Here is a 516,240-nt window from a genome sequence, read left to right as displayed (position 1 = left end):
AGGGTGGTGGTGTGGTGGTTTTTTGTTGTCTTTTTGTGGCACATGCTGCACATAATATTTGCTCCATGTAATGTTTCCTTTCTAAGAATGCTTGAGAATGCTCTTCTACCCTGGAATATAATGGCCATAGTGTTGCCTTTTTTCACGTGTATTAAAACTTACTTCCTTGACAATGTGTTAGTGTTTTATACACTTCTGGACCATTTGTGTGTATGGACTTAGAGTTTGCTGAGACATCATCACCAAGGTGTTTTCTGTAGTTAAGCCAGATATCTTAATCGTGTAAGGAACTGACCTTTTTTTTGTCTACTTCAGCCATTTTATTAATTGAACAGCAAACCAAAACATCTGTGAAACTTAGGTTCCTTCTTGGGAGGAGAGAGGTTCTGTTGTAAAAACAATGTGTTATGCTGTATCCTTGAGAAATGAGTTAATGACAACAGTATGGATCCAGTTCCTGTGTCCGGACTGTTCTTTGATTAAGTATCAGCAGATGCAGAATGTGCTGAGCTGGTAGATGTAAGCATGTACATGTTCTGTCCAGGTTTTTCCTCAGCTACTTCGGTAATTCCAAAATGTATGGCACTACAAGCTCAAGAGAGGCAAGAGTGCTGCATTTCCAGTAATGAGGCTGAAGATGTGTTACCGACCGGTACGTGCACACAGAGCACATGTACATCATGCATATGTACAGAGATGGGCATGGGAACATGAACAGCCCTGACAGCCTCTGGGTGAGAGTGCTGCCTCTCCCCTCCCTGCTTGAGAAGAACTGAGCTCCCCTGGTGAGAATATATGTACACACAGGCATATATGGGGAGCAGTGCACGTGCGTGTATTCTCTCTCTATGTATGCACACGTGTACAGACACACCCGCTGTACCGGAACACACCTGCATGTCACGAGTGGCATGCATGTCAAATCTGACACACATGGAACATGCCTGCAACATGCCACACATTGACATACGTGTCAAATCTGACCTGTCACATAGGCCATGTGTCACATGTCCCAAATCACATACATGTCATGTCCCACACATGTCTGTGTCCTGTGCATGTTGCATGCCATGTGTTCCATAGATATCACGTGCATGTCACATGTCACAGATGTTATCTGTCACATAATTGTCACATGTAGAGCATGTATATCACATGTCATATATCAGAGGTCAGATGTCATGGATGTCACGTGTCATGTCACAGACATTGAGTACATGTCATGCATGTAATTGCTATTAAAGCTCTGGTATCGAGCAATAGAAGAGAGCTCAGGAAATTGATTTTTATAAGTATTTTAAGGGGTTCTGATGAGGTTTTCTACATCTGACAGGGAAAGGTACATGCACTAAAGTTCACTTTGCTATGCATTTTCAGATGCTTTCAAAATAGTACCATTTTTCTCTAAAGGTTTTTTTTTCAAGTGTGGGCAAATACAGGAGCTGATCCTGCAGCTACTATAATTAGTCACAAAGTTGACAGACAAAAATATATGGGGAGTTTATTTGCTGTATGTAGGAGTTTTACCAATATTTTTTAAAATTCAGCTGTTTTCTCTTGTTTTTTAACAAAAGGTTTAAGGGCTGCCAAATGGACTATAGTGGTAGTATTGCAAGACGGAGGAAAGTACACTTCTAGTTCTGTCAAACTGACTAGAACTTGATAAATGCTACATTCCATGTTAATATTTATCAACCCTGTATTTTGTAAACATACAAATTTTAGTGAGAGGTCTACTGCTTCTTTTTTCTGTAGATTTCATGAGCAAATGTAAATGGATTTTTCTCACTCTCTGGAGCTATGCTGTTTTCTCCATTTTGCCAACAGTATATCTTTATTTAGCCTAAGCTTTTACAGTTCCTGTTAAATGCAACGTCATCTACCCTTATCATCTACTACCTCATGGCAGTCTGCAACCTCTTTGCACACAGAAGTGTAGTGACCACTACTGTATGTCTTGGATCCACAGTAACAGTTTTTTGCAAGATTCTGCTGCGGTATTGTTTGTCATGATTACTTTCTATTGCTGCTTTTTGTCATTCAGTGGCCCTTGAGGAATGCAAAATTGCAGCAACTTGTGGATAGGTCTTCATCTTTTTTGTTGTTTTGATCAGAACTTTTTCTCTGAAACCTAATTTAGTCAAGAAATACGTAATTTAAAAAGAGTACGTATTTGCAGGTATTTCTGACTTCAGTGGAATTAATACATCATTAACCACTCAGTAACATTAAACTAACTCTTTCAAATGTGCTTGGTGATAGTCTGATAGTATTGCTTAGGCCTGTTGATCCTTACATAAAAGAGAGTGTGCATCAGTGATGTGAAACCTGTGTATTGCAAAATAACACTATGTCGAAGTAGCAGTACTTAATTCTAAGGGGTTTTTTACACTACCCTTTGCCTTAGATTTTTCTACAGAATGGCATGAGTGTGTTTACACCTTTTTCCAGTGTGCATTTTGTTAATATGAATGACATAAGTAACTTTCATGAACTGCTGACATGCAGAATGCTTTGCAAACATCTTACATACTTTTTAGGAAACATACAGTTACGTGTGGCTGAAACAAACACCAACGTAAATCATTCATCAGAATCTAAAAGGCCTCATGACCACAAGCCTGTGCAACACAAGCAACCTCCTCCTACCTCAGCTAGCTATGTGTATCTGCAGTCTTTTTAGTCAAACAGGTGCTTCTCTGAAAAGGTGTTTTGAAGTGCTTGTTGGAGGTGCTACACGGGGAGCAAGTCAGCTGGACAATGTTTCCAAAATCCACTGCAGAGCATGGCTACTGTACAAAAGTCATGTGGCAGTCCCCAATACTAGTGCCAGAATAGCCAAAGTCTCTGCTTTCTACAACTGTAGACCTGCAGCTATCTCCGAATGTTGTAGCCCAACTCCAAAGCAGTTTTTGCAGACCAGAAAACAAAAAAAATATATTTTCAAGCTGCATGTATTTCGTTTATGAAATCGTTAGTGAGCTATGGCATCTACTTTTCCTTACGAACGCATGAGTAAGCATCTCATAATTTCTTTATTTCTACAGTACTTGACAGTTCCTACCTGATCTAACGCTTACTGTTTAGGGACTTAGAAAAGATCTTAGTTATTCCATGTGGGATGTTCAACTGCATGGATTGACCCAAGGCAGGTTTTACCAAATCTTAAGAGTTGAAGTTTCTCATGCTTAAGCAAATGATGAAGGAAGCCTCATTCATTAACAGAGCTGTGTTCAATGCAAACCACTCCTGTGCCCTCTTTCTGCTTGCTGAGAGCTGGGGCGGCGATGCAGCTGGGCCGGACATGTGGCCTGATACTGGAATATGTTTGCAAAGCCACATGTTATGTGTGATGCTGTTACTTTGGGGCACAGCTTTTGCTGTAGCTTACTTAGAGTCTTTAGGTGCGACTCAATTCAAAAGGTTATATATAAAGTCACCCACTGAAAAAATGCAATGAAATCATAAATAATCTAAATCCACACCACTATTACTGAGTTACAATTACGTTATGTAGTGAGTTTTTACAGCTGTAAGTCTATTCATTATTAGTCTTAAATCATATAAACTGTGTACTTCTTATCAATTTATTATCAATTTCCACTCCCTCCCTAATACTGAGCCCTAGAGTGCAAGTCAGCCCGCCCTTGGACCAGCTTCCCACACTGAGTCTGTCAGAGACGGACCTGATGGGGAATCCCGCATGTGTTCAAGGGGGTCTCTGGATTGGGCACAGCAGGTTAGTGGCACTGCTAGGTAATCTCAACCCTACTGGGTTTTACTGTTGTGGTCACTTGGGTATGTGTGGTCTTGCAAGATTCCGCACGCTAAAATTCCACTACTGTTGGCAGTACTAGTCAGAAGTCAGTAGTATTTGTATCATTCTTACATTCTTATGGGTGATTTCAAGACTAGTGTCTCTGATTTTATCTCATTAGGCTCAGTGCTTCCTATGTCTTCAAATACTCTCATTTGGTTTAAAGGAGATTTTTCATTTCTTTTTGCATGCTGCTTTTAAGACTTCATCAAGTAAGAAGGAATCTATGTAATGAGAAGCATTATTCAACAAAGATTGACAAAGGTAGAATTTTTACAAATAAATTTCTTGCCTGTTTTCTCATATGTCATATTGTATTTAGGTATTACTGTTATTACACTCTGTCATTGGGAAAGCATCTGATTTGAGAAGGGGGTGGAGCTGATCTTTTTGTGGCTGGGCTGACTGACAGTATTTTGCTTTTCTGAGTCCTTGTGGGTGGGGACAGAGCACTCCTTCACTGTGGGAAGAGAAGTAAAGCACCAGATACCAGCGCTGTAAGTATTTTCCCAGTTTTGGCAGAAAGCTATCATTAACGCCTGTTTTCGCAGCATTCAAGAAATCTGTTTTTTCCATTGTTAGTCTGTTTTTAAGTGCTAGCTGAAATACTCCATACCACACCCACCAGGCAAAACACATCAAAGACTGAACGATAGGCTGATAACTGTTGTAGTAGGCTTTCATCAATTACAGCTTGTTGTTAACACTGAGTGGTAGGGTTTGGATTGTAAAAGATGCTTTTCTTAGTTGTTTCTCTCTGCATAACATTCAGTTTCACATGACTGACTCAGTCTTCATTTAAGAAAGCACATTTCTGAGGTTCCACAAAAAGGTTTTTGTGATTACTTAAGGCAGTATGTGTTCACATGGATTTATACATGAATCATCAATTTTATGTCAGTTGTAGCTGGAAAAAATTGGCGATATAAGTGTTCTGGGACGTCGGTACTTCAGTTACCTGTACAGTTATTATTTCAGGTGTATTAATGTTTTCATAATGTTTCTCTGTCTCTGAAGATTTTTGAGAACATGTTTTGCTTACACCAATGAGAAAAATGTATCCTACAAAAAATACAGCAGAAAGCCTGTGTAGCTAAGTAGGACAGCTCACAAAAAATGTTTGGGGTTTTGGGTTTCTTTTTTGGGGGAAGCAACTTGGTACTGTTACTTCTATATGTTGTACTTCATTCTAGCAAAAAACGGCATTTAATACTGCTTTAAAAAGGTTATCTGCAGGTGTCTTGTTCTGAGTGGTACCTGTAGATTTGTATACTGGTAAATGCTTTTAGGGGTTTTAATTGTGTTTTAAAAAAAAGCAGAGTAGTAAGTCACCAGTGAAAGCTACAGTATCATTGAACAAAGAACACTCTAGACATTTTTATGTGTTACTGAAATTTATTAAATATAATCTACAAGTAACTTTTATTAGTTTCTTCAATAAATAGTTGTCTCTCTAAGTTTATTGCCAAAGTGAGAACCAATTAGTTTTCCAAAGTACATTTTGAGCCCGTAGGGCTTACAGAAAGGATCAAATGTGATCTTGGAACAGCCTGTTTTATCACCCAGACTAAGAATATCCAGTAGTCCCAAAATGGACATCAAGCTAGTAAGCCACAGGGCAAAATATATAAATTAGTCATAATTAAATATTTAAATAAATAATGTAGCCGTAAAAATAAAAATGGTTGTCTGATTATTTTAACATAGATATCAGAAAGTTTCTCAGTTCTTGGTGAAATGCAGGAAAATTCTTCTTGTCATTAGCTTCACAGATCTTGCATCCAGTTCCTAGGGGAGTTAGGTCCTGCAATACAGATATTTTTATTGATTGGTGATAGCTCTCTTGCCAGCTAGTTTTAGCAATAATGCATCAACTTCTGTATGTTAAGCTTTTCTTTTAAGAAAAAAGAACCCTTAATATTTCTGGGGAATGGCTTTTTTCAGTTGGTAGGTGTTAAGGGATGATATGATGAAGCTGTTGCTCCTTATAAAGGATTGTCATGCAAATAGATGTTTTTATACAGTTTAATGTTATGATATTTTTGTATGAAATCCTGTATTATCAAGAGATGGTAACAGACCTTGAGGCATAAAAACGCTGATTCTGGCATTGCTTTTCACTAACACTGAAACACTTTTTTTTTCTTTTTGTTTTTTTAAACCGGGTAAAAAGGTTGCTTACCCTAAGGCTCTGGAGATTCTTTTTGATATTTCGAAGATTATCAAGATCCTTATCTTCAATTTCATTCTCCAAGGTGTCCATTTCTGTCAGGTAACATTGTAGAGTTTGCCAGCTGCACTCCTAAAATGGTCAGCAATATCATTATATATGATGACAGTTGATTCACTTAAAAAAAATCTCAATTACCCATTGTTTTTGTCCTCATATCAAGAATTAAGCTGTTGGTTTTCTACAACATAGAGTTCATTTGTCCCCCTTAAAATCGTATTGTAAAATGTTACATGTGGCCTTAATTCTATGGTTGATTATTGTAGCTTTTGAAAAGTGAATAATCTTTACAGGACACTTGAAGTGGTGGGGTATCTCTTGAGAGCACAAAACTGCAGTATTTGCTCCTAAACTGAGCATTACTCCTGGTTGTCATGTGGAAATCATGTTATAGCAGAAGGATTAGTAGTCAAAGCCTCTGTCAGTTTTACAGTGTCCTTTTCAGAGCCATCTTCAGTTAATGTATTTTGGTTGCTCTAATGTCTGCATCTGATCTGGCTTTTGATTGTGATAAATAACTATGCATTACTCTTAAAAGCTGTCAGACACTCAGTGACAATATGTTATTAATTAGCCTCATACATTTGCATTTAAGCACTGGAGCTCTGAGATACGTCTTGATGTTGCCAGCATATGAGAAAAATGACTCAGATAAGGAAGTGGTTGCAGAATCTGGCTTTAAATCTTTACTGAAACAAAATTACTGTTAAGAGAGAATTCTTCTGGATTAAAGACTTAATTGGAGGCTCAAAGTAGTTAACAGATAACTTGTGAAAAGGTTTTAACGGCTCTTCAGTCCTAAATAACTTGATGCTCTTATTCATACCTCTACTTGCACACTGAATTAAAAAGAAAAGTAGTATAGATCAGCAGCCTGTCAATGATAAATAGTCTGTGGTAAAGCTGTGCTTAGAACACTATCAGCACTCTGATGTGCAGTTTTTTAGAAAGAAGCAGCTACGATGATAGTATTCGTGTGGAAGTAAGTCTTAGGTATTAAGTAAATACTAGAAAACATTAATATATGGCTAATAGATCTAGAATGGCTTGGTAAAGTTTTGTTCCTGAAAAAAATTAGGTAGAGCATAACTAAGTTTCGTCATTGCTAGGATTATGGAAGAATTATAACATCTTAAACAGAACCTGCTTGTGGCTCTGCATCTAGTTGAGCTAAAATATGGCCACTTTGGTATAGATATTGCTTTATTTATTTCTAAGTCTAGTTTTGTTCTCAGAATTGTTATTGTGTTAGTGTTAATATGACAGTATTGCCTCCTGCAAATCTTAGACAATTTTAAAAAATTCATAAAACATTTTTTCCTGTCAGCTGTGTATTCAGTAGGATGAATAGGGAGGAATCATTTTGTGTTACGTATTGTGCAGAACAATAAGCTAATACTGTTCATTAGCCTGTTAATGTTTGGGAATACAAATCAAAAGCAGAAGTGTCTTTAAGAAACTGCACTCCCTACACTGAATTCAAACCGTCTTTTATATCTGCCCTTCTGATGAGCGAATTGATTTGGTATAACTCAGTAATATATCACTGTAAAGTAGCCATATCTTAGATATCCTTCTGAAAACAAAAAATTTAAACTCACCTGTTTCTCATTTGGTGTGTAAAGGTCAAGATGAATCTTCTGTAGAGAATGAGGAGAAAAAGTTATTTTTTCTGAAAAAATACATAGAAGAAAATAAATAGAAGATAATCTTATAATAAAATAAAATCAACCACTTACGTCTTTGCTTTTTTCCAAGGATTTTAAATCTCCTATTAAAGCTTTAAGAAGGCTCACTTTTTCTGTTGGTTGAGGTAGTCTATAAGCTGCAGTCATAAGCATTACTGCTGAAATGCAGCTGAAGATCAGTAGTTTGCACATTATGTCAGTGTCCTGATTATCTGTATGCTAGTATTTGAGTTGTGATAAAAGATGAGAGCTAGTAAGTTGTCCTTAAGATGTTTAGTGTATTTATACTCTTCTTTCTGGGGGGGAAAAAGATGGGGGCGTCATGTTTTATTACACATTTTTTCATATGTTCTACCTGCATGGTAAGAATCATTACTTTTGTTTTTCCTCCCCTGATGACACTTTGGAATTTTTATAAAGCAAGAGGGATTTTACCTACATTCACTGGTGTAAAAGAAGCCCACACTCACTTTTGGCAGTCTCTCTTTGTGCTTTCTGCATGAAACACTTTTTCCCTCATGCGCTGTCCCACTCCCCCATAGAATATGCTGTAGAATATAATCCTGCCACACAAAACGTTGTTCTAAAGATGTTTAATTTAACCATTTTGTTTGTTTATCTGTATATATTTATCATTTCACAAATCCTGTGGCATTATTTAAGTGAAGAAAGAAGTATTCTCATTTTAGTAATTGTTGATTAAACAACAGGAAGAAAGTTGGCTTCCTGTCTGAAGGTGGTTTTACCTGTCATCTTTTGCAAAGACAGTTAGTGTAAGCTTAGGTGCATAAATCAGTCTTTATACGATCAAATTGAAAATGTTTGTGAAAAAAACTGCAGCAGGATTCTTTGTTTTGGGATATTAAATCATTTTTTCTATTACTGTATACCTTAATGCTGTTCTTTTTTAATTTGCATGTGTCTTTCACTTTTCTCCAGCTTACAGTGAAAATGCACTGCTTTTTGAAATATTTACAGATTTTTCTTACTGATACCTAACCCACTGCATTTTGTGGTGTGTATCACAGTACTGAAGTTGAGAGTAAACAGTAATTTGACACTGAACTCTTGCATAATATCGTTGAATTGTTTTTCTTTTCTGATGCAGGGGTCTTTTGGCTGGTATCTTTGGAATGCTATGTGCAGTGTTTAAAATTCATAGTTTTCTTAATTTTGAGTGTAGTTCTGAGCCAGATAACTCCCCCTGCTGCCCAGAAATCTCTAACATTATGTGAAATGTGGTTCTGCTCAGTGAATTTAGTTGCTGAAGCTGTATGGAATGAATTCTGGATTTGCATGCTACTGTGGTTTAAAGTTTTGTAGCATTTGGGATGAGCAAGACTGGGTGCATGGCTACTTCACCTGCCATTGCAAACATGTGGAAACGTATTTTACATGTTCTGATCATGTAATCTGAGGAGGAGTCAATCTGTTCAAAGTTGGTTAGAATATGCTTTTCCTTGGATTAAATACAGTCCATTACTGTAATTCTTTTTGTTAGTGTCTGTTTGTCCACTAGCCATTAAACTGGTGTTAATTAGCAGTGCAATCCCAGCTCCTGGAGAACTTGATCTTCATTTCCTGGTTTTGAAATAAGTACAAACATTTAACGTGTATGGTCATACAGAAGTCCTAGTAGCTATTTTAGCTTGCAGTATGTAGTATTTGTGCAGTTTGAAACCTTTCCTGGCATTTTATCTTTTATCCCTTGCATTCTTGAGAGCAACCAATTTCAACCAGAAGTTATGACTGCAGAGGTGAGCTGCTGAGCACTGGGTTGTCAGGTTTTCTCCAGGGTGCTTATAAAGTTAGGTCATTTTATTCGAGGTTTTCCAAGTTTGGTTTAAGTTAATGTGTTTTCACTGTGTCAAGTATTAAGAAATACCTCAATAGTGAGAACAAGACATGTTTTTGTAATTATTGCTTGATGTTTTCAAAGCTATACAGTCTTTTCTATGTTCTATAAAATTACATAATTTTCTCTTTTCTTTATAGAATATTCCATGGAAGTACATTTGGAAGCACTGGTATTTGAGATGCTGAATCTGATTGATGCCTTCTGGAGTAGTTTTCAGCAGTTTAGATAAGAGGTTGCTCCAAGCACTTGCTTTGTGCTGGAGTGTTGGGTTTTTTTTGAATCCGTGCTTAAAATACAACACAGCCAGCACTGGATTAGTACTTTTGTTTTCCAAGTATTCTGCTGTTTCCTTTTGCAAGTCTTCAAGAACTTAAAAAAAAGAAAGTCTGAGCATTCTGTGATATTTTTCATCAAGTTTACAGATAGGTCTGCTAAAGAACAAACACTGCTCAGGTAACTACCTCCCATGCATCTTTGACCACAGGGCTTTTAAGAACATTTTCCTTTTAAGTCCTTTATAGTGTATAAAACTATGATTTTAGTTCTAGTCTATGTATAATTAGAATTGGATCTTTATATTTTAATTGAAGTAACATCTCTTTATCTGTTGTTTTCAAAGACTAAGAGGGGCTTGCATTTCAAGGGGGGGTGTGTGTGGAACCTGAATATGCAGTATTTAATTAAGCGTGCCCAGGCATTCGAGTGATTAATTTTCCCATGTTTTGCTGCAGGCTTTGTGGTCCAACGGAAGAAAGCAACAGATCTAGTTTTGGCCATCTTTATTGGATGTGCCAGGAATGGGGAGGGGGATGGCTTGGAGTGTTTTGATAAACCCAGAAACAACACAAACACAGTTAATGTTAACGCACAAATTCATGTTTGAATTATACCTTCAGTTCTGGGAGTCTGTCCTGCTTAAAAGTTTTAATATTCACTATGCTAGCTAAGCAGTTTCCAAGGTCATTAGATTGCTCTTGCAGTCTTTTGTGTCTTCACTGTGTACATGCAAGACAAACCAAATCTGACCACAAGTAGTAGAAAGAAGTTGAATCTACAGGGACAAACGCAGAATGTTCACAGTCATGGTACTAGTAAGACCACAGGCTGGCTGTGTAGCGGCCTTTGCGTCATTGGTATGCTGACATGATGGTATAAGTCTCCCAACAGTTCCCAGCAGTACTATTGCATTTGAATAGGTTTGTGTCTAAAACGTCTTAATCTTTTTTCTAAATTAGATTTTCCTTACTTGCATGTCTTTCACTTAAGTGCTATCTGTCAGATTATAACAAACCAGTAGTTCAGTGTATGCTACGGGGCTCATATACTGTTGGAGATGGATAGCTTTTTCAGATGAGAATATGCTGATATGCTGTAACTTTTAAATAAAGTAATATTTCTGTATGGTGTTGGACTTCTGCGCTGGTCAGGTTTCAGTAATGACGCTTAATCTGAGCTCATATTTTTTTATTGGAAAAGGATTTACTTAGGGTTTTATTCAGAAGTAAAGTGGTTTAGATAGCCCTCCCAGATTTGTGTTGATTACATTTTAACAGGAAATTAAATTACTCCTTTAAGTTGACTTGGAATTATACAGGATAAAGTAGTGCTGCCAATGCTGAACCCCCAAAGTCCTGCCTTCAAAAAGTATTGGGGCAGGTACTGGTCACCATGTCATACCGTGGGTTTTTCGTTTGGTTTTGTTTTTAATGCACAATTATGAAAGTTTAATTGATTTCTATCTCATTTTTTTTTTTTCTAAATCAAATAGCGTTACGCTATGGGAAAACCACTGTAAAATTCACCATACCTGAAAAGATACAAGGAACACTTTAAAAGCCTCACCTAAAATTTAAAGGAAGATAGCAGTAAAGCAAATATATTGGAGGGAGACAATATTTGTGAATCAAGGGGCTGGGAAGGGAGAAGAATATGAAGAACAAGGGTTCATTTTCTCTTAGAAAATGAGTAGAAGTAAATGACCCATGCTGACTAAACCCCTGATCTGTACAACTTCAAAGTCTGGAAAAGTTTTTACATAGGATCTGACTCCTCTCAGATTAGGCTCTTATTTTTTGTGTCTTTCTAAACTGAAAGCTTGCATTTTTTTTAATGTTATTTTTCCTTGCAAACCTGATGACTGGTGAATTTTGGAGGGAAGTTTTGGTTTCAGTGAGGTATTAGGCATCTTGATGAAGGTGCTTGCTTTCTTTCTCCATCACCAGAACAAAGTTATATTCATCAGGAGTCACTGTGAATGTCTTGTTTGGTACGGTTTAGTACATGTGCAGGTGTTTTTCAGACTCCTACTACAGTAGCACGCTTTTACAAGATTACTGTTAGTAGAGTCATAGGAACCACAGCAGAGTTCATATGGCTGATGAAGGTGATAACCTTCGATTTGTGATCATGATCTGTTGGTTTAACTCTTTCTAACTGTGTTCTAGGCCTGTTTTAAAGAATTTTGAATAGTGGAAGTTGTCTTCCATTTGCAGATCTCCTTACCTGTGGAAAGTAAGCCTTTAGTATTCTTACTCCACTCCGTAAGGAAACTCACATAAACATGTTGAAGATTTTAATAAAGGGTTTAATTATAGCTGGTTTTAATTTGTTTGTAAGCCATCAAAAGGAGATAGCCACCTCTTTCCTTCTTCAGCTTTTTCTTGGTCTTTCTCTTCAGTCAAGCAGTAGCAGAGTTTCATGATCCTGCTTGCATTTAAGAAATGGAAAATTAGTTTTATTGAAGGTATTAGGTTAATAACAAAAGAATAAAGTTTTTTTTTTTTTTTAAATTATCACTAAACGGTGTGAGTTCAATACACCCTGTAAAATGGAGCACTTTCTTCCCAAGTACCTGTGATCCTAAAACTGAAAATCTCTAACCTGTTGAGTAGGTAACTGCTGTATTTTCTGTTGAGCAAGAGGAACCATGGCAGTATCCCAGTTACAGCCAGTAATCTGTGTCTCCATGTTGCAGTACATTTTTAATAGATATTACAAGTAGAACAGTTTTCAGATAAATGTAATGGATTCTGCAATGTATTAGTATTTAAATATAGGAGTGAACTAATGACTGTTTATAAGGAAAGATAAGAAAAAGGAGAAAGCATTAAACACTTTTTCTTTATTGCTTGCTTGTGATGGGATTAGAGCATGAATTGTGCTGATTCACCAGTGCATGTGGTATCATCACTGCGATGATAAAGATTGATGTGGGAAAATGTCCTGTGGATGGCTTGTGTGACAAGGACAAATGAAAGGATAAAAGAGGATGCAAGGAGTTGCCATATTGGGTTAGAACAGTGGTTTTAACTAGTTGAATTGTCTCTGATTAGGGCAAGTACCCACTGTTTCAAAAGAAAGTGCTAAAAAAAAACCCAAAGTGACTAATTCTTAGAGTGATTTTTTTTCCTGCAAGAATATCAGTGACTTTTTTTTTAGGTAAGGCTTTTGGTTTTACAGGGTTAACTAAAATCTGAAAATAGTTGACAACTGGAAATACCTTCACAAAACCTGTGTTTGAAGTAATTTCTTATTATAAGGACCAACATTAAGAGAGAACACTATTTTAAGAAAAAAAAAAGTTCTAATAATTTATAAACTAGCCTGTCTTTGGAGTAAGTAATTTTAATCGTTCCTTAGGAACTGACGCACAAGTTTTTATCCTCCTAAAAGTCTCATTTGTAATTGTTTAATAGGTGTGGATTTAGTTAAAGTATGGGGTGTTGGACTTAGGGGTGCTTTGGTGTTTCCCATCACCATAGTTAGCATTGGCTAAGCACATTCTCCCTAAGAGCATGGTGAGATCTCATAGTTTAGGTCTCTCTTCTCTGCATATATAGACAGTCATGAATCTGCCTTGTGCCCAGCATTGTGGTCTGATTTTCATTTTAGAGAAGTGGTGTCTTACTATGCAAGTCTGCTCAGTTTTTTCAGTGCAAGAAATGGCTTGTAAATGCTGATGAGTCTGGTTCTTCCTTGAGAGATTAAGAACCATCTCTAACTGAACTTTTCAAAGCAGGCTTCAGCTAATGTAGAGCATTTGATATACTTGCCATTACCAGATTTATTGTTGGCAGCAGTGTGTTTTAATTATTCATTTCTGTTGGTCCATGAAATACATGCAACCAAAGATCAGGGTGATTGTTTATCTCCACTGACTAGTAAAAAGCAAGAGCAATAACACAAAGAGTGAGGGAAAGGATCTAAGAACTAGAGGCTGGTCAGTGTCACCACAGTCCCTGGTGAAGTTACAGAGCAAGTCTTTGGGAACTTGAAGGAGAAGTTGGTGATGGGCTGTGGGCCAGTACAGGTTAACCAAAGGGTACCTTCTGCTTTATCAGCCTGATTGATTTCTGTAATTAAATGGTTGGTTCTGTAGATGAGGGGAGAGCTGTGGATGTTGCTTATGTCAGCTGTAGTAAGTACAGCTGCTGGTGATAGCCTTTCAATATTGTGGAGGTATGGGCTGGATAGGAGGACTGCAGAGTGGGTAGAAGAACTAGCTGGACCATCACGTTCATAATGATCAGTCATTTGCAGCCTGTAGAGCTCTAGGGGTGTTTGTAATGGGCACCTCTTGTGGTGCAGGTATTGTGGAGGTAGATAGGCTCTTCTCTTGGCCTTTTTATATTAGTGGTTGATGGTACCTGCTAATGATCCCACTAACTGGTTTTACATGTGTATAGAATGGCCAACAGATTTTTATGGACTTCTTATACATCAGTATTTTTTTTACTCATACAAGCGTGGGGTCCAAACATGCAAAACTTAGATATATGGCAGAGATGGATCATTTGATATCTGTCTGAATTATATTTGAGCATTAGAGTAGTCTTCAAGAAGTCTTGACAGTCTTGAGAGGTGGGCCCGTGTGAACCTCATGAAGTTCAACAAGGCCAAGTGCAAGGTCCTGCATATGGGTTGGGGCAATCCCATGCACAAATACAGGCTGGGTGATGAGTAGATGTGAGAGCAACCCTGCGGAGAAGGACCTGGGGGTATTGTTGGATGTAAAACTGACTATGATCCAGCAATGCGCGCTCGCAACCCAGAAAGCCAACCATGTTCTGGGCTGCATCAAGAGAAGTGTGGCCAGCAGGTGGAGGGAGGGGATTCTCCCCCTCTGCTCCGCTCTCGTGAGATCCCACCTGGAGTGCTGTGTCCAGCTCTGGGGCCCCCAACATCAGAAAGACATGGACTTGCTTGAGTAGGTCCAAAAGAGGCCATGAATATGATCAGGAGGTGGAGCACATCCCATATGAGGACACGCTGAGAGAGCTGAGGCTGTTCAGCCTGGAGAAGAGAAGGCCTCAGGGAGACCGTACAGCGGCCTTCCAGTGCTTAAAGGGGGCTACAGGAAAGCTGGGGAGGGACTCTTCATCAGGGCGTGTAGGGATAGGATGAGGGGTAACAGTTTTAAACTGAAAGAGGGTAGATTCAGTTTAGATCTAAGGAAGAAATTATTTTCTGGGAGAGCAATGAGGCACTGGCACAGGTTGCCCAGAGAAACTGTGGCTGCCCCCTCCCTGGAAGGGTTCAAGGCCAGGTTGGACGGGGCTGGGAGCAGCCTGGGCTGGGGGAAGGTGTCCCTGCCCATGGCAAGGGGGTGGGAACTAGATGGTCTTTGAGGTCCTTTACAACCCAAACCAGTCTATGGTTCCGTGATACTCTGTCATAATTATTGGTATGGGAGTTGCTTCAGAATTTTATTAGAACAAGAATCTGAAATGACTAAGAAGTCAGATAACAGTATTTGGTAAATGTTGACCATCCCTATTTTCCTTTTACAGTTGGCCATTGTAAATATAATGCAGTTAGGACATTACAAGAAGAACTTCATTAGAAGCTCACATGAAGAACAACAGAAATTTTTTTTTAAATTATTCTTTTCAGAAAGTAAACTTACTAACATTACGAACTTTTAAGTCAGTGTTTTCTTTTTATGATAAAATCTGGGGTGATTGCAAGTCTGAATGAGAAAATGAATTACTGTGAGAGTTACAGCTTAATGTAAAGTAAGGTTGATTAATAAGGTAAGGGTTAGGACTGGATTTAATACAGGTTAAGAGGATGTGCTGTATTTACAGAGGAAATAGTTGAATTTCTTCAAGATTTCTGGGTGAACTTGAATGGCTTCTTTTTCTGTAGGTATAATCTTCAGTAGGTCCACATACATTTACAACAATGATTAGTCCTGTTTGTTTTTTTCCTTTTGTATCCAAATGGATTTTTTAAGAGCTGTCTCCACAGTTAAGTGTTGCCAGTATCAAAACTTCAGTTTCCAATTTCCTCTTAGTTGAATGTACACCAAACCTGCTAAAAGTGTTCCTGATACACCCACAAAATAATACAAGTGTTAACCTCTACTAGTTTTGTTTCACACTTTTTAGGTAAAGAACTACAGAGACAGATAAAAACGCACTGATGATGAGACACAGCGCTGGGAGTTTGGCCCGCTGATTTTGTTGGCATATGGGGAAAAAACTGAATAGGTCCTTCAAGTTCTTGTCCTTTATGATTTCCAGGAAGAAGTATGTGTCCTGGACCTAGATGCTGTTTATTGCTCTGTCAGCTTAAGAAAAGGGAAAGCAAAATGGAGGTATTTTGAAGAGAGGAAATCAAATCAGAGTGTTGTTCTTGAATGGTGACACCATGGGTTAACCATAACAGGTGCAATGTGATAGGGAGAAGCTACATAGTGAAAGTGTCATGAAGCCTTGGGGTTTTTTTGCAGAGATTATTTTTAAAGTTGTTGTATATTTACTTGTTGTAATGTATACCAAAACTCTTAGGTGGTGTTTTAGGTATGTTACGTTTAGGAGTAAGCACAGTATAATCATCCTGGTGGGCCTAAGACAGAGAGGTGCGTTGTTGTGGCTGGAGAGAAATGGAGGTCTGGCAAACAGTCTAGGTAGCTCAAATTGGAACAATATTTATTTTCATTTGGGAATGGGGAGGTCACTTAAAGGGTAGTGATGCTCTGCAGTGAGAGATAAGGGTGCATTGTTCCATATTTGCATTTAAGAGCCAGTAAATACTTTCATGTTTTCAAGGTAGAATCAGTCTGTGGTGTCTGACTGGAGCCTCACTGGACTGGGTAGTGACAGGTGTCAAAAGTTTAAGAAATTCTCATGTAACAGCCAGTAAGCAAAGCCACATGAAAACCTGTTGAGCCATTTGCTGCCACCATGCAAACTCTGACCTTGATTTCTCCTTCAGATATTTCAGGAACATACTGCAGACTACTTCTGAGTTGCTCTAGAGAAATTTTAAGTTACAGGGCTGAAGTACACAGTTATTGCATTATATCTCAGGTGAGACAGCTGTATACTTAAATGCTGCTTGTTAGTTGTGTAACAAAAATAAACAACTAGGAAAGACTGTAATAGTATTTCTTAAAGTGGAACTTCATTTGCCTTTATCCAGTGCCAATGACTGCTGTCATCATGCATGTGCAAAACCAGACAGGTTGGGAAGATGACCTTAGCAGAATACCTTCTGATCTATAAATCGATGAGAAGATGTGTCATCATCCGCCTCTCCCCCCCATCCAAGTGTTCTGGATATACAATTAAATGGCAGATGATTTCATATCTTACCCAAATAAGACCAGTCTTTGACACATTACTTTGTGAGAAAGTTAAGTCATCCATTCCTTCAAAAAACTTGTTAGCAATTTAAGGTTTTAGTATTGCAGTAAATAAATTTTGGTCCCAAGTGCTTTTTCAGAGGAACTTACCTGAGCTGCAGACTGAGCGTCTTTGTCCAGATCGCTTCTTTGTGGGGTTGGTAGTGAGCTTGGAGTATGGTAGAGGGATGGACTTGAGCCTGGTTTTGTAGAGATTGGGAAAGGCAGATTAGATATTGGCAAGATGAACAAGGACTAGAATGGGAAGCTTCCTGTTTCAGACTCCTAAAGTGCAAACACAAACTGGCTTTTACAGATGGATTCACAACCAAAATAGCTTTTCAGCCATGCAAGCAGAGTTCTAAATGGAGAACATAAAATTGCCTGATGCTGCTCTCTCTGGCTTCTTAGCCTTTCGGGTTGCACAGTTTAAGACCTGAGAAACTCTCAGTAGATCATCTTCTTCATTTTAAAGCTTGTATTTTTTCACTATATCTTTTCACTGCTGTTATGGTCCCTCTAGGATGTCTAGATAGTCTGTGTAGGCCCTCCTGTACATGTCTCTTGGCAGACTGGGTGCCTGTCATGTTGTGATGCAGTGTCATTTAAAGAGAGTAGCAGTAGGATGGGGATTCAGTTCTGGTGCTCTGTTCTTTGTCTTGAGATACAGTTACTTGAGTGTATTTACTTATAGTATAAACTAATGAAAAAAAGCCACCTTCATTCCGCATACAGCGTGTTGAATAAATGTTGGCTTTTAAGGCAGTGCTATCTTGTCTCAGGATGATAACCACAATGCTGTTAACTTCATAGTGTGCATTCCCACACCAAAAAACTCAAAAATCCTCCCTGTTGTTTTTTTCCTCCCATCATACATTATGCTATAAGGGACTGAATATGACATTTTCTTCATCAGGTGTTTGTCAATTTGAGAATCAGCCACAGGGGGAATCCTCTCTGCATTTGTGTTGCTCAGGTTTTACAAACAGGCTTTAACAGAGGCAGGCTACCTGTTTCATCTCTGCAGTTACCTATTCAGGAAGACTAGTGCAATCAGGTGTTCTATTTTTGTTCGTTTGTTTTTTCTTTCTCATTTTAGCTATTGGAGAGAAAGCCTGAAGGCAGAAGATTTCTGGTTTTCAGTATTACTGTTTTGCAGTGGGGAAGAGGCTGCTATATACACTGGCAAACCAAGTTGCTGCCAAGCTATTCTCAGTCTCTGGATTTAAGAAATGTGTGGTAAAATGAAAGTTGAAATTCACCTAGTAGGTCAAAAGGCCAGTGTCAGGTTGTAACAATACAGGATGTTAACAAACCACAAGCGAAGAATATTGTTTTACTTTACTGAGTGCTGTGATAATGCATGTGCTAGGCAGATGGCCTAGATTCATCACTAGATAGGGACAAAAGCCATTGAGGTATGACCTCAGTGCTGTCTGGCAGTAATGAAGGCTCAAAATTGTTCATAGGCTTTTTTATGACACTGTACCCGTTTTCTTGAAGTTCAGTTTCTTGATTCCATTTTCTTTTTGCTCACTTTTCCCGCTTGCTTCAGATTGATTGTGTGGCATTTAATGGGCAGGGGCTTCCCCACATGTATTTACTTTACCTGCTGTCATACCCGTGGCCAGTATTGTATTCCTGCACTTGTTGTAGATCCTGCATTCCTAATTGACTGTTACCAGCATTAGCGCTGTAGGAGTGTTTGATCAGAGACCTTGTTCCTCTTACTCTGTCTGTGTTAGCCAACCCTTGTGTCTGTAGAGACCTTGTTGAATTTAGTGGAGTTCTATTGAAGATACAAAGAATTTGAAAAAGTCTAAACAACAACATTGGGAGGAGAATAACAGTTCATATTCTTTAAATTCTGGAGCTATGTTCATCAACTGAAGAGTCCATTTAATTTGATTCTTTCTGCAAAAGTGGCCATGATCAGAATTTTAGGGCATATGATACTCCTGAGTACCTTCCCAAATTCCAGCTGTTCTCAGCTCAGAGGAATTACTCAGAAGTGGTTCCTTTGTATTGACTAACCCACAACGTATGTCCGGGCCCTGCCTTGAGCCATGCAAACTCTCAGCATCCACAGCGTAAATGGTTAGCAAGTTCCACAAATCTACCTACTGTGGCTTCACTTATTTTGATTCTGATTCTTGATAGGTTTATTTGATGGTATTACCTTTCAGGCCTTGTACTGGAAGAGTCTTCCTGTCTTCCTGTCCTGTGACACTCAAAATTATATGGAACTTTGTCCACAAGAATAGCTTCTTTTCTAGGCTGTTTCTCCTATCCTACTTATTTGTTGTACAGAACAACAGAAATTTGATTGCTCTTGTTCCTTACTTAATCCCTTTTAAGTTCTGCTGTTCTCCTTTGGAAAAGAGAGGACTGCAACTGATCTTTTTATATATTTTTTTTAATATAATTGCATGATACTGTTCTCTGGTTTGTTCTGTGTGACTTTGTTTTTAGTTCATGACACCAGGTTTGCTTCTCTAACATAGACTGCACACTGAACTGACATTGGCATGGCACTGTAACTCCAACATCTTGTTTCCTATTGCTAATTATCAGATTTGAGAACCATCTCTTTTTTTTTTTTTTTCTTTTATATAATACCTTGCTTTCTTTGCTGAAGCTTCTCCAACTTTCAGCAATGCACTGGTATTTTGAAACAAATAGTTTTTAAAAATTGAAAATTACTTGTATCATATTGTTCAAAATTTGACTATAATCTGTTATTGTCAAATAGGTGGCTTATGCCAAATGTTTATTTCTCATATCCTTTATTTCCTAAGGAATCGCAAAAACACATTTTATCTCTGTAGTGTTTGGATTTGCTTTCATTGTCATGCTAACAATCAACTTGGTTGTTGCTCTTATTTTAGTTCTAATCCACCTACTCCTGAAAGAATTGTTGTAGTGTGCTTTCTTCTTTCAGTCATCTTCGAATATAAGTCAAAACCTGAAACAGCATCGTTTTAGAATGAAAACTTTATTTAGATGTGTGTGAAAAATACATTATTTTCTTTATTTGCCAATAGTATTTCACAAATTTCTTCTTTCTTTTATTTGGTGCTACAAGACTCCAGTAGTAAATGATGCTTGTTACAGCCACTATGCAAGCAATTTACGATGTAGGTTCAGGCAGATAGCATTTCTTAACTTTTATGCTGTATTTGTCACAGTTACTGAAATATTTTGCTTGGAGTTATCCTAACTCCAGAAAGAGTCAGGTGGACTCTTTGGAATTAGCTAGGTGTTTCCTTTGGCAAAAAATGTGACAACTGCTGTTTACAGATAATAGTGTAGCTTTCATCATTTATCATCTAAGTAATCTGTCATTCTGTGTAAAGCAGTATGACAGTGAATCTGGTTTCTTAATATCTAATTTTAGGAATTTTGTAATGAAATAACAACTGAAAAGGTGATGTCATCTCAACTTTTTTTCCAGATGCAGAGGTAAAAGGAATTCCATTTTCACTGCTCTTGTATGTAACAGTCATAAAGAGATTTTTTTTCACATGTGAACCTGTTGTTTGTGGTCTCCAAGGACTTAATATTTTCTTGGTGTCTGAAAGGTATGTTCTTGCTCATTTTTCTGGTCTGTTCAAGACAACTAAATGGTGTTCGTGACACTGTAAATGCTGTTAGCCACAGCTTGAACTGTGGACAAAGGAGACTGTTGCCAAGACAGCTGATTTGTCATTAATGGTTTTCCATTGTGGCTTCTGATAACTATGACGTATTATTAACAATGGCAAGTTGCCTGTCTGAATGTAGAGGGGCAATACTGCCTTTGCCTGTGGTGATGAATAAGTTGGTTGTGCTCCCTGCTTAGTTTCAAAGTAAAGAAGCACAACCTCATTAAATTTACTTTTAGAGGATGGGTGATGGCAGGAAAGAGGTTTTCATCCTTAACATAAAGTTCTAGTAAGAGGCAAGTGGTGTATGAGTCCCTTCTTCTGAATTCTAAGAATTGTGTATGTGTACCTGCATGCAGGGAGGTGTTCAGAAACTCAAAGGTCAGGTGGATCATAGCTAAGCTGATCTTGTGAATATAGAGGGTAGTTTAGATGCTGGTTGGGGATGTCAAGTAAGACTCCAGCTCGTACTTAACAGAAAGTCCTCTATTAAAATAACTTTGAATTAGGTCTTAGAGGCCCAAAACTAAGGAGGATTTGAAAAATTTTCTGATCATATATGGATAGAATGTAGCTGGTGCCACCCAGGAAGGCTGTCTCTTGGCCTTAGAGTAGATCAATTCAAGTTCCACCTCAATACCCATTATTAATCAAAAAGCAGGATGCTAGGTACTACTAGGAAAGGAGGACAAAACTCTGCTGTGTAAATCTGAGGTGCACCAACGTGGTCAATAATGTGCGTGGTTCTGTCCTCATGTCTGGACAAAGATAATAGCAAAACAGATGACCAATGGAACAAAAATGTGAGAGATGTCTAAGTAGACTCAAATTCTTCAAGCTGGAAGAGATGTGAATGAGGAAGGACATTAGAGGCCTATAAACTCTGCAGGCTGACAGATGATAAAGAGGGAATATTTATTTAGCTGAAGAATAAAGAGTGAAACAAGCTGAGATGTTGGGTTCCAAATGAAATGACAATTTCCTTCTTTTATCTCAGTGCAGTTAAGCAGAGGAACTCCTTGCTACAGTATGTTGTGGCTACCAAAAGCTTACACGGTTTCATAAAGCCATTAGATAAGTTTATAGTTCCAGTAGTATTTCTTTAAAAAAGATGCTGCCTTTTATTCAAGAAGCTCTTAAACCACAAATCATAAGTGACACAGAGACTATACTGGAGAAGTATCTTCCATAGCCATTCTCTGCTGGTCCTGTCAAAGGAAATGTTAGACTCGAATGACTTTTTTGAAAGAGGGTTGGAAAATGATTATTTGCAGCTGTTGTTAGTAGCAGGGCCCTTTCTTCAGGTGATTGTGTCTTCACTAACCCTTAATGTTGCAGCTCAGGGGAACAAGGATGCTGGATTAAATGAGGAGGCTGTGGTTTCTTTTTCACTTAGCATAGATGGTGTGTAAAATTCTGCCTTGCAAGTATATCCATTTTGTCCCAAAGGCAACATGTGAGATTTGTGGTAGTGCCTTAGTCTTCTCATAGTATGTTAATTAATTTACCAACTTTAAAACAAAACAAACAACTAAAATTTTCAATTTGCTTCAGTCTTAAGAGTTGGAGTTTTAAGGGGTACACCACAGAAATAATGAATACAAATGCAAATTTCACAGTGATTACAAGGGCAAATTTCCATACTAGTGACCTGTCACGACATGAATTTGAACATAAAACCAAAGAAAAAATATCTTTTGCTAGGAAAATCCTCCGTGGGTGTCAGTGGCTGATTCAGAGCTAAGGAGTGTTCCTGGTTCTTTCCCTTTCACTCATGTTGAAAATCATGTCATTACTAACAGATGGAGCAAAGCCATCTTTGGTTCTAACACAAATGCTGTAATAGATAGACAAGTTAAATTTCATGTGTGTCTGCAGTTCTTTGTTACTATTAAAAATATTTTTCCCTATGTAGATCACAGTTTTGATGAATTTGCTCTCCATTTGTTCCTACTAGGCACAGCAGTTCAGTATCTAGTACATTTAAAAACCATAAGCTCAACACAAGTGTTTTGTTTCTTTATGTACAGAAAAATCACAAAAAAAATCAGTTGATTTGGCATAAGGTCATCTGTGCAGTGATCAGAGCTAAATTTTTGTACTTCTCAGTTTCTCAATAGTATAAATGTTAGCACTGTGCCTTTTTTGGATGGTGCTAAACACTTGACACACTCGGAATATGAAGCAGTGTATGCCGTAGGTCAGAGAATTGTTTCTGAGACTTTCTACTTTTGCCATAATGGGGGTTTTTGTGTTTTTTGTTTTTTCTAAATGGGCTGGTAAGCTTTTCAAGATAAACATCTCTTTACAAGGTCATGATATGGACCTGAAATTTCATCAAGCTGTTTCTGAAATGCTGGCAGAAGCTAGCTAGCAGAAATGGCTTTTCTGCTGTTTGTATGACTTACGTTCTGGAGTACATCTCATATAGGCTGACTGATTGGGACCACCACGCTGTGTATTTCTGGTAGTGTACAAGTTATATCTTGCCCATTCGGATTCCATTGAACTGATGAATCTTGAATCATCTTTGTTCACTTGTTCCCAATGACATGGCACTGTTTGACTCACATTAGTGCTGGGAGTTGAAGAATGCAAATCTTGCTAAATCAAACACCAGATAAAATGTTGTACTTATTTTCTAGCTGTGATAATCTTGGGATGGAAGGAGTGCTGAGTGCTGTGTTCTGTTAGACAAACCGATAGAAGGGGATAAACTGTTCAGCAGAGTCCTCTCATCAGATTTTTGTTCGCCTGTACCTGCCTGTGTGAAGTTCTGTGCAGATACTAAAGACGTATTAATGTGGTGTAAATTTTGCATATCCTTACATACAGAACAGTCAGTGTGAATCGGATGATGTGTATAGTATCTTGATCAAAGCTTCTTTGTATGTTTGCAATGACACAGAAGTGTTTTCCTTTCCAGATACGTGTTCTGTGATCCCACACTGCATAGTATGAAAAACATTTTTGGATAGCCATGAATTTCTGGAGTCTGAGACCAAAGCAAGTGATGTCTGTAGTTCCTCTTTTCACTCCATCTTCTATCTTAGTTTTGTCTGTTAGTGTCATTTTCAAAACAAATATTGCTAGACAGCAGAGGCTTAAAAAGAGAAAAAAATGTTTATAATTCTTGGGGTGAAGAATGAATACAGCAGCTTCTCTACAGATGCCTCCATTTGTGTAATGAGTTGACAGTCAAGACAACAGAGGCATGAGAAAGAAAAGGCTGAAATTGAGAAGACACCTTCTTCAGGTCCTGCTGTGCAGCCCCTCTTTGTAGCATGTTGCTTGAGGCTTAGCGATCTAGATGGACAAGATAATGTTGTGCCAGTTTTCTCTAGCATGGAGAAACACTTGGTTGCTGCCACCCAGATATGATTGTTGACTGTTCACGTCTAGACAGGAGGTAGGAACCAAGAGGACACAAGGAACCAGTTTTGAGAAGAACAAATTACTCCAGTGAATGGGTATTTTCAGTAAAATAAATTTAAAATCAGTCATGGAATACAGTAAATGAAATAGTGATGTAGTTTTTTATCAATTTGATAGAAAGAATAGAATCTTATTTGGGAAATCTTTGTGGGGTTTTAGGATGCTAAAGACATTATCAGATGGGTAGACTATCATAAATAAAGTTTCAGATGATGTTGTAAGGAAGCAAAAGTATTTTCTACCTGAAGAGGGAAATTGCTATACCCATTACAATGTTAAGGCTGCATGAGCCCCTCTTCAGTGAAGAACCCTCTCTTATGTAGTTCTACACATACGGCTGTATTTTTGTAATTGTGGCAAGAGGACTTGCCTGACCTGTTCTTTCTGGGCAGAGAGACCTCAGTTTTATAATCATAATTAAGTAGTCTGATCTCTCTCTGTGGTCAATTCTAGCTGTAGATGTGGTTCTACACTTATGACCATGTTTCTTGATGTCTTTTTGACTAGGGTAAAAGCCTTACTTTGTCTTAAGACTTTTGAAAGACCTGCAGAAGTCCTTTACCGTTACTACTTCTCTAGCTTTCTTAATATCATTTCCAGCTTGCTTTTTACATTAGGAATACTCATTTTGTTCTTCTTGTAAAGCCCTTGGGATAACAGGAACTTGGGCTCACATGTATGAATTGGCACAGCTTAAATGATGGGTTTGGTTTGTTACATGTTCGAACAGTTGTTACTGTGCAGTTGTTGGGAGGTAAGGGCATTTGCTACTGGGTCATTAGAGAAGTTGATTGATCCATGCAGATGATTTCCACAGTTGTATTGGGGTCATACTGTACTTTTTTCTGCAATGAATTAACAAGTGTGTTTTCATTTGATTTTTGTTTGTGTTGCCAGTTTTGCTATTTGCAACTACTCTCTGACCCAGCTTACCTTGTTCCCTTGATCAAGGAAGCCTTTTACTAGTCACAGGGATAGTAAAATGAGTCTGTCACTGTTAACTGAGCACTAACAGAATACAGAAGAACAATGGTACTTGCATTTGTGAGATTGAAAACAAGCTTGTTGTGTCTAATGTCTAGAGCAGAGACCAGTGAGAAATTGCTAAGTTAGCTGTTAGCTGTGTGAAGTGTTTTCTACATATTTTGTGCAAACAATGGGGAGAGCTTTGGGGTTGAGCTGAAGGAGAAGGTGGGGAGGTGCCCTCATAGGTATGAATGCCTAAAACAAGGCTTCTACCAAATGATTCATCTTCTCAGGGTAGCAGTATCCAGGATATGCTGAGCACCTCATTCAGTGGAAAGCAGAAAGTATATGAAAAAATTACAGTTAAGTAGCTACCTTAACAGAAAATAAAAATTATGCATCGTAGTATGGTAACAGCATATTTAATAATTAAAGTTCTGTGGTAATTTTAAAGGAGCGCACGCCCCTCGATCCACAAGTCTGCCCTAGCCACGTCATGACCCTGTACCCAGGCAAGACCCATATGTGCGTCACCTTCCCTTCTGTACCTTGGTTTTCTCAGAAAGGAAATGCAGTTGCGTGGGCTGGAAAGGAGTTGCTGTGCATTCTAGCTAGGTTGTGATCTGGACGATTACTACAGCACCCATGTCAGCTCACGTCCATCTCTCACTCTAAATGGAGAACTCAGAAACTATAGTGTAACTCTTCCCTTTAGTGCCTAAGGAGCATCATAAAATGCCCTGAAAATTTGGTAGATCTTGATAGAAGTGGCTTTTTCCAGGATTTGTGTTGGAATGGGGGGAGTAAGTTTCTGTGGTACTAAGCCAGTTAGGAGACTGGGAGTATTAAATTCCAAACCAGTGGGGACTACTTATCTAGCAGAATTGTGAGAGAGATGTGAAGCACTTCAGGCCTAGAACATGTTTTCTGTTTAAATGCATGCACTATTATTTTGCTATTCATGTTATAATAATGCCCAGGCATGACAAGTGAAATCTGAATCCATTGTGTTAGCTGTATAAATGCAGGAGAGAAGCTGCTGTAGTATTACCTTGAACATTCTCCTAAATAATGATGGGTAATAACAATTCCTAGAAAACTTGTGTTCAGTAGGATTCAGGTGTTAAATCTTGCACATCTAAGCTTTCTGGAGTTTGGGAAAGATGGTTTTACGTTTCTGCAGCTCTGGAAGCAGTTTTCAGAGAAACGAAACTAAACAGCATAGTAGCAGAAAAAATATGACTGATATTAACAGGGGAAACTGCAGTCTTCTGAAGCAATGGACTATAATCTGAGGAAAGTGTGTAACTGTATCCAAATACCATAAAATCATTTGGTCTGTGACCTCATTATATCTGTATATTACTATTTACTTTTGCTCATCAGTAATAAAAAGTGCAGGAAATTGAAACTTTGATCATGTAGTTCGAGGTTTCTGAAAGGACCACAGTGATCTGATTAGAGTTTATTCTCTTCTCTTCTCGCTCTATTCTTACAATCTTGGTAGAATATGAGAAGCCTATTAAACCACAAAGTACAATTTTAAATTGCATACAAGCTCTGCACAAAAGGTAGACTTACTTTGGGTGATTTGCCACTTCAATAGCTAGATATGAAGGTCAGTAGACTATATGGTGGAAAGCAAGGTTGAACTTCTAGTGCAAGTTCTCACTTGGTCTTCGGACTTTCTTATTGACAAATTTGGCAGTGGAAGCAAAAGTGATGGAGAAATTTGCTTGGGTATTGGTCTTCCCACCGCTATTCAAATTACTGTACTTTTTACTTTCCATATCTTGCTGAAGGAAAGATTGACAGTGATTTATTGGTGGCAGATGCATCATAGCAACTTCAGTCATATATTCCATAACCAAATGCGTGAGAGAGTAAGCATTTTGTCCCTCCACCCTGTTCAGATCCCAGTTTAAAAGTTTTAGTAATATAAAGGTTTTGATATAAATGAATAGGAGCAGAGAGGTCCTTGAATGTGTCATTTGGTGCCTATTCAATTTTAAATTTTTAAGAACAACAGCTTTTGGATCTGCTCTTTAGTGTTAGCATATCAGTAGTACAGCACTTGTGAAAGGCTGGCTTCCATGAGATAAAGTGGGGAACAGTGAATGTGTGATCAGTGAAAAGTTCCCTTTTTAACCACAGGCAATATCAGTCACTGAAACAAGTATAAAAATGACTATGGCTTACTAGACTGTAATCACCTAATCATGCTTTTGTCTATGCGACGAACTGTCAATGGAATGGACCTGACATCTACATCCAGATGTTAAGGTGTTGCTTTCTGAAAGGCAACCCTGTGCAGAAGAGAAACCAGGATGGGAGAGGGGAATGGGATGCACAAAAAAAAGTACCATGAAAACAGATAACGTAAATGCACCTTCCACCTGTGGAAAATGGACAAGCGAAGGACTTCAATCTGATGCAGCATATAGCCCAATAATACTGCACATACAAAGAGAATGTAAACAATTTGGACACTTCAGCTTTTGGTATAGCTATACCTTAGATGCTCAGTGCATGAAACTGCTACCATTCATTATCACAGTAGTGATAAAAGGACTTTTCAGTGCATTTGTTTCAGACTGAGGATAGAGGAAGAGAAGTGAACGTGCCATGTGGTCATTATTTTGACTCTAGGAAACTGCTTGCTATTATTTTTATGCTGAATTTATATAATGTATTATTTTTATTGTAAATAACTCTTCTTTTTTTTCACTTATAATGAACAGACTGATATAATGCAAGCCATTTATTCCTAAATTGAGGTGTAAAGATTTGAGCCAGATACTAAAATAAAGTATCAGACTTCTGCTACTGGCTCGTAATCCCTACTTTGTAGAAGCCTTTTCTGGTAATAAACTTTCTGTGCAAAATGGGAGGCTTTGATCAGCCTTTGAGTGCCCCAGGGACGGCTCTTGACATTTCCAGAAGGAAATGAAACATTACCTCTGTGAAACATCTATTCAAAAGATTTTGTGATTATGTTTTGGTATAGTGTGACCTTTTTTTTTCTTTTCCCCATAATTTGACATGAAATTACCACCAGAATTTGATTTCTGCTGTTTTAAAAAGAGATATAATGCTGATGGTTCTTCCTGATCCTGTCAGGGTACTGTGATTGGTTATGGGGTGTAAGGCTTACCCACTGTTAGCACGAGCATCTGAAAACTGAAGGTGATAGAATTGTATGTATTTTGTGGGTGATTTTCTTCCTTTTCTGGTGAGATGTTTTTAATTCTGGAGTTTTGAGTTAGTAAAACACTTCATGGCTGAAAATTGCTTCCCCTGATGGCAGAGGCAAGTCGTTATACCCTTTGAAAAAGGGAGTTGATATCACCAGATAATATTAGACATTAAAATCTCTTAAAAATACTAAGCATTCAAGAAATGAAAAAATTTACTGATGAATTGAACTGATCAGCTGTTTTCTAAAACAAAGAAGTAGAGACATGAAGCTTATGTTGTGGAAGAAAGAAGGGAATTCTTGGGAAGGTGTCACTTCTTAGGATGCCCAGATCTAGAGGAAGACAAGAAGATTCTCTGAATTTTTTAATCCAAGAATTCATTTCTTGTTTTTTTAGGAGGTATGAAAATGAGCCACTGAGTTTTATGATTTGTCCTAATACTGGGCCTCTTTTCTTCCATTTTTGTAGGTGCAATAGCAAAATTCGTACTGCAATTGCTGCCAAAAACATCAAAAGTGATTGCCATGTTGGAACAATTGTGATTCTGCTTTATGTGAAACAGGACTCAAATGGTGTAGAAAGCAGAGTAGTAAGAGACACGTATAATCTTCAGTGTGCTTTTCTGAAATACTATGTGACATCTGTATAAAAGTTACAAAAGGTCATGGTACTTTTTAGTTTTGGGGGTTTTTTTGCATTTATCCCCAAATGAAAAATGTCACTCCTTTGAAAATACTGGTTGAGGCTTCAGAATTTAAGAGTTCACTGCCTTTCTGCTTTTTAAACCTAGACTTTGACTATGTTGCCAGATTCATGGAGGAACCCTCTTATGAGAAATTTTAGTTGATGATTCACAGGGCAGCGGTAATGCAGAAGCGGTGTGTAGTGGAAATTTGGATCATATTTCAGGTGGAGATTCTCAGCTTGAATCTTTCAGCACTTAAACTTTAGTGTGTTTGTCTGTGAAATAAAACATTGTAGTGTATCTCACACTATTTGACGACCGTAATTTCAGGAGGCTCATTTAGAAAGTGGATGTGCATATGGGTAGTGTGAGTATGGAGTGCAACGTGCAGGTGAGATGTTTTAACAAGGGGATGGACACAGGTTCTTTCATCTGATAGGCTACATTTTCCAAAGATAAAATTACCACTTTGAATCCTAGCCAGTACCATGACAGGCAGAGGCTAGCCTGAGTGTTCATGATGTTCTGGATTGCAGGTTTTCTCTGCAGCTATGTCCATGAGCATTATTAAATAAAGGCATTTCAGAGTCTTGAGATACTCTCCTTCATGTTGCAGTTATACCACAGCTTAATTTAAGTTGGTAGGTAGGGACCGTAGAGAGTGGTGTGGTTCCTATGGCTTCCCAACCAAATGGAGACAAGAAACAAGAGAATGAGAGAAAATAACCAAGGGCTTCTGATTCAGGTCATGTAGGTAGCTCTAGAACAGTGAAAGTTTTTTGTGGTAAGTTTTTTGTTTGGTTTTTTTTTTGTTGTTGTTGTTGGTTGGTTGGTTGGGTTTTTTTTGGTCATTTATTTTATAACAAACAGCTATCCTTAAACTAATCACTAAGAAAACCATCTGTCTAGAATTTTGTTGCATTTTGAATACATATTATTCCAAATGCTAGGTTATTGTCCCATGCTAAAACTGATCTCCCGCTATCTCACATACATAATGTACAAAGTTGGTGTGGTTGAGACAAATTTCTTTTACAGTCCGAGAAGCAATAGCAATTTTGACCCCATTTCCTATCTTTTTAATAAAAAAAGTTAGGATGAATGCAAACCATCTTTTGTGGTTTGGGCTATAATTTCATTATTAACAAATGTGATTCACATGTAGAATGTAGGGGTTTCCCCCTATGGTGTATGGTATATCCTTGCTTGTGGTAATTCAGGGTTTTTCCTCTCCTGCCTGTTTAGCTGGGTATATAGTCTAATTCTTGCTGTTCTCCTAGATGACTGTATATTAATTTCTTCCTTTCTGTCCAATCCTGATAGGTTTTTGTAGGATTACCTGGTGTGGTAAATTATGACCTTAAGCAGGGATGTGGTTTAGAGACTCCCATGTTGTCATTCTAGCTATGACACTGCCTCCCCCGTTACCTGGGGAAGTTGCTGACTCCTGCTTTAATCTTGCTCATGAGTAAATGAGAGTGAAATTTCACCACTACATTTTGAAGGAACTTTGTGCCTGTTTCTGAATAATCCAGTCCTAATCCTGATCTCACAGAAACCAAGAAGTGCTTTGCATTGATGAGTTGCTCCATTTTGATGTACAGATTTGGAGCGCTTATCTTATAAATACCTCCTGATTTTGGCTCTACATTTTTTCCCAATGGAATTGGTGATAAAACAATGCTCTTTGACTTAATGGTAGTAGTAAGGGTGACACGTAGTTCTGAAAAAATACACTCCTTATCTGAGGATGATATCTCCCTTGATTCCCAAAGTAATTTTATTGCTTTATTACATTTAACTCCTGGATTGCCATAGTAAAAATGCATTTTAGACACCAGCATCTAAGATGTGGTTGATTATCCTGGTTGTACTACCTTACTGCTTTAGCAACTAGACAGTGATCTTCCAGAGTAATGTGTAGAAGTTTGCATAATCCTATAAACGATTCTTTAAAGTATGAATCTGTCAGGGTCAAAGATTAAATTCTAGTTCACAGTGCAAAAGGAATGGAGGCTATGTGATATTTTAATGAAGACTGTTGTGATGTGCAAGGGGTGAAAAAAATGAGCATTGTGTCTCAGAATGGTTTTTACAGTGACACCTCATATTTGAAATTACTTCACTGCTTTTACCATAAAGGTTGGTGATATGAAGGTGTGTTGGTCTCTGTCCCTCTCTCCATGGCTTTCTCTTGCACTCATTATGGCTCTGCTTGAAAGCTAGTAGCATGAAGTCTGCACTTTTTCAAGGAAATGCCCTGAGACTTGCAGTGAAGATGGAGAGAAGAAGGTGGGTTTCTAGCTCAGCTACCAAACTTCTTTGAGCAGCATTATCTTGAGAGCGAGACAATTTTTGACTAACAGGGGTACTTGCATGATTTTACATATATGCAGAATAACACTCTGCTGAGTCTGCTGCAGGTCTGTGTGTGCTGAAGCCACTCATACTGTACCTGTTCAGCCAATTGTATATATCCATCTTCAGACCATCAGAGGGCTTTTTTCGAACTGGGAACTTTGACCTCATCCAGGGACTGTTGGCTAGAGGTGACTGCTGCTACCTTCCCAACCTAGGTCTTGTGTTGATGACATTGTTTTCAGAATATTATCTATTATGTGGCTAAATGATTTTTCCCTAACACTGGTTTCTTCCTCCATGTAAAATTTCACAGGTGGTTATTGCGTTCATTCATGGCTATTAAACCTCCATGAACTGTTACATGGCAGAGTCCTTATAGTTTAAAAAGAGTAAAATCCCACAGCAGTCCCGAGTTCAGATCATAGTCCTAAGAAGCAAAATTAAGCGCTTTCCTTGCAAGGTACTGTTTGTCAAATCCTGTGGATTCAGTGACAGTTGATATTATGCACAGGGATTGTGTAATTCATTGCTTCTATCTGTTGTACATAGGGTTAGCGCCTTAGGAAAGGAGAGGGGAAATCCCTTTGCTAAACGTCTCTGCAAGACTTTATTCTCCAGTTACTGCCTGAAGTATAATGAAGTCTGGTATCTATGAAAATCTATACGTTTAGATTCTACCTTCAGAGAAACTGGAGGAATGTTTTATGAGACCTTGTGTATATTATGATGTATCTCATAGAGCACTATTATTACTGTGCCTCCAAAAATTATAGCTATACATGGCTAAACAAAAATATCAAAAGGTTCCATTTAAATGCCTGACAAAAAGACCAAGATTGAAACCAAGATCTGGGGGAGACAGATTTCCGATGTTAAACAGGAAGCATAAATATTCAACAGAAATGTAAGCAAATGCATCATTAATAAATCTGTAGATGTACACATGTTAATTTTCTTACTCATTTTTCACAGAGGGTTATTATTTTATTTATGGAGAACTTAAAATAATCTAAGCCATCTAATTTAATATTAAAACTGGAAATTAGAAAAGTGAAAAGAAATAATCTTTCTGTGTGTTTACGAAACACATAATGGTGGGAGGAAATTTAGCCAGTGCTGTAGCCATGTAGTTTAGCCACTGCTAAAAAAGGAGTTGTGTTTACTCTTTGCTGAGTTCAACACTAATATTGTATGAGGTTTCTGTTATACAGGTAGCTTCTTGTAGCTTCTTATTCTTTATGTTCTGTAATAATACCCAACTCCTGAATAGCAGTGTTAACTGGTACATCTTAACACATTTTACAAAGAAAATTAGCAGTAGTTTTCCATATGTAGAATTTGAGAGACAGAGGTGAAATAAGTTCCTGAAATGCCAGCAGCAAAATCAGTAAGATGGCAGTAGTCCCTGAGGTTGAGTATATTGCTGTATCTGTGTTGTGCTGTTTTGTCATTTATGTGGAAGCAAATGAGTTTCTACAAATAGCAAGCTGTTGGGGAATTCCTGTACTTAAGTATGTTTACTTTTAAACTGACAACTTTTATGTAGAGGAATGTCAGTTAGTTTTAACACTGAGTGAATGAAATTGAAACAATATGGCCATAGGCACATAGGAATTTGGAATGGGAAGATTTGGTAATACAGTTAAAACAGAAAGGTCAGGACACGTGGATTTTTTTGCCAGTTTTTCTATTTGAGTTGCTGTGTAAACTAATACATCTAATGTCAACTGTCTTTAATTGTACATGGAATGGGGAGGATAATTCTTTTCGATGTATAGGTTCTGGGAGGAAAATTTAAAGTTGTTCAAGTGAATAACGCTTCTACTCACTATAGCTCAGTTTACCGGATTCTTCTATTCTATGACCCTGGTCTTGATAGTTCAGCTATTTGTAGGTAGTTATAGCTGTCTGCAAATTGTTTGGCTTGAAAAGCTGAATAGAGTTAATCTGTTAGAAAAACATAGTTGCTGCATGAAGTGTACATGCAATTTTTTGGTCCTGATGGATAACTAATACCTTTGGAATGTTTGTGCTTATCTGCATTTGAAAAGGCAAGGAAGAATGGCTTCTGCTGCTTCCAAAAATAAGGCCAGGATGAAATATTGTATTATTTCATTATTATGTTAATAGATTAATTTTCACTTTATCTAGGTGACTTATTTTGGAAGAGGAAAGAAGACACAAATGGCTGTGAGATTTTTAACAATGTTTAAAAAAATTCTGAATTCTTCATGTTTAAATTTGCATTATTCTTAAGTAGTATTTTTATGTAGCTTAACTAAACCTTTTTGGCTCCTAAAAAAATTTTTTTTTTTTTCTAAGATTTCGTTCCAGTTCCCCTCTTCCCAGAAATGGTTTAGCACCAGCAAAAAGTTGTATTCAACTTTTTTGGAGCCCAGTGAGTTGAAAAATAAGCTATTCATATGCTACTTGTGTTCCTTGAGCTTGACGAAGATGCAGAAGAGAACATGAGCCAGCCCTGGCTGCGGAGGAGAGCAGACTCAGACAGGTAATAGGATGTAGTAGTGAAGGGTTGAGAGATAACAACTGAGACTGAAAGAGGAAATGGTGCAAGAGCAGTGCGGAAAAAAGACTTGGAGGGATGCCTCTAGAGTGCTGGGGGACAGAGTGAGGCAGCTGGCTCCAGGAAAGGTGTGAGGTTATGGCCGGGGCAATCTAAGTGTTGTGGGGAAGGCAGTAGAAGTAGCTGGGCAGAGGGGTGTTACTGGTCAGGGCTTGGGCTCTGGCTCTGGTATGAGGGATCTGGGTGTGAAGACTGAAATACTTATTGGCTGTCACAACTCTTAGGAGATGATGGGGAGATGAAGTGGATTGTTATTTTTTAATGCACGTGGCCGTTCTCAGAAAATACGGAATTAAAGCCCATATAACACGTCTGCACAAGAAAGAAGTTGACAATAATATTTCAGTTCTTTTATTTTTCATGTTAATAATCTTTTAATGCTCCTTTTTCTATGCAATTCACTGTTAGCACAATGACATGGAATGCCTAAAATGTTTAGGAAGTGGAGAGTACTAATATTAAGCATTTTAAAACATGCTAAAATATATTTTGGGTAACTGTCATTGCACCAGTCATTAGGAGCTCACAGACCAATTCCTTTGTATACACACAAGCAGTGACTGACAAAAATAGTTTGCCCCTTTCTTGTCAGTATATGCACACAAAGTTCCAAATACTCATTTTAAATCTGGTCATTCTCTGCAAATCAATAGAAGCAGAGAGAAAAAAAACCCCGAACAGCACAATCCAACTCATTGGATTTGGGAGAACTCTGGAGTAACCATGCAGTGCACTGAAAATGAAAAGCATTTCTCTTGCTACTGTAGACAGAGGGGTGCATGGGGCCTCTTGCACTGCAGTGCTTGTGAGAATCCTGAATTCTAAGTAGAAGTGAAAGGACTTTTACTTGTATTCAGAAACTAAGCTGGTATTTTTTTCCATCCAGAAAACGACTGAAAGATTATAAGAGAAAACAACAAAAGAAAAAATCAGAGTAAGAAAATGAGTAGGCCTTGACTCAATGTTTTATTATATTTAAAAAGTACAGGTACATTAGTCATATTCTCTGAAGGATTTCTTGTAAAAGAGCGTTGCTGTTTGTAAGCTTTTCCTGTGATTAAGTTTTTTAATAAACGTATTTTTTAAAATTAAGTGAATTGGTACTTTGGAAATTGATAGTTATGGAAACTGAAATTACCTGCTCCTGACTATCAGGGAGACTAAACGGTAAGAGCACCGTGCAGAGGAAGCCATTTCTGCTGAGGTTGAGTGTTGCGTGGTTCTCGGCAAACCCCTGGAGATGATACAGTACCTGTTGTGGGGCACCATCTGCTGGTGCCTCCTCATCTGGGTATGGTGTATGTCACATGCAAGGTGTAGTCTGTATGTTCTCTTATGGCATGGAGCACCTGCAGTTCTCATAGGGGTCGGATCCTTCGGCTGTCAGTGAAAGGGGTTGATGTTGCCTTGGTCTTGTATGATCATGCCCCGTGACTGCTCCACAGCAAAGAAATAATGGCCACTGTGTATTTATTTCAGTCTACTCATATATTGTGTCAATAACGTTTTAATATTTCCTAAGTGTCTTTACAGCAGAGAGGAACAGAAGAACTGACTCCAGTGCTCCCAGATGAGGAAAAATGTTTTATCAGTCAGTAGACTTCTCCATGCTGTGTGTAACAGGTTTTGACATACTGGGATCTCCAAAAGGCAAGGGGAGGTATGCATAAGACTGCGGGCTGCTACAAGACAGTTATAGCACTTACGCTGTGATTTGCCTGCCAACTCATGCATGAATCTGCTGTTCTTTTCTCATTAGTGCTAAAGGCCCAGATATTATAGGAGGTTGAAAAAATGGCTGCTTGAGGCCAGAATGACAATGAGATTGTAGTATCAGTCAGGGGAGTTTGAAACTCTGGAAGTTGAAATCCCAAGTCATAAAACGTTTGCTTTCTTGCTTCATAGTGGCTTAGAGGAGTCAAGAAACATGCACCGCATTTATGCCAGGATATCAGTCTGTCAAGCCTGTCTGTATTTACTAAAATCGAAGAAACCCCTGAACCTAAAAACTTGTATGTTCTGAACACTGCAACCATGGCTGTTGACAGAAAGAAGCTACCCTCTTGCAGTGAGACATTCTACCTTTCTTTCATTGGGAGGTAAGCTGCTGCAGTCTTGAGGCTAGAGACATGCACAGGAACACTTGCCGTCAGGTAAGCCTCCCTTCACTGAGCTGTGGATTCCAATAATTTGCTCTGTTGCTTCTACTGAGTGCATGGTCTTTGAATATAACCTTTTCCTGGTAAAAGCATCCAAGAACCATGTCTTTGTTATTCACAGAGATAATGATGACGGTCATTTTGGCATAGTCTTTCCAGAGGTTTTAGTTATTCGTATTAGATGAAGCGGTCTTACCAGCAGATTAGCTATTTATAGAAAGACTACTTCATATTGCTCATTTTTGAGAGTCTCTGATCTGAGCTTGCTATGACAACAGCAAATAACTTATGTGAGAAATGGAGACTTAGGACAAGGCAGCAGTCCTTCTCCCCTTGTTACCTCCAGAGGGACAGAATGGCACATCATGCTGATGAGGTACTGTTTCCTTAACTGCCAGGGCGGGAGATGCGCCACCAGCACAGCATCCTCATGCTACTCAGCCTCCCCTTGTAGTCTGCTGAGACCAGAAGTGGTGTCTGGTGGCATATATTTGTTGATGCTGCCTGTATGGAGAATGTAATTAATGGAAGCAGCAAAGGCAATCCCACTGGATTATTCTCTGAGCCTGCCTCACCGAGTCCTTGACACTGATAGTGAGAAGGTGGCAGGGACATCATCTTCAACCAGTGTCTCTTGACTTGCTCGGGGCCACCTCCTGTGTTTGTTATTTTCAAGGGCAGAAACGAATGTTGCTTCAATAGGTAAGCCCAAGCAGCATTCTCTTGTGAGGTAAAATCAGCCAGTTTGCTGTACTTCTAACACCAGTGACCAAGACTTCCTTTTTTGTGAGATGTTGACAGTGGTGCTTCTGTTTTTCCAGTGAGGAAATCTTGCATAATAAGATAGGAATTAAAAGCCATACAGTGCAAAGTAAGTATAGAGTAGCAGGGAAGCTGGTTCCGTGTTTGTTACGTAGAATAATTATTTTAGCAAAGCAGCTAAAATATTATTTATTTATTAAATCTGTGTAAATAATAAAGGGAACATCTGGTATGACTTTGGATATCAAAAGTCTGAGATCTAATTACTGCCAAACTCCTTTTAAGGTCATGTGCTAGGACCCATCAACATGACCAATTTTTATCTGGTTATTTGTGCCCATTAACTTGGGTGTGGTGAAAAGGTTAATATGGAACTGCAAAAACTCAATAATATCAAAAAGATGTAAAAACTGAAGTTGGTAATTAGCACTGAATTGCTGTTTCTGCAACTGTTGTTGCAGTAAGATTCAGAGTGTAGAAATGAAGCTAGGTCAACTGTGCTGTTTTAAAAATTCCCCCGTAACAATGCTTCAGTTTACCCCTATAGAAACTTATGTCCCCAGATAGTTTAGAGGGAGATATCTCAAAAATATCTGTTAGAAATAATTATAAAAATATGAATGCAACCTTTTTGCACTATTAAACTAAAAGAACAGGTTACTATATAACACCATTTGTAGACTATATGTGGGCCTGGTGACAGTAAAGGAAAAATGCTGGGTTCAAAATGACCTTGGGGACACAATGAATAAAACTCTGCCAGCTTCAGAAGTCTAATGTTAAACATCAAGTTTATTTTTCACTGTATAGTGTTGACTTTTTTTTCTGTTTATTTAGCAGTGTAGTCCTGTCACTTTGGGATACTCTAACTAGTCCAGTACTACCTGTTGGACAAGCAGTAAGAGTATGCCTATGATAAGTGAAATGTGGCACATTCACATCATTTTTTTGATTGTCCGTCTCTAGGGATAATAGGATGGGGCCTGTGTATGCTGCATGTATGTGAACTGTACAATGGTAGCTGTTTACATATGCCTGCATAATTTTTATATGAGACATTCAAATAGAGCAACAGAAAGAACTGCAATTTTAATCATAGTTTATGGAGAGTTATAAAATATTATGTTAGAAATGTATGGAGCTACATATTTGTCTTAAACTTACAAAGTTTAAAATATGTTTATCGTATATTTTAAAGCATAAGTCATCATTTCATTAACTTAAAAACTGAACATGAATGATCCAAAATCATGTGACTGCTGATATCTGACTGTTGGTGCAGAGCAATTTCACTGAAGTGAACTAGTTGTGTTGAGGCTTTGTCTTGGTGGAAAATAAGGAGATCTGTGAGGGCTGGGAAAACACCTTGTGTGCTTTTGATTGTGAAATGGGTTATTGATGGATCAGTACTCATACAGAAACTTCCAGAGAGGGGAGAAATTTTAAATGACATTATTATCCAATTTTGTTCTCCCATTGACTTTTCAACCTACGGTTTCTTTTATTCCATAAAGGGATTTACTGTGTGCTGTATACCTCTACTGTTCTTCATCTGACTTTCGTCACTGTGCTGCCCACTGAATTTTACTTAAAGGCTAAATAAGGCATATGTGTCAGACTGGGAAATTTACCAGAGGATTGTCTCAAACACTGAGATAAATATTATGAGAACCAGATAGAACTAGCTAGAAAGTATTTTCCCATCTCACAGAAGTGTCATTTTTTTTCAATTTTGACCACTGAAATGGTGTTGAAAACTTTCAACTATTTTAATAAAAACCACTCAGGAGAGAGAGAGAGACTGATTCATAGAAGTCAGTAGCCTGTTGAGTAGGCATCTCCTCTGACATCTTGGTGGAGAGTGTCCAGATGGAGAAGACAAATCAGGCAGAACAGGGATGGGACCCCAACTCCAGCAGTAACTTCCCTGGTGAATGCTCATCCCAGAAACCTATCTGCTCTGCACTTGTGCGTCTGCTCTTGCTTTTAATAGAAATTCCATCCTGGACCCAATAAATGTTTTTTGTTTAAAGTTTTGTTAGACTGTTTCAGTGAAAGTTGCAAAGAAAAGTTTCAGTTTCAACAAATTGTTATCCTCCAGTGGAAAAACATTTCACTGAAAAATTCCCAGCCTAGTCTACTTCTGAGTTCACCTTGCACAACATCTTTTTAAGAAAAGTCTTATGATGCAGAAGATTCATGCTTAAGGAGGACATGTTTTAAAGGCAGTTATTGGTTAATCATTAAAAAATACAGGTGAGACTCTTGCCTGTGTCTGTGCCGAGTGCTGCAGTGAGCAGCCCAACCTGGTGTAGGTGCCATGGGTGCTGGCTGGGGCAGCAATCTCACCACAGTTGGAGCTCCTTGAGCTGCCTGGACTCATCTTTCTTGTGATGCTTGATTCTTGTTCCCATCCTCTGGCTGCTTCTGCTGTTGTGCTAGTTCATGTGGTGGTGCAGGGCATGTGTCTGGGTCAGAGAACTGACCCTGATCAAATGAAACTTGCCTCCTCACCTTCCCCCACCCAAAAAAGTGCAACTGTTTGGGGCTGGTAGGAGGCAGAAGTGGAAATGGTTTAAGCCCGCCTTGCCCCAGTGAAACACAGGTGGAAAAGGAGCTTGAGGCAGTAGGTACCCAGTATTTCATTCTCTGCTGCCATGAAGAAATTGTTACTGCTGGGTCAGATTGTTACGTGGTATTTGTTCAGCTCTTTGTAGGGCCATGGTATAAACGAGATAATTGAAATAATTGATCAAATAAAAAAGAACCCCCCAAAGGTGTTTTTTTTTTTTTTTAACCTGAATCATTTCAGATTTAAAGAGCAATTGCAGTTACACTTGCCCAGTTAAGACAGCAGTGAAGGGTTGGGATTGAGCGAGTCGAAAGACTGGATGAGAATGAGGAAAGGAACATGAATTTCTGAAGCTAGTCTCACCAAACAAAACTTCATCATGTATGTTTGTCTGAAAATATTCCTGTAAAGATAGGGACTGAAAAAACTAGGGGGAGAGTAGCGTGTAGCAGCTATCTAGCAGAACATGGGACACCTGAAGAGACTGAGAGTTCAAGGAAAAATGATGTGTCCACCAAGAAGGGAGGCAGTAAGCTGATAAGGAATGCTCTCAGCTGTTGTTCAGCTGCAGATACTAGGTTAGTATTTCAGAAATGGGCCAAGTGCTCCTCGGCCAGGAGAGTGGCAGCACCCTGTGCCGTGGGAGGGTGGCTGCTGTGGCACTGAGCCCCTCAAAGGGCAGGTTTAGTGATGACTCTGAGGGAGGCCTGCTAACCACTGAGCCCTCCCTGCTCGTCCTGCCCCATTCGCTCCCTGCCTTATCTTCCAGCTCTGGGCCCTCTCTGGGCCATCTATTTCCTTGCAAAAATTAGCCTTTTCTTTGTGCTGCAAATTGCTATTATAGAGAAACTGTGTTAGAGACTGTTAGAAGGGAAGTGTAAATTCTTCCAGTGATAGCAAAGAGCCTATAGATTTTTCTGCTTGTTATTTGTGATTTATATCTATATTTTTTCAAGTGAAACTTCTAGTGGTACAGTGCGGCATTTATGTTTTTGAGCTTTTGTCAGTAGATTCCAAAATATGAATGGCTTTTGCCATTTTGTGATTAACAGGCTGTATTTAGCCAAGAAGCTAGCAATTATGTGGATTCTTCCTAGCTGTTCAGTATCCTAACAGCAGAGGTTTTATGTACTGGTAATGGGCCATTTTCCACTATTTATAAAAGCAGAGTGCAGTGGCAACTGGGAATAATTTTAGTGCTTTTCTCAGTATCAAGGGACCTGTGACATAAGGTAGGGCAAGATTTGCCAACGCTTTGTCCTGTGTGACGTTAATGCAAAAGAGTTGAAAATGTCATGCACCGTTAAACAGGCTTTATCTAAATGAGAGGTGGAGGGTAGAAGGAAGAGAGTGATGAAAGAATGAATGAGGAGGGAGTAAATTAAGATCAGGAAATAAATTAACATAGAAAGAGGAAATAGAAATTACTAAGCATTTGAACTCTACCTAGAAAAAGAGAACACAATATGGAACCAACAACAAACACTTTTTAAACTCTGTAGGTAGGATTATGCCTGTTTTTAGTTTCAGTAAGTGTCTTGGTTTTGACTGGGGCAGAGTTAATTTTCTTTCCAGTAGCTGCTACAGTGCTGTATTTTGGATTTAGTGTGAGAATAATGTTGATAACACACTGATGTTTCAGTTGTTGCTAAGTAGCACTTATCCGAAATCAAGGATATTTCAGTTTCCCATGCTCTGCCAGCACACAGGTGCACAAGGAGCTGGGAGAGAGCCTGGCCAGGAGAGCTGACCCCACCTAGCCAAAGGGATATTCCACACCATAGGATGTCATGCTCAGTATATAAACTGGGGGGTGTTGGATGGGAGGGCTGATCACTGCTTGAGGACTGGTTGGGCATCAGTCAATGGGTGGTAGGAATTGCACTGTGTATCACCTGTCTTTTCTGGGTTTTATTTCTCATTCTTTTTGTTTATTTTACTTGTAACTACAATTATTATTATTATATTTTATTTCAAGCATTAAACTGTTCTTTTCTCAGCCCACGAGTTTTACTTATTTTTTTTTTCTTTCTTGATTTTCCTCCCTATCCCACCATGGAGGGGACGACAGAGTGAGTGGCTGCATGGTGCTTAGTTGCCAGTGGGGGTTAAAACATGGCAGTAAATTTGATGTCAAAATATTTTTGTTTAAAAATAACAGTTTTCCACAAAATGAACTCTTACTCAAAAAAAAACCCCAAACCCAACCCCACCATATTGCAAAAGTGTTCTGTCTTATCACAGAGTAAGTTTGAGTGGTGAAGTAAATTGTATTCAGTGTTTTGGGTTTTCTATGTGTTCTTTGCTCACAGAACCCAGGCAAAAATCTTTTAGTTTTCTTGATACGGCTTTTCATACACCACCAGGTAAGCCAGATGTTTCTTGCTGTGTTGATTTGATTCACTGTTGTCTTTATATGCTCAGTTTCTTAAGCAGCCTTGAAAAGAGAGATCATATGTGTGTGCGCAAAATACTGTAGAAACTTTTATCTTACTTTCTTACAGATACAGAATTTTAAATTGGCCTCACCATTAGCAAGTGCACGTTGTCTGAACGGGGTGTCTCATGCCTTTGTGAGAAGCCTTCTTAAGTTACTAGGTGAGCTGTTAGAAGAATCACTGTAGAACCATAGAATGGTTTGGGTTGGAAGTCCCAACCCCCTGCCATGGCAGGGACACCTTCCCCCAGACCAGGTTGCTCAGAGCCCTGTCCAACCTGGCCTTGAACCCTTCCAGGGAGGGGGCAGCCACAGCTTCTCTGGGCAACCTGTGCCAGTGCCTCACCGCCCTCAGAGGAAAGAATTCCTTCTTTACATCTAATCTAAATCTACCCTCTTTCAGTTTAAAACTGTTAGCACTCACCCTATCCCTACATGCCCTGATAAAGAGTCCCTCCCCAGCTTTCCTGTAGCCCCCTTTAAGCACTGGAAGGCAGCTGTACGGTCTCCCTGGAGCCTTCTCCAGGCTGAACAACCCCAACTCCCTCAGCCTGTCTTCATACGGGAGGTGCTTCAGCCCCTGATCATCTTCATGGCCTCTTCTGGATCCACTCCAATAGGTCTATGTCCTTCTTATATTGGGGGCCCCAGATCCCAGAGCTGGACACGTGGATGAATGAGTGCGAGCTGGGTGTCATGCCTGTGTGTCTTCATATGTGTCTGGTAAAGGTACCAGACTGGATTAATCAGTATTATTTTGCTTCGCTCTCTGCATCTGATACAGAGTTCATCTAAAGCTTTGAGAAAGCCATCTGATTACTTTGTGCCTGACTTATTTCCCCATTAGTAAAATAAGGAATAATGATAATACTGATGAGATGAATTATTTGTGAGGTCTTGAAACACAATGATAGTGGGCTTTATAAACACCTAATGCATAAAATAATGTGGTTTTTTTTCTAATATTATTTGTTGTCCCTGTTTTTAACCTATCAGAATTAATAGTGTCTGTGCATACCTTATCCTCTTAATCAAAGAAAATTATCTGCAGGACTGATCATATCTGTTTCACTGATTTTGGGCTGTTGTCAGGTTAATGTTGGGTTTTCCTCCTAAGAAGGAGTTCAGCAAACCCTAAAGTATCTTAGTTTGTATTGAAAAAGTCAACTTTATAAGTTTTGATCATTAATTCTTTCTGAGAAATGGGAGCAATGTAGCTTTTTTTAGTAAAATTACCTTTCTGAATATTATTTCCCTACATTTGAGGGTTGGCAAGATTATTTTTTTAAAAAAATAGAGTGGGAGAAGGTCCGTTTTCCTTTCTCAGTTGCCTGCTGCCCTCTTGTGCTATGATCTGGTCTTTACATTGGTGTGTTTACTTGCCATCCATAAAAGCAGTCATAAGCTTGGAATTGCTTCTCGATTTGATGAAATGCTGGATTTCGTGTGCCAACCTCACACGCTTTTCTGTATTTCTGTATCCTTGCAGATACGGTCTTCATATAAACTGCTTCCAGCTTTGACCCCTTTTTCATTCCTTGTCACTACATTTGTTTTAAGGGAGGATGGAGAAAGCTTCTCTGTCAGAGTGTTAAAGCATTTGTCTGATCTGTTGCGATAAGCTTGATATGAAACATACTGTATCTTCTGTTACCTCTGGTCCATGAGTGGTCCCCTCACTTCTGTGGATTAAAAAAGAAAATCTTTCTGACTTCCTTGTTGTAAGGGTGTTCTTCCGTGCATGATTCTTTGATATTCAGCATAAAGAGGCTGCCATAAATTCATGAGCCATAGCTTTTCTGGTGTGAATTTACAGCAGTTGTGATGGATAAGGAATTTAATGCTGATGTCTAGTGGCCCTCATAAAGTTTTGTTTGACTGTTTTTCCATTTTAATAGAATTGTACAGCTGAAGTTTATTCACCGTATAAGTGTCTGAAAATACTTGAAAACAGAAAGGAAATTGGAGAAAACATAATGGAAGAAATGAAATGGGAGTTGGAGAACAAATGTGTGAACCTAGAAGAATAGGAAGAAGAAAGATGGAGAATTGTGGATGGGCATGGAGAGGGAACAGGAAACGGTAGAGAGAGAGGTTTAAAAATAAGGTCACCTTCAAAAGGTGAAAAGAGATAAAAATGAGAAAGCTCTTTACAAAGAATCTAAAAGGAGCAGCAGAAGATCCTGATAGGTTGTTCGACAGTTAATGAAGGGGAACACAAACACAATATATATTTGTCCAGCCTCTTACAAAGGGAAAGGGGAAGCTAAAGAGGCTAAGTGACGTGGAAAGGGAGGCTATTGACATCCTTCAGGAAACTGGTAATGTATTCAAATGAAGAAAATAGGGTGATAAACTAGCAGATACAATTATAAAAAACAAAACAAAACAAAACAAAAACCAAATAAAAGATGGGCTAAAAAAGAGTTTGAGGTAACATCTAGCAAAATTCAGTACTAAATCCTCTTTTAAATGTAGGAGTAAAATGCTTGAAGAGTGTTTATAAGACAATGATCAACTATGAAAAGACTGAGGGAAGAGGGTAAGACTATGAAAGGCAAGCTAATTAATTATTTGTGTAGAAGAAACTAAAAAGTGCAGTTTGGAATAAAGTGAGAATGTTGGCAACTTTCTTCATGAGGAAACCATCAAAAGATCTCTCAGGAATGTAAGTAGCTAAAAAAAAGTCTGTGGAACAATGTTTTAAAACAAACTGTAGCAGGCTGCTGATGGGATTTGTCCAGGAGTTCTGAAATAGCTGAAATGGTAAGTGGAGTATGTAACCTCTCACTCTAAACTGCCATGAGAGCTGAGAACTGGGCTGCGATGAATGGGAAGCCAACGTTTTAAAGAGGTTCCACAGGGCATTCGGGAAACTGAAAGCTGGTAGACATTACAAGAGGAAAAATGAATTAGTGGGTATCTGAGTAAACGTAATCTGCTGAAGAAGAGTCACTGTGGCTTTTGGAAAGAAAAATCGTGCCTTACAAAGTACACTGGAAATCTTTTAAAGGATTAACAGTCATAATGGAAAAAGGTGATTTGGCTTCTGTAGTCATGTGGATTTCCAAAACTGACAGAGTCCCTCCCTGAAGGATAATAACTCTAGGCATCAGTAGACTTAAAAGGAGGGTTATTGCATGGGCAACTAATTGGTTGAAAGATAACAAACAGAAGACAGAACTAATTGTAATGCAATTCTTGTAATAGAGATTACCTTGGGAAGTGTTGCTGGTGGTAGGGCAGTAAGGACAAGGGCAGAGCATAAGAAGTTCTGGAAAAATCTTGCAAGACTGACTGAGCAAAAGAATGGTGAAATTCAGTGTTGATAGAGGCATTGATGTCTGTGTGTCTGTGCAGGGGAAATCCTAACTTTACATGTAAAACAGTGGGCCCCAAGTTGTATGTAACCACACATGAATGACATTTTCAGGTAACCTAATACTTACATAAAATTGTCAATTCATGGCTCAGGAGCAGTCAGAAAAGCAAGTTAAATGTTGGGAATTTTAAGAACAGAAAACATCACTGTGCTACTGTATTTGAGCAGGCAATCACAGGGAAGATTGCTGGACATAAAGATGATGAGGTGCCTAAAGGCAGGGTATGGTGAAAATTTGGTGTTTATGTACCTTTAGAAGTAGGTATCTTATTCCATTCTAATGACAGCAGTAAGAACAGGGAGTGTATTCACTGCATTACCTTACCAAGTCGCTGATTCAGGAGGATTGTCTTAAGGTCCATATACAGATGGTATAGAGAGATGTTCTGGGTAATCTCAGTTGAGTATGTACAGATAAATTGTTATCTGTTGGCTGGTTGGTCCCAGCAATGAGGTTTGAGGACTCCATCTGTATTCTTTCACCACAGCGTAATCAGTGTTGCTCCAAAAAAAAGTTTTGGAGGTATTCATTAAAGATTAATGTCTCGGGTATTTTGTTATACCTGGGAGCATAATCTGCCCAAGGACGATGCTACAAGTAGCTGCTGTCCTTGTCAGCTTCATTGAGACTGCCTTACTTCTTAGGTCTACAAGCCAATGTCAGGATAAACACTAAGTGGCATGACCTGTGAGCCAGGTTTGATCCAATTCTATTTTGAAGGTGATTCTTTGGAAAAATAAGCCAGCTAATGATGTGAAATCAATGTACTCAAGTTAAACTGTATTAAACCCAGCAAAAATGCTCTTGTCCACAGGAAAATAGAGGGACCTTAACTTAGCCTCAGAACATCTGTATATAGGTAGTATGCTTTGACCCATGCATATCATTCATTATTTGAGGTGATTTGTCTTCTCTTAACTTTAAACTAACTTTTAATTTTCTGAAGTGACTCCATATTGCCATACTTTCAGTCTTCATCCTCTCTTATTCCTTCTGAAATTTTAGCTACCATATAAACGCTTCATCTTCTGTAAGTTCTTGCTGATACTTCATTCTGTTCAAGAGTGGCAGAAAAAGTATGCGAGAAAGTTGCTGAAGTGATGGAGTCCTGTGATACATAAATAGGAAAGTGACATGAGAACAGAGAAACAAAGCTTCCATCAGAAATAAACGAATTATTCTGTACAAATAAGGCCGTGTCTTTTGGGCTCTTAACATCTCCGAAGCCTAGAAACTAGAAACTTTTTGAGTAATTTTTCAAGTGCCTTCATTCTGGGTTCTCTAAACATACACTTCATGATGTTACAACAGTAACACAATTGAACAGGAAAAGAATATTTGGAAGTCTTCAGCTGTGTAAACAGGAAAAGGGAAAACTAAATGGGAGGTAAATAACTTAGTTGTTATCTCTGTAGTGTATTTGAAAGCATACTGTCATGAGAATGATTCAGCTTACTGATTTTGTATCTGGAATGGTTTTTAATTTCTATGCAATTATCAACAGGTGGCAGTACAGCAATTCAGATCGTTAGCTTCAACAAAGGTGTTTGACCAGGAAATGTTCTCTTTCACCTTTATTTCTTTTACAGTATGGATCATCAGCACAAGTGCAAAGCAAAGAACACTGTAGGTCAGTTTTGTTTTGTTCCCTGCCCCCACAGCTGTTGGGACAATATGCAGAGGGTGTAAAAAAAAAAAAACTTATTGAGAGGAAGAGCATAGCATTTTATGCAGTACAAACCAACATGTCTGAGATGTTCCAATTGAGTTCTTTTACATCTACAGAGATATCTTAAGTCAATTTGGGTGAAATTCTGCCTAGACATCTCAGCAGAATTAAATAGTTGAGTTATTCTAGCACAGTTAGCACAGTTGTCTTTGGTTTGAGAGGCTCTGTTGTTCTCTGTTGCACCAGCACATCTGTACAGTGCACGTTGTGTGTTGTATGCTGTGCTCCAGCAAGTACTTCTCAATGTACCAGAAGCCTAAAGTCTTCTGTTAAAGCTTTCATGCAATCTATTTCAGGTTCTATGAGGTCTATAGCATTATAATTGGAGTTACGAGAATATGTCTACAAAATGAACTATGTACTTAGGAGGACAAAGTAGCCTGGCCACAGGGCTTTTGGGTCTGTTGGCTTCCCACAGTGCAATGTCAGCATACTTGCACACTATCAGTTGTTCAAAGCAGAGACACGGTTCGATCAGCCACTAATAATATTTCTGAAATCATACTTACATATTTAATCTGTGTTTATTTTTCAATTTTCTTTGATTTTAAAAGCAAAGAAATTTCTGCTTCAAATATTTTCTTTCCTGAACTTTCTAATGTGATTGTAGTTGTAGGTGGAAATACTGAAAGATGCAAGTAAGAAATAAAAGCAGTGTATATGTGCAAAATTAAATGCATACATAGTTTGGAGTGGGATGACTTGTTCCTGGGTATGTCTGCATCTCTTCATTGAGTGGACAAATGGCTCAGATTTGACTTACAGTTAACTCTGGATAAGTCCCACCATACCTGACTCGCACTGCTTTCTTGTGAGCAAACATAGGAGGGATTGCTTGGATTAGACCCTATCCCCCTTTTCCTTCAATTAAAGACACTTCTACAGGGTGACCTGGGCTGCAGATTCAGGTGTCCACCACCAGTGAACTATTTGGGAGCCAACAGGAGGCAACTAGCACGTCCAGCTCCTTGGGAGTCTGTTGGATCTTTTTTCAAGAGGAAAATCCCTACTGGGCAGAGCAGCACTACCTGTCTTCTAGGAGAAAGATCATAGCAGCCTTGTCCTGCACATTGTCCTCTGTCCTACGCATAGGAGCAGTTTATGCCTCAAATCTTCAGTGTTTTATGACACTTTCTATTTGTTTTCATTTATTTTTGAATGTGTTTTTTTTGTTTGTTTTTTAAAGAAAATCAGGCCCAACCAATGCAGATGTGTGATGACAAGAAACAGAGTGGAAGGAGATAATATTTGAGTCTGTTTTCTGAACAGATGAGGATAGAAGGAATAGCTGTTCAACTGTTTAGTCTTTGTTTTTGTTAGAGCTTTGTGACTGTTTGTTGGAACAGAGTCCATTTTTGTTACATTTTAGGGAAAAGGCATTTTTATAAAAGATAAACCATAGCTACCTTTATATAGTATAGCTAAAAATACTAATTTTTGAGAACTTTAACACATGCTATCAAATTGAGAGGCGAAAAAGGATTGACATTTCAAACCAAGAGAAAAGTAAGATAAGGAGACAGAACAGTGAAAACCAGACTGGATAATTGTAACTTCTGGAGTTACATTTTCAGGTGTTTTACTTTATTCCGTGTAGACTAATACATGAAGTTACCTGATTTTTGTTCATGTCAGTCGAAAGAAATCTAGGTGACATGACTGAACCTGTTGTGAGCTTGTCAAAAAGAATTTATTAAGCCTGAAAGCCAATTTTTAAAAGAGATTTTCAAATGAGATGGGAACAATAAAAAAATAATGACCCCTTAACAGTTATAAGAACAGGGGGAAGATAAACTTTAAGTACCATGTCCCTGATCTGATCTGGAAAACCTGTGACAGTGTAGGCTAGTAAAGTTCGCTAAGGGGTATTATGGGCCACTGTCAGGGTAGGAATAGTCAGAAGTTTTTAAAGAAAAGAACAAGAGAAAGTTGTATTAGCTAAAATTATTTAATATCACAGGCATATAAATAAATCAGACCACATAGTCCTTAGTATGAACATTCCATTCACAGAAATGCAATAAATAATTAAATTAGATGAGTCAATTGGTATAAAAATAAAGAATCTTCTCAGGAGAAGTAAATATTATACAGAATTGTATATACCATGCTAAAACACATCTTGAAGTGTCTGCAAAGAGCACTTGGAACCAAAATAATAAATACATTGTAAAACCTCCCTGGGAGGTAATGAGCTTTTATGGCTTACTGTATGTATTCAGTTAATGAAACATACATTGTTTCTGCAGAGGGTGCAATTAGTACAAAGAGAGTTCATCTTACAAATAAAAATAAGTCCAGATCATGTAGACATCTGGAATTGTGATAACTAGTCCTTCCTAGGATCACAAGTTCCTCCTGGGGCATCTTCATTTTTTCTCCTGAGAACGGTGTTGAAGAACAAGATGATGTCTTCTTGAAGATTGATCTGTCCTTCACTGATTTCCTGTTCTTCATTTGGGATTCAAATAACACACCTTGAATAATACACTCAACCTTTTATAACTCTGACAAATTGAAGAGTTAGCACAAGGCCTCAGCATTGGGTGAGTCAAAGTGTATGTGAAGTATACAAAATTGCCCACAGTGATTGTGCTGGCACTGCCCAGAAGTGTGGTATTAACTAAGATCATCTGTAATAATTTTATGATTAATATTCCGCATACATATCTGGACCAGGTTGTCCAATAAACACAGTTTTCTTCAATAGCTGAGAACAATTAACACTGTTACAGTTGTTACAGTTTCTCACTATTTTTTTTTAATCCTATGACTGAACGTTTTGAATTATGTTGTTCTGCAGGTGCAAGAAATATCCTCAATTAACAAACGAGTATATTACGTTTAAAACAACAAAAAACCCTTTAGCGCTATGCTTGGTATGATCAGATCCGTAGTCACTGAACAGAAATAGCTACATTACTTATTGCATTACATGCTGCCTTGTGTACAAAACCCAGAACTTGTTCCAGTGTAGGCAGGAGTAAACAGTTAGCTTATGACATTCTGGTAGGAAATTGCTTTTTTGTTGTAAAATACCCATCCCAGGTACAAAAGCTGCTTCTCAATGCTTGATAATGATTACTAATAAATATGTAATATGCAATGTTCTCTTTGTTAGGGTAGGCTAATCACATTTCATCTGTACAAGAGTTTTTCATCAAAACAAGAATTTTAACAGTCTCTTTTAGAATAATTATTTGAATGCATTTAGCGTATTACTGGAAAAGACATTTACAAATAAAAAAACCCCATACTGTATTCTTTATACAAAAATAAAGCTTTTTCCCCAAAACCCTGCACATACAAATATTCAATGGAGGTGAATGAAGAGTGCTGGTTTACTAGTTGGCCTTCTAGGACTCACCAAAAAAAGCACTTAGTTTATGATAAAGACATCCAGTTAAACTCTTCCATAAAAATGTAAATGTGACATTGTAGAAACATCAGCAAGTACTCTGCAATAACAGGACTTGCTTTAATATTTTCCCAGTTGTTTTTATCAAAATCTGAGATTAAGTTTTACTTTCTCTACTTCTTTAACTTTAAAATCAATTGCAGTTGGAGCAGCAGCTTTGCATATTGCTTACCAATTGGTGATTAAGACTTTATGGGTAGCAAGGTCAGAGGAATGGGTATAAAAGATGCAGAACACCATTTAAACTTAGTAGCTTGATTGCTTACATATGAGTGGTAGTTCATGTTTAGAATGTTAATTCTCATGTAGTAATGTGGAAAAATTGAGGTGTGAGACAGAACGTTACTCAGAGGAAAAGCAGATTTTGAAATAGAAAAAAATAAGACAATCTAAATCAAAATGGTCATCACCAGAAACAAGGAGAGCTCACTGTGGAAACTTGATTTGTTGTTGGCCTGAGGATCTTCCTTCCATCTCTGAGATGTTTTTGAGGAGATTCACATTTCAGGACAGCAAAAATACGGAGGCAAAAAAGTTTTTTTGTATAAGTTTTTCTTTAGGCTGATGCTAGTAGGAATGGAAATATTTTTAATACTACCTCATTATTTTTGGAGGTAACTAAGCTTGTCATTTTCCATTGTAACACTAGATGTAGTTTTCCAGTTTCCTCTCTATACCGCATTTCTACTAAGTAGAGAGAAAATTAGATTAAAGGTTAATTTTTACTAGAAGGCTTTACACTGTCTTCCAAGATCAGTTTCCTCCTCCTGTGGGGCTAATATCTGTTTGGGGATAAATTAACACTTACTTTCTAACATGGAAGAGTCTAGAGGTACAGAATCATTGCAAGCAGAATATGGTGGTATGTAATTAAGCTGCTAAAAACTAGTTTTAAGTGCTATGATACTCACTTTTATTTTAGAAAGTTTCAATAGTATCTCTGGCCATAATTCCACAGAAATGTTCAGCATTCGGAAGCTGTACAGGCAAGTTTCCACATAACAAAGAACTTGACAGTTTTTAAAGAAAAAATTGTAATTAAAACTTAAACCTTTAAAATCGAGTAGAGAGAAGGAATAGTGTTAGTGGTACATGAATATATGTGTAGAATATTGTCACCCGAGAAAGAGCAATATGCCTTTGAGCTGCTTCACTCTGAATAAGCATCAATTACTGTAGTTGTTGGACCTTTTGCAGTGGCTGGTCATAGCAGCCTGTTGTGCCTCTGCTGTATTTATCACATTAAGTTGAGGGTGTCTAAGTGGAATTCCATCTTCTGAAATGTGTTTTTGCCCATAGAATCCTGTATCTCTACTTAGAGCATAAAGGTTACTCTTCTCCCTATTGAAACCCATGGCAAATGTGCCATTAACTTCAATATGCTATACAGTATGATTTGTAAATATTTTTCCAGTATTTATAATAGAGTTAAATGCAGGATATTTTTGCATAATTAGCTAAGATATAGTCTAAGAACTTAGAAATAAAAATGTGTGTGTGGTATTATTGGAGATAAGGAAATTGGTCCATGTAGATACTTTCTGAGGCTTCAAAGCATCTGATAATTATTTGGTTCATTTTCTTTAAAAAGTTTTGGACATCTCTGATATTCATTTAAGATCAAAGCAAAAAGACAGGAGTACCCATCTCAGGTATTTCTATTTCAGTAGAAGGTGATAGTTAAATCCCTTAAGAGAACCTATTTTTGTGAAATTACAATTGAATTTTCACTGTAAGGTGAGGCTAAGATCGCTTTCAAAAGAGTATCTCTCTTATGAATAGCCATCCAAATAAGACCCCTTAAAATTTTGGGAGAGTCTTTCACTTACCACACACACAAAGTACAGCACAGTAGCAATGGAAAATATTTACATTTTCACGTTGTCTTAAATAACATAGTGTCTGCTTTAAATAGTAGATTTTCAGTAGCCTTCAGCTCCGGTGTGTCCTCTATTAGTCCTTGAGTAACTGTAAAAACAAAACAATGCATTATTAGAAATAGTATCAAATAAAGATATCTAATTGTTTGCAAAATGTCGAAAGCATCCAGGAGGGATCAACTCTTGATTACCTTTTGGATTAGTTTTGCAAAGCTCTTCAAAAACTCTTTGGGAGTTTTTTTCTCATAAGATTCACATGAAGACTCACATTGCTGGAAGATAAAGAAAATCATGCCACTTCTAAACAGCACATCTAAATCATAAATAATACTTCAAGCTTTCATACTGAAAAATCAAGAGGGTTGCAATCAAAGCCTTTTACAAATAGAAAAGCTGAGACATAGTCTACTTCAGAAAGGGAAAGAATATAGTAATTACACCTTTTGTTCACACTTTTTGTAGTAATCCTTGTGCTTTTGTCTGGCACATCGCATGGTTGCCAAGCATCTACATGCAACAGAGTGAACACCTCTTCCATAAGTACAGAAAACTGGGCATTTTTAATTTCCGAAGTAATGAAAGGCAGGTCAGTTTTTCTAAGAAGTTTGCTTTATACAATTACACCATTGCAGGTGGTGTCTGTTATAGAAAATAAGGAGCAATGATCACGATTGTGAGCATTGTAAGGAAATCCTACCTTTCCAGGGTTGCTGAGGGTGAATCTTTTCAAGATTTCAATGCTTTGGGTGAATGTGGAATGCACTTGACTGTTTTCTGGTTGTAATTTCAATGTGCCCTTTTGGAAGCAGGTCACAGCAGTGAACAGGCATTCATCCTAGGGCAGGAAAAGAAGGAACAGTTTTAAAACAGACATTACAGCAATTTTTCCTGTATGTGTTAGGTTGTAGCCTATGTGCAAAAGTAAGTATCCAGGATACTAATTGAGAAGTTTCAACCACACTCCTTTTTTTTTTTTTTAAGTTAGTTTTGCATATGCAAGAGATTTTAACATTTACTCTGCCTGTTCTTTGATAATTACTTAGGTATTTCCTCATAAAATATTGCCTAAAATGTCCCCTTGGATATTAATCGTGACACCAATTGAAAGAAAATGCTACTCAACAGTAGATCATGTTACATGTAGTAAATTTTCACAAGCACAGGATGAGTATTTTCTTTTTTAAAAATTATTAATATCACTCCGGACTTTACTCAGTGTTACATGTGGGAATATACATTTTTCTTCATAATTTTTGTGCCATTTTTAGTTTTACCTATTTAATAATTATGCTTAGAATTGATATAGAACTGCATGTTTTCAAATACTATTGAAATGATCCCACTTGATAGCATGGGAAATGAAGGTGGTAAAATAAGTTAGTTACGTTACTAAAGGGAAAAGAGGGTTTGAGGATGAGAGGCGGGATAAGGAAACAGGCTCCTGGCTTGAATTGTTCTAGTGTGCTGCTTTAAATTGAGGTGCATGTTAAACCTGTCGATTAAAGTAAGCACCATCTGTATCTAACATGAAAAAGAAGCCATCTATTCTGAAGATATCAATTTTCTGTTGCTGCTGCTTATCTGGAGTTAAAGCAACCTGTTTTCCTGTCATGATGCAGTTGCATGTTAATTTTACTGAAGCTAAGAGAAGGACAGGCTTCCCAGAATCTCTTTTCCTGCACAGTGGCTGTTTTCCTTTGCTAGACACACGGCTATGGAAAGTATCACCAAAACTAACCTACAGTCAACAGAGAAAGAAAAGCAATGTTTACTGAAGCCAATTTCTAACTTGCTATTTTCCAAAGAAGGAAACATTTAGAACTGCTGATTACACATACTAGAAAGGTGCTGAAGCCATCATCGCTGTTTTGCATACCAACTGCTACTGAAGCTGAATCTCATCTGGTTTATTGGATGCCACTGCAGTTTGCCACTTTGGCAAGGACAAGGCAACCTTCATGTATGTTGCTTATAGCAAATTTTAATAGCAACATTTTATATTGGTTAGCTATAACATTTTATTTTCCTTAAAAACCACACATTTATGTTCGTTTCAAGCTTCTTACCATAACTAGTCTTGCTTACTGGAAAAAAACTACTCGTCTTTAAAGAGATCAATTTTCCAGCTGAAACTGAAAACATTTTCTGCCTCATCCGTGATGAGCTGAGAAACCAGCATTTCTCATATATGCTGCTTTTTTTTTTTTTTTTTTTTTTTTTTTTTTTGCTGAGTTAACAGTTAGCTGTATGCAGGCCAACAGTTAGAGGACCACAAGGATTGTGGGGTTTAGTATGTAGTGATGGTTAAGCACTTTGATGAAGGGGCATTAAAAAGCAAAGGCCAGTGGTAATGTCTGCGGGAGGCTAGGCAAACATGTAAAATGTTTGTATCAGAACAGTTTGCAGCAATACTCTGACTCAAACTAACTTTACAGATTAGCCTGAAAAGCCTTCACTTCCTGAATTAGCGATCAGCGGGGTTAGATGCTGAGCTGATGTAGATCAGCATTGTGTCACTGGCTTCAGCTGCAGTGTCAATCCCCAGCAATAAATCTTATTTCCCCTCCGGTCCTGAATCACTTCAGCCATAAGACTACTTTTTCAGCTTCAGCACCTTCTCCCTTGAATTGATGTCCTCTGAGCTTTTAAACTTCTTACCTCCTTTTTTTTTTTTTAAAAAAAAAAAGATATTTCATTATTGCCTGTACAAAGAAAATGTGTGGGATTGAATTGGGGCTAACACTCAGTCCACTCACAGGAACCTCAAGGAAGCCAAAACATAACAGTGATAAACCACTGAATTTTTGATGTTATAAAAGGTAGTCTTCTTCATGAATATTCAAGGCCCAATGTAAATCTGGCAGAAGCAGGTTATCATAGAAACAGTATTTTGATATTTGAAATACAGTTCTATGAAAGACTTTCATTAAATACAGTTTCATTAGGGTGTAATTGCACCTAATCATCCTGAGTGCAGCGTTGGCACACTGTAATTCATATCTTAGTATCTGGCAAATCAGTGAATGTAAATTTCACCCTGTAGGATGAAAGGTTTGTTAGTGTGGTTCCTGGTGGCAATCACTATTAGCACACTAATTTATTTGTTTGAGGTTTTCATCAGAGCTTGAACCTGTATCAGCTTAGTACCTTCTAAATATGTGAATTTTCTGTCCCCTCTAGTTTTCCGCAGAGGTACTTGGGACCTCCCAGAATCAGGCTGTAAAGCCCTAAGCTGCAAATAAACTGTTGTCTTCCTTCCTGAGGTGACCATGTTTTTAGAGAAAAAAAAACAAAACTGATTAAGCGATTAGTCACTAGTTGTATTTGCTTTGTTTCGGAGGCAGTGGCAAACACTGCAGTAAAATGACAGCTAATCATCTCCTTCTTTTCACTTTGACACCACAAGTTAGAAAGGGTGTTAAGGAAAAAACCCAAGCCATTAGTTAAGGTGTATTAGGTTTTTGCACTGCTGTAGTTTCTAGCAATGAGAAGGAATGTATCTGTTTTGGTAATGCTTCTGTATGTTTTTGGCAAGTAAAAAATGCATCCAACTGTAAAGCCTAGGAGGAAGCTAACAAAACCTGTGTGAAATAAGGTGAGTTTTTTTCCTTTCTTCTTGTCGTTGTTTAGCAAGAGAGTTTACAGTCCTGAGTAAATTACTGTACTCTATGAGCGCTTTTCAAAAAACTATGATTAATGATGATTTTTGTATGCGGATCAAAACTGTTTGCTTTCTGAAATAGTTGTCAGGGCTCAAAAATCAAAATTATGGGTTAACTTAGGACAGCTAATAACAAGAGAAGTATAACATTAGATTAGCCACGGCTAGCTCTAGACCTTTGTTGCGTGTTGGGGATTATCAAAAGAAAGCAGGACGCATTTACCTTCTAAACTTTTAAAATATGCTGTAACTATTATTAGCATTTAATTTCACAGTAAATCCTACATGCTGCCACTTTCAAGTCTGCACACACTTTCTGTGACTCTGGTGTAATTTACTATATTTAAGATGTTCCTGACCTTGGAACACGCATTAAATAATGTATAAGTAAATATCTGTTTTTAAAAGGGATTCACAGGGACCTGTTGTGCTAATTGTAGCTAGTTCTAATCCAAAGAGAATACTTGCAGAATGCAGTTTTATCCTCCCATTGACAGCACAACCCTTGCATACAAATAGTCTCAGATAAACCAGTGTGACTACCTAGGGAGGAAGCGCTATGTAATATGGCCTTACAGTGCCACCCTTGGTGTTCAGCTTCAGTGGAAGGGAAAGGGGGGGTCCCTTTTGGTTCGGCTCAGCAATGCTCCCAGTGCAGCCAGAGCTCGTGGCAGCTGGAGGCACTTCCACTCCCAAAACCTGCATTCCCAAGAGCATGGCTGCTTATCTGGATCTCATACGAATCCTTACTCTTAGCACCAGTTCTTGAGTAAATGGAATGCATACAGATTTGAATCTGTGGGTGTGTTAGAATACACACATGATAGCAAAATACTGATTAAGAATGCATAATATAAACAATTCTGCTGTTAAAAATACAGAAACCAAAGTATTTTCTTATTCAGTCTAGCTTGCATTAAGAGTACAAGGTCAGAGGTGTGAAGAAGAAAGCATCTGCCATTTATCAATGGAATAAACCAGTACAAAATCAAAGTGATATAATTAGAAAGAAATGTTAAAACAGTCTCACCACAAGGTTTTCTGGTGTATACAGCAATTCAACATCCTACAATAAAACAGATCTAAGTTAGAAAAGTTTAACATTTGAAAGTGATGTCCCTCACAAGATATATTCTGAGCAATACATAATGCTTGAAAATAATTTCAATATTATAACAAACGTTTTGCTTACCTTATCTTTCACTGTGTTTTCTAACCGTTTAATTGTCTTGAGAAGCTGTTTGTATTTTGCTATTTTGTGTGGAGCTGCAGTCAGTGCCATACTGGAACAGAAGAAAAGCATACAGAAAAGAATCATCCTCTCCATACTGATGAGCTTTGTTTTAAAATGTGCCAGGAGCAAAGTTGTGCTATTCAAGATGAACACTTCAGTTTGAGCGGTGCTCAGGTATGCTACATACCTACCTATATATTGCTCCTTCCTGGAGGTGTAGAACCCACCCATTTCAGTTTGGAAAGCTTTGTAGAATGGATTAATGAGTAACCCTTTTTTCTTTTCCACTGGCTAGGTGCATGTATGTGAGTTTGTGCGTAGGGGGCAGGGATTGATGGAGTGAACGAAAATATGCCCCATCTGCACATTGGACAGGAAAAAAAGAGAAAAGGGTGAATTCCCATTTTCAGTTTGAGTCAAGAAATGAACGTAGTAAAAAGTAGATACTTAGAAACCACAGATCTAGGTAAACAAAGATTCTGCATTTTTTTCCTGTTCCTTACATCAACAAATCTCTCCAATCCATCTGAAGCTCTTCTGTACCATGCTGGAGAAATATGACAGGACGTCTTTCCAGAACTTAAGTGTATTTATCCTACTTACTTTATGGCTCCAAGGGATATTTGTTAGCTAGTTCCCCCTGTGTCTGTGAACTGCCACTTTTACATTCTTAGCTTAGTTTCTGCAACAGCTGTGAGTGAAAGCTCATTTTAGCATTTAAGCCAGCTGAAGTTTGCTTTATATTTACTTGGAACCAGTACCAGATATTTTAACAGCATCGTAGAGAGTATGTCTGCTGGGGGTGAAAGTTGCAGGGAGATGTGTTGCCCTGGGAGAGGTGGATGCCTGTCCCATTCCGTTCCCCATGATGAGAGAGATATTGGAAGATCAGGGATTAAATCCTGGTGAGTCCCAAGGGATGCTACCACTTTGCAGCAATGGTCCAATGCTTGTGGCAGCTAAACACATTCAGCCACATTCTGCAGCAGCTAGGCCCGAGGTTAGTTTTGCAATATAGTGCAACCCCCTCAAAGGAGATGTGATACTGAGACCTGAGAATTCTCTTGAGAATGTAGAAGTGCATTTGTTTTGTGTGAAATCCAAACAGAAGTGCATACTTTAAAAAACGTAAAGTCAGAATAAATCCAGCAGAATTATCTGAATTAAGAAATAAGGCAGACTCGTAATTTTCTTCAAAAGTGGTGCCAGTATATATGCTGCTTTTGAGGAAATGTATTTAATATTTAAAAGATGTGCATTAGTGAAGGGATTTTTTTTTTCCAGCAAGTGCTGGTAAGGAATGTTCTCTTATGGGGACTTCCACAATTGCTTTCTTTCTAAATGACTGCCACTGAAGTTGAAAGGTATTTAAAAGTATTCTTGAGAATACTCCTTTTTTCATATTAGTTGCCTTCAGCCCAAGCCCAGTTTCTGTTACTCTCACTGAGCTGCCTGTTCTCAGTAAGGCTCTCTGCAGGTACTGGGGACTTACTGGACTGCCAGCTCTAGGAATCAGTTGATTTTAAGATCACTGTTCTTAACGCTTCATCACAAGGAGGAAAAAAACTAATTTAAATGGCTCTTATGTATTATCATGAAATGGTTTGGCTCTTATATATTATTATTAATAAATGGTTTTTAACACTGTGGTATTACCATTAAAAGGTTCCTGTGTGGAATTAGTAGAGGACAGTTAAAAGTCACTTGGACACCTTCACTGTGGTGAATAAAAAAGATGCTTGGGTATCTTTTCCTCTGGAAGTCTGAAGATTTTAGATGGCTTTGGAGATGCTTTATACAAAATCTTCAGTTTGGTGTCTAGAATGCTAGTCAGTGTAATATGCTGACATCGTATAAAATGCTCCTGTATGTTTCTGTCTGGTGGACGAATCTGGGCAGTCATGTTGGATCACTTATTTCTTGTTGTTTATTTCAAATTGAGCATTTACGCTGATGAGAGCTCTATCTGGCATACTCAAGTGTGTTTGTTTTCTGTGTACAAATGATTATTTATGCTGTTTATGTGCTTAAACCATTTTTAATCTTTCAGAAAATGGATAGCTTCAAGGAATAGTGTAGATACACAGAATGCACTCATGCTGTCATGTATGCACACACAAAATCTCTCCTGGTGAAAGGGATAGCTAATCACACATGGTAAAAAAGAAATCCTGAAAAATGAGAAATGAAATAAGTAAGAAGAAGAATACTTTCTTCTACCACATAGTCTGAAATTTAATTTCTCGAAGAAAGTGTAGTGTCATTTATTTATTTATTTATTTAGATGGACATGTCTTGAAATAATTTTAGATAAGCAGCATAGCTGGACTGTGAAGTAGGAGGTATCTCAGTATGTTTTATTCAGAAGTTGTGTTAATTTATAGATAAGGTTCATTAATGGAAGACAGCAGCATCTTTTGTTTAAGGAACCATATGGTGACCAATACTTATTTTTATCCCCCCATCCCATTCATGTGAAGCTTTGCAAGATTTTTTTTATCTGTTGGTCAACACCTCTGTGAGGCTGCTGAGAAGATGGAGAGCTTATTTCTGATAGTGGTATTCTTCACATGAGGAGCGTACTTATCTCTGCTTCTCTTTACCATAACTGAACTTTCATCTTCTCTGTAGGTTATTGAATAATAACTTGGATTAACGTGCATTGTATTTTCAGTCCAATTTTTGACTATGCTGTTGGAAGTGTTGATAGTCAAGGAGCAGGCTGGTGATAATGTCTGCTTCTGCTTTTGATTGTTGGTTTTTCAACTGTGAATTCTTTTGAGAAGCAACTTTGAGAGCACCTACTATAGGTGATCGTACTAGCCCCGTCAGCCTTTATTTTATACATCTTTATTTTGTTGATAGGTTGGAAGCTTTCCACTTGGATGTGGAGTATGACTCTATTAGCTTTGTCCTGATTGGGTGGTTGGTGGTTATTCATGCAAAGATATTAGTGCAGATTGTTTGCATTGACCAGTCAACTTCAGGACCACTCAAGAATTTCAGATAATGCACAGTATGACTCCATGTATTTTCAGAAACACAGGGCTTGAAGGGACAACCTAGAAGGCATCAGCTTATGTCATCGTACAGCCACACTGTACAGCATCTTTAATATTTTATCATATCAACTAGAAATGCTTCACCTATTTTAGACAAATGTTGTGTTTTTCTTTGTCCTTGGTGGTTTGCTAGACAAGTATATGCATAACAGCATTCTGGATATAGCTCTGTGTCTGGGAGTTGTTTCCAGGTATGGGTTCTGATCTATACAACCACACATAATGAGACAACTCCATAGTAGAATCACACCTGTGTAGCTAACAACCATTTTAATTTTCATCTTTTGTTTTTTCATAAACTTGTAATAATTAAAGTTCTCATGCAGCAACCAGTTCTTAAGAGAGTGCTGCTTCTGGAGTTGAAATCTGAGTAGCAGAAGAGTGAGATAATCATAAGGCTTATCATGTTATTAGCCTGGACAGTCCTGAGAGATCCTGTTGCTTTATGAAAGAAAGAAATATAATGGCAGACAAAGGCAGCTTTAAATCCACCGAATGAAGCTCAAGCCTGATGAGCGCTGTTTTGAGGAGTTTGAGTCATCACAAGCTTCATATTTAAGCAAAACTGTTATGTTAGGCTGTGGTTATCTCTTGACTTTTAGATTTACTTAATGATCTTGCAAACTGAGTCCAAGTGGACTGATGGCTGGCAGGTTACATTTGTTGCTTGTGGTCCTAACAAAGCAAACATTCTCATACAGCACTGCGCTGCGAAAGACAGTTTATGATATTAAAGGAGATAAAAGGTTGATTGCAGTGAAGACCACTGCGTGTTCTACAGTAAAACCTACTGTGTGAAAGAATGGCTGTACGGTAATACCAGAGACCATTTGAGTAGTAAGTAGTAAGTGAAACATTGCCGTTTTCTAGCAGAGGCATCACAGAAATGTGGCAGACTTTATTCATTTGCTAATCTGGCAGGATAATTCATGGATTTGGTGGAGGCAAACCACCTAATTAATGGGAGGTGAAATAGCTCTATCTGAGATATTCCTAAATTAAATCTATTAGATCAGAATTCAGTTTTAAAGTTGGTGGAGTAATTAGAATGGGAAGCTAAACAACAGGTGTTTGGCAATGTGGTAGCAGGTGGTTGCATATCGTGTGTCTCAAACTGTATAGTCTCCTGTTTTGTGTTAGGAGGCTATAAGGTTGTAATAATTGCTTGAAGAAAAGCATGCTGACAGAGAAAGTGAAATACAAGGACAAAGAAGAACTTCCTTTATGTCTAGGCAGTGGAGAAAACTCCTTGATATCCCTCTTATCAGATAAGAGTGAGCAACATGCATTTTATATACGTCACTTCTCTTTTGTGGCTTAGGAACATGCTGAGTCAAATAATGACACTCTCTCTCGCACTGTCGCCTGCCCGGCCCCAGAGGGATGGCTGCAGAGTGGAAATCTGAAAAACCTCCCAACCCAGGCCTGCGGGGCTGAGTCCTCCTCTTTCCTCTTTGCGACACTGCCACCCAAGTGCTGAATGACTTCGACCCTGAAAGCCCAGTTCCCCCACCCACATTTTCCTTTACAGTGTAGCTGAATGGAGGCTTTTCCCATAGCTTAGTCATTGATATGGCTCAGCCAAAAAAGCCTGTAATGTACAGGGCTGCTTTCAAAGAATTTTTATAACTTACGTACATGAAATTTCATGTGTACATGTCTGCGACTTGGAGGGTATTGCAAGAAAGCAAGGGGAGAGAGTTATGCTGGAAAATGGGAGACTAGGAAGAAGACTGCTATATAGCAGATTTAGGAAAACTAGTCTTTAAAATATTTCTGAAAACTTTGCAAGTTAGTTCTAACCTCTTTCAATCTTATTTTCTTATTATAAACTTTAGTATAATTCTTCTGTCCTTCAACCTTGCTTTGAAAAGAGAAAATTAAACCTGGGGAAAAAAAAAATCTATTCCTAATTTGTAATTGTATTCACTATAAAAATCAGAGTAAATGCAACTCTGAATATGTTGACATAGGCACTAAAAAATTAATAGACTGCATACAACAATATAAACCCATTGACATTTGCCATAATGTTCCTCCAGAGTTAACTTATGCTAGTTTCTAATCCATACTGCTAACATTGGCTAATAAAAAGATCCCATACAGTAAATGAAAGAATTGGAGGAATAAATGGAGCTCGTACAGGGGATGGTGCATTTTTGTCCTGAAAGAATGTACTGAAGATCAAAGGGATAACAAGCAAAAGCTTTTATAACAGAGATGATTCATATATCATGTAAGGGTAATTACTTTAAGCAAAATATTTAAGATGATTTGCAGTTGCTGGAAAACAAGGAGAAGAGTATGACAAGTGCTTAGTGGGCTGGGTTATGAAGTGAACTGTTTTGTCTTCAGAGAACTTGTGTGAGCACCAAAGAAACCCTCTGCCTGCAGTTGTAATAGGGGCTGGAGTGGTACCTGGGTACTGTGGACATGCTGGTGTGCAGCCTCTAGCTGTTACCAGATTTAAAACCATTATCTTGCATTTCTAGCAGTGAACATGGCTGACATTAGCATTATAATCTGTGGTTCTCAATTGCAATTAAGGCCGAGATGCAATGCCTCGTAACAGAAAAAGAAGCAATGTAAGAATGAAAGAAACTTGGTGGATAGAAAGCAGAACCTGCTTTCAAAACCAGACAAAGTCTTTCTGAATCTAGTACAACCCTGCTCATGGTATTATCTAAGCTTTACAAACAGCTTCAGCTAATGAAGATGTGTGAGAAACGCAGAGCCATTTGCAACTGTTCTTGTATTGTCTCATTTGTTCTGTACTAGCCCTTACTGTCTTTGTTCTCCTTGGTTCAGCAGAAATGGGCGACTATGACTATAAAACAGAACAATTTAATATTAACAGCAATTGTATATGTTAAATACCAGGTGCATCCTGTTCCTAGGTCAACCCAATGATGGTTGTTATGCACATAGTTTGACTTATTTCTAGCCTTACCAACTACTAAATAGCATTGAGAAAATGTCTTGTCAACATTCCGAGCCTGAGAGAAGCCTAGACCCACTGTGCACAGAACCAGATCTTTAGAAGAGCTGTCCTCTTGTGACCACGTCCTTTCGAGTCTTTCCTTTAATGTTGCATCAGTCTCCCACCTCCTGGGTCACACCTTTCTCTGCATGTAGGATGGAAGAAGCCTTGCTGGGTCACCAAGTCTGGTCTTCTGCCATTGCAGGCATCCACGTCATATAGTTCCTTTCACATCTCAGCTAAAAACTCCTGCGTAAGGCTTTATCAGTTCGATCTCTGTAAAGATAAGAGCTCATAGCTTTTTCTGTGCCTGAGCTGTGTTCCAGCTTTTATAGGGCAGCTTCATTCTTATTTACAGTGCTACTAATAATCTTTACCCAGTACCAGAGGACAGCCACATTCAGAAGAGAATGCAGCAGTTGACAGGAAGTCAAGCTACCACAGTTGCCTAAATTTGGGGACAGAAAGTAGTTGTTCATCTCAAAGTCACAGGCGGGGAGAGGTGGGGGTAATAAGCAAGAAAAGTCAGTGTTCCTCTTCTGTGTTGCAGCAATGACTTCTCTTGTGGCTCAAATGCTTGATGGCATGGCACTGCGGATCTTCAGGTCTCCTCATGAAACATTGCCCAGCAGTGCACAATGTTTCTACTGCAGGACTGTTCTCTACATGTAACATACATTTCCTGATGTTTCTTGACGACTCCACTAAGAGACAGTATGGCCTCTGGTGTGAAAAGCAGTGATGTGGCAGCACTGAAATCCAGCAGTATATGCCATGTTCATTCAAAATGTTAAGAAACAAAAATCAAGAGATATATGTAGATGGTGGACAGTGAATGAAGGAAGCAGAATGGCACAATGCAAAATGCTGTCTTTGTTCATTTGCTAATGTTAATGAGCAGAAGGAACAGAAGTCAGAAAAGAGTTACTTCTATGTTATACTATCAAAAGCATAAAACAAACAACCCCCCAAACCATTCGTAGGCTCAAGATAGACAAGTCCAGTGCGGAGTCTACTGCAGCCTGCATAAATATCTATTCCACTGTATGAGGCAGTTGGGACTTCCTATATCCTGACATGCCTTGCCTGGTGATCAGTGTGACACTACAGCTCATATTTCAGTATCAAAATTAAAGGTTTGATGTTACAGATTCTTTTGGAAGTCACTCTCGGGGTTTGGTGGGGCTGCTGGTGGGATCTCTGCAGCAGTACAATTGTTGCCCTCTTACGTAGTCTAGAGTAAATATGAGGCACAGTCAGTGAGGGGCTATGGCCCCTTTTTCTTCCTCTCCAGCAAATCTGCCCTGATTTTACCTTCCTTACAAATACAATCTATATAAAGTAAAATGCAGTTTTTCACTTTTTATTATCTGTTCCCTTTTGGCATGTATTGGTAGAAGCAGATGACTGAATACCACTTTTATTTCTAACCAGTTTCACTTTCTGGTTCTCAGGTACTACCAAAATATTACAGACTACCCTCCTTCATATATGTATATAAGTTTACTGTGTATACACAGTTTCTGTTAGAATTATTTTTTTAATTATAGTGTTGGTTTCAAGTTCTATAAACTCATTCACATTGTTCTTCTGCTCTTTTTTTTTTTTTTTGTCTATGCAGTCCCAGGAACAGTGTCGTACCATGGTGGGGCACCTCTGTGGCACAGCAAGAAACAGTGCGGACAGAGGAGCAGTGTGAGCCCGCACTGGAGGACGTGGTCTGCCTCCCCTTGGAGTGACACCAAGTACCTGCTTGCAGACCAACTCCTCAGCTTCTCCTGTGCAATGCCATTGTGTGTGCTGCAAACCACTGGTCAGCTGTCAGATGCTGCTTGTACTTCAAGCTCTGGTGTCGTGCTGGCTCTGGCAGGCTCTGGTATTGTGCTGTATAACCAAAGGGAAGGCTGAGGCAGGAGCCACTTCTGCCCATCTCATGATGTAGTAGTGCAAGTGCTTCAGCAGCAAAGCCATTTAAAGAACTTTCTACTGCAGGTCACTGTCACTCTGCTGTATCTCTGCATCACAGTTTACTCCAGTCTGAGGAGCCTCTCTTATAGTACTTTGGATCTTTAAAATGATCCAGGTTAAAAATTCCTTTTGCAAAGGCCCTCAGAGTTTGTTTTGCTTTGTTTTGGTTGGAACCATTTTACTATCAACTCTACTTTCTCCTTAGCACAACTGACAGATTGGCAAATAGCAGTGAGTTGCTAGAAGCCAGAAACTCCTTTTCTACTGGCTTTACTACTGATCAAAACGGCGGATCGCCTACGCAACAAGTACCTCCTTAGCACACAAGGCTGAGGGGGCCAGTGGATATTGCTCAGCAACATCCTTCCAGGAACAGCATTTCGGTGCCAGTGCAATCCACCCTTCAGCTGTGGCTGAAATGCAATTTCTGGAGGAATCATTTTAAGGAAGAGGATTTAGGGAAGTCTTAACTCTTCAGCCTGGTCTACATTTAAGACTCCTGCAGGTAAAATAGTATCACTTGGACAGGATTTGTTGTTATTTTTCAGGCAGTTATATCAATAAAATGTCTGATATGGATTTAACTATACCAGTATAGAATTATCTTAAATAGAAATACCTTCTCTTCTGTTTCTTATATATGAGTTATTGGGTGAATATAACGCACTTTGTTATGACTTTACACTTAAATGAATCTGCTATTTAATTGTTTACAGCAGGTTAGGGAATGCTCTGAGGTAACTAGCTCATACTATCCTTAACAGACAAAACTTTAATGTAGTATCTTTGAAAAAACAGCTCTTCTTGGTAAAAGTTTTTTCTCAGACGTCTGTTTCTGTCTTCATCTATAACTAGACGTATATAACAGATATGAATGTATGTGCCTGTGCCCACAAATAGATCTTTTATATATGCACACATACAGATTTGAAGAGCTATATAGCACAGTTGCTTTGCATAATGAGTTTCATTTTTTTTCACAGGTCAGCACCTTAAGCGAACCTTGGAAAAACTACTGTGTGATCAGTCATCGCACTGAAGCAGCAGCACCCGTTTGGTAAGGGTAGTCTTGGATAAAAAGCTGAATGCTGTGGTTTCAGTGACTTATTGTTGAAACCTTGTGGTTTCTGTGTAGGAGGCTGTATAAGCTGGACACGTTTGACATCCTTGTTTCTGAGCTGTGAAATCTGTACATCTAATTTATGAAAATTATCTCTGGTTTAATTTTATTCTTTTTTTAATGAAGTCAACATATTTTCCTTGCATTCAGTGGAAACAATAATGGAAATGTTTTATGATATACTGTGAGCCTGTTTTGACCTCAAAAAGGGAGAAGAATCAAGATATTCTTGATTATGATTAAAGTCTAAGGAGGAAATTAAAATTAAATACAGTGAGTTAGAGGTGAGAGGAAAGCACATCTCGAGTGTGGAGACAAAGAGGAAGATTAACTGTGGGAAATGAACATAGGCATTATAAAATAAAAATCTTCCAGGTGAGAATTTGGTTTAAAAACACCCAAACAGCAAAGTAAAAAGGTAATTTATAATAAACCATGGTTCTTTTACCATTTAGGGTAAGCAGCAGTATGTGTAGTCTTTCAGATGGTCTAAATAAACAAGTAAGTTTACATGTAAGGTGAATCCAAGACTAATGAATCTAAAGGTAGGACAAAGGGAGGTGCAGCAGAAGCAGTTGCAATCACAGAAAAACATAATTGAACGTTAGATCAGTTATGTGCTTTTTTGTTTCATAGTTGACTTCTAAGCTATGTTCAGTGAATTGATTCAGTTCATTGAAGAGTGAAATGTGCTAATGTTGGTGCAATGGACATGGCAAGTATGCGTAGCTGGAACTGGAAGGAGGGCAGAGTAAGTCCCTCGGCTTCGCTGTGCTGTGTAGGTGTAGCGGGAACACATCCATGTCTGCGTCGCCGAACTGGAACCGGGAAAGTCATGCGCTCACCTGCATTGTGCTTCTCCCTTCTGCCATGGTGAGTGCCTACCATCCTCTGTGGCAATACGGGATACCTAAGCCTCTAATATTGGCAAATCCTGACTGCCCAAACCTTGAGTTTTCACCAGTAACAACTTTGCCTCTGGTGGGCAAGTTCCCAGAAGCATGTACACCATTCCTTGTAAGTGAACCTATGGAAATGTATTGAAAATGAGCAAAGACCTGTGAGTAGGTAACAAAGGAGAAGAAGAAGAACATTCAAGGTACAAACCACAGTTTTTTGATGAAAAATAAAGGAAACAAAAGCTTGTGTGAAAATAACTACACAGTACATTTGTGGGAGTAGAAAAATCTGTCTGAAAACATTAGTCAAAGACTTCTGTGTGAGCAAAGATTGAAAGTGTGATCACCCACTATCAATTAATTTCAGAGGGATGACTGCAAGATTCATTTTAATAATTTTCAGTAATTGCTACATCAAAACATCAGTAGAAGACCATAGATTTTTAATTCCTTGCTAGTGTCTCATTGGTCCTGATAGGAGAGTTGTTCCTTTTCAAGAGAACAAAAGAGAAGTGTTACGCTTATGTTGTACCTTTAACTGGAAAACTAAGGTATCTTGTCATGCTTGTGTTCTCTTTCCAGAAACCTGAGTCAGTAAACATGATGACTCCATCAGTAGGTGAATATACAATAAAATAGTAAAATTGCTGTCTTAAGGTACTCTTCTGGACAATGACATTTTTCTTGTCAGTTACTTATGTGCTTCTTGAAGGCTTAACAGTTGATATCGCATTCCTTGAACAGGCAGTGCTGTTTCTCTGAACTGACTTGTGGGAAACCAAGAGAAAAACAAGGAGGCACTGAAGATGCAAGTCCAGATCAATGGAGACTTTTGAAAATCATATTTTTCCCATAATCACTGCAAACCGGGGATATATGGATAACCAAGGAAAAACTCTCCTTTTGGGCATCCAGAATTTACCCAGAAGCAATATCATAAGATTCAGCATTCCTCTCTGTACAGCTGAATTTTGAGTCCTGATCCTCTTCCTCTGATTATCATAAGGATTACACAACTGTGTTTTTCATTGAACCCAAGGAAAAACTCTATGCCTCTATTTTCTCTTTCTCTGTGTAACTAAGCCTGCAGCTCTTCAGATCCCTGGTTGGTGTCATTTTTAGGTGGTTCCTTAGCCACTACATTTCCACTTGTATCTCCAAGCCTGTCTTCCTCCTAACCTACCTGCCTGTTGCTGGCCAGGGATAGGCAGTGAAGCACTGGTGCTGCACCTCTGCCCCAGGCACCCCCTCTCCCTCCCAGGATGGTCACATCCTGGCTGCTGATGAGCAAAATCAGCTGCTTAAATCTCACCTTCTGAAAGCTTGAGCCCCCTGTGTTGAGAGCCCAACTGAAAAGTCACAGGAGATCCGCTTTTCCTCCCTCCTTCTAGCACCAGCCATTCACCACCTTTGGTGTTTGCCTCTCAAGGAACAGTCAGGTCACTGACCCAGCTGAAAATGTACCTTACTGTGGCAGGGAGCTGTTTGGCTGGACCAGGGAGGTGCTTGGCCATCTGGGCACAGAGACACTGCAGATACCTTTCCATGCCTTCCCAGGGAGGTGTGCTCTTGCCAGCTGAGAAATGTTGCTCTACACCATGGGCAAATGACCAAGGTAACAGTGAAAGCTTGTCTTTTCTTATTTCTAGTTTTTGAAGGGCATCTTCCATTGTCCCACAGCCTAGAAGGTTATATCTTCTGTGTCATTCTGTTCCCCTTTTGTGGAGTACCTATTTTAACCTGATCTTTTCAGGCATCTGATTTATAAGTGGACCGTAGACAATTGTTGCTGCACCACTGAGCAGGGAGGGCCATGACACCCAGCAGGCATGAAAAGGAGAGGGTAGCTGTGACCGTGTCCTGCCCAGCCTTCACCTTCAAACCAGACCTTCACCTGCTACTGCCATTGGCTGAGCCACTGCTGTCAACAGCATATGTGCTTGTAGCCCAACCACGGGCAAAATAAAATGTGAAGAGCTTAAATCACTAGGAAGATTGCATTTTACTTGCCCTTCAAACAGGTCAAACTGCACATGTGCCAGTACTTCTAGCCACAAACCTTGATCTCCTGGAGTTGTGTGTCCATATCATGCACCACACATAAGGAGATGCAGATTGGACTCCAGAGGCAGGAAAATAATTATACTTGATATTGCTGCACAAAGGGTGACAATATGAAGGGAAATGGAAACATTAAAGCTGAGAACAGGAAAACTCACAAGAATGTCAGAAACGGCCTGAAGAAAAAAGGAGACAAAGATGTAATTTCCAAAACAGTAACCAGAGATCAAAGAGGGCTGATGTTCTTTCGAATTGCTGTGGCAGATCTGCAGGAGAAGGTTAAAGAATAACGTTATTTTCAAAGGTGCCATGAAAAATGGAGTATTGCAGAGAAGCAATAGACCCTGTACCTTTTTTCTTGGCTCTCTTCTTGCCATTGCCCTCTGCGTTTTTGTGTTGGTCATGCTGACTTTTTCTGAGAGATGCCACTGTTTGCTTCTCTTTAAATTGAGCAGAGATTTAACAGATTTATCCTCTGATATAATCATATGCAATGGAAACTCTCCTTACTGATTCTTTGAGCTGCCTTGTTTTCTCCTCTATTGCTAGATCTAGTTCAATGCTTTTAAGTCTTGAACTGCACAGATTTTCCCTTTTAGCTCTATTCTTCATCATATCCTGATTGATTTTATTGTTTTTGTCCAATTTTTGTCAAAACTAATAAACAGTTAGAAATATTAAAATGTTTCATGCTGACCCCCCTTTCATATGAGCATTTCATTTTTCCATTTATGTTATTTCATTATGAAGTTTTGTTTTATTTGAAATAGTTTTAAAAGCTGGGAAAGAAACATTTCATCATAATTGGACGCAGAATCTCCAACCTGAAGTGAACTTTTTTTTTTGCTTGACCCTCTCAATAATTGCAATGTCTTTTGTACCATTTCATATGTCTTCTGGCAAATGAAAAAATCAGATGCTCTTCCTGTTTTAGGCAATCAGCTGAACATGTAATAATCATTCTCTTTGCTTTCTTAGATCTTTGATTCAGTATACATGCTCTGAAACATTTCTATGCTGTTTTTTTATTTTTTCACAGGTGGGAAACAACATATACAGTGGGTAATGAGTATTCCGGAAAATGAAGGGCAAAGAAGTAACTGTTAAAGTACACAAAAGAAAAGCTTGACCTTAGGCATATACAAACTCTGAAATTAGTCCTTGTCCTTCCTTCTTTATGCATGTGGGTTAAGTGACTCGATATAAAAAAGGAGGGAGGTCAGCAAACCAGCGTGCCAAAGTAGAACTACCCAGGCACTTTAAGGCAGTTTATGAGGGTCCAGGGTAATGCAGGTTGAAGAACATGCTGGGACTTGAAGGACTCCAGGGAAGAGGGGGCTGGGCAACTGTGTGCTGGGGGGAGGTGTGGGCCCTTTACCCCAAATTATTCGCTGTGGCAGTAAGCTGGCACCACTCCCATGGCCACTGCCTCTGCTTCCTTGGCACTGTCCTTAATGTGCACGTGCCCCTGCTCCCTCTAATGCATGGGGTGACATGCTTGGGTGACCAAGTATGAGTGACCATGAGGAGCTGTGGAAAATCTCTGAAAGGTTTGTGCAGCTCAGGGAACAGCTAGTCAATGCGTATCTGCTCAGGTCTGGGGACTGGAGACAAGGTGATGTCCTTCTACCTTAATAGTGTTTGTCTGCTTCTGACAGGGACAGAGCAATTTTCGTTAACTTACCGGACAAGGATAGGCAGTCTGGACTTAGCAGCTGTTTTGACAGGTAATAGTTTCCTTTATCTTTTTATCTCACAGAAAGATAAACAGTGAGGCTTTTGGAATTTACACTGTGTCTGTATTTAACCTATTCCTTCGTGTTTAGAGACAGACAAGTTTAACCTTTTTATAAGGTTAAGAGAATGATCAGAAGCCAGTATTTTATACAATAAATTGTTTTCGCTATATAAAATTGTATTTTATACAATGCATTGTCTTCCTATTAGTGTAAATTATTCTTCAGTGTTATTTAACATCTTCCAGAAGTTAGTGGAAGATGGCCTAATATGGGTTGGTGTGGACTGCTATGCCTTACTGGTTCTTTAGACCTACACAGCATGCCTTTGCTCCTAGTGGAGATGGGGTAAAAGAGCCTTATTTAGCTATTTTTTTCAGTTCCCATTTTATCCACTGACTGGAAGGACCAGGCCCCTTGGCTACCTCTTGCTTTGAACTTCTTCCAGAAAATCTGTACTCCTTCCCTTCCTGAAGGAATTCAAGGGATCTCACGCCATGGGGCACTCAGCTTGCTTAAGGAAAAGCCTGTAACTCAGCCCTGCATTTCTTCAGTTTAAGTAAAATATCCTAAACTAGAATATAAGACAAGTTTCTGTAAGAACAACGTTGTACATGAACAAGACCGGATCAGTGCTAAGAGAGAGCTATTACACTGGTATGAATCAGAGGAGCCTGAATCCACACCTCCATCGCTTCTCAGTCTAGTACCAGGAAAGCTTTTCAGGTCTGATTAGTCATTTGAGTTAAGTGTAATAAATGTAAAAGAAACTAATTGAAAAAACCCTCAGTATATGTGAGGCATAGCTGCTCTCTAGTGGACTTGTGAATAGTGTCAGCAATGTATGTACAGTTAACATCCCCAGAAAATAGTCATGTAGATATTCTGCTGCGAGACAGAAGATGAAAACGTCCTACATGTGTGAGTTCAGCTGCTGCTTTGTTTTCTTGCTGTCTCTTCCCTCCCTATGTATCTGACTTACACCAGGGTTACAGTGAAATAGCTGAGTGCTTTAAAAAATATCTCCCGTCTAATGCTGCGGTGAGCAATATTTCATTACCTGTTTGTTGTAGTTTTGTTTGCAGATGACAGTGTTTCCATTTAGTATCATGCGAGAGTGTCAAGTATCTTAGAGCTAAAGAAAACCGTTTTATCAGAAAAGGGGAGGTGTGCAAAGTACAAGTACTTACTTCCTTATGCTGCACGGAAAGATAGCAGAGAAAAAAATACCTACAGCATATAGGACCTTTGCATTTGGGAAGGTGAGAACCTCTCAGGCTTTCTTGGGAGAAAGAACTATTGATTTCAGTGGGATCAATGTCAAAAGAAGTCAGCACACCCAGCCATAAGTGCGTGCCCACGGCGGGGCCCGGGCAGCCGGGCTGTGGTACGGAGCAGTGCTCGGCCCCCCGACACCCCAGGGGCAGCACAGGGCTGGGACGTGGCACTTCGGTTCCTGACCTCTCCAGCAACTTCACTACCTCTGTGCTTACCTAGCTGTCCACTGTATGTCAAGAAATTCTCCTGCACCCACCAAAATCCCCCCCGAAATAATCTTCTGCCTGTATCGATTTCTTGATGGGTAATTGTTAAAAGAATTTCAGAACAAGCCTATTGGTTACACTCTTTTATTGCAGTAACTTCAACAAAAATCGGTGAGAGATCTCATAAGCAGCCCTGAAATAACATAGAGACCAAATAACATGGTTCAATTCCACTAAAGGTTTATGGGAGTGACTGAAAAAGTCTTTAAAACTGTGAACAAAATTACGTGTGCAACAAAATAGCCTGTACTTAACCCAACATTTTTATATATGTTCAAGAAGGTTTGCTTAAGATGTATCATGTCTTTCAAAAGCAGAAATAACTTGGACATCCCTTTTCTTAGATTTTTAGTTAAATTACTGAGAAAAGTGTTCCCACCATAAAGAAGTCTGGCAAAATACTGAAGAAATTAAAAGAGTATCCTATATTATGAAGTCTTACACAACTGTAATCATTGTGTGCAAAATTTAGTGAAAGTTATTGTGGTGCAATGGTAAAGAGTTATTCAGAGTTATATTACCTAATTAAATTTAAAATTAACAATACATACCTTAGCCCACAGAAAATTACAAAAAAAGAAGAAAAAAGAAAAAAAATATTATTTTCCCAATTAGCTGGGGAAAAAAGAATGATAAAGAATAAAGTTGGTAAATGGCTTCTTTTGATGATCCTCTGGTCCCCCCAAGGAAGAGTAGTGTATGCTGCCTGGATCAAGTCCCTCAGCAAGGTACTACTTGCTTTGTACTGTTGTGTTATATGAATATGTTATAGTAGTAGTAGTGGTATGTACCTGCTATGATGGAAAATAGATGTTACAGCAAATATGTTGTATTGCGATCACTTGCAAAACTACCGGAACACAAGTGTGGAAGATAGAAGGAAAGGTTTAGTAGACACAGTAGTTGATGCAATTACATAAACAAAAGAAGTCCTTCATCAGTGTAGTTCATTCTACCTAGAAAAGGGATTTAATATGTACAGGTGGAAGAATTCAGCTATAGTTCATCTGTAGTTATACCAGCAAGTCCTGTTAAGTATAAAAGTGTGCCACATCCTTGGTCTGTTGCCCAAGAACAAGCTGCCTGAATGATGACTGGGGAGTCTAGGTGGAATTTCACCTGCACTGGTGCTGTTAAAATCTCTATCTATTATTTAGCGTGCTTTTTTTTGTTGGCCTTGAAAGGAAACACATCGGGAAAATGCCACTACATTCCCTTCTCACACCAGCACTTCAGAAGTACATGAGCCATGGTTACATGGGGTCAGCGAACACCCAGAACACACGCATGACTACCTTGGCTTTTTCAAAGCACCAAGCTCTTTCCCACTTTGGTTGCTTGACCCCAGCTGGCAGCTGAGCACCCTCACAGCTGCTCTCTCAGTCCCTCCCCCTGTGGAATTGGGGAGAGAATAGGAAGAGCAAAAGCAAAAAGATTCATGGGTCAAGACAATGTTTAATGCTAAAATGAAGTAAAGGCAATCACTCACCCTTTCCCACAAGGAGACTGATGTCCAGCCAGCCTCTGAGCAATAGGTACCTTGGAAGTCAGCCCCCACCCCCAGTTTTTGTTGCTGAGCATGACTTTATTAGGTATGTAGTGTCTCTTCGGCCAATTCACGTCAGCCATCCTGGCTGCGTCCCCTCCCAGCTTCTGACCCACATTCAGCCTAGTTGTTGGGGTGGAAGCTGAGTGGGATGATGAGAAGGCCTTGATGCTGTGCAAACACTGTTCAGCCATAGCCAAAACGCTGGTGTGTTCTCTGCACCTTTTGGCCACAAATCCAAACCACGGCACCGTATGCACTGCTGTGAAGAAAGTTAACTTCATCCCAGCTGCAGCCAGTACACCCACAGTGATTAAACCGGTTTGATTATGGATCCTCTGATTACACTAAACCACATTCATTCTTTTCTGGCAGGGACAAAGTCTAGGATTTTTGGTTGCTAATCTGTTGCTCATTAATAATCATTTTGCAGCTCCCATTGAGAAAGAGTTCACTGAGTCCTTGTCCCATCACATACCTAGAGAGAGGTTGGTATTTGGTTCTGTGCCTGAACTGAGGATCTGATCTTAGAATCTGGAAGGGTTTCTACCTCTGCATCTGAGCAGAGGTATTAAACACCTTTATTTTATTCAGACTGAAGAAAGATTTTCTTACTTTATTAGAAGTAAAAAATCTGGATTTTATAGGCTGTGTCCCCAAGTAAATGTTGCTTATTTTACTTAATTGCAACACTCCTCTCTCTTATGACTTCTGCCAGAATTTTTAATGCATCCCCTCTCTGCCAGATTACAAGTCTGTCACAACTATCCTTGGAGGTTATGGATTTGAAATTTGTTTTTAAACTCCTATATTGGCCCTTGCCCCTTCTGTTATGTGCCTGTTAGAAGATGTATGCTGGAGGTGCAGATCTTTGGCATTATGCAAACACCTAACCCTTATTACTGCAGTATGTATGCCGTTTCCAGCAGATGCATGGTCTCCCCTCTCCAGCAGACGGGTTGTCGTATCTTCAACACAAGGAGTGTTGCAGCCCCCTGTACTGGCAGTGTTTGTGATGACTGAGCCCCTAACCCTCCACGAGAGCTGATGCTCAGGGGGGCACCAAGGATTCTCCTGCCAATCTTCAGGCTGTGGCTGTCCCTCTTCCCCAGGCCCAGAAACCATCTCAGCTGTGTCACAGCAATAGCCTGCTAATCAGGAAATGCCAAACATCATCTCAGAGATAAGGGGTGACAACATCCCGCATCTTAAAGGCACAAAAGAAAGAAGTTGTGGGTGAAGACATCTGCCTGCCTATTCATCTCACTGCCATCAGAAGCATTTTTGAGTACCTTACAATTATGACACCACGCTTTCCCAATACAAAGGCAATTAATATTGCATTTGTTTCAGCCTTGTAAGCTGATTGTGTTCACAATCATCTCAGCAATATTATAGCAAGTAACTTCCCAACTACATGCAGCCTGTGAAAAGAGAGCATGCTGAATGGGGAAGCATATGAGTCTTGCTAAACCAGAAGAAAGGTGTTTGGAAAAAATGCGTGCTCATGTTGGTTATAGCCTGGGTGATTCTGGATAGCTTGTTAAGAGAGAATGGGAAGTAAGTCTGACTTTTGCTACCCTTCTTAGCCATCGGATCCATCCTTTAGTTTAGTGGGATTGAGGTAACAGTGGTTTAAATGAAAAAGGCTCAGACTTGAAAAATAAAAATAGGAAATGCTTTTTGCCTCTGTAGCGAACTCAACAGGCTTATCTGAAGGATAACCTTGATCTGTGAAAATATGTCAGTGTGAACTGTGCAGAGGTCAAAATATATATATGAAAACTAATATTTTCTATTTCCTTTTTGTTCAGCTTCCTGTATGCTGAGCCCAGGTTGTTTATTCTTCTGAATGATGCAATGGGTTAACGGATAGTATGTGGGTTATCAGTAAGGAAATCTGAAGGTACAAGGACCATAACAGTACCTTATGTTTCACTTTGATTAAACTGGTGGAATTCCGTGTAAATGGAAAATTGTGAAGGCGTATAGCCTTCATTTTATCAAGAGGATACAGTAGGAAATAACTTAAAACACAAACTATCATATTATTTCTAAAGAATAAAGTGCCTTAAAGTCTTTCAATTCAAAATCCATGCAGTCTTTTTACAAAAGATAAAATACATGCATAGTCCTTCCTGCAAATGCTGAGATTTAGGGAGATAAAAGGCTCAGGGGAAAGGTTTGATGGATTTACTTAGGAACCAAGATATGTCACCAGGAGGTTGCTTTTCTCTTCCCTTTGCTTGCACAAACTAATGAGTGAATTTCCTTCTGGAGACTGTTTTCCATGACAAGCAGCCTTTTGTATGGGAAAGCACTTTATTTGCTTTAGAAATCTAAGTTGAGGATATTTTAAATCAAACTTAAAAAAAAAAAATCTCCTTTTTGTTTCTTTTCTTCTTTAGAATGTGTACAGCAATGCAGGGTAAACTCAGTTGCCTTTTAGAAATAAAAAGAGGTGGTGCACAGGGAAGCTGCCCTCGACCTGCTATGCCTGAGAGCTTCAACATATGTGTTGGCGACATGAGAGCGCGGCAGAGCTTCCCTCATGGGGACCCGCACCCGGCAGGGCGTCATCCAAACCCTTGTGCAATCCAATCTGCTCTCCTTCAGGTAAGCCACGAGAGACACTTGAGTATCTGTCCACAGCAAAAGCAGACAGATGTAGCAGTGGTAGGACCATTTCAGTAGTTATGTTCACCACCGTGCAACTTGATGGTTCTGAAATATTTACAGATAGTAGGAACATGCCCTTTGTGTCTTATGCAAACATAGTTGATGCTGTGTGTGGACAGCAATAAAGGTTTTCTTTGAGGTGCATCTTTGCTTAACTGCGGTTGCTTTAATAAAAATCAATAATAATGTTTCTTAAAAAACAGCAGGAAGGGAATGCCCTTGGTTTACCCCACCTTAGCACCACATGTTGGTGTTTTGAAACTAGGGTGGGGTGGTTTGTATTTTGATAGACCATTATCTAGGAGGGAAGCAAATAACCTGAAACCTTGACTTTTCAAGTGCCTGTGATCTGAATGGTGTTTTGTTCCTCACCAGTGTTGTTGTTGCTTATATGCTGCACAACTGCCTGTGAGGGCAGCCGGGAGCTAAGGAGGGTCGTTTACACTAAAGGCTTCAGATGTCCTTTTATGTGATGTGACTCAGTATGGAGGACAGCAGCATCAAATATGATCCTTCACCTGAGTTGTTTTCTCCATATACTCTATATACAGTGCAATGCTGAGCTGGTCAATAAGTAATTCTAGTAGGTCACACACAGGGGAATAAATTAACAGCAACAGGTTTAAAAATAATGGAGAAGTGGCAGCAGGTAAATCTTGTGCAGGCTGCTTACAGTCAGTCATTGGTGGTTCATGCCTGGGCACCTCATGGGGCCACTCAGTCCTGCAGGGCAAACCTTTTGTGCCACTCCTCTCTTCCCCAAGCTGTTGGAGGGGAAGTAACTTCTCTTCCTCTGTGAAGAGCTTTGAGTGAAAAATGTTACAGAAGAGCCCCAGTGTTCCTGTTAATACAGGCAGGCTTTTACATGGCTGTGGACCAGACCTAAATGAAGTGCACTTAGCTATGGATGAAGAAAAGGAGCCTCCTTTCCAGAAGTCCTTGACTCTGATACTGACAAACTGGTTACCCTAACTTTCAATGTGCTGTACAGTAGAATAAGCAGGACTCAAAGTACATGAGCTACAGCAGTCCTCTGGGCAGTACTGTGCTGCAGAGAATGAGTGGAACTGAGTCTGCTCTGACTTCCCTTCTCAAGCAGCCCATACACTTCACTGTGCTGATTTTACGTAGTCCAGAAATTTGTCTCTGAGCAATTTGTGTGGCCAGAATGAAATCAGTCTTGAACCAGGTTTCCCACAGCTGGCTTGCAGTGGTGTAGACATCACATCAGTACAAGAGAAGCAGCTCAGGCCCACCACTGGTTAGATAATCCTCTAGTACCTGGTTGGAAAGCTGAACCACCACTGTGCGAATTTTGCCTGAATGCAGTACACATTAATGGTTTGCTGGGCAGTCTTGGCAGGAGTTTGTTGATTGAGGGGTTTGATGAGATGTACAAATAGCTCTGAGTGATATCAAAGCCACTCTTCAGACTCCTGTTGTTAAGTTTGTTGTTCACATGTGAGGCAAAAAAGGAAATACTAAGTCCCATGCAAGTAATTTCGATGCTGCTGTGCCTGTTTAGAAAAAGGATATGTCATTGGAAATATTTGGGACATAGCTTGGGACAGGACTGGAAGGAACCTTGAGAGGCCACTTCCCCATGTCCTTACTTGGTATATTTTTCTTGTATTCATTTGTAATAAATGGCAAAAGCAGGCAATCTAAAGTGAGAATCAGGGCAGTCAGCTATCCAGGAGATGCAGCAACAGACTACAGCATCCTAGTGCTAACAGTAAATGAAGGCTGCCATACACCTCTCTTCTGCTCCTGCTCCCCAAAGCCTGCAAGGTATACCAGTATGAAGGTGATCACCTTGTAACTGGCTAGAGGGAAGGACAGGATCTATAGTTTAGATTTAAAGGGACTTTTCTGATAAGAGGAAGAGATATCTTGATCTCTTTTTGGAATGCATCTCTGATCATCTCTTCCCATAATTTTCTTGTTGCCCCCAACCCCCCTGAATTTACTCTGTCTCCTTTTGCTCTCAGTTGTGTGAAGAGGACTTTTTTCCTTCTTGCTTTTTGCTCTCTTACTGTTACACTGGCAGCACTGGCGCACTCTGGCATCTTTCATCCTTGCACCAAGTGGTGAATGTCCTTCTCTGGGTTATGTGAGGTGTCAGTTGATTGCTGGGAAGCTGTGTACCTGAGATCATGTCTCTTATGGTCACGAACATGGGGCTTACCAGTTGAGAGAACAACAATTCCCATTTGTCTGAGACTGATAAAGGACCTTTAATACTTAGGTCACCTCAAACTGCAGATCAAAGGGCTGAAGATGTGATTACACTGCATGTCTTGGAGAAGAGAGGGTGACATTAGACAGGTGAAGCAGAGTCCAACATCCTTTGTGCCTGGAGGAACACCATCATGAATCAGGAGTGCACTTGTAGGAGACACCTGACCATAGCAGCTGAGCCCTGTGTTAGATGACCAAAGAGGTTCTTCAAAATTTGAGCTCCTTGGTAAGATTTGCAGGCCAGCAGGCAAAGGCAGGCCCAGGTCCCAGGAGGTTGCAGAGCACAGGATGTCACCTGCTTGCTCCTGGCTGGGCACGTGGGGCATCTGCACCTACTTGAATCCTTGCCTGCCTGTCTTGCCTTCTCCAGGAGGCAACATCTCCAGTGCCTTTGGGAACAGCTGCTGCAATGGAGGTGCCAAGCCATCCTCTTCTTCACCTTCACATCTTCTCCGCCTTCAAATCCTTCCTGGCAAACAGTTTTCCCAGGATGACTTCACCAAGTAAATTAGTTTACCCAGGGTTCTTAGAATTAAATGTACAGGTAATAATTTTCTCCTAAACTTACAGGCAAGGGGTGCACGAGTAAGTTGCTTCAGTGCCTAGCATGTACCTCCTGCTGTAAGACACAGGACCTGCCTTTTCTCAGCACCAGTAAGAATCTTTGTGGCATTAGTCACAGCTAGTGGCTACCCGCAGTCACGCCGGCTGTCTGAGCAAGAAAACTTGTGGTTTTATTTCAGCTTCCTTGCTAGGAGTCTCAAAGCCACGCATCCCCATTTCGGGCATGAGATACACTCCCAAACCCGACTTACCCCTCTTATTACTTGTTATTTTAGCATCCTGTTTCCTCCTTGGCTTTGACTTTATGTTCCCCTTCACTTTGGCCCTGTGAGTGCGTCAGCGCTTGGTGCTCCCTCAGTGTTAGATGCTGCCTCGGGGGCATCGCTGCATCCTCACCCACTGCTCCCCCCCTTCGCTCCAGCTCCAGGTGGCTGAGACAAAACTGGCATCTCTACATCACGAGCCCTGTGTTCCCCTGATGGCTAAGAAATGGCTGTCAAATGCCTCACTGTTTTTAAAGCCCATGTCCTCCCCATTTCTTCTTTTACTGACCATTTCTCTCTCTGCCTTCAGAATCTTTGATTCTGTTTTAAACAGATGCATTTTCTTTGTCTTGAGAGAGGCTTTTTCATACAACTCTGCCTCATTGATTCTCCACTCGTTCCTAAATCTCAGATAGAAAATGCTTCTTCCTGTCCCCACACTTGTTTTTCTCTTCTGCTGGGACTGATTTAACTGGTTATTAATCTGCGCTTCCAGCATTGCTCAAAAGATGTTGCAGAAAACAAAGTTGTATTGTATTGAAACAGAAAACAATTTCAGAATGGGATGAATCACCCTTTCTTCAAGCCCCAGCTAAAAATAAAAAAAAAAGATGATTCACTGTAGAAAGTCTGTGTGAGATTTCTCAAATTCAGTTCTGGTTTATTATCTGTGAGGCAATTCTGCGCTTGTCATTCTGGCAACGTGGTATCATTTTACTTGAAAATGGCCTGGCAGTCTTATTGATTCATTTTGGGAGATGACTATTTTGTTGGTAAATCTGAAGGCTATTTTTGCTTATTTCATGAAGCACTTGAAGCCTATCTTATATTTCAGACTATAGTGTATTTTGGAAAAATTAAGTAAATATATAATAAAACATAACAAAAAGTATAATGAGAATACAGCACACTTAAACCCAGTGAAAGGCAGTGCGTTTTTATGCAACACACCATCACACTGTGGAAGTTTTTGCCTCAGTATCATCAAGGGCAAGACCTTTTTGAGATTCAGAACAATGGGGCACACTGATAACATCATCTGCAGTTAAATTACAGAAAACAGATAAAAAGAAAACATCGAACCCTGCCTCTTGGGATGCAGAAGTAGTGCCCAGTTCCGCGGGCTGCCAGTGCTCCCTTGGCCAGGCGCTGGGGCTGGTTTTCTGGCCCCTCAAGCTGGGTCCAGCCTTGTGGTTGCCTTGGCCTGGGCAAAGGCTGTGACAAAGGCCCCTGCTGCCCCTGGGATGCAGCTCCTCGGCGAGCAGGAGTGCTGCCTGGCTGTGGTGAGCCCTTGGGTGACTTGCAGTAGGTTGGGGCTTTGAGGGACAGCGATCCCGCTACCTACACCAAAATTCCTGGCCCCGTTGGTCAGATCAGACCAAAAGTCTGGCCCAGCATGAATTCTGTGTCTCCGTGTCTATATGGTGAGTGGAGTGAGTATTTCATAATCTATGTGGAAATGTACCTTGTTCACATGAGCTTTCTGTCTACTTTTATGCTATTGTAGTATCCTCAGAGAGGGAGACCACAAAACAGCTTTGGTGGAAGTCAAGCTGTGTGCATTAGCTACAGGAGCACTCTGGAGACCCATCAGCTGTTTTGTGGACCAGGAAGGATTGGGTGCATTTTGGGGATTGGTCAGGGAGGATAAGGGAAGTTCCTCAAGCTCACAACAAATCACACTGGATTTAAATAAAAAGTTTAGGTGCAGTATTGAAATACTCTTCTCTTTTGCATTTCCCTAACAGGCTTTTTTCAGAAGGACTACAAAAAAGATTGTGAAGTAACCAAGAATTGCTACCCAGGCGAGAGCAAAGGAGCTGAGAAGTAGTGCATGCCTCCCCCAACCTCCCCCAGCATGGTTCCTGCACGAGTGGCAGCTCTGCTGTCAGCCCCTGGCTCCATCAGGTCAGTGCAGCGCCGGGTGACTTCAGGAGGAAGTGTTATTAAGAGGGTGTCAAAAGTTAGTGAAGAAGGTTGCCATGAAGCCCTGTCACATAAGAGGTGTGATATTTCTGGCAGTGCTGACATGCATGTTGTGAATTGAAGAAAAAAGGGCACATGAGGTCAAATGGCCCAGCTCTTTGATTCTTTGCCGAGGGCTGGCCGGAGTGGAAATCAAACTGCTGCATGGTGAAAGCTTTTTATGAATGACTTTTGATTAATACTTGTGAAGCTGGTGGGAGGGAGAAATATGAAGAGGAATCAGTGCTGAGCGTGGCCAGAAGCACTGCTGCTGACAGGGCAAACTTTCCCTGTTGAGGAACACTGTACAAAGATCTGTGTGTGCACATGAAATGTATGCGTTGGCAGTTTCCCCAGATAGACTTTGTTAGGATTGCTAACCAATAAAACTGCCTCTTAACCTAATTTTCACAATCTACATATTTATTAGTGGTACTTTTAATGTACCTATCAACCAGGTTTACTGTACAGTGACAAAGGTGGTAGACATGATTTGTTAATGATTTATTTAGAAATTATTTCTTATGAGTTCCTAGTATGCAGAAGTTCAGTTCTGGGGAATTTGCTTTTCAAAGACATTCTTCCTAGTATACTAAGATTAGTCATAGTCATGTGAGGAAAAGTGAATATCCCTCATCCATAACTGAATTTCAAGCTGACTGTATCACAGAGAGAAAATAAGATATGTGTTTTTCATGTCTTTGGTGTGGTCTGTAAGATGTCACACCAATAAATGACCATCTCTTAGGGGCAGAAATAGGAATCAATCCCATTTCAGAATGTAATGCTCTTGCCAGGCTTCAGTCAGTGAATTTTAGTAGTGAGCATTGCTTAGAGCATGGTCAGCTTGCAAAGGACATAAGTTACTTGCAGAGAAAGTGGGGACTCTAGGGAAGACAAAATACTGTATCTTGTTTGGTGCTTCATGGATATCCTGGTTTTGCCACAAAGAGGTACAGCAGAGTCAGGTACAGCCTCAGCAGCGTGCCACAGCACTGTTTATGAGTTGGACAGTGCTTGCTACTATCATCTTCCTCCCCTCTGCTCTTTGCTTGCTGTTAAAGATAGGGGACTGGATCTTTGGTTAGATCTGCTGTGATGATTTTCATACTTAGCGTATGCTGAATTGGTAAAGCCTAGTGAGGCATAATAATGCGTTAAACATCTCAAATTGTACTGCATGTGCTCCTTTGGTGTCGCCTCAGTCAGTTCTCTCGCGGCGATGGCTGAGGTTGGTGTATCAGATGGGAAATACGGCTTGTTGAGAAAGGCTGTTTCAAAATCAAGATTTCTGTCCTGAAACCCACACCTCTGGCTTCCCAGGAAAGGCACTGTTTCTGTTTGGGTTGCTGATATTGAATCTTAGTATCAGCTATGACTGCTTTCCAACTGCTGCAGCCACATTTTCAAACTTAAGTTTCCCAAGCAATTTTGTATGTCTGACTGCTGTGCCAGTACCTAGTGGTGGTCTAAGCCAAATGTGTTTGTGCTACTGGTGGAGTGGTTTTTTTCAGAGCACGGAGAGATGGTGGCATGCCTACTCAGTGGAGGGCAACAGAGCCCAGAAAAAAGCCAGTAAGATGAGCTCAGACAGCAAACTTTAGATTAATTTACTACACTGTAGGGCAGCAAAAGTGGTGTATAAATTTTGTCACACACAAGAGAGAACTAGTATGCTTTGTTCATTGCTGTCAGATTGGAGATGCAGGGAGTTCAAAACCAGCAAGAGCAGCAATAATTATTCAGCCTGAAAAGAACTAGGGGGAGATTTGATAGAGGCTTCCATCCAGCTTCAGTCAGGCTGACAAGGTACAGCTTCCCTTTACAAACCTGGATTCACTTACACCCATAGGTCACCACAGCTACAGCAACATGAGTACTGCTGTTCCTGCCAGGGTGCTAGCAGTTCCTTTCATGTGCACATCAGTGCCCCTTTCCTCAGTGACAGGAAACCTTGGAATATCCAGAAACTGTTAGTAAGCAACTCTCTGTCTGCAACTGTCAAAACCTGCACCTTCAGAAACCCTGCTGGGGTTTGTGGTCACAGACGCTCGCACCTGGGCACACGCTGGTGTCAATTTGTTCATAGTCAGGCTTTTAAAAAGGCAAACAGTGTGCAAACTTGTGCTGCTTTGTGGCCAACGGGAACAAGGGGACATTCACACATCCTTTTTATGGGTGCCCACGCAGTGTCCTTTGCTTAGAAATGTACCCCTTTAACATCAAATGATGAATAAGATAGAACCAAACCTGAATGCTGTAACCACCCTCAAGAGTATTAAGCACGTGAACGGTGATAAGGCAGTGTTTTAAAAAGAACTGTTATGAACAAGGCAGCATAATAAGGGATTTAAAGATACATGGTTTTAATGAAGTGAAATATAAAAATGTAGACTGATCTTCTGTCACTTATACTGTTTTACCTTACATTTTGCAATCCCATGCATGAATAGCAGTATATTTTTACTTTAGCACCAATTTACTCACAGATTTGAATTTCTGAGGGTAAAGGTTGCTCCTCGCTATGTAGACAGGTGTTTTGTAGACTTGGCCTTAATTATGGGCAAGGAAAAACTGGCCTATCAAAGCAGTGTTCAGACACCTGAGAGTTTTCCAGTGGCAGGTAATTCTCAGATACTGAAAAAGTTGACAGATGTCAAAGGTTCTCATTCAAGAATGCCTTTAAAATGATATTGTCTGTCTACTGCAAACACTTTCTCCCTGAAGACTTTGTCAATAGTGTTTGCTTAGGTATTATTTCTGCAATTGGAAAAGGCGTAAGTAGGGTTTTTACTTGGTTGCCATTGTTGAAGGGCAATTTTCACTAAGCAGACTAGGACTCAGATACTCCATGCAGTTCTCAGTTTAATTAAATAAAGCTACTTATTATCAGTGAATGTGAAGTTAATTTAAATTTACATTTATGTGAATTTAAGGCCTAGATAAACTAAAATAAGGAATTTTACACTTACCAGTTAAAAGGAATAGCAGGACTCACACCATACAGTTTGGAAAGGTTCCTTGTTCTGTAGAATAAGCAAATTAATCCCTTTCCTTTGCAAACATAATCAGGCTTGGGGTGGAAACTTTGGTTTCAGACTAATTACTTCCACTAATAACTTTGGAGTACTTAATTCTGTGACTTGATCTTTGTAGTTTGCCATGCTGCTGCTGTTTGTATTATGTGGAGTTTTACTTCAGCATTTGTTCTTCTAGGTCTGTCCATTGCTCCAAATCATGCATAAGTCATTTGCTGTAGCAGTGATGAAAATTTCTGCAATTAGTTTTGGTTCTCAGTGTTTAAGCGGTTGGACAAAGTATCAACAAACATTTGCATATGTTGTATATACACAGAAATAAAAATGGAAGAGATAGCAGAAGGTTATCACCCAGACCAATGCTAACCATGTTGTATGCCCTAAGGAATGACCCAAACAATGGGATAGGTTCATAAATACAGAAAAAACTGATGAAGAAAAATGTCTTTATCCACATACTCATGGAGTAACATTATAACATGGCCAATCTTACCAAGTTTCACAATGAATAGTAAGTGGGAACTGAAAAAAAACAAACTGTTGCCCAAACATTGTTACCGTAAATGTAAAGGAAAAGAAACACTGTAGGTGGGGATAGTAGTTCTGAGCCATTCCTTTGGTGTCTTACATGTAACTGTCCCAAAAAACCCCAATAGGACTTCACCGTCAGAAATCTCCCATTCTGCAGACTGCCTGTCTGTTCTTGCCTCGTTGGCCACAACCCCTGAGCACCTCTGACGACAAAAAAAAAATATCATTTGACGTATTTCACATTTCCATTTCTGTTCAGTGATCTTTTTTCCTTCTGTCTGCGGTTGTTTAACCTTGATCCAGTCATTCAGGTGAGAACAGAGAAAAGCAGAAACAAGTCTATGTTCTTTTCCCCCTGCATGTTGAGACACAGCATGGCTACCATCTCAGCATGGTCAGAGATGGACTCAATGGCCTTGAAGCTAAAGTGTTCTTTAAAAACAAAAAAATGTTTTGATTATGGCTCAGTAGCATTTAATTTTTTCAGCCAAAGGCAATTATTTTACCAACTGGCTGCTGAAAATAGTGACTATTGAATTTTCCCCCAGGTATGACTTTTGAACCACAGAGGAGATTATGGGAGAGCACCATTCAGGTGCCAAGTTCCAGAAGCTACAGTGCAGACAGTGATCAGCCCTACCTTTTGCAAAATCCTCCTTTGAGTGTGGTACATTGTGGATGTTTAGGCCTTCTTATTTGGAAGCTGTTCAGCTGCAACAAAAATTTCAGTGGAGCCGAGAGCAGAAAAGTATGCTTTGAGATGAAAGCCAAGCTGATGTTTCCAGCCTATGAGCTGGCTACATTGCACTGGCAGCTACAAATTAGGTGACTCAGTCCCATATGGTCACAGGCAGTCAGAAAATAGCAATATTTGTGGCACATGGCGTGGTGTGGCCTGTCCCATCCTATTCAGCAAATCAGTGTTTAAACTGACCACTGCACTTTTCCTTTCCCTGATGCATCACCCAGACCAGCCTGCTTAACTTTTCAATATCCAAGTATAATGGTGATATTTGGGCCCTTGCTTTCAAAAGTCAGTCTTGGAAATTGTGTGTGAAAATTGCCCCCTCCATTTAGATACCTTAATAAAGTGTCTACCTTCAGAAACACAGTTCTGAAAACCCCGGACTTTATCATTAGTGACATTTTGTTGAGATCTGTTATCTCTGTGGTTCCACAAGTGACCTAGAATAAGAAGAACAGAATTCTTGTTCTCAGAAGTGGAAAAATTTGCCCTTTAGGGAGTACTCCACCACACAGAAATATTCAGGCACGTACAGGGTGGCCATTTGCCTTTGCTTCGACTATCATTTCATAGGATGCTCTTTCTAAGCAGTAGTGGAATTGCCCAGTGGCAACCGATGAGCTGCAAAAGCAACTGGAGATGATTCAGGATGGTTTTGTTCACAGCATTACTTTCCCCTGGGCGAGCAGGGTTGGGGAGGGTAAGTACCCAGCTGTGCCAGTCTGCAGCAGGGCGAGCAGGGGGAATCCGTGGCACACCACAACATTTGTACTGACTGCTGCAGGCCACAGCCACAGTGTGGATTGAGGTTGCCCTCGGATTTTTCAGTGATTTCTTTTAGTGTATCTGCAGCCAAAGCATCATCTCCCTGGCTTTGTTTTGGCTTTACTGTGGAAGAACCAAAGCAGATTTCCTCGTGTCAGCTGCAGCAGGGTGCAAAGGCTTGGGACAGGGTTCGTGCTCAATGTCTGGGAGTGGCATACAGGTCCCTGGTGCTTAGCACAGTCAGGGGACTTGTGTGGGCAGCTAAGGATGTCAGACATGTTTTTCTACTGTTTCATGTTGCACAGAGTTTAGCTGTGTATTTATATCAGTTGGGAGTCATGAAGCATGAAAACACCATACAACCATTTGCTTTTATCATTGTTATTATAAATATGCCACTCTGAAGACCCTAATTCTGGGTGCTAGCTTATAGGAAAACTAGACCCTGCCTTATCTCCAATAGAATTTCACTTTGAGTTAGTCAGCTCCAATTAAGAATACTTATTTTTTCAGAGGTAAGTCAAGGCAAGCCAAGAGCAGAAGATAGATCACTTACCAGAAGGAGGAGTGTCTTTGAAATTACTGGTTGTGGAGGGGTGTTATAGGACTCAGTCTGTATGTTGACGGGTTGGTCAAAGTTGACTAAGGTAGGGGTCCTTCATCTGGATTGGTATATTCAGGTACAACCTTGCAGTTTCCCAAACATAATCCTTTTCTGATTGAATAATGAAGGGGGAAATGGTTTGCTGAAAGGGCATGTGAGAGGCAGAGCACTGTCTAATATTTAAGCTGGACAGAGATACATTAGGAAAAGAAAGATTTACAGGAGACTATGGACTATTTTTTCTATCAGAAATATGCAGAAAGAACTGCCATGGAAGGCAAAGTCTTCCTATACATCCTAGAAGTTTGGTATTTAGAAGGAGTAATCACCAGCACAAGACCTGCTTTCTCTCTTTTGGCAACCTACACAAGAAAGAATAAAAATGGATAAACTATATGGGGACCAATCACTCTAATCCAGAATACACCTGTCTGCACATGGAGTTATTCAGAAAGATCTGCTCTTCATCAGATCCAGATTCAACCCTTAGACATGCATAACAGGAACATCAGCTTAAACACAAGCTAGAGACTTCCCAAAGCTAAACAGACACTATTCTGTAGTCTTACCGTTTTGGTGTGCATTCTCCCTCCAAATTACTCATCCATAAAAATGCAGATGTCAGTACTGAAATGAAAGCTATGCAAGGGAAAAAAATAATGATTAAACCATTCTCCTCTGTCAATGGCTTGAAGACAAAAGCCCGTATCTGCAGTTCTGCATTTCTTTGATAGAGGAAGCAAACAGATCTGCAAAGAGGCTTCTTAAAATAAAAAAAAAAAAAAAAAATCAGCCTAACTACTGGTTCTGCCTGTTTATTAGTACATCTGTTGGCTTGTGGGGGCTTTTCTTACTCAGAATTGAACTGAGACTGACAGTAACATTTGTTTACTACATATCTGATCAACCATATATAATCTTTGCCAAAGCGATTAAATTAGAAAGAAAAGAGCAATGCAGTCATTAGGATAGGAACATAATTTTTAAGGATTATTTAAGATTAAAAACATACACAGGTCATAAGCACACACATTATTGGAATGGAGTTTGCAGAAACCAGAAGACACTTGCTTTTTCATGGCAAGGATTGCTGAAAAGAATGCATGATATGACACTGAAAAAGATGATATAAAAAGAAAATAAAGAGTATCAGTACAACAAGATATAAACTCAGAAATCCCCAGCTACAGATCAGATACTTTACCTCTTAAATAGACTGTGCTTGATTCCTCTAAACTTAAATTTGCAATGTTGGGCTTCAGAATTCCCCAAATTTGCCTGAAATGGAAGGTGTGCAGCCAAGGGCTCATATCGTATTGAATGAAAAGGAGTTAATAGTCAAAGACCTGCTGAGAAAACCTGGCATCATCCTCAGCAAATCTTTTTCCTATAAGCCTTATGCCTGCTTTGGAGTAAATAATTCTAAACAAAAAGCTAAGGGGTTTGCTTTTGGGGGGGAAGAAGAGGGTGTATTTTTTTTGGTGTGTTGCGCTGGAGTATGGATTGTAGGTTGAAATACAGAGTGTGGATTGCAGGCTGAAATGCCCACTGTTACTTCTGCCCAGCACTTTGCAGCTTACACTGACAGAATTTTTTATGTTAGGCAACAGAATGATTATCACTCTTATTAAACTTCACTTCCAATAATTGATCCATTTCTGGGAGAAAAAAAAAAGAAAAAAAATTAATCGTTACAGCTCTTTCACTGAAGGTCTCTAACAGTTCCAGCCTCTGGAACACAGTTGTCCTGTTTGTCTGCAGGAGAGAGAAGGTGTTACCCATACCAGTGTCATAAAAACACCTTCTTCAAATGCAGCCAGTTAGCAAACCCCGAGTATCTTGCTGCTGGGATCTTTCTAGAGGTTGACGATGAAATTCCCCAAAGCACATTCCCCTGAGGATGCTGTGGCTGAAGGCAGCACAGCCAACCAGCTCTTCCTGATCAGGGGGAGCCAGCTGTGGGTTCAGAATGAACTGAAATTTATATTTTCTCCTCATATCCCCGTAGTAACCTTTTCCTTAATTTCCCTAACAGAGAAAGTGGTGGTGTTAGAGGAATACAGAGCCTGAGAGGGAGAAGGCTGGAGGACAGACGCGTTGGGTTAGGCATGGAGGAGCTGGACAGGCAAGGGAGCTGGCAGGGCTCTGGGGTGGTGGGACCAGAAGAGGACAGGAGGCATCAGTGCTGCGGGGCAGGGATGGCATGGTGAGGCAGAGCCGGTGCGTCCGTCCCTCCCGAGGCAGGTTCACATGGAGGATGAAAACCTTTGTGCTTTCAAGTCAGACACTAGCTCTAGGGACAGAGGCCAGTGCTGGGGCTGTCCATAACCCAGCTACCCTGGTCACAGAGAGCAGGCGTCTGCCTCATTTCTGAGCAGGGGATGCAGGCTTCCCTTTTGTTTTAAATGTTAGAAATCAAATAAATCAGCTTTTACCTCGCCCCAAAAGAAATGCTAGTAAAAGTTTGTTCAGAGTTCAAAATTCAGTGTTCAAAGTTAAGAAATTCCCTGTCAGCTTTACAACTCCTTTCTGTGTGATGCTGGTGGGTTTATGTCCTTTCTACCTGTCTTTGCTTTTTAAGGCTGTGGCTATGGCTTGCACTGTGAGAAAAGCCTCTACAAGTCCCCAGAAGTTTGAAAATCATGGGTCCGATTCCCTCAAAAGAGTGGGGAGGGGGCTACATATAATTTTTTTTTTAAATCTACATAACTCTCACTTGACACCTTTTATCTATGTGTGCGCATAACACAGTACAGTGCTATTTTTTTTTGGCTTCTGGGTAGGGGATATCTGTCAATCTGATAGTATGCGGTTCTCAGTTACTCCTTCGCTTGCCAGGCTATGTCTTCTCACTCCCCTCCCACCTGTCCGCCATTATCCCAGCAATTAATCCTGTTCCTGATTTGATGATCCTCCACCGACCTCCTCTAAGAAGGCATTTATAGAAGCCGTTTTACCTGCTTAGGCTTTTAGCTTTTATCTCGCAGACTGCATGTAATGCCTAATAAGCTGAAAGACTCAGATTTTTGTGATGCAGAACCAGAGTTTGTGCATTTTCTAGGTGCCCAGTTTGGAACACCTGTGGCCTTGATGAGAAGGTGAGCACTAGCAGCTGTCAGAAAGCTGTGCCTTGTGCTAGGTATTGGCACAAAATACTAAATAGTCAGAAAGATTACTCTCTCAGTGTGCAAAATTCACTGATTTCCTTGATTGTATTGTCTGTACTTTCTCTCTGGGCTTCTTGTTTTGAGTAAAATAGGGAAACAGTGTAATGTTGCTTTTCAGCTGTTTGAAAGTAAATATGTTTGTAAGGAATGAGAAGATTTGAATGAGTACACCACATAAAAGAATGTGGATTTTTTTTTACAAGAATTTATGATGGATTTACATGGTGTACAAAACAATGCAAAGAATGAGAAAGATTAATAAAATGAGTAATTTTTTCTGCCAGCAGCAATAATCCTATGAGAAAATCTGCATGGTCTTGTAATTAAAATCTAATAACGGAACTCAGTAACAGAATGAATTAAGGTTGAGCAAGCAAATACAGCTATTGCTCTTTTAAACTATGAAATTTCTGCTTTGCAAGTGTACTGCCCTTTCCCGGCAATTTTTTGTGCCTCTAGAGAGCAGTTGACTCTGTTGAAGACAGGAGATTAATTAGACATGTCCTGCTGGGATTCAGAGAGAGATTTGCTTCAGATTCCAGTTTTATTTGAAAAGTGAAATGGTATGTTCTTACATAAAACCTATACTATTAAACCATGGCATAAAAAGATCTGTTAAAGTGGGAAGTATATTATTGAAATCCTATGCATTTTCACCCCTGCTCTTCACAGAGCCAGTTCCAAAATCTCAGGAACTTCTACCAGCTTTCCCTCATTTTTAATTATTTTGTTCAACTTCTGCCATTCTTGTAAAAGAGTCCTAGCAATTTAATTTTTGGGTCCTTTGAACTGCCTAAAATCAGACTTGAGATACTGTGCTGACCTCAGAGTCCTCCTAGGTCTAGGAGCTCTGAAACAAGAGTTGTCCTCTTTGAAGGTAAGAGAAAATGGTGTGTTCATGGCTTTCATCCATTGCAAAAAGAAAACCTCCAGATACCTCACCCAGTGTTGCTCTAGAAATGCCTTTGTAATGAACTAGACAGATTCTGCTCACATTGAAGCTTCTCTGCTCTATATCTTGATTTTTCTTCATAAGCTGTCTGATGTGGAAGGACTAACCTCATTCACAGCAGAGCCACAGGCAGATTTGTGGTGTACACCTGCATAGTCTTCTCTTAAACTTTTTTCTGCATTAGCCTCTTACTACTAACCTCTTTTTCCCTCCATCTTTCTGTGTTTTTGTATGAGAGAAAATCTTGGTTTTAAGAGATAGCGATGAAGAGGAGGTGCTTGAAACAGTTTCATAGGGCTTCTATGTAGAAAAGCATTTCTGAACCACTTGCAACCTTTTGGTTAAAGTAGATCAATATCTGCCAAAAATAATGCCTCGAATGCATTTCCACAGCCACATAAAACAAGCAACCACCTGTGACCAAACTGTGTGAGTGGTGAAAGCTGCATAGTACCAACAGGCTCCTGGTTTTCCTCATTTATTGCGTTCTCAATTATGCCATGGAAATTGCATTTGACAGCAAGTGCTATGATGCAATCTAAATAAATCAGCCATTCATAAACAGTTCTCCAAGTCATGGTTTTATCAGCCATTAAATATCAGCAAATGTTCATTAAAAAAGCATTGAGAACAATTTTTAAGAACTAATAGAGGAAGGGCATACAGTCATAAGATGTTGTAATATGCCTTGTTTTATCACCGTGATTTTCATATTGTAATTCACATACCTTGCCTGGTCTGCTGAAGAAGAAATTATCAAGGGCTTCCATCTTTTGATCATTGATAGTGACTGACTTAAATTAGAAAGGAAGTAAAGAGCACTGATGGAAAATTATCACTGAAAACCACATTGTCCTGTATGTCTGCAGGATTTACTGGGTATCTGATGAGCTGCTGAGTCACTAATGTCAGAACTCGGGCTGCAAAAGGACCGAGGCTGCATGCCCATGTTTAAAAGGTCAAATGGAAAGCTTGACAAGTGATAGATTTGCTGGCCAAGTGTCCATTGCTGGTCTGAGCCAACAAATCAGAGGATTGTGTGTAGTTTTGTGCTCAGTCTTTAACATACTCTAACCAAAAGCCCCCTCCCTGTCCCTTTCCTTTGATATGTGAAGTTAAACCATCTCTTGCACATGAGTGAAGCTGTCAGCTTGTTATAAATGAATAAAGAAGAAAGTGTACATGTCATGGGAGATGCCTAACAAATGAGTTGAACAGTACCATACCTCTGCTTGCTGCCAGATCAAAAGCCAAACCCTTAAGTCATATTAGTTGCAGAAAAACACATACTACTTCCCTGTGCTTTGACTTGTTCATAGCTGAATCTTAAAATAAATTATCATATCACTGAATCCATGGGGGATGTCATACTCCTTGGCTCCATCTGGTGTTTTGGCCTTCTGACCAGAAAGCTTGTCACTCATCTGAAGAGTAAGACATGATAGCATGTGGCATAGCCAACCAACACTAGGCATTGTCAACACACGGACTGAGTGACTGACATGAACTGTTTGTAACCCATTCCCAGGAAAATGGCCTCTGGAGGGGAAAAAAAGCAGTGATGAATGTTATTTGCAGAAACCCGTATTGGCTTCTGAATGATTCAGAGATACCTGGGCTGAGGTGGGCAGATAATGTATTAGCAATTACTAATTTTGCAGTTCAAGTAGATCAACCCTTTGATCTTACCCTGGAGATATCCTAAAGTAATTACACCCAACAACTCCACTGAGCCCTGTTTTCACCTGGCTTGTAGAATGGGAGGACAATATCTTGCCTTCCTAGCAGGAAAGCAGTTTTCCTTTCTCAGGCTGGCAGAAGGAGGTCTCTGTTGGGGAGCCCTTGGCTTCCAGGCAGGGGATGAGACCTTTTTGGGGTTGTAAGTTGTCCAAGAGAAGCACAGCAGAGCTAGAGCCAGCTGGAGAAATGGGGACATTATGTAAAATCATCTTAGGATAAGCTACAGCAAGGATTTCAGTCCTGGTCCTTGCCCTGAGGGAGGGCTGGGAGCTCCCTCAGGGACTGGCTGGAGAGGCCTTGCTGGAGGAGATTGTCTTACCAGAAGGTGGGGAGGAGGGGGGAAGATGCCAGTCATCTGGTTAAAGATGATCAATATCTGCCAGAAATAATCCTTCGGATGCATTTCCACAGCCACATAAAACAAGCAGCCACCTGTGACCAAATTGTGCAATACGTCATGCATTTAAAGATGGTTTATACCTTCATGCCAATCAGTTTTGAGAGTTGGAAGGGATTTGGATACGGAACTTGCTCAAGTGATCATTGCAGTTTCCCTCCTTTCACTCTAAGCCATGGAGGAACCTCCTCCATCATGCTCTGGAGTATACCTCTCATTTGTAACTTGAAATGATCATCTGTTGTGTTATTCTTCAGCTGAGAGCAAAAATTCATCCACATCTCCTTTAGAATTCTGGTTTTAACATTTAAAAAGGAAATCTGCAAGAATGTCAGAGATACTTACCATTAGGAGTCAGACTGAGGGTAAGCAGAACTTGTGCTTCTAAATCCTGTAGATGTTCTGTAACTGCTCCTTACCAGTGGATATGACAGTGACCTTTGGGCAGTTTTGAGTGAGGGCAACATGTGGAAGTACGTCTTGTGGTAAATACTGAGTTGCAAGAGTATGGACTCTGAAGAACAAGCCATATCCATTCTTACTAAAACCAACTGGTGGAGAAGCGGAAGGACAGATAGGAATGGGAAGCAGGAGCCTGGTGTGCTTGTAGTGGTAAAAGGGATGTCCTCCTGCCACACAGAGAACCTGGTACTTTGAAAGTCCTGCTCCTAGCAACAGATGCCTGTTTTTATCATAGTTCAAGCAAACGTAAAGATGAAGGTTAGACATACATGTAACTCCCTTCTTCCCGCAGAGTAAACGCATAAGGAAACAAAGATTCAGATAAACTACATTACCTGCCTGAGATCATTGTCCCACAGGGACATGCAGTCATGTCCTGCTACAGATCCTGCCTTGCTCAGATCAGGATTGCCCCGGGGTGGCCTCTCTTTGCTTGGCTGCCCATCTGGCCATGGGAAGGGGCTTCAGTGCACCCATCTCTTGCCTAAGTCTGGGTGTTAGGCGAGCTTGCTTTTCACTCTTCTATGCAGAGTTTCTTATGGAGTTCCCCATTGCATGCATGACTGCAAAGCCTTTTCTCTAGAAAACTAGGGGGGGACATGCTCAGAATCAGCCACAGCTCTTCTTTTTGCACAGCTTGTTCTGCAAGCAGCTGCAAACAGTGGGGGTTGCGCAGGCATGCACAGATTGCTCTGATCAAACTGAAACCACTTTCAAACAAGTAGTTGGTTGAAGTATTGCAACACCCTCAGGGGTCTTCATAATATCCGTTCAGCAGGAGTTATATCTGGTCATCTTGGCACCATAACGGACACAGGTGAAAAAGCCCCCTGTGCTATTCTGAGAGTTTGTATTACATCATAAGAATAATGTGGTTCTTGAAATTGGTGCAAATATCTGTGTAGCAGAGGTGATGTAAAGCAGCTGACAGCGTAGAAGAAGGTGCAGAATGAGGTGGAAAAAGAACCAGGCTCATTGAGGGTGAGCTGAGGGCAGTGATATGCAGTCAGGGGAGCTGCTGGCCTCAGGGGTAGGCTTTGGCTGAGATAGCAAGCACCGAGTGAGCAGCATCCCCAGTGAGGGCTGTGAGTTGCATGGCTTGGGGAGCAGCAGCGATTATTGAAGAGCGTTATGCCAGAGGCAACAAGGAGAGCTTTAGGTGTGTATATGACAGCAGGCTAGCAGAGACAGTAAGAGTAATCTGGTGCTGGAGAGGACCTTTCCAGAAGGAACGGCAAAGCTGGCTGTATGTTAGCGTGGATCTGTTCAGGGATATATGTGCACAGACACAATTTAATAGTTGGGTGAGCAAAGTGACGGTAACTGAGAAAGCAGGAGGAATCGGCAACTCCTATTCTGCTTTGCAAAGGGCACGATAACTCCCTGATGTGATACTTCTCTGCAGTTTGATGCTTTTTTTCCCCAAGGCGCTGTAGTATATTGCATATGTGTTACCATTGCTGCTGTCCACATTTCTTTCCAGCTCTCTGTTGGAGGCTGCATGGACTTCCCAAGGCAGAGAAGGAGACTCGTGCCCTTCCTGTCCCACCTGCTAGGCTGTCACACTTAGAAAAGGATCTTACAGTTCTCATGAGCGTGGTGTGTTATGTTAGTCATACCACTGTGGTTACTGACAGCTCCCCACTGCTAAACCCAGGAAGCGCAGTGGAGTACGTGACCCAGCACAAGGCAGTAAGAGGACACCTTCCATCCCTGATGTTGTAGCCACCCCAAATTCTTGCTAAATCAGTGTCATGCTGGGCGCTTCTAGTCCGAGAATGATTAAGGCAGTATCTCATAAGCTCAAACTTAGCACAGCTAGCACATCTTGGCATTTACCACTGGTCTGGTGTTTGCATGGCAGTCCACAGGTAAAGAAGGGACTGGCGGGGGGGGGGTCTGTGTTGTGACAAAACCAAATAGAGGGTACATCAGAGAGTGCAGTGTACAGCCATCTCGCCAGTCTACAGACAGATGGGGCAAGATGGGTCATTCCTGGCTCAGCCTCCCCCTGCCTGGTATGTTGTCTCTGTGGCAGCCACCTGGGTGTCTCCATACAGATCACTCTGGTGCCCATCAAAGCTTGTTGTACCAGATGTTCTGCCAGACCCACGCTGGCTCCACATGCTTGCAAAGCCTTTGCTCACTTCCATGAGTGCTCCAGCAACCCAAAACTCTATGCAGCCCCAGGCAAAAGCACCCAATTTTTTTTTTTATTTTTTTTTTACATCACAGCAGCTAATCTGCAAGTGGGTAGCAGGAACAGCCCTGCCCAAAAGCACAAACTGAGTTTAGACCTCTGCAGACCTAGAGAGCTATAGGGCTTTGTTTGCTTGGCCTGTGCCTGAATCTGCTGGCTCTGCTCTGTGACTCCTCCAGTGTCTCCACATTTGCAGCATGGCTAATCTGCAACGTGGATTAGGCACCCGCAGACAACCAAGAGCCAGCTGTACTTGCTCTTTGATTATGAAAGCCCCGGCATCTTGCTTGTCACTCAGACTTGCAGCTTGGGCATCATCTTTGACTGGGACTGCTCTGTATCCAGATAATACTTAAATCTGGATGTCTGTATTCAGTAACACAAAGATTTTATTCACAGAGCTAAATTTTCTTATTGTATCTCTGTTATTGCAGGATTCTTCTTGGCTTTCACATAGTCCTTGCCTGCTACTGCAAAGCTAATTCTCTAAGCCTACCTTTCTGCTTAAATAATTTCTAATTTCTGTGATATCTCTCTACTCTACTGGGTTAGATGCAAGTAAAATGCCTGTTCCTCTAAGGCCAAGTGTTACGTACTCTCAGCCTCATGATCATCTCCCACTCACTGTCAGTACGCTCCCTTTGGCCTCTTATTGGCCTGTGCTCCAACGCTCTAGCACCCTCCTGTTACATATTTAAGAGTGCATGTTTTTTGTTATTTCCAAAGCATCTCAATTTCAGTCTTCTTCAGATGTCTTTGGGAAATGTGCCATTGCTAAGAAATTACTATGATGTTAACATTCCTTGGATTTATGGCCAGTACTGCCATATGTATTATCTATCTGTTAACAGCTGTCTTCTGCTGAGGTTGAAAGCTTTCTAGGGCATGAGGCTATTACTGTTCTGCTTGGATAGTCCCTAAAAATCTCATATGCAAATAATAAATAGTGGTAATTGCTAGGAACTCAGTGAGCATTATCAAGTAAAATCTACTGAAGTTGTTGCAGTGTTTTTAAAGAGATGGTGCCTTGAACAAGACAATTTCTCAATGGAAACTGCTGAAATAAGTGTCAAACAATTTCATTTTTGTCAAAGACTTATGCCACCTTTTGAAGTACAAAAGTTTCAGGATGGCAACAATGCCACAAAAATTACTGTCCTAGTCTCCATTTTCCATTAAATACCTAGATTCAGTTTGAATCAGTGCTTCACTCCTAAAAACAAATTATTTTGTAGATTAAAAGGAACTCATCTGCTACCTTTACATTTTCAGGTGGTATTCAAAAACCATCTTAAACTTTTGAACTCCAGGACAATGAGCCAGCAGCTCACACACTATTCATTGATACAAATTCATTCTAACTCCAACCCGTAAAAGGAAATTCACCCCAAGAATGCAGCTGTAGGTACTTAGAAACATTTCAGATGGTGGCCATAAAATATGTATAAACAACTTCTTGGCCATCACTGTAGAACTGTTTGCCTGATAGGGGATATGATGAACCCAGTGAAGGGGGAACCTGTGGTGTAACCAGCTCCTCCCTGAGCCAGGCCAATGGCAGAGCCAACCCCTGTGACACCTCCTCAGAAGAAAATGTTGGTGTTGAACACCAGTGTTAAAACATCGAAGTGGTGACCCAGTCATGGTAGAGTATTCATTGGGCCTCATTCCCCTTTGTTGGCATGGATTACAAAGGCAGACTGTCTTGTCTGCCCATCAGGCTGGGTCAAAGGCACTTGGTCTAGTAAATGAATACATACCGAGACAAACTTAGGAAAGGCTGGTTTGTTTTTCCTTTGACATGTACCTATTTTCCCCTGTTTGTGCTTTCCTGTTTTGGTCAATATGAGCCTGGAACAAATGTGACTGGGAATGGATGCCAGGAGAATTTTTCTCTCCTTTATTTCCTTCATGGTCTCGTTTCTTAACCCACCTAGGAGAAGTTGAGGTGGCTAAAGAGAATGGGGGGTCAGTGCTGGAGGCACAGGAACAGCAGCTTTGCTAAGGAGGCATAAGGAGGAGGAGGAGAAGCCTCCGAGGAAGCATGGCGCTAGCGAAGGAGGATTGCGTTAGGGTTGTGGGGTTGGCTGATGCCAGTTTTGAGGTAAGCGGCTTAGAAGCCATTGGAGATTTTGGGTGGGAAGGCCTGTACTGCGTAGGACTGACAGAGGCTGTTTGATTGCTTTCCTAAGGCAATCCCTCCCAGTCCCAGCTCTGCTGCCACCTGTGCGTGTGAGCACACATTCGGGGATGACAACTTTACAGGAGCGGCTTCTCAAAAGAGCTTTTGTCTGGAGCAATTGCCCAGACAGCTGGGCAAACCCATGTCAGTCTGCCACTGTGTTTTCTTTCCCAAGAGCAATACCCAACCTTACACTGGAGAGCCAGGCTCTGGCTGCCTGACCCAGGATGCTTGTGGTCTTCTCAGAATAACACCTTCAACATGAGTTTGGCAAGTGCCACAGGGAACTTGTAGAAGGAAACAATATGGATCTGTGAGCAAAGTCTTCAGTTGCTTTCCCAGCAGTTGCTTGCAGAGCCATCATCTGAAGCAGTGTTTGCAGTATTCAACTGGTATAGGCAAATTCAGAGGTTGAAGCTGCCCTGGCCGATTGCACCCACCTTTGCAATTGTCTGCTCATGGAGAATGGCCGAGAGCGAGCTGAGGGGGGTGGGAAGGGAGAGGAGCATCTCTGGTGACCTTCACTGGAGCCCATCAAGGCTATGCTGGCCACAACAGCATGGCAAGACTAGTGATTTCAGTAAGCCCCGGCGCGCGAAGGCAAACAGCCTGGGCTGGATGGCCCGCGGGGAAGACCAGGGTGGGTGCAACCTCTCCCTCGCCAAAGAGCGGAGAGACAGGCCGGAGTGGGACGAGAGAGGCGGTTTCCTGGTGGCCCTGGCAGATCGCCATGCGGGCAGGTAGTGCTGGTCACGCACCTTACAGCGTCGTGGTTTGCAAACCAGTGCCCTGGGAGCTGGGCCGCCATCAGCAAGGTCCCGGGACGCTGGCCCTGAGCCCGCGGACACCGCCTGTGCCACAGTCTCCCCTTTGTTTTTGGTGGCGACACATCCAGAGGCTGTGGCTGCGTTTCCTACACCCACTTGGGAGGATGTGGGATTTTCCTGGCTGCGAGGCAGAGGACGGCTGCGAAAGGCAGCAGCAGCTCAGCAGGCTGGGTCGGTGACTCAGCTGCTGGCAGTGGGCAGGGGACAGTACAGATGGGCTCTCCCCTCTCGGTGTACACAGCAGCCCAAGCCGTGGTGCCTTTGCAAGCCTTAATCCTTTTGTTTTCCACCCTGCTCTTAATTTTGCCGCACAAAAGGTGAAGAAATTAATCTCGCCAGCAGGAGATACCCTAACTCGTTTGGAGAAACAAACACATGATTTTTATTTTAAAAATATTTCATTCCTTTCATCATAGTCATTTCTGCAGAAACACAGTCAGAAGTTGCTGTGTAGGAGTCTGGATTTCTGGTAACAAGGCCACCTACACAAATCCACTGCAGGAAATAGGAAGCCCGTACCTAAAGCCTTCATTGTCTAGTGCCCAATTTTGCAAAAGTGCTAAGCACCACTTAGCCCTGCTGAAGGCAATGGGAATAGATGATGCTGAGCCCTTAGCGGGAGGTGGTCAGGATTGAACCATCCTAGAGCTTGACTCGGTGAGTCACAGTATTGCATGGCATTTGATAGTCAGGAGAATTCTGAATCTTCGTGCAAAAATCCCCATGTAATTAATAATATCCTGTTTAATATATCTATTGCATCTTGTTTTGGTACTAGGAAGAATAAGAATACTTGTTTCTTCCAACCCCCCTTCTAAAAGCTGTTTAATTTCTGGGAAAAGCTTTAATTTTGATACATAAGCTTTTTTAGCTCATGTTTTCTCTTGGATTTGTAATATTACTATTTTTAATACCATAAGCAATAATAAAACTGTTTACTGCAGAAGGATCCTAAGCATTACTTCACCCAGGTAGTGACCTACTTTATCAGTATTCAACAAAGAATATTTATTTATTTCGCAGCACGAACAGAAATAATAATTAAGCCTGTCGGCCATTTTGTTTAATATTTGTTCCTAATATGAAGGAGGAAGCTCAAAAATGGCCACGTAAGGGATACGTTTACCAAACACTACTCTCAACTATGGTGATTTTCTGCTTAGAGAAAATAATTGTAGTCTTTGTACCTGCTTCACCTGTTATTTACAAAAGCATAGGTCTGTTCTAGATGGACTGCACCTCCACTGACATGGATTTTTTCATCTAGCAAAAAATGTTGTTCTGTTTCTGCAGAATGTACCTGTTGTTCCACAAGTAACAGATGAGACTACTAGAACTGAAAAAGTAATTGAAAAAAATATTTGTTCATTTACTGTGCTCATTTGGTGGAGTTTTAAGCAAAGCTGGTTTCTGTTTCCTGATGTAACTGATTAGCCATCAAGAACTGAGTAATTGAAAAAGAGCTTTGGAAATGGTAAGTGACAGGGAGAAATGCCTCAAAAATTACAGGCTTTAACATAGGCCAGTCCTGTCTACTCCAAGTTTCAGAGAAACCTCATCAGAAATCTGAAATGGAATGAATAAAAGAAATCCAGATGTTGAGTTGGTGGGTACCTTTTTAAGATGAAAAGGATAGTTTTGTTTGACCCATTTTTTTGGCTTCATCAGTACATGGGTCCAGTACTAATTTAGTTAACTTGATAGGGAAAAAAGAAAAAAAGACTGTTATATTTATATACCTCCCTTTCCAAAAGAGCTATTCCGCAGCAATCATCTTTGACCTCACATAATCGACTACATTGTATGGACTGATTTAAACAGAACATTGAAAAGATGTGTGGAAACCATGCTTCTGTGGGTTTCTTCTTTGGCCGATCATGGCATAAGCTATCTAAAGAGGAAACATCTGGACCTGTCACCCTAGCTTTTTTTTTTAACATGGGGAACCCAGACTTTTAAAAACTGAAATTGAGATGATCTGATACCACGTTTTTAGAAGTCAGTACAAATGTCACTTTTTTTTGTACTGAAATACCTTCTAGTGTTTATAAATCAGATCTGCAATGTTTGACAATCAGCTTTTGTTGATGTTTAGATCTTTCATGTTACTTCTCAATTGGAGGTCTGAAAGAATTTACAGGAAAGCATGTATCTGTTTTCTCTGTTGTGAAACTCTAATAATAACAAGACTACAGGATTTGCATGTGCGTATACAATATGCGTGTGCGTGCACATGCATCCAACATGAGGGGGAATAATAAATGCATGTGAAACTGTTACGACTGTGCCCAGAATTCTGCATGTTTGCAGCTCAGGTTTGACAACTTTGTTCTTATTTGCTGCATCCAGACAAATTCAGACAAGCAAAAAAATGACCCAAGCAATTTCAAGTTTAGTAACTAGTGGCAGTCAGAACTCCAGAGAGGTCAAGAGCTATAGTTTTAGGTCTCCAACTCCACTCCAGTGGAGCCCTGAAATCATCAAGGGCTGCAGCTTCTAAAGGTAGGTGCCAAGTTAGTACCATTTAGGATAAAGCATGAACTATTCACGTGTGTTCTGCTCTGCTGGGTTCCTGGCTCATCAGAGAGATTCAGATCATCACTTTAAAACCTTCTTTCTATCTGTACTGCTTAAGGAATTAGACATAAATGAGGTTTTGAAGCACCAAACTTTTCAGGTCCTCTGTCTTGCTCCACCCTAACTCCACATCTCTTCCTCGCAGGCCCCCTGTATTTTTCCAGCAGTAGATACGAGCAGTCAAGCTCTTGATATTCTGAGCTGCCTTTAAGTGAAGGCAGGTGTCCACCTGTCATGCTTTGGACCTCTGGCCAGGCATCTGCCTGCAAACGTTTTCCATGGTCACACTCCACCCCACAAAGCCATCAGAATAAGACACATCCCGGTGCAGACAGTCTTCTAAAGGTCAACACACTCACCTTGGGGACAAGAGTCTAATTCTCAAATCCTTGTTCCTCTCGACTCGAAGCAAGGCCAGCATTCCAGCTTTCCCACATCCCAGGGAGGGCCACAAGCATCCTGCAGCGGGTCTGGCTCTGTCTCTCTGCTGGAAGTGGCTCCATTTGATAGAAGTATTCCCAAAGAGAGAAAATAACTCTACAGAGTAGTGGTCAGAGCACTCTGGGGGACTGTGCAAGAGGCAAGTTCAGTTCTCTGCTCCCTTGAGAGCGTGTTTGTAATTATTGATACAGAGTGGGAGTTTTAGAAAGCGTGGTTTGGGGGTTTAGTTTTGAACAACCAACTAATAATTACAGCATTTTGCACTTCAGTTGTGTGAAAAGCCTTGTGTTCTTTTTTCATAAAAAAATATTTCTGTATCCAACCACATATTTCAAGCCCCAGCTGGGTGATGTTTGTTAGCCTACTTTCGGTCGTCATTAAAAGCCACAGAGGAGGGAAATAAGCATCACTCATCTTACACGTTAGTAACTGGATGCCCTCTAGCGAGACTCATGCTCGCAGATCTATCAGTTTTTTATTCCCTTAGAGAGAGAAAAGACTTGCACACCTTTCCTTAGTGTAAAAAATTAGGAGTGCATCCTGTAGTTCGGAAGAGTGTACAATGCCCACAGCAAGCAGAATTTTGTGCCTGCTCAGCAGAGACTTTCACAGGAACTTTGGGCTGTAGCAAAGGGGCAGTCCTGGCTGCCTGGTCACTGGGGCGACGTGGAGAGGCATGTGCCTAAAAGCCCTGGGCATTGGCATACAGTGTTGTTTGGTGTGACTGTCTGCTCACAGCTACACTATTTATATTGATATATATGACAAGAAGGAAGCTATCTTCGCAGAGTTACCCTCATAGGGTTTCTTTCCTCAAGTGTCAAGGATCACCCCAGCCTGCAGACAGAGCAATTTGTTTGTTCCCCTGCACCAGGAGGCACGTGGGTTGTTCCTGCCTGGTCACTTGTGTTGAAGGATGCCTGAAGAACATCCCTAATTATCTGATTGTTTGCTCTCCCTGCCTGGTTTTTATAAAATGTGTCAGACAGCTGCAGCTAGTTTCTGTTAGCATGTGTAACTAGGTTTTGAAACAAAGCTTGTGTTTTGAAGCATCTCAGGAGCAGTATTTTTCTCATCTTCATTAGCTTTTATCTGTGTAACGAAACAAAAATAATTTTCAAACAAACTAGCAGAATAAATTCTGAGTGAGCAGGTGCACTACTGGCAGCAATATCTGGATGCAGTCTCAATGGTCCTGATTCGGCTTTAATATTGATATTTTGGGATAATGGTGTCTACAAAAAATGCACCACCTAAAGGCAGCACATTGTGCTGATATGCTTGCAGAGATTGCCAGAAGTACCAGCCAGTGCATGGAATAGGCTGAAGTAGTATGGTACTGTAGAGCTTTTGTTGGGGTCACAGAAAGATTTAACCCATGTCAGGAAAATGTGTTCTGCCATCATTTTCATGTGTCAGATGTAGCAATGGTGGATTCTGGCCCAGAGCACTTTCTACTGCCCAAGTCTTACTGAAAAATCCGCTTATGCTATCCAGGGGTATTTAAAAGCAGATGTAGTGTAGCAATATTTGATTTATATGAACTCAGTGAGGAGGTTTCCAGGGAATTAATACTTAACATTTCAAATATGCGGTGTGACTTCACCAGGCACTTTGCAGGACGTGAGTTATTCTTCAAAACTGTAAAGGACCGATTTAAATATTTTAATATTAATTGCTTCATCAGTTTCTTGAAATATTTGGACTCTGTCAGTAAGCCTCTTGGCATGTGAAATTACACGACGAGTTTCTTCTGCTGCTTTCTCCCATCCTTTTTTAAATACCAAGATTAAGCTTACGTGAAAAGGAGCCATATTTTTCTGCAAAGTTCGAACTTGACCCTGTGCTTATTGCTCTGAAAACAAACTTACACCTACAGAAGTGAGAGCATAGCACTTGTTACCAGTTAACTGCTTGAGCACCTCTGCAGTGCAAGACTCCTCCAATCCTTTGCAATCACTCATGCCTGGCCAGCCTGCTGTTTTACACACATCTGGCACAGGTATAACTGCAAAGCAGTGAATGGCCTTTCAGATCGCTGCCTTTCTCCACTTTTCACTGTGATGTCCGGTGTCTCAAGTTGCCAGCTCAGATTACTGAAAACATCTTTGCGCACTAGTCACATTTTGCTTTGTTTTTTTCTAAAGCCAACTGAAGATTTGCTTTACTGTGGGACTGTACTACGGGGCTGAGAGAGATAAAGAACTTACTGAGGGGTGGTAACAGCAAAGGTTAGTTTAAAATTGCCATGCAATTGGCATATTTTGGAATATAACCTGTAAGTAAATTTTTTTCTCTTGAACTGTTTTGTATTTTATTCAAAGCTCAGTACATTTTCATTTCAAAATATTTTCAACTGGAAGTCACCTGCAATATTATGTCCCAAGCAGCTGTCACCCTTATCAATGCTTTGATATTTAGGTTGCCAAATACACATTGCAGTTCCGCTTTCCTTTTTGCAGTCTCTGACTAGCATGAACACTCAAACTGAAAACCGGGCTTCGCTGATGTCGCAAAAGGGTGGGTCTCGGCTGGATGCACATACTGCAGCGCCTGAATTGCAGCCATCCGAGGGGAATTTGCAAATGCCAGGTAAAAACCCAGCCTCCCTGTGGGCGTGAAGGGGAAGAGGGATGCAGAGGATGAGGGTGAAGCCGCCCGCCTCCCGGCGCTGCCCAGGTCAGCCTGTAGGGAACATGGAGGGAACGTGTGGGGACTGATGCCGGCCCCTCTGCACCAGGTGCCAGTCAGTGCGCACCAACGCTGATGACCGCTTGGATTCAGGGGCCTTCAGGGCTGGGTCCTTTCATGCAAGGTGACCCAAATCACTGCTTGGCCTCCTTTTTGGTGCTTCAGTGCAAAGGAGTTGAATCCAAGTCTCCTGGAAGTGCCCCAGCTCTTATATTTGAGAATAGAGCGAATGAGAGGAGGAGGAGAGGGGGGCACTGTCTCCTCTAGTGAAACCCCTCCATTTAGGGTAGGCTACTCAAGGAGGCACTAGAACAGAGCCCAGGAAAAATGTCTGCTGGTTACCTTCCCAGTTCATTGACCTGAGTCACTTTCTCTAGCACAGTAAAAGGATGAAATGGGTGAACAGGCAGTTCAAGCCCTGTTCCTCACACAAACCTAACTCTGAGTTCTGCCACTGGCTTTGCTCAGGCTCCTTTCCCCCCCATCGTGTATAGAATGTAGAAGATCAAATTCTAGAACGGATGGGAAAGATTCAAAAAGTCACCACGAATAATTCACGCGGAGCCACAGCACTGCTGTGGGCTGCTTGTCGATGTTGCCGTGTTAGTTGTCATACTTGGCGCACGTGGCTGAGAGGGAACAAGATGTCCCTCACTATCCCGTGAGGTAAAGCGGCACGAGTCACTTGTTCTGTTACGCTAACACTTGCAAGTTTTGTGCTAATTCAGCCACTGTTTGACATTCCAGATTTAAGAGATTAATGGGCAAGCCAGAAATAACATTTTGTCATTGTAGTGTCTATGGTAGGTATGATTGTGTGTCTTTTTCCTCTCTTCAAAAGTCAGGTAATGGGATTAGAACAGGAAGAGGGAAGTGACATGCATCATAGGTAAGCAACAGTTATCAATCTCTTCCTGTGGCAGCATTAAAAAAAGTACAGTCGCTCTAATAGGCTCCGGGATTCCCCATCAGCAACTAGAACTTCAAATTTCCTTTTCTGAATACAAGTGGTTAGTACTAGAAACTTTTAATCAGCATAGCGGAAGAGGGAGAGTAATTATGTGATAGATGACTGCACCTAAGATTTTCTCTCATAGAAAGAAAAGATAAAGTGAAAATGTACTTGGGGAACCATTTAACACTTTAAAATTATTTTTTATAATTTAGTTTTCATAGTAAGCACACAAAGTCCGTAACTTTCAAAACAGTTTTATTTCACACTTATACAAAGTTAATAGACATTTTAAAATGCTTCCAGTGCTATAGGTTACATCTACTCCCACTGAATGTGTTAATAGCGGACTTCACAGGTGTGTCTGAGTTTTCCAGGGTCCTACATGGTCCCTGTTCTCCCACAGGTTTAAGCCTACTTCTGTACAGGTTAGAGAGGGTCTGTTTGGAGTTGTTCAGAGACTGGGGCAGAATGTTCTTTTGCATGCTGAGAAAAAGATAGGCAAGTGAAGATGTCTCCTTTCTGCTCCCAAAATTAATTTTCCCCCTGCTGGGCCCTCACCACTGGGGAGAGCTGCAGCAGTTCTGGCAAGGAGCTAAGCCCAGAGCTGGCTCTGCCCTTCTGCAAACCTCCCGAGCGCTGTCAAGCAGCAGAAGGTGTCTAACAAAAACGGAATCTTCACCAATACTGCTGAAATACCGCTCTTTCCCTCCTCTTCCCACTGAACCCTTCTGAAATGTTTCTACCTACTTGCCACTTCACTGTGAGCAGTAACAAACTCTCCTTCAGGCGCCTTGTTAGAGAGACACGTGATGTAGGATCATACCATTTTCTAGCAGTTTTGAAGCTGATTGTCTGATCAGGACCCAAGGATAAACCCTCTTGCAGAATCACATAATCGGATGTCATGTTGTGTGTCACTGCCCTGTCACCATAGTACAGAAGGAAATGTAGCTCCCCAGTAAGTCTTAGACTGACAGTATATGCAAGAAATAGTCAAGAAAATGAAGGTACTCCTAAAAGAACCCAACCTGTCATATCTGAAATGAATGTGGATTGCATGGATCTAAATACTTTCAGTGTTCCACAGATGTCCAAGGTGAGCTCTTTCTTCACTTCAGATGAGAGTCCTCCCTGTGACTTGGCTGTAAACAGCCAAAGACAAAATCTACCCTAGTGCACCATAAAAATGAACCTTTTTGGTACCTAAAATCCTGGTATCACAGCAGCTCCGTAATGTCTTGGGAGTAAGAACAATGGCACAAGATGTTGACTGGTTATACCAGAAACTTTTGATAATCCAAGCAGGTTACATTCAAGTAAACTAGGTTTCAGATGAACAGATAAACTGAAGAACATCTACTGATGGCACACAGCTCGAAAGGAAGAGCCAAATCTGGTTATCTACATTTGCTTCCCATTAGGTCTAAAAATTATTTGCCAGGAGAAAACAGTGTTTCATACAGAAATAAAGAGAGCTTTGCAATTGGTTTTAGAGTCTTTCATGGAAATAAACAGAAGTAGACCAATACCAAAAGATAACCCAAAAGCCTTAAAAGGAATAAAAACACTGTGCTTGTACTTTCAGTCTGTAGCCTTAGGAAAGTCAAAAGTGGCCTTTCCCATTAGCAGTGGGGATCTTCACATCTCAAGTGAGATGTCCTTCAGGGAAATAGTTGAAACACAGTGTTCTTTATCCAAACTGGCAATCAGTGAAATTGCTGAGGGGGGAGGAGAAGGGACCCTGCCTTGCAGGTTCAGTTCATCCTTCCTTTTCACTTCTGCAGTATCTCATTTTAACAGTTCTGGGTACTGAAGCCCCACTTCCCCAATTAACTTTGCTGAAAAAGAGAATGAACCAAAAATCTGTCCTTTCAGACTTTCTTTATATGGCAGAAAATAAGCAGGAGAAACAAGCCCAGTTTTTAAGTCTTTTCCAGGTTATCTTTTGGAGCAGCTGTGTATAGCAAGGCAACAAATATTAATATAAGCTAGTTTTCTTCATTATTCTCAAAAATTCTTGCTCACTCACTTCTCCATCTCCATCTCGGTCAGCTTCATCGATCATTTCCTACAAAACACATTGTACATTTGATCAGGCACTGGACTCTGCACACAAGATCTTCCATTCATTAAAACAACAAATCAGAAGCACTTCATGTGCAAACATAACTATGTATTTCATTGCTCTTCGTATTTCTGACCCTTCAGCCCTTTGTGTATAGGCATAAATTTCCACCCAGCCCATAGGCGCTACAGGGTTGGTCCGTGCCTGTTAGAAAAGCTCTGACAAATCAGAATTTACCTGAAGTTCTTCATCTGTTAAATTTTCTCCCAGCTCCTTGGCAACCCTTTTCAAGTTTTTGAATGAGATTTTTCCTGTCCCATCATCATCAAATAATCTGAAAGCTTTCAAGATTTCTTCTTTTGAATCCTTTTCACTCTGAAGCAAGAGTAAAACATATATTAATTAGAAAACACCTGCCACTGAGATACTCCTTTCTGGTATATTTTTATGCTGTCTCAAGAATTTCTGTTAAGAATTCCTACCATTTTTTGTGTCATCATAGCCAAAAAGTCTTCAAAGTCAATGGTGCCACTTCCTTCTTTGTCAATATCTGCTATCATTTTCTTAATTTCTTCTTTCTTTGGCTCGAAGCCTAAAGCTCGCATCGCAACCTGTGCCAGAAAGCAATTCTGTTAGGAGGCCACCCGAACTATAGTGTCAGCAGCTGCACTGAAGCTGGTTTAATTTTCTCATCCAAAACTGTAGTAATTACTCACTGCAATGAAAACACCTTGATAACTCTTACCAGCTTGTTTAATCTTTCCAAACAGTAGTAGTGTAGGCTTGATATTCTTAAGACTCAGACATATTTCCTCTTTAAATCCATGGGGAACATGGATATATTTCTGAAACCTGAGAAACTTTTTGTGTCTGAATTAGGTAAAGGTTCCAATTTACATAGTTCTTAGAGGGACTGGATTATCAAAATGGGACTTCAAGGCATGTTGGAGACCAGGGATGTGATCTGGTCCATTTGAAATTAAGGGCAGAATGCCCATTAATTTTGATGGGTGCAGAATTACATGCAGTTAACTTGCAGAATTCAGAGAGAGGAGAAATCCATATGAATAGCTCTTGGCCCTTCTGTCTAGGTGGTGGGGAGTGGGAGGGGGTGGGAACTGGCAATACTCCCCAAGTGTCACAGCCTCAGCAAAGACTGTCTTCTCTGCTAGTTAAGTGAACCTTCTGAGCCTTACAGAGCACAAGCAAAGTGTTACTGTAAAAACAACTGTGTAGATGGTGGTACAAATGCTTACTATTAACACTGTTTAAAACCAGGCTCTGGCATTTCATCGGTCTAGAACAATGATTTTTCTGCTTGGGTGCTTATTAATAGTTTCACAGTCCAGGGTGCCAGATGATTACGGTGTATTGAAGTCAGAGACTGAAGTTCCAAGAACATGTAACTAGAGGAAGATTTGAACTGTGAACATTCGTTCTTTCTACATGCTCTAGTGGAAATTGATAGTTGATATTAGGCAGAAATTTCCTCACTAAACACTCTTCTGCTGGAAAGTGCCAACTCACCAGAAACTTAGCATTTAACTGAAGTGTATTTTTGGACCAGTTTCTTGCTATGGGACAACTGAAAACGTTCCATTTTGTCTTTCAGAGAGGAACACTTGCTATTGTAAAATATCCATTCTTTTTAATTCATTTTGAAAAAGAAAAACATACCATTAAACAGTTGATGCCAAACCATTTCAGTCCAATTTAAGAAATGTATTTTAACATGTATAATCTGCATTCACAGAACACGCTCTTCTTAACCAAGCGTAAGTACTTCTAAATAAATCCTGAGATAAGCCCTAGGCTGAGGCAACTCATGCTTCTAGGTACATACACACTCTGTCTCATTTTCTGTATATGTGAGAAATCAAGGTCAGTGAGATAATAAATACTTAAAAAAAAGATTAGATAAATAAAAAACATAGGGATAGAACTAAGAATAATCTTCCCTCTTGTACGCACACACACACTACCTTAATTGCTGCTGAAATGCAATTCTGATGTTTTTTTCTTTATAAAATTGAAAACCAGGTAGTTTTTGCATTACATATATGAAAACACAGTTGTATCTTTCCTGAATGTGTGTGTTTAGTTCCAAGTTGAAGAAAAAATTTGATATTCTGACATTCATGCCAGAACAGAAGTCCACTTCCCAGAAACAATGATCTTAGCCAGTCACAAAAACTGAAAGGTGTACTGTGTGCACCTAAATAGAGGAACCATTTAGTTCATCTAATGCTTAGATATTCAAAGCTATCTGACCTACTCTCCATGTATTAGTGAAGCCTGTCTGCTCTGAAGTATTACATACAGAGCTTTCTCAGGTTAACCATGTAGTACACCCCAAATTCAGTCATGGCAGCTAGCCATTACTCTTGTCTGTACTCCAAAACTATTTTAAAAGAGTTAGGGCTGGACAAACAGAAAAAGCAGCTACAGTTCTGAGGCCAAAGATATCTCCATCCAAGAAGAAAACAAAGTCTGAAAACCTTCAGTTCTTTTACGTCGATGCTTCCAGATCCATCAGTATCAAACAAATCAAAAGCTTCTCTGATCTCCTGCTTTTGCTCTTCTGTAAGTTCAGGTTTCAAGCCACTTTTCTTCCGCTGGGCTGTACTTAAGCCAGGTTTTCTATAGTTGGATGCCTTCAGAAAGTGAAGGAGAGAAAATATACAAAATATCCCACTCTGGGGAAAATTAAAAACACAACTAAATTACAAATAACAACAGTAATGCTGTAGCAGAAGTGAAAGACACTCTTTGCTGCAAGTGGTAGACCCTGGGTCTCTATGCTCATTTTCTCAGGTTATTCTAGAAAGAAAACAAGCTGAAGACTTTCTTACAGGGGAATATGCATTTGGGCTTCATGTTTTCTGTTTTAAACAGAAAGATCATCAATTAAAGGAGTAATGCCAGAAAAATAGGCGGGCAGTCTGAACATGAACAGTCCACTAAGGTGACTAAGACCCTCTGCACCTCCTGCCAGTTGCCTTGATGTGTCAGGAGTGGTTTCACCTGGAAAACATGAGTAAATCATCCTTAGAACTAAAAAGGCTGGTTGTACAGGGTCTTAAATGTAAATGGGACTCCAGTCACTCCTCAAAGTCAGCACTGACATGGGATGTCTGAGACCATCTGCTCTGCTGGAGCAGATTTTACAGGGAGTGCTGTAGCTCTAGCCTGCCTGCCCACCACCTCGCTGTGGTGCTAGGTAACAACATGCTGTGGTAGCAGTGAGATCAACACAGAATCTGTCCTGTAAGGAGAACTAATCTGCTTGCGTGAGCTGCTGCGTTATTATACCAGGACATTTCCTTGCTTCTGGCGTAAGCTAGCGCAGTGCAGTGTTTCCCCACCACCACCTACTGAGCAGGAAAGGTGTTTTCCTCGAGTGCAGGTTTTCCTCTAAAGGAGCAGCAGACAGATTTTGGTCCTTCAGCCTCGAATCTGTACAGATTCATGGAAGGAGGGGCAGTCCCTCCCACCCCCAAGTTTAAATGGTTGGCCTTTATAAAAATAAATAAATACCAAGAAAGGAATTTGTTTTCTAGCTACTGCCAAGCAATCTACCTCTGCTGAATTGCTACCACTTTTTGGCTAGAATCTCTCTTTTAAATACCCAATGTGTAACAGAAGATTCCATTTTGCTGTATTTGAAAACGAAATTTACTTTTTAAACATTATCTGTCGCTCCCAGGTTGGCCTGCAAACCGATTTGTCTCCACACCTCTGACTTTTCCCTGCTGCTAACACAACCATCGGGTTTTTACTACTTATATTCCATTCTGGGAGGAAACCCATGAGAGCTTTTCCTGGGAGAAAATACTGATGTTACCTGAACCTCTTTTCTTGCATCTGGCATATACACCTACAAATCTAGTGAAAACGTTGAAGATCCTGAACAGTAGCGTGCGCATTACTTCCTGTTCCATTTATCTGAAAACTGGGTTGCAGAAATCCATTTTATGTTTCACCCTCCCACCCGGCCAACGCCACTTAAACGTGCCCCAGGCTGCAGGGGACCGAACGAAGCGGAGGTAAGCTCGGTACGCTCGGCGAAGGTTGCCCGGGCACATTTCCTCCGGCTTACCTCACGCCCTGAAAGGGGGTGACGTATTGTGCGATTCTTGGGTGTTTTAGGGAAGGGAGGCGAGGGGGGGGACATGGACGGATGGGACTCTCCTTTCCCTTTTTAGCCGGGGTGTTGACTTCCGCGCTGTGTGAGGAAACCGAGCCTCAGAGGCGGCCTCGGCGGCCCGCACCGCCCGCTCCTTCGAGCCCAAGGGGAAAGCCGAGCCCGGGCCGCCGGGACCAGTCGCGGAGGAGCTCAGCCGGGAGCTTGCGGGGGGCGGCGAGGGGAAAGGGGGGACCCGCGGCGAGGGGACGGGCGCTCACCATCTGGCCGGGGACGCCGCTCCGCCGCTCCTGCCGCCCGCCCCGCCCCGCGGCGGCGAGCGCGGCCAACGCGTGCCGCCCAATGAGCGATCCAGGCGCAGCGGAGAGCCCGCCCCCCCTCCCTCAGCTGGGCCAATGGCACCCGGCGGGCTCGCGACGTCAGCGAGAGCGGCTCCACCCGGTGGGTGCGCGGCAGCGGTGTCCCGGCAACGGCGCGCGGCGGCCGTTGGGGTTTGCGCGCGGCGCCCTCGCTCCGTGGCCGTACCGCCGCCCCCTCAGCCCGGCCGCGGAGCGGAGGGGAGCCCAGCCCGATCGGTGAGAAACAAAAGCGGCTCCTGCCCGCTGCGATGGCTCCCTCCGGCCGGGAGGGTGCCCTCCGCCTCCCCGCCTGCCTCCTGGCTGCTCTTCGCTTGCAGGCCCTGGGGGGCGCGGGGCTGGTGGGCCGCGGGCGTTTGGGCTCGGCGGCACCAACCTAAGAAGCCTTCTTTCTTCCTACGTTAGTAATAATAGTACTGGCTCTTAGGTAGACCGGGTAAGTCGTGGCGGTTACCTGAGCACTGGTGGTTTAGTTGCAGGCGGAGTGTTTTCTACCCGTTTCTCACTCATTGTGCGCCAGTGTTAGTGCCAGAGAATGTGTGAGCATATGAGACTTTTTTTTGGACAACATTTCCCAGAAGTACGTGAATTTGGAAAAGTGATCAAAAATGTTGTTGTATTAGTTTAGCCTTCATGGTTGAGGTGCTGCAAGACAAAGCACGTCATGAGTGTTTAGCGCACCTCGTGTTTCCCATAGTTCTTCACTTGAGAACCCTAAAACCTGTGCGTGTAAACATAAAAACCTAAGGTCAGGTTTTATTTTGCTTACAGAGATGGGTGATGAGGCATGCAACAGTAGGTTAGCATGCAGGTTAGCTCAGCAGAAGCCATTGATAGTTGGTGTCTCACTTGTGGCTGTCCTTCACTACCTGTTTTCATTCATTCTCCAGGGTGCCTCCTTCTCTTTGCTGGCCTCACTTGTGTTTCACTCTGAAATGTAATTCCACTCAACCCTTTTCCACCTCTGACTGGATGGAAAAAGGTAAGAGGTCAGGGGATGGGGGGATGACTAGTTGAATTTTGGGTCTGTGATGTATTGGTTTCCACAGTGTAGGATAGGATGATGTTCTTACCAAAATAACATGCATAAAACAAAAAAGGGGAGGAAAGTATCACAGAATCCTAAATCACACATGCCAGAGATGGTGCAAGCAAATAGGAGGTGCTCTGCTAATTAACTCATCTGTCTCATAGCCAGTCTTGGTTTCACATTTGTTGAAATAAAAACACTGTTCTAATAAGACAGTGGCTCGTATTACTGAGCTGAACCCTTGTTTCAGACTGACTGAGGAGTAAGAAGTTTGCTGTACTGGAAAATGGAAACCCTTTCCCCACCATTCCTTCCCTAGTTGTCTCCCATCCAAACAGCAGAATGCCTTCTGCCCAGAGCTACGTGCCAAGGACCAAGGCAGTGAGAGAGCGTTACTGAGCCTTTCAGCAGAGTTAAGTTAGGTCTTTCCTAAATTTTATGAAGAGAGCCACAAATTGCTTATTTGTTCTTTCTATCAAAACAAGAGCAGGTTGAGAAGTAACCATTACTAGTTGAGAACTGCTTGAATTCAGAAACAGTGATCTCAGAGGGAAGAAGAAAAAACAAAACAAAACAAAACAACAACGCCTTCCTCCCCCCAAAACAGCCAACGAGAAAAATGCAAAAACAATGATCTAGTAAATCCTTAAGAGAAATCAGATAGAATGATGAGTTTTTGAGGGAGTGGGGTAAACGTGTTTCATATTGGATTCTATGATCCAATGATGATTATTTAATCACTTCTGGTTTTTTTGTCTCTTTCAAAACAAGCTACCTGTGATATTAAACTAAGGATTCCAGTTAAGAAAAAAGAGCCTATTATTGTTACTGCAAGTACTGATGTGGATACATAGCATGACTAGACTGTCATTGCAAGACATAGCCAAGAAAAATTTCCAGAAAACCCCTTAAGCATGTTGGATGGAGGTGGATTTTCAGATACACATTCCCAGTGCAGTTTTAAAGTCAAAAGTACCTGCTTAACTAAAAGTCCTTTTCTTACATTGTTGATTATGGATAACTAAAGACTAAAATAATTTATTGGTTAATGATTCTTCTGGTACTTCAAGATGTATCTAGTAATGATAGGGAAATTTATTGTCAGTTTGGGCTAGGATAGAACTTCAGGTCTGTCAACATATAAAGGTTATTTCTGACTGCCTACTCTGCTTTTCATATTCATCATCTTTTGAGATAATATTCAGATGGGATGGAAAAAGAGCTTTTTGGATTTGGAATACTACGCAAAGGGACCTTCAGGGAGATGAAATAAAGGATTAGAATCTAAGCTCTAAAGGTATATGGCTAAGGCTTCTTAATTCTGGGTGTGTATACTTTTTCATTCAAAAAGTTAAAAAAAAGGAAGTGTTAGTTTAAGCCATGTGGTCTGCCACAGGACTGTGGTGTGGAAGGGATTTCAAGGGAGAGAAGATTTAGTTTTGGCATCTTAAAACTGAGTAGTAGATCAAAACTCTAAAGTCTTGGCAGTTTGCTTTGTGAGGTATGAAGAAGTGGCATTCCTTTTCATCCACATTTAATGAAGTATTGATGCATGCTAAATGGAATAAACAGAATTGGAATGAAATCAGTTTGATTACATTTTTCCAGATTTGAAGGTTAAAATCAGTGGCATAACTATTGGTACCAAGATGGATCTGTACAGAGCACTTTTGTTTTGCACATAATTGTCCATTCTGCTCTAATGAACTTTTGCCCTAAGTAAGGCAAATAACTGAAATTCCTGATAGCAGGTCAGGAGAGAAATGGTAATTCAATACAGTCTGTACAGCTTCGTGTTTAAGAAACCACTGGAATTAACAGCACTTTACTGTCTGCCAATAAGAAAAAATTCCATGGTATTATAGCAATGCACTATTTCAACAACTGTGTGCGTCGATGTCTTGTAATAAATGCCCTGGATGAAGAACTGTTTTATAGAGAGAGCCTCACAGGACAGCTGTGTTCAGTGTTAGACTGTTAATTTAAATTTTTGGTGACATATGCTCTGGAGTGCTGTGAGGATGGGGCAATAAGTTTGTGTTCCGTTCACAGGTGCTGCCTGCTGGCCATGGCTTTCAGGGACGTGAACCCAAGAAGACATATTGGACTTCAGCAACTCTCATCCTTAGCGTTAGCTGGAAGAACATTATTGGGGCCAGTGAAATCATGTAAATTCATTGTGGACGAAAGCACCAACCAGAGCACATTGATTTGTTCTGCTGTTAGACTGATTGAAAGTTTGGATTTAACTAGTGCTGCTGGACAGCTTCTTAATGAAACCATTCAGGCACAAAACAAGGAGTTTAAGACTGGGATGAGTACCCTGTTGTTTCTGGTTGGTGCGTGGAGCAATGCCGTAGTGGAGTGCCTCCAGCAGAATGTTCCTGTTTCAGCAATAGTATCTGTGATGTCTGAGGGGTTGAACTCTTGCTGTGAGAGAGTCCAGTGTCTTCAAATATCAATACGTGATGTAAACAAAGAGCTGTGTTCTAGCAGTGTTGGGCCAAAAACTTTTAAAAGCCAAACTTGCCAAATTGGACGTGACAGTCTTCAAAATCCTCAGATTTTCCCATATTTTCAGAAAAATATTTCTGCACCAGGAGATGTAATTCCAATAATTTTTTGTTCCCATCAAGAAGATGATTGTAATTTTAGCAAGCACCTGGTTTCACCTTTGTCTGGCTTTGGTTCAGCAGCTTCTCTTGTCAAGCCAGCAGGTGACAGAAGTACATGTGTGATTTCTGGAAGAGGTGTTACTGCATCCAGCTGTAACAAACAGAAGTTAACCCATAGCAGGTACTTCAGCACTCGAGGAAGAAGTCATTTTTCAAGTCAGCAAGGTAATTTTCAGGGATGCCTTTCAGGACCATCAGCAGATCCATGTGAATGTTATGGTTTGGGACACCTGGCTATGGCTCTGAGCCCTGGCAATCAGACTGGCACCAAACTGCTACAAAGCATCATTGCATATCAGCAGGCGAGAGCGGAATGCAGGGGCTCTTCCCAGTTTAATATTGCAGAAATTGTGACGTGTTGTTTACTGGGCCTGCCTGAAAGCTATTCTTGTGTCTCCCCGGGCTTTGTCACGTTAGTATCACCAGAACAAGCCACAGTTATCAAATACTTTGAAGACAAACCCCTTCGGATTCTGCTAGTGGATGGTGACTTAACTGAACAATATCGTCACTTAGGTTTTAACAGACCATGTAATGTGAGGACCATATTGGAGCATCCTGGCCTACAGGACAGAAAGGAAGGAGACTTGTGGCTAAGCGAAATGTTAGATATTCTGATAAGCTTTGAAGTAAACTTGGTTTTGGTCAAAGGAAATTTGTGTGAAAACATGATGGAAAGATGTATAGCAAACAGTATCTTGGTAATTGGTTCTGTGACTCGGGATGTGTTGTGTGCCTTTGGGGAGGTCACCAGTGCTCAGCCAGTGACATACCTCACCCAGCTGAATGCTGCTTGTGTGGGGAACGGGGCCCAGGTGGAGCTGTGGAAGGCCTGCGACGGGCGTGCAGTGGATCTTGGTGAGGTTGTGCCAGTCAGGATAAAAGCGCGGGGAACTCCCCTGCTCACAGCTGTGCTTACCACAGCTGTAGCCGCGAAGATGCAGCTCATTGAAGACCAGTTCTGGACTTCAGTGTATCGACTCCATCATGCTTTAAATGATGAGAAGGTTTTTCTTGGTGGTGGTGCAGTGGAGCTCTTGTGCCTTAGTCACATTCAGATGCTTGCAGAACAGCCTTTACAGCCAGCAAATAAAAATGCTGTGAAAGAGTTTCACAATCGTTGGCTGGCAGCATCTGCGACCGAATATAAATCAGTTGTGCTCCAAGCACTAGCAAGTGGCTGGAAGCAGTATCTTTCAGTGGTTATGTGTAACGCTGCGAAAGCTGTATCGGAGTTGGAAGCATATAGCTCAGTTGATCACCACCTCAAAAAAGCAGCTGACTGTGGCTCTGCCTCAGCGTATATATGGGAAGAGTTTAGAAGAGGTGGTCTTCTCAGGGGTGGTTCTGGTCCCCTTGCTGACCATGGAGTGGGTTTAAATGTTTATGATAATGTTACAGCCAAGACAGAGGCATGGCGGAGAGCTCTAGACTTGGTGCTGCTAGTGCTTCAAACAGATGCTGAAATTATCACAGGTCTCAAAAGGAATCAGCTATTGAAGTCACACATGTCAAGTGAATTTATGTTTTTATAGGACTTGCAGGATTTATTTATAAGTCCCGAGTCAGTGGAAGAAGTCCAGGTGCAACCTACATTTCTTTGTAGTTTATAAAGCAAATGTTTAGATGTGACTATGACTTTAGAGTGTAACGGCAGAAATCAGAATGTGAGACAGTCACAAGGTACATATAATTTCCCATTTCTAGAAACGGGAGTTAAATAACAAACAAAAATCACTCGTGGGCTTACCTATAGCTCCAGCTGTGCATTTCTAACTAATGATATTGTCCATATGAATAGATTAATCCAGCCAAACTGACTTCTCTGATCTTATTTGGCAGAGCAGATGTGCAGTTCTTTTTTTCAGGATAATGAGGAGCACTGGGCAGGTGGGTACATGTTGAGTGTAGTTGCAGAAAAGTTTGATACCTTGGATATGCTGATGTTCTGAACATGCACTGACTGTGTAAGGTATTTGGACTTGTGATCTATAAATTATTGTTTAATGTCTTTTCATGTCTTCTAAAGAAGGATAGGGATTTCTTATATAACATTGTCATACTTGTGTTAAATGAAAGAATATACATAACATAATTTTTAATTAATATCTTGCTCTTAATTTCTGTATGTTGCAAATGTCAGTTAAAATTGCAGTAATTTATGAGCATTACATTTTATGCTAAGAGATTGTATTAGTAGATTCTAGTTTTGCATATTTATATGAGCCATATATCTTCTATTTTCAAATACATACTCTTTGGAATGTCTCTCGTTTTGACATAAATTAAGGCTGAATCCTCCCTTTTGGTATTAGAAACCGGATGTTAGCTCTACACAAAGTTTTCTTTTACATCAGGAGTTGGATTCTTAGATTATTTCCTTTGGGCTCTTTCGGTTATTCTTGCATAGAGGAAAATGTTGTATGTTTTAGCTGTTGGCTAAAAACTGAAAATGAATCTCTCATGATGATTGAGGCAAGGCGTTTTTACTGTGTTTCAGCACTTAAAATTTAAAGCAGAGCCATGGAGAACTGGCACTTTGTTGCAAGAAAGAGGTGTGTAACTATGGAGATATTTTTTCTGAACTTGGCATTCTGAATCACACTAAAGTGAAATGTCTCACCAGTCCAGTGAAAACAGAATGGAAAAAGAATAGAAATGGTGACACTAAAGCAGATTCTTGCATTTAGGTACTTTCTCATTAAAATGCTAATGATGGCAATACTCAGGTTAAGCATTTACTCCTTGTGATTGCTGGTGCTGGTGGCAGAGAGTCCTCCTGTGGTGAAAGCTGACGCGGGGTGGGCTAAAGAGTGTTTTCTGAGTTGTGATTCAGTGGAAAGTCAGGCAGAAAGCGAGTGCTTATTTTACTGTTAGAGCCTTCACTGCTACTTATTTACTATTTTAAGTGGATGTTTTCTCTTCTGGCCTTATTTTCCTTGTGGTATCTCCCTACTGCGGAAGACATGTCAGAGAAGAGCCATCAGCTGCCTCAACCCCCTGTGACCACTGGCAGTACCCCAGTTGACTTGTACTGAGCCTTAACACGGTTCTCTGCCTCTGTGCCCTGTTGAAGTTGCTCTTTCCTCCTGGGGAGGCCCTTCCCCTCTACCTGTGCATTTCACAGTGCCTAATTCCAGAGGGCTTGAGTTAATGAAAAGGAAAAACAGCTCCTAAAATGTCTTCCTTGGAGTGCCAACATTTTGGCATTATATCCCATTATAATTGTCAGTAGATACTTGACAGTATCTGATGTTTTCTACCTCTTTCATGTTCTCCAATTTTTTTTTGCTTCTTTGATGTCTTCATCTCCATAACACACAACTCCATAACCTATACCGCATTCAGCTAAAAATAGCCCTTTTTGCTGGGAGTTCCCCAGAGAGGTGGAATACGCTACTGAGGTTCTAAATTAACCTTAAACATGAGATGAAATTGGGATCTGTAGAAACAGGTTTTGAGTGTTGAACTGACCAGGAGCCCTAACTTAATTTTTATGAGGAAAAGAATCCATCTAAATGTGCTTTATCCTGAAGCTTTCTTCTATGCTAGTATCAAATTGTATACTCGGATCTTTCATAGAGTTGTTTACCCAAGTGGTTCACAGTATATAAGGAAAAGAAAGACACAAATAATGAAATTAATCCTTAGATATGGTTTAGATACATACAGGTGTATGTGTGTGTGTGTGTATTAAAAGTAGTGTTATGCAGTATATTTGCAAAGGTTTCATTCAAAGTTCTCATTGCTGAATTGCATATTTTTATTTTTATGTTTGTATTCTACTCACATGTAACTGGAAGGCTCTTAAGGAAGTTAAGGGAGCCTATTAATAACAATTGCCTTTTAGACATATGAGAAAAAAATTTTCTGTGTGTAGAAAGCTATGCTCATAGTATTTAGTAATCTCAGACCTGAAACTGTAAATATTTTGGTTTTCTAACAAACTCCAGGATTCAGTGGATTTTGGCAAAATCTCATCAGTACTGTAGGGGTTTATAATTTTAATTTGAAACAGTAGTTCCTAACACCATAGGGATCTAGTTATATTAAAATTTCGATCATCCTGCAATTATATTTTCATTACTAATCAGTTGGCAATTGGTATTTAACTGCTTGGCCACACTCTTGGTTTACTAAGACATGAGAGAGAGTTTGGTAGATGAAAACGAGCAGAAGGAGCTAGTGGCTCTTAGGTGAGAAAGAAATGGAAACACAGTGTATAAATAAATATAAACAAACTCTGCTGCTCTGCAGGTTTTGCAGCTCATGTTTGGCTTTATACTGTTTTTCTTGAACCTCCTGTACTGAGCGTTGCATAATCCCTGTTCCCAAGAAAAGATCCAGTTGTACTTTATTTGAATAATAGAGTTAAGTGGATTATGGAAAAAACTGCATACATGAATTGTATTGAGGTGGTCCAAACATCTATTTATAGGGCTCTTAAACACTGCAAGCTGACGCACTGAATGTTGAGAAAATCCAAAATTATGTAATTTTTCCAATCAGGTTTTTAAAAAGCACATAACGATATATTTAAATACTGTGATGCAGAGGTTTTCTAAAAAGCTGTCAGACATTATATTTTGATTATTTAACACTTGCTTTTCTACAAGCCAACAAAATGGAAAATTTTATAAACTATCTAGATATTGAATCCTGGATTACTTAAATTTATTTATTTTATATGCATAAAATATTAACATGCATGCTGTCCTCAAGGCATCCTCCTTCTGCAACGTGAAATACAATATACACGTGTGGCTTCCTCAGCTTCAAATCTCTTAAACCTCTTTGCAACATAGAACAGAGGTGCTGTGTGTATCTGCCATGGCTCTCGGTGCAGGGAATGATTTCAGCAATCCTCCTAGGGTACACAAAGGCTGTTTTCCTCCTATGGTACACAAAGGCTGTTTGTGTAGAGTATGATGTGATGGAGGAGCTAAGCTTTTACATTTGATGTGCCTGGGAAATTGGGAAATGGCAGATTTTAGGGAAGGGATTGTCCCAAGGAGCAGGCAGTGTCTCACTCCCTGCTGAAACCCTGTGCCAGTCAGGTGCCTCATTTCTCCCTTGCATCCCAGTATTGTCATTCCCAGCTCACTACTCCTTCTGTGTGGGGCTGATGCCATTTTATTTAATTTTGAGAAGGCCAACTTTTTTGGCCTCTCTGCTCCTTCATGATTTCCTGAAATGCAGTGAGTCTTAATCATAGCAACAAGACCCTTGTCCCAGCTGGGTTAGCCTAGAGGGCACAGCCTGCTTGCAAATTCTGGTCCTGTATGGACTGATAGCCTGATGATCAATGGTTGTCAAGAGGCATCTAATGGTTTGCCTGCTACCAGGTAGGCTGAAAAAAAAGGAGCTAGGAAACGTAGGAGACAATGGTCCCCACACAGGCCAGGAAATGACTGCAGGAAGGTGGAGGCTGGGGAGGTTAAGGTAGTTATGTTAAGGAGCAGGAAAGGCCAAAGGAGAAAACCTGACCTCACAAGAGAGCTAGGAGAGTCAAGACCTCTCTGCACTGAACTCCCTGTGATAGCCCAGGCCAGGGCTGCTGAAGAGGCTGGGAGGCCATTTCCCTTTTTTAGGGGAGAGAGGTGGGGAGGGGGGTCTAATCCAGGAGAAAAGGAGTGACAGATTTTCAGCTCTGCTCACAAGGATGAAGTGACTAGTAGACCTGAGTTATCCCATCAGTTGCGGGAGGACTGATGCAGATGGTGCATCTCTGCCCTGAGGGGTGGGGTGTCCTGTCAGGGGAGGCAGGGGTGGGATACAAGAAGGCTAACAACATAGATTGTGTTTGCTAGGTGAATGAAGTAAGCCCCTGACCTTTACGGAAGTGTGCCTGTGCAGAATCTGAGTTAACTCAAGGTTCGAGCATTTGTCACCCTCACTGTGTCACTTTCTATATATACCTTTATTTTCTAATAAAAATAGAGCTTTACTGAAACTAAATTTTACTTGTGTATATTGGTTGGCATAACCACAGGTATTATAGAGGTAGGAATGTGCTACAGAGCACCATCTAGCAAGAAACTGGTGAGGTGTGTTTTAGTTACACTGTTGCAGCTGCTTTCCTAGTTGTATTCCTCTAGAGTTTAGGGTGCAAGAGTTACTGGAAAGAGATTTGTTGTGTTTGTTGCAAAGCCCAGTTTTCTGGAGTTAAGATAAATGCTGGCTGGCTCCCCTCTGCGCAGTGGGAAGTCTGTCAGCTTTCCTTGCATCTCTTTTCAGTATTTGAGGAAAAACTTCATTGTCCTAGCTTAAATCCTAAAGGCAGAAGAAAGTCTTGACTACAGAGTTTTCCTCAAGGCTTATGTCTACTGTAAAGTGACCCATTACCATTGTCAGAAGATCTGTTAGTTTCTTTGCCTTGCTATAGCACAGTGGATAAAGAAAAGAGCAAAGGAGGGAGAACTGGGACACGCTGTGTCTCATCTGAGTTCAGCTATGGTTCCCTCTCTTCCCTTTGGACCTTCTCTCTGAATTCTCATGTGGAAAAACTGAAGTAAATCGTGTGCGTGCATCTATTTAGAGAGGGATGTGTGTGACTGGTGCTCGCAGCAGGCCAAATGTGCCACTGGGGCATGCAGCAGCCTGGCTGGTGTCAGCTTGCTGCCCCAGCCATCCCACCCGGGAGCTCTGCCACCCTGGCTGCCTGCTGCCTTGCCCAGCTCTGAGCTGGCTGCTCTGCCCGTTCCCCGCCAAGTTGGGGAGGCAGGGACTGGGGAGCTGGGTGTCTTCCAGCAGAGGCAAAACTAAACCTCTCTGAGGCAGGCAGTATGGGATCACGAATAGCTGGGGTTGGTTTTTATCAAGCCAGTGTGGTTTGGAATGGCTTGGTGGGAGGATACGAAAGCAAACTATTTGGGATGCTCTTCTGAGCTGCCCTATCTCCAGTTTACCCTGGGAAGGACTCGAGTATGGGGAGGGGAGTGGAATTTTTTTTAGAGGTTCCAACATTTCAAAAATCTGCCTGCTGTCCTGTGCTCCTCATTCAGGGGGAATAACATTGTTTGCTCTTTAACTCAGAAACATCACCTGTCCAGCATGTTCCCTTTTCACATATTGGTATCTGTAGTTAGTGAGACTAGAAATTACCTTTTGTTATGTTACTTTGGAAAACTGATACAAACTCGCACAAAAATATTTTTGAACAATGTAAAAATGACACTAGCAGTTATAAATCATATCCTTTATATATCATCAGTACTCTCAGTGCACACCTAGGCCCCCATAAAATGTCTCTGGGTGGAGTTAGTAGTAGTATTATCTAATTGAATAAGAAGCAAGCTTGTTCTGTTGTCTGAGTATGGAAGCTGCCTAACCTCTTTTATTTCCTTTTGAACTTCTTGATTTATTCCTGCCAGCGTTTGTTTCAGAACAAATGTTCTCAGCATGGGTCTTGCCCAGTGATGTTAGAAGGTTTCCTTGTCTAAGGCTTTCTGCAGTAGATCAAAGTCACTGGGGATCTTGCAGCAAGCCAGCATCAAGAACTGACATTCTTCTATGAAAATCAGGTTGGCTAGCCATAACCAACTCAGGCAGGACATCTAGAGGAGTTGCACCAACTCTACCAGGTAACAAAAGAATGAAATGTCTCATTATTATTTTAAAAACCCTTTTTGTGTTTAAACTACATAACAGCCTACTGTATGACAGTGACAGACTGAAATGTGACTGAGCTGCTGCTCAAGGATGTGCTTGCTCTTACTGGAACCCACAGTGTTGCCAGGACTGCTGTGCACAACAGGCGCTGTCGGGAGAACCTTTAATAACAGGGACTTATTAAAAGCCTTATAATTTGTATAAGGCAAATTGACAGGGAGTGTTAAATTGTTCAGTTGTTTTTCTACAGCTAATGTAAAATGGGGATCTGGTACTGACCGTGGGTTTTTTTTGTATCAAACCACAGGTTTCATGGCATCTTTTTTACTTTTTGAAGGGAACAGAGTACAACAGGGTGTTCAAAAGTGTGGTATAGTGATACATTTGCTCTGTCCTTTGCAAAATTTCTTTGTCTTAATTCTTTACCTTGGGAGTTAAGCTAAAGTGTTTAGCTTTTGGTAAGTTTCAGAATGTGACCATCCATACTGCTGTTTCTACAGCTCTTTCCTCAAAGTCTCTTGTAGAACTGTAACTTGCTGGTAGCACTTTGAAGCAGAGGGAGTATATTCCAGCCTTATTCCTCTCTCTTTGTAGATCAGTAATCCTTTTGAGATCAGTTCTTCACCAATACAATTAGAGCATAGTTAGTATGACACGAATTTGGAAAAATCAGAAAAATCACAGACTAAATTCTGCCACTTGCCACCAGTGTTGTTGCATTAATTACCCATTTATTGCAAAGCTGCAGAACCAAGACCCTTTTCTTTCAAGACTGTGTTAACCAAGTATGAACAGATCTGCAGTCTTAAAAGGCTTTTTCTTTGTAGGTAACATTGCTCCAAGAACTCATGTCCACAGGGGTGATTTCAGCACAGCTGAAGGGAGAGCGAGAACAGCTCAGGTACGTGCACAAACTAGAGAGTGGTTTTGATCTTGAATGATGGAAGGAAGAACACACTGCTCCATCTGTTTTGGTTTCCTATCTGTTTATTCTGTTAGTAATATCAATTTCTTTAGACTTTTGAAAAACACCCATAGTGGTGTATTTAGCTGCATTTCAGTGATGGTTTGCTGTGAGTAGTGGGATTCAGATTTTTGCATCATGTTCCTGAAAACTCTGTTATTTTTGCTGTTGTTTCCATTTTGAAAGATGCAGTTAGCATTTGTGGCTATCCATTGTGTGCTCGTTTTGCAAATTCTGGACTGTGTATTCCTCAGTGCTCAGCAAAGCTGGAACTGTGTTATGTGCATTACAGGAAGCCTTGAGAACATAACCAGAGCTGGAACCTTCTGCAAGTCCTTACAAATACTTGCAATAGTTGCAGCTACAGCAAGGACTAGACAGAAGTGTGTAATCAGAGGAAACAATGTCTGAGGTACAACTGCACTTCTGTTCCACTGCAAGCACTCCCTTTTCCAGGCACATGCAGCGTGCATTTCACGATTTAGCAGAGGAACAAAAATGAAGTTAATAGTCATGTGTCTGCAGTGTCGAGTACTTTGGTGGCTTCTGAAAAGCCAGTTTTTCTTAGAAAGGAGTTTCGGGCTTTTCCTGCTTGAAGACATTCTCAGTGTAAACTAGTCATAGCGAAGCTTCCTGCAGACTAACGTGTGATCCCTGTGGGCCAAATGTTGATCTCAGCATTCACCATCTCCCTTGCATTAACGCCTTTGAGCTCAAAGCAGTGAATCCCCACAGACATGACAGGGAACATCCTCAGCAGCCGTGGAGAGGGACAGTACATAACCACTGGTTGGTTCAGCAGGGCCATGCAGAACACCGATCAGCGAATTTGTTAGTGCATGGATTTAAGGACAGAAACCCTGCAGAGGGGCTCGAGTAGTCTACAGAGCAGTTGCTGAAATGGGGAGCGCACAGAAAACCTGTATGGGCTTCAGTGCCAGCTGCAGTGGTTAAGAGCAGGAAGGGAGGGAGTGACAGGGCCTTCCCAGGCACATGTGGTTCAGGGAGGGACAAGGGTGGTTTGGGGAAGACGTGCTTCCCTGAGTGGAGGGAATAGTTCCCCAACTACTCCCTCCAAATCAGGCCCCCTGATGGCCCCTGGGGCGAGGCTTCATGTCACATTTAATCCAACCCCAAATTCACCAGCGCCATCCCCAGCAGCCACATGTTCCCATGGAGAGACATGATCAGGAAGAATCCTTGTGTGCTTTTCAGAGGGGTGGAGAGAAAGGTTGAGCCATGATCATGCACAGATGGTGAAAGAGCTCATGGGAAGGGGGAGAAACCAAGGTCTGTATTTGGTTTCCCTGCCTGGCAGAGATTCAAAACAAAAGTAAAAATCTGTTTAGATGGAAAAGAATTATTTCCTTGGGGATCACGCTACTCCAAACAATAGGAGGGGTTTTTTTAATTATTGCAAGAGTATAAAAAATAGCATGCAGTTTTCATTTAGAAGCAATGGGAAGACTGGTCCCTGACTGTCTTTTATTTCAGCTCAGATAAGTAGATTGGGGTTTAGTGTTATTCACAACTTTTGTCTGCTGTATTGTGAGACCAAATATTTAACCAGTGTGGCAGATTTTGAGAGATAACTAAAAATAGCACAGTTGGTGAACTGATTTACTTCCAAGGTGTAATGTGAGTCACTGCTTTCACTAACTTACTTAATAACAAAAACAAACAACAGAACCCTCCTATTTGTTAGTACAGGAGAGCCAAAATAACTCCAGAGGAATTGTATAAAATAAATTTATTTATTTATTATATATCTACATATCTATATACACATTCTAGAGCAGAATAGGCACAGTTTCTCACTTAGCAACATTAACCCGTCGTCTAGTCGTACAATCCTGAACTAGGGCAGTTAATCTATTCACCTCCTGTTTACATCAAAAAAAAACCATCAAAATACCTCCTTTTTCAAAATAACTACCTATTATCACTAAATCCTAATTTTGTCCTTGAACAGCCTTGCACAAAAAGCACCCCTTCAGTGAATTGAAAGGAATTATATCTTGGTTTGGATATTAATTCCTGTATTTCATTTGCTGCTCGCTGCATTTTCAGTTCTGTCTGTGGGTTGCAGCTCAAAGGTACACATATACCATGCACATGCTGTTTTAGGGGAAGCGGTCATGAATGCAGTTACATGTGTATAATTCCGTATGAGTGTAATGTCTTTGATTTCCTACAGTGATGAAAATTAGACTAGTACACCTGCGGCGGTACAGATATGTTGATCAGATCATGTTAATTACCTGGCAAAGTCCTTGTAATATAGTATTATTCCAGCTCCTTGACTATGCCTTGCTCAAGTTAAGGGGCAATCAGTGTTCAGTACCTCACTTCTCACTGCCCTTCATCTCTTAGTTTATGTAAACGCTGTTTAAATAACCATGCCAAGCATATCACTCATGTTCTTCTGGTTCAAGGATACTTGTTTTCTGGAGCCATTTAGCTGTGACAGTACTATGACAGCTGCCAGAAGTCAGGAAACTCAGATGTACTTGGCAGTAAGAGAGCTCTACTGGAAAAGAAGCCCAAATCTTCCTCTGTTTATCTGAAGTACCAGGCAATTAACTTAAAAAATGGTTTTATGTGTGACCCTGGCCATGCAATTATGCTAGCTTGTGTTTTGAAAGTATTTGGCATCTCAAAGCAGTGCTGTAAATAAGCTCAACTGAATTGCCAAATGTCAGATCAGTAATAACTATACATGGAGTTGCTGAGGCTAATATGGGAACAGCTCTCAAATCTCAGCTACAGTGGTGGACACTCAAAACTGTTTCCCCACAGAGCTTGAGGAGGACCTCCAGCCTTCCAGATTCCTCTCATAACCATTCATAAGGCCAGTGAAACTGTGGGAGAGGAGTCTTAAGGCCAGGAGAAGCTGGAGGAAATGACTTAAAATTGGTTATTCCAGAGTCTTTTATTTGTTCAAGTCTGATCAGTAAACAGACTTATTACTAAACTGCTGAAGAAAGGTCTTCCAAAATACAGGGGCTAATTTAAAAGTATGTGACTTCTGTCTGTGCCAAGAGGTGCTGCTTTAATTAACTGTGTTCACTTTCATGTAAAACAGAACTTTAGACTGCCCTACAACATGATACTTGGAATTTAACATGTGTCCATGATGTGAAAGAGGCATTATACAAATAAGATGTTCCGTTCCCTGCCTTCTCTCAAATGCTCACATCCGTCTCTCGGCTAACAAGTTGAAATAGGATTTGTTATGAATTGGATTTTCTTTTAAAAGGCCAATCAAGCTGTTTTCTTTCTGTTTTATGTGTTGCTATGAGCCACTACCACAAATTCAGTTCTTGAATGAGACTTTACAGACGCTTTTGCTAATGTGCATGTGTGACAAGATGTTATTTTGCTGATATGTTATTCTCAGGAGACTAGAGGGGAAGGGGGAATCATGCTTTGGTTGTGAATTAATACAGGAACCAATCCCTTTTTCATTAAAAACGTCAGTGAAGTTTCCATTGCTTTGAGGAGTTAAAAGGCTTGGTCCCTAAGAAACAGATTATTGCAAAAACATGATCGTCCTTCCTCACTCTTCTGAACACTGGAAAAGGGTGTCTTTCTGACAATTTCTTACTGGAAAAAAATGTAAAATTGAGGACTGCTAATGCTCATGAGGAGTGCAATCTTAATTAAAATCTGTTCTTTCTCAGATGAACCTCTAATAAGCTCTAATAGCAATAGCAGTTGAGTATCTAATGATGACCTGGAGGAAATTTACTTCAGCGATGCAGCAGGTTGAGCCATACTTTCAGCTGAAGAATTCAATGAGGATTAAGAGTCCAGCATCCCTAGTAGTTAAAGGATGTCTTGTGCAGGGAACATCACTTAGGGAGAATGATCAGCTTTGGAGATGGTCATATTCATCTGTATCAATCTGTTTCTATCTCTAAAACTGCAAACTCTTGTAGAGAAGAAACTCTATTCCCTTCATATAGTGTGTAACAACATGAGGCCTTGGTTAACAAGTAGGAGCCAGAATTATTGTAGTTACAAATGACTGTTTGATGTCATTTAAGATTTGGCTTCTTCACCTTGACAGACATTTCCTTGATTTGCAAACCTGATAAAGATGATGGAATTTATCTAAAAGCCTCCTGCATTGCTTAGCTGTACAGGATTCCAGAATTGCCACAAGTCCGGACTCTGAGAATAGTATCTAGGACAGAGAAGCTCTTGGAGGGTAGTAGTAAACCTTGACAATGAACACAGTAGCTCTTTTTTGGAATATAGGATGAAGATTAAACCATAGCAGTTACAACGTGCCAAGTAGAGCTACTAGTAGTTATACAACATACAGTGCAAATTCAGTAGAGCAGAACGATTCCTCTACATACAAATTGACATACTGGCAGGGTAGAATGAATATCTTCTTTTTAAATACTCTGGAAATGAAATGAGACTACAGTATACGTGTGGGGTCTTGCATTGCACTAATCTTTTACAACACAACTTTTAAATAATTCCTTTTAATCTACAATCATTTACTTTACTTGTGATCTCTTTATGGTTTTAATATTAATTGCTGCGTAAGAAGTTGCCCCTTGTCACGTTTCCTGTATTGGTGATGTGATGCAGTGCTGGGTCAGACATTTTTGACAGCAATCGTTTTAATTTTGCAAGCAGAAAATTAACAGACTTTATTGCTGCAGGTTTGAGGAAAATCCTTACCTCTTCCGCTTGGTTTTGTTGGGTTTTTTTTTGGTTGTTTTCTTTAAAATTGCTTTTTTAGAATTATGCTTTCATCTGTGTCTGGCTCTTCTCCTGTTCTGTTTGCTCTTGAGTCCCCAAAATTAGCAAACGTAATGTTCTAGTTTGCAGTGCAGTAGGAAAGAATAACTTGACTTTCTGAAATGTAATAAACAGTGCAAGACCTGGAACAAGTACAAAACTCTCAGACAAGGTGAAAGCCCCCAGAAGAATACCTCTATTCAAAATGTCTGTGGATGTCTGCAAATACTGCCAGGAGCTTAAGTCTTGTCCTTTTCCTTTCCAAACATGTGTATTAAGTTTTTCTTTAAAAATACATACTGTATCCTTGAACTCTGCCATGCTTCTAGTCAAAGAAGGTAGTATTTCCTTTAGACTAGTTGATTCATACATAAAATAAAATCTGTGAGACATTATTTTGGTCTTGGTTATTTCCCTCTTGTGATATTGGATGGAAAACAGTCTCTTTGAAATACTGAAGCTTTGAAAAACAGCAAATGTTTCTAGCTATTGAGGGTTTTTACTGTGGGCTGTAAAAATAAAGTGCTCTTAATTATGCTTCCTTTATAATAGTTTCATACCTTATTTTGCCTGCCCTTGTTTACAAATTCATTGCTTTCAGCAGGAATTCTAAACAGATGAAAACCTACCTGCTTTACTTTAAATATTGATGTGAAAAAAAAAAAAAAACAAAAAAAAACAAAAACCCAAAACAAAACAACACAAATTTCCTGAGGAGAAAATACAGTAGAAGTTACCTGGCTTGACATCTCTGGAATTTCACTGGATTTAAATCTGTTTCTAACTGAACTGATCCAGCTTTGGTTAAAATGTCACTTATCCTCTAAGACCTGTGTGCTACACAGGAAATCTTCTCCTTGGACTGTCAGCGTTGTGCCGAATTTCTCTTGTGGGTGGGTGGTTGTCACCAGGAGGCTGGTTGTCAGCTCACTGGGATGGCTCGATTCCCCAGGATCTGGACCAGTATGGGACCTCATTCAGCAAAACATTCTGTGCTGTGCCATTAGTAATAATCAGATAAATAGTCTCATCAACTGTCAGACTCTGTGTCTGTCTCTGAAATATGGGAGCCACAGTAACGTGGGGCTACCCTCCCCCATGCGTATATCAGTTGTAAATTCATTTTTTTAAGGCCATGTGCATTGCTCTGCTGATGCCTCTTCATAAAGAGAGAAGCACGGTAAATCTGCTGAGGTAACTTTACCTTTAGCCTGTTTCTCTTCTTTCACTGCACTTTATTTCTTGTTGTGTTTTGTTTATAATGGATTAATTGTAATATTCCCTTCTCTTGTTGTTTGCAACAAAATATCTGTTTTGCAGACAGATCAAAAAGGGTTTATTTTGTGTGGGAAGCTCAGCTACAGACTTACCTTTCCATAATGCCTGTAGGTTAAATTAATGTAGATAAAACCCTTACATCACACAATCTGTTCTGTACCTACATCTCTAAATGCACATGGGATGACTTGCATAATATGCATAGCAGATCACAGTAGCTTTTTCCTTAAATATGAGCTTTGCCATTCATTTGGGGTCAAATATGATGGAGTGAGAGACTGTCTGTTGTTTAATGTGTCATCTGTTCCACCTGGGTGACACCCATCTGTTTTTGAATGTCATAAGCAGAGGCAAATTTTGTATCTGCTATTGCCAGCAGTCTAAGAATGATTATTTGTAGCATTTATTTACTCCTTTTTATTTGCCTTGAAATCACTGCTGATTACAGCTTGAGTTTTTCTCTGTGGTCTGTTGAGAACAATAGCAAAAGTCCCACTGAAATTTAACTTACTGTGAATGAGTCATAAGTGGTCTAGGATTTATTCTTGGATTGCTTTACCGTGTCACCATCTTTTATTAGCTGATAATTTAATGCTCATTAATGACAAGGCAGTCAAACAGTGTATCTTCTACAGTAGAGGTTGTCTCTACATGAGTAGCTTTTTGTGTTAAAAATCTAGGCAAGAGAGAATTCTTCCTAGGCCTCCAAAATGTGCGTGGAAAGAAGGGATTAATATAAAGATGATGGCCTTATCATCTGATCTAGCCTCTTAAATCCTTTTGGATGTGCCAGAAATTCTTCCAACTTATTTTCTTACAATCCCTTCTGTATCTAACAAAGAATCTGTTTCTAACAAAGTCCTTTGAGAATGACTGCAACAGACCAGAAAATGAACTTGCTTTTGAATCACATTTGAAATTGGCAGAAAAGTGAGGGTCTTATAGCCAAACCCTACAACGTCCTCTAATACGAAATATTTGGGATCAAGATCCCAGTGTTTGCTTCTGAGAAGAACTAGGGCTACTTGTGATTTGCTGCAGTCAATCAGGACACAAGAAATGTCACTGAAGATGAAGTGAATGTAAGACAGAGTCCTGGTGTAGCCTTGTCTGGAGAACAGTACCAGCAGTGGACAGGACTAGCTCCCTAACGTTATCTGGAGTAATATATAAGCCAGGCTGCAGAATATCACCAGTCATCTTTTTTTGTTGCTGCTGTGTCTGTTTGTTTTCTTCGTAAACTGATTACCAGAGGTTGGCTACAGTTGATAGTAGGGCTACCCCAACCAGTGGGAACCATGTGGCCTTCTCAAACTACTGGATTGTCTATGAGGACTCCAGTGTAGCCCTACAGAGAACTGCCTAGAGGCTGTGCAGCCTCAGAAAGAGCTACTCTGGGGAAGGATGTGTTATCATTCTTCCCTTTCAGAGAGAAAATCCCCATTCCCATTTTTCTAGTTTTCCAGCATTACCTATCTTTTGTTAACCAAGTAAGCCCACATCCCATGCCTTGCCTCGAGGTAGGTCTTTAAAGGTTTATTACTTCATTGTAATAATGAATGTCTGCTCATTGCCTTACAGGTATGTTTGAGACAGCAAAGGTCTGCTGCATTACGGCAGACTAACAATAAATAGCAATTCCTTATAAGAGGTTTTGTATTTGTTGCCGTTACAACAGACAATCTCTCGCTATTATTTAAGACATAATTCTGAAGGCATTATATATTGTTAATAGTTCAAACTATACTTAGATTGATATGATATGTGGTGTTAATCTGAAGCAACTGAGTACCACAAGAAGTTCTGGAGACAAGTAACCACTTGAAGCCTAAAATTGGTCTACTGTTACTGCTTTTTCTTTTCATTTTAAAATCTTGCAATTAATTAAAAAAAAAAAAAAAAAAAAGGCAAAAGGCAAATACAAACCATCTGTGAAACACAACGAAATTGTTAAAAGCTGCGTCCGTGAGGATCTCTTGGCAGAGTTCCATAATACAACTAAGCATTCAGCCAGAATGATATAATTATAAATTAAACATATCTAAATAAAACAAATTCCAAGTTGAAAATAAAATAAAAATCCATCAGACTTATGCTTATTTCTTTGTGGTAGAGGATCATATTAATCTCAGTTTTAGAAATTATTTCAGTTTTAGAAATTATTGTATATCTTCCTGCATACTGCAAGGTCTCTGATGTCTGCATGCTCTCTACAAGTGGGGTTTCTTGGAGAGGGGCACCTTATCAGGCATTGCTCAAGTCCATATCTCTGTCAAAAGAGACTTAATTCAGAAGGATTTAGAGCAAGTCTGGAGCTTACCCCTTCCTTTTTTTGACATACTACATAATGGCATGTAATGATATTCTATGTTTATGACATATATAAATGTATCTCCTGTTCTGGAACATGGTATATTCAGTTCATATCAACTGGATTCATTTAAATAAAGGGTCATCGATCATGATATGTTGAGACATAATCTTTTTACATTTAAACTAGAACACAATCTCTAATACTTTCTAATTTTTTGTAGGTTTTTAGTAACATATCATCTATCTTACTTTTATCTAAAGGAACGTTTTGCATTTAATTTTAGACAGAACCCTTAAGCCAAACTTGATCTGATCACTCTTGGGACATGCTTGAGGTGAATACTCTTTCAGCAAAGTCATCTAAGTATCTGTAATAACAAATTATGTTACTGTTTACTGCTGTATTTCCAGGAGGAGCAAGAGTAACAAATGGAAACTTTAGTTACTGAAAAAGAAAAATCAGAAAAATAACTTAAATCTTGTAAATAAATGACATAGATGCTGACATAATGTTTAAGATTATTGCTGAACGTTTTTTTTCATATAAAGCAGATTTATTTTTTAATTTCCTACACATGCCTGTATGTTTCACAGAATAACGTTACCCTCGGTTTTAGAGATTGGAGCCATATGTTAAATAGATCTGTATTCTCTGTCAAAACCAGAAGTATTCGTTAGAATTGAAGATGACTATAATACAACAAAACTCTCCAGATTAAAATTTCTTCACGTAGATCAGATTAATCAAGAGACTGAATAAGCAGATTACTTTATCATAGAGGTTTGAAATAGCTGCAAGAAAATGGTTTGACCAGTCAGGTACAAAATAGTACAGCAAACATGACACAATTTTTGTACCTTTCATAACTAAAAAAGAAAAATCCTCTCCCTCATATAGATAATCCTAAACATATGATCAGTTAATAAGATGTTTTGAGTAGAAGAAACTGAATTTTGTGCTTTGAAAAGGAGCATAAACCAATGGCTTTTAAGGGAAGGCTCATCGTGTGAGTTTTGTATGGACGTTCAGAGTCAATAAAGGTGTCCATGGACACACAGACTGCAACAAATGTAAAAATTAAAGCTTTTGTGCTTGTGGATTAGATGCTTTGGTTTTCCCTTATGACATTGTTATAGAAATAGAGACCACATATTTCATTGTGAATTTTTGTACTTGGTTTTGGAACTTTAACCCTAAATTTTTCTTAGATTTTTCAATACCTGTGAAGGGATACAATTTAATTTCAGAATTTTGTCTGGTGTGCATTGTAAGCTTTACTTTGATCATGACAGCTTTTGTTTGTGATTGTAAACCAATTAACTGAAATTTCTTCTGTTTTGTGATGAGTAGGATATCTGCTTTCTTCCTCCTCCTATTTTTTAAAAAAGCTGCATTATTTATAACAGCTTATTACTGTTCCCTCTCCTACAAAGAACAGGAAATTAGAGATCTGAAGTGCAAGTGATTTTTAAATAATAATAGAAAAGTAGTGTAGTGTAGTGACAAAGGTCATATTTTGTGATCTGCTAAATATGTAATTCTGAACCACTTGAACAGGTGAGATTCTTGGTCCTGTTTCAAGGTGGTGTAAGTATGTCACCAATGTATTTCTTTACTAGAAAGGTTGGCTGGAGAAATAATTGGTATTATTTATATCCAATCTGTTCATCTCCATACTCTTCTCCCGCTTCTCAGCTCTTCCTTTATTTCCTAGGTATGTTAAATCAGCAAGTCTTAGCACTGCTGTCATCCAGACTGTACTTTCTGGCTCTCTACCATCTGAAAAATTACTCTCTGGACAAACTGGATTTTGGAGTAAGTCTTCTGTACGCCTCATGGGACAACACAAACAGCAGCAGCCCAGTGCTGTTGTGCTTAGTCAACTTAAAATGACAGCTGCTCTTAATAACAATTAGAACTTGTTAACACCAATTGCATTAGTGATTCTTATGAAAGAAATGCCTGCTTGTTCACTGGTTATTTAATTGAAGTAATGTATAGACTGTTAAGCAGCCAACAACAGCAGTGACTGGAGAAAGACTATGAACCCAACTGACTTCCGCCACTTTCAATTCTTCAGAGACTGTTTATTGAGATTTTTCACTCTCTAGTGAATAAGAAATGCTGAGTAAAAGGATATTACATAAATTGGCTGACATTTGCAGTGGACTAGCTAATTCCTGTTGCCTTGTGTGTGTAGTGGCTGTGTGTGTATGTGCACATGTGCTTGATATTGTCAATGAGCTCCATACCCACTCCCCTCTGCTCCCAGCAGGCTGTCATGAGACAGAATTTTGGGGGTTACATAAGAGACAATCCAGGAAAACTTGCCAGGCTATTTGGAATTTACCCTCAGTTCTAACTTCTTTCCTCCATTGTGTCATACACTTTAAATTTTTTGTTTTTGTTTTGTGGAGTGCCGGGTTGTGTCTCATCTGAAAAAATGATGCCTGTCTGTCTTGGGGAGGGAATTGGGTGTACCAAAAGACTTTTGCTTGCTTCTGCTTTCCATGGGCTGTGGCTGTATTCCCTGGAGTCACAAATAAGATTAACAAGGGCAACAGTGCACCAAAGGGAGGTAAAAAAGAGAGTTGTTAGTGATGTATCTTTACCCTAACCTATAGAGTGGTACAACTGCCATGCAAGTGGCAGCTGCATCCTGGGAAAGAGCTAGCAACAGGTCCTATGTCTAAGAACAGTTATTCTTTTCTTCTTCCTGACAAATTATTTGCCTTAAAACAGTAATGTTGTGAGATTATACTTTATGGCCAGTGAAGATGGAGTAATTTCTTGGGAGAATAGATTGGTGTGAAAATCATAAAACGTGTTCCAGTGAAAGAAAGCATGTCTCACGCATTACAACATGAACATCACTTGTTTGCTATGTGTAACCCTCCTCTGAGTTGTGCTCATTCCTCAATGCTGTTTTATATTCCTACGCATTTGTAAGGATTTTTTTTCAACAAGTTTTGATTGGTCTGTCTTAAAACACCAGAAGCACACTACGGTAGAATTTCCTTATGCTGGTCTGGAACAGTACAGTGTTACTTCATTACACACGATTTTTCTCTTGTGGTCTTGAATCTTAATCCCAATTCCACTGCAGTTTCTTATCAAAGGACTTCTGATATTTGTTTTTTCTTTTAAAGGTGATTAGGATCAGACCTCTGTGCCTTGCCTCTGCTTTGTAATATATTGAAGATAAAGCTTTTAAAAGTGGGGAAACCCTTAACCATTCTGAGTTTCATCATTCTGCAGGCTGAATTCAGTGACAGTTGAGTTAACTGCAACAGAGTAGAAATTACAGCTAAATTACTCCCAGTACCACTGTTTTTCATATGCCAAGATCAATAGATCAAATTCAGACATGAGGTAAGCAAATGCAACTCCTTTGTTTATACTCATTTGTACCACATCTGAATTCTGGCCAATTCCATGTAGTTTACTAAGCTAACTGCATACAGTTTGTTCCAGTCTTTTCATCTCACTGCTTACAGCATGATTTGCCTTTCTTGCATGTAACCACCCTGGAAAAAAGACTTATGTCTGAGAGGTAATGTAATTGTGTTCTCAATTATGCCACATGGTAGTAATCCAAACATCATAATACATGCTAATCTTTTTTTTTAAAGACAGTACACATAGTTGACGTAAAGAGACTGAAATAAAAATAGAGATAATTCAGTGCTGATCTATTTCGTATGTGAATGGAAGAACAAAGGTAGCCTGCTTTACCAATTTTAACAACCAAAACTATTCACCTCTGTCACCTCCTAACGTGTGATATAGTAACACACATGCTGCAGCTTTTTTCCTAGACCACTGGGAGTTTGGTGTTGTGTCTCAGACATGTGGCAGCCCAAAAGCCTTTGCTTGCCCCTTCATTAAAGTTCAGGGACCTTTTTTTCTTACTCTTCAGAAAAATTACTTCCATCTGCTAAATACAATTGCTTAAAAAACAACTGGATAAAGCTACAAATTACACAGGTTTGTTTTTTTTTTTTTAAACACAAATCACTTCATCACTATTTCTGTTACATCTTTACTCAGTTGTCCTTACTGCATCTCTAGACCCAAGCAGTTTCATGTATGTGATGCACAGGGCCAGGACTTCTAGCGAGAACTTGCTGGGAACTCACATGTCTTAAAACCAATGGCTACCATGATCAGTTGAAAGAGTCCAATAGATTTTTAAGGAATTTGGATTGAGGTCTGAATTGACTCCAGTTTTAGAGTGCTGAGATGCTTTATTGGTACGGCACTTGGAGAGCATGGAAGACATTGTCTGGGAATCAGCTGTTTAAAAATAGTAAGCAAAATGGAGATACCCTAAAATATTAATTTTCTAGAAAGTTATGCTTAGGGAATGGAAGGTGAGATTATAAGGAAGAATGTCATAAAAGGTTTGATTTAAACAGCCTCATCACCGAGCTAAGAACTTCAATGAAGTGAATTTAATTGCAATTATCCCCTAAACTTGAAAAGAGCTACCAAATAGGTACAATTGACTCATGAAAACACTGACTAATTGTGTATGTCTGCCAATCATGTGACACTGGTTGGGCTGCATTAAACATGGACTCAAGTTAGTTCAAAATAATAGTTGAACTATTTGTTTAATAAAGTCACAGATTTTGTTAGATGATTAACCGGTGTCTGTTACAGGCTCTGGATAAACCATGCATTGGCAGTAACTCACTCCTTATATTGCATTTTCCACTTCTTCCCATATATACTTCCAGCTCTCCTACCCCTAGCTCCTGAGAGCTTTTTATGATACTTGTATATGATACTCATCTGTTTGCCCTTATGGAGCATGGAGATGACTTCTAGAAATCACACACCATTCGATGCAGTAAAACATGAAAAGGGTTAGCTCTAGTGCCTACAGAAAAAGCTTTTCTGGCTTTCCTGGCTTTCCTAACCGCAGGTTCACCTTTTTTTTTTTTTTTTTTTTTTTTTTTTTTTTAACTGTCTAATACTTGTTCTTTCCCTTCTGGTGACTGTTGGGTTGAGAAGACAGGCTGCATTCCTCCTCCCTCAGAATTTCAGAGTCTTTTGTTTGCTAAAGATCACAGTTCTCTGCTGTTCTCCATTCCAGAGCCACAGCTGGGGAAAGTATGTATGCTCATCTGCGTCTCTGTGGTGAAACTACCCACTAGGAAAACACCCAATGTTCCCTAAAACAACTATGCTCAATAATACATTTGTGCATAAGATTGTATACTTATTCTGAAAATAAGTATAAGAGTTCTTTATGTTTAAAAAAAAAAAAATAAAATCCCCAAAAGTAGTGAGCAGTATATAAGGAAGAAAGGAGAACCATTGCTCAGCCTTTTAGGCTACTTGGTACCACTGCAAAAAGGAGGTTGGAATAAGTAAATGTCCTTGAAAGTCATCTCCACAGGTATCCTTTATAAAAATGAAGTATTTGCCATGGCATTAGTGTCATCTTACAATATCTGTAATGGTAGGGATTGTGACAAGACACCTACTTAGTGAAAACATGTATTACAGGGATTCTGTTCAGTGCAAGCTGAAGTAATGTGATGTATGGCCGTTCTGTATGCTTTCCTTGGGAGCATGCAAGTGCCACAGGAAAAAATATCGCTGTACCTTCATGTAATTGTCATCTGTATGCACTAAAAATAAAATCTATAGATGACTGCCAAAGAAGTCAGTGAACAGGTGCTATTTGAAGGGTGTGAGTAAAAAGTAGAGTGTTTATAAATTCCAGCCAAATAGGTGAGGTAGCCTGAGGCTATATCCTGTGCAGGTCCTGTTCTTCCTTCTCCACGCTGCTATGGCAGGGAGACTGGTAGACCTGCTGACTGTGCATTCAGCCTTTTCCTTTGCAAGACCCCTGCCTTCCCTGCTTTGAGCAACAACATTGTGGTAGCTTTAGAGAGGCCAGGGAAGACAATGGGTTTACTCCTGTGGGAAGTAAAATCCTAAAAGGAATGATTTCATCACTTTCTCCTTTCTTGTATTCAAATCATCCCAAAGCAAATTTTCTTACGTCAGTAAAAACGAGGAAGGATGTTGGCTGTGAAATTTTAAAGTGCTACTTTATACCACTGCAGTTTGGCTAGCAAACTCTTGTCTCTGAAACTGCTACCACCCTCCCAATTCTTGTCTGGACAAACAAAGTTTTCCCTGGTTGAGTTATGAAGAGCTGACCCCCAGCAGCTGATACCCACAAGCGTACGCTCTGACAGACTGAAGCTCCTCAAGGGATCCATTTCATCTGCGCAGCTGAATTCGGATTGTTGCTGTTTTGTACAAAGCTCACCAGATGACAGATTACATCTTGCTTTCTCCAGGCCCACACAGATGGTGCGAGTGACTAACTGATGCCTTGATTTTGCACAGCCTACACACTGATGTCATAAGAAAAGGCTAATACCTCTGAGGTGAGTCTCCTTATTTGTTTGTATTCCAAGAACAACAGTAGGAAATGCAACAATGGGGAAGAAATTAATAAAAGCCCAACTTCGTATTAGGAGCAACTGACATAAAATGTGATATGTAACCCAATGAAAGGAATCATCGATATTAATTTGGTCTTTTTAAAATGAATGAATCATTAGATGACAAAGCCCATAAATTGATTCATAAACTGCTGTCATGTCAATATGAAAACTCTCATATTATTCTGTCTGAAAAATGGCAATTCAATTATGAATGGAAACAACAGCTAAAATCCAGCATTCATCTTGGCAAGGAAGCCCAGTGAATTTTACAAAACAGATTTCTGAGCGCTTAATTATATGCATCGTTGTGTGTATGATATATGCCCACAAACATGCACTAAAAGTGCTAGCTGGCCACCTTGATTTCATTTAATTCATTAATATAATTGCAATTAATTTGACTTGCTGGTCTTGGAGGGAAAGGATTTTACCATTATTTGCTTACTGAGTTTTTTGTTGTTTTTACAAGTTACTTGTTCACTTCAGTGAAATGACTCAAGGTGTGCAATTAGTCAGAATGAAAGGCCTTAATAAGTATGGCGATACAGTTAGCCACATATTTTTGTTATTTTTCCCCACAGTGAAGCACTCCTAGATGATGTAAGGGTTTGTGATTGGTTGCAGTTGCTGAGGCAATCTATGCAATAATGATCTTCTTTAGAGAAGAATTAAGAGTTTTGTAGTAAGAGTTTTGTGACAAGAGTTGTATGAGTTTTAAAAATAGTTTCAGTTTTTCAACCTTTTTGTCAGAAAGGAATTTATGTGCGCTTGAAACCGATCAGTTAAAATTTTGTCTAGTTCCACAAAATTTTAGAGGAAGCCTTGTGACGAATTTTGTAATAACCATCAAACTTGTCCAGATGATTCAGAACAGCCTCAATTAGAACCTCTATACCGAAGGGCTGGAGAATGGTTGAAAGGGAGGTACCAAGTAGGGCAAAACCGCCTCCCTTTTCCTCTGCCCCCTCCTTTATATTCTGGGGAGAGCAGGGTCCGAAGTGATGTGACAGTGTGGGGTGGTGTTGGGTCCCCTGGGCTGGTTTGTGCCAGGAAGCAAGGGCTGAGAGGTGGCCTGAGGAGCAGGGCTCCCAGCAGAGCTGGCTGGAGATTGTCCAGCATTACCTGTTGTACACAGGCAAGCATGCCAACATGATGGTGATGGGCAATCTGATGGGACTGGAGGCTACCACCCTGCTGGGAGGGAGAAACGGGGAGTTGGGAACTACTGGTAGGAGGGAAAGTGCTAGGAGAAAGGAAAATGAAAAAGTGTATGGAAAAGCCAAGCTACAGGGTTATGAGGATTGGCTGGGGAATGAGAACACGGACTTTGAACTTCAAAGAAAAAAGGCAGGGATTAAGAAGTGGGGAAAGGAAACCCAGCTACGGAGCACATGGCTAGGAGCCATAGTGAGATACAAAGGAAAAGTAGTCCAGAGAACAGAGCTTGGCATGAGGAGCTGGGGAAAGATTTAGAAACAGGCCAGAAACCTGTGCCTGACATCAGGGGAAGGGAAAGGAACAGGGTGGGGACAAAGGGTGAGGAGACGAGACAAGCTGGGGGTGGAGGGTGGGGCAGACAAGAGAAAGGAAGATGAGTCTGTGCCTATTTCAGTGTCTTCCTGGTTTTCATTCCTGGGTCTGGGGAGCATTACACTGCTTTTCCCTTTGTCTGCTGTCAGAAAACTGAAATCCACTGATAACATGCAGACATTGACCCCAGCTACTGCCACTTGATGTCAAGGGGGACAACCTTTTACTGTTAATGTCACGGAATAATTGTGGCCTGTGGCAAAGCTGGTGGGTCCAGCTTTCTCTCAGTTATTAGTCGGTAGCCCCCTTAGGGTATCAGTAGAGAACTTGTGAGTTTTAGATTAGGGCAGATGAAAAACATTAGCAGACCACTGGCACCTGTAACTCTTGCTTTTCACCCTTAAGTCTCCGTTGCTTGGAGTTTGCACCTTCAATGTTCTCTTTAAGGTACATCTATCTTTTCTTGAATGTCGTTGTAGCATTACAGGGGTCTGTAGAGAAGTTTCCCCAAACGCCATCTGAAGTATGAAATGGCTGGAAGTCATGGCTGCAGTTGAACAGGGCAGAAGTCAGTAGCTGGTCACATTCATGTCAGAGCAAACTTCCTCTTGAGTATTTTCTGGTGGTTCTTTGGTTAGGTAGTAGAGCTTCACAGAGAAGATTAACATGCAGCCAGTAAGGTATGAGCAGATCCTTCTCCTACCACTTTCTGGATTACCTGCTGTCATGTCTGTAAGTAGTAGTATCATTACATAGATATTTGATTAGTGGTGAAAAAGCAAAATCCATTTGCACATCAATTTGCTATCACTGTGATAAGGACTGTATAGCAACATACAAATCCTTTTCACTCTTTGGGTTACTTTCAAAGATGGAGATATTGTCACAAAATTTCCATCAAGTGCTTGGTGGAAGACTTCATCTGATAAAACTAATGAGAGTGTAACAAAGTGGTTATGCAGGCATTTATTCTCTAATTTTTCCTGAGGGGAAAAATGAATGTAAACTAAAGAGCGATTCTCCCATAATGAGTATTGCTTTTTCATAGAAAAAGACAGATCACTGAGCAATTTAACCTCCCAGATGCTTGGAAGTTAATTATTGCAGGTCAGGTTTGAGATAATAGCCTGCATGGTGTTGGGAAAGTAATTTTTTGGCAGATAACAAATTCTGGTTTGGCATGCAGACAGCAGATTACAGTTTTTTAAACTACCACGAAGAAATGCACTAAGCATCTCTCCAAGAAGCAAACAAGATTTCACAAGAGCCAGTTGGCTTAAGTTGCTCTTACAGTACTTGTAACTTCAGATATTGTAGGAGGCGTAGGTTCATATGCAGTAATAGTAAACTTAAAAGACGTATAGGAATGATTTCATATCTGAGAAAGGGGAAAATTGCAGAAAGCATTTCACCTAAGCAATGGATGGATGCATTGGGGTGTGGTGGAGCAATAATAACTATATCCACCCCAGCACTAAATGCTGCCTCAAACTCATTTGGGATAGTTCTCCCTCCCTAGAACTAAAAGTTAATACAGCACAGGGGACTGCATAATAGTGTTCCAGGGCCTGTCTCCTTTCTCAAATACTAGTGTGCTGATACCCTGAAGAGTAAACTGTATTTGTCAGAGGTTTGATGTGTTGACTGTGCTACTGGAATTCTGTTTGTGTTCTGCATGTGATGCTTGGTCTGTGACCTGCCGCTACAAGGCGTTATGCTCTGGGGAGCCCTTCAGTGGGGCCTAGGTTTGGGGATCCATGGAAACAGTCCTGAAACAAAGAGAAAACAAACGGGAGAGTTGTTGTGACACTCCTTCTGGAATACTATCAGTACAGATTGTTACCAAGAGAGGGTTTTAGTTTTGTTTTTTTATTCTTGATATTTTCTACCTACCACCTAATATATTCTACAGAAATAATGCAGAGCAAGATTTTGATTGAGCAACTGGTAGAAATTAAATTCATGATGTAGTAAAATAACCTTTTTATTATTATTATTTGTAACGTCTAGCTGATCTCATCTCTCCTTGCCCTTAAATGTGAAATGATGAAAGCTGCATGATGTGGTAACTCCTGTTCCTTGGGAATAGTCTGTCTTTGCTATATTCCTCCATGAAGTTAGTTTGCCCTTGTACTGTAACATACCAGTGAACAGAAAGAGTATTCTCCTCACCTCTACCTATATTTTAATTTCTAATTGCAGTCCTGTGAATAATTTAGCATTCTCCAGAATTAGCCCCTATGGAAGTTATGAATCTTATGACTCTTACTAGACAAGAACCTAATTTAAAAGAGGATAAAGAAGAATCTGCAACAGATCTTCCGCAATTGTCTGATCACTTGCTAGGCAGTGAACACAGTGAGAGGCAAATTTTGACCTGGAATGGTGCGTAGTTGATGTGGAAATGTTTAGAGTTAAAATTGTTAGAACTGTTGCAAGTAGACTTGTTTCAACTGGCTCTGGGTGGCCCTGCTGGAGGCTGGGGGGGTGGAGCAGATGATCTCCAAAGATGCCTTCCAACCTCAACCATTCTGTGTTTATGTGAAGATCCACTTCTTAAATGTTTGTATGTGCTCAGTTCAAATGGGTTATTGGGTTTCTTAAATGACAACAATATGAACAAAGACAGACATTGGTTATGTTTTTGTATCTGCCTCACTAGCACTGCTTTTCCCCCTGCTACAGGGAAAAAGATCTCCCTATAATCTCCTAATGTGTGTCCAAACACACTCAGTGGAACAGCAACTGCTTTACCCTGTAGTGATATAAGGAAACTGAAATGTGTCTTGAGTCCTAAGCAGGGGATAAGTTACTTTGGAACAACTGGTAGCACCACTGACCTAACATAAAGGTCTTTAAATTGCCTTGACACCGAGCCCACACTGGGGCAGCTCAGCCATCGCTCTGCTGGAGCTAGGAAGCACAGCTGGGCCACTGACCTTTTTGGCCACTGCCCTTACAGTGCCATGGGATCAGGAGAGAGAAATACCGAAATCGTGATCTTACCGTTAGAATGCAGTGCTGCGAGAAAGAGGTGTGGTTTTATGATTGCTCCCACTAAGGAATCTCTTACCTCAATAAATTTGGATTTATTTAAAATCCAATATTAACTAAAATTCTTTGAGTTCATGATGTTTGATTTCAGAGTGTTTTTTAAAATTGATGATATTAATGAAAAAAAGACAATCTTCTTATTGACATTTTTTATTTTCTTCACCTGAAATAAATTTGCTAATTTATATGTATGACCCTATATAATGTGGATACAGAGAAAGAGTGTGTGTGTATGTGTTTGTATATACATTAGAGGGAGGGAAAGCGGTGATTTTACTAATTCTGAACTCTAACCTCCATAAATATTTGTACTTAGAACACTATTTCTTGTTTCTCATAAGTTGAGGTCACTACTGTATCTCTTGTATATGCAACAGCTGTCACTGCTTCTAGACAGTTCAGTTCTTTTTCCAAGTGCAATCATTTTGGACCATAGCAAATTTGATTTACTTCCAATTTAAGCCTCACAGGACTGTTAGTTCTCTTATCTTCAGCCGTCCTGGGCTGTTATGTTTCTAACATCAACCATTTGTAAAGACAACCCAAAACAAAGTTTTGGCCATCTGTAGTCATATTTGGATTAAGCATATATTTAGAAAATTTTACTTTAAAAAGACATAAACAAATGTCCACTGGTGCTTTACAGGCATAAAGTACTCTTCAGAACTGGAATGGAGACGGTAAGAGGTTTATAATAGGGAGGAGATTTTTTTCTATTGTTTATGTGATTTCTTTCTACTATTTGTACCAGAAAAAAAGATGAAGAGGGAAGAAATAAGCTTTTGTTTTTAAAAAAATAAATCTTGAGGAAGTGTCATAAAGTCATCAGAAAGGTAAATGAAAGCTGTTACAGATTTTTTTAAAAAAGTGGCCATCCAAGAAGACTTTCTCAGGCACTTAATCATATGCATATATACTTAACATAGAGAAATTTTATCTCATAAACTGCACTTACAAAAGTTGGTGAGCAAAAAATGAGACTGCTTTCTATGGCAACTAATATTTAAAGAAAAATTCAGTCTCTTATAGATAGATTTGTGACTGATGCTTCCATCATACAAAGCAGCTGAAACATTCATTTAAGCTCCTGCATGCGCATATGAATATTGATCCGGAATATAAATATCAGCTGTTGAGGGTGAAAGAGCCAAGAATTCTGGGGAATAAATTGCTACTGAATTCTTAAACTCGTGCTCAGTCTTTGAAGGAAAGAAATAGATTTAAAGTTAAGCAGTATTTTTTTCTCAGAAGTGTTATTTCAAACATAAATAATTCACTAAAAGATTAAGACACCTACCGTATTTCATCTACCCAGATGGCTGCCTGCTCTGCCTGCACGAAAGCCGCTCTCTCACATTAAGGTTACCTTCCAACTGGAGGGAGCACTGAGGTTTATTTAAGGGCTTTATTCAAGGGCCATCTACATCATGTCTATTTTATGATTTATTTCTCTAAGATGGGGGACGCATCTGGAGCAGAGAATTGTAACATCCAGAAAGTTAGAAGAAAAAGAGAGAGAGAGAGAGAGAGAGAACGCTCTTTCTCCTTTCTAATCATAGTACAAATCTGGTCTTCACAAAATACCAGAACTACAAATTACTTTCAGGTCACTTTGCAAGCCCATCTTCCCGCGGGGTTATTTGGAGGAAGAAAGAGCCTTCCTTAATGCTAAGGATTAACCTAGTAAAACTGAATTAGAAGAACTGCAACCCACTGTCAGAGAAGTCTAGCTAAATCTTGGCTGTATATAAGGTTTCTTATCACTGCATTCTTAAGATTCAGGAGAGGGTGTGTGGTATGACATTGATTCATATTGATGATTTGGAGAGCATGAGGCTTACCCTAACTGCGTGAGGCCAGGCAATGTGGAGGCTGCTCCCTGCTCCCACCAAGCCGTGGCACTCCCCAGTGGGGTGTTACCCGCTGCCTGGCAGCTCCTGTGTTCCCGTAAACCGAGGGCCAGACGGTGTGCTAGCGTAACACTGAAGTCAAAGACGCTTACAGAAGATTTGGCCACGAGTTTTGAACTCTGCAGAGGACGTTGCCTTTGACAAGTGAACATCTGAGTGGGAGGCATTCAGCTTGGGTACGTGCTGGTAAAGCAAGAGGGATGTTTTTTTCCACTGCTAGCTGAGTGCTAGACAACACAGGAAAAACTTCAGAAGAGACACAGCTTATCCATCTCTTTTTGGCTAATCGTTACTTGGATATGCACCAAAGAGAGGGATTAGGAAGCCAAGAAACCCAGAGAATCCAGAAGTGCTGTGACGGACTGGAGGCCTGGGGGTAATGTTAGATTTCTGAGAGTCAGAAGCATTTCCTGCTGCTGTAGAGATGCAAACCACCTGCTGATAAGTCTTAATGGTGGGAAGATCAGTGAGCTGAGGTGTTCCTGTGTCTTTGCTTTCCTGTAGTTTTAATTGCTTTTCAAAAGCAAGGGCTTTTTTTGTTTTTATTTTTTAGTAAATCGGGTCTTCTGCAGATGAATTTAGCATGCTTTTCAAATACCATCTTCATGGTACCTTTGTCACTAAACACACTGTGGAGACATAGTTCTAACAAACTGTCAAGGACATATGGCTGAAACCCCTCTAAAAGCAACTTCTATGAAAGAGGATTGAAATTTTCTGGGGTGGTTGTATGGCAGGATTTGTAGTAGTAACTGCTGGAAAGCCTGGGAAGGTTGTTGGCTGGATTCTTGCACTTTGGATTAAAAACTGATGGAGTTGATAGAGTTTGTTACTCCTAATTTGAAATATCTACAAAATTACCCTGGCATTTTTCCAGTTTTTTTTTGGAACCAGATTAACAATATAATTTAGGTTTGGGTTTGGTGTTCTTGTTTTTTTGGTTTTGTATTTTTTTTTTTTCCCCAGATGTACCGAGTATGCTCCTGAGGGTATCTAGAAATTCAAGCATTATATATTGAATAAAGGCAATGTTTGAACATACAGATGGTCCACAGTTATCTACTGTTGGAATTAAGTGTCTGTCTTGTTTAGAAAGTGCCTCGTGTTCAGTATGATCCCTAAGTATGAGAGCAGCACTGGATAAAACAGATTTTTCTCTCCTAAGAGGTAAGCTGTTCCTGTGAGGAAAAGGGAGTTGGACTCAGTGATCCTTATGGGTCCCTTCCAACTTGAGATATTCTGTGATTCTATTAAACAATCTAGCTGGTTACAAAACAATGCAAGACAAATGCAAAAAGATAGGTAATTTAGATAAATGGAATGGCTTAGGGAATAGGTCTCCAAGATTTATTATTGAAGTAGAAAGAAGGTATGTTTAAGGCATTTTAACATGGAATACGTTTTATGCAGGCCAAGAGAAGGCTTATGAAAAGGGTTGGAAGCAGAGATAATTAATGGTTTGGGTGAAGGGGAAGTGGCTGCATGGGTGTAATCATGCACAAGACCTGAATTGAGGGATGGTGGTGATAGGGATAATGTGGTCGAGGCCCCAGGAAAGGAAAATGCTACTGCCAAAATTGCTTTAGTCAATGTTAAGAGAAATATTAATGACCATATTAAGAGGTTAGCGTGCAGAAGAAAGCAGAATGGAGAAAATAAAAACTGGTATATTTTCCATTTGAAGAAGAGAAGGGAAAATATAATTAAAAAAAAAGGCAGATCTTGAGGTGAGTGCAGATAGTTTAGGGATCTTCCATTTTAGCTCTGTTGGTTTTTATTTTTAGGCCCCACAGATACAAGCCCCAATGACAAGGTTTTAAAAGAGCTCTCAAGTCCCATAATTTTACTGGTAGCCACCTAGCACTGCACAAGTTTTTTAAAGGATCATTTGATACGGACTTTGAGCTGATTACCTTACCTACCCTGCCACCACTGGGTTGGGCCCCATCGTGGGGGCCAGGGCTCAGAAGACTGAAAAATATCAGGGCCCCATCCAGTGAAACATGGTGCTTAAGCTGCAGACAGCTCTGTGACAGGGCTTCCAGCCGGCCAAGGCTGCACTTGTGCGGGGTGCTCCCGGGGTGCAGGGGCTTGCTCCTGCCCTGCCGGCTGTATCCCTCTTCCCAGAAGATGGAGCGCTGGCCTGTGAGGTGCTGAAACGCAATTTCCCAGGGCAGCGCTCAGGGTTTGAGATGTGAGAGCTGTGAACGGCTGGCTGTGTGTGTAGGGGAAGACAGACTTACAGAAATGGTTGAGTGAAACTACAGACGTTTAGTATTCAGAAAAGCTTTTTGGGTTTTTGGTGCGTATGTGGGTGTTTTTGTTTTTGGTTTTTTTTTTTCCCTTTTCTTTTTGGCTAGTTTGTTTTTAAAATAAACTTCTTATGGGTTCAAGAATGACATTTTCACCTGTTCCCTTTATCTTCCTGAATCTGCCTTCATCTTCCCTTCATCTACCTTCTAAGAAAGCAGCAAGGACTTTGGAAGACTCCATGGTGCAAGGACACAAAACACCCTGAATGCAGCTTCTGTTGCAGAAGAATAGCAAAAGGAAATGAAGAGGGTCTTACCCGTTGGCTGCGACTGTCCAAAACTCTCAGGTACAGCGGTAACAGTGGGATTTCCAGGAGAAATAGGAGAAAGTGTCATAAGTGGCCGGGTGGTGAGAGGCTGGAGAATGTGTGAGGGTTGGGGAAGCTCATGAGCGGTGGGGCTGGAATCCCCGTGCGTAGAGAAGTATGTCAGGCGTGTGTGACACTTGGCCGTGGCGCTGGGAAGGGGTGCAGGGGTGAACCTGCGCCTGCCCTGGGCCAGGCCAGGCCCTGTTCTGCCTGTTGTGTTCGTCGTGATTCAGCCCCTGGAGCGAGGGAGCAGCGGCATTGTCACTGAGTCTGGTAAAGAATTACGATTTATGGCTTGTGAGGAGTCAAGAGTTGGGAAGGGAACTTGACTGGCAGCAAAACTCCTTTTATATACATGCTAGCAAAAAGAATATTACAAATTGCATACGCTGGACAGCGTGTCCTCTGGCATTTATTTGCGTGACTTGCCATATGTTGGCTCTGTGAAATGGAAAGATGAGCGTTAGCTGTCCCTGGTGGGATTGTCCCAGGCAGCTTGTGCTGCCTTTGGAGAGCTTCCCCGGGTACAGGCATCAGCAGCCTGCTGCTAGACAGGAGATTGGGGGCACAAACCATGGATTTGGAAACAAACCTCTTCATCCTGTTTTGTTGTCAGCCTTAAGTACAAAATGCATTTGATGCTTTGTAAACTACCTACTTATTTTAGAAATACTAGTAGTGTTGTTACAAGGCCGGTGGCAGAATTTTCACGTCGCCTTTTGCAGATACCAGTTGATCAGTTTGCTGCTGCTGAATGGGAACAGAACTAGTTTCTCACCCGTAAACGCACAGAAGCAAAATGGTTGCCACGTAGACTTTAACAGGTCACCACACGCGATTTAAACAATTGAATCTAAGACTGAAGCCACATAACTTCCTCTGGTTTAAAGTAACTCTCCAGTTACTTGATTCATGAGGAGATGTCCGACCTTGAAGCTCGCACGTTGTTTGCATCCCGTTCCCAGCGCAGCCGGAACGACCGGCGGCGGGCGGCGATGCCCGGCCCAGCTCTGCCCCGCTCTCGGGGAACGAAGCCCCGCGGTTCCGGCCGGGCTCCCCCCGGCCCGGCCCGGCCCGTTCCCCCGGGGCCGCCAAGTGCCGCTCCGCCACCGCTTCCCCCGCCGGCCGCGGCGCAGGGAGCGGCCCCCGGGGCGGGCGGGGGCGGGGCGGCGGCGGCGGGGGCAGCCCGGTGCCTCCGGGGAGCCCTTCCCCGGCGTGCGCGCTGAGGCTCTGCCCCGCTCCGCTCCGCTCCGCTCGGCTCTGCCCGCCCGCCCTCCGGCAGCGCCGTTGCGCAGCTCCCGCGGAGGGGCAAGGACCGGACCGGACCGGACCGGGCCGTCGGCCGCAGCGGGGCCGGCCGCGCAGGGCTTCGGGGCAGGGCGGCGGCGAAGCGAGGCTGGACGGCCGCGGCAGGGGGGGGCGAGGCCGCCCGGGGCTGGCGGCGGGGGGCGGCGGGGGCCCGGGCCGGCGGGGCGCCGCCAGGGCCCGGCGCATGGCGGCGGCGGCGGGGAGCATCACCACGCTGCCGGCGCTGCCCGACGACGGGGGTAGCGGCGCCTTCCCCCCCGGGCACTTCAAGGACCCCAAACGGCTCTACTGCAAGAACGGCGGCTTCTTCCTGCGCATCAACCCCGACGGCAGGGTGGACGGCGTCCGGGAGAAGAGCGATCCCCACAGTGAGTGTCCCGGCGGGCCGGGGGCAGCGGGGCTGCCGAGAGGGGCCGGCGCCTCCGCCTCCCTCCCGCCCTCCCGAAGCATCGGCAGCGAGCGTTGCTCGGAAAGCGTGTGTAAAGGCGCGGACACGCGGTCAGAAACACACGTGTGGCTGTGCGGACGGATGGCTCGTTCCTCTGCACGGCCAGGCGTGTGTCGGAGCCGGTGGGTCCCACGGCCGGGCCCCACGGCCGGGTCCCACCGCGGCACCGGTGGGATGCCCCGGCGCAGACTCTCGCTGGCGTCTCCCCGTTCAACCTGCTGCGGGCCAGAGCTTATCAAGGCGCACCGAGGTTTGCTTACGTGCTTGAAAGTGTCTTGAGTTTGTTTGCACGGCTCTTAAACGGGTGTAATGGCACTCGACCGCTCTGTGCAGCGGTGCTAAATATGTTAGTTCCATACAGGTAGAAAGAAGGTGTGTTTTTTTTTTTTTTTTTTTTTTTTTTTTTTCCCCCGGTGTGGGTAAGTCCTCATAAATAGGAGTACTCTTAGGAACAGAGGTGTAAATCAAGAAAGCAGAGTTTAGAACAACGTACTGTCAAAACACCTTTTTGGCTTACAGTGTTCCATATTGTGGTATTTTTATTTGTTTTAAACTTAATTAAGAACGGATAAAATACATACAAACAAAACCCTATGGATTCCAGCAGAAGCAAGTTTGCCCCCTGATAACTCCTTGTACCCCTGATCTTTTGAGGGAGAAAGAGGCTCCTGTGCTGGGAACAGAGCCCATGGGTCGGGTGGTCAGCGCAGTCTGAGGGTCTGTCTGCGATGCCAGGTGCCCATGCTGCAATTGGTGTTAGAAATGCCAGCTGTTCTTTGACCCTAAAATAAAATGCCTTTTTGCAGACCTCAGAATATTTTGAAAGTATTCGGTATGGAGGTTTTGTCGGTGTAGCAGCAAGTTTTTTAAATGCCTGTGAGGTGTTTCCGTCAAAATGGGTACAAGGAGTTGCTGTGTAGCTGTCAGATAGATAGTCTCAATGAGATTCCAGGTTTGAGAAAATTTGTAACTGTATGGTGTGTGAACCTTGGCCTGACGGCCTGCCTGCAGGCACTTGGCATAAAGAGCAGGTGAAACGTCTTATGGTGATTCTTGGTCTGTTTTGCACCTGTGCTCTGAGTGATAGATGCACAGATGGGACTGAAGTCGGAGGATGAAAAGGAGAAGGAAGTGAGGAGACAGACCAGAGGTTCTTAATATTACTTCCCGCTTTGGATATTCACCATTTGCAAAAAAGCTTTTCCAACTACTCCAAAGAAATACTGTAACAGACTGTTCCCAAATAACAGTACTGCCGAGTTGGGCTTCAGTCTGCAGATATTTTGTGACTCTTTGATAGAAATATTGTACGTGTGATGGGCTGCAGATATATGTGGAATAGTATATTTTGGGAAAGTTATCATCTAACTAGTATTCTTAGGAAAAGCTATGGGAAGCTTTCAGACTTGGTCCTATGCGTTTACATTTCTCTCTTTCTCAGATACTGATTTGAAGGGAAGTGTAGTTGATATTGTGGTTGTAGTAACAAAGTATGTTTATTGCCAGTACAGTGCAGTAGATTATTTCATGTGGACTTTTCAAATGTTGATGCCTAAAGCAAAGCATTAATTTACCATATAGATAAATGGCTTGGTTTTTACACTTAGCAGTCAGTTACTGCACTGGATCAAGTCTGTGCCAGAAAGCGTGCAGTAATACATTGTTTGCTTTAGCCTTTTGTATTTGGGAAATGTGGGAATTCTTACGGTAAATAAGCCTCATTAGTTTATCAAACACCTCATCTCACCCCTAGAAGTAGCTGTGAAAATATGCTGGAAATTTGGTGCAGAGGGAGGTGATGTTGAGTCGAGGACGAACGTACAGGGCTGAAGCCGGGTCCTCAGTCATTGCCACGGCTCTCAGGTTCGTGCCTCATTCAGTACTTGGCTTTTTCTGGTGAAAAATGCCAGTAATGGTGCGTGTTGTTCTGTGCTCACCTGGCTGGGCCGAGCTACCCAGGGTGGTGGTGGTATTTGTCACTGTCATCTTTTTCCTCATCAAGCTCCCCCTCATCTACCCTCCTCCCACCTTTTTTTATTATTCTACCAGGAAGACTAGTACTAGTTTGATGTTCCTGAGTCTGTCTGATGTGTGTTTTCCCTTCCTGTTAAGCCTTACCAATGCTAGAAATTTTTTAACCGACTTTTCATGCTGCTTTTCTAGTAGTGAATTATATTCGAAAATCTTTCTGCTGTTGGTGGTGCTGCCTTACTCTTTCCCTTTCAGGTTTCTCTGTTTTGCTCTGTAGCTTCATTTTTGCTGTTATTTCTTTCTGGCTCTTCATTTTGTCTCTGTGCTTTTTCTTCTCTGCCTCTTCAGTACTATCAGTTCACTAGTATTCTTTCCCCTTTCCTTTGGCACTTGTCTCTCTGAAGCCCCTCTCTTTTCCTACCCTTTTTCCTCTTGAGTGAAAGGTGGCAACAGGTAAAGGAAAATGTGAATTATAAATGATTGGTGTGGCCTCTGCCCTGTGCTGTAGGAAGTCAGCTGCCCAGGAGCTCCTCAGGTACCCATCAGCTTGGCGCACTCTGGCCATCGGCAGAAAATCACTTAGTTTAGAAAGAGCCATTTGTAAACGTGATACAGCTGAAGGGCTGCTGGGATTCACTTCCAGCAAGTGCACCTGGGCACAGGAGTGCCACTGTGCCAGAGCTGCTCCCTTGTCCCTTGCTGTCACACTCTCCTTTTCTCATTATCAGATAGCTCTTTGTTCGGTTGGCTTATTTTCTGTGTTTTTGTTTTTTTTTTTTTTTTTTTTTTCCTGGAAGAACTGTAGTTCTGAGAAGTAGAGAAATCAGTGCTTGAAGTGTCAGCGAGGCAAATTGCTACGGCATTACATGGGTCACATCCTTAGCATCTTTGTTGTAAGTACGTCATTCGGTACGAATCTGCGCGATGCTGAACTCTGACCTGGTGAATGCTGCTCTGTGGAAGTCCCTGTGAAATCTTGTGGTATGCCTGGCAGGTCACGTTGGCACAGCAGATGGCAATAAATCTTTGACAATGTGAGAAGACTTTAAAAAAGAAATTAACAAAGAAAATATACACCAAGTAACTCATGGTGTTTTTCTTAGTTAAGTAAAAGGTTTTGTAAAGTGGTTTTGAGGAAAGAAAGAAAATGGCTGCAGAGAATTTGGTTCAGAAATCTAATTAAAGGACAGTTAGGAGAGAGTCTTGTGGCAGCTGCTGTTCTTTTGAATTAATTATAGAAAATAGCATTTGATTAGCACATCCTCATTTTCACTTTTAATAAAGTTCTTCCTTTAGAAAGCAAATGACTCTCCTTATGTTTCAGACCAAAGTGTAATACTGTAAACAGATTTCCATGATCCATGTCTTTTATTGTTCCCCCCTTCCTGACTCTTGTACTAAGGGACGTCTTGTTCGAAGTATACGGCCTGGTTTATGTCATGGCCTTGAGAGTTTTGACTGTTTTACACTCACCCCATTCACCTTGGTTTATTCATAATTGTGTCATTAGTGAAGTTGGGAATGGAAGTTGACGTCCTGTGTGCTGGAGGATTGGAAATGTATGATTCACACAGCTGAAAAACAGGACAATACGTCTTAAGTGGTCGATATTGCCACATCTGATGTGTGTTGTACAGTGACTTCAGTGAAGTGCCCCTTTGGTCACACCCTAGGGACTTCTGTTGAGTTTTTTTTCCCTTGAAGAGGTACATTTCAGACAAACAGGGAACAGAAGGCACTTAGAGTTTTGTTGTTTAAAGCAAACTAAAACCCATGTCTGCCTTTTTTTGCCGTTATTGTTGATCAACAACTTTTGATTTATGCCCTGGAAAACATACAAAGAACGCAGTCTTTTTGGAAAAGCTTTTAGAAACTCTCCAGAGGTGTTTGCCTCAAAGAGGCTACAGTGCCAGTAAAGGGGAAAAGCAAGGGGAATGGAAAGGAAGTGCTTATCCATACATTTTAGAAAATGTCTAATAGCACAGCTGGTTCCCTTCACAGTTTCCCTCACAGACGAAAGGTTGGCATTTATATATTTCCATAATTTCTCAAACAGCTTTGAGCATAAACCAAGGTGTCCAAGGAATCAGAGCGGTTCTTGTCCACTCGTTAATGGGGTGACAATGCTTCAGCCTGTCACTGGGAAAGGAGTCAGCAACATGAGCTTTTATCAGTACTGCAGATGTCTGAAATACCTCCTTCCTGCTCAGTAGCTGGCTACTCTTCCAGAAATATCTCAAGAAAATATAAAATAGGGTAATACTTGTCCAGGAAAATTTATTCTTAAGAAAGTTCCTTTCATAAATAGTTGCTAATGTTTTGATTTTTACTTGTATCATGCAAAACATATTTAAATGGTTATGCTGCACATGTTTTGATAAGACTATACTGGAGTATATTCAGACATTTGGAGCATACTAGCTTAGTCAACAAGATAGAAATCTGACTAGTCTTTACGTGAATGGAGGAACACTGTGATCCTCAGAAAGAAAAATTTGAGCAAATGTCAAGAAGTGTTTTTAGTATGAAGGTTCAGTACCTGGTGCTTAGTTTTTTATAGGTGCATAAGTTATCTGGGACTCAGAAGTTCTCTCCCATTTCTGTGTCCCACGGATGTGGCCAGAGCTGCTGACAGGGCTCCCTGTTCCAAATCTCAGTACTAGGTGAGATTGACATTTTTTAAAATAACCTGGCCCTAAACATCTGAATATATTGCTTCTACCCAAGTCCTTCTGAAAACAGACTCTTTTTGCATTACTTTTGATCTGTTGCACAGACCTTAACTGGTTTGCCAAATAACTAATGCTTTGTGACGCAGTCAACACAGAAATTTCTCCCGGCTCTCAGATGTAGCTGTTTTAGGGAATGAGGTAGCAGAGAGCCCCCATGCAAAGAAGCTGAGAATATGCTTCCTTTGCCACCTTTCGTTTATGTTGTCATAGAAATAGTGTCATACTGTTTTCTGCATGGTCCTGCGGGGTAAATTAATGACATGAGGGACAGACCACCTGTATTGGCTGAGCACGCTGAGGGACGGTGCTGTTCAGGGGAGGATGCTCTCTCATCTGTTGTTGTGTCTGCAAATCCTTTTACTGGGATTTTAGTGAGTCATACCCATGCTGAAGGTGTGTGACCGAGTAGCGGGTACACTCTAAAGATGGAGCAAGGCAAATGTCTCTGGTGGGCAGTGAACTGTCCTGTCTCTCCCAGCTGTTTTCTACCTGATTTGGAAAGGGCAGTTGGAGGAGCGTGGCAGGTTCCCAGGGCCCCGCCATCCACAGGTACACTAGAGGACAGGATTTAGCCCCTAAATCTTCTCACAGGCTTTAGAAATCAGGAGCGCTTGTATGTACTGACATATTCTTGTTTACAGAAAAAATAGTGTAACTTCAGCTTAGCCGTTGCACAGCCATAGCAGAGTGAGTAAGATAAAAACAGATAACATACAGTAGTTTGACAGAGAAATTATGGAGATAGTCACATAAGTGCAGATTCTTGGAAAAACTGTCTTTGTGACCCTCTTATGCGGGTAGGTTAGAACTTTTGGTAAAAACGGCAGTGACGCATGTATGACATTTAGTGAAGTCAGAACGAAGACTGTGCGACGTTTGTCGTCTTGATAAAATGGAGCCATGTATTCCTGAATTGCTTGTCAAGAAAAGGAGATCAGGTGGCTGCTAATGGTATTTATTTGGCTAATAAATGCTTGAAATTTGTGCAGGTGGTTCTAAGAAAAAGTTTATCCTGTGATGGAGATATATTTTAAAACATTTTACAGAAGGTGAACTATGTTAGTAACTTTTTAAGATATGATTTCTTTTGACATAGTAGATGAAGAGACGAAATTGCAGTTAGTTAAAACCTGTGGGCTTCGGTTTCTCTCTCTCTCTCTTTTTTTTTTTTAATGTGTTTGGTGTATATTACTAAAGATTTTTAAACAGTTCAGATTCAGTTTCTGTAATAAAAGCAGGTTCAAGTTCTGTTTTTTGCAATGAAAGCAAGAGAAGAGCCAAGTGCACAGACAGTTGAATGGGCAAGAAGAGGTGTAGCACGGGTTTTGGCAGCAGAATTAACAGTCACAGGGTTCAGAAAATGCTTGTAGATCCCAGAAAAATGCTCTCTCCTCGTATTCCATTTCCACAGAATATGTACACCTATCATATTTTCTAGAAGACAGACCTCTTTCATTGCATTTTTTTGGGCAGAATTCTGTTTAATTGCCATTTAATGAATCTATGTCTCAACCTGAATTTTAATTCATAATCTTTTCATTCACGTTTTGTTTCTGTAAGCTTCTCCCAAGCCCCTTGGATTACATATATGGCAAGCGGTTTTAAAAAATAATTATTCAGTGGTTTCTGTATACTTAGAGCTCTTAACACACCAAAGTGAAACATGCTACAAGAGTTTCTTTGAAAGTTTTTCTACAAGCTTAATATTTTTTTTTACCTTTTTCTTCCTTTTATTCCCCAGAAAAACATTTTTCTGATATTTCCCCATTTTTTCAAAATTGTTTGAACTAAATCAGTGAGTCCATCCATATCTTCCGATGTGACCCAAAGAAGACTGAAATTTGTATTTTAATTATTATGTTTTTTAGCACTCTTGGGAGTATTGTTGTGGGATCAGTGGCTGTATGTTCTTTCGAAATATTTGAGAAGTGATCAATTGTACTAAACCGGTTAATTACCCTAAAAACAATGGAGCTTTCTGATGGTCAGTGGCAGCATGTTTAGTGCAATTATCTAGTAAAAACTAAACGGTCTATGTAGCCTTAATCCAATCGAGTTTTGAAATAAATATTATCTTGAGAATGCTAAAGTTACTGTTACTGAAAAAAGCACATACTTATATGAAATCTGTGGATTGAATATGTATGCCAGGTGGTATTTGAAATGTTTATGGCATGATTTTTTAAGCCTAAAAGTTGGTAATGAGATTGTATTTCAATTCTGATGGAGAATTAATAGCCTTTACTTTTATTAGTATGTGTTTAAGACCATGCATTTCAAAACAAAGCAACTCTCTCATCAGTCATTTTTGGTAGTGTGTTTTGTGACAATATATTGGTAAACTTGAGTTCTCATCTGCCTCTTCTGCTGCTTCCTGACTTCTCAAAATATTTAAAGGGTGACTGTGGAGCACTGGTGGCATTTCAGGATTATTATCTTACGTAGTTTTTTGTTTGTTCAGGGTAGGGCCAGATTTTGACTGGAGCTTGATATGATCGTTGGAGAATATAAATGAGATGATGTCTACAAAGTTGGGTGGAGGTCGTCTTGCACAAACTGTCATGGTACACTTCTGGTCAAGTGATCCTAAATGAACCTATCACTCATGTTTGACTTTTAGAGCTTGAAACCACATTGCTTCAGTGATTCAAAGGAGAAAGATATTTAAGGGTACTAGGAAAGGGTGAAGTAGGAACTAGGCCGCATAGCCATTTGTTCTGGCAATGTGGTGAAATTATGTCCTTCTATTGTGGAGCCTGTTAGCTTGTCCCTTACCTTGTGATGAGACTTTAGCAGATCTCATAAACCAGCAATTGTTAGGTTTCAGCTGGAATGTGCAAGTCACAAAATCCTGATACTCCTGGCTATGAAATACTGCATGGTGTTGTGTTTTGTAAAATCAAGGATAGATTACAGCTGTGATACAGCTTGAAAATATTTGCAATCTGTTTCTGGGCTCTTTCCTTTCTACTCTCAGGCTGGTGCCTGAGATGTAGATGCCAGATGTCTATCTGCAAACTTTTACTGTTCCGATGAGTTTTATTAGATGTTCTGTTGCCGTTCTGTGGTGATGTAGCTCTGGGGTTATTTTTGCTGATAAAGGATGTCTTTAACATGCTCCAGTGTATAGGCATCACAGAATCTCAGTCTGCACTTGATACACCTCTTTTGGGGACATGTCTGTAGCACCTCTTGGGACCAGCACCATTTTTTTTTTTTTTTTCAGACTCCTTGGTGTTTCTGGCTACTGAGAAACAAATACTCAAGTGTTTAATTTCTATCCACCTGTCCCCTTTTTGCCTCCCCCTCCAACCCTGCAATGCCGTGCTTTAGCATCACCTGTTATGTTGTGAGTGGTGACTGGCCAAGGGATCCTTCGGTCAGATACTTCAGCTGATCTAACAAGTCTCTGCTGCTTGGAGGGATGGTCCCTCCTTTTTCCTTCCCCCTGCCTCAGCTGTGCTGTCATTGGCACCACCTCCAGCACCCAGTTCAGCAAAGGGACAGATTGGTTTGCTGAATTGGCAGGAAAATGCTTGCGCTCACTCCCCCTGCCACTACATTAGTTCCAGATCAATTTAATGTGTTGAAGCAGTTCACTGAGAGGACAAGAAAAGTGTCTGAGCTGGTGTGAGGGAGGTGGTAGGAGCCTGGGATGGAGAGACAGGAATTGCCCCTTTCCAGTGGCAGCTAGCAGTTGGGTTGTCACTGCTCGTCTTGTGGTACCATGGCCTGAACCATCGCCTCTGTTAAAATGCAAGACAAGATACAACGTCTTCCTTGATGTATGACTTGAACAAGATGAACAATTAAGAGTCTATGCCGTTGTCATCTATGTTACATTTCAGGTTAGAAGAGTAATTTTAGGACCATATTACAATGAGTATTAATACAGTTCCACAACTCTGGGAAGACCAATAGTGAGACTTGGGATTTCTGGATGTAGAGAACCACACCTGTAGAGTGGTTTTGTTCAACATTCCACTAGTCTTGTCAATACCTGTGGCAACAGTGATGGATACAACTACGAGAACATTTTTTAGTGTGGAGAAGCAGCCAGTGAGGGCCATACAGAGAGGATGTGTGGAGAGAGGCTGTCATCTCTGTTTAGAAGTCACCTGGGGTATCCTGCTGCACCATCTTGTTAGGCTGAGCAGTTTCTGGGAAATAGTATGGACTCAGTCCACTGGGGTTGTCCAGCTGTAATGGAGCAGTTGGGATGAATAGCAGAATGTGTGTCTGGCTGTGCCTCTGAATAGGTAAATATGAGGGATTAATTTTGCGGTTTTACAGATGTTTACAGAGTCACTATGGATGTTTTACTAACAGCAATGTAGTTCATTCAGGAAAACTGAAGAAAAAAACCCGCCATGCTTGAGTCCTTAAAAATGCAGGAATTCCTCAAAGCTGAAGAGCTCTATCAGAACTGTCCCATGTTGCCAGTTTTAATTTATTTCAGTCGCAATCTTCTGCTTGCTCTACTGCTTCAAGAAGTAATGTCTTCCAGAGCATTTCATCGTCAGTGCTTGAGCCAATACCAGTGATAGTAAGGTGTTACAATTTAATATTAAAGAGCAGACCAAAGTGTCTCAAAATAAGGCTGAATTTCAGTCATCAAGCCCTAGTAATGTGGATCAGTATTGTCCATGTGATACTATATTAGGAGAAAATGCTGTTAGGAGTGAAGGACACTTGGCCTGCCTGATAATTTGATGTGGTGTACGGCAAGACGGTGCAATTGCTGGTGCTTGTAGCCATGGCATGCTTTGGGAGCATGTTCTTGCAGTGAAATCTGGAGCAGCGTGGAGAATTAAACCAGCCAATAGATTTCAACCAGCATAGCAAGTACTAGTAAGGGTCTGGCTGAAGTAGCAGAGACTCAACTAGGTTCTTCCAAGCTGCAGATTCTAAGGTCTCTCCTTTGTTGTTAGGAAAGCGCTCGTGTCCCTTCATAATATGGTTCAGAGGTATTCAGAATAACCAGTGGGGTTTTATTCAAAGAGCTGCAAGCTGAGGAAGTGACTGCAGCCTGATTCCTCCCTCTGGGGTCCTGCAGACCCAAGCACTTGGCTCCCTAGTACAGGCTGGGTCCCACGGTGTGTTCTCTCTGCCTCCTCAGAGGGGTTATAGGGGGCTGGAAAAGTGAAGAGTGTTACCCAGATGTTTGAAGGAAGGTCTAAAAATGCACTGTGCATTTTGTTTCTTGGTGTTAGGGAATTTGGTTTTGTACAAAGAAGAACTCTTTATATTCAAGCAAGGCTGCATTCAAAGGCAAATTAGAGCCTTTTTGTGAAGGGTCTGGTTCACTACTATTCTGGGCCAGCAGTGATTGACAGCTGTTGTCCTTCATTGCAGCTTGTGCTGTTCCCCTGCAGATGCATTATTTAAATGTCAGCATAGGGTGGTTACACAGCTTGGTGGAAGGGGACAAAATAGATAGAGGATGAAGTAAGTCTCTGGACTTAATGCTGTTTTTGCATTGCAGTAAACAAGATGGACAAGCACCAGTGCAATACGGTGTGTACATGTATATGGATTTTTATTTTTAGGTTTTTTATACTTTCTTTTTGCAAAAATACTTATTGAAGACTCAGTGATTAATTCAACCCTCTCTTAACCTTTTGGCCAGATTAAGAGCAATCAGCTCTAAAGGGCAATTTAATTCATAGGAACTCCTCCTTATCAGCTTGTTTTCTTCCTACTCCTGTCTGTGATGCCATCTCCTTGGAACCCTCGGTGCCTGACACAGATCCTCTTTCACCACTGTGCTTCAGACTCTCTTGAAATCCAATTTGCTGATTCTGCTTGGCATTTCTAAAATCCAGTTTCTCCTTTCCAACTGTGACACTAAGGCTTATTAGGCCTGTGGGTCAGCAATTTCTCACTGCTGCTCAGGCAGCCTTTTCCTTTCATCTCATCAAATCTGTTACTGCTCTGACATTGAAGCCCTAAAGTACTATGTACTACTGAACAGTTGTTGTGCAAGTTGTACTTGAAGAAGTAGCACTAAAAATACCTTTTAAAAATAATACATTCTATCTTCTGTATCTTCTGAAGTGATGTTCTTGGACTTGTTTCAGGTTGTCCCTGTTTTTATGTATTGTCTGTTTTGTTGCAAGTGAAAACCAGGTCATAGTTACAAAGAGATTAGTGAATGCACGTTGAACATAAAGAGCTGAAATTCTGCAAGTTCTGTATGCATGTAGTGATACTGGTCAGTGACATCATTACATTGGCTAAACAATTTCACCAGCTTTGTTCTAACGGTGAACAAATTAAAGATGTTATTCTGCAGTTTACTTTAGTGAATACTAAATGAAGTCAAAGCAGTTGAAAGAAACATGATGGATTACCTTACCATTGTTAAGAAAAGGCCTCTGGGAAAAGTCCTAAAAAAACATGTGTGAACATGCACTCATTGTTTTGATAAGGAAACCCTCAAACATTGTTCTAAATCAAGAATTTGGGGTAAAGGTATCAGTAGCTTGGAGACTAGGCTTTATCACCTGTAGCGTTCTTCTCTAGTAAAGTTAGTAATTTTTTTCTGCTTGGTTTTGCTCTCTTGACTTTAAGTGATGCAGTCAGCTCATCTGCAGTGACAAGGAGACTTCAAACAGTGTGGCAGATAGGTATTTAGAATAATTTTATATGATGGTGTACTTGCAGTTTCTGGCCTTTGAAATCCTTATGTAGTGCCAAGCAATCGCTGTTTGCTCGGCAGTACAGGATACCCCAGTTGTGTTTCGTAAAAAGAATACAGAAACTCTAGCGCTTTAAATTTTTAAAGAACTTGATGAAGTTTGATCAGTTTATAGAAGCTGTGTGTAATGGAGTTAAAGTAGTTGCATGTGTTTTACCCATAGGCTCTCAGGCAAGGAGCACTAAGCCAAACTCTTGACAGAAGTGTTGTATATCACATCATTCTGAAATTGTTCTTCTGCAGGATGACATTGCTGTCCTTTATATTAAATTTATAGGGAGCATTTGAGGATGCTGTATATTTGGGAATCAGTGTTTCCTGGGGAGGATTCCCAGTGTGATAGGTGTATGTTAGGTGGAGTTGGATATTTGTAGGAATTGAGGTCAAGATATAAATGATAATAGACGGAGAACCAGAATGGGGAAATAATTTTCATTGTATTCAGTATTTGTGCTACTGAAAAAGGTGAAAACTCTTAAAATCTGTGAATGTCCATGTTATGTGGTAGAGTAGGTTAGCAGGTTGACGTTTAAACAGTCACACAAGTTATTATTCTGCTTAAAGCCTTGGTTTTACTCTTAAGTGTAACCGGAACTTTTTGAAGTGTTCATATTTCGGAAGTGTATATTTTTGTTGTAGATGTTTACATTTGAAAGACCTTAGGTCTGTCTGTGAGTGGTTTTATGCCTCTGGCTGGCAAAAAGGAAAAAGATACACTTACAATGTTGTCATGCAAAAGCAAAGAAATGTGCCTTTGTATGGGAGTGTGACTCACTATTTCTCCCTGTGATACTTCATTTGCTTGATTGTTTTTGTTGCTGTTCTGTGGTTTTTGTTTATTAAAAGACCACCTCTTCTGCTAAGGGGTTTGCTTGCTGTTTTTCATATCTGTTTCTCCTTTCTCCCCTGCATGTGTTGCAGGTTTTAGGCAGTGTGTACTTCAGCAACTCTGGCGATGGCACAGTTATTTTACAACGAGCGTATGAAAGTGAGCAAAGAGTTGCTTTTGTGTTTGCGGTCTAAAGACTGGGGATGCCTCGTATGTCAATGCAAATCTTATTAGTTAGCAGAAGGTGTTAAGATGCCAAATATGTCTTTGAGAAAGAGACATCAAAAAGTGTCAGAGACTAGATGTGGGAGAGAGCCACAGATATTTCTAATTCCTAGGGATATATTACAGTAGGCATCACCAGCTCACGGACTGGGGTTTGGATTTGACCCAGCAGGCAGCTTTGGATCTGGAAATGCCAGAATAGGGTTATTAATCTTTCTGTGCAGGGGTGTGTGTGTATACATGCATGTGCATCTTCAATGAACCAGCCCTTGGGTTTGGGAGGGTTTACTGTGTTAGGTGTGGAGCAAGCACTCCCGACTCTGTGTCTTGCATGGACACCTGGCTGGGAATAGATGTTGCCCCCAGGCGTGAAGGAATCGGCCAACTTTAGCCACAGAGTATGCAGGAGTGGGAATTCGGTCAGTTGCAGAGTGTTGCATTTAGCAAAGCATTGTTGATTCTTATTTTTCACCCCCTTTTTTTGTGAACTTCCTTGCATTTCTGATACATATTCCCTCCAGAGGTGATCCACCTCTGTAGCAGTAAGACTTCAAAATAGTTGCTGTTTTGCTGTTTTCTGTGGGCACAGAGGTGCAGGAGGACGAGTGATGGGGAGCTGGTGCAATAGCTTCACCACAGTGTCATTCGGGGGCCTCATGGAAGGATTTTCCTTACAGGGCCTCTGCAAATATGTTGGAGATGCGCCCTGAGCCTTTGGCTGGGGTTTAGCTTTTCCACAGCAGAGACTGTAGTAAAACTAGTCATTGATCCAGAGACGTGCAGCCTGGGATTTTTTGGGGGTACATAAACTCTCCCTTCTTGTAAACCAAGTGAGAGGTGTTTTGCCAATGACCATTTTAGTTCAAATAAAGCGGCTATATGTTAGTGAAAACGAGGGTTGAAATACTATTAGATTCCTCCTCTCTTTTCAGAGTCCATGAGCTGCTCCGTTAGTTGCAGTGTCTGGGTAAGGTCTGTTTGCTGTTGAAGTTCACAAACCTCAAAAAATGTCTTGGAGCATTGGCTGATCAATGTTTTTGGGCCCAGAGTCCTCTTGGTAAAATGTTATATTTCACAACACATTCTTGCAGGGAGTTAATAGTGATGTTACAGTTATGAAAAGGGCTTCTCTTTCCTGCTGCCTTAAGAGGGCTGTTTTAGGTGAGAGGCAGAGCAGCGAAGATCTGTGTGTGCTGATGGTAGGCAGCGTAACGATGCTGGTGTCTCGTCTCGGGGTATTCAGGGTGGTGTTTGGGGTCCTGCAGGGAAGGGGGGAGGTACTGAAAGTGGATATCCAGGTTGCGTGGTCCTGCCATGGGAGGGCAGCATTTCCGTGTGGTGGGAAAACTCTGCAGAGCATGGAAGCAGCCTGTGTGCGTGTGCGTGGGGCACTGAGGTTGTGCCTTTCGGTAGTAAGAGGTGTGACTCCAGGAAACACCGGTGAACCCTTGTGAGCCTTGGTTTACCTTGCCTGTATGTTTGACAGGAGTGAAAATGTGGCAGCAGGGTCTTTGCTGTGGAGTGATGGAGACCTTTGAGCAGGAGGCTGGACTAGATAGGGTCCTTCTGACCTGAATTTTATGTGATTTTGAGACCGTGGCTGGGTACTCATGGTTTTAGTCCTCACTGAAGTGCCTTTGTAGGGATCATGGTGAAGGTATAGTTTAGGCTTTAATCATACCTTTATTTGCTGTGTAAGTGTATCCAAAGCCAGGAGCTCATGGTTTTTATTTTGGGGTTTCTCTGGTGTCATGGTTAGATTTCCCATTTCCTTGTGGAGGAGTTGGAAAACGGGGATTTTCTGATGAATCATTTGGCTGGTGCATCTCAAATTCCACCCACCTGGGGTGCGGGAGTTCGTCTCACGCTTCAGTACAGCACCCTGATGTACTGCACGCTTACTCTGCCCTGTCTTCACTGCTGCTTGTTCTCTGTACCTCTCACTCTTAGGTTTTCCTAATGTGTTTCTGTCCCTTTCTTTCCCCACTATGACCTTTGCTTTCCCTCTTCCTTAGTGGCACTGTGGCATACTCCTGCCCCAGAATATCTTGGCCAATGCAGCTGCTATGAGTAAAATAACAGCGCACAGCTTCGCGCACGCCGCCTGCCCCGGGCCAAGGGCTCGGGATGCGGGAGGCTGGTGGCACTGCTGCTCCGCGGCTGCCAGCAATCGTCCGGGGGGGAGTATGTGAGAAAGGTAGTACGAGCTCAGCAGTAACTTCCAAAATGTGCAGCTCTTTTTCTAAAGTATTAAGTTGTTAGATTTTGCCAAGCTCTTACAAACAACCTGATTTTGAAGGAGATTTCTGGCCGAACCCTTTATGATGCGAAGCAATGAAACCACTTGGGACTATTTAAGATAGTGCGGTATTATTTGGTCTGGGTCATTAAAAGCTTTGCTGGGTTGGGAGAACTGTAAAAGGACTTTAGAGTTTTCATTGTACATGTAATTTTTCAGTTTTAGCACTCAGGGCAATAAAAGAACTTTTGGAAAATTTACATGTTTTCTGTATGCTCCGCACTTGCTAGCATCTTTTCTGTCTGTTGTGCTGCTTGTCTGTAGAATTGTTTTCTCCACTGGCATATGCAAAACTGCAATGGAAGTACTTTTTTGAGCTCATTAAGAAAAGATGGGGAAGATCCAGTTCATAATAGAAATCTGAAACCTTGCCAACCACAATGCTATTAAATATCACTTTTCAACTTCCATATTCTAAGAAAAGTCTCTCCAGATTGTAAAAATACATGCCCATTTGTAACTCTCAAATATGCTGGCTAGCTTAACTTGCAATGTGTAGATCTGTCCTGACCACATACCCTGTGAAAAAGGGATAGTCCTGTAGTGTAACTATGATTTTACGTCCACAGTTCACTGAAGACACAAATGCATGCAGAAATCTGTGCCTGCAGAGCTGTGCTGGCGGCAGGGGAAGGACACATCAGTGCGGTCGGTGTTTTGCCTGCGTTTAACAGGTCACAAGATCACGACCTGATCTAAAAAACAAAACAAAACAACCCGAAACCCAAAACTGTTGAATGTGTTTAATGTATACATCAGGTCTTGAAGAAGTTTAATCTTCTGTAAATTGTCTTACAACAAAAATGAAAATGACTGTTTAGTCATTCTGGCTTTCAGATGCTGGTAAGAATCTCTCTGCCTGAGGGTCACTGTTGGAAAGAGTGCCCCTGCAGATTTCCTGTGTTAAGGGAGAGGAAGCTGGCAAAACCCCCTCAGATAAATTTTCATGATCATTGGTGTGTATGTACAGGACAGCTGTATTTGTCCAGGAGGGGCTGTGTGTGATGGGAGGTGAGAACAAGTCCCTGCCAGTCGTTTTGGTGCCTGTTGCAGTGTGGTTCAACATCCTTCAATGCCACAAATTGTACTGGTTTCAGTGGAAATTCATTCAAGAGCAAGGTTACTGTTCTTCAGCCAAAGCATCAGCGAATACATGGCCTTAACACAGGCTCTATGTACCGCAAATTAAAAATGTGTGTGTGTTCCCCCATCCTTTTTTATACTGCTGGAAGGCATAGGAAGCTCACTCAAATTACATCTGAAGTGATGTGTTTTCCTAATTAATGATCATCTCCTTAGGTAAATGTAGCCGTTTGGATAATCTGCTGTATAGAGACATAGATGGTATAATAAGGAGGAAGACGTATGACTGTAAAATAAAATCTGGAAATCATGAGCATTAGATTACCCTTGCAGCTTTACAAGGCTGTATATATGTATCTATATATAACAGTCTTCGATGATAGCTCTAACAATGTTAGGCAACTGGGTGCTGAGTTAGGACTCCTTTTGCCTGTCTGGTCAAAAATGAACATGGTCAGATTTTCACAGGATTTTGCCTTCCTTTATTCTGGCTCAGCTGCAGTTCACCAACCTTGCTGTGAAAAACTGTTGACAACCAGTTCTCGTGTTTCGACAGTTGCGCTGAGATGCAGAGGTTGCCACAGGTCCTGGTGGAAGAGCTGGGGCTCAGTGAGCGCTCAGCTCTGCTGCTGTAAGATGCAGAATTCCCATGTGCTGGAAATGGTATGCACCACCCTCAGCGGCTGGAGACAGGATTTGGATACAGTCTGTCTGTGGAAAGCATTTTGCAGTTCAAGGGGATGAGAAACAGCTTGTGATTTTTTTGGTATGGGATCCCTTTTGCAAAACTTGAGGAAAAACTCATTATCATAACACAATGACTAAAAAACAATATATCTGGACCCGTAATTAAAAATTTCTGATTTATATATTTGCATGTTTTCCTGTGCTGAACACTTAAGGTTTATGATCTTACCTGAGGGGTGGTGGTGCTGCTGCTGTGTGTGGGTGGGTTAACTGAGGCAGGGCCATGGCACAGCTAGGGGGACTTTAGTCCCGTGTTTATTGTGGCACAGAGATATTGGAAAACACGGTTCCAAGGAGAAGAGTGTGACAGGATCTCCTGATGTCACGGACATGGTGAGCAAAGAGAGATTTTCTCATCTTGCACTGTCAGATATTGTATATCTTTTCCCTATAATTGGAACATTTGTGGGCATTTCTTGGTTTTGAGCAAGGTAGCTTTTAAACAATCACCTTCTGATCAAAAATTAGTTTAATGCCTTATGTCCTGCAGGCTATGAATACCTATTGATTAATTTAATTTTGTTTTGAGGATTTTGGTTTTATATGGCTTATTCTCTTTCCATCTTACAATGCCACATCTGGTTTTGCGCTTTTAAGTGTACCATTTCAGAGGCTGTAATGGTGGCTGCTTCTGGGCTTGGTACCTTTTCTTCTGGGAAAAGCTTCACTGCAGTACTATGGACTGTGTTGTTATATCCATAAACTGCATTTTGTTAACTGATTTGTTTGTTCAGATAACAAGTTTGTGATTGTGCTGAATACAGGAACAAGGAAATAGCTCAGAGGAGAGTTTTATTTAGGTTTCTTCTATAATTTTATCTTACAGTATTAGAAGTTTGTGTCAGAGGAAGGTTTCAGATCCATCTCCTGAATTATAGTTCAGTGCCTTAACTTTATTCTGTTCATGTTTTCTAAGCCTTTTTGTATCTTCCCAAAGATACAACTTTATCCTTTTTCCTCAAAGTTTCTACGCTGGCATGAAATGAAATTTACGTGTCTTGTACTTCATTTCTTACTGGGTAGAAAAAGGTAAGATGATCGTACTTTGGCTTATTATGAAGAGATACAAAAGAAAGTCTTAACAGTAGTCGTAAATTTACAGAGTCCTTTTTAGGTGTTAGTGCATAAAGGTCACGTAGGTTATAATTGGGATAGGACTTTTTTTTATTTCATAACTTTATGACAACTTAGCCTCAGTCTTCAAGATGCTCACTCAGCGGGCTGAGTTCTCTGTTGTCACAAAGCCAGCAGGTGTTGTCACAAAACCATAGCCTTGCACTTGGCCTTCATCACAAATTAAAGGGCATGCTATGGATGTGCACAGTGAAATGACCTACTGCTGTGCTGGAGGGGGGCCCTCCCAGAGGGCTGCCAGAATAACTTGGAAAATGTGCCTTTTTGGCCCTCAATTTGTTAATCGGCTTTTTCCCAACAATCTGTGCTACTTTTTTGGATTGCAGACTTCTTAATTAGTTTACCTTCATGGATCTGGGTTTGAGGTTCACATATGCTGAAAAGAAGTATTATGAATAGTTCTGAAATGTGTCCGGTGTCTGAGCTATTGCTGTTGGTGACCTAAAGGCTGCAAAAGATGCGGATCATTGGTGTTACACGTTGCATTTCTCTTATGACCATTTGCACCAAGTTGCATTGAGCTAAACCTAAAATTGTTGCTTCGGGTGACAACTGCATGGTCAAAATGTGTTTAATTAGCGAGGCTGTGTTCTATCTTGCATCTTCAGATCAGCATATAACACTGTGGTAAATACTTAGCTTGCATTAATAAAGGCATAAAATAAGGCTGAAACCTGAAAAACTTACAGTACTATTCTGGCTCTGTTTATTCATGTGTTGTTCGAGTTGGAGAGGAAAATCTAGTGAAGCTGATTTTGCGTTTGGGGCTTTCGGTATCACAGCTCGTTTAAAGCGCTGCAAGAATTTTTTTTTTTTTTTTTTGCAAGCTTCTCCAAACTATACAAATATTTTTACAGGCCTTAAAAACCTTTACTAAAAGCTTGTTTTTACAGAATCTGAACTTCTGGCCTGGTATGATGCTGTAGGAGTTGGTGTGCTTTTTTTGTCAAGAGAAAGTCATGAAGCATAGGAAGTCTGTGCTGCAGCAATTAATACTACTTTTTAGATATTTCACACAGCTGTTTCTTGTTAAGTGTGTGGTGAAAGCTGTATGCTTGGGCACATCTCAAAAGTTTATTTCTCCCAGTTCCTAACCAGAGCACTTCTCCATATTCTTGATTCCCCAGAGGGCAAGGAGTTGCACTGAAGGTTTTTGAAGCTGTTCACAAGTCTGATTTTGGCCTAATAACTCAGGAGGGCTGTGTTTTGAATACTTGATTCTGGGATGAAATCAAACATTTCACTTTTTATGCCTACAGAGGTTTCTGTATTCCTTGGAAGTCTGGAGTTATTAGTGAATTATGAAGGTTGGTTTGTTTGTTTTTTCTTTGTGCAAAATGGCAACAGACACATAATTCATAAGAAACCATTTTACTTTCTTTAGAGTGCAGCATTTGTATTAATATGGCTCCAGTTGTGTATACAAATTAGTGGATTTATGAGCAACTCTTACTGATGTTTGTCTGTATCTAGGGAAAAATCAGATGATATAATTTTAATGCTTTAAAAGTGGTTTGCAGCAATTATTCTAAAGATTTCATGTTCCTGGTATTTTTATTGTTGGAGTTTCCTCAGTCCTGCCTTTAGGAGCAACAGAAGTAAACCAAGGAAGTTTTTTCATTTGTATTGCAAAAATCTTTCTTCTCACAACAAAAAGCCAAATAAGCAGTAACCTCCCTCTGAATCTCAAGAGAATCTCCCGCTCCAAAACTTACAGTCGCTTCAAGCGTTTATTCTGGTGGCTTAAAAGGTCAAGCTTTTTAAAACTGCATCAGTAAATAGAAAAAGCTATGTACTTCACAAAAGCAGGTAGGTGAATGAAGCTCGTGTCTGAGATGATGTGTACCAGTATTGCCCATCAGACTTTGCCCACTAAGCTGTAATACCAGTCTTGCTGTGCAGAACCACGTACATGTTTGTCATGAACCCCTCAAAGAAAGAAATGGGCGAACACAAACTGACACAAGTCCCTGGCCGAGCACTTCCAAGGGAATGGAGCACAGCTGTTGGTTCCCCTGGCTGGGCTTTTATCATGGTCAGATCTGTGTATGGTGTGTTCAAATAGAAAATGTTTTTAACTAATTCCCAAAATAATTTCTGGGATGCAAGCAGAAGGAAGGAGAAGTTTTAGTCTAGTTCAGTTTTGGAAACACAGATAGTCTCGCACCAGATGAGTCATCCCCTTTGTTCCGACACCTGATGGATACATAACCAGTACCAGCTTGTGACCATGCTTGTTTCTTCTTTAGCTGCTGCAGTTCTTTGGAAAATGGCTTGTCTTTCTACATCCCAAGAAGGTGAGAAGCTGTTTCTCAGCTCCTCCTCGTTGTTGATGCCTGTGTTGGGATGATCTTGCTTCCTGTTATGGCAGTATAGTTGCTCTTAAAATTCCCGGTTTAGTGGAACTGTGGATGAAAGCACAGTATTGCACAGAAAAAACAGTACTCATCTGGGCTCGCTTCTGATTGCTCTTCTTTAAGTGAGAGGGTTTGCAGTTATGGGTTTCACTGGAAGTAACAGCCTTCCAGAATAGAGTAAAACCGAGGGATTTCAGGAGATTCATGTGTTCTGTTGTTACTGAAATGGTCGTGGTTGTTTCTAGCTGTGATTGTTTCTAGCAGAAATCAGATTGAATCGTACTGCCTGTGCAAGGTGGTTCGGTGGGATGGAGCTGCAGGGAAGGGGCATGTATTTTCTGTGAAGGAGGTGGAAGGATCACATGTCAAGCTGCAAGCAGGCCAATGAGCTCATACGAGTTGCTGTATTGGCCTTTTACCCTTTTTTAAAGTGATGTTTTAAATAATCAAAGTTAGGTTTTCAGAGGGAAATGTTCTAAAAATGGCTGGAATAGTATGGGATCTTCTGTGAGGTTTAGGACAACGTGAACTTTTCTTTCTTTTCCTCCTCGTCTTCTCCAGAAAAATGGCAGTTCCAACAATGTTTTGATTTCTTTTGAGCCACAAATGCCTAAGTCATGTAGAAGGTGTCTGGTGGACTTTTTAATGGTATTTGATGTAGTTTCTTGTCATGTTGTATTTCCCATCCTGTGTAACTAATGGTTGAAAAACCTGAACTTTGAGGTGCAGTGTCACAGGTATTCCTGTTAAGGTTAGGCTGAAATATAGCACAGATGCAACTTCCTGGCTCCACTGTTTTAACCACATAAAGGCTTGATTCATTTATCATTCTGAATGCAATGACATGAACAACTGGGGAAGAAGTAAATAAAAAAAGCAAATAGCTCTTCTGCATTTAGGTGGAGGCCGCTTTTGGCTTATATTGATAGCTTGAAACAAGCCGTAGGCAGAGGAGGAAACATTTGTGTGTTAATCTAAGCTGCTGGATGTGATCTATGGCTAAGAAAAATCAGTTTAGGCTTTGTGTTAATTCACAGGCAGTAGCTGAAAGCTATGTGATATGGCCTTACAGATCTTCAAAAAAACATGACTTTTTTTTTTTAAATAATTGATTCAAATAATCCTACTTCTCATGTTCCTAATTTGTATAGCACCATTTCTTGTGTCTTTGCTATCCTCATCTGCTTTTGCAGTTCTTTGTTTGTTTATTCTAACCACCTGTTAGATGTATGATGTAAACTAATTGATTATTTTCTGATGGAAACTGCTAGAACATTTAGTGAGTGATACAGTCCTGAAGAGTTTTCAGTCAGACTCATGCCTCCCTGACAGTCCAGCTGTATAGAGTTGCATGCATTCAGTGTCCAGTGCTGTTCTGTAAACATTAAGAATTTTCTCTGTAAGAACACTGCCATGAAAAATTTCAATTTTTTATAAGCAGTTGCCTTAAGTGGTCCTTCAAGGAATTTAATGGGGTTCCAAGTTGCTTGTGTGTGTGTGTATCGAAGAATAACTCACGCTTATTGTTGCCAATTTGACAATATCTACTTACTTTGTGATAAACATTTTCTTTGGTGGAAAACAGGATCAAAAAGCTAGAGGTTGGAAGTTTACTGTCTTCACTGCAAGCTGAAGCTCGGCCTTTCTTTGGTTTTAGGTTTGAAGCAGTAGGTGTCACTGTCAGGTGCTGAAATATCACGATGGCTGTCAAAATTTACTTTTGTCTTTTTTGTTCACAGTCAAACTGCAACTTCAAGCAGAAGAAAGAGGAGTGGTATCAATCAAAGGTGTAAGTGCAAATCGCTTTCTGGCTATGAAGGAGGATGGCAGATTGCTGGCCTTGGTAAGCAATGGTTTTTTTTAAAATGTTTGTCTCCATATATGTGTCTTGGTATTGGTGGGTCCCCTCCTCACTCTGTACTGAGTAAGTTCTCCTCCAGCAGGACTTACTCTGCTTCTCTGTATGTGATTTACCAGGGAGAAATTACCTCTGCACACCTTCTGACAGTTGAACTGTGAAGTAGGAAGAGATGGGTTTGTCTGCCCTCACCTAGAAGCTGCAAAATTTAACTCGAATGGCCTGAGAGAGAAAAATCATAGTGATCATGTATAGAAGGAAATTGTAAGAACAAATGAAGAATGACTCCCTTTTTTACTTCTCATGAGTAACTTTTTCCTTTTGCACTTACTTTCACATAAAGTGATTGTAAAGACCCTTTTAAAGGAGGCAGTAAAGCCAGTTTTTTTAAATGGACTTTTATGTTTTTGATAGTAATCTGTATATATTGTTTTCTCATTTTCCCATTTGTATAGAATCAAGGTTTTTTTGGTCATGTATACTTCCAAACTAGAAAACTGGCAAGAAAATAATTTTTGAAAATGTAATGCTAAAAAAAAAGTTATGAAATGTAGGTAAATTAAACTAGTCTTTAATGAGACTAGTTTTAAACTCCATGCATTTTATTGGTATGAGCTTAATTTGTAACTGTGTTTTAAAGCTAGTATGCTTAGCAGACTCTGAGAGTTAATAAGGTCTCCTAGATTATACGTTTTGCTTTAAGAGCTGCAGTTACATTCATTTTGCTTACGAGATGTAGATCTCTCATCTGTATTTATCACTTTCAATGAAGACAAACTTTCAGCACTGTGAAGTACCACTGTAGGGCACCCTACTGGAATTTCAGTTTGAAATAATCCCTGATGCTTTAGTGTCTTGATCACAGCCCCCTTCAGCTTCTGTGCAAGTCCCCACCAGTAACAGGTGTTAATGGTCAGGGGCATTTCTAACCCCAGCTGAACTGCAGCTAACAGAAGGCCCATGCCAAGGGCTGCAGAAATTACTTCTGATTCCCTTCTGTTCTGCCTCTGCCGAAGTGAAATTAGTCTGAAGGCAAACCAACCCCTTCAGCAGTTTTACATGAGCAGGGATCCGTGGTGTGCTCCTCGGCACCATGCATCCCTGGCTCCAGGAAGCCTGTTTTGTTTACGCCTGTGAGTACGCTTAAAGAACCTGTTTCAAGTTACGGCGTTATTTACTCAGATATTGTGTGACAGCTCAGAAGAAAATGTGAGTAGTCCACTGTGCTATTCTTGAATTAAGGATAATTGGGAATTTCCTGTGGTGCTGGTGTGGTGGCATTGGCTTCCTGTTCCAATCGTTCTCCTCACCCCGAGCAACAGTGAGTGGTCAAAATAGGGTGTTTAGCACCATTTGCAAAATTATAAACACCTGGGTGTGTTTATTTTTGGGATTTCCAACCTACTGTTGCATGGTGGGTTTTGGTTGTAGAACATGCTTCCCGTGCAGCTATATGCAGCAATTTTATCTGCTTAGTTCCTGTAAGGCAATGTGCTTGGAGAGTATCTGCTGTTCACTCGGAATTACTTTCTCAAAATCTGGTAAAGTTGGGTCACTTTGAGCTTCTCACATAAAGATTTGTTTTGTTTTGCTTTGTTTCTGAAATGGGTATTACTTGAATCGCAGTGTTTACTCAGCCACTACTTCCTACAGCTTCTCATTTTTACTATTCATAGGTGAAAACTCTCTACTCTTAAGATTTTGTTCTTCAACCAGCCTGATGAATACTTCTGCGATTTCACGATGGTTTTCTGCAGCACAGGCAGTATTTTTTCCATGAGGATTTCTGTACTATGACTTCCAACAGTTTGTGGCCAACTGTGCCTCTACTGTTTTCTGCCTATAAACACATTCATGAAGCTGTTCCTGATTGCCAGCATTTCTTTTTCAGTTTGAGCAATGTTGTGTTTCAGTGGGAGCTTTGAAGGAGCATGTGCTGGAAATCTTTGTGGTGATCTCGTCAGTGCACATAAATTTGTATCTGCTGAAACCTTTGGTTCTTTCTTTTAAAACATTATGGAACTTTAATTACTGAACACCGATTCAGTTCTCTAATCCACTAGTCACTCGAGAACTATTCTGTCCTTTTTAACACCTGGGTTTTTTTCTTCTTCTATATTACTTTTCAGGGTTGAGGATCAGTTTCTGTAGTGTCATTGATTTATAAATACATCAACATCTTTAAAAATAGTTTTACTAATTATTATTCAGTCCTGTTTTTCATCTAGTTGGATGTTTTTGTAATTACTTTGTTGAGACATGTCTTTATGTTTGGTTCTGTGCTGGGTTTTGCAAAATGGTTTACTGCATAGCCAGCATATCACTGCTTACACTGGCGATTTGCTGGGTGGTGCAGTGGCTGGCAGTGTGATGGAAGGTGGATGATACCACTTTTAATTTAGCAGTTTCGTGCTCTCTGTTTACTGATGGAATCAGTTGTTGTGGGGGAGAGGTAATTTTTATCAGTTCAGTTGCTGGAAGAAATGGCTGGTTGTTAATGCAGCTAATGTCGTGGCTGGAGCCTGGTCAGCAGCCAACCACCCCCCAGCTGCTCACCCACCCTCCCCCTCAACCTGGGAATGGGGGAGGGAATTGGAGGGGTAAAGGGAGACTCGCAGGTTGAGATAGAAACAGTTTAATAATGGTAATAAAATGAAAACAATGACAGCAATAGAAAATATAAATGGGCAATGCACAATGCAATTGCTCACCACTCACTGACCAATACCCAGCCCGTTCCCAGCTAGTGATCCTGAAATACCAAGATCCTGCAATCGCAATCCTGGAATTGAGAGAGAGAGAGCCCCTTCCTGACCACCCCTCCTCTATATAGTGAGCATGACGTTCTGTGATACGGGGTATTTCACTGGCCAATTTGGGTCTGGTGCTCTGGTCATGCTCCCTCCCTGCTTCTTGTGCATGGGCACGACATGGGGAGTCGGAGAGTCCTTGAAATCTCAACAGCGGCCAAAAACATCAGAGTGCTATCAGCATTCTTCTCATACTAAACCCACTGCTGAGTCCAAAACACAGCACTGTTCTAGTTACCAAAAAGGAACAGTAACTATTCCAGCCCAAACCAGGACAGCTAGTCAAAACCTCCCCTTGGAAAATACTGTTTTCACTAAAAATATTTGTGCAGAAATGTATCTATTCCATTAGATTTTTAATGGGAAAATTGAAACATTTCACTTCTGATATGGGTATTATAGTTAATGTTGACTTTCCATTTTCATTTAATTATAATAAATATTTTCACTTTGTGGAATTAATTTTTTTAACTTTATTTTGTTTAATGAAGAAATTTCTCAGAATTTCCCATGAAAGGAAGAATTGCACTTTTATATTTCACAAGAAATAATTTGTCATTTGAGGATACAACTTGTTCGTTCTGTCTGTCATGTTTATGTGTTTTCACTGTGACCCCACAGGTCTTGCCAGACTGAGGGCTTGACTTGAAGGGAAGTTCTTCTCTTTTGATATTATGGATTAAAACTGTGGTACAAGAATATTTGTGAGAATAACCTTAATTTCCTGGCCCATTTGTAGGTAGAGAAAGCTAAATATTACCATCACCTTTCTCGGGTCATACTCCATCCACTGTGGTAGTTACAGGTTAACCCTCTGGTTTCAGTTTTGAGAATGAACAAATTTGAGGAATTTTAATTCCTGAGTCCAAAATGTCAAAACTAGGTAACTGGCTTAATGTGATACTAAGGCAGATTCCGTTTGCACTGAAAAATCAATCAGTGGGTGGCACTTGGCTGTGCAAGTAAAGGACGAGGAACTTTGTGGCAGGAAGTCGCTGCCTCTTTCAATCAATTCATCTGCCCTGGGTCGATCCCCTTCTCAGGGTTTTGGTGGTTGTTGCAGTTTGGCTACCGCGAGCGGTGGCATGCAGCAGACCATAGGACAAGTGTGGCTACAACCAGTGTTGCCAACGTTAAAAACTCCTGCACTCAGCGCTTTATGTAGTTGCTCAGACTTCTTCTGGAGGGAGATCTTGCTTGGCAGCAGACAAAACACTGACGGGTGGCGGGGCAGGCGCTGAGTGGCACTTGCTCCCCACCACTGCCCCAAGTGTTTTCCCTTCCTTCATCCTTTTCATGAAGGGCTGCGGAGTTCAGGTATTTCATGATGTGCTGTGAAAGCTTCTGCTGCCAGGTCACTGCTTTGAATGCAGCCTAGACCAAAGTGCATTTTAAACCCCACCGATAGCCTGGGTTTTTCCAGGGGCTGAGGTTCACAACACGGTGGCTGGCTGGACAGCAGTCCGGCTTCTGAAATGTCGCCTTTGGCAGCTGTTAAGCAATACGTAGTTCATGAAGCCCAAACTATCATTTGCTACCTAAGTGTTCACTTTTATGTCAGAATATTTACATTGGCAACATACTGTAGGAAAGCGCTGGAATCACGTATGCTTTGTGTCGGGAGTGAATTGCATGGCACCTTTCAAAATATCATTATGGATGTGAAAAAAAAAAAAAAGTTTTTTCATCTTTTTCACCATTTTTTGATTATTTTTTCTAGCACCCATAAATTGCCTGAAAATCTGTTGTGGGAGTTTATTTTGCTTTTTAAACCTGCAAAATATGAGGAAGGCTAAGTAAAAACGATGTGTTTCTTGGAATTGTGCTTGTGTTTACTTTGTGGATTTAGCACATAGGAGAGGGGGTCGTGCAAATTTGCCTTTTGTCTGTATGTGGGGTCTGGTAGTGGCCACTTGAATTCACCAGGGCCGTGCTGGAGGCCATTTTCTTCCTGGTGGAGGTTGCAAAGACTCTGTTCCCGCCGGTGCCAGGCAGCTGAGCTACCTGCCCGGCTCCGCATCCCTGAGGGGGATTGCCCGGGCAGGGCGCGTGGCGAAACGGGGCGCTGCGGCATGCGGAGGCCGTGCCCCGCCCGGTGTGTCCCCAGCGCCCGTGCTGCCCGCCTGCCTCGGCGCTGCCGGGAGTGCCACAGCCTCAGCGGGAGGCGAGAGCGAGGTGTGAGCCCTCTGCGGTGGTCTCCCTGCCAGAATTTCCAGCTTCGGTAATTGTACCCAATGAACTTGCTTAAACTCTGCTTAAAGCTTTTGTTCTGAAGCGCTGCTTTTCTTTATACGGTTTCTGTGCCCTCTTAAGGCCGCTGTAATCCCTTCCAGGCTTGGATCTGTGGGTTGAGATGATTAATGCATCTGTTTTCACACTGCTGGAACGAAAGGCATTAAAATACGATTTATCTTGAGGAAGATTATTTAAAATACAAATCTCGTGAAAATCATTCGTTTCATTTCTGCTATTTGAAATGTGATACTATTAGTGAGTTATAGAAATGAGAAATTGCATATGGATTTTCTCTTCTAAGAAGTTATTTTCCTCAGAAACCAAAATTCATATCTGAAAAGGGTTGGAGGAAAAAAATCTTATATTTGGAGACATATGTTTGGAGACAGATCACTTGATTCCAGACTGCATTTAAATGACTTAATTGCTTGTAGATACAGAAACTTGGCATATATGAGGAGTTACTTTTCACTTGTATGTTTTCATGCATACTGCATGAAGTGTAGCTGTTCCAAGTTCACTTTATATATTCATGGATATTAGCAGGAGATTGTAACAGAGTAGCCCACTCATTTAGGGTATTGCTTCGCATTCCCTGTCTCCTCTTGAAGATTTTACGTGCTTTCTTTTTAGTGACTGGCTTTTCGCCTCCTCCATCACTCTCAGAAACTTCCTGGGCAAATGAGTATGACTGAATTGCTGGACTGACAGGTGGTGTGTATGAAGAGAAAGTGCCCCCTGCCCCTGTAAGTTCCTTTGGTGTTGAACTTCTGCCATCTCTGTATCTGAGAAAATATTTTGTCTTGCTTAAAGCGTGAGTTCTGCAGGCAGGTTGCCATTGTGGCCGCTGAGAGCAGTGCTGCCCACAGACAGGCCTTCTGCTGTTGTGACTAGGGCTTGGGTATACCTTGGGATAAATGCAGTTAACCACTGGTAGTAATCCTCTTCCTGTGGAATGAGACCTTACTTGAAGCTGTTTGTACGTCCTCTTGCGTTTTTGATATGGAGGAACCATGTGGTTTCTTGGTGGTGGATTTCAGAAAGTGAATAAACCTTTCTGTTTTCAGTTGACTATGAATAGCTATAAATACTAGTCAGAGTTAAATTTGCTGGGTTCTGAGGCCCCTGGGCAGTAACAACAATCCAGGAAAATTTGTGGGTTAAAGTTTTGCAATAGATAACACCCACCCTACATGATCTCACCGATAGGATCGGGATCATTTGGAAATGAGGACTCTCTTCGGTATGGCCACCTCAAGGGAGCAGTGGTTTCTGCCGTGTGTGGAAGAAAGCACATCACACGGTGTTCGTTAACAGCAGGCTTTACCTTCTGAGGGCTTTATATGCAGTTGAGTATTTTCCATCTGATGGTGGACAAGCGCAGTGTAGAAGAAAAGACGTACAGAGCAATTCCCTCTATTGGTCTCCCAGCCTGCAGCCAATCTCAACTCCAGGGCTTTCTCAGCCAAGAATGGTTTTTACCTATTTAGTAAATGTCAGTTAATTTCTTTCCCATCAACTTGTCCAAACGTGACTTGAGTCCATGTAAGCTGGGGGAAACCATACTTTCCTGTGGTAAGGAGTTCCACAGCTCCACTTTCACCTGTTATATGAAGAACCACTTCTTTTATTTGTAGGTGTGAAGGCATGTTAATTCCATGTAGGTGGAGCTGGTTTTGAAGACTTACTTCCAGAAGCACAATAATCCACAGATGTACTTCTAAACACTAGTAGAGTATGTGGAACAGGCCTCTTTGCCAGGTCTGATCTTTTCTTAAAACCATCTTAAAAGTTTTGAATTGTAAAAAATCTTGAACAGATCCAGGCTTGTCACTTTTTTGGAGCGCTATATAGACTTGAATTAGCTTTAGGAAAGTTAAACCTCAAAGTTAGAAAAGAATAGGCAAAGGCTGAAAGTCTACGCCATACTATTTATCTGACTGGTAAAAAGGTTGGTTTGAGGAAGGCAAGGAAGTACTGCCTTTTCTCTAACATCCTGCTTTTGGTTTTGGTTACATTATGAACTGGGATGAGGTGGCAAAACTACTGCACTTGGAAGTGAGTAAGTGCCAAGGGACAGGGTTCTTCATTTAACTGCTTGAATTTCAGATCAGAACAAAGAACTAATATAGTGAAAACAAACTAGAATCTGCTTCGTCTACGTTAAAGACAATAAATGAACCATAGTTAAAATCTCTTCTTCTTTTAAGTGTGTTTTTACAGTATTTTCACAGTAACTGTATCTTTCTTCAAACATGGAACATATAATGTGAATTTCTGACAACCAAACGTACTAACTGACACTCTTGATACAATAGTCCCATGAATCTGAAGAATCGATTTGTGATTGAATATCAGTAATCCTTTTCTTCTTCCCTTTTAGAAATGTGCAACAGAAGAATGTTTCTTTTTTGAGCGTTTGGAATCTAATAACTATAACACTTACCGATCACGGAAATACTCTGATTGGTACGTGGCACTGAAAAGAACTGGACAGTACAAACCTGGACCAAAAACGGGACCTGGACAGAAAGCTATCCTTTTTCTTCCCATGTCTGCTAAAAGCTGATTTCCACGGCGGATTCTGAGCACATATGCCACACAACGCTAAAGACGTCGACGTTCCTACTCCTCTCTGAAGTAGCAAAAATAGAAGCAATTATTTGCTGATATTAACTACTTTTGCAGATACCAGATTAAAACACGAATGTTTCATACTGTCTTTATATTGCTCTTTAAACCTATTGTGCCAGTGTGTGTGCAGGTAAAATTACTTGGAAAACATATTTTCAGGATCAATAACACTTCTGTTTTCTGCTAAATATCTATGTAGAGCTATTTTATTTACCTTATGTTTGCTTTACAGAGTAAAGGAAAACATATCTGATGCACACTTATAGCAGTATTTACCTTTAAAATTAATTTATAGCTTATTAAGAGAATAAATAATTACTTTCTAATAATAACCTAAAAAGAAGTCCATGGATAATTTTAATATGGTCTATATAACACTACAGTAATAATTCTAAATTATTAATGTACTGAAATGTGAAATGTGTTACTATCATGTAATGTTCCTATAGGACTCGGGCAGCTCCCTGTGGTATAGTTTGTAGAACAGGCCTGCGTAGACAGCTGGAAACTCTCTCATGGTTATATCAATCTTATCAAACCCTTCCCGGTATCCGTAAAGTAAGAGTTTGGCTACGCTGCTGGTGATAGGAGTAGCGTGTTTCGTCCTGGCGAGCTCGGCGAGAGCCATCCACTCACACCTCAGGCACTCCTGCTGGCAGAAGCTGATGTTGAAGGAGGAGGGCTCCAGGCGACAGACGATGTACATGTCCGACTTCCCAAAGGCTCCGGGGTGTTTGTGTTGCTGTCTCACGCTTAGGATGGACTTGAACTCTGACTTGATGCCAGTCTCTTCAAAAACCTCCCGAACTGCTGTGTCTCCTAGATAAAAAAAAGCAACCCTTACAGTACACACAAGAATAGCTTAACATTTTTTAAGCCTTTTAATCGTGGAAAATCTCTAGCTCAAAGCGTTCTCTGTTCTGCTTCATAAGTTTTTCAGAGTGTAAGCCTGTTTCTTTCAACATCAGGATAAGCTAATTTTTTGGTCCCTGGACAAAACCAATTGCTACATGCCTTTCTTCTGTATATACTACAAAATGATGAAAGTAAGAAACTTTCGCTAATACTGTACAGGGTGTGGTTTTGAAACAGACATTCTGATGGTTGCTGGCTCCACTGATCTCTTAATCCAAGATAGCACTGCACCCTCTTTGCACTCCTTTGACTCTTAGCCCCTGCCTCTCTGCTTGTCCCTGTCCTGTGTCAGATTCAGCCCCCGTGCAGCTGAACACCGGGACGTACGTTGGGTCACTCGATCAAATCAGTTTCACTGCACTTTGCCACAGGGTGTAACAAAACCAGTAAAACTGTTGTTTGCAGAAAGTGAAAGTTGGCACTAAGTCCTTTTCAAGATGTATCTTAAGTGTCTAGTGACATTGCAAACACGCCATAACACCAGTATAGCACGTAGCCTGTTCTTGCAGAAAACATGCTGCATCTGTGCTGCACATGTCCATTTTGTGTCCACCAACCAAAGCGATGTAAGCGTTAACAGTCCTTGTTACAAAGCAGCCCTAACCTCAAGGGCCTAGAGCGTCTGTGTACTGCAATTACAGCCAGAGAATCGCCCCTCTATCTAGCATGCTTCAAAAGAGATTTTTCTCTTGACTCAAGACCCTAAATGAGATTTTTTGATATTCCACTTATTTCCCCAGAGTCTGCAATTCCATTGTAATCAAATCCTACTAGCCTGGGGTAACTACTGGTAGGTAAAATAGTTGCTTTTTCCAAATCTATGTAAACTCATAGTTGTCTTGTTTGAGTGGTAAGTGCATATAGCTGTTTTGCAGGGCTACTTGCTGCCGTTAGTTCATTTTTAGTAAGAAATGAGTGTGTTGGCTTACTTCCAAAAGCAAAATAGATTTTAAATGACCTTGTGGAGATTCGCCTTCCTATGAAAACCTGCATCTTGGTATGTCAGAGGTGAACAAAACAGACGTTTTAGGGGTAGTTTCAAGTACCGGCAATAATTTGGGCATACAGTGGCTAGCAATATATAAACAAAATGATTTATCCAGCAGAGGCCAAACAACTGTATGTTAATGGCCCTGATTCTGCACATATTTCCGCCTCAGCTCAACTCCCATCTTGCAACGGAAGGAGCTGTGTAAAGTTTACACCAAGTATATAGGGGTCTTCGTGTGACTGGAGACCCATTAATGCATGGTGCCTGCAGAACATTTATGTTTATGACTCTGTTACAGTATTAATTAGTTAAAAGGCTACTGCATATGGGCAAAGGTACTCATTTACTATTACTAACCGTTGGAGAGATTGCATTTTATGTTGCCCAGAGAGGCCTTTGTGGTCCTCTGGTTTAAAATGGTGGTTGTGAAGCAAACTCCCTGTGGCAAGTGGTTTTATTATTCGGCAAGGAGCTGTATTATACAGAAGTGGTCAAAGAAGGTAAACGGCTGAGACGATGAGGAATGCTGAGGCAGGCTATGGTTAACACAAATGAAGTAATTAGAGATTTAATTTAAGCTTTGAGTTTTGCTTTTAGATAAAGTGCCTTTTTCTGTTTCCCTTTTATTTAAATGTGTGTGTATATATAAAAAAAAAGATATGACAGTTAAGCTAGAAGAAACACTAGAGCTTCAGTTTCAGAAATATTCAAATACAAGAACGTGTGCACTTTGCTTAATCTGCATTATGAAACTATTCATATTACTTGCGCGAGTCAGTTTGTACTCATTAAAGTAGGCAGCCATATATTTTGTCACTTCATATAATCACAGGATCTTCAAGCATTGCAATTGCAATTTGTAATCATAATTTGAAATTTAGTCCCTTGAATGACTGTGAGTTTGTAAGGTTTGATGTAAGGATAAAAAAAGCAAAATTAAGCTCTATATTTTATGCTTCACTAATTTATATCTTCTTGTAATATTAAGATGTGATGCAGAGAATTGTAACTTCTGTTGTTACATAGTTTTGTAGTGGCAGGAAGGGAGCTGCAAGAGACTTGTTTGCTCCCAGGTGTTTCTCAGTACCTCCATCCAGGCTCCAGCCATAATCTCATGTGTTACTTGAGGGATGGGCACTGGCTTCCTCCGTATCAGCGTTCCTCTGGGGAAGCTGGTGCCAGTGCTGGTCATTCTCCTCCCTTGATACAGAAAGCCCTCTGGGATCTCCTGGCCTAGAGCTGCACTCCGTCACTAGGAGTGAAAAGGAGCCTGGCTACACAGCAAACACAGTGGTTGGGATTCTTCTGGAAACGTGAATCCATTTTGCCACGTTACATGTATTTGCAGTGTCAAGCAAATACTTTTGATTTCCATCACCGTGTTTGACAAGAAGACTTAAAATGTGACTCGTAAGTTCTGAAAACTACAACTTGGCCATATTATGCTAACTAGAAACTTTTTCCGTGTATTAAAATAATGAACTGGAGTACAAGCCCTCCACACACTATTGTAGGAAGGCTGCTAATATAGTAGGTAATTGTAAGGTATGAAAGAGTCAGGCAACCCAGGCTCGATACCCAGTTTGCCAGAGCTGCTGCACTGCTCTGGGCAACAATTCTGAGTCCTGAATTTTTGAGTTATTGGAAGAATATATTTATATCTGAATACTGACGTGGGGCTAAATTAACGTGAGTGAATGTAACTTCTGAAAACAAGGCCTACCTAATAACTGCACTATAAGTTGAGAATTAACAGGTCTACAGACTATAATTTTTAAGGGGTGAGATACAAGGAGAAAAAGCACAATTTTCCGTCTCTTCATAAACACCCTTGTTCATTCACCTCTGAATGTAACTGCAGCAGTGCTCATCATCACCTGTGCTATGTCGGGTAGAACTGAGCGGCTTCCTCACATCAGCGTGTTTTTTTAATACAGAAATGCCTTATGTCTCTGGCCAAAAGTAGCTGCCCACAAGACTGAGGCACTGCACTTAACACTGGTCCTGTGCCAAAGAGCTCTTAGTCTGAACAAATCAAGTGAACACTAGTGGAAGGAAGCAAGTGTATTTATTTCTGTTTTGCACATAAAAATGGAGAGTTGGAAATTTTTGCTCAGTACGTTATTGAGCTCACTGCCCTGGATTCCAGTGTGAGTGGAGAGCTCGTCGTTTCAGTTTTATTTGGGTTACATGCTGATTATCTTAATCCTCTACACTTTTGGCTCCTATTACAGCATATCCGTTAAGCCTACAAAAAAGTAAGCTGGCTTCAAGCGCTTACTTAAGAGAAATTGTGGAAAAGGGTAAACATTGTAAATACAAAACTTCTTTTCCCTGAACTTTATGTTACCCCACTACCATTAGGGTCATAGGATCGTGTCACTTCATCTATTCGCTATTAATTCAGAGAAGTGATAGGAGTGAGGTGGGTCACGATGGACTTCAGTACGCTAAATGTCTTTATAATTCTGTTGACATCTGACCTGTCGTCCTAGGACTTACCAATGTCTTCACCTGGATTAGACAGACCTCCTGGAAACTTCCACGCATTTATAGTCTGTATTGGTGGAAAAAAATATTAATGAAGTATGCAGCCTCTAGTATGAAGGAGACAATTAACGTGATTTTTTTGTTGTTGAAGTTGCAGTATTGTAATTACTCTTACAAACATTAGTCAGGCTTTAAGTAGGAACTACTTTGTTCTTGCTAATGTGATGATCAGTCTGTATGAAATATTGGAACAAAACATCTACTGATTGAAAATACAAACTGTCTAACAGTCATTAGACAATGTTGCTGCTAGATAACTAGAGTAGCTGAATATTAAAAAAAGCTGCTATAGACTATATAATCTTATATTTAATCACTAATGTATTCCACTTCCATGGTTTTGGCTTTTAAAAAATGTATATATATTTAATCTTACAAACAGGTATTATGATTGTAGTACTGTTCTGTGCTGCACTGGCTTTAAGGTGACTTTGTGTGTCTGTAATAACCATATAGTGTAACTTGTCAATTGTTTTGATGGAATACAAAAACTGAGGCCTTGTGTGTGATTTATATATAGAAGCATTTATTGAATTGCAATAAAGTTCAGTACTTAAAACAGAATGTGAAGTGCAGACTTGGTGCTGTTATTGATACTGGTAAAAGAGTCCCAGTTCCTACACCTCTTGCAAATGCACAAAGATTTGTATGCTTTACCTATGTACTAGTCTTCATTTCTTTCTGTATTAAAAGTTTATGTAGGAAGAAGTTAACCTTCAACTAGAAATTAATTCAGTGAAAAGGTACACTGGCAAAATAAAAGGTTGCTTTTCTTGTACACACAGCACAGAGAGGGAAGTTGTGTGTTCTCCAGTGATTTGAAACCCCACCGACTACATTGGAAAATGTTTTTTTCTGGGCACTCTTAAAGGGCTTGGATAGGAATTTAAAGTAATAGATTAAAAATAGTGCAGATGGAAAATACATCTATTTGTCTATTGGCTTTTAGATTTGCTTTCAGTTCCTGGAAATCTTTCTTTGTGTGCTGTGGAATAGTCCTTTCATGATTAAACCCAAACAGCTCTTAAAATTCCACTAGCTGTTAATTTTTTTTTTTTTTAAGCTTTCAGAACACCATTTGTATTAACAGTCACCATTTCAAGAAATTGTTCATTTCGAGGGAAGGAGAAGGGAGAGAAGTGGTGGAACTGACAGTTGGAAACAACTGTCTGAGCCAATTTGCTTTCACTGAGATATTTTATTTGCTCGCTGCACAAGAAGTGTACGGGTATTCACACACTTCAGTTTTTATACTTAATTCTTCCAGTCAGAAAGAGAGAGCTGTAAAGCGGGGCATCAGAAACAAGTACTTTTTTCCTTTCACCTCCCTCCCTCACTGCGCTGTCAGCTTTGTTCTGGAAAGGTAAGCTGACATCATTGACCTGGAATATACCCAGAATGAGCTGCAGGGCAGAGTGGTGCCAGACCAGTCGGTCCTCTTGTGTTTCGGGGCCAGAGGGTAAGGGGGTAATGCGTGGCCAGTATGGAACTGGACCTGGAACCTGAAAGAGCATCTGATGTCTCCCTGTAAAACTGGATAGAGACATCTGCACTTAAAATGGCTGTGGGCGAGCTTTAACAAAACCACAGCGTGAAGAAGTTAAACCTTAAGCCTCCTGGGCTTAGGAAACTACTATTTCCTTCTAAATATGCAGAGTGTGCAATTTCTGGTTTTACTCTTTGAGACCTGTTTATGATGTTCCTAAAAGGTAAGCATGCAGTTTTATAATTTCTGTGTGCGTAAAAGGAAAAACCAAGATAGCATTTCTAAAGTTTACAATGTGCTGTTCTGTTCCTGGAGACTCTGGAACTAGAACCACTTTCGGAGCCTAGAGCTTGCATGCTGGATTTATGCTTTAATTGTTAATTATTGAATGTAAGCCCAAAGGTCCTGCTGTAGAGACGCCCTTGAAATTTTACTTTATGAGAAGTAAAAATACAAAATTAATAGTTAACAGGAAAGAAGGGCGTTTCTCTTCCCCTGAACTCTTGTGTTACAAATTCAACATGTTTTATGATTGAACCTGCCTATGAAAGCACCCTTTCATTGATGTTCATTAACTGTGTTGTGGTTACCAATGAACTGAAGTGATGTTTTGGGTCCTGAGAAGCAATCTCTTAGTAGCTATTTCAGGAAAGACAGAAAAATGTAGCCATAGTTTTAACTACGTAAAATGAAAATGATGCATCCAAGTATACTTCAGTCTATGTATGTAAAATTTGATTGTTTCCATGTTAAAACTGCAGTTAATCTTACTGTACTAGAGACAATTTAATTTGCAAATGAAAGCATAATGGAAACTTAAGTGTACTTGAAATGGAATAGCCCAGGCAACTGCTAATGAGCTCTCTGCACGTGCTGTATAAAAAACTAGGTTAGCCTGAGAGAGGCTGGAAGACATTACCAGTGATGGATGCTTGGCTACCTCAAGCCACATCACACCACCCACCATCACCACAGCAAGACTCTCTGGTTTGGCATTCTCAGTAGCGAGGCCAAGCAGTTTGTGAGAAATCAATGGTCTTTACACCTGCTATACTAAGGTGGTCTCCAGGTCGTGGCCAACCATGTCACTGCTTATTTACAGCCACAGATATGCCTGGAATTTTCAAAACCAAACAAAATCAGAATCCTTTTCCCAAAATCTGCTTCGAGCCACTGGGGTTTTCCAGAGGTCTGCATGGATCCCAACAAAAGATCAGGGACGCTTGGGAAATCAGAGAACTCAAAGCAGAAAGGATATTTAGTTCTGCTGATTCAATTACCAGTTATAATTAACAACAAAGCTGTTGATTTTCCAAGTTGGTTTTTTTTTTTTTTTTTTTTTTTTCCCCTTCAAGTGCAATACAGCACTCTGTCAATATATGTGTTCCAAGACACTTGAAAAAGAAAGCAACTTTTAACTATCACAATTCTGGACTGGAATAAAAGTATCTTTGTTTTATACCACAGAGTAGGCCTATCTAAATGAACTTCTCTATTTAATAATCCTATAACTTACCCTGTTTCTGTCTTGTATGACCAACACCTTTCCAGTGCTTTCATCTAGAACAGCACCTAGTAGAGAGATAATATTGACAAAGATTGTTAGACAACTATGTTCAGTCACAACCATAATTTAATATGTTCTGATAAAGCATGACAAACCCCTAATGAGACTCAGTTTACACTTAGCAAGACTTGTATGGATGAATCACAAAGTGGTTTGTTGGTAGAAAACTGATACACAATAAAAGATGAAAACGCTTAAGTATCCTGTATAAAAAAATCAAAGTTAGCAGTACCAAGATAAATACTTCCCACGTTTAAGTTCCAGATTAGACAGAAAATAAAAGTAATAATTTGCCTGTGTTAATATTATCAGAACTAAAGAATGCAAGCTTAAGATGTCATCCAAATAATGTAGCAAAGCTGCTTGCATCAGCAGAGGGGTGCCTGTAATCTCGCTCCAATAACAGAAATTTTTCCAGTGACTCTGGCCAAGCATCTGTGATGGGTAAAAACTTTTCTCCAGTGAAATTCAGAGCCAAACTCCCACCTGCTGCAGTAAAGATCTGAGTGTTTTCTGGTTAATAATGCACAAGGTTTAGTACTCAATGGGGTGACTTTACTGATGACATTCAACTGGTTGAGAACCTATGAACTCGTACTGTACTACCCAGCTAACAACTCATGATGGGAACTGCACAGTATCTGAGTCAACTCGTTAATCAAAAAGCATTGCTTCCAAGTGGAAAAGTAACACTGTCACGATTAAGAAAAAATCAATCAGGATGTACGGCTGAAAAGTTCAGCTTCTCCTTGAGTCCTCATGCTCAGCCCGTGACTTTCTCCCACAGATTACAAGTTTTCCTACTTTTTAAAACCCAAGTGTTTAAAACCCATTCGTGTTTAATCATCACGTCACACTCATTGGTCATACTTTAAAAATGTCTTCCCTTTAAAACAAGTATTTTTCTCAGGTTTTAAAGCACACTGTGGTGAGCAGAATCAGTACTGTGGTGCAGCTTACCAGGCTCTTTTCCACATCAGTCATGCATGGGTTTCAAGTTAGTAGTCAACAATAAAAAAATGCTCATGTAGTTCTACGGCAGGAGGAAGAGTATATGGACAGATCTGTGATGATATATGCATTTAAAATGCTATGGGGAAGTATTTCCACAGAAGGGAATTATGAAGGAATGAGTGTCCAGCTCAAAATAGCTTCCACTTTTTAATACATGGCAGACTTATGTGTAGGAGGAATATTTAAAAGATGAACTACCAGTCTTCCTTCAAGATATGTCAAAGGACATGCTTTAAGAGGGTAGTCACATATCTGCCTCCCCCTGGCTTGTGACTTTATGATTTCATTCCTCCTGTAAATATTTAGCAGTGTCCAGGTTCAAGTACTGTACTGTTTAGAAGAGGGAACAGAAAGAAAGCAAGAGCAACTTCAATGCATGTTGTGATTACAGGGATTATTTTCTAGAAAAGCCATTCTTCAGCCAAATGGTTTGCTGAGACCAAGGAGGGCTGCTAAATACAGGAAACTGCAGTTTGAATCAAACAGAACATTTTCTCTCCTCTGTTCCCCAGAAATCGATGCCTGTGGATGTAATTTTTGGCAGTGAGATTCTCTGTGAGATGTCCAGAATCTCTGCTAGCTGATACCTAAATCCAAAACAAGAAAGGAAAAACACTTAACGGGATTTGCTGTCTGGTCTCATTTTCCCAAGTGTAACTCGGGAGTCCCTCTGCTGAAGCTTGCTGGGCCGCACCTGGTTCGTATCTGGGAGATGAGGGCCTGGCCCCAGGCCCTCAGCTGCAGTTGTGAAAACTCTCTCTTGCTACAAGTGTGGTACCTGGAGCTTTAAACCACCCAACGCCAGGATGACTTTCTGGAAAGGTTTACACTTGTAACCTAACCAAGTAATCGCTATTACAACACGGCTTTGTTTAGAATGGTCTCTTTTGGGAAACAGGTAAAAAAAGTATTTAAAAAAAAATAAATCCCTTAGACAAGTCCAGACAATGAGTAATGGAGGGGAAAAAATCTTAGTTCTACCTGTTTTGATGTAAACATGTATGAGAAGATGTTCAGTGTTGAAAAATACTTGTCATCCATGTAATGAGCACACACACGACTGCTTCCACTGTAAACATCAGCAGCTATTACTTTGTAACTTGGGAATAGCTTTAAAATTGCTTTTGATTCCTTGGATCATCATAACTTAGCTCCATCTTCCTGTGCAGTTAAGACATTTACGCAGCTGCTCATTTTACACATTTCCATAACAGGACTGGCCAAGGCTGACGATCATGCATGTGTAGGTGTGTGTGGAGACCCTTCTTCAATCACTTGTTTCAACAACTAGTTCAAGGTAGGTAGTAATGAAAGTAACAGCTGTGTTGTAAGGCTTATACTACACGGGAGGGAGAAGAGAATGACATTTACTTTAGTTCCTCTCCTTTTCCTCTCCTTTCTCAACCTGTCTTCCTATGCTATTGTTACGTGGCATATTTACAAACACGTCACTACTCTCTGGATGGCAGACCACTTCCTCCTAGGAGGTGGAGAATTTTGGAAATGCTTTTTAAAAACATCTTAATCATTTCATACACCAGAAGCTTTTTTGTACCTTTACATAGTTGGAAAATCCTGCCGCCTACAAACGGATGCAGTAAATTAGTTGGAAGACACATCACATATTCCACTATTTCTAAACAATAATGGCCAAGCCCAATGAGTAACGTTTGCTACTCTCTGCTTGGCGACTCTGATCTAGTCTGGCAAAACACGACCTGACCTTGCTTATTCACACCTTTGTCATCACTTGGCTGGGCACTGGCCCTGGCTGCGCCGCGCTCACTGTGTGGGAAACTCCAGGCAGGACGAAAACCAGCTGCTGGTCTGCTTGGCAATGCAGGCTTGCTACCTGCCGCCTGCTCCCCGCAGGCTCACAAACCACACTCAGCATCTCTGCTTTTTATTTTCAGGATGCACAAGGGACTAAGTCCTGTATTAAACTGATGGGCCTCAGCTCTGAGAGAAAGGCTCTCATCAGCAAATCTGCTTTTCTTTACTGCAGAAACTTTTTAAAATACAGTTTTTAATTCAGGACATAAAAATGCCTAGGGCTTGGTGCACACACACACAATATAAATGCATTTATTTAAACAATTTAGTATTTCAAGAAAATTAATTAAAAATAGAATAAAGCTCTTCCACTACCCAGGCTCTCCCTGAAGTAAAAAGGTAATGGAATAAACGTATGCCAGGTGGTATCCACACTGCTTAATGTATTCTTGGAATGTATTCCAGATCCACTGAGAGTGTGTGGAACAGAGGGAAAAAAAAATAGTATTGCAGTCATTTCGCACACAGAAATCTGCTGACCTGCCCAAATGCCTTTCTTTAGTCTTTACCTCTTTTATAGAAACTCCCAATAATGAATAAAAATGTACAGGTTTGAAAAGGGGTAGCAAAGAGTGCATATATTACATGTTCTGCAATTTTAAAATCTGTGCAATGAATTATGAAATCCATATACCTGCATTTATTAAACTTACTTCCTCAAAGTCTTTTCCTACTTGCATAGTGTTTCTTTCAAAGTACAACAGCAAATTACGCTCTGAAAGTGCATTTTTTATCTTTGCAGAAGTTTGAGAGTTTTTCAGAGTTACGATTTTTCTTATATTTCTTCCTGATAACCACTGGGTCACAACACATTTACTACATGATTTTCTTTTAAATAGCACTTTCAGCTATGCAAAACCTACTTCAGAAAAATCCTCTTTCAGTTAGTCCTGTTTCCTCAAACATGCAAGTTATAACCGTAAGGATTAACACGGTGCTTTTGCTAGGAGAATGCATTATCTTACTTGAGTTTAATGCCACATATTTTAATGGTGAGGTTTTCATACCTCAGGAAAACATGCTCTAACATGTCCATTGAAAAAATCCAAGCCTGCCTTCAGCTTCTACCCTGCCCTCTGCTGGCTTTGTAACTGAAAACTCCCACTGCCGACAGTAGTAGTGCTGGTCGGTAATTGAAGACCGTGTTTTTCTAAAACTTTCTTTCACCTGACCTGCTGCTGCATAGAATAATCCAGCTTTTTTGAGTCCTTCCTAACTAGTTTTTTTTCAAATTTTTATTTATGGGTCTTAACACGACCTCGTGAGGTATTAACATCCCACACAGGCCCTGCAGGCCAAGGATAAACAAGTCAAGCTTCTCACAGGAGAGTTTTGCTGTCCCTGCCGTAACTGCTGAGTATTATATAGCCTCTACCAGTATGCATCTGAACCAACATCTAGATTACAAGGAGATGACTCAGCGGTGGGACAGGTAATTGTGTATCTGTGGAAGACTGCTGAGAGAGGGGGCAAAACCATTCACATTTAGTGAAGCTGAGTTCAAGTGGACTGTAGTTTTGGCTCATCATCAGTTCATCGTACTGTGCTGTATTAAAAAAAAAAAAAAGAGAAAAAAAAAAAGGAAACCATCTTATCCAGTTCTGTGGGAATTTCCTGTTTTTAGAGCAACTGCTTTCCAAATGTAGTTGTGGGAGGTCTAGATGGGTAAGAGAACGGTGTCCAGATGTTTGTTTGTAAAATATACTTGTTTGGTGTTGTGGACTTCTAGGCACAGCTTACAGCAGCTTTTAGACTGTTGTAATTTAGGCTAACAGTTGTGCTAGCTCCTGAACAATCCCTGTTGGATCATGCTTGCCCTATTCACAGACCCTGAGCATAGTTTGGGCAGATGCATATATTAAGCATCTAAAATAAGGACAAGGAACAGTTAAGTGATTTTTTTTCTAAGAAGTTTGTAGTTACTTCTTCACTTTTAAAGAAATGCTTGAACCTTGAAATCCTGCCCTCTCACCTGCAAGGTGAAAGCCAAAATAGTTTCTCAAAATGGTGTTTAAAAACATTATTCATAAGTTAAAATATTAAAGCTTCAGGACCGCATTTTCTTCTCCCGGTTTACAATTTTCTCAAAATAGAATTGTTTCAATAAACCTCTCTCTTTACTAGCCTGGTTTTAGCTACATGCACAGTTGTACCAGGTACGTTCACAAATGACACACTTCACTCTGTAAAGTAACCCAAACAGTAAGAAGCTGGTTTCTATGTGCTGGCTGTGCAGCGGAACAGCCAGTTTCCTACAGAACCTGGACCCAAGGTTTAGTTCAAAAGGCTTTTTGGTGGGTGCAACCAACCTGCAACTCCCACCTGGTGGGTGGCGTACCCCGGCAGCCTGCTGGGACCTTCTCCTAGCCACAGTGTCAAGGTGGACGAGCCCTGCTCGGCGTGGTGAAAAGCAAAGCCTTGCGAGGCGGCGGCTGCCGCAAACCCGCTCTGGAGGATGGGGACACGCAGCCAGACGGCGACGCGGCCTTCCTCCCGCCACCGGGCCACTGCGTCTGCAAGAGAGACCCCAGTAAGGAGGGTAACAGCCACTGCCGCCACGCTGGGACACCCCTCACCCTTGCTCCTTCTGGTTTTCAACCTCATCGGGCACGGCAGCTGGGATTACCACATCGGAGTCTGTATTTTTACCTCATTTACCACAGGGTCAAGCTACCACCGGTGCGAGAAACATGGCAGCTGCAACAGGAGGACAGGAGGCGCCGCCAGCTCGGCGTCTGGCGCGGTACCATGTCGCGTTTACACATAAAACGACGGCTTTCCTGTCAGGATCCACCCGAAGGCGCTAGGAAAGGGGATCTCTGCTCCCTTCCACCGCCCGCCGCGGCTGCATGTAGCGGATGACAACCGGCGGCCGCTGCGCTGGGCGGGCAGCGGCTGAGGGGAGCTCACCCACGGACCGAGGCGCCCCGGGGCGCCCCACCGCCCTTCGCCCGCCCCGGGAGGGCCCCCGCCCGGCACTTGCCCCGTAGCCACCGCCCGAAGGCAGCCCTCTCCAGACGCGGGGGACGGCGCAGCTCGGCCAGGTCCACGCTCACCCCCCCGAACTTGTCCGGCCGCGCTCGCAGCCCCGCCAGGGCCGCCCAGCCCCGCGCCCGCCACCGTCTCACCATGGCGCTGCGTAAGGCAGCGGCGGGAAGCGGGAAGAAGCGGCCGCCTCCGGGGCGGGGCCGGCCTCTGCTCCCGGAACCGCTCGGCGGTAGCCGGCGCGGCAGCATGTCCGCCTCCTCCAGGAGGAAGAGCAAGGGGCGGCCGACCCTGGGTGGCGGTGGCTGTCCGCGGGCCGAGGGTGGGCCGCTGGCGCTGAGCGTTGCTGACCCCGCGGAGGCAGGTACGGGGGTATGCCGACGCTTGCCCCGGCCCGCTGGGCTGAGGGCTGGCTCGTTTGCAGATGAGTCTCTGCGAAGTTGGGCTCCCGCTCCCCGCGGCTGCCAGAGTGGCTCCGGCCCTCAAGGGGCTGCCCCGGCCCCTCGCGGAGACGGGCCCCGCGGGACCGGGAGGGAGTGTGGGGTCTGTCCCTGGGGCAAGGCCGGCCGAGACCCCGCGAAATTCGCTTTTTATTGCGGTGCCGAAAGAGTAAGGACCGCAGAAGGGTCCCGCTGGTAGCTGAAATGGGGTGGAGAATCCAGCAAACAGCAGCTTGTAACTATGGGTGTTTTCAGGCCTGTCAGAAACACTCTCCTGTTGCAGCACGGTTTCCCCCCAAGAGCGTCCCTGTGCTTCCCTCATGGCTCTCATGAGGGCTTGGAAGGGTGTTGTTAGTTGTACTGATTGGGGAGCCTGAGAAATACTGTATTCATCTGATAGGTAGGAAAAAATGATGTATTTCTTTCTCCTGAAAATATTAGGAGATGATAAAGTTCCAAAAATGTTGCGAAGAGCCCTTGCCCAGCTGTCACTGAGCAGCATGAAATCTGCAAACGTATGCATAGGTCGTCCGGTCTTGCTTACCTCTGCTGATGGGCGACAGGAGGTGAGACTCTTGTTTCTGCAAGTGCTTTTTTTGTGCTTTTAGTGTGTTCCTGTTGTATTCAATGGGGACCATTGAGAAAGGAGCATGCATGAGAAAGATAATGAATGTGATTTTCTGTTTTCTACAGTGTAGTTACATTTTTATTTTCAGTACTGGAAAAAAATTTATGCTGCTGACTTTTTTCAAGAAATTTATAAGTCATGGGTGTGAATATATGTATTTTATATCCACACACATGTATTTTAATTGTAAAGAAAGAGTATAGCCCTTTATTTTTCTTTCTTCATTGATTTGTAGCATTTCCTAGTCAGCACTTTTCTGTCATCTGCTGAATGTGTAGGGTCCTGGTGGAATTATTTTATCTCCTTTGTAGACAAAGTATAACCCCTTCCTTATTGAGAAGTGTCTTGGATTATATCTAAAGAACCCAGTGCTACTTGTATGTTACCCTGTGGCACCAGGTTTTAACCTAATTGTTCCTTCTCAGCCCATGTTTTTTGTGACAAAACAGTGCTTACTTTAACTGGAGGACTGGAAGTCTGTGTGTAATTTTAACTGATAATTGTTTGCTTTGAAACTCTTCCTAGGTCTGTACGGCTTGGCCCACCATAGGCTTTCCAGGAGGGAAGGTTGGGCTGAGTGAAACCACACAGAAGAACCTGAAAGTAAACCCAGGCGATGCTGTCACTGTGCAGCCTGTGACTGGTGCAGTCATCCAGGCAGAGGAAGTCGATGTAAAGTTGAGGTATGCGTCTTGTTATAACCTAGTGATGTGCCGTGCCGTGAGGTGTCTGCTTTGCACTGCAGACTCTTACCTCTTAGAAGACGCTGGTATTCTCTCTTACTTGGATGGAACTAGTACCCACACAAAGTCGAACGTGTACAGATGTTTGTAGGATTAAGACTTAAAGTTTAGTAACTGGTGACTGACTGCTGCTAGCTGCTACCTTCTCTCTGGGCAGTGGAGTGACTCAGCTGCTGTACAAAATCTCAACTAAGGAGTGGTGCTATTGTGGAGAACACAGTGACACTAAGCTCATTAGTCTTAAGAGATTCTTTGTTTTATGTTAAATTAATGAATAGTAATGATAGCCCAGCACCTCCTGAAGCAGAGGTCAAGCTGCCTGCATTGCATTTGCGTTAGGCAAGGGTGTATAACTGCATGATCAAGGCAGATTCTTTAAACTTGTAAGTCACTTGTAAAGGATGAGGATGATCTCTGTGCATAGAGTTGATGTCAGGTTAGAAGGAGCCCATGTTGCTGCTGTCATTAGGAAGTATACTGCAAACTGCTGATAGGCTTTTGTTGAAAAGTCCTATTGCGGTTAAGAGAACTACTGGCTGACATGTTGGGGAGAGTGAAGTGATTTTTTTTAACCACTTCCCTTAAAAACTTCACCTCTGTATATGTGTGGTTTTGTACTCTTATTTACTGGAATGTTTTTTAGGATTGGAAACTCTCAAAAGTATGTTTCAGGTTTTTTACTTGAAATTCACCCCAAAAGTGGAGTAAAAAGCACAAATCACAGTTGTCTCGCAATCATAAATGCTTTGAGAAATTAGCAGTTTACTGATCTGCTGAATGACTTCCTATATTTGTGATTCTCATAAGAATTCACAGAGTCAGCGTTTGGGTTGATAAAGAATCTGATTATAGTTATTTCCTAAATAAAATTATCTTACCGTGTACTTTTGAAAGTGTCCCAACACTGTAGCTTCTGTAAATTAACTTCACTTCCCCACCAAACCTCTGTTTCCAGACATGACATTGTCATTGTCCATTTTAAGGGGGAGATGCTGTTTTCTATCATACTGTTTGTCAGAAATATTGATGAGGCAATCTTGCTTGTTGTCAATAATGTAACCAGTTTAGCTTCAGTTACAGTTTCACTGGTTAACTTAGCTGCACATTGTATGCTGACTTCTGGTGTCAGCTTGCTTTGCCCTCAATGCTTCTCATCTCACCAGAAAGCGAAAAAAAAATATGTATCTTTATGGCTTCTTTCTAATGGCTGATTTAATCCTATAGGAAGTTTTATTATTATTACATACTGTTTGGTTATAGAGGTGGTTGAAATCACTCATTTAATTAAAAATCCAACCCTACATTAAATTAAATAATTAAACCTAATCTATTTATATTTCCCCATGTTAATATGCGATGCGTTCTTTCTTTAAAGCTCTGACTTTTACTGACATATAAGCTAAGGATGAAGGTCAGAGGAATTGCATGTAACTTCTGAAATATTTATGATTACTGTAATATTTTTGGAAACTGTTCCACAGCCAGAATTTTTCCCCTAGGCCAGTCAGGAGTCAGGCTCTGAGGTTTGTTATACATCTGTGCCACCAGATTAGAAGTCATATAAATGACTGTTTTGCTAGAATTACTCTAGGAAAGAAAACATGAAAACCATAATTCATCTGTTTTAAGCCTGTTAATGTACTACAAAACATAGTTGCCGCGATTGAGAGACGGAGACCCAGCTCGATGCAAGTCAGGATCTACTTTATTGAACACAACAACCGATTTTATATTCCAAACAGACAAAGAGAGACACGTGTTTTAAGCTGATTGGCACAATGGTTAATCACCTAATACATATTACAAAAACTGAGCTCATGATTGGCTAACGTCTAAGGTCAGCTTGACTTTTTCTGCAGTTAATTTTCTGCTAGCTCACAGCATTCTTCTCCTTAACGACTTCTACTCCTGTTTCTATAGCACGTGCTTATCTCTAGTTACGAAACCAGCCCTCCTGGAAGAAATCGTCCTTAGCCCCAGGGGTGTAACAGTTTGCTTACAGCTTATGCAAATTACGAGACGCCAAGTTGAGCACGTCCTTGCTGCTAGAAGGAGAGACCAGGCTGCCCCCGACATCTCCCCCTTCTTGTTGCACAATAAGGACCCTTTTCACTGAACTGGCTATCAGGTTCTGCACACACTGCAAAAAACAGGGTAAACAAAGTAACAAAAGAATAAAAACTCTAAAGCATACACAATCATTTTTACAAGGCTTCTCAACCATCCTGATAGGCTTACTGTCTATCAAAGAACAATTCAGAAAATTAAAAACATATAAAGCTTTCTGAAGACGTTCCTCGGGGGTAACGGTCCCTATTCCCCCTTTTTGTTGTTGCAATAAGCGTTTCAGAGACTGATGAGAGCGTTCAATTAAGGATTGGCCCGTGGGGGAATGAGGGATACCCGTAATGTGGTTGATCCCCCAAGAACTCAAAAACTTTTTAATTGCAGTTGAAATATATGCAGGGCCATTGTCAGTTTTAATTTGAGAAGGTATGCCTAAAGTGGCAAAAGCACGCAGCAGATGTCGTTGAACATCGCGCGCCTTTTCGCCAGTATGACAAGAGGCAAATAATGCCCCAGAAAAGGTATCAATAGAGGAGTGAATATATTTTAAGTGACCAAACTCCGAAAAATGAGTGACGTCGGTTTGCCAAAGTTGCAAACTTTGCAATCCTCTAGGATTAACTCCTCCTGCTATTGTAGGAAATGAGTGCCTTTGACAATCGGGACACACAGCAACTATACTGGTTGCCTGCTGAGTAGTAAGGCCAAATTGTCGCTTAAGCCCACCAGCATTTTGGTGAAAGAAAGCGTGGCTGAGTTTTGCTTGTGCTATGCGGTCTGGCAGTACCTGTACCGGTAATGTAAGCAGGTCAGCTTGCCGGTTCCCTTCTGCTATAAAGCCAGGCAAGGAAGTGTGAGATCTGACATGCATAATGAAATAGGAATGAATGCGAGAATCTAAAAGAAAAATAAGCTCCTGTAACAAAGCAAATAATGCAAAATGTGAGACATTTCGTAACACAGACGCCTCAGCTCGTTCAACAATCCCTGCAACATAAGCTGAATCAGTGATGATATTAAGCGGTGTAGACCATTTTCTAAAGGCTCGGACGACGGCAGTCAGTTCCACGATTTGGGGGGAACCCGGCACTGTCTTTATATCCGATTCCCATTGTTTGCGCTGGTCGTCCCACCAGAGGATAACAGATTTGTGGGACTTCCCAGATCCATCTGTAAAAACAGTAAGAGCTTGCAAAGGCTGGTCACTCCTCTTTGGTCTAGGTACAAGCTGGAAATTAGCATTAAACAATTTATGAGAAGGTGGGTGAGAAGTGAGTTGGCCTGTATAACCAGCTATCGCTATACTGAAGGCTTCCGATTGTTGGTGAAGCCACTGCAAATAATCACTGACCATAGGCAAATAAATACAAGTGAAGTCCATTCCAGACAACATTAACAAGCGCCGCCTGGCACGGACAATCAAGGATGCAAACATTTCATGCTGTGTTGAGATGGTTTTCGTGGGTTGATTCGGTAAAAATACCCATTCAGTGATAAGCAACGGGTCAGACTCCTGCAAGTCCCATTGAAATATCAAGGCATGAGGCTGTCGAGCAGGATTCAAAATGATTAAAAGGAAAGGTAACTCAGGGGCATATCGATGTGCCTGTCTTAAGGTAATAGCTGTAGCAACTTTTTGTAAGGAATCAACAGCTGCAGGGTTGAGAGCACGAGGGGAACATAAGTCTGTGCTCCCCTTAAGCAGGTCGAATAAAGGACTTAAATCTGCATTGGAAATTCCTAGCAAAGGTCGAACCCAATTAATTGTTCCCAACAACTTCTGCACATCATGCAAAGTCCTCACATCTGCTTGAATTAGTAAAGGCTGTGGGACTATAGTTTGAGCCCGTATGCGCCAGCCTAGATATTTCCATGGTGGTATTTTCTGAACCTTTTCCGGCGCAACACAAAGACCTGCTGAATTAACAGCAGTTATGACAAGGGCTACAGCTTCCTCCATGACTTCGTGATGTTGTGCTGCCACTAGAATATCATCCATATAATGGTACAGTAAAACGCAGGGTATCTTTGTTCTAACAGGGCTAAGGACCTTGGCTACATACCATTGGCATATTGTGGGACTGTTTTTCATTCCTTGTGGTAGCACAACCCACTGATATCTCTGCAATGGAGCTTGCATGTTGATGCTTGGAACTGAAAAAGCAAATTTAGGAGAATCTTCTGGATGCAAAGGGATATTAAAAAAGCAGTCCTTGAGGTCAATGACGGTCAGAGACCAGTCCCGGGGGATCATTGTGGGAGAAGGGAGCCCTGGTTGCAGGGCTCCCATGTCTTCCATAGCATCATTAATTTTTCTGAGGTCATGGAGCAAGCGCCACTTGCCAGTTTGTTTTTTAATCACAAAAACAGGTGAATTCCAGGGGCTTACAGAGGGCACAACATGTCTTTTGGATAACTGTTCATCAACTAATTCTTCCAGGGCGCGAAGCTTTTCTAGCGGCAGGGGCCATTGATCCACCCAGACAGGGGTATTAGTTTTCCAGGTTAATCTCAGGGTGTCGCGCACCTCAATGGCCCCTCCTAAAAATGCGTTTGAATAGCCATTCCCCATTGTGACAGTGCATCACGTCCCCATAAGATCATAGGCACAGGTAGCACAAAGGGCTTAACAGAGGCCACATGCCCCTCCTAAAAATGCGTTTGGAGTCCCCTCCCCCATTGCGACTCCCATAGCGAATACTGTGTGGGGGTTAACAGCAACTGTGCGAGAGATTTGAGATCATGCGGAGTCATGACATAAGTATCTAAGACAGAAGATAACAAACTCGCGAAATATGGGGAAGAGAGGCCATGCTCGGTAACAGTACGGCGCAACTCCTTCACCACAGGGAAGGATAATGCCTCCCATTGAGCCCCCCTCCCCTGATAGATAACAGGAGCGACTATTTTTTTCGCAAGTTGCAAGTCCCCCTCTTTCAGAGCTTGTCGTTTAATATTTGCCCATACGTCCTGGGGATCGGGAGGGTGGAGATCTGGCTCCTCCTCTGGGTCCACTGGTCCTGGATCAAAAGGATAATCCTCTGGGGGGTACTTGGCGGCACCCACCTCAAGAGGCTCCGAGGTCTTCTTATCGACCGGGAGACCTTTCCTGTCTTTAGTGTCTTTATTCTTAACGGTCTCCTGAGCCTTCAGAGTTTCAAAGATAGTCCTCCACCACGGGAGCATGCGCTGTGCTTCAGCATTCCCTGTTGTAGCCGCGTCCCACAGCTTAATCCCCACGTCATCCCAAAGCTCAGTCGTTAATATACTGGAAGCAGTTACAGTGGGGATTTTCACTTGTACCCACTTGAGCATAACCTTAAGATCTTGCCCAGAGAGATTCTTTTCATATTTTTCAAGAAGGGCTTTCATAAGTTCGTACACGTCCCTCTCTGGGGAAGACACCTGACTTCCCATGTCTCCCACAGCTCACCTCACAACTCCGGAGGGATTCTTAATGCCGGCTCCTGCTTCCTTTCAGCAGCTCATTCAAAGTTCTGTGGGACTCGCAGCATGCCACGCAGATAGGTGGTTCTTAATCCCGAATCACGTCGGGGTCACCAATTTGCCGCGATTGAGAGACGGAGACCCAGCTCGATGCAAGTCAGGATCTACTTTATTGAACACAACAACCGATTTTATATTCCAAACAGACAAAGAGAGACACGTGTTTTAAGCTGATTGGCACAATGGTTAATCACCTAATACATATTACAAAAACTGAGCTCATGATTGGCTAACGTCTAAGGTCAGCTTGACTTTTTCTGCAGTTAATTTTCTGCTAGCTCACAGCATTCTTCTCCTTAACGACTTCTACTCCTGTTTCTATAGCACGTGCTTATCTCTAGTTACGAAACCAGCCCTCCTGGAAGAAATCGTCCTTAGCCCCAGGGGTGTAACAGTTTGCTTACAGCTTATGCAAATTACGAGACGCCAAGTTGAGCACGTCCTTGCTGCTAGAAGGAGAGACCAGGCTGCCCCCGACACATAGTGCCATCCCATCATTTAAGAATGCAAATTATTAAAAGAATAAATGGGAATCCCACTATTTGAGTAGTTGCCTAGGTTTCTAGATGCTTTACAGGTGTAGCTCATTCTATGCAAATTAATACTTCTGGGTAGTTACTTGAATGCATAATTTAGCTTTTTTTTCCAGTTAAAAAAATAAGTCCTCAACTTCAGACCCCAACAACGTAATTCACTATGTGTTTACTTGTTAGGAACAACTATGGTATTTTGAGAGCTCTCTTCTAAATTAACGTAATACCCCTCTTTCCCTCAAGTTCCTTTCTCAATCCGTGGAATTGAGAAATGGGGTTTTATTTCTAGGTTTAGAGCTCCCCCTGTTGATCATACTTTTATTCACAGCAGCTATATCTGCTTTAAATGCCTTTGGTGCTGCTGCTATTCAGTTCTTGGTATAATAATTTTCATTCATACATGTATAAGTGCTTACAAAGGTTGTGGACATTTGTCTGCAAAATGGATATAGTGAAGCCTTTATTTTCTTGTGGATACAGAAAGCCTAATGTGTGGGGCTTGTATAGATTGGCTGAAGGAGGTCAATCCTAAGGAACTTAAAAGACAGTTTAATGAGCTTTAATAAAAGGTAAAACTACAAATGAAACAGGAAAAAGATTGTATGGATAAACCATCACTGAAAAATGATTGCATCACTACAGCCTTATATGTTGCAGTATATCTGAGGAGCAGGAGAGTTAAAGATGTCTGTATTCTCAGTGAGTTGTAAACGTGATGTGAAATGTTTTAATATGAACACCAGAGAAAGAAATTCACAGAAGACGCCTTTTACCTTTCATTTGCTTTGGGCTAAGAGCACACGTGTTCAGTTGTGTGTTTGAGAAAATACTGTAGGCCTGGCCGGGGCTGGTGAGGGAAGTGGCTTAAGGCTGATCTGTCAAGTCACTCAAACTCGATTAAATAAAAGACTAGAAGATGCATTGTGGGCGAAAACTTGTACTGTTCTGATAGTGGATGTGCAGTGCTTAAGACATGTACAGTTTTGCAAGTGCTTGAGGCACTAGTTTAATCAGTGAAAGATGTCTGTGTGTTTGCAGGGAAGAGACCTACCTTATCTGTAATTTTTGAAATTCAGTAAATGTAGCAGTGGCCATTCTGCCTGATGAGATGAGAAGTATGCATTCCATATTTGTAATCGTAAGAAATTATAAATATAACTTATGATATCATTTATTACAGCATTTGTGTGGAAAAACTAACCCAAAATTAAATATGTATGCTTCTTTTGTTACTGTGTGTCTAATATCTTCAGATTTAAGAGGGTATGATCTGAAGACTGTAAAGTGCTCATGGATCTTTTTCTGTTTGTGAGGTTAAATCATATACTGTAAAATAGGTGGTATTCATCAACCTGGTGCCTTAGTGGTGCGGACCCTGGTTTGGTTTTGAAGTAGTTACTGCTTGGAAAAATTTTCTTTTTTTTTTTCTTCCTACCACAGGGATAAAGATGCCACCATTAAAGCTGAGGAAATGTCTGTCTGTCTACTGAGAAACTTAGGTATAAGTTTTTTTGCTTCTCTTCTGTCTGTTTCATTTTTCTAGTAGATCATGAAGTTTTGGATAGGAAAGCAGTTTCCTCTTATGTTCTTAATCAAGGGCTTATGGCATAATAGAGGATGTTATTCTGCTCACATTTCTTTTAGCAATCTGTCTTCTCTGGGCTAAATAATTTTGGAATGCTGTAAATATCTAATTTGCATGAAGTCTGATTCCATTCCTTCTGTCCATTATACATATAGCTGGTCCAAGTTGGATTGTTTAACAATCATTGCTGGCATTCTGGCTGATACTGTCGTGCACTACAGAGTTTACTTGTGCTGTGAAGAAGTGCGATACTAAGCATTAAAAACAAAATAAGGGATCGATATTAGCATGAAAACCCATACTCTGATTCTTTTTTTTTTTTTTTTTTATGCTAGTGGTAAATAAACAAAATTGCTCTTTCTTGGGTGGTGGATATGTATAAGTAAGGCAAAAAAGCAAGGTAAGTTATTCAAGGTAGTGCTGCTCAAGGCACTCACTACAAATTGTTCTACTCAAAGGCAATCTTCTAATTTAGGAATTAATAACAGTATTGCAATGTGAAGGAGCAGGAGACATGAACTGCATTCCAAATTCATCAGTTTGGCTGGAAATAACAAATCTTGTTTACATTTTTGCCTTCGTTTTTTTTTGTGCCTGTAGCGTGCACTCTGATCACATCTCCTAATATTTCTCTGTCAACACAAAGGCTAAAACCTTACCTTTTTTAGGCTAAAACTCTCAAAGAAGATGGGCTAAACATTAAATATTGTGAACCTATAAGGCACATGGCAAATATAAAATTTTTACCTCTTACAATACTTAATTCCATAATCTGCCTTTGTATGCTGTATGAAGTTTAAAATGCTCAAACTAATGATGCATTTACTGTGAGAGATTACGTATGATCCTGATGAATGTTTATCCAGTCTGCTTGTGTACAAAAAGATCATTTAAATTACCTGAAATTATCTAACTACCTTTTGTTGTGTTAATTTATAGCACTCCCTAGGCTTCCTGATAAAGAATTATCGGTAAAAGAATGTCTGAATGTTATTGCTGCCAAAGTAGATTGAAATTTCTTCTTGTCTTTTTTTTTTTTTTTTTTTTTTTTTTTTTTTTTTTCTTCTTCATCTTCTCACAGATGGGAAGATAGTTTTACCAGGAAACCTCTTGGCCTTCGCTTTCTATGGCAAACTTTGTAACATCGTGGTGATGAAAGTGAAAGGAACTGATGGTGCAGAGCTGACTGCCCAGGGCACTGCCATTTACAGTGATTTCCATGAGCCAGACCTTGAAAGATCTGATTTGGAGACAAGTACATTAGATTTGTCCTTAGAGCTCAGCAAGATGGACATTGACAATAGTCCAGAGGTTGCATCTATGAGCACACCAAGCAAACCAATGGATCATGGTTCACCAGTCACACCCAGTTCTGCTGTGGCAGCCAGTGGTCAAGACTCTGGTCAGGGAGATAAAACCTACAGCAAGGGAGATGGTGCAGACCCCACCGATGATTTGGAATTGGCTGGGAAAGGAGGTGGTGAGGGACTCCCACTAACTGGCAAAACTGGAGCAATAAGCAATACAGATGCTTTTTATTTCATTTCCTCAAGAACTAGAATCAATTTTATTGAAACGAGGACCAATGTAGCAGAAGGTGGTGATTGTGAATCCCGTATCACCTATGATATGATAGGAGGTTTAAGCAGCCAGCTGAAAATTATTAGAGAAACAATTGAACTGCCCTTGAAGCAAGCTGAACTGTTCAAGAGTTACGGTATGATGCCTAAGAGTTGGCTTTCTTCATTCAAAACTAGGTGGTTTTTTTTTTGTTTGTTTGTTTGTGTGTGTTTGTTTTTTTTTTCTGTAAACCAAGTTATTCCAGGAATATGCACTGAACTTTATGTAACACTGATCTGGTATACTTGTGTGTCCAAACAATGTCAAACTGTTTTATAATTATACTATATGGATACTATGAAGATGTTACGATTAGCTTGTGTGAAAAATAATTGAGTAGGAAAGAAATATGTGCCTCTTAAGAAAATTCAGGTATGCCTAAACAGAATTTGTAGCAATTAGGAAAGACTTTTATACTTAGGTATTTGAAAGGTGCAGATGTCTATATCGTCATAAGATTTTAATTTGTTTTGATAGGGTCAACTAGCAATATTTTGTAAATTGAGAAAAACTCAGTCAGATTAATTCTTCTGCTGTTTTTATCCCTGTGTGTTGTAGGGTTCCTGCAAAGTTTTGAGTAAGTGTTTAAGGCTGTTTACTCAAACTGCTTGGTGTGTTTAGTATGGAATTACAGGGTAGAAAAACTAATGTGGTAACTCTTGCCTTACATAAAGTTATATCTAATATAAATATGAACTTAGAGGATTCTTGTGACAAAGAAAAAACTCTGTATGTGTATATGTCATAAATTGATATCTACATAAAGCAGGCACGTCTGCTCATTGTGCTTGTCTAGGTGTGCATCACTGTGAGACAGGGCTCCTACCTGTAAAAACTTCTTTAATATCATGTCTTTGAGGCTTTTTTATTTCTCTGCCTTACCTCTTCCCACACATACGCTTTAGAGAGGAGAGTATTTCAGTGATCACTGGAACAATTTCCATAAGACATAAGTGGCTCTTTTGTTGTGCATTGCTTGGGAATGATTGGCAGGTGTCAGTGGGATGGTGTGAGGCATCTTCATCTGTGTGTGGTCCAGCTCAATTCATTGACCTCCAGCCTCAGCATCACCGTGTGGTTTTGTGTTAGCAGAAGGTTTGCTTCAGCGTCAGTGTTCTTCATACTTAGTCCCCAAAGTGCTTCATCAGATTCTCTACTAATTACAGGAGAGATGATGATGTTTCCTCACCAGTTACAGACCTTTAGTAACCATCTGAAGTTGAGAGTCCTTGTCCGCTCATGGGGAGCGAGGCTGTCAGCTGGGGTGAGACCTCTGGTTCAGCAGCTCTGTTTCTGGCCGGTACCAGAAACACCACATGAGGGAGCAGCACGTGTTTTAATGGACTGTTGTGAAGTAACCTGTCTGCAAAGACATTTTATTTCTATCCTCTGTCAGTTAGATTTTTTTTTTTTTTGAATATATTAGTTCCTAAGATTCAGGCTTTCTGTCCACACCAGCTGTATTATTTTCTGTCACCACTGGGATGTGACCTGCCCTTCAAGCATCATTCCCTGTCTGGTATTGCAGCACCCAACTGATGTTTCTTCTTTGGTCATGTTTCAGCAATGTCTTCTGTTCCAGGGTCAGTCCTTTGTCAAACACAGGTCTCTTCTTTTTGCTTTCTAATTTTTCACCTTCTGTTTTTTGGCTTTGTGCCCATTTAATTTGGCTTTGCTAGTCTGAAACTTTTTTTTTTTTGTCTCTTTACTTGGGATCGTAATATTACTTCATGTAGTTACCTGTAGTTTCTGTCTAGTCTTAACTGTACACAATAGTACCTTGCTCTTCATCCATTATGTTTCTGTGCCTGAATGTTTTTGTTTCTGCTCTTAACATTTGCCATTAAAGAGGCAAATTTATCCTTTTGATATGTGTTTTTCATCTTTTTATAAGTACTCTTGAATCAAGCCCCACAGTATTTCTGAAATTTTTTGGAGTGTTAAAGATAAGTTCTGTTCTGGTGTTTGAAATTTGTAATGATTACACTGTAAGAATAATAAATAACTTAATAAAGTACATTCATGGACATTAGGTACTCAGTCCAACAACCATTTGGAAAAAAAAACCTAAGCAAACACCGCAACACAATAGGGAGAATTATAGTGTTGAACTACTGAAAAATTTAACAATTTAAATAGTTGCTTTTTAAACAGAATCATCTGGACTTTAAAATTAAAAAAATGTAGATGTATGTCCCATGTAAGAGTGGTCTTCCCAGTGAAAGCTTACAATTTTATCAAAATGATATGTCTGTTAAAGAAGTTAATTCTGAGGTCAAGTTATAATTGGTAATAACTGGGACAGTGAAATGTGCAAGTACAGGTTGGTCATTCCAATGTTTATCACAAATAACTTTCTTCTCTGTTTGTGTGCATGTGCTTGTTTAAAGGGATCCCTCCTCCTAGAGGAGTGCTGTTATATGGCCCTCCAGGTACCGGGAAGACTATGATTGCCAAAGCCATTGCAAATGAAGTTGGTGCTCATGTTACCGTTATTAATGGGCCTGAAATAATAAGCAAGTAAGTTCACCCGGTTTAATTTCATTAATTCTATAAATGTATTAGCCCAAAATCTGTCCTGGCATCCATCCATTGTGGATAGATGTAGGTGTAAAATTGGCTATAGGCTATCTGCCCGAGAGAGTCAAACACAGATGGGAAAGGGTTCTCTCAAGCAGGGCTTATGTTTCTTCTTGTAATAAAAGAGGCTTATTGGATTTGGCCAAGAAATTTGTGTAAGACATGGACTAAATTAAAGAGGGGACTAAACCTGCATCTGCAATTGCATGTTAGTTCTGCACCAAGAAGAGTGACTTGTTAAAGCATATTTGAAATGGAGATGATACTGCACAGATTAATGTCACCAGGGAAATATTTGTTTTTTTTTAATAATACAGATAAAATTGTTTCTAATGCACAAGATACAAGCTTTTCCCTTTAATCTTTTTTCTAGTTGCAAGATGGTTACATCTTTGCCTGTGCTTCGTTTTACCTTAATTTCTTGTCTTTGGAGAAATAAAGAGTATTGTAGATTTGCATATACTTTGGGACTTTGAAAGGGTGCGCTATGGCTTTTTGGAACACATGAGCAGTAATTTTCCAAGTTGCCTGGAAAAGACCAAAAAGTGTTTTTTATTCAAATATTTTAATTATTATAGGTTTTATGGGGAGTCTGAATCAAGATTACGTCAGATATTTGCTGAAGCTTCTCTGCGGTATGTTGTTTTGGATAATTTTATTCGCCCTTACTTATTTGTGGTATTGGTTCCAGTGTTAATGTTCTTAAAAGAAAAGTGTTTGTGAGAATCTTTAAATTGTAATTTTTTCCTGCAGTGGTTTTTAAAAGGAAATAAATTTGTTTATATAGAGCTTAGCTAGAAGGAAAGCAGTGAAATTCTAGTATGCCTGTTAAATGCTTTTGGACACTATCCTTTTTAAGTGACTGTTACAGATGGTGCCAAATCACTCAATCTGTATCATTAGTGTATTGTACACTTATTTCAGCAGATGGAAGCATGAGCCAAAGTTTCACCTGGATCCAAATTTTTCTGTGATTTTATTTTTGGAGACCAATGTAGTACTGTGCTGAGACACAGAAGCCAGCTCTAAATGAGCTAGTGTTGGTACTGGATATAGCATGCCTCTGGATTAGGGTGGCATTCTGCCCAAATTTATTAGACCTCGGTAAGGCAGATTTTAGACTTCCAGATGCTTGGTATTCATAATACATTAGCGAAAGACTATTGCATACTGTGCTTGTAGAAGTGGCAAATAAAATGCTTTCTTTTTACTCATGAAATTGGTATATTTAGTGTTCAGTCTTTGGAAGAGAGTCATAGAAAAGTACATTGGTAATTCATCTTAAAGCAATTAGTTGTCTAATATTTCAGTCATTTTAGTTATGTCTTTGAGTAACACCATATTCAAGATTGAAACTTTCAGTTGACTAAAGAAGTGTTAATTTTTGTAGGGACTGAGTGTTTTCCATGAACAGCTTTGCACTTCTCTGCCTTGGTGTTTTAAATCTCCCTGACTTTAACATTTTTTTGTCCTTTTTTCTTTTTTCTCCAGTCGCCCCTCCATTATATTTATAGATGAGTTGGATGCACTCTGTCCAAAGAGAGAAGGGGCTCAGAATGAAGTTGAAAAGAGAGTTGTTGCTTCATTGCTGACATTAATGGATGGCATTGGCTCAGTAAGTAGACTGTATTGAGACAATTAATGTGTATGGGGACTGGCTGAACAAAACAATTTTGTTTCTATAATGCAGCCAATTTTAGATGTGTCATTTGAGGGGAAAAAAAAATAGACGTAGGTGAGACTTTATGTGGTAATCTAATGCTTTATTGGATGCTAAGCAGAAGACATAGGAGAGGAATGTCTCCTGATAACTGAGATTAAAAGAAAGTAAGTTTTCTTCCACTCACTGCCTTTCCTTTGCCTTCTCCTGCTCTTCTAGTTTTGGAGATAAAACTGAAATTTTAGTGATAGCCCGTTATTGAACCAAGCTAGGTATTTTTAATTGCTCTGAAATCAAAGTAATTAGAATACATCTGGTGATATGTAGGCTGCATCATTAAAGGCAACAACAGCTATTTCAAGATTGCCATAGTAATATTTAGGACATAAACAAAAGACTACTTAAGAAACAGTAAATTTAATTGACTTGAGTACATTACGGATTAAGCCCATAAACTTGCCAGTCTCTCATCTATTATTTTATGATTATTAGCAAGAAAGAAGAAAGAAATCTGTCCAAAGTATGAAAATTAGTTTCTGCTGTTTGTTATCTGCAAGTTTCTCATTATTTTCCTGCATTTGAGTTGCCTGTCTGGAGTTGTTCACAGGCAGAACATATTTTCTGATGGCAGTCACTGATGGATCTTCTTCCTGGAGAAAGCGGTTCGTTCACAAAAAGAATGGTACTGCAGGAGACCTTCTAGCTGATTTTTCCTCACTCTGAAAGTGAAAAAGCAGAGCTTGAAGAAATTGTTTAGGATTTTTGACCTTGCTTTTCCAACTGAACCTGCAGGAATCATGATAATCTCCTGTCTCTGCTGGTTTTGATACCTTAAATGATTTGTTTCCCAACCTTGTTTATTCAAGGTCTGCTGTTACCTTTTTGTTCTTGTGCCAACACTGCCTTTTAGCTTATACTCTTCTTTTTCTTTCTTTAATGCTTACTTTCCTGATATAAGAAAGCAAGTTCTTGGGGATTAGAGTGAGGGACACTGGGATGAGGGCATCTTGGAGTAAAGTTTCTGTTGTATTTGTATGTGTGTGCATCTTATAGTATTGCTAAATTGCAATTAGGGGTAGGGTTGGATGGCATCACTTGTGGGGTATCTATTCTGAAAAGTTTGCTTTGTTCCTTTAGAGCTAGCATCAGGATTTCAGCGTGTGAAATAGTTGGGAAAAGTAAGTAGGAAGTATGTTTATAAGCTGTGTGACATTTAATTGTATTTTAAAATTAATATTTTGTGTTGTTGTTTGCCTTCAGGAAGTCAGTGAAGGGCAGCTCTTGGTACTGGGGGCCACTAATCGTCCTCATGCACTGGATGCAGCACTGCGCAGACCTGGACGTTTTGATAAAGAGATAGAAATTGGAATTCCTAATGCCCAAGATCGTCTGGACATACTTCAGAAGCTTCTCAAAAAGGTTCCCCATTCACTCACAGCCGCAGAGTTGGTGCAACTGGCTGATAGTGCACATGGTTATGTGGGTGCAGACTTAGCAGCCTTATGCAAGGAAGCAGGTAAGTCTTTGTGTATCTTGTTAGTTTATTTTATTAAAAAAAAATAAAAACCCACAGTCTGTACTAATAGCTTTTAAAGCAATGAGATTTAATTATTTTTTGTGTCAAAGAAAACATAGAATGAGGAATGTGAGGGATGGGATATGGAATATGAGCAACACCAATCTGACCTGGGTAGGTCAGAAAAACTCTTTGAGTATTAATAGATTTTAACATCAAATGTTAAGATGAATAACAATGGGGAATCCCCTGTGTTGTTTCTAGCATATTAGCTAGCAGTCTTTCAGTAAGCCAATGGCTTAGTAAGTTAACTGACATATCCCTAAGAGTTTTTCTACTCTAGAGCCTACCCTTTCCATACAAAAATCCCAAGTCACTGAAGCTAGGCAGCTTGTCCTGCAGATACTTGTTCCCAGGATGTTGAGACTGTGGTCCTGAGTGGTGTTTACTGTGGCTCCCTTTTGTGTTTTGTGCCTGTATTTCATTTGCCTGCAGATGAGGAGCTTGTGCTGGGGGCCAGGGGACGGCATGCCCCAGGGTCTGGTTGTGCAGTGGAGCTGGAGAGCACGCCCTGAGCTGGGGCCTGGGAAGTGTCCCCTTGGCCTCTGGTCCAGGCATAGACCTGGAGAATTATCCATGCATCATGCAGGCAGGGTTCAGTGTGTTCCAGGGAATACTTAAACATGAGTTCACTTTTGTTTTCATTGGATGAAATATTAAAGTATGCTAAATTCTTACATTTTGCTAGAATGCGTCTATGCGGTTGGAGTGTTGGACCTTAAATCTCCTCATGAGCAGTCTTTTAAAACAGTCTAGTCAAAATAGGACTCTTCAGCTCTGCTTAATGCATATTTGCTCCCTTGTCGTTCACAGATATGTTTGCTGTATGTGCTGGTTACTTTTATTTCCTTTGGCACTGGCACAGCTTCCTCTGGCAGTGGCACAGTGCATGGTTCATTCTTGCATCAGAATTAACTATGAAGATGAGAGAAGTTTTATTAGGGGTGATGGCACCTGGAACAGCAAGGTTTTACTTGCCAGTTTCCAGAATTTTTAAGGGATGGTTCTCAAATATGAATTTGTGGACTTTTGTATGGATCAAGAAATAAAAATTGGATACGGACACAGACTGTTCTTTTTATAACGCTCTTCTGCTGACATCGATTGCATTTTAAGCTCTAAGTTAGCAAACATTCTTTTAAAAACAAATATATACAAACAACAACAAAAGATAAACTCCCTTTTTATTTTCCTTCCTCTGTGTTTTTGGAAGCCTGTCACTCTGCCTGTGTCACAGTCCTCGCATAGTAAGTACTTAACTAATGTAATCTAAAATTTTCAGTGAAAAGTGTTGTGGTTTCAATTCCAAACATGACCCAGCCTAGGCTTTTCTTGCCCATGTGCACATTGATTCTGGACACTTGATCATCCAGCTGCAAATAGGCAATACTTACCCACTTCATGATGGCCTTTTACAGAACAAATTTTGAATATTGTGCAAATGGAACATTATGTGCTATGTAGATCCAAAACTTCTGTCATCTGCCTGCATGTGATTGCAGGACACGTTGTCACCTGGGAGCTTTGCATCGAAAGGCAGTGCTGGGAATGAGGGAAGGAGAATGTCTCCTTTCTGTTGATCTTTCCTGAAGTTTGAATCCATGCTGTTAAATATCTGTCATCTGTTAACTTGGAGTGACCTCTGCTGGGGAGAATACAGTCCAGCGCTGTTAACTCTTTGCAGCCCACATTTACTTTTTCTTTCCAAAGAGTTGCAGAAGTGTGATTTGGTTGAAGTATTACATAAACGGAATTTAAGTTGCTCGTGGTTAAGGAAAGTTCTTAGTTAGATTCTTTTTTTCCAATTAAGCTCTTGATATTTGTTTTTATATTAAATTTTCAACATGTTGTAAAACATTACTGCTTTCACTGGAGTTAAACTTAAAGGCTAGCTTTTATGAGGTAATATTTCTCCTCAGCAGAGCAAGGTAATTCCACATGGCAAATTTTCCAGTGTTTTGTCTAGTCTTATTTGTTGTTCCAAGCAATGGACTTCTATTGCTTCACTTAAGAAACTGTGCCATGGGCCAAGACAGCTTGCTGTCCAGGAGTGCTCTCTGATATTCAGCCTGAGTTTTCCTTGTTTAGTTTTATCCCATTATTTCTATTTACATCCTTGTATAACACGTTCACTCTCCCTCCTTAGTGTTTACACCCTTCAGATATCTCTAGGCTGTTCTTGTGTCCCCTACCTCCTCATTCATTACTGAGCCAACTATAAATATTTAGGTCTTTTAATCTTTCTTCATAAATAAGTCCTTCCTGCCTTCTGAGAAATTATGTTGATTTTCTCTGAAGTGCCTCCAGTTTGTCAATAACCTTTTGGTAATATAGGGCTCAGATCTGAACATAATATTTCATCTATATTGTAACATAAAACATGATATAAACATATAGTTAAGACTGCTGATGCTCATTTTTAAATAACCAAAATGCTTAATATTCAGGCAATATCTGAGTTAAAAGTTCTTTCAGAAATTTTAAGGTTGTTTCTGCTGCTTTCACAGATGATATATGTGTAAGTACAGGTGAAAAATGGAAACTAATTTAGAATCAGGAATTCTGAACTCCAAATGACATATTCAGTACTTGGTACAAGGTTATTGTCTCTTGCTAGTGGTATTGCAGTAGTTGTCTTTGGGAGACTCTTGAGTCCTGGCTACCCCATTTATATCTTTAGGTACTTTGTGGATGGAAAGCAGGGAGGTTTTAATGCTTATATTCTTAATACAGAGTTTAGATAATTTCCAGTGGACTCATCCTTCCTTATCTTTATACTTAACTTTGTTTTTTTAACATGTGTAATATTGTGTATATACTGCTTATATAAACCAAGGGTGTAGTAATTAATGTAACATGATAAATGTAGTAATTGTAGGGCTATGATAGATAAACCTTTTACTTTTGCATCTATAGTTAGGTTTCCTACGATGCTTCATTATAAAGCTTTGATGTTTGTCTTCTATATAATTCTAAAGAACGTGTGTTAAGGAAAAGTAAATAGCTATTGTGGAACTAAACATGTTCCAACTGTTTTCATGTCAGAAGTTGTTTGTTCTCCGGTACAAGAATTGCTTAGTGGTACTTCTGGGGTCAGATAGGCAAGTTTTCTATTCTGTTCAGCAACTCTGTGCATTTTCATGGAAGTCATTAAGAATTTTTAGGAGCCTTTAGTGTTCAGTTTGTGCTGAATGTTTTTGGGCCCCTGTGCGTATACAACTGTGGTGGTGCATATGCTGGAATGGGCAAGGAGAGGGAAGGTGGACAAGAAGTCTGGAGAGTATGTACAGTGTGCTCTGAACTTTTCCAAACAGGGTGTTATGACCAAACACCTGTGAAATATTTATATATAGATGGATATAATAATCAGTTAAGAGTATTTTTGTTTGGTCAGTTGAATTTTTACAGTATTAGTGGATTTTTCTTCCAATACCATCTTTTCCTCTACTAAAGGCACAGTTTTAGCTTCTCAGAAAATGAAACCACAAAATTTTGTGACTTTTTAGGAAAAATGCTAGATATCATTAAACTTACTGTATTGTTGCAAGAGTTGACAGCAGGGTGACAGGCATCAGCTCTCTGTGTATCTATCTCAGCCTTAATTGTCACGCAGAGTACTTGCATTCCCCCCTCACATGTTGAGCACGTATTATTTGTCAGTTTTACAAATAACTACGGTCATTTCAGCAAAAATAACAGTAAAACTGGTATTTCTAACATGGAAAGTATCACTAGCTTAGATGCGATGCTTTCAGAATTAGTGTACCTCATCTCTGTTCAAGGTTACATTATCTGTAGTGACTATATTGGAGAAATTGGGATTTGTTGTGAATCTCTACTGCCTTGAAATATGTTTGTTACTTCCACAGTTAAATGCATGCTTTTGTGTAGGTTAACATCACAGCAGGGGAAATCTGCAAATACCTTGATGGGTACCTTGTAGGCGCTGGGCCACATCCTGTGGGCACCGGGTCTCCTCATGGTAGACTCCTGAGGACTTGAGTACCCTCTGAGGGATCCACATGCACAGAATTCTTGACAAGAAAAGGGCTTAATTAAGTGTGCAGCTGAGAAATTGGTGGCCTTAAGACTGGGAGAGGTCTACTTGTCCTACGTTATTTAGGAGGCTACCTTTTAGTGTGAACAGCTGCCTTCTGAATTGTTTTTATCTCAGGCAATGGCAGTGTCTAGAAGATAGACTCTGCCATATCCCTTGCGTGCAATGTCAGTGTTTGTACGCCCCTGAGATCTTGTTGTTTCTGCTATAACTAATTGACCACACAGTCTTTTATTAATTCCCTAAAAAATCGTAACTGTTTAACAACAAAGATAAGCACTGCACTTTTTTTTGGAAAAACATACAAAATGTTAATTATGTAGCAGGGACGTGAATGGTATAAACTGTACTGAATGTTAGAAGATGCTTAGCAACAAAGGTTTCCAAATATAGTAATTTATTATAAACTTATCCTTCTATGGCTGCCTGTAGCATTTCAAGAGGTTGAATATAAATATAGCTTGATTTCTTCAAGAAGTGGGTTCAGTCATATTGTTTACAGAGAAAGGAAGTATTTGCTTTGTAACTCTTAGAATTTATCTTCAACATCCTTGTTCATTACACATAATTTTAGTGTGCTGATATAAAACATTTGGACTGTGATAAGATAACATCATGAGGAGCGGAAGAACAAATGTCTTTGTTTAAATAGTGGTCTTTCTTGTAATAACATCTATTTGGTTCCAGTGAGGATGCTGCATTGCAACCACTGAAACTTTGAGACTACTGTGAAAGAAGCAAAGAAGCACTAATCACTTTGGTTTGCATCAAAGTTATTTTAAATTGCCTAATACAGTTAAAGGTATCACCTTGCTTAGCATTTAGCATTATAACAGTTCACTGCCTTGAGCTGTCTGTTACAAACAATGTTACAGAAATAAGAAACTGAGCTACAACTTTGACCAGTATGAATCCCCAATTACTCTGATGAATCTGTGAAGCTACTTGCATAGACATATGATATGGTCTATTGTCTTATGTTCAAAATTTGAAGAGTCCTGTTGTTTGGAGATCTTGTTGCCTATGATATTCATTTGACCATTTTGACACCCCTGTGTTCTGATGAATAATACAGCTAGGATGGAGAGTCTTGTTGTTTAATAGATAGCTCTGTATATTGATTATATGTAGATATCAGATCTGTAAAAGTAAAGTTATATAGTGGGATACTGTACTTGGAGCTGAGAAACTTCCTGCTGTATCTTTTACGACTCAAAAAAGAGTTTCTGCAATCCACTTGTATTAAAAATAAAAATAAAAAAAAAAAATTAAGCAATTGAAGGGCTGGCTCCTAGTTGGTTTGTGGTGTTTTTTTTTTTTTTTTGGTGTTTTTTTTTTTTTTTGTTGTTTTCCCTGTAATTGATGGGGAAGTAAATTCCCCTGAAGCCCAGGAATGACTCTTTGTTAGATCTATGTGTTTTGTTTTGTTTTTTTTTTTTTCCCCAGCTTCTGCAGTTTTGGTAGCCTGGACACCTGCAGGAAACATGAGCCGTTTGGGTTAATATGATTAACAGTGAGTCTCTGTGCACCCTGAGGACCAGCACTCACTGGTCTTTCAATTAGACAAATGCTGCGTTCAATATGTGGCTTCCCAGCCTTGTATCTCAAATCTGAGCTCTTCATTTCAGCTCTGTCAGTGTCTTGATGATAAACCCTAGTGTTAGGGCATCAAGAATATATATCCTTTTTTTTAAGCCATAAATGTTCAGTCTGAACCTTTCCCAACATGATTTGGACCTAAGTTCTGCTGGGTCTGTACAAGAAATGTAAATGTTTTTCTTGGAGTATAATCCTGAAGGTAGGAGTGTGGGCTGAGACACTGTTGAAAGTGTAGATTTTGACAGTCAGTTGATGACCAAGGCAATGGGATTGTTTATTTTGCATGGGTTTTTTTTGGTTTGTTTTCAAATTAACTGATTGGAGTTACAGATTTTAAAGGGAAAGCACTGCTTGACATGCTACAATTATTTTATTCCCTTATGTAAAATGACTGAAAATGTCATGAGTACATTATTTTATTTTATTTTTTTGTAGCACAGAAAGAGATTGAAACTATGCTGTTGCAAATGATCTGCTTTTGCATTCTCTATCTCAGTACTGATTCGCATGGGACATTCAAAATGAGGTGGGAAAGGCTGCTTGCCTTTTTATAAAAAAGTCATGTAGAAAATGTGGGGGTTTTGAGGAATATTAATAACAGGTATAGTCAGAAGGTCAATACTAAAAAAATATATTCTTATGAAATTGAGAGATTTTTTTCAGAAATGGCAGAACACTGGATTTTGAGTTTCACTGAGAAGTCCAGCCATGATACAGAACTAAAGCTATAAACTAATTTTTGGGCTGGAGCAGTTGAGGTTTCTGACACTGTGTTCCATCGTGCTAATCTACAGTGTAAGAAGAGCAAGAAAATGCAGCCCCTGTCTTCAGCGTTCATGAGTTTTACGTTAGTGCTGTGTTCTGTAATTTTAAAGTTGGGTCCTTGATGCAGAAGCTGTTTTTAAACCAAAGCAATTGGCCTAGTTTTCTGTCTTAACAGGTTATGAACAAATGTGTCCTTGCTTGCACGCACACATAACAAAGCAATGTGGCTTTTTTGGACTCGGACTGTAACATATGTTTTTTGATTGTTTCTTAGAGCACTAACTCAGAATGATGGCTTTAGTACAGAAGTGGCTACATCTGGATGCTGCTGAGAGGCTTGAAGGAACATGCTTGTCTGTGGGATTCCTTGCCCTCTTCCTTAGGATTTCCTCCCTCCAACACCTTATGGGGCAAAGACAAAGTCAGAATTGGTTTTCGAATTGCTGTCTTAGACATTTAGAATAGTTCAAATACTTTTCTATGATTCCATAAAAATGGTGTTATTTTAGCTGCGCAGTGTTAGATTATTACCCTCTTACTTTGGTTCAGTGTCATTCTGATGTGATTGCAACATTTCCGAATTTCTTTTTTTCCCCGTGTCTTTGCATAAGCTGAGTGCACAGATGTTTCCTTAGTGCGACTGCTCTGCATACAGAGAGAAATCTTGCTGTGTGTGCCTCGCTGAAGAGATGCTGGTGCACATGGTGTTGCTTTTTGTAGTTATGTTTTCTGATACAAAATCTTTGCCATTTTGTTTTGTAGCAGTACTTGATTTTTGTTTTTCTATGGAGAACGTTGCACTTACTGCAGTCAGGGCACATGAACTTTTGTTTTTCATCATAACTGTGTTTTTGTCCAAAACTGGCCTGCAGATAATTGGATGATGGGATTGTTGACTTCATATACACAGTTGTGGGTTGAGTACTTAATAATCTGTTTAAAGTACATCCCATTCTGTCTGCTGATATTTATATAACCAGGAAGTAAAGACTATTTTCAGAAGAGTTGATCGATAACTGTCATGAATATTTTAAATGAACCTCCATGGTAGATAGACTCATTATTCTTGCTTCTGCAGCTTGAGTAGCAGAGAAGAAATGATATTATTCATGTGTGGCAATGCCTATAGAAACTTCTGTGTTTGAATGGATTAGAGGGTCAGCCCTAAAACAAGTTGTTTGGTTTGAAGGGTGAGGGGTTGCACGACACCGGAGAAGCCTGTGCTGGTGCAGCCCTACCAGTGCAGATCGGTGGGCTGTGAAATGGCGGTCAGAACATCATTCCTCAGCTTGCAGACCTTGAAAATTGAACATTATGTCATTTTGCTTAAGAACAGAATAAATTTAGGGCAGATACTGTCTTAGGCTGGGTCGCTGGCCGAGGTGTGGTGGGAGCAGACAGTTCTGTGTGGTCCCTGGTTATTTCCTAGACCTGGGAACCAACACAGTGTCGGTAACCCAGCTCTAAGTCACATTGACAGGAGTGGAGTGCTAGTCACTATTCTGCTTATTGGGTTTTTGTCCCTCAGGGGCTTCAGCTCCCTGGATGTAAAGCTGGATGAGAGCTGTGTGCCAGGCAATGTTACTCCTGTAGCAACAGAAGAAATCCTCAGCTGTCTATATAGCACCTTTGAATGAATGCAGATGATTTAACCAAGACTAAACGGATTTTTGAAGACACTCTGCAGTCCACTAGCTTTTTAAATTATCCTATAGGTTTGAGTTTTTTTCTGCAGCGATCCGAGCTGCGTGCTCCCCTGTGTTAACTTTGAAGGTTTTGCACATCTAAGAACTGAAGACAACTTCCTGACCTTTAATCTTGAGAAGAGTTTGGAAAGTATATATGTGGACTTTTTTCTTGGTAATACAACATGCTGTACAGTCATTCATTTCAACTGGTACTTTCCTAACTGAAGGGTGTTCTGCAGGCTCACATGCTTCCTTCTTCCTCTCCCATTGTGTCTTTTCTAATTTTCCACCTTGTGCCAGCTGAAGTAGGATAACCATTCTCACTGTTACTGCTAATCAGCACACAAGAACTGCAGTGTTCTTCTATTAACAGAGTTCATGTTCACTGCAGCCCTCCAGTGACCTGGCATTAAATTGTTGCAGGTGATTCAGACTTGGTTCCTCGTGATGCAGAAAGTTACTCTGTTTCCTGGTTCTGGAGCAGGTTCCACTTATGAATTGGAATTATGTATTTGAACCTAAATTATTTTTTCTTCAAGATACCAGCATACTTATTGGGAAATTACTTGTTTGAAAGGCATATTACATTTTAAGAAGCCTTTAGTCATTTTTTTTAATTTTGGAAAGGCAGTTGTTTTTCATTTTGTTTGCTGTTCTTTTTTTCATAATTTGTTCTTGTTTATGCTACTTTTTCTTGTTGTAGGCAGAATTTCACTTGACACAGCTGTGTTTCTATATTCAGATATATTTTGAATTTTAGCTAAAGCTTCTCTCCTTAGTTCTTTTCAAATTTAGTTTGATCCATTGGCTTAGTCTTACATTCTTTGAGTGACTGTAGCATGGGAACATCTAGAGCTCAAGTACAGTATCATCTCTGTGAAGCAATTGATACACATTATTTTTTTCTCTCAGCTTTTGTGCTCAATCTGGTTTCAAATGTAATTTGAACAGCAATGGTAATAGACTTTGTTTCAAATACATCTGAGGTGCAATTCTTCCCATACTAAAAATCTGCAGGAGTTTTGTTCCCCTCATAGTTCAAAGGGAGGTACTTACCTTGTTACCATTCATCTCTCTCCATCTTGCTCTGCTGGCTTTAGAAAGATCCAAACTAACGTGTTTAGAGTAGGTATTCATCTTCAGGTTGCAAAGGGGCAAGCTTTCTCAGTATCTGAGTAAAAAATAGTGTTTTCCATACCTGTGCTTTTTGTTTTTTTTTTGGAATCAGCTATACAATAGACAAACTGTAAAAATGGTACTATAGGAGAAAAGTTCGATGTTTTCCGACTCCTTCTCAGGCACCAGGTAAAATGTTTGCCTGGAATATATAATGGCAAACTTAAGATCTGAAAGCAGTGTTAGTTCTTTTGTTTAACTGATAAAAGATCATAAAAGAGCCTCTGGTGAAATATAACTTAATTTGTAGGTCTGTGTTAGTTCAGTGGGAGTAAAATTTGTTAGCAGGAGGCATTTGTATATAGAATGAATAGCTGCTGTTGGGGGAAAGGGCTTAAATACTTTCAGGAAAAGTTTCGTAAGTCTCCTGACTTTAACTTTTAGCTATATTCTGACTTGGCAACGTTCCTAATTACAATTAGACTGGCATTTAGTTGCTAACTGTTGTTTCTTGTCTTTCTGCCCTTGCTATTCTGGTAGCCTGGCAGTCTTTATTTTTCTGCTAACACATGTACGATTAACCTTAGTTTAGGTACATTTACGTATGAGAGCAGGTTAGAAACAGGCAGTCTGGTATTCCTTATTTCCCTCGGTTGTCACTGTTTTAGGATAAATGATGTGTGTGTACCTGATCTGTGAATAAACTGTTTCCTGTATGAAAAGTTCTGAAAATACAGTTCCTCCTTCCTTCCTTTCCCTCCCCTCTTGTACCTCTCAGCAACTTTTTGTCAGCTCCATAGACATGTTCCAGCAAATGCTGGAGCTCCTCACGAAGGACTATAAATCGTGTACATAATCCCTGCAGTAGATTAGTGCTCAGGTTAGCCGAGTGAATTTCCAATGTTATGGTTACAAGGGATTTAAGGGCATTATCTTTCCTGTGCAAACAGTATATGAAAGTTCTTCAGGGATTTTCCCGTATAGTGCTGGCAACTAAAGAAAGACTTCAGAATATGGTTTCAAGAGCTGAAAGTAAGGGTTTCTGCTTCTTGAAATTTTTTTCTAGATAGGCATGCATTTTATATATGAATTATATAAAAAATAAATAAATTTAAAACATATTTATAAGAGTCTGGTCCATGGCTTGTTTTTTTCTTTTTAATTCTTTGGTAAATTTGTGGCTGTGTTTGATTCCATAAGTACACAGGGGAAAAAAAGACAAAACAAAATCAACCAACCAACTAACCAACCAACCAAACAGAAAAAAACCCAGAAACCAAAAAACAACCCAAAAAACCCCACCCCAAACCAAAACACACCAAACCCCCCTCCAAATTGTAGAAGTTTCTTAGGATGCAAATGAAGAACATATTTTTCAGCTGCTGTGAATGGTGGTTCCTGCCCCCAGGTCAGAGCGAAGCTTGCACTCAGGTGCTTGCCTGGTGCTCTTGTTCCATTACCTGGGGAGTAAAGGGAGAAAGACCCTTGGCCTGGACACATCCCTGCTGTCCCTCAGTGATCGTGGGAGATGCTCTTGTTACCACCTAGCGCTGCCTCACTGTGATGGGTAGGATGATGGGTAGGAGAGCTGCTTTACTGGGACTGCACAGGGTGAAAGACTGACTGAAGAGGTGAGGATGTGTCTGTGAGACATTCTCAGTGGAGCAGTGGCTCGTACCAGGTCATGGCGAGGCTTCTGTCTGCTAGGCAAACAGGCTGTGTCTGTGTTACTCTATATTTATGCATAACTGCAAACAATGTACATACATTTTCCCTTTTTTTTCCCCTTGGATTTGACCATCCGAGGTCTTGATGTAATGAAATGCTATAAACTCCTTTTGTTTATGAGGCTATGATATGTTCAAGAATACATGTGATTTGTAGTAGATGATACTTGAATTTCTATAAAAGATATCCTACTATAATTTTGGGATTGTTGTCATGAATGAGCATATAAAGCCATGCTGATTAAAAATTGCCAAATAGGAAGCAGAGGAGCTTCTTATCTGAAAAGTATTAAACACTGGAATAACTTTTGTATCCATTGCCTGTGAAGTCAGGTATGTTCCTCTTACGGTTTCTGAAGTTCAAAATTCATTCTAAGTTATATGAAATGCTTTTTCTATGCATAAAACTATTAAATTTTGAAGTATAGTATGAAAAGATGCCCCATCCAGTGCCATTAGGGAGCTGAAATCTTTTCATACGCTGTTGAGCATTCCATTTCCAGTCATGCAGGAGAATATCATGTTGGATCTGACAGCTGTCACAGGGAGAAATGGTACGTGCCTTCTGGATTTGGCCATAATAATTTTGGAGAGAAATGCCAGGTTAGTGGGAAAAGAAGAAACATTTCCTTTTGTAAACAGAAGATGACAATTTCTTTGAAGCTAGTTACAAATTCTGGTATTAGGATTCCAGTAGAGTAAGTCCAGACAGATGAATTTGTAGAAGAAATAGCTGATGAGCAGTGAAAGATGCTTGATTAACATTTTTGTTTTGTTCAGTTAATTTCTTCAAGTGTTGTGCATATTCTGTTTTTGAAACCTAAAGTATAGATGTTCCATCGTTTTGAGTGGATGCTTTCTATTATTTACAGCAGTGTATGATTATACACAGAATCTGACAAATATAGCACTGTCATAGAGTCTATTTTTAGGCTCAGACATTTGTGATTATGATCTAATGTGCCAACACTTAGCCAAGCTATGAGCAAAAAAATCTTACAGGAAAACAATGCTATCAACCTCGTGCATAGCCTGGTACCAAAGAAGGATCATCTGTACCAGGACAGGGTGTTCTACCGTTTTTGGGTTTTTTCTCCTCTGTCCACTTATTTACTTCTGGTCTAGACAGACAGGGTGAGTTGGTGAGGTAGAGCACACAGTTGCTGGACTGGAACAAATTGTTTATTTTTCATTGTTTGTAATCATGCATGACTTATTATGATTTTTTCTTTTAAGTTTTTTTGACTGGGATTTTCCATTTATACTCTACTGAGAATCAGTGTTGCTTACTATTGCAAAGGCTGCTTTCTGCGTTAAGTTTCTGCTCTGTGTAGGGTAGTCCTAGGGACCAGTTGTGTTTCCCTCTACTACAAACAGGTAGCCCGTGCCTGTGCAGAGTCCCACCGACCGTGTGGCAGGCTAACTACATCTGCATCCTTCCTCCCCTCATGCAAGACTCATGCTGGAATAAAAGTGACAACTGACTTGCCCACTTCTGAACCTCCTCAGTCACTGCCTAAAGGCTGCTGAGGTTCATTAGTCCTTAAGAATGAAGTGGCATCTGAAAAGGAGCAAGCAAAGCTGAAACAAGTGCTGTGCTGGGGCAATTTACATCAATGACATATACTCAAAACAAAACATTCCCATGTGAAAGATACCCAACAGCTAAGTTGAGCTGCTTGATGTTTCTTGAGGTTTTCTGAGGTACAGTGTCTGAATCTTCAGTTTATCTGTGTTAAAACTTCTGTAATGATAAACTTGGGTTTGCTGTAGTGTTTCACTGCCTTTGCTTCTGTGTTGCTTCTAGCAGTGTGTTTTGCACCCTACCCTTCATTTCCTTATATTAAATACATCTTTCAGTGTCTCAAGACAAGGATGTGTTGTTTTGCCTCCAGCAAGCCACTGGCTCTATCCTTCTCCTGTTAATAAGATTTTTTTTTTTTTTTTTTTCCCTCCCCCTCTGCTTAGAGGTCAGTCTGAAGTGCAGGAAAGAATGATTATGATAACAGGAGGAAACAGGAAGAATCATGCTTTCTTTTTCAATCTGTTTTTTATTATTGTTTTAATGTAAAACATTGTTTCAATTAAATGCTGACCTGTGCAGTGGTGTGTGCGTGCACATGCTGAAATGAATTCAGGCTTTGTTTGGAAAGCTGTGACCTCTTTATTCCTGTTCTGGATCAAGGCTGTTGCATTTCAAACTCACTGCTGAGGACTGACATTTCACTCATACTCCTAGTAGCACTGTCAGGAATGATCCTTAAGAGCAGTGTTCTCCTTGGGCATTTTTATGTACTGTTCTCTCTCATTTTTTAAAATAAACTTGTTTGTTTTTAAGACTTCCACATGTCATGGAGAAATGATAACCGTGATATGATTAAAATGCATCAAGTGAGCACTGGGCTAAATTGTATCTGATGGAACAGATGTGTATAGAAATGAGGAGCAGAGATCTTTATCAGTTACTTGCTTTCTCTGTGATTTAATTTCATGCTATGTTGTGTATTCTTTCCTTTTTTCAAAGTGAGAGTGACGTGTGAATTGACTTCACCAAAAAGGAAATGTAGGACTCAACCCCAGTACCTGCTCCCCACCCTCCAAAGTGTTAACTGCAGTGACACTAGAATAAGATGTTGAGTTTGTTATTTACTTAAATCTGGGGGGCGTGTGAATTTCTGTTGTCTTGCTTATGTTGTTTGCTTAAAATGAACTGTTTCAGAGGAAGGAAGAAGGTGGGGAAAAAGAACATGAAAATTGTCTGGGTTGTTAAAACGAATCAGTTATATTTTATACTTGTCCTCTGGTGACCAGATTTTCATTTTTCTCCCTGGCCTCATGGAATGTTTTTATTTATATATCTTATTAGTTCTGGATGTTCTGTGCAAGGGGGAACCTGAATTACAAACCTTTTTTTTTTTTTCCCTCCCCCCCACTTATTGTATTAAGAGCCTGTGTATTGAATGCAGGTGCTCAGGCTCTGCCATAATTGGCAGTTTATGGAGAGACACCAGCTGTACTGCTTCACAGGGGAGATATTATATCTCTTCACACGTTGTATATATTGTAGGAAATGCAGAATTCCTGTCATTGTCAGAAACTTTGCATATCCACATCTACCAGTGCCTCTATAGAAAAAAGACAACAATCTGCTGAACGTTAAAACCACGTCTATTTTCAGAAATGGCTTATCCCTTTTATTGTCCTTTCATGTAGCACTAATTGATGTTTTGTTTGGTTAAATATAGAAAAGATTTAACAAATATTTGTCTTTTTAAGGTCATGCAAGGCAAACTGGTGTTGTGCCAATGTCCTTTTTTCCTTTTTTTTTTTTTGTAACACATGAAAAGAGATATTACATATCTGCACGTGTGTGGATGTGTGTATACCTGTATATAATGTACTCATTATGTAATAATAAACTAAATTATATATTTAACAGTTTCAGTTCATGGAATAGGATTGGCAATAGAAGCAATAGAACTCCAAATTATATTAGACCTTAAAAGCCATAATTATACAGTGGGAGAACAATGATACCTCTGGGCATCATGCACAACGGGGGCTGTAGTTGCTGTCTCTGAGGAATGCCAGGGAGCTACGGATGGTACTGCTTGGTCATGCCCGAGGAGTATTGATATATTGATGTGAGAGTGGGTGGCACTTGTTTGGCTTTTGAAGGACTGAGTTATAGGGGGAAGATAGGAATTAGTACCGAGATATATAGGTATTGTATGCGTGTGATTTGCCCAAACAAAGGAGAGGGTAAAAGCTATGCCTGTGCTTGAAAAGCGTGATCACTGAGGGGAACGAAGAGCTACTGAGTGTTGCAGGGAACGTTTGTTTCATATCAAGAAAAATATAGGTATCTGGTATCTTACTAGATGGAAGAATATAGGGTTTCAATGAAAGTAAAAGAAATCTTATCAGTTTGTCTTTAAGAGCAGCTTGGAAGACACAGTCCTAATAGTAGAGGAGTGGACAAGGTTGCAGATGTCTTATATGAGCTGATTTAATATTTGCCTTAAATATTCATTATCCCTCTTCCTCTGTGGTTTAGAAATGTATTTGGATCAATGTATGGACATTTGAAGGTTTTGCCCTGTTAGTTTCATCTCTGGGAACACAGAAGCAAGATTGTTTCATTCTGTCTTTTGGAGTAGATTTAGTTTATATTCTGTCAGTGGTTATTATATCCCCCTTTTCTTGCTCTCTCATCAGAAGTGTCATGCATGTTCTTTGACGTAGTTTAGGCCTGGCATCGAGACATTCTTTTGAACATCATTTCCTTTCCAGTGCTGCTGTGTGTTTGTGTGTTTGAGAACCAGGAGGAAGCCTACATGTTTCCATGTGGTTTTTTTTTGTTTGTTTGTTTTGTTTTTAATAGGTTTGTACGCATTGCGGAGAGCACTGGGGAAAAGACCCAACCTATTAGACAAGGAGGTGGCTGGGTCAGTGATGATTGCTTTCAATGACTTCCTGCAGGGGATGAATGATGTCAGGCCCAGCGCCATGAGGGAGGTGGCAGTTGATGTGCCAAAAGTAAGTTATTTTTTTGCAACATTCTAGTAATGTTATTAGATCCACATTAAGAGTTGCAGTTAGGCGTTGAAATGCCCTACCAAAAGAGAGGAATTTTGTCAAGTGGAAGCCTCAAGTTACCAATGAATGTTGTGCATCATCTTTTTGTTTGCATATTTGTCTATTTAATTATAATTTTGAAGACCCATTTATAGAAGCTTAATGCTTTAGGAAGAGTTGGCAGTGCAGAAGCGTATCTCCTGATCTGTAGTTTTATATGCTGAGTGGGTTAATGGAGTAAAAATCTTACGAGGTCTACTCAAAGCAGATCCTGAGTAGCTGGAGTGAAAGCTAGAGTCTTTTGTAAGGCAGACACAAACTTAAGCAAAACCCAACTATTAGCATTTGTAACCAAAATGTATTGAAACAAAGCTGTGAAGAGATTGATTGTTGTGACTTTATGTAAAGCAGTTGACGGATTCTATGTGTAGTCCGTACTGCTGTGGCCTGAATGTCTTCAGTGGCATTACATGGTTTTAACTGAGGGCAGAAATAGATACTCTAAGTAGGCTATCAGTGCCAAGCAGTTACCTGACAAGGGCTGTCAAACATATGAACAGTTCTTTTGGTGGTGCCAGCTTCATCTTTACCCTGCTCACTGCCCTCTCAGTTATGTATCATAGCAGTTCCATAGCAGACACAACATAAATTGGGCTGGGGAGCTGGTCTGGTTTAAGAAGACTGATCTGGCTTAAGAAGATTCAGCAAAAGAAAATGTTGTATTTAATCTTACTAAATCTTGACTCTGCAAGCCATTGTGCTGGTGTTTCTCAGCAGCTCCCCAAGCCCTAGAAGAAAACATTTATGTCTCATTGCATGAAGATGAGTCATCTGGGAATTAGATTGCACAACTGTAGACCCTTATTCCCAACTATAGGAATGGGAAATAAAATCTGCGAACAGGATGCTGCACGCAGCCAGCTCGGATATCACACTTGGCTTGTTAAGAGTCCACGCTGTGCAGTGAAGTGCTGGGTGGAAATGCCTGTGCTGGCCCCAGACAGCTTTTCTTGGAAATGCTATAGTGGCATCAATATCCACAAGGGCTAATTAGTAGTGCTGAGAACCAGAGAGACTAATTCTCTCATTGCTTATTGTGCTACTGACTCTTGGGCTTACATTACTATTGCGGTGCTGTCTGTTAGAAATACCAGCCCATTTGGAGACAGATGGGGTGCTGCTAAACAGCATAGTAAAGACAGATAGAATCAAGGTCTTGAGGTACTGCAGAAAATCTGTTCTGAATCCAGTTCAGTTTACTACTCAGGCTCCTGTTCACTAAACTATTCTGGTTCCCTGGTTGTCACTTGTTTTTATTTGTTAAACACCACCTGAGTCACTAGACTACTACTGCAATTCATTCGTTTATTGAAGAGAAGATAACAACATAGTGCAGATTCCTTTTGTGCTGATAGGACTTCCATTTTCACAAAATAATGCCTATTTTGTGAACATGTAGGGTATATTTCAGGCCTTCTGCTTGGTGCCTGGTGTGGGTTTGAAGTGGAATCTAAAGTAACAGACGCAACAGATTTTTGTGTCTTCCCACATCACTTACCAAAGGAGGTGCTGTAACTCAGTCTAACCATTATTTTGCTGCAGAGCTACCAGCTTACCAAAATGAAGGTACCTGTGCATGCTCAGAAACAATCTGAATATCTGGAAATACTGACACACCTGTCCATGAAAGTCACAGTAGTGTAAATCCAGCATTGTAACACACCACCCTCAAGGCTAATTACTACATTACCCTTTGTGTTTGAGGTGGGGAAGTGCCCTAAGCCAGCTCAAGTCCACGGGTTAGTTGAAGGAACTTGGTTATGCTGCGGCTAGGTGGCTGGGGTGGGCAATGTGAGGGAAGCAAGCAACAGGGAGCCAAACTGCAGCACCCTGCTCAGGGCTGCTTGCTGGGTCCTTGGGGTGTGATGCAGGAGTGCTTGCAAACATCTGAAACTCATTCGTGTACTTTAGCATAGCTATTTTTACAGATTTTGCCACTGTGTGGTTTATTGACATGCACAAGCAAAAAGAAATGATAACCCCCCCCCTATTTATTGCTGTTATTATACTTTGATTAGTGTAATTTACTCTTTATTGACAAGTAAGTCGGTCTTATTCTCACCTTCTTGTTAGTGTCTGAGTGCCAGTCATTTAGCATTTGATGTACTGTTGTCCAGAGAATTTACATCCTTGATATGTTGTTTGGAACACAGATTGTAGCAGAAAATGTAATGCAACTTCAAATTCCCTGGATACCTTTATTAAGAGGAGTATGCAACCTTTTATGTTGCATCCTTCTAGTAAAGATTACCCCTCTTACCCATTCAACACTTTATTTAGTTGGCTGTTGGCCATGGTGTACTATATGTTACTTATGTGCTCTGCAGTATTTTATACCAACAGAAACTATCACCCTTATACCTTTTGTTGCATTCTTCCCTGGGAGGGCGGTGAGGCGCTGGCCCAGGTTGCCCAGAGCAGCTGTGGCTGCCCCCTCCCTGGAAGGGTTCAAGGCCAGGTTGGACGGGGCTGGGAGCAGCCTGGTCTAGTGGAAGGTGTCCCTGCCTGTGGCAGGGGGTTGGGACTAGACGGTCTTTCAGGTCCCTTCCAACCCAAACCATTCTAGGATTCCTACCAAAATATAAAAATTATAGCTGGGTGTGCGGGAAAGAGAAAGCATTAACCAGTCAAGAAACCTAAAACTTGTGTTGTGGTTTTGATTTTGTTTTTCCTGGCTAATGTGCAATCAGCCTGTATTGGTTAATCTCCAGATACTCTCAGTCTGTAAGGATAAGCTTTTCTTCCACTGCTCCCCTTTCCCCAGAAGCTATCCAGATAGACAGTTAATTGTGTGGGTAAATTTGTTAGAAAATCAGGGGTTACATTCCTTTATGTTTTGAAGTCTGACCTTAACACTGTTTGTCATCTAAAAAATCCTTGCTAAAAATAACTTCAAACACTAAATAAATGATCAGCTCTGAGATTTTTTTTTTTTTTTTCCAAAGGGAAGACAGAAGTCTGAGCTACATTAATAATACCTGCTTTTTTGCTGTTTATTGCAGAGGTGATATTCACTTGGCAGCCCCATGGTGTGGATGGAACTTTTGGGCTGTGCAGTTAGTTACAAGTAAAACTGTTGATGTACGTGCTGAGTTAAATTGAGACTTTTGCGATTTTGAACTTTCTCTTTTTCAGATGGTGTTTTTTTTTTCATGTTTCATTACTTTGTGGCAGCCATGTGTCAACTGAATGAGAAGAGTTCAAAGTAACTTCTAAATAAAGCCACAAATAAATGAATTTTGTTGAAGGGCTCCTTCCCTTATAGTCATGACACCTTTGTCAGGACTATATGCCATTTATGGGCTGTTAGGTTTTTTTTTGAAGCTGGTATCACCTGACACTGAATGAAAAGCATTACTTTTTTTATCATGAACTCGAAATTGTTTAATCAACACAGACCTTGTTCTCTGAAATCTGTGCAACTTTGACTAGGCTGTAAAGAAAACTTAGTTTTCAAATCAGTCTTTACTTTTTAGGTCCTAGAATTGAGCACTAATTGTTTGGCTGTTTAGAATATTAGGTTAAATTGTTCTGTTGCAGTCTTTTGTCTTATTTAAAACCTGGAAAAACCTCTTGTTATGTGTATACTTGGGGTAGTAGCTAAAGAACAAGGAGATATATTAGAAGTGACTTGTTTGGGTGGCCTTGAGCAAATCGCTTCTTGTTGTCTGAGGATATTTGATAACCTTTACAGAATGCTTTGCAGTCTGCTGCTGAGAAGTAAGTACTCTATGACATGCTAATTACTAGGGTTTTTGTCGTTGACATAAATTGAGGGTTTTTTTATTATTATTATTCCAAACATACTCAAAATTACTGGTGGGGAAGACAGCCAAAATGAAGTGATTTGGGGACAGCAGTCAGAAGGTGAGATGGTGTGCAGGAGGAGCTGTTGGAGGCAGAGGTGCTACCATGGGCTGGTTTTTTTTGGGTGTGTGTTCCTCCTTTCTGCATTCTTTTATCCTTCCACTTGTGTCCAGATTGCCATGCATATTGCCTGTGACCAAGGCAAATGCAAAATACTTGCTGCCTGGTTCCACATAGCGTCTTGCTTTCTGTTTTTACAGAACCTTTCTTGAACTTTGCTATACATTACAACCTTTTTAGAAGGCTGCTTTTTCTGCAGCAGGGATTTAGGAGAGAGGGGATGCATGCTATAAATCAGGAAGTTAATACTTCAGTTCTGTGGAGAGTTGTGCTGTAGTTGCTGCTCCTCCCTCTCCTATGGGTCTTTCTGAATTTTTGTAGAGCGCTATGGGTTTTGCTTGCCTCTTTCACTCCCTTTTCTGTAATTCAACACTCAGATTTGTGTCTTTGCAGCCAAAAGGTTCTGGATGAAACATCCTTTGCATGTCTGCTTTATTTCTTTATTGTTGCTGCTTAACAACCTCTGGGGAGTTGCTGCTCTGCATTGTATTCTGAGCTGTTGACCTGGGGAGAGCTAAAGATTACAGCAGTAATGAAATCTTGGTGTTTTACACACTGTAGCAGAGCACTGTCTTTGCATAAGCTGAGCCCCAAGGCTAGTCTTTAAAACCATTTCCACGGTGACAGAATATCACACTTCATTGCTTATGTTGCAAGACTTTTCCTTTGAGTTCACATGCAGGTAAAAGAAGTGTGGCTAGCTGTCTGAATGTACACACTAGAGTTTGTGTTAATTGCAGTCAGGAAATTACTGAGGATTTGTGTGCAAAAACAATCCTCCTAGTTCTTCCAAGCTCATATGAATCTAAAAGAATTCTTACCTTTGAGTGTTGTGTTGGTGGTGGATTGTGTGGAGTTTTTTTTGGTTTTGTTTTTTTCCCCAATGTATGTCTATCCTTTTGAAGTGAAGAACTAAAAAAATAAATGTTTTGTTTAGGACTTGACTAGAATGTGAAGGTAGTGTTTTATTAGCTAGTTTTGCTTTTAATACCATTGCTGTTTGAATTACTTTGTATTATAGAGATTGTAAATGATTTAATGGAATGTTTGACTGGTTAATTATTTCAGGTTTTAACTCATAATGAGCAAGCTCACATGTAGTCTCCCTGTTTGTGTTGTCTCCCTTTTCTCTCCTTCCTGATTTCAAATATAAGCAAAATCAGAGTAAGTCTCCAGATTACTGAAAACAACCTTCATGTAAAGTGGCCCTACTTCACCTTTTCTGTACAATTCTATTGCTTATGTTGATGTTAAATGACATGTAGTGGGTCTGAAAAATTATTTGGATAATGCCTCAGCAGGTGTGTGCAATAGTCTGAATATTTGCAAGAGGGTAAAAATAACATTTAGATATTTTCTCTCTGGCTTTTTGTGCGTGTGCAAGGTACTGCTAATGGATTTTGCCTTCTGATGCTGAAAGTTATAGGGAATTCCTGATGGCTTAATTAATTTTAAGAAGTTCTCGTGCATGTTTATCAAAATCTTTGTCTAGCTAGAAGGGCATGATGATAGGAATGACTAGCCCATGCTTTACCAAATATGAGCAAGAATTGGTACTGAAAAATGAGAACAAGCTGATATTATATATCTTCTTTGCTAAAAAAACCCAGTGTTTAAAATGGCAAGATTTAGTTCTGTACAGTTTACAGATCTGCTAGGTAGAATTAAGGGTTGTAGGGATAGTAGTAAGTGTTTTTAAAATGAAATTTAAAACACTGACACTGTTTCAGGTCTGACTCGGAAACACCAGCTTTTAGAATAAAGGAAGATTGAGATTAACTGTCCTGAGTTTCATTGTGTTACTCAGCCATTAAATTGTAGTGAAAAGGGGTGTTTTGCATGGATGGAGCAGTGGCAAGATGCAAGATCTGACACGTCTTCACTTTTTATAAACTTTCACATTGGCTTTGTTAAAAATCTGCAGGTGGATGCCTGTCTCTTATTGTGAAAACTCAGGCAGGAAGGGAGGATTCTTCTTACCTTTAAGCACTTAACTGAGGTGCCTAAATTGGACCTCTCCTCCCTGTATGTTCCCTCAAAAGGAAACAGAGAGAAACTGGGTGTGAGACTGCCTGTCTGACTTCTGAAAGAGAGTTTGTACTAGAGCTGAATTGCTCTGTGAAGTGTCTCTCTCTTCTGACTGTTGGTTGGCCCAACATACCCAGCTCAAAGTTGGGTGGTAGGAATTCATGCTCTTGTTTCCCTCTTCCTTTCCACAGTGTTGTGGAGTTTCTCCCTTTACTGCTTTTGTTGAATTCATACAAACACTTTCATTTCAAGACTAGAGACTTGTGCACAGCCCGTTTTCATCTGTTTGCTGCCATTCCTTTAATCCGATTGGCAGAGTTAGTTTTGCTCATAGCATGAAGCAGCCCTTCAGAAGTGAATATTGGCAGGTTGCAAAAGTTGGTTTACAAGTTACCAAAAGTGGCATGGTGCTTTGGTAATGCCCCTGCTAAAATCCTTTCCTCCCCCTGCTGCTGGATACTCTGCTGTGTCTGACTCAGTATTCACTTTGCTCTGACCTTTACTGAATTTGTGTTTCTTTTCTGGTTTTCTGGATGGTTGTTTTTTTCGTTTTTGTTTTTGTTTTTTTTTTTTTTTTTCCATAAGGGAATCCTGCTTTTAGTAGATCCCTTTGCTCTCAGACCCTTCTTAGTAGGCAGTGTTGGTCAGCTTTCCATATTTCATACTTCCACAGGCTTATAAAGTAAATATTTAAGATCCAGAAGCTTTTGGTCTCTAAGAAAAAGAGAGGTTGTGTTTTTGTTTTTTTTTTTTTTTTTTTTTTTTTTTGTTTTGTTTTTTTTCCTAGAGTTCTTGTAACATATTCCTGGTGTGAGAGATGGTCTTCTGCCGGCAGCAGATTGGCAGCTCCTCACCTTCCAGTTAGCCCTTAAACTCAGAATATTTCTGAGGAGTTGACCTATGCGTATTGATCTCTGCTGTTTACTCTCCACTGTCTTTGTGATTTTCTTCCATGTCAAAGACTGACAACCAAGGAGAAGTTTTATTTGGTTTGAAATTTGCTTGGATTTACACAAAAGTGCTTTGCACCACATCCAAATGCTCTTGTTTTTTCACTTTAATTGTAGACTGAATTGCCTCTTTCAGAGACTTTCTACTTTTAGTTTCCACTCTGTGTACTGGTATTAGGAAAATAGTAATAGGGACAACCCAGGAGTGACATCAGTTTTCAAGTCAGGAGAAAGGCGATACACTGCCTCTCAGTAATACTCTGCTTGCCTTTCAAGTGTATCTGACTTTCCAGAACTGAAGGGTGATTTATGTCTGGTAAATTTTTGGAAGAGTCCTTTAAGACAGAAGATCATTTGATATAGGTGCGTCTTGACATGTTTAATATTTGAAGTGGACAGGAATGGATGGTGACAGGACGAAGAACAGGCTGGGGTACGTGGGGAAAAGTCTCAGGTTTGACAGTGATGTGGGAAGAGGTGTAGCAAGTTTTAGATCCATCTGCTGTTTGAGGTAGGATGTATTAGTTCTGTCCTGATGTATGGCTGACAAGCCTGTCTTGTGTCTTCAGCAGAGCAAATTTAACTGCAGTTGGGTTTAAGTGTTGCTTTTCTGTCTGTGTTTTTTCTTTTGTGTAGATACTTGTCTGTTTGGAGGACTGTTTGTTCTCAAGATTCTGGTCAAATCTCCAGTGCCTAAATCCTATATGGGAGTGATAGCGTTGGCAAATGAAGAAACCCCCGAAACTTCTAACACTCAGTCTTGTTCATTTTAGTGGGATTATACAGCTTGGATCAGGGTCTTACTCTGCAGCTTCAAATAAAACTGGCTTGGGCTCGTATAGTCCATTCTTATAGGGAAAACATCAAAGTAATTTGCAAATTCTGCATCAGCATCACATTAAAAAACAAGAGAACTGAGTTGTGATGTTGCTAGTGATCACGCAAAGTGTTGCTGCCTGTATGATCATGCTGTCATTTTATTTTGTGGTTTGTGTTTTTTTTTTTTTAACGTTTTGTTATTGATCTTTGAAGCAGATACACAATATTTTACCTACATCCTCCAGCATAAAGCAAGTCTTAATCCCCTTTTACTTTGTGTGACTTCATTAATAGTTGCTTCTTTTTTAAAAAAGACTTTTTGACAAAGTGGCTTGTAAGAAACGATTTAATGAAATAACAAGAACATATTCTACAGAGCATTTTTGTTTTCGTTTACTTTTTAATAGTTTTGCTCCATTGTCTGAACTGATCAAAATGGTCTGCTTTGCAGGTATCTTGGTCAGACATAGGAGGACTAGAAGATGTCAAGCTGAAATTGAAGCAGGCGGTTGAATGGCCTCTCAAACATCCTGACTCCTTCATCCGAATGGGGATTCAGCCTCCAAAAGGTGTGCTGCTTTACGGACCTCCTGGGTGCTCAAAAACAATGATAGCAAAAGCTTTGGCTCATGAAAGTGGTCTCAACTTCTTGGCAGTGAAGGTAGGCCATTGCATCTTACATTTTCTTAACTCCTGCATAATAATTGATAATTACTACTTTGCAGTGCTATAATCCTGTAGCTCTTAGTGTTTTTGATTGTTACATATGCTACAGCAAACACCTTTTAAATATCAAGTAGGTTTGTTTTTCTTATTAAAAGGACTAGTGCTTTCTTTTATGCTTTTAAAAAATGTATTACTTATTTTATTACAGCATAGAAATTATATATTGGGTGGGTGGGTAAGCTCTGTAATGACACATTAATTACTGGCATTATTTAAAATCTTTTTGAAAATGGAGACATTGAAATTCTTAAAGCTGTATAAATGAAATACAACTCTGGATAGTCGGTAGCTTTTCTTACTGTAATTATTGCTTGTGTAGAAATACTATCTTTTAATCTCATTCATTTCTTTTCATACCTCAGGAAAGTCACTTTATTGTACTGTTCATGTTTCATTACAGATTTTTCTTGCTCTATTTGCCTTTTTTCAGAGGAAATTCATCTTCATCAATATTTCATCAATTTTTAGAAAGTTTGTTAAATCAGTTATATCTGGAGTACTCTTGCATAAGTGGGATTCTCTCAGCATTAAGAAAGACTTTAAGTATAGAAAAATTTTGGAATTCATTGCCTGTGAATCAGTGTAATTGATTACTGTGGGTTGTATGGAAAACACATGAATGGAAGTTATTTAATAATAATACTGAACTTCAGCACATAGGAAGAAAAAAAAGATAGCAGAGTGATTCCACATGGGGTAGTCTTGCAGCTGTGTCAGAATGTTAATGAAGTGCAAGAAAAAACATTTGTTTAAGTATTTTGAAAGTATCTCCTCAGCAGTAAGATCACGTACTCTTGTCTGTTGACCATCTCTTTCCTCACAAAGCCTTCTGTGTTGTTAGTTTCTACACAGCTTCCTCCTCTGCGTGTCCTTTCAGACACACTGTAACTGTAGCTCGGGGCCTGTCCTCTCTGGGAGCCAGAGGTGGTTGCACTGACCCTGCACCCACCAGCTCTTCACTGCCTGTGCTTCCCGGTATTGCAGACAGGCCTCCGGGTCACGGTCACATCAACGAGAGCAGCCTTGAAAACTTCAGCCCTTCAACACTACCTTTACTGCTTCTTCCATAAAGACAAAGTAGTTCTTTGTACTTCAGAGTTACTGGTAAACAAGGTAACCTCTTCCTCCTGCACTGCTTAAAAGAAAACAGTCCTCTTTGTCTTGCCCAAAGCACTGATGTCTGAGAGATTGGGGAAAAAAGGTAGCAGTCAGAAAAAAACCAAAACAAGACAAAAACCCCCAACCAAACAAAAAAAAATCCAACCCCCCAGCAAAACAGTTAAAAATTAACATTGTTGTTATCCTGTATTCATCAGTCATGGGTACATCAGACATTTTTACTGATGCAGTTAATTGTCCAAAAGTAAAAGGTGTTTCATGCTGAATAGGGATTATCCAAAGGTTAAATGATATGAAATGCTTTTGTACAGTAATGCAGTGTTTCTTCATGGAGGAGTTCTGATGGCACAAACAACCCTGTCATTGACAAGCTGCAGCAGAAGTGGCCGGCTTGGGGAAGCTGCAATTTATTCCCTGCTGGTTTAAATCCCTTGGCCTGGAACTGGTTGAATATTCAGTGGACAGATGTTTCAAGAAGCACATCTCTGGAGCATGTCCAGCCTTGGATATGTTGACTCCAGGAAGGGAATGTAGCCCACTTTCTCTAACTTCACATTTGCTTCCTGGACAGAAAAGGCAACATCCATCATGTACTAAATGTGCTAAACATCATTGTCTGTAGCACTTCTTAAAGCACAGCAGTCATGAATTAATTTCCACAACATGTGTTCCTGCAGTAAATCCAAAGTAGATGAATATGTGTTTTTTTGGGTTTTGGGGTGTTTTTTTTGAGAGAGGGGATTTTTCATTTCTTGCTTATAGTCCTATTAATTTTCCCATTTTCTACGTTATGTCTGAAATATCTGTCGCTGGAACTGATATCAGGCTGTTTGAAATGGAAGTGTGTTTCTTGGTAATTTACTTTTCAGACTTTCATTTTCCTTCCAGTCTCTCCTGCCCCAAATAAGTAATTCTGATGAAAAGTGTCTGCTGTCCAGCCCCTAGGATACATGTGCTCTTTCAGGATAGTTCAGGTGGCTCAGGTTCTTGGGCCCTTCCCGAGAACAGACTGCAGACGTGAGGCATAGCTCTAGCTGGGGGAGCCTGCTGTTGGATGCCGTCTCTCCCTGTGTCAGAAACCTGAAAGGAAATAGAGTACACTACATGCGGTGCTTATTTGGTCCACTGATTTTTTGGAAGATGGACCTATTATGTCTGCATGCTACAATTAAGATACATGGGCACAGTAAGACCAAGTCCAACTCTCTCAGGAAGTGCTAAATGTACTCTACTTGTCTAAGTTGGCTGTCCTGCTTGGGTGCAACAGGTATCACCCCTGCCCCAGCCTGGCTCCAGGAAGGCTTTGCGCTCTTTTCCAGATGTGTTTATGCAGTGTCTGTGCAGTTTGGACAGCTGACTCTGTTAAATGAGGTACTTCAGCTGGGTTATATGTCATCTGTTAAAATATGACATTTCCATGTGTCTTGGGCATGGCTGGTTGTCATAAAGCCGTATGAGCCATGGTCAAAACGGCACAGCCTCCAGCCCATGTCTGACTTGCCTCTAGTAAGAGTTGGAAGATGGGCAAAGTCTAGACGTAATTTCTGGGCAGAGGAGCTGAAGAAAATAACGTGATAACAGACGTTTGACGTTGCATCCTGTTCTCTCCTGAAATCTATTGTGAAGTTTGAATGGTTAGTGTTACAATGAATGTGGCCCTTTTGTAAACATGCTCTTTGATATTTAGCCAGAACTTTTTATAGCTATATTTCAGCAAGATTAGTGACCTTTTGCTTTTCCAGAGAAAAGCAGTAGGTTGGATAGTTCGTTTTACAAAGCAATCTTGCATGTAATTCCTAAGGGGAATTGTTTGTTTTTATTCCTTCACTTGACTTTCTTTGTCTATAGTACAATATATTTGCTAAATTTACTGGGAAGGAGGTTGTCAACTATTTTCCAGGGGATGGCTCTTCCTACTCCCTCCCACCACCCCTTTTTCTAAATCTCCTGCAGCACTGAGGCTTTTCAGGGTTTTAGTGGTTATCTTGATTGCCACTCTTGCAAAAAGACAACTGAATTTGTTCTCAACCTCTTGGAGAGTTTTCAGTGTTTTGCAGTCATGGATACAAGAGCGCATAAGACTGTGTGAAGGAACGAATTAAGATAATTTTTTCATTCTTCAGGATTGAACATCAATCTTGATTTATCAATAGTTTTTGATGTGGTTGAATTCTTATTTCAGTCAGCCTTCTACAGACTTTTGTAGTTCATGCTCCTTTTACGTTCAACCCAAAGTTTGTAATTTTCTTCTGAAATGTATTTTATGGATTTCTTTTACTAATAGGAAAAAAAAATTGTATACAGATATTGGACCTACCAATGTTAATAGGATGAGGGATAGAATTTTCAGCTTCTGCCAGGCTGATGACACCTCTCTGTTATATACAACTGTCTCTGTGACATTTTTGCTTTGGATGTTATCTAGCTGTCTGAAATTGAACATGAAGAAAATGTGACCCTTTGTCACTGTTATTTCTATGGGCTTTTTTTTCCTCTCTTTTGACTGTTATGTGGTGGGTATCTCTCTGTATTGTTTTGACAGTTCCTGCACCTAGGGTCAGCTCTGACTCGCTGCTGTTTTGAGACATATGTCGATTAGACCACTAAGATTTTGTGGTGATGATTATAAGAATATTTTTGGAGGAGACTTCTTATCTTGCTATATGGCATAGATAATTATATCTGCATTTGTCTTCCACCTTAGTTGATTTAGATTTGGTATGTCTGCCCTCTTGGATTGTTTTTGTAAATTTTATTTTTAGGATATCCTATATCATTGTATTGTGCTAAGAATTTAATGAATATTACTTTTCTTCATAGATTTTCTGTTGCTTTCTTGGGAAGCAACTTGCAGAAGAATGTCTGTGGATTTTTTTTCTCTCTTATTATTGCGGTACATAGGGAATTAGGTTTACTATCAAATAAAAAAACATCGTACTTTTTTGGTTTTAACCTATTCCAAAATGAACACTGAAGTTCACTCTTATGTTGTCAGGCTGGGAGGCACCATCAAGGTACCTACCCAGATAAACTCCACCACTCGATTATAATGTATTCGTTAGTTGATGGTTCCGTAAGGACCATGGGGATTGGTAACTCCTTTTGCTCCGTGAGTTGTCAATAAGCCCAGGATGCTACATTCTGGAGGGGATGTATTTTGTTGATGGTATCCTGCATTGCATTATCTTCCTTTTACTCAGCCTGCTAAAACCAGAAGGAGACTTTCTGCTATTTTCAGGAGGCTTTTGCTAAGGATTGTATCAACAGGGCACTTTGAGGTCTGTGTTCTGTCCAACAAGCAGATTACCTGAGTTTACAAAATAACAAGAAAAATTAAGTAACTTCTATATGCTTGTAGTGGTTTTGGAAGCATAATTTTTCCTCTTTCTGCTTAGTGCTTTTTAATATTTGTCTGTTTAAAATCAAAACTAAGGCAAAAGTCACTTAGTGACAAAAATAAGTTTAAAATTTCAGAAAATTTAGACCTCCCAAAGTTAAACCCCTGGGAATTCAGCTAAGTGAGACACACTAATTGTTGTAAACCATGATGAAGCAATACTTAAAAATCCCCCCAAAACAACTCAAATGCACCTGTGACGGTAAGTAGTGTTTTAGGACGTTAACACCGAGCAAACCAACAGGACAGATGATGTGTACTACATTGCTCTAAAATATTATTTACGTTGGTTAGGAGCTCTGACTGTGGGGGGTGGGGGGAGAAGGTTAGAAAATATTCCTGTTGTTTTATTTGCTGTTACTTAAGAGCTTGGACTGAAGGAACTTTTTCTTTTTTCAATTAGCAGTAATTACAAAAATATACACTGTTCTCGGAGCTCTGACTTCACCTTGGCTTGATTTAACTTCCTGTATCACCCTGCCGATGCTTTTGTACCACTCCCTGTGCTTGACATGTGCTTAAGCTTAGTTTGTCATCTGGGTCAATTATGTCAAAATATTTTCCAGTTGAGGTTTCCTCTGCTTTTCCCTTCAGCTCTTGGCTGTGGCAGCTCACACAGATTAGTGAGGCTTGGAAAGCCCGACTGCTTTGCTTTGTGAGGAACTGTCAGTGACTTTTGGGGAGATAGTTTAGCCTTTTGATGGGGACTTTAGTGGGCAGAAACATGAAAATAAGAAAGCTTGGTGCCTGTAACTAGCTAAGCAAAACATTTAAGATGAAAAATGAAGAAGCACTGTGATTTTATGAGAAACTCTGGCAAACATTTGATAAAATTTTCCAAAAAGATCCATAGTAACACATTTACAGTAACTTAGCGAAACTTAAGTGTATTTGAAAAATATGTTTAACATCTTTTACAAGGGATAATAATTAGAGATACTTTAATGAACTCTTTTAATCTTGATGTTATCTGTATATTTTACTCAACTAAGAATAAAATAAGGCATTCATCCATTCTTCCTATAATCTTCCCAAAAGTGAATGTGCAGGCAGATAACGATTCAAAGATGATCCCCTGTCTCTGTTTCCTCGTCCCTTCTCAATTACTTCACAATGTTAATTTTTATTAGCACTCAGTCTCTCTCTCTCTCAAGTTTACCAAGGGTTTGTCAGTAATCAAGTAAGAGTAGCAGTCGCTGAATGGGGTGTGCTGGCAGGGCGAAGTGTCAGCAGCCAAATATGTTCTGCAGCACGGGTGGCTAATTTTGTGTTTTCTTGCTGTATGTTTTTTTGATCCTACGTGGATACTGCCCTGCTGGTGCCAAGCCTGGTCCTAGACAGAGGATTGGATGGCAGACGTTTAGCCTGTAGCTAAAGGTGGTAGTTGATAGGAACGGGTGCTGAAAATCCATGATGAGCAGGAAGGAATGACTTGCAAAGGGATTTCTCTGTAGGCAGGACAGGTGAGTGGAATGGGTTGCTTTTAGATCTGCTTCAACTCTCTCATGGTAGAATTTCACCTCTGACTTGATCCTGCTGTGCCTGTGCTTGGTAAGCATGCAAAATCCTGGTAAATTTGAGTGGCAGCTATGCCTGAGTGCTGAAGAGGGCCCTCTCTGAAGGCACTGGTGCGTGCAGTGAATTTAATTCAATGTTTCCAGTCAGTTCACTCCATAGGACAAATACTGGCTTCTGTATCATGTAAAGAAGCCTCAAAAGATTGTCATTAAAGTTTGCTTGTCAAGGCAGACGGCAGACAAGTGAATTCAGACTCATGCCAATAAAGAAAAATGTCTATTAGCCTTTGCAGTTTGATTTCACTGCTTTTGGCGACTTCACTGCAAGGACTGAGAATGACAATTTTTTGCCTGACTACTCCCTTAGATACTTTGGAGCCCACAAGCACCTGTTGAAATTTAAGTTTTTTAAAACACCAGACAGGTGCCAAGAAGTTTTTAAGGTCCTCTGGAATGCAGGGCAGAGGGAGAGGAAGTGATTAAAATGGTGTGTGGCACTCAGCCTGGAGTATGTGTGCTGAGAAGCTGGGAGTGATGCAGATTAAATCATTAAACAGCATTGAAAGAGAAGTAGTAGGCTTTACTCGTAACAAGCAAATATAATAAGTTTTCTGAGCAAATATTTTTTCTATGTAGTGTAACCAGTTACCAAGTCACACATGTACAACTTTGGCATTAGAAATAGCCTTACTGTTAAAATAAAGGAAGTCTCACTGTTTATCTTGTTAACTCTTTCCTGCGGCCGGCCTGAGTCATATGTTGCTTTGGTTTGGCTGTGGTAGGGATGGGATAGCATTTTGCTGTTGAGATTACAGTATAAAAACACTAAGTAACTAATTTTTGAGTTTCTTCCAAATTGGTTAATGTTGTTATAGTAGATCATCTCACCTGTATTGTCATGGTACTGGAAATAAAATAAAAAAAAAAAAGGTGGGAGAGAACCAAAGTGCTAGTTTTAACTCCATGAAAGATGCACTGGTAGGAGTGGGATAAAGCTTCACTCCTCTGAGCTGGCTTTGTTCCTTCTGCGGATGTCTGTTCAAATCAGTATGAATGTCTAACTTGGATGCAGGTATCCGAATGTGAGCAATGAACATTGCCTTAGGAATGCATTGTGAATAGCTGAAAACTAGTTTTGGTACCCCTTGTCTCTTTTTTTTTTTTTTAATATATTTGAAATTCACAGTACAGAGCTCAGTTTCTAGGTACTTAATTTGAAATTAAATATTGATTATGAGTGATATTTTAATGTCTGATCATTTCTACTTCGAACATGGCAAAGGAGGAATTATGCATTATCCATTGTAGAGTAATAATCTGTAGTATGTGATATAAATTCTCTAATTAATTGGATTTTTAAAAAATACAAACAATACTCTCTGGCTAACATAGTTTAGTGTGTCTGTGTTAGAGTCCAGAACCTGCAAGTGAGGTTATGGCAGTATTTTTGAAGAGAGTAGACGGAGCTGTATGCTGGAGTCATCTGGAGCTGTGTCCATCTGGCTCAACAAAAGCATAAGTGCATAATTTATCTGATTGTCAAAATAGTAAAAAAGTTATTTATAGAGGAAAGCCACTGACTGAATTTCCTATCAGTTGAAAGTCACTACTCCAGTATTTTCAGATGGAAAAACTCTGCAAGTGGTTTTAAGCACTGCTTGGAAAAATTACTGATACTCTTTAACTTCAGGGATACCAGATGTTCCTCTTGCAGTTTAAAAACACTTTGAGGACTTCTGTCATAACCAGGTGTACACAAGCTTATCTCATGTTGCAGCCTGTATACAGGGGTTTTATTTTTTGTGCAGTTAATCTTTCAAGAGATTATTCTGATCATATTTTAAATGGAAGAAATTTTATTTGTTTCTTGCTTTTTTTATTAAAAAAAAAAAAAAATCAACACCTGATCCAGACCATAAACAAGTGGAAGGTTTCATGATACAAGGGGAATGTGTCTTATGTGTCTAGTAAATGAGGATGGGATAGTCTTTAAACAGAGCTTACCTGGGAACTGCATAAACGAAACTCGACGGTGTACAGTGGGCCTGAATTGGCAGATTTATACTATTAGTCTGGATTGCAGCTCACAAATGGTGTGCTTATATGCATGGCTAAGCTACAATGGCTTCTGCCAATTTGGTGCTCCAAATATTTTTCTGGTTTTGGAGTCGTCATGCAAATGACCAGAAAGAAATGGTTTAATTTCTTTATGTCCCTTTGTATGGAAGATTGTTGCAGAAAAGAAGAGAGCCATGTGTCATTAAGCTGAACCATTCGTTGCTCTTGATCAGTGTATCAACAGCTATAAATGGCTTTTAAAAGAATCATTATGCTTCACCTCTGGGACAAAAATGGTGTTTCAACAAATGTCAACTTGTTAAGTCAGGGTCACGTAGTTTTATTTTTAAAGTGCTAGAAAAGCATTGAAAAATAAAAAAACCTCCTCCTGATATTTCTTGAGTGGCCTCCAATTTCAAAGCAACCTTCATAAAAGGAGAAAGTGAGCTTTCTGAAAATCAAAAATGGAGTCAGCTGTCAGCAGGTGACTTTGTGGTGGCCTACAGACTGCTTGTTCTATAGATCTGTCTTCTGAAAGAACTGCCATGAATCTCAAGCTAAAGGACAACCCATTTGCAGACTGGGTAAGGCAGAGGTTCAGCTCAGCTGGGATCAGAGCTAACCCAGTTCAGTTTCTGCATCCAGCTTCTTTGAACATCTCTAATTTTTGTGTTGTGGTTTTAAGTGTTTGCATGAGATGAAATGTATACCAATTTCTCCTCTTCTGTGTGTGCTTTCTCTTACTTTGGAGTATTTCCCTTTATTACCATGTATAAGAGTTCCAAGCTGCTTGCAATAAAAACCATGGCTCTCAAAGGCAGTTTTGGTATCACTCATCAGTGGTGAACTGGGAGACCTTCAAATCAATTTTCATTAAAATTCTCCATGAGGAGGCACAGGTCATTAATACATAGTGGTCTTTCACCTGGAATTGCTGCTTAATGAAGAGAAAAATGGAGAAGAACTTCATGTCAAAGCTTACAGCAAAACCATGCATTCAAAATAATTCTCTTTGGAAACATTTTAAACAGTATTTATTGCTTTGATGTTGCCTTGATCATATTTTAATGCTTAATTAAAAATAAAACTCCAAGCATCTGAAATTATATAGTACCTTAAAGCTCAAAGAGAGTAGTTTTGGTTTTAGGTATTTTTTTTTGCTCAGGCAAAAGAAAAGAAAATGTCAGGCTATTTGATGTTGTGTCATACTAGAGGAGCACACTGTTGGCACTGATGTATATGATGTTGGTTTCCATGAGAACACTGATGTAATTGAAGATTACTTAAGAGAATAAGGGCATGAAAGAGAAGGTCCACAGGCTCCAAGAACAAGTTAGTAAAAGAAATCTGTAATTGTGTTTAGAATCTGCAGAGGTTTCTCAGCGTATCAGCTCAGTTTAACATAAAGTTGGACAGAAGAAGACTGCTCTCATTCCTTAGGGATTCGTTAGGACCATGCTATCAGATTCCTCATCTGCGCTGAGCGTGATGAATGGCAATGGCCTGAGCAGCTGGGTGCTGTCTCTGAGCTGCAAGCCAGTCTTGCCCAAACTGCTGCATGCTCCTCATGTTCGGGGCCCACAGTGAATTGTAGGAAAAGGCTTTGTGTTTCTCTCTCTGACCTTTTTTTTTCCTTCTCTCTTCCCTGCATTCTTCAGTTATGTGTCTGAAAAATTCTGTTTCCATGCAAGTGTCCAACAGACTCAAATTCTGATGTTGTTGAAAGCCTGCAGGTGACACTTCAGCTACTGCAATGATTGCTTTAAGGGTGGATGCTGTTGAAAGGAAGCAATGCTAATTGTATCATTTACATTTCTGATGGGCAAGGCATGAAGTGCTCTTCTCCCAACCCTCATATGATTGCTTTTACCTGTGTGGTACACCAGGTCCAGCTATTTCAGTATCTCACCAGGTCCTTTGGATAATGGGCAACTATGTGAAAATAAATAAGCAAAAATAATGGCATAGCCTGGATGCTTTGCTGATACTGGATAACTTTTGCTTTTCTTTTTAGAGTATATGTTTTTTCCCATACATATTCACAGGTATTTTCCAATGGTGCTAGGGTCAAGATAAAGTCAGTGCATTTAACTGTTATTGTAAGAGTGGAAATTGGTGTGGAGAGGGGAGACCGCAAAAGCCAGTGTGCTGTAGTTTTAGAGTAATGAATCTGTATTCTACTGATCTGGGTACAAAGTCCAGACGGCCCTATTCAAGGAAGGGTTGTAACACAAGCTCTGTCACTGCCAATGTATAAATTGGTATCTGTAACACAGTCTTAATTCTAACATACCTGCTGTTTAAATCTGCCTCACTGCTCTGAACCGAGAGTTGCATGAAGGTACTCACTCGCACTTGTGAAGCATAGAGAGGTTGTTCAGTTTTCTGGCTGTGAAGATGGATGCTGTTTCTGCTGGTGAAATTACGAGGACACCTGTTCCCTGGAAAATAGATTGAAGCCACTGGCTCTTTTTGTTCGGGGCAGGGGATAATCGTCGTTGGTTGTGCCTGCAGGTCAGCACTGATGCAAACCAGGCTGAAGTCAATGAGTCATTACCAATCCCATGAGAATCTTAGTCCCATTAGGAAGCATTATTTAAGCAGCATATCCTACAGGATATAGCAGAACAGAAAATGTTCTGAGAATTCTCCATTGTTTTACTTTTTATAACTGTAAGTACTTGTTCAAGACTTGAACGTTGACCCTGTGGTCTCCAGTCTATTCCTAGTGGACAGGGCTGTGAGTATAAACAGGCACGGTGGCAGCTGGCACTAATAATTGTGCTTGGCAGCCTGGACACAGAGGAGGGGGAATGCAAATGAGCTAAGACACTTAACAGTTTTCTCGCAGGGGATGGGAGAGCCTCATGGATGGGTTTCAGGTGTGCTGCTGTGTCAACTTCTTTCTTCTGGACCTGCAAACAGTCATGTTCAAAGAAGTGCTGTTAAACGTTGGTTTAAGTCACAAAATTTGGTGCTTGGCTGGACAGGATACCTGTTGAGAGCACAAGTGAATGCTTTTCTGTAATTCATCTTTAAGGCCCATTTGCCGCCCCCTTGTTGCTGCTGTTGAGCCAACAACTTTTAAGAACACCAAAGAATTTATATTTGTAGTTAATTCCGTTTCTCATGAAAGCACTGGGAAAGTATTATGATGAGAGGACTAACGTACATGCATGCACAGTGCTATAACAAACGGTGGAAAAGTTGTTACAGGTAGAAGGTAAGTCAAAAAATGCACAAATAAGATTTGCAAGTGACAAACTTCCTTGTTAACAGAGCGTCAATAATGTAGCAGTGGCAGATTGTCTCGGTCATTTTGTATGTAAATGTAATGTGCTTTATAAAATTTTTAATTTTTTTTTAACATTTGCAGGGACCTGAGCTTATGAATAAATATGTTGGTGAGTCTGAACGAGCAGTGAGAGAGGTGAGAAAGGGCAAGCTATACATAATGTTGTATGTTAAGCTTTCTTGGCATTCAAATTCTTCTCTGCTTAAGGTTACCTTTAAACTCTCAGAAAAACCTCCTTCTGGTTTAAGTTTAAAGAATAAGAAAAAAAAAAAAAGCAGAAGGGATATTTTGTGGTGTTTAACTTTGTCCTGCATGGGCCTAGTGATGCATGTCAAAATTGGGATCCAGTAGCACCTTCCACTGTAAGCCTGCATAGCGCATTATCATGAATAACTTTGAAAAGGTCCGGGTTTTTTGGTTTTGCTTGCTTGCTTGTTTGTTTTCTAAAAAGATGACAAGTCTCTTGTCTGTTCTGTGATGCTCTGTAGTTTTTGAGGTGTGCAGGGAGTGATAGCATTCTGTAAAAAATTTCCATCCCTTAAAACTGAGTATTTCATTGTTGTTTTTCTAGATCTTCAGGAAAGCCAGAACGGTGTCTCCTTCAATTATTTTCTTTGATGAAATAGATGCCTTGGCAGTTGAAAGGGGAAAGTAAGTAATCCTGTTACAAAAATCACAGACGTTATTTTCTGATAAATTACTCTTACATTGTGCAATCACAAGAGTATTGCCTTTCTAGAATTATTTAATTAAATATATTCATTCCACATGGAGAAGGATAGCATTTGTGACTTCTACTCAAGCATATTTAACTTGGCATAAACAGGTAAGCTTGTGCAGTTCCTCCTTTCTCACCTCATTAGCAGGAATGATTCTGCTGGTTCTCATGCCCTTTGGCTCTTTTCTGTGGTTTTAGCTTGCGTTTATTTCCAGTAACTTAACTTCTTTCTTTTCCCAGGGTTGTTGCACTGACCTAATATAGCGTCTTCATCAAGTAAACAATATGATCATATGCTCTATAGCACGGATTTCCAAGGAGGCTACTCATAGGCTTAAATTTACACTTAAGCATTTTGTCAGACTGGGGAAGACTTCATGAAAAGATTTTTGGGAACGCTTATGTCCTTTTATGTGTGACATTAAAAAGGGATTATTGTGCAAGCAGCTAACACTGCTTTTTTTTAATATCCTGCTTTGTGATAATTCTGAGGGATGTTTAGCTCTTGCCTGAAGGAGAGTTATAGCAGGTTCTAGTTGCTACTATAGCATTCAAGATTTGGCAGGCTAAGTGGTCTTTCTTATAAAATACTACTACTTGTTGTGACCAAGTTCTTTTTTTCTGCTTTGTTTTGCATGACAAACTATGAAATATGAGCACGTAGAAAGTATTTGTCATTTTAAAGAAACATCACAATTTAATAATTCTTCTGGAAAAGAAGCTACCTCAGCATCCATACAGATTCCTTTGTGTTGCAAAAGGGCTGTTTGTGTTTGCTGGAAAGGATAAAAGGTGTCATTCTGACATTTCAGCAACACAAATGAATTGTTTATGTTATAGGAGGCGGCATCACGTGCAGCATAGAGCTGCCCTGTGAAACTGCTAAGAAATGAACACATTTTCTGTTGAAAATGCAAAATCCAATAGAAGAGATCTTCATCAACGTCCTTCTCATATGTTATGTATGCAACTGTGAAATCTGTAAGCTTCCTGGCTGTGCTAGCCACCCTGTGGTACGCACTGAAACACCTGCCTGCTTATCACAATAGAGAAGTTGCAAAAACACGTGCTGGAATCAAGCCAATAGAGGGGGGAAAAATTATCTCTCCCTGCTGCAATTCTTAATGTGTTTATCTTACAGAAACACCACTTCATCAAGATAAAACCTTTGGAAGAATAAGCCATACTACATTTTAATCAGTCTTTTCACACAGTGCCCTAGAGGTGTTGAGTTTGTTTGTTTCTGTGCTTTATTCTTTTAGGGAGTAAACAATCCAATTTTACCTTACCTGGAACTGTCTGTGGGGGGTAGTAGGCCTGGCACAGCTTGCTGAAGAATGTGGTATGACCTGCTGCAGTCGTGTTGTGTTGGAGACATCTGGTTTTGGAGCTTTAAAAAGAACAGGGTGGGACACACAAATATTTCATTGTCAAATCTGAACCAGATGGGAGGTAAAATATGTAGCAGAGTTCTCATAAAATTCATCTGAAATTAAATGGTGTAGGAAACCAGACAAGGCACTTATTAGAAATGGCCTTTTTTTACAGGCTGACTTTGCACAGTAGGAATTTGCAAATGCATTAGGGATGCTAACGATTTGTGGCCTCTGGAGATCCATTTCCTGTACTATTACTAACCATACTGAAGTTTTCAAGGAAACACCTGTTTATATTGTCTCCCTATTCCCTCTGTTGGTTGAATTAGTTTTCTCTGCCTTGGCAGTGAAAGACACTCTGTGATACAGCTTTGGAAAAATTCTTTCCTCTCAGTTTAAATCCGCGTTAGGATTCTGTGGGCTCTGGGTTTTGTGCAGAATGTGCTGCATCCCAGATCTCCTGCATAGGTAACTTTTCCTGATCCTAACAGGACGTGTCCAGAGATACAGAGAAGTCTAAACTGTTAAGTCGTGAGAATAGTTTTATGCATAGTTCAGATCTGAAATACAGATGTGAAATAACATTGAGTAATTGCTTAATGCTTTTGCTCTTCAGAGCACTTTGCCAAGTAGTCATTAACCCATTATTACTTGTTTAGAATTGGCTAAATCTTGTGGGTTTAAAATACAAATGTTTTGCTCCCAACTGTCTGTAGAGATCACTAAACAATTCCTTCTTATCATCAAGAGCATACACAATAATAGACTTTTAAATTAAGTATAGTACAGGTAGATCAAGAATACCAAGGAATTTTCTTCTTTGCACCATTCAATATATTGCCTCCTTTGCATCCTGTAGTGGAGTCTCTGTCACTGCACAAGCCATTACTCCATGGCAAACACTGTAGCTGCATTCAGATATACCAGTGTTTTATTTAGTATACATTCCCAAGCCATAACTGTAATTATAATACATCTAACACTCTACCTAATGTAACTGTCATATGTAGCAGTTTTGTTTTACAAAAAGTATTTATGTGCATTTATTAGTTTCAAAAAATAATAATTTGAAGTCAGAAAAAATTATATTAATTGATGTTGTTCAGTGTCAAAATGTACTATTTCTGAAAAGATTATTTGTATCAAGCCAGCTTAGAAGTTCCATAGGTTTTATCTCTATGAAATAAGCTCCTGGGTTTTCCTTCTCGTCTGCCCACATACCCCTTGCAATTTTGCATGTAGGCAAGTAATATCTATTAATCAAAGAATTAAAAATGTGGGCTGGATACATACCAGTCTCTAAGAAAATTTACAAAAATATAATCCTGCACCTCTGAAGAAAAATAGTTCAGTGTAAGGAGCAGTTGCTTGATGGAGAAGTGTGGAGGTCCTTGAGGCAAGAAGATGAGATGGTGATTCTGCATGAACTTCAGTTTCCAATGTGGTAATGAAGTCAGACAAAGATAATTTGAGCTGTATTCATTTCTGCATTTTGTTCTTATACACTGTGCTTCTAGTGCTCTTGGGAGATTTTTCCCTCTGTGTCTGGTTTATATTGAGATGTAAAGGAAGTTTAGTGAGAATTGAAAATAAATTAGGGGCCAAATGGACTGACTATAAAGAAAAGAGGAGGCATTCACCATAACTGATTCTAAAGAACAGGTGATAAACCTGTGGAAGAAAAGATGGTAGAAAGTTAGAGGTGTCACGATGAGTTTTGAGAAGGAAGAATGGTTGAGATACGAGAAACTTCTGCAAATCAGAAAGGCTTTTGGTAGAGAATTAGTATCATATAATGGTTTGGGTTGGAAAGGACCTTAAAGATCATCTAATCCCAACCCCCCTGCCATGGGCAGGGATACCTTCCACCAGCCCAGGTTGCTCCAAGCCCCGTCCAACCTGGCCTTGAACCCTTCCAGGGAGGGGGCAGCCACAGCTTCTCTGGGCAACCTGGGCCAGTGCCTCACCCCCTGCACAGGGAAGAATTTATCCCTTAGATCTAACCTCTGTCAGTTTAAAACTGTTACCCTTCGCCCTATGCCTGAACCCCCTGAAGAAGAGTCCCTCCCCAGCTTTCCTGTAGCCCCCTTTAAAAAGGCACTGGAAGGCCACTGTAAGGTCTCCCTGGAGCCTTCTCTTCTCTGGGCTGAACAACCCCAACTCTCTCAGCCTGTCCTCACAGGGGAGGTGCTCCAGCCCCCTGAGCATCTTCATGGCCTCCTCTGGACCCGCTCGAGCAGGTCCATGTCCTTCTTATGCTGGGAGCCCCAGAGCTGGACACAGCACTGCAGGTGGGGTCTCACAAAAGCAGAGCAGAGGGGGAGAATCACCTCCCTCGGCCTGCTGGCCACACTTCTCTTGATGCAGCCCAGGACACGGTTGGTTTTCTGGGCTGTGAGTGCACATTGCCAGGTGAGATTCAGTTTTCCACACACTAACACCCCCAAATCCTTCTCCACAGGGCTGCTCTTAATCCACTCTTTGCCCAGCCTGTATTTGTGATTGGGATTGCCCTGATCCATGGGCAGGACCTTGCACTTGACCTTGTTGAAGTTCATGAGGTTTGCACGGGCCCACCCCTCCAGCCTGTCCAGGTACCTCTGGATGGCATCCCTGCCCTCCAGCGTGTCGACCGCACCACACAGCTTGGTGTCATCGGTGAACTTGCTGAGGGTGCGCTCAGTCCCACTGACCAAGTCTCCAACAAAGATGTGAAACAGCACCGGTCCCAACACTGACCCCTGAGGAACGCCACTCGTCACTGCTCTCCACTTGGACATCGAGCCGTTGACCACAACTCTTTGAGTGCCACCATCCAGCCAATTCCTTATCCACTGAGTGATCCATCCATCAGATCCAGGTCTCTCCAATTTAGAGACAAGGATGTTGTGTGGGACAGCATCAAAAGCTCTGCACAAGTCCAAGTAGATGACATCAGGTGTTCTTCCCTTACGCCCTAACTCTGTAATCCCATTGTAGAAGACCACCAAATCTGTCAGGCACAATTTGCCCTTAGTGAAGCCATGTTGGCTGTCACCAACCACCTCCTTATTCTCCATGTGCCCTAGCATAGATTCCAGGAGGATCTGCCCCATGATCTTGCCTGGCACAGAGGTGAGACTGATGGGCCTGTATTTCCCCGGGTCTTCCTTTTTTCCCTTTTTAAAAATGAGGGCTATGTTTTCCCTTTTCCAGTCAGCAGCAACTTCACTGGACTGCCACAATTTCTCAAAAATGATGGATAGTGGTTTAACCACTTTGTTTGTCAGCTCCCTCAAGACCCATGGATGTACCTCATCAGGTCCCATGGACTTGTGCACCTTCAGGTTCGTTAGATGGTCTTGAACCTGATCTTCTCTTACAGTGGGTGGTTCTTCATTCTCCCAGTCCCTCCCTTTGCCACCTGCCCTTTGGGTGGTGTGGCTGGGGCACTTGCCGGTAAAGACTGAGGCAAAAAAGTCACTGAGTACCTCAGCCTTCTCCATATCTCAGGTGACCAGGTTTCCCTTTTCCTTCCACAAGGCCCACATTTTCTCTAGTCTTCCTTTTATCACCGATGTACCTGTAAAAGCTTTTTTTTTTGTCCTTGACATCCCTGGCCAAATTTAATTCTATCAGGGCTTTGACCTTCCTAATCTGATCCTTGGCTACCTGGAGAGTTCTCCTTCACTGTGAGTTAGTCATATGGGAGAAGCTCCAGCAAACTACCACTTAACACCTTTAAAACAAAACTGACATTTCACAGAGTAATGTGCAGCGAGGAGCAGTTGTGTACCAGGAGAGGTGAACTACATGATGCATGGAGCCTTTTCTACCACTCTGTGACTCTGATTAGCATTTACTTCCACGAGCAGGTTACAACTTTTTTTTCTTTCTCTTTACTTTTGAAAGATATTGTTACAACTTTTTGTAGGAGAGGCTGCTCTGAAGTGAGACCCACAGGACTGGTCCAGATACAGCAGCACACAAGGAGGAGAGTTTGCCTTGCAGTAATCCCTTGCCTGGACAAAGCTTGAGAAGCTTTACAAATTGCACAGCTGCAAAGAGTTATGGGTATTTGTTATCCCTTGGTATCCTGACCATGTAAAACCTAATTCTTCTAGCCATTAGAGGTTGCCAAGAGGGAAATGGCTTGGTAATTAGACTTGAAAGTGATGAATGAACGTGGCTCTGTGTAAATGCAGCACAGACAGTCTGTTTGCTGAACTTAAGAAATCTCTGTGCTTTGGAAATTAGATGTTGTTTATATAAGTAGGATTTTTAGGATTTTTTGGCAAAAGACATATTTGTTCCTTTTCTTGTTTTTCAGAAGCAAAGTGTTTTCCCCTTTAACTGCAAATCTTTGTAATGTAAGATAGGAAATGTTGTAGACTGATGTGAAAGACACTGATAAATTCCATTTTCAAAGGGGAAAAAAAAGAAATACAAAGGACAAAATGACTGCCTTGCATTTGACTTGTGGAGGCTAAAACAAGTTGGTAGATGAATAATGCTGCTAACCTTTTCAGAGTGAGGGTAGAAGTGGCAAAGTGAAGGGACTTTGGTGCCATTCCCCTGAAACTACAATGTGATGATGCTTTTCTGGGGAGGTGTGTTGTCCTGTATGCGGGGTGTGTGGGGGAGGATAGATACATTCCTAAGACACAATTTAAAATGCTCAGAACTTCTGAAAGATGTACTGTTTTCACTTCAGATATTAAAATACTTGCAGTCTTAACTTTTGAGGCCCTCAGGCTTCTAAATGTAGCTGTGAAGAACAGCAGCTTCTCTTCTCTACTGTGCCACCTCTGCTTTTAACAGGGTGATAAATCTTATGTTTTTTTAAAGCAGGTTATCTGTCTGTCTGGAATATTTTAGCACATATTTATACTGTATGCTTTAGCATATATTACACTGTACACTTGAACATACTGCCGTATTTTTGTACCTATGAGAATTCCCTAGTGTAATCGTTACCCTATGTCATGAAGGAGGTCAGTGTATGGCATCCTAGCAATGAAACCTATGGGCTGGACCCTGCAGGGACAAAGTAAAGTGACATTAGGCAGAATAGAGGTTCTCAGCAGCAAACCACCTTGCAAAAGGGTAAATTACGAGTGGTAGAGCTGGAGGAGGTGTTATCGCCCTAATATTGCTCATTGAGGCAAAAAAAATTGAACAAGGAATATGTGGAAGAAATAGAGTTTCCCTGTGCCATACTTGTGTTGTGAGGGACACAATTCTAGCAGCTGGCTCAGGCAAGGAGCTTTGCACTTCTGGTTTATGTTTGTACTGGTTGTCCCTGAACTGGGGGACATCAGCTGTTTCCCTGCAATATCAGAGCTATGTTTGGATGTGGTAGAGTTGAGGCATTCAAAACTTTTGTGATTGTTGTCTGAATTCTTTAAAGTTTTGCAATTTGGTATCCAAATAGAAATATTGTCTGGGAAAAAAGCTGCAAGTCCAGTGCCAGCTTTCTATTTTAGGCCTAGCAAGGAGTGGTGAAAAAGTAAAGTTTTGAAACAGTTTAACTGTACAGTAAATCTTGTCATTTGATTTGGAATAGCGGTTTTAACAAATAGCATTACCCATAGGTTGTGTGTATATACGATAAATGTCTGCAGTCCCTTTAATTTTAAAACAAACTTGTTAACGCTTCTTGTCTAGCAAGAATCCTTTATCACAATGTGTTTTAAATGTGTGTTTCTTCCTTTTTGTTTAAAAACCCAAATAGTCTGTAACTTTGCCAGCCTGTATTACAATTTGGATATTTGAAGTCAATAGAGACGTCCATTGGCATCAGTGGAAGCAGGATTGGATCTGTAAACCCTTTTCTTGAAGTCATTCAAGTGCACGGATAAATGTACAGGGTTTGGAAGGACTAATGAAGTCTGTAATTGTGGGTAAGCCTGTTCTGCAGTGCTTGGGAGTACTGTGGCAAAGTTGACCTGGAGCAAGATGCCTCAGCCAAAGACAAGAATTTGAACTCTGTCTGGATTCCTGCCAGAGGCCCAGTTGAACCAGATACCAGGATTAGAGGGATCAGAAATGGGCATACGTGGTGACCACTTCAATTCCCACTGTGGTGTTGGCTATGGAAAAAGGTCAGCTTACTCACACTAAATGGGCCCAAGCAGGCTACAACTGCCTGCAGGGTTAGGACCATAATGATTGAAGGTCTTTTTTATATTTTTAAATTAAAAAAAAAAAAAAAATAGATGAAATACAGGGGGAACATAATTGTAATTAAAACTTGTAAATGAAACTTATTCCAGATGAGAGATGAAGCTCTTATACTTAAATATTGTTATAATGAAATGAAATCCAGTCTAGTTAGTTACTTCTAGGTCTGTAATACTTCCAACTTAAACTGTACTTGCTTCCCTGGTAGACATGATTGATTATAGTTTTCAACTTGATTAACTTCTAGGAATGTGCAGAGGAGAAATGCTGAGGAAAACAGAAAGAAAGGAAATAGGAAATTTACTGTGCATCAGGTGTGTGTTTTGGGTTTGGTTTTAGTTTTGTTTTTTGCTCAGTTTGTTGTTGTGGTTTTCTTTTCTTTTTTTTTTCTTTTTTTTTTAAGGCAGCGTCAGCATTAGCAGAATAGGAGAACTCTTGATGTTAGCACCCTTCCTGTTTTAGCTAGAGGGTGCCAAGGCCAGATGAAAGCAAGGTCTAATGTCCATCTTCCATGGATGTGCATCTGGAATTAGTTGCAGGCAGATGGAAATGGACGATGGATCACCACCTAGAGACTTAAGGATTTGGAGATGTATTCGGGGAAAGCCCTCTGGAAGAAAGCCTGCTGATTCCAAACCTGTCTCAAACTGGCTCATTTCCTCCTTTTCTCTCCTTTCATTGCGTTTCATTTTTGTGGGCCTACTTCACTAACTTCTGGGAGCTGCAATAACAAGAAATCTGGGCAAATGGAAGGGGCTGGTTGCGTGACCATGGAGGATTATTAGGATGTTTGTGCAGTGGTCTATAGGCCGTTTGTTTCAAAGTCACCTGCTGACAGCTGAGCACTGTTTCCTGTTTTCACAGAGTTCATCTTCTCTTTTTAGAAAGCTTGCTTAGAAGTTGGAGGCCATTCAAAGAGTCCTAGGAGTTCTTTTATTTTTCTATGCTTTTCTAATGTCTTAAAAACCAAATTACATGAATCACACTTAATCGGTGAATTGACAGTTGGCAAAACACCATTTTGGCCTGGAAGTGACCATAAAGCTAAATGTTCTACCCAGTCTCTGAATTTCACAGACTTCCCCAGGTTTCCTCTGGAGATTTTCCTTCTGTAGTACTTGAATTTTGCTCTTGAGGAAACAGGGAAGATATGAAACAATATGGTGGGTAATAGCTGATACAGGTGCGTACTGAATACGACAACATCTAATTGTAGGGTGCTGACAGAGGGAAGCATTTAGGATTATCTTCTTTCAGAGTTTTTCTGGTGACACAGGCAGGAAAATTCCCTGCTATGGGGAATGTGTCTTATCTTAGCACTGAGGAGGTTTTTTTTTTTTGTTTTGTTTGTTTTTTTTTTTTTTTTAAATGAATAGCCAAAATATTTAACTGATAACATACAAGATTTGCACGCTGTGTATCTCTCCCAGACTTTTTAATAACATCCAAGCCTGTAGTATCTGTAGTGGTCTGAATTAATAATGTGGATTGAAGTTGTATCATACATGTGCCAGAAGTTAATTTGGCCCAGTGTTTTAATAATGATTGCTTAGGCCTAGGTATGCTTGCTATGCCTTTTTGTTTTATGAAATACTTCTTCTGTTGTGAGTGTATGTATATAGAGGAATCAGTTAGTAATCATGGATGACAATTTTGCAGCTCAAAACAGGAATCATGCTTGTAAGCAGAAATAAGTATGTGATGTAAAAAGTGTTGTGATTTTGATGGGGAGAGGGAAAACTGTTATGGGGAGAAAACAGTGATATTGTGCTGCTTATGTAAACATGCATGTCTCTGTAATCCTAGTAAATTTAGTAAAGTTTGGTTTTGAAGTCCCAGTAGAATTCAGGGGAAACCAAAGCTCAAAGCTAACATAAGGGCCCACTCTGCTATCTTTAGATATAAGAATATTTTGACTGAATTAATATTTCAGCAATGTGTATCTGTGTGGAAGAGTCCTCTTTTTCTAACTGGCATGGCAGTGTCCATTCTGCTGGACAAAATGCCCCACTGATAAGATTTTTGAGTGAAATTTGGTATCTGGGAATGCGTTGCAATTATTATTTTTCTGGTAATGCTATCGGAGTAGATTCCACCCACCCCCAACCCCCCCCCAATGCTGTGGAAAACCTTGAACTGCCAAAACTATATTTCACCAGAGTTTGTGAGGGAAGGAAATAAAACAGTGTGACAGTTAATTACGATCATGGCAGTTGGACTGAAAAGACAGACTTGGCAGGTGCTCCTTGCTGACAGGTTACCCCTGCAAAGCCCTGACAGAAATGTCAGACTCAATAAAAATCCTTCAGACTGTGTGAGCGAGGAGACTCTCGCGTGGGAGTGTGCTGGCAGGGGGATTTGATATTTCAGGAACCTTTTACCTCAGTAGTTTGTGGAGAAGTGGAGAGTCCTGCCAGAAAGGTCTATTTCAGCGTATAATAATTTTTTGATACCAACCATTTTGTCATGTCAATGAGTTTTATGTTTGTTTTGATATGAAATTATTTCCAGAGATTCCAGTAAAAGGATTATTTGAGATATCACGTTCACAAGTATTTTTCACATTTGTAATTTTTTATTATGATTGCAATTCTTTTGTTAAGGGAAAAAAATAATGAAGGCAGCTTTTATCTGTATGTAAATCTTGCCTGATACGACATTTTGGAAAAGGTGTGCTGTACTCCCTTCTCACAAAACCTGCATTATAGGTTTCAGCTGTGTCGAGATTAATCCCCCTGCAGTAATTTATCCTGGATACTTCTCCTGAGGTCTGCCTCTTCGACCTTACAAATCTGCCTGAGGTGTAGGGTCATCTGTGCAGAAATGGAGCTTCTCAGGAGAGGGGCCCGCCCAGTCTTCCTTCTGGTGTTGTAGCTTCACAGTTGCTGTGAATTTAATAGTGCTCAGAATGTTACTGTGTGACTATTTCTTGCATTTCCACGTCTACAGTTTAGCAGTGTAACTAAATCAAGGTCTTGGTTCTGAAGCTAAGGTGTTCAAACAGGCTTCAGTGCCGTTGAAGTCAGTGGTGGGATGGAGAGTCACTGGTTCTCCTTTACAGGATTTAAATGGTGACTGAAATTTAAAAACATTTTCCAATGAAAATGACATCTGGTTTTCTGAGAAAACATTAATTCCATTGGCTTTGGAAGTGTTCTAGGCTGTCAGGTGATACAAGTATATGTTTGCATTAGCTCACAGTGGTGATGCTTACCAAATTTCATCTGAGGTGAAACCGTAATGACTGCATTCTTGCATTAAGTTTTCAAGTATTAAAAAAATCTGTTAGGTAAGGGGGGGGGAAGGGAAAGAGAAGAGAGTTAAATAAGTAAACATGTACAAAACAAGAATTCAGTTGCTGTCAAGAAAAAATCCTTATAGCAAGAAGGGTAACATTTAAATCTGGTGACTTCATACATCTGGTTATGTCTGGGAAGAAAATCTCCTTGGCTTGAAGAACTATATAAGCTAGTGAGCTGTATGTACTCCTTGATGCAGTGAGAGAATCAGGCTGCTGGTGCTTTCATATCACCAGGAAGAAGTATGAGAGTGGCTTAAGATGCTCAAGGGAAAATGTCAGTGCCCATTGACACCCATTAGAATGGTCATCGGTTAAGCCCAAAGGGGATAAGAAAAAGAAAAGGTGCTATGGAGACCCCTCACCTGCTATATTAAATTTGGAGCTGAGGCTCATGATCTCTCAGTTCCATCAAACAAGGCCAGAATTAATTCAGATTAATTGTGAGGTTTTGGCACACAGTGGAATGCATGCTTTATTCTGTCAAAATGTGTATTGGAAGTGCCTTTACCTAAAATAAAATACCAAGAAAAGGGTTTGTTTTTCATATTCACCTTCAATAGTCTGTTTTAATTCACAGATAGTCTTACCCGACAGGTTTTTGCCATTCAGAAAGCTTTTCTGATGGTCCAAGTGAAGTGCCTGTGCAGGAGCACATGTGTGCTTGGTCTGAGACTAGTGGGACACTTGCAGGATTAGCTGAAATATCACACAGAGGAAGATATCTGGCTCTAACTGATGTCATAAACTAGGAAGCAAAGACATTTTTTGCTTTTAAAAGTCCTTCATTGAGGATTTTAATGAAAGAGGGGTTGGCAAAAAGATTAAAATAGCACATAGCCTACAAACATCAGTCATTAGGGCAACACAAGAGATTACTTGAAATTCTTGGGCGCTTATGGAGCAGCCAGACTCCTCTTTGCTCACACTTTTTTTTATTTTCAAGTTTAAGGTGTTTCTGGTTAGGGCACGACTCTTGCATATGCTCACCCGTGCACACATGGCCCTGCGTGGATTATGTGAAGGGGCTTAATTCTGACTGCCTGGATTTGCAGGCGGCGTGTTGACAGGAAATTAGTTTGTACCGGGACGTGCCTTTTGAGGACTATTTCCATGCAGTTGTGATGATGACATCAACGTGCAGAGGTCAGGGGGCGGGGGGGGGCAGGAGACACACGAAGACAGCCCCTTGGCTGCCAGTTGGTTTTGGCAGTGCCTCCGTGGGACTGGAGGGTTAATCATAATTTGTTTCTCTGGCTGCCGTTTGCGTCAAAAGTCCAGGCAGCCTTAATGAACGTTGCCTGTGTTAATTTGAAACCCTTGCTGGGAAATCATGGGAAAATGGAAAAACACATACTTGCGCGTCACCCTTCAGATTAACAGCTTGGGCAGCGCGAGAGCCCTCGGAGTGCATGGTGCGATCCGGTGCAGCTCTGAGCAGCTGGTAAAGAGATCTCTCACTGTAAACCTGTGCCTGCCTGTGATTTTTATAGGGTATCCTGTTAAGCCAAAAGCTAATTTGCTGTAGACTCTGTGCTAAAAATGGTGCATCATATGACAGCTTAGTGAGCTGTGTAAATAAAAGCACTGAAATTGGAAATTCCTGGTGTCATAGGACCCAGACACTTCTTCATTTGATACTATTTTTGTTATTGATAGTTTTTGCGTGCATGGCTTAAACATTTTTTCACTCTGCTTTTAACAGATAGTAATAAAGCCCCTAATAATGCACTAGTATCCCACTTCATTGTCTGAGTGGTGTTATCCCATCAGTGATTGCAGTTGTCTGATTACACCCTAATTGCATGAAAGTCTTTGCAGTGTACATTCCCCTGTAACAGTGGTGGAGGTTTTCTTTAGAGTAAACACTTTTTTTTTTTTTTTTTTTTCTTTTCAGTCTGAAGCTTGTAAGAGAAATGTTTATATTGGGGAGAGATATAATATCTGTTCTAGCCACCTCTCTTTAAAACCAAATATTTCTTCTTTCTTTCTTTTTTAAGATAAAAAAAACAACAAAAGCATTTAGCATCTACCCTAAAGTCTTCTAGCTTCAGATCATCTCGTATAATGTTAACATTTTGGTCCCAGTCTTACAATTATTTTTTACCTTTGCTTAACTTTTTCTTGTGTGCAGTCTACTGGGTATGAAGTTGAGTAAACATGAAACTTCTGCAAGATGGGAGGCCTGAATCCCTACTGAGACTAGCTTATGTTGCAAAGTTGATTTTAATTTCCTTTAAGCTTTGTGTCCTTTGAAAAGCATTTACTATCCTTGTCCAACACCTGAAGTGTTTTATCATGTTCAGCCCTCTATAAGTCAATGGGACTGTGACCCATGGGTATGTTAGAAATACTCTAATGTCACTGGGGAATTTCTAAGGTAGCTGCAGCAAACCGAAAAGCTGATGACTAGCTAACCCAAGTCCCTCCTCTAATATTTCTTAGCAACCTAAATATTCTGTTAGCCAGCATTTATTATAGCTCCTCAAAGATATTTTCCAGACTAGGTCTGATAAGTTAACTGTTTTGCACAGGAAAATTACAGAACCAGTTGTGGAATATGAAAGTTACAGAATTTATTTGGAGAAGATCTATACAGCAGCTATGGAGTCATTACTGTTGCTTTGGCTCTGGGACATTTAGGAAGCACTTTGGTTGCAGGTGTGCTGGTGGTGGATGACAGTGCTGCAGCAATATATGCGCATAATAACTGTGCAACTACACATGTCTATCTGTTGGGAATAATTGGAGCACTTATATTTTTAAATCTAATACTTCTTTTTGGAAACTAATGTTCAGCAGGATAATTGCACTGCATTTCTGTGTGCAGGTGCTTGTTATATCTGTATAAACATTTAACAGTGCTTTTGGAAAAGGAGTTTCAAAAAAATTTGAGATTAAAAAATTGTCTTCATCTTACATAGATTTGGGGTGATGGTAGAAAAATGTATGTTGCAGGAAGAAACTCAGGCTCATTTTGAGTATCAGACTTTTTTTCGCTTCTTAGAGTGAAGTTAGAGGGATCTGAAAGAATTGGAGGGATTAATTTTTTTAAATTGTATTGAAAAGGGCCTGTTTAAGGGTAGAGAAATGAAGCAGTCCCCTGTGCAGCGGGATGGGGAATAGCCCCGGAAGAGGAGCCCCGTTGGTGAGGGAAGATGTAGATGTGTGCATGCCCTCAGCCAGGGAAGGCTGTCTTGAAAACAGCGAGGCTTCTGCTGTGTGCCGAGAGCAGGACTCCTGGTTTTCTGGCAAAGGACGATAGAACCCACATTTTCAACACTATCTGGCAATCCCCAGCTGCCTTCCCCAGCCTATTTCAACTTCCCTGTCCTGCTCAAGAGAGGAAACTTCTGGGATGAGCTGCTGCCTGCACTCTCCCTGCACCCACCCCCCCGTATTTATATAGAGCTGGGTGCTACAAGGAACATTTGTGTAGGTTGACTGCCAACATAAGAGTGTATACAGTTACCTGAGTATGGTCATAGTATCTCCTAGTATCTCCTATTCAAAAATAAAAAATTTTATGGTGTGCAGTCACCTGTTTTTTATAATGTTTCAGAAATAAAGCCTCTTTACGCAGAATTAGAAGGATATTATAAAGAACACCACCCTTCATGAGATGTATTATTTATCAAGACATATGTGCTTGGTCTCTTGATTTGATTTATGCAATCTCTTCCTTTTCTGCATTCTTTGTTATACTTGTGAATGTATGTACACACACACAGACATATGTACACGCACAAGTATTCATGTGTCAAAGAATTGTCTGGGAAGAAGGTGGTACATTATTTGGTTATTCTTTTTAAAATATTAGAAGCTTTAATGAAAATAACAGTTTATTTCTGTAATGCTTTTTGTTACATATAGTTAAGCAATGTGAGCAAATTTTCCATAAACTTCAACATTACCAGAGTTAATTCCAAACTAAAAAAATAAATGCCTAGAATAGTTTATGCCTTGTCTGTTTAGGTTTATCACATATTGGTGGTTTCAAAACCAGAGTTTTCTGTTTCTAAGTCCTGTTTTTTTTTTTTTCCTAGTATCTGGGAAATTAGCTGAGTTAAAGGACTGACAGTGCTATTATGAGGCAGTTGGTCAACACTCAATTTATTCTCATTTGATGGGGAGAACATAACATTGAGCAACTCTGCAAAATACATAACAAGCTAATTTTTTATGCTGCATAGGGTGGTGTAAGCACTCACTTGGATGGTGCTAAAAATTAAAGTTTGTCTTACTAGTAAAGAAGCTACATGAATTCAGTTATCTTAAAAATGTTTATTCCAGACATCCACATTCTGTTAAATTCTTTACATCCTACATAGCAAGGTAGTAAGTAAAAAAACCTCAGTTACTTTACTGAATACCAAGAAATCTTTTGAAGGACTAATTCTCCAATTTGCTTTTATTCATTTTGTATGATTAATACTGTTTCAGGGATTGAAGGTGAAAATAAAAATCAGAAAGAATTAAAATAAAAAGATGTATCCCTGTAAATTGAAAAGAACGGTATATTCTTTCCTTTCTCCGGTTTTCTAGGAAGGGAAAGCTAATGCTGTGACCTTTTTTTTTTTTTTTTAAAATCAGCTCTTCAGGTGCTGGAAATGTAGCAGACCGTGTCTTGGCTCAGTTGTTAACGGAAATGGATGGGATAGAACAGCTGAAGGACGTGACAATTTTGGCAGCTACAAACAGACCGGACATGATAGACAAGGTATGAATAGATCCACTGTCATATATCCTGTTCTCTTGAGAAGACCAGGGTTTTGTATAATTCCATTCTCTTTTACTCTCCAAGCTGTTGTCTTATCAATTTAATGATTAAGAATAGAAGTTTGTAAATGAAGACAGGGAAAAGAAAAGGTTTATATCCCTTATATTTTTCTTCCCTCTACAGAATTTTTAACAGAAACAAAATGTTCTGTGGTAGCCTTAAGTATCTGTTTCCTAGAAGAAATTTCCCTCAAATCAAGCTCATTGAACTTGTGCAACAGCATTTCTGTCAAACCGCTTCTGTGGTTTTTGCTTCTGTTGTGTTTGTTTATGCAGGAGTTTGCTGGAGTTTGTTGGTTTCATTAGTTACTTCCTTTCAAAAGATTAAATATCTCCTCGGTGCCGTTAGCCTGCTGCCAGCAATACGGTTTCCAACTATAAACACTGTAATTTTTCCTTAGATCCTGCGGCAGCTCTGCTAGAGTGACAAGAATATTTCAAGTTTGTAAAAATGGGAGGGTTGTAACACTGACTGCAGAAAACCTCCGAACACAAATTCAACCCAGCAGCCCTCTAGAAAATCCACTTTAAAACCATCTACCACTGCTGTGTCTTCTCACAGCTAAGTGCAATAGACGGAGCAGTCTGAAGTGATTTCCTTTAAGATACATTTTGTAGGGTTGGTGAGGTTCTTTATTCTACAACTTTTCGCCTTCACAACATTCATGAATTTGCTGACAAGTTAATGAAATTTATTTTTCCAGATCTTTTTTAGGGTTTCTTATAAGTTTCTTAGATATTTTTAATGCTAACAAATTCTCCCATTTTGAACTGTTTCTGCAATAGTCTTTTCTGTTTGTCTTGGAGTATTCAGGCATAAAATACATATGATGTGTGCACTTTTAAAATAAGGTTCATGTACACATGATGTCTTGAAAAAAACTTGTATTTTGGCTCCAGAACACAGCCTCTTCCCTTTTGAACTGAAGGAAGCCACACAGCTGATGGCGTCCTGACAAAGGCTTACTTAGAGCTTACTTACACATTGTGTGCCTGCCACAGCAAAGTAGAGCTAGCGAAGAGTTTTCAGTAAAAGGATAACGATAAAACTCATCAGTGAAAAATATGCTTTTTCAAAATTGAAATTTTCAAGATTCTACTTTTGTCAAATAGATTTCCGTTTTCTTTAGTGACAATTCTTTGGGGTCAGACTAAGCTGAGTTTGAAAAAATTCTGTTATTTAAGCATAAGGGAAATTTCCTTCTGAGTCAGTTCAACATTGTACTGTTATCTCCATCATCACCTGGGAATTCAGTTCTCTGTCATTCTCCCTTCTGCTGGATTTATTTCTCTTGGTCCCAGAGTGAATGCTGTCTTCTTATGTTTCAGTTTTTATCTGAAATATTGGCATGCTGGGATGGTATTTATTTGAAATATTGGCAATATTAGGACAGTACTACCATGTGTTAAGGGTACCACCCTGCAATAACGATAACTTTTAGATATAACCTTCATTACTAGATATATGTCAACTGTACCTACATCACTAATGCAAATCCAGAACTCTTAGCCTGGGACTGAAAGTTTTTATTTTAATATGGTGGGTAAAAATTTTACATCTTTTTGTGCATCTGAATTTTACAGGGGTGGTGAACTTTTAAGAACTAACAGCATAGTTGTGTTTAGGTGACAAGGTATATTATGTATTCTTTCCCCAAGTAAAGCTGATGATCTTGACTCTAAATGTAAAGAAAAGGAAAATGTTGCACGAGTCAATGCCCCCCACAGTAGCAAGCTGTGTGATTATAGAAATTTTATTAGCAAGAAACCATGAATGGATATCTCAGATTTTTACTTAAAACTGTTTTTACCAAGATATAATGGAAAAAATGAGTTCTGATAACTTCGTAGAAAGCATTCACTTACAGAATAGCAGAGCAAAACTTCACCCATCTGGAGGAAGGGGGATTTTCATCTGTGATTTAAAGGGACTGGAGAATCATATTTGAGTTGGTATTGCTCACACCATGCTTCTTTCAGACCAGACAGGCTATACCAGGCCACACCAGGCCACCATCTTCTCCAGGGTCTATTCAATATTTGCAGTGCACAAGTGGCACCTTTTTTTTTCCCATGGGAGAAAGAAGACTGACACCAGAAAGTGTTTGTATTGTGAACTTTAATTAATGGGAAATCTTTCAGTGTAGGCTTTTAGATTACGTTGTGGTCAGTGATCCCTTTCAAAAGGTAACATTTTGTTAAATCAATGTAATATTTTATATGGAAGTATCAGTTCAGTTGTGTATTACAATGAATGGGTGTCCTGTTTTCATAGATGTGTGGTGACTATACAGTAATTTTTAATGCATGAACTTTGCATATAGAATAAAGGCACGAGGCAGTCTGTGTTCTCTACTTCCAGGGACTGGGAAGATGTCTGGTATACTTTTTGTGACTATCTTTTAGCTTTTCAAACCAAGAAATGCTTGAGGAATACATGCTTGGTAAGCTCTATATTATATGCTTACAAAATTGGTAATAATCCATTCAGCATCTTCATTTAGATGGCTGCTTCTTAACTGACAAATATGTGATGATTAATCTTTCATAATGTGAAAACAGCACGTGAGAATATCGAATATAAGGGTATTCCCCTGAGCCTAGTGCAGACTTCATCATCCCTGCAAACAATTCAGTATGTTGCTTTTGGGTAGTGAATAGATTTTGAGTCAGACTTCATAAAGTGATGTTTAATGGTAAACTTGTTTTGACTTGTTACAAATGTCTATTAATAAGGTAATTTCTCTAAGATGTCATGATTATATTGAAATATTATTTCAGCCTTAAGTTGTGTCCCATGTTTGTAGCACTAAGCTACTTTTCATCCCATTCATGTGATGCTGGAAATACTTTGGGATAGTTTCTACTTTTCATAAGAAAATAAAAACAGCACGTACTGTTTTCAGCCATGTATGTTACAGAAAGTGATTTCTCTTGGAAGGGAAATATTCTGGAACAAGATGTTCTGAACATTCTTTGAAAGTGATACAGAAAGAAAACACTCTGAGTCAGTAATAATAGTAAAATCTTCTGGTTTAGTCTTTATTCTATAAGTAGAATTGATGAACAATAATTGGAAAAAGTCTTTTTGGTTTTGGTGACTTACCCACTAAGGAGTGATTTTTTCATGCCTACAATAGTTTGCAGTATCTTTATGGAGCTGCTTATGATTCAAAGTTTGTATTTTCCCATGTACCGGTTGGCCTAACAAGAGAGATCACTCATCCCCACAAACCTCGCATAAAATATTTTGAACATTGTGTATATTTTGCTTATCTTGAAATTAAATGTTCTATTCAGACATATGTGTAGAAAAAGTTTTCAGGTGTAGTCTGACAGGTTTCCATAGAAGAAAACCTAGACCAACTCATCAGGATTTGTATGTCCTTTTTTTCTTTTTCAGTGGAACCTGTTTTCCTAGCCTTTTAGTACTGGGTTTATTTCTTGGGTGAGAAGGGTGAATTGCTATCCTTACCTGCCCATGCAGATATCTTTTTTCCTCCTAAGCAGTGTTTCAGTCTCCATTAGGAAGGGTACAGCAAAGGAAGGAGACTGTCAGATCCCCAGGGACCTTGGTGAATGTTTTAGCACAGGAAGCAAGATGCATGTTGCTGCGATATCAGATAGTTTTACCTCCTACTGGGTCAAATTTGAATGTCAAACACATTAGCTGTGATGTAAAACACAAGGTGCTGAGTGAAGTGATGGCCTGTGGTATAGGATGACATCCTGGTGCTCCTGACAGCTTCACTTCTCCTTATCGTGGGGTGCAGAAAAGATGTATCCTCAAATATGCTATTTGCATAAGAATGACAGGATGTGATAAGACAAATGAAGATTAATGAGATGCTGTGCTGTCAGCGTTGCCCATTGTCCCTAGATTGATGATGGTCTGGATTTTGTCCTCATTCATGGGCTTCAGTGAAGTTTAAACCAGAAACTATCCTGGTATATTGGATACTGAAGGGCTGAATCTTTACAAATGCTTTGTTAATACAGGTTGTCTTGGCTTCCAGTTTCGAAGCATCTTGTGTGTTGGTATAAGAACATGTGTTCTGCATATTATGATAGTGCCCAGGATTTTTGCTGCCTGCTTTTACACATTTATTTTGCTTTTTAAAAACTTCCTGCTCCCAAGCCTTCCTCTTCACCTTCTTCCTCTTCCACCTTCTCCTCCTTCACCTGCAAGTTTTGCTGTTCCTCAGATAAGCACTGTTGGCTTCAGTGTATTAACCACTGGGTTTCAATTCAGCTTATTTAGTTTAAGAACCACGTGGATACTATGGAGTTGTCTGTTCTGCTTATGTGAACAAAATAAAACAGAACTGCAGCCTGTATTCTTCCTAGCAACTGCCAAGCGTGAGGAAGGGGAATAAAACTCCTTTCCCCCATGGTTAATTTGGATTTGGAGGAGACTTCTGGACAGAAAAGTCAAACAAAGGTTCATCAAGTTGATCTGACCCTCAAAATGTTGATTACTCTGTAGTTATGAGACAACCTTAATTTAAAGTGTCTTGTTTTGATGAAAATAAAAAATGCATGATAGAATCATTTGGCAGAATCAGTAAAGAAATTATAATTTCTTGCCTGCAGTAAAAGTAAATAACCTTTCCTCTTTAAAAACATCAAAGTTCTGTCTTTCTGAAGGCTTATGGAAGAAACTCAAATATTTAGGTTTGCAGTTTTACAAGTTAAAAGGAACAGGAAAGAATCTTGCATATTTATTCATTATTGTCTGGAAATGTGTATGTGCTGCTGTAAAGCAGGTGATGCTACAAGCATATTTAGCAGTCAGATGCAGTGGCATAAACATAACTCACTACCACGTAATATATTTTCCTATTTACATATTTGCCTATTAGTGATTTCCATTTTGGTCAGATATATCTTATTAAAGGTTCTTCCTATGTTACAGCTTTGGTGTGGTAGGATTTCAGTTTCCCCAAATATAGTATAGGACTGTAGAGTTACAAGCCACATTATCCATCAGTCACGTACTGTTTCCCTCTGTGACACCCCTCCACCCCCCCTGCACACCATTTGATCAAAGATCATAAAATACTCTAGGTTGGAAGGGGCTCCTGGGGGTCTTGAGCTTGGGCAGGATCAACTTCAGTGTTAGATGAGGTTGCTCAAGTCTGTTCCAGGAGAGTTTTGAGTTTCTCCAAGGATGGAAATTTCACAGCCTCAGGGCACCTGCTGTGCTGTTTGACCACCTTGGCTGGGAAGATTTTTTTCCATATATCTAACAGTCTAGCTTGCTGTAACCTGTGCCTGCTGTGTACCTCTGAGAAGTGCCTGGCTCTGTCTTCTCAACAAACCATCCCACCACTCCCTGCTGCTTTAGGTACGTGAACACAGATAGAGTTGTACATCGAATTGTGAAGGACAACTTTGATTTTATGTTTTTTTCCTCTCCCTAGTACTCAGGTGGGAACCCCCCTAATCAAGCTGTGCCCATAAGAAGGCCCCACCTACCCTAAACTGCTTTAGGACTCTGGAGGAGGAAATGTAAATACCTCGCTTTTCATTCTGCTCTGCATTGGATTTGGCTCAAGGATGAGCAGTCAAGTGTCCCTTAGCTTTGCAGTGATACAATATGAGCAGAATCACAGACATTGAAGGGGGATTTGTCTCCGGCTGTCATTTCCCAGTATTGCTTCTGTGCAGATTTCATCCAGATTTGGAAGACATGGGGCACAAGACTGGGTACTTTTTAGAAGGAGATGGTGCTGGGACACTTACTGCTTGGCAAATTATTTTATTACATAAATTGAATAAATTAGTACTAAGTAAACACTAGCTCAAGTGAAATCTTTTTATGTACTTAATTTGGCACTGTTAGGTTACTGGAGATGAAGTCCAGCCTCAGGACTGGTAGAGATAACTAACAAGTTAGTTGCTAAACTGCTTTCCCTGCCTGATACCATATTAGTGAACTCAGTCTTCATTTGTAGATGGGTCTTGTAGGCATCATGAGAATAGGACAAGTGGGAAAGTGTTTCAGAATAGGAATCAAAGTATGTAAATGCAATCACCATGTCTCTCCACACTTCTGAACCGTTGTGTTTTTTGTTTTTTTTTTTTTTCACTTTAAATGCTGAAATGCCTCTCTGTTTGTCAAAGGGCACTCCTCATATTCTTCTAAAGCTCTGGGATTAAAAACAGAAAGTGAGATTTTGTAGGTCTCCTTTTCAGTCAGCCAGCACCTAGAGTACTTACCTCATTTTGCCCAGGTGGAAGTATGGCTCTTTGAAATAACAGAAGATGTGGGATTTCTTTTGAAGACAAGATTGTTCTGGAGCATGTAATAAATTTTCAGAAAATGAAGCTTTAGGGAAAAATTATATCAAACTACATGCCATTGAAAAGAGGATGTGATATTCTAAAATAGTTTCACAATCTTGGCACCATCACATTTTCCATCAATTGGTTTTCTCTGGTATGTGTTTGGGTTTTTACCCTTAATCTTGTTAATCTTGCAACTCTTGACTAGGGCAAACAGGTGCTCTGAAAAGTAGCTGTTTCTCAGAGGTCGAATTTTGCCTTTATTAATATCAGATGTTTACACTTTAGGGTGGTTAAGAGCTTACTAAGTTTATTTTGAAAGAGAAGAGCAAAAGAGTGAATGAAATTATTTAGTTGTCATCACACATTCTTCTCACCTGCCAAACTGAAATGTCTAAATAGACACAGTTGATGAGCACTGCTGTTTACTGGCCAAGACTTCCAAGTTGATGATTTGAGGCTGGATTGCATGGTGAACCCATAGTCCCTAAGGAACCTGACCACTTTGAATGCAGAGGTAATTTCTGTATTAATGTACATATGTATGAAGTTTCTCTTTAAATCAAGAACTAGGTTTTAAGATTCACCTGAATCTCTCTCTCTCCCTTCCCCCACCATCTTCCTCACTGATGAAAATTTTGTTTTCTCATGAGTACAGCAAATAAAATATTTCCAGGTGTGCAAAAGTGATTTTTGTTTCCAACTATTCGATTGTCAGAGTGTGGAGGGCTGAGTAGTAAATCAGCCTTAAGGCTGCTATGGTTTTAAAAAACAAAATCTTAGTGGTGACAGCTGAAGAGCATAGTGACTTTTTCACTCAAGATTTATTACTTGCCTGAAAAGAAGGGTTAGAGGAAAAACTTGCTGGGCTGCATATTTTCTCCTTTAACAGATATACTATAGGGCCAGAATAAGTTGGCTTTATTTTGTCTGTGAAAACATAGAACCAAACAATGTATGTTAAAATATAATAGTTTTACTTCAAATAGAACAGAAAAGTAAATATGCCTGCACTTACTCTTTATAATGGAAAGCATTCCTTACATTGACTTAGTCATGTATTTTAGCATCACTATTACTTTCATAGACTTCTCTGTAACACATGCCAGAAAACTTACGTGAAGCTATCAAAGTGTATTTATTTCATTTGGAAAAGTACAAAGATGGGAAAGTAAAGGCCAAGGCCCAAAGTTTATTCTTATTCATACCTCCTGGACTCACAAAGTCCAGAGGAGGAACACAGTGTGTTAGAAAGCCTCTGGATTATTAACGGAGTGGGAAATTGGAAAGGCTGTCAGATTCATGTTTGTTGTGTAAATACCATCCCTCTGTTCAGTGAGTCTGTAACTGTTACCAGGTGGGGGTTTTTGTTTTGTTTTGTTTTTTAACAGTAACATGGAAATGACACTATATTTCTAAGATAACATGTGAACATACGGGGTTAAAATGATTGATGCCTCTAGAAATGAGGTGTATTCGACAAGTACATGTAGACTGGCTATAAATTCCTAAGTGTTGGGTTAGGTCAGCTTCATGTGGGTTTAGTGATAAAGCAGGCAACTTTGTCTAGAGAAGTAATGCTAATTTTATGACCAAGTTTTGTGTACCTGTATAGCAAGTTTTGACTGTTAAAACTTGTGTGTGTATGCTTATAAAGGTACAGGTTTTTACTTCCTACTTGAATTACTTGAGAACAGCTTACGTGATGATAACCTCTTCCTTCTAAATCCTTTCAGTTCACTCTTCCCACTTCACGTCGGTGTTTGGGTTGCTCAGGGGAGGGGTACAGCTGAGTAGTGCTCCGAAGATGTGTGGCTTGGCTCAGTTCAGCTGGGAGCATCCTCAGGAGCTGTCAGGGCCTTGGTGGCTCATAATTGGGAATACTGGGCTTTATGGCAGATAAGCAAAGTGCAGCAAAGTATATTTCACAGGCAGCATGTTGGATGGCATGAGTCTTTTTATATTTAATAAGCTTCATTAGGGTAGTGATAACAGTTAAGGAAGAGACATTCCAAAAAGTCTTGGCTTTTAAATATTTGTGGGAGTGACGCTGAAAAGGATGTGAATGTAGTACTGTGAGCTACAGAAGCTAGAGGAACAGACTCAATTATGGTACTTGGGCTGTAGCCACGGACACATTAGAGCTTGCTTTGAAGTTGGTCTTCTGCCCAGCTTTTCTCTTTCTGCATGCAAAATGAACAGTATGTATGTAGTATTTTGTGTATACTATATTAAAATAGCATTATAGGGAATGTTGTGTTTGTTGACCACCCATAAGTTAAGAACTGCCATAGGTAAGATTGCATGTACAATCTTAATTCATTCTTCTTTGTGCATGTGCATCATAATGCAGTCTTTAATTACATTAATTAAAGTGGTATTCATTGTGCATGATTAATTACATTGCATTAATTTAGATAATTATTTTTACAAGCCATTATTATCGCCTCTACTTTAATTACATAAATACATTTCCTTACTTTTGAGGGCTTTGATTTACTCTGTAGATGAACAACTACTTGTTTCTGGGGGGAGTATCCATATTCCATTGTGTGATGTCATGTTGAGATCTTCGTGGTTATCAGCAGTACAGGACCCTCTAGATCTACCACAGAAAACTTGTTTGCTTGAAATAGGTGGTAAATCAACAACAATATTAAACTCCTTTGCTGTTCTTTGTGGGGTCTACTAGGCAGGAATGGGACTTCTACCTGTTATCCAGGGTATTTTCTGACAACATAAGAATGGGTAGATAAATTACTTTTTCAGTACTAACATTTCTTCCAAGTTTCCCCAAGTATAACTCCTTCCTTATAGTCTTTCCTTGATGTTTCTCCCCATTCAGTTTGCCTGCTCTCTCTTTATGCAGTATCCTCTCGGCCTGTATTTCATATGTCTACTGACTTCATGATCTTCAGCAAACTATTAATCTAGTCTCAGTATTATTCTTGGTTCTAGTCTTTTTGCTCAATGGATGTCAACTTTTTTCCCTGTGCTTGTGCTTCCCATTGGATACATTCCTGCCCAGCCAGGATTCCCCAATTATCTTTTTCCTCTCAAGCTTCCACATCTAGAGTCCTTTCTTAATGAGCATCAGTTTTGCCCTAGTGTCCAGACTCTTGGTTTTCAATATGTTCACTCCTCATATTAGACTTTTCTTTCTTGTGGAGTCAGCTCTGTTGTTCTCCCTCTCCTCATCCTGCTTGACTAGATTTAAGTGACTCCAGCAGGAGGAGAGGCCATTTTCCTGCTGTCATTCTGGGAGCCTGGATCCAACATGGCGTGCAGACTCCTTGAGCCGTGGTAGGATCAGTCTTTGAGTGGTCAAAACTTGGAAAAAATATTTGCAAAATGTCAGGAAAGCTCACAAAGCTTTTTCAAATTGAGAAGTTTCAAGTCATTCTAATGTGGTCGGGTCTCAAGACCTTCCTCCAAAGGTTAGGGTGAAATAATTTTATTTTTAGTAATTTTTAAAAATTGTAAATAAAGCGACATTTTTCCTGGTCTCCTTCTCATGCAACAGCTGAAATGTTTTGACTGGAACATTACAAAACAAATCAGTTGAAGGCAGCCAGCCAGCTTGGAAAGGACAAGAAAGTCAAAGCTCAGAATAGCATAAGCTACTAAATACATGATCTTATAATGTAAAATGTTGAGTGACTTCTATATTAAGTGTTGATACTTATCTCTCTCCTAATAGGGTAAAAGCTGTTTCAGTAAAAATGGAAGTCATGGTGATACAGAAAGCCCAGGATTGTACATATTGCTGGTTTAGTATCAATTATAATGGAGTGCAGCTTGGGAGGATGAGGGGGCCGGTGTACAGTTTCATTGCTTGGTTGTACACTTTAAGGTGGTGACCTTTTCAGTTTTAGGTTTAGGTTTAGAAAACCTCAGAACTGTATAAGGAGCAAGTTGGAATATGATCAAGCTCTTTACATTAGTAAAGGGCTCCTTAGAGCTGTTGAATTTAGGGATTAACTGATATGCACTTCTTTCTTAGTAAGGATATTAACGATCTATCACTTAAGGTTCCTTACAGATATTAGATACTATCATTAGTCTGTTGAGCTGATTCGGACCAGTGTTTTGTTTGTGAAATCTCTGTGGGGAGAGGGAAAAATAGGACATCATAGGCAGAATTTCCACTAGTTGATTTTATATTTTTTTTTATGTATTGAAAGAGAGCCAGCTTTACATTTCATTTGCTCCATCAGTGATGAAAGCTGGATGTCTCGCACACGATGCACATACTGCTCTAGGGGTAAGTAGGAATACCATTCATGTGCAGGACATGTAACAATGAAAGATAATAGGTTTGTTCAGGAAAAGCAGGTTCTTTCTATAAGATCTTAGTTATTAAAAAAATAATTCTTAACATCAAGCTAAATGAAGGCAGTACTATAGTAATGTAGCATAAGAGAAAAGGGAACAATCTGGGGGTCAGTGATTCATAATATATCATTTTCATAAGGTATGTGGAAGGATTGTTATGCATACATGCAGGACCGCAAAGCTAGGGCTCTATTAGTGTCCAAATGAGACATTAACATCTCTTATGAACAGTGGAAACCTGGTGGATGACTATTTAGGTCACTGGAGTACCTCAGGGTTGCATATGCCAACGTAATTTAATAACAGAAGCTTGTTTGAAGCTCTCTGTGATTTGATGCATATACAACCCTAAGAGTTGGCTCAGAATCATGACCGTTTGCTAGATTTTTTGGATAACCTAGAAAAATGTGTAGACTACAAGGTATTTGAAGCTGACTGAGAGAGAAGGGTCTGAAAGTTGAATGAATATTTTGATTGAGTGGTACCAGGCGATGGCTGGTAGGACTCAGCAGTTCTGGCAATCTGAAGTGACTGCTCCTTCTGGGGGTTATGTCTGTTACATGTCCTTACTTAGTTGAGGAATTTAATTAAACAGGGTGTAGTTACTTCTTCATTTGTTTTAAATGTAAGCATATTCCCTCCATAGCAAATTAAGCTTTGTGCTACAGAGAAGCATATACCAGATGGACAGAAAAGACTTTGAAAAAGCCCTCTCTTAATTGTGCTTTGTACACACTTTATAACAATATTCTGATTGCTGCCTCCAGCATCTTGTTGAATTCCTGTTCCCAATCAGGTGCTGAAAAAGCTGATTTTTGGGAACTGTCCCTGTGTTTTGGTGATCACATAATACTGACGATTCTTGCTTTGTGTTACTCACCTCTTTTAAACCTAAAAATTTTCTTATTTGGCTTTACTAGACAGTATTTCAGGTGGGATGTGTGTTCTATTTTCCCATTAACAGCCTCACTCAGAGTTAAAATTCCAACATGAAAAAGACTGTTATGAAAATATATTTTAGAAAATAGAAAAATCTAATATGAAATTAATAATATATATTCACGTTAAACTGCTACTGTTGGTATCTTTTCCCTGTAACTTCACATCAATAGCTGTAACTCTGTACAGCAAATCTTTTCCATCCCTATCCCCCTATGATTCTTTTTCCCCCACATATATCTGCTTTGTTATTTCCTGGATGGGAAGTTTTACTTTGAAAACTGCGTTTGGGAACTGGGTTGGCAGGATGATAGAAAAAAATGCTAGAACTTGTATCAATGCCATTAGACTTTTTCTCAAGTGGAGACGCAGAGAACTAATGGAGTATGAAGGTAAATAAACAGGGGTAAATAAACCTCTTGAAACATTGGGCTATTTATACAGGGGGCTGCAGCCATTGCTGGTGTATGCTGTATGGCTTTTGTATGAATACACTTCTGCATCACCTGCAGCAGTACCTTCTGAAACACCGCTGAGGGAGGGGAAGGCAAATTAATTAGCCATCACTTCACAGATGGAAGAGGATGAAGTGAAACATCAGTGTGAATTTCTCATTCCTATTTCATGAACAAGCCAAAAACGAAAGCAACTTTGTGGTGGGCATTTTAAAGCATGTTTCTGAACAGAGCTGATGATAATTTTTCACATTCTCTTGGGAAACAAACAAGAATGATGCTTTTCGTGCCACATCATGCCTTTGTGCCCTTGTTCCATATACCTCTGTGCTCTGTTTCTGGAAGAGCAGCTGGTTCTCAAAACAACTGATGTGCAAACCTGAAGCTTTACCTTTCCCTGGTGCACTCCCTTCTACTTTGCTATGAAGCTATATAATCTTTTATTAAAAAAAAAAAAAAAAATCAACTTCTGAATAACTGGAGTAAATGAACAAGGTGGTCCTATGCAGAATGAAAGGAGAGCCAGCTGTTCCTTAAACAGAAATTGTTTTATGCCTTTGATCATCCTTGCTGCCCTTCTCTGAACCTTTTCCAGATCTATTATATCCTTTCTGAGAGAAAGGGACCAGGACTGCATACTGTATCCAAGGTGTGGGTGCGACATAGGTCAGGTAGGGGTGCATAATAATGCTTTCTGTTTTGGTCTTTACTCTTTTATTAGGGGTTCAGAATTGTTAACACTTGATTTGCTTTTTTGCTGCCAAGAACTGAGCTAAAGTTTTCATCATTGTCTATTAAAACTAGAAGTGGTAATGATTCATCTCATAGCCCATCTGTTTATATATGAAGAAAAGATTGAATTTCCTATGTTCATTGCTTTGTGTTTACTTACATTGAATATTAGCCAATTGCTGCTAAGTCTCCTGAGTCTTGGACAGTTCTTTATCCTCAGTCTTCATCCTTGTTGCTTTGAATAACTATATCATCGGAAATTATGGCTCCTGTATTACATCATTTCTTTGGTATTAGACCTCATAAAGAAGATGCAAATTTTATATGGGAGGAGTAGATGAGATTAAGGGGTCTGTATTGTGTCGCAATAGAGAGGTAACATAGGAAGGGCCTATACCCTGCCAGTACATGCTGTTATCTATAGACAGATCCTGACAAGCACAGTTGGACTCTTATTGAAAACAGAGGAATGAGAGATAAAACATCACACAATATATTGAGCTTAAGAGAATTTGAATTCCTTTGCGTGGTTGTACATTGGTTCTGAAAAGGAAAGGGAGAACATTAAGCATAGCACTGGTTTTGCTATGTCTTGTCAGAAATGACCATGATGGGTGAGCTCCAGGTCCTGGTGTTGATCACTCTGTGGAATTAAGTCCTGTGACTGAGGAAAAAAAATTTAAAAAATCACACACTTGCTTCCAGCAGGCTGAGAAATCTATTGTTTTGTACAAAGCACGCCTTTCTGTTAGACCTACTGTATGCTAGTCAGCATTTATCCAAAATAAGCAAGTAGAAACAAAACAGAATTGAAAAAAAAAAATTAAAAGAGAAAAATCATTCTGAAAGAAGGATGTCTCCATATCACAATGTGTCTTGTCATTTTGTGTAGAGCATGAGTGTGCCCATCTTTTTATAAAGAGGAAAATAGTGAAACAGGCAGTCATTGAGTATAACTAGCTGGTATGGAAAAAGCAATCTGTAAGGAGGACCATGTCTTTACAGTAGACAACAATGTACAGAGAAAAATGCTGAATGACAACCCAGTCTAGGGGAAAACACATGCCCAACAGTGATACAGAAAATGGAGGTTATCACAGAGTTGCGTCTTGCAGACAGTGAGAGTGTACTTAAGATTGCAAATAGCTTAACTGTTTCAGAAGTTGTTTTTCTTAGCAGTGGCTATTTTCTGCAGAAGTTACCAAGCGAGAAGAGGCATTAGCCATTTTGCAAGGCAAGTCTTATTCCATTACTTAATAAGGAGGCACGTGAGAGATGTAAGCAAGAACACATGCCAGGGTGTGTGTGTTCATCAGTCAACATATGAGGTGTGTGTAATTGGCAAACACACACCTTGGAACATGTTACTGCACTTATAAAATGGCCATTTATTTTAGTTTTATTAAGGAATGTAAATATTCTGTGCTAGCTTACAAAATAATATTTTTTATATGTATATAAAATTGGAACACCTTTTTTTTCATGCATTTAATACTGAAGTGTGTTACAGTCTTTATGCCTGTTTTAGTGCTTAAGTACCATTTTGATCTGATATCTGAGCTTCTCTGTTGTCTTCATGCACTAATGATGCCATTTGAGTTTGTGCGAGGAAATGTAACTGGCTTCCTCCTAGATTTCTCCATTGGTTCCTATTCCTTGTGCTCCTCTGAGCTTCCCTACCTGTACTTAGAAACAATGCATTTCCTAAGGGAGCTAGAATGCAAACCTTATTCTTCACCCAGAAACATTAACTACAGAGGATATTATTCTTAAATAATGGTTTGATTCTGTGCAACAGAAATCAAGATAAACTGTTAATTTCTTAACTGAAAGGTATATGTTAGCTAGATACAGTGGTACTGGCACGTGCTAAGTAATTCACGTATGTTGTTTGGCAAATAACTAGTGTTGGGTTTTTTTGTCTTGCTCATGTGTGCATTTTGCTATCAGAATGTAGACTTGCCACACCAACAGAAAGGTATTTTATGATATTGCTTCAACTGTCTGCCTGCTCTCCAGAAAAAGTGTTGTCAAGGGATGGAAGAGTGTAAAGAATTGGTATGAAGTGGAAGTAGGTTGTGGTCCTCGCTTCAGTTATGGCTAGCATAGTGTGTATAGAAGAATGTCACCTTCTTACTGAAGAGCTCTATATCCTTTGTGCATCACAAACAAGAGTGCTTGTCATAGTGATGGAAACAAAGTCAAATAGCTGTTAATTGCTGTAGGCACTGTATTTGAGGCATTAGGTCCTGTTCTGTCACTGCTTCTCAAGGAAAATTGCTGATTAACATTCACAGAGGACAAAATCTTTTGCTCTTCTGTGATTGTGCAACCCCACTGTGTCTGAAGAGATTTCAGAATTATGACTGAAGGGGAAGTTTTGTTTCCTTTTTTGGGGGGGTTTACTTTTATTTCTAGCAGACAGAGCAAGAAAAGGAAAGAAGCCACCACTGAAGGTCCTAGGTAATTTGCAGGATTTGTACAAGATGATTTACACGTTTTGTAGAGAATAGGAATCTGTTCCATATTTGTTTTGCATGTGAAAATAGAGTGTGTTTCACAGAAGATGCCACATCACAAATAAAGAAACTGTTTAAGCAGACACATTTCCACAACAAAGGCATATGACGTGATCTGCCAGCAATGCTGTGACAGAACACAAATAATGTAAGTTCTTGGAAAAGGAAGAATATGAATTGGAACCATTAACCTTCTGAGACACTGAATATATTTTAAAATAAAGTATTATAATTAGTACTGTTCTAAGAGAATAAAAGTCGTGGTTTGATTCAGAATTGACAGAATTTGTGTACCTGGCATGCCACCTGAAGTTCTGGGCTCAAAGAAGAATTCAAATGCATTATTCAAATGGCAGCCTGGTTTATTGTGGGTTTTTTTGGTTTGTTGTGTTGCTTTGTTTTGTTTTGCTTGCTTGTTTTTTTGTGGTAAGATTTCCACGGGTTTACTTTTGATTCATGTAGATCTTATTCTCATAAAAATACTGATACAAAAGATCTTAACCTGGAACTTGGGTAGGTTTGCTGGAACTCCTTCAGTCCACGCTCAAGCCTTTATAATTGTTTTCTTTTTCCATAAGCCAAAGATCACATTTGTTTTTAACACTGGAATTATTTATGTGTAAGCTTTACTTTAAAGCTACGCATGCATTTTAGTGTTTGCAGGATTGGAATTTTAGGAACTAGAAAAAGGTCACCGAAGTTAGTATCTAATTAGGCAGAAATATACCATGAGTACAGACTCTGTTGAAACAGTCATTGCTTTGGCAATTCTGAAACCTTTGGGTATTAACATTGTCTGCTTATGTAAGTATAATATATTTATATAATATATCTAATAATTATATAATCACTTGATTTTTCTACCTTTCTCATATAATAAAGGAATGAAAGAACTGTAGCTTTGCTGAAGGAACAAATTGAGAAGAAGTAAAGTGGGATATAAGAGCTCTCCTGCCTCATCAAAGATGAGGGAGAGAGTGAAAATAAACCAGATATTTTCTCAGCTAGATGGACCTGGTGCCCTGAGATGATAACTTTCTGCACGTGCACAGGCTGCTCAGTCACCTACTGTAGCTGCTTACACAAGCTAAAGCTGTTTTTACCAGTACAGCTATTCCTATATGGAAGAGGAGAAGAAATGACTTAAAGTCCTCTCCTCATCCCCAGTATGGTCACTTCCAAAGAGGTTGGTAGGTTTAATTCTATTCACATCTTGATTCCATCATTTTAGCATCAGGAACCCATTCAGCCCTTCATGAAGTATATGCTATCTTGAGGGAAAGAAAACAGCAAAATGTGCGGGTTCTGAAAGTGAATTTGTTTTCTTTCGTGTGTGTGTGTGTGGGGGGGGTGGTGGTTCACTGTGATATAATGAAACGAAGACTTTATATAATATCAAATATTTTTGTGACAAAATGGCTTGTAGTGATGTTCTGCCTTGTAGAGGAGTATAAGGGTAGTCTATTACTATTTCATATTTTCCTTGGGTTTTTTAATGGTTGCTTCAGCTATGTTTCTCTTTTAAGGAGTAGCTGTTGTACCTGATCTCTGTTTCTTACTATCACAATGGTCCTCTGTGTTATCTGCTTTTGTTTCAATTGTCATCTTATTCATACACGCAAAATTATTGCATTTTCTGTGTTTATCTGAAAATTAGCTAAAGGATGCTAAATACCAGGTCATTGGGTCTAATTTAATTTCTTTAAACATAAATAGCTTTTACCTCTAATTCTCTAATTTCTTCGTTACCAAGAGCTGGAAGAAAAATCACTGAACATTTTGAAAGCTTTGTGCACTTATTTTTACATGAGTCTTCAGGTTCCCAAAACATGGGATCAGCAGATGGCAGTCAAAGCAAAGTTCAGTCTGCTAGCTTGCATGAAGTTTTTAAAATACTGTGCCTGTAGGAGAAAGTGGAGAGAGAGACTGTGTGAGTGAGTTGTCAGAAGAGACGTTCTTACGTGTTTGTAAATAGATACGGGTTTGTCAGACCTCAGAAGAGAGGAGCTTTGATTTCTGCCCATCTGGGATTTTTGTATGTGCTTTGTTTCAGGTCTTTGTACTTGGGAAGCTCTTGGATTTTTTTGACTGCAGCTGTGCATGTTTTGAAAAGAACAAACTGGTGATTGGGTTCTCTCACTTGTATTCTAGAAATCTGTCTAAAAATATTTTCTTATTTAACATGTGTGAGGAAACATCTTTGCTTTTATGCCTGGAGTGTCTGTCTCAAAATGGGCTAATGTGTTTTTATCAATCAGTTTATTTTTTTTTAGTAAAAAAACACACATTTCTCTAATCCATGGTGGTTAATGCTTATAAAAAAGATTTTTTTGGTTAATCTTTAACTTTTATTTTGATCGTGCTGTTTTGTAGAATACCAGATATGTGGCTGAGGAATGTTCAGTATTGTATAGTATTTTTATTTACATCCTGTTCTAAATAGTTGTGACAATTGTACACCAGTACAGATGTATTTGAATAGTTGATGGAGTAGTTTCCTAAAGATACAGCTTCCTTATGGCATGGCTGTTAAAGGCTTAGTGAAAGCATGAGAACTGAAGAGCTGCAGAATGCAAAGTATCATTAAGCATTTATTGTACTATTATTGTATTCTGTTTTCATGTTTTTCTTTTTTTTTTTCTCTTTACAACATGTCATCAAACTTCAACCCCTGCTTTTTCTCTTTTTTTCCTCATTTTCTCATTTATATCGCAAGTTCTGTCCTCTGTTGTGTTCTGTCTGCTATTAGGAGGGAAGGGGAAAAAAAACCAAAACCAAAACAAGCCAATGAAACAAAAAACCTGGTGGGAAAAATATTCAAAGGTTTTATCATGAGTCAGTATTTTCAGTTCACACTTCACATCTCCCTTTCCCCTAAAGGGGTTAACACTGCTTATTAATTGAAGGGCACAGTTTATACTAAGCATTATTTAACATATAGTGGTGGTATTACTGTACTTCCTGTTTTGTATTCACAGTAATAGGTTTCTGAAGAGTTGCCTTTGTGTAAATACCTCACTGACATTTTAGGCAAGTATGTTCATGTCTTGGAGTAAGCACGAAAGAGTAATGTGTTGGAACACTGCTAAAGAAGGAAATCTCTTTGTGTTCCATAAATGATACCCCTAAAGCCTCTTAAGAATATATGTGTTTAAATGACAGCTATGCATTTGTTTTGTTTCTTTGCTTTTTGTTATTCTGGCTTGAATTGGCTTTAATAAGCCGTAAAGGGAAAATTGTAGTTTCAGCAAGGAATCTTCTCTGCGACTGTAGTGCTTTGCCAGTAAGCCTGGAATGCTGTCATACAGAAGAGCAAATCTGCAGAATATATCTGTGTTAAAAGGAAGTGAAGGCTTCAGAATAATCTTGAGCTAGTAATGCAAATATTAATTTCCTTGTATATCTACTAGTCCCACTTAAAGTCACTTGCAATAATTAAGGGGGCTGGGGACGAGCCCAGGGAGTAAGGGTTTTCACCAGGTTTTGTGTCCAAGTTTTGTCTGTAGTGGTTGTGAATTGCAAAGTTCTTATGATGGCCAAAGCTGATAATACACAATGGAGATCAGGTCAGAACTAATTAGGTTTTATTATCAGAAGCCATTTTCTAATGCTTACTGACCATCTGATTATTTCTAAACTTTATTTGAGTCTCTAGAGAAGGAGAAAAAGATTAGAGATAAAGGCAATGGGGACTTCTTTTACATTTACTTTGAAATTAGTAGAAAGTCCTTAGCTTCTGTTACGGAGTTGAAAGTCCTCTTGATAATGTTTACATTTATTATTTGTTTAGAGTGCACAAAATTGACATCTTTGCTGAAGTCTCTAGAAGAGTAATTTTGCAAATGACCCTTTCTAAGTCTTATCTGCCCGCTAAGTATTATTTATACCTACTGTTTGCACCATCTGAACTTACATGGGGGTCAGTGGTGTACAGCTGCTGTGATATGGAGGAAAGTACAGTGAGGGAGCCTCCTGTCCTTCAGAGTAGCTCAGGGGGTCAAAGCCAGACCAGATGCCTGCCGGTGCCTTTGGGCCATCCTTGCCATCTGCTTTGCACCTTGCCCAAACTGAAGGCTCAGGGGTGTCAACTGTGTTTGACGTAACATGGTGGCATTTAATGTTTCCTGTGCAAGGTGACTCTTGGCCTGGGCTCTGAGCGACATGCCTGGCAATGGCCAACTGGGTCACTTGAGCAGAGGCAAGGCTCTAGTGCTGTCATCCGCTGTGGTACCTCTGTCCCCTCCTATTGCGTGCCCCACTCTCTCCTCCTCCAACCCTTAGAGCTGTAGGGGGATGCTGGGATCAGGTGAAAAATAACGGCTTCTTCAACTTGAAAGAGGCTGCTAAAGGGACTGATTTTTTTCTGATCCTCTGCATGCCCTAAATCTCTTCAGCAAAAATATGTGGCAATCTGTAAAGATGGATAAGGCTGTCTTCTGCGATGGTAGATAAAGGATGTTTTGCCTCTTCCAGGGTGTCTCAGTCTGTGTAAATGGTAAATACTGAAAGATTTTTTTTTTTGCTCGGGAAAATGTTTTACTTGAATTCTGCCACCCTGGATTGCCAGAGAAATGCAGTGCATCTTTTGTATCATGAGTGATGAGGAAGATGAAGTTCTTAAGGATCTTTACAGGTCTGTTTTGGTTTTTGAAAGTAATACTCAAGAGTGTGGGCACTCTCGGCATAATCCCTGCATATTTTTTTCCTTGAAGAAAAGCAAAATGCATGCAAGGCTGCCAGAAAGCCATACTCATAATGGCCACTTGCACTAGGCTTGAAAAGGACTCGTGTCCGTCTCTCTAGCACTAACTTCTGACCAATGCTTGTGAAACATGGAAAGGTCACACCTTGCCTCTTTTCATATTGCCTGCGGTTATTGCAAATGCTGCTTGCCCTGATAACAAGTGATACCCTCTGTACCCTTCCCTTCCTATTCTCCTTCAGCCTCTTGCTGAGGGAGCACAGGTAGGGGTTTTGTCAGCATGCAGTGGCTGCCTGGTATTCTCCATGCAGTCATTTGGCAGCAGTAAGAATCTTATCTAAACAGATATCCCATCTAAACAGATGCTCTAAAAATAAGTCCCTGTCATGTGGCAATGGCAAAAGATACAAGGAACTGAGAAGGCAAGCCAAGGGGGAAAGAGCAATTGGAAGAAAAAAGAAATTGTTTTCTTTTCTTTCAGTGGGAAGATGGTGTGATAGTGTTGTTGTGATGGTTGTGTTTTGAAGTACTGCACTTATATCTGTGGAAACGTTGCATTATGCAGACAAGGCAGTGAGACAGTAGGGTGTATCCAAATGTTGGTGGCAGGAGGAAGCAAAGAAAAGGAACTATGGGATATAAAAGACAGAAAATACCATGTGTAAGGGTTACTAGAACCAGAATATTGCTGCTGTAAACATGGCACTCTAGACTGGGCCAAATCACTGGTTCTGTTTTCTTTACCTTTTAATTAATTTTTACCATATGATGTAGGCACAAAACTGCTCTCCAGGACATGTGAAGTGGTTTCTTGCATTCCAAAATGCATAGAAAAAGTAAACCAATAGCCAGGAGGATAGTTTTTTCTCCTTCAAATTTGAGCTGCTACCTGTAGCTTAACATATTTGCCAGTTGAAATCTCTGATGAAAATACTGTGGAAAACAGTCTCCTGTCTTTGTGCTCTCAGTTTTACTTCAGTTTTCATCTGGTCTGTAAATGACACGCCAAAGATACCGTGTGTTTAATCCTGAAATCGTCTTCGTCCTGTTTTATAGTCTGAGAGAAAAAAAAAAAATGTGGGGAATTTCCTTTTAAGATACCCTTGTTTTCCTGCTTTCTTTTTAATCTTCATACAAGATATACTTCTTAGAAAAATGTCAGCTGGCAAAAGACTAGCAGTAGCAATGTTCTATGTGTGGGCCCTGAACTGAAAATAAATTAATTTGTTGCACTTTTGTCCAAGGTAACACAAATTACACGCAAACTTGAATTAACAGAAATTTAAGTAACTTGGCAATACATCTCCTCTGTGCATTAATTTTGATTGCCTGTCTGAAATTCAGCTCGTGTCTGGTCTGTTCACAAGGTTTGTACAGTTTTGACTGTGCTGGTGTAGTTGAATGTCCCCAAGAGCTGTATGTCTTGAGCTAAGATGGCAGAAGGCTCTGGTGGAGCAGCAACATACTGTGACAGATTTTCTGCTGATATAGCTGTACCTTTTCTCTGAATTACGTGAGCCAAGCAAAGTCAAAAAAAAAAAAAAAGAGGCGCCTCAGTTTTTTCTCATTCTTTGCTGTGATATCAAAACCTATAGGTACCACTCACTAAAGAAATAATGTCTGACATTACCCACTCTAACTGAAATATTATGGGCTTGCTCTTTGTTTTGGGCTGACCTGTTTCTTTAAGTTTTCATTACAATGCTGATTCCAAGAATTAAAAAAAAACCCAACCCCACAAAACAAAGGAAAAAAACCCCAAAAAACAACCAACCAACCAAAAAAAAAACCAAACAAAAGGAATAATTTGATAAAATTGAATCAAGTCTCTGAAAAACTCCAGGCTCTTCATCTTTGGAGCATTGGTGATGATCCAAAAGGGAGAATTGCTTTCCCTGGGAGTATTCACCTAGATTTGGCCATGGAAAATACATTTGTTCAGCAAATTTAATCAGCTTATCACAAATTTCTGCAAACACCATCTCTGTGTTTTGGGTAGTCTGGACAGCATACTGCTCTCTGTGTGTTAACTGCATTCTCATCTTCCATGATATCTTTTGCCTGCAAAGCACAAAGCTAGACATTGGGCTTGGAAAGAGGGAAGAGGTAAGAATTCAGAAGCCCCTCCCCTGTCCTTTGTGGTAAAGGGCAAAACTATCGAAAAAAAAGGATGCATATTAGTCTCTTGAGTGAATGGTAATTCTCTGCATTTTATAGTCATCATAGCACAGTATTGCAGAGGGAAGGCAAGCAAGGAGTGCTCACCCTGTTTGCAAATGACATGATTGAGATGTTGCTTGTGGTCATATTAGATACTTGTGGAGAAGCAGAGGTCTAATTGTAACTGTACCAGAGCTCTTAAATAGCATCCATTTAGTCACCCAGGCTTTCAGAGAAGTCTGTTTGGTTGTGATGCTGGTAACCACTGGACCACATTCCTCCTTAGGGGCCAGAAAAAGAAGCCAAGTCTTAAAAGAAGTAATTTCTCTGCTGCCTTGCAAATAGTAGTATAATCCACAGGCTACGTATCTGTGGTAGGGCTTTTGAGTGGCTGGCCCACATACAGAATAACATCCTCTTGCTACCACAAATTGTTCTCTTCATCCAGATGGAAAGTGTCTGGACCGTGGATGGGCTGTTTATGTTAGTATATGCAGGAAGGCTGCTGGGAGCCCTTGTGATAGACCAGGACAGTGTTGTTGGGCACTGTAAAAAAAAAAAAAACTAAACCTGACCCTGCCCGCAGTAAGAGGTGAGGACCCCGTGTTGTCGTTTTGTCAGCAGTGTGCCATGTGATAGACTCTCTGGTTTTCCTTGCAGATAGCTCTTCTTTTAAGCTGCAAAAAAAATACATAGAATCTGATGAAAGACATATTAAATTTGCAAAGCCAGGTTCTGGGAGTTTACCAGACCTGCATGGGCAGCTGCAACTTTATTTTGTTCTTCTTTGTGTGTATGTTGTAGGGTCCTGCCTGAGATTTCACGAGTGCAAAGTATTTGTTTGAGGGATTACTTATGGATGGCTCAATGCCAGTGAAAATATCTGCTCTGAGTGCAGCAACAATCAGAAAACAAACAAAGCGTTAAGATATACTCTGAGCAGTATAGGGACAATATAAAAATAGTTTGGTGTTATGCTCTCAAATGGAACAATGTGGTCAGTGTTGATACGGTGGAGGAGGTTCAGGGATCAGCAATCTCAATCGTTCGGGGAGTGCAACAATTTTCAGATAAGGGTCTTTATCGTTATAATTTTAATCTTGGCTGAATGTGAGTAAAAAGAATACAAAAGCAAATGCAACAGTGAATGGGAAAGAGGATAGAATGAAAATATCTATTTGTATTCCTTATAACTGGAAGGAGATAATTATGTTGAGTAGATAAATGGCCAATTGGTGGCTAACAGTGCTAAGTAAGTGGCTAATGAAAGAACTGAATTTTTAAAGGTATCAGAGAAGAGAGAAATACCTGATAGTGATCACTGTCATACAGTGTCACTGAGATGAGCATCTTGGCCAGATTACACAATGGATTTTCTATTTATTCAGGTAACAAAACTCTCAATTTTAAGAGGAAATATTATATAAAAGTTTTTTTGTCATATCTATATTTTTAAATGAATGTAAGTCCTTATAATTGATAGTATTAGTCACCCTCTGCTTCCTGATCCTCACTGGAGGATCCTCACCAAGTGGAGACTGAAGGTTTTGATAAACGAACAGCAGCAAAGGTGATCATCTGCACTGTAGTAACTCTTCCTTTGCATGGAACATCCTCCTTTATTTGCTGCAGTAAATGTGTGGTAAATGTGCAGTACCCATCTTGATGTGCAGTACCCATCTTGATTTGAGTCATAAATTGCCTTGTGGGGAAAATGTGTGTTCCAGCCACCATTGCAGGGGAAGCCGAGACATAAAACGTGGTTGCTGCATATAAAATGCAAAGGTAATGCAACTTCTTGTCATCAAATGAGTCGTGGTGGTTCCAAGTCTCTAAGTACATGCTCAGCTTGAAGGATGGAAAGTACGCAGGTAATGTTTCTTAGCTGATGACAACCCGTCTGTCAAGGATATGTGTGAAATGAGATGTTAAAACAGACAGGTACTATTTCTGTATGATAATGGCGGCTTGTTTTTTTGTTTGTTTGGTTGTTTTTTTTTTTTTGTTTGTCTGTTTAGAGAAATTTCTTGCTTTATACAATACCTTATGAGAGAATATGTTGTTGCAAGCTTTTTTATTATTATTTTTATTATTACTTTTATCATGTTGGCTGAAGAAGTATTGCCAAATCCTTCATGGTGAGCTGTAGCAAAACCACATGGGATTAATCAATATGCTAAATAATATATATTATTTTACTTTTATAGGATAGGAATCCTATGTGTGCATGCCAATTAATTGTGTTCAGGGAAAATTTTCTTTTGCACTGCTACTTCTCACAGAAGTAGAAATAATACTGTAACTGCATTTTTTTTTTTTTAATCTTTTCCCTAATTTGTTTTTTTTTCCTCTACCCAACACTTACAATGAAGGTAAATGGAAACAATTTTTTTTGTTGATGTGTTGCTTCTTTAAATGTCAAAAAAGCTAAAAACTACTTTCTCCTGTTTTGTTTCATTCTCCTCCCTTTCTTTTTCCTTGTGCTTTGAAATATTGTGGATTTATTGGATAATGTTCTCTTCTGCTTTTCTTGCTTTGGAGCTGCCTCTTCTGCAATACCATGCTGGCAATTAACAGGGGCAAAAATGAAAACTTCTATACAGTATGAATAGACAAGCAGAAAAGCAGTGCAAAGCTATTGCCCTCTTTGCCCTGTGTGCAGCCAGTGAATATTAACATGTTTGGTTTAGATGCAAATACCTCTATACTGTATAGGTATGTACAACTGATGTTTATACAAGCCCAGATCTATTTGATGGCTTTTGAAGATATTGGCAATAGTGCAATGAGGAGCAGCACTACAGACATGTGAGATCCCAGCCATGATGTTTTAACATCCCTGTGCAACGTTGATAGTTTCATACAGAGTAGAGGACCAGTATCTTTTGTCAATAAATAAATGTCATAGATGATGAAAAGTTAACTAATTGAAACTGTCCACCCCCAGTCAGCTTTATAAATGGACTGCTATATAGCAAGTCACATAGCATTGCACATTTTTTCTGAGAATTAGAGGAAAACTGTTTTCTTCTAAGCAACACATTCAATAAAGTGGATTGCTGACATGCTCAGTTATGCGTATAGAAAAACCTGGTATTTTGCTGAGGTACATGATGGTTTTGCTGGCATAAATTTGACATGGCTACTTTACTCAAACTGTGGCTGTAAGGAGGTTTCTCTAAATGTGTGTCAATAGAGTATTTAAACCACACCACACAAAACAAACCAGGTAGTGCCACTTTTGTATGTCTGTACCATATAATTTTTTGAAACAACTTTGTTAAAGGAAAACATTAGTTGCCATTATGATACTTTTTGGTTAATCATGAAATATACTTCTCCCTGTGCTTCTAAGGACAATATTTAACTGAGATATGGTAAAGACTAAATCTAAAATACCTCTTCTGCTTATCAGTTTGCTGGACTAAGAAGATCCGATTCTTTGTAAGTTTACCAGCCTGGGAAAAAACCCAGAAAGCTGGGTTCCTCAGGGAAAAATAATTGGGATCCTCAGTGAGTGCTCTCAGGGTTGCCTGTGGTGGTTTGTGAGTTGTTGGTCCTTCAGTTTAAATCCCTGATCCAGTATTTAACAGTACAATTTCTGAAGTTCTGGTCCCTGCAGGGAGGAGGGGAAGTGCGTATGTGCAGCAGGGAGGCAGAAAGGAGGTTTTGCTCTTTTTTGTGTCTTAGTGGTAGTTATCTGGAGTGGCAGACCAGATTCTTGAGGAGGGTGACTATCAGATGGTGTGCAGAGAAGGCAGATGATGGTGTAAGACAAGTGTGACCCATCCCTTCCTCTTGAAGTCAGCTGCTTATGTGGTTCTGGAAGTCTTGCTTGCAAGTGGCAGTAGTAGCCAAATGTAGATAGTGTTTAAGGTCTGGTTATCCAAACTTGAACAATGAAATTCTTCATATTTTAGAAGATATCTGTGAATTTTTACTCTAGTTCTGCCATTCCCTTGTTGCCCCTTATCTCAGCTGTTTCATTTTAGCATGTCAAGGAAGAGGGAGAAAAGAGACTGCAAATGTGTAGGGACAGTCTTGTGCCGGCAGAGCAGATTACCTCTGGGACACACAGCTGAAATGTTTGAAACGCCTTTGAGTTTGGCAGCTCTCCGTTTGCTTTCCCTTTTCCTTCCTTTTTTAGTCTTCCAGTAATAGCTCCCTTGTTCCAAAGAACAAAACCGGCACTTAGTGGTCATTCAGAAAGATTCATTAAAAACAGGAATGGAGTAATTGTAAACAGGCACCCCCCTCCTATCATCCCCCCTTCCATTCTAGCCCAGGGCACAGCAGCCTTGTGTTGTCTGGCTCCAGACAATTTTTCAGAGAAAAAAGGAACAATAGCCTTTGGAGGTTAAAATAACCTTTCCTTATTCAGCTGTTACAGTACTTTCTTAGAAAACTGAGAAAATAACCCCAATTTTAATTCTTTAAAGCACACACTTTAACTGATAAATGTTTTCTTGTAGTGAAATCCTAGCATTACTTTTCTGTAGTAAAATAGAAGTAGTAACCATGCTTAGATTTTATTACAAAAGGTATGAAAGGTGGAAACAGCAATGGGAAGGTTAATTGTGGCAGTTTTCTTATAGACTGGGGTAATGGGTGGCTAATAAAGCTGTGATTCACTCGTAGTTTGTAATTTTTACAGGAGCTATCCAATAAGTATTGCAGGTTTGTTAACCTTTGTGCTCACCAAGAATTATTGGCAGTGGTATGTGTTGCAAGGAGTAGTGGTAATTTTCTGGAGAGGTGGTAGTCGTGGAAATTGTTTCATTACTAAGAGATTTTTTTTAATTTCAGCATTATGGAAGGAACCTGAAGACGTGCTGTGGGTTCTTCTCCTCCTCCTTCCCCTTTGCCTCTGCAACTGTGGAGCCCTTGCAGAGTGCATCCTGCCTTCCCATCCCCATCAGCTCTGAGCAGGGCTGAACTAAAGCTGGAACTGCTAAACCATCAGGGTTTTAGATGCAAAACCATGTACAAAGTATTTTAACACTTGCAATTGCTCCAAAATTCAGCTTTTTATTGGTAGCAACTAGCGCACTGAAAAATGGGTAGATACTTAACAAACAACAGATGGGTTGGCCGTGCTGCTTGTAGAAACTTTTTATTCTGTTACCTGCATTAGTTTGAGAAGCACTTTTCAACTGGAGAACCAGATGAGCAGAAAAGCTTAAAAGCAGGAGAGTGTGTGTTTGCCTGACCTGACATTGGGCCTAGCAGAGATAAGCTAGGTCTGAATGAGCCAGACCAGGTATCAGGCAACAGTATGGTGTCAATTCTTCACATGATGTGGAGAAATCGGTCTGTATTTAGTCTGAGTGTTGCATTAATCAAACTATATGACTGGTACCTCAATTAACTTGTGAATTAACCTGGGTACTTTCTCATGTAAATCCCAGGATTTTGCTGGGGGGATATAAGTGGAATTGCTGTGAGAGGACTTTACTGAAAGGTTCAGGTGCAAAAGCTGTTAGGGCCCAATTACAGCATTGTTGTTGCCATCGTGACGGGGTAGTGTAACCACTTAAAAATAAATACCATTACAAACAACCTCAATCCATGTAATTTATTCACTGCTGTTATGCAAGTGATTGGGAGGAAACTAAATGGTTAGCATGCTGATGAAACTTCTGCTTTGGTTAGGATCTCTTCTGATTATTTAAATGATTCTCAGAGTGCCCTTTTTACTTTTTTCTTTTTTTCCTCCCCCTCCCTGCTCTTTATTTACCCCCTTTCTTTCCCCCTTTCCCACCTCTCTTTCTCTTTTTCTTTCCCTAAAGCAGAGGAGGCCAGAGCAGGAACGGGTGGGGAGGGACAGCACGTCGTGGGTCTCTTCATGTAACAAATGCAAAGAGACAGGTTTTGTGTGCACGCTGCCAGATTGATAGGATGTGGCATGGCTTCTCTCACCTCCAGCCTAACCTCGTGGCAGAAGACAGTATAAGTGGTCCCATAAGTGATAGGTATATAATGGCAAGTCGTGCGTGGCCGTTGAGTCAAAGCTCCACACCTGTTCTGTGTCATAACAACTTCCTTTGCGCATGGGGGGAGCAGCGGAGGGGAAACGAAGTGCCCTACTTTTCTTGCAAGATCGCCAGAGGCATAATGTCTTTGAGTCCGTAAAAGATCTCGGGTTAAGCACCGGCATTAAAGAAATCGGCATGTAGTTTTATAGCTCGCTCTTTACGTGCTCCAGAAATGGCCTCGTAACTGCTGTTTTATCACAGAATTGGCTTTTAAAAAATATTTTATTATGCATTCCTATCTGAAGTGCTTTGGATTTTTGCAAAAGTTACTGTCAATGAAAAATATATTCTGTGAGTTATTTATTTATTTTAAGTATTAATTTAGTTGGATAACTAGGTCCTGAGGCCTTTCCTCTTTCTGGAAAATTGGAACAGTTTTCTGTTCTGTCAGCAAAGCTTTGACATAACTCTTTCTGGCTTGTCCTCATGAGCTTCTTTGTAACTATATGAACATCTGCAAAGACCGTTGTTATAAAGGCTTCTGAAATCATATTGTGATGAAGGGTAGTAATTACTTTTTACACAATTTAAAAATTTATTTTCTTTTGACTTCACTAAGTAAGCAAAGAGTTCTCAAGAAAAAATTGTGAGCCTGTTTTTCCCTCTTTTTTTTTTCTTTAAAAATTTTTGTTAACTTAGTGTCATTATGTAACTCAGAGCTTCAGGGCATGAACATCTTGCCTGATGGATTATAGAAGAATATACCAATCCCACACCTGATTTGCAGTGCTGTCACCCTTTTTCCCCTACCTTTAGTTCTGAAGTTTACCTGATTTGCCTGAGCCAGGACAGTGTTTTCAGTCAGAGACTGAAACAGCATCACAAATTGGCAGCATCCTCACACCCACACAACCACATTACTCTGTGGTTTTTGATTTATTAATCTCAGTCCTTCATTGGTTCGTTCCTATTTAAGCAGCTGATTGTGCTGTATCTCTGCAGAGCATCGTCAGAGCTGTGTGCTAACTTATGGTTAGGGAAGATGGAATTTCCCCGAACCTGTTCAAATCACATTGAAAAGTGAGCAGGGGAAGTGTGTTATCGTCATCATAATAACAATATAAGTTTGGGTCAGTGTCATGCACCATAGAATTATTATGCTTTGTTAATCAGTCACAATTAGAAGCACAGCCAGGGTGTATTATGCTTTGCCTTTTGTGAAGTGCTTATGCTGATGTGACTCTGTGGCTCAGACCACGACAGAGTGGTACTCAAGGGCTTTCTGTTATAGTAATGCATGTATTCGTTTTCTTTTGGTACAAAGATCTTAAAGCTCAGCTTAACGTGGTACTATATATCTGTATACCTCATCCTCTTCCTTCACCCAAATCTATTTTTTAATTGTTTTACATTTTTTGTGGTGAGGACACCTGATAAGAGTGACCAAGCTTGAGATTCAGTGATTAGTACTATCTTGGATCTGCAGATAGCATTTATACGGATGAACCCAGCTGTTTCTGTCTGATTTGATACCAAGCTGATCATTGCTGATGGCAGGTTTATTTTTACTACTGTGCTACCATTTATAGGCTTTGTAGTTGTAAACTGTAAAAATATTAGGGGTTTGGGCCCTGGTTCTTCATTACATCAGAAATGTGTCTTTATCATAACACAGGTGGGATGTTTCAGAGATCATCCTGATCTGATTTGTGGATGTGAGAAACTACTGCAAGTTAAGGCACATAGAGAATCTAGGGTACAAGCATCTTTAGGAAAAAGGATCATTGGCCCCAGAAAATCCAAAGCAGACACTTCTGCAACCTGGCCTCTCTTCCATTTCAAGGTATAAGAAATTTGAGAAATTTAACTTGTGTTTAGAGTCTTGTCAGAATTTCTACAGGTGCTTATTGAGAGAGTAATATGTGTGTTTAAAAAAAAAATAGTCCTTACGCATTATTGCTAAGATTTTGTGATAGTCCAGTAACATAAAGCACATGATTTTCTTGTCACAGAAAATGCCTGTGCTTTCAAATATGAAGACATATGTGGAATATCTCAACTCTCTGTATTTGGGATTTGTGTTTTTAGTTTTGACTTCCACTGTTGACATGTTGCACAATAGCTTCTGTAATGTGTAAATATATGGAGAGTCCAGTAAAAGGGTGAAGGTAGGTCACAGTCTTACACAGAGGAGATAATACTAGATTTAAAAGAAGAAAAAAAGCACTCAGGCAATGTAAATTATACCAACACAGTTACTTTTGAAGTGGTAAGTGCTGTGGTATTACCATAGTTGCTCTTCCTTGCCTTTGTTCTGTCATTAACTAAGAAAAGATTGTTGTTTGATAAACAACGTGCAGCATTGGATGCCAGATGAAAGCATAGCCAAGAGATTAGATTACATTATCAAGGGAGAGAGGAAGGAAGATGCATTGAGAACGGGTCTGTTACAAGTCACCAGGTAATTATCAAGCTCCGTAATTATAAAGGGGTAGCCTCTGCTTTCTAATGTCTGTTTTAAATGTTAGTTGTGATTAAAAGCAGATCATTTGGGGGGGAGTAGTGGGGAAGGAGGAGAGGGCTTTGTTTTTTCTCCATCCAGATTGTTGTTGAAACAAAGAAAAGCTGCAAAATTATATACACACCTCTAATGGTGTGTATATATGCGCGTATTTGGAGAGCAAAGATAAAGGGGATTGCAAGAGCTCTGAACTTTTGATTTCTCAGCAAAGTGGGTGTAAATTCAATCTGAAAATAGAGTGCGGCGCAAAGAAAGTTACTTTTTGTTCTAGTAATGAAGTCACGGGTCTGGTTTATCTAATGTGAAGAGACCAATATCAAATGAAACCATTTTTCAGAAAATGTGTGACTTTCATTAAGATCAAAGAAGCAGTAATTTTGAGGGCCTGCTAGTCTTGTGCTCCCTTGAATCCAGTGATCAATAGTGGTGCGATACATTGGAGTATCTCCACCTCTGATGTCAACATAGGTTTCAAAAGTGAGGGAAAGGTAAAGTTCAAAATGTCAAGTAGCTTATTCCACATTACACCTAATGGTGATATCTCCACTGATAAATAATATAATATTGCCATGGGCCATGTTTTTTCCTCTGTGTCACAGTTCATTATAAACATAAATTAAATTTTTGGTAGCTGCAATTACTATAATCTTAACTATTTAGAACACAAAGATAATCTCAGAATGTAGCCCAAGGAATCCCTAGCATTGTGCCTAGTACTGTTGCAACCATTCTGTCCATCTGTCTTCTAAATTTTTAATGAGGTATTACTGATATCCACTTCTAATTTCAGAAAAGCATAATTTATTCCAATTGCAGTATTCATAGTAGCAGGCCATCTCCCATAAATCAGAGCATAAAATGATGGGGTTAATTTCAGCATTCCTTCTTGGTCCTACATTATACTTCCAGTCTTCCCACTTGTGGCAGTCCTAGATGTTAATAAAAATATTAACTGCTGGGTTCTCAGACCTAAACTTATTAAGTTCAGCCTAACCAGTGTGTGTCTTTTCCATCATGAAGGGCTGAGCTCTGCTACTTGTTTTTTTGGGCAGTGTCTGGACATCATGGAAAGAAAACTCTTCATTCTGGTAATTTTTGGATTCGTACCGTAACACCAGTTTGTGCCATTCCGTAGAAGAGTAATTCTGGATTGACTGCCTGGATTTGCAGTGCAGGGATATTTACAGGAGAGAAATAGAAGTAAACTGTGTGCTGAACTGAAAAGCTATTGGATTGATGTAATTGCAAGTTAAAGCTCCTGTGACATAAGCAGTGATAAGCCCTAAGTTGTTCTCAGCTTCCCCTCTCTTGCAGAATTGGCCTCAAACTTTGTATTATGTCTGAATTATGACTTAATAGCTCTATTCTTTGCTTAATGGTCACAAGGGCAGAAGATGCTAACAGTATGGTGAAATGTCTTTACATGTGTTCAACTTATAAAGTACTAGATTAAATAAGGAGTAGCCTATATTTTTTGAAAGAGATTTCAAGGAAAACCTACAAAATATTCCCTCATGTGGATGTGTATCTTTAATTTATATGTAGGATGTTCAGAATTCAGTTTTTTTGATAGTTACTTGCTCTGTGGAAATAGCAAGTTGATTATTGTATGTTGCCTATTTAAAAAAAAAAAAAATTCAAGAAGGTAGTAGTTTCCAATGATAAATCTTTCCAATCATATCTTTTTTTAGTGGAGTTGCTCACATGCTGTGTTGTGGTTAGTGAGTTCTGATCACCCGTGCCCTTCCAATATGCACCTGACTTCTCATGTAATGTTAACCATGGAACGGAAATAATTCCTGAGACTGTTCAGATTGTTCTGTGCTTTGAAACTGATACTATAGTATCCCCATTCTACCACACATATAAAACTGTTGATATTAAAAGAAAAGAGAGGGTCTTTCCTCTTCAGAATCTCTACCTATGTAGTTGAATAAAGGTAATTTTGCAGGCCGATATGCTGGTCGGTTCCCATGTTTGCTCTGACAAATACCATACAGCTGAAGCAGGTTTCCATCTGTCTAAAATCCCACAAATAATATGCCGTATGTCTGAATATGCTGTATCATCTTTTGATTTGGGAAAGTGATCTAAATTTTTATGAAGGTTTTTAACTGCTTAGTGTTTTTGAATTGTAAACATGAAATATAAAGCCTAATGGTCAATTCTCAGATGTTGACATTAGTTGCTCACTTGTGTCAATTTAGTAAGAAGCATTAAGCTAATGTGCTTTGGGTAAAAAATCTGCAGACAATAATTTCTTTTTTTTTAAAGGAGCACTTCTGTTGTAGGAGTCAGTAGATTAATGTGAAACCCCAGATTCAAATTAGTTTTCATTACTGGTCGAAAAGGAAAAAAGAAAGGATACATCCACTCCTTTCCAAGTCTTAGACTCTCACTAGTGATCTGTGATGATTATGGGAAGGAAGACAGCTTCAAAATTATGCCCAATTCTAATCCAAAAACTCTACCTTTTAACATGACAGTTTAGAAAATGCCCTCTTATATTTTCAGTTTGTATAACTTTGACATGCCATGACCTTTGTACAGCTAGAATTCTTTCTTTTCAATTGTATTCACTCACCTTTTCACCTGTTTATGCCTGCCCATCCCCATCCTTGAACCTGTAATCTCTGTGGCAGCGATCTGTCTGTCTGGAAGGGAGAGGCTCACTTGGTGCAGGACGCTTGTCACTCTGACAGGGCTCAGGAGCACCTTTTAGAGGGTGTGTCCTGGAGAGACAAGACAGGCTACGGCTAGAAATATATTTTACTTGCAAGAATATCATGGTGCTGGGGAAGGGAAAAAGAGGAGGGGGGAAAGAGACAGCCAAATTAGCTAAGTAGCTTTCAGAAACGTGAGAGATGCCACCTGATTTGGGCTCAGACCTCTAATATATCTTCAGTCTCAAGCTACTACCTCAGTTAAGCTCAGTTGCAAAGGGGAGCAGCATGCACCTTTGAAAGCCAAAGGGATATATTGATAAATAAGATGCATTAGTTAGTTCTTCTATTTCTAACAAAAAAAATCTGTTAAAGAAGACAATGAGGGTGCTCTTTTGATGAGATTGTAAACTGTGACTGGAACAGCTCTGTTTACAACATGAAATTTTGCTTTGTCAAAGGTCTGTGAATGGTACTGAAACTGTAATTGTGGTCAGTGCTATTGTGAGATGAAAACACTGGAAGATGTGATCTTTGCTATGAGTTTTCACATGCTCTTTATGTGCCCGGGGGCTCATGCATGAAAAGCTTTGTCATAGTTTGAAGAGCTGGGAGCAAATTAACTTGCTAGTGCTGGGGACTCAGTCTTCAGGTAGCGTATGAATTGCTGTGAACTCAGCAGCACTTACTGCAGGGTCTGCTGTGTTTAGCCTGTTACTCTAGAACGAGTTTTGAACTATTCCAACTTAGAGGCATGCATTAGACCTGATTTTCTTTGAATTGACTAACAAATTACAATACAGGATATTTTTTGACATCCACTACCATATGTTGTCCACATAATGTGGACTTGTCTGTGGGAAGCAGCCTACTCCTATTAAACAGTGTTTAGTAAGGTCCCAGCCTAACTGAAAAACTTCTTCCCCTCCCCCAACTTTTTTTCTTTCTGTTCTCTTTTTTTTTTTTTTTTTAAGTAGGTTTTGTCGAAGTGAAGTATTAGTGTGGTATTTCAGAGCAGATTGTTCAGATCTTAAAAAAAAAAAAAGAAAAAGTAAAAAAACATTTAAATAGCAAAGGAAAAAAGGGGGGGTGATAGAGGGATGGAGGCAGAAAAAAGATCCACATGGCAAACCATTGTCTCTGGAAATCAAACACGCCCATTAGGTATTTTTCCATCAGGAACTATTGAATTAGTCCTCTGCATCCTAATCAGAGAGATTGTAAAAGTAGGACGCTTGCAGCAAATAGACTGGTTTTTGTCAATAGCTTTGAAACTGCCTGCCAGAGCTGACATGCTTATGTGCAGTAATTTGTTTATCATTACTTCCTTCCTAGGAAAACAGAATGAAAGGAGTGACAAGCAAAATATACATTTGGATGAGATTTATCAGTTTGAAGACCAAATTGTTTCAGAAGAATAATGTGATGGTGTGCATTCGTTCCCTTATGCAGTGGGGACCTGGAGAGGAATAGCTGCTGAGCTGTGCTCTTCAGGAGGTAGAAAGCAGTAGGATGCTCCATCTCTGCAGGGGACACAGTCTCTACTAAAATGTGAGAGGGAAGTAGACTGCATTGAACTACGTTCCTGAAATACTTCTACATGATACAGAAAAAACGTGCTTGGCAGCACGTCAGCTGCATCTCATGGCTACAGCAATATGATACTGTATGCCATAAGAGTATGGATTGGCAGTCACAAGCCATGGAGTTATCAGGTTGCGTGACTTTCCTACCCCTGAGCTAGGAGTTGCTGCTGAGATGGAGTAACTGAATTATGCGTGGATTCTTCTCCTGTGCCAAAGCAAGCATCATATTTTGAGTCATGAAGGTGGTTTAACTGAACTAATTTTTCATGGGATTAATTGCAGTGGGTTAGGATTGATGAGGTCAGTCACAGTGTGTGAAAGGAAGAGGGGGAACTTTGCTGAGACTCAGTAACTCCAGCAGCTTTTCTTTTGTCTGTACTTTAATCAGGTAGTTAAGACCTGGAACTGCTGCTGGCACCTGAGGTTTGAGTCTTGCAGCCTGTGAGAAGTGTTTCTGGGCTCTGCACAAGAATGTGACATTGCTTGCCTTGTCCCATCTTTGGGGAAAAATTCTTTAGGCAAATTTAATTTAAATTCTGAAAAATGTAAAGTAGCAACCCTGAGAAATTAAGCCTTTTCTTCAGGTCTCTTGCCTTCCTCACTCAACTCTGCTAATGAGTCATAAAATTAATTTGAGGACACTGCTTTCTACATTGTACAGGATACGTTTTAGGTTTCAAATATATGGGAAGGCTTGTCTTTATAGTCCCCTGTATTTAGGCTCTTATTCTGGCATAGAGCTACTGGTTTAATTTGATCTAAGCCTTTGGTGTACCTCAATTGCCTTTACTAGTAATTAAAGTTAAACTGAAAAATGCTCATCTTTAACTGGAATATGTCTGTGTGCATAGTGTTAAATTTAGGATTCAGGTCTAGGACCTGAGTGATTGTTTTATCATGGGAAATGTAAATTTCCACTGGGATCAGAATTAGGCTTTCCAGTGTGAATTTAGGTGGAGGATGGTATTTTTGGGCAGACAACACTTTGGTTGATCCCTCTTCTTTGATCGTTGTGTCTGAGTCGTCACAGCTGGCTGATAGCAGAGGTGGTATGAATGAACAGCTGTTCATACTAGGTAGTGAGCTGAGCACCAGCACACTTAACCAAACAGCGATGAGATGACAGTTACAGCTTTAGATTTCTCTTGACTATACACAAGGGTAAGTTGGTGACCCTCAGCCTTAAGCACTCCCTATCCCATCTCTTGAGTTGCCTTGTCCCTGGAGGGATAGGTGTGTTCATGTATTATTTTTGCAACATTCAAAGGAGAAGACATAATTTCAGTCAGCTCTTCTTTAACAAAGTAACTTATTTTACAAGCAACTGCAGCACAGGCTTGGTTAAAAAAGTTGAAAGTACAGGCTTGACATAGTCAATAAAAAGGCTATACATGAATAATGAAGCCAGAATAAAAGAAAAAATCTCTTGGAATATAGTTTGGTTATAATTGGATATTAGTGGAAGGAGAGAGAGGAAGTGGCATGGTTGCCACGTGACTGTGTTTGGTGTATGGCATTGGAGTGAGTGGTACTCTTGGTGATGATGAGACCGTCGTAGCCTTACAGCTCTCGGCGCCAGCGATGTACAGAGGCTGGAAAGTGCGATGTGTTTTCCCTAGCGACTCGTGGGTGATTAGCAGTTGGCAGTGAGCGATATGAAATGATAATGCAAGAGTGGCTGTGGTAATTGTTGTGTTGTCTGTGTCTCAGGAAGGGGTGTGTCTGCCTCTTGCCTGCAGTAAAATTGATGACATGGTCTGATAGACAAGTGCTACATAAAGACTGAGAGGAATTTATAGGCACCTGAAGGCAATACAAGCTGATGATGAAAGGCATTCTCAATGTTAGACACTAATTCATAGTGAAGTGAAATCCTCACAAGGGCTTTGTGTCTGCCGTACAGCTTACCAGGATGAAAGCCCACCTAAATGGCAGCAGGTTGTAATTCAACACAGTTTGGTGCCATGTTGGAAGTTCACAAGAAAAAAAAGTAGAAGTATTAATTAGAACTTAGCTACAAACTTTTTACTGCAGCTCTTTCATAAGAATCTCCTCAGCTACTACACCTTTTACTCTTATTTATTTGGTTGGTTAGTTATTTTACTATCTGCTTTTTTCCTTTTGGTTTTCTTAAAGATATGTATTCAATACACTAATATCAGTAAATACTTCTGAAGTGGTGTAAGAGATATATCTGAACTAATTGGGTTAGAATTTTACAATTACTTCTTTTGCAGCTAACTAAACATTTTGTTCTGGGGAATAACACATGTTTTCTCAGTCTCGTCCGCTGTCTCCAAAGCCTGTTTCTTTATTTAGTTCATAAGGTTTATGTGAAATGGGAGCAAGGTGACACACTCAAAAGATTCAGTAGTGTTTAAGAGCAATTTCACTTTCTAAAATGTTGCTCATGATGTAAGAACTGCTCTGAACTAGTACCTGTTCCTGTAATTTTTTATCTTCCAGAAAATAGCAGTTTCCAATGATAAGCTAATTGTTATAAATCCCAAATGCAGAACAGAAGATTAGGGCAATTTATGGGAGTGGATTAATTACTGTTATGTCCTATGTTGTAATCGTATTGTTATGGTCATCATGGTCTGGGTCTGTAAGAAGGGGCAAGACTTGTAGAGAAACATTAAAGAAATGGGAGAAATTTCAGGCACGTGCTCCCTTGAGCTAGAGAGTGGTATGCTTGCAGGAACCTTCTTTTTTTCCTTTATCAACTGATTCATAAAACATAGTGCTTTTCCTGTATCCTGTTGAAGAAAATCTGCATTTTGGATGGCTGAAACAATCTTAGCACTAGGTAGTGAAGACTGATGTTTGTATTGCATTGTCCTTTCAGAACCATTGTATCAGATGTTCAGTGTACTGGTGAAAGGACATATTCTTTAATTTCTCAGACAGTAGTTGCTGAATTTCAGTGTGTGCTATAATTCTGAGACTGCATTTTTATGTATGTATAAATGTAATTACATTGTATAATTGTCATTGTGCTCACTTTTCCCTCACATACACAAAAGCTATTTGTTTTCCTGCTTATGGTCTGTATCAGTAAGTTTGCTTGCAAAGCAAAAAGCAGTGGAGTGGCAGAATTATTGGAGAAAAATTAGAGGTGCCAACAATTATGGTGATGGTACAAAGTTCATAAGTGTTTGTTTTGTTTTGTTTTTTATTTCAAAACTCATTTCTTTCACAGTCTGTCCTATAGAGTTCAAAAAAAAAATCGAAGGAGGCCAAGTTGTACTTTAATACCTAAACTTATCTGCGACTCTTCTTAAATACACCAAACAATTTCTCCATTTCCAAAGTCAAAATCAACTAGATCCCAGTGTTTCTGGAATATTTTTTTTTTGTTTTGAGCCATCGTGCCGTTCCCTGGGTGGCACCTCCTGTATGCTCTTTCTGTTCATTCACCTGAGATAGTCTCTGTCAAACTCTGTGTGGGTTCCCCCCCGCGTCCCCCTCCCCCAAATCTTTCTCAGTTGTTTTTCTCTGAACCACAACTTGCCCTTTTCTATCACTAACAATGCTTTTCCTTCTGACTTACTCCTTTTGTGAACACTGGCCAGTTCAACATTTGAATTTCTCCATTGCTCCCAGCTTGACTTTTCTTCATTTTATTGACTTCATGCTTTCAAATTTTCATCTGCTTTTCCTCCCTCTCCTTTTGTACTTTTCTTGTCTTTTCTCTGGCACTGTATTTCTACATCTTAGTCTGTCCCATCCTTCCTGTTCATGTTACCTCGCATTTTGTCACTTCTGGCAAAATCAAATACTTTTATAAGGAAATTTCCAACTGTATTGTATTTTACTTTCATTTATTTTTCTTTTTTTTTTGCTTTTTATATGGTTTCTTTGATTTTGCTCCTTTTACAGTAATCATTTACTATCCGAGGTTTTACAAATTAATTAGTGATGAGAGAGCTTCTGAGTCAAAACAGTTATTCTCAAAAAGTGAGAATAAATGATAAATTGAAAAAAAATATGTCTTGAAAGTAATACATGGCAACAGCATCAGCTTTTTCACATCAACAACTTTTCCTCCCAGAGCTAAAACAAGTGGTTCCACAAGCTGCAAAAACTAATGAAGCTTCTGATGGATTTATTTGTCTCCTGGCTGACTGATGTCCACCGAGTTTTAGGAAGGCTGAAGCTGAACTTACAGTGTATTACACACCACTGAACCCACTGCAAGAAAGAAACATTATGCCCCATCATCAGGGAAAAAAACCTTAAGTGGAGGTAGTGCCAGTCTAGACATGAGGTAATAAATGTGGTAGAGAAACCGTGACTTGGGAGCAGATTCAGGGGTATCTCATTAGAGGCAGAACTCTGATCACCTTCTTGCTCTTAGTATTGGAAAAACCTTTGCCACGGGAGGTCTCAGGCACCTGGTGAAATATGTAGGAAGGTGCTCGACACTTTCCCTTGCAGTGGTGCTGATGGAGTCACTATCCTTCACTCTTCTCAAGTCACGGCACGTGCAGGAACGGCGTCGCTCTGCCTCTCTGATGCACACGGGTAATGTGAGCTGGCAGCAGGGGGGATACTGGCTCAGTTATCCTTGGACGTGGTGTGATGACGTAGACCTAATTTCCTGGTGAAACCAGACCAAAATATGTCAGTGGTCTCACGACTTTGCAAAATACAATTCAGGAAGTTGAAGACTGATATATGTTGGTTGGAGTTATTTTTTTTAAGTATCTTGTTCCAAATTTCAAGGCTTTGGGTATTTTTATAAGTTCTATTTTCCTCTGATTCCTTTTATCTACTCCCCAGATTTTCTTCAGTTGAGTTTCTTTCTTTACTGACTGTTGTCCCTTGCCCACCTCTGGACCTCTTTCCCAGATTTCCCTTTCCTGATATTTCTTGTTTTGAACTAACGTTTGCTGTGTTATATATAAAATCTTTCTGTTTTGTTTTTTTTTTTTTTTTTTTTTTTTTGTTTTTTTTTTTTTTTCCTGAAACACTTTCAGTGAGTTTTGTTTCTTACCCTCTAATTTCTACTCTTTGTGACTTCTTTCTTGCTTCTCCCTGCTGCCTATTAAAGCAAAGTCACTGTGTTTTAAAATCACATTATCACTGTGTTTTGACTGTTCAGACCCTTTTCTGAAGTGGATAAGTGGTTTCTTCCGTAACAAAAGCACTGATGCCACCCTGCTTCTCCTTCCCCCTCCTTGCAATACCCAGTGAATGAAAGTTACAACAAAGGGAGAAACAGAAAAGAACTTGTGATGGCAGAAGTAGGTAGCAGCATTGCTTTGGTTGCCATAGAAATGAAGTTGCCCATTTTGGCACAGAGCATGTGAGTATCAAGAGATTTAAGTAATGACATATATTAAACTATATTGTGGGTTTCCTGCAAGTTGACAACTGAGTGACAGGGTTATTTTCAGCTATCACATTTTTTTTATCTGCTCTCTTAACCTTCCTGATTGACCTGTTTGCAAAAACATTCTGTATCCATTGGATGCCTTCCAGTCAGCCACAGCCTCGAGGGTACAGTTCACTGTTTAATTACACAAGTGCTTACGGAAAATGTATATTACAAAGGTACACAGGAGACTGTTGGACTTGCTCTGCAAGTGTTAATGGAACCAGCGTATTTGTCAAGAGGGGGAAATACAGCTATCCCTGTGTAGAAAGCAAGCACACTGACTTGGACTGGATGGAGGAAAAGGCAATAAGAAAAAGTATGTATTAGGGAAAGAACATTCTTAGTTATATTGATTCCCTCCTGGTCTATAGGATATATATACTTGGTGAAGAATAAAATGACACTTTGAGTTTTGCATTATCACTTTTAAATGACAGCTAAAGCATTGCATCAAAAATAAATCACAGAATGGGAATCACTTTGTATGATACCTTGTAAAGCATCCTATTTCCTATTTCTTATTTACTGCATTACTTATCTGCAGCTACTGGAGCTTTTGCAGAATTACTCATACTAGAGATATTCAGGTATTTAAGAACCTGATAGGAATAAATTGGGAATGTGTTTCATGGTAGACATGATGGCTATTAATTTGCTAGGCCAACTTCTGAAATACATTTTTCTGTTGATTTGGACATTTGGGCCTGTTTACAGATGTACCCGATGGTACATCTTTTCAGAATGTGATTTTTTTTTTTTTCTTCATGGCCATATTACTTATATAGATATTTAACTGTATTTAATTTATTTGTACTTTTGAATCTCATTATTTTTGCCAACAGAGGGAACCTTAGGAAACAATCCTGCATATGATCATAATGTAATAATACTAAAGTAAGCACTGATTTTTCTACTCTGATCTCCTCAATAAGTAACGTGAATGGAAGGAGCATTTTTACTTTGTGAATACTTTTTTATTTTTAATTCTGTGCTTGCAAATGAAAGTATTAATATTATAGAATACTAAATATTTTTTATTTAAAGCCCTGTTCTTTTTCTGCTTGAATGTGTAACATTTGCTGTACTTAATTAAAAAAATAAAGTTGGATCCCAGCTGTCCACTACTGTTGTTCGCAGCTAGCAGAAATAAAAAAGTTAAAACTCAGGTGAAATGATTGAAGAAAGTATGAGATTAGCCAGAGTGCGTTACCTGTTCTTTAGCATCAGCCTGCACCAGTGAATGTCAGGGAACACCAACGCAGTGTTTTCATGTAAACCTACTACCAGAACTACATAAATAAGGCTCTCAGCTGTTTTGAAATTACAGGCAGCTTGAAACTATGAGAATGCTTCCTCTGGAAATAACTAATGTTTAGGCGCTTCTAAATTCCATTGGCAGTAGGGTAAATAACCTGTTATTTAGGTTATGGAACATTTTTCTCCCTTACTTTGTACCCACTGCACCAAATAAAGCTTCCCCTCTATTAAATGTTACTTTTTACAGTTGCTAAAGAGAAGCTTTTATGCCTTGCATTTATTGTAGCTATTGGTGGAAGGCAGTGGGAACTAAACATGTTTTGAGTTTAATTGAAAGTGATTGGTTTTTTATTTTTTCTTACATGTCATTGTTTAAATTCTTCTCTTTTGACACGTTTTGTCCTAAAGCACTGCCTGTTTACAATTCAATACTTCTATTAGCTTAAGGCCCAGCTAAGCAAATCCTGTTCTGTGTTAGTAAATGTCTTAGTTCTTGACAGATGTTGCAGGAGGAATCTGATGGATATGACATCTACAGCATTAGAGCTGCAACATATCTTGTCAGCCTATGGTAGAACCAGACCTCTATTTTAGTGGAACAGAACAGTAGCTGTTTCCCACTACAAGTGACACATACATTTTTGGTTGGTTGATTTGTTTGTTTTTTTTTTTGTTGGCTTGTTTTGTTGGGGTGTTTTTGTTCTTTTTTTTTGTTTTGTTTTGTTTTGTTGTCTTTTTGTTTTGTTTTGTTTTTTGTTTTTTGTTTTTTTTTTAATTTAGTTGATAAAAAAGCAAGTCTCTCCCCCATCTGAATTTGTAAAATAAGTTGTAGTTGTTAAAAAATTTATCTTGAGTGTTTGGATCCATAAACATTAGGAAATAAGAATCAGTATTTCTCAAACTCAGAAGGCTAATTTCTTGTCCTTGTTTTATGCACCCAGATGTTTTGGATTTACTGGGTCTACTCTGAAAATCACAGGTGAATTTGGCCCAGAAACTACGTGACTTCATCATAGAAAGTTGTGCTATCTTATAAGAAAATTTTCGTGATAGATGTAATAGTTCCAGAGCTGTCCAGTGGTTCCCAAACTAGCAGTCAGGAGAATTGCTGGTGTTAGCTTTCCTTTTCATTTCAAGTTAACAGGAAAGGAACAAATGAGCAGTGGAGATAAAGGCTTCATCCTCCAAGGAAGTTCTTTGATCCTGCAGTGGCTAGCCCAGTGTAACCCCTCACGAGGACATTTGTATCCCAGGATGAAGATTCTCCTTTTTCCTGATGTTGCTGTGTACAAAATACCAGCAGAAGAGGGTAAGAAGCATTAATCCTGGAATATAAGTGTTCCAGCAGGATTAGTTTAGCCATTAATGTCTTTGAAGACAAGCTGGAGAGGAGAGAGAGTTAAAGCAGTCTGTATTCTCTTAATTGTCTTTTAAAAGTTCAAAACACTCATTCCCATGCCTGAGGCAAAGTTCAAAGTTGAGGCCTACTTAATTGTGATCATTTTTCCATACATGCCATCATCCCTGTGGGTACCACAAAGAGGTTCATGCGTATCAGGAGAGGTGAGGTGCTGTCTACTGAAACATGACCTTTGCTACGAAGTGCTGTGAGAAGCTGCTTTGAGCTCCAAAAGCATCAGTATGGCAGAGGGGCAGGACCTACCAAGCTTGGTGGAAAGGCTTTCAGGATCTTCCTCTGACATGTATCACACCCCAGATTTGCAGCAGGTTGCTCACCTGTAACGATCACAGACTTTGGTGGTAGGGAGTGAGGTAGGGAGTGAGGTGAGGAAAGAGAAGATACATGCTGCGTCAATTCCAGAGCTTGGGGTTATTTAGCTTGTACAGTCATTCTCAACTTTCTTTTTTTGTTTCTCTTGTCAGTGAAGATGTGTTCTTAAGGACAGAAATCACAGTGGTCTGAATAAGAAGGAAGCTGCTGACAGCTTTACTATTCTTTTTAATTGCTGGTATTCTCTGCTAGCAATGTTGCTTTTCCAAAAGTATTTCTGTGGGCAGCGGGATTCTGAAAATCACACGCTGAGTGTTTAAAAGGTGCCGTATTTTGTTGGTAAATATTATTTTTTTTCCCTCCAAAATTATGCTAATGTAGAACTTACTGTTCACTTTTTTTGATCATATACTACCCTAAAATAGTCCCCACCCTGCTTTATAGTTGATATTCTGTTTTGTGCACAGCTACTAGGCCTCTAGAACTACTGGATTCCCAACAGTAACAGCTCAAATTTTAAAGTATTTTTCCAAACTCACATACAGGCAAAACAATATTCTTGCTTTATAAAGAAGTGGCAGAATAAATCATAATTGTCAATTACAGGAGTATTCTTAAAACTTGCATGACAAATTCAGTTCTACCGAAGGCATTAATTTTTACAAGGTTTTAATGTTTTAAGAAAAAGTCTTCTGAAGCCTATTACGTTTGTAATATATACCATGTGTGGAGCATTGTCCTTTATTCTTAATTATACTCTGCAGTTTGTTGATTACATGTACCTTTTGAGTATATCCTTGGGCATCCACAAGCATAAACAAAGCTGCAGACACAGTGTTTTCCTTTACCAGCAATGTGATGTGTTTGTAAATTAACTAGTAGCCTTGGGTTCTACATGGGTTTCCCCATCGTTGGAAAGGCAATTTATTCCTTTAAGGAGACTGCAGATTAAGAATTGAATTAAGGAGAAAATGTGGGTTGATATAAGAACCTGTTAATAAATAAGTGAAATTACTGGTCTTTTCAGTTGAAGGTTTTGAAGGAACAGTTTTAACAGCTTGTGAGCTGTTTGTTTTCTTTTGACAGTGCTGAACTGCTGGGAGCGATTGCTTTCTTATGACTATAACCTCCAAGGAATACTGTGCCTTTGGTTTTTGGTAACTGAGAAACCAATGAACTAAAAAAGAAGGCAGCTCCAGAAGTGGGAATGTGTGATTTAGTAAAGATCATATGAAGATCCTGTGGTTTAGAAAAGATCAAGCTGTGGGGAGGAGAAGCCACCAATTTTTCTAGAGTGGCGTAAAAAGATTCCCATCAGGAGGGATATTTTGCAGCCATATCCTACTTCTGAGTGAACCTCTTTAGCCAAGTTAGGCGTATAGCCACATGGAAGTTTAAATAGGGAAACTGAGCACAGCTCCCAGATGCATCCTAGAGATGAACATGTATTGGTTAATGTACCTTATTTCTGTCTCACTGCTGTCTACTGTGCTTATCCTTTGCCACCTTGGCTTTTTCATATCCTGAAGGGAATTTTGTCTTGCTGCAGGGCACTTTATCTCCTGTTATCTCCTGTTTATCTCCCCTTGCACTGGCTTACTGCTCCCGGCTCCTCAGGGGACACGAACCTTTTCCCTTTCCACTTCCCCGCATCTCCCTCCTTAAGAGAGGGACAGTTCAGATCTGGCTGCTCTTACCAGAAGTTCACACAGTACCTGGCAATAGAGGGGGAAAGCATTTGAGGTTGTGTGTAGGAGGGAGAAGGGATCCTCCAGAGACTTTGGTATGAGTTTGATAGGCACAGCCACAGGCTCTGAAGGCCCAGATGGTGGGAGGGAGCCCCTTTTATCCCCAGGTGTGTGAGCAAGTGGCCACCCTGCGGGCAGGGAGAGGAAGCCATGGGACTCCTGAGGCATCTGGGACCAGTTAGGCATGCTCGTGAGTTTTGCTCCTTTTGGTCCCGTTTGGAGGTACAGCAGGGAGTCAGCCGTGGTCCAGGTCTCCTTTGTAGTTGCAGAGGAGGTTGCTGGCTGGAGATAAGGTTTCTGAAGATTCGGACGAGATCAGACTGCATGTCTGGCCCTCGGCTGTAACTGCGCAAGGAAGTCTGTCAGCATCAGAGTGAAATGAAACTCAGGTCAGAGACTATGGCGTTCGAAGACAAAAATTGCAAAGTTAGCTTGAAATTCCAGGTCAAGAGTTTTTCCTCTTTTCATTAAACAGAGAAAAAGACATTTATGATTACCAGTGATACTGATAACACAGCAACATCTAGAGATCTGGATCCGTTTGTACTCGACCTTACACTGGCTGCCTGTGCTCTGAAGAACTTTCTTGGAATTGAGACTGATGCATGAAAACGTTACCATTTTTTTTGTGCAAGTAACCTGTGACTTATCTTAAAAGAAGAAAAAGCACTAAAAACCTTCATATCCTAATGTTTTGACTCTTTTAAAATTATTGTATTATACATAACAAACAATACTTGATCATATGCAGGGTGAACACAAAAACATGTATGTTCCAGAGCCCACTGTCTCATAACTGAAGCCATTCTGGAAAGGAAAGGGGAACCATTCTCCCCCTCCTTTCTTACTGTGATCTTGTAGCCTTGTCTCCCTGTCAGTGGCTTCTCATCTACATCACATGCTCCTGTCCTCCCCTTGCCCAAGAGCTACTCGTGTGCAGGGACATGCGCATTTCCCCTTATTGGAGTTTCAGTCCTTTCTTTAGGCTCTTCCCTACCTCTCTGAAAAATGGACTTGCTGTTGGTATATAAAACACAGTCAGATTTTGTTTTTCTCTTGAATGATTAATTTTGCTGTCTTCAAAGATAGGAGTAATTTAGCTTTCGAAATCGTTTGGCTGACATATCCTCTTCAGGTTTTTTGTTAGTAGTCCAAACTATAAATAATAGTAGTATAGTGCATTTGCAATCAAAATACAGCATATTATTTTCTTGGAGACACTCTCACTATTCTGTCTTGTTGCATACAACAGTGTATTTTTCTCCACCATTAGGAGCCTAATGTTTTGGTTTCATCTGAATTAAAACCATAGAACTGCTTTCTCAGATAGTGGAGATGTTTTTTACTTTGTTTAGTCACATATGTTGGTTCAACCTTTTGAATTTACATTTGTTACCTGTTCATGTTTGTCCGTGAAGTAACATACTTGATGAGATTGCAACTTAGTGGCAGTTTGCCATATATACTTGTTTTTTCTTGGAACATTTAGTTTAGGAAGTGGACTAATTAGTGCATAAACATTGTTTAGCAGAAGAACTCCAATTAGCACTGTTTGGCCAGGCTTCAGTGATAAACAAAGTTAGATGCACGTCAGTGTTTGTCCTAACAGTTTATAAAGTCTATTTTGTGGTCCTAGGGGACAGCACACACCAGATACATTAAATAGTCATTGCAGTCAAGGCCATGAGAAAAAGCTTACGGTGTCAAGCTTAATAGGCTGTGCATGATACATTAGTGAGCTAGTTTGGAAGCCTTCCATTAATCTTAATTATCCTGAAATACAAGCTAAATCTTTCCAAAGTATGTCTTTTTCTTACTGCTGTCTATCTGCTACCATGTGAAAAAAAAAAAAAAAAAAAAAAAAAGATGACAAACACACTTCAATTATTGTAAACTAATGGAATTTAGGTTTTCAATGTGTACTTTAGTGTCATCATTGTATTTTCCTCATTTTGTTAAAGCGTGAAACTAAGCTAGATTCTTACTGGTACAAGTATAGGCAAGCTTCTTGCCCCAAGAAAATCACTAGCCTCATTCTGGCGTGACAAAATTAATACTGATAAACAGGTGGGATAAGATTGGAATACCCTTATGGTAATATTGCAAGTAGCCAAGTGTAGCAACATATGGATGCTTTGGTGGTTCTTAAGGGAGCGGTGCTTGTGCAGATACAGCAGTCTTATCTGTAAGAAACTGAAGACTAGAAGGTTGTTGGGGTGTCAAATAACCATTCCTCCTTTCCGGCTCCAAGTGCTTTAGTGGCAGGGGTTTGGTTTTTTTTTTTTCTGGTTGTCCTATAAATTCCTTGAGCCTGTAAAGGCACAGGGGAGTTGGAGAGAGTGGGCAATTTCATGCACCAGCGCTTTGTGTTGTTTTAATTTATGAGACAGGCAAACTGGAGCTATGGTTGAATCTGGTAGTGATATCTTTATATTATATTCAGTATTAGATGACTAAAGTAAATCTAAATTATTCTATGTGTACTAAACAAACTAATTTAAAATTCCTTATTTGGTTTAGTAGTGAAGGAGTCCTCCATGAGTTATCAACAGCACATCTAAAAATAAGTCTTTTGATACATACCATGTTAAAAGATGCACAGAAATTAATTCCATTTTAGATGTCCAAATTTCCTAAATATTCATATTTGCAAATTCAGTTCCCACTTGCAGAGCACTGGAAAATGGTATCTCATTAATTTCCAATTTGGTCAAAGTTCTTGTGTGTTTTTTAAGTTACAGAGGACTACTCTTGGGAAATATTGCAAAGACCAGGTTAAAAATGAGCTGTGATAATAAAGTTCCCATAAAAGATGAGAACTGATTGATGGCAAGGTAAATTGGTAAAAATTGGTCCCACAGTAGAAAGTAAATTACTAACTGCTTAACTTTTCTGTAGGTCTACTTGCTTTCTCTTCTGCCTTGGAAACTTTATTTGGATTCTAAAACCAAATACACCCTGATTTAATTCCGGCACATGCCAATTTAGTGTTGTGTACTTCTCCTGCAAGTTTTAAAGGGATTGCAGGTGTTCTTTGTTATGAAGGAGCACTTTCAGTCTTAACTGTTAGGAAGCTGCTGTGTGACTGTATTCTGGAATATACCTTTGAAAAAATAAATCTAAGTAGCAGAAAACGATACAAACCACTAGTGGAGAGCATGTGAGTGGATGTAGGGTGGTACCTGAAGATGTAGATGGGACTCTCCACTAAAATATATGAGGAAGTCACAGTCATTAATGGTGCTTATACATCTAAGAAACAGGTGAAACAGTGAGCAGCTGTGGTAGCACAGGTTAAATGCATATGCTCAAAACCATATGGGAAACTAAAAGTGAGCTAGGAATTAGATCTGAGTTTCTTTAAGTCCAGTAACCCATTTTGCTTAACTACTCTTTTATGCTTTTTTCCCCTCACCACTGATTTTTTTTTTTTTTTTTTTTAAGTCAGCTATAGAATGGGACTCTAGTGAATTGAGCAGCAACTCATTTCCTTTGCAATCGCCAGGAAATACACTGAGCAATTAAGGGTGGCTAGATGGGAAAAGGTCTTTCATTTTGCTGAGATACAAAGGTTCCCAGGCCTTCCTGGCTTTTCAGCAGCCTACCAGGTGGTCTGACTTGGAGCTAAGTCCCCCATGTTCCGATGTCCAAGGTAGAAGCAACTTTGAGGAAACAGGACTGAGGGCCTGAAGGATTTATTTTTTTTTTTTTTTAATGTGTTTCATTGCTTAACAGTTCCTTTGCAAATCTCAGATTCTGTTTCCTATCTGTTTCTCTATTACCTACGTCAAGAGCAGAGTCAAAGACCTTCCAACAGTGTATAGATTCGCACAGAGTAGTTCCTTATTAAGAAAGAATATCTGGTAATACTGGAATTCTCAGTGTGTGTAAGGATTAATAAGTATGCTGTATGTTTTAACTGAAGCAAAGGGAAAGTGACCATCCACTGATCCTGTATTGCACAGAGATACCTATTGACTGGTTTTGTTTCAGATATTGACCTAAAAATATAACATTTCCCCAGCAGTGCAAGCTACATTTGACAGCAAGTTGCAGCTTGTTGAAATGCAGTATGCCCATTAGTTTGAAATGAGAATATTAGTATATCGTGTGGAAACATGAATTTGGCTTGAAACTGATACAAGAGATTTACAAGATAAAACAACTGAAAACTCCAGCAAGTCCTAACAAAATATCCTCTTTAAATAACACACACTAAGTAAATATTATTGTTTACTGAAAAACCTTTCACTATTAGGGTTTATTTTTCCATTTGCTATTACAGGATCTGAATAACAATGCCAATACTATTTCCTAGGAGAAAAAAAATCTCAGTTTTATGTTATTAAAAAAAATTAGGATTTCTTTTTGCATTGCTGATCTATCTAACCTGAAAGAAACTGAAGTGCACGCATATTCATAACTAATAAATAATTTGACCTGAACTTCTGATTCTTTACCTCCATTGTTGAGAACTCACTATCTTCTTTTAAAAGAGATCTCACAGTCATAACAAGTGCTTAATTTATTGAGCTTTTCTGTTCATTTGTTGATAGTGCTGTGGATTTATTTATCATTGAATTTTTTGTGTGTGTGTTTGTGTGCATGTGTGTATTATCTTGATTATCTTGATTTTGTCTGTCCTTTCCTTCTTGTTTCCCTCCTTTATTTTAATGTTCATGCCACAGCAGTGTTTTCACCACAGTTTTGAACTGGTTAAAGTTCATTACCAAATAATACTATTCTGAATGTTAATTCTTTTTGAACAGTAGTATAGTTTCTGTGTCCTTCAGCTCCATGGGTCTTAAATTCACTGTGATCTGTAAGACTCATCACAGGATTAAGGAACAAGAAGTGCTAATCTGGGTTTTGCCCCTTCCTGGCTCTGTAGTTTAGGCTAGTCCTTGTATCTTCTGCCTGTAAAACAAGGAAGCTGACCCGAGTGTCTCAACAAAATGGGGTGAGGATTAATTAACTGCATACACAGATTGTTATATGGATGCTAGGAATGTTTTGGCAAGATTTTCAGATGGTGTAAATTGGTACAGTTCAGATGGACAAAACAGAAGCTTAAATGTAAGTGGAAGATATGTTGATATATTTTGCATTACGGTTTGACACCATTTGTTTTGAACTGTTTGGTACATCATCATAAAAATTTGCATTTTGTTACAAGAAATCTGTAATTGTTTGAGGGAAATATATCATAAAATTTTTTAGTTCTGTAAAATGCACAGGAACAATTTCACTAGTATTTCACTGTCAAAATATATATCAGGTTTCAAAGTTTGCCTGCACCTGTTTTGGCATCCAATTAGGATTTCCTTTCTAAAAGAGAAGAGCACAATCTGTTTTCTGAAATAGTAAAAATCTTGTATTCATTTATAAAGATCCAACTTGTCGTAGAGATTGGAGTATTAAGTATCAGGAGAACATTTCATCAGCATTCCTAAATAACAGCAGGGAATTTTGAATGCAGTTCCCAAGAGGTCTCTACTGCCCGGGACATGCAAATGCTCTGCTACAAAAGCTCTGATTCAATCAGCTAGAAATCCTGGCCTAGAAGAATGTTCGTATATTTTAATTTGCCACATCAATTTTCAGTACATACTCTAGTTTACAATAATATTATTTGTTAGTTGAAGCCAAGAGCAGAAAAACAGGAACACTGTGGAATCCTCTGTATCTATTTTGGAGGTTTGATAGTATTAGACACAGAAAACTGTAGTCTCAAAGTAGTGCTAATGTCATTGATACACCTGATTTTTGTATAAACTCATATTTTAGAGACCAAAAGAGAGGGAGGTTTCTATATACATGTGCACATAATAAATGTCAGTCTGGTTTATTCTTTCAGAATTAATGTATGTGGAACTGGAACTTCTGTAAAAAGCATTAGCGTGGGTGAATATTCTTGCCAGTGCAACATTTGCATGATTGATGAATGATGTCTTGGTCATGCAAGCCCTTGAGGAACAGAGTACAAATAGCAGAATCATATTTTTTAATACTTACTCTTTCAGAGATTTTACAGGTAAATCACTGAATAGTGTGGAATTGAAAAAATGTTGTCTTGACCACAATGGTAAAGGGTGCTATGTTTCCTTCTCATGAGTTCCTGTTTGGGACAGACAAAGCAGATGTTTGGCTTGAAAGCAGGCTTTATTTGGCGTGGTGGCAGGAAGTACTGAGAAGTTTTGCTATTGACATTTGATCCCTGATATTTCTGTAGACTGTAAGACGATTTCTTTTTTTTTATTTCTCTCTTTTTTTTGTTGCTTGCTTGAATCTATGTAAAATGAACTGAAGTCATAATACGTATTTGGCAAGGGAGCTGGAAATGCTGTATTCTGTTTCTTATACTCTTGACAGTCTAACTCATAAATCCCAGTCCCCTGATTCCTCTGATCAGAGTGAGATTTTTTTATGCAGGTGTTTCAAATGTGAAATTAGATGTTTCCCCCAAAGCTGTATGTCTGACCTCCATCACTGCAGCTATCCAACTAAAGAGCTTGTCCTCCAAGTCACTCTGGTTTAGGGAAGTTTCTTCCTACATCTGGCCCATGCTTTGTAATATTAATCTGTTTTGGAAAAAAAAAAAAAAAAAAAAGAAAAAGTGGGGGGGGGGGAAGGAAGAAAGCATCTGAGAAGGTAACTGAGCTGTGAAGGCAACCAAGCTGATTTGCTTGAAAATACTGAGATGTGTTACTGTTTTAATAAATTCTGATGGTTTTTCTGTAAAACCTCCAGGATGGGAGTTTTCATGCAGAAAAATATTTTGCAGAGATTTTTGCTGCAAAAATCTTAACTGGTAGACAAAGAACTTGACCTCTTTTTCTGTCCTTGGGTGTTTATATAGTAGACTGTCAAGGTACTATGGGTCTTGGTAAGTTAGATATAAAAAAGAAATCATAGCTTTTAAAACATTGTGGTTTGGCAGAATACTTGGGTAACTTGCTTCTCTTCTGTGTAAGCTTTACTTTCCCTTTTGGGTGATAATCTTGATCCACAGGAGACCTTGAAATTGCCCCTCTGGTTTCCCCCACCTGGAGTTTGACACCCCAGGCCATGCTGAAAGCAGCACTTCTGTGCTGCACTGGAAGCAATGAAGTGATGCTCTGCACATTTTATATGCAGCAGATTTGAGTCCTGCACAAGTAAAGTTTTTGAGGGGGAAAAGCAAACCCATGGAAGAATTCAGCTGATGAACATTTTGCTTTGACACCTAAAATATTTGGGTTTTAGTGGACTGAACTGAAATGGTTTGAATGGTATATTGAACTTTGCTTTAAAAAATCTGATGCTCTGCAAGAGTGGGACTGGGGGCAAACTGAACCTTGCTTTTTGCTTCATTGCTTTTGTTGGCTGTGCTGGGAGGACATGCAAAAGGGAATATGGGACAGGAAGAGAGAATGGTAGCACTGTACACCACCTGCAAGATAAATGCAAATGCTACTTGCACCTTGAGGTGAATGCCTGAAGGGGGATAGCCACAGGGTGCTACTGCATCAAGTGCAAGACTTCCAGTTCTAAGGGCACTGCTACTGAGAGAGAGCCCGGCTGCTTCTGTGGCAGAATGGGGCCTTACAGCTGCTACAGCTTGAATTGTGTCTTATGCAGGGATGTGTGAGGGCTGCTTATATTGTAATATGAATGTTTGGAACCAGAATATAGCTCCTGCTATTAGGCAGTCAACAAAAATTATAAATACCTTTTGTTCTTAGGGGTAGTTTTATAAAATCTTAACAAGTGGTTTCCCGTTTAATTTGAATATAGCTTAATTTACCACCTTGCCTTTCAAGATGGTCCTGGATTTACCACCTGATCCACAACTTCCTTAATGTCATGCCAGAATAGTTTTAAGGGTAGGATATATACAAATAATGTCGAAAATGTGTCCAAGAGAGTGAGTGTGTGATAGCTCTCGGGTTACAGTGTGCAGCAGAGTCTGTAGGAGAGTGACATATATTACCCATTAAAGCTTTGCAGAAATTAGTCCTGCAAAAATAGTTATCAATTAGAAATAAGAGTAAAAAAAAAAGAAGTCTAATTACCTTTATTTTTCTCTCACTAGTCTATTTTTTACCCCTTCCTGCTGATTTTTAGGATGTGGGTACTCTATTTTAAAAAAGAGGTTACCTGTATAATTATGCAATTCTATTACTATATAGCAAGTGTATGGTTACCACCAGTCAATAGAAGTTGTTCTTCCACACCAATTGTAGCTGTTCTTGGGTGGCACTGAAAAAGAGAGTGGTTTTTAAAAGCTGTTTGAAGCAATACTGAACCCACCAAGCATACAGGGGAGGAGTACTGGGAGTGTGAAAAGCTCGTCTTCTTTAGAGCAGAAGGCTTCAAGCGGTACACCATGAAATGTAAGTAATTAAAACATTATAAAGGCCTGAAACACGATGCTCCTCCTGCCCTCCCACAACTGGAATATTTTTCATTCTGTGTTTTAGTCCCAGGTTTTGTTTTTGTTTAGGTAATCTTTATATCAGGTTTCAGGGTATGTTCCTGTTTTTCCTAGTACTGACAGCCAGAAATGGTTTCCAATCCATTGTTTTTGGAACTTTTCTAGGTATTTGTGAATTAAATGAAACTGCCTCAGGTCCAATAAATTTATTCATTAATGGCATCAGAAATAGTTTTTGAAACATTCTGAATTTCTGTTGTTCCCACTGTAGTCTCTAGACTATAGTCTATCACCAAAACCTTTCTGTGCAGAAAGAGCTGCCAAAAAATCAGACTAGGAAAGAATTATATGACTCAAGTTGTAGTCACATTGTTCACAGGCACATTGCCGAAGCTGGCCTGCTAATGGTGTGCCAATCCTCAGGGATGGTCCTCCTTTTCAGAGAAAGGCTTGGCAGGGGAGGGGCTGCAGCTCACCTTTGGCATAAGACTTTGCCTTTTCCTTTTTCAAAGATGCGCTTAAGGTTGACTTTTTTTTACAAATTTGAAGAAAAGCAAATAAAAAGATCCCAAACAAACAAACTGAAATCAACCATCAAGCACATGTCTTCAGTCTGTGTGAGGAGCTGGAGTGCGTTATAAGAACTTGCTGACCACCTGTGGTGTTTGACTGGTGTCCCTGGACTTTCTGCTCCCTTGTCCACCAGCCTCTCTGTAGCTGGAAAACTTCAGGATTGCTGCTTCCCTAAAGGTTTCATTTTTATCTCCTGGCTTCTGAAATACCTCTGCTCCCTGTGAAAAAGAAATCATTTAAAGCAGAAAATTCCCCTCCTCCATTGTTCAACCAAAATATGGCTGTACCAGCAAGAACTTCCCTGTGAGGGAATGAGGTTATCCATCTTCTCTTTCACTGCTGACCGGCTGTGCCAGGCCTGCCCACAGGTCCTAGCTGTTTGCACACAGCTAGTTTGATGGGAGGAGATCTCAGCAGCTATAGCAGCTCTGTTCTCTTAGCAAAGAGTACATATCTCTTGACACAGACATTTGGCTGTTGATCCCCAAAACAGTTGGGATTAGCCTGGGAGTCTCTGGGAGCAGGCAGCATATGTGGGAGGCAGTGATGTCTAAATGAGCAGGGCACCAGTCTGGAATAGAAGTATAAAATGAAAAAGTAAATTTGTCATAAAAACTATTGAGAACTACAGGTGAAAAAGATCACATAAGTTAATTTAAAATAATCGTTAAGCTCTGCAGTGAGTCTGGAGGCCACTCACCAGCTGCTCATGTTGGTTTGTGTTAGCTTCAGACCGTGGGAGTGATGCTCTGTCCCAGTGGCAGGGAAGTTTAATTTTGGCAAGTGAGTTTTAAGTGGTGGATGCGGGTGTGCTCCAGCAGCACATGCCAAGTATCACCTCTCCTGCTTCAGCTATGTACTCGACTCTGTCAGCAGAGTCTGGAGGCTGTGCAGGGAGGGGTGTGCATGCTCACATTAAGTCAACGCTGGCCAATTCAGTGGTTTAACTAGCGATGGGTAAGTGAACTTGAGTGCCTACTATTTTTATTTACACATCCTTATTACCATTGGGGTTCAATATCTGTACTGTCTTAAAAACAGTGGTTATGTCCCCCAGAGATAGCTCATAAGAAAATAAAACAGTTGTCCTTACTATCACTAGCCCCTGGAATTCTGTATTCATCACTTTTCCCAGAAAGTTCTTGGTTTTCAGACAAAAATTTGGCTCATTTCCCACTGGGTTAGGTATCCATGTGCTTTTCAAGTCTCCTCTGACCTGTCAATTCCCGTCCTGCATTCTAGTCTGTGGGATGTACTGAAATTAAATAAAGTAAATAAAAATAGTGGAATAGATTGATAGCTATGCTGCTGTGCCTTCCATTTGACTATTGTAGTTAAGTGCCTGATGTAGTGTCCCACAGCATGTGGTCTGTGGTCCGACACGTGCTGGGAGCTAAGGCAGAGTATATCATACATGGCAGGAATGCCTCAGTTGGGGCCACACTGCTAGCAACTGCTTTATTCTGGGAGACAGTTGTGGGAAGCCTTGAGAGACCTGGTGAGAAGGGGTAGGAGTTAAAGGAGTTTCACCTGCTACGGTTATTTTTGATAGGAAGGTTTTGCTACAGAGTGACTCCAGGACACATGTCAGGGAGCTAAAGGATGGCAAGGATAAATGTAAAGTAAATTTAAATTATTTTAATCTGATTTTTAAGTTTCTTTTTTTTTTTTTTTTTTTTTTTTTTTCCCCTGGTAAAACAAGTTAGCATGCTCTGATATTTTTATCTACAGCGTTAACACAAACAGTGATCATTGCCAATCCCTGTAATTACTATTTTGTGATCCTTTGGGAGCCTGCTGTACTGAGGCATTCTCTTCCCGTTGCTTCGGCACCTGGGAATTCAGGCTCCAATGATATTTTCCAGCAGATGTGACAATCGTGGCTTGTTTATTTTTAGCTGGGGATTGTGCACCTTGATCTCGGTGGGAAGCTTCCTGTCCTCATTGTCTTTTACAGCCGGTTGTAAAGGCAAGTGGCTTATAATGACCTACCCTTACTTCCCCTCGCTGGTTCCAAAAGACACAGGAATGTCATCATCACATGTTATAATTTACTCAGGGACTTTCCGATGAGGACCTCACAGGTTTAACCTTTCCAAAAGCTGTGTTTATTCAACAGGGTAATAGTGTTGGTAGCTCGAATGTTGAGGCTAGGAAGTTACCAGATTGTATCTGAGAAGTTCATTGATTTTTGTCCACTGAACAGTTTTTATTTTGGGGCAAGTGGATCTCTGTTTTTCAGTGAGATGAATATTTTGATCACCTAATTACATTATAACAAAATTTCAGAGGAAACCCATCTTTATTTTTAATGTTACATATTAAAGTATGTGAAGTTCTAACTTCTCTTAAATTAATTTTGAATGATAGAGAAGGGGGGAAACATTCCAAAATGGTTTATGTTTCTCCATCATAAATGGCAGAAGCTACTTGCTCTAAAAACGTATTTTAAAACATTCTAAAACTCTAAAACAACTAAAAAGCCTTGTTTGTGTGTGTGCTCCTGCACATAAGTACCTGTGTATATTGTGTGTGTTTGTTTAGACTGGTATGACATGACTGTATAAAGCCTTGTGTATCAGGTTATAATGGAATGTTTTTCTCTTCAACATATAAATAACTTGAAAAATGCATAATACATAATGTAGATGCAAACTGAGCTCTGCATTGTTGCTGAGAGTGATACACTTTCAATTTTTGTTAAGGAAAAAATCATTCAACAAGAGCCGAGCTCTCATTTCAAGATCAGGACTTTTCCTTTGCCTCTGTGAATGTTACTGTTGCGATGCTATTTGGTCTGTTTCCTGTTATATGAAAAATAGTTTAAGAAGCAGATTTCCATCTATTATATTCTTTAGAAAACAGACATGATGATCCAACTGATAGTTGGGTTTTAATATATAGGGGTTTTGGAATAAAGCCCAAAATTGCGAATCATTTCATCTTGCTCACATAACTTGTTTTGCCATTATAGGGAAAATAATGTTTGTTTCCTAAATACTCCATGTGGTAGACAGCAGAAACTGCATGCACACTGCTTTTCCCCCACAAAATTTTTTTCCTCTAATGATATACAGTTTATATTTTTGGCAACTATTTTGAATTTTGGAAGAGGGACATGATACAGAAGGCCCCTTTTTATTCTTTTGTTAATATGAAAAAACAAAACAGTCATGTCTTTTTCTTTGCAAGGTAAGCCATTAATATGGGAGTGATACTGCTGTTGATGCTTGCCATGTGATATTTTTTATCGGGTAACAATGTGGGAAGAAAACACCCATCTAATCCTTCAGGACTGTTGTGGAATGCTTTCTGAGGAATACGTGAGACCCAGGCTCTACCATGAAACACTACTCTGGATTATTCCAGAAGAGGCTTAAATTTTGCTTAATGTTTGCTTTGCAGGTAGCAGATACAATGAGAAGAGTGCTTTTTCTGATTGTTTTAGCACTTGTTTTGCCACTGCAATGCATTGTGTGCTGATAATGTTGTTAGCTGCATTTTTGGAAAAAGGCTCAGAGACCTTCCATTCTCCTTGGTATTCTTAAAAGAAAACAAAATGTATTGTTTATGTATACACCTGTCCCAGGAGTACCTTCAGTGAGTTGTTTTGATTCCTGGTGTACATTTGATCTCTCAGAATATCCTGCAAAGTCTGACACTTTCCTAATAGCTATTTCACAAGCCTCTCCAATCAGACCTCTACCAAAACATCTGCAATGTTCTTTGCTAGAGTGGAAGATTGTACAGAAGCTTCTCTTGTCCCAGAATAATTCTCAGTTAGGCCATCCTTTCCATCCCTGACTAGGAGATGTCATACCTAAACTGCATTCTGTTATCAATGTGGATGTTGTAGAACGTTTGGTTATGTAAAAAAAGTCAATCTTTTATACCATGGAAAAATTTGATCAGTATTTTCCAGTACTCTAAACTCTGAGAGAGATTTTTTTTTTTCTTAATTTTGCATTTGTGCCAAGAGTCACCTTTTTAATGGCTTAGTCAATGAGGATATAAATAAATTATTATTTCAAGTATGTATCCTACCTCTTGAATGCAGGTTGGCTTAGCCAAACGTCAAGGATAGAATTCTGTATAACCAAGGGGTGTTACATCAATCCTGCTATTTTCCTAAATATTTACTTACAACTTTGAGAAACTGCATGAAATACGTACTTGGGAACAAACTTATTAAACTACAGTTTTCACAGTAGCATCTTAAGCTTGTAGTAATACTGCCTTATTTAGCTACTACTCTTCTTGCTGAACTCTGTATGTGCTTGCTGTTTTAGCAGTAGAATGCAAGTCAGGTTACCAAGCAGGACAGGTCTTTTTATTTATTCCCTTTTGGGTGCAGGGAAGCTGATGGGAGACTTGCCCAAGGCTTCACTTTAGGATATTAGAAGAAAAAGGTATTTTTCATGAACACTGTTAATGGCTCAGAGTCCAGAAAGCTCCACGTGGGCTATTGTATTTCTCTTCTCATCAGCCCAGGAACTGGTGGAAGGAACACACTGGATGTGCTGTGTATTTTTTCCACCTACGTTTTACAGTGTTAAAATTGGTTGACTCAAAACTCAACTAACCTGTATAAGAAAGATTCCTCTGAGATTGTCATGCTGTTTAAGGCAGTATTGCTGGTGAATGAATATATGGAACCCTTTTCCCCTTCCCCTAGGATCTCTTGTAGTTAACATTTGTCAAAACAATGATAAAAAGGCAGCATGAGGCTAAAATCTTGGTATAAAAGTGATACAGTAATCTCTGGGGACCTGGTAGCTTGGTACAGAGAGCTCCCTGTTTTGTTCTTAAACCATTTGTGTGCACTCCTGGTACTGATACTGAAAAAAAACCTCCCAACATGTACCTACAAAGCTCTGTTGAATGGCACATCCTGACATGTGAAGGGAGAAGTGGTGAGGCTGAGCTACCTGAAAGAAAGGCTTGGCATTCCTGTGGCTGAGAGGACCTGCTTTTGAGGAAAGAAAGAAGATGGGGAGGAGCCTGGGCAGTGATGAGTGTGCATGGCGGGGCCAAGGAGGTAGGCTGGAGCTAAAAAGACCACATCCGTGTTTTTCCAGGTGCCCCTTTTGTAATCTGTCAGTATTTTTTTCTAGAAGAAAAGAGGCAGCAAATCCAGTCATTCAGAAAAATAAGTGACAACAACAGAGAGAAACCAGACTTGTGCTGTGCTTTCATTAACTGTTTTACTGCAGTTATTGCAAGTGGTACCTCATTTTATAATTCTTTCTCAATTACAGTGTCTCCCACATGCTCATAGCCCCTCATTTTATTCCCTATTACTTTATTGCTTTGTTTAATCCTTTATAATGTGTCTAGCCCACTGTGAGGGTTGCTTTCAAAGTTCAGGCTGCTGTTGAGATATTTTTGCTTGAAATAAATTAAATGGTTGCAGATCGTCTGTGTTTAGTGTGACCAAAAAATAAAAAAAATCTTTTAAAGCTTCAGATTGTGCCAAAAATGAGTGACTTCTTCACTGATCAAACAGGACTTCCAGAATTGGCATTTGCCTGCTACCTAAATGCTTGAAACATATATAAATGATGAAAACAATTAAATGTGTACATATTTTACAAGATTTAACTTGACAAGCCTGAATAAACTAGCTTCTGCCCTGCACCTTTGTTCTTGCCCTAGGTCTTTCTGTGTACTTGCGATAGACTTTCAACTCAGTCAAAAAAATTCTTCATAACCAAAAGACTTGGCATCAGAATTAAAACACAACTGTTTAAAGAATTGCTCATACCTTTCCCATTACTTTGGCAATATGACAATTACAGGTAGAAAAATTAAGCCACAAAATGCTTTAGAGCCCCTTTTGTTGCAAATGTTCGGTGTACATATTTTCACAAAATGATGTCCTGCAAAACAGCTTGCTGAAGAAAGTTGAGTGTGTGGTTCATTAAATATCTGTATGTTTTTCAGGTTAAATTTGCATCTTTACCTTGCATTGTTTCAAGGTGAGTTTCAGTTATAAATAGTAAATCTGTCTGGAAGTCTTCACTGGTATATCTTGCGGGCTAGGTGTAGCTGTTGGCGAGAACTTGCATTTTGTTATCTCGCCATATTTATTTTCATTTTGATTTTATATGATTCCTGATTAACCAAAATATATTTATATATGGATGTTTAATTTCAAAATATTACAGTCATTGACTTCAGAAAGGCAAATACTATGCTGAGAATGTTTATTCAGACTTTCCCAGTGAAAGCTAATGACACTGTTTTTACGGTACCTGGCCTTGCAAAAGTGTCCTTCTTCTGTTTTTCTTGAGAGGTGAAATTTAGTTCCATGTTGCTGCCTTTTGATTTTGGGTTTTTCAGCATGTAGTTCCAATAGCTTTTTTTATGGTATTGTTCATGAACCTGTTCAAGATGCTCTGATTATCAGTGCAAATTAATATATTGACGAAACATCCTGAACTGGTAAAAAAGAAAAGCCTAGTGACTCTCAGTGATATATCAGTTATTTACACTTGAGTTTACAGCTGTTTCAGCTTTCTGATAACAGCTTACTGGTAGACCATCAAGATGACAATCACCTCCAAAATGTCTTCCACTTCCAATTTATTGCCAACTTTAGCTGCCAGCAGTGTTAATAATGAAAAGTCCTTTCTGATTGCAAGGTAGTGGCTAGATTACGCTACAGTAACTTAAGGACTTTGAAGCTTCATGTTTCTATCCTAGTTTGCATCTTTCTTGTTTATGTTAAACAGTCAGCATAAGAGAACAGATTTTGAATGGTACCTTCACCGTCTAACCTTTCTTTCCCAACTGAAAGAATGTCCTTTACTAGGTTAGTGTGGCGGGTTAATGATACCCTCGGGTCGGTGTGTGCTTGGTGTGAAGCTCAGCAGAGCAATTCCACTGCAGCTGAACTGTCTGATGTGGCTGTGTGGGCATGTAATGTATCAGTCCAGCAAAAACACAGGTTCATACCACCTTTTCTTCCTTTCCCTTTCTGCCAACTTTTGCTGTTAGAGTGATCTGAGTGGCTATAAAGCATAATTTCCACATATATACAACTTTCTAAGTATCAAACCTATGTATCTATGTGTATATATACATACCCGCACATAAAAATTGATATAAAGGTGTAAAGAAGAAGCCTGGTGGTGTTTGTTTTTATTTGTAAGTGATGCTGGAAGCTTCCCCAGAAGTTATGGTTGCCTTTCTGGTTGTAATCGTTTAATAGCCTATTGAAAAATAAAGGGACTCCACTGCCAGAATAAAGGTACACCTGGTACGAAGAACTTTATTATTTAATATAAAATGGTAAATAACAATACCTTCTTTATAATTTAGAAGTGCGTACTGAAATTTAGTAATGGTATTTTGTGGGTATGCAATACAGCCAAGAAATACTTAATGCACAAATATACTTATTAAGAATTTTAAATCAGCTAATGTATTATTTTGTTTGTTTTCATAGTGTGGGAATTAACATGCTTGGGGGCGTGTTGAAGGAAAAACCTCTGCTGGTAGGGCAAGAATTGTTCCCTGTCCCCCAAATGCCCTCCATGTTTCCTTCTTTTAACTCGGGTGTTTTTTTTAGCGAGAATGTTTTTAAAACAATATTTCTTAGAAGGTCGTAATTCAAAAATTGTCATGTATCTCTCTGTCTCATTAACCTGTAGTGCCTGGTCTGAGTTTCTGCAAAACTGAAAAAAACATCTTGGCAGAAATGCATTAAAGGATTCCTTTTTGACTTTTTATACATGTATTGTGCTCTTTATTATTTGATGGCAGACCAGGAGATATCAAATGATTTAAAGGACATAATAATTTGGAGGAAAACTTGTCTTTAAAAAAAAGAAAGTTATAATTTTAAAGAAACCTGAGACATGAAATTATATAAGTTGCAAATAGCATTGAGTTCAGTTTACAGCATATCTGTGTGCAATGCTTTTACCCCTCATATGATTTTAAATTAACATTACCTGTCAACAGGCTGTTATTCTGTCTATTTTGCCTATAACTATTATGAAGGGATCAGGGAGAAGCCAGCTTTGGTCATGACCCAAAATCTGATGAAGATAGTGGAAAGATTTTCATTGACTTTATTGTGCCTGAGGTCAGATCCTTGGAGTTTGAAAAAATCCAGGAAAGGAAAATAAAACCAGAGGTTTGAAAAAAGAAGAATTTTCTGTTACTTATTGATTACTGCGTGAAATTATAGCTTAATTCAGAGCAAATGTTTTAACCCTGCGTAAAGAGAAATAATTCTGACATTTTTTCATAATGGAAAGCTTTACTGAATAACCCTAATACTAAAAATTTTGTATTTTGAAGACTTAAAATACACTATTACACTGATGGCATTTGTGTATTTTAATTTTAAAATAGGTATGCATTTAAAAGAAACTGAGCATGCATTAATACTTGAGGTTATGATTGCATGTTTGCCAGTGGTTTGTTGCTGCCTCCTGCTCTGTTTGTGCATGTGCATTTGTATGCCTTCATGGCAATAGGTAGTGAGGAATTCTTCTAAAAAAGCCTAGCAAATATAAACTTAATTTCCATTTCCCTGGCTGTGATGCCCAGAAGCGCTGATGGCAGCAGAGGCCGGGGGGGGACGTGTCGGTGGGAACGTTGGGTTGGGAGGGGAGGAGCAGCAGCAGCAGCAGGTTCCCGGGCTGGCACTGCAGCTGGTGAGGTACCCCCACGCTGCCTCGTGTGCACTCTGCACCACCAATCTGTCACATTACTTTAAAGTCTGGGAGCATGACATTACCCAAAGTAAGGCTTCATCTAGTCCTTTTTCCAGTCTCTAGTGGTTGTCAAAATGTAGATGCCTAAGAAATATTACAAGAATTACTTAAATTCCCAATTTGGTCCTCCTTGAAGGTACAGAGCACCAGCATGCTTATCAGGAATATCATCTACACTGTTTTTTCTGTCTTGTGTATTAGAGCAATTGCCACAACATACACAACCCAGTGGTATATTTACCAAGAGAACTGCAAAACAAAAAACCAATGGTAGTGGAGCTTTCACCGGGACTGTTAAAAATGTCATTGGACTGCACTGATACAGTTTTAGTGTTTGACCATAAAAACACGGTTACAACTGCTAGTTACTTTTTTATGACTATGCTTGTTTTTTCATTATAATCATTGTCTTTTGCAATTGTGTTTTCAAATACTGTTGGATCAGTTCTGTTAATAAAGGTGCCTTCGGGATATTTGCAGCTAGTTAGGTGGTGTTCTGGGTACCAATCCAGCACTAAATAAGAAACTATTTGTTACTTTTTTGTACGCAGCAGTAACAAGTTTTAACATTAAAGCATTATGGTATCTGATTGCCTACAGGAAAAGGATATAATATTCACTTAGCAGCCAATGAATGAATGATTAAAATCTTAAAAGCATTTAATAAGATTGAAACACAGAGCAGGGCTGTTCTCTGGTGTAAAGTTACAGAAGAGGTTCACTGGGTCAGAGAAAGAGTATGGGAGATTGAAATTTTTTTTTTTTTTTTTTAAAAATTGTAGTGTTACTCTTGCTGTCAAGTCAAGACAGCTTTGAGGGGAAAACCGTAGAATAGTGGTGGTATGTTAAAAACAGCACAAAACAAAACAAAACAAAAGAATTGGTTCCACACCTGTAGTATGTTGGGTGTTTTTTGTTTTTGTTTTTGTTTTTTTTTTAAAGTCATTATTATACAAAGACGTGCATACACTGTCTATCCTGACCATTAGTTAAAAACTCTCCTACAAGCCTCACACACACATTCTTACCCTTGTTACCCAGGCACTCAGAAGACTTTGTAATCAAAAAGAAAGCAGAGTGGTCTGGAAGCTGGTGTCCCAAGTGCTTTGACAGGGAGGGTGCGTGGCAGCAGAGCAAGGCTGTTCCCATCCGTCTCTTACTCCTTATATGCTGTGTGTTAGACGAAATAGTTCTCCCTCATTAACAAAACCGTGCCTGTGTAGATCATATTCTGGCCATCACAATTAGGGTAATGTAATCAGAATCTGAATTTAAGGTAAGTTTTCAGTCAGTAGTGCAATTCAGGGCATTGGTTAAGCACACGGACAGATTTGCTGCCTGTGACAAGCCCTGTAGAGTGCGAGAGCCACGTCGCACTTGCTTGCTTGTTCACTGTTCAGTATAATGCATTTCTTAAGTGTTGCTGCACGTAGTGGAAAAAACTCTTGAAAAGATGAAGTAGCCTGCATTTTCACACTTCTTTCTTCTAGACTTAGCAACAGACTTTAGAAGGTAACACTTATTCAAATGAGCAGAGAGGTTTAGTTTTGATAGTTGAATTTTGTGAATAAGGGTTGAAGCATAGATGCTCCCAGATAGCTGATGAAAGAACACAGGCTTTGTAATAATGATAGTAAATGATACAGCTAAAGAATACTTACCTACATTACATGGAAAAAAATAAAAAGTAGCACACATTCATTGTTTTTGCAGGGCTCCTTTCCTCCCCACCCTCTTTTAAAATGAATTTGAAAATTACAGGCTGTTTATTGATGACATAAGAACACTTCAGTAAATCAATATATTAAAAGCGTTTTGTGATATTTTGTGCGTTTGAGTTACACCTCTCAAAGATAGAGGTCATATTTTGTTCTGTAAGGACCTTAAACTTGCCAGAGATTCCTGATGAATGATTTGTTGGGAGCAAGGAGAGAGCCCCGGGTGAGCTGATGTGCCCGACTTGCCTGGCCACAGTCTGTGACAGCTGCTTTCTTGGGTCCCCGGGGTAAGGAGCAGACTGAGACACACTACAAATGAAATAGGGAGAAGAGAGGACTTTGAAAAGATGAAATTATCTCCATTTAATCCCTGAACTCTTTCATTTTTTCCTCCATTTCAGTCTTTCTGCCCTATAAAACCTGCATCTTGAGTAGAGAAATTGGATTTGGGTGGAATAAGATTTTCTATTGATTTGTTAGTTTTCTTCTAAATGAGTTGATCAGAACTGGTAATTGCCCACACAGGAGATTGCCTGCCTGGGCAGCCTGCAGAGAGCATTTGTGTGTTTTAGTTCCGTTGGGTACATCAGCCAGGGTGTGCAAACAACCACAAGCTTTTCAGTCCATTTCTCCTCCCCAGGTTCCATACCTAACGTTGATTTTCAACTTTCAGAAAATAGTTTACAGAGATAAGAATCTTAATCCTGTCGATAAAATAACAAAAAAAAAAAAAAAAAAAAAAGGAAAGGCTGGGCTAACAGGTTTCTCTAACCCACAAGTTTGTGAGGTATTAGAAATATGTTTTTCCTTCTGTCTGTCTGTCTCCCTGGCCCTCATTCACTGTAAGGAGAGCATCATTGCTCTCCTTTTCCCCATCAGCATTCGTGGCGGCAGCCAGTCTGACCTGGAAAGGAGCGGAGGCTCCGGAGGTCTCTCTTCAGACCCGGAAATGTCAGTAATTCCCTCCCTCACCCCGCTCTGTTTATTCAGGGCGCCGAGTGCCTGCTTCACCTGATGACATTGTCAGGATGGTAGCTGGAGGCTTTTGCAGGAGGTGCCTGTGGCTGGGTGCGGTTTGGTTTTGGTACACACTCAATAAATACTATGTGTGCATCCGTCAGGAAGGGGGAAACTACAAGCCTTTTATTTAAAGCACAGCAGAAATCAGAGGCAGGGCAGTGGAAGGTGCCACTGCGGGTCCCCAGCAGAAGCTGAGGTCCTCGCCTGGGCCACGGCTGCGGCCTGGTGCTGGTGGAGCCCTTGCCCCCGGGGCAGGGATGCAGCCCCCCGACTCCCCTCGGGAGATGCACTGCTGGTATATTAGTGCCACATGAACCGAACCATGCCAAGAGGGGGATTGTGCATCTCCAGTGAACTGAGCTGGCTGGCAGTTACCCAGGCGGTGGTGAAGGCCCGATCTCCCTTTGTCCCACCATCCCTTTTTCGTGAGTTGCGGGCTGATTTTTTGGCAGTTCTATGACAAAAGATGTCTGTGTGAAGTTCAGTGATGTGGGCCCCAGACAGGCTCACCGGGAGTGATGTCCTGAAAGGTGACTTGTTTCACTGGAAAATGTTAATTTATATTACCTGTGCAAAATAATTGTGTCAACATAGGTTCCACCCTAGAGATGATTGTGATTCAGTAGTGGATGCAGCGATGCACTACCTCGTGCTTTGGGAGTCCTCAGTATGAAATAGGACATTGTTGTACATTTGTTAGGTCCTATTGCAAGTGTACTTCACTGTGCTGTTATTTCTACAGCATCCTGTTGCTTCTTGGTAGGTGGAGAAGCACAAGCATGGCTTGTAATGTTGTACTCTCAATTATAAGCTAGCCCTTATAAACAAAAGTTTTACATTTTACTCTCACTTAACTGAAAATATTTTGAGTAATCTGGACTTCATTCTCAATAACTCTGTTTTAGAATAAAATTATTTAGTTTGTTTTACCAATATTAATTGGCAAAGAATCTAATCAGAATCAACAGATCAAGAAGGTATTTCTTCTTCATCTGACTGCTCAGTCTAAGTGAAGAGAAGAGGCTTTATTGCTTTTAAGGTGCCTTGCTCACAAAACATTCTGCAACTTTGCTCATTGTGGAAGTGATTATTTTTCTGTTGCACTTTTAGTATTTCTTGCTTAATTTGTTCAGTAATGCCTATCTGTATAGATCACCAAATGAAAGGACACCAGATGGGGTTATATTTCAAGGTCTGTTTCTCAACTTGTATGATTTTGTTGATAGAAACTAATTGGTTTTTCTTCCTTCATACTCCATCTATAAAATGGAAGTTCTGGTGTTTTTAGAAATGTTTTTGCTTCTTGAAAATGTCGATACCTATGCTTAGAGAACTGAAGTTGCTTGTTTTTAATTAGTGTGAAACACTAAGTGGCATACTTGCTTTGTTTTTATATTTTTGCCGTAGGAAAAAGAGGCATAGCACAGGTATTAAAGGGCTGCAAAAATCTCAGAAATGCAGATTCTGGTTAGGCTTTTAATAGCTAGCATACAGGAGAGAACTACACATTAATTCATTTTGAAATATTATAGTTGGGCAGAAACTTTAATTTTTCATTATTTACCAAGTGGTAATGCCTTTGGACTTTATTTGAGGACTCAAGCCCATTTCTCAGAGGCAGAGCGCCAGTAAGGTTTCTGACCAAAAGAACTGATAATCTCAGTACAAGTCTTGCAGCAACAAATGTCTACAGGCAGAAAGGTGAAAACAGCAGAGCAAAAATACATCATGCACTGGCCTCAGCATGTTAATGGACCAAATTTTATAAGGGTTCTGGGGTTTAATGTGTGTGTATGTTTTTCATAGCCATGAAGAGTCTGAAGAAGTGCAGATAAAACAAGCAAGTTAAAAACAAAACAACAAAAAACACTCTGAAGTCCAAGTGTTGGGAGCGATGTAACATGTTTTAGATTTTGCTCTGTGTGTGTATTTGTTTTTAAGTACACCAAGCATCTAATAAGTCAGTGATGGATGACATCAATATGGGCTGAGGTGACACAGGGATCACTATTTTGATAATGAGTGAATCTATATTAGAAATATTTTGTGGAAAGAACCTGCAGAGTTTAGATCTCACATAAGTGTGAAGAACTCAGGAAATGGCCTGAATCAGAGGTGATCGGGTTATAATCCTGACTGACAAGGTTATTTTCTGGTTCATAATGAGTGGGAGAAGTGATGGAAGTAAATCAGCTGCTGTATCCATGTCATTCCTGAGCTGATGGTGGCGCTCTCCAAGGATTTTTTGAGATACTGCCCAAGAAGTTTGAAGAAGAGAGTGAAAAAAACTGCAAGAGAAAATTTAAGTATTTTGTATGTAAATGGTATCTGTATTTATGTTTATGGCTAAGCATGCTGAAAGGCAGCTTGCGAGGAGAGAAAAGAAACCAAGGCAGTGAGCAGCAACACCTCCATAGGAGATCAGTATATAGGAAACTGTGGAAAGGATGCCTGCAGCCAAGTTTTTTAAGACAAACACGCATAACTATATTGATGTCAGATGACATCATTGGAAGATGGGGAAAAATAGTTTGATTATTGGTGAGGAACATGATATCAGATGATGTGTGTGAAGGAGGCTGTGGTGGAAAATGTCACTTAGAAACACTCTGGGATGAGAACTGGAAGAATGGGGTGCCACACAGAGATGGGAAGAGGCCTTGGATTGGGGCAGAGGGGGGAAAAGTATAATTTTTAGGGTGGTAGAAACTAAGTGTTTGTTTTGTGGATTGAGAGAGTCAGGGAACCCAAAAGGCTGAGGACAGGATGGATGTGGATTTGAAGGACCTGAGCAGATGAGTTGGGTGAGTCCAGAGGGGCAAGTAGAGCAGTGAAAGGAGAAGGAAGAGACTGGATGAGAAGAGGGAAACTGCACCTGGGACAGAAATGCAAGAGGTGAGACTTGTAGATACAAACGATGGTGGAAAATGGAAAGACAAAAGTATTCTGTTTTGATATTTTCTATGGGAAGAAATTTTCTAGATTATATGTGGGAAGGAAGTGGAGGCAAGGAGGACCACTGAATGAAGAGTTGGTAAAAAGGACTTAGTTTTTAAATTTTTTTTCACTGAATTTGAAGAAACGGAGCTGACTTAGCTAGGAATGTGAAAAAAATTAAAAGAGAGAATGAACTTGCAGTGGAGGACACTAGACAGATCTTGAGATTTCCTGCAAAGATGATCCAGATGACAAGACCAAGAGCAGAGGAAATGGTTGGTCTGGTTGGGAACATGCAGGTTGCATGCCATGTTTGTTTATCAGTTTGTCAGTGAATATAGATAGTGTTTCTTAATTCACTGTTTAAAAAGTTGTTGCTCTGAAACAGCCTCAGCCGTGTTGTCCTCTTACAAAAAGTTATTCCTGTCCTAACATGCTGTAAGTTGGCAGGAAAAAGTGTGACTGTTCCTGCACTGTCTGGAATTTGGACAGTTTTTGGCTGTAACCTCTCAAATAAAGGTAACAATAACAAGAAGTCATTGCCTTTTTTTTTTTTTTTAAAAAAAAAAAACAACTATAAATTACAGACTTTGGTTTGTACTGTCAGGAATTTAGAGCTGGAAGCTAGTTTCTGCCACCTTGTTCCATTTATGCTTTGAATCTTATTTGATGAGTAATAGAAAGAGCAGGCATTTGAAGCAAAGCAGAATGGAGTATTGGGAGAGAGATTTTTAGAATTCACAGCAAGACTGTACTAAGGCAATAAGAAATGCAGATGAACATGTTTTGGGGGGTTGTGCTCAGAATCTCACCATTACATAAACCAACAAAATCCGGAAATTTATTTCTGGGGATGATATACTGTCTTAGCTTGCTGATTACTGGTTGGTAGGAAACAATAATAGTTTTTACTCCCTCTCACAGTCTACTAGAATTTTAGAAGTACATCTACTCATAGGCAGTGAAAGAAATAGAATGGTACTGGGTAGTTTGTATATATATATATCCATGAAAAACATTTGTGTGGCTATGCAGATACATTATTTATTGACTCTCAGTAACTATTTTGGTTCTACTGGGACCATCAAGTACTTAGATAATAGTTTAAGTGAGAGAAAAATGAGGCTTACCAGGGGACAATGTAAAAATCTCTTGGACTATAATTAAACCTAGACTTTCTGGACAAATTTCTTCTGTTTTATGGAGAGGTTCCTTTTCTAACGGAAACGGGATTTTTGAGAACCACGCTCAGGCATACTGGGTGACATATTCTGCTGCTTTTTGAGTTTCAAACAGGTGTGCTTGAGCTTTCAAGTGTTCTTGTCGTGCTTTTTCTCTTCCCGGTTTATCCTTGCAGGAATCACTGAGCATGTAAAAACATTTTCATCCTACTTCTCTTCAGCTAGTATCTTGGCAATAGAAAAAAGATTCTCCATGGTTAGTTTGGGAGAGGGACCAGCATTTACTTTTAACATGACAGTCTGCAGCCACAAGCAGAAGAATGACATGCACTTGAGCTGAAGCTCAAGATGGCAGAGATGTGTTGCTTGAGCCTGTTGGGCTTGCAGTGGAGCTTATATCCCCATCTCTGCTTAGATTTCTTTGATCCAGTCTAGTGCTGAAGTCCAAATCACCTGTCTGAATCGGATGAGAGCTGGAGCTGGGTTATATAAAGCTAGCCTGTGTTATATTTTAGAGAAAGATGTGTTTTCTGTGATAAAAGTATGTCTTCTTTTCTGCGATGCAAGTCAAAGCTGACCTGCAGGGTTGTGCACCCTGCAGATCTAGAGTTGCTTGTGATCGCTCCTCTTAGCAGTGATACAAAATTTTATAAGAACATAGGAATTGTTTGAGGCATAGGAAGATTTAAAAGCTGTGCACATACAAGACTAGAAGCAAAGAACTGAATGCTGATTCTAATTTGAACACTGACTTCCTAGCGTGCTTCTGACAGACCACTAAAAGTCTGTGCTCCCAATTTCCACACTTGTAAAACTGATGTGCCTTATTTCGCAGCGACGTTACAAACATAAACTGTTTCTATTGATATGACAGTATTTTGAAGATGCAGAGTTATAAATTATTAGTCTTATTGTCTGATGCTGTTTTGCACCATCCTTCTACCAGCATTTTTATGTACAATGTTGGTGACTGTAGCTAAGTGCAGTAGGGTTAACAGAAATGCCACAGAAAAGGAAACAATTTGATTCTTTCATAGTCCTGACAACAACTTTTACATCATCTAATTTTATTTCACTTGAGGAGTAACTTGCCTGACAGAAAAACTCAACTGCAAAATGACAGTTTGAGACTAGGCTCCAACTTCAGGTCCTTGTCGGTACTTGGACTTTAAGGCAGTGATCTGTGTAGGTGCTGGGTTTGGGGGTTAGCGTGAGAAAGCAGAGTACCACGAGGTCCTCAGGTAGTTTCTAGAGGCGCAAATATTGGGGGTTTTGCCTTTTTGCCTCCCTGTCCCTCCTCCAAAGGAAACATTTCCTGCTCATTTTCTTTCCCAGTAATACTACATTTCTTTGTGTTTTGTGTGAAGCTACAAATGAAAGTGAAATTTTTTTTTTTAGTGTCAGGGGTCTGGCTTTCACACTCCCTCCCTTTCCAAGTTCAGGCCTGCACTCTGTCCGCTGCGTATCTGATTCATTTTAGTTACTCCAGGGATGTGTTTATATAACCTTTTAATACCAAGGACCTGGGTGACCTTGACATAACACCATGAATCATATATGGGAAATGTAAAGTTAGCAAGAAGAAATGAAGTAAGTGTATTTATGGTCAGAAAAGTAATTGTACAAATCTCATCTCAGGCAGCAGATATACTTCCTGTGTATGTTTTGAGTTGTCTCTGCTGACTTTCCTGACAAAAGTGAACCCACAGGGAACTTAATTGGCTCTCAAAACCCAAGCTGATTTTGCAGGCTGATAATTAGTGTGTTTCTGTGAGCATATTTATATACATGTTGAAAATGGACTGTATCCAATTTAGATACTATTGAGAGACATAAGACAGGGACATCCCACAGTGTGATTTCATTTATTTTTATTAATACAGATTTATAAAATTCATTAAGCATGCATCCTATGCTCTGGACTCCTGACACATAAATCTGCATGTGCATCACTAATTTATTACTATTTTATATAAAGGCCTGCTCAGCACATCTTAAATCAGAGCTGTGCACCACCACCTAACAGTAAAACCAACAAGTCGATAGCCACATAAATCTCTCCAGCTTCCGTCCATCTCCTCTTTGGAATTCAGCTGCACTTTAAACACAAGGTCATGTGTGACACATACCTAGACTGCAAACACTTAAGAATGAGTTATTCCCAAAATAATTTTTGAAAATTGCTTTTCCCGAAAGGACTCTTCTTTTTCTCTCTTATCCCTTGCCCTCCAGCTGATGAAACTTTCTTAGCAACTTGTACTGTGCTGAAGGTGTCCCAGAAAATTGCCTCACTTTACTCAAACTTTTTCAGAGTGGAGAGCATGTCTTGCTACTAGAAGTAAGAAAGAATCAGGTATTTGGGAAAAACTCCTAAAGCAGGAAAATTGAAAAATTTTGAAATATGATATGAAATTTAGATATACCTTCCATAGCTGACTGACGTACTCATGTTTTATGATTTATTCTAGTTAAGCAAACTATGGTCATGATTCCAAAGACCCCTCCTGGCTTTTTGGTGGAATACTTTCAGGAAAACAGTATTTTCTGTTATTTTATATTCACTGGTTGTCACATTTTCCCCTGCTTTTGCCTTCTTCCAGGAGAGAAGTTCATTTTCTTTGACAACGCTCTATAGAACATTTCCTATATGTGACATTCAGTAGTCAGTTGAATTTAAATTACTAACAAGTTGTTTTTCTTAATATGTAAACAGAATTTTTAAAAAGTAGAATACAAGTAGAGGCACTAATACTGATGGAGTCCTTAAAAAGATTTTGGAAGGCCAGTTGATTTAGTAAACAAAGGGTCACAAAGCCAATTCATGCCTTCATGGGAAGAGCGGATGCAACGCTTGTGCATACATGGTTACTGATGGACATCTCTAAATTTCACCATTGGAATGCAAAGAGAAAAACAACCTCTTAGCTCATGCAAGCCACCTCCCTGCTAATGCATGACTCTGTGGTTGAAGCAAGTTGGAAGATACTGCTGTCCGTGCTTAATGCAGAAACTTCACTAGCATCTGATGGTGTGTTAGAGATTTAGTCTGGCAGGGGTTGGCACCTCTTCAGAGAGATGACATGCAACAGGTACACATAATTGTTCTACGTCACACCTTGCTCGAAGCAAATTTCAGTTACCATGTACATTGCAGCTTTGTGCTGGTGTCCTTTTACTTTGGAATGAAAAACCTTTCAGTCTTGACCTTTCTAGAGAAATACAAACTTTTGTGTAAAACCTGTGAATTGTGAATCCAGGCAAACACTGAATTAGTGGGCTATGGATAACTCACCCTATATGCAAAACCAAAGTTATCATTATCATGTGCCCAGCTTTCTATTTTCCAGACTTTTCCTGTACTTTTTAAGCTTTGCCAAAACCCAACCGATTATTTTTGAATTTTTCATATGTTTTGCCAAAGTATTATTTAAAAAATGGGGAGGGTGTATACAAAAATAAAAGGTCCATATGGAAGGAAGACCTTCTTGTAAAATTTTTGTTTTGGGGAAAGCAGTTGTTCATGTTGAAGAAACGTTTGGGGACTCCAAATATATTTTTCCTAATAAATTTTTTCTTCCAGTTAGACAGCTTGGAATGAAAAACCTACTTGTATCTCTTGTGTGTCCTCAAATAGTGTGGGTTAATTTTACCTGTGCCTGATACAGTGAACATAGGCAAGATTACCGGTGTTCTGTACAAACATCAATTAGGACTATCTTGTCTACACAGAGGAAGCTGCACAGCAAAGCAAAATGAGAGTGCTAGTGTATTGCAGAATATTCTTTCTTCTCTCATACTTTTAACTCTCAGGACTGTGGAGCTTCTCTGAGCAAACTGCTTTTACTTTTGCTTACTTTTCCAAGAGATGCAAGGACATACAAGGTTTTAGAAGCAATTGCACTTGATTTTCATTGGAGAACATTTTTCTCAAGCAGCTGATTAATGAACAGAAGCTATCAATAATGAACTGTTATTTTGATTAGGAGGGAAACAGACCCATTACTTTATTTGAAACAAGTTCTTCCATCTCTGGTTCAGATGCATTTGAAAGCCTTTTGCTTTTTCCATAGCTTGTTGCGGTCGGTCTCACCTTCTCTGAATTTTTTTTTTTTTTTTTTTTTGTTTGTTTTGTTTTGTGAGACAGAGATTTAAACCAGGCACGTGGAGAGAAATGGATTACAACTACGAAAACCTACATGTTGAATTGCACACCCAGATCTTTAATATCTTTTACCCAATATAAAGTTAGACAACAGTATTCTAGTCACTGAGAAATCAATCTAAAACTTTAACAGGCTTAATAAATTATTTGATTAGTGTTCTAGACTTCTAGGTACACCAAAAGCCATTAAGTTCTTTGAAAGACCACATTTAGACAGAGGCAAAGAGTCTGCAAGAGCATATCGTGCTTACTACATCTGCTAACCCTTTATCACTCAAGAGGGTTCCTGCTTATTCACTCAGCTACCAGTGGCTCTACATAGAGAAGGTAGTTGGTACATTTTACTGTTTGTCTAGCTCAGCCATTTTGCTATTGCATCTACTGCTTTCAGACAGCTTAAGTTATCTTTCCTGTATGGCAGCCTCCTGTGTTCATATGTAGTACATTCAACGCTTAACCAAGGTTTGAGTTTTTTAGTTAGAACTCCCCCACATCTTCCCGAGTCCTTTATTCTCAAATACACGCTCTGGTGAGATCTTAGAGTACTATTAGTTTTGCTGTTGCAAGTTGAAAAAGAGAGGAAAAGATTCTCAAAATGGCCATCTCAAGTCTTTCCTTAATCCTTGGTTGACCAAAGTGCTTAAACAAAGTGTTTAAGTCCTTTACTTTACAGACCAGTTTTTAATTCACTGGTTTTTAAACATGGAAAGACTTCACTGGATGACAGTTATCTCCTTACCTATGAGCAGGCAGTAGTTTCCCTGAGCTCTGTCTGGTCTTCCAGGCCGCCGATTTATTCTGGAAACTAGAATGGCAAGTGTGCATCTTGACCACGGCTGGGAATCCAAACGTTTTGGGGAAAAAGAGTGTGGATTTCTGTGCCTGACAAATAAAATGAGGACACACTTGTATGACTCAGAGATTAAATTTAAGATGAAAAACCTGAGTGCAGAGATAAAGATGTAACAGTTGTTAACTGTATTTACAAAGTAGAACTTGTTCTCTGTCCTCTGTAATCTACATAATGTTTAAAACAGAGCCAAATGGTTTGCCAAACTTTTGTGGCTTCCAGGCACCTTAAGATGTTCCCTTGTACGCAGAAAGAGGTGATTACAGAAGTTCATCATAAGTACAAAAACAGGAGAAACAACTGCTGTATTTTGTTGGGTGACGTGAGGGGACGTCACTGATAATTGGCCAAAAGTACTTTATCTCACTCATTCCTTATGCTGCAGCTACTGCTTCCAAAGGGGCTAAAAGCATCCAAATGGCGTTGCCGATCAGGGAGTGAATACATTTACTTGACTGCACACCATTTTGTTAAAGGCCACTTCTCATTGTGTTACAGTAGAGACTAGGGCACCCATAAACAAACAAATGATGGAAACCTTCTTTGAAAACCTGGCAGCTTCAGTAATTGTTTTAGGAAATACCAAGCAATGGTATAAACATTGTTGCCAGTTATTCTGTAGAAAATATCTTCTGATTAATTTTTTATTTTATATGTTCTTGAAAATTCTGGGTACCTGAGGATATTCAGAAAATAGCTATATCTCCTTAGATATCCACAGTTGTTTTCCTGATTGTTTCCCTCTGACATCCCTTTTTTTTTTTTTAGTGCCAGAGAAGGAGAACATCTTGCAGAAATTTTTCCTTCTGCCATGGAGATGTATTTACATCTGTTTCTTTGTAAATATCTGTACTGCCTTTATTTATTTTTCCACTTCATTTATGCACAATTTTATAGCCAGAAACCATTTTAAAAGATGGTTTTTTAAGAAATAGTTTCAAAATGTTTGGTGTGTGTGAGACTTTGACTTTATGCTACAGAGCATAAAACATTTTGTTGAGATTTCTGCCTCTCTGCTGGCAGAATTTTGACAACACGGTCATGCTGCTTTTCCTTCACATGATAGCCAGTCTTCCTCACCATTTGAGAGGCGATAGCACAGGGAGGGCCCTGCTCTGGCATTCCTGCAGCGCTCTGCCTTCCTTCTGGTGGTGGCCGGGCTGGGACCAGGCGGGAAGAGATGGGATGCACCAAGGACCTGGCCTTCACTTCATCAAGAGCGTTTGCTTATATGAATGATGGGGGTAATTCTCATTTTACTTTCCTCTGAGCAAAGAACAGACTTTCAACAACCCCTAAAATCCCATAGGTTTTGTGTGAATACCTTAATTCCTTGAGGACAATTTTATATTCTGTGATTGCCTATACAGGAATAAAATTCTTCATACTGTATTCATATCCATTTATTCTCCTTTGGAAGTCAGTATGTTTTCACCTCATAATTGTCCCTTGTTATTTAGGCATTGCTGCAGGACGAACCTCGTATTTCTGAGAAATATTCAAAGCCAATTGTCAACTAAGGCACACCAATGCAGTTAACGGAGAAAGGTCTGGCCTCACTTAGCCAAGAGTGTGTGACCATACGTGTAACTGGAAACATTTGTTTTCCCTCTGTTTGTGAAATTGGGAAAGGCTTATTGCAAGAGAGGAGCATCAAACAGTGTTGTGATGTCTTTTGATGTTTCTTCATTGGTCTTAAATCATGCTCTGATGTTAATTAGTTTGGTGGGGTAGGATTTTTTTTGTAATAATTTAATGATTCAAGTATATAAAATAATTTTCTTTGCCTACACCAAAATATTCCAGACTGGTTAAATGCTACTTGAGGTTAGAGAGGCTGTGTGATAGCCAGGGTCTTGCACAGAAAGTCTGTTGGTAACAAGCAGAACAAGTACTGCTACAAATTCTTTAGCAGCTTTAGGGTTTATAGTACCAAATGTTGATAGGAGCGGCAAAGTGCTTTCTAGAGAACCAGAAGCCATCCAAGGCAAAAGTTTAAGATCTTGTGGCACAGGGTTTGTAAAGCCCTACCAGCTAGTATCTGTGCTCGATAACTTGGTTTTATTCTGAACCTTTCCAGTATTTCTTTCTTGACTCAAATTTTCTTCCATCCTCAGAGCACACTTTGTTTTCACAGAGTTTTAGACTTTCTGTAACCTATTACAGAGTATTTGTGTTCAGTAAAATTTCCTTAAATAAGGCACTATAGAGAATGGCCTTTAAACAAAGAACAGTCATTCCAGAGAATTGGGCAGTAACTAAAATAAAATGAGAAAAAACACGTATGAGAGCTGAATTGTATAAATTTATTTTGTGACTCCACAAAACAAAATTATATTCATTGCACTTCTGGACTTTCTTCATCTATATTTTAATATAAAAATTACCAAATAATTTGAAATATTACACCTATTTAATATCTGCTGTTACATTAGCATCTTGCCACTAGTCAGATCTTTTAAATAGGGTTTGTTCTTAGTTGTGCTATTTATTATATATTCTAATTCATTATCCAGAGGCTAAAATGATTTTGTAGGATAAGCATTAATGGGTACACAAATAAGATGATAATTTTATTAGTATAAAAGCATGTAATGCTAAATGGTTCTGGGTTTTCTTACATATTTACCTTGGGTTTGTAATAATGATGATGAGGGTAAAAATAAACATTCCAACAGTGAAGAGCAGAAAAGGATTCATATAAGCTAATCAAACTGATTCCCTTTACAGTCTATTGCACTTTTATAGTCTATTAGAGGTTTATGGGCATAAATTACTTTATTTAGGTATCTTTTTTTTAATGAAAAAATTATTTATGCCTTGAACTCCCCTGACTATCAGTGGTGTGCAGGGGGATTAGCTTGAAGACAGGTATCAGTATTTAGCCAGACGAACCCAATTCCACTGTAGTTGATTATCTGACACTTAAGATACTTATGGTTCATGACGCAACAGACTGACTTATCCTCCCCTTAAATAAGAAGAAAAAAAAAAAAAAAAATCATTGGATTATTCTAAAGAGAAGGTTTCTTTAGGCTTTGGTCTCACATGCTTTTGCCATTGCTTCTCTCTCCAATAGAGAGGCAAAGACCCCAAACGTTTTGTAGGAAACTTTCATCAAAGTGAGCACATTCATGAAAATACTTTGGGTTTAGCAAAATTACCTATTTCATTTATGAGGCAATCTGTCGAGGAAAACCATTACCATCCTTACTCAGTTTGATATTTCAGAATCTTGTGTCTAGATGCTCAGTTTGGCAGTCATGATATTTTGCCTGCACAGTGAGATTATGAATTTTGAGTGTTCCCCTTCTCAAAGTCCTCAAAATCTTTTGCTTGTGTGACACTGTTCTGAGAGACTGGAGGAGAAGTGCCTTACGTATAGCTAATTATTTACTTACCTCATCAAAGGTAAGCAATACTTTTCCTTGGGGTGAGTATGTGACTCACTATACTTATCTGTATCTACTACCTTTTTCTCTGCTTATTATAACTTTTTAAATATTTTAAGTAGAGATAGTGGAATGTGAACACGCTTCCAGAGTTATCAGCTGGAATGTCAGTGTGATGAAAATATAAATAAAATAAACCTTAAAATAAGCCCAACACCCACTAAACACTTTGGACATAAACTGTCAAGGGACTTACATGTAGTTTGTACTAGTGCACAGAAGTGGGTATCTACCCACGATCTTGTTAACATGCATAAACTATGGTAATAAACCATATAAACTATGGCATCTTAAGACCCGGTGGCATCTCTGAAGGCTGCATTTTTTATGAATGGTTGATAATAAAGAAGGTACACACTGGGGAATGTGTTCCTCTTTGAATTCTCTAGGCTTTTCACTACTGTTAAGGCAGCGAGTGTTTGCCTGGAAGTGGGGCTGAACAGTGGGCCAAGACTCTTGGGAATAACCTACACCACGTGCTTTGTTTTCAGTGAATACACATGTTGCCAGTTTACCTGCCATCTTCTACTCAAAGGGTTATTTACTTTTTTTATATATATATAATTTAAAAGATCTCATTTATATTAATTTCAAACAGATTAAAGACAGAATTGCGTGGATTTAAAGGTATTAATGTAAATGTGGGATCAGCAATGGGGTTCATACAGACATTGCCCATTCTTTTAACACCATGTATTTAACTTGGGTGAAGGTGACACCTGTTAACCAACCCATGTGCCAATTTTATGAAGTGTTCAATCAGCTAATTCTGAAAATATTTTGTCTTCACTAACAAGGTAGGATGACACAAGCATGCCTCCTGTCTCAGTGAAGCTGAAGTCCTAGATGCTTTTTAGAATTATTATAGGTGATCTAGATAGTGCTGCCTATATGTAAAGCTGTCCAACTCTTTGTCAAATGGTTCAGTTATAGCAATCTTTATACATTATAAATCTTTGACCAATGGGACCATTGCCTGCTTCAAGCTTTCTTCATGTCAGCAAAGCCACCACTTTTGTATTTCTCAGGACAAAACTAACAGGACTGATCTCTTCCCTCAGTTGTTGAGTTTTCCCATACTGATATTGGGTTGAGTTTTTTCCTGTGGTTTGGTTGAGAAGCTCTGTCACCCCTTGTGCACATGAGGATAGGCTTCAGACTTTTGTTATGTTGTGTACCATTTGTTCTGTTTGTGAAAGATCTGTCCAGATTTGGGCAGATTTTACCTCTAGTAAACCTTGATATATGCATGTATGCTAGAGGCTTGGTGAAGTTTGTCAGCTAAATTAAACAGCTGTCATTGGATGTGATCTGTTTGGGCATTGCTGACACTTTGCCTTTATCACTCATGTTGCTCAGAGGACTGAAAGTTGAGAGTGTGGCACCCAGAGGTGTAGAAGTGGTGAGCAATGGAATCCATGTAGCTGGGTATCAAGTGGCTAAACAAATTGGAGAAGACTGATATGGAAGTTGATACTGGTAAAATCGAGCAGATGGATCTTGTAACTGGTACATTAAATGTCATATAGAATCTAGATTTCTCTGCATACTTATGAAATCAAAACAGAGCTGTGCAACCCACAGGCACAATATATTCTTCATTTTCCTCCGATGAGTGGCCCACTCAGTAGACTGCTAGTGCTTTATTAGCTCCAGTGGTAGATGTCTGTATTGATATTTCACCTAAAAATCTGTATTATTTCACATGATGGAGGGTTTTTCTACTATGCTTCCTTTTCTAAAAAGTCAAGTGAGAAAAAAATCCGATAAATGTTGTACTGCTTTCCCACCGAACAGTGTTTGTAATGGAAATGTTTTTCCTTTCTCATTGCATAAAGCAAGTTGGGTGATTCTGGAAAAAGTAGACCTAGTTCTTTCGTGTAAAAGAAAAGGAAAGAGCACAGAAATGAACAATACAGTTAATTCCATATGGATCTCCTTTTGCATTTTTTATATATGAAATAACATTATAAGCAATAGTAAATAGACTTTTAATGTGCTAGGGATTTAGCCTCAGGTATTTGGCTAGCTTCCCAAGTCTTGCTTCTAATGCTGTGTCAAACTATACAAGGATAACCCATCATAGTACGCTATGTGTAGATGATAGTAGAGACTTCAGGGTAACATGTTTAGACAGTAGGGAAGGATGGGCCTATTCCCTGGAAGAGATCTAGTATGTGCTTATCAGAGGAATTTAAAGAATAGGCATTGTTACGCTGTTCATCTTTCAGATTAATTTTAATTTATGGTTATATAGATCAGGTCTTATGTACCAAACTGCTGTGCTTTCTTTTATGCTCTCTATGCTAAGAGGCAAACCATGATAATATGGAATAACTTGAAACAACATTTTCTTCCAGTAATATGTTAGCAGATAATTTCCATGCCCAAATTTATAATGAATAATTTATAAAGTTGTCTGACCTTGGCTAGCCTAGGTAGAAAAAGCTAGAATTTTTAGCCATTCCTATTTCTGTAAAGCTGACAGCTTAATTTTGTGTTAATAGTTCATTTTATCATGGAGAAGACCTGATGCAGTTTATCTATCTCACCTAAAGTTCTCGAAGTGTAGTGGAGATATTCAGAGCCACCTGACTGAAGAAAAACAAGTTTCATTTTCCTCTTATGCCAGATAGCTTTCTGAAGCTGCTCCTGCATTAAAAAAAAAGTAAGAACAGTTTTTTTATCTGAATAATCAATGCTTCTGATTGGATTCTTTTACCAGAAATGAGAGTTTTCTTTACTAACCTGTTAGTTTGTTTTTTTACACGAGATACCTAGTTCACTGAAAGAAGTACTTCAGTTTAAAAGATGCTCTTACGGTGCTTGCTGGATTGGGGGTACTGTAGCTCAGGCGCTTCGTGCCTCTGCTCTCGGTCAGTGCTGGGTGTCCCCAGAGCCTGCACGCAGGGACCGCAGCAGCAGGGACAGCCACCTGCGTCCCAAGGGACATAGCTTGGCCAGGACACTTGCAGAACATGTTTGCACCGAAGTTTTATGGCATCCAAGCAGAAACTCCATGGAGGCACCAGATAACCATTTCTGAGTCTTTTACTTGCTTTTCTGACCCAGAAGTTCTTAGCCTAAAGTCTTCCTCAGAAAATGAAGGGACATAAAAGTCTGGGCAGCTCTAGCTGCTGGTGCTCATTTCTGTTCACTGTCAAACTACAGCGCTAATTATGGCAGATCCTTTCAAGAACTGCTCACATGTGTGAGTCCTATTAACATATTTGGGTCTATTGACATATCTTAATGGAAAATATTGTCTCTTTATTTTCTTCTTTTTGGATTTTTCTCTTCTCTTCTTGCTCTTCTGTTTTTCTCACTCTTCTCTTGTTCCCTCCTCCATGATATGGCTCCAATTCCAAGTATTTTTCTTCTGCAGTAGAAACAGCTAATGCTGGTTTACATTTTAGCTGCAATTCCTCACTAAGGAAGCTCTTTAACCTGGGTTTTAATTCCCTGGGGCAGGATAGACCCATTGGTAATCCATATGATCACAGTGAGTTAGAGATAATTTATGAATTCCGAATTTCCTGCTGTTCAAAAGGACTTAATGACAGGACAATGAGTAAAATTCAACCACCTAAGTTTTAGGATTTTCAAGTTACAGAAACTTGCAGATTCATATCGTGGAAAAGCCACTGGCCACTGTTTAATTTGTAGGACTAGCCTCTGCTACTGTAAATATTAGCAAAGTTCCAGAAGAAGTCATTGGAGCTACACTGGTGTCCTGGGTTGAGTGAGTGGTGGAGTTTTTTGGTGGCAGGGGAGGGGGCTATCGGGGCGGCCCCCTGTGAGAAGCTTCTCGAAGCTCCCCCAGCTCCACATCAGCTCCACTTCTGTTCGGGAAATTGAGCCAATCGGCTGCGCCTCTGCGATAACGTATTTAAGAAGGGACGTGGTGACGGGCAGTGGGACTTGTGAGGAGGAGTTGCTGCAGCTGCATGAACACCAAGGTCAGTGGAGGAACGGAGGAAGAAAGGAGGGGGGAGGTGTGCCGGAGCAGAGACCCCCCTGTATCCTGTGGTGAGACGGCAGGGCGGCCCCCCCCCCGACACCCATGGAGATCTACGGTGGAGCAGACATTGATTTACGGCCTGTGGCTTCTGCTTGGAATAATCAAGGTTCTGTGCCCAAAGAAGGCCGGGGTCTTATGGGAAAAGGTAGCCCTGCTGCTGTAATTCAGTGCTGGGAGGATTGCAGCATGTGGGGGAGTCCCACGCCAGAGCAGCTCGGGAAGGGCTGCAGCCATGGGAGAGAATCCAGTCGGAGAAAGTTAGTGACCCATGACGGAGCAGTGTGGGGAACGCTGCGGCCCGTGGGAGGAACTCATGTTGGAGAAAGTTTGTGGAGGACTGTCTCCTGTGAGAGGGGGACCACGATCGAGCAGGGGGAAGAAGTTCCGGACACTCCCCTCACCGAAGGTGAAGAAAGTGGCAGCACTGACTGCACCCCCCATTCCCTGCCCCTGCGCCACTGGGGGAGGAGGTAGAGATATCGGGAGCAGAGCTGAGCCCGGGAAGAAGGGAGGGGTGGGGGGAAGGTGTTCTCAAGATGTGGCAGTGCTTCTCACTGTCCTACTCTGTTATGTGTTGTTAGTGTCTGTAATAAATGTATGTTCTTTTTTTTTCTTCCCCTAACGAGTCTGCCTTTTGCTTGTGATCATAAAGGGGAATTTTTCCCCATCCCAGTCCTATCTCGAACCCCAAGCCTGGCTCTCTGTCCCTTCTCATTGCTGGAAGAGAAGGGAGAGAGAGCTGCTGCATTGTGGTTGGCTGCCAACCAGGTCCAAACCATGACAACTGGTTTACAACAGCAAGATGGGGCTCTTATGTATTAATAAGTGTAAGTGTACATAGTTACAGTGATTCTCCCTTTGGTAGACTCATCGGTGAAGAATTTGGGAAGATAATGGAAGGGTACTATGAATAATAATCCGAAGCAAGTTCTGAAAAAATCAAAAAATCTCTGTAGTCTAATTCATAGAACTGAACAATCAGCACTCCAATTGAGCTCAATGCATGCAAACATGGTATTGCACATGTGAGTAATATATAAACTATGTGTATTATTATATCTCATATTAAAATGATGGCTGTTGCAGAAGAAGAGGTTTTGGTCTTCAAAAAAACATGTGCATGATCCAGTTTCCTCCTGGAAGAGTGAAAATCATAGATATTAACAGCTACTTTTCTACTCTATACATTTTAAATGTTGCCGATGTGATATTCTCCCATCAGTTATAAATGGTATTTTCATAGATTTTTTTCTGAATTAATTCACAGATTTTTAGAGCACACTGTTAAATCAAACCATTGTTTGGAGAGATTTTTAAAAAGTGGAGTGGGTATTTTAAGAGTGCTAGAAAACAGGATTTGGAAATCTGGTCAGGTCTTCAATTCCATGGTTTTCTCCAAATATTTTACAGCTGTTTGTAGTCTCTTGTAACTGATTTTCATTAGTTTTATTGCTTAAGTCCATTCCTGCCAAGTTCGATGTAGACTCCGGCGTATGTGGGGTGGATTTGGTGAGGCAGCGAGTCTGTGCGAGGGCCGTGTTAGTCCAGTTCCTGCCTACGGTTCCTAATGGGACTGCTCATTAAACTCTCCTAGGAGCACTGCGGAATAAATTGCATCTACGTTACCATTCAAATAATATATTGTAATTAATGTAAAATGACTCACAGAGAATAATTTTCTTTGATAATCATACCATTATTTAACAATAATTCCTGTGGGTTTACTTTTAAGTAACTTCATGTGAGGACTGTATGTGCCCACAGGTACTGTTTAAAAGCTAGTTGGGTAATTAAACATTTTTGCTGTAATTGCTACCTCTTACAGCTGCTTCACTGAAATTCACAAGAATGTAAACCCAAAAAAAAACAGCAGGAAATACGTAATTGAAAACAAAAACAAAACAACAATAAAACCTCTTGGAATATTCCACTACTCTTAATTTTAAAGAAAATACAAATAGGAAGTTAAAGGAGTTGTTTCTGATAACTTGCAATGTATCAAGTTTAATTTCAGCAATATGAATAGTAACATCAGCTGTATTATGATAATTTAGCAGCCATTTAGTACATAGTAGTTAATAGAAATTTAAAAGGCTTTTTATTTGAATCCAAGTTTATCAAGTCATAATTCAAAAACAAGTGAGAAATAGTCCTTCATTTTGATAAATTCGATGTAGCATTGTGGTGATTATTGTAAAGATGGTGGAAAAATTGTTTCTTACTCTTTGAGTAAGGTAGATTTTGCTAATGGATTAGAGCCATTTCTGCTTACTTTGTGCACATTACTGTCTGCATGGTTCTCTAAGCAGTAGTGTTTGTATTACACTGTAACAATAATTATAACAATCTCAAATCCAGTTCTTGGACTATAAATGCTCTAAATAATCCATTTTCTAAGTTCAAGAAAGAAAGGTAAATGATTGAGACGAGGACCAGTCTCTTCATAGATCTACATAGACAGAGACGTGTTGACATGGTCTTTTGTCAAATTAAAGTATTTTCATTTTGAATTCACTGGCAAAATCTGTTTTTCTGGGTGTATGTTTTCTGCTTCCAATATGTATTTTACCCAGAACTGACCCTTTCTTTGTGAAGGAGCTGTCAGATGTAATACTGAAATCTCAACTAAACAAATAATTGGAAAAACTTTTGGGACTTGGCCATTAGCCATTCTTTTCCTGTGCTCTGCGAATGCTTTGGAGTCCCACTTCCATACTTGATTTAAAAGGACACACAAGGGCATACCTGCAATTAAGAGTACCCCTCTAGTCCCTGTGCCTAGCCCCGCTCCATCTCCTTTGCTAAAAATACCTCCAGCCTAATGGATCTCTGCCCAGACAACATGCGGTGGGTTCAATGTCCTGTTCCACAGGTGGGCTCTGACCGGGCTGTGCATCGTGTGACGGTGGCGTGTGCCCAGGGACGGCCCCGACAGCCCGCTGGCGTGCGGTGCAGGGCCGGGGCCAGAGCCCTACATCCTCTGATGGCAGAACTGGCCGCTGAGGTTAGATGACATCTTCTTACTATGACCTACCCTGACGGAGCAAAATTGCTTTTGGGGGAGTTCTGTGATACCCTCCTGTGGTACAGAGTATTGTAATTGTTGTACTACCTTGCCCATTGCTTGGAATTTACTGTTAGGAAATAACATTAAAAGGCCCAAGTGGCTGCACTGCATTCGGAGCACAGTGCCTCTTACTCCTTCCCCAGGTGCAGGCTTTTGTATTGGATCACCTTTGTCCCATCCCTCCCGGAGGCTTGGGAGTGAGGTACCCCTTATCTTTTCTCTTCTCTAGTCACTTTTCTGTGTTGTTGGCCCAGGCAGGGAAGACAGGGGCACGGCTTGTTTCCGTTCAGCCTGGCTGAGCAGGTTTATGGATATGGAACTGAGAAGAGCTCCTCTTGGGCAGGAGGAGTGAAGTGGATGCTTCATGATGAAATCCAAGCAATTTATAAACAGGTGAAGCCTGCTGTTCAAGAGGACACTTCAGAGCTCCCTGAACTTATGCAGATAAATGTTTTCTTTTCTTTGGTTAACATAAATCGCAGGCGGAAGGCCAGGACCAGGATTGCTCACTCAGTGAAGCCCTGCAATTATGCACAGCTGTAGCCGAACAGGCTTTTGTCTGTCTCAGGACTGCATTAATGTAAGGAAATAAAATATGAAGTACTGTGCAACAGGAGCAGGCTCTGCCTTGTGTGCAAGGACTTTGAGGATTTTTCTGGAGGTATTTCCTATGTGCAGAGTGGGATAAAAAAGCAGTGTTAACTCTGAGCTTCATTTCCACATACCCCCCCCCTCCACCCCAGTGTTTTTGTCTGTGAATGTTTGTGCTCTCAGAGGGGCCAAAGGCTTTCACATTGGCTAATAAATCTTCCAGGAATTCTGAAACCTTGTGAGTTATGAAACACTCATGTTGGTCTCTATGCAGGTGTACCAGAAACGAGTATAAAGTCTGCAGCTATTTTGAGTACTGCTGTTGCTGGAGAATGTTTGTGCTGCTGAGGGAGTTCTCTAGTGCAGACTCCAACAGCTATCTATGTGGATTATTGTAATGTGGCATTATTTTTTTATTCTCTTACTTTTGAATGCTGGTGGTTTTGCAGTTACCGTTTAAGAACAGAAGGTTTCTGAGTTTTGAAACTGTGTTCTCTGTTATACAAGTATTGTTTTTAATATATCAGCCTTTGAAAAAGAGATGCTAAGCCAAATGTGTTCACAAAGGGGATTTGAATCGTGTGTCAACAACTGAATTTTAACTTACCTTGAGCAGATAAGAAGATCTGGGTTTTGGGGATATGTGCAAGCCTTCAGGGAACACCCAGGCAATTCTCCCAGCTTCTGTGATTGTTTTGATTCTGGTGCTCATCATGAGAGGAGCTGAATTTCCTGGTATAGGTTTTCCACGGACTAATTCCTGCATGCATATGCTATTGGTACCAAAAGATTATATCTTTGCATCCCCAGAAATAATCTGAAACTCTGATTTTTCAATCAGAGCAGCTCAAGTAAAATGAAATTCTCAGTTTGATCCTGCAAATTCTGGCTTTCAGCCAAAGTGTGGCTTTATTGATTCAGAAACTTGAAGAATGAATATAATTCTGAAAGCTAAAGAATATGTGGGACGAAATTTCAGTAGTTCTGAAACTCTTAGTGTTAGAAATGTAGCTACTAATGTGAAGTAGGATTTTTTTTTTTTCCTTAGGTTCCTTTGATAAGTCCTAACCCTAGAGCTCAAGAGTTGTCTGTATTCAAAGGGCAACCGTTCATATTTTCTCATCATTAGAGGGTGGCTTTGAGTACTGATGTCCCTGTGAAGTAAGTTAGAGTAATCTAAATTTAAAATGTCTCGATACAGTTCTTGCAAATTGTAAATGCTTCAGAAAATCCAGATCAATAGAAAATAGAGATAGGTGTCTCCTTACAAGCCACGTTGCCCTTGGGCCATATCAAGCTCTGGGCACATTATTCCTAAACTGTATCCTGAACTGGGCTGTTGTCTGTCTTAAATGACACCTTGAGAGTACTACTACAGAAAGACAGATGGAGTAATCAAATGATTATGTTAAATTGACTTAAGTTCAAATCTATTTCTAAGCAGTGATTAGAGCCCAAGATAAATCTCACAGTTCAAAGTGACTCCTGAGTAAAACACTTAAGCAGCTATCAGGATCAAACACCTCTATGAACACTGAAGTTATTTCCTGTTACCACTTTGCAAATGACCAATAACTCACCAGTGAAGTTTGTTAGGAAAAACACAGTTTGTCTTTTAAATGGTGGCAGAATCAAGTATTTTTTCTGCTTGGCTAATACATTACAGTTCCCCAATGCTGATGAGTGGGATTCTGCGACACTGGCAACAGAATGGGACCGAAATGGCTTCTCACTATATTATCTGAGGAAATGTACAGCTCAAGTATGGCAATTACTTAAGTATTTATGTTTTGAAATTACTGGAGGTTTCCATAATTTGCATTCCATGAGGAGGATAGGCTTGTTCAGTTAGAAAGCTTGCACTTGTTTGGACACCTGTAAACTGAAGAAGAGTAAAACTCCCACAACACTTAACTGTAAACTGAAGAAGAGTAAAACTCCCACAACACTTAACTTCTATCTGAAGAACAAATTTATCTTAGGAGCTCAGTGTGTCTTGTTTTGGTCCTTTCTGCCTGATAACTTCATAGCTGGCATAATAATTGCAGCTTTCTAGACATTCAGGTGTTAATAAATGATAGTTTATATATGTAAAAGTGTGAAAATTGTGCAAATTAACTGTTCAAACATACCCTTTCACAAGAAAAGAAAACAATTTCTATAAATTATACTGCAAGTGAATGCAGTATAAAAAAAAAAAGGAGATACATCGATGACTTTATCAAAGAAACATAAACAATTATTGAAAAATTGATAGGAAAACGCTTTACCAGCATATATTTATATACTTTGGGAGGCCTACTAAGGAAAAAAACAAATCTTTATAACAAAAAGGTCAGAAAATAAGCAATGGTAGTATTAAACAGCTGAGCAGTGGAATAATCTATCAATTGTAGCAAATAAATGATCTCTAAGTAGATATCATCATAAAGCTCACAACATAGAGGGAAGGACTTGATACAAAAGCAAAAAACAGAGAAAACAGTAAATGAATACAGCTCTGGGAAGTGAAAAAAGCCATTGGTAAAAGAAACAGATTTTAAAGTATGGAGTCAGTAGAAAAATTGTAATTGGGAAGGAAAAAAAAAAGAGGAAGAGAAATTAAAGATGGCTTGAATTACTGTAGTAATTAATGTGATACTGTGCTTTGGTAGAAGAGTCTTCTTCTGTGCTGTTTCAGGCAGAATAAAGGGATCAGTTGAAGTTCAGTAGGACAGAAGATCATGTGCTGATCAGACTTAATCCCTACCATAACTCTACAAAACACTCATTTGAAACACCTCCCCCAATGTTTTATAACCTAGATTATACTCACGGATTTAAAGATAATATTTGACTGCGTCCATCAGGACCCCGAGTCTGTAATGTCTGAAATGACAGTGTGTTAAGAGAAGTAATTGCTTCATCAAGGCTTTGGGTCAAGGTGAAGTTTATTTGATTGAAGTACACACTGACAGGATGAATACTCCTTTATGCAGACAGTGGTATCGAGTAAAGGTGCAATCTTTTGCCTCTGCTATTTGGAGCCACTTTTCATTTAAGTGGGAAAGAGTGGGAGAGAGAAAGTTGACTCAGGTAGAACATGCATTATGTTACTTAACAAAAACCACAGCTAGGTTGTTTTCCAGGTAACCTATATCCAGCAGACACTCATGCACAAAAGAAAAAAAAAAAAAAAGAAGGTAAGTTAAAAACCAAATAGACATAATGAGAACCACAGTAATTTTCAACTCTGATAATGTGATACAAAAACAAGCTATACGCAAAACAGGCATCTTCACATTGCATGGCAGTAAGATGTGAACAAACAGGATGTCCAGCAAGAAATAGTGTAATACATCAGTGAGACAGCAGCTGCATTTACCAGCATAAAGAAGATTTAGGTGTTGATAATCCACTATTTAAAACCGATCTATGAGTCTTCCACTGAAATTTTGTTTCTACCTTAACAGTTGGATGTGAAAGCTGGAAGTCCACCAAAGGTACAGACAGACGTCTAAAAGCTTTTGAAAGTAAATGCCTTGGGGAAATAGTAGGTATTAAATGGAATGAATTTATAACAAATACTGAGATTCGGCAGGGAGTTGAACAAGTCTTAATCTCCTAAATTATCCAGAAATGAAAATGGAAGTATCTAGGATACATGGTAAGAATGAAGCCAGATCTGATGCCAGACTGTCTGCCATGGCAGGAATGCCTTCAGGCTGACTGTAGAACATGTAAAAGGGGCTGACCAAAATAATTCCTCGTTTGAAAAATGCTTAGAAATGGAGACATTACGGGTGACTTCATGATGTGGGGGACAGTCAAGGAGAAAGCCAGATGGACAATGATTGGCAGTCTCACACATGTTTGAAGGAATTCTTGGCAGCCTAGGGAGAAAATGTGAGTTGGGTGGCACCAAAGTTTTTAATCTAATATTTCATGTCTATTAGGGGCTGTAAACACTTGGCAGACCTGTAAAATGATTTCAGGACTTTTATCAGCACCACTCCAGGCCTAATGACTAGAAAGTACATATTTTAATCCCAGAGTCCAAGTTCTATCTGTCACTTGCAACTGGCAGCGGCAGTAAGCACTGTAATTTATGTAAACTCAGCACCACCCACAAGTTTCTAAGATCAACACACAAAGTGGTTTCTGCTGGTACAAGGGAGAAAACCACCAGGTTGTCTTCCTGCATCCGGGTGGAGGAAGTCAGTGATTGTCTGTTTGCAATAATAAGAGGAGGCATGTCTGCTGGGGCCTTTTCTTCAAGCAAAGTATCTTGGCTTCTGACCCAGTCAGTGCACCGCTGTTCTTAATTAGCCTGTGTCTTGACTATATTAATATCCTGGCACGTAGCTGTTTGCGATTTTATAGTCAAGCATGCAGTTCTTTGGTACTACCGACACTTTCTCAATCTCTGGAACCATGTCACCTGTGCTGGTATGCTGGTGAGATATTTGGTGACCACCTCTGGCTGTTCCCAAAACATCTTCTTCCCTGATGTGCTTGTCTGGCCCCAGAAAGGCTCCTTAGCTGTGTGGCTGTGTTTAAAGACTCATGTTGCGTGTCTGCTATTAGATCTCCTACATCAAGCAGTGCTTCCCGGCGCGCGCGCCGCTTTGCAGATGCTGGTTAGAGGCTTCATTCCTACTGTATATACCTATTTGTTTCTTTTTTTCTCCTCAATTTATAACTAAAATATTGATTAAGAGTGCATTTTTTGAAAGGGGGAGAGGGCTTCATTGGTGTTCAGATATCTGGACTGCTGGGTCGTGATTTAAAAAAACCTACAGTGTGTCTTCTGGTTGTTCCTATATCAAAAGCATCGTTGGGATTTGGGGGTCTGAACAGAGACATCCTTTGCTATTTGTTCTGCTCAGCAGGCTCCTGCCTGGCCACCAACTATCCCCTTGGCAGGGAGAAAGCCTCACTGGTGATGCCTGCCAGCCTCAGGGAGATATCCAGGATACCTTAGCTGGGCTCAAATGGTATTGGCAGCTGGATTGTACCCACTGTGTGTTAGTTACAAAGGGGCAGGAGGGCTGTACCTCCCAAAGAGAGGGGCTTAAACTAGGATTTGTTTGTTACACTCCCTGTCTTTTTGGAATATAAGCCTCAAGACAGATTTTAAAAAGGCGAGATCATCTTGGTTTCCAATCTCAGTTACAAATGAGTGGTATTTCTTATCTTGTGACTTTATTCTCTCTACGAGTTGCATGACTTTAGCTTACAGTTACTGTGACCAGTATCTACTTCATTGCTTCAAATGGTCTTCCAGAGCCATGGTAGTAAAGTAAGATCTTTCAAATAATGAAATCCAGAAACTATTTTTTTCCTGCCACAGTGTTGGCTGTAACGACGGAAAGTCATTGATTTCCTTTTGAAACTGTTTCTGAATTGTTTCCTTGATGTTGCCTGCCTCTCTGCCGATCTCCTTTTTTTCAGAGCACCTTGTTTCACATACCTGGTTTGTTCCATGAACATTTCCTTTACACTTTGTTTGTCTGTCGTTTGTTAGACAGGTCTGTAAAGTTTGGGCACAAGCCAGGTAAAGTCATCATGATTTTTGTTGTAGGGTAGTCACTGAAGTAACCAGGTGTAAGCAATACAGAAACTGATATGACAGAAGGTTACATAAAATGGATCATACAGCTTTACAAATACATATTCTTGTGTGCAGCACATTTTTACTGCCGTTTGTCACAGCCTGAAGCATTCAGTCTCAATAACTGTTTGGAGCATGTCCTGTTAACGAATCCTATGAAAACAGAATGTAGGAGATGAAAAGCTGTTACAAGGCAGGTCCTGATGGAGTTGACCTGTAGTGGATTTTTGTCATTTGAAGCTAAGTTGCCTCTCTGAAAAGAATCTCATCCCCTGCTGGTAATTTAATCAGTCAGAGCAATGGTGGTATAAAGGCATAGCTTATGTACGGAAAATATAGCATTATGCGGTAGATCATTGTTACAGTGTTCGAAGGCTTCCGAGGAGAATTGTAATATTTTGGCAGGAGATCAAAATTCTCTTTCCTACAAGGAACAGGTTTGGTGGTTGTTTTTTTTCTCTAACATGTCATTTTGAGGTTACATGGTAACATCTGTCAGAGCTATGCTAACCTCTGTCATCCAGCTGTTATAAGTGTGGTATTTTCCTTCCTTTTCCTTCTCTTTCCTCTCCTTTCTGCTTTCCATTTCTCCTCCCTCAGGAAAAACAAAACAAAACAAAAAAACCCAAACCAACAAAACCCACCTCCTTTTATACTGAAACTTCAGGTGGAATGAAGTGGTTATAAAAGCATCTGTCAACACAGGAATAGTTTGCCAAGCCAAGTATTTGGGTTGGAAGTCATGCCTTCCCAACTGCTTGAAAACAGGAAGTATCTCTGTTAAGTGATGGATAGCTCTACTTTGCTGAGAGGAAGAAAAAGCTTTTTTTTTTTTCTTTTTTTTCCCTTTCTTTTTCTTTTTTGCCTCTGGGCTAATAAATGAGTTCTGCAGTTGTTCCATGTATGTAAAGAAAGACTCCTATAGAAATATGTATATGGGTTCACAGGTCTGTGTGTGTGTATATATGTATGTGCGTGTGTGTGTGTGAATATACAAACTAAAAAAAACCCCTCCAAAACCAACAATTCACTTTGTACATGATCGGTCCCTGTCAGAAGCCAGCCCAGGCACATCTTATCCCAGCAATTCCTGTAAAGCTCTCAAAATCTGTCAGAAACAGCCTGCAGGATTGCAACGGCTCCTAGGTGATTAATTGCCAAAAGAGTCTGGTTCCAGGTTCCATTACATGTAATTGTTATCTTTTCTAAAGGGGTTCTTTTAATAAACCCCCACCCCAAAAAAGAGGGAAAAGAAAAAAAGAACTGACATTCCTGAGGTTTTGCACCTCTTAGACAGGAGCACGGAGGACTCTCTTATGTAAACGTATACTGAAGAGGGTGTGTCACGTTGTTTATTAGCTGATGATAGGTATTTTTTTTTTCCTTCAGTTAATTTTAACTTTACTAAAAATCATTTTATTAGAAATGGGGAAGGAATAGCGGCATAGCATTTAGAGGAAAAGAGTGCGAGTTCCAGTGCCTTCTCCACATCAGAACCTCTCTGTGAGAGCCAGCAAGTGGCAAAGGACTAGATCACTCCTGCTCCTTACTGAAATTTCAAGGAAACAGCCAAAAACTGGGACATCCTCTGTCTGCACGCCACTGTGGTATGACTGCTCAGATTGGACATGGGGAGAGAGTAAGATCTTGTGTCTGAAATCCCCCTTGCGAAGGAAGCCAGCGCCACAGCCCTGATCCGAGACTGCTGCTCCGCATGGGTGCAAGGACAGAAGGGCGCAGCTGCAGCCAAGCGAGCAGAAGAAGAAAGGCTGGGTGCTGTTTTTTACAGAGTTTGTGGCTTGAAAACATGTGTTTAGGTGTCCTGAAAGTATGGCAGGTTGTGGAGAATCTGCTGAATTGCTTCAGTTTTTTTCTGAAACTGTATTCACAAAGCAGGAAGGAGGAGAGCTTGATTCCCCGTTGGTGCCTCCATGTCTTTGAACACATGTAAGAGGCTTGATTTGGAGCTGAATTTCTGTGGTGCCAAACTGGAGTATCTGGAATCATATCAGTAGGATTGCTTGGATTTGCACTGCTTTTACTACATTGAAAATGTGCTCTGTTACTGACAGGTTTAGACTTTTATAGATGGAGGCCTGGGCAAAGCTTGGCTCCCAGTGAGCACTGTAGTAATTTGTGCCAACTGACCAATTTAACTGTTTGAAATATCAGGGAGGAAAAGCATGGAGATACTGGTTCTGCAGCTGCAGAGTGTCTGCCTGCAGATGTTTCTGCCAAGAGAAGTGATTGAAACTTGGTTTCTTGAGATATTTTAATCCTATCTGAACAAAACCACATAAAAACGTGCTCTGGTATTGTCTGCATGGGCCAAGGAGCACATTGTTCCTCACAGTTGTGTTTACATGGTCTCATTGCTGCAGCGAAACAAGTCTCCTCAAGTCTTTCTGCACAATTCCTCTTGAATTAGCTATATTAATCAAACTGTGTCAGTGACAGGACTGTGATGTACAGCGGTTGGGACAACGGTGTTAATCTGATTAAAAAGACGGGAATATTTTGGTTCATACAGCTTTGTGCAGGTTTGGAAATACAAGCCTAGCTTTTTGCAGAGTTTTCCTCCTTCTGCATCCACAAGCAGTTTCTTTAGATGGTGGAGAGGCAGTAACCCTACCACCCATCCCTCTTCCCTGCTGCCCCTTCTCCACACATGACCACGGCTGCTGTCTGGTGCAGGAGTGCAGCCCGTGGTGCCAGGGGGACCGGAGGAGGTGAGCTTAGGAGGAGGCAGGAAGGCACAGCAGCCTCTTCCCTGAGCTGTGTAGGCAAGATAAGGCAGCTGAATAATCGCTGGCGCTATGCGCTCGGTGCCATATCCCCAAAGGCAGAGGCACAGCTCGCTCCAGCCTGGGGCAAAAGCCCGTGGTTTGGCAGCGAGGAAGGGGCTGTGGTGCAGATGCCAGGCTGCTGTGTGCTGGGGTGTACGAGCTGGCCGTGTGGTGGTGGTGATGGTGGTGGTGGTGGTGGTGAGGGACTCAGCCCACAGTGGGACCTCACCCATGACTGACAGCAGACGTCAGGGAAAGAAAATAAAATGAAAAGCGGCTCTGAATGCCTGGGCTGTGTGGAGGCTTAGTATGCTTTCACATCAACTCTGGACATTTTTCCTTTCTTGAAGCACATCTAGCACTGCCTATTTATACCTTAGTTATTTAAGTAACTCTAATATCTGTTTAAAATCAGTACTGTTAGTGGAAATGGCTGATTTGCTGTGAAACATGCAGAAGCAGGGTATGTCATTCAAGCAAGTCATGCCAATGGTTTCTGTTGAGTCAAGGCAATTCCTTCCCCAGTTTCATTTTATAAGGAAAGATGAATTTGTTATTTTTCTGCATACTGGAACTGTAAGGTAAACTGTATTTTGCTGTAACAGCTAAGAGACTGATCTGTAGTGATAGCTGAAGGTGTTAGTTCCTGTTGGTAACCAGCAAATAGAGCAATTCCAGAAGATAAGTTAAATTACACAGAAAACTTTCCCTCTGTTGATGAGACGAACTGGAAATGGGTATAATCAGTGGTTGAAGGAAGAGGATTAACTAATGGTAGTAGACCTGGAGGATAAACAAAGTGAGTAGATGAATCCTACACAAGCAGGGGCATTTGACTGCTTAGCAGTGAAGGACAGATTGCATTCTTATTTTTCAGATGGTTAACTCTCTGTATTGCTTCATCTTGGTTTGCACTCAGATGATATATACTGTCACTGTTGGTTTGCTGTTTGTCGGCGTATCAAACCAATCTCTGCCTTTAATTAGTACTTCTGGTTAATGCCCGAGTAAAACGTTCCCGCTGTGCTCACTGCCACTTGATGGTGTGCATTCTTCCTGAACACCTGCTGTCAAACCTATCATGTCTTTTCTTGTCAACTTGCACAATGCTCCAGGTCTTGAGCAAGACTGACATGATGGAAGGGTTGTACAGCCTGATTTTTAGAAATCTATGTGGAAGGTGAAGTCTTTGCATAGGGACTGATAATAAAAGAGTGCAACATTTTGTAAGAGCTAGTTTCCAACAACATCTAATAAAATTCTGTTTGTGACTGCAGTTTTTGAAGTAGTGGATATACTGTAGGTTAAAGCAGCAAACTGCTCCACCCTTGGAGGAATCGTAGATGTTGTGTAACGACAACAGAGAGTAATCTGCAAAAATCTTGGGAGAAGTACAAGGGTGGTGACCAGCAAACAAGTCATCAAAGGGGGGAACTGGTTAGAGATGTTGGCATGTGCTGATGGTGGTGACAGACATTGGCACAGAAGGAAGAAGGTGGGGAGCAGGAAGAGTGTGGGGAAAGGGGCTCTTGGCAAGAAAAAAGCAGTATCGCTTAACTCGGGAGCCTGTAATTACAAGACTCCAGTCTTGTGACACAGCAAATAAGTGTGTCACCTGAAACAGAGGAATTCAAGGTTGCCTCCTGAAGCAGCTCATGCCAGATGGAGTGGGAATAAAAATCTTGTGGGACAATAGAACTTAGCTCTCTGTTTGACTGTGTTTTATTTAGTTCTTAATAGTGACACTCTGATGTGGCTTTTCCCCTCAGCACCTTCTAATTTTGATAATTAATCCATGGTTGCAAAAAGCCTCCAGTAGCCTGTCTAGCAAACAGGATGGATGAGCTTCCAATACTTGAAACTTCCAGAGATCCTAAAATGCCAAGTGCTTCCTGGTCTGTTCTGTTGGGAGTGTGAACTGCTCTGTCACAGGGTGAGAGCAAAAATATCAGGCACCAAAGTGAGCCTCAAAAGTGTAGGAAAAGCACCTTTATGGTACCTAACTTCACTCCTGCAAGAGGTAAATGTGATGGCACAAGAAGGCCCTTTCATCAGTGTTAACAAATTCACTTTCTGAGCTTGTCTTTTACTTTCCACTTGCAACATGTCTGTCCTGGCGTGTGGGCAAAAGCACTGAAAGGATATCACAAACAGTGACTGCCTGCTCAGATGACAGGAAGAATATGAATGGCTTTAAAATGCTTTAGATATGTTCAAATACTGTAATGATGAATGTAAAAGAATTTGCACTACCAAATTAGATTACAAGATATAGAGTACCTCTCATATTCAGGAGTCTTTGTAAGTAGGGACCACAACCAGGGTTCACAAATAGCAATTGTTAATTTAAATTGTAAGGATTTAGTAGTTGCAAAGGAAACAGATTGTTCTGTTATTTCCAGTCCTCTCATTTTCATCTGTGGTCTAATCCCAATGGACTCCAAAGGCAGGATTAAATTTTTAGCTGCATTTTTTTAGGTTCTGCATTAAAATAAATGCATTTACTTGAAAGGAAATGTCTTAAATTTAGGATAAAAATCTGTTCCTGCTTGTGGAGATTGATTGCAGCAGAGAACATGCAGTAACATTGATTCTCCAGATGAACTTCATTACCTGCTGAACCTGCTTGCTTTCTCTTACACACCTCAACATGCCGTTTACTGTGCAGCTTATGTTTTGCTTTGCAAGTTATATTTTGCTAATGCAAATGTTGTCAGTTTGCCACTGTTTTAAAAAAATGTATTTATTTTTTCTAATGTCAGGTTATCCTCTTGCACCATTTATATATGATGTTTTGTTATAAGATCTGATTAAGAATGATTTTGATGAGTTAGGCATGGCTGTAGAAATATGCTAGTAGGAAAGCTGTTTCTTCTATCCCACAGAAAGTTCTTCAGCTGGATGTGCTTCTGCCAGTATTGTTATTCTGCATTGTTTGACAATGTGGTTATTGAAATGGCCAAGTATCCTTCAAAAAGCTAACTAAAGATGGATGCTTTTAAAAAAATAAGGAAAAGAGAGGATGAAAATTAGCAAAGCCCTAAGGTTAATTCTAGTCCATTCTTAACAGGAACCACAAATATTTTCCTGGCTTTACCTATTTAAGTTTTCTTTCCTGAAATAATTATCTTCATAATTGCACACAAAATACACATTTTTGAACTAGCTATCTTTTCCAATGATATGTTTTGAAGTAATACTCTATTTTAACTACCAGAGAATTTAAGCATTTCTTGTTGAAAGAGGAGCAGTTCCTTCTTAATTAAAATGTGGTTTTGCTATTGATGATATTATGTATTTCATGACGATTATCCCACTTTCCAAGTGCTCCCCTGAGGAATATTGTATCTGTATACCACTAGTAACCTTTCAGTGCCTGTGCACTTAGACCCCTTTTGTGACTGTTGTGGTAACAACAAAAAAATTACATAAACTTGCAAAAGAATTGCTTAATAGTATGAAGTATTCTGGTTTCTACCAAAACCCCAATTACTTAATTTTGTGCCCTTTCTGGCCTACATAAATTATGCAACCCTCACATCTCAACATCTGTGAATTATGTAGCTCTGCGCACACATCAATTAATTTTGGCCCCATCAACTTCCCACCTTCTGTGTGCTGCTCGCCTCAAATCAGTTTTGCATCTCCCAGCCGCAAGCGGTTAATTTTGTACTCCCAGCAGCTCATATCTGCCTGAACCTGCAGCTCAGCTTCAACTCTTCACCCTCCCCCACCTGCCTCTCCTCCTGCTCAGCCAAGCCACCACCTTCTCCTGCCAAATTCCTCCTCCTCCAGCTCAGCAGCGAGGATCAATCCCAGGCGGCTTCACCTCCCGCCTCGCCAACGGGTCAGCGCCGGATCCCAGTGTGGCCCACGGGCTGCGGGGCTGGTCCGGAGGTGTCTTGGGTGTCCTTATCGCTCCCCTCCTCACGATTTCCAAAGTGCAAACTGCAAGACTGAAGCTCCATCTTCTGGAACAGCCTGTGAAAGTCATGGCGCGCTTGGAGCGACTACCTCCAAAACTCTTCCCGTGGGGAAGCTTGCATCATGTGACACCCTGCTGAGAAGAGAAATACCTTCTAGGTCTGTAAAGAAAGCAGCGTTGAGGAAAAAGGTAGTGCCAGCAGGAAACCTCAAACTCAAAAGTACTGCTGCCAGCAGCAGAAGTAAGCATGACCTGGGCCTTGGTGTTGAAGCTGACACCGCTGCTGCAGGTGTCCACACCAAATGCCACAGCAGGCTTCTCTAAGCAACCCAGAAAGAGCTCGTTTTCCTCCAGAGGAAACTTCAGTGTGCAAAAACATCAAGGGGGACATCTTGTTCCCTTATTACCAACCTCTACGTGCAGCTCAGTCCCGGCTCCTGAATTATTTTGGCCAAAAAGGAAAAGTATCTCCATGAGAAGAATGCAGAGAACAAAAGTCTGAGGGGGCAACGTGGTCTCCTGCAAACGAGAACGGCCTCGACTTGCTGTTGCTTTCCAATTGCTTTCAGACCAGTGGGCAGCAGAGCCGCTCTGCAACCCACCTATGGCCTCTCACTGGGGATTTTTCCTCCAGTAATATAGAACGGATCAAGGCAGGCCCCTTCCTCACTCTCTCCCTCGGCTTTTAGTTCCTCAGGAGCTTAGAGGGGAGGGGGCCGGTGGCTTGCCAAAGGGACAGCGAAGCGAGGAGCAGCCGGGCTGTGCCCAGGGTCACCACATTTCCCATCTGACTGGACTGTTGAGAGAGCTGGTGGAGACCAGCTCTCAGTTCAATCTGCTCTTCTCTCCAGGGGCTGGAGGGAATTTGACTCTTCTCTCAAGTGAGGTTACGGCATATTTTCTCTTCTCTCCTTTTTGTCTATGTCTAAGCAGCAAGCTCTGCACACACTGACTTGTGCTTTTTTTGTACAGTTCCCAGCACATCTGGCCATCTTGGACAAGGTCCCTAGGCCTGCTTGTAGCAAAAAGTAATGATAGCGTGTTAAAAACTTGGGCCTCCAACTATGATTATATATAAAATGCAAAGCATTTGGGACAGACTAGAGGAAATACAGTTTTTAGTAACTGAGAAAAAAAAAAAAAAAAATTTCACTCTTTTACATATGCAGTTGCGCTCTGCAAACGTGGGTGCTCCGTTGTGTTAGAAGGCTGTGTCTCAGAACTGAAAGCCGATGCAACACAGGGGAGCGCTTGCTCCCAGCTGATTGGCATCAAACACTTTTCCTGCCTCACTTGCACAACAGCCGTGGTCATTCATCAGTGTGAAGCTAAGCTGGCTGTAGAAAACACTCTAATTATCTAGGCGTCCTGATTAAACCTGCCTTGATTTAAAAGATGCACACCACCGTACTCATGTGAACATTTCTTGTTTCTTCTAAATAATAGAATTAGCTATGGGCATTTCCTTAAGAGCACGCAGAATGCAATTGCAGTATAATTCCTCTCCCTCCAAGCCTAGTCTTGAAGCATGCAAATTTCTCTTTCAAGTGTCTTGGCAAAAAATGGCAATATCCTGATACACAGATGATTTAGACACTGAATTACACTCTGGTCGAGTTACCATTGGTGAGTTGAGTTCTTTGCTGAATATGTCAAGAGTGCTGTGCAAAGTGGCACAGTCTTGTGAGGAAATACCAGTGGATGGCTTGCTTCTCGCTCTCTTTTGTAGGGTCCCAGCGTTGGCCACTGCTGCGGACAGGCTACTGGGCTGAACACAGACTTTTAATCTTCCCAGCACAGCCTTGCTATATCCTTACATAGCTTGATGCAACACACCGCAGGGCCGTGCACTTTCTGCTGTGTATTTCCATGTTCTGTTTTAAAAATAACAAGACATCTCTTAACATTCAGGATACATTTTTCCACTCTGAAGCACCACAACAGTCTTTTTAAAGAAACACTAGGAAGGGTGTTAACTTGATCAATGCTGTGCAGGAAGGAAGGCTCTTTCCTACTATTTTTTCAGCATGACTTTCACTGACATGATCAGGCTGGGAAAAGACTTATTGGCTGACAGCCCAGGACAGCCATGCAATATCTCTAGTCATCTGGAACTCAAACTACTCTGCCCAAGGGAGAACCATAACATAAAAACAATTTAGGTTACATGCTGAATCTTATAAACATTGTTCAGCTTTTAAAAAATAGTTTAAATAGTATTTATGTGCATTCGCTATGCACAGGTTTTGGGTTTTTTTTCAAATGTCAAGTGAGAAAGGCTGGGAGGGTTTTTACTTTTTTACTGTAAATGGTTTTCAAAAATCTTGGAGATTTTTAGAAATATAGGGGAATGAGCTTCCTCTCTTCTCATAAATTTAAGAGCTTGGCTTCTCCTATGTATCTGCTATAATTGTTTTATATATAGATAATGTTTACCTTTTGACCTCATCCGGAAAGCATAGAGTCACAGAAGTGCTGGATGGGGTGGGGGGGCATCCAGAGGCCCCGTGGTCCCACTCCCCCACAACACGGGACTCTCGCCAGCGCCAGATCGGGGAGGACTTGGCTTTGTCTGGCCAAGCTACAAGCCCAAGGACAAGCTTCCGCAGCCTCCCCAGTGACCTGCCCCAAGGCTGTGCTTCTCTTCTAGATATTTTTTTTCCTCCCGTCCATTCTGAACCCTCCACACTGCCCTTGGTGGCTGTTGGCCCCTCTTGCGTCGTCTGTTGCTGCTGCCCAGAGTTTGCTCTGTCACCCTCCCGCCTCCCCAGGGTATATATAATCTGAGTAAGACTGGGAAACCAAAGTGCAAGGGCCAGTATACGTGTATGAAACAGCAGAGTTGGGGGCCTTAGCTTGTAACTGTAGTCATCTGTTGAATTTTCACTTGTCTTGTGGCAGAAGAGGAGGACAAAACAGTTTTTTTCCAACAGCTCAAAGCTGATGCTAAAAGGTATTAACTGTAGTGCTTTTGCACGTCTGTGGTTTTTTATCTCCCTTTTTGAAGCTGAGCATCACTGGCCTCTGTCTATCATTAACCTTATTTTGCCTAAAAAACTGTTGGAGTAATCTTCCCTTCTGTAAGAGTGTACAGCAACATGAATCCAGAATATAAATTCCACTTCAAAAATCTTCTTTTCTTCATTTGTTGTCTTGATTGAAGATCTGAACTTGGGACATGTCCATTGCCACCTCTCCTTCTGCCAAGTCCTAACATTCCAGCACACCTTGCAACAAGCCTAGAATTATTATTTTAGGAAAATTACTGTAGTTACTTTATGATTCTTTTTTTCTATTAACTGGTATTTCTTGAGCTGAGTAGCCTTACTGTCTTTTCAGCAACTGATCCATTCTGATGTAGGAGAACAACCTCTCTTGCGCATAGCTTGATTGTTCTTGTACAGCTTCTTGCTTTTGCTGAAATTGATGATTATTTGGTGGCATTGGGTTTTTTTAATTGAGTAATGGTTTTTACTTTCTTGATGTGATGTGCCATGCGCTATAACTTTTCCTGTGATGCTTTTATTGCAGGCCTTGCTGAGACCAGGACGAATAGACAGAATGATCTATGTGCCATTGCCAGATGCAGCCACTCGCGGGGAGATCTTCAAACTTCATTTTCAGACCATGCCAGTCAATGATGAAGTCTGCTTATCAGAGCTCGTTCAGCACACCCAGAAGTACTCAGGAGCAGAGGTAAAACTTTCTGAATGGTAATGGCCACGGAGTCGGTGTACAAAGTTTTGTTTTTAAAATTGAAATCAAGTATCATCCAGGTATCATCCCTTGAGTCTTCTCAAAGTGGCGGTGTGAATTATGAAAGAGAATGTTTGAGAGATTTCTGTGTTTCTGCTTGGAAAACAGAATACAGTCTGGGGCTTTTTTCCTTCAAGATCTCCGTCTGAGGATTGTTGCCGGGGAAGGGCCTCTTCCAGGGTGAGCCTTAGTATGATCACGGGTGGTCTCATTAAGGATGTGCTGCCAGGAGGAGTGGAGGGAGGTGGGGGCGAGTGCCTCCAGACTGCCCAGACAGTTCACCTGGGCCTCCCCAGGGGATCTTTTGCATTTAGGATTGTGACTGAGAGCCTCAGATGGAGGGAGGAGAGACGGAGTTATGAGACAGTGTAGGGGAATTGCAAGGGAGCCACTGGTCACTTTGAAGCTCGTATTTTCTTATTCCATATAATCAAGACCTCACAGCAGCATGTATTGTTATGGATCGTTGCTATGAGTTAGTTAGTCAGCTTCTGACAATGGATATCAGACAATTATTTCCTGTCCTGTGTAGAAGGAGAGACTTTCTCAGATGCTGCTGCCTGGCAGTTATAATAAGCATTGGTACGTTAGCGTTCAACACTCCGCTCCCTGAACATTATTCATGTCAGTGTCTTGTGAAAGGATATTTAATTCTTTCCTCATTTTGATTAATTGAAAGTAATTGTATTACTTCAAAAATTCAAAGAATGTTCCTAAGGTTGCCAATTCGAGCTCTTAAAAGGTATGAAAAACCGGAATTAAAATTTCCACCTTACTGTAGCCAGTCCTGGTGTATGCATTATCGCGCCATCTTTAATGATGTAGTCACCTTCTACTTTTTCCATAGCAGAGTGGAAAATGTGATGTGCTTACCTCGGCTCCACCATCTTTCTTGATGTTTACAAAGGGCAGGGAAATAAGTTAAACTTTTGCCTTGTTCTAAAAGAAAGAGTGACTGTGGAGTATACGTGTGATTCCTGTAGTGGTGAAGGTGCTTCTTAACTGACTGGTCACTGGATATGCTCTCCCAGGCAAGACTTTTGCTCATTTAGCTACCACTTAAATGCAAGTATGTTGTAAAATGTTGCATTGCCTCTGGCTGGCGAGGGTACTGGGGTGAGTGCTCCAAGCCCAAGGGATGGGGTCGGACCTTGCCATACGCAGGAGCAGTGTCTGGGCTAGCCTCCAGGCTCATTCCGGGAAACTTTGTCACAGCAGACACCAAAGTCAAACCTGCAAGAGCTTTCCTCCTCCACGGCACAGGACAAACTGTGCTCTAGGAACAAATGAATGAAAGCTGTGCAGTGAGCAAAGCTGTTTTGTGTAGCACGTCTTTTTGCTGCAGAATGTGGGATCTCATAATGAAAAAAGGGCAATAATAAAAAGGATTTCAGGCTTAAATGTTGGTCTGGAAAACTGTCGCAGCTCTACTGCCTCCACGCTTTGGAGTAGTGACTTGAAACAGTACAGTGTTTTTACCCAGATGTCAGTGATAGGACTTTTGCCGCCCTGGGAAAATTTATCTGCCTCTGGCTGTGTTACAAGCCTGCAAAAACATAAATATAAACATATCCTGTGTTGTGTATGGAAACTGTCTTCTTACTAGGCAACGACTGTAATGCTTGTATTTCAGAAATCCCAAGCATATGGGGATTTCCTTTGGATCTGGATCAGCTGAGGCTCTAACGGTGAATTCCTGTGCCTAGTTGATAATGAGTCACAAATGTCTTGGTGCTGGCTTTGTACAGAACCAAAAATAAGTTAATGGGTCATTGAGTGCAGCTACAGAGTAGTTGGAGGGGGAAAAATGCCTGCCTGTTTCTAATACGGCATGTCTCATGAATTTTGTTCTTTGGCATCATTCAAAGAATTATAATAACTGGGATGTAAAGAGTAAATACAGAAAAAGCCTCAGTCAGTGTTCCTTGGAAGAATATATAAAAAGTCTTGACAGTTGGCACGCACAGTGGCCCGTTTCATTAAAGCCTTTTCTTCCTAGTGTCTCCAGCTTCCCAGCTTTACAAATAGTTTCCGCTGTTGAATAGTAAGTTCCCATTCCACTGTTCTACCCTTTGTTTAGAAAAAGAAATGGAAAATGCTTGGTTTTGTGACTAGAAGCTGCTGTATGAATAGGGAGTTGCGTGTAAAGATGAGTTGAATCATCCTGACATGAGCTGAATAAACAGCAAGTAAAGTGGATAGTTCAGTATGCATCTGGCTTCCAACTTGGCCTTTTTTCAGATCAGATATTTGTATTTTTTTGCCATCATCACTTATGACCAGTTATCTCTATTCACCTGCTGGATGTACGTTTCTCTTAATGAGTAACTTTAAAGATATATCAAGATAGCAAAATAGGGTGATTACTTCCCACTGTTTCATGTGAGAGAAGATGGAAGATAATTTATGAGGGTGAATTACAATTTCCTTCTCTCATGTGTAAGTGAAGTTTAATGTATTTAGAAAAATAAGTGCATTACAGGAGCAATTTCTGTACAGTAGCTTTTATTATGCTAATAGTATAGGTCAAACAAAGCCTCAGCTCTCTAGAAATATTTGGGTTTGAGTTCGATCTTCATTTCCAGGCCCTTCTGAAGTAGTGCTCTGCAGTGGTGCTTGAGGCTTTTCTTCTGGGATGCTTCAGTATCTGTAAATCAGGAAAGTAAGAAATTGTTTTTAGAAGTTTCTGAATAGCAAGGTTTGGCCTCGGTGCTGGTGTTGGCACCAAGGATCATTCCATTCTCCCTCTAAGGCAACTTCTTCAGCTGCATCTCTGCCCTGAAGGTATCTGCCTTTTCCCAGGACCACCTCAGCCTCTTTGCAGATGAGCCGGTGGGACCGAGCCATGCGTGGTGGAGCTCTGGTTGCTGCAGGGGCAGCTCGGCAGTAACCACACGCCTCCTTTGCCCTCGCACGCAGGCCGCCGGGTTTCACGGGCATGCTGGAGGAGCACTCAGGACTGCTCTTGTCTTTGCTCCCAGCTTTTTTTTCTAGGAAATTTCTACTGAAGGCTGTGCCTGGGCAGCTGGCGCCTGGCATGGTTCAGCAGGAGGCTGTGCTGTGCTGCGCCGCGCCGCTGGCCTCACCAGCACCTCCGGATGCTGTAGCATTAGCAAGGAGCACTGGTAGGCGTGGAGGAGAAGCCTCTAGTCCTTGAAAGTAATAAAAAATGGTTAAAACAACAAGTGTCGTGCTGCATCTAAACTTTTATAAGATTTATTCTAGTGTTCCTGCATTTTATTTCGGGAAAATTGCAGGAGATCCAACTTTTATAAAACAGGTGATTTTTTTTTTTTTTTAATGGTTTTATGTAACTGGGATATCTTCACTCAAAGATTGTTCAGTTTGATCATAGCATTTTCACTGTTATACTTCATGCTGAGAAGCTTTATCTGCTTGATTTCTCGCTGGGCTTTCTATGAAGTATGATTAATTAAAGATCCAACCACAAAAGTATTTAAAAGCAGTGTTTCAAAGTGCAAGCAGTGTGAGTTCTTTGGGGCTCGTTTGCTTGCCTTCGTGATGCTGCTACAGCCAGTTTGCTTTAGGAAAGATGGGCTTTCCACAAATTCAGGTGCTCTATTTTTTTAATTAGGGGTTCAGATTAGGTTTTTCATAATTATTGGCTGCTCTCTGTTGTAACAGAAGACACCAGTAGTCTCAATGCACTTTCTAGTGCAAATAAGAACAAAATCACAGGGACAGTATCTGATAGGAAATTGCTTGTCCTGTAATTTTTAAATTATACACTGTCTCAAACAGAAAAGAAGAAAGGTTGTAGCTGGAAGATGTCTTGGCCTAGCAGAAGGACATCCACCTTTATAAATGCAAAGACCGATGTATTTATTAGAACTGTGTGTGGGGAAAAAAAAAGACTGTATCATTTGCCTTTACAAATTAAGTGGAAGGAGTGTGTCTGCCTTCAAATCTTTGGAGCTTGCTCTGTGAAGAGGGGTAGGCAAGGGATGAAGACAGTGTTTCCCCACTGTAGAAGTATTTTGTTCCAGAAAATAGGTGATAAAAAGGAAAATAAACCCAGTAGAGTGAAGGACCTTGCTTTTTTGCCCAAGCCCCAGTCAGATTATGTTTGTTACAGTTTAGAAGGCAGTAGCAGGTAGGGAGGTCTTAGGCAGAAACTGAAATCAACTGTTGGGTTCTATTGAGTTTAAAGTTGGTTAGAAGTAATAAAAAAAATAAATATTCTGGATATGATGACAGTATTCTGAAGACAAGTGTGCTTATAAAAGTAAGCTAATGAGACTGACTGCTTTTAAATTGGTAGAAAGCAGGTCATGGTGAAAGCGAAGGCTGGCATTGTTTCTATAGTATTATCAGTTTCCATGCTTACAGGACACAATAGTAAAGAGGGAATCTGGGAACTTGTAAATCTTTCACTGGTTCTTAGTCGGAGTAGAGTAGTTAATGTAAAAAATATCTTTCTCACTTTGCAATAACTTTCAATGGGAACACAGAGAATGAAGGGGGGGGGGAATGGGGAAAGCAAGCCAATGAAGGTTTGCTCTGGCTCAAATCAGAGCATATTTGATGCCAGAAAGGATCTCTGCAGCAGCACATTAGCTCAAATTAACTAAAGCCTTTAACTCTTAAAATATGTATTCTAAAACATGCATGTTCTTGTTTACCAGATATTGACATATTTAAACTTTAATAAAAAAGCATGCCAAAAAACCAAAACTTCCCCAAATACTTTTTTTTCTTATAGAGGAAGGTACCAACTACAAAAAAAAGTGAGGATGCGTTCCATTGTAGGTGTACAGGAGGGTAAACAGTCCTTTAAGAGATTGTGAAAATTTGTCTTTTTAGCAGAGAGCATCTACAGTAAAGGTGAGAGAGGGCTTGGATGTAGTGGGTGGTGGAAAAGGACATCTGACAAATTAGGATGTGTTATCTTCTTTACATCTAGTTTTCCATGAAGGGAAAGATCTTCTAAGGTTAAGGGAAAGGCTTTCTGCCTAACATTAAAAAAAGAAAAAAGATGAAGTTTCTGTGTGGGTAAAAAAAAAAAAAAAGTAGACCCTTCAAATCATGTCCTGGCTGAAAATATATTTGTTTCTTTTGTGCTCAGTTTTACTAGATGCAGAGCATGTTTAGTTCCCATTGAATTCAGCAGGCATTGAAGGTGCTCAACACATTATGCCTTGGGATCGGACCCTCAGATTTTGAACTTCTAAGATACCTCCAAAAAAATACATCTTATCAGAAATGTGTGATTTGAAAATACAGTTTGTTAGTTAAAACATCTGTGACTGAAATGACTCTGGCCTGACTCTGTTGGACAGCCTTTCCTTCTGAAGGAGTTCTCTTTAGCTCCACACCAGGATACAGTAGTACAATTAAATTCAGTTTTCAAAGTGAGGAACGCCATCAGATTGAAGCACAGCAAGATTAAGGCCTCAGATGAACCTCTGAAGTTTTTCTTGGAATGATGCATAGGATCTGGTAATTTATAGCACTTATTGAAAAGTGAACATTTTTGTGTGGGTGGGTGAGGAAAAGAGACTCAGCCTTCATCCAATATGGGTAGTACGGGATCACCACCTTCCTACACACATTTATCAGTGCTGAGGATGCGTTTGGCACAGGTGGCTGGAAGGTGAGGAAATACCTGGCATTCAGAGTGTTTTCCGAATGTCAATGTTTGGGATAAACGAGATGAATCACCGGAAAGGAAATAACTAACTAGACAGGACTTCCCATGGGATTTTGCTTACTGCTGGTCTTGCAAGAACCTCGTACGTGCAGAATGTGCTTGGGCAGACTGGGAACGAGGGGAGTGTGAACGTCCGGGTAATCACTCATTGGCACGGTGGTGCCGAACCGCAAGAATTTGTGGCGTTACGCTGCCTCTCCCTGCTCTCCTTTTTAGTCACTTCAGAAAGATCTGGTTCCCCTCATGCATTTTGCAGAGATGGGGTGGGGGGCTTGTTGCCCTAAGTAGGCTGATTTTCATCACATCTTGTCTCAGCAGAGACCCAATAAAGTACTGTGTGCGTTCACCCTATGAGTATATAAAGCATGGTTGGCAATTAGCGTGTTTATGCAAAATGTAAGGTTTGGTATACAGGAGATATTTGCACTGAAAGTTATGAGTGGCTAGCTCATCTGGGAAAGAACATTTTATCCTTCAGTGAGATAATGATTTGCTAATAGTTTAATCAAGCAGAGGAGATTTAATGCATCTGGCTGAAGGGACATTAGCGTTTCCGAAAAGGTCAGACCCATTAACAGCTCAGGAGGATACAGTCGAAACTGCTTCCTGAGTAACTCAAAGAACAGTGATCCTCACAGGAACTTGGGGAAAATGCCAGAGGGAATTTGAATGAGCCCCCAAGTGAGCACCAGACAGTGTTGAGGTATGAGATTTAGCCTGCTTCTCAAACCTGAGATTTTCTTCCTGCCTACAGCCCAAAGAGCTGAACATTTTGATTCCTTAAATGCTGAAACTGTTAGGGTGCAGAAACCTCACAGCTAATTTCAGTATGTTTTTTTTCTTCCTTTCTGTGTCGTTATTAACTATTTTAATGGCATCGTCCACCCAGGTTCTGTAAACGAGCACTTGGGTTTGCTTTTGTCCTCCCTGTGCCTGTGGAGGGTTGTTTCTTGTTGCATGCCTGCGTGGGGGAAGAGCCTGCAGTAGGAGCATCACTTGTGTCGGGGGTGCGCAATCCTTCACCGATGGGACTGCTCACTCCTGAGAGCTTTTATAAAACGGCTGTAGTTTCACCAAACCAGCCGAGGCCATTTTACCAGCAGCTCTGACTGTGCTGTTTGCCTCCCTCCCCTGCCCTTGCCTTCCCTTTTCCATGCTACCTTGTGCACGGTGGAGTTACCAGGAGCTCCGTTTTGTTGAGGATGGCAGAGGGGAGTGTGTTGCCAGCACAGCCGGGGACTGTTGAGCTGTCACCGAAACACAGGCTTAGAAAAGAGGGACCTAGCCTGCTACTCTGTCAGCCGGCTTCACTTGCCTTCTGCTCTTGCCTGTGGCTTTCCTGCTTTATTGTCCTGGCTTCGGCTGTAATTCCCAGCAATGGAAAAACATGTTGCTCTTTAAAAGCAGATGGGAATTCATTTCTGAAGGAAAAAATATGTCTCTTTAGGCTACTGCTATTGTTTTCTTTTAGTTTTATTTTTTGCCTGTGAGTTATTTCTAGCAACTTTTAATTTAATTCATTATTCTTTTTTTTTTTTAATCAGCGGGGATTATTCTTCAGTGTCTTAAAGCACATGCTTTCAGTATACCAGTGATCACAAATGGGGGTATATAACGTTCAGAGTGAAAATTGCATTTGCAATTATCAGTAAGGAATTGAAAGTACTGGTTTATTTCTGCCTTTTGAAGTGTTTTCATTTATGTAATACAAATGCTTGTATTGGTTCAGAGTGGTAAAATTTTCTTTTATGTTAAAAAAAGGAAAAGAAAAAAAATTAAGCACTTTTTCCTCACACTGGCCTGTTTTTCTGATTTAAACCTGTAGTGCTGGCACTTGATCTTGTAAGTTATGATGTGTCACAGGGTATGTGGTTAAAAGTGAGCTTGCTGCTTTGAGTTCAACTCAACTCTAGTCCTAAAGTATAACACAAGGTATACGAATTAGAGAAAGTCACCAAAATGTCATTGCACTTCACAGAGAATTAATTCCTGATCCTTGACTCTTATACACCAACTTCAGACTCAGATCATCAGTGTAGTTGCTATAAATGCTGGATATGTCTTAGTACCTTAGTAAAAAAATACATCTGAAGTTTTTTCTTTCATTTGCCATGAGACCATCGATTTGTATCCACTTTTTCCATAAATGGGGGGAAAAAAGTAAATATTCTTACATATCCATTGCTATTTCTCATGCCCTGGAGATTAGCATGTGTCTGACTGGTTTAAGTGCCTGTTATGATTACTTTCAATGTCTGACTATCAAACCTCAGTGTTCCATTTACCTTTCTCTACATGTATATACGTTTTCCTCTTGGATATGCTGAGGATTTTAAGGAGGTTTCACACAGAGGTAGCACTGAGGCACAATCTCACGTATCAGTTTGTCCAAGAGAGCTGCAGAGGGTTCCCTGATTCTGCAGTAGAATTTCCTGTCCATCCTTACAGAATCAGTCTTACAAAAATAAGGGTATTACTTGGACAATGATATCCAAAATAGTTCTGATTATTATCTTAATTGGCACTAGGAATATTTAAATGTAGTACCTGAAGGCTAACTCAGGATGTTTATACCGGATGAAACCATACAGAGGAACACCTTGTGCTGACCTACTTGTATTTCTGGTGCAGTGCCAGATAAATTGCTGTCAAGGTGTATGAAATGTTAATGAATGGCAAAGGAATAATAGAGTCCAGGTATAAAAGCTTATTAATCTACCTGAATATTGTTGCTGTGAACGAAGAACGTGTTTTTTAATGACAACACTGTTTACACTTCATTGAACTGCAAAGATTGGAGAGGTGTGTGTATATAAATTAAAACATTTGAACATATATTGATATCTTTGTGTACATATAAAATAGGATGTTTGCTTTTGACAGTCATCAGCAAAGTAATTGTTTCTGTTGCAAAGATTTGGAACCTGATAATAATAAAATAGTATCTAATAAAATCAATAAGAGTGCCATTAGACTGTGACTATCTTGAACAATAAGTGTATTGAATTTCAAACTTAAACACTGTCACTATTAAGCTATATTTGTAGGGAGCATGCACCAACCATTCCGTTTCCATTTTTTCTCCATTTTCCTTTTTTCTCTTATAATAGAAATAATATTTCATTTGTGTAAAGTAAATGTTGAGTTTATTTTGGGAGGGATGACCATTAGTGATAAAGTATTTGGAGAGGGTTTTTTGTTGGGGTTTGTTGTTTTTTTTTTTTTCCTTAACATTTTAATTGTGATATGCTTTAATACTCCCTATCCCTGAAAATGTGTATGAGCTGCAAGCTTACACACTTGTCATCCCATTAAGTTATCTGAGCTTGAAAATGCATTCTGCTGTATTCCTTTCAAAGAGATTTTGGTTATGTATAATTTTACTTTTTTAAGTAAGATTTTTTGGGAAAGAGTAGTTGAAATATCTGCTTTTCTTCTGCTTTCTTTTTTTACGCACAAACTTTAGCAACACCATTGTTGGAGTTGGAGGCTTTTTTGGTGAGATTAAGCTGCTCAGCAGTAATTCTGAAACAGTTTGAAAAGTTGTTAGTAATTAAGATAGTCACTGATGCTGAATGCGGGAACAGTGAAGCTTTCAAGTCTTGCAGTCAAGCCTATGTTGTCAAAGAGGGAAATTTTCATTCTTGCCATGTAACTTCTGTTTCACAGTGTGCTTGAACACTGGCTGCTCATGAGAAGGAGTCCTGCAATCCTACTGAAGAAGACACTTTTAAGGGGAGGTATCTGTAGCTGGCTTTCTGTTTTGTATTTGAATCATAACAAAGATTTTGTATTGACACAAAACTTTGGTCTTTCCATTTAAACCATTGCCTGCAGTAGAAGCTGTCAAATAATGTTTCTTAGCACTACTGAAAAGCTGATGGGTGCATGCACTACTGTAGCTCAGATTTTTGTATATCAAAAATTGGAAGTTATTATTTCCAAGTTATCTTTTATGGTTTCCCTTAAATACACATATGGAAATAAATAAAGCTTCAGACTGCCTTTGGCAAAAGGATTAAATGATTATTGGCAGATGGAAACAGCACAATAATTATTGTAGCAAATTATTAGCTATGTTAGAAGCAAGTCCGTGGACCGTTTGCTTTTAAATTAAACTCTTTCAAACTATCACCTAGTTCTTAGCTGAAGCTTCTTGTTTCCTGTCTTTGAGTAATGAAAGCATCAAGGATAGGCTGGTAGAAAAAATCACTTTCAGGTCTTAGTCTTCTTTAATTTGTCCATGACATTGTGTGCCATGACATTGTGTGCCATGACATTGTGTGCCATGACATTGTGTGCCATGACATTGTGTGCCATGACATTGTGTGCCATGACATTGTGTGCCATCAGATCTGGGTTGACCACTTGCAGTGGGAGAAAACAGCAAAACCCAAGATGACTGCAATTGTTAATTGGTCTTGACATCCTCATTGTCAGGGGAGGAGAACCAAGAGCTTTTTGCCTGGCTTAGGAGAGCTGCTTTGGATTTTTTTTGTTTGATGGTTTATTTTCTTATTTAGAGAGGTGAGAAGGGGTTGGGGAGGCTGTGGTGGTAGTTGTGATTTCAGAGTAATTGTCATCTACAGAGATTGGCTTTGTGGTATTTGATATTTCATTTCCTAGCAAACAAAGTAAATTTGTGATAAAACTAGACTATTACCATTATACTTAACATTGCACAATGAAACACACCATTGGAGGGGGAGAGCAGCAAACTGTCTTCTGTTTTGTCTGTATGTTTTGGTCTTATTGTGCTTTTTACATGGATAAACCAACTCCATCTTTTGCCAGAACTGTTCCCAGTGAGCTCCCATTTGATGAGAACCTGATGAAGGGCAGGGGGGGAAAATGCACCCAGCTCATAGGTTAGACTCTGCAAGTATCTGTGGCGGGATGTTTCCAAGTATTTGTGAGTCCATGTCAGGAAAACTCTTTCCTCTCAATCTCTCTTCAGCAGCGACTTCCCCTTGCAAGGCATGGTTTTCATCATTCAGCTAAGAATGAAGGACCGAGGAGAAGCCAGGAAGACAAGTTGTTGGGGATTTTTCTCGTGATAGGCAATGATAGAGGCTTGGGTGTTCAGCACTGCAACACTGCCACCAGCAAGCAAAAAAAAAAAAAAAAAACAAAAAAAAACAAACTCAGACCCAAAAGCCATGTGCTGCTTGCATTTCTGGCTACCTCTGAAAGTCACAGCTGTGGCTGGGTACCTGGAGAGAGATGTTTTGGGGAGTTCCCTTGCCAGGGCGGACATACAGTATGGCTGTAGGGGTGCGGGCTCATAGCAGACTCTTGTAGTCAGACATGTTACCGCTTTATGGGATCTTTCCATTTCTGTGGTCATTTTTGTGTATTTATGTGTTATATAAACCGGGAGGGGAAACAAACCGCACTCCTTTGTTAGCGAAACAAAATTTGCAGGCAAAAAAATGTGTTCGGTAATTTAGTATAAACAAGAGAGAACAAAACTTTCTTGATTTTGAGTTTTCTAGTTTAAGGCCTGAGGACTTCCAAGGAAGAGTTGGCAGTCTTGTTTTAATATTCAAACAGTAAGCATGCATCATAATAAGATGTCAGTTCTCTTCAGAAGTGGAATACAATCAAAATGTTGAAAGCTGAAAACTTACTTTTCATTTCTAACATTTGTTGTTAATAAATTTGCAAAGGTATTTGTGAATTAATCTCAAGGAAGAAAAACCTGGGATTTGGGGGGATTTTAAGAGAGTTTTTTGCATGTGATTATATACATATATTTTATGAATATATACATCTCTTTAAAGACCTTCCTTTTCTTGTTTATGATTTGCTTCAAGCATATATAGAAAATAAGTTCTATAGACATACTCATCTAGGAAGTATTATGTTCTTTCCTTTCCTCTTCTTTTTTTGTATACTGTTTTTTGCACTCATGAGCTAAAAAAAAAAACAAACAACTTTTGAAACTAATTGGTTTATTTATTAAAAATAAAATAACTATATTTTGTCTTCATTAACCCTTGTTTATTAATAACAATATTTATGGAATAACAGGAAAAATAGAGAAAAAAACCCCATAAAGTTCATTTGTCTTCTGTCAATGCTTGGAAGTTGGAGAAAGAAAGTGAACTTGAGAATTTTGACAGTGTCTTACCCTAGGCTAATTGTTTACCATTAAAAAGAGAGTTTGCATGCAGGAGGGAGTGTTACGTTTTGGACTTACTTCCTTGTAACTCATAAATCTTGGCTGTATAAATGTTCAGTCATTAATTAAGGCTTTCAAATTAATCTGTTTCCTGACTGGACTTGGCTGTTTTTGCATAGAGCAATGCTGTTGCCCAACTCCGCAGTTTAGGAGTGCTCTCAAATGTGTGATAAGAAAGCATGATGTTTATTGTGGAGAGTTAATGAAGAGCCCTTATGGAGGTGGGGGGAGGCATTTTGTTACTAATGTGCAGAAAATAGGGTGGTGGTATCAAAATGGTTTTGTGTACTTTAATTCTCTTTCTTCAAACAATGGCAAAAAAAATGGCTATTTTATATTGATAACTGTCAGTCCAGAGCAGAAGTGTTTTTCTTTCATTATTCTTGCAGTGTTCTGTCTTTGCACTTCAGCCAGTTTACTCAGGATGGTATATAAATACAGCCCAAAAGTCTCTCTCATGTGATGGAAAAAGATTTCAACTTCTATTAGAGACCTTTTAAATGGTAATTGGTAATATTATTACTCAGGTAGTATTATTATCGCATTGATATGACCTGATCATATAGTAACACAGTGCTCATGTGGGATTTTCCTTTCTTGCCTATGAAGCCATATGGGAGCTCTTGCCATATATTTATCTACCTAATATTTAGGATTTTCAGAAATTCATATTTGGGTGATGATAAGTGCAATATACCTTGTACTCCAACTGTCCATGTTATCTTTACCACTTATTTATACACAGGTGTGTTGCAAGTGAGTCTACTAGCTCTTCCTCTGAAGTGAACATCCAGTAGATCATACAATGAATTTGCTGTTAAAGGTGAAGCAGCAAAAGCTTCAAATAGATCATCCAGCCAGGTGTGGTATTTTAAAGCCAGTTAATCCTGGATATGTACTACATTTTGTAGCTGTTTCAAACCAAAAATGTTTTCATTATCTGGGTTCCAGTTGACTAGGTGTATATTGCAGCAGTCAACTTAGTTCAATTCTTCGTGTGCAATGGATTTCATAAATAACTTGTAAGGTTTCTGCTCCAAGCTGTCTAATTTGTACATGAAACCTAGAGAAGGAGGAATTAATCATGAACATGAACAAAAAAGATCTCTCATTAGCTCTTTAAAGACTTACTGTTCAATCTATGAAAGTGTGTTACTGCTCATGTTTGCTTTGTTATGAAAGTGCAAAGACATACCACAGTGCTAATCGATGTACCTTTTACCAAGGAACTGAAAAATAGTCTGCAATGTGTGCTTACAAATCCAAAACAACCGTTACCCACCATGAACATACTTTTCCTTACTTTTGTGTATGTGTTTCTTAATGGTTAATTAGAAATTGGTCTGACCAAGTTTCAAAGTCTGAGAGAGTTTGAAATCTGAATTTAACTCTTCAGCTGAATTTCATCACCTTTATCGCTTCAACCAAGGCCAGGCTATTAATGCCTTCTTATTTCTAGCCGAGTCAAAGTTTAGATTGTTACCCTACAGCATTTCAAAGATTTTCATGTGCATAAAATTTCCCTGTTACAAATGGAATTATTTAATGCACTTAAAATCAAATACATGTTTGAGCTTGCTAAATCCAAGGATTATCCCTTTAATTCCTAAAGATTAAAATGTCTTCTAGTTTAATGTATATTATTAATTAGATAGCATAAATAACAGAAGATGTATCAAGTTTTTCTTTATTTTTTTAATTTTCAAGGTACGATGTATTTTTGCAGCCATATTCTGTTGCTGTCACTTATGTCCCTGTCATTTCCTAACAGTTCATTTCTGTCAAACCAACTGATGCATGAACTACCCAATGCTGTTCTGTGTGATTAGGTTTTGATATAGCAAAATGATTCTTCCATGACAAAGAAAACCCCTTGCATTTTAATGGGATCAAAGAGAAGGCATGTTTTCGGTTTCAGCTAGTCCCAGGCTAAGCTACTGTAAATGTGTCCAGGTTTTTCACTATTGCTTTTCACAGATTTCTAATATGAAACATGGCTATATGTGTTTGTGAGGAGCGGAGGCCAAATGAATCCCTCTCCTTTTAATCGGCATTTTGAAATTGAGTACAACTCAGTGTGGCCTCAATGCTACTATAGGCACATTAAACAACAGCCTGACTTTTAAAAGGAAATCTGCCACTCTTATCATATCTTTTTGAAGCAGCAAACTCAAAAAAAATCACTTTTTTTGCCTCAGTCTTCACCAGCAAGGGCTCCAGCCACATTGCACAAAGGGCAGAAGGCAAAGATGGGGAATGGGAGAATGGAGAACCACCCGCTGTAGGAGAAGGTCAGGTCTGAGACCATCTAAGGAACCTGAAGTTGCACAAGTCCATGGGACCTGATGAGGTGTATCCACGGGTCCAGAGGGAACTGACGGATGATGTGGCTAAGCCACAATCAATCATATTTGAGAAGTCGTGGCAGTCCAGTGAAGTTCCCACTGACTGGAAGACAGGAAAACATAACCCTCATTTTAAAAGGGAAAAAGGGAAGACCTAGGGAACTACAGGCCCATCAGTCTCACCTCTGTTCCTGGCAGGATCATGGAGCAGATCCTCCTGGAAACTATGCTAGGGCACATTGAGAATAAGGAGGTGGTTGGTGACAGCCAACATGGTTTCACTCAGGGCAAATTGTGCCTGACAGATTTGGTGGCCTTCTAGAACAGGGTAACAGTGTTAGTGCATAAGGGAAGAGCAACTGACATTGTCTACCTGGACCTGTGCAGAGCTTTTGACAGAGTCCCACATGACATCCTTGTCTCTAAATTGGAGAAACCTGGATCTGATGGATGGATCACTCAGTGGATAAGGAATTGGCTGGATGGTGGCACTCAGAGTTGTGGTCAACGGCTCGATGTCCAAGTGGAGAGCAGTGATGAGTGGCGTTCCTCAGGGGTCAGTGTTGGGACCAGTGCTGTTTCACATCTTTGTTGGAGACTTGGTCAGTGGGACTGAGCGCACCCTCAGCAAGTTCACCGATGACACCAAGCTGTGTGGTGCGGTCGACACGCTGGAGGGCAGGGATGCCATCCAGAGGGACCTGGACAGGCTGGAGAGGTGGGCCCGTGCAAACCTCATGAAGTTCAACAAGGCCAAGTGCAAGGTCCTGCCCATGGATCAGGGCAATCCCAATCACAAATACAGGCTGGAAAAGGAGTGGATTGAGAGCAGCCCTGTGGAGAAGGATTTGGGGGTATTGGTGTGTGGAAAAGTGGCTCTGAGCCAGCTATGTGCACTCGTAGCCCAGAAAGCCAACCGTGTCCTGGGATGCAGCAAGAGAAATGAGGCCAGCAGGCCGAGGGAGGGGATTCTCCCCTTCTGCTCTGCTTTTGTGAGACCCCACCTGCAGTGCTGTGTCCAGCTCTGGGGCTCCCAGCATAAGAAGAACATGGACCTGCTCGAGCGGGTCCAGAGGAGACCACAAAGATGATCAGGGGCTGAAGCACCTCCCATATGAGGGCAGGCTGAGAGAGCTGGGACTGTTCAGCCTGGAGAGGAGAAGGCTCCAAGGAGACCTTATAGCTGACTTCCAGTACTGAAAGGGGGCTACAGGAAAGCTGGGGAAGGACTCTTTATCAGGGGGTGTAGGGATAGAATGAGGGATAATGGTTTTCAACTGAGAGAAGGTAGATTTAGATTAGATCTAAGGGAGAAATTCTTCCTTGTGAGGGTGGTGAGGCACTGGAGCAGGTTTCCCAGAAACGCTGTGGCTGCCCCCTCCCTGGGAGGGTTCAAGGCCAGGTTGGACGGGGTGGGAGCAGCCTGGTCTAGTGGAAGGTGTCCCTGCCCGTGGCAGGGGGGTGGGAACTAGATGGTCTTTAAGGTCCCTTGCAACCCAAACCATTCTATGACTCTGTGATTTGGTGTTGAGCCACCTGAGTAACAGAACAAATTATATTTTGCCTTGTTTCCTGCCATATGCTAAGTAGGATGCTTTTTGCAGTGTGCAGATTCAAAACAGGGAACTACATTTAAAATTGAGTACAGCAGGAGTAACTCAACCTATTAAAGAAAGTGCTTAAAGCTGCTGGCTTGACAAGAGTAAATAAAGAGGCTAAGTTAACGTAGGTGGTGAGAGCCATGGCCAGTGACAGCTCCCTGGACCACAGGAGCTGCTCTGCTGCTCTCGCAGTCCCAGGGCTCTGAGGCTTTTCCTAAAGAGCCGGTGCAGAGACCCGTGCAGTATCCTCTTGCGATCATTGCTCGTGCTGTGGTTTCTCAATGTGAACAAAACACCGTTAGTGGTGTTAAAATGATAAACCTGGTCCAGTCCTAGCCCAGCCAGGATCTGCACAGAACAGGTTGTTCCCTGTGAGTTGGAACAACACTGGTAACATTTGGCAGGAATAGCAAATATGCATTAATATTTGCATTATGATAACAGAGTGTCTATTTTGAGGCTTATATTTGATACTAATAATTCATCACTGGTTTTGAGATGGTTCCTGAAAGACAGTATCTCTTTCCTACAGTGAATAGTGTTTCAAAAAAATCTCTCATTTTTAAAACAGAGAGCTGTTAGTCACTTTTTTTTACCATTTAAAATCCAGCAGTTTTATTTTACCAATGTTTAGCCTGCCAGGACTTCTTAGCACTAGATTTTCTTCATTTTAAAGTAGTGAGGGGTTTTTGTTGTTTGTTTCTTCTTAACTCATATGCAACATTTAAGGAAAGCTTAATTAATCCCAGCATACAGGGAGAGAGAGGAAACAGTGCTTCAGCAATTGAGAATATAATTAGCTACATTTATACAGAAGTGATTGTATTACCTAAATCCTCCTTTTTTTTTTTATTTTTTTCAATTTATTTTTGGGTGAGTTTGAGGTCTAGGAAGGGAGGGCAGGCACAGGCACTGTAAAAAAGGTGAAGGGAGTAAAAATGCCTCCATGGGTCTGAAAAACAGAAATACAGTGAGCTACCTCTGTTTCTCTGTAGAGCTGAAGTACTGGTCTTACTCTTAAAACTCCTTGAAAGAGTCAGAGTTTACATTTCGGCTTAGGAGATGTGCAAAGCTTGGAAAAGCCATGAAAGTTGAATCCCATTCTTAAGGTGTAAGCATAGAACCGGGCTGATCCTGGATATGAAGGCCAGTCTTTATATTGTTTTTTTTTTTTTTAAATGTTTTGCTACTTCTGCTGCAAATTAACATTGGTTTGAACATTTTCTCTCTTAAGTATTGTTCTGTCTTCCTCATTAAAAAAACATTTCCTCAATAATAATAGATTCCATATGTAGATGTACTATGTATGTAAAATGATACATATTAATCTAAGTGATCACACATGAAAATGTGTTTTTTTGCTTTTCACCATGTAATGACTCTTCCCGCTCCAGCCTTCTGCCCCCAAAACAAGCAGAACAATGAGAAAACCCATTGACAGGAGATTTGCAGTTTTAAATAATTTTCCAGATGCCACGTTTTCCAAGTCCAAACAGAGCTGGCAGAGGAGGCAGCTGGCCGGCAGAGATTGATCACTGACTGTTCCAGGAACAGCTCGACTTTGTGTGCAGCGCGGTCGATACCACGGGCTTGCGTGCGCCTGACAGCGGGCGTACCGAAAGACCTCGGTTCGGGAAGGCTGATCACCATGTGCTTCACTTCAGAAATGAGGGCAAGTCCCTCCTCCATCAGGATCCTTTATGCTGATGAGGAGGAGACTTACTCAGGTGCTTACAGCTGACCGCTTGCTTGAGTGTTTTGCTGAACTGCAGCGTTGTGGTGAGATGGAAAGACTACGGTACTTCTCACACCGTCTCAGAAACATATGGGGAACATCTTTCTTAAAAAGAAGAAGAACAAACCCCCTTTTTAGAGGCTTACAACAGTATTCCCACATTTGCCTATTGAAATAACACCTGACCTCCATTTCATAAAAAAAAAAAAGAGCTGTAAAAAGCCAAGTTGCCTGATGACACCTCTGTATGTTTTTTCATCTTTTGTGTATGACTGTACCAAAAGGAAGATTTCCGTGTGTTCTGGTTAAGTCTTGTAACATGATGCAATCAGTCAGTTTGGCTGATGAGATGTTCTGCAAATATCCTGCTGCAGATGAGCCTGCTGGCTTCTGCAAGGTGGACGGTGTAGGGAGGGGAGGTGGGGGAGAATGACAGGCATTCTTCGCTCCTGGCAGTTGCATGTGCAACAACGCTTAGAAGACTATCAGAGCCATTTCCCAAAGCAAAGGGAACACATTGGGGTTTTCTTTAACCCAAAGGTTGATGACAAATTTAGAAAGAAAAAAAATCTGCAATAAGACGAAGTAGTACAGGATATAACTGTCTTGTTACTTACATAGAAAAAAATGCTGTTATTAATTTTACTTTTACAAATTTTGCTTTAGAGTTTCTTCTGGTAAAAAAGTATTCAGAATCACTACATTGAATAATTGATTTAGTTTTGAATCATTGATTTGATTTTTTTACGTTAGTAATAGAATTCAGAATATTTCAGCTTGAAAAGATTTTAAGTATTTCAATTCAGAATTACTTTTTCAAGATTTCCTTTCAATTTTGTTGCTAAATGTAATGGGTGAGGTTGAATTTGACCCTTCATGTATTTGGGTTTGGATTAAATTATATATTCTGCTTGGGAAAAATTCTACACTCTGTTCAGAAGAAAGCTTTTACAATTCTGCTTTTGAATAAACTTAAATTAGATGGAGTTTGGTTTCCTGGAACAGGCAGAGAATAAAAAATATTATTTTTTTTTTTTTTTTTTTTTACATGTTGATAGGTGGCACTTTCACTTCAGCATCAGCGTCCATTTTCAGCTCTCTTCCTGCTGCACTTCATAGTTATTTTGTTAAGAAAACTGAGCAGACCAGGTAGCTCTAATAGTCTGCAGGCTGCATTTTCACATGTACCCATGTGTTTTACGTTCTTATATTGACTGCACGCTTGAAAGAGAATGCTTTCTATCTCAGGTGGAAATGGTAAAGTTGTAGGAAATGGGTGTTAGAAAGTCTATAGAGGAATATTTATTTGATCTGTATGTTAAAACATATTCTGTTTTGAAAATGTATTTAAATGATTGTATGATTATACATAGTTGTGGGTGACTAATCTAGTCTATTGCTGCAGGTCATGGGAATAGTCATAAAAAGTATTTATTCTGAGCATGAACCCGGATGCATGCTTTCCTGACATGTTTCCCATATGGCCTGTAAGTAAACAGTAAATCAGATAGAGAAGAATTGAGGAAAGAGAAGAAGTTGGGTAAGTGGGAATTCCGCAGCACTAAAACTGCAGCCCTCCGTGGTTTGAAGCTGTAACTTGTTTTTTCTCAGAAGCAAAGAAAGAATGAATCTAAGTGGAACAGAGATGATCTGCAGACCTATGAACACCATGAGATACAGGCACTGACAAAAAACATAATTAAAATCTTTATTAGAAGAGCATTGATGGAAGTGCAGAGAAAACTGGTGACCTCCAGAAATGGCTTGCCGTTCGCTGATGTACGTATACTTAGTACTGCAGCAGGGGCTGGCACTTCTCTGCAGACTTCAACCTGCACACTCTTTTCCTGAAACCAAAGTGGTTTTAGGGAATTGCTTGTTCCATTTTGACAACTCGCCGCCCCTGTCGTTATTGGCCTTACCTGGTTGTACCTCATAGGGCATATCTGCCAGGATATCCCCGTCAGATGTGTGGTTCTCCGCTTGGCCCTTGCTGCTTGCATTGGGAAATCTGAACCAGGGAGACAGGGTCATTGCAGATGGTCTCTGTGGGGGTATGGCTAGGGGTCTGAGCGTGTGAGGCATGCAAAACTTCATTTACTACTGCAGCTGAAGAGCACACAGGAACTTCTGAGTTGCAAACTTTGTACGCTGGCTGTGTCAGTGGGAGGGTAGGAGTGGTGCTTGGCAGGAAAAAACCTATTTTGACATCGTCACTTCAATATACATGAAAAGCTTCAATCTTTACTCATTTGTTTGCTCTGTGTTTATCTGTTTTACCTGTCAGTCCCAAGGCTCTGCAGTGTTGTTCCTCAGTACTTGTTGCCTACGTCGATTTTCTTTTAGCCACCCTGGTAATTTCTCAGTCACTGAAAAGGGACCATTTCATAGCTCTGGTATCTTAGGCCAGGAAATTTGCGCTTGGATACAGCTCACACAGGCTTTCCATGCCCTGCAATCCTTCTGATTTTCCTAATGTCCTTGCCTTCTTTCGTGGGCTAAAGAAAGTACCCGCTTTCTGTGGGAAATGATGGGGAGATTAGAGAGAAGTAGTTGGTTTCAGTCCAAAGGGTGGTGATATATATTAGCACAGTTTCTAAGATAAAGCAAATCTCTATTCTCTGTTACCTCGTGAGACTTCAGCCTAGGGCTAAATGCAGCCACAGACTAACGCTTTTTCTTGTACTTCTAAGGGCACGTCAATGTGAGGAAGTTATCCTGGAATGAGATAGGGTGTGAATGTAAATGCAGTAGCTGTTCCAGCATAACATCCTGTGGAGACAAGGTCTTGCTGAAGTGACTAAAAGCAATGGAATGACTTCAGTGGACGATGAGGACACCGGGCCCCCCCTGTGCTCCCCCCCGGCAGCCAGTCCTGTGGGCAGAGGACGGGCTGAACACCACCTCCCCAGCTTTTTTTTTTTTGGTGGGGATCCGATGTCTAACCATCTTTTCACTGGCTGCTTTTCCTGTCAATGTCACTTGTGGAAACTGTGATTTACTGCTTATTTTATATATTGTCAGAATGAGGTCGAGGGTGATGGCCAACAATGTTACTATAGGTAATTTGTGAAAGCAAACCATAGTTTAACACCCAGTGTGTGAATGATGGGGAGTGTTGTAGCTCTGCCATCTCTTACCGGTTTTTGTCATTCCTACAGATTCTAACTCAGGCTTTGATCATCTCTGTAGGTATCTAAGGCCTGTCACTCTTGAAGCAGTGCAAAAGGAAAACTGCTGCAAGGAGAAAATGTATACTTGCACTTTTATTCCAGAAAAAATTGAAATGTTAATGTACGGTTTGAAGTGTCGGAGAGGTATACGTGTGCACATACTCAGTGTGATACTCTGAGAGTTAAAAATAACCTTTTTAAATGCTTGTGAGGTTGCTACACCAGCTTTTAGGCCTATGCGATGTGATTCAGCTGTTACCTGTTCTTTATAGTCCGCTGAACATTAATGTTTATTTTTAAAGTGCCTTTTTCCAGATTAAGTAGAGCATTAATTAGTCAGTGTGAGGAACAGAGTACATTATTCTATTGCAGCTTTCTATTATGTCGAACACTTGTTACCAGATGTAAAAATCATAAACACAGAGACATGACTACTGCATTTAAATCTTCTGCAGGATAAATTTCCGTGGATCTGTTCAGATAAGATCACTTTGTCTTCCAGCTCACTAATACACCTTCACCCATGGAGAACATTTAGGTGCTAATGACTCATACAGCAAAATACAGGAGAGCATTAACTTTCCATATTTGTTAGACATATTTCAATATGGGATTTTTGCCCATGGTCTAGGCTACTCTGCTTTTTTTATCTTAAAAGAGTAGTTGCATAGTCAGAATCTCCCTTCAGAATCTCCCTTCAGAATTGGTATTTGCTTCTGCAGGGTCTATAGCAGATACACAAATAGGCTTCTCAAAGCCACACACAGATGACACTACAGAAATCAGTCTGAAATTATTAGGCCAAAGTCTTTGCTGGCACAATCCTCAAGGCAGTTAGGCCAGCAGATAAATTGACCCAAGGACAAATAAACCTAATGAAAGGTGGGAATTGCTGATTTAGGACCCGATCCTACCTGTTACACGCAGAGGCCAGCTCTGGGCAAGGGGGTGTCCCGGAGCCGCTGCAGACAGGACGCCAGGCTGCATTCCGCTGTGCCTGTTTCAACTACGTATTAACACTTGTTCCGCTTTGGGTCAGGCTTCTTTTGCTCCTCAGCACACACCTTGTTATGAGGAGAAGGGACATTAGAGGCAATATTCTATGCTTAAACAATAAACAGTTGTGGCAGACGGTAACAACCTCAAAGTCACTGTAGATTATTACAGGTCTTCTTACTTCCCGTAGGCATTTTGTTACTATTGTTACGTCCAGAGCCCATATTTCCTACCTCTCTCCCAGCCTCTCCAAGAGCACCAGCCGCACGCTGTCGGAGCTGCCGATGGCAGCTTCCTGCCCAACAGCCTTAGCAGAATTATCCAGCAGGGATGAGTAGCCTTGTACCAGACCTTCACATTTCTTCCTATTTTCCTTTTACTGGAGACATCGATATTTTAAAAATAGGTAGAAATACTTAGTGACTGTTTTAGTGCCTGCTCTCTGCTTGTATTGTGGCTCTCAGTGGAAGCCCCTGGCCTTCTGTGTCGAGTGCTTAACAAGCTTAGATGTGAAATGCAGACAGTTTACACCTTGGGAACAGAAGATTTAGGTGACTGAAAATGAAGGACGGTAGTCTGTAGAAGATCTTTGTTAAATGCATACCACGTGGGAGTCTGGGAACCCAGGATACCACTACTTCTGGTAGGTGCTTTGCACATAATAGCTTAGCTGTAGCTACTTTAAGTGTTTAATGTTAATACCATGTTTAAGATATAAAGCACCAAAGAAATGTGACACACTGGTATTAAGCACGACTCCTTTCCGTTACCAGTGCACATATTTTAGCATTCATAAATTAATTGATTGAATACTGCATTAGAAACTAGATCTAATAATGGGTAATAAGTCCAAAGTTTTGCAGAACCAGTAAGTATTATCACCTTAAAGTTGAAAAAGGTCTTGTCTGTTGATTGAACATGTTCTGCTCATTGATTTATAGCTTCCATTTGGCTTCCAATTATTAAAAGCAGATATTGGAACATATTTAAGCATGTGCTTTACTTCAGTCAAGTTTACTGACGTCAGGGGAACCCGAAGCAGATGCCTGTGTGCTTTCAGGGATGCTTTCTTGAAACAAGGAGAGAGGAAGAGAGAAGTCTCTCCTTCCATTTTTGGCTCTCCTCTTTCCATGTGTGAATAGCAGCATATTGTGTGTCTGGTTTTGTTTAAAATCAAGGATGGCAAACAACCACATTCTATGAAAACTTCCTACTTCTTATCTTTCTTTATGGTTTGTTTTTTTCTTCTTGTTATTGATATTTGGTAACCTGCAGAGACAAAGTGATGTGAAACTTGGAGGTCTTTATAGAGGAGTTTATTCTAGTAGTGTTTGTTTAAAGCCTTGTGGTCCTACTAAAGCCCCCTAGTTTCCTTGCTTGATTTGCTTTTTTAAACACAGCCTTAGCATGGGCTACTGCTTCATTCCCAGAGGGTCTGTCAGGAGTGAGGTAGCAGTGAGATGGATAGGAGAATCTCCCAGCTCATGAGAGTTGATTGAATTGCCTCTTTATTCTAAAATAACATTCCTGAAGCCTGTTCTAATCTTTTATAGCTCTCATGAAACACGTGGATATTTGTTGGTAATTACAAGTCTGTGAACCCAGTAAACATGTTGCACACTTGACTCAGAAGAACCTTAATGTTCAGATGAATTTGTATCCTGAGATTTAAATGGCAACAGCACTCATTACGTACTTTAAAGTAACTCTACAAAATAAGAGTGTATATACAGACTTTACTTTATTAAAAAGGAAAGAAATCGATAGTATTTTTGTTTGGGGATTTACTTTTTTTTTGAAGAGTGAAGTGTTTCCTGACATGTTCACAACAGCCAGGCAGGATATTTGTTAAATTTGCATGTATATGTAACTTATATGTGGCTATCCCTGCTTTGTCAGCTACTCAGTTAATGTTGTGACAAACCAAACAACTGCTAAATGACAGCACCAAAAATAATTTTGCTGGTTTCTCAAGAAAGTGTGAAGACTAGACTCCTCTGCCATCTAAGTTTAAGGGCCATTTTCATTGCAACTAAAATGTTCTGTACCTGTAAATGGTGAGGAGAGGAAGGTGTTGTAAATAGCCAAGAGTGTACATAATTGTAGCGTTAACAGTTGAATGTCATATCTTTTTCTCTCCATCAAAGTTTGGGTTATGCAAATAGGGTTATGCTGACCCTAATTATGAAGTCTAGTGCTGATGTGAGATTTCAAACACACCCTCTGTGTGCAAAAATGTCAGCGTAAACTCTTGCTGAAGCCATGTAAACTTGATCAGGATCTTCTTTTAGTAGAGAAATCGTATTACAAAATATATCCGTTCCCAATAGTTTTAAGAAATGCCTTGTGGCAATTAAAGCCATTGCTTGCTTAGAAAATAATACCAGGAAAATATCTAGTACATTTTTACTGCTTTTTCCTCTTCTAGATATATACAGTGTTTAAAGAGAAGGATCAGCAGTCTATCAATAGTACATAAATTAAGAAGTCCCTTGGTGGCTGATTTAATAATCTAAGTAGTATGTATTAGCTCAAAGAGAACTGGAAAGTAACATGTACATTTACTGCATAGCTGACTTGCTGTAAGGTTGTCAGGCAGTACTTATTTATAAATCTTGCTAACTGAAAAAAACCCTGATAAGATTACCATGACATGACAAATGCCAGCTATAAATAGACTTTTGACTTCCTGCTCATCTCTTTCTCCTGCCCTTCATACTCGGCTCCGGTGTAACAGACTGCCAGGGCTGTGTAGCTCCCCCAGGTGAAGGTCAGCTCTTGATACATTTTTGATCATTGTGTAAAGTTCTCCTGTTAGTATGTGGTCCCCATTTTAACCTCTTTGCAGATTCCCCCGATTATCCCAAATCACTTTCACATGGAGCTGAGGTTAAGCTTTATTTCTCTTGGCTTGTCCCTTCTGTAGCAGACACTTCCTCTTCACTTTGAAAGGACAAAGCGATGTTCAGCTGCCTGGGCCGGCGCCCAGCATTTGATTTATACATTATTTAATTTCCTTTAGAAAATTGGAAGCAGAACTTTAGGAGTGGAAGTCAGTCCTTTTCATTTGTTTAAGGATCTTTTAGGGCTAATATAATCATCGATAGTAGATGTCAGCATGATTAGGGTGACTTAAGGTAAAGCATAGAAAATTGAATACCAGGGGAAATTCTTTCATAGTGGAAAGGGTGCCAAGATTTATAGCCATGCGCAACATCTGTGGGTTATGAATTGTGGCATTAAAAAACGAAAATGGAAAATCATTGGGGTTTTGAGTGACATGTTGAAGACACCTGCCTCCTCTTACTGCACAGCAGACTGGGGCAAGAAAGGTTTGCACCCTTTGTGTTACATTTGCAATCATTTCTTGGACTGCGGTGCTCTCTGGAACTTAATTCAACCGAGTAACTAATTCTGCAGAAGTTCTTCAGTTAGTCCAGAGGTTTTCATTTGGGCTGACTCTGCATTCACTTCTACAATTAGGTCTGCACATGCCGTGAAGTGACTGCCAAGACAATTTGAAAATTTCTCATGCAGTAGAGTCAGGAAATTAAAAATTAACTCTGGAAAGGACATCATATAATATTTGGCAGTGTGGTTTGAATACTGTGTCCACTGAGAGGTGGAAGATCCTCCTCTTACAAAAAAAAAAAAAAAAAGGTATGAAAGTTGAAATATGTCTTCAGTGAGATTTTGAATGATCTACATCTGAGGGAAATATTAGAAGGGAAGAGGCCTGTGGCATACATGTGCTTATGGATACTGTATGACTTACTTCTGGCCTTTAATTTAGCAAAATAGCATTTGATGATGTAGCGTGGGAGTCCCAGGTTGTTTCAGGGCTCTGTGGTGCTATGGCTGCTGTTCCTGGCATGGATATGTGGAAGAAAAAAGACTTCAGTGCTGGAGTGTCACTGTGACTGTACGCCCATTACCAAGCGTCTCACAGTTACGGTGTTTGATTTGTAAGTCATTACTGCACTTGATAAGTAGGAGATGCACCTTGCAGCACGAGTGAGGCTTTTTGAATTACAGCTGCGCTGAACAACCTGTACTTTCTGATGCAGCCTGTGAACACACAGATGAGGCACTTTGTATGTACCCTTTTGGCTAAAAAAAGTGCCTTCACAGATTCGGGTTGCTGAAGTAAGTAACAGTTGTGTGGTGTCACACAAATGAAAGGAAAAATCCAGCTTCCCCATGACATTTCTTGCATTTAAAACTTGCTCATACCATACAAAGCAAACAACTGGTATCACAAAGTCTTCCAGATACCACAAAAGGTATTAAATTTGATATGAAGTAGGAAATATTAACATCTCCTGATCTTTACAGTACTGAATAATTTACAAAGCAGAGAAAAAGTAGCATTCGGGTTTTTGTTCGGTATTTTGCTCGGTTGTTTCTGTGGTAGCACCCTGTATGTGCTGTCTTTGTTCTCTTGGTCATCTTTTACTGTGTTTGGAGAGGGGCTAAAACACTTGCTGTCCCAGTCCTAGTATCTGTGCATCTAACATAAAATGAGTAAATATGATACACTGGAAAGTGGAAAGCTCATGCTTTCTCGTGAACACAGGCAATTCCTGATCAAATCTTACAAACTCATCTCTTGACAAGGGGCTGGGGACAATGACAGTTGTACAAATATCTGCTAGGAAGAGAGTGCAACATGAGCTAAATTAGCGTTGCCCACTAATTAAGGTGTCCTTTATTTTCTGCCTCTTCCACTCATGGCCACTTGGCACATACGGTTGGATGCTGTGATCTTTAGCATCCTCCTCTACACTTCTGTGCCATGCAAAGTGAACTGGTAGGGTGGTTTCTGAGCCTGCTAGAATGACACGGAGGAGAGCAGTTGTGCTTTGTTGTGTAATTATATAACTTGGCTGCACAGTTCAGCATAGTAAAATATTTATGGAAATTCATGAGAAGGCATATGTGTCCTGCAGGCTCTGTCAAGAGGAGTGCATCCACAGCACGGCAGGTAAGAGGAGCAGATGATCTTTTCGTGTGTATTCACCCATCTTCCCCCAAGGAAGACTGCTGGATATTTTTAAGATCCAGGCTGTGTATTTCTTGTACAGGGGCTTGCAGTACAGCCTAAGACTGCTCTTTGTTCTTACTCTTCAGGCTATAGATTTGAGGGCTGGCTAAGATCTGTACAACTCACAGTACTGTGTTGTGGCATTTTTTTCACATTTTCTCCTTCTTCCTTCTGCCAAAATCTATCCCCCTGCCCAGCCCAAGGGTCCTGTCTGTCTTTCCTATTCCTCTCCATAATAATTGTTCCCTTCATCTTTCTTTCCTCCTTTCTCTTTGTAGCTGTTTGGACAAAGAGAGCTGATACCATTCCTTTCTCTAGTGGTGGATACTAAGGGGAACAGAATCTTTTCTCTGGCAGAGTTTAGCTGCCATCCTTCGTTCTCTTAGTCAACCTTTCTCAGCTCGCTCTTGCCGCATCCTCTGCTGTGCTACAGCTACAGCAGCTTCTTCGGGCGTCATTCCTTCCTCCCTCCATCTCAGCCTCTGCCATGGTGTTAGATGCTATCCTGGCAAATCTTCCTGGTGCCAGGAAAGGTGGGAGACACCTGGCATTATCTCTGTGGCTGTGAGAACAGTCATACTGTACCGAATGGGTGTCTTACACACAGCCTTCCTCAGGTGTTAAGCACCTACCTAATGGGTGTGATCCCTCTCACCTCCTTCTGTCACTGCTAGGAAAAGGTAGGTGCCTCTCTGAAGGGTTTGGGTGGCCTGGGGCACTTCCTGGGGGCTTGTGGATTGTGCCTCCTGTGCAGAGGGCCCAGAACTACTCTGCTTTGATGGAAGCACTAAAGGCAAGGGCTTGAAGTGGGGAATGTTGAATCTAGAGCACTGTGGCCCAGGACAGTAAAAGTCACAGGTCTGTAGGGGGATCCTCGTGGCTGAACACTACTAAGCATAAGTTTCATCAATTTCTGGCCTTGAATTGTTTGTGTATCATGCTAGTCTGCAACTTATTAGAAGTTCAAATGCCGTTAACATTAAAAGCAAGCTGCATACAACCCAGAGGAAAAGGAAGGGAGACTCCTCTGTTTCCTCCTACTCACATTTGCAGAAATGTTGAGGATACATTTTGAACTTAAAACATCTTTGTTAAGTGAAGTCCATTTTCTAAGTTTTAATAGCTCTGGAAATTTGCATTACATAGTCTTGTCTAGACAAGGAAGAAGGGGGAGAAAACCCAAGAGACCAGGGAGGTTTTCACAATAACATGACACAAACTGAGAAGGAGTTTACAAGTATGAAAGAGAAGAAATGGAGGAATTTGCTAAATTAGATCTGTTATCCATGGAATAGTGCATCTGGTTATCTTGAATACTGAAGTGACTTTCATACATGACACAGATTCAGTTTTCTTAGCTGCAGGAGGGCACTCAAATGTGAAGTTTTCATCTTAACAATGCAAAAACTGATGCCTTGTTAATCTGGTCACTCCTTTCTCTTCACTGAGGATAAGTGACAGCTCTTACTACACATTCTTACATTTCAACATTTTACCTTATGCTGCCTCATTCTGTTCTTTGGGCTGGTTCTCAGAGTGATGGGGGCCAACTGTACTGGTGGCGAGTTGCTCCACTTGTGATGGAGCTGGAACTCCGGGATAATGCTGCGAATCCCTCATGGCATGCACTCAGTGGTTCACTGGACTTGGGAATTTCAGACCAGAAGCAGTGGGTCACATTTACCTATGGATTATATTCAGTAGACACACCAAGGATGCACCTGAGATGTACTGTTCAAAGCTTTTATTGAAACTGAAAGTGGTTAGCAGATATGGTGTTTTTGACAGTAGAATTGTATTAAGTGTTTTCTGACCGAATAACTCAAAATACAGGGGTTTTTTTAAGCATACGAATCTTAAAACAAGTAGACTGAGGGGTGTCAAGTCAGAACACCAAGATCCTTATGGGAGACGTGGGGGCTGCCCACCTGAAAGGAGCACTCCCAAGGCCACCTGCATTAGTGAATGCCTCTCTATATATGCCAGGCATATACTTTTCTTAATTAGATGCATCTCGCATTGGCTTTTGAATTGGTAGGTGAGTGAAAGAAGTTGTCTGAGTAAAAGAAGCTGCACAAGTGAAAGCGTTTGTATGTAGGTTTAATATGTCTCTAAGCTTCGGGGTGCCCTCTTTCTGCTGCAGCCTCATCCTCTCCCTGCCTTCAGAGCCTGCCTTCCTGCTTGCATCCTGGGTGAGCCTGTTTAGGGTGCTAAACCAGCAAAAACTACTCTCTTCTGTGCTGCAGGATTAGATTTCTGCTGGTTAGCACTCAAACAGGCTCATCAAGGGGCCAGATCACAGAGAGGTGCATCCCTGGTTTAGACAGACTGTTGGGTCGCACTCATGTACGTCTTACCACTGTTTTATTGACTTTCTATTCCATTACAATATACACCTTGCATAAATCCTTAACTCAAGATAATTGGTGGCGTACTATTTTCTTGTTTCATATATTTATATATATATAACTTTTTTTCTTGCTATAATTACTTTGTTTTCTTTTCTTGCACAGGCAAAACTTGCATTAAAACTTACTTTAAGTTCTTTATCATCCTTTTTGCTTCCTCCTTAAGGAGTAATAACCGAACACAGAGGCATCTAGCTGTGGCTAACAGCACTGCTTTCTAGGTCTCACTGTCCTCTCAGCCATATTCTGCCTCCCTGGAATACAGGCATGCAATAGCCCTCCTCCCTGATTTCCTTGGGAAACATGAGCAGCTGGGTACCATGGGAAGGTCCAAAAGGTAAACTTAGAAACAGTCCGAAATTCCTCTAGCATTCTGTTGAGGAAATAGATACTCCACAGGAGACATCTCACACCTTCCAGGAACTGAGAACCCAATAAATGAAAAAGCAAGAGAGCTTCCATTAAGGACATTATTCATCTTGCAGTCTAAAGGCCCCACACAACAAATGTATTTTCTCATTCCCTGCCTCAACTCAGGATGGGTATGCATGTGTAAATAGCCATACAGAGACCCAGAATATATACATCTCTCTTATTATAATAGGATTTGAATGCTTTCTATCCAAATTGGTAGAAACACTATGACTCCAGAAGATTTGTTAGGCTCTCCGGCCATGATTTTTAACTAAGTTCGTTTGCTTTTACTATATTGCATTCTGATATCTCATACGTAGGTAACTACAAATACAGTTGCTGTTAACCTGCTATGCAAGATCCAAACCAGAGACAATATTTGCCATGGCTTCAAAGACAGGATGAAAGCAAGCGTTTAAATAAACCCATGAAAAAAGAATTTTTTGCTTTCCTTTTTGCTGTGTGGATTCAAAAGTGTAGGGCTCTAGCAATCTTTAAACGGTGATATAATGTAATAGAAATGCTGCTGGAGCTGAAAGGAGTTGAAAGACAGTTTGAGACTGGCTGTGCTCTACTGACAAAAAAAAAATATTTTTAGGGAAGGGAGGGCACTTCTCCCAATTTCTTTTGCAGAATCGCTTTTATTTGCTTTGTTTTGATAGGAGTCTAAGGCCTCTGCTACTCTCCCAGGTTAAACTTGAGAAAGTAATTACTGGTTTGAGAAGCAAAGGCATGAATTATTTTTCAGTGCAAGAAATACGGAATATGCTGAATATGCCCAACCTCATATCTGTCTGCCTCAAAATCTGAAAAGAAAGCAAGTAAACACAACTACTTAACACCTACACTATGATAGGTTTCATAAGGCAGAGGCTGCCAAGTCTGTTTTGTAGGTTTTTTCTTTTGTTTTTCTTTTCTAGAGAGAAACTCGTGACAGCTTCAGCTAATGATGTCCTCTAAGTCTTCTAGTTTAAAATTTTCAGTTGCATAATTCAATCTGTCTTGCTAGCGGCATTCGGCAAAATAGCATTGGCTCTGTGTACAGGACCTCTGTAGTAACAGCATACTGTGAGTGAGAACACAGTATTCTGTTAATTACTTTTAATTAAAATGAGTGCATACACACACATACACACACACACGTACATATAGAAAGACTGTTTTTCTAGTGGCTTGGCTTCCTTTTCCTCATTGAAGGGAAGAAGTTAAACTTTCTCATTAAATGTTTATATAAAAATGAAATAATTCTGAGGTTAACCAGAAATGTAGCTTAATCTTGTATAGAAACATGTGTGTGATTTTTTTTTTTATATGTATTTTTTTTTTAGTTGCACAAATATAGCTGAAACTTGAAGTTGGCAGAGAGTGCTGTTTAAAAATATTTAGTCTCAGCATGTAAAAACTCGTTTTGTTACGGAATTCCTTTGTGAAAGGTGTAGCTATGCCATGTCTCTGCCAAAGTGATGGGAGCCATATCGACAGAGTACATTTTGGAAAATAGCTGCATTTTGGGCTTGTAGTTACAAAAGTTAAATTGGAATTTACATGTTTTATATATTGCTTGGAAGGATACCACATCTAGTAATATTTTTTAAGAGAGTGGAAAGAAGAAAAAGAAAGCTTGCAGATGGAGTCAAAGCTTCGTTCTGTTAGAACATGTCGGGATGAGCAGAGGTATGTGTGATGACACTTCGCATGTACCACTGAAGGCTCTGGTTTATTCTCTTTAGCTGTCATCATGTGCTATAGTTATGATACATATGCTTAATTTTGGCTGCATACCTCATCTTTCCCTTCTCTTCTCTGGGCATGTTTAAGCTTTATAGAATAGTAAGAGCTACTGATACATGTGATACTGTCTGCTGCCCAGGCATAACCCATGCTCATTTTTTGATACCATAAGAGCAATTAAATACAGCATTTTGTGGTTGCTGCTGTCTCATTAATGGTTGCCCTGATGCCCTTGTCCCACAGGAGCAACCAGCCACTGGTCTGGCTCAGCCCCTGGCCGACACGCCAGGCTCTGTGGCACCGGGTGACGGCAGCAGGTAGGTGAGGTGAATCAGAAGCCTGGCCCTCCTGGCTGAGACGGGGAGGAGGGGGCAGAAGGGTGGATTTGGTTTCTGCTGCAGCCCCCCGAGGCAGCTGTGGCCACTGTGGAAAGAGCTGAGTGGGAACCATCGTCCTGGTCAGACCAGATGCATTCAGGTGGCACAGCTGCTTTGTGTCTTTGTGCAGCACCTCAGGTAGGCCGTGGTCACACGCCCATCAATCTGCTGAATTACGCAAATAAGCAAACTGTAGATTTAATAGCGAAGATTTGGGCCAGTCTGTTCTGAACTAAAGTCACTTACAGACATCACTGAAGGAGCTGGTTTTGTTCAATTGCAATTCCTTAATAACTTCTTATAAAAGAAACCAGGAATATCAGAGATTGTTTGCACAACCTTTTGGTTCAGAGACACGAGATACACATAATACCTGTCCTTTTTATTTAAAAATTACAAAGGTGATGCTTCATCGCTACAGACCAGTTTTAAAGTAGACTATCCAGTGTCCGCTCATCCTGAGTGTCTCTTTAATAAAAAGGGAAGAAAAGTCTCTCTTTTTATAAAAAATAACATGTAGTTATAGGATATTGCTGCAGAGGATGGCTGCAGGATGGATAGGAACTCGTCTGTTCCAAGGCAGTGTTCATGAATACAGAACCATATAGATGTATGCACTTCAACTTGAGGAGAACTAATAAGATTTTAAAGCACAGTTGCTTAGAGATCAAAGAAGCCTCTGTCTCACTGAAGCACTTGTGTGGCCTGTGAGTGCCCTGCTCACTTCAGTTAGGAAAGTTTTATGGAGCGACAATCATATATTAAGTAAATTCACTCCAAAGCGCCAGTGGTAGGTACAGTACATGAACCTGAAGAATGAATGGATACTCTATGAAAAGCATTATGATGTTAAACTTTATCATTTTCTGGTTAGAGGAGATTATTTTCCGTTTGCAAAATGCCCAAACATATTATCCATCCCATTTAAATCTACAGATCATAGAACTGAGTGGAATGAAGAGATACACATATAGGGGTAATTCTTTGTCTCTCAAAGATTAGATCAAAATTTATTGCAGGGTCATCGATTGTTTCGTAGTATTGGAAACTTTTTCTCCTAAACAGAGCAAGATTCGTAGTGGTCTGTAAGAATTTCTAATCTCGGAGAAGATAAAAAAGGCATGTTCTCTTGTATTTTCCAGTTTTATCTGTTTTATACATGAAACGGGGAAGTTGAAATATGAGAGAATTACTAAATTTATACCTTTTTCAAATATATGAAAAACTCCACCTCTCGCCAGTTAAAAGCCTCTCAGTTTGGCCCACTGTAGAGAAAAAATGGCATTTGCCACGTCTTAAAAAATAGTATTTTTATCTTTAAAACTAATATGTTCTACAAAAGCGTTATCTAGGGCACATGTCCCTAGCCAAGCCAGCACCGTGCTGCGGTACCTGTGCTCACTCAGACAGACAGCTGTGCACATCAGCAGCAGCACGGGGATGCTAAAGCAGGGTAAGCAAGCCCAAAATTTCATGCGGTGATCCGCAGCTTGATGTGCTCTCCACCCCTCCCATGCCGACTGGTGCTTGTCGAATCCCCCTGTGAGCCCATCTCGATATCTCGATACCCCAGCGGCAAGCTAACGTGCTTTTTTTTTTTTTTTTTTTTTTTTTCTGGATTAGTTTTCTGATGGTCTGGTGCATTGAATCAGTTAATGAAAGGGCCAGCTTAGCACCGGAGCCAGCACAAGAGGCGGGTGGGAGCCTGCAGCCGGCAGCGGGTGGTGCCTGCACAAAGGAGAAGGGGGAAAGAGGGGCCGCGGCGTCCCACACTTGGAGCAAGCGTGACCTGCTGGGGCTGACAGAAACCTAGAGGTATTTACTATCTCTGTCCAGCACTGCGCTGAGCCTCGTACAAACCCCTTGCGGGAAGTTGTGCACGGCTGGAGTTGCACTGAATTGAGAAGTTTATGTCGATTTTCAAATGGAGTCAGCGACCTTTCCCTGCTACTCCCTTTTAGCCTCGCTGCCTACAGCGCATCTTCTCCTGATGTGTTTTCTCGCTTTGCAAAGTCGTCCATGCCCACCTCTTTCCTCGGTGGGGTGACAGCCCTGGGTCCTGAGAGCTTTTCCAAGTTCCCTGGTTCCTCCACCACTCACTCAACCCAGGACAGTGGGGACGAGGCTATTGCTCTCCGTCGAGCAGCTTCTGACGCAGGGGTAAGAGGAGGTGCCTGACATGAGTAGGAATTTGCCTGAGTGAGAAACAGATGTCCTGACCCAGGAGTTATTCATGTCTTTTAAAAATGCCATGTATGAACCTTTTATCTCTCCTTAACAGAGTGGGAGAGCAAACTCCCCAAACCTATACACAGTCTTCCTTTGACGCTGCCTAGCAGGCGTGCACCGCATGGGCGCACAGTCCCGCAGGTAGTTTTCATCCAGGAAGCGCCACAATTTGCCCTATTCACAAACCGCAGGGTACTATTCTGTTTCCAGGCTCCTAATCCCTCTTACACACAATCCCTTACAACTTTAACTGGCGGGGTGGAGGAGCAAGTTAAAAAGGAAGGAAAAAGGAAAATGAAACACAATGTACAGCCAGCCAGTGGCTGCCAGTTACTGCACACACAATCGACACCAGCTGCAGCCCAATTAAACTCGACATTCACAGGTGTTCCCAACAGACTCTGCACTAACAAAACCACTTTCTTGAAAATACCTAAGGCTTTAACACAGAAGCTCATTTCTTTTTTCCTCTCTCTCTTTTTTTTTTTTTTTTTTTTAAGGATTCTTTAAAGCTATTTAGAGCACTTTAAATACAAAGAAGCTGAAAAGGACTTTCAGTCCACTGGAAAGAGTTGGTGCTTAATGCCAGAATGGGGGAGAATCGGCCAAGCTGAATCAGCCAGTGTAACCATTGGTTTGGGGAGAAAGATAGGTTAGGCTGAATGCTGTTTATTCAGGGAACAGTAACTGGCACTGGGCATTTAATTGTTGCTGGGAGTGAAACAGGGAGGGAGGGAACAACTAGGTGTAAACCCATTTCTTTTTGGGACTCATCATTGTTTGCACCATAGCTGTGAGCTTGTGTGTGGCTTTGCTTACTACTGATCAGTGTGTGTGTGGCTCAGATAGCAAATTTTAGTTCTCCTTTCCTCCTAGGATAACTTGATACAGTCACCTTTCTGACTTTGAAGTAGGATTCTAAATTAGTTGTTTATTTTCTGGTCTTAAAGCACTCATTCGGATGATAAACCAGTCCTTTACAAAAAATTATAATCTGGTTTTAATACATGAATTCAAAATTATTTCCATGCTAAGAGAGGACTGCAGACAGCACACTAATGCATAGGTCAATAATTTGCTCTCATTCCATTGAAAATGAGCATTGTGTTTGTTAAACTTTCATTTATAATGATACTCATAATCAAACTAGGATGTATTCTGGTACTCAGATTCAATAGTATTCAACCACACCTGGCTAGCTATTCATCTCTGCAATAACACCCCACACCTCTGTAGTTATTGCTTAATTACCTAGTGCCTCATCTGTCGTTTTTTAATCACTGTTGTTTCTGACAATCACTTAATGTCTTCATTCCTGCTTTAACAGTCAATGCTGAAAGCCACTCTGTCTATACTCAGATGCAGTCAAGAATATCTATTTTGTCCTTCAGTACATCAAACTGCAGTTTTACCTTTGGAACAGGACTAGGATATTATTCCTATTCCTCACAACACACAGAGATCCAAAAGACTGCACTTTTTTGGGTCCTTTTTTTTTATACTGAAAAAGTAAAAATGGTGATCCTGTGGATTTGTATTTTAAAGTAGTTAGGAGTTACTTAAAACTGGCAGATAGGTAACGTTGGTTCACAGCATTCATTTACAGAGGCAGTCAGAGGCTGTTCGTGCTGATAAATGTAATGGAGAAAAAAGAAAATCACCCAGGCTTCAAATTCACAAGTATATGACCTAAGCTGTCACCCCCAGGAAAAGGTACTGAAGACAGTGTGGATAATTTTCTGAAAAAAATCATCTCTGCACTAATATGATGGCAACTACAATAATAGGAAAGGAATGGCAAACAACCTAGGAACACTGTGGTCGGTGGTACGGCTCCGTCCGTGCCTTGCACAGCTTCAGCCGCTCAACGGCATGAGAGTGGAGCAGAGCTAGTGAAGACCATGTGGCAGACAGACTGACAAATGGACGAGTTCTGCAGGAGCAGGGACTGAGTCACTGAGGACTCTTCAGCTTGCAAAGACTCGACTGAGAGGGGATGAAATATAACTCTGTAAAATCATCGATGATACAGGGAAGGTGAATGGGGAACAACAGATTAATCACCGTTCTCATAACACAGGAACTAGGAGGCACTTGCTGAAATTACCAGGTTTAAGACAAACAAAAGTGCTTTTTTTTATACAGTGCATGATCAGACCGTGGCAGTCATTACAGGATGATGTTGTGGAGGCCAAAAGGAGAAGTGATTTAAGAAAAAATTTGGACAAATTCATTGAGGTCTGGTGCAAGGTTTTAAAACTGATGATCTAGATGCAGTCTCTGGTTTTGCAGTGCCGCTAAGCCTGGGAAGGATCGGTACCTTGCTGCAAAGCCATTGGGTTTCTTCCTTTGTTGTCAATCAGCCCCTGCTGCCACCTTCCCTCTTTGGCTCACTTGACCCAATCTATGTTGTTTTTTAATCTAGGCAGAACTGACATTTAAAAACCCTTCTGTTGCATGGTCTAGTAAGAAATACCCTATCATGACTGTGACAAGAAATACCTATGAAAAAACAGTAGACCTTAGGCCAATAACACAGCAGATTTCACCAGATGAATTCACTCTCATTTTACTGCTGACTATATTACTACTTGTGTTTGCTTTCCACAAGTGATTTAGCTTTACTAGCTAGTGAGGACACTTGTGAGGACTCTTTTTTTTTTTTTTTTTTTTTAAAAAAAGTTTGCATACTTGAAGGAAGAAGAATAATCAAACTTGCCTTGTCCAATCTCTTACCTCAGACGCCTGATCCTCTGGGTTAGCCAAGGAATGGAAAAAATGCCATGTGACTTCTGTGACCAGACATGAGGGCCCAAATTTTAAACACTGTGCCATAATGCCTGCTGTTTATTACTCAATAATATATAAAACATTTAATCCACAAAAATTCTGAGTGCAGCCAGGAAAACAGAGAATGGTAATTCATGCCTTAAAAATCTTTCTTCTTCCCTTAAAAGCAGATGAAATGCTCTTGGGAAACAAACAAACAAACAAACAAAAAAATCAGTTTTCTGGTGCTTCTTCATGTCTAGTAATTTTCCATTATCACAGAATTTACAGTTCAGTCTTTAGAACAAAATGAAAACAAAAAGATCCTTTGGAGGTTAATTATCATCACTGTTACCAATACTCTTGACAAAGCATAGAGAATATTTAAAAGCATCATCAAAAGTATCACCTTATGAGCGAATTCCTCCTAAGTGCATCAGTGTACAAATGAAATGGGAAGAAATAACAGTCAGTGGTGTTCCTTCTTTTTTGGATCTGCCAACTTGATAGTCTTTCATTCTCCTTCAGTAAAACATATCAGCTCTTAACAAGTGATGATTGTCTTGTGCTGTAGTGATACCCTGCTTCATAATTTTGATGCTGTAGATCATCAGTGGTCTCTGTGAGCAGAACAGGATGGTCAGAACCTGCTGTACTGCATTTTGTGGGTTTTTAATGATGCCTGTGAAAACCCCCAGAAGATTCCCCACATCATTTTGTGGAAAACTTGCCCTTAGTGCAATGTTTAGCAAGAAGAAATGGACCCATCCTGCAAAGATTGACACAGGTTTAGAATCCAGGATGCTTGGGATCTGTTTGTCCATCAACAGTCTTCTCCCTTTTGAGAGACTTCTGGGTTTGGTGTTGGGCAGGGGTGGGGGGGCAGAGTTTGATCTGGTTTGGATTTTTTTATTTTTCTTTAAGTAGCTTTATATTTGTGTTAAAGACCGGGAAATTGTCACACTGTCTGCTTAGAGAAAAACCTGAATGGAAAGACCAAGATCCCTCTGTTAACTTCCTAGATGATGTATTACTTATCTCCACAAGAAGTTGGTGCACTGAATTTCAGCTACGCTTCCACGTTTAATTGTCTCTGACGTCCTGAAAAGCATTAAAATGCATAACAGCAGTGTTTAGCTTCACTGCTCATTAGAGCAGCACAGAACTAATAGTAATATTGTTGTAACTTGACAAAGCCATCTAAATCCATGCATGTTTTCTTGTGAAAGCTTCCTAAACATGCTGCTAAATCCTCTAAAAAGCTACTAAACGGCTTTGGCAACCATTAGCACAGCATAAGCTGGGGAACTCTTTTCAGTAAGTGAACAAACAGAGAAAATATGCTGAATAGCTGGACAAATGTGTTTCAGCTGGCTCTTTCATTTACAGATATAAGGGAGCAGTCAATATCAATCACTGTTTTCCCTGTTGCACTGGAAATCACAATATCTCTTTTCATTCCACAAGCTCTTTTCACCACAGTAATGTGTCTTTAGAGTGACACTGGCATCAGTCTGTTTCCGCTGTCTGAAGTCCAGAGAGCTTAAAAACACATTGCAGGGTATGAGACCTTAACCCTCCTCCCCTTACACACACCCCTCTCCTTCTAGCCTTCCTTTCTGAATTAATTGTTTTTACTTCTTTCCCAGCATAAAGCTGAGAAAAGAAAGTGCCCACAGAGCCTGGGAATATCTGCTCTTGTGCTTTGGGGACAAAAAAATGTATCGCTGGTGGTTGGGGTTTGAATTTATCGGGTGTGGCAGAGAGTTTAACACAAGGTAATATGATTATTAAGTTAATTTGCAACATACTGCATGGAATGTAATGTTACTGTGGTTTGAATTTCAAGCTATATCCTGTTTCTTGGATGTCCTAATCACCCACATCCTCATTTATTAAAAAAAAAAAAAAAAGGAAGTTAGAGAAACTCTGTCCTTGTATCTTCTAGCAGTTGGAGTATGTTGATTCTTGTGTTCATTTTCTTTCCTTTCAAGGAATATATTTTGTAATAACAATGCTACGTGGGTTGTTTTATTTTTCATTGTTTCTTTGCAGATAACAGCAGTCTGTAGAGAAGCAGCCCTTCTAGCTCTTCAGGAAGACATACATGCCAAATCTGTCATGGGACGGCACTTTCGGTACGCACTGACTGTCGTCACCCCAAGGATTCCTGATTCGTTAATCCAGTTTTATGCAGATTACCAGCAGCAAAGTGGACTGCACACGCTTTGAAAGGCAAATTAATATGTACCCCCATTCATGGTGTGAATAACAAATTTCCTTTGTAAAGCTGTCAAAAGCCAAAGAATTTTTTATTGTGAATGAGTGGATTGTCCGAAGTTAACGGAAGTGCAGAATTGTCGTAATAAATGCCCATGTAGAAGTTTCGAGTGTAATGGATATCGTCCAAAACCTTATATTTTACAGTTTCAGTGGTATAATCTGCGTTTTAGAGTAAGATTGCTGATTTAAGTCAGTTTATCTGAGTGTATATCTGTGTATCCAAAAAAAAAAAAAAAAAAATTCTGAATTGTTGGTAGATTCTTGGCCCTAAAGCGGGTAACAACAAGTGTCATTACTGTCTTTGTTTGCTCCTGCCTCAACCACAGTTTAATCCCAGGGACCATCCCAGTGAGGTGCAGACCGGCCTCGCCACAAAAAGTGCTGAAAATTATTCTCAGTATTTTGATTTATGATCTCCAGAATAGCTACCAAACAGCCATGCTGAACACAGAGCTTTCCCAGATAAGGCTAAGGTATCCTGATTGATTACAGCAAAACATTTATCTTTGGTCTTAAATAACTCCTTTTTACACATACTGGGAAGTAGGCACCTTAAAAATTTACATCCCTTGGCTAACCTGAAACCACTGCCAGGTTTCAGCAAAAGACTTTTGTTGTTGCTTGTTTGTTTCCAACAAAATAAAAAGGGGAACGTTGATTGGTAATTTAAAGTTGGCCACTTAAAATCCTAATGAATCCTAATTAATGTCTGAGAAAGCCTCTTTGCAAAAACTGTTATAAATGACCACAAAATAGTTCAGGGACAGATAAAATCTTTTCAACTTCTTTGCTATGTCATCTTTTGAAATGATGATGGGTCCTTATGGGCTCTCTGCTCTTGCACTCAGTATGAAACACAGTTAAGCAAATTAATTATCAGCTTTTATCTCCGTAATAGAAACACTGGTATTTTCTATTCCAGACATGAAAAATAGAGGGAAAGGTAAAGCAAAACCAATTCAAACTTTAACAAAAATTAAAAAAAAAAAATAAAAAAAGCTGACAAAAACCTGAATTTCAATGAGTAATTCTGTGTTTTCCTGGTCTTTTGTGGGTAAGTAGAATTTATAGGTCAAAATTTTAGCCAAATCCTGCCTTCACTTATTGAAATAAACAAGAAATACCATTTCAGGCTTTATGTAAGGTTATTTTTTGAATTTGTTTATTGATGGTTCTGAAAACTTTTCTTTCCTGCAGTCGTTATATATGTATTCATGAGAGAGTAATAATTATTTAGAAATTTATATAATTTTATGAGAAATTTGAATATATCTGTCTAAAAGAGATTCCTATTCTATATATACTTACATTATCGATGAAATTTAAAAAGTAATCTCTTGGTCTTGCTTGCAGTTTTTTTCTCTTTAGTAACTCTGTACACAATTTGTAGCTTTTAAACATAAATCCACTATTTTAAAATTGCAACTTTTCTATTACTTTTATTCTAACCTCTTGTTGCTATAATTAGCATTTAATTTTACTATCACTGAAAAGTATTAGAGGCTGAGGAAAAGCAGGTCGTTTACTTAGTTCATCTGATGTATGTGCAGGTTTTTTTGTTTTTTTTTTTTTTTCATTGTTTGACTCTTTCATACTACAACAGACAGAGGGAATTCAGAAAATTATAAACTGGAAAATGTGCCTTGGGGATCAAAGCTGCATTGGAAACTACTTTATCCTTCTTTTCTAAATTTTATATGCTCCAACTTGAAGCTTGGGATGCGAACCATTTATCATAACCATTACATTTTTTATGTTTCCAAAAATTAAATGCCATACCGTTATCCCCTGGCACTTCCTCCGTTTTGTGTTCCTGAAGGGAGGAAAGAGAGGCCATGTTTTTTACTGCCAATAATTAATTCTGTTTGTAATTCTGTATCCTAAAAATAACACTATGTGATGCTCCAGATAAGTAGCAAAACTAGATGGCCATTCCTTGGGAAGTGCTCAGACCCCTTGGGAACCGGCACCAAGGTGTGAGTCTGAGCTGAGAAACTGAGAGCGCGGCAGGTAGGAGCTGGCTGCCCTTTCTGTACATGGACTCCTGTCGCCATCAGAGGGGATTCTGAACATTGAATTTTAGGACATTAGGAGAGAATGCTGGCCCGTGACTGCTGTTTGTGCCTTGGGAAAAAACCCATCCCTGCAAACATTTATTCTCTCATGGTACCACATTTTTCCACGTGGTACCAAGTCTCTTGATACATATCTACATGCCTGAAGCAATCTAGAGTGTAAGAAGCTCCCCTTTTTATCATTGGGTTTGTGGAACTTGATTTTTAAAAAAGTAATACACTCTTAAAAAATATAATTGATGTCAAATTTGTAAAGTCCCTAGAAGTTTTATGTTGCTCCCAAATATTCTGTTTGGAAAACTTGGCTAGTCTGATGCCACTCAAAATCTTACTCCATCCCAAGCCACAGAGAAATTGAGATTTAAGGAAAGGTATGATGGTTCCCTTTCTCGTTCCTAATGACAGATCACTGTTATCATGGACGAGCAACTTGAAATCCTCTTATCAGAATTCTGGAAAATAACCAAAAATTCAGTTTTGGTCCAAGCACGTTAGTAACACAGTCCTTTCACAACCCTGTCCGGTGAGCGCTTTTGCACCCTCAGCCTCTCAGTGGAACTTACTGATGAGGGCACTGTAGGACAGAGCACTTCAAAAGTATCTTCTGTGAGCCTGTCATTTAAATGAGTGGGTTTTAATTCAGAGCTGAACTTTTCACAGTGTGTTTTACCAAACACATTGTGCCTTGGCACCGAATCAAATTGCTTGCAGCGTGAGGCCATATAAGCCTGAACACCTCAACGCTTCAGAGTAAATCAAAGATAGAGGCGTCCTTTCTTCTGCTAGGTTAATCACGTTTATTGATGTTTGGATATTTCCATGAGTTTTAATTTTAATAAAATGATAGAAGCTCAGTGAACAGAAATTAAGGCATCTGAGAAGAGCATCTCTCTCTCATCCTCTCTCTAACTGCTGAAGTGGTTCCTAGACTTACTTCTTTATGTTCTTCAGAAATACGGTATTTTTCCTGCCTGCTGTTATCTTTTGGAGCCAGTTTTTGGCCCAAATACTGCTAGAGTTGCAGAATTGCTAACATTAAATCAGCTTTTTAATGTTTCAGGCTCATTTTGTTTAAATACAAAGTCTAACTTTTTCCTCCAATAACGTCTTGCAAAATGGCATAAAATGTCTTTTGACAGGTTTGCCAAAAATGACCAGGAGAATATTTATGATCAAAATGCAAAAATGTCTTCACTTAACTTGAAAAAAAGTTCAGTCCTGTATTCTCCCTAATGCATAAACCAGATTTCATGGCAAGTATGATATACAATTCTTAATCCTGGAAAAAGAATTAAGTTTATTGTGAATAATTTTCCTACGGTCTCTAAATGAGAACATAACACAAGGCTTACTGAGTTCAGGTGTGAGGGCGAACATCAGAGACAGAATAAAGATAATTTTCAAAGATGGCTATTCAAAATCACTGAACTTAGACTTGTCAGCCCTTTCAAATATTGTGTCCTTAAAGGTGTTTTTTTTGTGTATGCTGGCTCTCCTTTTAGTTTCTTTACTCATTTTAAATGACAATGTGGTGGTTCTCCTTTAGAAACTGGGCATGTGCCAAACATAATGTGCCTATAACTGAGCATCAGTCGATTAGTGCTGTGGGAAGTCTGTCTGTGGAGGATGTTTCCCTGAGAAGCAGTCGTCAGACTCCATGCTTGTGGGGTACGGAGAGGGATAAAGAGAAAGCTGAACTGATGGACACAAGTTCATAGGTAGGAGAATTCTCTCTCCTTATTGCAACAGGCAAATATCAGGGCTGTGGAGGACACCAACCCTTAAGGCTTTCAGTTGTTTCTGGATCTCCCAGAGATTGAGTGGGTGAAACAGCATTACTGATACCAGAAAAGCAAATGTCCAGTGGTTGTGGTAGCTCAGTATCTAGTGCTAGCTAGGAGAGAACTTGGAAGATGAAGTCACGCATGTGCCTGGAAGGCAGGCACCCACTGCCAAAACCTTGGCAAAGCCCCTGAAACAATTACCAAAAAGCAAGCATAAAGATCTTGCCTGGTTTCCTGTGACCACAAAGCTGGGACAAAACTGAATGTGCTTCCCCCTGTGCTGCAGGATGACTCCCGTGTTAGTGAGTCAGGGGCGTGAGACGTGGGAGCTGGGCACAGACCGACCCGCACCTCGACCTGTTCCTGGCATACGTGATGGGGAGGTCCACTGCTTGGCCACCACTCACAAAGCCAGCACGTAAGGAGAGACAGGGCGAAGGAGGGTGGATAATTGGTGCATTTCAGCTACTCCACAGCCACAGGACACAGGAGCCAGGTGGCCTATGTAAAGCTTTTTGTAGCTGCTCCAAAATCTATCTGGAGGTCCCAGTCGATGTGCAGCTAACCCATAACAGAATTGCTTTTGGAAAATTGGTTTTACATTGTGACCCTTTTCTATTTGTATTTAATGTTGTTGTAGTGACTTGCAAGAAGTTTTATCTACTGTGAACCTCAAAATCTTTTGCTTTCGCTGATGCCTTTTTTTTTTCTTTGATGTGAAAGAAAATACTGAAGGTGATCTAATGTGTGCAATTTAATGAAGAGCTTTTCCTGGGGGGTAGGTGGAAGAGGCATGTTTTAAATGGCAAGTTAACATCTGAAAGACACATATCTCAGCTGAAACCTACTCCCAATCTTGGGGTTTGTGTCTGCTCTTTCTGCAACAGCTACCTGTTCATTTATTAATCTTTTCTCTAGGAAACTCAGCCATGCGTTTTCTCCAGGGCTTTATATGTTCTGTATTAAATATTTTAAATGGTGTCATTCTTCCCTGCAGACTTAAATCCACCCAGAGTCCTGATAGGAGAAGGAGATGTGTGTTTTCTCTGTTAACTAGTCCGCCAAGGAGCGGACTGGTGAGGGGGGGAGAGCCCCGTGCTGTGTTTGCGTGGCAGGCCTCCAGCAAGAGCGCAGGTGTTGCAGAGAAGGCAATGGCAACCAGATGACATTCTTTCCCCTTGAACTAGCATGGAGCCATGGCTCAAACCGATTACAGGTCCTTCCAACAAAATCTGAGGCTAGCATGTTGACTGCATGTCCCTGTGTAAAACCCGGGGCAATAAAGCTTGGATTCATCTAACTAAAAGATCAGGGGGGAGGAATCGCTCTCAGTTCCCTCGGTAGTCATTGCAGAAACACTAGAAGATGGTCCAGACAGTGATTTATCCCAGCCAAGAGCTGAGCTACCTTTCTGGAGGTGCTAAAGGGGTAGCTGATGTCAAAAGAGGCCCCTAAGTACTTTAATCTAGAGAAAATGCCTAGAGGTAGATGGAAGGAATTGAGAGCAGTAACACTCAAAATACTGAGAAAAATATTTTATCAACTTGTGCAAATATATCCTGTTTGCATAAATGTTTTGGGAAATGCCATTGGTCTCTTCCTCTCAATACCTGTGTCTGTGTGGCATGGCAGTGTGCTCTTAAACACACACCCTTCCTGATTTTTATATCTCCTTTACTAACAGAGTTTTCACATCCCTGTTTGGTATAGTAAATGGCTCTGCATCAGCAGAGTGTGGAAAGGGCTTTGATAACCTTCAAGGTGAAACACTTGTCAGCTCTCACTTTATCCAGGAACGGGTTATCTGGACTGTGGAATAATGAGGTCATGTCTTTCCTCCACACCGCTGGCAAGAGCTTCGAATTTCACACAGGGGTAGCTGCTTACATCAAGCCTGCTCTGCTTAATGCCGTTTAAAGCTACCCCCCATTTCTGTCAGCAAGTTTTCCCCAAACCGAGGATGCGAAATGTGTTCATACAGCCTCATTTGCATTACGTGCAGGGTGTCTTCATGGTCCTTGGAGTGCTCTGTTAACAGGGAGTTGGTTGGGTTTGATGCCGAGGTGCAAGATGCAAGTAGCGGGGTGACTTGTGCGTGCTACTGCAGCTACGTACGGGTGGGCGCTGCTTCTGAGGGATAGAGGGGGATTTGGCAGGTGAGTGGGCCAAAGCCATATAGCTCATTTCAGGTCAGCATCCTACTGTCAGCTTGCTGCACTGTCAGCTTGCTGCACTGCCCGGAGCCTAAATCTGCAGCTTTAGTGCAGAGCTCTTGCATTGAGAGTGGCCATGGACATGAAAGATCCCTAAAGCACACAAGCTGTGGGTGTTAAGTCCTATGGGTGCTTAAATAGATTAGACAACAAACAAACAAATCCTTTAACATTCTGGAATGCTTCCTTACCACCTAAATAGGGATTATTCCACCAAAGCAGCAAATTCTACATTTCTACGTAGTGTAAAGTCTGCCTTTCAGATAACTATGCTCCTTAATAAGCAGTACTCTTAGGTTTAAAAAAAAAAAAAAATATATGAAAACATATTGAAAACTTCTGTGTGGATTTCAAAGAAAGCACAGAATTGTTAAAGAGAGCCTGTGAAAACTGAGGTTGCTCCCATGCTGGCAGTTGCATACATTGGATGCTACACCAGAAAGGTCGCTAGAACAGAAAATATTATCCTTAAAATTTGTTTTACAGAACTCACTACCATTTATGTACAAACATGCGACATAACTCACCCACCACTTTCTTCTTAGCACTGTGAAAATCTTGGTTAAACTGCTTTCTATCTGAAACATGTAGAAATAACTGGTTACCTTGGTTTGATTCCACTTCCAGGCTTTCATCATCTGTAATTTTGGTAAAAAGCTGCTTTTGTTAATATGTAATGCATCATAGTAACCGGTTACACTTTTACTACAAAAGGGTGTTTTATTTTCCTGAGGGATGAATAGTAATCAAGAATCAGCTGGTAGTGCCAAGTGCCTTGATAACACAATTGGCTGCATACAGCTTTGTTAGGCCCCTTCCTGCACTTGCCAGAGAGACTTAAAAGAAGATGGAAGGAAATCTGTTCTTTACCTACTTGTCTGTTGGGAATCTGATTTTGGGGATCGCTTTGTCTGTCTGGAGGAGAAGGTAAGTGACTGCATCGAAGCACGTGAAGCTTTTACTGTTTAACGATGGGGAGGGGAGGGTGGGAGAGGAGGTGGATAGAGAAAAGGTTTGAAAATAAGCATGTGAATTAGGAAGATTACCCTGAAATTAAACACTGTCTGATTTTAATGTGGAAAGGTGGGGACTGATGGAGTTGGAAGGAGACAGAGAGTGGGAATACTGATTATAATCAGAGTAGGGGCTGATTTGTGTTATTTTGATGCTGATTTCGGTGTGCTGGTGAGCTGAAGGAGGGCTACAGTCACCCTGGCCCTATGGTAGGAAGTGTCTCACTGCTAAGCACAAAGTGGAATCTGGCTTTGATCTCATTAACCCCATCAGCACTGGATTAACATATGTGTTTCTGGAGCTTGACTCTTTCAGACACTTAAGGTGTATATAAAGTCGCAGACATTACGATTCATACTTTCTTTGGGTTTGGGGTTTGGTTTTTTATTAGTGTCAGACTAAATTCTCCTAGGTCAGCCCTGGCTTTGGTCTCGCTGAGTGTTTCCCGTGCAGCAGGGAGAACACTCTTGCAGTTGCTTTCTTTCAGAAAAAAAGAAATTCTCACATCTTCCCCCTCTCCTCGAAAATGGGCCTTGTTGACTGGAAAAGATAACAATCGCAGCAGGGCAGCACTAAGGGCAGCACACGGTGTTTGCTGCATATGGAAGTGAGACCTCTCTGAAGTCTTTGGAGCAACCCATCTTGAAGTGCAGCAAGCCCCACGGGTGCAGAGAGATTTTACAGATTTATTTCCTCATGGAAATATTTCATTATGTCATTGGCAGGGTTCAGCACAGTTACAAAAACTTTAGGAGAAAAATTCTCTTCTTCTGAAGTTTTCAGGAATTTAGTATCAAGTAGTGATATCAAAAGGAAGGGGGGGAATTTTGCCCTTTTTCTCAATGAGAAGAAGAGAAAAAGTTGGGAGAGTAAAAATCTAAGAAAAAGTAGGGAGGAAGAGAAATGAGTAGAAAGTGTGTGTGAAAAATTTCCTCCTTTCTCCTAAGTCTGCTCATTGCTTATTTCTAAACTCTACAAGAAAAACAGTAAGGTAGAGAAGAAGGAAAACCCACAGCAACAATAACAAGCTCAAAGAGGTTTTATTTTTCTAGAAGCATTTGTAACCATCAAAAGGATCTTGTACCTTCAGCAGACCATTTTGTTCCTCACTACTGGTTTTCCTGTAAGCCTGCTTGGTCATCTCCTGAGAGGATCTGATACAAGGTTTTTGATGAAGGACTTGCTAAGAAGCTGATGTGAGTTATGTGGAGGAAGCTGCACAAGACAGGAGGAACAGTGGGGGAGAGGTGATGCAAGGCACAAAGGATGGCATGACATGAAGAATAGGGTCCCAGAACAGCACTTTTTAAAAAAATTTTGTGCTGCCCTACCTTAGCCTAGGTGGGAGCAGCTGTGTTGCTCTGTGCTGTCTCCAGAGGAGCTCTGAGAACAGCATCCTTGGCCTGGTGTCTCTGTGCTGCACAAAGCCCTATCGATCTCAAGAGAAACCGAGGCAGTGCACTGGGCTATTTTTGTGGCCATCACCATTGGTAAGCATTGCTACACTGGCCAAACAAGCTGTAGACCGTTTGCTGTTATAATCCTCTGGTTTTTTCCCCTGTCAGCTGTGCAGTATCCACCCTGGTGTGGATATCATGACTATTTCAAATTATTTTGAGGTTAGGTTGTCCGAGTTCACCCAGGAAAAAGCTTGCACAGTGTGATGACAAAATCAGCATTACGTTGAGCACCAGCTGGAGGAGAGGATGGTTAGTAACCTTAGGCTTTATTTTTTGTTTTAAAGTCTTCAAGTTTTACACTAAGTACAAAATAAAAAAGCCCTAATCCTATAAAGGAAATCACTGTAGATTAAATTAAAAAAGAAGATTCTGTGGTATTGCAGGTACCTATTATTGTGGTATCTAAAATGGAAGCATATGATTGTCGAGAACTTTTAACAAAAACAATTGGGTTTTGTCTGGTGGTTCCTTCAGAAGAAAGCATGGTTGACTTTGCTTTGGGGGTGTTTTCAAAAGTGCTTATTTGGAAGAGCATCTTGGAGATGGCTTTCCAGAAAGATGTGCTTCATACCTTGTAGTCAGTTCTATTAGGGTTGGACTCAGCCTGAATTTTTGGGTATAGTCAAGCTCTTCAATAATATGAGCACTCTATAATTTTAAGCTGGATTTGTCCTGATGTGTTGTCTTGGGGTGGGTCCACAGAAGAAGCTGAAGAAGTTGAGACAAATCTGTGCAGACCAGGACTGTCAGGGTTTTGAATTCTGCTCTGAAGTGAATAAGGAGCCTGTAGAGCTTGGAAGTGTGAGCAAGAAATGTTCAAGCTGACTTGTCTTTTGAGGCCCCTTGCCATGCACTGGAGCAACTCTAGTTATTTTTGTAGTAGTTCCATTCATTGGTCTCTGAATGGATAGATAGATACACCAATTGGTCCTCACAGGACCTCATAGGCCAAAAAAATAGAAAAAACCCCACCTGTTTTCTGAACACTGAGCGCTCTGCAGTTATCCGAGAGCTGCAGGGACTCTGCTGCAGTGAAGGGCAATCACAGCAGTAGAACAACATGAGGTCCGAGGCTTTGATCATAGCTCCTTCACAAACACCTCCAAGTGCTCTCTGCTTTGTGCAAGCCTTGTGTTTGTCCTGCCCTCATTAGTCATGAGCTGTCTGTTTTTCAGCTTTCTGGTTATTTCCTTCCTCAGGTCTTGGGGAAGGCATGACTTAAAATACATCTATATGCATTAGATGTATCTAAAATTATATTCCCACTGATATCTTAAGCTCCTGAAAATTGTACTATACTTCACAATTGCACATGACATTAAAATTATTCTTTACTGGATAAAATAAAAGAGTCATGTAAGACATGTTTTCTTTCTCTGAAACTGCGGCTGTCTTTAAGTGGAAGTCGTAAGAGTGTTTTGGGTAGGCTGCTCTCTCCACACCTAGAAACTGCTGTTCTGTAGGAAGGTTTTCAGGCTAGGAGTCAAGAAAGTTGAACTACTATCCTCATCAGCTCTTTTTGTGACACTTTTGGAAGTAATTTCTCCCCATGAGACTTTCTTTGTCCCTTTTTTTGTAAAGTACTTTGAGACCTCCAATTAAAGAATAGATTATAGAAGTAAAGATCTGTGCTAGTTCTGAAGTTCTGCTGTTATGTCAATTGAAGGAAAGATCCCCCCCTCATGACTTTGATAGTAGTGTGTGTGGAAGGAAAATGATGGTTATTATGACTGCCTAAGACCTTCCAGTTGTAACACATTTGTCCTGTCTTATGTAAGGGCTGGAAACAAAACGTGTAGGATAACTTCGGGTTTTTAATCTTTGCAAAACATAATTAACTATTTGAAAGGGTGGTTGGAGGGTTAAGCTAGGAAGAATAAACTAGTAGTATAATGACATCTATATTAAAACAAAACAAAAAAACAACAAAACCAACCAACGTAGATTTAACATGTTATATAATCTCTGTTAAACTTGCTCTGGGAAATCCTCCAAGAGCTGGTGTCAGTCTCCATTTTGTACAAGTCTGTACATAACCTTTATAAGAATTTGTATGAAGTTGGGTGGGGAAATGGTGAAAGAAAAAGTTAGAACAGAATGTAGCCTGACTGAAGTCTTTCTGTGATGGAGCATTCAAAGTAGGAGTGAAGGGAGGTTTTACTCCTTCATAGGTCTTTCCACAAAACCACCCCTTCTGTGGAGGCGATTTCCAGCGCCTTGTCCCAGGCAGTGGGCTTCTTCCCAGCCCAGCGTTTCACTTTTGACATAGAGCAGCAGTCTGAAAGGCTTCTAGGTGTGTTAATCTCATAAATAATCACTGCTTTGGGATGTTATGTTAAAAAAATAGTCATGCTTCTTTCAGCTGGGCACTGCCATGCCATGGGGACAGCCCAGCCTGCTGTCGATGGCCCGGGCAGCCACACAGATGGTGCCTATCAGTTTGTGTTTGTTCTGTTACTTACAGATACAGCAATTAATTTAATGAGTGCTAATAACTCAGAACATGGACCATACCACAGATCTATTTCTTTTCCAGGAGCTCAGTGTCTGTCTGTCTTGTATGTAGGTGGTATTCACCTATCTCTCCTCTGAGAATAACTTGGAGCAAAGTGGTTTGAAACATGGTGTTTAGATACCTGGGGAAAAGGTGCTGAAACCAGAGGATTTATTCACACTTCTTTTGTGAAATGTGGATGAAGCTCTTAGCACGTTTCTGCCAAAAGACAAGTCTGACTGTATCGATCTACTCCTCCTGCTGAGCTTTCATCATCTTTTGTTCTGTCCTTTCCACCTTCCTCTTTCTCTTCTGGTGTTGTTATGCCGCTTCTTTCCTGGTCCCTGCCAGAAAGGATTGTTTTCCTCTACACAGCTCAGCAGAGCAGCAAGTAGTGCTGAAAATATTGATGATGTGCAAGTGACTTGGAACATGGTATGTTTCATCAAATGAACATATAATACAGCAACATTCATAAGTTTCTACCAAGGCATCCTTTCTGGTGAAGTCAGTGGTATATCTGTGTGGTAGAGAACTGGATGAAAAGATCAGGATTTGACTTTTCTGCTTTTGTTTGTTTATGACCAGACCATTCTTCTGATAAAGATATGAAGTTCTCCTCAGGGGAAGTAAATTGTGAAAAAGTGCATTGCAAAAAAAAATATATTGGGTTTGGATTTGCAAAATAGGGCATGTTCCAAATTCTATAGAAAACAACAAGTGTGTATTAAATATTGTAAGAATTGGCTCCTGCTTACAACTGCAAAGTACTTCATGAAGGCCTTGCTTTTGTTTTCCTCAGAAGTTCACTTTTTGGTAAGGATCTTTGTCAGGAAATTGGTTGGGAGCTAGATAAAACAATGTACTGGTGAGGTTAGCATTGAATGTTAATAGAGTTTCTTAAACCATGGGTCTTGCCTTGTGTTATGGCCTCCTTTGAGACCCAAAAGAGCAGCTTTGAGTTTTGGGCAATGTCAGCAGGCTTTAAACAGCTCAATTGGTGTCCATGAATTTTACTTTTCAGTGAGGCTATGAAACTTATATTTTATTACCAAGATTAAAAATGCATTTAACATTAGTGAAGTCCACAGCACTGGGAACTTCAGTATCTTTTTTTTCCCAGAGCTTGAAAGAGCAGTAAGAAATGTGGGCTCTCTTTTTGGAGCACTGCATATGCAACCTTGGCAAGGATGAGGAAGAAAAAATGCAGTGCTGACAGGACTCTGCCATTGGAAGGCTTTGCTCTGGAGCCTGTTCTTCAACCTGCCTTTAAAATACAATTTTATTGATGTTTTTGAAAATGTTTATTGAAGTTTGCCCCTTCCTCATAACTTTGTGATTTCACTTGAAATCAAATAATCTTTCATGACATACACTGAGAAAATATTTTTTGAGTTTTTTTTTTTTCTTTTAGTTCAAAACTTAAGTTTATAACAGAGCCAGTGGACCAACTGGCTTGTCTAAACTACCTCTAATATCAACAGTTTAGCTAGTCTAGCTGTTCCACATGGAGCAAAGCTGAAATAAACAGTGTTTCGCATTTACTACATCTCTCACGTTTACTTAGCATCTTTACAGGTACAAACTAGTACGCATCTTGGTATCCAAGTCCCTAAGAGTACAGGGAAAGATGTATGTAATTGGAAAATGCATACCTTCAGAAGTTCTCAACATCAGTTGACAAGGGAACCTGCCAATGCACTTGAGATTAGATATGTTTTTATTGATATGTCTCTGTTCCCAAGTCTGGCCACTCAGTCCTACTCCAAAATGAATGAGTGGCTTTCAGGTGTTCTTTTTTGGGTTCCCATACTCTCTTTTGAGTGTTGCTCCTTTGATAAGATAGGAGTATCATATTCAGTGGTCAGTGTAACAAGTTGTTCTTTTTTTCCCCATAACTGAACTAATTTTTTTGCATACTTGTACTTGAAAATTTCTCCAACATACCGTTACCGGCTCGTTGGAAGTAGGTAGTAAGTTGTTTTTCATACGTAAACTCAGAGTCCTTTAACATCCACCTCCACTTCAAACATTTCTGTGGTTTGTGGCTGTCAGTGGCCTCCTCAGTATCTCCTCAGTGACGTGTCTATGTCATCTTTCTCTTTTAGTTGTTGCTCACAGATGTACCATCTTCTGTATGCCTTCTGGGTTTGCTCTCCACATAACGAGTAACCTGTTCGGTTTCCTTGACATGGTTTTTCCTTTCCATCTCTCTTTTCTTTGGGGCAGGGGAGGGGAGGGCTATCTCCTGGTGTGATGGAAGGCCTTTGTGATGAAAACTAATTTGTTCCTTTCAGTCAGAAAAAAATCTGCCCTTTCTACTAGTTTGCAATTAATGTAGGTATGTGATAGCTGAAAATTCAGTGCTTTTAGCTGTTTCAGTGGCTGACTCAATTTTTAATATGATTTTAAATATCAAATTTTTCCTCTATTTCAGTAAGGAAGTCTTTCATAAGAGTTCTATTTTTTAGTTCGTTTGAGTTTTTTAAAAGCTTCAACTTTTTGCATCTACCTTTCAGTAATCTTTTTATATTCAATATTGCCATGACCAGTATATACAAGGTGATATCAGTAACTTATTCTTATTGAAATTTATAATTACCATAGAATTGACCTGACATTTAGATAGTGGTTAGTGCTCGGGAGGTATGTTTCAATAACACTGCTAAGAATAAAAGACAATGTTTTCAACATCTGCCCAGGGAGGTTAAGTGATACGACTTCTTCCTTCTTGCCTTAGAAAGAGCTTTCTGAGCAGCCAAGTCTTTCTGTGTCTTCCTAAGAAGTGCTGAGCACTTTTACTTTAAAGCAATTGGCACCCTGGAAAATTAAGTCTACAGGAGCTAATGAGCCTACAGGAGTGTTTGTAATTGACTCAAAGTTGTTTTTTTTTTTTTTTTTTCATGTGGCAAGTTTAAAAAAGAACAGCAAATGGTTTTGAAAAGTAATTCGTGACACCACTCCAGCTCAAAAAATGTTGTTTTCCATTTACTTCCCATGTTTTGCACTGTCTGTGTGATGAAATATCAGTAGCACTACTTCTGAGAGCCCTGATGTGCAACCTATACAATACCTTCAACAAAAACTCAGAATATCAGAATATACTGAAAACTGTATTTTACCTGCACAAGAATATCATTGGCTTCTGTTTAAATTTTCTGGAGATGGGGCAATTGGAGAAGAATTAGGAAAGTAGTGTTGGTTTGCTATAAGAACAGAGTGGTGTTTAAGTTCCAACAGGTCAATGTTTATGTTTTGATAATTACCCTCTACAGAGCTGAAATCCAGGCTGGTGATGACAGATATTTCACTTACTTTAAAAGGTATGGACATAATAACAGCTGAGCAGTTGACCTCAATATCTGCTGAAGCTGAAGAAGACCTTTTTTGAAGACTCTGAGGTCTCTGCCTAGCCTGCCATGCATAAAAGACTAGAACCCACTAGGGAACTGGTGCTGGGTTTTTTCCTTTATTTAATAAACAAGACTGGAATTTACTACAGATACTGAATTCAGTCAGGCAATGATGTCCACATGTCCAAGCTAACATAAAAAGCAGAGGAAACACACACAGTAAGAATGCTGGCAAAGGTACTGCGTTTTGTATTTTTCAACTGGGCACACATGGCATTTTTATCTTTATTCAGATGCTTCTTTTAGGCCAGATTATACCACTGTAAATCTACGCAAACGCCTGTAAGCAACAGTACAGTACCTCCCTTGTGAATACTTCAGTATTACAGCAATGGTCCAAGAAACGTAGCATTACTGCAGTGCTTTGAAAGGTTAGTGTGCTACTTTAGGAGAAAAGTAAATTTTCTGCATGCTTTTCAGAACTACTGAACTTCATTTTCCTGAACTTGGGAAGCAATAGATACAAGATCCTAATTAGGCTTTGAGGTACTTTAAACAGAGTATGTTTCAGTAGTAGATGTGGCCTTTATACGTTGAAATTCTTTGGCTTCTCTAGAATAGCGTGTTTAATGAATCGCAGAAAGAAACAAGATTCACGGTAGTGGTTTCAAAATAGAGAGTTACTGAGGGAATCTAAAAGAGGCACCACCCCCACAACACACACACACACCCCACACACAGTTTTTGGTGTCATAACATACACGTGTTGTGTGTGTGCCTGTACACGTTCCTCTGGGCGAGAGCCAGCAGGAGAGGCAGTGCACGCTTTCCTATCGCCTTTGGTTGAGTTAGAGCAGCACAGTTCCTGCCTCATCTACGGGCTCTCTCCCACCCCGATGGAAAGGAGAGGGTTTTTCATCAATAACACGACAGGATGTGCATTGTCACGTGCGTTTTATGTTCTTTATTGTCAGAGGTTTTCCCAGTCCTTTCTGGGGAGAAACCTTTTCAAGCCAAAAGCTCTTGAGGGATGATATTTTTTATTTTTCTATATATATAAAATGTATGGATATATTAGATATATAATTAGAACAAAGAGCAAACACACAAACTATTTCCAAAATACAGAAGTCTCCTGACTTCATCAATCCCAAAGGAAACCAAAATTAACTTTGATTTCCCTAGGAACAGAATGCAGCCCTTGACATTGAATATTGCTTGACAGATAGTTATTATAGAGCAAAATTTCAAGATGTGACTGGCAAGCTCTTCTAGAGTACAACAAAACACATCAAACATGCAAGGGATATCTTGGCACTTAATACCTGAATTGACAAATGCCAAACAGAATCTTTCAGAGAAATAAGACCCAGAAAATGAGAAAAGGAAAAAAAAAAAATTAGATATTAATAGCAAAATTATATTTTATTATTCTCTTATTGGGACACAGCAAACAACCGGTGACATTGCTGTACTCTTGTAGAGTTGAGAGGAGAGCTCTTTTCTGTGTATTTTCGACCAGAAGGAGTAAAAGAAAGATGTGGGGTTGGTTGTTTTTTTCCCATGAGAAGTCAAAACCCAGAAATACTTATGGGTTGAAGTGGCTGATGCTGCAGCCAGAAATGCATGCAGCTCTGCCACGGAGATGTTCTGTGGCATGTTCATTTTCCTGTAGCCAATTTCTGGTCCGAAAGCGATTACAACACCCTGGCCATTTGAGAAGTGGGTCTAGATACGCACTTTCATAAGCATCATTTGGTATCATACACCTGTGTTAAGGACCAGGGGAAGCTTCTGTGAAAAAAAATCATCACTTGGTGCAAACTTCTTTTCAAGGGATCCATGGAAAAACTTCCTCCCTGCTTGCATTCCAGGGTATCGAAGGTTGTCTGTTAAAATCTCACTGAAATGCCTTTCGATTGGTAAAGCAGAACCAGGAACGTGACATAGATGTTAAGTTACTGCTTCTCGACAGAAGCTGTTACAGCTGTGGAGGGAACCTAAAGTTAGTTGTTGACACACTGTTCTTGAGAACGACAAAAGAGATTGTGTTCATAAGGCCAACCCCATCATTCTTGCTAAAAGCAGTCTCGGGTTTCCATGTATATTTTCAAATCAAATTAGAAACGCTGCTCCCGAGACCTCCTTCAGCTGACAGTGACGGATTGCACAACCCGATAAACAGTAGGCATTCCTAGAGATGTACTAATACCCGAGTCACCACAAGTGTTTAGATAATAAAAACATACACAGAGCCATGTATTTAAAGTAGCAGAGGGCTTTACCTCTTCCCCTGATAATGCAGTCCACACCTGGGGAGTGGCCACTTCTGGAACAGAAAGGGGAAAGGTTTGTTCCTCGCTTGTTTTTGAAGCTAAGTGCTATTATTCAGTCATGGTGGATTTCCTCTGGCTAGTTTTTTATCAGCTATAATTACAAGAGTCACCTCCTTTCACTCAACTCTCAGCATATACTTACACAGCTAGATCTACAGTGCTTAATCCCACCAGGACAATCTTCGTAGTTCTGTTTGTTACCTGACTCAGCTATAGAAGAAAGCATGAGAAATGGATAAAACAGGTTTACTGGCCTTGGAAAAAGATGAGAACCCACTTAAACTCACATGGTTGCAGAAATTAAATTTACCCAGGTCTCCTCCACCCACTAAACCAGTATAGTCTTCACATTAACGTTGTGGTTCTCATTTCAGTCGCATGCTAAAAATGCAGCAGAACACAACTGGGGAGGCTGGGATTTGATGGCATAATCCAGGAATCTGGCACTTTTCAAAAATGTAATTCATGTTCGAATGAGCTGTCTTGATGGAGAGAAGGGAGAACTGCTCCACTGCACGTGTCCTTGGTTTGCGCCCTCTGCCACGGTGACAGGCATTTGTCTTCAAGGGCTCAAACACACGGATTCCTTCTGGGGAGCTGGGGTTTGCTCAGCCATTTGATCTTGTGTGCAGATGAAATTTTCACCTGGGAAAATCTTAATAGAAGTTGAGGATTCAGTCAGATACCAGGCCTTCAAATAAGAGGTAGGTCGAAGGAGACACCCAAACAATGACTCTCTTAATTGACTAATACTTTTATAATGTGGCTTTGCAGTGATGAGTCTTTCTGCAGTCTCTGACAGCAAATGAACATAGCAGAGTCGGGACTGAGACATTTTGAAATGCGCACAATCCAAAATTAAAAAAAAAAAAATAAGAGCTTTCAACACTTAGCCCTCTTCTTAGATTCATAGACCCTTGTTTCCTTCTCCTTAGTGATGTTAAAACTATAGTGTGTGTGTGTGTATATATATATATTTGTGATAATGTAGTTCATCACAGGAATACTCTTCTGTTGGTGAAAACTGAAATGGAATACAGTTTATTCTAATTTCTGTGCAAGGAATCATGTCTCAGTGGGTAGTACAAGGCAGTTTGCTTAGTGCTAAGACAGGAAGCAATAAGTTGCAGATAACGTAATTTACAATAGATGTGAATAAGTTATTACCTGTATTAAGCAATAATGGCAATTTTCCTTTTTCACAAAGTTTTTTATACAGGCAGATGAAGTAATATTAGCTAATTTGCTAAAAGAGGTAAAAACGAATAAAAAGTAACGAAGACCTTAGTAGTGGATCTTGTATAAGCGCAGGCAGTTAGTACAGCAGTTAAACATGAAGTCTACAGAGACCGTTCTCTGAGGACAAAATGAAGTTGATCAAAAAACAAGTAACTGGATATCTGAAGGAGAAATGTGAATATACCAGTTGCCTATATGGCAGGTGAGTAGTGAAAAATGAAGAGACATGCTGTGGCCTGCACTTAGGAGAGTGAAGTTTTGCCTCTTGTTAGGTGCCTTTACTGGTGTGTTGTCCTTCCTGCAGCTTTTCTTCAATGCTATTTGTCTTAAAGTATGTTGTTGACAGCAAAAGTTCCTTTGCCATTCTTCACAGTGAAAGCAAGACAGCACTAAAAACGACCATTTCAGAAGCCCTAAAAATCATATAGATTCTACCAAAGTTGCAGCCCCCCCCACCGTGTTCCTCGCTAATCCCCATTTACCGAATTGACCTTTCAGTGATTCAGAAGTAGGTAGCATCTATCACTGACCTGAGCACTGAGTTTCTCCAGCTGCTCACCGTGCTTGGGAGGAATCCCCAAGGAAAACACTGGTTTCTCTGATACGGTGCAAGACATGGGAAAGGGAAGCATATTCTCAGACTCTCAACTTATCGTACAGACCTTTGCATTTTCTTTCTTTCTAATTTGTGCTGGATTTGGGCATGGACCAAAACCCTAGCTCTGCAGCTTTTCCCCTGCACTTTGATTCGACCTTCAAATGTTCATGAAGCAGGTTCATGTCGAGGTTCGTCCCTTTGTTCTCAGGGGTTTGCCTGCCTGCTGACTTTTACTATCTCTTCTGCCTCTAAGAAAAACTGATGTTATCTTCTAAAGAGAAGACTCAAGATTGTATTTGCAGCTGAGGATTTCCTGTGTGCCTATCCCCAGCCTGTGCAGCGACAGCAAGGAGTAGCTTTACATGGCTGCATTTCTCCAGAGAGCTCAAAAAATAGTCCTTGCACAGGAGCTGAAGAAATCCCCAGCTACTGGTGCCTTTGATCTCAGATAAAGGTCAACCTGTCTAGCAGAAAGCGTGATTGGAAATGCTGCCTCACATCACCCTTCACTTTCTCTTCCTTACCCTGAAATGATTCACTGTACCTTTCAGGGTATGCCTTCACCACAGCACCTATGGTTTTTACTTCAGCTCTTTGGAATATCTTTATTTCATCTCACACACTAACCAGTGTAAGCCAGGACCACCAAGATTTTCAATGAGATAATAAGAAACTGTCCACAACGCCTATTACTACAGCAGTGTTTAATAGCAATTGTAGGATTTTGTTGGTTTGTTGTTTTGGGTTTGTGGGCTTTTTTTGTTGTTGTTGTTTGGTTTGTTTGTTTGTTTGTTTGTTTTTAATATATATAAGCCTGCTAGTGTAGGTCTTAAAAATTCAGTTCTACAGGACTTATCCCAACAAGAGCATGTTGCTCAGCTTGCACTGAGAGTTTCTGAGGCTTTCTGAGCATGCTGTGGGTCCCGAGCCTCCAAACACTGACACCCACAAAGTTCCACCTAGTGCAACATCGACGGTGCTGACACACTGCCGTGGTTTAAACCCACAAAGCTTTTGGGAGCTGCAGGTTCCAGTTGCTTCTCCCAGCACCCACCTCTGCAAGATTATCGCTGCACGGGTGGTGGGGAAATGCAGGACATTCTACAGGTAAGACTGGCAGAACAGTTTTGTTTATAATTTTGTTATAAATGTTAATGTGTGCTTTTCTTAAATTGCTTTTGAATTCCTCTATAACTTTAGCAATGTTGTTACAGCTGTGAAGATTGGTTATTAACTGACAAATAACTTGTGTGAAGGTAAACACTTTCCCTGCTGAGTTTCCTCAAAGCCGTATTGGCTCAAGATAGTTATCAACACAGAAGATGAGTGACAAGAACAGTAAATATCGAACACTCCAAGCACAGGCTGTTTGTCACCCCTTCTGTCTGAAATGGTTCTGTGCTGATAGATGGGGGAGTTGTTGCTCTTCACCGACTAAGCTACCTCGCGCTGCCTAGAAGGAGGAGCGAAGTGCCAGTGCCTGGGACCGAGTACGTGTACCTCCTCCTCGCCTGGGATCTGTGCCTTGGCAGGGGCTAGGAGATGCTGCTGAGGGGGAAATACAACGGTATTCCCAGGTGGGATGCAACATGGGAGCAGCGTGACTCGTTAGCGATAGTGGGAGGATCACACTTTATCCAATTTATCTTTAGAAAGGTGTAGTTCACTACCTGTAAAGGTCAATCGAATGACCTAGAGATGAAAGTTGCTTCTGGGTGAGGATTAGGAAGAAAAACAAACAAAAGCCAATGATGGCCTCTGCTTTTATTCTGTACAACATGCCTTTTGGCATACCGAAGCTTGTGTGAGGGAGAAGCTTGCAGAAGGTGGAGATTATCTCCAGTACATGATCCTCAGAGTGAAAGCGGAATCGGGAATTGGATCACAGCGATCAGCCATCATTCAGTCGCTTGAGCCTAATTCTGGGAGGTTTTTCAGAAGGATTAACTTTGGGCATAGAGGTCTGGTCTCTCTTGACCTGTTGTCTGAAGGTGACTGTCTCTCCCATTGACAACAGTTTGGAAATGGAAAACAACTTGGTTACATCAGCTTCCCGTCTGCATGTCAATCCTCAAATTGAGGTTGTGCCAGCATGTAGTCATAAAATGTGTCAATCCTCTTCCAAGTCGCCAATTTATTCTCCAGAATTTTAGCCCTCCTTTTTCTGACAAGAGCTGCTCGCTGCTATCATTTCCAGCCCGAAAAGCTAATGAGATGGCTCGCGTGACAGGCAGGCACGCTTGCTTGACTCTGTGGAGAGCCTTCTGATATAGCTGTAGGGTTTTCCCTCATTTCGGTGAAGTGTTAATTTGGGTGCCAAGTGATAGTAAACTGCTGCCAATATTCTTAGTTATTTTACTGACCTATTTAAGCCCAGTATTGTATTTCTAAAATCAAGCTCTTACGCTTGGCATGGGTTCTTTTTTTAAGGTAGTACCGGCTTTGGCGGTTGTGAAAGGGAAGGTGTTAAGCAATGTTTTCACAGGAGTACCCTAGGAAAAAATACATAGGGCCTTCTGTGAGCAGGCGGTCGGCAGCTAACCGCGGGTGTTGGCAGGGGCGGCGCGGAGCCCCGCTAGCGCAGCGCGCAGCCGCTCCCCTCCTGCTGCCGCCCCGGCAGCCGCGGAGCGGTGCGCACCCGGCAGCCCTGCGGCTCCTGCTTTGCCTTCCCTCGCAACAGAGCGGTCTCGTGGAAGAAATCTAAAATATAACAGGAAGAGGTAGATTTGCACCGCTAAGCGCTACTTTGCAGGAGTCATTTTCTGTTAGTTTTCTTAGTCACTTTTGTTCTCCGGTAGGTTTTTTATGTCAGTTTGAATTGTGGTGGGTTCCAGAGTTTTCAGACAGATTTCAGTGGATGTGGTTTTGCGTTTTGCGCTCATAGTGTAGCTGAGAATGCTTTTGGTGAGCAATCACGTTATCCAATTCCCCTAGCGATATTAATGATGAATTGGGATGTTTTTATGCCCGTGCCAAAGATTTTTTTTATGCTGCTGTTTGTCACCTGAGCCTCTGTAATTGGAAGGCAGTATTTATAGTTTGTCTATATCAGCAGTCTGTTAATTATAAACTTAAAAGTATTAGTGATATTCAGTATATGACCTTTAATGCATAAAGACTTTATTTCATAGACAAATATGTGGTTGAAGTAAAGTTTTCGTATTATGATGGAAGTAAAAAAAAAAAATGTAGTTTGGGTATTTTCTTTCCAAGCCTAGTGAAGTTGAGTAGAAAATAATTGCACTACATCCATGAGTGTGATCTGGCTGGACAGACTATGTCACAGAGGAATACCTATGTACTGGTATCTTCTCGTTTGTAGGGATTATTTGCTTTTGGATGAAAGTTCCGGCAAAGCAGCTCCATGTATTTTTAATATGTTGTTTTTTTTTTTTTTTTGCTTTGTGGCAAAAGGTGGGAGAATATGATTTTTGTGAAAGAGATTGTAAAAAGCCAGTTAGAATGTTTCAGATAAACTTGGGGTTACAGCGATGCCTAGCCAAGCACTAGAAGCCTCAACTGTTCCAATGCATTGTGTGTTGTTATGAAGTAATTCTCAGAATTTTTATTTCTTTCTACGTCATTTTTCCATGTTGTTTTGGTTGTCTTTTAGTCACTCTTGACTTCAGTCACTCAAAAAAAAAAAAAAAAAACCAAAACCCAACCAAACCCCAAACCATACATCAAAGATATTATTTGGCCATAAAAATAATGGCTTTGGAGGCGTCTCGGTGATCTCTTCAGCACCACAGCAAACACTCAGCAATAACTTCGGACAGGCCCTTGCAGAGTCGGGGCTGGAAAGGCCGTAGAGAAGGGCAAGGGGGCAAACTGGATAACCTCCCGGTACCGTCTCTAAAGCGGTGGGAAGAGCCGTTTCCTACCTCACGGAAGGGTAAACGCTTTGTGAAGTCCTCGGCTGCCTCTGTCATAGGCTGGAGGAAGCAGAAACATTTTATGAGTATAAAGGAATGGCCCTTCCATCAGGCCCGACCCCGCTCGAAAGATGCTGATGCTAAGACACGCATTGAAAAAAAAAAAAAAAAAATAATAATCTCTCCGTAACGTTGCACCTGACGTTGCTCCCGGGGCTCCCCGGCTGCCCCCAAGCCCCCCCTCCCCCGCCGGCCGGGGCGGGGGCGGCCCCGGGGGCCGGGGACGAGCCGCTGCCGCCGCCGGGACAATTCACGGCGGGGCTGGGCGCCGCCACCTGAGCCGTGGCAGCGGCGGCGGGAGGGGTGTGAGTGTGTTCGGGGGGGGGGGGTGAGGGCGGGGAGGGCCACACCGGCGCTCGGCCGGCGGAGCCGCCCCGGCGGCGGCGACCTGTGAGGGAGCGGCTCCCGCGGGAGGGCGGGGGAAGTCCACTCCGGGATTTCGGGGGCGCCGCGGAGTGACACATTGACATCACGGGGGCGCGGCCGGGCGGCGGGCGGGGGCTGCGCGCTGAAAGGCGGCGGGGCGCGGCCCCCGTCACTCCGCAACGGCGGCGGGACGGCGCGGAGCGGGCGGCGGGGCTGCCCACACTGCCCGGGCTGGACTCCGCGCCGGGGCCGCCAATGCGCCGCGGCAAGCCGGCGCGCACCTTGGCCTTAGGTAAGCCCGGGTCGCGCTCGCCGCTTCCCCGCACCCTCACACACACACACACACACCCTCCCTCAGGTGCTGGGGGTGTGGGCGGGTAGCGGGGGCGAGGGGGGGGGGTGCCCAGAGCGCCGCTCCGCCGTGCGGGAGGTGGGGGGTGGCCCCCGCCGCTCCCCGGGGGCTCCGGCCCCGCACGCCCGGCGTAACCCGCCGGGGAGCCGCGGCTCCGGGCTTCCCGAGTGAGCCGCGCTCCGCCGCTAGTTCCAAAACTTCCCGTGGGGTGGTTGTCTGGCTTGCCCGACGCGGGGATCTCGCTTGCGTGCCGGAGCTTTGCTTGATCCCCTCGCAGCACCGAGAGGAGGCTCCGGAGACTTTTTCGTGCGGGACTTTTTGTGCCCAGGGCTGCCTCCTGTTGCCGCTCGCTCCCCTGACGCGCTGCCCGTGCTCCCCGCCTGTCAGTCAGCCTCCGACAGCAACAGCAAGCACATGGCAGTTTGCAGCGAGCTCGCAGAGCCATTACGGTCTGCCCCTGGCTCCCTTTGCAACTTGCAGAGGTGTGCCTTGAAAGCAAGTGCCTCTTCGTGATTTTTTTTTTATTATTATTCCAACAACAACAACAACAAAAATCTCTTGCACTAGGGGTTGTGGTTGCACTTTGCCAGAAGGGACTCGCGGCAAGGACCGTGCGGTGAAGCCGAGCGCCGGACCCCTGGACCGCTGCCGTGCCCTCACCCCCCCACCTCGGCGTGGAGGGATCGCCGGGGACCGCTCCCGTCCGAGAAGGGAAATAACAACCCGAGCAGGAGCCGCGTATTCTCCGCGCTTTCTTGGAGACCTTCACCACCCGTGCCCCGCGCTGCCCAGTGCCAGCGGCAGCCTGGCTTACGCTAGATCGCGATAAACCTCTTGCCAGAAAGGGCTTGATTTTTGTCCGTCTCCCCCCACCCCCTTCCCCCCCCCCCCCCCCAACCAGCCCGAGGGACCTCCCTGGCTCCGCGGAGGAGGCGGCCCGCTGGATGCCGACCCCCGAGAGCGGAGGGCGGCGGCGGCGGGCGGCGGAGCTGGGTTCGCCTCCGCTCGCCGCGTAGGGACGTGGAGATCCGCGAGGGCTTCGCAGAGACGAGAAGCGCAGCGCGCCCCTGCCTCCCCCGCGTCCCGCGGGGCTGGGAGGGCGAGGAGCCGGGCCCGCCGCCCCCCGCCGAGTGGATTTGCCGTGGCTAGGGTCTCCTTGGAAAGAAGTAAGTTTGAGGGGAGGGCTCGTCCTCCTCTTGTCACGGAGCCGAGCTTTGGGGGGGGACGGGGGGGGGGGGGGGAAGGACTGGGGGGCTCAGCCCGCTCGGTTGCGGGGACGCGCCGGGAGCGGCGAGCAGGTGCCGCTGGCCGCGCACGGGCGGGGCGAGGCGTGGGCACCGCAGACCCACGCCGGGACCCACCCCCCCCCCCAAATATAATAAAAGCCCACTGGGACCGGGCTTCCATGGTCGCCCAGGACGGGGAGCGGGGCGGCCCGACAGACCCCGCGGCGGCCGCTCCGTTCCGCGGCGTGGGCCCCCGGGGACAGGAGTGGGGCGTAGGTGTGGGGGGGGGGGGGCGGCGGGGGGTGCCGACCGTCACGAGGTAGGGGAAGAGGGGAGCCGCTCGCTGAGGAGCGCGGTCGGCTGAAAACGAGCATAATGTTAAAAAAAAAAAAAAAAACCTCAAGCCCCAAGGAACACCTCGCAGGCGGCTCCCTGAGGTGCGGGGGGGGCCGAGCCGGCAGCCCCCGAGCCGCGGCGGCGGGGAATCCCCGGCGCTGGAGCGGCCGGGCGCTGCCGCTTTAAATGCCGGGAAGTCCGCCCTCCTGAGGCAGCGCCGGGCTCGGTCTCTGCCCTCCCCCTGCAAAAGGGGGAGAAGGAGGGGAAGAAAAGAGAGGGGAAAAAAAAAAAAAAAAAAAAAAGCCCTTGTTTTCATTCATAACTTTTTTTTTTTTTTTTTTTTTTTTTCCCTCCCCTCCTCTTCCTTCCTCCCCGGCAGCGGCGTGCTGCCCGCTTGGGGCGCAGAGGGCGCCGCGCCGCCGCCGCCCGGGGCTGGGGGTGCCGGGGGGGGGGGGGGGGGGGGGGGGGAGTGGCGTGTCCGAGAGGGTGTGGGGAAAGGGCGTGGAGGGGGGGGACACGCACACGGACACGGCTGAGATGCGGGGAGGGAGCGCGGGCTGTGCCTGCCCTGGGCGCCGAAACATGGGGTGTCTCGCCGCCTTTGCTGTATGCTATTTGATTTTATTTTTTGGGGGGGGGGGGGAGGCACGGGGGGGACACAACAATTTAAAACTTGCGGGGGGGGGGTGGAGGTGGCTGGTTCGGCGGTGCCGCGCTCTGCCTGGTCTGCAGCTGGTCCCAGCCTGCGTGCCGTGGTGGTGTTGCGCTTTCCCCCCAAAGATGGCACTGGATGTCTTTCACATTTTCTTGGGATATTATTTTTCATCCCCTGGGGAGCCCAGCTCCTGGTTGGTACAGCTGTAAATCTTTCCCTTTTCACATCCATTCACCCTCGATCTGCTGGGGATTTGTATTCAGCGCTTGTGAAGAAGGCAGCTTGTTACGCGGGGGGAATTAGAAGTGAACGTGTTTGGCTTTTTGGTTTGTTTTTTTCTTTTTATTAATCCGGCGACCCTGAAGCCCACACGGGTGACATTAAATGTAAAATGAAATCTTTGACTGCTGGATGAGCACAAAGACTTTGTGTCCTGGCAGAAGCTGGCGCTTGCCATTTATTAGCAGTCGGAGGGATAAAGATGCTAACTACCTGTTAGAAGAAACCTCTCCTGCTCTTGTCCACCCTGTGCTTCCACGCCACGGTCCCTTTTTCTCTCAAGTGGGGAACAGCTCCTTGCCGGCTGTGGTCTGGGTAGGCAAGGCAGATTCTTTCTCGTGATTATTGGATGAGTTTTGGAAATGCTTGGTAGCGCTTACCTTTCTCTGCTTTCAGGTAAACATGTATGACATCTCGGGGGGAGTGAAAAGGGGCTTTTCCTTCAGCTGTCAGTAAAGGAAAGCAGTTTATTCTCTCAGTTCTCGGTATAAGTGGCATTTAAATGCTCATCTAAATTTTGATATAGGTACAGAACTGTCACTGCAGTTTTCTTAGTCAGCGTTGCAATCTTCATGTCGATGGCTAGGCAGAATGAAAAGGAATGAAAGTGCATAACAGTGACTTAAAAAATAGACTAGAAAATGTATTTATTTGAGAATATGTCTGTCTTGTGAAAATGGATTTGTTCTTTGGCTGCGTTTTGAGGCTTGGTGGTTTTGGGGTTGGTTTTGTTTTTTTTTTTTTTTTATCGTTTCCTCTGAACAGTCTTATGAATCCTGAGGTACTTTTTGTCTGACATCTAGTTTGTCTTCCACCCCTTTTCCCTTTACCCCCTGGCCTGTGATCAGAATATACTTGAAAAAAATGGGCTGCTTGTACCCTTGCTTTAATTTTCTAAGGAGCATACTGGATTTGTATGTGGAGTGACTTTCTTATAGAAAATGCCTTGGCTGCATGACGGTACTTAGTTTGAGCCTGTAGTGCATGTACGTCACTTTAGAAAGGAGTCTTTCCAAATGTACTAGCAAACAAATCTGAGCTTTCTGGAGCTGCAAGTTTGGACAGAAGGGTGACAGTTGTGTATGTTCTGTATTCTGCCGTGCCGAACATGAACCTGATGGTGTCCTTGCCTGCCAAAACTTGGGTTTGGGGGCATAGTTAGACAGACATTGAGTTCAGTAGCAAGCGAGAAGTGCTTTCCATGGCTTGCCAAGTACACGTGCAGGTTAATGCTGGAATCTATCTATCTATTTATTTATTTATTTATTTATTTAAAAGTGCATGGGGTCTCCTTTGCATTCCTCATCTGTGATGCCATGCCCGGACTCTCCCCATTACTGGACTTTGGCCAGATCCTCAGCGTTGTTGTAATCCCCTGCTGATGGCTAGGGCAATTTGTGGTTTGCCATATCATTTCCGTTTCAAAAAGTATCCCCTTCTTTATTCCTCTCTTGCCTTTTGATCATGTGTATGTGTGTATATAAGTACACACACGATGTTTATTTATACTTTCTGTCATCTCCTTCTTATTTCAGGATTTCAGATGCATGCCAGGTTCCCACTGAATGCCAGAAGTAGAGATCACTACAGATGGAGCCCCAAGGTCAGCATGGCAGCGGTGGTTCACTGGTGGTGATTCAGCAGCCCTCCTTGGACAGCCGGCAGCGGTTGGACTATGAGAGAGAGAGCCAGCCAACAACTATCTTGTCGCTGGACCAGATCAAGGCGATCAGGGGCAGCAACGAATACACCGAAGGTCCGTCTGTGGTGAAAAAATGCGGTCCGCGGACAGCACCAAGGCAGGAGAAGCACGAAAGGACTCACGAAATTATACCGATTAATGTGAATAATAACTACGAGCACAGGCCCAGCCATGTGGCGCATCAGCAGAACGCGAGGGCTCCCGTCCTGAGCCGATCCACCAGCACGGGCAGCGCGGCCAGCTCGGGGAGCAACAGCAGCGCTTCCTCGGAGCAGGGTCTGCTGGGGCGGTCGCCTCCCTCCAGGCCGGGCTCGGGCCACCGGCCCGACCGGACAGTCCGGACGCAGCCCAAGCAGTCGTCTCTGATTGTGGATGATCTGAAGGGCCCTTTGAAAGAGGACTTGACGCAGCACAAGTTTATCTGCGAGCAGTGTGGGAAGTGCAAGTGCGGCGAGTGCACGGCGCCGAGGGCTCTCCCGTCTTGCCTGGCCTGCAACCGGCAGTGCCTGTGCTCTGCGGAGGGCATGGTGGAGTACAGCACCTGCATGTGTTTGGTCAAAGGGGTCTTCTACCACTGTTCGAACGACGATGAAGGGGACTCTTACGCGGATAATCCCTGCTCGTGTTCCCAGGCACACTGCTGTTCTAGGTACCTGTGCATGGGAGCCATGGCCTTGTTTCTGCCTTGCTTGCTCTGCTACCCCCCTGCAAAAGGATGCCTAAAACTCTGTCGAGGGTGTTACGACCGCATCAATCGTCCAGGTTGCCGATGCAAGAACTCAAACACGGTCTATTGTAAACTGGAGAGCTGCCCCTCCCGGGGTCAGGGCAAGCCCTCATGATTTTTGGAGGGAGGTTTACTTCCTCCAACTTCAGTTTTTCAGGTTGTAGCTGTTTGTTTGTTGGTTTGTTTTGTTGGTTTTTTCCCCCTCTCCTCTGCCATTCGGGGGGGAGCTGTTCTTTTACTTTCCTTTCTGTCTCCCCCACTTCAAATACACAAGTTCTTCCCTTTGCATCTTTGCTGTCCTCTTCCTGTTGACTTGGCTGAGTGTGGAGCGTTTTACATAGTCGTTGCTGCTCTTTGGTAAGTGTAGACCTGGTATCTGCATCTGCCGCTCACTTTGGCAGGGTCTTTTGAGTTTGTAACTGAACCACTCCTGAAAGAGACAGTGAGGGCTCACTGGGCTCTTGAAGCTTCTTGCTCTGTGAATATCTTCCCAAAGATGTTTTTCATTCTCAGCAATTTATTTTTATTTTTTTTCCTTAACCCCGTGGCTACCAAGGAAGAATAACATTCATGAGGGAGCTGAAATTGTGAAATAACTTTTTGTGTGTTTTCTTTCTGGAGAGGGATGTAAAATAAAGGCTTTACCAAATGAAAGGCCTGACCCTTATATAAGCAGCCTGCTTTTTTTTTTTTTTTTTTTTTTTTTTGCCTTATCCCCTCACCCCCTCTTTTGTCTTAACTTTTGGAACATTCTCAGTCCTGAGAATTACCTTGCCTCCTTTTTTTACATTTTCAGTGTCACTTCAGTTTTTGCTACACTATGTAGATCTTCACATTGGAGACATTATGGCTGCAACATACTCATTTGTTTCTTTTGCTGTCAGATCTTTGAAGGATATTGCTCGCTTCACCCTCCTACTCCTGTTTTTATAGTCTTACCAGTATAAGTTGATATTAAAGTTGGTGGTGTTCATATATCCAAACAGCTTTCAGGTGTCATTGAGTCACCTAAACATTCTTGAATCCTTAAAGTTTCTCGTGATCCTTTGGTTTAGTGAATTTAGCTCTGCTTTGTACTTTATAATTTTATTCTGTCCCTGTTTTATTGCCTTAGCCACAAATTGTGGTCCTTTTTTGTATATTTTATGTATAAAACACAAAGTTGAATCCCAACTATTTTTAAGACAAAAGTCTGTTAAAACTTTTTTTATTGTAAAGAATATTTATTATGTGAATCTCTATTATTTTATGATATTTATTGCAAAAGACTTCGAAAATGTACTCATGTCTGAATATAACAAAATATCAATACTTAACGAAATAAGGATGACACGAAGAAAGTACATATGTTAACTATAATGCAGAAAATATATTAATTAATGAAAATGGCTCTTGAGTTCTTTTGTTACAATGACAGGTTGTGAGCTACATACGCATATTGCTGGGTTGCTGGGGTTTCTCCTCCTTGCAGTCTGTCAGGTAGCAAATAACTTCCTATTGATACTCCAAAACCACTAGTCTGTGCTCTAGTTTAGTTTACCTAACTTTAAGTTTGCTAGCTATATATCCAGTAAGTTTTTGCTATGGGCTATTTAATACAATGGAATGTATACATTGTGCTTAACAGTGCTAAGAAGCATAGGCCCTAATTATTTACCAAAGCATTTGGAAATACAGTTGTGGAGGAAGAAACCATAACCTCAAGGGTTTTTTGTTTCCTATAGAAATTTACCAAATTAACATGTAAACCTGTTTAAAATTTGATTATATAGAACTTCTTGGCCAGTTAAATTGTACATCAAGTGAAGTAATGAGTCTACCAAGCTCAAATCTAAATAAAAAGCAAGAGGCAGGATAAAGAATAACAGTTGTGTGGCTGTAGTTTGCTGGCTTTGAAATTTGGGGTTGTGTATGTCTGTGCCTATGTCTATTGCTTGTTTGGTACGTTTCTTCAATGTCAACTGAATCTGTCTTCTAATTTAAAGGCTCTTAAGGGTGACCTAAGTGTCACAGCTGCTTGTGGCCATTTAACACATATTCAACAAAAAAAGCTTTTCATTAAGAGTGAATGGGAAAACCTCCTTCTTCTGTTCCTGTGGGTCAAGCCTAACATCACAATTCTTGTAAAGTAAAAAGTTTATTAAACGGATGTAATTTCACATGGTATTCAGAGTAAGTGGTTCTAGAGAAACTCCACTTTAAGAACACAGGAATAACTTGACAAATGTGTTATATCTTGCGTTTTGAAGTCCTGCTGCTTCAAATTGCCATATTCAAGCTGTTCGGACTCCTAGCATGTTGAGGATTTGAACAAGCTGGGCTTTTGTAGTTAACTCCATCACAGCTGATCCAGTGTCATATAACAAGCTGTCTGAAACGTTGCATTCTGTATTAAGTGGCATGGATGACTTCTGTGAGGTATAAAGTGAAATCATCATCTGGCTACGTCTGGGAAACCACTTGCTTTGCAGTATGTGGTTGGTGGTACTGCTCTCCCAGCCTCAGCGTGACAGAACTGACAGGCTGGGAGGCTTGTGGGGTGGCAGTGTCTCTATACGAAGTCTGCTTTCCAAGGTTTACTCTTCACGAGATGAAGCGAAGCCAAGAGAAGAATGTTTCTGAGGAGCAGGCGACTTTCTTTGCACTACCGTCTTATCACCGATACTTCTCTCACAGTGACAGCTGCAAACAGCCCTTGGGCACAATGAAATCCTTGTCAAACAGTCACCGTTGGTCAGATATGACCATTTTTAAGACTGTGTACTGACACTCAAAAATAGTGAGCTAACTGCCTTTTCATAACTGGATACAATCCAGCTCTGTGTTGAGTAAGTTTGCTCAAAGGGTGTTAGTTATTCCTCTTCAAAGACAAACGTTATGCTGCTTACCTCTGTCTCTCTCCTTTTTTTCAGCCAGGTGACTTACATGGGGGTTTGGTTCAGTTCCTAGCAGAAGAGAAGAAAGCCCAAAGGACCCACATGTACTCCGTCATTTAATGATTGTCTTCCATCACAAGCTGTGTCACAGCACTGTTTCAGATTTCTTTTAAAAAAATCAACAAAACTACACTCTAGTTAGTCACACTAATGCTCCCTTTACTAACTTAAACTTTGGGAGTAACTTCAGGTTGCAGTTCCTTAGGTGGAAAATTTGACTTTGACCTACACAGCAATGAGAATACAACAGTTCCTTGTATGTCTTAAATGGTGTTCTGATCGCCAGGTGCGTGTTACCTAGAGAAGGCAGTGTTAAAGCAATGAGAATGATAGGGGTTTTTTCTTGAGTTAGATGCTGTATTGTTCGTACTTCATATGCATCTATATATTTGAGTTCACTTTTGGGTCCTCTGGAACATAGGGGCATTGCCTTATGTTATGGAAATGACTGTGACTTCTTTCAGGCTGACAGATTTTGTGGTGTAGAACCACACGGGATCGCATGAATATCTTCCTAGTGGAATAAAACTGAGTAAGCTGACAGATGTATGAAGTAAGCCTCTACAGCTTGAAGAGATAAAGGTTATTTTAAATATGCCTTAAGTGGTCTGTCATAATCTATTCTACTTTCTACACTATAGCAGCTGGAGTGACCATCTAGAGATAGTGTGTTTTGTGGTAAGGGGGTTTGCAAAAGGCTAATGAGATTTCTGGCGATTAGGAGACTGAAGTGCAGATTTCAGTTCTTCAACACAAAATTTGTCAGTGGGCTGCTGGTGTTGCTTTCTATATGTCTGTAGAGTGCTGGACTACCAGAGGGCCATTACAATGTAGATCACAAAAATTATTCCTTAACCATTTTCAGATGGCTTTGAGATCTTATTTTGAAAAAGAAAGAGAACTCTGTATAAAATGATCGCGTAATTCGGTGATAAGTTCAGCTGACCTACTAACCTAATTGTATGGGTTGGTGATGGATTTGAACAAGCCTGCCATCTGGATACACGCAGCAGAGTCCTGAAATGTGTCGTGTAAGGTCTGGGATGAAGGGAAAAAGGAAGTTCCTCCAGCAAGCTGGAATTCACGTCTTGGTTTGCTTAGTGTCTTGAAACTAGTGGTAAGAGATGAGTTTTGGAAACAGGTGATAAATGAGTTTCCACATTCCCTGGTGGAGGAATACATTGCTAGGGTGAGAATTTGAGAGTTGGGGTGTTTCTCTGAAGATGGCTTCATTACACTAATGCTAGTGTGGATGATAGCGTTATCCAAGGGCGGATAATGCTTAACAAATTAAAAGTACTTGCTCTTGTTTATGGTTCCATATCATAAAGACAGGTGGGAGAGGATTAGCTCTTCTCTCTGTGATAAAGCAAATCTGTTAAGAAGGATTAAAAGGGCTAGATGAAGTGTTTTAATGGACTTATATGAAGTAATAGATTTTTGTCCCGGAGGAATGTTCAGGACTTACTGATACTTCTGTATTTCTTGTTCTGTTAAATTTACCTCAAAATTCTAAGGAATCCAAATTAATTGTTGGCTTTCTTCCAGCTGGAGCATTTGTGTCAGTCATGGTGGTGCTTCAAAAAACCTGGAATAAAATTTTGTTCTGCTATCACACAGCTGGATTTACCAGCCTTACACATTGCATGGGTTGCACAGGTCTTGTTGTGATTAGCCTTCATCAGCAGGCAAATTGCTTTTAGAGCAGTGCTTAATGATATGTACTTCCTTGCTGTAGTTGTTTTTCACCTTTCTTTCACTGATGGAAGTAGCCAAGGCTTCTACCCTTGGCATTAGCTACCTAGTCATATGGGGCCTGTGTTAACAAGCTTTATGCTTACTGGAAGGAGCTATTCAAAAAACTTCTAAGCTACCCAGAAAGCTTCCTTCATCATGTTCTGCTTCCATGTTAGAGCATTGACTTGGGCTGTCGCCAGTACATGGGACTGATGCCCCACTGTCCTGGCAGGGGGATGAGGAAGGTCTGTGAGTTGGGCAGCAAGCACAGCCCACACAAATCAGCTTTCTGGTGCCTTCTCGGCATTTAAAAACCCCAGCACAGGGTTATTCATGCTCTTTGTGCACCCTTGTGCTCTAAACACTCACTTGCTGCAAGCTGAGAGCTCTTGCAGTGCATGTCCCTGCCACGACCACGTGCGAAAGCCTTGGCCCTTGCCAAACATCTGCAGGAGGCATAGATCCCTGGGAGCATTGTGATCACCATTAAACTTTTCAGTTGCATTTTCTGTGCCTCTGTGTGTGTGTGCGTGTGCTTTGAAATGAGCTTTGTTTCTTATGTACACATGTAGTGTGTACTACCTAGTGATTTACTCTCACTTCAGCTTGACTGGGGATGCCTTGCTATGCCTTTATTGTGTATTCTGTTAGAAACTGTGTTTCTTGGCTGGAGTGTTAAATCCAAACTCGGTGGCTGTTAAAGGCTAAAAGAGGAATATGGACATACTGGCCACCATATCAGAAACCAACACAGTTGGAACAAAGTGTTATTCCCAGAGTGATATTTACTTATTGGTTTATATTTGTGATAAAGAGATACAGTGATGTTGCTTTTCTCAGTATAATGCTTGCAGTTGCCACTCCTGCTTCTCCTGGTGAAGGTGTCTTGAGATGAGATACTTCCTCATTTACTTATCAATGACTACAAATACGGGACAGATTTTCAGCAGACCATACATGGTCTTATTTCTTAGGTTTAAGTATATAGGGGTGAAACCCTAGTTTTACTGAATAACTTTTGATTTTTAGCTTCAAAAAAGGGCCGTCAGTTCATCTGGATCTTTCAATATTCCTGACATATGCATGTGACTATATCGTACAAGGAAGAGAAATGCTGTACTTCCAGGGCAATGACATTGTTGTGCACGTTACAATATTGGCTAATGTACATTTGTTTTAGTCCTTAGAGAAAGGTGTGCCTGGTAGCCGTGCCTCTCGCATTGTAAACACACCCTGTTTTGTAAACCTTTGTATACATGTACAGTGCTACAAATCCAAAAACAAGTATCCCACAGAATACGTCAAAAGGCACAAACGTTTGACTCTACCCCAAAGGGCTGAACCTCATTGTGTTTGTGCGAGAAGGAGCACAATGGGACTCGCATCCTGCCTGACCGTCCGGGGTCGCTACCATACTATGACCAGTTTTATTTATACCACAGAATATTTCTTCTGAATGAAGCTGATGGATTCACACCAGTGATTATGTTGGCCAGGCAACAGTGTTCTTACACTGGGACCTAATGCCACTGCAAGCTGTTCTGAAATGATGCGATACCGGTGGTAAGGGTTTTTTTCCTTGTTTTCTTTTTTTTGTATTTATTACATTGGGTTGGTTAATACACCCCACTGTCTTATGAATGACTAGCATTCATATGTGTTAGGGTGTTCTTAGTTTATATGATAAAGTAACTGTGAGAAGTAGCTGGAATACCCTAAACATACCCCGAAATTACATAACTGAATAATACTTCATGGATATTTTAAATGAAATCACCTGTCCTCTGCCGCATGCTTCGACTTCCAAGCCGTTCTTCTAGTGCTGTGAGGATTCCTCTTCCACACTTTAAGCAGGAGAAACAGTTGAAGTTGCCTGGTCTGGTCAATGTCCTCTCCAAAGCGTCGTTTCTTGTGTGGTGTTTGGTTTGATGCTTTCAGATCTGTGCACTCTGTGAGTAGGACACTTCAAATTGAAAACGAATAAACTAGTTTCCTAGAAGGAAGGGGAAAGTGCTGGGGTTTTTCTCTAGCCTGGATTTTGGGAGATTGCATGGTACCTTCTTTCTAATATCAAGGTCTCCTAGCTGCCCCTGCTCAAAATCCATTTTCAGCAACATTTATTTCTTATCAAAATCAATTCTTATTTATCCAACTCCTTTTTCTGAGAATAATTGTACACTTGTTCATTTTTCTATAGCATGCAAAGTTTTTCTGGATGAAAGGTACTATGACTATGTGAGCCAACTGTGCTACTACTGAGGCACTTGCCGATTTAATACATTTCTAACCATTCTGTATCTTCTGAATCACAGTGAGGACAAGCCTGATTACCAGAGTGGGAAATACAGTGTAGTTGAATCTCACAATTTTGTTTGGCCCAAAGTTCAGATCTAGGTATCAACATTGCCATAGTTTGTCAGTACCTGGTGTCTGGTCTTGAGTTTATTGATCTGCAAGAGTATGTGAGGCAATACTGTTATAGTTGAAAAATGCATCAATTCTGCTATATTAAATAGTCAAAGGGTCTCTCTTGGAACAAGTGGTAGACATATAAATAGCCCTTCTGAAGTCTCCACAGAGTTTATTGTATGGGCTTTCAAATCTTGAGCTTGAGAGCCTGTGTGCTTGTTTCCCCCTCTCTCCACCTCTTGCCCTGTAGTGGAGCAGGAGCACTTGCCATGGCAGCTCCAGAGTCATCCATCACTGCTGCCCAGTGCCGAGAACGTCCCCTGTGAGTGTTCACCTGATTTGCTCTTCCTGCTGGCGGGAACACACTGGGTTTGGGATGACTTTATCTGTTCAGGTGGCAAAAATTGCCATCCTTAGCAAGTAGCTCAAAGCATTTTTGCACTTGGACTTAAATTCTTTTAAATCAACTATGCCTGATAAAACAGCTCTGAGGAAAATATTTCCCTTTTGCTGCCGGGAAAATGGGCCAGAGGGCTGCATGGAGTCATGCTGTGAGGCATTAGCACAACCAGAAGCTTTTGACCGTCTCTGTGGTGCTTTACTCACTAAGTCATTCTCTACAGAGATGAATGGATGGGAAAACATCTTTGTGCCTGAAACTTCCTGGAGAATATATAAAAGTTGTGTGTTGTAACATGCCATAGATTGTGTGTGTGTTCAGGCATTTAACTGTGACAGTTTAGAAGCAATGTTATGGGAAAAAAGATATAACCCTAACACAGGGACCAATTTAAAATGTTCTTGATACAGCACACTGTACGGTATGATCCATCTGTTATGAACAGTTCAACATTTATTAGTTTTTGGTTTGTAGGGTTTTTTTTAATAAAATTTGAAAATGGCAGTGATCCTGATCTCCGGGTGTCAGCGTTCAGATATGTGGGAAACTAGGTAGGAGCCTAAATAATACGTTACTTGCAGGGCTAGAAACTAGAGCCATATCCTATGGCCTTCTAATTAAAACTCTTTATTTCCACAGATTTCTTCTGTAGGCCTTACTAAATAGATCAGCCTTGGGTTTCTAATGGCGACTACTTGAGGAGGAATGTAGCCTTTGTTACTCTGAATAGTTGGGAGCAGATTACCGGGCTGCCAATTTCCTGTGGCCTTTCAGAACTGCAATTTGAGCCCTATTTGCTCCTGGCTCTTGCACAATTGAAAACAATGGGTGACTTCTTTCAGGTTTCACTTCAGAGCTCTTAGAAACTGGGGAAGTGGCAAAAGCCCTACTTTACAGGTAATTAACAATAGATAATGTTTGCTCTGCGTTTTTTTTTTTTTTCTTCTTTTTGAGTCTTTTTTTTTAAAGAGCTGATAAAGGTACACACCGAGCTCCCAATATAGATACTGCATAAGTAGTCTTGGGGATGCAGTCCCAGATATAACCTTAGCAAGAGGATGGTACTGGCTCAAACGTACCTCCAAGCGAATAAACGAAAAAGCTGAGCAGAAGAGCTGTTGGGTTGCTAGCAATGCTGAAGGCTAAGCAGCAAAGTCTGGACAAGCTCCCCGTTTCAATCAGCCCAGTATGTGAGTGTTTACTGCTGTGAACCTGCTCTTTGATTTAGGGCCCCTTTTTATTGTATCCTCTATCTCCTTTATTGGGTGCACGTTTTTCATACCTTGTTGACGTTTATGTAGGATAGTTAAATGTTTTCTTGTGTATATTCAATTCTAGGAAACCACCTGTCCTGTAAAGTTTATCTTAAATACAGAAGCTTGTTTTACCACATAAAGATACAAGTGTCTGTTGTTTAACCTTATCTTGTTAATGGAGAGCAGTGGACACCTAGGAAAGATGTTATTGCATTGTTATTAGTAGTTATCTAAAAATGGGTTGGGGCAGACAGGAAATGTCTAAATTGGGATGCTCAGGCTCCTTACAGGTATCAGGGAAGAAAGAAACACCAGACTAAGAGTCACCATCCTCATAAGTGAATTTTGTGTCTGCACATTGTAGGCTGTGAGGTAGTATGCTGGCAAGTTTTGAAAAAAGAAATGGGAAAAATAAAAATGGACTTTTGAATGCACAGATTGCAGAAATTTCTCTTTGGGCTTATAGAGCTAACTATTTATTCACCCTTGCTGTAAATGTGGAAACTTCCTGAGGACCCAAGAGATGCGTGCACATACATAATGTAGTTGTTCAGTATGTAAATGCCCACTTGCATTCTGTGTCTGCCAACCTTATGTGTGCAAAAACTGGAGGTGAGATGGAAAAACTTGCTCTGGTAAAACGTGCTCCAGTAAATCCTGGCTAATACAAGTAGCACTACTCAGATTTTTGCTCTGGGTGAAACTGTTAGCAAACCGTACTTGCGCTCGGCATCTCGCCTACATTTGCCCTCCCAAGGCAGCATCTGGTTTTGTTTCTCTCTTTCCTAGTGAGGGCCCAGTTTGGTGGTGGCACTGCTGGCCTGAGAAGTCGCTCCCTCCCTCGGTAATGCTGATGCAACTGTTTATAAAACACAGGGTACCCCCACGAAAGGAGGGGACAGGATCTCTTGTGACTGACTGGCGGCAGGGGAAACACCATACAGTGCCTTACCTGGAGGCAGCACATGCCCTTTAGGGCTGCCTCTCTCTGCTAAATGTGCTCTCAGGCTCTGAGGCAGTCATCTACTCTCCCTCATTCCTTCCCTGCCTGAAGACACAGCTTTGTAGGTGGTTACTGAGACCGCAGACATGGCTATGGGGCTACAAGCCAAAAGAGGGATGTACCTAGCAGCACCTGAGGAAATTCTGTCCCTGCACTCCATCCACATGCATTTGAACAAGTAAGCAAAGTATTAAAAAAAGAAATGAAAACAAGAAGCATTCTGCAATTTATACTTGTGTTTCTGAGTTTCCCACAAGGGTCGTAGAATTTAATTAGCTTTAACTGTGAACATGACTTTTGCTTCTTGTTCTCACCATCTGCAAGACTCAGAAAAACTGTCTGACTCAACAACCTACTTCTATTTCTCCTCCTTCCTGTCGTAGCTGCCCCTTTTACTTCTATGATTTACGTAATCTCTTGTAGACTGTAAATCTTGCAATAGAAACTATCCCAGAAGGAGAAAAGGATGGCAGAGTTGCAACACTTTGGATGTACGTCTTCTCCAGAGCGGGAGCAGATGAACGGATGGCCATGCCCTCTTGCTGATCGTCATCAGGGGCTCTGAAAGAAAGGGAGAGTTTCTGAGCAGAGGATTACAGCCAAGCTGCAAAATTGCCTCACTGGTAGCTTTGCTATGGGATTGTGATTATTTCCTCCTTTCTCCAGTTCCTTGCAGATAATTTAGGGAGATACAAAAGATACACATGAAAAAATTTTCCTTTCTTTGGAAAACCACAATACATTTTAGCAGACGTTCAATAATTTTGGCTTTCGCTACTACGGCTCCTAAATCTTCTACCCTTGTGTTCGGGAAATGTGAGCTGTGGTTGTATTAGATGTATTTACACATAACTTCCATAGTTGCATTTGTAAATGCAAGCCGCTTTGGACCACAACAGTCCACTTAAAATCCAACGCCATCCTCCATTTTCTATTTCATTCTTTAGCAGTGTCAGCACCTCCTGTGTGTCTGCACTTAGTTTTCAGGTTTATTAGACGCTGTTCTCTGGAGGGGAAGCAGAAGTAGCCCTCGGTGACGGGTGTGCAGCTGCAGCGATCAGGCTGCCGTGCCTCTGCGGGCCCTGCGCTGTTAGAGTCCTTCCCAGGTACGTGCCCATCACCTTTCCCACCTGTGACCCTGCAACAGTGCTTCCACTTGCCCTCGGAAAGCCACATGCCTCCCTTGGATGGCCAAAGATGGCCTGGAGGTTGCAGGTCTCTTTCTTTAAAAGGTAACTAAGCACCCATTGCTAACCCGTGTAGAAATCCTAATGAAGCTGATCTCTCCCTCTAAGAGTTGTAAGAGTCTCCTGTAAGGCACAAATCTAAAAGTCACGAATGCTAACTTTTAGCACAGCCCAGTAAACATGGCAAGGGTAGCCTCACTAGTACAGGTAAGGGAAATGCCAGCCAAAGCAGGAAGATGCCCATCTCTTATTTATTTTCTTCCACTTTCAAACTGAAATTATACCAAACAATCCAGGAATTCTTGATTTACACTCTGGTGTCGCAGAAGTGTGTGTATGTGCAGGTTACATGAACAAGCCTGTGTTTGTACATCTGAGAGAACAAAATTGCACTTTGCAGGTTCAACAGCTCCAGGTAGAACAGAAGAATAAGCACACTGGATTTACTTGCAAATTCAGCTTAATTGATCCTGTGGGATGGGAGCCTGGAGGGAAGCTCACGAATCCATACAAATGCTACCTAAAATTTGGTGCTGTTCTCTGGATGATGTAATCTCAATATTTCTGAAAATCAAGTTAACTTGGTTCCTACGTATGGATTTCAGAAACTAACTACAGGCTACTGGCTTTAAAAATGTCAACCTTGTAAGTCCATTTTGCCTTTAGTTGATAACTTGAAATAGTTAAGATAAAGCCAAATATTGACTCTGATGTATAAAGGCCACACCAGTGGGAGAAGAGCTGGGAACACAACAATGGCAGCAGTGCAAATGAAGAGGAGCACTTAGATGCTTTTTTTTTTTTTTTTTTTGGTCTATCTACATGCTTTGCACTTGAAGTTTTGTAAACCTTAATACTCTTAAAATTCACTTTTGAAGTTTCATTGAAGCTAATTACACCAATGGGAAGAAAAGTGATTCTATGTTGTATGTATGTACAAGAAAGACCATTTCCTTGCATCAACAGAACAGAATTTCAACATTTTTTTTTTTTTTTAATTCTTGTCCACCTGGAACTCAACACCACATTTTTGCTTCTGTTGCAGGGGTAAAAGGCCTTGTTTTTTCCATTATAAATACACTCATTTTTTTTTCAAACAAGTCTCCTACCTTTTCCTGTCAGGGGACAATACTTCTGATCAGTACTTCTCAGCACAGTAGTTGACTTAGAATTGCTGAGACAAAATATATGCTTTTCCCTTATTTAATAATTATTTGCCATTTCACTGCAACTATCGCTTTGGTAAGAGTACAGGAACCAGGCTGGTGTCTCTCAACTGGACCAGCTCTTATATTCTCGCTGCCCAGCCTAATCAGGGTATTGTAGAGCAAGAAGAGAGCCTGAGCTTATGTTTTAATCAAAAGAAGAGTCAAACCAATGCAACTGAGCTGGGCTCGAGTGTTCTTTCTATGCAGCACCTCCTGTCACAAGCATTGCCACTGCCAGGGACTGTCTCTGCTGAATGAACCTCTGCGCTGCCCTGGAGGGTGCTGTGGCCAGGTAGGCAGTTTCAGTAATGGGGTTGATGTTGCTAGACTGCATCTATGACTCCTGCAGCATTTAATTTATCTATAAATAAATCACTGGTATAAACTGCATGGCAGGCTTGCAAAGATGGCCAAAATAAAACCTTAATGGGAGGGAGTTAATTTCTGTTATCTAGGTTCTCCACCAAGCTACGGCCACCCAAGAGCCTTGCTGTGTAGTGTGGGACTCAGCTCTGCAACTAGATGCTCAGCTTCCTGGCAGCTGACAGCCAGGCTGGTTGCCTGGGCTTCCTCTGCAATCAGAAGGACGAGAAAGATAGGGCTGGAGGGTGGTTCAGCCCCTCAGAAGAGGTACCTCGCCCTGGTGGCTGTTGAGGAATCATGGCTGAACAGATAAAACTAGATGCCTAACATTTAGGTGGCTGAATTTAAGTGAGGTCCTTCCTACCCACGGTCACTTGAACTCAGTGAAGTCCTTTTTTCTTGCCTGTTTTTTTTTTTTTTTTTTTTTTTTTTTCCCCTTCCCATCTCTTCCTCTGGCTTGCTTTCTGACTTTCTCTGAGACATGTTCGCAAAGGGTCTTTCTGTCTCTTCTGGAGTGTGCGTGTAGAATACAATTAATGATAAAAATATCTTCTGTGACACAAGCTGTATGACAGATAACCCTTGCCTCCTCCTGCTCTTGCATTCTGTAGGCACAGAGATGATATGTGGGGATATTTGCATATGCACTTAGCATAAACCAAAGTTTTTGCTCTCTTAGATCTGAGATTTCCCCTGTGCATTTGGGCAGACTGTTCTGTTTATCAGCCTTGCTCATACGTGATGTTCTGCTGCAGAAAATGATGTCTTCATCGTGTTTTTCAGAGGATGTAAATTTGCCAAAAGTAATGATGGGCAGGGAGATGCCTGACAACTTTGTTTTGATTTCACGTAACCTTTACAATATCATCTTGCAATGCCTCCCAGATAAGTAGGTGGTATGCCAAAAAAAGAATAGTTAAAACTTCTGATGATCTCATCCGATCTCTCTGTTTTAAACAAGGATCTTTTTGATGGGTTATGAGACATGACATCAGGGTTTTCGGTTTTGTGCCTGCAGCATGCTGGAGGGAGCCTGCAGCTATGGTGGTAAGCATCCCACAGAGGGGAACCCAGTCAATACATAGTAAGAGCTAAAGGCAGAAGAAGTGTGAGTGACGACAGCAACAGAGCAATGGATGAGTGTTGTGTGATGATACACCTGCGTCAGAAGGGCAAACGTTTTTTAAAATTCCCCAAGATGGCTTGAGCCTAGGCTGAGATGCAAGTGTGAAGGGAGGTCAGCAGACCCTCAGACCCTAAGTCTTCCTTCCATCAGGCAACGCTCACTCCTCAGTCTGATAATAAGCAGTGGTGGAATCTGTTTCATTATCTTTTCTTGGGAAAAAAAATCCTGCTCTCCTGATAAACTGTGATCTTATACTTTATGTATGTAGAAAGCAGTGTGAATGAAAAGACTAAGCCAGTAAGATCTAACTTAAAATCTCAACCTTGTTCAGGGACAATAAGCAAAATATCCCATCTTCCTGCCTCTGTTTCCACAAAGTTCAGGTAATTCTGACCATAATGGGCATTTTATGTTGGTACTCTACCTCAGTAACACTGCAAAATTATTACATATGTATCTGAGTTGTACAAAGTTTTTTTTTGTTTTTTTTTTTTTTTGCTTTCTGGAGGCACTAGTAAGAAGGGACCATGCAAAGGGAACCATTAAGTGCAAAAATTATGGTCTCAAAGGTGATCGTTTTAAACTTAGAGGCTTATATATCCTCGTTTAAGTTTTTACAAGACACTTGAGATTTTCTCTCCTATTATTTAGAGATATCACTCTTCCTGGCATTTTTGGATAAGGGGTAATATTTGTTTTCACTTTATCCTTCGCTGCTTTTGGACACCATCTCACCATATTGTGTTCTACAGAGCGAGGCTGAGGATTTTGTGCAACATAGCCTATACATCCTTCTTTGGCAACGGTCCTACTTTAAAAGCGTTCTCTCCCCCCTAGCAGCCCCTTTGTAAGGCATGAAAAGGGCTGGAAACTGAAGGCTCTGAGGGTCAAACATAACTGGAGTTAAGCATTTCCCCAGGTGAAGGCCACAGGAGCCAGATCTCGCCAGGATATGGCTATAAAGAGAACATTTCGGGTGGAGGTGGCTCTGTCTCTTTTGCCCTCCTGTGCTGGAAACTCAGGGGATGGTCTGTAAGGCCAGGTTGGAGGTAGGGGAGCACTGCTAACACAGCACTTGAGCCTTGGCTTCAACAGCTGGAGAGGAGACATTAGGCAAAGCCCCCTTTTTGCAGCTGATTTCCACAGGGCAGGTTAAGACCATAAAGACTCACTGGCAATTCTCCCACACCAGTGGAATGATGTCTTACCGTTCTCTTTGTCCTGTCCTTGAACATGATGACATCAGGTTTTCCTCGAGGATAAATGGTCTTAGGATTTGTTTTCTGTCAGAGTCCAGACCCCCAGGTCTGTGATCTCCTTGGAAGGACCAGCAGGAAGGACTGGCTCCAGTACTGGCAGCATGTTGAGCGACCAGCTGGCTTGGCAGTGTTTGCTCTGGGACAGCCCCATGGTTTCCCTGCTCAGACCAGCTGTGGCCATTGCACCGCAGCTGGTGCCACTGGTATCTACACAGGACTGCTCTGCAAACCCTGCTAACACTGCTCGAGTACCTGGCGTGATGCCATCCCTTCCCCAACTGCTCACCTGGCTTGCTGGCTGCAGTCACCAACCAGAATCTTTCTTCTTCTTGCCTGCCTTGGTCTTTCCCTGATGACCCTGGGGCATTATCCTTGCCCCTGGCTCCCACTCCTTCCCGGCTAGCTGGATGTTGTTCTAGTCCTGTCTCATCATCCCGTCCCTTCTGGAGGAGGTATTGGGGCTCCCTGGCCCTGCCTGTGAGTGCCTGCTCTGGTACCCCTGGGCAATGGAGAGTTGTGACCCTTAGCTAGCCTCCCGATGGTAGTTCTTATCCAAAGAGTCTCAGCTTCAAATTTCTAAGGGAGAAATAGTTTCTGCTGCTTGTCTCTAGTAGCTTCAGCTCAGTCCAGGAATACAGAGGAGATGCTCCCTGGCAAAGGGAAACAGGTGAAAGCACTTAGTCATCTGCAATAACTTCCTTAACAAAAGGACTTGATATTGTCAGCTGGCGCATAGCCTAGGGGTTATATTCTTATCTAGACCTAGGCAGGAAACCATATGATTTACAACTGGATGTAAGTAATAATGATTGCATGCCTAATCTGCACAGTAGGTTACTGGAATACACCTCCCTCAGGACATAAACCTGAAGGATCCCAAATAAGCAAGACAGAGTGGTGCATGTATGTGTTGTTGGCTAAGAAAATTAGGATGCTGAGAACATGGCAGGCTGACGCTCCAGAATGTGTAAATTCCAGGTAAAATTTAAAAAACCTGAGTGAAAACTCGGAGCAACTGAGGGTCTTCATGGCAGACTCATTTCTGCTTGTTGAGAGCATCTGAGCGCACCAGGAGGTGCAAATTTACCATAGCTGAGGGGACATCCAGGGCAAGAGCCTTTGCTTATATGTAGGGGTATTAAGCAGGGTTGTTATTGATATGGCTCATAGTCTCTCTTGATCTTCTTCAGGCTTGCTACAAGACCTGCAACCTTAAACCCAGCAGGGGTTATAATATACAGGAGAGGTGTGCTATGCTCCTGCATGTATTCTGGAGTCCTACTGCCTTTTTCTTTTTTTTTGCCAGAGAATGTGGAATGTGTTTCATGAATCTCTCCTAGGGAATTGAGAGCTGTAGTGTGTATTTTAGAAAGCGTGTTGGTAATAAAACTGGCCTGTGATCTGTGATTAAGATCCAGGGCTTTGGCATGTGAATTACAGTACCTGCTCTCTGAAAAATGCTTGTCTTGATTCTGCCAGAGAAACCAAGTGGAGGTACTTACCAAGGGAAGGTACACTTATTCTTTGTTGGGTGCCTAACTAGAGATGAGCCTTGTCCAGGACAGGGGCTTTGTGTGGCTTTTGTGATACAAATGGTGCATGTTTAAAACCTTGCAAGCCCTGTATGTGGCTAGGAATGGGAAGCTGTTTGTTTGAGGGTATTAACTGTCTGCTAGCATGCCTTGCCCGCAATCGAGGTGGCCCCAGGAGCTGGGTAGCTTGGAAATGCTACTTGCAATTAAAACTTGTATTTTCAAGTGCAACTCTGCTGTTTGTTCATGCTGAGAAGGGTTTCCTATCTTTCAGAGTCTTTTGGTCACTGGGCTACACTTAATAGGATGAGATTTATTTTTTTTTTTCTTTCCTCCTTGAACCACAAAGCTGCCAAGCTATCCAAGAAAGAGGCTTGTAATTAATGCTAAGTGAAGTGGAAACCAGGGTGGCTGCTTAGTGTAGGGCTAGTGGGGCATGCTCTGGCTTCAGAGAATGCTGGTGTAGCTCCTAAATAACTGTGAGTCTCGAGGTTTTTAGTCATGGTATGTGGGAGTAGAAACTTCCCTCACTGCAGTGAAGATGTTTGTCTCCATTGTGACAGGAATATGAATTGTACTGCTGGGCTGTGGAAGCATCCCTTTGGGTGGATTTTTCTTTTTGGGCACTCCAGGAAAGGCTAGATTTGCTTCTCTTTAAAAGGTCTGTTTAAGTTGCTGTTATAGGTTGCGACCTAGGAGTTTGGGGCTGTGACCTTCTGGATGACAGCCTCACCAACTAGCCCTGACTTCTCTGTAAACAGGCTGCTCTGGGAACACATTTTCTTAGATATCTCCTTCTCCTTGCACAGAACTTTGTTGTTTCAATAAGTGGAAGAAGCAGTAGTATTAACCTTAGGCTCACCTGCTTTAAATATGGGATTTCTTTTCCACCTTCAAGTTGTTTACCCACTGGGTTTGCAGAGCAAGTAGAATGCAGTTTCCATGTATGCTATATGGGTTAAATACCTTGCTCTGAGCAACAGGACAGGGGTTTTTGAGCATCCCCTGAGGATATAGAGAATGTGGTGGGAAAGTCCTTTGCCTGTGCTTTTCCAACAGCTTCTAGGTGTCTAAAAATCCTTAGAGAAAAATGTGACTGATTAGAAACCCTTAGCTGGGTAAAAACTGAGACTAGATCAATAACTGAGTGGAAAAAAAAAAAATGGGAGGGGTAGGTGGAGTCACATTTTTTTTTTTTTTTTACCCACTTTATAGTGGTCTGCTTCAACTACATGGTTTTCCTTTTGTTAGCCTTGTGTCTCCAAATTATATTCCACGTTTTCATATCTGTTTGATATCTAGTCTTTTGTTGAGACTATAGCAGAAACAGCGGTATCTTTGCATGGTGCCTTTGCTTTGCAGAGCTATGGAGAATAAATACTGCAGCTGTTGCAGTCCTTGGTTTGACCATTTGGTCAAATTGCTGTTGGTAGTGGTTTTTTTCTGTCCTGCAGCAAGTAGGCTATGGCAGAGGACCTGCTGTGTCATATTTCTCAGTTTCAACTCTTGCTCTGAGGGCTTGTTGGTGTTGTTTGTTTGGTTTTTTTACTCCTCAAGTGTCAAGCTGTGTCAGACTTTTTCAGAATTCTTGAGTTTTTCTTCCTTTTTGATGGTGATCTTGCAGAAAATCAGTGTAAATAATATTTTTCTCATCTGATGTCTACATGGATTTTTCCAAAATGTATGTTGGTGTTTCCCAGCTGCCTTGGTTTCTTGTGCAGATGAGCCCTGCCAAACGGTTTCCTAATGCGCACCCTGTTAGGACAAAGGCTCAGTCGTTGTTTTCTGTTGATAAACTGGACATTTAACTGCTTCGTTTCCCCCTTACTACAGCAGGATTAGTTGGTGGCTATTTGCTCAAGCCCCAATCCTTGGGCTTGCTGGGACAATTGCTCAAGAGGTTCAGATTTAGAAACCAATGAATGTCAAGCTGAGCCTCTGAACTAAACTTTCTTTGAGATGAGCCAGAGTGACCTGCAGCGAGCTGTAAAGAAGAGTGCAATGACCTCCCCCCCGCCTCCCCTCCCCTTCCCTTCCCGAAAGGAAAAATATTTCCCAGAGCACTGGGAACCCTCCTGACTTCCTCTCCTGTGAATTCTGGATTAGTGTGATTTGCATGCTTAAAGTTAATTCACTAGTGAACGGAGGAGGTGTCTGGGAGCTTGAATAGATTCAGCTCCTCGCCGCCGAGTGCCAAGGGCCTCCGGTGCGAACCACGTAGCGAGGGAAAGTGAGGACATGTAGGACAACTGCAGGGGTGAAGGGAGGGAGGAGGGATTGTACCATTTGTACTGAAGTGTTTGCAATTCTGCCCTCCCACAGGCCATGGCAACTGGACTGAATGTAATCTGGCCCTTTTATTTTCTTGCTTTCATTCAAATGAGGCCATATAACAAGTGAAGAGTGAGAGGAAGGGGGGAAATGCATGAAGTATACATAATAAAGGTGATACCACTGAAAATGCCATTTGCTGTTTGAAAACGTGACCAAACTCAGTGTATTGGATGGGTTGGGAATTTAAGTGTGATGGGTCCTTGGGAGGTTTCTTCTGAAGCCATCTTTAAACATAAAACAAGCAAAAAAGCCCTGTCTGGTTATCCACAGGCCTCGCTCCCTGATAAGAGCCATCTATCATGACCAAATTAAAACACAGGCTCCATCTTGCAGCTAGCACTTGATAAGACACGTCTGCCCATTGGGAAAGTTCCCTTTTCCAATTTCTTGGTGCCTGGGAAAGCCACTTGTAAATTGGAAAAGTAAAAAAAAAGGAAAAAAAAAAAAAAAAAAGAAAGTTTGAATCATTGCATGGAGTCACTGGCCCCGCTGAGGGGGCTTTCTCTCTCTTCTGAAGAACAAACCACGCACAAAGCCAGATGGTTCCCGTCTGCTGGCTTTATTCAATGCACTTCCTCCCACAGACGGGAGCCCTTTTGCCCTCCTTCCACCCCCCCTCTTTCAAGCATACACCACTGGGCCTTTCTGTTCTGCGGCTGGAAATAATCTTTTATTGCCCAGTTGTTCGGAAGTGACCTTTTGCCCTTGATTAGATAGCACCAGGCTCTATCACCGGATTGCTTTTGAGCTGGCAGTTGCTTTTTTGTGTTCGCTGATCCGGTGTCAGGGAGAACAATGCGAGGCTTTGCAAAATTTTAGTCCAGCTAAGGCCTCATGTGGGATGGCTGGGGGTAGGGAGGAACAGCGCTGTATAAAGCAGCCTCGTGGAGCATGATTAATTATATGAAAACATTTCCTTTAATAAACTGCAAAACAAATTGTGCTTTGGATTGGTTTTTATATTCATCTTGCACTCTGATGCAAACTGCTCTGTGCTCTTTTCCAAGCCCTTAGCTACTCATGCACAGTGAGGAACAAAACTACTCCTTGCTTCTCTTCTACAGGGTTTTCATGCTCGGTTGTGCAGGCAGGTGAGCTAAAACCTGCCCCAAAACCAGGACATCCAAACCCTCCAGTTTTGGTTGAGATTTGAATTCCTGTGTTTCACTGACAGGGTGGCCAGAAGAGTTATTTCTGGGAAAATGTTCTCAGGCCCTGGAGGAAAAGGCTGATGCCTCTCTTTTCCAAAAAGCAGCTTTGAGAGCTTTAAAAGGAGGAAGCTTTCCAGTTACCTATAGACAGAAAAGAGGTGGTGTTCAAAGAAGGTTAAGGAAATTCTGTAAAACGTAGTGAAGAGAAAAATGGGGGTTTCTAGAGACATTTTAAAACCCCAAACCCACAACTGATTGTGCATTATACCTCACTTGGTATATCGATTATGTACTTACGTTACTTTCTATTGAACACAAAATGTACTGCATCTATTTGGGGTGGTGGGAATCTCTTTCCTAAATAAATGGATAAACTATCCTCGAGCTTTAGCCTAAAACCAAACCAAACAAACCCCAAACCTACCTTTTCCTTCCAGCTTGATCTGGACTGACTTAGAAATAGCAGGAGAGAAGCTGTTATCTTGTAGGTTATTCAGTGATCCAAAAGCTATGATCAGGAAAATTGGGCTGTTGGTTTTTCGGCTTTTTTTTTTTTTTTTTTTTTTTTTTTTAATAGGTTTTCAATATGTGTTCAAGACAGATTAGTCTTCAGCCGTCTGGCAAAATAAAAAAAAACAAAACAAAACAAAACATATGGTTTCCACTTCTGTAGAAGCTAAAGGAGAAAGATCAAGGTTCTGCAAGGTCTTTATTGTTTGTTTTTGTGTTTGGTGGTTTTTGTGTTTGTTGTTTGTTTGGTTTTTAACTATTTTTAAATTTTTTACCCTCATGGAGCTTTTCTTTTGGCTTCTGTCATTACCCAATTCTGTAGGAATTTTCTACAGGGGATAATTTGTTGGTTACCACATTCCCTTTGTTACTGGTGTGCACTACACTGGTCCTTCAAATAGTAACCTTTAAAATATATATATATACTAGCTCTCTTGGACTCATTGATTCATCAGCAGCTTTTCTAATTCTGTCAAGGCTGCTCCTTCATCCAGGCAACAATGTGCACGTCTGTGGTGTGAATGGGACACGTTCTGTGTCACGAAGGTGGTTTGTGAGCTCTGCTCCTCGCCTGCCAGAAACCTGGACCTGGTGAGGAGCAGTGCCCGGCCAAGGTGTCACCATCGCAGGGAGCTGTGGCAGGGGCCTCCACCTTGGGTCCAGGGGGCTCCTCCTGCAACTTGCACGCAGTCCAGCTCCTATTAAAAGCATCCAATGCTATTGGCTATTTTGTTAGATCAAGCATTTGAGATGTTTCTAATCCTGCACCGTACCACATACAGTCTCTTCCTGCCCCCCTTTTTAACTTTTCTGTATAAGAGAATTGCATGCAGAAGTCTGCAGTAAAATAACATTATTAAAGCTTTTTGGGTGAGGTCTGCCCCGAGGCTCTCCCCAGGCTGGGTGCTTGGGAGGGCTGAGTGCAGCAGGTAGGTGCAGGAAAAGAAAGGATGAGCTCTGTTTAAAGTAAATGATTGTTGCCCTGGACAGCTGTTTGTGTTTTCTAACCCTGGTCACTTAAATTTAATGTTTTGCAGGCTGTAAATAATTGTGTGTTCTTTATTTCTTCTGGATGCCTGCCCTGGTGCCCCGGGGAGCTGGCTTGCAGTGCTCCTAAGCCCGCAGATGTAGCTGGAGAGCCTTTCCATCATGTGCCGTTTGCTGCTTCCCAGGCATCTCAAACTGAGCCCCAAATCTGATGGATGTGTTTGACAACGCTGCCTCCCTTCCCCACCCTGGTGTCCTTCAGGGTAATACAGACCCCTTCGGAGCTGGCACTTAGAGCGGTGATGGTCTTCTCTTATATTAAAAGTAATATGCACGTGATGAAGGAATGTGGGGAGGAAGGTGAGGGATCCATGTGTTTCTTTTAGGCTGCCTACTTGTAGTCACACAGGCAACAAATTTTGTCAGAATTTTGCTACTCAAAAGCCAATTGGCTTCATACTCTATTTTTTTTTAAAACAAGTAGGTTAATGATACCTGTCTCACAGGGGTTGTTAAGACAAATTAGTGCATGTGAAGCAGGCAGTTACTGGGGTGAACAGCACCACAGGAAAACTGTTGAAGTAAATAATCATTCTGACTGTGGAGTGGGGTTTGGGTGTTGCTTAGTAAGGCTTCAGCTCATGGCAGCGTGTGTGTGTGTGGAAAATTAACACCATCTAACTAAATGTACATAAAATGAGGCACAGATGCTACAGGGGAAAAAAATATGTACCTCATCATGCCATCCAAGACTTGCAGTGTGTGTGTGCTATGCGTCTGTTGTGTGTGATGCAGTCAGGTGGGTTAAATACAGCTTGTGCAAACAATGATAGTGTTACCGTTCCTGAACTTAGAGGCACTTCTGAGTGTGCATGTTTGCTTATGTTTCACAGTACTTTCCCCTTTAAAGTCTGTTAAAGAATTACTTGCTAAGTAATACCAGTCAGTCTAGGTGTGAAGGCTTTCAGTCCAACATACCTCTCCATAGAAGAATCATCCATGTGTTTTCATTGTCTTTCAAAAGGACCCATGAAAAAGAGTTGTCTCCCTTTTTTTGGTGCATTTAATTGCAGTCTTAGGGTATAAAGTGTTCAATTCAAGAATAAAACACTTAAGAACAATATATTTATTAAGTTCTAAAATAAACTCTGAAGTGCTTTCTGTCGAGGCACCTGCATGACCAAGTATATTTGGAGAATTGTGGGTTATGTCTAACACTGTCTTCCTGTTATTCAGCAGGGAGAAATGTTGCATTGGGCCCTCAACATGAAAACACAAAGCAGTTTATGCTGACTTAGCAAGGAAGGGCAGCTTCATGAATCTGAATAGGATATTTTTTTTTTTCCTCTCTAACTGTTCCCTAAGTGCAGCAGGTAATTTTTTGTGTATTACACAAGTTCCCTTTCTATTTTTCTCTTGTCTGATACAAAAGGTTGTTGTACATGATGACTTGTTAGTGAGCCTAAATTTGACTGGCAATGTTGGCGTTAGCTAATCTCGTGTGTCTCAGGTGGAAATATATGTGCAATGTATATAGTGCAAATATGGGGTCTGGTTCCTTATTTTTACCTATGCTGGTGTTTAAAGGCCTGAACTCTTGTTTTCATTGCCTATATGAGATCTCAGCTAGAGGGTCTTTCAGTTGGGTTTTGGGATCTTTTTCTTTTTTTTTTTTCTAGCTCTGTACCTAGTAGAACCACATGTTGTCTTATGGAGGTTCCTACTGAGAAGCAGTGTTAAAGCCATTCAAGTCACTGGCTGATTTAGTTGGGGTTTTTTTGTATGCATGTGTGTATACATTCACACACATGTATGTATATATATGCACACACACACAAAATACAAATGAATCTGCCTGTGACTTGACTACACACACACATATATATGTTCATACATAAATATCAGGACATTTGTAGTTTGACTTAGATGCTGGAGGCCAATGGTAAAACCAGATTAGTTGTTGATTGTGTATGCCCAGCGTAAGTGACAAGAAGTTGCTGAGCATCTATGTGAAAGCTGGTATGGGATGGAAGATTTCTGTGTATACCCAGAAGCATCAAGTGTGTATTTGCAGGCATTGTAGTGTCACACAGTGGCATGGGGTGAGTCATGCTCAGCAGCAAAAGGGAAAGGCTGCATGCTTCTCGTACAGCAAACTGACAGCTCAAAGAGCAAAGGTGTTTAGGCTTCGGGTTATGAAGAAAGTCTGGCCAGGCTTGGTTTTAATTGCTTAGGAGAAACAGCAAAAGACTTTCGGGCAGATGTTTCACCTTTTCTGAGATGAGTGGGTAAAACACTTGCTATCTTTAATGCCTGAGAGAGGAGTTCCTGTCCTCTCTGTGTCAATGCAAGGGTGGAAGAAGAAAATGTTGTCAGGAAGCTGTTTGAAACAGGTCTATTAGGAGCAAGATAATAGGGGTTGGAAGTGACTTAGTAGTGTGCTTGCTTGCTGTCTGTAGCAATGTTTAGATCTGTGCACAAAACAAAGGCTTGAAAGTGGGAAGAAAAATGTGTTAGCAAGTAATGGAAGTGATATTGAATAAGGCATATCCCTAGCAAGTGGAGTGGGGACACTTAGGAAATGAGGGAAAAAACGTAGCTATGAGCTTGTGAGTGGTCATGGACCCTGTGAGGTAGTCTTTTGGACAGCATGGTCCAATACAAGTTTATGGGTTCATATGTTTATAAGTGTAAGCAGACCACAGATGAGCAGTTCCTGCCCTCTTTCCCCCAACCATTTCTGTTTTTCCAGAAGGCTGTGTTAAAGTGAGGATGTAACAGTTGGTGTATGCATGCATGGACTCTACCCCAATCCTGTTGAAATAATTAGAAATATTCGGAATTATGTTATATCCTAGAGAAGGACAACATTATGTGATTGTATGACTACATATTGATTTAAGTTTCTGGTATGATTCTGTTTAACTCTGAAGTGTCTGGATGATGGAGGAGCTGTTTGTTTGCATATGACACTGGGATAAAAATTCTGTAGCATTTCACTTAAATTTCCTGAACCAAGCCTGATCACCAGGCCTAGAAAATTATGGCGTGCTCTCAGAAATATTTGCTATACAACCCTATCGGTTTCACCACTGTTAGATGTCATAGGACTTCTCTGTGAGGAAGATTTTTCTTATGATTCTTAATGAATTCCATGCATTTTTCCCTGCACACCCATCTTATCCATTAAAATGTTATCTTTGGACAGTATGAAACACAGAAATATTTGCATAGGTTTAGTTCCACTGCTTGCAAGGTTTGTCAGGTGGTAATCTGGCTGCATCTGAGAAGCAGAGGTTGTATCAGCTGTAGCTCTTGAGGCTACAAGAAACTGTTTAATTAACACAGACTGTAGAGCTTCACTCTGCATATGCTGTACCCATACTTTTTAGTTGTAATCAGAGTAATGACTGCTCTTGTCTTCTCCTTTATGCCTAAATTATTGCTATTATAAATCTTAAAATGTTTTAGGTTGGAAGGAACCTCAAAGCAGTAGTACCAGTCTAAATTGCTTTTGTATAGTTTCTAATTTGTACAAGTTCAGGATACTTTTTTTTTTTTAAATGAGAATTGATGAACAACAGCTATAGGAAAATTCATGCTAGCAAATTTATTTTAATTCTTTCCACTTGTCAAATCTCTCATGTGGGTTCAGTGATGGCAGTATGATAGTTACTCAGTCAGGTTTGAAAGAAGTTGATAATAGAAGAAGAAACTTCAGATTAACTCATGACTTTTTATCAAGTGGAAAAACTGTTACCCAGTATGATGCAAAGTAGTACATCTAGTTCTCATTGTCCTCTGTAGGAACCCACGTATGTGTAATATAAGGCTATTTCCACTCACTAATGTCTTTGCCACTGTTAGCCAATAAGATGCCCATGACTGTTAGTAACGTTGTTTTTGTCTGTCTGCATGTTTTCAGATTTTTTTCCACAGATAGTGACAGCTCTTTACCCACTGACTATATCTTGTGGGCCACCAGGCTGGGCTGCAGCCCATGGCTCTCACGGTATGCCCACACATGAAGGGTCTCATATGTATGTCAACACTTGTGGCTGCAGTGTTGTAGGACGGAGATAGGCAAGCCAGCTGAAACTTCAGCAAGCTAACCACATCAGCATGGGCTTTGATGTGGGCTGTCTTACCTAGCTTCTCCCCGTGGTGTCTGTGATAACACACTCACAGAGAAAGTCATGCTCTAACCCACATCAACAAGTGGTCATTTCATGCCAGAAATCAAGGGTTATATCCCTCTTAAAGTGATTTCTATCTTGCCAGAAGCTGGTGCTTGCTTGCCCAGTCCTAGTTTTGTGCCTCATAACTTGATGATGGTGCACAGGGGCCACCTACATTTTGGTTTGATGTCCTATTTAGCACACACTTCCTTGCCTGCCTCCAGCACTGCAGATTTGCTGCGGGTTTTACCACACCGAGCTGGCTGTTGAACTGCTTTTCCTGTGTGCTCCCTGGCTCTGGAAGGCCTCAAACGGCAGGTTCCTCTGGCACTGAGGCTTGATCTTTCCCATCCTCTACTGGGGAGTGGGCTTCTGGTCAAGGTTATGAGCTGCTGCTGCTCCTTGGCTGGAGAGGGCACCCAGGACATTATTTGTGCTGGGGTGGAAATTGTTATGACTGGGCTGCTTATCCTCAGCTTTACCCCTACTAGGTCCAAGCCCGCTTTCAGCTCATGGCATGTTATAATTAGGGCACAGGCCTGAGTGTGAGTCCTGGAGTGTCACCAGTGACCGCAGGTATATTATTTTGATCAGCCCTGCCAGCTCTAGCCTAGGGTGACCTTAACTGAAGTGATATGACTGTGGTTATCCAGCAGAGAGGAAATGGGGCTAGAGCTAACTGGGAAGCTTAAGGGAAGTGTGGGATGAATTATTTAATTTCTACAGTGTTTGAATACAGTTTTCATTGATGGTTTGTTTGATTTTTTTTTTTTTTTTTTTTAATTTTTTCTTTTAAAATACTTCAAGGAGACAGAATATCAGAGCTGGTATTTGCTTTCTCACAGTGTTTTGTCTTGAATACTATTTTCAAGATTTTTTTGCCATGTTATATCTGCCTAAATAAATTGCTTTGGAAAATTAATAAAGCATTAAGATGCTGAAGTACTGGGTTGCATACAGAAGAAATTTTTGGTAGCTGGAGGAATTTCACACATTTCAGAATATGCCTGCATGTGGTGGGAGATGGGAAATTAGTTAATTTTCTATATTCCTAGCTTGTTCCCTTCTTCTTCAGCACTGTTTGCTTGGGAAAACAATGAATCTCTTTCAGCCTTTTCTTCCCTTTCAAAGAACTGGGATTTAGTCAATGGGACTATTAACATGCAAAACGTGAAGCATATGCATAAGTGCTTGCAGGATTGTGGCCTTTTATTGTTGCTAAAGTATCACTGTTTTCCGGTTTCAGATGAACTTGTCATTTTAAAACTTGGAATAAACAAAATTAAGTCATTTCGGGCAGGTAATTAGCTTTAAGAAAAATAAACAAGCTTTAAGGCATTTAATAAATGTTTTCCCCACCACCAACTGGGGAAAGTGAGACACTGCCCTTTGAAATAATGTTAAAGTGCAGGAATTATATGTATTGAAATACAACAGGTGATGACAGTAAGTGGGTGAAATCAGCTCTTAGTTACATTGAAAGTAAAACTTTGAGTAGAACCTCTGACAGTATCGGGTTTTCTCTACTTGGTTTACATTTGGCTTTGACTTATTTTCCTGCCCTTGTGGGGAGACTCTTGCAGATACCGCAGTGCACTTCTAATGGTCTGCTGTGCAGTTTAGCCTGCTTCATAAAATAACAACAAAAGCATGACAACCAAGATATCTTTCCCCTCTACTGTTGTGCGGCCTTATACCTTTGAGTTTCTTCTTTAAATAGATTAAACAAGGCACTTATGTTCTGTCTAATTTGGTGACTACAGAAGACAACTGTGACAGGAAACTCACTTATCAAGATATACCATGGAAATAGCTGTAACTGCGAGCTGATGTTGCAATGTTTGGAAGCAGATAGGCATCATTTAGTGCTCTTGTTAAGGCTCCTTGAAGTGAGAAAAACTCTGTGGTAGCAAAACTATTTTCCATGTAATCTTCATGTTTTAAGTATCCTACTTGAATTGCACTGGGGTCTAATTCAAAAAATTCACGCTTTCCTTGGGTGTTCAGCCAGGATTTTACAGTGTGTAAAAATTCAAGCCTGAGGTAGGCTATAAAAATTACTGGCTTCCTAGATGTCAAAATAAGGCTCCTCTCTTAGGTTCTCCCTCTGCCTCTATCGCCTCCTACCCCCACTGCAATAACTAAAAACATTAAAAATAAAGCGAAGATATCATTGTGCTCCATAGTATGAGTAAGTGCTCTATGGACTACTCCATGTACAGCACTGAGCACTTTTTGAAAGCTAAACAAACAACAACCCTATCAAAACGAACCAATTTAAAGTGGTGGCAAATAAAAAAGAGATACAATAATGTTGTGCTCCTTTGCCTGACTAATGTTTCTATGTAGTCAGCCCTTGGTGTTATTATTGCCTTTGAGATTTACATAAATTAGTCATCACATTTTATCATTTCCCTTTTACATATGTATGGCTGTTAGATGTGTGTGAAAAAATGTCATGAGTATCAGAGGTCTATTTGCATTAGAATTTTCAGTGGAAATGTCAAGTATGACCTTTTCCTTGTCCGGGTGGCTAATCCCATTTGAAATTCCTGCCATGCTCCTACAGAGGGTCACTGCGCTTGTGAATTGAAGCACTGCACCTGCTGCAGCCTCCGCTCCTCCTCTTCCTCCCTGAGCTCAGATGATGGAGCTGGCAGCCTGCAGACCTGGGTTGATGCTCTGCCTCACTGCCCTGCCAAGCTGCAGTGCACTGCATCTCTACTCCCGAGTTAGGGGACTAAAATGCCTTGTTATGGATTTTTTTTTTTTTTTTTTGTCCTTGGCATATTGTTTTTGGAGAGCTTAAAGAACATAAAGGAAAGACACAATAGGAAAAAAAAAAAAAAAAGAAAAGAATAAAGATGATTGTGGGTTCATAATGCTTCCTGGATTGCTGGATAAGAGATACACCTTTTATGATGAGTGACCTGGAGTCTTCTATTGTGGTAAATCAGTCTGGATGCTGTAAGGAGGTGCAAATATATTGGCAGGATATCCAAATGTTCCTTAAAGACAATGCCAAAATAAACCAACACTGTTTTGCCACTATGTGGGTCTGCTGACAACTTCCTGTTACAGGAAATGCTTATTTGATATTAAGAGGAAATCTGCTTTTGGATTCTGATGTCCATTTCTATCATGGTGACTTTTTAATCCCATTGTATGTTGAGGGGATTTGGAAATAAAATTTCCTGCAGCCTATGAGAGAATAACTTTTATAACCTTGCTTATCTCTAATTACATTTTATTATTTTTTAGATGTTAGTTTATTCAAATATTTACTTTGGGAAATAACCATCAGAGATTAAGTTCTTGGTTCCTGTAGTAATGTGGGTATTATCAGTTTATGGCTCCTTTCTGAACCAGTCCTCAGTCAAATAATTTTCTATTAGACTGGAGCTGTATTGGCAAGAACAAGAACCACTGGTGCCTTTGTAATCAGTTCCTGACATTAGAGATAGTACGGCCAGTTCCTGGGCCTCCTTGGTCTTATATAAAGTTTGATGAAAGCACAAAACCCAGATAGTGGGAATGGCAAACTTGCTCCTAATTCTGCAGCCAGATTGCTCCATGAGCTCTATCACATAACATGTTTATAATCCTTAAACTTTGTGCCCACCTATGAATTGAAAATAATATCCCATAATGTGTGGAGGAGGCTTGGTGTATGAAGATTGTTGGAAAAAAAATAAATCTGGTGAATAAAATTCAGTGGTAGCTTGTGTAATACTGTTGGGAATTTACCACTCCTGGTATGTCCTATAGTCATGATGAATACACGCTGTAGCAACTCCTATCACAAGAGCAATGAGTTGTTTGCCTCTGTGGTCTTGTGAGCACGTTGACACAATCTTTGCATGTCTTCTGCTTTGCAGCTTGAACGCTGGGCGGGAGGTGCTTGAATGGTTTGGGGAGGGGAATGGCAGCACCTTACTGAAGCAAGCAAGGACAGCGTGGCACCTTGCAGGCAGATGAGGCTTGCACTCTGCAGCAACCCACTCCTGCTCCTGATTTAGAGCCAGAGTGGGGACCTAGTGCCCATGGGATGCTATCAACAGCTTAGGCCCACAGGAAGCTTACCTGTTCCTGTGTCATGCAGCAGCCTGGTGCAGTGACTCATTAGCAGCTTTCCATCCATGGTTTAAATTGTACTGTAGTATGTAAAACCAGCACGCTTAAATTACTGCATGATGGCAGGATGTTAACACTGTATGACAAAACTGGTCACCACGCCAACTGAATTATTCCCTTTCCTTTTCAGTCTATGAAGACCCCCTCCCCGCAGCATCTAATTAAAATTGGTCCCAATGCCTTTTATTGTTCCTAGGGATACGGTATAAACATATGTCTTGCAGCAAGTGTTTTGGTGGGTAATTAGCATTCTGTTAGAGCATAACCTTCAGCTCTTTTCCTGAGGAAGTGAGCTGTACTGACAAATGAAACATGTTTATCTGTTGAATAGAAAAAATACAAATAAGAAATGTATTTAACTGGGAGGTGACTCAATATGTGACAGGTGGGATGCTGGTTACATATTTTCCTTAAGGAGTGGTAGAAGATGACGGGAACAAATCTGTCATGTCCTCCCAGGGTGTGTATGTGGGCAATGTGAATCAATATATTACAAACACGGAGATTATGGGAGGTGGTTTTTTAATTCTGTGCTTCTAAATCACTGGGGGCTAAAGCTGAGGTCTTTAGGCAACCACCTGCCCTAATGCACTTTGCTAAAATACTCCTCCTGGGTTTCAGTGAAGTTACTTTTGGCTGATGTCAAAGCAAGCTCAATCAAGATTAGGTCCAGTGAGAGCAGTGCAGTTTCCTTTGTGAAAAAAGTCTTGTTTCATCAAGCAGCCTGTTCCATGTGTTTATCTGAAAACAGAACATATTCTTGAAGTGACTAGTTATTGTCTACTAACATTTTTACAGTAAAGAGCATTGCTTGCCTCTCTGGGGAGCAGTAGAACCCTGCTGCCAGCAGAGCACCTGGAGGAAAGTCTGAGAAGACTGTGGACACAGCAATTCCTCTTCTGTCTCTCTGGAAGTCTATATGTGATGTAATCTGCAATCTGTACTGTCAACTGGACAGGCCATGGAGAGAGAACAGAAACCTTAACTGTGTGTACTAGGCAGCCACAAGCTCATTAAAATTTCAGGAATTTTTTTTTTTTTAATAAGAATCTTTGTATGGCACTTTGTTAGTTTGTCACACCTTCCTGTAGCTTCTTGTTACTAAGACAGAACAGAAGAGGAAGCAATTCTCAAAGGCAGGTAAGTGGGGTTACCCTACCTAGCCAGTAGTGGCAGTGGTTGCTGTCCCATTTTATTCCCCTTGGACTCTCTAATAACCACCTTTGGGCTATTCTGTACCCTACATTGCTCTTACAGGTTGAACCTGACACTGACGAAAGGACAAAGATGATTGCTGTACTGTCTTGAGCCACTTGGTGAACTTGTCTTTTTGCTGCCTGGTTGTGTGTATGAGCTCTTATGAGTATTTCCCATGTTGGACAGATAGCTCCAGCCAGCTGCTCTGATGGGAAATGTTCTCATGTCCTTGAATCTTCCCGTAGGTAACTTTTTCTTTAACACAGAGCCTGCTTCCTTATATAGGAAGCGCAGCCTCTCCTGTGAAGATTTAGGAGCCCCTCCAAGCTGCGTGTTGTATCTTTTCCAGGCACTGTGCTGATGTGAACAAGCTGGATTTCTGATTCTATGGAAACCTTACAAGGTAGCAGCCAGAGCCTCCGTAATAAAACCTTTCTGTTTATTAATGGTTTCCTGTAGCTTTCACAAGCTATGATGCAAGCTGAAAACAGCCTTTCTCCACGAACACTATTTCCAATGGCTTCAACTACTCAGGTTAAAAATTCAACTCAGATCAGAAATATTCTTTAACACTGTGTTATGAATAAAAGCTTAATAATATATCAGTTAAATGGTATGGGTGTGACACAGAGTGATTGTATTTAAGGAAAATAGAGGACAGGTTAGGATCATAAACAATCTTTATAGTACTAAGACTAGGAAGAGAGAACTTAATACTCTAAGACATACTATTACATTCGAGCTACATATCTGTCCCCCTCCCCCTTTTGCTCCAGTCTCAGATTGCTGTACTATAGATCAACACTGTAGGTCAGAAATCCTCCTAAATGATCAGGGAAAATACTCTAGGTTGAGGAATTTTCTCTTGGTACAGTAGTGGCATAACTCCCCTCCTCATGTGTTGGTTTGTTTTCGTGGTTTTGTTTGTTTGTTTGTTTTGTGTTTTTTTTTGTTTTGTTTTTTTTTTTTTTTTTTTCTCCAGAAACAGTAGTTACAGGGTTTGCTGTTGTGCTCTGGCTATCATCAAGGTTTGTTTAGGCTTCCTCATGTACCTGAAAATAGATTTACTTCTATGCTAGCTGCTAACACTAGCTGAGGGGGTGAAGAATGGATGTCATTGATGGCATTGGTAATCTGCTAGGTTTGACCTCTACCAAAGCAGTTTGAGTTGAACTGAGGTGTAGTCCATTGAGTTCATGACTCATTTTGATAAACATGAGCTGATTAATTCTCATGCTGGCTTGTAAGGTCATTCTCAATCTAGGGAAAAACTGAATAGTTTTGACTTTATAAAGGTTAAGTCCTGATCTGTGATTTCAGTTTTCCAGAGAAACTGAAACAGTCGTTGCAGTTGCAGCAGACAGTTGGTGGCAGATACCCGATTAGCTGTGCAGATTCTGCCTCCGTTTGCTTCTCAAGCTGGCAGGCAATAGCCGTCTGTCCTGGCATATCATTGTGCCTGAACTCTGTCCAGGCAAGCAAGCCTTTTGACCCTACAGGGACTACTTATGTGTTAAGAGTCTTCTGGGTTGGAATGTCTTCTGGGTCAGTACCTTGTTGAAGATCTGCAAGATACTTCTTCATGTGTTCAGAATCTAGGTCCAAAGGTGCCCCCATCACACAATATTTGACAAATGCTGCCAAGTGCTAGATAAAATAAATATTACATTGCTTTACAAGTAGTTTTTTTTTTTTAAAAAAAGTTTCTGTATTTTATATTACTGTGATTTCAAACATATGTGGTTATAAGCTTATCAGATTTCTAAAAATGAACTTTCTATAAAAATCACACTGGGCCCCTCAGCTGTGTTTTCCTTTATTATTTATAGACAAATTGAAAACAAATGGTCTTCTCTTTTTCAAAAACAAAAAAGCACAATGAAATGGAAACAGCTGTCAGAATGTGCTTTTCCTCCCAAAGTCATCTGCAATACAAAGTATATCAGAGATTATTTCCTTTAATCTGAAGTACATTGACATTTAATGGTGGTTTCAGTGGCAAGTCAAGTGGAAGCTGAAGGAAAAAGTATCAAGACTCTTACAATGGGATGTACAGTTGCTGTTTTTTTCTCTATCTAGGGCAAAACTCATTTCAATAGAGCTCAAAGTCTCTTGGAAATGCCCAATCTGTACACTATTGTACTCTTACAGGGGGTGTGAAGAAGATTCCTTGGTCATTAGAAAACAAGACTTACAAACCGAAGGGTTCGATATGTCTAGGGCCAGGTTCGTGCCTGCACGTGTTAGTTGGAATGAGGTGGCATTTTTCTGTTCTTTCACATCACATTTTTAATGGGGACTGTGACAAATAAGTAGGGACTAATGGTTGTGGAGAAATGCTAAGCCTATTCTCTACCTCTTTTTCTAATAAGAGGTCTTATGACTCTCTAGTGAGCATGACTATGGTCAGTCAGGAGTCAGTCTCATCTCTCCCATGCATGAGCAAGGTTATTTAATTTCTCCATTGTTACTTCTGCTGCAGACCTTCTGCTGAGAGAAGGCAGAGGTCTGGCACGCCCAAGGCAGTGTAAGATCCCTTGCCACAGTAGGGAAGTCATTCACCTAGGAGCAAAAAGTAGATATTTTGACTCCTGAATGGGACCTGTATCCCATAAAATGTATCTGGGAAAGAATCTGGAGCTCAGAGGGGACAAAATGTAATCCTTGATGCAGGAGCAACACAGTGGTGAGACCAGCACTGGAGTACAGCATTCCCTCTGCCTGCCTGTGCTTTTTAAGAGGATGTTAAAAGACTGAAGAGTGCAGAAAGCCTCAGAGCTAGTTTAAAGTCTTGAGTTTTGCATGGAGGGAAAGAGATCAAGAATTCAATCTATTTTGCTTATCACAAAAAGGGCTGAGGAGTGGCTCGATTACAGTGCTTAAGCGCCTTTATGGAGAGGAAATATGTACTAAAAGGCTCTGTAATTTAGCAGGGTAAGTCACAAGACTGAACTTGAAACCAGAAAGCTCAAAGAGTTAGGCATGTATCTTCAGCAGTGAGTTTTGATAACTGCTATAATAAGCTACCAAGAAAAGTGATAAATTCCCCAGCTCTTGTTTTATTTAGGTCAGGACTGCGGGCCTACTTGAAAGAGATGCTTAAACCAAACACAAGCTGCTGGGATGAGCAGAGAAATCACTGTGATTAAACAGTCTCTTGTAGACTACAGGTTCTTAGGTGATACAATAGTGCCATTTAGCTTTAAACAATGAATTTATGAAATAAAGTGATTCGCCTGATGTAGTCATCTGTTCCAGTAATAGACAGCAGCTTGAACCTGCTGAGTAGATCACCTTGCACACAGAACAGGTCCACAGAGCAAACTGTGACATCATCCTTAGAAATAACTACATGGTGATGGCAAGTGCTATGTAACTTCCTGATGTATCACAAGGCTACTGTAATTCTTCCGGCTTTAGGTCCTGTTGGAAAAGATCCAGTCTGAGCTTTTATTTCTATCCCGATTCCAAACTCAGATATTCAAACTTCTATTAGCGAACAAAGTCATCTTTCATTTGTATGCATGTATAGAAAAGGAAACTGTTAGTTTTTATTATAGTCATCTTTTATGAAATAAGTGTACAAACTTCTATAAAATAAGCATACATATAAAATCTCCGTACCAGATGAAATAATTTGTTTGAGTCACTAGAGTATCTATTTGCCTCCAGACAACCTCCTGTGTGCCTGCTAAGAACACAACTGCACATAAGTTAGTAAAAGGTAATAGAGTAGCCTTTACAATGGGAGGGGCAAGAAATCAAGGTGATGAATGAATGCTTTGATAGTGTAGAATATAGTTAAATTTCTGAAAGCTGAAACAAGGGCAACAGGAAAAAAAACAAATCACCCTATAACCTTTGATTTTTAAACTAAAGGGTGTATTGCTTGTAAGATGTCTCTATTTCTGAGTTACAGAGGCTTCAAGGAGAGCTGACTGAAAACCTCCTGCTAGTTTGATTGCATTTTGTATGCTGCATAGTCTCCACCTGCTACCATGCTTCCGCTTATCTGGTGTCCAGTTTTGGTGTCCATGTCCCAAGGGGCGCTGTGCACCCACCATACTTAATTGATAGAAGTGCAGTAGCTATGTGCAGGAGGGTGACTGTAGGAAGAACTCTGACATCCTCACATCCTCTTACATCTTTGTTAGCTTTTTTTTTTTTTTTTTTTTAAATATGTATTTACTTATTTTAGTTGGTCATTGACTTTCTGACTACTGCTTCTTCAGCAGCAGAGAATCTGCAGGTCTCAATCAATCTAATACCCAAACTGTCTCAGAAAGGGGCATGTCTCAGTGGCATCAGTTCAGCTGCATTTTTACAGTGCCTTAGTGAAATGTGGTGGTGTGGTCTCCTGGTTCTTCCTCCTTTTCACACAATGTTGAGCAGAATAGGATTATGGCCTGAAAGCACAATTTCTAGCTACTAAATAATCTGCAATAGTTAGTCATGTATGAAAGTATACAACTTGATGTTTTAGAGACAGAAGAACTTGAGTGAGGGTGGTGGAGGATCTTCAGACTAATTAATGTTTTGGAATTAGTATACGTAATCATATGTGCAAGGTACTGCAAAACTGTTACTTGAAGAACACTCACCATACTCTGAAATACTGTCCTGGGTTACTGTTAGAGACAACCTTATGGAAAAAAGGAACTATTGTTCTGAAAACCCTATTTTCCTTGCAAGAAAAAGGAATTAAAATCAGAATTCAAGTTTTTCAAATCCTTGAGCATGCATGGGCCCAGATATATTTTTACAACGGTTTTACCTACTTATTTTGGTGTACGTGTGTATGCATCTGCGTTCTTTTAGTTATATAAATACTTATTTCACTTTTTATTACATGCTAAAATGATAAAGTGAAGAAGATTTGAAATATTTCTGTGGGGCCAAAATGTCTGTGCTTCTCTAGAAAAAAAGATTGCATCTTTAATTGGATTAGATAAATCCACTTCATCCTTTTTTTGCTTTCTCTGTTCTTAAATATCACTATTATTTTGCAGCTGTTTTTTGTGCATCACATTTTACAAACCTTAAAATACCGTGTTAGGAACCAGTATCTCTTAACTAGAGAAGGTGCTTTGCTACCCCTTTGTTTTTTTTTTTTTTTTAATCTTGCCAGCAAAAACACACAGTCAATGGTGATGACTGAAGAAAAATATCCATTACAGCAGTGCTACTGTGTGGTATACTCTCTTGTAGCCATTACTTTCAGAAATCACTTAGTTTAGGGCACTTCCCTGTGACTTTTCTCTCAAACACACCCTATTAACAATGCACTTTGTCTCCGACTGTATTGCAGCTGATGATAAACAGATGGATCTTGGTCACTGAATGAATATGAGAAAGTTGTCTGAGCATGGTATGGTTCATATTCCCATCCAGCTGTCTCGGGCTTCTGTCCTCTTGAAACCCTGCTGAACAGTGAAGGCTTCTAATTAGGTTTGAGGGTGAGGGTCTCTTTCTGGCCATATATCACTTCCTTAAGCAGGGCTCCCACAGAATTTGCAAGAAGGAAAATGCATGACGCTGTCAAAACAGCATCTTCTTCAGAATGACCTGAAAAAATGGGTTTTGTGTGAAAGTTGGCTCTTTGTGGGAAGGCGGAGAAGGGGGAAAGGGGGAAAAAAGGAAGAAAGATGGTGAAAATCACTGACATCTCCTCTAAAACAGCTCCTGGCTGTTTCAATCAGATTGAAATGGTGTTGTGCATCACTGGGGACATAAACCAACCCAACATATTGCAGCACAGTGTGGATATGTGCAACACTGGTTGTATACCATTCAGCGATAATCTTTAGATGTTTGAATTGCATTTCATTTTTTTTAAGGGTCGTTTGCTTTCATGCTAAAACTTCCTTTTGTGGCAATAAGGTCTAATGCTACCTATAGTGCCATTGTGGGTACAAGAATTTGTCTGTGTGAAATTAAGTGGCCTGATGTGATTATAAATCCACTGAAATCAGTATGAAAAACTGTTTCCATGTGGCTGTTGCCTTGTGTGGCTGGAATGGAGCTCTGGCACTTTCTAGGTGTGCCAAAGCACCTGTCAGCCTCTCGGAGAGATGTTTTTGTCCCTCATTCGTAGAAAATGATGATAATACTAGAGATATTAGGTATTGAGAAAATAGAAACCAGAGTCAGCTAGCTGCATTTTGTTGACCCTTTTGCCTGCTTTATGTATGAAGGGTATAACCACCTCACCTGGGGAGGGCTTCTCACAGTGAGAGGGGAGGCAAGGCCAGAGGAAGATATGATACAGGTTTCTCTTTTATTTAGATTTGTTTTTTTCCTCCAGCGGGACCTACTGGATGCGTGGTTCAACTGGTACTGGATGAGTGGTTCAACTGGTACTCAGAAGCCAGCCTGTAGACCTTGTGTTTCTAACTTTACTTGTGATCCAGTGCTCGAGATACGCTGCCGAACTGGATCCTACTTTTGCACAGGTGCCCCTGCGTGCCACATGCATGAATACAGCTGGAAAGGATCCGCACAGAACCAGCTAGTCGCGGTGACGGGCACAGGGGCACCAAAGGAGTAAGATGGAGATAGGAGGGCATTACAGCAGAAACACCTTTCCTTCCCGCCTGCCCTCTCAGCCGGGCTGTGGGGAGGCGGCCGGTAGCTGTGGCCGCTGCAGGTGAGGGTGATGGCTACCGCCCCGGGGCTGGGGGCGCGGCTGCGGCGCCATTTGCATCTCAATGGGAGCTGCCTGCTAACTCTGCGTGGTCCCATTCCCCACCCTACATTGTCGGCGCCTGCCCAGGTCAAGGCTGCAGGCGATGGATAACGGGAAATGGCGGAGTGCGCTGGGCTGGAAGCAGTGTCCCCTTACCGCCCGTGAGGTCCCTCACAAGCCCGCTCGGCCTGAGGTACCCTCGGCAGGGCCAGATGGCGCTGAACCCCTTTCTTTATAAAAGTGCGGAAACAGGCTTTTCTCAGCCATCCGCTCATTTGGGACTGGACTGGAGACAATTCAGTGCCGCTGTGAGCCATGAAAAGCCCCTCACGCTTGGCTGCGGCTTTGCGCCCCGTGTCACGAAGGCGCTGGTGTCGGCGGTGGCCTGTGGAGGTGGCTGGAGGCCAGAGAGGGCTGCGGTGACATGGGGAGCCTCTCTGGCAGGCCAGAGGGGAAGGATGGCACCTCGAGCCTTGCATGTGTGTTTTCATCTGGATGATATGACTGAGGGCTTGGTTGACGTTGCTTTGTGGTAAATTAAGAAGGTTTTATACCTGTCTTGCGACAGCCCCATTAGAAGGAGTGGGGAGAGGCTGGCTGGGGCTGCTGGAGCATTTCCTATGCTCACAAAGTTGCCCCGCTTCAGGTTTGGGTCGTTTCCGCTCCCAGCCGTGCTGATGACCCTCACCTCCCTGACAGCAAATAAACCCTGCGATTCCCCAAACGCTGGGACACATCCTGCAATTCAGCCTGAAATGGGGTCAGTCAACTGTCAGTAAGTGACCCATTTTCCCAGCTGCTGCTGAGCATAGTTAGCTGTGAGGCAGCCTGCGTTTGAGCTGTGTCCCTCCCCCCCAAAATGCTGATGTGTGAAAAGAAAATAGGAGCTTTAGAGAAGCTGTGTTTAGCAGGGGGTTCTTGTACCTTGGTCAATAATATTTGAAAACCAAAAGGACGTTGAGGTGGGGTCCTAAAAAGTCACCGTAAAAGCATAAAGACTAGTTCTGGAATAAACCTGTGCTTTTCCAGAGTTTTTGCTCACTATGGGAACCATCACAGTTTAGATAATTCTAGGCTTAGAGGGCCACTTTAAAAACATCCAAGACCAAATCTAGGGGAGGTGTGGGTAAGTAGCTATTTAAAATGAGGATCTCACAATGTTGATAAAAATTGAATGTTCTGTTTTAGCTTTACCTTATCTGGACTGTAGATTTGCTAGATGTGGATATATTTGTGCATTAAGGATTTCCATCTCAAAAATACACATTGATGCTGCGTGTAGGAAGGAGGACCTGTTGTTTACATGTGGCTTTTTTCCCTTTTTCTTCTATATCTTATCGCTCTCTCAAACAAACCCCAGATTGTAATTTTTGTGCTGCTTTCACCAGTGTCTTCTGAGCTGTTTTTGGAAAGCAACAGGAAAACCTTAGAATATTTTTCACACCTTGAGGTTGTACACTTCTAACATACACATTGAAACTGAACATTTTCAAACACAGGCATATATTTCTACCCAACCATTAGAAATAACCATAAAGGACTTCTTGGAGTGTATTTTGTACATGTGTTCAAATAATTTGCACTACATTAGCATTTTAAAAATGGGCTACTGAAATTAAAAAATAGTGTTCATTTTTTTAAAGGTGTGAGAAATATGAGTTATTATTTAATTTTGTCTCTTACTAAGTGAAAGTATGCATACCTATATATAAAATATAACTATATACTGATATATGTATATAAAGATATATCAATATATATTAATTTCATATGCACCTCCCAATTTGTTCCTCTTTCTTATGTAACAGTACTTTTACATTATGCTCTTGTATGTTACAGTAATCTCAATAGCTCCCTTTTACCTTGGGAGTGAAAAAAATCACCTGTACATCTGTCCCTGCTCTCAGAATAATAAAACCTTTATGCTCCAGTGAATATTTATCTCCAAGAATTGACACCAAACTCTTCAGATGGAACTGCACAGAGCATTTAAAAGTGGGATGCCCTGTGGCAGTTAATTATAGCTAATGTGGAGCCCAGGAAGAAGAGGAAATGATTTTATGACTGTAAGTGGAAAAAGGACAGACAAACGGAGCAAGGAAAAGGAGCTGTCATGTGCAGGGGAGTTAAGGCTCTTGGTGCAGTTGCAGGAAATGGGCTGTATGCATCATGAGGGGTGCCCACAAATGCTCTCGGGGTGTTCAGAAATGTATTTAGGTCACTGACACTCTGAAAGCTTTATACATTTTGAGCCTAGGGGCTGTAACAAAGGCATGTAAACTCAGAGTGAAGGCTAGCATCCATCCGTGGCTGGTCTTATTGTATCCACAGGAATTTCAGATCAATGAAGGATGTTAGCAATTATCTGCTGAAATAACTAAGTACAATGGGATGAGGTAAGGAAAGCTCTTCAGCCTTGAATTTGAATTTCTTTTGGTTTCTGTCAGTTTATGCCAATACCCCTTGCAATGCCTAGTGTGTCCCTGGGGCTGTCCTATATTGTTCAGTACAGGAAATGTGAGAGACGCAAGTTCAGCAGTAGGCAACTTAAGTGGCATGTATGGATGTGATCTTTTCCCTGGTGCAAGCCACTCACTGCATGGGGTGGTTTCACTGCTGGACTTTTGAAGGTGTTTTATGGATGTGAGTCTGGTTTCTCTCTTTTGGCACAAAATCCTTTATAGCAGGTATTGTCCTGGATCTTAAGGCTGGGAAGAAGTAACTGTCATGTCACTTGACTTCCTGCAAAACTCCAACCCCCAGCATGCTGTGAAAAAAGTCCTGTGTGCTGTCTCATGCTCCACTTGTTCCCTGTGGTTCTTTCCGCTTGTGATTCCCAAGGAGCCAAACCCAGGACTGTGTGCTTGACCCCTGTATCCAGGCCACTGGGCAGACTGAAGCAAGGAAGAAGAATTCCTTTGAAGTTGTGGAGTGACTGTGGGGCTGCTCCCCAGAAGCTGACTTGAGCCCAGTGGTGGATGCAGCTTCCCGGGGTCCTCATGCTGCTTCCCTGAAAGGGATCTGATTCCTGCTTCTCAACCACATCGGTTCCACTACAGTGCAGCCTTCTCCCATTGAAGAGTGGTGGACTGAGCCTGACTCTATACTATTTCAGAATGACAGACACTCGCAGAAAACCCCATTACAAACTTCCTTTCTTAAAAGCCAAAACACATGCTAGGAGAGCCTAGAGTCTATGACTTCCAGTTAGGACAGTTAATCAAAATGTTTGCCATGTATTGTGTGAGCTCCTTCACAGTTTGTGCATTTATCTTTTAAACATCTGCAGAACAGCATGGCTTGGATAGGTTTCTGTTACTACTGTGAGCCTTCATTGGCTCTCAAGAATGAGTGAAGAGGAGCCAGACAGCATAAAGGGCAGACAATCAAAGCTTTTTACTCTTAGATCCTTGCAGATGGGCCTTCTGATGAAATGACTAACAACTGTTGCCAGATCAGCAAGTAGCAACCACAAGGCACCTGTATTTATTTAACTTTCATTTTGTCAGATAACTTGTCTTTATGCCCTTGCAGTTTTAACTATGGATTATAAGTCATGAGACTTCTTCTGATCTCCCTAGCACAAGTGTAAAATGAGTCACTTGAGATTGGTTGTTGATGAGAGTTCTTCTGCTGTAAAAGCAGTATATGAAAAGGCAGGATCAGGCTGAGGTGCAGATGATGAGTCCAGGCTCTCATTTGTTTGAAACATCTTTATTGTCAGCCTCCAGGGTGAAGTCTTCCAAGGGCACATTCTAGAGGGAGGAAAGGTTTTTAGCAGCAGCCTTTGGTTATTGGTAAATAAAACTCAAATAAAAATCAGTGACCTCATTTTCCTTTTCTGAATGGCTATGCATCTTGTGAATTCGACTCTGAAAAAAGAAAATGAGACTATCTGCAGACAGGGCCCCCCAGCTACTTCAGTTTGCCCTGGGTGAGACTCTAGGTGAGGGGCAGCCAGCTTTCCTGACCTTGCAAGCTGCCTGCCAAAGCGGAGACGTTGCCAGAGGCCTCGGGCTATAGCCCGCGCACCTCAGAGCCTGTGTTCCAGGCATGGCTCGCAGGTGGCATTGCCAGAAGCTCCACAGGAGCTTTGTTGCTCCGGCCATTATGGAAGGGAACAAAGCTGCATATGTGGCCATGTCCTGGCATGACCTCGTGGTGTTGGCTTAAGTAGCTCCTGCTGTCTTGCCACCTTTCAAGGCGCAGGCTCTGATTGCCCAGTTGCCCCTGTGCCAATCTAGCCCTGCTGCCAGGTGCCTCAGTGTAGCCCTGGCACTTGAAATATGCTGCTTGCTCACGGGCCATATGAGGCCCGCCTTATTCTTGCCCATTCCCTTGCCTTCCTTGAAGGCAAATATCCAAAATATGCTATGCTGAATATTGGCTTCTATCAGAACAAGTTAGAATGTGCTTTGTGGCTCTGATTGCTGCTGTTTTCAGGTGCTGTAAAGGGGCCAAAGGTGGGTACTTGACTGTTCCTGGAAAGCAGTCAGCTTCTCTGTTCCTGGTGTCGAATATCTGAACAACGGCAAATGCCAAATCTGTAATTATTTCTGTATGTATCGTTCTCTGGTTTTATAGCTGATGCTTTACTTGTGTGCTTTTGGTCACTAGTGGCTTTTGTTCTTCAAATAACATCCTGCTCATATATGTGATGTGGCTTGTTGACATAGGATAAAATAACAAAGTGAACCTGCTCAGGTGTTAGAAGCAACATTGCTGCACTAGTATGAGAGCTGGCCCATGTTTTTTAGCAATCCATGTAGCTGTGCCTATGGCTTCATGATTTAGGCATATGCTTTTGTATCTGAATGGGCAAATATGTTCTTTTTTTTGATAGTGGAAACTAGTAAGAACATAGAGTTCTGCTAAATTTGATCATCCTTTTTTGTATGTCTACAAAAAGGTCTGATAGTTTAAAAAGGCTTTTATGTGACTTTTGCTGAGAATGGTTTTCTTTGGTCATTTCTATCTAGCTCTCTTCTGAGTCTAAATATGATGCAGAGAAAACAAAACTGATTTAAGTATTTTAAGCCAGTGAAATTAGACCAGACTGATTAAGGATGTGTGCAGTAAGCATAGAACTTGAAAGCTATTTCCTCCTGAGAAATGTTCTTACAGAGGGACTTGAAATTCAGATTGATCTCAAGCTTTCAGTATCGGGATTGTTTCAATATTTAGCTCTGCCTTATTGCTACTTTAGACTATAGGATATGATTTATCTTCAAGTTAAGTTAGAATTTCTTTTGCAGGGAATTCTGCTGAAAGAAGTGAAATTAAGGGGAGCCAGGGGATATTGTGGCGTTTGGTGTTTCACCCAAGCAAGAATGGTCCTGTCTTACCACAGTTCCCCTGTTGATGTTTTGACTTCACTGTGGCTTCTTTTCCTGGAGTCATCTCCTGCAGGGTTTATCTTGGATCTGTATTTATGCAAATTTAAGAGCACTTGACAGTGTCTTACGTTGTCCAGAAATGAAGTGAAAATGCTGGTTTTTCTCACAGATTAGAACTAAGGTTAACTGCAAATTTCCTTGTCTTTGTGAATTTTAAAAATCAAATTTACTTTTGCATTAAAATCACATCTTAAAATCAAATTTCCTTGTTTGTTTTTAAGATAAAGGGAAAATCAGGAACAGGATTTTATTTCACCGAGAAAATGTGGTGAGGCAAATTTTGATTAGATTTTACTAAAAGAAGCAAACAAACAAACTGGCCACACAATAGTTGTAAATCAATGAAAAATTTCAGTCAGGAATATATTTTTCCATCAGGAATATTTTCTTTTCCTCATAAAACAAAATGTCTGATGTTTGCTTCTGTGCAGAGACTTTGGCAATATTAACATTATCACATAGTTTTTTCTAGAGATTATCAACGGCAGCAAGAGTTACGTGAAGGTATATTAACCTGGCCAGTAACTCCAGATAGACTTACATTCCCAGGGAATGTTAGGAAAAAACATCATTGTAGGACCTAGGGGCTGAAAATAAGACTATTGCATAGATACAGTGTTCCTTTTTCATAAGTACAGTTAAAATTTGCTTCTTCTGGAAGTGAATATTCTGCATGTTATGAGGTAGGATTGAATGAGGCAACTTTCACTATTCTATTGTTTGTTCATCTTGCTTGAATCGGTGATATTGATCAAGAGTCGTAAGTGAATATACAAATTCAAACCTTGGCATGATTCTGGACACACTTTTGAGTATATCAGGAAAGAACAGGGGGAGGGCTGGGTTTGGGAGGGAAAGGCTGCTGTAGCAAACATTTTCCAGTTGTGGCTTACATGGGATTTGCTAATGTTCTGTGAAGAGTTAGTTTGTCCAGCTTTACAGGTAAAACATGCAATTTGCTTATCACAAAAAATGCATGAAGGAGCTTGACAAAGTTTATATATATATATATATATATATATATATAAATATATATATATATTGTCTTGTGCAGTTCCTATATGTGTCGAAAGGATTTTATGAGATGGAGAATGAGGAGGATACGTGGTTTCTTTAACTGTGACTGAAAGGAGATGGATTTGTAAGACAACTTTGACAGTAAGTCTGTTGCTAGGAAGGAACATTTGGGAAATCCTGCGTGTGTGTTTGAGCGTGGCAATCATCCTGATGCACTTCCTCATCGCAAACCACAGTAACCCTGACTAGGATCAGAGCACATGCTATCCCATTTATAATAAAGGTGTTGAAACCCTTGCTGCAACAGTTTCTCAAACCTGGTAGCTAAGGGTGCTTTTGCTGACTCAGCGGCATCGCTGGTTCACTGGCAGCACTGCCCACAGCTTGCACGTACTGTGCCTCAAGTAACAGCAGGGCTCTCCGCTTATCGCTTGGTGGGCAGGAAAAGGGCACGAAAGCAGGAAACCTAAGTATGACCAACGTAAGCGTAAGGAACAGGATTCCCATTTCCCTTCCATGCTGCTGAAATGCTGCACTGCTGCTTGATGGCTCGCCCAGAGTAACGTGAACTTTGTTGCCCTGCTCTTGCTGCTGATTACATGATAGTGTTTCCTTCACTTTGCCATTAGCTAATTCTACCTCAGACTGCCTGCTAACAAAATAATTTGCTGCACCTGCTTCCACTTTCCACGTTATGGACAGTTGCTGGTTTTACAAAATGTTTTCTGTTTGTCAAGCTGCTCTGCCTGCCTGGAAATGTTTCGCCTGCTTAAATTTTTTAGCCTCATACCTAAAGGACTTGTTACTAGGTAACAGAGTTCCATTTGCCAATTGCCCACTATTTCCTTCTCACCGTATTACAGGCCTGATTATTAACATTTAGTTCAGAGAAATTGCTGTCATTATGTGAAGTAACTTCCTTTAGAGGTTACTCATTAACCTTAGGTATTTTACTGTGCGATTATAATTGCCAAATGCCATAGGCATGGAAAACCTTTGAACTCCTCACGGTATTAGTGTATGGGAGAAATGGTATCAGCTGTGATTTTTATACGTTCTCCACATCCCCCACTCACCCCCCAATTATTTTTCCTTTGGACTGTATTTGTGTTCCATTCCTCTTGGCGTGCTTCATAGCATACAGAGTCTGCTCAGCTGCTGGAGGAGAGAATGTTTCCTTCTGAAAGGGAATCAGTCTCTCCTGTTCCCATTTATAGATTTGAGATTAGCCCTAGCAAGCTCAGTGGTGTTATAGCACTCATTATCTGCTTACCAGTGCAACTAAGAACAGAATTTGATCTTTTTGACCTTGCATGAGAAGTGAAATAATTGAGAAGCCAACAGTTGCATGCTGTTACAGTGTACAGTTTTCCAGCATTTAGGATGACTCTTCCATATTTGCTTTGGGGAGATTCTCAACCAAATCTATTGCTATATATTGTGTTCAAGGAATGGAAATTTTCAGTCAAAACCACCATTCCCTCCTTTTTTTTTTTTCTTTCATTGTCTATGCAAACAGAATCAGCTGTGTATTAAAGTGTTTGTCTCAGGGCAACATGTGTTCTCTGGAAAAGTCTTCTAAACATATTTGTCTTTCTCCCCTAGTCCACTCCTCATTAGAAAGGCATCACCATTCCTGGTAACACGATTCCTCTGACAGGATAGAGCAAAGCTGCTGTAGCTGTGGTAGTATAGGCCTGTGTTGCTACGTGACTTCAGTGAGGAAATATATATATCATATTCAGGAAATTAGGGGACAAGTGAGATATATACATAGTGCTTAAACAGAACTGAAAAAAAAAAAATAGAAAAAGTACACAGGCAATCAGCACATTTTTAAGTGGAGTCAGACCTACTTTTGACGGTAGGCAACCAAATGTTGTGGTGGGCAAGGAAACCTTAGTCTGGTAGATCTGAAATGCAACAGTAGAATAACCAGTGCTATAAATAAAAAGGGGGGAAGGCTAAGTTGATATAACAAATGAGTCCTCCCAAGTTTGAGCTGGGCAGGGAGGAGAATATAACAAGAAGATCATGGCAGAGCAACTTCTATCAAGCACTTGATTTAATATTGCTTGTCCCTTCTGCTCTGTACTTTTAATCAATTTCTCACATTTTTCTTTGTTTGTTTGCTTGTTTTTTTGTTTTTTTTTTTTTTTTTTTTTTCTTTTAAGGGGGAAAAACTGAGGAAAAAACCCTCAAAACCAGTTATGTGCTTGCATACTGCACATAGTACAATCTCCACGATGAAAGTGCCAGGTCAGTATCCTGATATTTTTAATAATGAGAAATATTTAATAACGGTGTTTCTGATACTGGCCTAAGTCCCCGTTTTTCTTTTTTTCCATGGTAAATTGTTTCTTCTTTCATCCTCTAGATCAAATCTTGCTCTCCATTTCAGTGGGTTTTCTCATTTGACGATGTGTCAGCTGTACCTTCTCAGCTACTGTTTATTGCAACAAGCTACCCAGTGAAATTTGTGTTAACATCTAATGTTACTCCCTGGGATAAATTCAGTGATCCAGGAAGTCCAAGCAGTGCAGAAGGTGCGTAACACTTTAAAATGTTTTTAGTACAACTGTGCTTCGCTAAATTCCTGTTCACTCCTCCTACTTGACCTGCTCACCTGCAGCTCCAGGTCCAATTCATGAGATACATAATTCAGCACTGTAGGAACTGCTCAGTTTTCAGTTTTTGCTTTATGGGTTTATTGTCAATAAATCCATGTCATTTAATGCAAAATAGTAATATAGTTTAAAAACAAGCATACCTCAAATTAGCGTTAACTACTTAGAGCCCTTCTTGAGAATGCAGCATGAAATACAATTTGCTGGTGTGTAATGTAAAAATTATTAGCAAAACTTCACGCATGAGACACCCTTCAGTTAAATTAAAAGCCTATTAGATGCCATAAACGCATACTGTATCAAAGATTTTTGGATTGCACACAGGTACAAAAGCATGCTCCAGATTGTAGCTCTTCCTTGTACTTGAAGCAAATGTACGCAGAAGAATCAGGGAAACAGGGCGCTAACACCTGAGACGAGGCATGTTACTGCCAGCTGTGGCATGTTCCTTGCATTCAAGATGACCAGTCAATGCCTCAAACCATTTATTTTTTTATGAAATGTCTAAACTTTTCTGTCCTCTACTGTACAGGCATTACAAAATATTTAGCCTTATTTTGGTATATGACATTGTTTTGTTTGAGCCAGTGGCATGGAATAACATTTAGTGTCATAGACTAGTGATCTAATGTTTTTTCTACAGAAACATGTGTGGTAGTTCAAATGTTACATTGTTTCCATGTGTTGAGTTTGCAAGTGCAGAAGAAACAGATTTATTTTTATATCAAAATTAGGCTACATGTTAATACACAGTAAATTGCTTTCTCCCACTGAAGACAGTGCAGTGAAGTAAAACTATTGTAACAACCTGCATTGTAACTCCACTTGGAGGAAAAAAAAAGGGGGCGGGGGGAGCTAGGGGCTCAGTGTACAACATAAATGGTGTTGTCCTTATGACATACAATAATAGGCTGAATTTGTCATAAACAGTTTTTATTTTTGTAAGGTCTGAATATGTGTCTTTGCAAATCTCATTGAAAACCAGATTTATTGACCTGGAACCTCTATAGAAAGACCTGTAAGGTTCAGTGTACTATTTTCTTATGCAAGTTTCTTTCTTTTTGAAAATGAAATGCATACCAATCCTATAAAATGGACAAAACATTCTTGATTGACCACCATGAAGGCTATATTTAAATTGACTGGAAAAAAAGTATTTTTAATCATTCCTCTTCACTAGTCCTGATGTGGTCAGGTTTTTTTCCTTTCATCAGCAAGGGAAAAGTGGAACCTGTGAGCAGCAGCTATAGACCTGGCTCGTGGTGTATTGCTTACTAGGCTGGTATATGTAGGAGGAGTGATTAGATGTAAGTTCAAGATGATCATGGGGAGGAGTATGTGTAGATACGCTTAGCACAGAAGTTGCTCTCAATTATGAGGGAGAGCAAAAAGACAAAGATAGATATGTAAAGGGAGAAACTGAGTACCTGGAAAATGTGATCCTTACTATGGTCCTTTTCTTGCCTTTTTATTTTTTTCTTTCAAATCTCCAAGAGCAGAGCAGGGTTGGTCAGTTTTGTTTGTTTTCCTGGAGGGGAGGCAATAAGAAGAATTCTTGATCTCTTTAAAAAAAAAAAAAAAGTCAAGAAACTGATTACACATGATTTGTAGGGACAAGAAATATGGTGAGGTATGAGCAATAATATCTGACTTGCTGCATTGTGACTACAGTGTTTGATTTTTTCTCTTTGCATTTTTTTTTTTCTCTTCAAATGCAAAGCTGGAATCTGTTGTTTCTGATTAAATGTGTGGTGACTGTGTGCCTTTAGAAAATTGCAGAATACTCTCTCCCCACACTTCCCTCCATTCCTCATGCTCTCTGCTGTATGTGGAAGCTGTGGTTCTATGGGGATTTACCATTTCCTCCTAGGATCACCTGTGAGGTGGCTTAAATAAAAGTTTGTTTCTTCAGCTGTCTGACTTTTGAGTTTATCTGACTCAGGTCGACCCCTTAGTTTTATAATGAGCTAGTTTATTTGCTTGTGCAAATTGGGTTTTCTTAGACAGAAATATTACAGACTGTAAAGAGGCCAATCTTTTGATCATTTCACCTCCGGAAGAGGGAAATCTACAATGCCTTTCTGCACTCACTGGGCACTCTCTGCACTGTTAATAACATTAAGTTACTGCTCCTGAACCCTTTGTTGTAGGATTTTTTTTTTTTTTTTTTAATAACATGTTGTAAAAGTCTGTGTAGAAAAATGTTGTTTCTTCCGTCTATGCTAGAAATATTGATAGGGTTTAGAGGCTAATTACTTTTCTATTTGCAGGAAATACAGAGCATTTGCTTGGCAACCAATCTGACTGTTTCTAATTCTTCTTTATATATATCTTTATGTTACACCTATAGTCATGCATACAGGGAAGCATGAGACAGAATGCTGGAAGAAAATGAGGAGTAAACACTTGGTGAAAATGGTGCCAGTTTTTCCTAGATGGGCCGATCCTCTAGTATAGCCCAACAAAGCTGGGAGTGATGTGCCAAAATATCTTTTTAATAAACTACAGAGGCAGTAGGAAATAATACTGGTCAGGGCTTGTTTTTCTGGCTCAGGGCTTCATTCCAACCTGTTGCAACCAGCTATTGAACGTCTATGGGGACACCCCCATACAAGAGGCCCCATGGAGGAAAGGAACTTTTACATTTCTGTTTGACTGGGATCCTTGCCAGTGGCTAAGTTCAAAGTGCAGTTTCCAGTAATTTGCTGTTACTACTCTGCATGTTTGATAGGCCAGGACAGAAGCATGCAACCCGAAGTAATATTTCCTGATTTCTGACATTTCTCAAGATATGAATGGAGGTTGCTGAGGCACTAAAACTTGGAAGGATTTTCCTGTCTCCAACACTTTCGATGCTTTCCTTCTCTCCTCTTGTGTAGCCCCCTTCCCTCCCCCATCTCCTCCCTTAGATCACGTTCCCTGCTGTTGTCAGTTCCGTATTTGGATGACATTCATATTGATTGTTTCCCTATGCAAACACCGTGTGGCTGTTCTTATGCAACCAGAAAAATCCTATTGATTTACTGAGCGTGAGGGATATTTAGATTGATATCCTTCTGTAGCTGTGATAACACTTTCATCTCCCCTTAGAATTATAGTTAACCTTTTCATTTTTGGGGGAGGGGATGCAAATGAATTTCTTTTGCCCTGTTAACTGTGGTAAGAGGGAGGTAAGCACAGGGAGAAACCAGTACAATTGCTACTGTTCTCTCTAACATATGTAGTTGTAGGCCATGTGTATGCCATTGTGGTTATGGAAGAAGCATCCTCTGTAATTAAGATTATATAAGCATTCTTGTTGTAATCCTTTGTTTTCAGCTTTCCAAAACTTGACTCTTGAGCTGATATTTTCCTGGCTTGTTTGCTGCCATGTCACAACTTATTTATTTATTTTCCAAGCAGGGGTACAAATGTTGGAGAGAGTTGAAGAAATGGACCTCTCTTGCCCGTTTGAAAAAAAGCTCCTGTCATTTTTGAAAAATAGATCCAGAGTCAAAATGAGCTTTAGGTATGAAGTTGTCTGGATGTGACTGTGAAAGAGGGGAAAAGGCTTTTGGCAAACACTATTTTTATTACTGAATAATCTACTTTTGTGCAAAAAGTAATACAATGTGTTGTGTAAGGGCAGATCTGAGGTTGTGAGGGCAGCCTTAAATGCTTAAAATCCTGATTCTCTTTTTTTTACAGCTGAAGTATGCAGGATTCCTAGATATGCAGGGGCTTGGGGTATTAGTACATCTACCTACAAAAGCAAAGCAGTAGGAAATTGAAAGGTGTGCTTTTCATTTCTAACTGCACCCCTACAGGAAAAATGAATACTTACATGAGCAAAGGCTAAGTACCGAAACTGTGTGTGCTGATTTTGCACTGAAGCTTCACTTTTTGGCTCAAACTGTCATCTCAACTCTGTTTTGAAAACCAAATAAAATTCCATTGACTAGTATGTAGCTAGAGTTTTCAAATAAACAAGCAAGCAAGTACCTTTTCTTCCAGAGTGCACCAACAGGTGTTCATACAATCCAAGCACTCATGAGGTTTTAATCATTAAACTAAACAGTTCCTTGAAAGCAGAAGAATTTGGAATTAATTCTGATCTTTATAATTCTGCCGATCACTTCATATCCACTACAGTGTGTCCACTGTGGTGACATACATGGGACTGCTTAAACAGCAAGCTGAGGGAAACAGTGAGAACATATTTTTGAGTTGTAACTGGAATTGCATTATTCATGATTAGTGTCTTTTTTTCCGATGTTTAGTCAAATAATTCTCTAGAGGGGCAGTGGGAGAAAGCATTGGGTAGAAAATAATCACAAGATGATCTACAGTGGCAATTAATTTGCCCATGAGTATAGTGCATCACTGGTACCAGTGTGTTTGTCATGTGGCAGGCAGCTGTGTTCCATTGCTGGATGCTCAGCCTTCCTCTTTAACCAGCTGCAGTTCATTGGCCTCCCTCTGTTTTGATTTTTGGCCAGAAGGATATGAGTGGAGTAGAAGGGAGAAACCTGTCAACCTGGTCTGATTTTTTTTCTTGTTTGTTTGTGATGTGCTGTTGTTTCTTTGTTTTTTTTTTGTGTTTTTTTTTTTTTTTTTAATTGTGCGAGAAGATAATTCACCAAAGGCTGGCTGCACAAATTTGTTAAAATCACATCCTGTGGGTAACAAAGCCTCTGGCTATGTTACAAGCACTGTGAAGTGGTTGAAGAAAGTCAGGTTGCATCACACGACCAAACAGCAGGTAAACAAAAGGAGCATGGCATGTTCAAATGAAATAACTCTTCATAAACCTGGAGGATTGCAGTGAACTTTGTGCAGCTGTGTTGTGAAGTAGCTTCCTGGCCAACAGAGGCACCGAAGATGTTACACTGAATATCTGTAATGGGTTACTACACTGAAACTGCAGCCTAACTCAGTTGAGGGAGATGTAGGGCTCACTAGATCGCATAGGAAGTCTTCAACATAGTCCTTTGAGAATTCACTGTTGATATATGAAACCAGAAAAACATTCAAGAGGCTTGCTTTGGTCTCCATAATATTTGCTCGCATGTGAATTGTACAGAGGGAGTTGGTTTTGTACTTTGAGATGATCTGTAGAAAACAAGAAATCATGAAAGAAGGAACATGTCCTGTTGCTCGCTGTAACAATAAATGTTGAAAATGATCCAATGATCTGTAAAGTTCAGCGCGAGTCTTATTCAAATAGTGAAATTTATGAGAACAGAGCTACTGTCACACTAGATTAGATCAAAGGTTATTGTGACCAAGTATCCTGTCTCCAGCAGAGGCCAGTGAGACAGGGATTGGATTGGGAAAGGGCCTGAGAAAAAGGGGCTATATATTTTAAACGATCTTTCCCCTGCTGTATCTTTTCAGCTTCTGACAGAGAGTTGTATAGCAGCTTCCGAGTCTGACTTGTGCATTCAGACCATTGTGCTTGATAGCTGCTGCTGAATATATTCGTCATTCATTTCTCTGATCTCCATTTGAACCTATGTGCTCCTTTGCGTCGACCAGTCCCTGTGGGCACTGAATTCTGCACTGTAATTGTTATATGAAAAAGCACTTTCCTTTGTTTCTAAATTGCTGCCAATTTGAAAACAGGCTCTCTGGCTTACTTTATTAGATACAGTAAATAATTCCCCTTTTTATCACATCATTCCATTATTTTCTAGATATCAATTCTGGCCTCTCTTAGCCAGCTGGTGTGTCCTAATTTATTTAGTTTCTTCTTGTCCAGAAGTTGTCTTCTACCTGTTACTTTCCATGTTGCCTTTTTCTCTAATCTTGTCTAGTTCCACTGTATGCTTTGTGAGATGCACAGTGCAGAGGTGAATGCAGCACTGTAATCAAAGGACCTTAATGTGTAGCCCATGGTGTCTAACCCTGTAATGTTGCTTATGTGAGCAAATGCCTGTGGACTTGAGCCAAAGGTTGTACTGATTAGCCTGAGAAGACCAGTACTGTCAGGCTTTGTCTGTGTGGTGTCAGAATGAGATAAAGCTGTACAAGTAGTCCTTGTTACATGCTTTAAGTTCATCATCTCTGTTCTGAGGTTACAGCTGTGATGCCAGAGCTTTGGGTAAACCATACTTCAAGTTCCAATACCTAAAACACTGGGTGCCAAAAGAAAAAGATGATACCAGCCATCACAGGATGATGGAAGTCTGTGACACTGGAGGAGGAGGAGGGGAGAAATTCCTGAGTTGTTCAACAAAAAGCTATTACACCCACCCCTGCAATCCACAAGTCAGGTAGTTTTTCAGGGGTTTTCATGATCCTTTTTGTTTATTTGCATACATGAATTTCTGCCTATGAGTGCTGAGATGTGTTGCCCTTAAAAAAAGCAATTTTGTAGCAGAAGATGGGGATGGATGTTTGAGACTCCTCTCAAATCTTTGGTTTCATGGAGCACTTAAGGCCCCATGCCTTCAATAACAGTCATTTGCACAAGCCTTCTAACACAGCAAAAATTCAAGTGGTTCCTTTTGTGGCAACATTACAAGTCAATAATTTGATCTTGGATCATGTCCATGTCCAGTGAAGAGCGAGGATTACATCCCCCCTTCCCCTTGCTATCCTGAATAGTGAATCCAGACCCATTCCCCGCAGGGAGCTGAGCAGGCAAAAGGAAGGGAGTGTCATCCTCTTGGGAGCTGTTATGTCATCCACTCCCCCCAGGAAAGAGGAGGGAAGAATTCTGACAATTCCTTGCCAAGCTATTCCAAGGAAAGAGCACTTACACTCCACCAACTAATCAGAGCTGTTCCTGAATGCTTTATTTTAGCATCTGGACTTCAGTAACTTTTTTAAGCCTAGTTTTGTACTGAGGATTACTGTGAATTTAGATCCAAACCATTGCTTGAGTTGCATATCCAAAATAAGCATTGTTAACAAAAGCCAAGTGCCTTATGCATTTTATTCAGTGCTAAGAGCAGCTTGACTGCTAATATTTCATGTGCTGAAAGAAATGGAGCTGTAGTGTTTCAAGCTAATTCTGGAATTTTGAAGCATATCCTGCATGGCAAACCATAATGCCCATGATTATGCTAGTGGCGACTAGTTTGAGGCCAGTGAGACGTGGGTGAGGAAAGATAGAGGACTGAGTACTTGTAAGAAGACAAATGTATGCTTTGCCATGTTTGTTTAATGTTGTATTATTAGGTTTTTTGAGGTGCCTTTGTGTATAATGTCTGTCCATGTCATCTTTTAATTTTTTTTCCAGGTCTGCTACCGTTCAAATAAATCGTTTAGCAAAGCAAGAATTTTTCCTGTCTCCTCCTAAAGCATGTAGCCTTAATATTTTTGCTAAGTCATTCTAACAGTCATGGTGTTACAAAGGTTTAAACAAAATTCTGCTATGTATCCCAGCAGTTACATTAGAGAAATATGTGGGGAAGGGATGAGCAAGGTAAGAAAGGAAAAAGTGTCTGACTCAAGGAAAGAGGAAAGCATTTCTCTCTCTTCTCTTGCTGTGTCAGTCCAGCCTGCGTATCTGCACAAAGGGGTTTTGAGTCTTTCACTTTGTAGGAATCCATTAATTCAACGGGGTAGAACCAAGCAGGACTGAACTAGTCTGGAAGCTGAATTGCTTTGTATGCCACACCACTTGTGTGTGTTGAACCAAAGGATTCCTAAGTGAAGGAGCAGATTATTTGTTCTGCAATGTGCATGTTAGTGAAAAGTGCAGAGCAATGGGTGTAGCCCATGTAATAGCTATTAAGCTGTATAGTACATGGGTGTAGTGAAAGCTTCGACTTGCATGGGTGGCTTTTTGGCAAATATAAGGATACAAAAAGAAATGGAAGAACTCTACCTGTGTGTTGGAAGACAAGGCCCAGATAAGTAGTGTTATTAACCAGTAGGGAAAGCAATTAATGACCAGGTGGAGAGCATCTGTTCCAGGTGCAGAATGTGAGTATAGAAACAGCACTGACCTCGGCCACTCAGACTTTTACAGTAGAGTAATTAATAAGAATCGAATATGCAGATAAATGAAAGCTACCTTAGTGATGTCTGGCTATAATCCCTTTGTCACAACCCCCTGTGTTATCTAACACTCTTATAAGTGTGTGGACATCAAACTGTAAGTGTGAAAGAATTCTGAATTGTCTCTCTCATTCATCACCCCTTCTAGGGAGAAGATGGTGTAGATGACTACAAATATGTAGAGGAGTGAGACAGTAATTTGAGTATGTGTATAACATGATATATTGTTATTGCTTGAAAGGTAGAAAAATGGTTGTCAGCTTTTAATTGTAAATTAGGATTCCGGGTGATTAAATTCTGTGGGGACTTGATTAGATTTGCTGTCTCCCCCTCACCAGCCCGGAATAATGATTAGTTCACTATTTCAAGCTGTTTCTAATAATGTGATGGATCTATTAGTTGAATGTTTCTGCTAAAATTATTTGCAGTAAGATAATTATTTAGAGTTGCATTTGCATGGTAATGGACAGACTTTGGCTGTTAAGGTAGGATGAACACATCAGATCACAGGGTTGCTTACAGGATCGGGAAGACGGGGTGGTGTTGGCTTATAGTATCTTCACCTACAGACTGTTGAGGCAAGTGTGAGTTGCCCTTGGTTTGTTCTTTTGGAGATTGTTCTATTGTTCTTAATTGAGTATTTGGGAAGCTAAAGAGGTATAGTGGTTCTCTGGCCTACTGGATAGGGCAGTTAGCTGTCTGGAGGGCGACACCAGCTCCTTGCTCCAGTGAACATTTGGAATATGAATTTCTTACCTCATTTTTGTTCTCTTGTCATGCTGTTTATACTTTTCTTCCCCTATCATCAGTTTTATGGGATATGGGGACTGTATGAATACAGCTGTTGGCTGTGCTGGGGATGCCTGCTCTACCTGCCTGTTCTACCTACCTGCTGCTAAGAATTTCTTTCTGACAGTTCTCTGGACCTAGATCTTATCTTGTGATAACAGCCAACGTGTTTTCTGGGGCTAGGCTTACATGTGCAGTAGGCAGAAGAAAAGTTAGCCTGAAAATCCAATCAGGAGAAAAAAGGAGCTGAGAAAATTGGTATCTTGGGACTTAAATTGTGAATTTATCTGCTGATGAAAATCCAGAGACCTGCAGGATTAGAATTAGCTAGGTTGGGGCTTGAAGACAGTTGGTGTTATTGGGGCAGGGGAGAGAGATGCCCAAATCTGTCTTTTGGATTTAGCTTTGTATATTAACTCCTAGAAAGATATTATGTGCTAACCACATAGTTAAGCTCAGAGCATCCCTTTCCTATTTCCCTTGGCAGCCGGTTTGTTTAATTGTAGGTTACGCCAGGAAGGAAAAACCTGAAACAAATCAAAGCTCCTCTTCATTTTCTAGTTTGACTTTCTCACCTGATACATTTTGGTGCATCACTGTGGGAAGCTCAAATTCTGCCATATGCTGTGGGCTGTGATACAACACAACATGATTTACCCGGACTGTGTCAGCTACAGGAAGTCTGAAAATGTGATTTCCTGAAAAACAAGTGAAAGAAGGGGAAGTACGTAGTTTTTGTTATGAAGATGGCATTATTGGAAACTACACGAGCACTTATGTCAAAATACCTATGAAGTAGCCACTTAGTCAGAGGAATAGTTGCCATTTATTTACAAGGCATCTGTGCATGAATTAGGAAAAATCCTTTAACACGTGTCAGACCTCACAGAGATGAGTAATTCTGTGGAAACATTGTGTGTGTGTCAGACATGACTGATCGCTTGTTACCTTGTACTCTGTCCTTTGTTTTTGAGTAAGACTCAAATTTATGTGCTAGAAATAATTCAGAATAAACTAGGCAATGTCTGGTATAATCCACTTGTCTCTTGCATTTCAGTAGAAGATGCAAGATTTTCTTATCTTGACAAAATCAAATGGTAAGGCAGTTTGCCAGTTGGTGTTAGCTAATAAGTGCTGGTTTGCATGAGATTAGGACCTGATCTCTTTACTTTAACGTTAACAACAGCTATCTTGAAAATGCATTTCACAAAATGCATAAGCACTTGTTAGTGAAACCACCCTGGGCTGTGCAGGTGTGGTTGTGATTGTTACTTTTCCCTGATTTCTTAATTTTATGTATAGAATATAAAGCTCTTAGTTTCAGTGCCTGTGGTCTAAGGTAAGAGTGGGATCTGTGGTACATGACTGATGTATGAGGCTAGGAACTGGGATCAAACTCAGTGCCTCTCTTTAGGATCCATATATTAACTTTAATTACTTTTCTACGTAATTCCCTTGAAATGTTTTATGGTTTCCCCTGTGCTTTAATACTGAATTTCTTATTTCTTGGACAATTCCCTGAGCAAGTTGATCTATCTGGACCTTCTTGGAGCTGGGAGTTGGACTAGATGACCTCCAGGTGTCCTTTCCAAAGTACATTATTCTCTCAAAAGTAAAAGATGTTTTTGGGGGCGATAGATTGAGGGATAGCAGGGCAAGCTGTGGAACTGGGGAAGCTGCAAGCACTACATTTTACCCAATGATACGAAGCACTGTTATATTCCTGTATTTGTTGTTTTCATCTTCTTGCAGCAAATTTAATTACTGTTGTGCAGGACTCTTTCACAAGGGCCCTGCTAGGACATTATCTACAGAGGACTGAAGATAGAACTTCTGGTTGGCAATTTGTGGTAAATCAACTTTTCTTACTATCAATTCTAATTAAAATGATGTAACTTTGGTATCTGAGTGCATATATTTTAAATACAGGAGGAAAGTAAATGTATGGCATGCTAAATGATGAATATCGGCAGAGAGCTTTGATGTGAAGTGATTCTGTGAGCAAAGAAACATCTGGAGATGACACCAAGTAGAAATAGGAGTATAGTTTGTGGTTTTTTGTTTTGATTTGGTTGGTTGTTTTTTAAGCAGACAGAAGGGCCAGGGAAGATAAAATATATAAGACACCTTGTCCCTACTGAAGATACGGACAGACCAGGGGATCACAGTAGACCTTGCTGCCCCATGTGTTTCTGCAGGGATTTCAATCCAGGCAGGGCAGCAGTAACCCTGAATGATCTGAGAGAAAAAAGGAAGAGTGCAGTCCTGTTTGCAGCTAATTTGATTTGTTCCTTCTCTGTCAGAATAGTTGCAGCCTACAGAGCAGTTGTGGGGCAGCTTTGTACTCAATTCTTCCCTGGATTTGCACTGTTAGGAATTAGTCAGCCAATTGTAGAGAGAAAGTGTTTTTTTCTGGGCCTCTATTAAATCTCTTTGCTCTGAGTTTCCTACTAATACAGGTGGCCTATGTTGGGCATGCCATTTTGACAGGCAAAAAGGGCTAAATTGTGCACCTTGAACATGTACAGGTGTGCATTAAATGCAGACCAGAATAGCACCAGTTCTGTAAAAGCTCAGTTGGGAGTTTTGCATCATAAACCAAAATTTCATGGTCCTTTAGTGTTATGTTTATGTGTGGATTATGCGCAGGGATGATTTCAGTGCTTTTAAATCAGTGTCACAGGCACCTGAAATAGTGGATTTTTATAAAAATATGTGCAGGGTAAATTTATTAATTAATCAGTCCAAGATTGTTGGCATAATATAAGCACTCTCTCATACACTCAGGAGTTGTTTTGCATATTTGTGGTTACAGGTGTGTCTGTGCCTAAAGAATATATATGGTAACAGAAGTATAGTTATGCAAGGATAGCTGTTTTGTTCCTGAAGCTAGTGTGTATACCATCAATCTTCTGGAATAAATACGTAGCGTTTGATTCAGAACCCACTTTTAGCATATATATCAAGATCAGTACTTTGCCATTCACTGAAATGCCCCAGTCCTACAACATGCTTTGTACAAAGCCCCTGTACAAGCATAGCACTGGAAAGTTTAACCTGCAGAAAAGCTTTCTGTTCAGACTTTGTCAACAGATGCACAAAGTGCATGAATTACTGTTGACAGTGAACATTTTATTATGGGGCAAAACATCCTCTTAAGAATGTAAGGTCAGCAGTCTGTGAGTGAAGAATTTCTTATGCACATCAATAGACAAATGTTTGATGCCTGATCCTTTAATATGATTTTTATGGATTGATTTCAACAGGAATTAATGGACAAATCTTCAGTAGCTGAACAACCTTCTAGCAACAAGCTGTCTTTGTTGGAGTTTGCACTCAAAAATTATCTCACTCTAGTTATTTTTTGATATATGTCAGTGGCCCAATCCTGTAGCTCATCTGCTAGTTTTTACTACTCCTTACTGAAGTAAACTCCTATTGACCTTTTTGAGTATTTTGCTAAACTAAGCATTTCTTTTATAGAGGGGCTATATAGAATGATTTTCAGTGTTCTCATGGAGATGTCTAATACTTCATTTATGACACTGAACTTTGATATTTGGAAATTCTTGGTAAATTACAAAAAGCTTTGTGATAAAAGATAGTTCTGCCTCTCCAAATGCTTCCTTGCTGTTGAATCTACATCTCTTTCAGGTAGTTACTGAACATCCCAGAGCATTTCCTCTAAGACCAATGGCTCTAAAGTTTGACTCTTTTGCTCAATGAAGAGAGCAAAGCTGTGCTTTTTAATCTTGTGTGCATGTATGTGAGGTCGTGAGCATGTGAATGCTTGCATATCTGTATACTGCAGTGACTTAAAATGGTTTGGGATCAGAAGCACAATTTGCTGTTATTTTGTGTTGATTTTATTGGTAAGTTCATATATAATTTCCAGTAGACATTTCCTAATATAAACATATTTTTCTTACCCATAGTTTTGTAATGGTAAGAACTAAGCTAAGAAATTAAATAAGCTAAGCTTTCAAAGTAAAGCATGAAAGTTTGAGGATGATCTTTCCTCAGCTGTTAAGTGAATTCACTGATGTCTGGGAAGTCATAAAAAGAAATAGTATCTAGTTAATAAAATGGAATCAAAGACATTACAGTTTTGTAAACTTTGAAAAAAATTGCCTAGCTACAACCTTTCACTGTAACTTAACATGCTTTCAGTAAGATGTGACTGTAAATCTCCATTAGGAACTACTCAGTGGAGTCTGCTTCATCCAGTATTGGTAGTCTGAGACTTTGGTATCACTTAACATGAGATCCCTATAACGTGATTAAGAGTTTTGCATTAGTTCTTTATTTCAGCAAAAGACACCTCAAAAATTGCAATTATTGATTGAAAATAGAAAAATTACTGCAAATACTTGTGATCAAGCTACCAAGCCAAGCTAGCTTAGCAGTACCTGAGTAACATCTGATGTATTTTGTCATGTGTGCTGTTTGTTTGGTTTTTTTCCCTGTGACATGAACTACACCAATGAGAGGGTGCAGTTAACCCCAAAGATTTCTTTTGTGTGATTTCCTTTGTTGTCTTATGGCAAGAAATACAACATGTGGATGACTGTATCATACATGTTAGTCCGAGCTGACAGCATTTCATTGCCATAGGGTTTGTCTCTCTTGTAAAGCTACTACTGATTCAGAATGCAATTTCCATTGAATGTGTGATCAACAGCCTTCTTGCTTTCAGATGGACTCTTGCATGGCAAATTGTAATTGGTTTGAGAGTAAACTCTTAGTCCTTCAGTAATATCTTTGTGAGAATCTGTCCTGAATGTTGATAGAGCTCTGGCTTGTTATCCCAAGATTTACTTAGTCCTCTTTCCCTTCCAAAAATAACCTTTTAGCTGTAAGTCTGTCTGAAATTTTTTTTAAGCTCTCACTACTTTTCTGTTCTGTATTAGAATATCTTTCTCCTGTATCTCATTTTTATGTGGAAAATAGCCCTTCTCTAAACTGTTTCATAGTTTGTAGTAAGTGCAGGAAGAAGAAGCATCTGAAAGCTACTAAAAACATGGAGTGCTTCAAAACCAGCTGTTGTCAGAAATATATAAAAGATATCTTTTGGTTTAAGTAATGACTAAATTTTTTCCAGCTGTTGCTCTTGTCAAAGAATTTTAATTTGTAAGGAAGTAAAGGCTTTTCACTGTACCGTTCCTCCACCTGAGGTACTGCTTTAGTTCATTGCACTCCAGATATTCACTAATCTCTCTAAGCACAGGGGCTGGACACAGGTTTATTTTGTTTAGTGTGAGAGTTCTGCCTGATCCATCCTGTTTACTGTGACCTACCTGTTCAAGGACAGTGAGCCTCGTAGACTGTGTGTTACTTGACTCAGGAGGTCTTCCCAGTTTTTGAGACTAGGTGTGTGTGCCAGACATAGTCTGAATCTGTATTAGAGTGAGACTCTGAGCTCAAACTGGCTTCTACATTTCCCTTGTTTCTTCTTAAAGGCAATCAGGTGAATAGACTGTATCTGAGCCTTAACACACTCCAACAGGTTCCAGATCTGGATGGTTTGAGGGCAAATAGGGAATGTCAAGACTGGAAAGCATGCCAGGCTATCACCAGCAGGGATCTGGGCAAGACCTTAGAAGACCTGTTACCTACAAAGTATCTAAAGAGTTTTCATCTGTTTAATTTCTCAAGTTTCTTGAGTTTGTTTTATTGCAAACCTTCTGGTCATTCTATACAATGTTGCAAAGATTATGCCACGGATTTTTCGTGTTATCCCTGGAAGATATGGGCAGTTCCCAGGAGAGGAGAGATTTTAAAACATATTTTCAGTAGCTCAAAATAAATCGGGCTTTTTTTATTGGGGCATATTTCACCACTGTAAATTCTGAACATTACCTACCTTTCTGCTAACGCCTGGGACTTTACTAACGTTGCTTGCTGATATTGCATTTCTGGCACTGTATTGTCTTGAATACCTGTGCCCAAAGTAAAATAGAAGTGTTCAATTTGTTGATTGTTCTTCCAGAATACGTTCCTTATGCTGAATTACTATATTGTTGTCTGTTTGAAAATCTGAGATTTGTACAAATGTTACTCCAAGTTTTTTCTTTCCTTCTGTAGGTGGAAATATTTAACAATATGGAAAATGTAGAAAATTAGTTTTGTTTTGTTTTTTTTAACTTGGATATTTTTTAATGTGTGGACAATCAGGCAGAATAGAAAATTAGGAAGCACAAATAAATATATGCAGTGGCTATGAGGTAGATGGCTTGAAAGGTCCATTTTATTCTCAGCTTCCCTTAGATCTATTTGTGACCTAGTTAGGCCTGTGCTAAAACTATTTTCATTCTATAATCTTGGTGCAGAAAATGATGCCAGCAAAACTTTCAGGTAGTCTGCTTTAGTAACAGCTGCAGCAATCAAAGGCATTCAGTGCCTTTCCTGCAAGGAAAGGGTTATCTATCCTCTCAAATGTGAGAGCACACCCTGCTCTAGCCTGCAGGCACACAGATAATAATAACATGGAAGGATGGCAGCCTGTGCTCTGGAACGGTTTATGAGGAGGAAGTCCGCAATTACATATTTCTGGGCAAACATTAACCAAGACTGAAGCCTAGCTTCGAAGAAAAACAACAGACTGGAACCTCCAGTAATATAGCTGTTATGTGGACTGGAAACAACAGTCAAACATTCATGTAGCATTAGAAGCAAAGTAAGAATAGCCTGACAACAAAGCAAAAGGCTTGATAATATTAGCATATCCTGGTATGCGCTTGCAGAAAATATCTCTTTCCTGACCCAGCTCTCCAGTGATATTGGAAAGAGCAAGGAGGTTTGTTTAAGCACTCTAGCTTTGTGAAAACAGACCTAAGCCAAAGTAATGGAACTATTGTTTGCTGTGCTCATGGCCTAATCCATTTATGTAGGTGGTTTCAGAGCTTACCACCACACACTGAAGTTTCTCCTTTAAAAAACAAGTTACTTTGGGCATCTCTCAATCACTGCGGTTACCATGCTAGAAACAATTGCTATTCTGTGCTGTGGTTTTGTAAAGTAGCAGTCTTATTTAGAGCTTCGTGTGCTAAACTCGGATATGCCCATTCTATTATAGACTCTGTGTACCTAAAAATGGAATTGTTACACTAAAATTAAGTAGACAGCCAAATGATACATGCTTCCTCTCCTTTGTTTTTTTCTGACAGACCACAATTACTGCAAAGAGGCTGTCCACTCATTACTGCAAGCTCTGGGGAAAAGGAGGAGTGACAGAATATAGACCAATATAGGAGAGGAGCGTTAGTCTAAAGAGACACTTGCTGTGGCAAGCGTAGTATGTAAATTCCAAAGTTAAGCAATTTGGAAAAAGTCCAAAAGATGAAGATACATACATTTCTGCTGCTAGGGGGAAGGAAGGGAATCTTAAATGTCTCCATAGAGAATATTTACTTGGCTTTTTTTTTTTTATTTTATTTTTTCTCTTTTATTTTTTTTCTTTAAAGAGCAAGACAGCCATGACTGAGAGACCTTACACTTGGATTAAACTATTGGAATCAGGTTTAATGGTAAAAGTTAGTTTATTCTGTTCTTAACTGGGCTAAAATAAACTAGATATTTCAAGAGGTAAGTTTAGTGTCCTAACATCATTCACTGCTAGGGCAGACACATACCTACTTACTCCTGCTAGTGACCTGAAATCACTAAGATCAGATAGCCCTTGAGAAAGCTAAAATGAAGTTGCTGGCTTAGCTGACTTCATGGTGGACAGTTGTTCTTACTCTAGTGCCTGTCCTCACAATTAGTACTGATTAACAGTCATGCTGCAACCAGTACTCCACAGTGAGATTGAAATGGAAAATGCAGTCTTGGGGACTCTGTTGTGAGATCCCTCACAACAACAAAATATCTTCAAAAAGCAGTTGATCCTGCTTTGCCTACTCTGATGATGGTCAACTGTGTTCTTTGGTTTTGTCTTTTCCCTTCTCTCCTGTGCCTGCTACTGCACATTTTGTATTGCCAAAGCAGATTTTAAAATCCCCTGCCCTGCCCCAAATATTTTATCAGTTTAATCTCCTAATAGTGTTTTAACAAAACGCAGAGTAAACAGTGATTTCTGCCACAGAGTGATTTCTGCTGTATTTATGCTTGCATTTTGAAAACCCAAGATATTAGTAGATAAGTACCAGTGGTTTATTTTAGATATACCTGAAGAGATTTGTTTCTGGTGTTTTAGAAAGGTCCAGATTCAGAGGGCTAGAAAGAACTGGCCTGTTGTCATGAGTATAGCTGGATTTTACTGTAATAAAGGAATAAAAAATACAGACTCCTAGATAGGTATGCCTTTAAATATTTTAATTTAACTAAAATAAAACCATGTTTGTGTTAAAATAGGGAAGCTGATTAATGGGAGAATGGGAGGGGGCATAGTCCCACCTCTTGTAAGGGGAGTGCAAGTCTAAGCTTGACAAAAACCTGTGGTTTTGGTTTGTTTTGAGGATGGATAAATCATGGATAGCTTACAGATAAGAACCTCACAGGTTTTTTGGATTTTCTTTTTATAGTTTGTTGCATCTTTTAAGTTACATTCTTGAAGGTTGAACCTGGATGTATGTTAATCTTTTAATGATGTGTCTATATAAGCTTTTATAGGTCGGTGTTGCCTCCTGAATGGCAGCAAATTTGGTCCCTGCTGAAGTAGACTGTCTTCTACTAGTACGTTCTTCTCCTGTCAGGAACCTTAGCACCATGTCAGTGAACCAGCAAAGGATGAGAATCTAAGCAGAATATTCAAGTCAGATTTTTTTATGCCTGTTTAAAAAGTTACTCATTGCATTGTCATTCATAATCATCCTCCCTGTGACAGGATGGGCTTGTCAGATCCTGGAGAGATAAAGCTGAATTTGTCAGCTCCTAGAGGGCCAAAGTATGCATCCTTCTGACTAACAGTTTTTGAGTGCTATCATGAGTGGTGTGAATTTGGAGTTATGTGCTGTTGACTGGCACAGAAAATATGGTTCTGTAAGTGTGGTTAGTGGTTAATGACTTTTTCTCATTCTTTCTCTGCCTTCTGTGCTCCTTTTTCTGTATGTTAAAGCAGGAAGGAGGATTTGGATGGAGCAATGCAACATCTTCATCTTTTCTTAACTGAATCAATGTTGTTGTCCATTTCTAGAAGTCATCTTCGGTCTTCTCTAAAGGACTGTCAAGACACGAGAGATGTCTTCTCATATTGCAGTGTGGAAGGTGGGACTTCAACGTTCTTCTGCCCACTGGGAGTTCTGCCTGATGGCTCTTCTCCCATCTTACCTACATCAAAACATGAGATCGCTCAGGTGTTTTCCTGCATAAGGTGCCTCTAACTTCCCATGAATAATCTGTTTACAATCTGATGGTCCTTATACTCAGCTGACCCCACAAACCAAAATGAAATGCAAAGATTTGATGAGAGCTTCCAAAGGGAGAGAGAGGGAGCCCTGAACTCAGAATCTGATTTGTAAGAGGGCTTTTATCATCTTTATGCTGCTGGTCAGGGTTGATAATAAAAGTGAATTAAGCAGATCTTCAACGGGTGCAGTGGTTACCTTGCAAATGGAACAAAACTCGAAGAGAAATCTTACTAGTGGTAGTGAACATGCTGTATTATACATTACACTGTCTCAAAGAGTTTCATTTGGACTCCCTAATATATTGCTTCAGAGTGCAAGCCTCTGCAACACTGAGTGTGAGAGAGAGCCTTGTGTAGGCAGTGCAGTGTTGATAAGTGCCTTGTACCATCTGCATCCTTCCTCCACAAATCCATCAGCATCCTTGCAGCAGCTTGTACTTGGTAAGAACACTGAAAGGAGATGTGATTCGGATTTAATCATTAGCAAATGTCTCTTGACTGTTTCTCAGTTGCCCATCTGAGTTTAATTCCAAGAGAAGGAAACTCTGATGTATTCCTGCCTTCAGGTACAATTACTTCTAGACAGATTGACCATTTAAGCACACACGACACTGCTTAGCTTTAATTAGAGTAAATTGGAAGAATTTATATGACCGGTAGTTTTGGGGACTGTCAGATGCATGAAAGTATATTTTGCATATCATTTCCTGCTGAGGCTAAGACCAAGGTACTAGCTGAAAGGCTTGTAATTAGGATAAAAACACTTTGTAAGTTTAACCCTATCTCCATTAGGAGTGGAATGGAACTGGCTGGGGAGAAGAGTGGTGCTTGGGGAAGAGAAAACGTTTGAAACGGAATGTGAAGCAAGAAGTTGCTGGAGACTGTGCTATAACACAGAAAAATGTTATTGCCAAATTGAAATCTTTGTAGACAGGCACAGGTGATTTGTAAGTGTGTAAGATTTATAAACCTAAAGTTAATTTTTTTAGAAGGTGGTTCTGGTATATCATATAACCCCCGTGTTGATAATAGCTGAGATTAAAAAGAAAAAGAGGTTTGGCTGGATGTTCTGTCACAACAGGTCCTATTGCAGTGCTTCAGAGTGCCCTGGAATAACACTAGCCTTTGCTGTACCCAATCCTGACTTGACCCTCAGCTGTAACTTGCCTGTCTGCTAACAACAGTGCAAGCAATGAGTACTTAGTACTCAAAAAGATCTCAAGTCATTGACGGAATAGTAAGTGAAGATCAGGAGTGCTGCTGAGCCCCTTCTATACTGAGCACTGAGAGACAGTGCTCAAAGAAACCCGAAGGGAAGAACCTCCCTAGACCTCTTGGTTAGAGAAGCACTTTCCTAAACCAGGAACAGGGAGCTGTGTGGTGCCGAGCACCTGCTGATGCTGGTGGATGTTGTCAGAGTTGTTTGGATATGCAGTTTACAGACTGTCTCTGCCTGTCAGCTGGTGGATCTCCATTTAAAAAGTTGTGGCAGATGAATGGTCCTCAGTTTTCCCAAAGAAAGGAAATAACTGATCAGAGTTTCAAATCCGATTAACTCATCGGCACTGGATTTGCTAACTGATCTGTTTGATGTTGGGAGGTTTTACTGACAGTATTCCCTGAGAAGCTTGTAGATTAAAAGGAATTACAGGCAGCAGAATTTTTTTCTGGAATAGCCAAAAATTTATTAGTTCCTGTTTTATTGCTTGGTATATGAGAGGTGGCGATATCACTCTGCTGATTTAAAGTTTGGTGTAAAAGCCTAGTGAAAATGGCCTTGAACCTCTTCTGTGATGGGGTCAGGATACCACGTGAATCCGTTTACCTAAGAATGCTGCAAATATGGTGGGCTCAGCATACTTAACTATTCTACTTTCTATTTTCTTCATAATTTGTCCTGGGCCTGAGATCTGTGAAGAAAGTGGAGAGACTGTGGTCTTTAACACTTGGGTCCCAATGCTTAAGTTGCTGAACAGCTCAGTGTTTTTCTGACAAGAGTGTTATTTCCATGTCAGCTGTATGGGGTTGGGCACAACTTTCCTTTAATTTGTTCCACATGTGTCACTAACCAAACATGATATATCTGGATCCAACAGTCCATTAAAATTGTTTTTTTCTATTCAAGGTGATGGAGTCCATATAGGGGTAGAGGTGGGTATCTCGTGTTAATCATGTGAGAGACTACTCTGTCTGCTCCTTGGTTTTCGCTGCTTTCATGGGATTTTTGACTGTGTGACCTAGGCTGAATACAGTTGACAAGATCTACATCTGCTGAGGAGTTAAGAGCTTGCTTGTCAGCACCCATTCTTCCAGTGCAGTATCAGTACTTCAGATTTCAGTCACACTAATCTCTCTGCTTTCAGAAATGGAGTCCTGTGTCCCTGAAAACTAGACACAGCAGAAATTCTTTTGATCTTTTTTCCCCAAGATCATGCATTAACAACATGGTGGCAGGACTAAGGTAAGAAAATTTGAGGAAAAACTCTAGGTATTACTTGCTGTTCATTGTTCTCCCATCTTTTAATACAAATATTGCAATACTAATTTGTAATAAGAAACAGTTTTTATGAAGTTATGTCTCCCAGGCTAAAGCAAAGTGGCAAAAATAAAGATTCAAGATGAATAAAGAGTATTTAGTGCAGTAGAGGAACAGTGGCCTTCTTGGTGGTTCAGCTATGCATTTGTTTCTAAGCCCAGCACAGGTATTTTTTTCTGTGGCTTTTAATTTTAGTGGGATGCTGGGGATGTAAAACAAATATGAAACATTTAGGATGACAGTTTGTGCTGTGACTAATCTGTCTTCTGCGAAGCTAATAATCCTTCCAAACACTTTTATGAGGGAAATCATAGACTTGTATTTTTCACTGCATGGCACATCACAAACTAGAAACATGGTTAATGGCTGCTAATAACTCCTTGAATTTTCCTCTTCAGGGAGTCTTTCCTCAGGAGAGCCGTTATCATTAATCTGGTTAAATCTGGTTGTTTTCCCTTCTTTTCTTAGAGTGTTTGTTCTGCTTTGAGGTAGTTACAGTTCATTTATGTCTAGTGAAGGAACAAGTGGTATTTGCCACAGTTGGCTGCAAGGGCTCATGGGCACCCATTTGCATAGGCCTTGTTACAAAGGCAGACCACATCCTGGCAAGGACAAAGTGCTGTCTGATACACAGCCTGCATACACCAGTGCCTCCCTGGAGGGGAGCCAGGATGTGGGCAGGCTTTGTAAGAAGGCACTGTTTTAGTCTCTGTGGAAGTCGAAGGAAGGGATAAACCAACTAAATTAATCTTTCTTTCCATTCTCTGGCAGAGCTTTCACCAGTCAAAATATGCATATGATTCACTACAGTATAAATTTTTCCTGCGCTTTTTGTTTGCTGTCATCTAGGAGAAAAGCAGTGTGTCATTCACTCGGCTACATTTCGCTTGAAGCAGTAAATATTTAGAGAAGACCGAAGACCCCAGCTTAGGTAACTTCTTGCAAAGATATTCTTGCTCTGTGTCTAAGTGGTATCTTCGCAATCAAGTGATAAACACATGTTAATCATCTTCCATCTAACAAGTTTAAAAAACCCCACACAGCATAAGTACTAAGATTTAAACTTCAAGCTCATGCTGAAGTGGGTAGGTAAGCATCTATAGGCTTGTCAGCTGTGTGTGACTTATAAGAGAAAACCTGAGCTTGTGGGGAGGAGGGAGAAGATGCTGCTGTAGTACAAATACAAATCTTTATTACCTGCCAGTTAAGGACAGCAAGATGAATCCACAGAGTGTTCAGTAATTTGTCTGAAGTTATGAAGTTATATTTGGTGACAGAGTTGGAGATATTACCCCATATTTCCTGATTTGGGGTGTGTAAAAAAATGAAATCAGAGAAACAACTGTTTTTATTTTGTTAAACAGCACCATAAAATATGGACATGTGGGACTGCATAGGTGTGGGGTTTGTGTTGTTTTTGTTTTTGTTTTTTTTTTTTTTTTTTTTTAAGCTTCACATTGCATTTCTTAGTTGAGAGAATTATCATGTGGCTTCAGGGTTTTAATAAACCTTTTTGCAGCTAAAATAAAATGTTGAGGTTTGATGGGAAAGCGGATTGAAGTGGAACATTGGTTACATCAGTAAATGTGCCTTATTCTCAATTGGCAGTGGTGAGTGTGAGTCAGTATGTTTGTTTCAGCCTCTAAAAATACCATATGTCTTTATAATTCCAAACAAGTCCTTACGATGGACAGAAGCAGTGCTCTTTATTGCTTAAATACGGCACAGTGTCTGCTGCATATTGAGTATCTCTGAAAACAAACTAGCCCACATCCTGATTGACCACTGTTTTGCTGCTGTGTACCTCATCAAAAAAAGTGACTTTACAAAGGTCTAAAACTTTAGTTAGCTGTGTGGAAGCGGGTCCTCTGCCTTATGTTTGCAGATGCTGGAGACCAAAGTTAGTCCTGGCATAAACAGGTGAGTTTTCCATTCAAGCTGAAGGGAGTTGTCCCCATTTATGCCAAGAATGAACTCTTTAAAAATGCACTTGTGGGTGAACTCCTCACAGATTTTTGTTTACTCAGTTTTGGGTAAACACGTTGTCCTAAAAACTACTGTGTGAGCCTAGCTTTACCATATGATTCAGTATCAAAACTATGTGAAATTAGCCATTTTCCTTTGGATTTCATGGTTTTGACATGAGAATAATTCTGAGGTTTTTAGTTTAGTTGAGTCTCAAAGTTGAGCAAAAATGGAGTGCACAACAGTTTTGTTTAAACCAGTAAGAGAGCTTGGGGAAAATACCTATCTCCTAGAATAATTGCTGGGATCCCCATCATTTTAAGATATTTAAAAGTAGACAAATATAGGACTCTCTCTCTTCCCTGACTTAATTCAAACCTGTTCCTGGAAAAATTCTGAAAAGAGGTAGATTTTTGTGTTTTATTGGGAACAGACCAGCCATTCGCTTATGGGATTCAAGTCCAGTCACCTTAAAATCTTGGGGACCATTTGCTGGTATTCTAGTAGAAACTACCATAAACCATGGTGGACATCATGTATGTATTTGCCTGTTTCATCTGTAGATGACCTAAAGTTGTGAAACATTCTTTACAGTGAGGAGGATTATTTTTTGAGTCTTAGAAGGAAAAAACACACAGTGTCCCAAAACACACACATCTCTTGGTCTAGAGCTGGATTTTTTTCTTCCTCATTCTGAAGCTGTTAGGGTGGAACACTACAAACTAGCAAGGAATTTTTACAGTCTCTCTTATGTGATTTGTCAAAAATCCATGAATAACTTCAGATTTCTGTATTCTAGTTGTAGTTTTAAAATTGTTTGTTCTTTTATTTCTTTTCTGCTTTTATTTCTATGAAAGGATAACTAGAAATATTTGATAAACTTGTTGAATTGCACAGAGGAACTGTCAGAACCATCATAGAGACGATTCCTTATTGTACTGTAGAGTGTCATGGAATATTGCACCAATTTTTGTCAGTATTGCTGAACCTTTTCTCTCCCAGATAATCCCAAATCAGGCCAGCCATATTTGCTTTCAGAGGAGCATGATGTACATAATCAGGTGCATAAACTTTGACTTTACCCTTACAATGTAAACTTCTAGGACAGTCTCAGAGAAATTTCATAATGGGTTTACTTTTGCCCTAACCACAACCTTATTGTGGGTGTTCTGTTCATCTTAGGTGATGAGTTTAAGAACATCTGGAAGAAAAAATGCAAATAATTTTTATCTTCATATGTTACAGCTTGATTAGGTCATTTCTACTCCTTCAGAATGCTCATGTAGCGCCACATTTTTCTGATGATGTAACACCAGTAAGAATAAATGCCATGGAAAAGCTTGTGATCTGTGCAAGCTCTTTGTTATTCTCTAACTGCACAGAGGGAGTTTGTCCTATGCAATGTTGTTATTGACTCTCTTTCAGTGTTGTACTTGACAATTGTCATGTGGTATTAGATACTTATCAGACACTTAAGATCAGATAAGGCTCATGAGAGAGTTATAGCTAAAAAACTAGTCTCTTCTCCCATCCTGTCTTGTAGCCTAGCCTTTTCAGGATGATGTTAGGGTTTTTTTTGTTATTGGTGTTGTGTTTTTTCTTTTTTCTTTTTCTAATTTTTGAACAAACAAAGCCAATGCTACAAAAACAATTAATCATGGTTCAAGGTATGAAACAGTTGTCCTTTTTGGCCAGAGGAAAGAAACACCCAGCCCCTCATTGTAGCTTCTCATTTAGATAGACACCTGGCAAGAAACATAGAATGGTTTTGGTTGGAACAGATCTTAGAGACCATCTGGTTCCACTCCCCCTACCATGGGCAGCAACACCTTCCGATAGATCAGTGTTTGTGCTTGGGATTGCCCCGACCCGTGTGCAGGACCTTGCACTTGGCCTTGTTGAAGTTCATGAGGTTTGCACTGTCTCATTTCTCAAGTCTGTCAAAGTCCCTATGGATGGCATCCCTTCCCTCCAACGTATTGATCGCACCACACAGCTTGCTGTCATTGGCAGATGTGCTGAGGGTGCGCTCAGTCCCACTGTCTGTGTCACCAACTAAGATGTGAAACAGCGCTGGTCCCAACACTGACCCCTGAGGAATGCCACACATCACTGCTCTCCACTTGGACATCGAGCCGTTGACCACAACCCTCTTTGAGTGCCGCCATCCAGCCAATTCCTTATCCACCGAGTGGTCCATCTGTCAGATCCAGGTTTCTCCGATTTAGAGACAAGGATGTCATGTGGGACTCTGTCAAAAGCTCTGCACAAGTCCGGGTAGACGATATCAATTGCTCTTCCCTTAAGCACTAACTCTGTAACCCCCTTGTAGAAGGCCACCAGATTTGTCAGGCACGATTTGCCTTTATTGAAGCCATGTTGGCTGTCACCAATCATCTCCTTATTCTCCATGTACCCTAGCATAGTTTCCAGGAGGATCTGCCCCATGATCTTGCCAGGCACAGAGGTGAGACTGACAGGCCTGTAGTTCCCCAGGTCTTCCTTTTTTCCATTTTTAAAAATGGGGGTTATGTTTTCCCTTTCCAGTCAGTGGGAACTTCACCAGACTCCCATGACTTCTCAAATATGATGGATAGTGGCTTAGCCACATCATCCTCCAGTTCTGTCCAGACCCGTGGATGCACCTTATGAGGTCCCATAGACTTGTGCATCTTCAGGTCCCTTAGATGGTCTCGAACCTGACATTATCCTACAGTGGGCAGTTCTCCATTCTCCCATTCCCCACCTTTGTCTTCTACATCATGGGTGGTGTGGCTGGAGCAGCTGCCAGTGAAGACTGAGGCAAAAAAGTCATTGAGTACCTCGGTCTTCTCCATGCCCTGGGTAACCACGTGTCTCGTTTCCTTATGGAGAGGGCCCACATTTTCCCTAGTCTTCCTTTTATCACCAGCAAACCTATAGAAGTTTTTCTTCTTGTGCTTGATGTCTCTGGCCAGATTTATTTCTATAGGACTTTAGCCTTCCTAACCTGTAATAGTAGTAGTAATTATTTGTAACAGGGGGACTAGCTTAGGTGGTACCTACACTTCAGTTTCTCCATGGAAAATCTTCCAGAGGGAAAAGTACCTTGTTCAGCTACACCACACAGTAACAGAAGATAATCCACTCAACAGATGTAATGCTGACTGGTTTCTGTGCTGTCACAGAATTCCTGTCGGTGCAAGGGGTCTGTGTGGTTGCTTTACTTCACTTCAGTCACACTTAAAGGCTATTTTCAATGCATAAGTAGGGCTTAAGTACTGCAGTTCTTGGTGGCGCAGCAGTGAGGAGGTTCATGGTTAAGCCCTTCAGAAGTGCCAGGAGACTGTAACTTTTGCTTTGATGCTTCTAGCGGATTTATTTTCAGTCTTATGAATTCTTTCCTGTTTGATGAAAACTGGTGGAATTCTGGCTTCAAAATCATGGTAGGGTGTCTGAAGTGTTTCTATGCTGTCTCATTTCTTTCTCTGTTTTCATTTAATGTGTCACCACAACCAAGTTTCTGATGGAGGGGCTACTTAAAGGTTGTTGTTTGATGGTTTCAATTATTGGTTTCTCCTTTATGAATCTGAATCTAAGAAAATAATTTCTCTGTGTTATCCTCTGATGCATTTTACAGAGTCACCTTTATAGCACTTTAAATAGAAATACACCTGCAAAATTCTGCTTGCTTTAATATACTTCAGAGGTTGAGTTTAGCTATCTAGTTAAAAACCCCTTGAATCCTGAGTTGGTTTTGGGCTCAGTTGCCATGTCCCCATGAACTTGGTAACATCTGGATGTACAGCTTCAGCCTACCTTAATGAACTTGGTTTTTCACTTGTTGATTCTAACACATAGCCTTCATGGTGGGGAGTGCTGGGGGGTGAAATCTTGAGCTGGTAAGCATGCAATCTTGCAAAAGCTCTTGGTTTGTAGTTTCCTCCCTTCAGTAGCAGTAAAATGCTGCTGACTCACATACCATGGATATCCACTTAACGCAACCAGATAGTGTACTTTATGGGTACAAGGGTCAACTGGACAGGTTCATGAAGGAGAAATTAATTGAGGGTGACTAAATAGATAAAAAGAAGTCTGGCACAGGAAGTCTCTGATCCTCAAATGGTTGGCAGCTGGGAGATTGCCAGGGCGGTATTGTACGTGCTCACCCATTTCTTCTGGTCTTTCTTAGATATCTGTTCTCCACTACTACTGGGAGACAGGCTGTTGGGGTAGATGTTTTCTTCTGAGACAGCATGGTAGCTCTTATGTCTTCATATATAACCTCCTTCTCCAAAATAGAAAATATTACTGTATGGGCACCTACTTTAAACAGCTGAGACCTTATTACTGTAGAAGGATCAAGATGCAAATCTGAAGGACCTGGTCCTGACATGTACTTAATTTTCAAAGCTTACTCTCAAACTTAAAAATCAAATGCTTCAGCTGCTTGTGGAGCTCCTGTTCTCTCTGATGCATTCAGAGAGGTGAAATGATGATATTTTACATAGTTGTGTAGTTGGGCAAATGACTAATTTGAGAATACAAAATATTTGTTCTTAATTCCTATTCCTGTTGCTAGGATTAGTACTAAACTAGTTGTTGCAATCCAGACCTAACTCCTAGTTGGAGAGATCCTGTAGGAAGTTGCTCATGTCATTTTCCTAGAGTGCCATGTCTGTATACATTGAGCCCATTCTTCCTGTTCACTGAGTAGGTGCAACCTAAAGCCAAGGAACTTGTATTGGTTTCCACAGCTGTCAGGATAACAGTGTCCTGGTTAAACGTTAACAGTCTGCTGCTAGCAATGTATATCCACGGTAGCATGAGGTTACTAGTGTCTGCAAGTTCAGCATACTCTAATTGGCAATATTAACATGCCCTGGCATGCTTTCAAATGTCTGTTTTGCCCCCTTACAGTTTGCTTCAGTACTGTTGCATGTTTCCTGTATTTATATAGTCTTATAAAAATTTGAGGTAATTTTGTAGGGTTAAATCTCTCACTATGAATTTGCCTTTATTGTGTTAAAATATTTTGAAGCAGATACATTGTTGCCCTCAAAATGCAAGCAGATTTAGACTCTGACCTTATACAAAATGAACTGTCTGTCTTAGGTGAGGCTTACATTTTTGAGTCATTTATAGCTGGTTTAATTATTCATATGCTGTTTTCTGTGACCTGGAAGTGGAAATGCCCAGGGAGCTCATACTGCCTTTTGAAATCCTGGCATGTTAACCTACTACTTACTTAGGTGCTTAATTAACATGGTAACTAAGTAACTGGGCTGCAAGTAAGTTGTGTCTGAGCAGGCATCCTGTCAGGAGCATGAGCAGGCACTGTTGGTAGCTGCTTGATTAGCAGAGAGTGAAGCATTTCTGATAGATAGAGGGCTTTCCCTCTGAGTTAATGAAGCCTTCACCAAAGTCAGCAAATTCGGCTGCTTGGCTGGCTGCTCCGAGATAGTGAGTGCAGGTAGGAACAGGAGCTGTTGAACGTGTAAGCGATTACCCCATCTGCCTGCCGTACCTGCCAGCCGTGCAGCTGAAGGAGCACAGGGTGAACAAGCGTGCCGTGCTGCTGTGGCACCCGGCTAGTGCTGGATTCCTCGGCTCCTGGGACTCTGGGCTGGGCTGCCTCACTGCTGCTGCTGCACAGTTCAGAGGCTCTGTCCCATATTAGGTTGGGGAATATGCCGTTGGCTTGGACAGTTGGATTTAATGGAGTTCAGCTTCTCTGTGACAGTTGTCTTTATGGACTGTTGCTACCTTACTGTGGAGACTTGCGTCAGAGATAACCTTAGGACTGGAAGCCACAGGACATTGCACCAGTGCCCTGGTGACCTGTTGCCAGTGCCACATTGGGTAGAATTTGTGTGCAAGAGAGTGTATGCATGAAACTTCCTTGAAGGTCATGGAAGCACTTGTTTCTCATGAGTTTCCATCTAAACTGGACACTACATAAACGCCTCATGTATGTATCTGAAAGGGTCAGCATGTCAGAATTAATGAAAGAAATTTATCCAGCTGCAGTGCCTACACACCCCTCAAATCTTGTTTAATCCCTTAAATACTTATGCAATGACTTGGCCTTGTGCTGGCCTTTAGCATAGGGGAGAATTTCACCCAGTGTGAACAGGTCTAGAGGAATGTGCGTGATCCTGTGAAGTAGGTAACACATAGGGGTGACTTAATCCCCTGCTGAAATACAGCCACAGCAAACACCTTTTCACTTCCAAAAGGAAATGAAGAGGAATATCCAAATATCCGCTTGCAGACTGAAGACATACTTTAAACAAGTGAACTATAATGACCAGAAACGGTATTTCGGCCAGGATACCTGGGTTTAACAACCTAATGCTTCTTTCAAAACTGCCCTAGGATTTTTGCAATCACAAGTGGCCAGGAACTTGTTTTAAAATGTTGTCTGAAAGTCTGTGCCCCAGATTTTTCTGTTACCCTGATATTAAGCCACTTAATTACAGGGAAGTTATTTTGTCTCTGTAATGATGTAGTGAAAAAGTAATCTGTTCTGATGTCAGCATATGTTAAAAGCAGGCTGGTAGAATCTATGGTACCACAAAGCAAGATCATTTACTGTGTTTGTTTCTGTAACAGGGATGGCTCCTGACTGAAACATCACCTCTCTCTGTAGCCTTGTGAAACCACTGGAAAAAAACATAGCAATGTTATTTTACAGGAGGAGTCTGTACATACTGTGTCTAGAATATAGCCTGATGCAAATATATCAGAAAACTCTGGACATAGAAAGATTTAGGTTGCTAGAGAAGATTTCATTATTTAAAAAAACAAACAAACAAAAAACCAAACCAAATAAGATAAGCTAAAAATGAGTTAATTTTTGTTGATCTATCTATGGAGAGGCTTTTAAAGTCACCATTTGCACTGCTTAGTAAATATTGTAACCTTATAAGGTTAGCTGTAGGCTAGCGACTGACTGTATGGGACTTGGATTTGCTTTTACTTTGGATTCATGAGTAATATGATTTTTAGCAACATGCTACATATTAAAGTGTGTCTGAGTGATGTGGGATAGTGATAGAAATCCATGTCTGTTTAAAAACAAAACAAAACACCCCCTCCTCCAGGAAACCAACCAACAGCCCTTCCCTAATCAACCAGAAACAACCCAAACCAAATCTAGAACAAAACCTAACTGAGCTATTACATGCTCTTTATATATTGCTTGTCTTGAGTAAATGCCTTCTTGGGCAGACTACTGATTAAAAAATTTATTGAAGCAAAGACTGTCAGGAAGGTGAAATCCTTGTTACCTGTAACATGTTGTTACCCTGTTTTTGAGGCATTGTCAAATAAAAGCTCCTGTGAGTATGTTGTAATGCACCTTTTCATACTTCTTTTGTAGAATAGTTATTTGGTGTGAGGGGTGATGACAAATGAAATAGTGATTTGCACATGTGAACTCTTGTGCAAAGAAAAGTTGCAATGTCTGTTACACCAGGATGCAAAGCTTTTATTTGAAAACACTAGAGAGACTTTGTTACAGCCAAGGGGAAAAGTGATGGACAGTTTGAGAGGCACTTTCATGGCCCTAGCCTATGCTTTTATTTCTTGCCTGTAAGATGTCCGTGCTAAAGATACTGCTGAGGGATAGAAATTAATCAGGCTTTGGACTGCATTCTTTTTTCTGCTCCTATGGAGTAATGAGGTATTGTGGATGTATCACCTTGTCTCTCTGTCACTCAGTTTTCTCTTCTGCAGTACATGTGATATTTCTCTCACTTGCATGAGGAGCCCAGGATCACTTCAAGATGATGGAGTTGCTCAGCAGGAGAGTTATGTACCACTACATTTCCTGTTCAAATGCGTTTCCTTCCCTGTTACTGACCAAGAAGGGAGTTTTTCATAAAGGGTGAAAATGAGCCTTAGACAGCTGCTTTCCAGATTTTAGAGAAAACAGCTGATTTATTTTCTTATTTTTCCCCTTCTTCTCAGAAACATGCATGTTTGCTCACTACTGCTGCTGCTTTGCACTATATAATAGCCAAATGTGATGGAGATTTATGGGAGGCAAGTGAAGAAAGCAACTTGTAGGTGTGGGAACTGCCTCAGCAGGAGCTGATGCAACAAACAAGGGTTAAAAATTGGCTGGGGAAAGCTGAAGGTGACAAGAATAAGCTCATGTGGTTATGCCTCAAGGGAACTACCAGACTCGATGGTTGTACTGAAACAAAAAACATTTTTGTCCCTTTTCTCTCTGGCTTGCTGTGGAAGAGCTGAATAAGGCAAGAGAGACAACCTTGTTGTTAAGTATTCTGGCCCACTGGTTTGTGCCTTTAGCATAGTGTTGTATCATCATGAGTTTTTTGGGGAGGGAGTTTGTTTTTTGGTCACTTGCAAAGGCCATGTCTTGAAAACAGCTGTCTTCTGGACAATGGACTACTAAGCACGGCAAGCTTGGAAACAGAAAGGAGTCTTTTGAAATGAAATGTGAAAATCCTGCAATCTATGCAAGTGGAGGGAAGAAAGAGAATGTGTTATGGAAATGCTAGCAGGGCAGATGAATCTCTAACATGGCCCTGCCTCAACTTGACTTTTCTTTTTTTTTTTTTTTTTTCTTTTTTTAATTTAAAAAAATAAATTAAAACTGTAATACTTGCTGAGATGAGTTTTCTGTTGTTGTTGTTTTGGTATTATTATTTGTTTTTAATAGGCAGAAGAAAAAGAAATGAAAAGCATTAACAGCCTTGCAAGGTCACTGGGACCTGAGCAGAATTATTAACCGGTTCCCTCTCTCTCAGGCACTCTGTATTCACTGTATCACAAGCTTGAAGCCAGACCTTATTTTACTAAGCAAAAAATGGTCCTTTTGTTGCTGTTTTTCCCCTAGTGTCATCTCTCATGGTTGCCAGGGAAACCAGTGTGTATCCTTTCAGCATAGGTTATTGGGCCTCAGGAAGGAAGTGCTCCAGTGCTGGCCTGCTATTTTTATAGAACCGTTACATAATACAATCTATTAAAGCTTCCTCTTGGTGTTTTATGGCACAAAGGGGAAATTAAGTTTGATGACTCCTACATGTTTGATGGAGGATGTCAGGTGACTTCTGGATTGTTTTGTGCTTGCCGCATAGCAACATTATTTCTGTATGCAGTTCAAGAAGAACAAATATACATTAGTGCCATTGGCAATATTTGCCTGCGTGCAGATCACCAGAGGAAATTGAATTCTAAGCAGAGCAAGTACAAACACTGTAAAAGTGCAGAGCCCTATCAGCTAGGGAGGATAAGATGGCAGAGTAGCTGATGCTTTGACAGTATAGGGAAAAGAGGTTAAAAGGAAAATATTATTTTTTTCTTTGCCTCATTCTATTTTACTCCACAGAAACTGGGAGGCACCATAATGCGCTTGCAATCACCATATACATCTGTAACGTGCATGCTGTAGTAGCTCTTTCTTTACTGACACCAATTTCTCAGAATTTAGTAGCATGAGAGAATTTGGATTGCATCTTTTGCATCACAAGCCTTGATTATTTAAAGTAAGAGAAAACTGTGTAGAGTTAGCAATGTTGGCTATGACATACTCGAATGACTCCCATCATAGGTAGGCTGTTGTTTCACATGTATGCTGATTATTCAGAGATATATTTAAAAATGAATAATTCTGTTTTTAATACCTGGACAGGAAGAAATCTCTGCTCAGAGACTGAGGGTTCACAATTCCTTTGGCTACTTCTTGTCACAGTCAGATCAACACTCTGTCTTGAGTGATCAATAGCTACAGGTGTTAGGACTTAGCACGCAAATGAGTTGCCGTGGAATAACAACATTACTGCACATCACTTGCTCCAGGGGAACCGTCCATGTACTTGCACTTGGCCTACATCAAATATGAGAAAATTCAAGCCAGCTTAGCCCTCAGTGTCTGTTCTTTTTCTATTGCCACTTAGAAATCGATGTTCTTCATAACATCCTTGTTGCCAGTATGACAACTGTGTTGTACCTCAGTGCAAATTTAACATGGATCTAGAGTTTGTAATATGGATGACATGTCAGTGGAGATAGCTTTGTTCTGAGTCCTTGGTGTTGTCATTTGAAAACAGGACATAATGAATAGCAATGTTGCAAGCTTTGGGAAGAGCAGGAAAACATTCTCCTAAAAAACTAAAGCGTGGGGGCTAGACTGCCTTCTGATCTTTACTGCTCAGGAAAGAAAAGTATAATTTCCACTTGATATTGAAAGCTGCCAAGAGAAAATAATTTAATTTCTATGCAGGCAGAAATTTTATTAAAGCTGAGAACTGTAATTCAGAGATCTGAATTCACAGAAGTAGTTTCAGTGATATTATGCACTGCATTGGAGGGAGATTCATTGCTGTTTTCAACTGTCTCTGCTTATTTAGAAGATGGCACTGCTCTTCTGACACAGCAGGGAGCAAGTGAAGAATTTTCAGTTGCTTGTAATCCTTTGCAAGTAACAGAAAACCTTCCATGGTTGTAAAGTTTTTGCTGCACCATTCAGGGAGGACATCTGAGATGAACCCTGCAGGGAGAATAGCTTAGTATTGACTAGGTGAATACAAAAGGAAAAGTTATGAAGACTTGGTCTGGATGCTTTGCTCCTGACAAATAACAGGAGTTTGATTCACAAAAAGAAGTACTGCATTTTTGACCAGGAGGTTATATAGGACCCAGAGGATGCAAGACTTTACGTGTCCCAAAGGAGGGGTGGAGGAGGAACCAGAGCTTCGTACAGTTTTACTAGGCTCCAGTCAGCATGTGTGGAGAGAAATGCTGTAAATCCGTGGCCATGATTTAACGTGAAGATTAGAGCTTGCTAGGAATTTTCCAAGAGAACATTTTTTTCATTAGAACTTTTCATAGAAACTTGTTACTTCGGATGAAAGTTTTGCGTGGAAACATTTCTGTGATCTGGCACGGAGTTTCTGTACAAAGCCAGAGCAGAGAGCTCAGAATAGCCAATACTCTGGAGGGTAAAGCTTTTCCTGAGAATGCAGGAGATGTGTCTGCCAAACATGAGGTCTTGATTGTCAGGTTCCTGTTCCTTCACTGTTATGAGCTATGACTACTGGGCTTTTGGCTATCCTCTTTGGATGCCTCTTTTCCTAAGGTGGGGGGAGATGTCTCTCACTCTGTCTCCTCTTTTGTGTCCTTGTGCAGAAGAATTTGTTGTTGTAATCCTAGAAATGTTAGCAGGACAGGAAACAAACTTCCCACCCTGTTCTAATGATGTATTTCCACATGTTCCAACCATATGCACTCTATTGTACTGTAGCACGGTTATAGGCTGTGGGTCAGGCTGCATCTAATCTGCCCAGTCCTGATCACTCAGAGTAGTGACCTGGCTGGAGAAATTGGGTGGTTACCCTTCTACATCGCTGCTTGGGTTTCCTCTGCATTGGAGCCAGGCTGTCAGGAGGCTGGGGCAGAGAGCACGGAGCTTGCCTGGGTGTCTGACGTGGGACTGGGATGTCCACTGCTGCTCAGACACAGCAGCTCAGAAGAGATTAACGCTGACCTGAAAGGGCTAGCTACTGTGTTCCCTGTGGTAAATACTTGTCAGAGGGTGTGTCTTGCTGTAGAAATGAAAAATTATTACGACTTGTGTTATTTGGTGATTAAGAATGAAAGAGGGCATAGCAGCCATGTGACTGTTCCAGATTCTGCTAGCATTAGGACTGACCCAGGATTGCAGGGGAGGTTGGAAAGCTGGTTGTCTCCTTCCCTTATTGGCTGGAGATTTACTTATTTTTTTACTGGCAATTTGTTTACTTATCAAAAACTTAAATAAGTATAGTTTTGATTGACCTGGAAATATCTATGTACTTGGATTAAGTTTTTAAGATAAATTTACTTGTATGAAAAATTGAGGAAAGAAAATCTGGCAACCTCAAAAGTACACATTTTGACATTCCCCTCACCCACATACTAGGCTTCTGTGCATCTTGTTAATGAAGTTGGAAGTGAGTTAGGTACCTTTCACATGAGGGAAGAAATGCTGGACCATTTCTTAGCCAGCTTCAATTTGGAGTGGACACTTTAAAATTAAGTCTTCAGACATTCACCTGATCTCAGCCTCGAAAATTTTTCTATTTTATTGTAATTTCTGAGGTAGTTAGTAAGTCATAACTCCTCAGTGGAGCAGACTTTGGAAACCTTGAGCTAGATGACTAGTTTAGCTCCACCAGGTGACAGTCTGTCTTGGCCCTCAGTAACATTTAATTTAAATAAAGTGGAACAACTTTAGGAGGACATGCCGAGGAACTTTTCTAGCCTGGCAGGTAGGAGACTAGTTTGAATCATCTCTCAATTGGATAGAGAGGAGATAACAAACTTAATCTTCAGAAATTACTCTTTTCCCACTCTTTCTCCTTCCTTTCACCCAGAGTCACATCTCTGAGAGAATTTACTAAAACCATTGACAGACTTGCAAAACTTTTGGTATTGATGAAACAGTAATTTCTGAAGGAAACTGAATTAATAAGTATATATATTTTAACATTCCTGGTTTTGTGCTGTCCAGAATTAAAGTGCCCAGTGAAGAGAGAGTGAAGCAGCAGGAAAGGTAGAGGAAGGTACGTGTGTGTAGCAGATTGGAGAAGATACTTCCTGTGTTTGTTTTGAAAGCATTGATGTATAAAAAATCCGTGTTTGTTTTTAGAAGGAGCCTCTGGAGGAAAACAACTGTGGGCAAGAACGTGCAAAATGTAGAGCTAGAATTATCTGACTTTGTCCTGTCAAATGTTAAGCCAAACAGGAAGGTTTATTTTTCTCCGTTCTTTTTTCTTTTGGCAACTACTTCCCCAACCTTCCTATGGGGTGGAAATGGGCAATAAATAGCAGGGTATCTAATGGCACCATTCCAGGCCTCCCGGCTACTGGTGTTGGCAAGGAAATGGCTCTCCTTTTGCTTCCTTCTTATTTTTAGAGTGCTGAGTTTTCAGGAGGTGGAGGGAGGGTCGACTATTATCAGTGAGAGTCAAACCGCAGTGGCTGCCTTCCGCAGAGCTCTTACCACCCTGCCAAACTGGAGGAAGTTGGAGTCGTATAATTCACACCACTAGTGGTTTTGCCTTGTAAGTGAGACTTCCTTTAAATTTAAAATACATGCACATGCATGCAAAACTGAACTGTCTTATTCCTATAGAATCCTTGTTCTAAATATGTTCACATTTTTGTCTTTTGGCCTCTCCTTTTTTCCCTGCTGCCACTTCTTCAAGTTTAAAAAAGCTCACTGGAGAGATGAATTACAAACAGAACCAATGTTGCTCTTGGAAAAGTTGCTCAAAGTACAAGCCCTGGAGGACAACAGGGTGAAAAAATCTTCCCTATGATTTGATGACTTCCATATAAAAATGGTCTCCAAAATTCTATTTGGAGCTTGGTGTATTTGAAAATTTCTTTTTTTTTTAGACTTGTCAGTGATGCAAACTGTAGAAAATACAACTGGGTTTATGCAAAATCAAGGGGATTTGTTTGTCATGAGGTGGTAAAAAGAACAAAAAAACCCCAAAGACTGTTTTCAAGTTTCAGAAGTAAAGTTTTTTTTCTGTGTAACTTTAAACACTATTCTTAGTTTTTGAACAGGGGTGCTTGATTTTCATTGTAAATTTGCAAGCCAGCTTGAATAATTCAGAATTCATTCACACATGATAGGCTTATATTTCTATTTGGCTGTGGAGCAGAGCTTTAAACTAGAGAAGTTCAGCTTGGTTTTGATTTTGACATGAACATTTCAAACAGTCACGTTTCAACAAACTTAATGCAAAAACATTTTTTTCTACTCTTTGTTGCATAGACCTAGAACAATCATGGCTGGAAGCTTTGATCTCCAGCAAGTACTCTGGGTTGCTCCTTCCCCCAAAGCAGTCTTAGCTATACCACATTCTTTCTGACTAACATTCAACCTGTTCTGAAGAGGCTCCACCGATGGAGATTACACATCCTCCTTGGGCAGTATCTTCCAGCTGTTAACCAGAATTCTCATTCCTCTGACAAATAAATTCAAACCAGGAGTCGGTGGTTTGAAAAGGGGTGGGGTAAAAGAAAGTTTTCCTAAGGCTGTTTCCTGGCTGTCAGTCTCAGATATGGCTTTAGCGTACATCTTGAAATAGGAGATGCTGTGGAGATACAGCATGCAAATTTTGGATACAGTCACATTACCCCCGCAAGAGAACGTGAGGAACGTACCAACTACTGGCATATAAAGATTATGTTCAGTCAAAATCACTATGACAGGTGTTATAGGTGAGGTTGGTAACCCCCAAGGTTTTCTGTTGTAATATTGTATATAGCTTTTTATAATTTTGCCAGACATTTCACACTTTCGGATGAAATGTTCAGTTGTTGGATGCCTATCATAACCATGGCATTTTTCTGGGGAGACTTGAGCTAAAATACTTTGGCCTGCTTTCTCAAAAAGGAAAAGAGGGTGGGTTTTATTTTGAAAGAAGCCTGGTGGTAATACACAGATGCCAGAAACATTGTGCTTTGGAGCAGAATTTTGTAACTTGATCACAGGAGGAGGCCTAGTATCAGGGGTTTAGAAATCTCTCTGGTCTGTACTGTATTCTGACAATTTGTATGCAAATACATGTTCTGAAATTTCTCCTAGCAAAAGAAAAACTGATTTTTTGGGTAACTTTACTTAGAGTCTTGAGGCATAAAACAAGGCATGATACTTGATACCAAAGGAACAGGTAAGGAAAACCCAGAAATATCCACTTATACAAGTTCAAATTCTGTTGGTCCAGGTTGTACCCTGGTGTTTAATCATGGTAGAGGTCTTTCAACTGTGGCCTTGGTGGTTTCTGAAGAATAATTTCATAGTCATGAAGATGTCACCAGGTGGTTTACTAAGTCTGTACTCTGATTGATCTAGCCCCTTGGGTACATGTCAGTCTGGGATTTGGCAAGATCTTAGAGGAAGCACAGTATTTTTTAGACATATAGTTCTAGCAGAATGGTTCCATGATCCACAGTGGCTTGTTGTTTTGTATAGTTTCTGATGTAAAGGCTGAAGAGGACCCTGGAATTGATCCAACCTTGGGAAGCCATGATGCTGAATTGATAGTGAAGTTTGTTTTCACTTGTGTTTTGTGTAGTAATGTGGGAATGTAGACTCTCGGCAATGGAGTTTATGTCATGTGCACTTGGTCTCCCACAGAGGTTCATTTTCAACTTGAGCACAGAGACATTTCTCCTTTTGTGTGATGATACTTTTGTACAAGGCTGTGCATTCTACTAAATGTGAAATGATTTGTTTTTTACCAGGGAAAAAACCCACCTTCAGCTATGAACAAGTAGGAATATTGCTACAGGATGATTATTAATTTTATGTTGATGACAAAACTGAAAGACTCTTCAAACAGATTAAAAAACTTAGGTAGCATGTTTTTCCTGAGACTGCTGAATATATGCTCAGAAAAATCTCCACTAAGTACCAACTTGATTTCTGGGAGAATACAGTCTAATTACTCTGTTATTAGTCTAAACCACTCCTGTTACTGTTGTTTTCTTGGCTCATTTGGGTTCGAAATGCACCTTTTCTCCAAAGAGAGTTTGATGCTATGAGCAGGTAAGGACAATAAAAATCCATTCCAAACTTGCTTTACACTTAAAATGTTCTGCTCCTTAGAATATATTTAAGACAGGATTTAATAGTCTTTTATATTTATCTATTATTCATATCCACTGTATAATAGT

The 516,240-nt window shown here is 40.5% G+C and overlaps 8 protein-coding genes across 14 annotated transcripts; 4 read left to right on the top strand and 4 right to left on the bottom strand.

Annotated features, from left to right (window-relative positions):
• Positions 1 to 5,510: 5,510 nt before the first annotated feature.
• LOC104359387 (interleukin-15-like) lies at positions 5,511 to 7,927 on the bottom strand. The gene is made up of 4 exons (XM_009965133.3): positions 7,787 to 7,927; positions 7,649 to 7,687; positions 6,000 to 6,119; positions 5,511 to 5,621 (listed from the first exon to the last, which is right to left on the bottom strand). Exons 1-4 carry the CDS (start codon positions 7,925 to 7,927, stop codon positions 5,511 to 5,513), a joined length of 411 nt encoding a protein of 136 aa, XP_009963435.3.
• A 44,578-nt stretch (positions 7,928 to 52,505) lies between these two features.
• IL21 (interleukin 21) lies at positions 52,506 to 57,420 on the bottom strand. Its single transcript, XM_009965135.1, has 5 exons — positions 57,286 to 57,420; positions 57,124 to 57,159; positions 53,130 to 53,267; positions 52,624 to 52,704; positions 52,506 to 52,520 (listed from the first exon to the last, which is right to left on the bottom strand). The coding sequence occupies exons 1-5, from the start codon at positions 57,418 to 57,420 to the stop codon at positions 52,506 to 52,508; spliced, it is 405 nt and encodes a 134-aa protein (XP_009963437.1).
• A 49,047-nt stretch (positions 57,421 to 106,467) lies between these two features.
• Positions 106,468 to 112,783, bottom strand: LOC104359390 (caltractin). Of its 2 annotated transcripts, none has more exons than XM_032997723.2 (5): positions 112,699 to 112,783; positions 110,793 to 110,948; positions 108,777 to 108,905; positions 108,532 to 108,669; positions 106,468 to 108,297 (listed from the first exon to the last, which is right to left on the bottom strand). In XM_032997723.2, the coding sequence occupies exons 1-5, from the start codon at positions 112,699 to 112,701 to the stop codon at positions 108,208 to 108,210; spliced, it is 516 nt and encodes a 171-aa protein (XP_032853614.1). In that variant the 5' UTR covers positions 112,702 to 112,783; the 3' UTR covers positions 106,468 to 108,207. The 2 variants fall into 2 exon arrangements, with proteins under 2 accessions (XP_032853614.1, XP_042652882.1); XM_042796948.1 differs by lacking the exon at positions 112,699 to 112,783 and adding an exon at positions 112,394 to 112,647.
• Positions 112,784 to 112,874: 91 nt separating this feature from the next.
• On the top strand, positions 112,875 to 120,177 carry BBS12 (Bardet-Biedl syndrome 12). 4 transcript variants are annotated; one of them, XM_032997719.2, is made up of 3 exons: positions 112,875 to 113,013; positions 113,685 to 113,776; positions 115,877 to 120,177. In XM_032997719.2, the coding sequence occupies exon 3, from the start codon at positions 115,893 to 115,895 to the stop codon at positions 118,032 to 118,034; it is 2,142 nt and encodes a 713-aa protein (XP_032853610.2). In that variant the 5' UTR covers positions 112,875 to 113,013; positions 113,685 to 113,776; positions 115,877 to 115,892; the 3' UTR covers positions 118,035 to 120,177. The 4 variants fall into 4 exon arrangements, with proteins under 4 accessions (XP_032853610.2, XP_032853609.2, XP_032853611.2 ...); XM_032997718.2 differs by having other exon boundaries at positions 112,875 to 113,230; XM_032997720.2 differs by lacking the exons at positions 112,875 to 113,013; positions 113,685 to 113,776 and adding an exon at positions 114,596 to 114,751.
• A 30,045-nt stretch (positions 120,178 to 150,222) lies between these two features.
• FGF2 (fibroblast growth factor 2) lies at positions 150,223 to 180,448 on the top strand. The gene is made up of 3 exons (XM_042797172.1): positions 150,223 to 150,690; positions 172,587 to 172,690; positions 180,134 to 180,448. The coding sequence occupies exons 1-3, from the start codon at positions 150,507 to 150,509 to the stop codon at positions 180,317 to 180,319; spliced, it is 474 nt and encodes a 157-aa protein (XP_042653106.1). The 5' UTR covers positions 150,223 to 150,506; the 3' UTR covers positions 180,320 to 180,448.
• Positions 180,449 to 180,560: 112 nt separating this feature from the next.
• Positions 180,561 to 193,894, bottom strand: NUDT6 (nudix hydrolase 6). 2 transcript variants are annotated; one of them, XM_042797170.1, is made up of 5 exons: positions 193,724 to 193,894; positions 193,050 to 193,253; positions 187,843 to 187,898; positions 184,793 to 184,847; positions 180,561 to 181,203 (listed from the first exon to the last, which is right to left on the bottom strand). In XM_042797170.1, exons 1-5 carry the CDS (start codon positions 193,869 to 193,871, stop codon positions 180,815 to 180,817), a joined length of 852 nt encoding a protein of 283 aa, XP_042653104.1. In that variant the 5' UTR covers positions 193,872 to 193,894; the 3' UTR covers positions 180,561 to 180,814. The 2 variants fall into 2 exon arrangements, with proteins under 2 accessions (XP_042653104.1, XP_042653105.1); XM_042797171.1 differs by lacking the exon at positions 193,050 to 193,253.
• A 62-nt stretch (positions 193,895 to 193,956) lies between these two features.
• On the top strand, positions 193,957 to 430,470 carry SPATA5 (spermatogenesis associated 5). Of its 2 annotated transcripts, none has more exons than XM_032997616.2 (16): positions 193,957 to 194,089; positions 194,607 to 194,731; positions 195,319 to 195,476; positions 203,084 to 203,142; positions 204,310 to 204,945; positions 207,239 to 207,368; positions 208,007 to 208,063; positions 208,920 to 209,043; positions 210,349 to 210,604; positions 226,001 to 226,155; positions 234,430 to 234,639; positions 246,172 to 246,225; positions 246,662 to 246,741; positions 262,238 to 262,364; positions 363,971 to 364,135; positions 430,406 to 430,470. In XM_032997616.2, exons 1-16 carry the CDS (start codon positions 193,975 to 193,977, stop codon positions 430,433 to 430,435), a joined length of 2,481 nt encoding a protein of 826 aa, XP_032853507.2. In that variant the 5' UTR covers positions 193,957 to 193,974; the 3' UTR covers positions 430,436 to 430,470. The 2 variants fall into 2 exon arrangements, with proteins under 2 accessions (XP_032853507.2, XP_032853506.2); XM_032997615.2 differs by lacking the exon at positions 430,406 to 430,470 and adding an exon at positions 402,928 to 404,281.
• SPRY1 (sprouty RTK signaling antagonist 1) lies at positions 430,461 to 433,164 on the top strand. The gene has a single exon (XM_032997617.2). It carries the CDS (start codon positions 430,461 to 430,463, stop codon positions 431,412 to 431,414), a length of 954 nt encoding a protein of 317 aa, XP_032853508.1. The 3' UTR covers positions 431,415 to 433,164.
• Positions 433,165 to 516,240: the final 83,076 nt, after the last annotated feature.

Source organism: Tyto alba, unplaced genomic scaffold (genome assembly GCF_018691265.1).
Source record: "Tyto alba isolate M040663 unplaced genomic scaffold, T.alba_DEE_v4.0 Super-Scaffold_23, whole genome shotgun sequence".
NCBI lineage: Eukaryota > Metazoa > Chordata > Aves > Strigiformes > Tytonidae > Tyto > Tyto alba.
The sequence above is the reverse complement of the archived record's forward strand: the minus strand, read 5'-3'. Positions and strand labels throughout refer to the sequence as shown.

Bases quoted from the DNA above. Each gene is read 5' to 3' on its own strand.
- LOC104359387 (XM_009965133.3), bottom strand. From the start codon at position 7,927: ATGTGCAAACTACTGATCTTCAGCTGCATTTCAGCAGTAATGCTTATG. The intron at 7,688-7,786 runs GTAAGTGGTTGA...CATTCTCTACAG, and splicing joins CCTTGGAAAAAAGCAAAGAC to AAGATTCATCTTGACCTTTA. The intron at 5,622-5,999 runs GTAAGCAACCTT...TCTGTATTGCAG, and splicing joins AGAATCTCCAGAGCCTTAGG to GACCTAACTCCCCTAGGAAC.
- IL21 (XM_009965135.1), bottom strand. From the start codon at position 57,420: ATGGAGAGGATGATTCTTTTCTGTATGCTTTTCTTCTGTTCCAGTATG. The intron at 57,160-57,285 runs GTAAGCAAAACG...GTTTTATTGTAG, and splicing joins AAAACACAGTGAAAGATAAG to GATGTTGAATTGCTGTATAC. The intron at 52,705-53,129 runs GTAGGATTTCCT...TTTATCTTCCAG, and splicing joins CCCTCAGCAACCCTGGAAAG to CAATGTGAGTCTTCATGTGA.
- LOC104359390 (XM_042796948.1), bottom strand. From the start codon at position 112,468: ATGTCCCCCCCCTCGCCTCCCTTCCCTAAAACACCCAAGAATCGCACA. The intron at 108,906-110,792 runs GTTTTCAGACTT...TTTCTGGCACAG, and splicing joins TCGACGTAAAAGAACTGAAG to GTTGCGATGCGAGCTTTAGG. The intron at 108,298-108,531 runs GTAAATTCTGAT...TGTGTTTTGTAG, and splicing joins TAACAGATGAAGAACTTCAG to GAAATGATCGATGAAGCTGA.
- BBS12 (XM_032997719.2), top strand. From the start codon at position 115,893: ATGGCTTTCAGGGACGTGAACCCAAGAAGACATATTGGACTTCAGCAA.
- FGF2 (XM_042797172.1), top strand. From the start codon at position 150,507: ATGGCGGCGGCGGCGGGGAGCATCACCACGCTGCCGGCGCTGCCCGAC. The intron at 150,691-172,586 runs GTGAGTGTCCCG...TTTTGTTCACAG, and splicing joins GGAGAAGAGCGATCCCCACA to TCAAACTGCAACTTCAAGCA. The intron at 172,691-180,133 runs GTAAGCAATGGT...CTTCCCTTTTAG, and splicing joins ATGGCAGATTGCTGGCCTTG to AAATGTGCAACAGAAGAATG.
- NUDT6 (XM_042797170.1), bottom strand. From the start codon at position 193,871: ATGGTGAGACGGTGGCGGGCGCGGGGCTGGGCGGCCCTGGCGGGGCTG. The intron at 193,254-193,723 runs GCAAGTGCCGGG...TCTCTCTTGCAG, and splicing joins CTTCGGGCGGTGGCTACGGG to ACGCAGTGGCCCGGTGGCGG. The intron at 184,848-187,842 runs GTAAGTTATAGG...CCACCAATACAG, and splicing joins TCATACAAGACAGAAACAGG to ACTATAAATGCGTGGAAGTT.
- SPATA5 (XM_032997615.2), top strand. From the start codon at position 193,975: ATGTCCGCCTCCTCCAGGAGGAAGAGCAAGGGGCGGCCGACCCTGGGT. The intron at 194,090-194,606 runs GTACGGGGGTAT...TGAAAATATTAG, and splicing joins TGCTGACCCCGCGGAGGCAG to GAGATGATAAAGTTCCAAAA. The intron at 194,732-195,318 runs GTGAGACTCTTG...AACTCTTCCTAG, and splicing joins CTGCTGATGGGCGACAGGAG to GTCTGTACGGCTTGGCCCAC.
- SPRY1 (XM_032997617.2), top strand. From the start codon at position 430,461: ATGGAGCCCCAAGGTCAGCATGGCAGCGGTGGTTCACTGGTGGTGATT.